Below are 551,563 nucleotides of genomic sequence, written 5' to 3'. Positions count from 1 at the left end.
CCACTGCACTCCAGCCAGCCTGGGTGACAGAGTGAGACCCTGCCTCAAAAAAAAAAAAAAAAAGAATGTCAGGGCACAGAGGCCAGAGTATGCAGGACCACCCTAGCGGGGCAGGAGGGCTGCATGTGCCTCTCTCCAGAGTTTGCTGAAAGGAAAGGGGTGTGTGTGTTGGGGGCGCGGGTTGGGGGCTTGGGGTCAAGGAGAGGGGGTTGTCTGTCTGCCTGCTGAGCCAGGAGGTGGGATATTGGAACCATCAGGCCTGAAGACCACTCCTCCAGGCATCTCTGAGCGGCTGAGGGGTCCCTGAGTAGATGGTGTGATCTAAATATTTAGGCCCCCTCGCTCTTCTCTTTCCACTCTGGGAGGACCCAAGCCTCCACAGATGCAGGGCTATGATGGATACCATGTGCTTGACAGTGCTGGAGAAGAGCCCTGGACCTGGCCAAGCAGGGGAACTTGGAGCAGAGGGGAAGGGGCAGGGAGACAGGGAAGAGGGGAGAGGGTGGTCTTCCTCTACACACACCCTTATTTATACTGTTCTTCCTGCAGGCAGCCCCGCGAGGGGGCAAGGGGTGACACATAGAGAGAGAAGGGCCCACGGGTTCCCAAGGTGCCCCGGGTCCAGGGGGCTGTGATGCAAAGAGGAGAGGGTGAATGGGGTGGAATGGAAGGAGGGGAGAGAGCTGGGAGCTGAGGTGAGAGCAGGGCGGGGCCAGGGGAGAATGAAAACCCAGCCTGTTGGTGGTTTCTTCTTTTTTTCTTAAGAGCCACAAGCTGAGATCAAAGGTGATATTTTTACAGCAACTGAAATAGAAAACCACTGGGCGCACAGTGGGAGGTGAGCAGCCAGCACACAGGCCCCTTTATGCAGCCTGTGGCCACAGCAAGCACGCTGCCCTCTGCCATGGGGTGTGGGGGACAGTGTGGTGGGGATCTTCCCAATTCAGGTTCAGAGAAGATGTGAAGGGGATGAGCCACAACCCTCGGGGCTGAGAGAGGAGAGAGAGAGCCATGAAGGATCACTAGAGTCCAACATCCTTTCTGCTCCGTGCATTCACTCACCTGCTCACTCACCGGATCATGTATGGAACTAGCTGGCCCCGGCATACCAGGAGCCATACCCAGGCCCACCACAGCAGTGGGTCTCCGAGTGTGGGCCCCACACCAGCAGCTTCAGCGTGACCTGGAACATGCTAGAAATGCACATTCTCAGGCCCCAACCCAGACTTAATGCTCCAGTGGGCCCAGCCCTTAGGATTTTAACAAACTCTCCATGTGACTCTGCACACTCAGTTGGAGAATCACTGTGCTGCATGACCTCAGTTTCCACATTGCTACTTTGGGAAAAACAACACGTGTCTCACAAGGTCGAGCCCAGTGTTAGCTAACACACGTGCTAGATGCACCCCCTGTGCCAGGCATCCTTCTAATCCCTTTATAACGCACCTAACTCTACACCAACTCTGAGATAGGGACTAATATTATCCTCATTTATTTCCTCAGATGAGGAAATGCAGGCACAGAGAGGCACAGTAACTTGGCCAGGGTCACACAGCTAGTAGGTAGCGGAGCTTTGGCATCCACGCTTTTTAAAGCTCCCTGACAAAAGCCTCCGGCAGTGAGTCTGGCTCCCAGAATGTGTTCTGGGCATGGCTGAGAATGTGATGATGACAGTTAGCATTACCTCACCTGAACTTGTGATGATGATCCCCGTTTTGTAGATGTGAAATCTGCTGCCTTGTCAAGATCAGGGAGTAAGTCAGCTGCAGAGGCAGCCTGGGTGTCTGAAACCCATGTGGCCACAGGCCCTCACCATTCACAAAGCTTGGAGATCACAATATATACCATTCTGGTCTTCTAGAAACATCCCAGCGTGTTGCAGGTGGAGTGTGGGCTCTGACAGAGGTGGACTGGAACCCTAGTTTGGCCACTCAGGGGCTGTGTAACCTTGAGCAAATCATCTCCCCTCTCTGAGCCTCTGTTTCCTCCTGTGAAGTGCTTGGTGACAGTCCTCACCTCAGGAACTTTGTGGGGTTCCTGTGAGGGTTGGAGAAGATGACATTTGTACCCAGCCCAGAAAGCAGCTTGTCCCTCTCTCTTCCCCCTTCCTGCTGCTACCTTGGTAGAAACACCAGCTCAGGACCCAGAAAAGTCCTGGGAGAAGAAGAACTAAGTTCCCAAGTGATGGAAATGCATCTGTCCTCCAGCTTGTCTGTTCTTTTCCGGATCTTGAAACAACTGCCCTGGCTGGGGTTTGGGGGTTAAACACTGGCACCTGCTGTGCCCAGGGCAAGTCAGGAGTGGGGTAACCTGTGAAGGGAGGGGAGGTGTCCTCTCCGAGCCATTCCCACTGGCCAGGCATCCTAAATCAGCCAAAGCATCTGAGCATCTGCCTGCTGCAAGACCGAGTCTGGCCCCGGCATATGAAGCTCATTAGCAGCCTGCTCCCCAGGGGCTGACCCTGCTTGGCGAGAATTACCCCAGACAGAGTCGCAGAGCAAACGAAGACCAGGTGAGGTGTGGCCATGAGGGGTTGGGGGGACGTATGGTCTCCTAGAGGCTCTGGGGACCCCCAGAGAGCAGGGGAGGCTGGAGAAACAGCCACAGACTCACTGGCTGTGCAAAGGGGCAGCTTCCTTTTGGGGCCTCAGTTCCCCAACATGTACATCCCTGGAGGAGGGGCAAGCAAGGCACTCACTGGAGGCCTTCCAGCCCTGACATTCAGGGGTTCCAGCCCGACCTCTAATTCCTGGCCTTTGAGGTCCAGCCCAGTGCTGGTGGGAAGTGAGGGATGGGTGGCGGAAGCAGGGGATAATTCAGGGGTGGGAAGCCATGACCCCTTCCTCAGGCCTGGAGATCAGAGGAAGATCAGAAAGTGACACCACAGCTCAGAACAGGAAGCTAGGTGCTCCCTCAGTGCCCATGAGTGACAGAGATGGTGGTGTGGGTCCGAGGTAAGAGTGGGTGCGAGCCGAGCCTGCCTTCCAAAGACAGGGGCCCGCCGGGCGGATGGGCCAGGATGGAGTCCTTCTCCCTCTCTGCACTCACGCCTCCACCCTGCTGTCCAGTTAGGGCACAGCTAACTTTCACTGAGCAGTTTTTATTGTCCACTGCTTTTATGCCAGGCGCTGTGCCAAGCACTGCACATCTGTTGAAATAATTTAGCCCTTTCACTGGGCAGCAGGTCTCAGCCTGGAGTCCGGCCCTCACCTGGCAGCTCCTGACATTGACCTTTCTCCGGACACCTAGAAAGGTCTGACAGGCTGGCCCTAACTGTGTCACTCAAGATGATGCCTCCTCACAACACTTATCACTGACACTGGGCACTCTGCCTTTCTACTGACAGGAACGCTGTTGTCCCCTCCTCAGTCTCCTTCCGTCCTGGGAGCCAGGGCTCTGGGATCTGAGCAAAGGGGCGAGGAATGCTAGTCGAGAGGTGCTTCATGCAGACCTTGGTGAAGCCTGAAGAATGATCTTCATCCATGCAGGGGGCTCTCTGTGGGGACTGGGACAGGCATGGCTCTCAGTCAATCTCCCTGACCTTCCAGACAGCACTGGACCTACACACAGCCACAGTGGGCTTCTCTGAACCTTGGCTTTTCTCGGGACCTCATGGCTTGGTTGCTGCGTTCTTTCATTAGACAGTTTAACATCATGAAAAGGCTGGGCGGCTGTTTCCTGAGCCAGGGAGGCCTGTGATTCATTTACCTCTCACAGGGCAACATTATTACCGGCATTTCTAAGAAAGGCCCGGAGAGACGGGGGTATCTCATCAAATTTACGCAGTCTGTCAGAGCTGAGACAATCCTGGATGCCCAGACCCTGCCTAATTAAACAGTTTATCCCTTTCAAATATGAAATATTAATTATATAACCATAGAATAATTATAACATACAGATAAGCAAAAGTCAAAGTCAAAATAAGTGTGCTTTTGGTTTTTCAGAGAAACTTCCACTGCTCTTCCCCATCTCCCCCACCTCCCCAAACCACACCCCCTGCAATCCCAGACATGATCAATATCTCTCCTCCCTTTGCCAACACCTGCTCCCTAAGGAGTACGCCTTGACAGCAGATCCTGGAAGACAGCCTTAGACCGGATTCTGGAAAGGCCTGGCGTCTCTTCCGGAACAGCAGAGCTTCCGCCAAATGGAACCGTTTAAGTGCAGGCTATTGGAGAAAAAACTCCCAGCCAGGAATCTAGAGACTGCATCCAGCACTGTCTGGGCTGTGGATTGGCTGTGTGACCTTGGACCAGTCCCTGCCCCTCTCTGAGCCTGGGTGTTTTCAACTGTAAAACGAAGACTTAGACTTGATCAAGTGGCTTCCTCACAGCCATTCTCAGACTGACAGCTTCTCTTGGGCAAGAGCCATGCCTTCTCCTCTTTAGCAGATCATAGAATTTAGAATCAGAGGACAGCGTTCAAGGCAAAGTCCATCACTCCCGGACTGTGTATGTGACCATGGGCAGGGCACCGAACTACTCTGACCCTCTGCTCCCCACGGAAAGACACAGACCTGTGTCTACTCGCCCTGTGGTCTACCACAGACCCTGCGAGTGGTGGATGTCGAAGACCTTTGGACAACAGAGCAAGGTGCTCCACTGGGCTATCAGTCTGCCCCCTGCCTGCCCAGTGCCTGGCTCCATCCTGGCTCTGGAGATCTGGGCCCAGGCTTGTCGATGGAGCCACCATCTGCCCCTGGTGCTTACAGAGCTCTAGAAACAGAAATGTGGACCCTGTGCCTAGCCTGCCTTATAAAGTGTCAGTAACGCTGCCCAGAGGCCTCGGGGCCCATGACATCATGGACAGCAGTTTCCACATTGGAGCTCACAGAGCTAAGTCCATTTGAAAAAATAGCGCTGCCTTTTTTCTTTCTTTTTCCATTTTGGCTAAGGCATGGAAAGTGAAAGCTGCTGAATTACTGCAGGAAGAAGTAAAGGCTGGATTCTGAAACTAGCTCTGGTTTCTGGGCCCTAAAATCAATGGCAGAAACTGGAAGCCTAGCCCCTGCTTCCTCATGCCCACATTGCTCTCGCTCCAGGCTCCCCTGACAGGACCAAGGTCAAGGAAGACCATAGCCTGCCTCTAGTTCCCAGATGGACCTCATCTTGCCATCTAAAAAACAGGCATAATAGCCATTCCCCTGATCATTGCTGGTAAGAATCAAATGCAATGATAGCCATCCCATCCATTCATTCATTCATTCATTCATTCATCCAGTGTTTACAAAACAACTTCTATATAGCAGGCATTATTCTAGGAGTTGGGGTAGAGCAGAAAGCAAAGCAGTCAAAACCCCTGCCTGCATGGAGCTGCTGTGGTGGGGAAGACAGACAATCACCAGGTAAAGAAGGAAAGGGTGCAGGAGGCACTATGGAGGAAAACACCATGGGTGGGGGCAGGGGGATAGAGAGTGCCAGTGGGGAGGCACAGGGTCTATTTGCAATGATTTTTGTTTTTTGGGATTTGGGGTTTTTTGTTTTGTTTTGTTTTTGGAGACAGGATCTCTGTCTGTCACCCGAGCTAGGGTGCAGTGCTGCAATCATGGCTCACGGCAGCCTCAACCTTCTGGGCTCAAGCAATCCTCCTATCTAGGCCTCCCAAAGTGCTGGAATTACAGGCATGAGCCTCTGCGCCCAGCCTGTTGGCAGTTTTAAATAGGGTGGTCAGGGCAGACCTCACTGAGAAGGGGGCCCTTGAGAGGACACTGGAGAGGTGAGGAGGAAGCCCGGGGTCATCTGGGGGAAGGGTGTTCCCAGCCCTGGAAGGACTCTGGCTTCGTAGAAGCAGGGCACAGAGTGTAAGTGTTCCCTCCATGTGTCTCCTGCTTCTCACAACCCTCGGCTCCATTCTGGGAACGGCACGCTCTGGACTTTAAGGGCACAGTTACAGATGGTACAGTCACTTCTTACCCGGGAGAGGCCTTTGACCGCCCCCTCTTACATGTCAGGCCCCAGAGTATGCTGAGGGTGCCAGAGAGAACTCAGACCTGTGGCCTGACTGTAGCAGGTGGGACATCAGGAGGCCTGGTCTCTAGCCTGGCTCTGCCATTGGCGATGTAACATTAATAAGGCACTGCCCCTCCCTGGGCCTCAGTTTCTCTGTTTTTAAAATGGGATAATTGGTGGTTGCCAGGGGCTGAGGGAAGGGGACAGGGGGACATGACTGCTACTAGGTAATGTGGTTTCTTATGCGATGATGACAGTGTTCTGGGATTGGGTAGTAAGATGATTGCACAACTTTGTGAATACGCTAAAGTGAATTTGTACACTTAAAAATTTTTAAAGAAAAAGATGGTGGTTGAACAAGATGACCTCTAAAGGGAGGAACATTAATTTTTTGTGTGCCTACAACACCCCAGGGTCTGGATTCAGCACTTGCATATCTCATGATCTCTAGGATTCCTTCCTGTTCTGACTTTCTGTGACCCACCATGGTGATATTCAACATTGTAGTCACTCATCAAGCGCAGCCTAAGCTTGATTCAGGTCCACAGCTAGACTGGGGAAGAGAAGGGGGTACAGTCCCTCCCTGAAGGGGCTCAGTGTCTGTAGAAGAAATCAGAAGTATGAATTGTGCCCAAGAGGTTTTTTTGTTTTTTTAGGACTAGCTCCTTCCTCTCCTTTCCTTGTATAGGAAAACAAAACAAAAATACCAGAGCAGGCGGGGCACGGTGGCTCATACTTATAATCGCAGCACTTTGGGAGGCCAAGGCGGGCAGATCACCTGAGGTCAGGGGTTTAAGACCAGCCTGGCCAACACGGCGAAACGCTGTCTCTACTAAAAATACAAAAATTAGTCGGGCGTGGTGGTAGGCACCTGTAATCCCAGCTACTTGGGAGGCTGAGGCAGGAGAATCGCTTGAACTGGGGCGGCAGAGGTGGCAGTGAGCCGAGATCATGCCACTGCACTCCAGCCTGGGCAACAGAGTAAGACTCCATCTCAAAAAAAAAAAAAAAGAAAAGAAAACAATTCCCAGGGTGGGCACACACCTCTGTGGCCGTGCATGGGGCCTGGGGGTTGGTTTATTCATGTGTGCTTCGGGGCCTTTGGGCTGGGTGTGCAGGATGCAGCAGTGGACAAGCCAGACCCAGTCTGCCCTTAAGGAGTGAGGCCGACTTTGAAACAATCAAGCACACAATTAAGAATTTATTTCATTATTGTGATCAGTGCCACGAAGGGAAAGCTCACAGTGTCTTGAATAGCTTGAGAGAACACTGGCCCTGCTGGAGGAGCTTTGAGGGTGTTATAGGAATGATGAAGGGGTATGGAGAGGTGTGGAGATGACACAGACAGGTATTCCAGATAATGGGAGGCCCCAAGGGTTGGCTGAGGCCTGGCAGTGAAGGTGGAGGGCAGAGAGCCTGGGAGGCTGCCCCAGAAACAAGCCAGGCCTGGCCAAGCAGGGCCTTAGAAGTTAGGCCCATAAATACCCGTGTACGCCTGTTGTCCCCTCACACTTTTACGTGTCCCAGATGAAACAGTAAACTATACAGCCACCCTACTTGCAGGCCATGTGACGGGGTTTGTCCTAAGAACAACCCGCATTCCAGGAAGGCCTGGTCATCGCTGCCTGCGTCCTGGCCTCTGGACCTGCCTCTCTGCACGGCCAGCAGCGAGGGCCTGCCAGCCCGGCGGCCACAGCAGTTACTTGAGCCAGATGATGGGCCTGCTTGGCAGTTCCTGGCCATCCGACCCCGCGGTCCTCTTCCCAGGCAGACCCTGCTCCCCCCATGCCAGTTTCCCCCACCAGTATCTTGAGGTGAGAGCTTTTCCACCATGTCTCAGGCCAAGCATGGTTCTTGGCTCCAGGTTTGGTGAGCCGGTTTCCGGCCGTCCCCGCCCTCAGCTGCTCCCTGAGGACCTGCTCCAGGCCTCAGCCGGGCCAGGGCCTCACGCTCTTTCAACTCTTGTTTTTCACTTCTGCCTCTCTTGATTGTCCTCTGTGTGACTGTCCCTCTGCTGGGCCTCCCTGTATCTCACCCCACTCCTCTTTCTCGCTCTTCTCTAGGGTAACTAGTCATTATAGAAGAGCATGTGCTTCAGGACTGATGGAACTGGGTTCAAATCCCAGCCCTGTCACCTGCTGGCTGTGTGAGCTTGGGCAAATGTGTCCTCCCTTCTGACTCAGTCTCCTGTCCTGTGGAATGGGGATGAACCTCATAACTCCTGTTTCTCTGGGTGATTGGAAGCTGAGATGAAGTCCACAAAGTGCCTTTTGGCAAACAGGAGGTGCCCAATAAATGGGCTTCCTCTTACCTTCCTCAGGCACTGTCTTCTCCTTGACCTGCTCATCTCACTCACTCACACACAAAACAAGAAACAAAAGCCCCCAGCTAGCCCCCAACTACCTCCCGGCCCCAGACTTGACGCAGCCAACAGCGTCCCTGCAGCGTGCTCCCGGCCACCCCGCTGCAGGGGTGAGGGAGGCTCGTACCTGGAGGATCTGGCTGGCCTCTGTACTATGAGGCTCTCCAGGGGGACGTGGGAGGTGTCTTCTGAGCTGTGACTCAGGTTCCAGAGTCTTGTTTTTTCACCAAATGCAGGACAGGAGAGGCAACCTGTCAACACCACCCCTGGCCTGCAGGCTCCTCACTTTGTCCCCATGTCACATCCCTGCACTTTCCAGCCTCCAGCTCTTACCAGTGCCCTTGACCCCATCTGGAATACCCTTCTTCTCCCCGCTGTCCCCCGCCCCCAACCCTAGGCCTCACATCAGCTCTGGGGCTTAGACGTGACAGAGGAGGAAACTGAGCCTCAGGGACAGTCCGATGTTGGTGTTTTTTATGAGAATGTGTTCTGTGTGATATATTGTGTCACTTCTTAAAAGGCAAAATGAAACAGGTTGCCTGGGTTACAGTGGATCTGGAATGGAAACAAAGGTCTGCAGGACTCCAAATGTCTCATTCATCCTCTTCCCTCTGCCACACCCCTTACATGGTGTGACTACATGGACCCTACTGTAGCTTACTTCCTAAATATCACTTAACAAGTAATTGTGTCAATAAACCCATACATCTATGGCCAATTGACTTTTGTTTTTCTTTAAAGAAGCAGGGTCTTGTTCTGTTGCCCAGGCTGGATGCAGTAGCATGATCACTGCTCACTGCAGCCTCAATCTCCTGGGCTCAAGTGATCCTCCCGCCTCAGCCTCCCTAGTAGCTGGAACCACAGGTGCACACCACCACGTTCAGCTAATTTTCTTTTTTTTAATTTTGTAGAGACAGGGGTCTCACTATGTTGCCCAGGCTGGTTTCAGACCCCCTAATCTCAAGCGATCTTCTCATCTTGGCCTCCCAAATTGCTGGGATTATAGACATGAGCCACCAGGCCTAGCCTGGTCAATTGATTTTTGACAAGAGTGCCCAGACATTCAATGGAGAAATGATAGGTTTTTTTTTTTTTAACAAATGATGCCGTTCCAGCTAAAACTAGAAAATCCTTACGAGAAAACATAGGTGTAAATCCTTGTGACCTTGAAGTAGACAATAGTTTTTTCTATATGGTGCCAAAAGCACAAGCAACCAAATGAAAAAATAGAGAAACCGAACTTCATCAAAATTAAAAACATTGTGTTTCAAAGGATATTATCAAGAAAGTGAAAGAACAACCCACAGAATGGGAGGAAATACTTGCACATGAAGTGTCTGGTATGGGTCTAGTATTCTAGTAACCGGAATACATAAAGAACTCTTTGCAACTCAGCAAGAAAAGGACAAATAATTTAATTTTTTAAGTGGGCAAAATATTTGAACAGGTATTTCTCCAAAGAAGATATACAAATAGCCAATAAGCACATAAAAAGATACTCCACATCATTAGTCACTGGGGAAATGCAAATCAAAACCACCATACGATATGCTATTCACACTTACCAGGATGGTTATAATAAAAAATACCAAATTAACAAGTGTTGTCAAGAATGCGGAAAAACTGGAACTCTCATAATGTAAAATAGGACAGCCACAGCTGGGCGCAGTGGCTCATGCCTGTAATCCCAGCACTTTGGGAGGCTGAGGCGGGTGGATCATGTGAGGTCGGGAGTTCAAGACCAGCCTGGCCAACATGGCAAACCCCGTCTCTACTATAAATACAAAAAATTGGGCCAGGTGCAGTGGCTCACGCCTGTAATCCCAGCACTTCGGGAGGCCGAGGCGGCAGATCACGTGAGGTCAGGGGTTTGAGATGAGCTTGGCCAACATGGTGAAACCCAGTCTCTACTAAAAATACAAAAAAAATTAGCCCAGCGTGGTGACAGCTGCCTGTAATCCCAGCTACTCGGGAGGCTGAGGTAGGAGAATCGCTCAAATCCAGGAGCTGGATGTTGCAGTGAGCCGAGATCGCGCCATTGCACTCACTCCAGCCTGGGAGACAGAGCGAGACTCTGTCTCAAAACAAAAACAAAAACAAACCCCAAAAAATTTAGCCGGGCATTGTGGCAGGCACCTATAATCCCAGTTACTCAGGAGGCTGAGGCAGGAGAATCACTTTAACCCAAGAGGCAGAAGTTGCAGTGAGCCAAGATTGCGCCATTGCACTTCAGCCTGGGCAACAAGAGTGAAACTCCATCTCAAAAAAAAAAAAAAAAAAAAAAAAGGTACAGCCACTATGGAGAACAGTTTGACAGTTCCCTTAAAGTTATATAATTACCATATGATCCAGCAATTCCATCCCTAGGTACATACACAAGAGAACTGAAAGCATGTATTTCATACCAACACTTGGCACGCGAATGTTCATAGAAGCATTATTTGTAATCGCCAAAAAGTAGAAACAACCCAAATGTCCCTCCACTGATGAACGAGTCAACAAAATGTATATATCCATACAATAAAATATTAACCAACCATACAAAGAAATGAAGGAGTACGATACATGCTACAACATAGATAAACATGAAAATGAACTTGAACTGTCCAGAATAGGAAAATCCATAGAGACAAAAAGAATTAGCAGTTTCTAGGGGCTGGAGTGGTGGGTGGAATGAAGAGCGACTATTAAGGGGTATTGGATTGATTTTTGGGGTGATGGATGAAAACGTCCTGAAATTAGAAAGTAGTGATGGTTGTGCAACTTTGTGAATATACTAAAAACCACTGAACAGTACACTGTAACATGGTGAATGTGTGGTATAAAAGCTATATCTCATATTTTTTTCCTTTCCAACTTATAGGTTCAAGGGGTACATGTACAGGTTTGTTACATGGATAAATTGCATGTTGTGGGAGTTTGGCATATAGATAATTTTGTCATCCGGGTAATCAGCATAATATCCGATACATAGTTTTTCAGTCCTTACCCTCCTCCCCCAATCCACCTTCAGACAGGCCCCCGTGTCTATTGTTCTCTTCCTTGTGTCCACACGTACTCAATGTCTAGCTCCCACCTAAAAGTGAGAACGTGCAGTATTTAGTTTCCTGTTCTTGCATTAATTCACTTAAGATTATGGCCTCCAGTTCCATCCATGTTGCTGGAAAGGCCATGATCTCATTTTTCATAGCTGCATAGTATTCCATGGTGTATATGTACCACATTTTCTTTATCCAGTCCACTGTTGATGGGCATCTAGATTGATTCCATATCTTTGCTATTGTGAATAGGGCTGCAATGAACATACATGTGCCTGTGTCTTTATGGCAGAATAATTTATATTCCTTTGGGTATGTAACCAGTAATGGGATTGCTGGGTCAAATGGTAGTTCTACTTAAGTTTTTTGAGACATCTCTAGACTGCTTTCCACAGTGGCTGAACTAGTTTACATTCTCACCAGCAGTGTATACACATACCCTTTTCTCCACAATCTCACCAGCATCTGTTGTTTTTGATTTTTAATAATAGCGATTCTGACTGGTATGAGATGGTATCTTATTGTGGTTTTGTTTTGCATTTCTCTAATGATTAGTGATGTTGAACATTTTTCATTGCTTTTTGGCCACATGTATATCTTCTTTTAAGAAGTGTCTGTTCATGTCTTTTGCTCATTTTTTTAACTTTAATTTTTATTTAATAATTTTAACTTAATATTACTTTAATAATTAAATTTTTTTAAATTATTAATTTTAAAAAATTGAAATGAGGTCTCACCACCTTAGTTTGTTGCCCAGGCTGGCCTCAAACTCCTCAGCTCAAGTGATACCTCCTACCTTGGCTTCTCAAAGTGCTGGGATTACAGGCATAAGCCACCATGACCAGCCTTTTGCTCATTTTTAAATGGGGTTGTTTTTTGCTTGTTGATCAGTTTGAGTTTCTTATAGATTCTGGATATTAGACCTTTGTCAGATGCATAGTTTGCAAATATCAAGTTTTTTTAAAGATATTTGTGTGGATCTGGAGAGAATCTTGCAGAACACTGAGCCCAGTGTTCTCCTGCTCCTGCTTCAACACGCCTCCATGTTAAAGATGGGGAAACTATAGCCCAGAGAGGGGAAGGTTCACACAGCATGTCTGAGATAGACCAGGGACTGGAACCACCGCTATTGCCACCCCGCTCTTCCCTGCCTAGACTGTTAAGTCTTGGAGGACAGGAACTTTTATTAATTTTGTACCCCCTGTAACAACAGCACAGGACTCAGCACATTGTGGTGGAAATAGGATTGCTCTAATTGCAAGAGAGTAGATAGAGACCCTATTCTGATGATCCTAAGGAAACATGGATTCACTGGCACCATAATTGGGAAGGACAGGGTGTGCTCAGGGACTCAAATGGCACCCCACCTCCACCCCACTACCTGTTTCTTCTCTTTCTTCTTCATTCTCCTTGTCTTCCTCACATGGCAGAGAATACAGGGTAGGAAGCTCTGGGAATCACACCTTTGGAATTTGCATTCCAAGGTGGGCTGACTCCTTTCTCCCAGAACCCATTTATGCATCCCAGGGAAATGGCTCTATTTGGTTCAGTTGGGTCATATACTCTTCCTGGGCCAATTATGTGGCTAGGAAGATGGAATTCTCCACAAGGCCAGGCCTTCTATCAGGGGACTGGGCTCTGTGTCTGAGAGCCCCATCAGAACCTCATAAAGTGGGGAGATGGCAGGGAGGGGTGTTGTTACCATTAGAAGGGAAAGAGAGGTTGGGCAGGCAAAAACTCAGCTGCCCCCTCCCATAAGCATTCAGGCCATTGTGGGAATGATCCGCTAGCCAGGGGAAAAGGCAGTCATGGTGTTTGGATGCAGAGTGGCCTAGGGTTCAAGACCCAGCTTTTTCACTTTCTGGCTGTGTGCAGGTGGGCAAGGGACCTCCCAGAGCCTCATTTTTCCTGACTGCAAAGTGAAAACAAAAATCCCAGCCCATAGAGTTGTGAATATTTGAGATAAGGGCAATAGAGTGATAGCCCAGAGCCTAGTGCATAGTAGGGGGTTGTGGTAAGGGTGGTCATTGTCATTGTTATTGATGCTTTGGGTGGGTCGATGTTTAGCATCAAGTCAGAAGCTGAGGATTCTGAGAAAATGCTTCAGACAGTGGGAGCTTCTCAAGGCCCAGACCCCTGCACCAGGGTTAAGGGGAAAGGCAGTGAGAGAGATGACTCCTCCCGGGTAAGGATTATAGAAGATGTCGTATCTGTGGGGCATGAGAGGGGAGTTGACCCCTAGGAGTCCTGAACTCAGGGTCAGCCCAGCACTGCCCCAACCTGCTGGTTGACTCTGGCCTGGTGACCTGCCCTCTCTGAGCTCAATGATCCCTGAACCAGTGACAGCTCCGCATGACTGCTCAGGATTCCTGCTCATCTAAGGCTGCTAGGAAGTCAACAGTGTCACCTCCCACACTCCCTGTTTTTTAAAGGGATCGAGCAGCCCTTAACACAGAGTTGAACATCTGCCCTTCTCAAGGCCCTGTGCTGGGCTTGAGGACTCAGGTGACTCTGACCCAGCCTGCCCTCAAGGGCCTGCAGCCTGGCTAGGTGAATCAACATGGCACCCTGAACAAGGATAGCTCAGGCACTGATTCCCTGTGTGACCTTGGGCAAGTCACCACCTCTCCCTGGAGCTCTCGTTTTCCCATCTGTAAGAGAAGGGGTTAAACGTGAGGATGAGAGCCTACAGCCCCAAAGAGGTGGATGGAGAGCCCACCCCCATACCTCAGCCTCGGCTCAGAGTCTAGTGACATCATCCACAACCCTCTCCTGTTTCCATGGCAACTGGGGTGCTGGCCGAGGCTCCCCAGGGGCCCAGACCGTCTGGATTTCCTTGCACATAACTATACCTCGTCCACATTTTCACAATTAAATTGTCAGTTTGGGTTAAGTGTTGTCTGCTGATGGCTGTCAACCTCTCTCTGGCTCTCCTCACTCTTCACCCAGAGCAGGTAAGTGAGAACGTCCTGCCTGTCCCTCAGTGCCATGGAAAGGGACTAGGATGTTAGTGGGAGGCAGGAGAACTGGGTTCCAGGGTAGCTCTGCCATGCACTTGCTGTGTGGTCTTGGGTAAGTCACTTGCCCTCTCTGGGCCTAGGTCTCCCCATCTTAACAACAGAGCTAATCACCTCTGCCCAGCCTCCCTCTCAAGCCAGTGGCAAGTCTCAAAGGAGCCTGCCCATAACTGTGGCAGGGCTTAGAAAACTGGAAAGCTCAACTTGAGGTCTGGGATGGTTAATAAAATGAGCAAACGGACCTTGAGAGGGACTTCTCTGAATCCCCACCAAACAGACAGGTAAGTCAGTTCCCCTCTGGTCTACCCCGCGTCCTTCTGGCTACAGATCTAGCCCAGGTCTTCTCCCTCTCACAGTCTGTTCCTGGATTGAAAAGGACAGAAAAAGTGCTCTTCCCAACAGGGCTTGGCACTGAAGATGCAGAGCAGAGGTGCTAGACCAGAGGACTAAGGGCCCTGCTTCCCACAACAGATGTGTCCATGCAGGTGGTTCAGCTGCTGCATTAGTGGCCAGGCTGTCCCTCCCCTCCACTAGCCCAAGTCATTCCTGCTGCTACCCCACTTTCCCCTCATAGGCTTCCAGGAGCTCCATCTCCCCTCACCTCCCCATCCAACCCCAGACCTGCCCCAGACTTGAATCCCAAACCTGACCTTACCCCTTCCCTCTTCAGACCTCCTCCATGTCTCTCTTGGCAAAGCCCAAGCTCCCTAGCCCAGCACTGAAGGCCCTCCGTGGCATGGGCCTGGCTTCCTCTCCCGTTATTCTCCCTCCTGTTGCTCTTCATGCCAGCAGCACCGAACCACCCACTTACCCTTCTCTGAAAGCAAACTTCTTCTTGTCTTTGCTTACACTGTTCCCCTGCTGGGAACGCCCTCCCCCTTCCCCGGCCACCTGACAATTCCTCTCCCACCTGCACATTATTTATATAGACATGAATGCTAAGTACAGATGAGCTCTCCATCTGGAACTGTTTACGTACCTGGCAGAAAAGGAACTAACCTTTATCAAGGACCGATTACGTGCTGAGCATTTTACATACATCATCTCTCCTTTAAGCCCCACAGCAACCCAGGCAGTAAATTTCACTCCTCCTATTTTTCAGGTGAGAAAACTGAGGCTCAGAGACATGAAGTGTCTCTTCCAAGGCCAAACAGAAGTCGCTTTCGAGTTGCAACCCCAAACTGTGTGATCCAGAGCCCACGCTTGTTTTAGGGCCAGGTGGAAGCACTTCCCTTAGGGTTATATCTGTGTCCGGGGACACGATGTACATAAAAATACTTGTTATTAAGTGAGGTTGTGCTGCTTTGTAATGCTAGGGACCATTGTGATGTGCCTAAGGCTATCCTATATAAGAGGGGACCCCAGGAAGACAGCCAGGACCCCTGGGGGAATCAGAGGTCTCTGCTCTAGACGGAGGAGGATCTTCTCCAAGACAGAGCCATTCATAATGGAAGACACCATCCTGGAGGGAGTGAGCTCCAATCCCTGGCAACTTTGGAGCAATTACTGTTTGTCCAGCCCTGGTGCAGTACTGGGGACATAGCAGCGCATGACAGAGCTATCACTGGCCACATGCTGCCCCAGATCAGTGGAGACATTACAGGGCCTCTGGTGGCCAGCACCTTGGGGTTATGAGAGGGGGTGGCCCAACGGTAAGATTCTAAGATTCTGAAATGACATTAGACAAATAATTGTGTATATATTTAGCTTTTTCACTCTTTAAGCCTGGCTGCTTCTTGTCTCTATTGCTACATAACAAACCATGTCAAGATTTAGTAGTTTAAAGCCATAATTGACTCTCCTGCTTCTGTGGGCTGACCCAGCAGCTCTGCTGACCTTGTTGGGCTCGCTCGCGTGGCTGCATTTGACTGATGGGCCAGCCGATACAGCAAGGCCTCTCTCTGCCCCAGCCTGGGCTTCTGACCTTGCAGCTGGGCTGGGCCCCAACAGGGTGAAGGCAGAAGCTGCAAGGCCCCGAGTCCTGGGCAGCAGAACACAGGCTACATCTACTAGTCAAGCAAGCCATGAGGTCAGCCCAGATGGAGGGGTGGGGACAGAGCCTTCGCTTTTGCATGGAGTCACATTCCAAAGAGTCTTTATGTTCTGGGATGGGAGGAATTGGTGCTACTAAAAAGCTGCCTCACTGGCCTGCTCAGAAAGGCTTCAGAACCAGTGACAAATAACTGCATGGCTTATGCCTGGATGTCAGGAGACCTGATATCTGTCTCCTGCACCACTAACCGAGTGATGTGCGACCCTTCTCTCGGCGTCAGTTTCTCTATGTGTACAGTCAGGGCACTGAGCATGGTAGGTCTCTGGCCCTGTGTGTGCGTGTGATGGGGTGAAACTCAGACTATGCCGCCTCTCTTCTCCCAGGTGCAGAGACGCTGATTTGTACACATATCAGAGAAGCAGAGGCCCAACCATAAAAGAAACTGCCATCCTGACACAAATGACCCTGTGGCCCACTGCTTCCTATGCCTCCTCTTCTGGTGACAGGCGCTGCACCCAGCCATGCCCAGAGCCAGTTTCCCGTGGCAATAACAGATGTCCATCAAAGGGAGAGCGTGTGACTCAAACAAGGCCAATCAGCCGCCTTCCCTGGGACTGATTCAGAGGCCCAAGGAGACAAAGGTCTCATTTGACTGGAATTTCTAACTGGGGCTGTTGGTGGCTGCATCCCAATGGGGAGAAATGAGGCCCGGGTGAGTTCAAAGAGAGGAGAAGAAGGAGAAGTGAGTTTGAGACAGCACAGCATCTCCAGGGGCCCAGCACCAGCCCTGAACCCTCCTGAGTGCAGTAGGGCCACCAGCCACCCCAGTTTCTCCTGCAGGAACCAGTTTCTCTGGTGTTGAAGCTGGTTGGGGTTGGGTTTCTTCTCTCCTGGAGCTGAAAGAGGCCTGAGAAACACACACATTGTCTCCTGAGCAGCCACCACCATGATTAAACAACTGAGAGTTGAAAGCAGGCTTTCAGACGTGACGCCCTCAGTAGACATGACGGGTGGCATTTTGTTATGTGCACCCAGGAAAGATACCTCCCATCTCTCCGTGGTGCCCCCAGGCCTGCTCCCTGAGCCCTGTAAAATAACAATACCTCCCCTGAGGTAACTGAAGGGGAGGAGGAGGACATACCCTACCCTGGGCAGTAGGCAGAGGTTCCAGAAACCCACAGACCTGGGGTTTGCAGCCAGGCCCACTCACTGACAGAGAGATCTTGTATGAATTACCTGACAGACCTGGCCCAGTGTGCTCATCTGCAGAGCAATGCCTGTCTCAGGCATAGGCACAGAAACTGCCTAGCACACAGTAGGTGCTTGTTCAACCAATATGACTTCTTACAACATTATTTCTCAATAACATCGAGAAGGAGTGGTTTCGTGGCTTTCTGTTTTGCAGATGATGAAACTAAGGATCCCAGAGGCTGAGTGACTTCCCCGGAGTCCCTCGGTGGGTAAGTGGAGGAGGTGAGTCTGACAGCCAGGCCCAGGTGCTCTGATGACAGGCCTGCTGCTATTTTGTCCCCTTACCCCACCCTTGCCTGGAAGATCTGGCCTCACAGGGCATGCCAGAAACAGCTGGGCTGGGTTCCTCTGCTCAGACCCCCTGTTCATGTGTCTTCTCAGAAAGGCCTTTCTAAAAGCACCCTGGTGGTGGAAGCAGTACGCTTTAGTCTCATTGTAACCAGTGAGAAATGGGAAATGGTGATGACGGCCTCTGCCCTGCCCTGCCCTCCCTCGAGATGTGTCCAGGACCAGGATGAGGGATCTCAAAACATGGTTCTGGCCGGTGCAGTGCCTCATGCCTGTAATCCCAGCACTTTGAGAGGTCAAGGTGGGTGGATCACCTGAGGTCAGGAGTTTGAGACCAGCCTGGCCAACATGGTGAAACCCCTGTCTCTACTAAAAATACAAAAATTAGCCGGGTGTGGTGGTGGGCACCTGTAGTCCCAGCTACTTGGAAGGCTGAAGCATGAGAATCGCTTGAACCCAAAAGGTGGAGGTTGCAGTGAGCTGAGACTGCACCATTGCACTCCAGCCTGGGCAACAAGAGCGAAACTCTGTCTCAAAACAAAACAAAACAAAACAAAAATGGTTCTGGGAAGCCAGCATCTGCCAGGTGGCCTGGGGTCGGGAGAGGGAGAGTACCTGTGGTCTTCCTTCATTCACATTCATGGCTCGTCCTATGGCACAGGCTGGTTTGGTGGTGAGAAGAGCATGGCCCAGGGAGTGCTGGTTCCAGCTAGAAAGAGTCATCTATGGAGCAGGTCCAAACCCAACCAGGAGCCTGGGACCCATGAGTCCAGCCCATGCCAGCTGCCCCCAGCCAACCCGCAGATATGGGAGGGAGAGGCGTGTGCTTGTGGATGATGCCACAGAGACTGTACACAGCAAAAGTGGAGCAAAACACTGTCGCTTTTTTTTTTTTTTTTTTGAGATGAGTCTTGCTCTGTCACCCAGACTAGAGTGCAGTGGTACCTTCTTGGCTCACTGCAACCTCTGCTACCCAGGTTCAAGCGATTCTCCTGCTTCAGCCTCCCAAGCAGCTGGGATTACAGGTGCCTGCCACCACACCTGGCTAATTTTTGTATTTTTAGTAGAGATGGGGTTTCGCCATGTTGGCCAGGCTGGTCTTGAACTCCTGACCTCAAGTGATCCACCCACCTCGTCCTCTCAAAGTGCTGGGATTACAGGCGTGAGCCACCACAGCTAGCTGTCACTCTCTTTTGAGTCCCTTGGTGAAGCGATAGCAGTGAGCTGAGCGGTGCCCCACCACATCCCCCCTTCATACACCGAAAAGTCGTGGCCCAGGGTGCGTGATCTTGACCCTTCTCCTTACTGGCTGCTTTTGGCTTTCTCTGGAAAAGCCTTTGTTGTTGTGGGAGGGATAAAGTGCTGAGGTCTGAGTAGGGGTAGTGGGCTTAGGGAAGACAGAGAAGGCATTGGGGGGACATCTGGGGTTGTGGTCACACAGCATTCTTGGGTCAGGAGCCCCAAGATGTGTGGGTTCTAGAGCTGAAAAGGCCCTTAGAGGTTCAACCCTTCACTTATAGATGGGCGACTGGGGCTCAGACAAAGCAAAAAAACTACCTGCCATCACACAGCAAACTAGTGACGGGGCTCAGGACTGCAACCAGTTTTCCTGCACCCCCATCCGGTGCCCCTGGAAACAGGTGACTGCCCCCCACCATCTCCACCAAGGTTTTGGCCTCAAGGGAAGGAAGCTGAAGTGGGCAGAGGGGTCCCTCAAGGTCAGCATGGTGAATGGAACTTTGTCTGCCCTTACCTCCATGTCCTTTCAGCCTGGGTGCCTCCCTGGGCAGGGTGGGTACAGGACGGGGGTGGGGGGAAAGGGGTGTGCCCCTGGCCAATGGCAGTCAGGCAGGGGCTGAGAAGCCAGCTGACAGGAAGCCCCCAGCATGTCTGGGTGATCAGATCACCAGAATCGCCTGGGCTGATTGAGAAGAAAAATATATTCACATCCACGTCCACAGCAGCAGCAGCCAGGGGCATGGGGCCTCATCCCCTCTGAAGAGGAGCCTGCAGCCCAGGTGGCCAGCACAAGCCAGATACACAGTGGCCCTTGAGGAGGACTGGACAGAGGGAAGTAGAAGGGACGGCAAGGGGGTAGGTCAGTTGGTTCTAAAGATGAAAACAAAATTCTTCTCAATTACTGCCTATTATGCAAATGGAGAGACTTGGGTGCAGGGAGGGGCAGACCCTCACCCCAAGTCTCCCTTGATTTTCAATGCAAGCTTTTGGCAACACTTTCTCATAGCCCTTCCCCCTACTCCCCTCCCCAGGCAGGTTTCCAGCCCTAGCTGATGCCTGGGTCCTGATCCACAGGACACAGCTGAGTAGCTGGCAGGTGGCAGGAGGGGGCAGGGCTGAGCTTCAGGAGTATGGGATGTTCTGCTGGTTTCCTTCAACTCCCCACAAGACAATGGAAAGTCACTATCCTTCCCCCATGTGTTCACTGGGAGCCACCAGCCATAGTGGAGTCTGAGCCAGAGATCTGGGTTCATATATCAGCTCCCTTTTGAGCCTCAGCTTCCACATCTGTGAAATGGGAATACTAATCCTGATCTTGGAGAAGTAGAGGATTCCATGGGATTGTATTATTCCCATTTTGTGGGTGAGAAAACTAAGTCTTGGGGAATTTAAGCAACTTGCTCAAGATTACACAGCTAAAAATAAAATTGGGCAAAATCTGTATTGGAATCCAAGTTTACATGACTCCAAATTCTTCCATTTCTACTCTAGCTGGGAGCCAGAGGGGATTTCTGGCAGGAGGACTGCTGCAAATGTTTGGAGGCAACTGACTGAGCCTCTTAAATGGGCAGAGGGGTGTGCATCCCAATCAGACAGAGACCACCTGGAATGGCTCTGACTGAAGTGGCCAGGGGGCCTGGGGCAGGGGAGCTAAAGACATTCTTGGGCCCCCGGAGGCCTTTGCTCTCTGCCTCTTAGGTGGAATAGCCCCCGCCTTCCCTTCCTCAATGCCCCAAGCCCCACTGTCTTTCCACTGCTTTTTTGATCAGATTGCCCCAGTGTTCTGGCATGAGAGATGGGGGTGTCCCAGCGTATGTTCCAAAGGGTATCCCTGTGATTGTGTGCAGAAGTACATGTTTGGCATTGTACACTTGGGAGCTGTGTGTGCATGGAAGCTCATGCATGTTTGCACGTGAACTGTGTGCGCGCAGGTGGTCTGTGTGCAGCCTCCCCTTCATGATGTGTGTACGGCCATTTCACACCTCTGTGCTACTGTGCGTGAGGGCAGATGATATGTCCTGGTATCTCCCGAGTGTGTTTGTAACCATATGCGGGGTGATATGCCCCAGCCTGTGTGTGAGGACTGGCTGTGTGGGAGTACTGGTATGGCTGGGAGGCTGCTGTGGGCACTGTGGGCCCAGATGTTTGTGTTGTATGTGGAGGTACCTGTAGCTGGGTGTGGGGCAGCCTAGGAGTGCCACTTCATCTGCAGCTGCAAAGAATGGGGAAAAGAATGTCAGGCATTTTGGGGGACCTGAGACAGGCTCCGTGTCCTCACTAAGTCTCCATTTCCCTTTCTGCTAATGAACCAGTTATCCTTGAGGACGTCCTGGGATTGAGGCCCCTAGAAGGAGGGGGAGACATGGATGAACCCACAGCACCCGATGGGCAGTTAGAAATCGCAGTCATGTTGTGGGGTAAGCAGCTGGTCTGCTCAGGGGAGGCCAAGTGAGGGGGTCCCAGAAGCACCACACGCCTGGGCTACTCGACGCAGGAGGTGCCTCTCTAGGCTCCTTTAACTTAGGAAACCCAGTCCTCCTCTGCTCCCCCTCCCCTGTGTCCAGAACACTCCCCAGCAGTCACCCCAACGGCTGGGACGCCGCCCAGCTCCACACCTAAGGTTTACAGCGGGCTTTGTAGCGCGGAGTCCTCGTGTCTCTTTCTCTTGCAGGATCGTTGATTCCTTTTCCACAACTGGAACCAGAGGCCAGAAGAGATGGCCCCCCGAAGGACCAGGACTAGGACACGAAGGCAGGTTTCGGGACCTCAGACGTCTACAGTAACCACGCTGCGCGACCAACACCTAAGGATGCCCCGGCTCCAGACTGAGACCCAAGTCTGACTTCCCCCTGCCAGTTGAGGCTCCTTGCCTGGTTGCTGCGACGATTCGAGATGGGCCTTACCCGGGCCCCACGCGTGTCGCAGGCACGCAGCACGCACGCTTAGTAAACACCAGCTGTAGTAAGCGAGTCCCCCTTTGTAACTCGACAGAGTACTAAGTTCTCTGGAGCGGCGGGCGCCGCAGGTCAGTGGCGTCCGCGGGGACCCCGCCCCTGCCCCCCGCGCGCGGCCGGGGCCACCCGGTGGGGTTGCGACGCGCTGACGTGGGCGGATCAAAGCCGCCGCCCGCCTTATAAAGCAGTTTGGGAGGCTCGCGCCGGAGATCGCGCCAGGCGAGGAGGAGAGCTCGGGCGAGCGGCGAGCACAGGCCACGGGAGCTGAGCGCAGCAGAGAGCAGCCGGAGTCCGCGCCTGACTCCGCGCGGGTCCTGAGCCTGCCGCAGCTTGCCAGGATCCCCGGCGTCCTTCTCGCGCCGCTTCACGAAGAGGGCGCCTTCGCCGCTCGCCCAGCCGGAGTGCGCACGGGCCCGCTGGAAACCGCACTCGCCGCTCCCTGGGCAGGCCGGGGCACCCGGGCACGCAGGGCGCGCCTGGCGAGCGCCCCGGGAGGTGAGCAGTGGTCGCGGGCAGCGGGCAGCCGCTCAGCGGGAACCCGCCAGGGCTGGGGGCGCCCGAGTCCGAGGGGGACGACGCTTCTCGCACCCGCCACGACCCCCTTGGGCACCCACTCCCGGGTAAGCAAACCAAGCGCTCCTCCATACCTTTCCCCCGCAGCACTCCGAAGAGTTCCCCTTTGCGGAGTGAAGCCTCGGGAGCCTGGGGACGCGGGGTTTAGGGGGACGCGGGACGGTGGTGGGTTGTGCAGTTCCTGCGGCCCTCCTCGAACTTTCCCGGCCCGGCCCCCCTCTTCTGCCCCCGCACCCCAGGTGACCCCCTCCTTCCCAGTCGTTCGGCGGATGAGGTCATGCCCGAGCCACCCCCGGGGGTGGGGGACTTGGATCCCGCGACAGAGGGTGTGTGTGGTGGGCGGGGGGAAAGGGTGGCAAAAGGCAAAGAAATGCGGCAGCGCCTAGTAAATTGGGGATGGGGGCAGAAGCCTGGCTTTGAGAACGGGTCCCAGGGGCGGCGGGGGGAGGGGGAGAACCGAGTTTGTTTACTGACCTGAGCTCCAGGCTGGGGACTAGGGAGGAGGAAAGTCCTGTCCCCGGCCCCGAGGCACATCTGCAACCGCCCGGAACATCTGGCTGAGCTCGCGCACGAGCTCCACGCCTCCCACCCCCGGGGCTGAAGTGCCTCGGTGTCCCTCAAGGCCCTGGGCGTGCAGGGTCCGGCTCCAGGGGGTTAGCAGGAGGGATCTCGAGTGCTCCCACCCACCCTTCCCACTTCCAAAACAACCCGTCTCCCGGGTGACCCGGCGCAGCGTGCGCAGCCAAGCAGACGTCTCTCGAAAGCCTCACGGCTGGGGTCAAAGCTGGGTGGCAGGCCCGGCCTCGCCCCGCCCCGCAGGTAACCTTGAAGCCGTCGCTCGGCGTCCCTGGTTGGCGGGGTCAGCTCCGTGAGCTGCGTGGCGGGAGGCTTCGGGACCCGCCCGTGCCGACCTTGCGCGCCGCGCGGACAATCGGCCCCGGTGCACGGTGCCCGTGGGGCGTCGGGGTAGGGGGGGCCCCGCAAGTCCTCGCCGGCGTGGCCTGGTCCCAGCGGCCGGCTTTCCAGAGTCCTCCACAGCCCGGGCCTATGACCACCTGTTGGCGGCGCTGGGCTGCGGCGCTGCGCTCGTGGTGTTCTCCCTGTGCACAGCCCCAGGCGGCCGCCTCCCGGGCCCGCTGCAGGCAGGGTAGCTCGGACCAACTTCGAGGAGGTGACCTCTCGCTCTCCAAAGGTGCTACGCCTGGCGCGGCCCACTACGCGCCCGGCCCCAAGCAAGGGGCCGGGCAGGTCAGGGCGGCCCACGGCAAGTGTCCTATAGAACGACCAGGACACAGGGGGCACTCCCTCGACACGTTGTCCCATCCCCAGACGGAGAAGCGGGGGCCCAGGAAGAGGACTTGACCCCAGCCCGCGACGCAGGAGGCAGCCGCGATTCCCCCCTCCTCGAGCCCCGGCTTAGCGCCCCCTGGCGGGCTGGGGGCTTCAGGAGGCGCGTGCACCCTGACCCGCGAGCTCAGGCGGAGGGTGACCCCGTGGCCTGCGCGGCTGTCCCGGGCGCTCGTACAAGGGACAGGAACAGTCCGTCAGGACCCAGAGGCTCGGGCCAGGCGCTGCCTCCCCGCGCGACGAGCTTGGGCGGCGGAGGGAGAGCCTTGGGACAGCCGGGGCTGCACCGAAAGAGCTGGGCGGGGCTGGAGGCCTGGGTCCCCGTCCGCTGTGCGACCTAGGGGGCTCCTCCTCTCCCTGGGAGACCAGGCTGGACACAGATCCCCCGCTGTGAGTCCGCGCGCCTCCGTCCTCTTGCAGCCCCCGCCCCCTCCCCACCCAGGAATGCCGGGTGCCTTCGGGGGGCGGCGCACTTTGGGAGAGGGGAAGACGGTGACAGGAGTTTTGATTCCCCCCTCCATATCCAGCGGATATTTTTCTCGTTCTGAGAAGTGCAAGAAACTTGCAGGACCAGGAAGACAAAGGATTTGGATACAGGCTGGGTGGGAGGACGGGACTGGGTTACACCGAGAACCCCTCTGAGACCCCCAGCCTTGACGGCATGTTTGTCGCAGGCGCCCCTGTGCTGGGCGCTAGCTGCGGGGCTCTGCGGAGGAAAAAAACTGTACGATCCAGGCTTCTCCTCGCCTTCCTGTGGGTTTTGCCGACAGGCTCCAGAAAACAGTGGGGCTTCCCATCTCTGCGTGCTGACTACCCACGCGCAGGAACGCGCCACGCAGGTGGCGTCGCGGTGCAAATAGCAGAGGGGCGCTGAGCCCCGCAGGCTGCAGGGAGACGGGGTCCTCGGGGGACGCACGGCGAAGCCCCATTCCTCGTTCTTATCGGAGGGGACACCGAGGCTGGGGTGGCTGAGGGCTTGCCCAAGCTCACAGAGCCAGATAAGAACGTCCCTTTTCTGCTCCAGCGCCCCCACTACCGTGGGCGCCTCCTTTTCCAACTCCCCAAACCCTTAGAAAGGAATCCCTTTGTCTCTGCTCCTCCCGAGGGGAGAGGGGCTGGGGCTGTGTCTGACTCCGGGCGAACGCCAGGTGTTGGTAAATTTGGGAGAAGCTGGGAAGGGAGTTAATGAGGTGAGAATGAAGTGAAGGAGAGAAAAAGCGGAGAAAGCGGCTCCGCGGGCTGCGGGCGGGCGGGGCAGCCTCTCCTCCGCGGCCCGAGGGCGCCGCCTGGAGGCCAGAGGCAACACCGCGCCAGCCCCGCGAGCTTCCCCGCTTCGCTAAGGCGGGGCTGCCCAGTCCCAGCCCGCATGCCTCCACTCCCACCCTCCAAAGTGGAGCGGCTAAAGACGGACTTGGAGACTCGGAATCCTCACTGTACAAAGAGCCCTACCATCCCGTTTGCCATCCTCCCCTTCCCACACCGAGAAAGCAGGGCCCCGAGCAAGCCCCATTTCCTGATTTCGCCGGACACCCGGCTTGCCGCTCCCTAGCTGAACCCCACCTCTGCGCCTCAGTTTCCTCATCTGTGAGATGAGGCAGCGATAGTGCCTATCTCACGGGGTGCTGGGAGGAGCAGATGCGATCGTGTTAGGGAACTTTGTTTGTTTGTTTGTTTGTTTGAGACGGAGTTTCGCTCTTGTCGCCCAGGCTAGAGTGCAGTGGCGCAATCTCCGCTCACTGCAACCTCCGCCTCCCGGGTTCAAGCGGTTCTCCTGCCTCAGCCTCCCGAGTAGCTGGGATTAGAGGCGCCCGCCACCACGCCCGGCTAATTTTTTGTATTCGTAGTAGAGACGGGGTTTTGCCATGTTGGGCAGGCTGGTCTCGAGCTCCTGACCTCAGGTGATCCGCCCGCCTCGACCTCCCAAAGTGCTGGGATTACAGGCGTGAGCCACCCTGCCCGGCCAGGGAACGTTCTTTATAAAAGCGGAATTGTGCCCGAATTGCCCCAGCTTACTGAGGAGGTAAACTGAAACACGGTTGGGAAGGAGAATTGCCGAGGCCCTATTAACTAATGCTCAATATTGCAGGGATAAGCCCCAGCTCTGGGTCCTCGACTCTGCTGCCTCGCCTGGACTCCTGATTCCTCATTCCTCTCCTTTCCGTCCCAGGTCTGCGTCTGTCCGGGTTTCCCCCTCTGTCTCCGTGGCTCTCAGCCTTGTCCTCTGAGCGTCCTTCTCCCTCTCGCTGTGTCTGCCCGGTCTCTCCTGGGGTCTCCGGTTCTGCCGCCTCCTGTCCCTCCTTCCGGCTGCCCCGGCCGGAGGGGCTCGAAGGCGCGTTGGGGCCCGGGGCCACGCTGGGGGACACGCCTTCGGCCGCGCCTAATTCGAGCCAGGCGCGGGACGCGTCCCCCGGCCGGGCGGAGCGGGAGGGGACGCCCGCCGCGCTCGGCCTCCCCGGGCCCCGACCCCTCCTTTGTAATTTGAATAAAACGCCTCCCCCGCCCGCGCGCCGCCTTAACCCGCCGCCTCCGCTCTCCCCGGCTGCAGGCGGCGTGCAGGACCAGCGGCGGCCGTGCAGGCGGAGGACTTCGGCGCGGCTCCTCCTGGGTGTGACCCCGGGCGCGCCCGCCGCGCGACGATGAGGGCGCGGCCGCAGGTCTGCGAGGCGCTGCTCTTCGCCCTGGCGCTCCAGACCGGCGTGTGCTATGGCATCAAGTGGCTGTGAGTAGGGACCCCGCGTCCACGCGCACAGGCCGGGGACTGGGGCGGCGGAGGGCGTTTCGGGGTCCCCTGGATGGGGCGAGCGCACCAAGACCCGGGAGCCTAAGCTGGCTTGGCGGTCGTGGGCAAGTCATCCCTAAGCCTCCGTTTCCTCCTCTGTAAAATGTCCTTGCCTCCCGGAGGCTTGCGAAGAGGGAGTGAGACGGGCGTGGACCACAATGGAAGCGCCTGGTCCTGTGCAGCTGACGGTGGCGCAAGGGCCACGGAGTTTCTGGCCACCTCCGCAGGGGCAGATGGAAAAAGACATTCTGTTCAGGGGGCGCAATCCAGAGCGGCCAGCCCAGGAGCGATCCTTGTCAGTCAGTCTCCTTGACCCTAGCGGGAGTTCCGCTGAGACACTCCTGACCCCTCCACCTGGGTGACCTTGGGAAAATGTCACTCTACTTCTTGGGGCCTCCTTGTCCTCCTCTGTCACAGGAAGGTGAGACTCCCCACCTCCCTCAAATCAGATGAGAAGAGGCTCCTGAAAGGACCTCAGAAGCTGTCAGATGCCACTGTGCACATGTGCAGGGCATTCCTTTAGATAGAAATTATTCACGCAGGGGTAGGAGGGAGAGAGAGGCTTGGTGCCGAGCTGAAGGGAGTGCCTGCTCAGGGGGCTGGGGGTGGTGAAGAGAGGAGTAAACACCAGCCCCTTCCTGGAGGAGCTGCGCTCTAAGTTGAGAGAGATAAGCCCAGGCTGTAAATAACTCCACAAGTGTCCAAGTGCCCGAGGAGAAACCAGAGCGGGAATCTGGAGGCCTAGAGGAAGGAAGCTCACCTAGTGGGGACACAGATTTGAGACACCGGGAAGCTTTTCCGGGGCTGTGCCTCTGGTGACTGAAGCGCTGCCGGGAGTTGGCTGGTTCGGGCAATGGAGAGGAGGACGCTGTGGGCAGAGGGGCTCCCTCAGAGGGAAAGTCCAGGACAGGACAAGGGTCTGGAATCTGGGGCCGGGGCAGGGAGCCTGCAGATAAGACAGCAGGGGGCAGGTTGTGGGGGCTGGGGAGGGCGCTGCAAAGGGTTTGTGAATTAGTTGGAAGACAGGGTGATAGTGGCTGCGCCGCCAGCAAACAGTCTGGAGGTCACTGGCCCTGCCCCTTCTCAGGCCAAGTTATTGATTAATTGACGATTCGAGGAGGGAACCCCGTCTTCCTGCCTTTCTTGTTTACAAGAAGCCTGGTCTCAGCAATCTCCCAGCCCTGGGCACTAGCTTTTCCCAGCTGTCCCTGAGGAGTTCTGTGAGAAACCAGCCACCTTCCTTTTGCAATGGGGTACCCAGCACTGTTCCAGCTGGCAGGGACATCCGATCAGCGAGTCCAAGCTCTCTCATCCACTGCCACCATTTTACAGATAAGGATACTAAGGTCCAGGGAAGGAGAGGATTGGCTGAAGGAGCGTCAGAGGCCTTGCACTGGGCTTGGGTGTCGTTTGCCGCCCATAAGAGTCCTGTGGGGTCACTGCCATCATCCCTGCTCCACAGTGGGAACACCGAGACCCTGCAAAGGGCATGATGCACGCAAGCCCCCACGCTGGCCTGTGGTGGGATGGACGGCTGGCTAAACCTGACATCCATGTCCTCTGTCCCCACTGCAAAGTCAGGCTGCCACAGAAATGGGTACAACTCATTGTGTGCCTTAAATAAGCCCCCAGGCTCTTGGGGGAGATGGACATATAGAAACACAAAGTGGACTATGGTCTGTGTCCTAGCAGAGGAAGCATGGCAGCCCAGAGGAGGAGTGATCAGTTCTATCTAAGGGAGATGCATAGGCCAGGATTGGAAGGACAGGGAGGATTTGGATGGTCAGAGATGGAGTGCAAAGCAGGCATCCTAGGCGGGAGGCACAGCACGAGCAGAAGCCTGGAGGCCAAACAGCGCATGCGGGGAGACCTGGAGAAACCAGGCACCACAAGAGCCTACTCCTAAGTGCCCCAGACGCTGCTCCGAGAGCTTGGGTCATGTAATTTAGATCATACTGCACTCCTGTGAGAAACTGCTAGTCTAGCAATAGGGGATTAAAGTCTTGCTAGAGTTTAAGATAGAGGGGGAGGTGGGAAAAGGGGTGGAGTTTAAGAATAACAATTATCTGTGTATGCATGTGTATATATAGATACACGTGTGTAGGCCACGTGCATATATCTATGTATATGTACATATATGTCTACACACACATGGCCTCACTTTGTGCTAGGCGCCGTTCTAAGTGCCTTATGTATATTGTTCCATTTAAATATCCCAACCACCCTGTGAGGTGGGTGCTGCTATTACCCCTGTTGCACAGAAGAGGAAACAGAGACTGGGGGACACAGAGATGGGGGACTCTACCTAGCAGGGTGTCACAGCTCAGAGGTAGTAGAGGCAGGATTTGAGTTAAGCTGCCTAGCTCTGTGGACTGTTGGGCACAGGGAGTCCCAGCACAGCTGGGAGCAGGGAAGTGTTCAGTGAGTCTGGAAAGCCGGGGACTCACCCAGGAGCCTCCGCTGGCCTGGGCTTTGGAGAGTGAGCTGGAGATGAAAGGGGCACTTGGCACAGGAACTGAAAGCCAACATGGCCCAGTGGCCTGGAATGCTCACCTGGTGGGTGCCTGGGATGCAGGCTGAGCTGGTGGGATGGGGGCTGGGGAGAGGGGATCAGAACCTGGCTGCCCATAGAGGCTGCCCAGAAATAACCTGGGGATCCTTCCCTACCTTACCTCCACCCAGGCCAGGCACCAGAAGACTCCCAGCCCCTCAAGTATTCGGGGTCCCGGGTCTGGGCTGTCCACCCCCTTCTTGGCTTTCCTGGTAGGGGGAGGGTTTGAGGGGAGTCCCACTCTCCTGTGAACCACGGAAGCGGTGGGGTGAGAGGAAAGGCCCAGGCTGGTTGGGAACATCCATAAAGGCCGCCCCCTTCCCTGGGCAGTCCCACACCTGCCACTCCCACGGAGGTGGGGCCAGGAGGCTCTAGAGGGCCATGGCGCTGCAGAGTAGGGTGGAAGGAGCGCCAGACTGGGACTGCAAGGCCCAGCCTGAGTTCTGCAGGTCAATCGCTTTAGCTTCTCTGAGCCTCAGTTTCCTCAGCTCTAAGATAGAGGTAGAAGGAGCCCTACCTCAGGATGCAGGAGGCCTGGGGTCTAGCTTGTCTCTGCTTCTGATTGGCTGCGTACAGATCTGGGCAAGCCCTGCCCTTTCCGGGCCTCAGTTTCCCCACTTGCACAGTGGGAGTTCGTGATGCTGTGGCAGCTGCCCTTTGGTTTCTTGGTTGAGAAGCATCAGACCAAGGCCTGTTAGGGCTTTACCTTTGCAAGATGGGCTGCACAGGTGGGTCAGCATGTGTGAGGCCAAGGGGACAGGCTTCCATCTCTGAGGTCTGGGCAGTCAGGTGTGAAGGGGACCCAGTGTCATTTCCAGGCAGGACTGGATCTGCAGGCTCAAGGCCCTTCATCAGCCTCCATTTCTCTATCTATACAGTGAGGACAAGGGCTGGACTGGTCCCTCTTCACTCTGGAGTCCTGGGACAAAGCCCAGGAGGGAGGGAACAGGAGGACTCTCAGGCTGTGGGGCCCCAGGGGCTTCTTCTTCCTGAACGGGCAGCTGCAGCCCCAAGCTGGGATGGCTGGTGAAGAAGGGGCACTTCCGAGGTTCCTAGACCTCTCCCCGGTTCCTGGACCTGGAGCCTAATTGAGGAGTTAATTGAGGAGTCATGGAGGGAGAGCTTCCCCAAGGTTGCCCCAGGGGAGTAGACGGAAGCCTGGGGAGAGGCTGGGCTTGCCTGGGTGGCCTAGAGCCTGGGTTCCTGCTCCATTCTCCCTGCCACATGGGCACCAGCATGAGGTGGGGCCCAGGAAAGCCCAAAGAGACACGGGGAAAGGAGGGACAAAGGTCTGGTTGGGAGAACAGGATCTCCTCGACTCAATTGTTCTCTCACCTCAGGGTCAGCAGGGTCCACAGATGCAGAAGCATGGGGATTCCAGGGCAAGACTGAGTCCCTAAGCCAGCCCGCAGCCCTCATCAGCATCCTCCTCATCCCAGAAGCACAGATGTGGGCATCAGGGTCTCTCTCATCGCCATCTGTTGACCTCACCCCATCTCTCTCCCTGGGTGGGCAGCTGCCAGGCTACATTCTGAGTGGCGCTGATGGGGGCACCTTCTGAGGCCCTCTGAGCCCAGCTCTGCCGAAGCCTCACCTGGAAATGGTCTGGCAATACCACTCAGCACCGTGGGCGGCCGAGCTGCAGAACTGCAGAGAGGGAACTTGGGGCCCAGGTCACTTAAAGGAGCCTGAACCTGGCTGCCAGGTCTCTGGCCTAGAATTCATCATGTGACCTGACCCCTGTGCCTAGAGGGACAGGGATGCTGTGAAGTGCAGGTCCAGGAAGGAAGCCCTTCTTTGAAGTTGCCTTACATGGGGCCGGGTCCCCTAGAGCGGCCTGAGGGTAGGGTTGCTGGCACCACCAGGAAAATACCTCAGTGAAGTCATTTGACAGCTTGTGTTACCAATGTCAGAGCCTGCATTGTTCTTAAGCATTGAGCAGTATGGATGGGGAAATTGAGGTGGAGCAAGGGGCAGTGACTTGCCCAAGGTCTCATAGGGAGAGAGCTGCTGAGCCAGAGCTTGAACCCAGGTCTCTGCCCCAGCCAGTCCCAGCAAGGCCCCCAACTCCTGAATGAGAGGAGGCCTTGCCACCCCGGTAGGGCCCTGAGCTCGGGCCTCGCCTGTGAACTCTGCGTTCCCTCCTGTCCTTTCTTCCACCCTCTCCCCCAGGCCCCCACCCCCAGATAAACTGAAATGTTTCCAATTAGGGGTCTGTTGGAGTGAAGCGAGCGAGATGTCCACAAGGAGAACTCCCCCGCCTCCCATCCTAATCCTTGATTACCTCCCCAAGGGGGATTTATTTGGAAACGGTCATTACCACTAATTACCAGATGACCGCATGGCCCTCCTCGGGAGTGGAATCTGCTGCCTCCCGCCTGCGATCTCTGCCTGCAGCCCCTGTGGGCGGGTGGCCTCCCTGGTACACATGGCAGCCTGCTCCTGTCCCAGCGTCAGCCTCCAAGGCGGGCCCCTGGGCCTTCACACTGCTCTGCGCCCACCAGGGCCTCTGGATCTGTTTCTCATTTACCCTTGGGCCGCCTGGGGAGTCTGAGCCTCGTCTGGAAGGTGCTCTGACAGCACCTTCTCCCTGAGCCTTCTGGGGAGGATGGAAAGACTGAGACCCAGGGTAGCTCCGGGGCTCACCCCAGGGTCCCAGCCTAGGAGACCCAGGCACCAGGAGCACCAGGCTCCCTTCCCTGAGAGCTGCAGCACCCAGCACTCACAAGCTGTCTGCACTAAGCTCCCCAGGAAGAGGCTCAGCCCCCATCGTCCCACCCTGTGGCTTGAGCCGGAGCCCAGGGAAAGACACAGGAGGCTGCCTTCACTGCCTGAACGCCCACGATGTGCCATGAGCCTGCTGCTAGGCCATGCGCTGATGTGCTGTCACCCACGTTTTCCTTCTCATTTGAAAATGGAGGAAGCTGGCTCAGAAGGAGCGGGAAGAAAGTTGGGCGAGGGCAAGCGGCAGAGCAGGCTCAGGACGGGCTGGGTGGGGACTGCTCAGAGCAAAGCACAGTGGGGACCCAGAGAGAAGTGACCCCAGTGCCTGCAGGGACTGACAGCCTCACCAAGAAGGATGACAGGGCCTGCTGGGGGGTGCTGGACAAGCACAGCCCCTAAAGCAGGGCTGATCATCCCCTCTGGGCTGCCGTCTGAGGTGTGAAGTGGGAGGCTCTGTCAACCGGGAAGGGCCATGCCCATGTGGAGCTGTTTACCCCATGACGGCACCGCACGCAGGGACAGGGTTTGCTGGGTGGAGGTGGAAGAGCTGTTGACAACTGGGAAACACACTGAGGTGATGACGTTTGCCTCTGTGTGGTCAGAGCCCACCCAGGAAGTAAGGCAGGGTTCAGCAACAGGTTCCCCAAGAAGGTGAGGCCAGGGCAGGCCAGAACAGTTCCATTTAGGTCAAGAAACCGCGTCTGAGGGATGCTGTGTGGCCCAACCTGTGCCGGATGCTGGCATCTAGACACACCAGACATTTCCCGACTCATAGTTTAGGGGGTGGCAGTGAGGGGAGACTGCCCTGGACACCACAGTTGATCTTACACAGGGCGAGTCACGCCGCCCTAACCACAGACACCAGGCCCTGCTTTCTGGGTCCTGGGAAGGTTTCTATCTTTGGGGGTTATAGGGTGGGTGGGGCATGGCAGAGCGTGAGAGGCAGGAGGAAATGAAAGAACCTATTGAGTACTTACCGTAGCACATATCATTCAGCCTTGGCAGGACCCTGAGAGGTCCCCACGTTGTAGTTGATGCCCAGAGAGGGGCAATAGTTTGCCCAAGTTTGCACAGCACATAGAGGACAGAGCTGGAGTGAGAACCCAGGCCTTCTCACTCTGTCTGGTCCAATACTTGCTGGGCAACAAGCAGGGGACTTAGCTTCATCTATGAATTTTTTGTTTGTTTGTTTGGTTTTTTGAGATGGAGCCTCACTCTATCGCCAGGCTGGAGTGCAGTGTCACAATCTTGGCTCACTGCAATCTCTGCCTCCCAGGTCCTGCCTCAGCCTCTCAAGTAACTGGGACTACAGGCGCGCACCACCACGCCCATCTAATTTTTTGTATTTTAGTAGAGACGGGGTTTCACCATGTTGGCCAGAATGGTCTTGATCTTCTGACCTCATGATTTGCCCGCCTCAGCCTCCCAAATTGCTGGGATTACACATCTATGAATGTTTTAAACACTTTGCCTACGTTCTGTTATTTAAGTCTCACCATAGACTTTTTTTTTTTTTTTTTTTAAGTAGACAGGGTTTCACTGTGTCACCCAGACTGGAGTGCAGCAGTGTAATCATAGTTCACTGTAACCTCAAACCCCTGGGCTCAAGTGATCCTCTCAAGTAGTTCAGACTACAGGCATGCACCACAACACCCGGCTAATTTTTTTACTTTTTGGTAGAGACGGCTCTCACTATGTTGCCCAGGGTGGTCTTAAACTCCTGGCCTCAAAGGATCCTCCTACTTTGGCCTCAGAGTAGCTGAGATCATAGACATGAGCAACAACCCCCAGCCTCATCATAGCCTTTTGAAGTAGTAATTATTTCTATTTTATTTTATTTTAATTTATTTTATTTTATTTTTTTGAGACAGAGTCTCGTTCTATCGCCCAGGCTGGAGTGCAGTGGTGCAATCTCGGCTCACTGAAACCTCTGCCTCCTGGGTTCAAGCAATTCTCCTGTCTCAGCCTCCTGAGCAGCTGGGATTACAGGCATGCGCCACCGTGCCTGGCTAATTTTTGTATTTTTTGAGTAGAGACAGGGTTTCACCACGTTAACCAGGCTGGTGTCAAACTCCTGACCTCAGATGATCTGCCCGCCTTGGCCTCCCAAAGTGCTGGGATATTACAGGTGTAAGCCACCGCGCCTGGCCTTATCATTTCTTTGTAACAGATGAGGAACATGAAGCCCAGAGAGGTTGGATAACTTACCTAGGTCACACAGCTGGTGTCCAAGGCTTGTGCTCTTCCTGGGGCTAGGCCAGGAGCGAGAACAGCTGGGTCATTGATTTATAATGATTAGTAGTTTTATCCAGCCATTAGACTAGGGCATCCTTGAGGAAAGGATCTATGTCATATTCATTACCAAATGAGTCTGGGAAGAGTTGGTGCTTAGTAAATACCTCTTCCACAAGCAGATCAAGTTCATTCATGTCCAGAAGCAGGGGGAAAGGCATTCCTGGCATCAGGAAAAGCTTGGGCAAAGGCATGGTGGCAAGACAGTTCTTTTCAGAGAAGTCAAGAACCTGGCGTAGCTGGATGTCAGGATGAGGATGGGAGGCTGGCGAGAGCTGGGAGGCCAGGCTTTGAGGGGCCCTGAATGTCAAGCAGCAGCCCTTGGCCTTGACTAGGCAGGTCCAGGGAGGCTGCCCACAGGTAGGAAAAGACCACCAAGGTGGTAACTGTAGTAGCTTCCATCACTGACCACTGACCACAGAGTGTCAGCCCTGGGCAGAACGTGTGACACACATTGTCTGATTTAAGCCCTCAGTTAATACTGGGAGGTTGATGGGAGAGGAGAGGTTAAGTGACTTGCTCAAGGTCGCAAGGGGAGTGATGTAGCCTGGAGTCTACCCAAGCCTGTGCAGTGCCCTTGGCAATGGGCTGCCTCCCTCAGAACTCAGCCCAGGGGTTCTGGGATCTCTACCTTGCCAGGTCTCAGCCCTGACCCTGGGTGAGGACCGCTGGGTCCACAGCAGGCGGGGCACTCAGCACTTCTGGCTGCAGAATGGCCCCTCTTGGTTCCCTGTCGCTCCTGGGTCTCTGCTGGGTTGCTGAAGGCCAGCTGACTCTGGGTTCCAGACGGCCCCTGCTGTGGGTGGGGGCACTGAGAGTGAGTCCATGTGGAGTCCTTTAGGGTTGTGGGGTCCTTAAGTGCTGCCGATGCAGGCTGCCCTCAGAGAAGGCCTAGGAGAACGGCAGATCGAGGAGGGACCTGGTCCTAGAGTCTTGGAACCCAGGTGCCCAGAGCTGGGATCTGGGAGGCTCTTGGGTCCTCTAACATCACCAGGGTTCATAGAAACCCACCAGGCTAACGTTTCCCAAAGCACGGACGAGGTGGATGAAGTCAGCAGCCTCAAGCAAAGGGCTCTGTGCTCACTGTACTCAATAGACTCCCTGAGTTAAATAACACCAAGCCTGTTGCTTTGCTGCAGGACTTCTCAGGACCTTTAAAATGTAAATGTGCATCCTGACTCTCCAAGCAGGGACATAGTATATCGTGTTCCCCAAATGGATCCCTTTTGTCAGAGTGTCTCACTGGAGCCCATTCTGGGAAATACGGTTTACAAGTACAAACACTGAGGCCCAAAGAGGGGCAATGAATTATCTAAGATCACACAACAAGTTAATGGCCAAGTCTGAATTAGATACTAAATTTTTCAAGTTCCAGGTCATCACAAAACTGAGTGGCTCTTTAATCCTTTATTAGGAATTCCTTGCATGGATATGGACTTTACAACATAATAAATGGGTTTAGTAATCACATGAAACAATGATGGAAAACTCCTACCTCATGTAGCGCATCTAGAAAGGCTTCAGTTAATAGTATGCATAATTATTGTGATTATAAGAATCTAGCATTTCTCATGGTTTCTGGCACATAGCTGCTCAGTGTTGAATGAATGTTGAATAAAGACTAATAATTCACAGCTGTGTGAGAACTAAATCAGGTGGTGGAGGTGAGCTTTGTGAACTGTACAGCTGTTTTGTTAGTATAATTATCCTAAAGCTTAGGTAGGATGGGGTTGTGATCCTATGTTATGAATAGGGCCTGAGGCCCAGAGAGGGACGGTGATGTGCCCAAGGTCACATGGGGTGTGAGGGGGATCCACTGCTCTGCCAGCTGACACTTTGGGAGCCTTTTTTGGAAGGAGCCAGGAAACCAGGAGGCAAAGTCCATTGAGGGAAAGGCTGGGGCCAGAAGGGCGGGTGGAGGCCATGTGGCCCCTGACAACCGTGTCTCTCCTTCCATCGGTCATGGCCTTTCCATGGTGTGCAGGGCGCTGTCCAAGACACCATCGGCCCTGGCACTGAACCAGACGCAACACTGCAAGCAGCTGGAGGGTCTGGTGTCTGCACAGGTGCAGCTGTGCCGCAGCAACCTGGAGCTCATGCACACGGTGGTGCACGCCGCCCGCGAGGTCATGAAGGCCTGTCGCCGGGCCTTTGCCGACATGCGCTGGAACTGCTCCTCCATTGAGCTCGCCCCCAACTATTTGCTTGACCTGGAGAGAGGTAGGAGCTGGCGAGGCTGCTGAATGCATGTGGGTGCGGGTGAAGGAATTCAGGCATCAATCTGTGTGTGTTTAGATGGAGGGATGGGTTCATGGGTGGGTGGATGATGGATTCATGGATGAATGACGGGTGGATACAGGCATGGATGGATGGGGTATGGGTGGATGAATTAATCATAAATATGGGTGTGCAGGCATGAATTCACAAACGAGTAAACACAGATGAGTGGCGATATCATCACAGGGGAGCCTGGACAGCACATGTACCTGTGTGCCCCCATGCATGAATGAAGGAATGACCCAAGGCTGTGGCCTGCTGTACTTGAGGCCACATGTCAGGGAGGCTCCTGGGAGGGGAGTCTAGAAACTATAATGCTATAGAGCCCACCCGCAGGGCAGACAGGTGTGCCACAGGTAACACTGAACCAGACTGCAGAAACTGTTGCACCATGCGCAAAGCAGTGTGGGGACAGAACATCTCAAAGACTTCCTGCAGAAGGTGGCTTCTGGTGGGGGGAGTCTGGGGGACCCATGTACAATAGGGAGGCTTTTGACAGACAGAAGCGCCCCAGTAGGTGTAATCTCTCCCCTGCACTATAATAACTTTTCTTGTGGGTCCTAAACAGTAGCAGCTAATGTTTGACAAGCATTCCTTTCTTACTGAATTATTTGAACTCCAGAGGCAGCCTGTGAGGTAGCTGTTATCACCCGTATTCTACAGTTAAGGAAACTGAGGCTGGAGAAGGGAAAGTGGCTTGCTAGTTAAGAGACAGAGCCATGGCTCGGACCGATGGCCAGGGCCCCACAGCTGAGGCTCCTTTGAGTGCCGTATTCGTTTCCCAGGGCTGCTGTCCAATGGGCCACAACTGGCTGCTTGCAAACAACAGATGTGTATTGTCTCAAAGTTCTGGAGGCCGGAAGTCTGAAATCGAGGTGTCAGCAGGGCCGTGCTCCCCCTGAAGGTGCTAGGGAGGATCCTTCCTGGCCCGTCCCTAGCTCCTGGTGGCGGCCCGCCATCCTTGGCATTCTTTAGCTTGCAGCTGCGTCACTGCAGTCTCTGCCTCTGTCATCACAGGGCAAGCTCCCTCTTTGTGTGTCTGTGTATCCGAAATTCCCCTTTCTTATAAGGACACCAGCCACTGGCCTAGGGCCCACCCTGATCTGGTATGACCTCGTCTCAGCCCCATTACATCTGCAAAGACCCCACTTCGTCATAAGATTATGCTCACAGGTACAGGGGTCAGGACTTGAACACATCCTTCGGGGGGACACAGGTCCACGCATAGCAGGTCCTTTGTGCATTTGTCTGGCGCATCAGGAGCTCAGAGCCTGGGCCTCACTACTGTAAAGCATCCCCTAATGCCAGTGCAGGGCGAGTGGGTGGAAGCCTAGAGCTGTGAGTGTGAGTAGGAGGACGTGGGTGAGGGCATGCCTGTGGGTGTGGGGTCCTGAGTGTGGCTGTCAGCTGGTATATTCAGAAGGAATTGGGGAAGCAGGGGTGACATCTCAATGGCCCTAGTGCCGACCCCTGCTGGCGTCACCTTGGTTACAGCAGGGTGTGGGCGAAGGTGGAGGACCTCTGACCTGGGCGGGGTCCTAGCCCTGGATCAGCGTCGGCTGACCTTCCCCTCCCACCCTCAGGGACCCGGGAGTCGGCCTTCGTGTATGCGCTGTCGGCCGCCGCCATCAGCCACGCCATCGCCCGGGCCTGCACCTCCGGCGACCTGCCCGGCTGCTCCTGCGGCCCCGTCCCAGGTGAGCCACCCGGGCCCGGGAACCGCTGGGGAGGATGTGCGGACAACCTCAGCTACGGGCTCCTCATGGGGGCCAAGTTTTCCGATGCTCCTATGAAGGTGAAAAAAACAGGATCCCAAGCCAATAAACTGATGCGTCTACACAACAGTGAAGTGGGGAGACAGGTAACCACCCACCCCACCCACCCCCAGATAGTTGTGCTTGTGCCATTGGCCAGAAAAGGGCCACCCAGCTTGCCCCAGTGGTGGGGGGTGCGGGGGGACGGGCCCTGACTGGCCCACACCAGATGTGCCTCACACCATCCTCATCCTCAGCCCTTCCCTCGCCAGCTGCTTGGGGCTTGTGTCGCTTTCCTCCTCCAAGGCGTCCACTGGGGTTTGGGTTGTCCAAGCAGAGGGAGCACTGAACTAGGAGTCAGGAGCTCTGAGTTCTGGCCTTGGCTCTGGCACTAAACTCGCTTAGGAACTTTGGGAAAGTCAGTGCCTCTCCAGCCTCAGCTGTTCCCATCTATGAAATGGTGGGGGTGACCTGGTGCTGAGTCCCCATCTGTCATGTTCCTCAAGCTGTCCCTCCCTCCAGGGCGTGGAGAGGGCTGTGGTCAACAGAAGCCTATCCTAAGCGGTCATCTGCTTGGATTTAACGGGGACTCCCACCCACACCAACCGAAGCTGCTAGAACAGTTTCCTCCAGCATTCATTATTATCAGGTTTTCATTCATTCCTCACCTCACTGCCCAAAAGACTGGGGTGAGTGGACCTGTCAGTGAATGAACTTTCTACCAATCTGTGTTGCAGACACTGTGTTTGGTGCTCCATACCTTTCTGTTCTGTGGTCACAGAACAACTCAGGCAGGCCCTGTTGTCCCCTTTTTACAGATGGGGAAAGGACCATGAATGGCAGGGATGGCCACTTGGCCAGAGCTGCATGTGCAGATGGCATCTCATCAGCTCCTCCCTGCACCCTTTAGCCCCATTTTACAGAGGCACTAAGTGAGGCTGAAAGCACTTCAGCGGCTCAGCCCCACGGCACGATAGAGCCCAGGACTGTGGGACTCCCAAGTCCAGGGGCTTCAGTGGCCTCACCTGTTCTCAAGGGTCTTCCTTGTGTGAGGATTCTAGGGTGTCCAGGCCATCCTTGGACAGTTAGGGAAACTGAAGCCAAATCATACTGTGGGTCTATAGCAGAGCCTGGCCAGGAACTCAGGACTCCTGCCTCCTGGCCCTGCTGACCTGTCCCCTACCCCTGCTCATGAAACCCAGTGGGAGCCCTTCACCAGCGGCCAGCACACCCACCACCATGGCCACGCCCACCATCATGGCCAGGCCAGCTGCGTGCCACATGCTGCCAGGGCCACAGCCCTCCTCTCCCCACCATGCAGCCCAAAGAAGGTCCTCCACCTCAGGGCAAATCAGGCCCGTCCCTGAGGCCATCTGCAAAAGGGGCCAGTGTCCCTGCAAGGTGCAGGGCTGCGTGAGGATTAAATGAGATCACAAACGTGTTTAATACACTAGGAAGCTCCAAGCCCCTTTCCCCAGCTTATGCTGAGCAGCAGAACCTAGTTCACCTGCCCTCGATGGCTCACCAGTGCCTCGGTGCCCTGCAGTCCTGCTGACTTCATCCCTGTAACCTCCACAGACAATTCCAGATTGGGTACCCAAACACACTCCCTGGGTCCTCACTTCCTGGCACTGGTGAGGGGAAGGAGTCCTGGGACCTTGGCCAGCTCCCCCACTAACTCACTTGTCTTGGGCAAGTCCTGCCCACTCTGTGCCTCAGTTTCCCCATGTCTCTGATGCAGGGGATGGGCCCAGGTTCCCATGACTCTTGCAGGTCTCTGTACAGGAGAGGCAGGAGGGTAGGCCTGGGCAGAGGAATCCAAGTCTTGTGTTGAAAGAAGGGTTTAAAAGGTAGAACTGGAAGGCCCGTAGAAGGCATCTAACTTCTGCCCCTCAGTTATGAATAGGGAAACTGAGGGCCAGGGAAGCTGGTGGGCCCGAGTCCTTTTTGAAGCCAGGGCAAGAGTCTCCCCAAGCCTCTGAGCCCAAGGGGGCTCCACCATAGTTATTACTTAAATGGATTTTTCAAAACCAATATTGATTTAACTTTTATGGTTCACAAAACCCTTTTGTGTGTGTGATCTCATTTCATCCTTACAGCTCTCTGCAAGGCAGGAATTATGTGCTCACCTTGCACGAAAGAAGACAGAGGCCCTGAGTGGCGATGTGGCTTGCTGAGGGTGGCCTGGCAGGAGCACTGGCAGTGGGGGGAAAGTCAGCCAGGCGGCGGGGAGGTGCCCCCTGCACTTACCCCTGCCTCTTCTCCCCTTCCTACCCTCCTCCCTTCCTTCCTTCTCTTCTTTTCTGCCTTTTTTCCAGCAAGCATTTAGTGAGAGAAAAAGCATGAAACAATTAAAAGCCACCACTTTTGGAATCACCCTCAGATCTGGGTTCAAATTCAAGCTCCATGATTTTCTATCTGCACCCTTGGGCATGAGACTTAGCCTCTCTGAGCTATTGTTTCTTCTTTTTAAAATGGGGGAAGTAAGGATACCTCCCTTGGGCTGTTGTGGTGATCAGTCTCCATTATGTGTTAGAGCGCTTGGTATACAGCAGGTGCTAAATAATGGCATCCCTATCCCTGAAAATGCCTTTCTTCCTGCCCCTCAGCTGTGCCCCCTACGGTTGCAGGAAGGCCCACACCACCTCCAAGCTTTAAAGCGAAAAGCTCTATCACTTCAGACTCCAGCAGGCAGTGACTCCCTGAGAGCACCCAGCCATGGGTGGGTGGGGCTGGGGTCCCGGGTCAGGCCAGGGAGGGGACTCTGGCCACCCAGCTGACACCTTCCCCTGTCCGCAGGCTCTGCGCGCCTCTCTGGAAATGAAGTGTAAGTGCCATGGGGTGTCTGGCTCCTGCTCCATCCGCACCTGCTGGAAGGGGCTGCAGGAGCTGCAGGATGTGGCTGCTGACCTCAAGACCCGATACCTGTCGGCCACCAAGGTAGTGCACCGACCCATGGGCACCCGCAAGCACCTGGTGCCCAAGGACCTGGATATCCGGCCTGTGAAGGACTCGGAACTAGTCTATCTGCAGAGCTCACCTGACTTCTGCATGAAGAATGAGAAGGTGGGCTCCCACGGGACACAAGACAGGTGAGGCCTGCCGCCACCTTGGTGGGAAAGGGTCACCGGTGTTGCACATACTGTTCCCCAGCTCAGGGCCACGCACACAGCAGGGACTCAGGTGGCATGTGGGGAATGGAGACCCTGCTCAGTTGAGAGAGTTGGCCCCAGGACTGCTAAGTGGAAATGCCAGGGTTCTAGGGTCCCCTGCAGAGCTGCTGGGAGCGCCTGTTCTGCACTGCACCTGGCAGGGGCCAGTGAATGTAGGCTGATGGGGGGCCCCTGCTCCACCTTCCCCAGCTGGGGAGACAGATGGGAAGAGACAATGACGCTACTGGGGGACAGGACAGGAACGAGGCTGCCCAACGTAAGATAGGTGCTCAGAAAATGTTTGTCAGATGAACAGATGACGGGTAAAGGCCATACAGCCTGCTCGTTGCACAGCAAAGGGACTGAGGTGCCAGGGGAGATGGGGACAGCCTACACTGTGTGAGGGAGAGCGATGTCTGCCTGCATTCCGTGCAGCAACACTGCCCCTGTGTCCTCGCCCCTGTGAGCCCTCTCCCCGCACGCCCCCATCTCCTCCTGGGGACCCCAGGCCTGGAACCCTACCACAGCCCCAGTCACAGCTGCTGCAGCAGGCTCAGGACAGGAGAGTGAGGGAGCCAGGGGTGACTGCAGACCTACCGTGTGATGGGTGGGGCTGGTGAGGACTGCACAAGCAGCATTTCCCAAAGACGGTGCTGGCAAAAGCGGGTCCCGATCTCCTACGAGAGAAAGAGCTCTGTCGTCACATGCATTTGGGAAATTCTCTGGCGATTCACAAGGCACTAGAACATATGAAAGGCTCTGAGGAATCTGCAGTAAAGGATCTGTTTAAGCCAGTGTTTCCCAGAGGTGTTTGGCCATGGAACTCTTTTATTAAGGAGCCCCTAATAGCATTCCACAAAACTCGTGTTCTCGGGGTTAAAAGAATATTGCACCAGAGAGTGGGTGTCTGGGAACGTGTCTGGCACATAGTTGGTGCACAGCCAGCGTTGACTTCCTCCGCAGCCCACGTTCCTGTCTCCAGGAGAGGGAGGGGTGGGCTGGGGGGCTGCATCCCCACAGGCCAGGGCAGCAGGCTCTGTGAGGAGGCCCAGGCTCCCATCTGGAGGCCAGATTGAGGGGGTCGGCAGAGGGAAGATGGAACCAGGTCAGGCCAGGGAGACAGGAAGGAGCCAGAGGCTGGGCTGAGGTAGATGGGGATGGGGGAGTTAGAGGAGGATTCTAGAACATGGAGGGCTGCAGGAGGCCCACGGAGGACCCGAGAGTGAAGAAAGGGTCTTCCTGGATCCATATGTGGCTCTGTGTGTGTCAGGGAGGGCACAGCTTCCCAACAGGGGGACTTGAGCACATCCCTCACTGATCTGAAGCTCAGGCTCGTCTTCCATACAGTGGGGAGGGCACCCCACCGCTCACAGGGTTGTCGAGTGATCTCCAAGCACACTTACCTAGCATCTCCCCTCTCCCCTCCCCTCCCGGGCAGTCTCCCCTCCCCCTGTGCCCTCAGGCTGCCAGGCCCCTCTCTCCCAGCTGCCCCTCACTCCTGATGAGGAGGCCCCACCCTCAGCACTACCCACCCTCCTGGCTTCCTTCGCAGCCCCCACAGGTTTCCTGCCTTGTGGCTCCCGGTCCTTCCCTAGGGGGACCCTTGCAGGCATCTGTATTAGTTGGCTTTTGCTGCAGTAACAAACACCCCCAATTTCTCAGTAGTTCATAACCACAAGCATTTCTTGTGCCCATTACATGAGACTGCATGTCAGCTGTGTCTCTGCCTGGTTCTGGCAGGTGCTGGTGGGAGGTCCCCAAGGGCTCAGGTCATGACAGAAAAGCCTGGTGTGAAGGGAGCCCAGAGGGTCCCTGATCCAGCCTGGACATCAAGGAAGGCTTCCTAGAGGAGGGGAAATTTGAGATTGATGATGAGGTTGGGGGTTGGGTGTAAGTGAGCCTGGTGAACTGTGAAAGGCGTGTGCATGCGGGGTATCTCTAGAGGCTGCCTCCCTCTCTGTGGAAGATGCCTTGCAGCCTCCTCAAATCTCACCTGGGGAAACCGAGGCCTAATCTGCAGTCAATATTCCAAACCCTAGCCCTCTTGTCATATTTCTTCCAGAGGCCTGCACCTCTGAAACCCACCCCCGCCCACAGTCTGAGCCACCCTGTACCCTGGGAGCCAGGCATCCAACGGCCCTTCCCTGGGCCTATGGCCCCACTGGCCCCAATCCTGGTCCCAGGCACCCGGGCCTTGTCTGGATCTGACACTGGAGGCCAAGTTTTCAGACAATGCATGTCAGGGATCCAGAAATTTAAAAAAGAACTCTGCCTCCTTCCTACCCTTCAGGGTAGAGTGCTCAGCCAGAACCTTCAGGAGAAGGCTGAGGGGGAACTCATGGATGCCAAGTGGCTAAACAAAGCCCAAAAAGGTTCAGTGACCTGCCTTAAGTCACACAGCCACTAAGTGGCAGAGCTGGGGCTTGAACCCAGGTCTGTCCAGCTCTGGGGCATGTGTTCTGGGAACTGCTGGCAGCCCCCACTTGCTGGTCACCGGCTGACTCTCCCCAGGCGCTCCCCTCCTTCTGCCCTTGGCCCCTTCCAGCTCAGGCCTGGCCTCTCCCCCAGCACTGATCAGCCTCCTCCGGGCCTCCAGCCTTCCCCTTCCATCTGCTCTCACTGTTCTGAGGGCAGGCCTGGTCTTCTGCCTTTGCCCAGGCTGTTCCCTCTACCCCAGCACTCCTTCCCTTCTCTGCACGGCGGAGTCTTGCTTATCCTTCATGAATGGCCTAGATGGCCTTTCCTCTTCCAGGAGGCCCTGCTGAACTCTCACAGACCTTGTACTCACCCCGGGCAAGGCCCCTCTCCCTTCTGTGTCTGTTTCCCCATCAGTAAATATGAGGATTGCATTCGGTCATCTCTAGGACTTTCCCATCTTGGACATTCTGGGATTCCTCGGCCCACATGTGGGGACCCTTTGTCCCTGTCAGTGCCCCAGCCCCCTGCTGCTCTGTCCCCAACTACATCTCATGAAAACACTCCCTGTCTAGCCTCAGCCCAGCTAGAGGAGCCACCAGTCTGAACAGATGATTTGTCACTAGACAGAAGAACTGAGAGCAGTGGAAGGATGTTTGCATTTTATAGGGACCTTCAATGTCTTTGCATCCCACATTTGGGAAGAAATGCAGCCCCTGCCAGCTTCCACGCCCCACCCTTTAGGGTAGGGAGAGCAAGTCAGGGCCTTAGTTTTAGTCCCCAAGTTTAAGCCTCTGCCCTTTGCTGAGCCTGTTTTCATCTGCATAATAGACATAATCATTCCACTGACCCAAGGGCCCTACAGGCCTCCACTAAGATAAGACACTGGAGGGAGAGCCTGACCCACAGGAGGCACATGGCCAACAGACCCCTCTTCCTCCACGAGCAGCGTGTCTGATGCCCAGTGGGGGTTCAAGTATTTCAGCATTTATCCTAGGATTCTAAAAATCAAATGATCTTGACATCTCTCATAATATTCAATTAAAGATTAAATATGGCCGTGTGTGGTGGCACACGCCTGTAATCCCAGCTACTCGGGAGGCTGAGGCAGGAGAATCGCTTGAACCCAGGAGGCAGAGGTTGCAGTGAGCTGAGATTGCACCACTGCACTCCAGCCTGGGCAACAGAGCAAGACTCTGTAAAAGGTTACACATAAAGATAGGCTTATTAGATTGGTTGGAGGGTCCTTCCAGTATTTAGAAGTAGAAGAAATAGAAAAAAGATACCTCCAAGACAACAAAACAAGGCTGGGCACAGCAGCTCATGCCTGTAATCCTAGCACTTTGGAAGGCTGAGGTGGGAGGATTGCTTGAGCCTAGGAGTTCAAGACCAGCCTGAGCAATATAGTGGGATTCCATCGCTACAAAAATAAAAATTAAAAAATTAGCCGGACATGGTGGTGTGTGCCTGTAGTCCCAGCTACTCAAGAGGCCAGGATGGGAGGAGCACTTGAGCTGGGGGCCTGGGTGGTGGGGAAGGCGGGGGTCAAGGCTGCAGGGAGCCATGATCACAACCACGGCACTCCAGCCTGGGCAAGAGTGAGACCCCATCTCAAAAAAATAAAACAGCCCCATCATTTTGGTAACCCCTTATTAGAAATATAGGGAAAAGTTAGAAGTACCTTTAGGTAAGAGGATTTTTTTAATTCCCCAAAGATCAAGACAGCTTCTAAGAAGGGCTGAGTCGATGGCCATGGGAGACGCTGCCGGCTGCCTGGCTGGGAGTCATGGGGTGTTGGTGGGGTGGTGACCAAGGCATGCACTGACCTCCTTCCTGCCCCCACAATAGGCAGTGCAACAAGACATCCAACGGAAGCGACAGCTGCGACCTTATGTGCTGCGGGCGTGGCTACAACCCCTACACAGACCGCGTGGTCGAGCGGTGCCACTGTAAGTACCACTGGTGCTGCTACGTCACCTGCCGCAGGTGTGAGCGTACCGTGGAGCGCTATGTCTGCAAGTGAGGCCCTGCCCTCCGCCCCATGCAGGAGCGAGGACTCTGCTCAAGGACCCTCAGCAACTGGGGCCAGGGGCCTGGAGACACTCCATGGATCTCTGCTTGTGAATTCCAGATGCCAGGCATGGGAGGCGGCTTGTGCTTTGCCTTCACTTGGAAGCCACCAGGAACAGAAGGTCTGGCCACCCTGGAAGGAGGGCAGGACATCAAAGAAAACCGACAAGATTAAAAATAACTTGGCAGCCTGAGGCCCTGGAGTGCCCACAGGCTGGTCTAAGGAGCGGGGCTTGGGATCGGTGAGACTGATACAGACTTGACCTTTCAGGGCCACAGAGACCAGCCTCCGGGAAGGGGTCTGCCCGCCTTCTTCAGAATGTTCTGCGGGACCCCCTGGCCCACCCTGGGGTCTGAGCCTGCTGGGCGTACCACATGGAACCACTAGCTTGGGTTGTAAATGTTTTCTTTTGTTTTTTGCTTTTTCTTCCTTTGGGATGTGGAAGCTACAGAAATATTTATAAAACATAGCTTTTTCTTTGGGGTGGCACTTCTTGATTCCTCTTTATATATTTTATATATATAAATATATATGTATATATATAATGATCTCTATTTTAAAACTAGCTTTTTAAGCAGCTGTATGAAATAAATGCTGAGTGAGCCCCAGCCCGCCCCTGCAGTTCCCGGCCTCATCAAGTGAACTCGGCAGACCCTGGGGCTGGCAGAGGGAGCTCTCCAGTTTCCAGGCAAGGCGGCTTCTGATTGATGTCCCTTCTCTCTCCGCGCTCCCCCCACACCAGGCCCTGGCCCTGATCTCCCTGTAAGAGCTCTTGGTCAAGGGCGAGGACAGACGTCTTGAAACATAAACCCAGCTGGCAGCATCTTTTTTCCTCAGGGACACACACGCAGGCGCAGCTCAAAGCCTGGCCATGTTGTCAGGCCTGCCTGCTAAGCTGGCTTCAAGGGAAAACACTCCCTGGGCAGCTGGGATGCAGACTTCGGGGAGGTGGTGCAGATTCAGGCTCTAGCTAGCCCTGGTGGGTTTTCTGCATGACCCTGGGGAGGGCTCTCTGCCAGCCGCAGTTTCCCCATTTGTAAATGGGAGTGGTGGGGAGGAAGGCTGAAGGTTGGGAAAGGCCTCGTGCCTGGAGGCTGGCAGCATTGGACGTGTTGAGAAGTGGTTGGATTCTGGTTCTGTTTTGAAGGGGGAGCCAACAGGATTTGTTCTCTTTTTGCATGTGGGGTGTGAGGGGAAGGAGGCCCAAGAATGACTGCCGGGGTTTTGGCTGGAGCACTTGGAAGGCTGAAGGGGCCGAATGCCGACATGGGGGTGGGGAGAGGCCTGGGGTTCAGATTTGGGCCCGTGGGGATTGTGATACAGTTTACGCTCCTAGTGGAAATACTGAGTGGCCGGGCAGATATCCGGGTCTGGAGTGCTGGGGAGCGGCCAGGGCTGGAGATCCACATTTGGGTGTCATCACTAAGGGAGTGTGTGGGATAGAAGAGTAAAGAGGACCAAGGCCTGGGGCACTCCTGCCTTGGAGGTTGGGGAGATGAAGCTCAGAGAAGACACAGGAGACAGAAGGAACAGCCAGGGAGGCAGGAGGGAGGTCGGCGGTCCTGGCTGTTGCCAAGTGAAGACAGGGTGCCAAGGGGAACAGGATCACTGCAGGCACATCACTGTCCCTCTGAGCTTCCTTGTCACCTCCCGCATGTAGGCAGCACCAGTAACCAAGAGATGAGTAAGTGGGGTATCCCCAGTGCCTGGCCAGGGCAGGTGGCCCCAAAACAGAAGCAGTGGCTCATCACCTGGATCTTGCTGTGGCTGGGGTGTAAGAGGATGTTATAATCCAAATCTCTGCATGCACCAGAGAGACTCGGACTTAGCACCAGTGCTCTTCCCTCCCCGAGCCGGCTGAGGACTGAGACACCACCAGGAGGGGCTGGGGCAAAGCGGGGCCTTGTGCAGGATTTGGAGAAGTGAAGCCACATCCTTGGGGGTGGGATGGCATGGATGACCCCTCAGGGGCTGGACCCATCCTGAGTGGGAAGAAGGGGGCCTTCTGTGGCCATCCTCGAGGCCCTGCCTGAAAGCTTGCAGTGGGGACAGCCAGAGCCACAGCGTCACCAGCTGCAAGGAACCTCAAGATAAGTCTTCTGGTGTGTTTTGCAGATGAGGAAATTCAGAGATGGGAAGGGCCTTCCTGTGGTCACAGAGCTGATAAGGGGCTGGGAACGGGGGGGAGGTGGAGCCTTCCCGGGTGGGGCCCCTGCCAGCCCCTCTGTTGAAAACCCCCAGCCTCCCTGGAAGGAGCCCCTGGAATGTGCGCTCTCCAGGCCCAGGGCTTCCCTGCTTCACAGCTCTCAGCGACCTCCTAGCCCACAAAACCAATCCCCAGTCCCTAGCCTGGAACACAAGGCCTGTCCCCCAGGCGATTCTTCCAACAGCATTTCCTGCAACTCCCAGCTGCTCAGCCTGCCTGCCCTCTGGGCATCTGCTGTTCTCCCTCGCCAAGAGTGCTGTTTTCCCTGCTGGAATCCCACACAACCCTCACAGCCCTCTCCACAAAACCTTCCCCAGTGCCCTAGGTGGAAGGGATCTCCCCCTCTTCAGGTACCCCACAACCCTCTGAACATTTAAAGCAGCCATCACCCTCCTTCTCAAGCTGCCAGCCAATGCCCTCTTCTGCAAAAGCCAGGTAAATGGCTCCCTCCTCCAGGAAGCCCTCCCCAACTACCCTCAGCCTGGGTCAGGGGCCTCCTCTGGGTTTCCACAGCCTCTGTGCTCCCTGCAATGTTTCATGGAACCAAGATGTTGTAGAGGCCTGTGTTGTGTCATATCATCTGTCTTCCCCACCTGTCTGGGCCCTTTTCATGGGCTGGGACCAGCCATATGCACCAATGGGCCCTGGGATCTGGGGGGCAGCACAACAGGGCTGGGTATAAAACATACCTCCAAAATGTTGGATTTGGGAGTGTCCTTTGGACCTCTGTCAGGACAAGTAAATGGGGAAACCAGACCAAGGACCCAGAATGGCTCTCAGAAAAGGTGGCCACATGATATAACTGCTACCATTTATTGTGCACCTGCTGTGTGACCTTCTAAACACATTGGCCCAAGTCATCACAGCAGCCCTCCGAAGTGAGTATTGTTACCATTGACAGAGGAGGAAACTGAGGCTCTGCAAGAAAAGGCGGCTCGCTCCAGACCTCAGGAAAACTCCCAGCACAGCAGGGCTCTGAGCGCAGGTGCGTTCCTGCTCACATGTCCGCACTCCCAGCAGGCTCGGGGGAGCTGCATGGAGAGCTGAAGACCATTTCCTGGGCTGAGCTGGAGGGCTGGGAGGGGAGTCCTCAAGCTCAGGACAGGAGACCCTGGGGGGGTCCCTGACTCAGCAGGCTACTGGCCTGTCCCCACATCTGTGACAAAGCACTTAACCTTTCTGGCTGGCCAGGAGCTGGACAACCGAAGGGCAGTGGGAGCTGGTCCCAGTGCTTCCCCTCACCCCCAGGTCAAGGCTCTAAGAATGCAACCAGGCTGAGCCCCACTCCGGGGAGGTGGAGGCTGGGGCCTCTGCCAGGTGCATCACAGGGGTGTGGAGGCTCCCAGGACCTCAGAGCTCTGGTAGCTCAGGATCTCATTGTGTTCAGAGATTTGGAAGTGTGAGATCTTGGTACTCAGGAATTGTGGAGTAGAAACCCCAAACCACTGCCTTGCCAGCCCTGTAGAGGCCCCCAGGCCAATGGCCAACCCAAAGGATTTTGAAGGCTGCATACTGATCTGAGGGTGTCAGAATTCTTGTCCCCAGCAGATTTCCCTTCCCAGGACTTGCTCCATCTCCCTCCTGTGTAAGGGGCAGCAGTCACAGACAGGGCTCCGTGAGGCTCGGAGAGCCCCCGAAAGATGGAGACTCCCCAGTGATGACAGCACCAGCCGCTCTGAGGCGGCTCTGAACCAAGTGTGGGAGGCTGGCTGGAGACCTGGGAGAGACAGGGTCTGAGGAGGGAGACAAGAAGGCGGCAGAGAGGAAACAGGAACTCCTGAAAAGAGGGAGAGATTAGTTTGGTGGGAAAGGGGAGAGTGGACAGATAAGACCCCGTGAGGAGGCCAGGCCAGGCCAGAGGAACAACCAAGGGGCCCAAGCCCAGCCCTGAGCAAGCCACTGGTCTGTGGTTCCTGAGGCTGTGGAGACCAGCCACTGGGTTACACAAACCAGGCCCCAGCATGATGCAGTCTCCAGTCCAGAACCCCAGACCCAGAGAGGCTGGACGGGGTAAGGGGAGTTTAGGGCTAGGAGGTAGGAATCCTGCATCTTTTCTAGCTTCTTGCTGTGTGACTCTAGGCAACCACTGGCCCTCTCTGGGCCTCTTCGGCAGTTGTTTTGTCCAATTCTCACACCCATTCTAAGGGATATGACCCAGTATCTCTGTTTTATTGATGAGGAAACTAAGGCTCAGAGAGGGAAGTGACTGGTCCAACATTAGAGAATAATTAGTGGAGGAGCTGAGATTCAAACCTCGGACTGCTTGGCTCCAACTGTTGGGCTTGTCTCAGCCTCCACAACATGCATCCCAGGGATGAAGGTGGTCTGTGACTGAGTGGGGGTTTTGACTGGGAGCCGCTGGAGGGCATTGCAAGAGAGGAACAGGGAACAATTCAAGACTGAGCAGTTCCTGACATCTGTTGCAGGGCCTGGGAAGCGCAGTCCAGGCGCAGGTGCCAGGAAGGGGCTGCCCATCAGGATCAGGCCACAGCTCAACTAACACGTTCCCACCCTGCCCTCCTCAGGTGAGCTGCTCAGCATCGCCTGTGTGCCTGGCCGCCCAGGCCTCACCTGTGTGTGTGTTGGCGCGAGGGACGGGGGAGCACATGAAGCTCAGGTGTCCTCTTCAGTGGGTCCACAACTCTTAGTTATTATAGCAGAGAAGACAGGAGGCCGAAGACAGGCAGAGCCCTGGGGCTTTGGGGATTTGGAGAGGGAAGGCCTACTCCTTTCTGGGTACTGGGAGTAAGGAGTTGGAAATCAGGAAGATTTCATGGAAGAGGTGCCATTTGCATTGGGTCTGGAAAGTGGGGCAGGATTTTAAGAGATGGAGAAGAAGGTGATGTGGAGGGGTCTGTGTGAGAACAGCCATGGCAGCAAAGTATGCTCAGAGGATGCCAAGAGGTGGGTATGGCTGGAGCTCAGGGGCCTGTGGGCACCAGGGCAGCAAGGATCCAAGCCAGGCTGCCTTGGGTCCTGCCAGGTATCCAAGACCACCCCCAACAGGGCACTAGCAGCCGACTGGTCTGACCGCCGCCTGCCCGCCAGGCCACCCACCCGCCCGCAGAGCTGGCTGGCTCCAGGCAGAGCAATTTAACAGCCGCACGTTTAACGGTCCCTTTGCTCCCATATACCAAATCAATATCCGCTCTGCTCCCCAGGCTTGTGGCTGCTGAAGACAGTCTCCTTACCGGCCCCTTGGTCCACATTGTCTTACCTGCTGGGCACCAGCAGAGGGGCTGGAGCGCTGGGGCAGGGAGCCCAGGGTGGGTGATGGGGGAGGAGCAAGAGGAGGATGTGGCTGATCAGGACAATCATCCCAGACACCCCCATTCAGGCTGGCAGGTGAAGGCAAGAGCTTGCCAGAGGCCCAGCCTCCAGTGCGCCTGGGCACAGATGCAGTTCAAATCAGAGTATTTATTTTATGTCTCCAGTGTCTGCGCATCCACAAAAGCATGCGGTCCTCAAGAAGGTGGTGGAGTAGGAGGCTGCCTGAGGGCTGCAGGGACAATAGCCCGTTAGATGTCATTACCTCGGAGCCTCCTTCACACTCAAGATTCCCAGAGTCCATTTTTCCTAGAGTCTGGTCCTCCATTCCGAACCATTCCACGGCCCTGCGATCTCAGGACACTGGACTCAAGACACTACGAGTCCATCATGCCTAGTACTTGAAGACTCCAGAACTGTCTGCCGTGGCTTTCTGCACCTGAAGTGCAAGATTTCTCTTTTCTTGCATCTACACCATCCTTGCCTCCCCACGTCCCCTCCCCCGGAGGTTGCCCTCTCTTCCAGTCCCATCTGACCCAAGGCAGAGTGGGAGCAGCAGGCAGGAGGCCGCTGCAGGCAGACCCTGGCTCTCTTCAGCCCTGGCCTTTCCCTAGACATCCCAGGTGAGAGATGGGTAACCGGGGCACCCTCTGATCCAATGCCAGCTCCTGGGGCCTGGCTCTTCATCCTGGATGGTCTTCCTGCAGGCCTGTGATGGGGCTCCGTGCTCCAGGTGACATCTGGGTCGGTTTGGAGGCTGTTCCCTCCTGGCAGTCGCTGTCCTTCCCTCCTGCTGTCTTGCTGGGTGGACCTGCAGGCCCCTGGGGGCTTCATCAGCACCAGGGGCTGATCCAGATTCTCCGGAATGATGATCAACACTTCCTGTGTATCATCCTGCAAGCCCAGGCATGGTGTAAAATCCATTTAGGAGCAAAGAAAAACAGACCCCACCACCTCCTGCACATACACAGCGTACCTCCCATGCCAACACCCCCACACCCACCCACCCCACCCTCTCTCTCTCTCCAGAACACACATGAAATGCAGGAACTCTGTGGGAGGCTGTCCTGGGTAGCAGGCAGGAGCACGGCCTGTCAGAGCCACACAGACAGGGTTTTAACCCTGCACTGCCCCTTCCAAGCTGAGTCACCCTGAACACATCACAGCACCCCCAATTCCCTTTCCTTGGCTGTAAAATGAGGGTGAACACAGCTTGTCCTGACACTCGGGAGAGGTCAAGTGTATAAAGTCTCCAGCACCCTGCCTGGCTGACCAGGCCCAGCCAGAGCTAGGTGGGTTGTGCCTGTTATACAACCTGCCATTCCTTCCCCAAAGCTCCCCTGAACTTGGGCTTCATGCCCTGCCCTGTGCTGCAGGCTGGGGACACAGGTAAGCCAGCTCCAGCTCCTAGACTACACACATGCTGTGGGTGAGGGACAGGTAACCTGGGCACCCTCTGATCCAAGAGCACCAAGGAGAGATGACTCTGCTGCGGGAGGGGCTGGGGAGGACCATGTGTTATAGGCACAGGCCTGACTGTGGCTCCTGGTTCTGCCCTTGCTGGCCGTGAGTTACTTCAGCTTTCTGAGTCCCTGTTTGCTCATCTGTGAAGTAGGATGAATGGCAGCACCCATCTCTTTGTCTTGTTGTAAGGCTCAAACTAGGTAATGCACATCAAGCACTCAGCAGATAGATAGTAAGAGTTATCCACTGGTAGCCACTGTGATTAAAGAATAATTCAGTGACACAGTCAGTCAACAAACCTCCACTGAGACAGCCTCTGCAGATGCTGGGGTGTAAGAGCTGAGGCTAAATGGCTCCAGCCCTCAGGGCCCCAAAGCCCCAAGAGTCTGGGTAAGAGACTGTAATTGAGGAGTGAGCAAAGTGGGCTGGGGGCCCAGGGCCAGGGGCAAGGGGATGGAGTCAGGGTAGCCCTCCCAGGGAAGGCCCCGTGGGTGCTGCAGCTGGATACAGAAGGAGGAAGAGCAGTGCCTGGCTGGACTGGAGGGGGACACCGAGGCAGAGGACAGTGTGGCCAAGGTCGGGGTGAGGAGAGCAAGGGCTCTTCAGGAGACACACTCGCAGGGGCCTTCGGGTTTCTGGAAAAGCCCAGCTCTGTGGGATCCCAGGGGACCTGCACGGGAGGGCTCTGCAGGGGTGAAGTGCAGCCCTGCCCTCACACAGGGCTCCTTTGAAGGCCGGAATGGAGCGCGAGCAGAGGGAGGCTTTGCCCTTCCTGATGAAGCCCTGCAGCCCTGCAGCCCTTCTCCCAGGAGACTGTGGGCCTCTGAGAGGGCCCAGCCCCACCATCGAGTCCCCCAGCCCCTTACAGCACCCCAGCCGTACCTCGTGTGGTCCTGGGACTGCAGATGCTGGTGGACCAGGGCCTGCGAGGACACCATCTGTTCCTGCTGTCCCCCAAAAACCCGACCCAGGCCTGGTCCACAGACGCAGCAGAAGCCCAAGGCAGCAAGGGCCCATACCAGAGGGGCTGGTGGACCCCCAGGCCCGAGGCTGGGGCTCAGGTCCAGGCTCTAGGTGGGACATGTGTGCCTCTTGAAGGATGCTGCTCACTGGTGAGTGGTGGGCCCCCAGACCCCATCTTTCCCCAGGTTAACCCCGACTTACAGACAAGGGAACTGGGACAAGAAAGCTGCTCCTGATGGGTGCTGGCTCCCAGTGGTTCCGACTTCAGAGGCCCGCAGAGATGCCTGGCCCTGTGCTGAAGGCCTTCCTGCCCTCTCACGACATCCATGTTTCCTGAGCACCTCTTGTGTGCTGGGGGCTGCCCTTGGTGCAAGTGTGCACTGGGGGGTCTCACTCAGAGCTCTCCAGGCCCTGGTCCCATGGAAGGGTTGCAGCACGCGTTGCAAAGGCCACAGCCCCACACCTCTGCCTGGGGACCTGGCTCCCCGCAAGGGCCTGGCTGCTGGAGGCAGGACAGCTGATCCCTGGAAGGAGCTTGCAAAGGGGCACTACTGGAAGGCACCTTGATTAAGAAACATTCACAGCAGCAGCCCCAGACTCACCTGCCTGGGATTATGGAAGCCTGGCCCTTGGCCTGCAGCTGAGCCCCTGCTGTGGTAACAAGCACACAACCAGCCCTTACTGAGAGCTTCCGAGGCCCTACACACAGGGCACACATGGCTCCTGCTGGCATAGCCACTCACATATCCTGTGAGTAGGACGTGGCATCATTACTACTGAAGAAACAGGTACTGTGGGTGACTCCGGAGCCAGACCAGGCCCAGCTCTACCATTTAATCCCTGGGTGACCAGTGTCTTTGTTTTTTCATCTTTAAAATAGGGACCAGGCCAGTCCTCCCTTCTCTGGGATGTTGAGAGAAGCAGGTAAGGTTAAGGGCTTGGGATGGCCTGTGGCAGAGTCGAGGTCTTGTAAATGATCAGCATGAAGATCCTGATGCCAGGATTTGGCACCTGGGCTCCTCTTCAGGCACTGCTCTGCCTACCCTCGTGGCTGGTCCCATCAGGCTGTTTCCGTGGGACCCCCACTGCCTGGGGAGCTGGAGGCCTGGCCTCCTGTGATAGCCCCTGCCATGATGCTAGGCACAGACCAGGTGCTTACAAATGGCCGCAGTGTGTATTATGTTGGGCAGGAGGGAGAATTAGTGGCATTTGAGGGTGCTTCCATGTAAGCCTGACGCCACCACTCCAAGGCCTCCCATCTCCCTAGGGCATCCATCCTTGTCGTTGCTGGGTCCTCCCACCTCTCAGCTCGAGAGGGATTGTCCCATTTTACAGGTCCCCTTCGCCTCTGCTCACTAAGGGCTGGAGGCTCAGGGAGGCCTCAGTCACTGGAGAGAGAACCAGAAAGACCTTGGAAGTCAGCTTCTCCAACTCTGCTGGCCTCAACCCCACTCTACAGATGGGGAAACTAAGGCCCAGAGGGGCAGGGCTGCCCCCAGTCCCGCTGTGTGTCAGAGGCAGATTCCCTGGCTGTGCTCGGGCCTCCAAGGGGCTGGGGGGCTGTGGGGTCTGGGCCGAACAGGGCCTGTTGTAATCAATCCCGCCACCCTCGCCTGCTTTGCCCTCTGAAGCATGGACTTCCCCTCTCCCTACCAGAGAGGGGCCTGGGTCCTGGCAAGCTGGGGGAGGAGCAACACAAATATTTAGTCTGTGTGGAAGGGAGCAAAGCTCAGATCTTGGCCCAGTGGCCCTGCCTCAGGCCCTGTGCCAGGAGCCACATCACAGAGGACCATGAGCCCCCCAGTGTCCTAGGGCCCCCATCACAAATGATTTTTTGCACAAACCTGTTATGGTGCCAGAAATTCCACCATTTATAATTCCTTGGGGGTGAGACATCATATCTTCCCACTAGGCTCCCTTTTCCAATAATAATAATAATAATAATAATAATAGCAACATGTGCATGTCCAGGGGTGTACAATTAACCCAGGACTTTCCCATCCCCCACCCTCATAACAGCTCGGTAAGGCAGGTACTGTTTTAGCTATTTTGGACGGGAAACCAGGACTCAGAGGGGTGGTGAGACTTGCCCAGGGTCACAGAGAGCAGTAGGCGACTAGACTCAGGTCCAGGTCTGACTGCAGAGTCCTGGTCTCAATCCTGGTCCCCCTAGGCAATGGCAGCTTGAGGTGGTGGTGCCTTTGGGTTCCTGGAGGAGGGAGCCATCCTCGGCCGCAGGCCTGCAAGGGGCCCCTCCTGGGTTGGGGCAGGGACCAGTTGTATCCCCGGTTCCTCCCCTTTTCCTCTACAGCCAGACATCTCCCCAGTCTCAAGCCTGGCGGAAGTTTGACACCACAGGGATCTGATTCCTGCTGAGGGCCTCAGATTTAACCTCCTCTCCTCATCCCCCAGTCCTGAGCCCCTCTGGGTTCCTATCTCCATGAATGGGAAGTGCTATCATTCCCCACCTGCTTTAGCGTCTCCCCCACTGCCCCCGCATTATGCAAATCCTCAGGCCCCACCCCAGACCTACCGAATTGGAAACTCTGGGGAGCAGGCTGGAGACTGAGTGGCACTGCTGGAGCACAGGCCCCGGCCTCGCCACCCTCCTGCCCAACACCCTCTGTGGCTCCCCACTACCTGCAGGATCAAGCCTAGCTCCAGGCTGGCATGGAGCCCCTCTGGTCTGGCCACCAACCTGCTCTGGACTCTCCCCTCCTAGCCTGCTCCTCTCTGCACCCAAGCGCCCTGCACTCCTTCCCAGCCACCGCCCTGTAGCCCACACTCCCCACGTGGCTGTCTTCTTGCGTGTCTCCATCCCTCCTGCCTGTCCCTGGGCAGCCTGGAAACGTTGATGATCCTTCACCACCGTCTGTGGCAAGTCCTCCCTGACTTCTCCAGGCAGAGGCCCCAAATTAGTACCCACGGCACCCTGGACTCCCTCTGGGACAGCTCTAGTCACCCTGTGTGGTCCTGCTTGTTTCAGTTTCATACAAGGGCTGGCCCAGGGAAGGCCTCAGTAAATGCTGAGATGGAAAGAACAAGAGAGTTTGGCTGCAGAGACAAGGGGCTACATCTTCTAAACTGAGCCCAGCTGGTTTAGATCATCTCTGGGTCCTCCCACCCCTGCTTCACTGTGGGCCTTCCTGCCCCGTGGGCTTCTGTTTCTCCATGTGGCCGGAGGGGGCAGAGGCAGCCCCTTGCTGCAGCTCAGGGGCCCCTGGGTCAAGGTCACAGTGCCCTTCACTCCAGGGCTCCCATTCTGTCCACTTGCCTCTCCTACCATCACCCCAGGAATGGTGACCCCAGCACCTGCTTAAGTCCCTCAGGCCCCACCCCAGACCTACCGAATTGGAAACTCTGGGGAGCAGGCTAGAGACTGAGCGGCACTGCTGGAGCACAGGCCCTGGCCTCACCACCCTCCTGCCCGACACCCTCTGTGGCTCCCCACTGCCTGCAGGATCAAGCCTAGCTCCAGGTGTCCCCTGCACCCCCAGCCCCATGGTCCATTTTATGGGGTGGAAAATGAGGCTGGGGTAACAGCTGAATCTGCGGGGGGTCCAAGTCACCCCTCACTGGGCTGGCTGGGAGGAGGGGAGCCAGCTCCTCACCAGCATCTGGTGCTCACAGGGGCCGGGTCGACCTGGTGGGGATCCTGGGAAACAGGCGCACTCCTGAGCCCCTCTGCACCTCTGTCTCCTCTCCTCTCACATGGCCATAGCCAAGCACACCTTGTGGGTGAGGGGCAGATGAGACACCAGACATGAAGTGACAGCAGGGCCGTCTGTCTTCTCCACCAGCACCCCAGACTGTGATCCGCTCTGTGCCAGGGTGCTGGAGACAGCAGATGCCCTCCCAGCCAAGGGGCCTGTTCTCCCCAACATTACCGGTGTTCCAGTTGCTCCTTTCTGCTCTGTCTGCAAAGAGGTTCAACACCCCCCAACCCCCAGTGTGATCTGAGGGCTCTAGGAACCCCTCCTGCACCCAGGCTTGAGGGTCCTCCCCTGGGACTCCACCCTCACAGCTGCTCCCACTGGAGTCAGGCTCTTGCCTGGAAGAACTGCAGGTTCCCTGGGAGACTCCCCAGAGCCCCTCCTTAGTGGACCCAGGCCCACCCTGCTCTTCCCAGCTGCCCCTGGTCTGTGCACACAGCCAGGCCTGACCCTGATCGCTCCCTGTGAGGTCCCACTCTCCTCCAACCTCTCACCTGTGGTGTGGCCATCCAGATGGTCCACAGGCGGGAGGGGCCAAGCCAGGGGGGGGGGCAGGCAGATTCTTGAAGGGGCTCATTTCCTCTGGGATTTCAGTGGTCACCTGCCTGACCACATGACCTCTGTCATCCTTTCTGGTCTTGAAGATGAACTGCTGGGCTGGAGGGTTCGTGCCTAATTTTTCCAAATCACTTGAGGTATGTGTGGCTGAACTACTGGATGAATAATGCATGGATAAACATGGATGGGTAGGTGGATGAACACACTGACACAGGGAAAAATTAATGCTTCCATGTATGGATGGGTGGATGAATGGATGGATAGATGAATGGTTGGATAGATGGATGGATGGATGGATGGATGGATGGATGAATGGATGAATGGTTGGATAGATGGATGGATGGATGGATGGATGGATGGATGGATGGATGGATGGATGGATGGATGGATGGATGAATGGATGGATGGATGGATGGTTAGATGGATGGATGGACAGATGGACAGCCTGACAGATGGACGGATGAATGGAGGAATGGGTGGATGGATGGATGAGTAGATGGCTCCAGGAGTCTCCTGCACAGATTCCCTTCACCCAGCCCAAGGGTGCTTGTTCATCACCCCATCCCCTCACTTCCCCTCCTTCAGCCCTGGGCACCCCACCATGGCTACCACTTTCCTCAGCCTTCAAGATGGATGGTCCTTAGTTTGAATCGGAGAAACTCCCCTTACTAGCTGCGTGGCCTTGTCCAGTGACTTCACATCTGTAAGTCCACATCTTGCTGATACATCCACAGTAACACAGGACCCATCGCCAAAGTGTACAGTGATGGACAAATGATGGTTCTAGAACAGCCCTTGACTCTCAGAGTCTCCTTCAGTGCCTTCCCCTCTTCCCTCTCTACCAGCTAAACCACTTGATAAATTACACTTAGAATTTAGCATTGGGGTGGCAGGCGGGGCTCTGGGGAAGGGTTTCCTAAAGAGCTGGCATGCCTTCTTCCGTCAGACAATGCAAAGTATTTGATGCATCATTATTTCCTTTATTGCTGTGGTTTCCAGGAAGTTCAGAGCTAAACTTCATCTTAATCACAGCCATTACACAGGTTACTGTGTGGTGGTCGAGCCACTTCCTACTCTTTCTAGGAGTATTATTTAAGACCACTGTAGCATCCTTTCTTTTAAGCGACCCATAATCTTTTAAAAATTACATGGGGAATACATTGTAGTTTTCGGCCCTGCCTGCCATAGGCAGCTGTCTGCTGTGTAGCCCCAACCTGGCGTGTACCTCCTCCGGGCCTGCTCTGTCTCCTCTTCACCAGCCCAGCTTCCACCTTCCTGTGTCCACTCGGGCCATGCCTGTCCTCAGGCGCTTGGCTATGCCCAGACTAGAGAGCATTTCCTGCACCTGGTAGATACCAAACCCCCGTCCAGGTGCCACTCCCCCTGGACAATCCCTGGCTTTGCCACTCACACATTCCCTTTCTGAAGTCCCAATGCCTCTCCCTTCTTCTTGCCTATCTACACGTTTCTGGGACATCTACTTTGTTCTAGGCTCTGTTCTAGGGATTCCGCAGTAAATAAATGAGATAAAATCCTCTGCCCCCCTGGAAATGAAACTCTATTTGAGAAGAATAATAACAAATAAGTAACACTTGGGACTTTTTTTTTAATCAAGTGGTGGCCAATATTAAGGAAAAACTTAATAAAAACAGCCTTAACAGGGTAGAGAGTACTGGTCGGAAGGATTCTAGTCTATTTCAGTGGTCCAGGAAGACCTCGCAATGCAGATGGCGGCTCTTGTAAACCCCAGAGCCATGGGGGCCAGAGATGATGTCAGTGAGGGACGAGGGTCAGACTGAAGGAGCGTGGGAGCCACTGCAGGTTTGGAGCAGGGGTGCAACCTGTTTTGTGCCAGGCTCTGCGCTAGGGGCTTGACGGCCAACTTCTCACTTGATCCTTCTGGCAAGTCTGTGATTTGGGGCTGGCTTTCAGACCCCGATTTCAGAGGCAGAAGAGGCCCAGAGAAGGAAGGAGCCTGCTGGAGGTCATGAAGCAGCTCGGCCCTTTCCCTCTCTCCCGATCTGTGACAGGTTGGCAGCTGGCAAGGCTTATTTTCCTCAGCCTCTTCTCTCAGCATCTGCCCATAAATCACTCTGACACACAACGAGGGGGGCACGGACGGATTCCACATCACCTCCGTGGGTGAGCGGTTCCCAGGCCCTGCACTCCGGTGAGCCTGTGGTTCTTGGCTCTGGATGCTGGCTGCCCAGCCCAGGGCTCCAAATGCCGGGCTCAGACACCAGGGGAGTCGTGCTTTCCCTGGGCCAAGAAGGGGTTCAGGAGAAAGGGGAGGACCCCCCACCCCTGCCGCCACCCAGGCCAGAGGATCTGGCTACCAGATGAAGGGTTGGGAGAACACAAATCGGCTGCTTAAAGATCTGGGCGAGACCTGGGTCTGACCACGGGTGGGTACAGAGGGCATGCTGTGGCCAGAGGCTCCAGGGGAGAGAGGAGGCCCTCCCTTACTCTGAAGGCTCTGGTGATGCCAGAAGCATCTGGGATTGTTTTGGAGCTGGCACGGGAGCAGAGGCAGGCACAAGACAGGGGTGCTTGAGAGGGAAGATCCCCTTCAACCCCGACTGCCTCCCACCCAACCACCCCGACCGGTAGGGCGCCAGCACAGGCACCACCAAATGCTTTCACCGGGAAGCGGGCTGGGGGCCTTTTGGCCTCGTGACTTCGCAGGGCCCCCTGGAGAAATGGCTGTTCTCTGGACAAGCCTCAGGGATTTGGGGAGCGCCTGTCCTGTGCGGGGCTCTGAGCGGTGTGGGGCAGCGTCACGACATGGCGCCCTGGCCTCGAGGAGCTGCTGGTCTGGAGTGCAACCCACTTCTCAGCCTGGCATTCGAGGTCTGGCCCCTCTCCTCCTCTTCCTCTTCCTCCTCCCACTGCCACCCCCCACGCCTTGTTTTCCACACCTGCCTTGGGCATGGAAGCCACTCCCTTCGCTTAGGCCGACTCCTCTTCAGAATGGATTGAATCCCCTGTCCTGGGCTTGTCTGTGGGCACCCACCCACATCATACCTCATTTCCAGGTCATGCCACACCATGGGAGGCAGTGCGGGATGGGGATTGGGGGTAGGGAGGAATCATGGCTTTGGGGTCAGAGGGGCCTACTGACCATCTGGCCCTGCCACCTACCAGATGACTTCCTGGGTATGTCTCTGTCTCGAAGCTTCTCTGAGTCAAGACTGAGACGGGGATACCGGTTGCCACATCTTGTGCCTCCGTTTAGGGCGATTATATGAGAATGCCTGTGAGGGTTCAGCACAGGACCTGGCACCACTGGCGGTCAGCGCAGTGTCAGTGGGTCCAGCCCAAGTGTGCAGGCCCTGACAACCACCCCCTGCAGAACCTCCCGCCTGCCATCCCCACTGCCAGGGCGGGACGCCTGAGGAGGGGCCCTCCCTGGGCACTGGGAGGAGTCGGGGTAGCCCACACACCTCTTTTCTGTTCAAGACCAGGGTGGACGGCAGCTCAGAGCCAGGGCTGCTCAGGGGAGGGGTGAGGCGGTACCAGGATGAGGGGAGCCAGGCGGCTGGTCAGGACTCAGGAAGCTGAGGCCAAGAGCTCCCTGCTCCATCAGGCCCTTCCAGGGCTCTAGCATTCAGGGACGGTGGGATGATGTCTGCCCACCCCTTATAACCCACCTCAGTCCCTTCCCTCCCAGAGCTGAGGACAATGAGACCGACCCCCAACATTCACCTGTTCCCCACGCCCTCTCCTGTCCTGACTGGGTCCCTCAGCTTTTTTCTGTAGCTTGTTTCTTCACACCCCCTGGCCTCTCAGCAAGGGGCATGGCAGGTTGCAACCCGGGTACCCCTCACCCGCAGAGCTGCCCTGTGGCCTCTCTGGGGCTGCAGAGAGGGCTGGCCCAAGCCAGCCTCACTGTGTGGATTTGGACAAAGTGCAGCCCCTCTCTGGGCCTCATTTTCCCTTTGGCCAGTAGAAGGGCCAGCCTCACAGGGCTGTGGAGTCCATCCACGGTGACTGAGGCTGGAGCGGGATGAAGCCCTCAGCCACTCCTTGCTCAGTCAGAGCTATTGGTGCACTGGGAGTGCTGGCAGGAGGTGCTGGGGGCCAGAAGAAAGGACGGGGAATGGCGGGGCGGGGGGGTGGGGGGCAGGAGCAGAGGGGCCTTGGGGGACCAGTGAGGATGGGGCTGGCAAGTGGCCAGCCTCACCACAGGCCACAGGGCCCCCCCTGAATGGACCCCCCGGGAGGCTGCTTGTCAAGGCCTCTTGCCTAATTACCAAATCGTTCCCAGATCCCCTCCTGCAGCCTGACCTCCTCCCAGCCTGAGCCTGGAAAACACCAAGCCCTGCCCTGAGGTGTGGATGCTAGTTTGCAGGGCAGCAGGGTCCTGCCCAGAGCCTCTCTCACTCCCATATTCTTGGGAGGCCAAAGAGCACTCCAGCCCCACCTGCCACCCAGGCCCAGCAGAATCCTCCCCTGAGTCCTGTGTGGGGCAACTGCTGGCTGAGGAGTCAGCCCTGGCCGGGCGCGGTGGCTCACGCCTGTAATCCCAGCACTTTGGGAGGCCGAGGTGGGCAGATCACGAGGTCAGGAGATCGAGACCATCCTGGCTAACACGGTGAAACCCTGTCTCTACTAAAAAAAAACAAAAAATTAGCTGGGTGTGTTGGCGGGAGCCTGTAGTCCCAGCTACTCGGGAGGCTGAGGCAGGAGAATGGCGTGAACCCGGGAGGCAGAGCTTGCAGTGAGCCGAGATGGCGCCACTGCACTCCAGCCTGGGCGACAGAGCAAGACTCCACCTCAAAAATAAAATAAAAAGTAAAATAATGTAAAGTAAAATAAAGTAAAATAAAAAGTCAGCCCTGAGGGGGTGACCTTGGCTCGGTCCCCCTGGTTTCTTCCTCTGTGGAAGGGGGAATTCATCCTTGACCTCACAGGGCCATTGAGATCGCTTGGGCCGACTCTGGGGGCCGACTCTGGGGGAGCCAGTGACCCCTCTCCCTGCACCCCCAACCAGACTCTGGGAGGTGGAGCAAGGCCTCACCCCCTCCACCCAACCTTGACACCAGGCTCTCTTTGCTCTCAGAAAATGCCCTGCATGGCTGCATCATCCTGAGACACTCGTTGCCTGAGGCAGACTCACTCGCTGCCTCGGTGTCTGGCACGGGTGGAGGTTGGGGCGGAGAAGGCACATTCACGCCCCCACAGCCCCAGGGCCCTGAGCCTGCAGCGGAGGCTCTGCTCTGAAGGGCACTACTCAGGGCCCGTGAGGGGCTGGGCACGATGGGCCAGGGACTTCCCAGGGTCCCACTGTGAGTCAGCAGACCCAGCACCTTCCCCTGACCCCACTGGGTGCTGCCCTCACTTCCCAATGCACTCTCAGACACGTATGTGCACAACACGCACACACACGAACACTCATGCCCGCACACAAGCAGGATCCAGCAGGGTGACGGGAGCCCACATCTGCCCACCAGGTGCTCCCCAGCTGTGAATCAATGCTTGGAAGGAGCTGCTGGTGCGGCACCCCCACAACCTTGGGGAGATGAGGGCAGTCAAAGGTCACCTGAGATTCCCACAGCCCTTGATGATGCCCACACTGCGAACTGGGAGCTTGTCAGCCCCTCAGCTGCCCTCTCTCATTTCCAGATGGAGAAATAGGACTCGGAGAGGGGCAGAGACTTCGTGGGGGCCACACATCAGTAGCAGGTGGGGTTGAACTTCCTGCTCTGCCCTTGTGGCCTGAGCTGGGAACCTCCCCCCTCTCCAGCCCAGCCCCAGAGGTCCACCTCACCCCATTCCTCCCTTGTTGCCTGCCTGGAAGGAAGAGGACCCAGGGGCCCTCTGTGGTGGCCTCCAGACTCTGATTGGCCTGGGAGGCACACAGCTCTTGGCTCTGTGGGAGAAAAGGTGTTCCTCCAGTCACAGCAGTCCCACAAGGGCAGGCGCTGACCCAAGTGGGAAGAAGTGCGCTTCCGATCCCTGGGAGTGTCCAAGCAAGGGCTGGAGGCTACTGCTGAGTGGGGTGGGTGGTTTCAGTGACCAGCAAGAGTCCTTCCAGGCACAGAGTTTCCAAGATTCTGAGTGTTAGTGATCTCCTGAGTTTGGATTAAACGCCACTCCCTCCCCAGACTCCTTCTAGCCCTGACTCCAGGATTTTTTGAGCCTCTTGGCCAAGCCCTGCAGCAAGTGAACATACAGATCAGAACCTCAATCCCTGCTCACCAACAGCAGCCAGTGACTTTGCATCTCCAAGCCTCAGTGGCTCCCTCTATAAAATGGGGACCATCACAGTGGCACCTGCTTCACAAGTAATGGTGGGGATAAAGTGAGGGGCCACACGTGAAAGCCATGTGTGAACTAGACCAGGAACTCGTAAACTTGACTCTGGCCTGGATGGCTCTACAGGACGAGACGGTGGGGGCAGAGACAATGTGGCTGGGGGAGATAAAGGCACTGAGTGGACATAAGGGCTGCGTGTGGGCAAATGAGCCATGGGAGCCAGGGCTGGGGGCTTGAATGCTGGGCAGAAGCCCCAGGACCTGCGTGAGTGGACACGTGTTTCCCAACGGGATGCCAGGAGGGCACATCCATCACTGCTGGGGCCCTGCCAGCCCAGGCTCCAGCTACTGGAAGTGGCGGAAGATCAAAGGGCCTTGAGGGTGGCCAGGGGCGGTGGCTCACGCCTGTAATCCCAGCACTTTGGGAGGCCGAGGCGGGCGGATCAGGAGGTCAGGAGTTTGAGACCAGCCTGGCCAACATGGTGAAACCCCGTCTCTACTAAAAATACAAAAATTAGCTGGGCGTGGTAGCGGGTGCCTGTAATCCCAGCTACTGGGGAGGCTGAGGCAGGAGAATCACTTGAACCTAGGAGGCGGAGGCTGCAGTGAGCCAAAAATCATGCCATTGCACTCCAGCCTGGTCTCTCCATCTGTAAAATGGGTGGGCTGGACCCACTGCTCTTCAAGGGGGCCTTACAGCCCTGGGGTGGGAGGGGAGGGCAGGGCAAGGGTTCCAGAAGGGAGGCCTTCAGCTCAGGTTTAACAAGCTGTCTGTTTGGTTGGAACTGATCAAAACCAGACTGGTGCTGAGCCGTGTCTCTGCTTCGCATGGAGTGAAGCTGCCAAGAATTCATCCCTCACTGTTTCCAGTAAATAATTGGGCTCCCACGGGGATCCCAGGGCGGGCTGGACGTCTCACCTCCTCTCTTCACAGTGAACTTGACCGGGGGGCCGGAAGGAAGGAGACCCCCGGCCAGGCCTCCAGCTGTGCTCTCACCTCATCAGCCCATGGCGGATGGGCGTTGGCTCAGTGGGCCGCCCACCTGTCCCGTGGTCACAGTGGTGAGGGCTGCCAGCTGGACCCCACAGGGCCCACATGCCTGGGAGTCTGGCCCTGTTATCTCCTTCATTCATGCAGTCAACAAACCTTCGAAGAACTGTAATGGAGGCAGCCGCCCTCCTCAGGCTCCTCGAAGCCTCTCAGGGGTCCTGGGGTGTCAGCACCTCTTCCTTAATTGTTCTTCCTGTTCATAAAAGAGAAGAGGCAGCACTTTGGGAGGCCGAGGCGGGCAGATCACCTGAGTTCGGGAGTTTGAGACCAGCCTGACCAACATGGAGAAACCCTGTCTCTACTAAAAATACAAAATTAGCCGGGCGTGGCAGCACATGCCTGTAATCCCAGCTACTCGGGAGGCTGAGGCAGGAGTATCTCTTGAACGTGGGAGGTGGAGGTCGCAGTGAGCGAGATTGCACCATTCCACTACAGCCTGGGCAACAAAAGCAAAACTCCGTCTCAAAAAAAAGAAAGAAAAAGAAAGAAAGGAGGAAGCGCAGAACCAGGTTTTGACTAGTGAGGCTGTGTTAGCAGCGCGGTGACATCTTCCTTCAGTTCCATGGGTTGCCCATGACTCTCTGTATGCTGACCCTATGGGAGGTGCCCGCAAAGCCAAGGGGCTGTGCCTAGCAGAGGTGAGGGCTGGGCTGAAAGACCCCTGCACAACATGCACATACACACAACTTTTTCAGGACCTGCCTAAAACAAAAAATAGAGAGATTTCGACTCAATAGGGTGGGCTGGGTCTGGGAGTCTGCATTTTAGCAAGGGTTCCAGGTCAGGTAAGGTGGCTCACACCTGTAATCCCACGAGGTAGGAGGATTGTTTGAGCCCTGGAGTTCCAGGCCAGCCTGGGCAATAGAGTGAGACCCAGATCCTATCTCTATAAAACATAAATTTAAAAAACACAAGGGTTCCAGGTGATTCTCCCTCCCTGCCTGTTGGGGAACTGAGATGATCCACCTGATCTTGGTAGGATGCTCGCCCTGGTCTCTAGGGTTACAACCTTGGAGTTCTCTGGGCCTCTGAGTCACCCTTTTTGCTTCAAAACAAAACCCCTAAAAGCCACAGAAAATGTCAAGATGTGGTTGGCAATAGGCATGCATCAGCTGCCCTCTCACGCTAAGGACTGAGGGACTGGGTTCCATCCCCCAGAGGAGAGCTTGCATTTGAAAGGGCACTGACCAGCGTGAGGAGCCTAACTGGCTGAGCTGTCGGAGGACAGGGCTGGCCTCCTGCAGGTACCCTCCTGCGTGAGTGTAAGGGACACTAGCAGCCCTTGTGTGCTGCAGGTCTGGGGGCTCTATCCTGCTGCCAATCTGCCTGCAGTGATTCTCTATAGGTGGGGAGGCCAGGATGTTCCCCCTAACACGGGGGCACAGCCAAGTCCCCATGCTCTCATTCACATTTTGTCACAGGATTGAATTCGCTTTGATTTTCAAATATTAAGAGAATATTAAAAGATGGCATGAGGCCAGGAGTGGTGCCCACGCCTGCAATCCCAGCACTTTCAGAGGCTGAGGCGGGTGGATTGCCTGAGCTCAGGACTTAGAGACCAGCCTGGGCAACATGGAGAAACCCTATCTCTACTAAAAATATAAAAATTACCCGGGCATGGTGGCACCTGCCTGTGTTCCCAGCTACTCAGGAGGCTGAGGCACAAGAATCGCTTGAATTCGAGAGGCAGAGGTTGCAGTGAGCCAAGACGGTGCCACTGCACTCCAGCCCTACTCCATCTCAAAATAAAATAAAATAATAAAATAAAATGAGGCATGAAATTTGTATGGCCACCGAAAGGGAGCATGGATTTTTAGAGTTGCGGAAGCCTTGTGAGGGTAGTGGCTGCCAGCCTCCCCTGCCCGCCAGTCCTCATTCTGGGCTGCACATTCGAGTTTGGAGTTCGGGTTCTGAGATACTGGTTTTGCTTCTGAGCTCTAGTGGGCTCAAACCAAGGATGAAGAGGTCCCAGACAGCCCTCGGGGACCCTGACAACATTCTCTGAATACATGGATGAACAAGAGCATCAGAAGGATGAAGAGAGAGGGCGGGCAAGCATGGAGGGAGAACCCATCTCCACTCCCTGGGCCTGTCTCTGGCAGCAGCTCCACTTCCCACGACCCTATGCATGTGTCCTCCGTGTGCATGTGTCCCCACTGTGCGTGCGTCCCCCCGTGTGTGTGTCCCCACTGTGCGTGCGTCCTCCCAAGCATGTCTCTCCCCGTGCGTACGTCCCCCCGTGCATGCATCCCCCCCGTGCACATGTCCTCCTTGTGCGTGCGTCCCCCTTGTGCATGTGTCCCACCTTGCATGCGTCCTCCCTGTGCCTGCATCTCCCCTGTGTGTATGTCCCCGCTGTGCCTACGTCCCCCCCGTGCCTGTGTCCCCCCCGTGCCTGTGTCCCCCCCGTGCCTGTGTCCCCCCCGTGCCTGTGTCTCCCCATGCGTGCGGCCCCCCTGTGCGTGAGTCAACCCTGTGCATTTGTCACCCCTGTGCGCATGTCCCTTCCGTGCGTGTGTCCTCCCGTGCATGTGTCCCCCCGTGCGTGTGTCCCCCCTGTGAGTGTGTCCCCTGGTGCGTGTGTCCACCCGTGCCTGTGTCCCCCCGTGTGTGTCCCCCCGTGTGTGTGTCCTCCTTGTGCGTGGGTCCTCCCTGTGCGTGCATCCCCCACGTGTGTGTCCTCGGTATGTGCGTCCCGCCTGTGTGTGCATCCCCCCGTGCGTGTGTCCTTCCGTGCGTGTGCCCCTGTGTGTGTCCCCACCGCGTGTGCGTCTCCCCGTGCGTGCCTCCCCCCGTGCGTGTGTCCCCCTTTGCCTGTGTCCCCCCATGCATGTGTCCCCTCTGTGCCTGTGTCCTCCCTGTGCGTGCGTTCCCCTTGTGCATGAGTCCCTGCTGTGTGTGTGTCCCCCCTGTGCCTGTGTCCTCCCGTGCGTGCGTTGCCCTTCTGTGTGCATCCCCCCTCTGCGTGCATTCCCCCGTGCCTGTGTCCCCCCTGTGCGTGTGTCCCCTCTGTGCGTGTGTCGCTTCCTCCCTTTGGGACTACGCGTGTGTCCTCCCTGTGCTTGTGTCCCCCCTGTGCGTGTGTCCCCCCTGTGCGTATGTCCCCTCTGTGCGTGTGTCGTTTCCTCCCTTTGGGGCTACACATGTGTCCCCCCGTGCGTGTGTCCCCCCTGTGCGTGTGTCCCCTCTGTGCATGTGTCCCCCATGCGTGTGTCCCCGTGTGCGTGTGTCCCCGTGTGCATGTGTCCCCCCTGTGTGTGTGTCCCCTTGTGCGTGTTGTTTCCTCCCTTGGGGCTACAGGCTCAGGTTGCACAGAGGTGTCCCTGGGGGCGGGGGGACTCTCTTTCCCTTGTGACCCTGGGAAAGGGACTTGTCCTTGCAAACAGGTTTATCTCACCACCTGGACCACTCTGGCTCCTCCTGCCTTCGCTCCCTCGGGCCCTCTGTGAGCGGTCAGTCTCGTGTTGGAAACAGCACCCACGCCCTTCCCCACTCCCATCGTGCATCTCCTGCTTTCTCCCAACCCCTAACTCCCAACAGCAAAGCTGGCTTGGAGGAGGAGAGAGGGGACTCCCCCTGCCTCCCCACTCAGGTGGATGAAGCTCCAGGAGGTGAGTTTGCAATTGCAGGGGCCTTAAAAAGACGGTGGGTCAGTGGGTACTGCCTCAGTTGCTCACTCGTTCCCTTAACAAGCGCTTCATTGGGCTCTGGGGACCTGAGAGGACTCAAACTCACCAGGTACAGGCCCACCTTGGACTATCCCTGCTCTCCCTGACCCCAGATGGAGGGCACCTCCTGGCACAGTTTGGGTGGGATCCTCCTCTGGATCCTAGCACCTGGCCCAGACAGGGAGGGTCAGACAAGACCCCAGCCTTCCCCAAACCTACACCACCCAGGGCATGTCTGCCCTAGAGAAGGTGGGGAGCAGGGAGCACCCCCGCCAGGGGCCTTGGTGAGGGAGGCACTGGCACGCAGAGGCTGGAGACAGAGGCTCAATGCATGTGGGTGCTGGCCCCGCTAGTGAGCTGGCTGGGCCCCAGCACCTCCGTCCAGAGTGCCCTCCGCTCTGGGGGAGCCCAGTACTCCTCCAGGATGCCTGCACTGCCTGCCCCAAGCCATCATGCAGGGAGAGGGTGGAAGGCTGGTGGCTGAAGTTGCCAGTGGACAGCTCAGCCTCCAAGGGGCCTCCCCCTGATCTAACAGGCACGTGCCTGCGCCTGGGCTTCCAGTTTGTGACTGGTTATCCCTGTAGTTTGACAGATTAGCCTTCATGGAATAGCCCCGAGGGACTGTGGGAAGGAGAGGCATAGCCAGGCTCCCTTCCACGTCCAGGACAAAGGGCCTCGTGAAGCCTAAATCAGGAATCTCACCCCATGAAGAGGAGCCCATGGCCCAGAGGGGCTAATAACGAATCCCAGCAATAACAATCGCCAACACAGACGGGCCATTCTCAACAGTCCATCAGCCAGGCCACGCCCTCTGCAGTACACCCCCATAAGCTTAACCCGTTATCACCTCACTCCACCCAGGAGGAAACCAAAGCCGAGAGAGGCGAAGGGATTTGTCTACAGCCACAGAACTTCTAAAGTGTAGTGCTTGGGTTTGAGTCAGGCCCTGTGACAGCGAGAGCCTAATCCGTTATAATCTGTCACAGGCAAGACTCAACCCAGATGCACCTGACCCCAAAGGTCCCCAGATTGGCCTGCTCTGCAGCCTCTACAGGCCCACATGGAGGCAGAGACTCCCAGGCTGCAGCAGCCTCTGTAGGGCAGAAAGCGCTTCCCAGCAGACAGAGGGGACCCAGCAGGAGGTCATCTGGGATGGGTACTTCAGAGAAGAGCTGGAAACATGGAGGCTTCTCACTGCTCCCCTTTGGATCCACAGGCCAGGGCAGCGGGTAAGTATCTCAGGCCATGGCACAAGGGGTTGCCACCCACCCCAGGTGATCCAGCCCCTTCCTCCCTTCCTCACACTCACCAGGCCTGGTGGAGGGGCTGAGGGGAAAGAGGCAGGGGTGGGCACCAACCCGCAGTGCTCATGAGCCTAGTGCTCCCTGGAGAAGGAGGGCAGGTGGGGCTGCCTGAAGGCTTGGAACAGGAGTATGCTCCCTGCCCCCACAGCGCAGCATGCGTGTCCACAGGCACGCCCAGCTGCCACTGGGCAGGAGAGCCCTGCAGCTGTGACAGAGTCCTGGTCACACAGAGCAGTGAACCCAGCCCTGAGAGCCGGAGGCTACACCTAGGGAGACAGGGAGAGGCCCAGGGAGATGGAGGCAGATTCAAGCTTGTGCTCTGCTCCTAGCCTGATGGTTTGGGTACCAGGGGTCCCTCTCCCATTCTCAGCCTCATGTCTTCATGTGTCAGATGGAGCTATGTACCCTTTGTTGGTGGGAGGGTTTGACTGAGGCTTAGATGAGATCATGTGTGGGGGACAGAGAATCAAGAATCTTAAGGCCAGACATGGGGCTGGGGTCTCCCCACCACCTCCCAGGGCCTTGCTGTGTCTTGGCCTGTAGCCACCCATTTGTTCAATGGGGAGATGGAGTCAAAGATTCTCTTGCTCTTAAAAGTCACCTGTCACCTTCCCAGCTGGACAGGGGGGCCAGAGGGGTTAATAACAAATCCCAGCAATAACAATCACCAACACAGATAGGCCGCTCTCAACATGACTGAGGAGGAGGGTTCACGAACATGAAGCGGTTACCTGGGCCCCCAAAAGTGAGATTCCAGGGTCCCATGAAAGCCTGCAGACTCAAGCAGAGCCCCTACCATCTGGAGTGGCCTGGAGCAGAGCCAGGCCTGCCGTGCTGGAGATGAAAATGGTCCCAGGGTCTGTGGTGGGGGTGGGGAGTGGGGGCCTGTCACCCGCAGGGCAGGCTGGCGGGATGAGCCGAGTCTAAATAAATCACTAACACACGGGTGGAGAATTCCTTGAACAGGCGCCCAGGATTATGGACAACAGAGCAGAGGGGAGGGGGTGGGGGAGACGCTCAGGGGAACCATGCATGCAACCCTCTGCCTCTCACGCACCACGGCCCTTCCCTCTCTCACTCGAAGGGCTGTGACTGATGACGGGGGCTCAGGGTGGAGGCGCCTCAGCTGGGGGCCTCCTCTGCCCAGGCCCAGCCCCTCCATCCATGTGTGAGAAACTCAAAAAGCCCCGGCCTGTCCGAGGGGAGGAAGGTGTTGAAAGCCGCATCCTGCTGGAGGCTGAGCCCAGGCCAGAGATAATATCATGTGCGCTGCAGCGCCATGGGGTGGAGCCTCGCCACCCCCGGACAACCCCCCACCTCCTCCACACCCCACCCCCTCCCCATGCTGTCCCTGCTTGGGCGCCCCACCCTGGGCCCTGAATGGGAGCTATACGGCAGGAGCTGGGTTACTCCCAGCCTGTAAGGTGGCCTGGACCCCATCCCACTGGACTCACCCCAAGCCTGAGAGACCCCGGCAGACCCAGGGCAGGGGCAGAGGTCACCCTGAGCAGTTTGAGGCTCTGGGGCTGTCTCAGATCATCCTAGGGCTCCCTCCTGCCCCTTTCTGGACCTCAGTTCTCGTATGTGGACATGGAGGGGTGGTGCCCCCGTCACCTCTAAGGGTCTCTAAGCCTCACAGTGCCCGTACTGGGTCATGCAGCTCCAGGGGCGGGCTTGGCTGCTGTTGGAGGGATGGAGGGATGGATGAGTGACAAACAAGAACGAGTAGAGGACCCACAAACCCTGCAACCCAAGGACACCTGGGGACCAGGTCCAGAGAAAAGCATCTGTTTCCCCGCTCAGCAATGGTACTCAGGAGCCTTGCAGTTCCGTTTACAAAGGGCATCTGCACTCGCTCCCTTGACCCTGGGAGGGAGGACAAGGAGGGCTTGATGCCCCTGCAGCGCATGTGGAGACTAAGACAGGAAGGTCCAGCTGAGCTCAGCACCAGGCAGTCTCCCTGAAGGCTTCCATGCCCTCTGTCTCTGAGCTCCCAGGAGCCCCCGAACTGCAAACAGGGCAGGAAATGTCAACCTGCCCATCTACTCGGTAGATGAGGCATCCAGGTCCAGGGAGGGGCAACACTGGGCACTAAAGAAAGCCAGCCAGGACAGGAGCACAGGTGTCCAGCTCCCAGCCTGGCCCTGTCCAGGCCGGGCCCAGCCTGCTGTGTGCCTGTTGCAGGAGCTAAGGGTCTCTGCCCAGTCAGTGCCCTCAGGAGCGTTGCCATGGAGGCCGGGCCCCAGGTCTCTCTCCAGCTTAAAATCCTTCCCTGTTTCTGTCCTGTGCCTGGCATTTGAGCCCCTCATCCCCCAGCCCCTGCTGGCCTCTGCAGCATTCCCACCTGCTGCCAGCCACCCCCTGCAGTGCTGAGGCCCTGACTCTGTGCCAGACACCAACGGGAGGCCTTTGCCACACACTGGGAGCAACCTCCAACACCTGTAGCCTCAGCTGCTCCAGACCGGATGCCCGCTCAACATACCTCTTGTTCTGGAGTCTGAAAATGCCCCTTTGACGTGTGGCTCTGTTCGCTCACTCCCACCTCATCTGCACTCCAAATCACCCACTCAAACTCTGGGTTCCCTGAACCATCCCAGGTCTCCTGCCAGGCCCCATGAAGTGTGGAGAAGGCCCCGGCTTCAGATTATGCCCCCTACCCCCCGAGTATCTTTGGCTCACCCACCACCCTTCTCTCAGCCTCGGTTTCTTCATTTGAAAAACGGGATGGTGATTCACCCCTCAGAGGATGTGTGGTGCTGCAGGGCTCTGAGGAAAGGAGAGGGAATGTACTTTGCAGATTGTAAAATGCTGTTCAAAATGCAAATGAAACATAGGGGAGAACTTGGTGGTGATTTCCAGGGCCACGTGGAGATGGGGGAGGGCCTCCCTGTGCTAAGGCCTAGAGGTGGAGCACCTTGGGGGGTCCTGGGGCTAGTGACGCCACACTGGGAGGGCCGGGTCATGGGGCCACCTCATTCTGAAGGGAGCGGGACCTCTGTGGGGGGCACGCTGACTGGCACCTTCTCAAGGCAGACTCACCCGGGGCCCCTTCTCTGAGGGCAGACAAGGCCCTCTCCTGTGAACTTCTCAGCAGCCCCTCTAACCTCTTAGAAAACAGAGGCTCAGCAAGGAAAGAAACCAACCACAGTTGCGTGGCCACTCAGAGGGTAAGGGCAGGGTCTCGCCAGCTGGCTCAGCTTCTGGGGCTGCTCTGGGCTCAGGCCCGCTCGCCCCTGACCACTCAGCCAGGGAGATGGAGGCCTGGCCTGGAGCAGAGTCCCTGCTGGCTCCTTGGCCCCTGCCCAGTGCTCCCCACACACTGAATGGTCCCCACTGCAGAGGCGTGTAGGCAGACGGTGCTGGAAAGTGGGGATTTTGTGATGCTTTAGAAGGGGCTGAGTGACATTTACCCCTCATAAGAGTTTGTGAGGCGAATAAATGGTCAACATGATTGCTTTACCTACTGAGGAGGTCCAGGAGTCATTCAGGATCAAGACCAGCAAACGAGTTCTGTGTCCTCTGCCGGCCAGGGAGCTACCCTACTATCTACCGGTACCTTCATGACCCTTGTTTCGTTGACTCCTCACAAAAGCCCTGCGAGGAAACAAGTATTTCCTGATCTACAGATGAGGACACTGAGATTCAGAGCAGTTAAGTCACCTGCCCAAGGTCACACAGCCAACAAAAGACAGAATAGGACCTTGAACTCAGGTCTGTGGATTTCAGGTCGGGGGTCCTTTCCACTGCCCCACCATTTCATCGCCGATCCCCACTCCGATCCCACACCATGGTCCAGAGAGCAATTTCACCGGAGAATGGGGCCCTGCCCTTAGCACTCCCTCCTTGAGTTGGCCTCAGCAGGGAAGATGCTGCCGTTGGGAATGTGGGCATTGCCCCAACCCATGGGCCCCCATCTCTCGGGTTAGTGCCAGAGGCTTCCTTGGAGAGCAACGGAGCCTCTTCCTCAGGCATCCAGGGGTGAGTGCCCCCTAAGGTCTGTCATCCTGCTGTCCTCGGAGTTTGCCCATTGGCCCCCCAGCTTTGTTCTCCCTGAAAAAGCCCATCTTCTCCTGCTCCTCAGGCACAAGTGGGGCACATGCACGCACTGGGACCACGCACAGCTTTATCCTGAGGATGGTGGGGAGTCTGGGAGGGTGTTGAGCAGGAGGAGACAGGGTGGAGCCAGGCTGGAGAAGACCCTGAGAAGCTGGCGACCTTGAGCTCCAGACCCCGCACTCATCTGCATCCCCTTGATCCTGGGGGTGGGGGCGAGAGGGCAGGGCCCAGCGGCATGTCCACACAATTATGTTTTTGTAAAATCTGCAAAAATAGAATGTTTTAATTGCAATTGGTTAAGACCTCAGTCTCGCTCCTCTCTGACTTCCACTGCCCTTCTTCCCTGGAACAGCTGTATTTGGGGGATCTGGCTGAGGGAAGTGGAGGATCCTGTAGCTTGGGTTTGGGGATGTATGTATGGGGCTGCAGTCACTTGCATGTCTGTTCTGTTCTTGCTGGCCATCATGGTGTGCAGTGGCTTCCAGGAACACTCCCACCACCCACCAGCACCATGACACTGTGAGGCAGAGCCCGAGGTCATGAGGGACATCAACATGTCCAGCAGACCTTGGCACTGGCGGCATGTGGACAGTGGTGAAGAAGCCAGGAATGAAATGGACAGAGCCAGATGCTGATACGTGGAAAACACTTCCGATCACCAGACTGTGCAAAGTTGCAAGTGGAAGATTTGGTTCTCTTCGATGCATACTCCACGTGGAAGTTTCCTCCTGTCAGGGGCACTCAGTGAAGCTGCAGGTTTAACTCTAAAGGCACCGTTCGTTTTATTCTCTTTCCTTATGACAATCATACAAAATTCAACTTCTCAGAATTCCCGTGTTTTTGGCAAACGTGTAGCAGTATTACAAACAACAGATACATCTGTGCATTAAGCTATATGTTTTACCCATCCCAGGTGATGGAACCACAAGTTAGAATACCAGCTTATCCCATCCTACTGCAGTCCGGCTGCTCCAGATGAAATAGCAGGCAACTTTTTTTTCCCCTCAACAAGGGCTTCCGCATCGTACAAGCCTCAGCCTCTCAAAACTCGATCTGCCCTGGTCTACCAAGAGGCCTCCCAGCCTTGCTCAACCTCTGCAACACTCTTTCTCTGGCTGTAAATCGTGTGACCATAACCAGGGATTCCCCCAGACCCAGGCACCCCCAGACCTCACCTGTACTCTTGGAACCTGCATCGGCATATTTCCCCCAAGCCCCCCCATTTCAGAGTCTGAAAACCTCCCCTTCCCAGGCCTCCCACACTGGGGACGCATTTTGGCAGGTAGCACCTCAGTGGCTGGGCGGGGGCCAGAAGAACAGGGGCTCTGAAGGAGCAGATGCTGGGCCCCAGCCCCTGCCAGGCCTCTGCAGCTGGGCTGCACGTGGCTGATCAAATCGCCAGACGCGCAGCCTGCTTAGGAAAGGAACCTGGCCAGCCTGCACGTCCAGGACCTGTCTCGCAGGGAGGGGAGTTTGCCTGGTTGGACCCTCTGCAGCCTTCCTGCTCCAAGGTGCTCAGCCTCTGCTGGCTTCCCTCTCCACACCCTACGGATGAGGTGCTCACCCCCTCTCCGGGGAGTCCCTTGCACCCTGTCCAGCCAGAGCTGTAAGAAGTCTTGCGTGGAGGGAGCATCTGCCTCTGGGTGGCCTCTGCCCACAGGTCTGGGGTCTACCCTTGGATCAAGCAGGACAAACTCAGCCTCCCTTTCAGCCTCTAGAAAACCCCTGCTCCCACTCGTCCTTCACAGCCCAGGCCAAACATCATTGCCCTTTGAGGTTTTCCCTGCTCCCGTCTCACTTCCAAAGTTCAGGAGCTCCCACATGGGGCAGTGCAGTCAGCCATTTTTCTCTAATCTATTCTCCCTATCTATTTTCAGACCAGATAATTTCTGTTAATCTGTCTTCAGGGTCAGGTAGTCTTTTTTCTGCCATCTCCCATCTATTGTCTAGCCTAGCCAGTGAATTTTCCATTTCAATTATACATCGAGTATGTGTGTGTGCATTTATATTTCTCTGTTGAGAATCCCTTTCTTTTCACTCATTAAGACCACTTTTTTGGCCAGGTGCAGTGGCTCATGCCTGTAATCCCAGCACTCTGAGAGGCCAAGGCGGGTGGATCACTTGAGATCAGGAGTTCGAGACCAATCTGGCCAACATGGTGAAACCCCGTCTCTACTAAAAATACAAAAATTAGCTGGGTGTGGTGGTGGGCACCTGTCGTCTTAGCTACTCGGGAGGCTGAGGTGAGAGAATCACTTGAATCTGGGAGGCGGAGGTTGCAGTGAGCTGAGATCGCACCACCACACTCCAACCTGGGTAACAGAGTAAGACTCCAACTCAAAAAAAAAAAAAAAGCCACTGTTTCCGAAGTCTTTGCTAAATCCAACATGCCAACATGCATGCCACTGAGTCAGTTGCTGTTGTTTGCCTTTTTTGTTTTCCTGAGTGTAAGTCACATTTTCCTGTTTTGGTGCAGCTTGGAAACTGGGTTTTTTTCGTGCTCCTCTGATGATTGCTGTATTTATTCTGCTGGGGGGTCGTTTGCCTGTTTCAGCTGCACGTTCTGTCTCCTCCACAGTGCCGAGCAGCAGAAACCTCTGCTCCGCTCCCACAGCTCCCACTCATGGCTTTTCTCAGTGTGGCTCCCAGGGGTCCCCTGCAGCTATCACTGGGCAGTCATCCAAGGATTGGGAAGTTTACATTCAGATTTTGGTGCTCACTTTTCGATGGTTCCCTTGTTTCTGTGGATTTTCCCCTAAATTTTCAGCTGCTCTACCAGGCTTGGACTCTGTTCTCTGATACCTCAAGGCAGTAAGACTTTTCACTTTCTGCTGGCTGCGCTGTATACAGGTTGGGAAATTCACTCACTGTTCAAAAAGCAGGACACTCACATATTTTACCCAGTCCAGAGCTGCTCTGTCTTTCGAGGGTAACTTATCTCCAGTTCCTGCCTGTTTTTTTTCACCAGGCCCTCTAGCATTGGAATATTTGGACAGAATCTGTGCTCGGGTTTTGGGCCTGAGGCCTCCTGCAGTTATCTCACTGCCAGAATGTCCCCTTTGATGCTCCAGCTGCCCTTACAGTTCTGAACTCTACTCTCTACCACCTGCTCCAGCCTCGGGGGTGTGAGAGTGCTGCCATGATTCTTACCTCTTCTCTTTGCCATTTTTCAAGAGTAAACTTTTTTTCCGGCTTTTGTCTTTCTAAGACACTTTCCAGGGGCTTTACATACTTTTTTTTTTTTTAATACTTTGTCTAGATTCCATAATTGCTATCTGCAGGACAATTCATGCAGCCACGTCATACCACTGCCATTACAGGAAGTTTCTCCCACTGCACTCTTTTGAAAACCTAGGCTGGCCACAGGCGGTGGCTCACACCTGCAATTCCAACACTTTTGGAGGTTGAGGCAAGTGGATCACTTGAAGTCAGGAGTTTGAGACCAGTCTGGCCAACATGGTGAAACCCCGTCTCTACTAAAAATACAAAAATTAGCTGGGTGTGGTGGCACATGCCCTGTAATCCCAGCTACTGGGGAGGCTGAGGCAAGAGAATCACTTGAACCTGGGAGGCAGAGGTTGCAGTGAGCTGAGATGGTGCCACTGCACTCCAGCCTGGGCGACGAAGCAACACTCCGTCTCAAAAAAAAAAAAAAGAAAACCTATGCTAGAGCATGTCACTCTCCATGCTGACAGCCCTTCCAAAGTTTCCCATTGCATTGAAGATCAAGTAAAAATTCCCTAGTGAGGCCTACAACACCATACAATAAATAATGTAGGGATTATTTCAAGGTTAAAAATTCCTGTAGAGACCCCCTAAGGTTGAAACCTGATTTTTCTTTGTAATATCGCCTAAAGAAGTCTGTGCCAAGGTGGGATCTTTTCCTTCTCCCCCTCTTTCCTGAAGCCTGGGACACACTGAACCCAGAAGTCAGAGGGGGCATTTGGGAATGCAGTCGCGGTGGAGTGAGAGACAGAAACACTTTGGGCACAGTGAGGCCAGGAGGGACCCCACTTGGCGCTGCAAATGGTCAGAGTCTGTCTGGTGGATGCGCTGCCAACGGGAGCCACAGCCCCTTCCACAGCCTGGACCCTCCAGGGGCTGAAGAAAAGAAAAGAAAAGGTTGAACTCAAAGAGGGAGGGAAACCCAGGGGTTAAAGGCATCAGGGGAAATAGTTCAGGGGGCAGAGAGTCTAGAGGAGAGGGCCTAGCCACAAAGGGCACCCAAGGATCTAGAAGGAAGACCCAGGTTGGGGACGGGTGAAGCCAGCCCTCCCAGGGCTTCCCACCTCCTCTCATAGGGTGGGCAGCTATGGCACAACCCTGAAATAAAGACTGTTTCCATGTCCTCCTGGGTCCTGTTTTTTCCGGGTGGTGTGGAGGACGGATGATGAATTGCAAGGAAGAATTATTATAGACTGTTCCATTCTTCCATTTTCACTCTCGAGAACATTTTACAAACTAAAAACTAAATATAAACTAAGGTCTATAGCTCTCCCACAACCATAAAACCAAAACAAGTTTACAAATTAAAACCACACAAAACTACTAAGCCAATTAAATTCATATTAGCAATATTAACGTGGTGGATGATATTTTGCTGAAACTAAATCACTGTCTATCCTGTGACCCTGGCAATCCTGCCACATGCCACACTGCCAGTTCCTCAGCCTTTAACATGCCCACACTACAGGTCAATGACAACTTATTTCTCTCCCTCCGAATCTCTAGGGCTCCTTTGTCTGGGCTGCAGGCCCCAACATCCCTGGGACTTCACTCAGCAGGAATGCTTCATGCGTCCAGTCGCCTGCTCGGTCCCTGCTCTGTGGCAGTGAGAGCAGCCGGCGAGGCTGGGGTGTTAGTCATTCCTTTGACTCCTTCACCAATTCCCCCATTTACTGCCTCCAGGGCAGAGTGGATACAGCCCAGAAGATAAAGGGAGTTGAAATGCTGCCTGTCTGGAAAGCCAAGCTTTCCCCACAAGGCCAGGCTTTGTTGAGCAAGGAGAGGATGTGTGAGTTCTGACCAGACAGAGCCTGGAGGACTTTGAATATACAACCATCAAAACAAGCAAACAAACAAAAGCCATAGAGGAGAGAAAAATACAGGCTGGTGATGATGTAGGAGTCTTCTCACCTTTGAAAGAGGAAGTGAAGGTGTGAACAGCTGCAGTGGGGGCTATTTGGAAGGCAGGAAGCCCAAAGTCAAAAGATTCGTGGAGCTGGAGAGAAGCACTTCCTCTCCAGTCCCTGTCCCCTTCTGGGTTCTAAATGGGAAACAGGGACCTGACTGCCCAAGGCCTGCCAGGAAGAGCCAGGCAAGCCTTCATAGAAGTCCTCCGTGTTCCTCAGGGTGCAGGACAGCCAACCAGCAGAGTAGAGAAGTCCATGCAGGTGGCCTGATCTCAGCAGTGAGGGAAAGTGGGCTAGGTGGCTAAGCCCTAAGGGAGCCGAGTGGGCCTTGCCCTGGGGCACAGGGTCCCAGGGTGAGAACCAAGGAAGGGCCTCTGCAGTGGGGCCGGCCCCTGACACCCAGATGAGCCACACCACGGGCAGGTCAGGAGACACTTGCCTGAAGCCTGGTCCCTGGGGCCAGAAGGGGTGAGGTCAGGAAATTTGGGGAATTTGAGCATTTACCCCCTAGGGGATAATCTTTAACTAGAGATGAATGAGTTGCCTTGAAGTGGTCAGATAAGCGTTTTGCTGCCAGCGGCCAAAACAGGTTCTGGTGAGGACAGTTACGGGGAAATAAAGTGATATTTCTGCACATTAGGGTTGTGGCTGTAAATTACACCCCATCACATGCGGTGGCTTCCTTGTGCCAGCAGGATGGGCCGGGACTAAAGCTGAGTCCATGGGGGCAGCCAGAGGGGTCAGGATGCACTTTGAAAAAAAAAAAAAAATCACCAGGCAGTTTTGGGCGTTTGGGAGGGGGTGAAGTAGTGAAAAAAAAAATCATCAACGCTGAAATACAAAATACAATCATCAGAAAACACCCTGGGTAGGAGGGGCGCCGTCTGTAGATCCCTTGAGGAACTCGGACCACCGCCCGCGCCTCCTCCGCGCGGTGGCCCATCGCCCAGCTCCAGCCTCTGAATCCTTCACAGGAGCCGTGCTCTTCTCTACTCCAAGCCCCTGCACAGGCTCTTCGCTCGGCCTGGCATGGGCTGTGTCTGGGTTCAGGTCTCAGTTTACAGCTCACTTACCCGAGGCTTGCCTGAGATCTCTCCTGGTCGCCCGTGGTTTCCCCAAAGCGCCACTCCATGGCTGTTCAGCCAGTGCCGACCGACAGGGGGAGCCCAGTCAACGTGAGAGGCAGGAAGGAATGGCGGGAACGGGGCCCGCAGGGCTGAGGTCAGGCAGAGACGTGACTCAAAGGTCCTGATTTCAAGTCCTAGCTCTGTCACTTTTTAGCTCTGTGAACTTAGCCAAGACTAACTTCTCCGGGTCCCAACTGCTTCCTCTGTAAAATGGGCACTCAACACACCAAGACGAATCTATCCAGTTTTCCTGAGCACAAGCTGTGCCTTAAAATCCCGCGCCTGCCCCGTGGGAGCTCATGGGCTACTGAAGGTGACAGATAGGGAAACATACACGTAGGGACATATAGGAAGGGCTGTGCTGGAAGCACACACAGGTAGTGGGGGAACACAAAGGAGGGAGAGTGGGTGGGTGGAGAGTGGGGAAGACGTCAGGGAGGACTTCAAAGAGGAGAAGAGGGTAGCTGAGCTCTGGCATATAGGTGGACAGAGGTTTGCTGTGGGTTAGGGGGGAAGATTCTAGGCAGAGACATCATGGCGGCAAAGGCCCCAGGACTGCAGGAGCAGGGCGTTCTGGGAATGGCAAGTGCATCCACCTGGCTGGAGGGCAGAGTGTGTGCCACAAGGCATAGCGGACTCCAGTCACCTGTCATCCATCATCCATAGCCAATCTTGTTTCCTCCACACCCCATTCACACCCTATCCCCAATCCCAGACAGATGCATCTCATCTGTAAATATTTCTCGATGCATCTAAGCAACAAGGACTTAAAAAAACCAAAACCACAATGCTATTATCACACCTAAACAAATAACAAGTCCTTCATATCATATTTAGTCAGTGCTTCCATTTTGATTGTCCCTTAATTTCTTTTTTTCAGTTTGTTTAGTTTACAGGAACCAAGCACGGTTCATAATGGGATTGATTTATATGTCTCTTGAGTCTCTTGTTAATAGGTTTTCCCTTCTTCTGTGTATTTTTTCTTTCAATATATTTATTGGAGAAACCAGGTGGTTCGTCCTGCGGGGATTCCAACTGTCTGGATTTTTCTGATTGCATTTTCCTGGTGTTAAAGGCTCATCTGCCCTTTGAATTTCCCATAAACTGGTAGTTAGATCCAGAGCAGTACCACCCAATAGTAAATCATGTGAGCCACAAGTGCAAGTCACATATGTAATTTTAGATTTTCAGGTAGTAACATTTTAAAAAGCAAAAAGAAATGGATGAAATTAATTATATCTTACTTAACTCAATATATTCAAAATATTATCATTCTAACGTCATCAATATAAAAATTAATACAAAAGAATTTACGTTCTTTTTTGTACAAAGTCTCTGCAGTTCAGTGTGGATTGTGTTCATAGCACATCTCAATGTGGATTAGCCACTGTTCAATGACTTCAGAACTCCATGTGGCTATTGTCTGCTGTCTTTGGACAGCATGGATAGATGCTTCATTATATTCAGGGTCAAACTTATGCCAAGGCTATTTCAAAGGTGTGTGCTTTTCCATCAGGAGGCATCAGGTGTCTGGTTGCCTGCCTTTCTGTGCCATTGATGAGCATTGTCTTAGACGTGCTCATTCTTTAGGAGTTGCGAAGAGCTGACAGCCTAATTCTATGATCCCTTCTGAATCTTTTTACTTGGTATATTTATATAAGAGAAACTTCCCTTCACCAACTATCCAGTTAACTAGTGTGTACAATGCATATAGCAAAGGTAAGTAAATGTTGCTTTCTTTTATGTAACAGTTCTCATAGGGTGAGAGCTGTGTTTAGGACAGGTCACGTGCTTGCCATGTGGAGAGTGGGCTAGAGGGCACAAGAGTAGCTGAAGGGCGCCTGGGGAGGAGGTGATTATAATCCAGGCATGCTGAACTCAGGGGCAGCAAACCACCCCTTCCCATAAACCTCAGGAATCTCCTTCAAAAGGCCCAAGAAGCTCCAAGCCACCTTCATGGTGCCCCTTCTGCCCTGGCCTGTACCCTGGAATAGTCACTCCAGTCAGGCCCCCATCCCAGGCTGTCCCTCTTCAGGGGCCAGGCGGGAAATTCGCCTGCAGCCTCCCACCCATGCAGATGGACAGCTCAGCCCACTCCTGCCCGTCCACCCTTCCTTGCTGTCCTCACCATGCCCTGGGGCTCCCCCTTCTCCCGTCACCCCAAATTTTCTCTGGGGCCTTGCTCCTTTCATTGTCCCGTCTTCTTCCTGAACCTTTGCCTTCTCCCTGCTACTGGCTCCATCCCACTCGCATTTACAGGAAATCTTCCTTCGGTCTCACAGTCCCCTCCAACTCCCACCCATATTTTTCTCTACCACTTTATAGCTAAACTCGCAAGAGTTGTCTACACTCACTGTCTTTACTTCCCCACTGTGCATGCCCACTGCCCCTTGCTTCCTTGCTGCTCCCCAACCCTGAAACAGCTCCCATGGAGGTCACCAAGGGCTTCAGGCTGTGCCTGCCCTCACCTCCCATGGCTCCTGGGTCTTTGGCCCTGTTGACCCTTCCCCATCTCCATGGTTTCTGTCCTGTGTCTAGTCCCACAGTCTTCCACGCTCAGCCTTGGGGGAAGCTCCTTGGGCCTCTGTTCTGGCCGCTCTTCTGCTAACCCTGTGCACAGATCCCCCTCCTTCCCCCCACCCAGCCATATCCCCTGCCCCCGGCCCTCAGACACAGGCTCAGTCCTCCCCTCCCCAACTACCTGCCTTACACCCAGCTCCAGCGCAGCTCCGTGCCGTCTGTACTTTCCTGTCTCAGCCACAGGCCTGGCAGCTTCCTGAGGGCAGGCACTGTGTCTGCCCTGTGCATTTCTCACCCTGGAGCCTAGTCCAGCACTTGGTGTGCAGTGTGCAGTCAGTAACCATTAAACGCACGAGTAATGCAGGTTCCCAGCAACGCCTTTGTTCTTGCTTCTTACCCTGGCTGGTAGCCCTGGCCCCGTTTCACCCCCTCGACCTGCCTGTCAGACACAGCTAAGGGGAGTCCTCAAAGAAGCACCTCCTGCCCCTCTTACCCCCGCCCCTTTTATGCCTGTGAGTCATTACGTACGCGGCCGACCTCATGGACTTTTGACAGTTATATCGCATTTCCGGCAGTTATAAATACACATTTTCCCCCCTTAAAGTTGCTCCACACCCCACAGCACAATGCTGTGAGGTGCTCAGTTTTTCCACTCCCTGCACAGAGATGTCCCCCGGATTTGCTCCTCCCTCTTAACTGGGGCTGCGGAGTCGGGAGGACTCTCTGCAGAGGGCAGGATGTTCAGATGGGTGGGACAGAAGGAGAGGCTGTGGGGCCTCCACAGGGCTTGGGGTGCGGAAGAAAGAGCCCTGGGGGAGAGGTCAGGGCCTGGTCCGGCCCCAGTGTGGCCTTGGGATCTGTGTGATCTTCAGCAGGTCATCCTTCTTTGGGGGTTTCCTGTGGGTTCCTGGGTCAAGTAGTGATGGGAACACCTTGCCCACACACTCTGCAGGCTGGCCTTGGGATCAAATGCAATTATTTGGGGGGAGCGTTGAGACAGGAAAAACACTGTGCCTGTTTGAGGGATCACTGCATCACCATGGAGAGAAAGCAGGCGTCGCCGTATAGATGTGCGCAGGGCAGGACAGGGCACCAGGGCCTCAGCTCCTGTTCTGGTTTCCCAGCTGGTGGTGGCTCATTAGCACTCAGAATATTTACTGAGAATCAGTGTGACTTACTGTTTACAATAACACAGTTCCACAGTCTTCTATGATCCTGGGACAGTTCTGCTTCTAAAGGTTTCCCATGGTCATTCTGGGAACACTGGGCCTTCACAGAGCTCCCAGGGGACCAAGAGACAGACGCAGGTGTGACTTACCAAACTCAGCCTGTGCTCTTCCTCACTCACACTGCCCCGCCCCATACCGACACGCACACCTCAGGAGCACCTACTGTATGCCACTGAAGGCAACGCTTAGGCACAGGTTGGGGCTGAGAAGTCCAGGTGGCCAGCAGGTTTTTGGCAGCAAAGGGCCTGTGCTGAGGTCAGCAGGCTCTGGAGACGTGTGCTGCATGAACAAAAGGTCACATATCACCTGCACACAAAGAAGCGTGGAGTCTCCTCACATCAAGTGTGCCTGACCCTTGACCCAAAGAGTGAGTAATCTGTGGAAATACACAGTAAGGCTGGTTTCTTTGAGGAATAAGGTGTTCTGCGTAACTAAAAATTATTATTATTTTTTTTTCCAAGATGGAGTCTCACTCTGTCGCCCAGGCTGGAGTGCAGTGGCACGATCTTGGCTCACTTCAACCTCCGCCTCCCGGGTTCCGCCATTCTCCTGCCTCAGCCTCCTGAGTAGCTGGGACTGCAGGCGCCCGCCACTGCGCCTGGCTAATTTTTTTGTATTTTTTTTTTTAGTAGAGACGGGGTTTCACTGTGTTAGCCAGGATGGTCTTGATCTCCTGACCTCGTGATCCGCCCGCCTCTGCCTCCCAAAGTGCTGGGATTACAGGCGTGAGCCACCACGCCCAGCCTAAAATTTTTTTTTTTTAAGTTTTTGCAAGTAAACTTTTGAGAGAACAAGTCTGTCCCTTAAAGCATCAACTTATTTTAACCATTTTGAATAATATACTACCTTAAACTATTTTATGCATTTTCCTATCAAACTAAAATCAATGTATCCTTTTTGTGATGACTGGGGTCTATCCTTAGCAACAGTAAAAGTCACACTGAGGCTGAATTTTTTAAGCTGGCTGTTTTATTAATTTTTATTACACATTTTACAAGCTCTTGTGCCATGGACTTTGAATCGATGGCAGGGTGGTAGCTGTTCTGCTACATACAAACCACCCTGATCAGAAGCAGGCTGTCATGAACTGTGCCAAGTTCTTCACAAACAGGCAGAGTGGCAGGTGAGAGGCCTCTCCTGTCGTGTCATGCTCTGGGCCCCAAAGCAACTGGAGACAGGTTTTGAAGAAAGAATACAAATTTGCTCTTAGGGCAAGAGAAGCCTCCATCCAGGATCAAAGGAAATACAGAACAAGGGGCTGACTTCACTTTACAAACCAGCACGTGGGCTCAGAGAAGTCAAGCGCCTCGCTGGGGTCACACAGCCAGTAAGCGGCAGTGTTGGGGCTGAAACATCTGTGACTTGCTCTCCTGTGAGGCAGGGTGCTGCTCAGTTAGGCCCCCCAGACCGCTTCCTTCCCAAGTGCTCCTGTCCTCTCCTTAGCTTCAGGCTGTCCATTAGTCCTGCCCCTCTCACCCTCTGAGACTTTCTCATCTGAGGCGCCTTAGAACTGTGTTTTGTACACACAGCCAAAATGACCTGCACCTGCCACTCTCCCCCTTGTAGTTCTGTGCCTGGGCTTGGCTACAGCTATTTCACCAACTGGCTGTCTCTTTCATATCTAGACTCATATTCGTTCTTTTTCTGGATTGCTGACAGTGCTGGCCTTTAAAAAGTGTGGAATTATTTTAAAGACTTGTCTTTTTTTATTCATTTAAAATCCACAAGGCTGAGCTGTCTACCTACAAAACTGTAATTAGATGTGCTAAGGGGGAAAAAAAAGAAAAAGAAAGCTATCTACTTCAAGCAGAATCAAGAGCTCTGGGCACCAACTCATTCACTGAGGCCGCCAGAAGCGTTAGAGAACATTCACGAACGAGGGTGGGCCTAAGGCAGCTCATCTGCCAGGGGCTAGAAACTGGAAATTACGGCCGAGAGGCCATGTCTCTACACCGCGTTGGCGCCGTCTACCACTAAAGCACTTTGAAATACTTCCCATTTGTTTAGAGCCTGGATTTTCTTCTTTTTCTTTTTGTTTTTTTTGAGACAGAGTCTCGCTCTGTCGCCCAGGCTGGAGTGCAGAAGCGTGATCTCGGCTCACTGCAACCTCCCCCTCCCAAGTTCAAGTGATTCTCTGCTTCAGCCTCTGGAGTAGCTGGGATTACAGGTGCGCACCACCACGCCTGGCTGATTTTTGTATTTTTAGTGGAGACGGGGTTTCACCATGTTGGCCAGGCCGGTCTCGAACTCCTGACCTCAAGTGATCCACCCGCCTTTGCCTCCCAAAGTGCTGGGATTACAGGCATAAGCCACTGCACCTGCAGAGCTCAGGTTTTCAAAAGACTAGTTTCAGCCCTAGTACACATTGTCAATGTGTATAGAATGAGTATCTGTATTTCAACAATCCCACCAAAGCCTGAAACATAGAACGCAAGAAATCCTCGTTGAATGACTAATTCCTCCCGATGTGCGTGGCGCTTTGTAAAGATCATTCAGTGCTTTCACGAAGATGTTGATCTCTTCTAACATTCTATCAATCCTCAGGGGTGGGGTATTATCCCTACTTCACAGATTAGGAGCCAAATCCAGAGAGGTTAAGTGGCTGTGCTCCAAGTGCTAGAACAGGAAACCTGCTGAGTCCTAGGCATCCCTTCTACCCCGGCAAAGTGGCTTCCTCTGGGACCCAAGGTAAACAACATTGATGGAGCACCTATGATGTGGTGGGTCCCCTGCAAACGTAATTGGGAAGGGCAGAGTCCTTTCTACTTCTTTACAGATTAAGAAATGGAGGTTCTCAAAAGCTCAGTGACTTCCAGGGTCATAGCTTCAAAGCAGCAGAGTTGCAGAGAAGTGAACAGGTGCCACAGAGCATTCAGAATCTAGCTTCTAAAGAAGAGATGCTGGCTGCACTCTGTACTACACAGTAAAAACCCAGATTTATTCAATATGTACCTGTATTAGTCCATTTTTGTGTTGCGATAAAGGAATACCAGAGGCTGGGTGATTTATACAAGAAAGATGTTTAATTGGCTCACGATTCTGCAGGCTATATAAGCATGGTGCCAACATTTGCTCAGCTTCTGGGCAGGCTTCAGAAAGCTTACAACCATGGCAGAAGTCGATGGGGTGCCAGCATGTCACATGGCAAGAGTGATAGCAAGAGACAAAAGGGAGATCCCAGGTTTTTTTTTTTTTTTTTTTTTTTTTTTTTTTTTGAGATGGAGTCTCACTCTGTTGCCCTGGCTGGAATGCAGTGGCGCGATCTCGGCTCACTGCAACTTCCGCCTCCACATTTCAAGCGATTCTTTTGCCTCAGCCTCCTGAATAGCTGGGACTACAGGCGCCTGCCACCATGCCTGGCTAATTTTTTGTATTTTAGTATAGATGGGGTTTCACTGTGTTAGCCAGGATGGTCTCGAGGGAGATCCCAGACTCTTTTAAGCAACAAGATCCTGGGTGAACTGAGAACTCACTTATCATCAAACGGATGGTGCTGAGCCATTCATGAGGGGTCTGCCCCCATGATCCAATCACATCCCACCAGGTCCCACCTCCAAAATGGGGAATCACATTTCAACATGAGATTTGGAGGAGACAAACATCCAAACCATATCGTTCCCTGAAAATACTAGGGACAGAGGGATGCATCTCTTTTTCAGATACAGATTTTTTTTTTCCCAAACAGAAAGGAAAGATGATTAAATAGACTCAAGCAAGTATCACTGGAGTCCAGCCTGAAACTAGCTGCAAGTCGTAAGTCAGATCTAACCAAGTTACTCTTTTGCTTCAAGTCTGGAAAGGGTACCTACCAGTTGCCTACCGGATTCATCCAAATCTCTTTATTTGGCACCTTAAGTTTTTCCAATTGGCCTATAACTCAGTTTCCCCTTTTGCCCTTCTTCACACCCATTCAGGCCCCAAGCACAGCACATTCCCTGCTGTTTTCCAAGCTCACACCCAAGGCCTTGCCTCTGGGCCTGTGCCCATGCTGTTTCACAATGTGAAATCTTATATATCTTTAATCTGCATTACTTCCATGGATCTTTCCTGACCCTTGAGTGACAATTAATAGCTTTGTCTGCATCCCATAGAATGGCTATACATCTATCCATCACAGAATTTAGCACACGGAATTATCATTAATAGCTAAAATACCTGTGAGCCCCACTAGAGAACGTGGCAGAGGTCAAGGTTTACTCATCTCTTAACCTTGTTTAGCCCAGTCCCTTACACACATGTGCAGAGAGAGTGAGTGTGTGTGAGCGTGTGAGAGCAAGTGTGCTAGATAAATGCTGGCTGACTCTTTAAGAACAAGGTTTTCGTGGTTAACCCAGCTTCAATATGAAATTCAAAACAATGAAGACAGGACTCAAACATAGCAGGGAAATAATATACACTTTTAACTCTCAAAATAAATACTAATCAATTTTATTGTATAAATACAGATGCTGAGTTTTCTTCCAGTTACCAACAGATCAGTTTCACATGGCATTTATTATTCGTGGTGGTTTAAAAAATTATTTAAATAACTGGTTAGGTCAGGATAAATGGGCACCATTAGAACTGCTAAAAAATATATAGCTGGGCACAATCTTCCAAAACTAATATTCTGAGGGGAAAAAAATCTCTGGAATTTCTAAAGTGGTTAAGGGGAAGTGAAGAGAAAAAACACAATCAAATATTCATTTGATAACATTTGCCCGCTGTTTAAAAGTGTCTCGGCTGTAAGAAAACTGAAAGGGTTCTTAGCAGTTCAGAAATAGATAGTAATGAGTTTCCAATTCAACTTATATCTTCCAAGCAAACTTAATTTTCTTAGTGATTTACAAAACTAAAAGGTTAGTAGGAGATAATAACTCATCCCATATTTTGGCCCCAGCCACTTTAAACAGAGGCCATACTAACTCTACAACTTTGGAAAACGTCGAACAGTTATTCCAGGAGACGGGTAATCCCATAGGTTCTACCCAGGTCATGGCAGAAACTGCAGACATCAAACAAGTTCAAATGAAAACCCCAAACTCGAACTAAACGAACCCAAACCTAAGTGGTGTTTTGAGGCATCACCACCGGGCTGTGTGGGTCGAGGCAAATGTGTAGGCACCTAGCAATCAGCTCTGAGCAGCCCGATGACATTCAAGAGCAGGGCTCCCCGCCGTGCGGTGAACAGCCACAAGCCCAGAATCAACCAGGGAGTCTGCACAGCGGTGGGGGGCACTGACGGGTAGACCCCAGAGTCCAGGCTCTCATGGTTGTGTGGGCCTGAGATGGACACTGTAATCATGAGGAGTCCTGCTCCTTGGTGGTGCCAGCGCCAGGCTGGATGCCCTGCAACCCAGTGTACCTACTTTGAGTTTGGTGTGACATTTAAGTCCATCCCACACCTGGGGCAATCGTAAGTCCCATGGGGTTGACCTTCCATTCTGCAATCCTAACACTGCCCTTCAGAACTTTTTTTTTTTTTTTTTTGGTAAATGTTACTTCCCTGGAGGGCCCCGCAGCACATGCATATCCACGATGCTGTCTCCACCCACACTGACTCCAAAATGAGCGACAGACAGTACACTGCAGAGAAGCTCCTGCTCTAGGTGAAGGAGCCCCACCTCTTCATGTGGAGGAAGATGGGCTTCTGCAGATCCAGTTAAAGCTTTCGACTGCCTGAGAGTTGGGTTTATTTGTGATGTAGTCATCCTGTGAGTTCTCTACATGGAAAACAACAATGTAGCTATACATTAAACTTGAGCCCAGGAATGCTTGGACACAATATAAAGTGACGGTGAGGCCTGTGAGTGAAGCTGTTATGCAGGACAAATGTGGCGACTGGAGTATATACTTGTCAAGTGTTTGTGTTGCTATATACAATATGCAAACTGAATGAAGTCAACAGCCTCCGCTTAGATAGACATGGCTTTTGTTCAGGCTAGTCCTGTCATGATGTGACATATGGAGACGTAGGTTCAAGAGGAATTTCCAAGCTGGTAAAAAAAAATCAGGTCAGGTGAAGTAAACTCAATTTTTATTCTTCTATATAATACATGGATATATGGATAAATTTTCCTTTAAAGAGTTTGCAACCCTGAGGCAATGTCCTTGGGTACGTAACGTATAAAGCAACAGCAAATGAAATCTGAATGCAGGAATGACAACTGGACTTCGAAACATAATTTAATATTCATGAAATTGCACACATACCAATAGTATTCTATGTCTCGTCTAGCCTCTTAATCCAACTATCTCAACTGCCTTGCAGTTTGCCTACCAGACACCCCGACTCTCTACATACATTCTGTCATGTAAATGCTGACCTTCTGACTGAAATTTAATAAATTAACATGGGATTTACATCAAGGGATTTTTGTCTGGTGAGTGCATTGCCAGAAAGCATGCCTAGTTCCTGACCACAGCATCTGCCCACATAAAGACTTTGGCCCCCACAGGGGATGAGATGGCATCTGACTGCAGTAACCTCGAGGTCCTTGAGGGTCCCTCGGGATCCACCAGAAGCAAGTTTTTCATCTAATCTGAGGGCCACATTAAGGGTATGGCAGAGGAGGGGGAAGGCCATGGCTGGTTAGAAGAGATGGAACGTCACAGCTACTGGGTTACAGAACCAGTGAATCTGATGTCCTGTTTTCAGGACGCATGGCCCAACCACGGAGAAGATGGGGCGACAGTAGGGTCTAAAGGTGGACTGTGGTACCCGGGGGCAGGAAGAGGGACAGATAGGCCTAGATGTAAGGAGACCACTATGCTGCCTCTTCATCTGCCTCACAGATGGCCACAGACCTTTCAGTACATGGCGGAAACCTATTTCTGAATATTCCATTTTCCCAAAGTTTTATAAACCATGGTGAGGGCAAATGCTTATGAGAAACTAAGGGTGTGTTCATTATATTATTTATATATTATCATCTTCCCTCTGAGGATAACATAGAAGGGTAAATAAAAAGCAGACAAATAGCTAAAAGGTGACTCGAGCTGTAAGCTCTTTCAACTAGAGGGTGATTTTTGCTTTAAAATCATCAGGCCCGAAAAGCAAATCTTGAAAGCAAAATCTAACTTTGGCCCACTGATAACAATGATCCTGAGTCCCTCCTTCATTCCCAAAGTCTGTTTTTCCGAGGAATATCCTCCATTAATATTCATTTTGTGTCATCATTATTACAAAGGGTTAAGTGCAGCTTTCACTTCATTTTAGGCAGAGCTTCTGCCCCAGTCCTACTGTTGACCTGCTCACTTCACTTATCGGAACTCCTGCGCGGCCGGCGGAAGCTGGATACGTTTTCATTCAGTGCATAGATCCTTCGGGAGAACTCTTCAAATTCTCCCAGAACTTGTTCGTCACACTCTACTGCCACAGCACTGTCCACTGGGATGCAGTTAAATGCTTCCAGCTGATCACCTGAGGCGAAACCTGTGGCTTCCAGCCCGATGATTTCTTCTGCTTGCTCCACAGTACAGCAGAGCTCAGCTTCTGAGACTGGGTGGAACTCGCCTGGAAGCTGGACACTGGCGGACCCGGCCTGCTCGCTGGGTAGGAGAGTGCCATTGACTGTGGCCCGGTGCCCGGAGAGGGCTTCTCCTTGTTCTTGGCTAGGGTGCACATTCGCGTGGCCTCCGTTTAAGCTGCCAACTAGATCCTCTCCTTTTTTCTTGTTTTCTTTGGAGAAGTCCAAGGAGGTATCCAAGGAGGAGGATAGAGATGTTATCTTTCTCTCGGTCTCTCCCACGCTGGGGACGGTGGTCACAGGCTGGGCTAGTGCTGAGTTGTAACTGGGAGGAGGGGTTTTGTACTGAAGTCTCTCATTCTCAGAGCTGGCCCGTTTTCGATGTCCTTTGTCTGGTGAAGGGATCCCCCCAGAGAAGCCTACATCTGCACCCCCAAATATGGAGCTTTGTCTCTTAGGAACAGGGATTGCACTGGAGGTGTGATGTCTGTCGCTAGAAGAGAAACAAAAACAAGAAGTTACTGTGGACTTCAGAACTCGGTGTAAGCCTTCTGGATCCAGAGACAGGAAACAGCATACTTAGGTCTGAGCTAATAAAAATACATAAGAATCAATCTTAGACAATAGTTATTGCAGTGTCTCAATGCAAAAAACAACATGAGGTATGTGGGTCCAACTTTGGGAGCTTCCTTCCAGCAGGATACAGACATACTGCAATATATTTAGAGAAGAGGGCCCAAGGCAGGGCAGGGAACAGAAACCCTGTCCTATGGGGAAGAGGTGAAGTAACTGGACAGGCTGGATCTAGCAAGAAAAACATGTGAAGGATGTAACTAACTTCATATTTCTGAAGGGCTATCCATAATCTTATTCTTGTTTTAGTATTCAATTCAATTCTTATTTTAGCTTTGAAAAGCAGGCATCCTCATCTGGCAGAGAAGTTACATGACTTGCCCATGCTCAGTGAGGCAGTGACAAGGATTTCATGACCAACAACCTTGCCAACACCCAAATGCTAACCACCTTGCATTAAGGGACTGGCAGAGAGAGACAGAGAGAGAGAGAGAGAGAGAGAGAGTGAGTCAAGGTTATATTTTAAAAATTAAAAAAAAATTTTGAGGGGTTCCTTTTTTTTTTTTTTTAAATGAAAAACTAACTTGGGAAATACATTCTTTGATGGGGCTAGCCACACATGTGTTTTACAATACTTGGTCTGCAATGCTGTCTTTTGGGTCTGAGTTTCTTCTCAGGAGGGTATCTTTGGGCCAGCAATAACAATCATTGTTCAGTTATACAAACTTTATAATTTCTCAAGTAATTTCCTATACATCATTTCACTTAGTCTTTACAAAAACCCTATAGAGAAAGCAGGGTAAAGTCTGAAATAATAAATAATAATCAGTTAATGGAAATAGAGTATCTACATCCTGGAAATGATGGCTATGTTATACACTATGCTAGCTCTAGACATTCTTGTATGTGGATGAAATTAGCTTCAATACAACCATATGAACAGATTGGGTCCAGAGGCAGAGGGAGGCACACACAGATCATTTGACTTGCGTGCTTCAGATGAGGAAACACGCATAGAGGGTTAAGTGGCTTGCAGAAGGGCAACCACTAGGCAGGGGTAGAGGCAGAACTTGAAACTACACACACCCAACAAATAGTTCCCATATGTGCCTGGCCTTGGGGTAGGGAGACAGATGCAAGACCAGTAGGCCCTTCCTCCAAGGAGCTACCAGTCCTGCAGGAGAAAGGCATCCCTCATTATTCAAATAATACATTTTCAAATTACAATAGCAAGAAGTGCCCCAGAAAAGAAAAGAGATCTGGGGTTTCTTCCACTTGTGTCTATAGCCACAAGCCCTGGCCCCAGCTCCCTGCTCTCTCTCCTCTCAGACTGTTTCTGATGCAGGATTATACTTGCAGTCTCAGACACCCAAGCAAGGGTTATTCTTGGGAAGGGGCAACCACACGGCTTCTAATCCTTGGGTCTGTCAGACTCCTCTGCCTGGCTGTGAGTACTGGTGCCAGGAGAGATTTCATAATTAGGGGTGGTCACTGGGGTGCATATAGAACTAGGCAAGTAGACTAGTAAATTACAGTTTTTAGTTCTCCAGAAAAACAAAACAAAATAGGGCAAAATCTGCTGGCCTCGATCTAGGTTTATAGTTAATATGTTGCCCAAACTCACAATAATTGGGTAAGCTACACATTTTTGCAAGCCTTGTTTTTACTCAACCATTTGCTAACAGTGTCCCTCTCTAAATGATCTTGCAGGTTGACTAGGTACTCAAACCAAAAGAGAACATCAGCACCACCTCAGACAGTCTATTCTGTGCAGACAAGCCAAGCTTTCATTTGTCAGCCCAGCCCAGCCCACGAGGGGTGGAAGCACCAGGTGAAACAGCCCGGAACACTGAAGGTGACTTGTTGGTGTGTGGCTAGAGCCAGGTGCTTAACCCCTCAGGCTGTGACCCTGTGCTGCCATCCTCCCACCCCAGACATCCTGCTCTGCTGTTCTGTGGGGCTCCCAGTGGGCTGATAAAAGGCAGGGCATGAGAAACAGGCCTGGGGCACAGCCAGCAGTGCTTGCCGCCCAAGAGGAACAGGGTGTTTGTAGCCCTCGTTGATTTTGAGACACTCTAAAAGTTCTCAACTTTGTACAACAGAAAACTAATGAGGCGTGACAACCCCCACTGCCCCATCTTGCCAACTACAATGTGAAGAGAACGACCATTTTCCCAACTGTCAATAATGTTCTGAGCCCCGTGGAAGATGTGCTGCCCACACAGAGCCCTCGAGTGTCCTGTGAGGAAGATAGGCAGGTGGTGGGTCATGTGGTTTGTTCAAGGCTGAAGAACCACATCTGAACTAGATTCTGTCTGACTCCAGAGCCCATCCTATCTATTGTGTCCCACAAGGGAACACGACATTCAAATTCAAGTAACATTTGCTAAGTGCCAAAGACATAGTCCACATCAAGCTAAATGCCTTCTCATTTGCCCACAAACTCTAAGATGGTAATGTTATTCCTATTTTCATGGATGGACTCCAAGGCTTTGAGAGGTGGGAACTTTGGTATTTTCTGACATCCTGATTTTGTGACATTCTTCTCCAGTTCCCTTGGATTTGTATGAAAACTCAGGTAATGGTAGTATCAGATTCAAACTGGAAAATCCAAGTACCAGTAAAAGGTTCTCTCTCTTTTTATTTTTTAATTAAAAAAAAATTTTTTTTAGAGACAAAGTCTCACTCTGTTGCTCAGGCTAGAGTACACTGGTGTGATCACAGCTCACTGCAGCCTCAACTCCTGGCCTTAAGGGATCCTCCCACCTCAGTCTCCCAAGTAGCTGGGACTACAGGTGTGGGCCACGATGCCCGGCTAATGTTTTTTATTTTTAATTTTTTTTTAGAGACAGGATCTCATCATCTTGCACACACTGGTCTCAAACTCCTGGGCTCAAGTGATCCTCTTGCTTTGGCCTCCCAAAATATTGGGATTACAGGTGTGAGCCACAGATCCCAGCCAAAATGGTCTCTCTTAAGAATGGTAAGGAAATTAGTTATTTTTGGAGAGATAATAAAGAAGTCTACATATCTAAGGTTTGCCTTTTTATCACCACATTTTTTCCCTCCATTTTTAGTTCTATGAGATTAAACCTTTCAAAAATTTTTATTACAGCTTTTCTTACCATCTTAAAAAAGTTGAACAAGAAAAGGCATTTTCTCATTGCCTCTGGGCCACTGATATGAACATTACTGAGCGATGACACAATAAGGGGACTACAGGATGTTCAGTGGTGTCTGTTCTGTAGGACGCAGGTCTGGAGGTAAGCCTGGCGTGGGTTCTTCGAGTCCCCTCTGGCGCTGTGGGTGGTTGAGTCAGTGCCCCTGCCCGCAGTGGCCACTATACCCTTTCTTAGTTTGCTGTGTTCTTGTAAAGCAGATGTCCTGAAAATTGTGTGCAAAGTATGAGTAAACAGGATTTGCGTGGCGGGCCAGGAGCTGTCCTGGGCACAATATGCTGCATTTATTATATGAGTTTGGTAACATTAGTTTTAGCTGTTCAGAATTGATTTTTTTATTACTTCCAGGATCCCAGCTACATTCCAGATTTTTAAGATAGCCAAGCTCCAAACAGTTGAAGTATCAAATGATAACATTAAACACACATGTATTTTTAATTATTACAATAGTTTTACAGGAAAACTAAAACTATGTTAACTATATAAAAAAATAAAAACTCACAAGTCTATTACCCATCAAATAACTGCTATTAATTTGGGGTATTTTCCTTTCAGACTTTGATTTTAAATATGTGTGTTTAATTTTTAAAGAAACCCTATGGGCCAGGTGTGGCGGCTAACACCTGTGATCCCAGCACTTTGGGAGGCCAAGGTGGGAGGACTGCTTGAACCCAGGAGTTTGGGACCAGCCTGGGCCACATAGGGAGACCCTGTCTCTATAAAAAATTAAAAAATTAGCTGGGTATGGTGGTGAGCGCTTGTAGTCCCAGCAACTGTGGGCTGAGGTGGGAGGATTGCGTGAGCCTGCGTTGCAGTGAGCTGTGATCATACCACTGCACTTTAGCCTGGACGACAGAGCAAGACCCTGTCTCAAAAAAAAAAAAAAAAAAAAGGAAACAAGAAAGAAACACTAAAGCTGTGTTTCTGGTATATACAGAATGCTACATCCTGCTGTTGGATGCTATTAAAACCTCCTGGTAAGCAGAATTCGAAATGGTTGCTTCACTGAATGGACTATCATAATTTACTTAATTATTCCCTTACTTTTGTAGATTTAGGATGTTTCTGAACCTTTGCTATTAAAAAACAAACTGCTGTGAGCATCTCGTATAAAAACATAATGCATAGATTTTTAATAAAATAATTTCGATTTTATATTTAATGGAAGGTTTTCAGAAAGACCCTTCATTCATATTTTAGTATAAGGTAAAGAAATAAAAGAGTATTTTTATCTCTACTCTCGCCTAAAGAGAGAAAGGTAGGAATTAAAAAGGCAAATAATAGTTCAAAACAGAATATTCAGGAGGTTTCAAGATTCTTTGATTACAGTCTGGCTTCATGACTATTTCATCTAGATGAAGAGGTTGAAACTCATAGATTTACTAATTATATGACCAATTTTTAAAGGCTGTTGACAATTTACTCATCATATGCAATTAGTACATTATTTATATTGTGATGAAAAACTTACAGGGAGCCTCTACCCTTAGACAACCAAAAGCAAAAATGTGTATGTTTTGGGAGGAGTGGACATATTAGGAAACACAGTAGCTTTTCTTTATTCTCTGCTCCCACCAAGGGGCCCCGTGTGTTCGGAGGCACTAGAATTGCGGGTGCAGAGCCTGAGGTTCAAGCAACTGGACAGAGTCTACCAGTTCACTGCACACATTCTCCTCACCAGCCATTTCCCGTAAGTGGCTGTCTCTTCCAGCTGGGCTTAGCTCCAAACTGGAAACATGACATCTGGGGTTTAATGCTGCAATTAAAAGGAATTTATTAAAAAACAACAACCCAAAGATATCATAATTGCAAATTTACTAGGCTATGGTTTAGTGAAACACAGTGTAGCTTGTTGAATAACTGAACCACACCAGGGACTGTTAAATTACTTAATAAACCTTTTGCCATAAGTAAAAAAGTATTTCCTGGGGTCACAAACAATGGCACGATGAGGGAGAAGCCAACTGGCCTGGAGGAAGTCAGTTTGGCTTCCTTGGATCAAGTTTTCTCTGAGCTCTCTAAATTAAGATGATTAATTTGTTTCTCATTCTGTGAGTCCTTATTTATTGCAATCAACTATCTTTTCTTATCTCTTCAGCTCTAGAGACAGTGGCGACAAGAAGGACTGTTCAAAGACCTGGATTCTACTCTTAGCTCTGCCACTATGATCCCACCTATATGGAGTTACAACTTAAGGTTACATTCGTTTATTAGTTATATCAGTGGTCCTCAATCTTTTTGGCACCAGGTACCCGTTTTGTGGAAGACAATTTTCCTATGGATTTGGGGGCGGGGATATGAAACTTCCACCTCAGATCATCAGGCGTTAGTTAGATTCTCATAAGGAGCACACAACCTAGATCCCTCAAATGTACAATTCACAACAGGATTCGTGCTCCTATGAGAGTCTAATACCATGGCTGATCTGATTGGAGGCGGAGCTCAGGGGGTAATGCTCGCTCACCCTCCATCGCCTCCTGCTGTGCGGCCCGGTTCTTAACAGGCCACAGACGGGTAAAAGTCTGTGGCCTGGGGGTTGGGCACCCCTGAGTTATATGACTGTGGGCATATTTAATGACTATTTATAAAATAGATCGACTACAGTAAGTAATAAATAAAATAATGTGCTTAAAATCGTTGGCAGGATGCCTGGCATAGACACTAGCGTCAGTAGTAGCTGTAATTGTGGTGGTTGTCATTATGATTCGTTTCAGTAGGCTTCAAATTCCAAGTATTATTCTCATTTTACAGAAGGCGCAACTGAGACTCAGACATATTCATGTCTTGCACAGGAACACAGGGTAATAGGTAGAAGAAGGACTGGAATCTAAATCTCCTTCCCTTTACTGTTTCTCTTATACAGCATACTGTTTCAAGCAGGAACAAACGAAACTCCTACCACCTACCTTCCCACACCTCCACTTCTGTACATCAGGGAGCTAGCTGCAAGAAGGAAATAAAGAAGTACAGTGCCAGGCGTGGTGGCTTATGTCTGTAGTCCCAGCACTTAGGGAGGCTGAGGTGGGAGGATCACTGGAGCCCAGGAGGTTGAGCTTGCAGTGAGCTATGATCATGCTACTGCATTCCAGCTTGGATGAAGGTAAGACTCCCCCGCCCACCAAAAAAAAAAAAAAAAAAAAAAAGGCCAGGTATGGTGGCTCATGCCTGTAATCCCAGCACTTTGGGAGGCCAAGGTGGGTGGATCACCTGAGGTCAGGAGTTCAAAATCAGCCTGGCCAACATGGCAAAACCCCATCTCTACTGAAAATACAAAAATTAGCCCGGTGTAGTGGTGGGCACCTGTAATCCCAGCTGCACGGGAGGCTGAGGCAGGAGAGCAGGAGAATCTCTTGAACCCAGGAGGTGGAGGTTGCAGTGAACCGAGATTGCAGTACTGCACTCCAGCCTGGGCAACAGAGTGAGACTCCGTCTCAAAAAAAAAAAGAAAAGAAAAAAAGAAAAAAAAAGTATAAAAGAGATTTGGAGAAAAAGACCCAAATCAATCAACAGATTTAATCTGTTCAATGTGAAACACAATCTTAGGTTTTTTTCTTTTTTTCTTGGGGACATGAGGTGGGGAAAGCTTTGAATAAAGTCAAAATGCTCAAAATTCCTCTGTTTTCATGATCTACCTACTGCTTAGGGACTAGAAGAACTTCCCAGAATCCTTTGAGGTACATTCCAATTGTCCCCAAACCCCTGATGCATCCTTGTTCTGCATGAATTTAGCTTCAGGAAGAGAGAATTTTTTAAGAGGGAGAAATTCTCTATTTCTCTGACTAAAATGAAGAAGACCATATTCAGCACTTTTATAACCATTATATAAATACCTTGCCATGCAAATACCTTGCCATGAAGCCAACCCAGGAACTGGTAGAGCCCAGTTTCCTCTACTCCACCATCCTTGCCCCATCATTTCCCTCTCCTCTTCCTCTTGGTTTTACTGCCTGAAGCTATAGCCTCCTTTTACAGAAAAGAGATTGGGAAAGAGAAAACAAGTTAAGAAAGCACCAGTCCAAAATGTGATTCCCATTTCCACATCTCCCATAGGTAATATTCCAGAGCTCCACATGTAGCTCCATCGTTAGGAAACACGAGACACTGATGATGCACCTCACTGCTCCCAACCTAGGTGTCCTCTTCTGTGAAATGGTTATAGCTACCAATAGTTACTGCAGTAAGGATTAAATGAGATACACAAGTAAAATTCCTAGTACAATGAATAAGTACCCAATAAATTATTAATAATAATAAAACGGCAACTAAAATTTATAAAGCACTATGGATTAAGCACTCTGTTAACAGCTTTATACATGGTCTCATTTAATCCTTATGACATCTCTGTGAAGTATTACAAACATCATCCTCATTTTACAGATGAAGAAACTGAAGCACAGAGGTTAGGTAACTTGACCAAAGGTCATGAAGCCACTAGGTAGAAAGATGTGATTTAACCAAGCCGGTCTACCTAATTGTTAATTTCCTTCTCTCTCCCAGTCCCTAGGATCTTAAGTTTTTTGTTGTCACCAAAACATCTACATTTGATCTCTACTTCTACTTGAGGATGGGGTGAGAATGAGAAAAATTTTTAGGTTAAGTGGATTGGTATATTTTCCTTCTCTTCTCTTCCTGCCTACATTAAGTTTGTGTTGCTCTTTTGACTTTCTAAGACTTATACTGTTAGGCATTCTAAGCATCAGCTATGAGCAGAAATAAATTCTGCCACGAACTGATGTAAATGTGGAAACTTACAGGAAAAATGAAATAAAGAAAGCATGTAAAGATTTACCACATCAAGAGAGTTCTTGAAGCTGGGGTGAGGCTTTAACAATTTGAAACACTTTTTTTTTTCCTAATTCTCTTTCAGATTCACTTGTACTTGTTTTATCTGTCTACAACCAGGTCCCACACTGTAAAGTATGAGGACAGAGTACAATTCACAGTCTCAAATATGTGTCTTTCCCTCCCTACAAAATGTTTCCTCTGAGGGACATTACTAGATCACAGCTGGTCAAAATACTAAATCTTGATTGTCTGGCTCCCGGCCAAAATCTACAGCTACAACTCAGTGGAATAAGAATATTTAAAAAGAAAAAAAGAGACTTTTAAACAACATTTGATCTTCTTCTTTCTCCCCCCTTGTAGCAATCTATGACCTCATGGCAGTGAGACCTCTACATGGAGGTGTTTAAGTTGGTTTACGGCCACTAGAAATGTTTGAAGCTCTAGGTACTAGTCTGCGCCAATATCATGTCAACTGTGTTAAAAAGCAATAATAGTTTCTCACCTTCTTAAAGATTACTGCTTAAATAATGCAGAGCAACGACAGGCTTGCACAGAGTGCCAAAAGCGGGTTGCCAAGGCAAAGCTGAGGTAGAATTACGTCTTTTGGCAGCTAAGAAATTATGACATAAAGTTAGTTTTTTCAAAAAAACAACCTTCATAAATTAAGCTACTATCCTTTTTTCAAAATTCAGCAAAGGTTGGGATTTATCCTTCTTCTTTCCCTCTCTCAGATCAAGTAGGAGCTCAGAACCTCCTTTAGGGAAAGCCAAATTTAACAGCTAGATCTTATCTCCCAGGAGGTAGCTGGGGGTTAATAGTTTTAAGCATGCATTCTCCAGGCCACAGGCAAGCAATCCAAAGGCCTCTCACCATTACCAGCTAAGTGTAAGTACTTAATCTTTGCCCTGGATGTTAACAAAAACACGAAACAAAATAAAAATAGAAACAATATTGGGCCAAAAGCACAGGCTGAAATCTGTGCCAATGGTCACTTTTCCCCCGGGGCTTTGCTTGGAAGGTTTCCTACCAAAGTCTGTCTAAATAAAAACAGAGTATAAAAAGGTATAACTGAACAAGGCAGCCTTTGGATTTTATTTAAACCAAGTAGTGGTGGAAAGATGAATTGGTGAAAGAGAAAGTTCCACAGGCAAAAGACAAAATAAGCAAGCTGAAGAAATCCAGTTCACCAGGCTTTGTGATGTGAGGTCTTGGCCATCAGGCCTCCATGGCCCAGCTTGGGCCAGTGGACAGAGGATGAGGGGGTGCCTATTCCCGAGAGCCCATCTGGAGGCCAGCTCAGGCTCCAGGCTGAGCTCCATGGGATCAGGGAATACACAGTGATCCTCCACGGAGATAAAGAGAGGTCCTGGGAGGGGTCAAGTCAACCACTTCACTCATCAGCTTTCACTTTAAGAAATCATCATACAAATTAATGTAGTAAAATCACAGTCAGGCAACCAACATTATGAGGACTGTAAAATGGTCTGTAGAAACAGACATAGCCCATCTTGATGTCATTTATATAGGGCTTAAGTAACATCCTACACGAGAACATGGAAAGAACAGGAAAGAGATGCCAGGAATGATACCTGGGGACCCCTCGGAGTATCTGGACAACACTTGATACTTGGGAATAATAAACTGTTTATGCTGAAAACCAGGGAAAAAAATGAAAAAAAAAAACAAAAAAAAAACAAACCCAAAACCTCTGCCTTTGCCAGGGAAACCAGAGGAACAACAATCTCACAGAACCCAGCCCCCAGAAGGAACTCGATAGGGAAATTAAAACCCTGGTCAGAGAATGCTTTCAGAGTTTAAAAACTAGACGTGGAAGGGAGCTAAAGGATGCATTAGACTCCCAGGGCCAGTGACAGAATCTGTGAGATGAAGTCTTTGAAAGATACTACTAACACTGACCTACCATCAGCTCTCTAATAAACTCTCACTGAACCAAACTGTGAGGGTTTAGTTGTTTGTTACTTTAAAAGAAAAATGGATAGCTCTGCCACCATTTTCAGAGATGCTGGAGGCCTTGGGCAGAAGTGTTTGAGTTACAATTTGCCGCCATTTAATTACTGTTTAGTAAGAGACTGGGACTCTAGAGATGACATCTTGGTAACCTTATCTTTTGTAGTCCCCTATACTCCTAAAGGAGGCAGAGTATAAAACAAATTAATTGATTTACCCCCTTATTCAAATATGTATTGAGTATCTACTATACACTAGGTGCTGCGCTAGACTCTGGGGCTATAATAATTGGAAAAAAGCCATGGTTCATGTTTTCATGGAATTTATTGTCTAGTGAGAGAGGACAGACAAGTACACATACATCACATACATCAATGTCAAACAACCACCTCTGACCCAAGCTATGCAGGAGAGGACACGGGCTCAAAGAGCTTGTAGCAGAGATCTGACCCAGACAGAAAAGGCCAAGATTAGAAGGGCTAGTAGAGTTCTTCACCAGGTAAAGAATGGGTTGGTGGGGAGAGTATCTTCCAGGTAGCAGGAACAGCATTTGCTAAGACCTTTTATCAAGAAAGATAACAATGTTTGAGGACCCAAAAGGTCAATGAGTGAAGAGTTCTATGGTAGAAGATAAAACTGAGGAGGAAAACAAAGTCTGGACCATGCAGAAGCCACAAGCCATGTTTAGAACTTTCAGGCAAAGGAGAGAGAGAGAGAAAGCGAGAGAGAGAGAGAGCGAGAGAGAGTGTGAGAGTGAGTGAGTGTGTGTGTCAGAGGTGCAGAGAGAGAGAGAGAGACATTTATACTTTGGAAAGTGCACTCTGGCTGCAGTTGGGAGAGCAGAATGGAGGGGTCCAGAGTGGATGGTGGGAGACTGCAGGCTGTGCAGTAGTACAGGTGAAAGGTAATGGAGGCATGGATCAGAATGGAAATGTACAGACATAGACAAACAGAAATAGCAGGAGAAATTGGCAAGAGTTCCCAGAGTTGGATATAAGGGTGAGGAAGAAAAGGAGGAACCAAGGTTTTTGCCTGGCTTCCTGGCTAGTGTAAAAGAATGAAAAGTGGTTTCATTCGCAGAAAGCAAAGAGCTTATCGTGACTGGGATGGAAGACTGGTAGAAAAACGCATGGGCACTTAGAATGTGCTGTGAAAATGTACAGGAGGCAATTTCTGATATCAGAACTTATCTCCACTTAGAATAAAGTGAGAGAAAAAAGGGCCTAGGACTGAGCCTTTAGGAGCTCCAGCTTTTCGTGATGAGGTAGAGGAAGAGGACCCTCCGAATGAGATAAGAAGGAGCATTCAGAGAGGAATGAAGAAAACCAGGAGAAGGCTGCAATAACAAGATTCCTTTTCTGGAATCACCAGATGCTAAATGATCCCTTGTGTAAAACACTTTATTCTTAACATAGTTATAGGAGAGGTTGTCCATGTAATGGTTAAAGCAGGACTTCTAAAACTGCTCTGCCTGGGCTCAAATCTTAGCTCTTCCACTTGATGGCTGTGTCACATTAAGTTATTTAACCCCTCAGTTCCTCAGTTTCCTCATTTCTAAGATGGGAGAGGTTAGTAGGTCCTAATTCACAGGGCTGTGTGAGGAGTAAATGAGTTAACTGAATACTATGTTCAAAGTGCTTTGGAAGAGTGCCTGGTTTGCAGTAATAGTCACTTGATATTAGCTACAATGATATTAACTATTATTATACATTGCTATCCATTAAGAGAAGAATTATAGAATAAACATCATATAAAATGATATTTAAACTCTTTAAAATTAAAACACAAGGCATTTCCTCAGATGGATCCAGAGGCTAAAACAAAACAAAACAAAACACAGGGAATTATATCTAAATCGAGCTTAAACCCAAAGGTCACAGCTGGGTGGGGTGGCTCATGCCTGCAGTCCCAGCACTTTGGGAGGCAGAGGTGGGGGGAATCACTTGAGCCCAGGAGTTCGAGGTTGCAGTGAGCTATGATGGCGCCACTGCACTCCAGCCTGAGCAACAGAGCGAGACACTGTCTCAAAACAAATAAACAAACAAAAAATACCTCCCATGCCTGGCACCCAAGGTCATACTGAAACAGCCAGTGCTCATTTCTAATGCTGCTGACACTTACCAGCTTTTGATGGGCAAAGACCATATTGCTAAGCCTTTTTGAAACTTAGGACAGTGCATTCGATCCAGAAGGATACTTATTTACTGACACTTATCAACATATGCTAAAGCAGTGGCCCCCAACCTTTTTGGCAGCAGGGACCGGTTTCATGGAAGACAATTTTTCCGTGGGCCGTGGGCAGGGGGGCTGGTTTCAGGATGAAACGATTCCATCTCAGATCATCAGGCATTAGCTTCTCACAAGGAGCACACAACCTAGATCCCCCGCATGAGTAGTTCACAGTAGGGTTTGCACTCCTATGAGAATCTAATGCTGCTGCTGATCTGACAGGAGGCGGAGCTCAGGGGTAACACTCGCTCATCCTCTACTCACCTCCTGCTGTGAGGCCTGGTTCCTAACAGGACATGGACTGCTACTGGTACATGGCCGAGGGTTGGGGACCCCAGTGCTAATGAATGCCTACTGAAAAGCACTGCTTTTTTAGTGTGCCTATCTCAGTGGCTTTTGTACTAATTCCCTCTCCAATTCATTTAAGTATGCCCATCTTCTAAAACCCAATTCAAGTCCTTTTTTTTTTTTGAGATGCGGTCTCGCTCTTTTTGCCCAGGCTTGAGTGCAGTGGTGCAATCTTGGCTCACTGCAACCTCTGCCTCCCATGTTCAAGTGATTCTTGTGCCTCAGCCTCCCGAGTAGCTGGGATTACAGGCATACACTACCACGTCTGGCTAATTTTTGTATTTTTAGTACAGATGGGGTTTCACCATGTTGGTCAGGCTGGTCTTGAACTCCTGACCTCAAGTGATCCGCCCACCTTGGCCTCCCAAAGTGCTGAGATTACAGGTGTGAGCCACCACGCCAGGCCTCATTCATTCATTCATTCTTTTTTTTTTTTTTTTTTTGAGACGGAGTTTTGTTCTTGTTGCCCAGGCTGGAGTGCAATGGCACAGTCTTGGCTCACTGCAACCTCCACCTCCTGGGTTCAAGCGATTCAAGTAGCTTGGATTACAGGCGTGTGCCACCACGCCCGGCTAACTTTTTGTATTAATAGAGACGGGTTTTCACCATGTTGGTCAGCTGGTCTCGAACTCCTGGCCTCAGGTGATCCACCCACCTCGGCCTCCCAAAGTGCTGGGATTACAGGCGTGAGCCACCGTGCCCGGCCCTCATTCATTCTTTAACTCATTTCTTTAACTCCTTCATTCTGTCTTCTTTAACCATGCCAATCTAAGTGATCTCTTTGAACTCTGAAGGTAGTACTTATTATTTTACCATCCGACTGATGCTTAATGTGATCACTTGCATTTTCAACACATCTTTCAGACATTACCGAAATCCACATTTCATTGCCTGACAGTTTTAGAGGCTCTGGAAATAAAGAGATGTATAAAATAAGATTCCTATCATTAAGGAGTTCCCACTCTAGTAGAGAAGACAGAGAGTTAACCAATAACCAGAACACCATGGTGCTCTGAATACAATACACACTTTGTATATTACAGTGAAGAAGGGAATCAAGTAATCAGTGGGAAGACTCATCAGAGGAGGTTGTATTTGATTGGCACCTTGAAGGATAAGTGGAAGCTAACCAGGCAGTGTACGTGTGTGTTGGGGGTGAGGTAGAGCAAGAAATGAAGGGAAGGGCATTTAAGGCAGAATAAAATACAGTATTTGTGTGCAGTTCAACTGTGGAGCCAAGTCTTGTAAACAGCATATGGGAGGGATCTAGTCTTTATTTCTGGAAACCCACTCTTCCGCTTTCCAATATAACTTAGTACAGAGCACACAGATATTCAGTGAATATACTTGTTTTATGTATAAATGAATTTAATTAGTTGTGTGCAAAAGGAAACATTTAGGTGATGTTTTTTGGCAATGTGTTGAGAAAAACAGAACTACCTCAATATATTGTTATAGTAAATCTAAATGATGAAATACTACGTAGCCATTAAAAATGATGCTAAAAAGTTTTAAAGGGCACTGATAAAATACTTAAGACATTACGTTATACAAAAAAGCTGTAAGGACTGTGCTGTCCACCATGACCACTAGGAACTGGTTGCTGGAACTTGAAATGTGGTTAGTCTGACTTGAGATGTGCTATAAGTGTAAACTGGATTTAGAAGGCTTAGTATGAAAAAAGAGAATGTAAAATATTTATTAATAATCTTTAAAATGTTTATTACATGTCTACAAGATATTTTGGATATATAACTTGGATTTTATTTGAATTAAATAAAATATATTATTAAAATTAGCTTACCTGTTTATTTTTAGCTTTTTAAAAATGTGACTGCCGGGCCGGGCATGGTGGCTCACACCTGTAATCCCAGCACTTTGGGAGGCCGAGGCGGGTGGATCACGAGGTCAGGAGATCAAGACCATCCTGGCTAACATGGTGAAACCCCGTCTCTACTAAAAAATACAAAAAATTAGCCGGGTGTGGTGGCACGCACCTGTGGTCCCAGCTGCTCGGGAGGCTGAGGCAGGGGAATGGCGTGAACCCGGGAGGCGGAGCTTGCAGTGAGCTGAGATCGCACCACTGCACTCCAGCCTGGGTGACAGAGCGAGACTCTGTCTAAAAAAAGAAAGAAAAAATGTGACTGCCAGAATATTTAAATTTATATGTATGGCTCATATTATATTTCTATTGAAAAGTGTTGGTACAGATGGTAAGATCTGAATTAGAAAAGAAATACAAGGAAAACTGGCTAATACAATAGTGATATTTTTGTGCCTGAATTATGGGGCTATTGTTTCCCTTCTGCATATTTTTACAACTTCCAAATTTTATTCATTGAGCCCATACTATTTTATAATCAAAAGGAGTAAATAGAAATAAAGAAGACCCAAGTAAAAACAATGGGAAAAGAGATCTCAATTTGGTTCAGAGACTTGGTTGCTGGAGTAGGGGAGAGGCGGCGCCGGGATACCCAAGTGCCTTTCTGTCACCAGTGGAGGGTTAGCGCACAAAGGATGTTGGCCAGCTGTTCTCCATCCTGACTGGAGGCAGAAAAAAGTGGAAATGGGTGTTAACCGCAGGAGGGGGCCTGTAAGTTAAATATAGGGAAGAATTTCCTGAAGTGAGGGTGTTTAAACTCTGGAATGAGTTATGGAAGAAGCCTGGTCCCCTAAGGTCTTTTAAAATACTACAGATACCCATATGCCTTGTGTGTTCCTGTCTAGAGACAAGGAGATGACTCGTCAAGGTTCTTCTGAAACAGCTATCTTAGAGCAAATAACTCCAATAAAACTTTCTTTTTCACTTATTTTTGACTAGGCTTAACTTTTCATATCAGGGGTGCCGGCCTGCAAGAAATGCTCTCAAAGGCGAGCCTATCTGATACAGCTACCTTAAGTAGGACTCTTGAGACTTCAAAGACAATGTTATTTGATCTAAATTTAAAAACCAACGTCAGCTAGACAACATGTTTTTCATTTCCCTAGAGGGTCATCTGCCAGATTTCAGTTCTGAATTCAGCATAAGGATGATGGACAGAAAGGAAGAGAGTAGATCTGTTTCTAAAAAGTGAGGCTTTGTAAAGATTTAAATACTGGATACTGCCTCATTTTCAAGAGTAAGTGGTTTGGTGTAAAAGCAGAACTACCATATCATTACTCAATTTTAAGGAAAGTAGATTGGCTCACTTATTCTAAATTTTCATTATTCTCAGTTTACTGAAAAAACATTTTCCTAAAATGTGTCAAAGTTCTTAGGTATTTTCTTCTTCTAATACTTTTATTTAAAGCTATAGCTTGATTCTATTTTCCAAAAGGAATGGAAGACTACATTAGAAATAGGTCAGCAGAAGGACTATCTGGAGATTTTACCACTAAAATGGGATGGCCTCACATAAAGCCACTAGTTACTTCTCCCAACATTAAACACTGGTGTTTGTTAAACACTAAAGTACTCTGGAGAAATATTCTAGCTTGCTGTTGAACAGCCAAGGATACTTCTCAGTGCTCTATCCTTACTAAGGTCACTGAGATTGATTCTGTCTCTTTAAAAATGGCTTACTTGGCCCTAAAACAAAATAAGTTGGCCCAACGTTGCCCTCCATCATTGTAGCAGACTACACACTAATGATGGGCCTCAGGTTGTAAGTCCCACATGACAGCGAGAGTGAACAATGTATAGGAATATTCCTGCAAGTCATGTCCTTCAAAATATTTGTCTTATCTAATAATTTAGATTATAAACTAAACAACTGTCAACTAAGCAATGGCAGGGAAAATCTTACACTTTTGAATCTTTCTTTGTCTCCTGAACAATGCTATACGCAGAATAGACACTTAATGAATTGTCAAATTCTTTAATACTTAATAATAATCAAAAACAATACTTAATAATACTTTGCACAGTTCATTTTAGTTTATAAACCACTTTGATGAACATTATCTCATTTGGCCTACAAAAACTATGCTTGGGAAATAGTTTCCCAATAACTGGTGGTATTAACTCCATTTAAAGAACTGATACTCAGCTGGGCGCGGTGGCTCATGCCTGTAATCCCAGCACTTTGGGAGGCCGAGGCGGGTGGATCACGAGGTCAGGAGTTCGAGACCAGCCTGGCCAACATGGTGAAACCCTGTCTCTACTAAAAATACAAAAATTAGCTGGGCGTGGTGGTGCGTGCCTATAATCCCAGCTACTGGGGAGGCTGAGGCAAGAGAACTGCTTGAACCTGGGAGGTGGGGGTTGCAATGAGCTGAGATCGAGCCACTGCACTCCAGCCTGAGTGACAGAGCGAGACTCCATATCAACAAAACAAAACAAAACAAAACAACTGATACTCAAAAACAACTTATGAAAATTAAGTGATAGCGTTGAAACTGGAACCCATATTTTCTGATTCCCAAATCTAGTGCTCCTTCCTCTGTGTTATACTACCTTGCATGAAGATGTTACATAGTTTAAGCTCTATAATCAGGAAAAATTAAACTTAGGATAAAAAATCCTATGAAAAAAACAGGACAGATGGCTTTGAAATCTTGCTTTCATCTTATTCTTATTCTTCCTTTTTCTTATTCAGAAAAAAAGAGCATGCCATTCCAGGAAGCATTCCACAAACACTATGGGCAAATATGCTTTAGGCTACTCACCCGACCCACGTGCTTCCTTCTTCAGTGTTCCTGTTTCTTAACCAATGAAGTTGAAACGTGATCATTTTTGTTTCTTTCAGTCTTAAAGTTCTTAAATTCTTCCCAAAGTTTTATTACTTTTAGTTTCCTCCCTCTTGGAGGTAAATGAGGTAGAATAAACAACCAGGAATGTTTCCACCAGGCCTGCTGCCTGATTTCGCAGTGTATCTTTCCAGCACTCTGGATTTGACTCTGGTGGGTTTCCCTGAGGAAGGCAGGAGGCACTAGAATAGAGGTGGCACAGAGACAGGAGGGCAGGGGAAGGGCAGAGAAGGAAGAGAATGGCCATTACCCAATAATGGGCACTGTAATATGGTAAAAAGAATATGGGATCAGGAGTCAGATAATCTGGGTTTCTGGTCCCAGTTCCATCACTTAGTATCACGTGATCTTGGCAAGGCGCTTGGCACACTGAATCTCAGGTTTTTGGTTTGTAAAATAGTGGTCATTCTTCTTGCCCAGCTACCCTCACAAGGTTCTTGCAAGCTTAAGTAAAAACATAGAAAGTTTTGCAAGTAAGAGATTTTATTATTCGTAACTTCTAACTATGGGTGAGAGTTACCTAAGAAGGCAGGTACCAAAAAAAGTTTGTAGGCAAACAGGTTTTAGGGTACTTATCTCTAAGGCCTCAGAGTGGTCTTATAAAGGACTTGGGGAAAGTGAGAGGTAGACAGATGGTAAATCTTCTGTACCATTAATGTACAAGAGAGCATGAGCCAAAATATGAACAAGAGCCATATTCTATACCTAGCTGTAAGATGACTATAGATGTCAAAGTAAAAACACCTATAGCAAAGGACGCATTTGATTTTAAAAAGATATAGACAGTAACTACGATTCATTTACTCATTATAAAAGCTACCGCTTATTTATTACTAAGTGCCAGGCAGTATGCTAGGTACTTACCTATTTAATTCTTATGGCCACACTATTAAGTAGGCACTATTACCCTCATTTTATAGGGAAAGGGATTGAGGCAGGCAGCTTAAACCTGTTTGAGGTCACAGAGACAGTAAATAGTGGTGCTGGTATTCAAATTCATAGTCCTAGTCTTTCCACCTAACTGGGCCACTGTTTCTTAACCTACTCTGTCCTATACCCCAAACCTCATGTGGCCAAATTCTTCTTTTGCTCCAGATCCACTCTCCACTGAAATGTTATCTCCTTAGTGAAGGTTTGTCTACACCCCTCACACCGGGAACTAAAGGGCTTCCTCTGAATGTTCAAAATAACTCTCCCTTATAGCATGTCGTACTTTTTACTTTTTTCAGTACATGTTGTTTTGTTCCTATTTCACCACCTTAATTAGACTGTAAGCTCCTTGAACACAAGCTCAAGGAGCATATTCCATGAGTAGAACAGCTCAGATGGCTTCTTCATTCCCTTCTCTAGCCTCCCTGGCTTCCGTAATGCCAGGCTGGGACCACAGAGATGAGTAAGACGTGGTCCCCAGACCCAAGCTGCTCAAAAGCCTAGTGGGTAAGACTCGGCAAAGAAGTGACTCTAAGCTACTGAGGGAATACATACTTATCTCTTTAGCCGCCACTGTGGTGTTGAGTGAGTGAATGAATGAGGTAGGATATGACCTGGGTCTTGAAGTGAGAGCAACATCTAGATAGGGCAGAGGAAGGGGCAGGCTATTCTGGGTAGTGGGAACTTGCCTAAGTAAAGAACGGAGGTCACAAATGAGAGTGCTATGCCTGGGGGTCTGTTGAGAAAGGGTGGGAGAGTGGTGGAGAGACAAAATCGAGGCACTGCCTGAGGACCTGGATGCTGGGGCCCCATCACACAGCCCACTCACAGCAACCTCGCACATAATCTCTTCAACTCAGTTCTAAACTTGTTGTCTTACAGGCAGCCATTAGGCTGCAGCTTGCGTGCACATTCTTCAGCACCCACATCAGTGGTGCCTGTGCATGTCAATCTGAGTCTCAGATCACTATGCAGGCAATAGTAAAAGAAAACTGGGATGTTTAAATGACATTCTGGTGACTTTCAATCACAGTATTCAAAAGAGCACAGATTCTAAGCTGAAATTCTGCTTTTCAAAATTGTGTTGCTTGGCAGTTACGACCAGGTTATAATCTTAGGATGAAAAAATGGGCACTCCTTTTGGAAAGACCTGGCATAAATCACTGAGAGCTGTGCCCTGTGCAACTGTGTTCATAAAAAATGGGGGTTCATTTTAGGATTAATCAGGTCGATCATTCTCATATTAGCTAAGAATTCCATAATGTGCAAGAAAAAGAATTACTTTATTAAGAGGATTTTTATCACAGCTTTTCTTTACAAAATAAAACAAAACAAGCTGTCACATAACTTTGAAGCTTACCATAAGGAGGAATTCAGTGAATGCACTGATCCTCAGCCAGTATGAAATCCTCAACACCAAAAGAACATACAGCAATCTGCCTCCACAGGGACCAATCTGTGAATGGTAACAACCACACAGAAAATGGAAGTGTTTTGCTTTACAAAAGATGTAAGAGCCTCCCTTAGGAACCTGAGTTTTTTTACCCTTTGCCCTAAGGAACACAGGCTTGAGAGGTAACTCCTCACTCCACGGCTGCTCTCGGAAATTCTCAGATTTCCTCTGAGATTCAAAGTGCTTGCTCCGGCTTTGTTTAGCTTTGTGACTTCCAGCCTGGCTTCCTGCCGTGATCTTTACTTGGAACTGATATGTAGCATTCATTTTGCAGTGCTTTGCATCTACTTTAGTAGCCTATTTTACGTTACAGTACCATAAAGTGACACATTCCTGTTCACTCAGTGTTAATGTGCTTGGCACAGCTGGCAGAGAGGTGCACTACATTTATAAATGTATGAGCTTGGAGCTTAATGGGTTTGCTGCAACAGTGCCAGGACACCTAGATTCTACTTTTATTGCTACAGGTTCATGGGTCAATTATGCCTGGAAAGTCAATTAATTTCTCCGTACCTTAGAACTGAGAGTTGCTGGAAATTACAGTGTTTTAGGAGTAGAAGGGCAGTCAGGTTGCAATGAGGAAGCATTTATATGTAAATAATTTGAGTAAATTGTCTACAGACATCTCAGAAGAAAAGGACCTAATCCCTAAGGTTCCAGTAATTTGTTGTGATTTGTTTCTCATTCCAAATGCTTTTTCATCTCTAATTTTGTATTTGTAATTTTGTATTCTTTTTCTTAAAAAGGATTGCCAAGGAACCACAAAGCCCAGATTCTCCCCATTCTTAAAATGAATTTGCATTCCAGCCAAGGTGCCTATTCATTGCCAATAAAGCTGCTGTGTTCATAAAGCTGCTTTTCTTAAACTATTCCCTCTCTATGAGGCGATGAGGTGAGGAAGGTGGTAGGAAAGAAGGAAGAGACAGAGCACATTCTACACAGAGGAAGAGTGAGTGCAACCACTCAGACAGGAAAGAGCTTATTCACATGACTACACAGAGGCCAGTACAGCGACAGGACGTGAGAGTGGAAAGGGAGTGGTATCAGATGAGGCAGAGGCCAAGTAGACTATGGAAGAAAACTTGGATTTCACTCTTGCCACTGAAGCTGAAGAGTGATTAAGATCTAGCCAACATTTAGAAAGATCATCCTGGCTACTGTGGAGAGTGGACAGAGGCAGGACAAGACAAGGAGACAAATTGCACTGGTGCAGCTGTTTGGGTAAGAAAAGGTGGTGGCTTGGACTGCAGTGGCAATAGCAGAGATGGGAAGTGAACAGATTGATATGTATTTTGCAGATAGTGATGACAGGGCTTGCTGATGAATAAGACTAGCTCTGATGTGAGTGGAGAAAAGAAAGAGATCAAGGATGATTCCCTGGTTTGAGCAACTGGGTAGACAGGGTCCCATTAGCTGATAGGAATTATGCTGGTGGAAGGAGGGTTTTAGCTGTGTTGAGGCTGAGATGCTTCTAATACTCCCAGGGGCAGAGTCAAGTAGGCCCCTGGCTATCCAGAGTGTGCAGGAGAGGTTTACACTGAAGACAAAACTTTGGGAGTCATAAGCATAACGGCTTTCAAAATGATGGGAATGGGTGAGAACACTTAAGAAGAGGGTAGAGAGGAGGCAGAGGAGGAAAGAAAAAAAGAGAAGAGAGTAGAGAGGGAAAAAGGGAAGAGGGCCTAAGATGGGGCCATGGAGAAGCTAGAAGCAGAAAGCCAGGAGAGGGCAGTCCTGTGGAAGACAACAAGGAAGAGTGTTTCAGGAAAGCAGGAATGGCCAGCAAGGCCAGGTGCCACTGAACAGGATAAGGATGAAAAGTGACCTTTGAGTTTGGGTCTATGTTTAGAATTCGGTAGACACCAAGCTAGATAAAAGGAATTTCAGTATACTCACAGAACTAAAAATCAGACTGGAGTGAGTTAACTAGGAACTGGAGAAATGAAACAGAAACAGACCTGTAAGCATTACAGAAATTAAATCAGTAGTTAAAAATCGACACTCTCCCCAGCCACAAACAAAAAACAGTAGCTTTTTTCTAGGTTCTACCATACCTTTAAGATAGAGATACTTCCTCCTATCTTATATGAACTGTTCTGGAGAATAGAAAAGAAGGTAAAGATCCTCAATTTATTTTATGAAGCTCTTATAACCTCATCATGTTTGGTCAATTCTAACCAAAATCAGACAAGGATTTTATGTGAAAGAAAAACTGTAGGCCAGTCTCATTTCAGTTTGCAGATGAAGACATTCTAAAATATTAGCCAAGGAATCCAATAATGTAGGAAAAAATAATACACATGACCAGGGGGCAAAGATGGTTTAACATTAGAAAAATGTAGTGTTACCTCAATAGATTCAGAATAAACATGGTAAAATTCAAAATACACATATTCATGATTAAAAAACAACTCTTAGTAACCTGAGAACAGAAAAATTCTTCCTTTTGCTAATGCAGGATATCTACCCCAATCTACAATAAATATAATACTTAATGGTGAAAAATTAGAAGCATTCTCTTTGAAGTCAGAAGACAAGGATACCCACTATCACTGCTCCTGTTCTGTAATAAAACATAGTAAGACAAGAAAAAGTAATGAAGTTATAAAAATAGAAACAATACCATTATTCACTAAAAATATGATTGTATACACACAAAAAATCCAAGAGAATCGAAACAAACTATTGTAACTAATGTTAGCCAGAACACACTCTCAAAATACTAAATATCAGTGCTATTCCTGTACGTCAGCCAGAAAATGTTAACTATTATAATAAAAAAATTTACAACAGCAACCAAAACTGTAAGCTAATAGGACTAAGTATATCTAATAAAAGATGCATAGACTTTTATGAAGAAAATTATAAACCTCATGGAGGTATGTTTTAAAAAAGCAAGCGATGTAACATGTTCATAGTTAGGAAGACCCAATGTCATAAAACTGTGAAATCACTCAAAGACTCAAGTCAAGAAAAGCCAAGAGTTTTGAAGAAGAGCCTTCCCTAACAGATATTTCCCTAACAGATATGGAGGTTAGCTTTTCCCTAACAGATATCAAGAAAATTGGAGGTATTTTCCTTTTCTGTTCCTATGAAGGAACATGGCTTTAGGAGTTAAGACTCTTGGCTCTCTCCATCCTCTCACTCTCTCAGAGGAGGAGGGACTTTCCTGATTGGTGAATCTAGAGGGCAAAATAGCAACTGGGTATTCTTGGCTCAGCCCTATCTGGGCTCCTGAAGAAAAGTCACCTGATCGCTGTCTGCCAATGTAGTTAAGGGCCTGCCTCTGTAGGGAAAGCCTATGGCTCTCCAGTTTACATTGTGATTATGAGGATAAGTTTAATTTTGAGTGACATCTTTGCAAGCCCGTTTTATTTCAGATCTAAAGCCCCATTTTCCAAGTAGCTTTATCAACAGTAAAATGGACACTTTGATTTTTATTTCATCCTCAAATCTCAACAACACTTTTAGAAATTACATCTTACAATAATTAAAAATGTCATACTAATCGATGGCTAGCCAAATAAAGCAACAGAACAGAATAGGGATCCTGGAAATGGATCTCTATGGATAAGCGAACTTGGTTTACAAAAGAGATGCCATTATCATCAGTGGAGAAAAGACAGACACTTCAGTAAATGGTTCAGGGACAATCTGCTATCTGTACTGAGCAAGATTCATTTAGTGTGATTAATTAGTGTTGTAGGTTGCCAATTTTCTCATTATTTTAGGTTATTTACCATTGTGTTAGAAAACCTCTTCATGAATTCTGTGCCTTGTTTCCAACTGGACCACAAATCTCTTGGGGACAGGGCTTGAGCTTTCTCATCTCTCTAAAGCACCTATCACAGAGCTTTACACAGAGACAAGCTAAATAAATACCTGCTAGCTCACTTTTATTATTCTTATTACTTTACTTTAAAACTTAATTCCTCTCTCATATTCCTGAAGGCATCCGGGTCCATATCAACACCAAGCTTTAATAATTATTTTGATGTTTTGAGTGGAATTCTTTAAACAGTTGTGTATTTGCTTAACAGGAGTCCTATCTAAGACCAGACATCTGGAACTTGCCGTTTTGAAAATCAAAGTAAAGACCAACCACAGTTTTTTTACTTTTCTGAAGGCACATCAGCAGAGCAAATCAAATTTCAGAGAGGTAGAATTTCAAATCCACACAGCAGATGATGAGAAAAATACCTGGAATCAGAAGCCAGTGCTGCCCCCAGCTGTCTAACTCTACAGGCCTGCTTTCCAGGCACGTGATTTTGTAAGTTACTGCCCACTACCCAAGGATTCAAACTTCAAGAATTACTAAATGGATACAGCCAACAACTTTCCATTTAGGTCAAGTGAATGAATCTAATGTCTTCTTTCTATCAGACTTCCCCTCTCTCCTTCTCTTTTCAAAGGTCCATGTCTATCCTGACGGAGCACTTTCAGCAGCAGCTTGCCCTCACGGTTCAACAGGTACTGACATCACACACAAGAAACATTTCAGAATGTACCTACTGGTCTCAAACTAAGTCCTGACCCCCTGACCTATTCCTTATCTGCTTTCTTCCTTTAATGCTCACAGCCATGGTCCTGATGCTCATTCTATAATCAGGCCCTTCACCTGTTCTTTGGAAAGGTCCAAGGGGCTCTGGGTCTCCCTTACCATGAATCATACTGGCTGTCTTCCAGTTTGTCTCAGCAATGCCCTCAAGGGCTCCTTGCTCAGCCGCCTTCCCAAAGTTCAAGCAATATCCCCTTGGCCCCTCCTCCCTCCAAGGGGGCTACATCCTCCTTAGCCAGACGGGAGCTTAGATCTCCCCAACTGTGATGGCGCCTTTCATTTTCCTCCCATATCTCATTACAGAAGAAAACTCAGAGGCAGGTGTGGAGCAATGTGGAAGTCAGAAAAGATTTTCAGGATCCTATCCACATTACAGTTTCTGGTTATCAGAGATAAAGGTACTCACCACCTGACCATTAGTCCATGCTCCATGAAGTTTTTCAGGTTGGGAAGGGTTTGCCGCAAGTCTGGAGTCCCTAGTCCATGTTGATATCTTAGCTGTGAAGGTGAAAAAATAGAATTAAAGATATTTTGGCAGATTATAAGCTTCGGAAAAATGAACCACTAAACAAGTTATTTTTTTGAACTCTAAAAGAGGAAATGTAAATGTTTGAGACTATTATCAGCCTCACAGTACTTTCCACTTACTGGGTATTTGACATATAGATAAGCACGTGTATGAGTATGCACACCCACTTAAATTACGATGGTATTTAAGGTAGCCTCTTCATCTACTTACTGTTCTCTTGCCCCCTAAACTTAGAGAAGACTAAGAGTGACCAACTGTGGAATGAGGATATTTCAAAGACCCCTGTATCTAGCCTTCTTTTCTACCCCCAGACCCTGGTAGGGTTTGCTAACACCAACTCCAGGGACATATACCAGAAAACCAGTGTTTCTTTCTAGATATTGCCAGCTTCCATTCAGCCCTCCCCTTTGTATAAACAAGGGTAAGGACCATCTTGTATTCATCTCTGACTCCAATAGTGTCTGGCATAGTGCTGGTACTTATTCAATGCTTATTAAACAAATACATTGCAACTCACTTTTGACAGAGGCTGTGCTCTGTATTTCTCTTGAGTCTCTAACGTTCCTCTTTGTCCAGACCAGAGCACATAGCTGGAGAGGTGGTACAGGGAAACTGCTGGCTTGTGGGCTAGATCTGCCCTTTGTTTGATTTATTTCTGGTAGAGGCCAATTTTCTAAAATTAAGTGTCCTTCTGAGTACTCTGGATAAGTTGCTAATGGTTTTCATCGGTCTGTTCTTCACTTCCTTTCACTGTGTCTCTGAATATCACCATTTGCTTCCGTAACTGACCATAACGGAGAGCCGAGGTAAGTGGATGTGCATATTCACACACATGCTCATCCACACATCAAACACACAGTAAGTGGACAACACAGCTCTGCAAAAATGTGTTTTTCAAATGACATATTACACATGAAGAAAGTTTATAGACTTTATAAAATGTATGTCTGTGTACAAATGTGAAGGGGCATCGGTCTTAAGGTTTAACTCTTTTAGCACTTAAATTTAAGAGTTGCTAAGTCAAACTTTTAAATATATCCCTCTCTTAAAGAATAAAACCACAAATCATGTGAATAGAAAGCAGGCCTTCAGAGTAAGACAACAGGGGGCATAAATAAACACCTACTAAAAACAGTCAGTTTTCTTTTGTTTGACTCTAGAATTCAACTGATTTTTCTCTGCTTGAGTGATACTTAGAGAAAGAGTTCACTCTCACTGATTCTGGGCTTTTTAAGAAAAACCTCCAAACATAACTGGGTCTCCTGAATGGTTTGAATGAATACACACATAAAGTAAGGATGTAGAAACATACAATGTTAAAACTAAAAGGTATCTTGAATATTATTTCAGCCAATCCTTTTCTTTTGCAGATGGGAAAACTGAACCCCAGAAAGGGGAAGTAAATTATCCAGGGCCACATGGTTCAGTGGCAAAGATATTATCAGCCAGGGCCTCCTTTTCACAAACCATGCTACTCTCTACCACCTACCCCAAAGTCTGAGACGAAAACTCGTAACAATACTTGAGAAAGCAGAAGGAAAATAGTTTTTTCCTTTTTCAAACCTAGCTTGGTGACCTAAATCACCTCCTGAGATTTGCAGACCTTGAATTATAAGATCTACCCCATATTAAATGACATCATTTCTTATATTAATATAAATGCATTTTTCCATACATTGATAAAAGCAAAATGGCTGATATCCCAACATGATATTCCTGAATTCATTGTTTCAATAAGAAGTGAAATCGTTTACACATGGCATGGAAATTTTACCTGTGATTCATACTGAAAAATATTAAACATCAAGGAAAAAAAAAAACTTACTGAAATAACACTAAGCTATGTGTCTCCGAGTGAGTACACAGACAATTGCCTGCCCCAGGTTCCACAATGGAAGATGGGTGTTGAACTGTTTTCAGAGACCACAGTGAAAATTTCTCTCCAAGTCTGATTTTAACCAAAAAAAGAAAAATGTGGGAATTTCAAGCCTCTGTCTGGGTCTTAACTCTCCATTTGCTGCATAGTACTATTTTTTTTTTTAATCATAGAATCTTTGAATTTTACAGCTTAAAGAGACCCTGGAGACCATCTTTCCAACCTTCTTCCTCTTATAAATGAAGAAACTAAGGCCCAGGAAGACAAGAGCATCCTGCCCAAAGTCACAGGGATGATAAGGGACAAAGCCAAGGCTAGAACCGCTTAATAACAGCTCCAAATTCTACCATATTACCCTTTTAATTTTCCACATAGGGAACTCAAAAATAAATGCATACATAACACATATATTATTATTAATAAAGTATAAGTATGGTTTAACAAGTCTAAACCACTACAAGATTTATAATGAAAAAAAAAAAGCAGTTCTCTGCTCTACTAGCTACCTCAAACTCTGAGAACACCTTTTAGCTGTTTCTTCTTTACCTCATATTTCTGAATAATATGCTTATATTAAGATTTCTTATTCTCCCTTCCCCTCCAGTTAGAGACATCATCTACTATGCTCCCACCATGAAAGAAGAGAATTTAGCACTCTTACACCACTTTGCTCTCACACAAACACTTTATCCCCTTTCCCATACATTATCTACTAGCTTTTTCTTAAAGAATATGAGAACTTGACTCTACTCTCCCACACATAGTTCCCTTCCTCGTCTTCTCAATACATTCAATATCATATTTTAAATTAAATCAATATTTACTGTTTACCTCACTATACCTACATAAACACTGTTCACTGCTGAGCCATGTAATGTATTATTCCTTTCTTGTACTTTTTTGTTTGTTTCACTGGAAGTGATAACTGCCATTTTTTCCACCAGTTGAGCTTTTCTATGTACTTGTCACTAGATACTCCCCAAACTCTAACAAAAATCTTAAAACTGGCCAGGCGTGGTGGCTCACACCCATAATCCCAGCACTTTGGGAAGCTGAGGCGGGTGGAGTTTCAGACGAGTCTGGGCAACATGGTGAAACACTGTCTCTACCAAAAATACAAAAAATTACCCGGGCATGGTGGTGCTTGCCTATGGTCCCAGCTACTCAGGAGGCTGAGGTGGGAGGATTGCTTGAGCCTGGGAGGTTGAGGCTGCAGTGAGCTGAGATTGTGCCACTGCACTCCAGCCTGGGTGATAAGAGTGAGACCCTGTCTCAAAAAAAAAAAAAAAAAAAGAAAAAAGAAAAAATAAATAGAATAAAAACCCTTAAAACTCTTCTCAATCTAACTAAACACACCATAAAATTGATCAAGTCCATTTTGCTCTTAGATATATATTTCCTGAAGCCTCCTCTCTCTGCTTCAACTGAACTGGCTGCTAGCTAGGCCTGCTGCATTATATTCCTACAAGCTTCTTTAGCCATCATGCTGGAAATTTTGTTTACTTTTCTTCTGTGCTGAAGCTGTTATTTCCTAGATTGTCTTCTTTCTTGATCTACTGCCTCATCTTGGTGGAGTGTATCCTATAATATCTTTCTGGGAAAGGATAGCATGGGAGGTAACTTTCATGACACCCTGAATATTTGAAAATATAACTATTCCATTCTTATACTTGAATGATAGTTTGCCTAGGTATAGAACTCATGGCTGCAAATACTTTTTCTTAGGTAGTTCCAAAGTATTTCTTTACTGTCATTTAGCTTTTCACGTGGTGACTGAGAAACCTGTTAACATGCTGGTTCCTGATCCTTTGAATGTAAGTTGATTCTTCTCTCTGGAAGCTTTTAGGACTTTCTTCTTTAACCTTAGTATTCTGAAATTTCATAGTGATAAGCCTTCATTTCGGTCTTTCATTCATCATTTTCAGTCTGTTTTCATTCCCTGGGCCAAGCACTTAGTACATCCTTTCAATATGAATACTCTTATTGCCTAATTCTGATCATTTTCTCCTATTATTATTATTTTGCCTCCTCCTCCTTCTTCATTTTACCCTCTGGATTTTTTTTTTTTCACTTTACCCTCTGGATTTTTTTTTTCACTTTATTTTAGACTTTTTTTTTTTAATATTAGAGGCTTTCCTCTAATGTCTAGTAATCTTTGGCTGTTAGTTTATCTTTACAGGTGAGACTGTGAGACTCTAAAAAGCTGTGAAGGAAGTCTGTGCATTGGCAGTGCTTGATGACTGGCTGTAGGGGGAGGGTTCATTGCAGAATGAGTGGATGGAAATCCAGCCTTCCCACGGGGAAAGGTTAGTACTACAGCCCCAGTACTTTTCATTGCTGCCTCTGTTTTTTCCCCAGAAAGAATCCTCCGTCTTGAGGCATAATCTGGATCTTATTTGGGGAATAAAGTTGGAAAAGGCAGTTGGGGAACTCTGTGTTGGTATGTTACACTTTCACGTAATCACCTTTTGGTAAGGCACCTTCCTTCTTGTTCCCAGTATATCAAGCAGTTTAGGTTCAGAGCTTCTTGGGCTCAATCTTTTTCAGCAAGTAAATCTTCATTTTCCCACTAGGGCATGTGGGAACGTAGTTATTGGGCTACACAGAGTGGGAAAAGTGAACTGGGAGTATTACTTCTCTTTCTATAGACTGTCAACCTACCCTCCTATGTTTAGCTCTATATATTATCCCTAAACTTCATGAGATACTCGGTACCACCACATCCTTCTGGAGTCTGTGGTTTGGATTATATTGCTTCGTAAAGGCTTCTGCCAAGTCAGTTTATCACTCATTCGTTTATTTGAAGTTTTCTAAATTTTCTTGGTCTTATCTATTCTTTTCATCCTTGTGAATTTAAAATTTTAAAATTATTTAACCTTATTAGTAGCATTTTAGTAGAGAAGTGACTTAAACAAACATATTCAGGCGGGTAGACTGCTTGAGGTGAGGAGTTTGAGACCAGCCTAGCCAACATGGTGAGACCTCATCTCTACTAAAAATACAAAAATTAGCCAGGTGTGGTGGTGTGCGCCTCCCAGCTACTCGGGAGGCTGAGGCATGAGAATCACTTGAACCTGGGAGGTGGAGGTTGCAGTCAGCCGAGATTGTGCCACTGCACTCCAGCCTGGGTAATGGAGACTCTGACTCCAAGCAAACAAACAAATAAAAGTCTCATATATATATGGGATTTTATATATAAAAAACCAGCTTTTCAATACTGGCTAACAACTCTTCTGATAGCTTTTTACACAGTACTCATTACTCTGGCAGAAAGCTCTCTTTCTTGTCTCTATGTCTCTCTCTAGGCATCCTATATCTCATGTCTTATCTATTCTCAAAGAACCAACAGAAGTTCCATTTTCCACTGGAAGCGCTCTGATTACTGTAGGTAAGTGGGCATTTTACCCTTGACCCTAAACTCCTCCCCATACGCACTTTTCCATTTGTTCTTTTTGGAAAGCCTTAACTAACTGGATAGGTACTTGATAAATACTTGTTAATTAACAAGTTAAATTAATACAGTATAGGAAGAAATGAGAGGCATCACGACACAGTAGGATAGGCTTAAATGCAGAAGAGCTGGGTTTGAATACCAGTACTGTCACTTACTAGTTGTTTGACTTTGAATAAGTCACTTCTCTGAGATTCCATTTCCTTACTTGTAAAATGGGGATGTTGCCTGCCTTGCAGAGCTGTTGTAAAGTTTAAATAAGATAAAGTATATAGACTATCCAAAATAATATCTGGTACATCATAAGTGCTCAATATAAAATACCTGTTATCATTACTAATACATATATATATATATACACCAGATATATATATATATTCTCCACATTATCATCATCACAGTATCTACCACTAGGCTGGGCATAAAGCTGGTGTTCAATAATGGCTTACCACTTAACTACTAAGAATGGGGGGCAGAAAAGGAAGAAGGAAAGAGTTACTTCAAATCAAAGGGAAAATCTTAAGTACACTGTTCACTTTTTTAAATGCTAATTTTCATTAAGCTTCTGAATGCATGCACTCCAGAGAAGCAGGAATAAACACACACATGTCAGTATCTTTAAAATAATTATATAGTGAAATGGAAAGACTGATACATGATGTGAGTGGTCAGGGGACCTGGTGAAAGACCCAGCTCTGCTGTATGGTCACGCAAACTCCTTCCTTGCTTGGGCAAACTTTCAAAAATTTCAATAATCTTCAACAAGTTAACTCCCTGGTAAGATATTAGTAAAAATAGAAAGGAAAAGAAGGAACCAGGTCGAGGAGGAAAGGACAAGGATAGGGAAAGGGGAGAAAGAACTACATTTACTAAGTCTCCACACGTCCTATTCATTCATTCAGCAAATATTTATTGAGTGTCCACTAGGCTAGGCAATGTGAATCAGCTCTCTGTCTTTGGAATGAGAGGCCTGGACTCACAGCCTATTCTCACCATATAATGTGTGTAACTTTGAGCAAGTTACATAACCAATCTATGCCTTGTCTATAAACAGGACCAACAATATTTATCTCATAAGATAGTTGTAAGAGTTCAATTAGAATTTTATAGAGAATAGAAGTTCCTGAGGCCTGACTTTTACAGGGTAGTCATTATAACTGCTGAGGGCTAAGAGTGCTAAGCTGAAGAGTTCAACTTTATCTTGCTGGTTAGCAGTAAGAACCTACTCCAGGGTTTTAAGCAAGAGAGTGAACAAGGGAAACAACTGCAAAGGCAGCTATGGACAGGCTAAAAGACTGAAGTACTCTTGTCTCTAAGAAATCTTACTTCAGGTTCCATCAACACCTGCCCTCACCAACTATTATCAATCCCGCACTTCCCTAAACATTACGGCTCCTTCTGCTCTCATTTTTGATTGGGGAAGGCAGATGCCAAGAAAACTAGGCAAATAAAATATTGCTTTGGGTCTGTCTAACTGCCTCAAATTAGCCTCTGAAATAAACACCTTTTGTAACAACTTCCTACTGCACCGCCACCACCAAAACAGTCTAAGCAGTCTTTAAGTGGAATTTTGGTTTCAATTAGTTTGAATTTCAGCTTTACTTTGATTGATTTAGGACTCCATGGGGGCAATTAAGATTTTGTTCAACTCTATGGCTAGTAGGCAACCAAGATGAAAATTACACTTAGATAATAAGTTAGATGGGAAGTGGGGAGAAACAATGTTCAGTGGTTTCCCTGGAAAAATTAACAAACTGTATTGTCTGGTAGCAAAAGATAATCCCTATGCTAAAAAAGCCCAGGAAGATCTGGCTTTATAGTTACCGGAACAAGCAAAAAGAAAGAAAACCCAAGCAACAAGTACATTCAGATCACAACAGACAACTACGGCCATGTCAATTCCATTAACTGTCTATGTTCTCTCTGTTTTCCTCTCCTATACCCCCTTTTTGTATAAAAATATAGTGTTTTTCCAAAGCCACATGCTGGTTTCTTCTCAAATCACTATACATCCACTTTGTGTTTCATCAAATAAGACAGATCAACTATGACGTTACAGCTCTTGCAGTTGGAATTAATTAGTTCATGCAGCTTGATAAATGTTGCTCCATTGATGAGGGAAGACCACTTGCAGCTCTGGAGATCACATTTAAAACGTAGTATGATTTTACTGCTGAGAAATAAATGCTGTGTTCTTGCACCCAGTAAGCATCCTCCTATTGAGCTGAGAGGTTTAATTTAATATCAAAGTGCTCAATTTTATTTTTATTTTTTAAACACAATTTTTCCAGGCCAGGAAAGCCTCTGGGGATTCAGGAATCATTGTGTCATTTCGGTTTTGGCACAGGAGAAATGCAGTTTAGACAACACACACACATGTCCCCACCCTTCCAAACTGTATTCATTCACACAAAGCCACTTATTGCCTGACTTATTAGTTCCATATGTGGCCTGAGCTAAGCTGCATGATATGTTTGATACAAACCGTGTGTTATCGTGAGGGAATGTGGATTAATACAATGCTTCAAAAAAGGTTACTAAAAGATCAACACTTTCATGATGGGATTACAATGAATTTGACTACAAAGAAATGGTGTGGAGGAACTGAAAATATGAAATGAAAAATGCATATATGCATCAAAGATTTAACTTTAGAGATTTGCCTTATGTAGGCAAACATCTCTGTGGAACTAGTTACCACTATTTCAATCCATTTTTAAGTACTACTAAGTTTCACTGACATGAAAAGAACTAGATTATGCGCTTGGAAAAAAAGAGTACCACCATGTCAAAAACAAAATCTGCCTTCCTAGAAGAAAATGCAATTCTTTCAAGACGTGGAAAAGCTACTTAAAGAATATTTAATATGAGCAATAATATTGTTTCTTACAGTGAGTCATTGCAATATATATCTCTAAGGAAAAATATAAAAACTCGATTATGGGCCTCTGGTTGCAAGAACAACCTAAGTACTTTTCCAATCCCATCTATAAACACGTGCCAGTCTTTTCCAAAATAGATATGTTATAATGTAAACACTGGACACAGCTCAGGTCTACCATTCTGAGGACTGAAGCCTAGAAGTCAAAACTAGAAGCTTTAAAGTCTAGTAATTGAAAAAGCTTCTTTCATTTCTCCTTCCAGTCACACTATCAACTGCTTTCAGAATCATAGAATTAATACTAGAGCTGAATGGCACCTCTGAAGAAAGTGAGAGGTTAAATGGCCTAAGGTTGAACAGGTTGAGTCCAGGGACCAGAATCCAAGTCTGCCAAGTTCTACCCTTACAGGCTCTTTTCTTTATATCATATGTTGCTTTATTGTATTCACAAGGCACAGATTATATCTGAGTTAAATTTACCATTATAAAATCTGCCATATTAAAAATATTTCAATTAAGATGGTCCTTTGCTTTGGAATCTTATATTGGCCAGAAAGCAACTAGAAGCACTATTAAACTCATGCAACTCTGGAGTCAACCTGTTAGTGTAGTCTCTATCACTTCCAATCCTTGTGAGTTGCTAAGGAGGATTAGTAACGCACATTGCAAATAAACAATCAAAGCAAAACTGCAAATTTGTCAAAAGCAGGTAAATCACAACCTTGGATGCAACTGCAATCAGTTTTAATCAGTGGTCATCAAAGAAGGGCTATGTTCTCTGGAGGCTAAAGGCTATATGAGTCAGTAGACTTGAGTAGGATCCATTAATGTAGATATTCATGCTGTTCAGCAGGTCCAGCAGGCCCAACTTCTGCTCCTTGCCCTCATGTTGATAGTCCTGTGTACCTCGATTTACCCCAAAATACCCTGTATTGACCTTTGGCCCAATCTGGATCTTTGATTCCCTTCACAGCTAAAGCTTACTCTCTAAACTGATCAAATTTGACATTTCTGAGGCTGGGTATGGTGGCTCACGCTTGTAATCCCAGCACTTTGGGAGGCTGAGGCAGGTGGATCACCTAAGGTCAGGAGTTCGAGACCAGCCTGGCCAACATGGTAAAACCCTGTCTCTACTAAAAATACAAAAAAATTAGCCGGGCATGGTGGTGTGTGCCTGTAATCCCAGCTACTTGGGAGGCTAAGGTGAGAGAATTGCTTGAACCTGGGAGGCGGAGGTTGCAGTGAGCTGAGATCACGCCACTGCACTCCAGTCTGGGCAACAGAGCGGGATTCCATCTTAAAAAAAAAAAAAAATAGGCATTTCTGCTTCCAATTCATTGACTTTGATGCAATCTTGGTGCAAAGAACTATACACTCAGATCAAGATTACAGTCTAATAGAACACAGACAGTTTTCCAGAACATTGTAGAAATGGAATCATAGAGTATTTAGCCTGTTGTGTCTGCCTTTTTTCACATGAGATTCATCCAGGTTGCTATATGTGTGAGTAGTCTGGTCCTTTTTACTGCTGAGTAGTATTCTATTCTATGGATGTACCAAAAATGATTTATCTATATGCCAGTTGAGGGACATCTGGGTTGTTTCTCATTTTTATTATTAAGAATTAAGTTGCTATAAGTATGTGGACATAGGTTTTTAATTGGACTTATATTTTTGTTTCTCTTGGACCAATACCTAGGAGTGGAATTGCTGGGTTGAATGGCAGATATATCTTAAACTTTATTTTTAAAATGCGAACTACTTTCCAAAGTGATTATATAAGTTTTTCATTCTCAGCAGCAATGTGTGAGTGTTTCAGTTGCTGTGTACTGTTATCAGCACTTGATACTGTCAGTTTTAAAACTTTAGCCATTCTAGCAGTTGTATAGTAGTGTCTCAATGAAGTTTTATTTTATTTATTTATTTTTTGTTTTTGAGACAGGGTGTCATTCTATCACTCAGGCTGGAGTGCAGTGGTGTGACCACAGCTCACTGCAGTCTTGACCTCAGGCTCAGGTGATCCTCCTATCTCAGCCTCCTGAGTAGTTGGGACTACAGGCGTGTGCCACCACACCCAGCTAATTTTTTGTATTTTTTTGTAGAGACAGCATTTTGCCATGTTGCCCAGGCTGGTTTCGAATCCCTGGACTCAAGCCATCTGCCTGCCTTGGTCTTCCAAAGTGCTGGGATTACAGGTGTAAGCCATAGCACCTGGCCTCATTGTGGTTTTAATTTGCATGTTCCTAATGACTAATAATATGGAGCTTTTTATTTTTTTAAGACAAGGTATTGCTTTGTCATCCAGACTGGAGTGCAGTGGCAGAAACACAGCTCACTGCAGCCTTGACCTCCTGGGCTCAAGTTATCCTCCCACTTCAGCCTCCCAAGTAGCTGGGACTACAGGTGTGCACCACCACGTCTGGCTAATTTTTGTATTTTTAGTAGAAACAGGGGTTTGGCAATGTCGCCCAAGCTGAGCACTTTTTTCATATGTTTATTTGCCATCTGTACCTCTACTGGCCCTCCCACAGTTTCTGTGATCTATCTAATGGTAAATGTGAGGTACCTCTGATGAACACTTAACACATATGATTTATACCCTCTGATTAATCTTAATATCTTCTAATTAGCAACCCTCTAATTGATACCATTTCTGCCTAATCTAGCTAGAGTATATTCTGTTTACTGCAGTAACACAATCTTATAAGCAATGTGTAGCTACAGGGAGTTCCTATGTATGGAAAACACAAATGAAAATATTATTATAAGTGCAGGGATTCTTTATAAAAATTCAAATAAATCTACATATCAGTTTTACTGAAATGAAAAAATGCACTTAAATCTGTTGCTATAAATTGGATTACATAAGAAACACACAGGAGCATTCTGGTACCTCCCCAGCCACGTATAGTGACCACAAATACCCGACAGGATCATTAGAAGAAATTACTTAATTCAACAAGTAATAAATAATTACTGAATTGTGTGCATGTATATGTGTGGTGGTGACGATAATGGCAGAAATGGAGATACATGCATGGCACTGTTTGTAACGGGAAATTTGGAAATAATCTAAATATATGTTAGGCTTTTGTCCAGGTTCTATGATGGAATAATGATGGTGCTAACGATAATGAAAATAGTGCTACAGCTGTTAATGTGTTTATTCAGTGATTAGTTATGTGCCAGGAATCAATGCTAAGCATTTTATGTTATATTATTTCATTGAGTCCTCACTACAACATTATCACGGTTAAAGAAACCGTGACGTAGAGACAGAATTAAATGATACAGTTTGAATGTGCCTGAATTCAGGCACTTTGAATTCTAGGTTTGTCTGAATCCTAGCACTTTGAACTCGTAACCACTTAAGAACGATGATGATAATGGTGATATCAATAGCAGCTATTCTTTTTCTCAACCTGCGATCTGTGCTAGGCATGGAACTAGACTGTTTACTTATGTCATCTCATTTAATCTTCATAATAACCCTAAAGGTAGGTGGTGTAATTCCCACTCTACATATGACAAAGTTTAAAAGGTGGAAGGAGTTGCCTGAAATTCCCCAGGTGGAAAATAAAGGAGTTGGGATTTGAATTCAACTCTGATAGTTTACATTGCAGCACACAGTCTAAACATTGCATATAAGTTGTTTAAGATTTTGTTTTCTTTTTCCTCATTTACTCCAATAATCATAAAGGAGACCCTCAAGTCTTTTTTTTTTTAAATCAGAGAAGCCCATTACTTCTCTTGATTTCAGAAATTTGACAATAGTTACATCTCTGTTTAGTTACTGTTCAGCTAAGCTATACATATTTAGTCTTTTAAAATCGTTGTTTCTAAGTTAATCCCTACAGCCTCTTAATCATTCTTTGTGTCTCAGAACTCCCTCCAGTTTCCCTTAAAGAATCTGGTAATGAGGTGCCTTAAATGGAACACAGTTTTCCAGAATGCTCTTTTCTCTCATTAATGATTTTTCCCCTAAAATATTAATTTTACTATAATAGCTACTTCATGCCTTTTTTCTGTGGAATTCCTCTGACCTCACTTGAATTGCAATAGAGTCCAAACCCATGAGTCCACTGTTTAGTCTCTCTGGTTGATCATAAATAAATGTAGCTTCAAAAAAAAAAAAAAAAAACTAAAACAGCAATGACCTTTCAAGTGCACACTGCTCCTCACAGTTTGTTTTCAAATAATGTAAATAATTGTTTTGTCTCACAATTCATTTAACAAAAAGAAATGAATTCATTAGATATGTAATAAATATACGTGAAAGGTGTGATTGGGTATCACAAAATGACTCAGCCATGAATACTACCCTGAAGGAGGTTACCTCCTCATACAGTGCGGAGAGAGTTTGATGGGTGGGAGTAGTAGGCAGAATTTTAAGATGGCCCCCATGACCTTCACCCCCTCGTGTTAATTCCTTGATAATTTTATGTTTACAGCAAAGGGAGATTATTTTGGTGGGACAGTCTAATCACACAAACTCTTTACAAGCAGAGGTTTCTCTGGCTGGCAGCAGAAGACAGAGAGAGAGATTCAAAGTATGAGAAGGGCTTGATGGGACATTATTGGTCTGAAGATGGAGGGTCATGTAAGAAGAAATGTGGATAGCTTCTAGGAGCAAAGAGTGGCCCCTGGCTGAAGACCAGCAAGTAAATGGGAACTTCAGACCTACAGCTGCAAGGAATTGAATTCTGCCAACAATTTAGATGAGCTTGGAAGTGGATTATTGCCAAGAAACTCCAGATAAGAGCTCAGCCTGGCCAACACGTTGATTCTGGCCTTGTGAGACCCCGAGCAGAGAAACCAGCTGAGCCCACCCAGACTTCTGACCTGCAGATCTGTGAGATAAAAATGGATGTTGCAGAAAAGGCTTTTGATAAAATTCAACATCCCTTCATGATAAAAACTCTCAACAAACTAGGTATTGAAGGAACATACCTCAAAATAATAAGAACCATCTATGACAAACCTACAGTCAACATCATACTTAATGGGCAAAAGCTGAAGGCATTTCCCATGAAAACCAGCAGGAGACAAGGATCCCCTCTCTCACCACTCCTATTTGACATAGTATTGGAAGTCCTGGCCAGAGCAACTGGGCAAGAGAAATAAATAAAGGGCATCCTAACAGGAAGAGAGGAAGTCAAACTCTCCCTGTTTGCAGATGACATGATTTTATATCTACTAAACCTCACAGTCTTGGCCCCAAAGCTCCTTAAGCTGATAAACAACTTCAGCAAAGTTTCAGGGTACAAAATCAGCATACAAAAATCACTAGCATTCCCAACAACAGCCAAACCAAGAGCTAAATCAGGAACGTAATCCCATTCACAACTGCCACCAAAAGAATAAAATGCCTAGGAATATAGCTAACCAAGGAGGTCAAAGATCTCTAGTAGGAGAATTAAAAAACACTGCTCAAAGAAATCAAGACGACGCAAATGGAGAAATATTCCATGCTCATGAATTGAAAGAATCAACATCATTAAAAAGGCCACATTGCCTAAAGCAATTTATAGATTCAATGCTATTCCTATCAAACTACCAATGACATTCTTCATAGAACTAGAAAAAACTACTTTAAAATTCATATGGAACCAAAAAAGAGGCTGAATAGCCAAGGCAATCCTAAGCAAAAATAACAAAGCAGGAGACAGCACGCTGTCCAACTTCACAACTATATCACAGGGCTACAATAACCCAAACAGCATCGTACTGGTACAAAAACAGACACATAGACCAATGGAATAGAATAGACCCCCCAAATAAGGCTGTACACCTACAACCATCTGTTCTTTGACAAAGCTGACAAAAACAAGCAATGGAGAAAGGACTCCCTATTCAATAAATGGTGCTGGGATAACTGACTAGCCATATGCAGAAGACTGAAATTGAACCCCCTTCCTTATGTCATACATAAAAATGAATTCAAGATGGATTAAAGACTTACATGTACAACCCAAAACTATAAAAACCCTGGAAGATAACCTAGGCAATACCATTCTGGACATAGGAACTGGCAAAGGTTTCATGACGAAGATACCAAAGGCAACTGCAACAAAGGCAAAAATTAACAAATGAGATCAAATTAAACTAAAGAGCTTTTGCACAGCAAAATAAACTGTCAACAGAGTAAACAGACAACCTACAGAATGGGAGAAAATATTTGCAAAGTATGCATCTGATAAGGAACTTAAACAAATTTGCAAGAGAAAAACAAACGACCCCATTAAAAGAGAGCAAAGGACATGAACAGACACTTTTCAAAAGTGTCTGTTCAAAAGTATACATGCAACCAACAAGTATACGAAAAAAGCTCAATATCACTGATATCTAAGAAATGCAAATCAAAACCACAGTGAGATACCGTCTCATACCAGTCAGAATGGCTATTATTAAAAATAAAAAAAAATAGATGCTGGCAAAGTTGAGGGGGAAAAGGAAAGCTTATACACTGTTGGCAGGAGTGTAAATTAGTTCAACCATTGTGGTGATTTCTCAAAGAGCTAAAAACAAAAGTACCATTCGACCCAGAAATTCAATTATTGGGTATACATCCAAAGGAATACAAATCGTTTTATCATAAAGACATATGCACGTGTATGTTCACTGCAGCACTGTTCATAACTGCAATAACATGGAACCAACCTAAGTGTCCATCAGTGGAAGACTGCATAAAGAAAATGTGGTACACATACACCATGGAATATTATGCCGCCATAAAAAATAATGAGATCATGTTCTTTGAAGGCACATGAATAGAGCTGGAGATCATTATCCTTGGCAAACTAATGCAGGATGAGAAAACCAAATACCACATGTTCTCACTTGCAAGTGGGAGCTAGATGATGAGAATACATGGACACAAAGAGGGGAACAACAGATACTGGGTTCTACCAGATGATGGAAGGTGGAAGGAGGGAGAGGAACAGAAAAAGTACTATTGGGTACTAGGCTTAATACTTGGGTCATGAAATAATGTGTACATCAAACTCCTGTGACAAGAATTTACCTATATAACAAAACTGCACATGCACCCCTAAACGTTTTTTCTTTTAAAGAATGTTGTTTAAACTGCTAAATTTGTGGTAATTTGTTATAAAGCACAGAAAACTAATTCAGGTGAAAAAGATTCTATCTACCTTTTACCTGAAGATATTAGGAGAGAATTCATGGGGAGAACATGGCCTAAGCAGTTCACTGATGGACAGGTCATATTTAGATGAGGGAAGCCAGTGGAGAGAGTTTCTGGAATTTCATCAACACTTCCAATAAACATTTTTGTGTATCTACTACGTGTCAGGCACAATGGGGTTAGTCCTTAACAATAGTATAGAGGTTTTTAGTTAGCAGATATTTTGAACATTAAACATATTAGGACACACTCCCCAGGGGCTAATTTAAGTGCTCAGGGGAAAGGGTTAGCAACACTGAAGAATCATTTCTGACTTTATCTCCTTTTGGAAGTGTGAGTTTTTGTTCTCCATAGATTATAGTTCTCTAAAATATTCTGGAAGATTTTTGTCAGGGTAAGAGCCAAATTTGGATGTTTAAGCTTATGGAAAGCAGACTGGACAATTAAAAAACACGTTGTGATTTTGTTTATCAAATTGGGAATGCGTAACATTATATATAATAATCCATTTCAAGTATAATGGTCACAAGTCAAAAATCACAGCATAAGACAGAGATGTTCACTACTACCATAATCAGTTAATACTAATTAGGTAAGAAAAAAAGTCTAGAGCTATAAAAATTGGAAAATAAGAGGCAAATGATCATTTTTAATAGATATGATTATACATTTAGAAAATCCATGCAAACCAAATGAAAACTCATCACAAACAATAAAATACTTCAATACAAAATTGAAAAACAAAAATCAATGATTTTCCTTCATATAAATAACAATGAATTAGAATATTACGTGGTGCTATTTTAAACAGAAACAAACATAAAATACCTGGAAATAAACACAACCAAAATAGCAAGATCTATATGAAGAAAACTTTAATATTCTATTGAGGGATGTAAAAGAAGATATTAGTAAGTGGAAACTCACACCCTATTCTTGAATAGGAAGACCTGTTACTATAAAGATGACATTTCTCTACAAACTAACCTATACATTTACTATAATCCTACTTAACATACAAATAGGATCTTTTTAGAACTAGAACACTTATTCCAAAGTTTAGTCTTGTTTTAGTAAATAAAGCATTTTCTATTGATTAGGCCCTGTTTTAAGTACTTTACAAATATTAATTCATTCAATTATCATAAGAACCCTAACAAAGCAGGTACTGTTATTTTCCTCATATTACAGATGAAAAAATGGAGGCACAGAACAAGAAAATAATTTGCTCCTATGATCCCTACACAAGACCTACAAGATGACTGTAAATGCTTCAATGACAGAGAATTTATTTTACTTACTGTTAAATGCCCAGCAGCTAATATCATGCCAAGTGTGTGGTAGTTAATAGACTTTTTTGGGGGAACTGCACTGCAAATTGCAGGGGTGAAATCCACATTTCCTTATTTGATGAATACATCCTTGTTGGAAAAGCTTTCTTGAGGTGTTAGGACCTAAGCCATTATCTGAAAGAAGATGAGCTGAATGCGGTAACAACTGGGAAAGGAGGCCAGTGAGTGGAGACTTGGAAAGACTCTAAGCAAAGTTCAGAGGCAGGTAAGCATGTATGATGAATGTGTGCGGATGCATGTCTTGGGAGTAGTGGACTGGCTGAGGAACCATTTTATTTAATTTCGAACAACAGAGCAGGAATACAATTTTGTTTGCATAAGGTGCTTTGAAAATGAATTTTATATAATGTGTGAATCACCTATGCAGGCATGAACAATTTTGGACAACTGTGTTGGGGGTACGAAAAAAATCAGCATAAATTTGTTTTAGGTGTATTAAAATTTCCATCAAGGATCTGGTAAATGAGGGCTCCATTTGGTATTTAAATATTACTCTTTGTGCTATTCATCTTTGAGCACATTATGATACAAAACTACCCCCATCAAATCAATCAGCTTTTCCAAGGACTGTGCCACACTTATTAAACAATGATGTGGTCTTCTATCTTCAAACTGCCACTTACACATTAACTTCCTAGCTAACTCCAAAAATTCTTGACTGAAAAACAATCTAATAAAAAGCCATTTTAAAATATATGAGATGGTATAGGAGAAGGAACAACAAAATGAAAGGGTCTTTGGTTTGCATCTAGGTTTGCGAGTTACTCTCTGTATGACCTTGGGCAAGTCTCTTAACCCCGCCTGAGCCTCTGGCTCATATAACAACACCTGCTTGACAGAATTATTGTGTGGATTAATTAAAGTAATTTTTGGAAAACTCCTGACACAGTCTGTGAGTTCTAAGTATCTTACAAATGTTAGTTATCTTCCTTTTCCCTCAGTAGCTGTTCCTAAGGACACTGTTTCTTAAACTAAACCATTAATGCTATACCTTATTTTTCTACTTAATTTATTATTAATTTTTCTTTCTAACTTCTTTCAGTTAAGACTATATGTTGCTATTTTGGATCTCAACTGATTCAGGCATGTCTAGAAGAGATAAGACTCACCAAAAAAACCAAAAACCAAAAAAAAAAAAAAAAACCATTCGAGATGAACGATAAGATCCACAGCGTTTTGAAGATAAGAAATGCCAAATTCCTGTGGATGAAAGTAGATTAAAGTAATAGGGTTAGAAAATGGATAGAACAACAAAAATGGAATGATAGTGGCAGGGTTATCAGGTAGAGGATATAAAACTATAGGCAGTAAGGAGCAGACTTACATTTTGAACCTAAGTTCATCCATACATATGTTTAACAGAATGAATATATATACATTTCAAATAGAATTTCAACTAGCTATATAAACTAGCTATGGTAACAACACTATTTCTTTTTGTTCCACCTTCAGTCTTGTATAGGCCCAAAGAAGACAAGCACCTAGAAGCATATATTCATTCAACCAATAGATATTGAACCCCTTCTATGAGGTAACAAAGATAAGGAAGAGGCAGTTCCATAATATAATAGAAAGACATTTAAAAATAAGAAACATAAGTACATTAAAAACGAGTAAAGAACACATTAAAAATGAGTAAGGACCACATCAGAGGAATATACAGGAACACAGAGAAGGAACACCTAAGTCTCAGTGAGACTAGAAGGTTCAGAAAAGAAGTGATAACCTGTCTGGACTGTGGCGTACTAGCTGGATTTTAGTGAGTGAAAGGGCAGGGAGGCACAGTATTCCAGAGAGAGGAAACTGCATGTGCAAATCCCCAGAAGCACGAGAGAACGTGAGAAACAGCACGTGGTGTGGCCTGGTGGAGACAGGGAGGAGAGAGAGTAATGTAGGTTACTGGAGGAGCAGCAGCCTAGAGAGGAAAATTTTAAGCAAGGTTCTGAATTCCAGGTGCCCCAGAGAAGTCATGAGCATGCCTGATGACAGTGACAAGGTGTGACAGAGGGTTGAGCAGTTATACAGGCTCAAAGAAGGACGATGGTTTTACACAAGGAGGGAAACGCAATGTTCTGGAGACATGGAGAAACTTCCTATTCTACTCTCCACCTCCATCACCATCTTGCTCTTGGGGAGTGCCAGAAAACAAGCCTCTAACAGAAGGGGTTGCACACTTCAGTTAAGGGAAGGAGAAGGAAAGAGTGCTATGGCTACCAGGAAGTTTGCAAGGGGCTAACAAGCTCTGCCTCAACATGTCTGGAGGCCTCAGTTTGGGCGAGGATGCCCTTGAGGTCCTTGGAGCAGCAGCAGCAAAGGCTTCATTTGGATGAGGCCTGTCTCACTGCATTCAACAGGACTTCCAAATCCCGGGTTAAGGTCCCAGCTGAAACTGCTGACTCAACAAGGGGCCGCCTCAGGGTATTTGCTTGTGGAACAGGCTCTGGTGGCAAAATCTGATGCAAGATTTCCACCCAGATGACAGCAAGAGGCCTGGTTAGGCACGGAATTCTATGGAGTAGAGCATAACTTAGAAGGCATTTGGGTTTTACGGTTCCACAGAGCAGACTCCTTTTCTACAGCATCCTTGACTGTGACCTCGCTTTAGCACGCACACACACCTTCAGTGACTTAGACACTTAATTTAGCCCAGGCTTTCCATTCCATTGTTGGGCAGCTCTATCTGTTAAACAAAGTTATTTCTCATGTGAGCTAAAAATTTATCCTTTCTATCTATTTGTATTAAGTTAGTCCCTCAGCAAGGTTTAATTTTTTTCCTTCTCCCTGACAGTCCTCCAAATATAAAGACAGCTATCTCCTTCCCTTGGACGTACTCTTACGTTTTTAACTTATCTAGAATAATTATATATTTAACATACATTTTTTCAGGCTTATCAATAACTTCTGTTACAATTTTATTCTCTATCCGATTAAGCCACAAAAAAGCCATGTTAAATAAATTTCAACATAGAAGGGATCCTTGGTTTCCCCAGTGAATCTTTGTTTTGTGTCTCCTTATTTTGTTTTCTGGTTTTTCAAGCCAGAGAGACTATGAGTGTCTACAAGAATCTTAGCTGCCTTGCATGGTTCTGACTGGGGCCTGCCCTCAGGCTACAAGCTACACAAATGACACTTAGCAAGTGCTACCCCTCTGCTTCCAGGTTTGACTCTCCCCTGGTCATTCTCTACTGCCTTCATATAATTGTTTTATTATATTTTTGTTTACAGTTTTTAATCTGTGGGAGAGTTGATCTGATAGGAGCTACTCAGTAAAAGCAGAGGTGGCATCTCCCTCTAAGGGCTTTTTTTTAAATTTTTTTTTTGAGACAGAGTCTTGCCCTGTTGCCCAGGCTGGAGTGCAGTGGCGTAATCACAGCTCACTGCAACCTTAAACTATTGGGCTCAAGCAATCTTCCCACCTCAGCTTCCCAAGTAGCCAGAACTACAGGTGGGCACCACCATGCCCAGCTAATTTTTAAAAAATATTTTATAGAGATAGGGTCTCACTATGTTGCCCAAGCTGGTCTCAAACTCCTGGCCTCAAATGATCTTTTCACTTTGGCCTCCCAAAGCATTGGGATTACAGGCAAGAGATACCACACCCAGCTCCAAGGGATTAAAAAATATATATTTATATATGAATATATGATATATAAGACATATATATTTATACCACAAATTTTTTACATATGTAAATTTAATAACATGCTTTTTTAATGGCTTAATTAGCTTAACAAAGACAAAGAATAGGAAAATATATAACTGCAACAATGTTTTGCAAGCTAAAAAGCAGATAGATAAGTGGTAACAAATTTAGCAGAATTGAAAAAGCTGAATTCTAAGCCAGAAGTAGGGAAAGTTGAGAGGCAATCTGAGAATCCACAAAGGCTCAAGAACTGGTGGCCCTAGGTACTTCTGGAATTGGCAGTAAAGTTGGGGAATAGGAAGACTGGTTGAAAATCTGTTATACAATTATATCCCCAGATTTCCTTTCAAACTCCGTGAGCCAGGCAACAGTTCTTTTTCCATCCTGACAAATACACTAGAATTTTATACCTTGGAGAGGGAACTGTCAGGTACAATTAAGGGCAAAGGCACTTTACTGAAAACAAGGTGATTAAGTGAACATACGCATACTAAGTGCCAAAACCTTCAGTCCTCTTTCCCAACTCTGCTTCCAGAAAACAAGCAATCGGCTTGTACTTTAAAGCGGGATGACTGGAACATCCTTGACAAGCTCAAGAGGAAAGACCTAAATAGAATGATGTCAGGTGTTCCCTAATGAGAAAGAGCCCAGCCAAATTACACTCTAGTGAACCCCACAGTTGATAATCCCTGTCCACATGCTCCAAGCTTCCAATTAATTTTCTAGTTCTTTCCTCTTAAAAACAAATATACAATAAAGAAGAAAAGAGAGAAGAAACAAATAGACGCAATAAAAAATGATAACGGGGATATCACCACCGATCCCACAGAGATACAAACTACCATCAGAGAATACTATAAACACCTCTACGCAAATAAACTAGAAAATCTAGAAGAAATGGATAAATTCCCGGACACATACACTCTCCCAAGACTAAACCAGGAAGAAATTGAATCCCTGAATAGACCAATTAACAGGCTCTGAAATTGAGGCAATAATTGATAGCCTACCAACCAAAAAAAGTCCAGGACCAGACGGATTCACAGCCAAATTCTACCAGAGGTACAAGGAGGAGCTGGTACCATTCCTTCTGAAACTATTCCAATCAATAGAAAAAGAGGGATTCCTCCCTAACTCATTTTATGAGGCCAACATCATCCTGATACCAAAGCCTGGCAGAGACTCAACAAAAAAAGAGAATTTCAAACCAATATCCCTTATGAACATCGATGCAAAAATCCTCTATAAAATGCTGGCAAACCGAATCCAGTAGCACATCAAAAAGCTTATCCACCATGATCAAGTGAGCTTCATCCCTGGGATGCAAGGCTGGTTCAACATACGCAAATCAATAAACGTAATCCAGCATATAAACAGAACAAAAGACAAAAACCACATGATTATCTCAATAGATGCAGAAAAGGCCTTTGACAAATTCAACAGCCCTGCATGCTAAAAACTCTCAATAAATTAGGTATTGATGGGGCGTATCTCAAAATAATAAGAGCTATTTATGACAAACCCACAGCCAACATCATACTGAATGGACAAAAACTGGAAGCATTCTCTTTGAAAACTGGCACAAGACAGGGATGCCCTCTCTCACCACTCCTATTCAACATAGTGTTAGAAGTTCTGGCCAGGGCAATCAGGCAGGAGAAAGAAAGAAAGTGTATTCAATTAGGAAAAGAGGAAGTCAAATTGTCCCTGTTTGCAGATGACATGATTGTATATCTAGAAAACCCCATCGTCTCAGCCCAACATCTCTTTAAGCCAATAAGCAACTTTAGCAAAGTCTCAGGATACAAAATCAATGTGCAAAAATCACAAGAATTCTTATACACCAATAACAGACAAACAGAGAGCCAAAACATGAGTGGACTCCCATTCACAACTGCTTCAAAGAGAATAAAATACCTAGGAATCTAACTTACAAGGGAGGTGAAGGACCTCTTCAAGGAGAACTACAAACCATTGCTCAATTAAATAAAAGAGGATACAAACAAATGGAAGAACATTCCATGCTCATGGATAGGAAGAATCAATATCATGAAAATGGCCATACTGCCCAAGGTAACTTATAGATTCAATGCCATCCCCATCAAGCAACCAATGACTTTCTTCACAGAATTGGACAAAACTACTTTAAAGTTCATATGGAACCAAAAAAGAGCCCGCATTGTCAAGACAATCCTGAGAGAAAAGAACAAACCTGGAGGCATCATGCTACCTGACTCCGAACTACACTACAAGGCTACAGTAACCAAAACAGCATGGTACTGGTACCAAAATAGAGATATAGACCAATGGAACAGAACAGAGCCCTCAGAAATAATACCACACATCTACAACCATCTGATCTTTGACAAACCTGACAAAAACAAGAAACGGGGAAACGATTCCCTATTTAATAAATGGTGCTGGGAAAACTGGCTAGCCATATGTAGAAAGCTGAAACTGGATCCCTTCCTTACACCTTATACAAAAATTAATTCAAGATGGATTAAAGACTTAAATGTTAGACCTAAAACCATAAAAATCCTAGAAGAAAACCTAGGCAATACCATTCAGGACATAGGCATGGGCAAGGATTTCATGTCTAAAACACCAAAAGCAATGGCAACAAAAGCCAAAATAGACAAATGGGATCCAGTTAAACTAAAGAGCTTCTGCACAGCAAAAGAAACTATCATCAGAGTGAACAGGTGACCTACAGAATGGGAGAAAATTTTTGCAATCTACTCATCTGACAAAGGGCTAATATCCAGAATCTACAAAGAACTCAAATAAATTTACAAGAAAAAAAACAACCCCATCAAAAAGTGGGCAAAGGATATGAACAGACACTTCTCAAAAGAAGACATTTATGCCCCCAACAGACACACGACAAAATGCTCATCATCACTGGCCATCAGAGAAATGCAAATCAAAACCACAATGAGATACCATCTCACACCAATTAGAATGGTGATCATTAAAAAGTCAGGAAACAACAGGTGCTGGAGAGGATGTGGAGAAATAGGAATGCTTTTACACTGTTGGTGGGACTGTAAACTAGTTCAACCATTGTGGAAGACAGTGTGGCGATTCCTCAAGGATCTAGAACTAGAAATACCATTTGACCCAGCCATCCCATTACTGGGTATATACCCAAAGGATTATAAAACATGCTGCTATAAAGGCACATGCACACGTATGTTTATTGCGGCACTATTCACAATAGCAAAGACTTGGAACCAACCCAAATGTCCATCAATGATAGACTGGATTAAGAAAATGTGGCACATATACACCATGGAATACTATGCAGCCATAAAAAAGGATGAGTTCATGTCCTTTGTAGGGACATGGATGAAGCTGGAAACCATCATTCTCAGCAAACTATCTCAAGAACAAAAAACCAAACACCACAGCATGTTCTCACTCATAGGTGGGAATTGAACAATGAGAACACTTGTACATAGGAAGGGGAACATCACACGCCGGGGCCTGTTGTGGGGTGGGGGGAAGGGGGAGGGATAGCATTAGGAGATATACCCAATGTAAATGACGAATTAATGGGTGCAGCACACCAACATGGCACATGTATACATATGTAACAAACCTGCACGTGGTGCACATGTACCCTAGAACTTAAAGAATAATAAAAAAAAACAAATATACAATCGAGTATCTCCAAACTTCTAAGAAAAGCTTCTAATACAAATGATATATCAAGTCCAAAACAAAAACAATAAAAATTTCAAAAATCATTAATATGCTCAAGTGTAAAAGAGAAGATATTATACACATAGAACAATAAGATGCTATTCAGAGAAAAAGAACTCTTAGAAGTTAAAAATATGAAAGCCAAAATGAAAAACACAAGGGCAAGAAGATAAAGGTAAGCAAATCTCTCCAGAGGTAGAACAAAAAGACAAAGAGACAGAAAACAGGAGAGAAGAGGTAAGAAAATTACAGGATCAGTCCAGGAAACCTAATATCTAAACGATAGTAGTCCAGGAAGAGATATAAAAAAAAATAAAAGGGAGTAAACCATTAATGAAGTAATTCAAGGAATTTTCCCAGAACTTAATGATTTGAGTTTTTGGGTTAAAAGGATCCATTGAGTGCCGAGCACAACAGATAAAAACAGACTTATCAGTCTGAGATTTCAGAACATTGGGCACAAATACAGTTCCTACAAATTTCTAAAAATATAAAGCAAGACAAAGCAAAATAAGTAAATAATATTTCCCATACAAAAAAGGGGGAATCAAATATCTCTAGATTTTTCAGTAACACTGGAAGCTAAAATATAATAGAACAATGATTCCAAAATCTTAAGGAAAATTGTTTCCAGCCTAACATTCCATTTCAGTCAGAGAAGAATAAAGATAATTTTCAGATTTACAAGGTCTCAAAAATTTATCTCCATGCATGCTTTCTTAGGAAGCTATAGAAGGATATGCTCCAACAAAACAAGGGAGAACACTGAGAAAGAGGAAGACATCATGTCATGCATTCTTTGTGAGGATTTATCTGGAAAATAGAGGTTTCAACGTAAGAGAAATTACGGAAATCCCTAGGATTATGGTAAAGCCATAGAAAACAATATGACAGACTGCAGCAGATCAGAAGTTCTAGGAGAGATTTCTCCCAAAGATGAAATTGTGTGAATATCCGATATGTAATTTATTGTATATCTAACATGTCTGAATATCTTGAGAGGTGATTAGGTAACTGGTAGAGAGTTTAGGATGAAATTAGTTATAAGCACACTGAAAACTAATCAAAGAAAAAATAAGAAAATAAGCTCCAAAGGAAACAAAAAACATTAGGGGAAAAAAAGTAATCACAGTATACTACATGGCTTATCTGAGTGGTATTTATATAGGCAAAGTAATTTGAAAACCTACAACGGTAGGTCAACTGAAGAATGACAAGGTTCCTAAGTCTGGAAAGGAGAGCTTTATTTCTCATAAAGGGTTGCAGCCTTCAGGTAGCCATTCCAACAGACTGGGAAAGATAGCCTCTGGCCAGAAGCTAGAAATAGGCACTGCCAGGGAGGGTTAAAGGGAATGGGAATTTATGCTGAGTGGGTTGGCTAAGTATATACATTCAACAGGGTATAGGAGGAGTTATGAATATTCATGAAGGGAAGCACAAGCAGGCGTAGTAGGCTAATATGTATACAGTCTGCACACCATGTTCACTTTGGGGTAGAGACTTAACATTTAAATGTATTACAAGTAGGCCCTGTACATCAAAAGGTAAAGCGAGGACATGAAAGGCCTCTGTGCACAGCCTCTGTAGACTGGCAGAACCACTCCACAGTCAGTGTGGTTTCTTATCGGGAAGAAATGCTGACCAGTTGCTGCGTTTGAAACATAAAAATGGAGGTGCAGTCAGGAGATTGGTTGAAATCAGAGGTGCAGGAAGTCTTTCTAAAGGGCTGGTTTCCGTTTAGCCCTGGGAAAGAACACCGAATGGTGGCTAGCGAGGGCGGAGGTAGAATAAGGCAGGTCCAACTTCCTATCCCATCACAGCTGGAAACTCAGTTTTTAGGGTTTCTCTAGGGTCCTTCTGGCCAAAACGGGGTATGTTCAGTTGGTTGGGAGGCTTAGGAATTTATTTTTATTTCTCAGGTAGAATGGGGGAACAGAAAGGGGATATGAATGTGTGAAAGGGAACTAAAATCTCATCTCCTACTGAAGAAATCAGAAGAAATCAGTGATAATCCTGATTTCTTCCAACAAAATCCAAGAAGCATCAACATTATCAAATTATTTAGAGACAAGTAGTAACATAATCTGCTAAGATTGTTGAAAGTCGTTACCTCTGGGAAACAAGGAGAAATACTGTTTCTCACAATTAGCCTTAAGGATCTATTTGACTCTTTAATAGCATGTATAATTTTATAAAACTAAAACCAAAGGGCTAACAGGCCAGAACTCTAGGGTTGAGTTATCTAAATTCACATACCCCCTTCCTTCTATTTTCAATTCTTCAAATGGCATCGTGTCATGCATTCTTTGTGAGCTGGTAATCATCTGTCCTATACTGTCAATATGAATATACTAGCTGAATTACATATAAGGCAGTAATTCAGTTAGCTCCAGAGCCACTACTGTATCTAAAATTATTAAATAAAATTGTCAGTGAAAGAATAACACTTAGAAAACACTATAACACTTTGAAAATATTTGTCAGCTCTCTGACTAGAAGAGAAAAAGTCACTCAACATATAACAACTTATTACCACAGGCATATATTTTGGGGAAAATGTTCGCTTACTGTATAATTTCTCCTTAATCTCACCCCACTTCTCAAAGCCCTGCATTATCTTCCTAGACACAAGCAAAGCCAGGCATATCTATAAGTAAGACTGTAATTTCATTTGATACAAATGTGAACTCCCTTTGCCTTTTAAATGGAAGGCTATTCCTTTCAGAGATGAGTTCTTAAGTTTTTAGTCCATGCAGGAAGGTCACTGGTTCAGTCTATCATGCATGTGCAAACCTTTCCTGAGTCCATGTTATGTGCTAGCTACTGTGTCTGGATAAAGAGATGAATGAACCTCAGTCTCTGGCCCTTAAGGAACTTATTAATTTAGTAGGGGAGACATATGTGCAAAATAACAACAGAAATGTAAGGATATTCACATATTTGATCGATTACTTGTTTTTTAAAACAAGGTGAGCAGGAAGAATAGAAGATGGGTGATAACTCTGTTCAGGAGGGCAAAGAAAGGCTTCACAGAAGAGAAGTTGGCCTGGTTGGATCCTGGAGAATGAGTGGGAGTTTACCACATGGACAAAAGGGAAAGGAAATTTCAGGCAAAGGGAATATAAAAGCAAAAGCAGAAGATGGGCCTTTCAGTGATGTTTAGCTTTCCCGGCATAAAGGGCCAGTGGCAGAGGTTTTGGGGTAAGTGGTTGCAGGAGTTGAGGCTGAAACGTGAGAGAGAAGACAGATAGATCATGTGAAGACTTTGCCATGCAAGTCTTGTTGCAAGGCGGGGGAGGGGGCGCGGGTGGGCGGTAGTGGGGGTTGGGGGTGGCATAGGAGAAGATGGGATTTGGGGGAAGGTAGCCTATGGAAAACGATGACAAGGTTTTAAGCAGGGGTGGACATAACAGATTTGCAAACTTCCCACCCCTCACCCTCGTTTTTCTCATTATAAAAGTGCTTACCTGAATGCCAAGTATTTCAGCAGGACTCTACCTTAGTAGAGGCAATGAAGAATTACTTAAGTGACAAAAATCAGCCAATGGAAACTACTATAGGGGCGCTATAATGGTATCACTGATGTCATTACTGGCTTATGAATTTTCACAAATGGGGCTGGATGTGGTGGCTCATGCCTGTAATCCCATCACTATCGCTTGAGCCCAGAAGTTTGAGACCAGCCTGGGCAACATGGCAAAACTCTGACTCAAAAAACCATATAAAAATCAGCCAGGTGTGGTGGCATATGCCTGTAGTCCTGGCTACTCGAGAGGCTAGGAGTAGCCACCTGACCCCAGGGAGCTACTGGGAAGATCACCTGACCCCAGGGAGGTCTAGGCTGCAGTGAGCTGTGATTGCACCACTGCGCTCCAGTCTGAGCAACAGAGTGAGATCTTGTCTCAAAAACAAAACAAAACAAAACAAAACAAAACAAAAAACCAAAACAACTAAACGTTTACAAATGCCAAGTAGTATCAGGGTTCAGAGGATAGTCCTGACAATCAGGCCCGCTGTAGTAACCATGGGTAAATTACTAAACCTCTTTACTCAGTTCTAAAATGGGAATAGAGAAGGACTTGTTCTGTCCACCTTAAGGAATGCTATAAGGATCAAAGGAAATAATACACATAAAAATACTTTAATAAAGTATCTTGATCCTTCATTTATAAAGCTGTATAACAAGGCCAATTTGTTTAATTTTTCTGAGCTTCAAAGTTCTCATTTGTAAACCAGGGAGAATTCCATCTATATTACAGTCCTCATGCTATGAGGACTGAAGTGCCTTGTCTGACACACAGTAATTATGATTATCATCTGTGGCAGTATTTTAGCCATTTACATTGGTGTATGTTAAATCAATTGGTCTGTGATGCAGTCAATAAGTATTCACTGAGGACATGAAGCGTGCAGAGTCCTAATTAGTCAGAGTCTCTAAGGAAAAGAAAACAAAGTAGGGACAAAATTTAAAAACACTACCTACCATACTGCTCACAGGTCAATTTTAGAACGTGGCAACTCATATCTGTAATTGTAAATACTTCTCCAGAATATCATGCAGGAATTAACCAAGAATATGTTTGACTTTCTCACTGGCATTCCTATGTACCTACACACACATTCACAAGCACGTGTATGTGTGTGCGCATGTAGAAACATTAGGACTCACTGAGGAAAAATAAATCTCTCACACTTGAAAATTAAGGAACTGCATAGGCAGCAAATCTCCAAGTGAAGTTGATGCAGTGGGTTATACAAGCCAATAATTTATGTTAGGGCTTCACAAAATGTTAGACACTAGGAAAGGAAACAAAATAAGTTAAATTACATCAATAAAAAGGTATGACTAGCTGTGCTGCCTCAGCTGGGATGCTATTTCTTGCTATAAACAGCAATAGCTAGAATTCAGATGACTAACTAAGCACTGCAATAATGAAAACAAAGCATGTTATAATAGCTGCTGCTAGATCCACAGCCTTGGGGATCAATGAAATAATGCCTGTTGCCATATATACACAGTCTTGCGGGTCTTTGTTTTTTTGGGAAAAATAAGTTCAGATCATTTCTAAACTAGCAATTTGTCTGTCTAGATTTTGTTAAGTCTGTTATGCTTATGATAAAATATGATCTTTCATATTAAATCACTTATGACCTTGGTAAAATATTACTTTATATTAGCTGACTCTTGAGGCACTTTAATTTTATGAAACATGCACTTTAGTTTTTAAAAGTATGAAAGCAAAACTAGATGTTCCTAGTCTACTACATCATGTTAACAAGCCATCAAAGATCTGGGAACACATTAAAAAGTAGACCAAATCTCTATCTAATTAATTTCAAATATGAAAGGATACTTACAATTGAAAACAAAATACAGCCAATACTTTAAATCCTTAAACATACGAAGAATAGTTCTGATTGGTTTCCTGGATTCATGTCTCCCTGTCCAAGGTTATTCCATGCAAGAAGGTTACCAAACAAAGTAAAAGGTTGTGGGAAAATCCAATACCCACTTTAGGGCAGGAGTGAGCAGCTTTACAGATGTGTAAAGACAAATCTTTCTAGAATACATGATGAAAAAAACTAAAGAAAGATTTAAGTTCATGATTAAGCGAGGGCATCCATGGTTCAAAAATATGTCTTATATAGTTCCATTAACAGGCCCGAATTTTAAATTACAAATATGTAAGCAGAAGGTGAGTTACCCGTGTGTTACTTATTTAAAGCAGGTTGTTTTCCCTTCAATTAGTCACCTATCTGCTTACTGAGGGAATGGAACTTTGCATACTATGGAACTGGGAGGGAAAGTGGATTTTGGTGGTGCACCAACTTCAGGGCTCATGGCTTTAACAGAGTAGAATGAGGGCACTGGGTGTCAGCAGGCATGGGGTGTCTGACATGTAGAAAGAGCTCCAGAAATACAAGCTGATAGATGAGTTGTGAAAAACACACATGGAAAAGGACCTGGAAATATGACAATGACAAACCTGCTTACCTTGATCACAAGACCTAATGCTGAAAAATGCTAAATGTGCCTTCCACTGACATAAGTAATGTGATTTGCCAATGCCCAGCTTAGAGTGGTTTCCCCTGTAGCAGACAAGCAGATGTATATATAATAAAGTCCCTACAAGGTGAAAAAGAAAATCTGATTTTTAAAAGGATATTATATTCTGCTTTTTATATTTGCCTAAACTCCAAGGCTAAAGTGCCAGTATGTAACAAAGAAGAAGCTAGTGAGAGAATGTAAATAAATGCCCTGCTTCCTTCATCCAGAATGTCTTGATACAAAAGAAAAATTTGCATCTGAACTAAGTAGTGTGTTTGGTGACACAATTGATTCACATTTGGTACAATTTCCTTATCTTACTGCAGACTGACAACAAGCTCTATGGACTACAGACTGCCTGCTGGCCTGTGGATCACACTTTGACGAGCACTGACACAGACAATCCCAGCACAATTTATACTTTAATTATTAAAAAAAGTTATCAGTTCTGAGAAAGCAATAACAGCAAAAAGCCAGAGCCAAACAAAAGGGGACCACATTGCCATGATGTTGCTATAGTTCCTGAACACAGTAATTTATGGATTCCTCAAATGATAAATCACATTAGTAACTTTGCCAAATGTCTCAAAAGGATATAATAAGTGAAGAAATATCTGTTGAACAAACTATTCTGGTTAAGGCAATGTGGTGGGGGATTCATCAGAACAATTAGATTTTTTTTTTTTTTTTTTTTTTGAGACAGGGTCTCGCTCTGTCCCCCAGGCTGGAGTGCAATGGTGCAATCTCGGCTCACTGCAACCTCTGCTTCCCAGGTTCAAGCAATTCTCACGCCTCAGCCTCTTGAGTAGCTGGGATTACAGGCACCCGCCACCACGCCTGGCTAATTTTTGGGGGGCATTTTTAGTAGAAATAGGGTTTCACATTGGCCAGGCTGGTTTCCAACTCCTGACCCCAAGTGATCTGCCTTCCTCAGCCTCCCAAAGTGCGGGGATTACAGGCGTGAGCCACTGCGACTGGCCAAACAATTAGATTTTATACACATGTGAACTATTTGTCATATAAAGCAACTTCTTCTGTTTCCCTCCACCACCACCCAGAGCCTAGTATAGTATATTCAATTAATACTTTTTGGCTGGTATATCCAAAACGTCCACAAAACACTATATATATTCTGAGTTTCAGATTAAAATGAGAAAAATAAGATAACTTACAAAGATAAAATACAGGAAAACTCGGATCATACATTTTATTGGAAAAAGTATATAAAATATATTAACAACTTTAAAAGTAAATGATACTATGTATATTTTAATGGCTATGTTCTAGGGAGGGAAAGAGAATAAAAATGACAACATGATAATAAATGTCTTTGCTTTTCACATCTTCCATTTCTTAACAAAATAAAAGATCTTAGACCATTAATAAAAGCGGTACATTCTCTTGGACTCTTAAATTCAGATATTAATACCGCCTTTATAGAAATAAATAAGAAAGCACTGATGGAAGATGTAAAGTGCATTAGTGTTCATGTTATCTCTCCTGGTATGAATTTAATGGGTATCTTAATAAGGAGATATAAACTAATGTCACTGATTAGGAAATATATCCACTCACATCATTTAGTAGCCTCCACTGGGGCTTGATGATGATGTCTGAGTGGAATTACTATAAAGCAAATGATGAATTAGTGTCAGGAGCAAAGGGACACATAAATGTGCCTCAGAGATGAAGCAGTTACATTCTACATTGAAAGTTACAGTTCAACTCAAAAGACAATGCGGTCAGTCCTAAAGCAGCACTAACCAACCTGGCTAAGCCCACTGCTTAGAACTTGCTAAAGCTAAGTTATTTTGATAGCTGGGCCACAGGCTTCCTTGGTTATAATAACCTGAAAGTAACATTTACGTGTTTTAAGTCTCTTTTGATCTCCTGAATAACATGAAGTGATGTTTATCAGATTTTAAGACACAGGCACATTCCGTTCAGATGATTTCATTCTCAGGGGACCTTGTCATTATGAAGGCTTATTAAAAGAAGGCAAAGGTTCACAAGCCTTTCAGAAGAATCTTAAGTGACATTATGAACTAAATCTAAAAAAAATTTTTTTGGCTTGGTTATACAAAGTAATTTCCTCTTCCTGGTTAGCTTAGCGGTCATAGTTCAGCAAACTTTGTATAGAGTGACCACCACAATTAGTGTATTAAAAATGTAGACATTGTTTCTCTCACTTTCTCTTCTAATTAGGCTTTATTTCAACACTCAGTGCAGGGGCTTGACCTATAAGTGGCAAATGCCCCAATACCCAAAAGCTCGTTTACTATTAGGCATTTGGGAAATCTTACATACTTCCAGGTACATTTGAAAGAAAAAACAGCCAAAACTCAGTCTATTCTTTTGTTTAGGGCTTATTTTAATAGTATACATCCCTAAAATGGTCACAAATCTTGTTTGTAATTTATCTTTTTATAACATGAAGGAGAAAAAAAATAACAAAAATGGTCCATGCAGATGTTTCAATTATTTTAAAAAAATTCCTCATCCACCAAAATATTCTATACCTGTTTCCTCACCTGTAAAATGAGTATAATAACAAAAACCTGAAAGGTTACTGTGAAGACTAGGAATAAAGAATAAGACACTCTTTGCATATAGGTATCAATAAAAGCAGATATTCTTTTTTGTTTTAGTTTAAACTTTTAGATTCAGGGGGTACACATGCAGATTTGTTACAAGGATATATTGTGTGATCAAAAGCAGATACTCTTTTTTTGAGACACGGTCTCTGTCACCCAGGCTGGAGTGCAGTGGTGCAATCTCAGCTCACTGTGGCCTTGACCTCCTGGGAATCAATCCTCCCACCTCAGCCTCCCAAGTAATTGGGACTAGAGGTGTGAATCACCACACCCAGCTAGGATTTTTTTGCATTTTTAGTAGAGATGAGGTTTCATCATGTTGCTCAGGTTGGTCTTGAACTCCTGGGCTCAAGTGATCCATCTGCCTCGGTCTCCCAAAGTGCTAGGATTACAAGCATAAGCCACCATATCTGGCCCAAAGCAGATACTCTTATGTGTAAAGCTAAGACAATGCTTAAGCGCTCTAGCTGAAAATTCTTTTTCTTCTGATATATGATGCTGAAATACGAAGTCCTTGCCATCCTTTGTAATGGCAATTATTTTTCAAGAGATGACAAGAATTTGATGAAATAGTGTTATACAGTTTAAAAAGTTGTTACCTATGATTTTTTTTTTTTTTTTTTTTGAGACGGAGTCTCGCTCTGTTGCCCAGGCTGGAGTGCAGTGGTGCCATCTCCGCTCACTGCAAGCTCCGCCTCCCGGGTTCATGCCATTCTCCTGCCTCAGCCTCCCGAGTAGCTGGGATTACAGGCGCCCGACACCACGCCTGGCTAATTTTTTGTATTTTTAGTAGAGACGGGGTTTCACCGTGTTAGCCAGGATGGTCTCGATCTCCTGACCTCGTGATCTGCCCGCCTCGGCCTCTCAAAGTGCTGGGATTACAGGCGTGAGCCACCGTGCCTAGCCACCTATGATTTTTTAATGGCAAGATATAATATGCATATAGAAAAATAAATGAAACACACATACACACATTGTTTAAAGGATCAGGATTATAAAGCAAACCCCTGTGTTACCACCACTCGGTCAAGAAATACAATGCTGCTGGTGCCCCAGAAGCCTTCCACAAGCCCCTTTCTCATTATAACCCCTTCTCGCTTCCAGAGGTAGTCACTACCCTTGTTTTTTTGTATAGTTTTCATTCCTAAATAATATCGTTTAATCTTGCTTGGTTTTGAACTATACATAAATAGAGGATGATTGTGGATTTTTTTTTTTTTTTTTGCTTTGGTTCTTTTACTCAACATTATGCTGGTGAAATTCGTCCCTATCATTGCTATGGTTTCATGGCTGCACAGTATTTGATTACATAAATATACCATAATTAATGATGAACATATTGTCGATATATTTTAAGTTGTTTCTAATCTTTAGCTATTATGAATAGTGGTGCTATAAACATTCTCATATACAAATCTTCAATTTCACTGCATAATGTCAAATTATTTTTTTAAATGATCAATCTACCCTCCCATCACCTCTACTTTAAGAGTAACCGGTTTATTATTGTTTTTTTTAAAAATCATACATGTGCTCAAAACTAGACTGGGAGAAACCGTAGAATATTACTGCTAGAAGGAAATGAAAAGATTATTTACTTCAAGTTTCTTATTTTAGAAGGAGCCAAGGCTTAGAAAAATTAGAGACTAACTTGGCCAGGTGCGGTCGGTCACTCACACCTGTAATCCCAGCACTTTGGGAGGCAGAGGCTTGCAGATCATTGGAGGTCAGGAGTTCAGAACCAGCCTGGCCAACATGGTGAAACTCTGTCTCTACTAAAAATATAAAAACTAGTTGGGCGTGGTGGCAGGTGCCTGTAATCTCAGCTACTCGGGAGGCTGAGGTAGGAGAATGGCCTGAACCCAGGAGGTGGAGGTTGCAGTGAGTCAAGATTGCGCCATTGTACTCCAGCCTGGGCGACAGAGCGAGACCGTCTCAAAAAAAAAAGAGAGAGACTGGCTCAATGTTACAGTGAATAAGAGGGACAATGAGTTAGAAAACCAAAGAGTTAGAAGCAACTCTGAAGCTAGAACACAATCTAGAGCTCTTTCCAAGGCATTAAGCTGCCTTGCAAGGGAATCTGGAAACAATGAAATACAACTACTATTTATAAATGTGAACACAATGGGGACAGACACAGAAATGTTTTAGGGCAGTTTAGAAAAGTTAGCATTACGTTTTACAACGGAATTTGTGAATCTCATTATATAAGTAGGGAAACTGAGGCCTAGAAACTCACAAGGCCACAGTTATCAAGTGGCAACACTGATCAGGAAGTGAATCCATGTCTGTCTGTACTTGTTCTCCTAACCACATATACTGTCTGGAAACATACTCAGCTAGAGGGAATATACCTGTGTTTTACAAAGTATGAAAAAATAACACTGATTTTATCAATTTGACTATGGGCTAATGAATCTTAAAGAGGAAGTACACACTACTGAGAAAAAATACATAGCTTGACCAGCCTCTTTAAAGCTGAAATTTCTGTATCTGCTGGAATATTCTATAATTTGAACGTACTAATGAATAGATTAAGAGAAGAAAACTGGTTTCTTGTCCCAGGTTCACCATTAACCATTTGTGCCATTTTGAGAATGTCAAAAAACTTCACTAGGATTCAGTTTTTGTCTGAAAAAAATAATTTTTATATATATATTCTATTATAAAAGCAATATGTGCTCAATAAAAATAAATAAAAAGCTAAGTAGAAGGATTATCTGAAGTCCCACAAAACAAACATGTAACACAGTTTTGGTATACAACCAGGCAGTCTTTTCCCTCCTATATACAGGGTAGTTTGTTTGGTGCCTTTAAAATTATTTTAATATCTGTAACCATAGTGTGCCTTCAACCCCATGCTCTCTTTTCTACACTAATAACAAAGGTATTTCTATGCTACCTAATCTTCACAAAAATTTTAATCACAGTGAATGCTTGCTATGTTTTAAATGTCCCCTCCAAAACTCATGCTGAAATTTGGTTGCCACTGTCACAGTATTAAGGGGTGGAACCTTTAAGAGGTGATTAGGTCATGAAGGCTCCACCCTCATGAATGGATTAATGCCATTACTACAAGAGTGGGCTCCTAAAAAAGGGGTGAATTCAGTCCAATTTTCGTCTCTCCATCTCACATCTGCCATGGGTTGATGCTTGCTTGATGTTGGTGCCATGCTCTCAGACGTCCCAGCTTCCCGAACCATGAGCCAAACAAATCTCTTTTCTTTATTAATTACCTAGTCCATGATATTCTGTTATAGCAGCAGAAAATGAATGAAGACAATGCTCCTTCATTTATTTAACCTATTCCCAGATAACTATTTTCAGTTATGATAAACATATTTAACTGTTTTCAGGAAGTTAGAATTATTTCCTTATGCTAGAGTTCCCAAGATGAACTACTAAATCAAAGGCAGAAATTCTTACTAATTCTACTTCAGAGAAGAAATTGTGAGGGTAAGTATATGAGCTTCTTATGAGAATGCTTTGAAAACTGTAAGGCACTACATAAATGTAAGATAGTATTATCATTAGTTTTACAAGTCCATATTGTACTGGACTTACATAAGCCTAGTATGGTACTCCATAAATCTCTGAATATTTTCTAAAAACAAAATCACCAATATATAAGCATACTATTTGTACATTTCATCTTAATCTTTTTTTTTTTTTTTTTTTTTTGAGACAGGGTTTCACTGTCACCCTGGCTGGAGTGCAGTGGCACAATCATAGCTCACTAAAGCCTTTAACACCTAGGCTCAAACAATCCTCCTGCCTCAGCCTCCTGAGTAGTTGGGACTACAGGCACAAGCCACTATGTCCGGATAATTTTTTTAATTTTTTGTAGAGATGAGGTCTTGTTGTGCTGCCCAGGCTGGTCTCGAACTCCTGAGCTCGAGTGATCCTCCTGCCTTGGCCTCCCAAAATGTTGGAATTACAGGCTTGAGCCACTGCACCTGGCAAGAATCTTAAAACCTTTTTGATCATGCTGTCGTGAGTCAAACAACTTAAAAGTGATTTTGAAAAAGCAATGAACAGACTAAATTATAAGAGTGGTAAAGTTATGAAGCAGAGATGTAAAGAACATGGTGCTGACATGGGGCTCAGGGCACATAATACTCAACTTTTTGATTCTTTAGATGAGAAGACTGAGACACAGCAGAAAGACACTATCTGCCCAAGGTACTGGCAAGTTAAAAGAGATGGAATATAACCCTGAAATTTCTTTTTTTTTTTTTTTGAGACGGAGTCTTGCTCTGTAGCCCAGGCTGGAGTGCAGTGGTGCGATCTCAGCTCACTGCCAGCTCCGCCTCCTGGGTTCACATCATTCTCCTGCCTCAGCCTCCTGAGTAGCTGGGACTACAGGTGTCCGCCACCACACCCAGCTAATTTTTTTTTTTTTTTGTATTTTTAGTAGAGTAAAGACAGGGTTTCACTGTGTTAGCCAGGATGGTCTCAATCTCCTGACCTCGTGATCCGCACACCTTGGCCTCCCAAAGTGCTGGGATTACAGGTGTGAGCCACCGCACCCGGTCTAACCTTGAAATTTCTAATTGTTGGTGTTATGTTCTTTCCATTAAATCATTTCATCCACCTTTTTGAAATCTGTGGATGACAAAATTTCATTCCTTTCATTGCATCTACCTAAATAATTTAATTATTTAAATGTAAAGTGCTAGTCTGCATTTATAATATATATATTTTTAAACCAATAATTTACAGAAATATCTACAAAGTTATTATTTTAAATACAGAATTACGATATGGGTCTATCCACAGATAACTGTGGGTATGTTGGTGAAAGTAATCTCTCTTTCAAAAAGATAAATTAGCAAAACATAACATCATTAAAAGTTCCAAAATTTAGAATTTCAAATCTACTGTGCTACCTTCCCCTAAAATCTAGAGACTTTGGGTTTTGAATCAGGCAATATAAACCATTTTTTTGGAGCTCATCTCTTTAAAGAGCTTACACCTAAGCTATGCCGGTCACTTTGATGCCAACTAAAATCAGACCAAATTCATTTTTCATATAGCTCATAATTCATTTCATGATGCTTAATCATAAAAAGTATAGTGAGAATTTATATCCCATCCTCTCTGAACTAGCTAGCACTGCATATTTCATTTCAGTTGAGGTACATTCTTTAAATATTTTCCACCCAGCAAAAGACGTCACTCATGGTGGTGCTTTGGAAAAGGCTAATCTTATTACTGAACAAGTAAAAAGGCTAAAGTGAATCTTTTAAAACAACTAGGATAAAGGAAGAGATAGATGTTATCAAAGATGGTAAGCCAAGTAAGGTGCTAAATGTATATTGAGCTATTAGCCACAGAAAAAAGGGAAGCCTGTTATGTAAGATGTTTCTTCCTGTCTGACAAAAGGAAAGCAGCAAGTACGGTCTCCTGAACTTAGAGTCAGATATTAGGGTCTGAATTTCTTTGTTTATCTAACAGCTGTGTGACTATGAGCAAAAGACTTACCCTTCAGAGGCTCAGTTTATCTAAATGTAAAATGAAGATAATACCAACACTTTAAGGGTTTCTGCAAAGGATAAAAGAAATAATATATGTGAAAGGGCCCTGTGCCCTAAAATAAGCTATATAAATGTAAGTTACAATTGTTTTATTTTTCATTTGGAAAGATATTTTTGGCACTGTATTTGTAGTTTCAGTTTAAAAGGAAAAAATGTCCAACTGAGATAAAAAGTTTTATCAATTTACACTTTCAGCAATCAAAGAGTACAGTAATCATAGTCAATGACATTAAAAATGTCTAGCACATTGGTTAATAGCTAATGATGGCTCTCAGAAAAATTAATACATGAACACTTAACCAATCATTTGCAACTACAAAAATGCAGTATGTTATCCCTTTAAACACAGAACAGAACTTTTGGAAAAAACTATGTATAAATAAATATAATTTTTTGACCTCAATTAAAACATTAAATAGATACGAGAGATGTGTGTGTGTGTATATATATAATATTTACATATATTATATATTTTATATATACAATATATAATATACATTAAACAGAAATGAGTTGTTTAATTATCAACCTTAAAGAGGAAAGAACAATCTCTGACTGACTCATTCATCATTCATTCTTTCAATAGACACCTTTTTTTTTTTTTGAGACAGGGTTTGCCATGTCGCCCAGGCTGGAGTGCAATGGTACAATCACAGCTCACTGCAGCCTTGACCTCCTGGACTCAGGTGATTTTCCCATCTCAGCCTCCCAAGTGGCTGGAACCACAGTTGCACACCATCACACCCTGCTAATTTTTTTATTATGGGGTCTTGTCATCTGCCTCTAAATAAATAAATAAATAAATACAACCTAATTTAAAAATGGTCAAAGGGTCGGAATAGTTGTTTCTCCAAAGAAGATCTACAAATGGCCAATAAGTACATAAAAGAGTAATGACACTCAACATCATTAGCCATTAGAAAAAATTCAAGTCAAAACCATTTACAACTAGTAGGATGGCTATAATAAAAAAGAAAAATAAGTGTTGGTGAGGATACAGAGCAATTGGAACCTGATACCGTTTGGCTGTGTCCCCACCCAAATCTCATCTTGAATTGTAGCTCCCATAATTCCACGTGTCATGGGAGGGACCCAGTGGGAGGTAATTGAATCATGGGAGCAGGTCTTTCCTGTGCTGTTCTTGTGATAGTGAATAAGTCTCACAAGATCTGATGTGAGATCAGATTTATAAAGGGGAGTTCCCCTGCACACGCCCTCTTGCTTGCTGCCATGTAACACAGTACAATTGCTTCTACTTTGCCTTCTACCATGATCGTGAGGCCTCCCTAGTCATGTGGATCTGTGAGTCCATTAAGCCTCTTTCCTTTATAAATTACCCAGTCATGGCTATGTCTTTATTAGCAGCATGAGAACAGACTAATACAGAACCTTTGTACATTAGTAGTGGGAATGTAAAATGGTGTTGCCACTTTAGAAAACAGTCTGGCAATTCCTCAAATTTAAACATAGCTACCATATGGCTCAGCAATTCCACTCCTAGGTATACACCCCAAAATAATGAAAACCATATCCCCACAAAAACTTGTACCCAAATGTTCATAACAGCATTCTTATAACAGCCAAGAAATGGAAACATCCCAAAAGTCTATCAACTCATAAATGGATAAATAACATGTCGTATATACATACACATCTTCCAACTGCAAAAAAAACTGGCTACAAAAAGGAATGACTCATACATGCTACAAAATGGATAAACCTTGAGCCTATGGAAAGCAAATAAAGCCAGTTACAGAAGACCACATATTTTATGATTCCATTTGTAAGAAATGTCCAGAACAGCAAATCTATAGAAACAGAAAGTAGGCTGGTAGCTGCCCAGGGATGGGGAACCTGAGGGAATGAGGAATGACTACTAGTGGGTACAGGGTTTCTTTTGGGGGCAATGAAAATGTTCTATAATTGACCGTGGTGATAGTTGCACAATTTGGTGAATATATTAAAAGCCACTGAACTATATACTTTTTTTTTTTTTTTTGAGACACAGTCTTGTTCTATTGCCTAGGCTGGAGTGCAGTGGCATGGCTCATGCAACCTCCGCCTCCCAGGTGCAAGCCACTCCTTCACTCCTGCCTCAGCCTCCCAAGTAGCTGGGATTACAGGGATTACAGGTGACTGCAACCCTGCCTGGCTAATTTTTGTATTTTTTTAGTAGAGACAGGGTTTCACCATGTTGGCCAGGCTGGTCTCAAACTCCTGACCTCAAGTGATCCGCCCACCTCGGCCTCCCAAAGTGCTGGCATTACAGGTGTGAGCCACCACGCCTGGCCTGAATTGTACAATTTAAATGGGTTAATTGTATGTTATGTGAAATATATCTCAGTAAACTTTTTTTTAAATTTAGTACTTTTTATAAAGAGCTTCCACATTATTGGCAAATTTTGTATGCAGTAGTTGGGGAAAGGCATTTTGACTATTAAAACATCCTTGGAATTTATATTTTTGATTCCAAGAATTATGAAAATAAAAGCATATTTTCTTCTCATGTGTCATATACATTTGGCTGTATGTTAAAGAAATATACATGAATTTAAGCTGCTGGGTAGAAGCTGGCATTGATCCCTTCTAAATAGCTGTGCACTGTGGGCCCCAGGAGTAAAGATTTACAGAAGGACCACGTCCTTGGCAGAACAGGGGTTCCCAGCTGTTTTGGATGGAGAAGCTATTTTTACTTTCTATGAAGTCTTAACTTGAAGGGGAAGAGAAGTAATAGGGTAAAAGGAAGGGAGTCATGAAATCCCCAGGTTCTAATTTTAGCTCTTCTACTTAACTCACTGTCTCAGGGGGCTCTTCTGTAAAATGCAGATAATTGTCTATGCCCTGTCTAACTCACAGAATTGTAGGAAGGCCCAAATTAAAAAGAAAAACAAATAATGTTAGTAGGATATAACTGGATTTGGTTTTGAATTGCTTGCCATTTAATAGCTTTGTCATCCCCAGGAAATCAGCATAGCAGCAGCTCAATTTCTTATCTCTAAAGACAGACTTGGTCAACATACTTCATAGAGTATGAAATGAGCTACACAAATAAAAATACACACTCCAAAGCCATTACATTCTATACAAATGTAAATCATCATTATTATTTGTACAATATACCCTCAAAGTATTACTCTTAAACATTGAGCTTTCAGAAAAGGAGAGAAGAGGCCTGGCTTACAAAAGCAACAAGGAAGAATCCACTGATAGCTGCTAGCCTTCTGACTTGTACTACATATCATTCCTGGAATGCAAATTGGTAGGTCTCTCATATTATGTTTCCACATTTGGGGAAATGACACATGTGTCTTGGAGCAATTGAAGAGTTTCACAGAAAATCTGGATGGCCACATTCTGTAAGACAGTGGTTCTCAAAAGTTTAGTCTCAAGATCCCTTTATACTCTTAAAATGACTGAGGACCCCAAAGGGCTTTCATTTATATGGGTCATATGTATCAATAATTATCATATTAAAAATTGAAATTAAGAAAACTTTTGCATGTTTGTGAATTCTTCCAAAAATAGCAATAGCAATCTATTACTTGTTAATATAAATAATATTTTTAATGAAAAATAAGCAAATTTTCCAAAAAAGAAAATTAGTGAGATGAGTGACATTGTTTTACATTTTTGCAAGTCTGTTTTGCAATGTCTAGCTTAATAGAAGCCAGCTGGAGTCTCACATTGTCTTCTGCACTCATTGTTACCATGTGTTGTTTAGTAAGAAAATCCAGCCTTATACAGATATGCAGCTGAAAAAGAAAGGAGTATTTTAAGTGCTTTTTCAGATGGTTGTGGATATTCTTGTTTGATACTACTCCCAACCTCATTAAGTAATAGCTTTTTAAAGGTACTAGTAGCAATGCAGAATCTGAAACCCTATCAATAAAGTTTTCATACTCTCTTACATTAAAATCCATTGGTCTTTCTGGCACTTTGAAAGGATCTTTACCTACGTATGATTTCATAGCATTATACAATGGTCATTTGGAAAACATTGGCTCATTGAGTTATATGTATTTTTAATGCTGACACATTCCATTATAAACTATTTAAAAATCACATGTGTTATTATCACTACCAATCTTATCAAAAAAATCCTTAAGGATTGGGCAGCTGCCAATCTCATGGTGGCAGACACAAGCGATCTGGAATTCGAATTTTCATTTAAAATCCTGAATTTTATCATCAGTTGATTTCCTTTAAGAGACAGGCTCACTTCATTCAGTTTTGAGAAAATGTTTGCCAAATACTTAAGTCTAAATAACCATAATTTGTCAGTCATTCTTTCAAGTAAAGACAAGGCTTTTAAAAAAGAAGGTAGTTCACTTAGCAACTCGATTGCACATGGGCTTTTCCTTGAAACAACCACTGTACTTCAGCATGCAGCAGAAGTGATTTATGCATATTCTCTTTCCATCACACAGAATATTAAGAAGGTGTGCACTCAGAGGTCATGATTTAATATAATCAATAATTTTTACTGCTTCATTAAGGACATTCTTAATTGAACCCCATTTTAAATATATATATAAACTATGAGTACACAGTCTTACAGAAGACAAATACTGCTAGCTGAGTTTAGTCCCTCTGCCTTGATTTGTTCTAAGTGGCCAGCAATTTTACCCACCATCATGTAAATGTCAACACAGTGAAACAGGCAAAAATGTCTTAGTATTATTATGAAAATAATTCCGCCCTCTCAGACCTACTGAGGGTGTTGGGGATCCCCAAGGAACCAGGGACTGATTACACTGCTGCTCTAGAAGAAAAAGGAATCTGTCACTTAAATTCTGTACAGTTGGCACACTCATGTGAAACTATTCAGAAAATCTACTAAAGGCTCAGTACCAACAATCTGGAAGAAAATTATTTAGTTTCAGTATAGCTCTCTTCACTGTATTCAAAAGTTAAACTAATTCAATGCCTGTACAGATGGCCAATTCATCGTCACATTAAAAATATATTCACAGTATGGTGTGAGTTGTGGTAAGAACTATACATTCACATCATACCTATCAAAAGTCTTCCTTTTATAAGATAAATAATGAGCTGGACTTTTTCCCTGTTCTCTTCCTTACCCAGAGCCCACCATCCTTCATGCATCTGAAAAAGGCACTTTGGGATAAGTGGCAAGAGCAAAGGCTCACTCTCATCAGCATAAACATGCCTTGATATCTGCCATCTTAAAAAACAAAGCAAACAAACCATTCTACATTCCCACAAAACAAACAGATTGAAAACAAAAACAAAAACAAAAAGAAACTTCCCTGAATCCCATAGTCATCTCCAGTTACAAACCCATAACTGGACATACTGATGACTTCTTCTATTCAGAAATTTACTCCTCTTAGTTTCCAAATTACTACTGTCTCTTCATTTTCTCCCTACCTGACTGTCCATTCCTCTCAGTTTTTGCTGGTTCTTCCTCCTCTATTCAACTTCTAAATGTAATTTCCCAGGATTAAATCCCACTGTACGTGTGTGTCTGTATTTGTCTCTCTCTCTTTTCAGCTCTGCGTTCTCTCCCTGGGTAATCTCATCTAGTTCTCTGGATTTAAATACCATCCTTATGTTGATGAGTCCCAAATTTCTATACCCTGTACTGACCTCCAGTCCTGAGATCCAGACTTATATATCCTGTTGTCTACTTGGATTTCTAATAGGTAACTCAAACTTAACATTTGCAAAGAAGATCTTTTGGTTGCCCCACTCCCATCTCCTGGATCTTTCTCCATCTCAATAAATGGCATTAACATCCAAGGAGTTGCTCATACACAAAACCTAGGAGTCATTCTTGACATTCCTTTTTTTCCCTCATCTCCCACATTCAGTCCACTAGTTCATGTCCCATAATATATTTCAAATCTGTTCACTTCTCTCCATCTCTACCCCTACCATCCTGATCCAAACCACCACCACCCCTAATCTGGTCTTCTGAAATAGCCTTCTAACTGGTAACTCTGCTTCAACTCTAGTTCCCTGCAATCCATTAAAGTAGCTAGAATGTGGAGATGGGTGGGTGGGGCCAAAAAAAAGTAGTAGCTAGAATGATCGTTGGGAAAAAACATATCAAATCATGCCAGTTTCCTGCTTAAATCTTCCCTCAATGGTTTCCCTTTGTATTTAGAATAATCTAGGAAACTCTGCTGTGGTCTCTGAGGTTTTATGTGCTATGCTCCCTGGGTACCTCTGCCACTCAATTACTACACTCCTGCCACATCAGCCTTCCATCTGTTACCTCAACATAGCTCTTTCCTACCTCAGGGCCTTTGCCCTTGCTATTCCCATGACCTTCAGGAACTTTCTGTTCCTTAGCTGGTTGGATGGCTAGTTCCTTGTCATCATTCATGTCTAAGCTCAACAGTCACTTCCTCAATAAGGCTTATTTGACAATTTAATCTAAAGTAGGTCCTTTTCCACTTATTTTCTATTATATCACCTAATTAATTTCCATCACAGCACTTATTGCAATCTAAAATGACTTTCTCTGTTTATTGTATGTCTCTTCCCATCAGGTTATAAGCTTAACGAGGCAGGGATCTTTCTTTTTCTTTTATTAAAACAGCTTTATTGAGATATGATTCACATAACATACAATTCACCCATTTAAAGTGTACAACTCAAATTTGCCATTTAAACCATGTTTAAGTGTAAAATTCAGTGGCATTGATTACATACACAATGATATATAATGGTTGTCACCATCTATTTCCAAAACTTTTTCATCACCCCAACAGAAACTGTAATCATTAAGCAATATAGCTCTCCTATTCCCCCAGCCCTCTAATGTGGCTTTCTGACTCCATGAGTTTGCTTTTTGTAGATATTTATATAAATGGAACGCTACAATATTTGTCCTTTTGTGTCTAGCATATTAACGAGGCAGGGATCAGGGATCCAGTGTATCTTATTCATTGCTCTACCCACTGCAACCTAACTCAGTGTACACAGCACACAGTACATGCTCAACAAATACTGTTGAATAAACTAATGAATTTTAAGCAAGTCACCTAACTTTAAAAAAATTTTATATTGTATCAATTTAAGGGGTACAAGATGTTTGAAGGTATACATGATGTTTTGATATACATATACATAGTGAAATGATTATAGCAGTCAAACAAATTAACATATTCATGGGTGTGTGTGATTAAAAACTGTAGAAATCTACTCTCTTGACAAATTTTCAGTACACAATACAATATTACTAACTATAATCCTCATTCTGTATATTATATCCCTAGACTTATGCAGCCTATCTAACTGCAAATTTGTATACCCTTTAGCCTGCTTCTTCCCATTTCCTCCTCTCCCTCCCACTGAATCACTATCCTACTCTCTGTTTCTAGTTATTCAACTTTTACATTTAAGATTCTGCATATGATTGAGATCATACAGTCTTTGTCTTTCAGTGTCTGGCTTATTTCACTTAGCATCATATCCTCCAGGTTCATCTGTGTTGTCACAAATGGCAGTATGTCCTTTACAGAGGCTGAATAATATTCTATTTGTGTGTGTGTGCGTTGTGTTTGTGTATCACAATTTTTAAAATTCATTAAAGTCACTTAACTTTTCTAGATCTTAGTTTCTTGTGTGATGGTGCTATATCACCATTCATTATTAATTTCATTAGAACTTACAGTGTTTCTGGCATTGTGCTTGCTAATGGAAAAATTATGATGTGCAAAATAGTTTTTGTCTCCATTCTCAAAAAACGTTTGCTTCCTTTTCTATCTGGGAATGTCGTCTTCTTTGATTTGGTGCACTTTTAGGATGGAAATATATAGAACAGTGAAGTATATAGAAGTAAGGGGATCTCTGCCACACTTATCAAATTATGTGATATGACACTGGAGGGACAAATGTCAAAAGCCAAGCTGTCCTCAAATGATTTAATAGCATCTGCCCTTTTTACTTTGCAGGGTGATGATAGGGATCATGTGAATTTATATGCATGTACTTTACAAACTATAAGGCTTCCACAAATGTAAGATAAAAGTATTATAATTTTTGTTTTACATTTAATTTTTATGCTCTGAGAATTAAAAGCAAATTTCTGTTCTCTATACAAATTCTAATATAATGTACTTATGAACTAACTGAAATTATGGCAGGATCTGGTTTTTAAAGTCAATGTCAATTATACTTCACCTGAATTTTGACAGGCCCATTCCTATAGCATTACATGCTAGCCAAGAAGGAAGGCTATTTCTAACTGAAGAGGCTGGCACTTAACAAATATTAATACATGGTGCTGAAAACAAGGCATTTTGCTTCACTCACTCTCAGTACTTAATCCAGCACACACACACACCTTTAGACAGCAGTGACATGACGAGGGCAAGCAGGCCTTACCAGTGCTCTCAGCTCTTCAAACAACACTTGAGGATTTCTACTTGAAGGCCTGTCTCTCTAAGCTTGTGCTTTCAAAACTTGGGCTGGACTGATCCCAAATACTGAAGTAACAAATATTACTAAATTCTGTCATTTCCTCTACCAAAAAAGTGATTTTACTACTACTTCTGGTTGTGATGAAAGGTCCTATTGACTATTCAAATCCTCAATCAAGTTATGGATGCAGTATTAAATGACTTCACTCCTTTTTCTCTGGCACTTCAACACATGCCAATGCTTTCATCCACCTCCACTAATGTGGCTTATAAATTACTGAGGTGAGGCCATTTTAATAGTATGATTTGTTCACATCTTAAGAGATGGGTACATATGGAACTGGCTGAGAAGACAAACTCTCCTTTGACAACATATATTAGTCTATATGTCTATAAAAATAAACCTTCAAAAGCTGGAAATACCTGATTGCTACAATGCTCGCTTAGGAGCCATAACAATTAATGGTTCTTTCATTTGTTACAAATCAAAACGTGAAAAAGTGATGGCAGTAAGGTCAAAGACAAAATGAAAGCTTCCCTGAGAAACAGCGAGAGACAGAAAAGACAGAGCTGAAGCAAAAAAAGTGAAAGGTCACAACTGTTCTAAAAGTTTCTAACTGCTTAAAGGGCTTCCCGAATACATTTTGAAATATAGAAAAGCCAGTTTTTAAGAAGTTTACTGTCCCCTCCTTTTAAAACTGCCTCCAGTGTGATTAAAAAAAGAAAATCCACAGAGGAGGATACTTGCTCCCTATGGATTCAGAGTAGTTAACCTATTGATTGTTCTCTCAATTTTCAAAGAGCATATATAAAGCTGGAGAGGATACACAATTACTACAAGCAATCCATTTCTCAGATGAGCAAAACTAGGTCAGCATACTTGTGGCCCTGGTTCAGTTAGTAATAAAGTCAGAGGCCTCTTGGGAAGTGGGGATCAAACAGGCCCTAGAGTTGAGAGTCTGATGAGGAGGGCTGACTTTGCTAAGTTTTCCCCTGCACATAGCCTCCATCTTGGTCTTGCTCCCAAAGCAAGCTGTGGTATTCTTAGCAACACTTTATATGATCTTTTGGCATACCATCCTTTTAGGCCCTTGAGAAGAAAGAAGTGTGTTTGTGCATGTGTGTGTACATCTGTACACATGTGCATATTGTGTGTATGTTTGAAGCTGGAATATATGAGGAAATACAGGCATTTCAGCAGGAGTAAGTTTCACCAGGAAGCTTCCAATAGCCTTCTGACCTTAGGATCTAAGTGCCTAGAGCAAGAAAGAGAAAATAGGGCAAGAAGAGAAGTTCTGAACTCAAATCAGAACTTAGTTCTACTAAATGATGCCAGTTTTACTCTCAAACTGGATCCTGTAGTATCTACATGCTCTTTCCACCACGGCTGACATCGCTGGAGGAGCCCTCTAATTTACTTCTTCCTTAGTGCAGTCTTAGTCCGAGCACTTTTTTTTTTTTTTGAGACAGAATCTTGCTCTGTCACCCAGGCTGGAAGTGCACTGGCACGATCTCAGCTCACTGCAACTTCTGCCTCCCGGGTTCAAGAGGTTCTCATGCCTCAGCCTCTCCAGTAGCTGGGATTACAGGTGCATGCCACCACACCTGGCTAATTTTTGTATTTTTTAGTAGAGATGGGGTTTTGCCATGTTGCCCAGGCTGGTCTCCAACTCCTGGCCACAAGCGATCCACCCATCTCGGCCTCCCAAAGTACTGGGATTACAGGCATGAGCCACCACACCTGGCCTCAGTCTGAGCACTTTTGACAAGTTCTGTTTAAGCACTGCCTTTTCCATGGTATGACAGAACTGTGATCAGCGGAGTAGGAGCTCGGCAGTCTTGGAATTAAAGCCCTGCTTCTTTGAATGAAATACTTGTCTGCCAAAAATGCAGAATGGGCAAGCATCAGTTGTGGGAAGAATGGCACATGGAAAGGTGAGTCATGGGCCAGAGACTGTCAGAGGGCTGCTTTCCTGGAGCTGGAGTGGAAGTAACAGTAAAAGTAGTATGGTTGAGAGGACAATGAGTGTGAAGGATGAAGCAAATGATAAACTGAGGATTGCAATCCAGAAATCTGACCCAATTTCAGAAGAGGACAACAATCTTAATAAAAAACAAATTTAAAAAATCTCCACCATTAAACTGAGGTTGGTTAAGGGGAAGAGTGGCAGATGACACCACATACAGGAATAATTCTAGACTGATCAGAAATGAATAAGGGAATGTTTAGCAAGTCGTTAGGTTCATGTGGATAAATGGCAACACAGGCCGATAAAAACAAAAGCATCGCAAATCTTATTACTTTGGTAAAACCAAAAGGTCTGAGGATATAGCTCACAATGTATTTAAATAAAAGCCAAATTGTGGATACTCATCCATGTGATATTCCAGTTGGAAGGATGTCCAATGAAAACAAAACAAAACACTTGTTATTTATAAAAATAAATAGGCTGGGCGTTTTAAAGGCTCACACCTGTAATCCCAGAACTTTGGGAGGCTGAGGCAGGCGGATCACGAGGTCAGCAGATCGAGACCATCTGCCTAACATGGTGAAACCCCGTCTCTACTAAAAACACAAAACATTAGCTGGGCGTGGTGGCATGCGCCTGTAATCCCACCTACTTGGGAGGCTGAGGCAAGAGAATCACTTGAACCCGGGAGGTAGAGGTTGCAGTGAGCCGAGATCGCGCCATTGCACTCCAGCCTGGGTGACACAGCAAGACTCCATCTCAAAAACAAAAACAAAAAAAAATAAAAAACAAAGGAAGTTAGTCTTCCTTTATAATTAGAAAACTTGTGGAATGCCTACATCTTGAAGTAGGGCCAGAAGTTCTAAAGAAATGCTACATATTTCTTTCAGGAAAATACAAACCTAGGCATCTGATAGTCTTACTACGGCATACGGAAAGACATTATTTAAGTGGCATACTAACTGATGTGATGTTGAGAGTGCCACAAACATCTAAGACAGACTGGAAGGGCCATGTGCTTGGTCTTTTCCTTTGGGCCCTGAATAATAAAGTGAGGAGACCATGAAGTACTTGCAAAGGCACTGAACTTTTACTCCATAAACAACAATGCAAATTGAGTCCCTAGAAATAGTCTAAGAAAAGAAAATTACAATTGGTCAAGCTGCAGAGGCAAGAGATGATGAAGCCCACACATTGAAGTATAGTCTACCAGCAAGTAAAAATACAAAAAAAGATTCTGAGTTTAGCAAGTAGCAAGAGGATTCCAATTTGTATTCATTGCTTCTCTGTAGTCATTTTAAGGGCACGGAAAAAGACTGTGGTCAAAAAAAAGAACTGTGTATTACTAATGTAACTGGTTAAATGCGAGGGTCAACTGCAGTGCATATTTATAAAGAAAAAAGGCTGGCAATCTAAGGAAACAGGCTGTGCATGGGAAGTAGGAGAGAAGTGAAGAACAGAGACTTACCTGTGCTATATTTTTGTTCAGAAGATAGACACCATAATCAAACTGCAACTTCTCCCCTCCTTTTGGATACAGTGGAAACCTAAGAAAGGTAAAGAAGGATCAGATATTTTCAAAAGCTGAGTAAATACAACCTCCAAGTTGTCAACAGAGGCTGAAGTTTCTTAGATACAGCATAAACATCTGAATTGGACTAAGTCACCTAGCTATAGTCATTGCAATCTACTGACATCTTCATAATATTAATTAAGTCAGAATAACGGCTGCTTTCTTTCAAAAGAAAAAGTGAACAGGTCACAGAACAAGGAACTAATGTTTAAGAAAGTGACCAACCCACCCCAAGGAGTTGAGGCCACTGGTTCCTATTTACATATCATAAACTTGCCACCTTAGCTAAGATTAAGATCCCAGAAATTTTTCCCTCTAATATCTTGGACCTGACATCTCAACTTCTACTAAATGGGAGAGGAAGATTAAGAAGGAAAAAAAATCAGACTTAGAAGCAATATATAAGATTTCTGTTTCTTTTAAGGTGACCAGTGAAATCAACAGTGCCAATATGAGCCAAAATTCATTAAAATATTCATTCACATTTACAGGGATGGCTATTTGGATGCAACTTCTCTAAGGCAATGTGCTCATGCCATAAGGCTCTCATACATGAATTTCCATTTTAACCTGCCTCACTGGAGCAACAAAGGCATGCGATCTGGATCTTCATAAAGATAATGAGTTATTTTAGAGAGTAACTCCCCTCACTATTCCCCTTCTTTACACCTGCAAATGAAGAAAAGTTTAGAGCATACCTATAGTCTAGTCATTGTTTTCTGATTCTTAAGATCAAGCAAAAGTTTTAGCATCTGATACAGATTTCTTTACAAACAGATCAATTATTACTTAGGGTCAAGAAGAAAACTTCATCTTCCTTACTTCTGCGATATACAATTATTCTCAAGAATAAAATAATCTTATTGAAATGAATGGCAGGTGACAATTACTAGTCTTAATTTCAATTGTCTTTTAATTGCCTGAGGAAAAGATACATTCCATAAAGCCTAGAGGATATTATTTTCTAGAGAAAATAAAATAAAGGAAATAGAATTTAAGGGCTTTATATTAAATTCTCAGGAGTTGCTGGCTACATAGTATCCAAAGGTAAATTTGTTACACTATAAAATTATAGGCACTGGGGACTGAGCAAGGTCATGAACTGTATTTATTCTCTACTAAAGGAACACCAAATGCTTCACACACCCATCAAGAAGACAGAGCTTCATATTTAATTGAAACAGTAAAAAATAAACTAGGACATGTGGTTTGGCCTCAAATTGAGATGCATAAAAATGACAGCATAGCAAATTCAGGATAAGCAAAGTGCAACACCAGGCTGTTGCAAGACGTCTGGGAATCATTCAAATTCAGATGGGGTAGCCTGCAAAGAAATGACATATTTGCAAATACCCAACAGGGGCACTTTAGAGAAAATCTACTACAGTCCTAAACCTCTGTGCTGTCTAGCTGTTATTCTATAAGCTTCAAATGTAGACTATCTGAACAGCTCTCCAAACCCATAGCTATCTCTATTTTCAAGGTATAAATCTAGAAACTGTTTCGTATGTTAGAAGAGTAAATTGAGATCAGCATACATTGAAAACCAAGCTTCAACATTCCTAAAAAATTGATTTCACAACATTTGACTTTATTATGACTTCAGTGGGACTTATTTATACAAAAAGCCACAAGGTATGGTTCGGATAAGGCAATGCAAAGACAGATCGAATATTAGGACAGAATTTACATTTTATATTGCTTTCAAATTCTTAGGTCACTTGAAGTTGAATAGTATAATAGCTTATAACTATCATGCATTCATCTTACTTTGCAAAAGTACATGTATTTATAGGTCTATCAATCTTGAAAAATACCCATTTTAAAGGGTAAAACCTATTATCGTCAGAACATAAGATACAAATCTTATATTGGAGAATTACATTAGCAAGCTATAGAAGCTTTAGATAAGAACGTGGTCATTAAAGTACAACCAGAAGCAGGTCCATAACACCACAAAGAGGACTCAATAAAGGAGTATTACATTAAATAACTGGAGGATGAACTACATATTTCCTATGAAGATTCAATACAATTTATTATTATATTCAATTAAAATGGCTAATATTATTTTCAAATTAAATTAAATTTCCACATTGAAAATTCACCGACTCTACTGTCTTCAAATGGCCTTATTTGAACCATACCTTGTAGCTCTTTCTATAAATAGTAGAAAAATCAAGGAATTAGAAAGCAATAAATAGATTACGTGTGTGACAGAATTCCATCTGAGCCTTACTGTCACTGTAACTAACAACAGGTGGTGAAGAGGTTAGTGGGGAGAACTGCAGACCTCCAATCTTAATTATCAGAGCCCACCTTTATCTACTGTAAATACTCGTATCATTGTGAACTATCAAACTGGCTTAGGTCAGTTTGCAACCCTTTCTTTTTCCAGTCTGTCTCAGATTGTAAATTTACACTCACTGTGTGATTACTTGGTTCATGTGTGTCTCCCTTATGATACCGTAGGCTCCAAGAGGGCAGAAATTTTATTTTCTTCCTCTTTGCCTCTCTGTCAAGTGTCTAAGCACTGCTACTAGCAGAACGCAATAAATATTTGTTGAATTTTTTTTAAAAAAGATTATTTGTGAAAAATATTTGGAACTCTTTAGTACAGAACAGTTTCAATATGAGTTAAGAATTATGCGATGACTACCAAAAAAGCTAATGCGATCCCAGGCTGCGGTAACAGAAGCAGAGCAGCTCAGCTGGGGAACGTGATAGTGATAACTACTTTGTACTAGGTTAGACTGTACCGAGAGACCTATGTTCAGTTCTGGGAGTGAAAGTATTTTACAAATAGACAGAAGAACACCCATATCCTTACTTAAAGGTTATGTTTCTAGAGAACGTTTATAACAATCTCATTTAACTATATAAAGCATGCAGTGAAACAATGAAGTAGTCAGTATTATTGTTATTTAAAATAAACTGATTTGGCTTGGTCACCTAAGTAGGAAGTGGAAGAGACATGGCTTCAGTATTAGGTCTTCAATAATAAATCCAGTATTCTCTCTACTGCCTCTGAATGCTTTAGAGAAGCAAACCCAGGATGATTAGGGGAACAGAAGTCAGTATTGAGAGAAATTGTTGAAGGAACCAGAGGTGTTTGTCCTGGAGGATAGCAGTCTCAGGGACAACAAATGAAGGACTTTCAGAGAGAAAAAGAATTCGTTGTTTTCTGCATGGCTTCAAGCAGGGAGAACCAAAGTGAATGGTATATGCGTTACAGGAGATTGATTTCACTACAAAGTTATTCAAAATCCTAAAGATCTTGGTTACAGGCAGCCAAGTAGAGAAGGGCGACAAACACAAACAATGGACATGTATTCAGTGGATGTAGCGGGTTACACGGCGGCCTCCAAAAAGATATGCCCATATTCTAATCCTTGGGACCTAAGTTAACTTATTTGATGAAAAGATCTAAAATAGTTAAGGATCTTGAGTTGAGATCATTTTTTATTATTCAGGTGGGCCCTCAATCTAGTAAGTATCGTAATAAGGAAACACAGAGGTGAGACAAAGGGAAAAGAGGTTGTGTGGAGATGGAGGCAGAGCTTAGTTATGCAGCCACAAGCCGGGCAATGCCTGGAGCCACCAGAAGCTGGAAAGGATAAAGAAAGGAGTGTGGCCCTGATGACACTTTGATTTTGGACTTCTGGCCTCCAGAACTGTGTGAGGCAAATTTCTGCTGTTTATCTCATCAAGTTTCTGGTAACTTACAGTAGCTTGAGAGACTAGCACAGGAGGAATCAAATACTGGATGATCCACTGGACTCAATGAGGTATAGTATCTCCTCCAACTCCAAGATGTTATAATTCTCAATATGTGAAACTAAACATACTGAATATAATTTTGAGTCCGGAATTGGTGGGTTCTTGGTCTCACTAACTTCAAGAATGAAGCTGCGGACCCTCGCGGTGAGTGTTACAGTTCTTAATGGCGGTGTGTCCGGAGTTTGTTCCTTCTGATGTTCGGATGTGTTGGGAGTTTCTTCCTTCTGGTGGGGTTCGTGGTCTCGCTGGCTCAGGTGTGAAGCTGGGACCTCCGCAGTGAGTGTTACAGCTCTTAAGGTGGCGCGTCTGGAGTTGTTCGTTCCTCCCGGTGGGTTCGTGGTCTCGCTGGCTTCAGGAGTGAAGCTGCAGACCTTCGCGGTGAGTGTTACAGCTCATAAACGCAGTGTGGACCCAAAGAGCGAGCAGCAGCAAGATTTATTGCAAAGAACGAAACAACAAAGCTTCCACAGAGTGGAAGGGGACCCCAGCGGGTTGCCACTGCTGGTGCCTGCAGCCTGCATTTATTCTATCTGGCCCCACCCACATCCTGCTGATTGGTTCATTTTACAGACAGCCGAGTGGTCTGCTTTGACAGGGCGCTGATTGGCGCGTTTACAATCCCTGAGCTAGACACAAAGGTTCTCCACCTCCCCACTAGATGAGCTAGATACAGAGTGTCAACACAAAGGTTCTCCAAGTCCCCACCAGAGTAGCTAGATACAGAGTGTGGACTGGTGCATTCACAAACCCTGAGCTAGACACAGGGTGCTGATTGGTGTGTTTACAAACCTTGAGCTAGATACAGAGTGCCGACTGGTGTATTTACAATCCCTTAGCTAGACATAAAGGTTCTCCAAGGCCCCACCAGACTCAGGAGCCCAGCTGGCTTCACCCAGTAGATCCCGCACCAGGGCCGCAGGTGGAGCTGCCTGCCAGTCCCGCACCATGTGCCCGCACTCCTCAGCCCTTGGGTGGTCGATGGCACTGGGCGCCATGGAGCAAGGGACAGTGCTCGTCGGGGAGGCTTGGGCCACACAGGATCCCACGGAGGAGGGGGAGGCTCAGGCATGGCGGGCTGCAGGTCCCAAGCCCTGCCCCACGGGGAGGCAGCTGAGGCCTGGCGAGAAATCGAGTGCAGCGCCGGTGTGCTGGCACTGCTGGGGGACCCAGCACACCCTCGGCAGCCACTGGCCCAGGTGCTAAGCCCCTCACTGCCTGGGGCCAGCAGGGCCGGCCGGCCACTCCGAGTGCGGGGCCGCCAAACCCACGCCCACCCGGAACTCCAGCTGGCCCGCAAGCGCCGTGCTGCAGCCCTGGTTCCCGCTCGCGCCTCTCCCTCCACACCTCCCTGCAAGCTGAAGGAGCCGGCTCCGGCCTTGGCCAGCCCAGAAAGGGGCTCCCACAGTGCAGCGGTGGGCTGAAGGGCTCCTCAAGTGCCGCCAAAGTGGGAGCCCAGGCAGAGGAGGCGCCGAGAGCGAGTGAGGGCTGTGAGGGCTGCCAGCACGCTGTCACCCCTCAATTTCATTTTTTTCTTCAGGAACCAAGAAAGATTTGAGACTCTAACGCCAAAGAGTCATCATGATAGGTAGCAGGTAAGGTTGCAAAGTAGACCGACTGAAATCTGGTAAGTAAAGACCAAAAAAAGAAATTCCTATGTACAGGCTGAGTCTGAGCAGGATTTTTCTTTTTTACTAATTCACATATATATCATATACACACCTACAGAGACGCAACACATGAAAAATAGATCACACACAACTTGAAAAAAACTGTGAAAAGAAACTGATTTTCAAACTTTAAATATTTATAAAAGATACACTATTATAAACACTACCCTCTCCCCACCAACCCAGACATTTCTACAAAGGACTCCAAGCTGCTAATAGTTTCTTGCCTTCACCTTCAGAGCCTCACATCCAGATTTAGTTATTTGATGGCAACTGGGGATGAGGACATGGCTATAGGTAATTCAAATTTTTAAATCATACATATTAAGATTACTTCTGCCATTTGTATTTATAGAAAATGTGACAACATGGACTCAATATATTCTGAGGCAATGACTTTACCTCAAACTCGGTATACTTTCTCCTGTCCAGACTAGTTTGCCATTACAACTTTTCTCTATCAATTACTTGGACTTAGAGTGGCATTCAACTTTACCCACCTGATTTGCCTTTTACATATGCAGTGCTTCACCAAGCTGACAAATCATTTCCCCTCTGTAACATTCTCCATTCCTGCTGCCACTCTGGATAATTCTTTGTTGTGGGGTGCTGTCCTATATACTACAGGATGTTTAGAAAGGTCAGCATCTCTATCCTCTACTCACTAAAAGCCAATAGCACTCGACTCCCAGCTGTGATAACCAAAAATGTCTCTAGACATCACCCAATGTTGCCTGGGTGGGTGGGGAAAGGAGTTCAAACTGCCTCCAGTTGAGAATCATTGGTCCAAGCTCTTGTCAATTTGCTTACTACCTAGCCAGAATCCTTAATGCCAGTTCATTCTCCATATCACTGTCAGATTGATTTTAGGAAGCCCAGTAGGTTTCTAAAAACTGAATTACAACAGAAAAGACATAGTTTTTCTAGTCTCAGCTCCATTACATACTTAGTTGTTATATGAACTTGGGTAAATCATAACTAGTTTAATGCTAAGTTCTTAAGCTGTAAAGTGGAGAAACTATCATCTTTCCTGCCTTCTTCACAAGTATCTTGTGAGGATACAACACCACAAGATTGAGAAAGTACATTGCAACTGTAAAGCATGACACAAATATAAGTTATTATTTTCTTTTAAGTAAGACCTCTTATCATGTCACTTCTCAGCCCTGCTTCATAATCAGTTATTGTTTTAAATTTCAACTCCTCTGCCTACCTTTCGAGGCCTAAGTGATCTGACCCATCTGCCCAATTTATCTGTCACCTTTTGCTCAAGAGGTTTCCTCACAGTGTCACAAACACATCAAGTTCACTTTTCTTTCTCTGCCTTTACTTACTTCTCGAAAGTGTCCATCTTTCTTGCTTTCCTATCTAAATACTATTCCATCCTTTATGAGATCTAGTTCAAGTTGTCACATTCCTTTTTAAATTGCCCTTGACCACTCCAGGACTCAATGATTCTCCTTTGACCTTCCTGTTGCCCATTTAATGCCTAGAGATTGATTGGTAGTTGTTTCCATATTCATTTATCTCATGCTCTGGTGGTAGTGCATTAATTTTCCCACATTTCATGATTCACATTCACATGTGCATAATTCTTGTTCTTGCTGCCTCATGCTTTGACAGCTATATCACATTTAAAGAAGTGACCAAAATTAAATCAGGGTATCTGCCAAAGACAATAAATTTTTTTTTTTTTTTTTTTTTGAGATAGGGTCTTGCTCTGTCTCCCAGGCTGGAGTGCAGTGGCATGATCATGACTCACTGCAGCCTCTGACCTCCCGGGCACAAGGGATACTCCTGCCTCAGTCTCCCAGGTAGCTGGGACTGCAGGTGTGCACCACCACACCTGGCTAACTTTTTGCACGGGAGGATAGAGACAAGGTCTCACTATGTTGCCCGGGCTGGTCTTGAACTCCTGGGCTCAAGCAATCCTCCCACTTCAGCCTCCCAAAGTGTTAAGATTACAGGCATGAGTGACCATGCCCGGACCTAAAACTCATTTTAAAAGACGTTTTTCAATGTTTATTTTCCCAAAGTCCCCCCTACAACAACTATAGTAAATTGTGAATTAACTCTGGTATGCTTAGGGGTTCAGAAGTTGGGATAGATTATAACATGAATACCTACTGGGCTCCTCCTGTGGAATACCAGTCTGTATAACTGGTGGGATGACCTACTATCAGGAGCAACCAATTCTTGGTTGGCTATGATAAGTGTTAAGGCTACATGCACTTCAAAGAAGCAATTAACAAAACAACAACAACAAAAAAAACCACACGAGCCTCATTCAAGTCCTCCAGGGCGACAATAACAACAACAACAACAAAAACCTGTGAAAAAAATGTTAATGTAAAATGCCAGCAGCATGCAAGCTGCCCCTATTTTTCCCCCATGATCAAGTAAGGGAAGTGACCAAAAGCTATAGACCCATACTAAATTATTATGGCCAAAGTAAAGCACCTGGTAGAGTAAAAAGGACTATGTTTTACCCTGCCAAGACTAAAGAGGGAAAAAAAAAAAAAACACCTTGCATTTTTCTGCTACATTGTATAGTGTCACTGAAGTTTTAACTGTTGATGGTAATGCTGTGAAAGCATAAGGCAGGCCATAGGCACGTGAGATGGAAATGGCTGGCTGTGGGGGGTTACACTGGGGACTGAAAATATTTCAGCATCTGTTTCCATGTTAAAAAGTTACATTTATTAACCAGTCCAAAATGTACTCTTTAAAAAATAAGCCATTTAAAAATAATATTTCTGTTTCCATTTATCATTTAATATTTTAACTGTATTCAAATCTATTTTTTAAGTTTCCATTTTTCTTTGGATTAATAACTTTACACTAAGGGCCATTTAACCTTCCCCCATAAGTGATATCTCATTTTAAACATCATAATCAATTTAAAGTAACACAGAAAGTAACAGATATCCATTGGTTCGGGCTAAAGTTATAATCTATGAAAAGCATGATTAACAATGGACATTTTCCCCCTCTTTCCCATAGCCAACTGATCCTTAAAAAATCAAATATGATTGTGGCACCCAGTCTCCTACTTAGAACCATCAAAAGATTTTCCACTGCACTTGAAATAAAATTTAAACCACACAGGGTAGCCCACAGGGCCTTACGTGGCTAAAGCCACTGCTACCTCATGTCATTCTCCTTGGCACTCACTATGCTCAAGTCATGCTGGTTTTCCTTCTGTTCCCTGAACATGCCAAGATTGTTTCCTACTTTGGGACTTTTGAACTTGCTATTCTCTGTTTTTTAAGTGTTTGCTCCTTAAATCTTCCCAGAGCTGACACTTTCTTGTCATTCTAGCCTTTGATCAGAATCACCCTTAGAGAGACCACTGCAGGTCACTCAATCTAAAATCCTTCCTCAGAAAGATTACTGAGGGCAGATTAGACTAAGAGTGGCCAGGGGTACTAATCAATTTTAACATTACACACAAAAAAAGATAACTAGACATAATATGCTTCCAAATGTGATATAAAAGGGAGCATCAGTAACACCTATGAAGTATTCTTGCCAAGAAAACTGAATATGATCAACTAAGTTTTTATCTCCAGTTTATAGGTAACACAGGGGAAAGATAAACATGTTAATACAATCAGCAAAATTCAAAATGTGAGGAACTTTACAGGGATCTGCAGAGTAAGTTTAACTTATACAACAAGGAAAAAAATGCAAGGAAAAATAAAGAAGGAGAGAACCTTCAGATTAAAAGAGACCTAAGATGTGGAGCAACCAGAACTCTTATATATTGTTGAGTGGGAGTATAAAATGTACATTACGCTCTACAGAAAAAGGTCTGGCAGTTACTTATAAAACTAAACATACACTTATCCTATGATGTAGCAATTCTGTTCCTGCGTATTTACCCAAGAAATATGAAAACATTTGCCCACAAAAATGCCATGTACAAAAATGTTCACAGCAACTTTACTCACAATAGCCAAAAACTGAAAACCACCTAAGTGTTGAGGATGAAAGAACCTACAATAATATGCCAAGTGAAAGAAGCCTTATGTAAAGAAGTTCATACTGCATGCTTACGGTAAAACAATGGTTAAGCAGAGGACTGGGAAAGACAGTGATTCACTAGGAAAAAGAGAGAGGGAAGTTTCAGGGGAGAGTCAATGATCTGTATCTTGACGTGCTGGACTGCACAGATGCCTATGTATTTGATGGAACTCAGAATAGTTCATTTAAGATTTGTATATTTCTGGCCGGGCACAGTGGCTCACGCCTGTAATCCCAGCACTTTGGGAGGCCGAGGTGGGCGGATCACAAGGTCAGGAGATCGAGACCATCCTGGCTAACACAGTGAAACCCCATCTCTACTAAAAATACAAAAAATTAGCCAGGTGTGGTGGCGGGCACCTGTAGTCCCAGCTACTCAGGAGGCTGAGGCAGGGGAATAGCGTGAACCTGGGAGGCGGAGCTTGCAGTGAGCCGAGATCCTGCCACTGGACTCCAGCCTGGGTGACAGAGTGAGACTCCGTCTCAAAAAAAAAGGTTTGTATATTTCATTATATATAAATTTTACCTCAAAAGAAAAAAGAACCATAAACAAATACTGAGCTCTGGTTAATCATATGCATGATGAAGCATTGAGGGGAAGTCTACTGATATCTGAAACTTACTTTAAGATTCACGGAAATAAATAGGTTGATATAATAGATAAACAGATAGATAAATGGAAAGATACAATAACACAGGTACAGCAAATGTAACCGCAGAATCTAGGTGGTGGGTGTATGGGTGTTTACTACAAGATTCTTTCAACTTTTCTGTATGTTTAGAAATTTTCATAATAAAATCTTGGGATACAACATAAATAAACAAACAAAAGGTTTAGCTAATAGTAAATAATAAGAGAAAAACAGGCTGGTGCGGTGGCTCATGCCTGTAATCTCAGCACTTTGGGGGACCAAGGCAGGTGGATCCTTTGAGCCCAGGAGTTTGAGACCAGCTTGGGTAGTATGGCAAAATCCTGTCTCTACTAAAAATACAAAAATTAGCCAGGCATGATGGTGTATGCCTGTAATCCCAGCTACTTGGGAGGCTGAGGTGGGCGGATCACTTGAGCCCAGGAGATGAAGGTTGCAGTGAGCTGAGATCACACCACTGCACTCCAGTCTGAGTGACAGGATTAATCGTAGGCAGCTTCCTATAGGTGGAAAATTTAAAACTAGTTTTGAAGAAAGTAAAGGTCAGAAATTTGAAAGAGAGAAGATGAAAGAGCATTTGAAATTAGAGTAAAAGAACTGATTCAATCAATAAATGATTTACTTACTTTATACCAAAGACTCTAATGAGCACTGGACAAATAAAGCAAATACTATTCTTCATTCACTTGTTTAGCAATAGTTACTGCACCAACACCTTGTGGTAGGCACTCTTCTAGGTGCTGAGCTAACACAGTGAACAAAATGACAAAAAAAATTCCTGTCTTCATGAAGCTTACACTTCAGTGAGAGAGACATGACAAATAAGAGGAGGTTCACTGAGAAGATTACACTTGAACAAAAACCTGAAGGAAGTGAGAGAAAGTCTTGAAGCTATCTGGGGAAGAGTGTTCCAGGCAGGTGAAACGAAAAGTGCAAAGGCCTTGAGACAGGAATGCCTGGTATAGTCACATTCAAGGAAGTGAAGGCAGACCAGGGTGCCTGGAGCAGAGTAAGGGAAAAAGGACCAGGAGATGAGGTCAGCAAAGGAATCGGTTTACATCATGCAGGGTCCTGGAGGTCACAGCAAGGACTTCAGTTTTTACTCTGAATGACAGGAGAAGCACTGGAGGGTTTAACGGCTGCTCTGTGAGGATAAACTGCAGGGGAGCAAGAAAAGAAACAAGGGGAGGCTACTGCAAAAATTTAGGCAAGAGAAGACAGTGGTTTGAACCAAGATGGTGGCTGTGGAGGTGGTGAGAAGTGGTTGGATTCTCTCATTTTGAAGACAGAGCCAACATGATCTGGTGACAGATCTTCTATGAGGTGTGAGAGGAAGAGGAGTCAAGGATGACTTCAAAGTTTTGGACCTAAGCAACTGACAGAATGGAATTGCCATCTTTTTATAAAATTACGGGTGAAATTAAACAGCTAGGAGCTAGGGTAAAAAAAAGAGTGTGAGGGGTGAAGTGCCATAAGATTAGGCTGCTAAGATCAGCAGGTACCAGACTATGCAAGGGTTTACAAACCACAAGAAAACCAAACCTATACTGTATCCTTAAGGAAAATGAGAGGATAATAACTTTTTTTTTTTTTTTTTTTTTTTTTTTTTTTTTTGAGATGGAGTCTTGCTCTGTCACCAGGCTGGAGTGCAGTGGCGCAACCTCGGCTCACTGCAACCTTCGCTTCCCAGGTTCAAATGATTCCCCTGCCTCAGCCTCCCGAGTAGCTGGGATTACAGGTGCACGCCACCATGTGTGGCTAATTTTTTGTATTTTAGTAGAGATGGGGTTTCACCATGTTGGCCAGGCTGGTCTCGATCTCCTGACCTCATGATCCGCCTGCTTCGGCCTCCCAAAGTTCTGGGATTACAGGCGTGAGCCACCGTGCCCAGCTGGGAGGATAATAACTTTTTAAAGCATGGGTGTAATAGGATGGGGTTTATGTTTTTTAAAGACCAGACTGGCTACAGTGTGGTAAATAAAGGGGAACAGGACCTGGATAGGAGGTTATTGCAAAATCCAGGCCAGAAATAACAGTTTTGGTTAGGGTTCCAGAAGTAGAGAGGAAGATATGTGAATAGATTTGTGGGAAGAACTGAAAGAATTTTGTGATGGATTGATTGTTACAAAATGGTAAAGAGGGGAGGAGTCAAAGATGACCCTTTCGTTTCTCAATTGAGAAATGAGGCAGATGGCAGTATCTGTGAATTGTGATAGGAAACACGGGAGAAGGAGCAGGTGCATATTTATTTGTGTGTGTGTGTGTGTGTGTGTGTTTTGAGACAGAGTCTCACTCTGTTGCCCAGGCTGGCGTGCAGTGATCTGGGCTCACTGCAACCTCTGCCTCCTGGGTTGGGGCAATTCTCCTGCCTCAGCCTCCTGAGTAGCTGGGATTACAGGTGTACACCACCATACCCAGCTAATTTTTGTATTTTTAGTAGAGATAGGGTTTCGCCATGTTGGCGAGGCTGGTCTCGAACTCCTGACCTTCGGTGATTCACCCACTTTGGCCTCCCAAAGTGCTGGGATTACAGGCGTGAGCCACAGTACCTGGCTATATATTTATTATATATAAATATAATACACTTATATACTATATATTTATACCTATATACTCTATAGTATATAGATACTCTATAATATAAACAAAGTATATTTATTATATATAAATGAAATGAGGTGACAAAATTTGGGCTGAAAATATCGAATAGGGAATTATAAACATTTTAGATGGAAACCAAAGCCATAGGTATGAATGAGATGGCCTAAAGAAATGGTATACAAGAGAACCACTTCAGAGCCTTGAGAATATGAACGAAGGATGGGGAGAAGGAGCCAGAAAAGGACTGGTTAAAAGATATGAGGAAAACCAAGAAGTATCTCACCAGAAAAGCTCAGACAAACTGCTAATGTAAGAAGGACGATATCAACAGTTAAGTGCTGCAGACAGGTCAAGCGAATCTCAAAAGTAAACGTCTACTGGATTGACTCTGTGGGTTCACTGGTAGGTAGTGCTGATAATATGGTAAATGAAAGTTTAACTGAAGTAGCAGGGGATGAAGGCCGACTGGTATGAGTTCAGCAGTGGCTAGAGGTAAGGAAATGAAGCTGGTGGGAAGCCTGGCATACAGAGAGGGGAGCTCAGCAGCTGCAGGGATGTGGTGAGGCACAGCAGGAAACATGTCCCAAGGTGAAAGAGGATAGCTTCCTTACCACACAGGTGAGAGTACAGAAGGGTCTGCCTTAGACAGCAGGTGAGACAAGGGCAACTCTTTCATCATAACCGGGGGGATGAAGGAAAATAACCACTGTGGATGCTGTTTATTCATTCAACAAATTTTCAAAGAGCTCGTACTATGTGCCAGGTATGGTGTTAGGTGGTAGGGATATAAGGCTGGGCAAACACAAACATGAGGTTAGAGTCCAGTGGGTTAGATAGATAGTGCTCATATAATCAGCCTAATAAATGAGATGGGTAGGTGCTAAAGGAAGAAATGTTCTGGTTAGAGGAAGCAGCTTGTGTAAAGGCCCTGTGGAAGGAGGAGACGTGCTGCTTCAAGGATTGGCAAGAAGGCCAACAGAACTGGACTGAAGGAGGAATGGCAAGGGACGACTTTGAAGTTGCATAGGAAGGTATCTGACAGATTAGGTAGGGCCCTCTACACACACCACGCCAGACCATGGGCTGATCTCTATCCTAAAAGTCCTCATGGAAGAACAAAAAGAGGAGTGATTGTTTTTTCCTCCTTCTTTGGGGGAAGAAAAAAGAGAGAAAATATGAGACGTATGTGCCAACCAAAAGAGGTTAAATTTGATATAACAGGAAATAAAATATCACCCCAAAGTTTTTAAAGGAGAAATCATGTAATGAGAAGATTTACATCAGAATATTCTCTTTGCCAATATTATATACAATATTTTAGACAGAGCTATACTAAAAAAAGAATGGAATTTCAGGGAAATTGAATTCCAGGTAATTTTAGTAAGAAGGTTAAAAATAATCCCCTCTCCTTTTTTTTACTTGGTAAGTTGCAGGGCTGTGGAAATTGTTAAAGAACTCAATATCAATTTCCTTATAGAAACCTTCCAGTTTTTCCACACCCTTTTTGTAACTGTTGAAAAACAGTCCACAGGAAAATTTCAGTGAACAGAGTAAAATTAAAGGATGGAAACCATGTCTTTTTTTAATAGTCAATTTTGTAAAATAAAAATTCTGCCAAGCAAATCAAAATCACATTCCACAACATTAACAGCCATCCTGCATTTGCCTGGATTTAACAGCACCTGTTTCCCACAAAAATCTGTAAATGTTAAGAAAAAAAAAACACCAAATCCACAATTAAGCATGCAAGGTGCATAAATACTTGGTAATGCCAGAAGATATTTCCATCTGGAACATAAATTTGGAAGAAAACCTATTCACCACTTAAAATATCTAAAGACAACACTTCACAATGTGTGCATATAATATTGATTTTCTTAAACGTATCAGGACACCTAATTCTATATTGTCTATAAATCGCTTCCTTATACAGTGCTGATAACAGGTACTCAATCCTTTATATAAAAATTGTTTGTTTAATTTTTGTGCTGATACCTATTTTGAGATGAGAAGAGGAGAAAGGCAAAAGGGCTATTTAGGTACAATAAGTTAAGGCTTTGAAGTCAGAGGGGCAGAACTTTGTTATTTACTTGTGGTATGAACTAGAACATGCTACTCTGAAATTGTTTCCAAAACTCTAAAATAGGTTTAATAATAGCAATCTTTAAGGATTGCTGTGAAAATTAAACAAGAAAATCTACGACTCAACCTCAAATCTACATAACAAAATGCATTTAAAAAAAATCTATGACCCAGCACAGTTAGTAGGATACAGCAGGCATTCAATTATTATTATTACCTTTCTTAACGGTATGCTTGATTTCCCTTTTCTTTTCCTCCACTCCTATCTGTAAGTGTCTCAAGAGAGACAGCATATTTTATTCATTTTGTTGCCTTCTGAAATCAAAAAGCATTCTTATGCACCTGGCACTTTCTACTCAATATTTTAGCTGTTTATACAAATGTCTTACTTCCTGAATTAAAACGCAATTTCCTTGAGGACATGGGTGTTAAGCTCAGATTCTTATTGAAAGTGGGTATTCAACAAATATCTGCAAATGAATGATTAAACAAATGAATATATTAAGTAAATACTGAAGGAGAACTAAGTAACATATAGCTCTGTGAATTAAAAAACAAAACAAAACACAGGAATCAATATGGAAGATTTCAAGATTCAGGTATGTTCTTATTACTCTTTCTTTCTTGGTTTTAATATACCTAGACAACCAACTCTTATTTTTAGAAAGTGCTTTGAGTTCTGCTCAAAAGAAAAATTATTTGGTTGAGAGAAGATCCTAAATTACAGAATGGTGTTTGCCACAGATTAATAGCAGGTAGAGCCCTCTACCATTAGAGCAAACGCCAGTGAGTACTGATAAAATGACAGCAATAACAATGATGTTGATGCTGGATTGCATTTATGGAATATTATTAAGCAGCAGGTATTGTACTTATTATACTTTATCTATACAATCCTAGCAATTGTCCTGCAGGCACTATTAATTTAGTGCCCATGGTCACATAGCGTTTCCTAACACTCCACAACAGCCACCCATCTCCAATTCACTTCACCCCTGCCCCAAGTTTGAATCAGTTATTTCTCCCCATGTGTCTTCACGAACCCTGTACAATCCCTAACAGGGTACTTTTGACACTGTATTGTAGTTGCTTGTTTATTCCTTGAATCTTCCAAAGGAATGTGAACTATGAGCCGAAGTCCTTACTGATGCTGTAACCCAGTTCCAAGAGCCCTGGGTCTGGAACACATTTATTTGTGGAATGGAGGGAGGGGTGAATGTATGGGTGAAGTAGAAGTGGCGGAGCTACTTCCAACCCATGCCTGTCTGACTTCTAAGCCTCTGCTTTTTATTCTATTCCATGCTCTCCATCAAGTAATAACCCCATTTTGTAAAGCTGTATTATTTATAAATTTCATTTCATTCAAGATTTCTATTAAAAACTAAGGGATTTCTTCTCCCCACAAATCAGATGTTCATATGCCAAATCACTGCCAAATTTACCAAGTGATTTGATAAGCTGGCACTCTGAAAACCATCAAATCTACATTTTATGTTTAAAGTCAAAAAGGCAAAGATTGTCAATACCAATAACTGTAGATCTCATTCATGTAACTTCCATAGTCCTATTAACAATATTATATACATTATTGCTTTTGGGGCTTAAATAAGTGTGGGTAGAATATTTGGAAAGTTTTTGAAAAATCCACTGTCATGCTCAGGGTCAGGTTCCAGCCCCAGCTGAGGGCTGAGCGGAGTGGGTGGATGTGGGGCAGGGAGCTGGAAGAACACTCAGGAGACAGCAGGTAGATGAGACATGGCTTTATTCAGCAGCCCCTTCACAGGGTTAGTGTTACATTTATACACTACACAAACAATAGCGGCTGAGAGCCAGGTGGGGAGCTTCTCTATGCTGTGTCTACATGGCTATGATTATATAAGATATGATACTGTGTGCTTGCGCCCCAATCCCGCTGAGTCACGTAGGCTGTTTACCTCGGCTTATGCCTGCTGCCCTATGCCTGCTTGGCTGCAGCACAGCCATGTTCCTTACATCCACTTAATTCCACTAAATCAACTTTTCAATAATGGTGTGCATAAATCTGTTAAACTACTTAAGTTTTAAAGGCTGATTTTAGATCATCTATCATAAAAAGCCTAAAAACTTTGAGCTTTCTGGATGTCAATGCTCAAAATTACACACATAAGTTAGCTAAAGTCAGTTTTCTAAAGTGAATATGCTGTCTAGGAATTGCATTATATTCAGAATGTATTTGAGAAAGACATATTTCAATGATAAAATTGCAAAAGGAATCACCTCAATTCATCATCTTGCCCAATTTCAGAGCACAAAAAGACAATTTAGAGGCCCCTAAGTCATTTTGTTAAGCATGGACTTCAAAGGAGAAGGAAATTCCAAGGATCACTGATCTGACAGCAACCAATGCAAACATCTAGGTTGTCATAGTCAATCCCCTTTAATTATCAACAAGTTTTTACCATTTCTGACCAGTCATTTGGAGCTGACCTCTGACAAGTACTTACAAGTCATCGAAATCTCATTTTATTTTATAGCCTCATATTTGTTATTGGGCTAATCTTTACCTGTTCTGCATCACACAACAGCTTAAATATTTGAATGGCCCAGCAATAAATTTCCATGGTCCCCCTGGGTCAGTCAGATGTTAGCTGTTAAGTAAAGCTAAAAGGATCTAGGCTTCATAAATTTCCTTCAGGGTCCACATTTGCTCTTACAGGCTAGGCTTTCAAGCCCAAACATCTTTATAGCTATGTGCAGTGATTTATTAACTCCTCCTTGTTTTTATCCAAAAAGATCAATCACATATGTATCAATCAGCCAGTGTGCTGGTGACTGTTTTTTATTGTACATATAACCACCTGCCTTTAATACAAACTTGTGTCTCAAGCTTTTCTAAGTGCTTGCTGGATTTTAACAACCTTCACCTGTTTCTAATTTGGTATAAAACATATGGTTTAGTTCTGCTATTTAGTTCTAAGCCAGCCTTTCCTCTTTTGGACCCAACAATATAAAAGAAAACAAATCCAGGGCACAAAATTCTAAAGTTGGAGGATGTTACACATGTACACACACCATAATGACTTGCCCAGTTACTTCTGAAAAGCATCTTCACAGAGAAATATTTTATAGTTGTGAAACAATTATACTTCTTTGAAAAAATTAGATGTGTCCTATATTACTCTTGAGGGTTCTAAAAATTACGTTCAAACTGTGAAAATGACAGTTTAATCTTAGTGCCTCAAAAAAGATAACAGCTATACCTAGTAGCCTATGAGGTCAGGAAAGAGTGTTCCTATCTTTATATTTGGGAATCTACATCCGGCCAGGTGAAACCAATATTTTCTTTTCCCTTCCCTTGTCCTTCTCTAAATTAGACCAAAAGTTTAAGAGGCAGGGTGCCAGTGGGGAGAGAACCACAATATAACTCAGCATGGTAAAGTCAATACTAAAATTAAGAGTGTCTGGGTGATAGGGCAGGGAGGAGAAAATCCTCAGGAAGAAATGACTAATATAAATGTCTAGGAGAGGCAGAGAAGTCAAAACAGCCTCCCACAGCTCCACCAGACTGCTTTCCTAAACACATCTCCTTTTCCAGTGACGGTGGGATTGGACAACACTGGCCACAGCTGGCACTGAACCTCCTCTTCAGATTGCTCCCACCCTTCAGGGCCCAGTGCAAATGTTCTATCCTCTCTGAAGCCTTCCCCTAGTCCCAAAAGAAGTGAGGTGCTTCTATGAGATATCAGTATTTATTCATCATTTGGGAGCAGGTAATCACATTAGGCTTTGTTTTACAATCATGTTTACATGTCTGTCTCTTGTACAATGGTCTAACAGAGCAGGTATTGAATAAATGTTCACTGAATTGTATTGTTAGTTTGCAAAGACTTTGTACAAATGAAGCCACCAAAAGCACACTTAAAAATCAATGTTTTTTTAATCAAAATAAAACATATACATGGTTGAAAAAACAAAATTGTTCTACGAGCCTGATACTAAAAACATTAGTTTACATGTTTATTAGTTAAAATACCCTAGAGCTTTATCTTCATTCCTAGACCTCCAAGCTTATTATTCTCATCACTTTAGGCTGCTTTTTCCCCCTGGTATTTTCCCTCTATGTTTCTAATTAATATCCTTTTATTCCTGTTTCTCGACCCTATGGCTTTAAAAATGATCTACTGACAATATACCGGGGAAGATGAGGATATAGCTCTCTTACACACTGCTTCCCCACCTCTTCCAAAATACCTACACTTCCCCTTCCTCCAATCCATTCACTAGGGTCAACATCATAATTTTTGGTTAAATCAGTATGCAACATTACAGTATTATAACCATGTTATTTTTTTGAGCAGAGCCATATAATGTATCATATTTTAATTCTTTTAAACTTGGTTTTCCCTGGAGTTAATAACCACCTAGTTTTTTCATTTGCTAAATTTACGTACCTCTCACTAATTTATTCCCAGAACCCCTGGAAGCAATGAAAATTCCGTCTTGCTATGGTTAAATCCTCTTTCAGTTTCACTCTTTCTTGGTGCCTTCGATCTCTTGCTCCATTGGCCAGTGCGGGAGCTGATCATCTATGTTTTCCCTTCACCCTGAGATCCCTCCTTTTCCATGAATAATGTTTTCTTCTTACTTGGTTTATTCCTTTATATTAATAGAGCACATCTTCCAGAAGTTTCCTAGGAAAGGTGCATAGGACTTTCATGCCTGAAAAGTCTTTTTTCTACCCTTTTATTTGACTGATAGCTTGATGTAAATATAGGTTATAGAAATAATTTTCCCTCAGTACTTTGAAGGATTGTTCCATTGCTTTCTAACTTTCAGTGCTGCCTTTGAGGAGTCGGATATTATGACTCCTATTCCTTTGTATGTATTTTTTTTTCTCTGCAAGCTTTTAGAATCTTCACTTTACCTCTAGAATTCCATAATTTCACAGTGATGCACCTTAGTGTGGGCTTTTAAAATGTTATTGTGCTAGGCACTCACTGGGCTCGACTCTTTCCATTTGAAATCAAGTATTTTAATTATTAGAATTTTCTTGCATTATTATTTATTGGATAACTTCCTACCTTCCTTTTTCTGTTTCTTTTTTGTACTCACTGCTATCTGGATTGTTGGATCATCAAATATTTGAGGAAATCCTCTAATTTCTTATCTTTTCTTTCTTATCTTTGATCTCCGGCTTTTTTTTTTTTTAAGAGAAAAACAACTTTACCTCCAGCATTCTGTTGAATTTTTAAAAAACTTCCTTCATTTTAATTTGCCACGCTTCATCTTTTCTAAATGTTCATTTTTATATCATCTTGTTTTTGTTCTTGGATATAGTACTTTCCCTTGTCTCTTTGAGGATATTATTTAAAGTCTCCTAAAAAAAATCCCAACAAACTATTGCTTTTTATTTATCCCTATATTCTTTCTTTCCTCCACATTTCTTTTTCATGATTTTGGCTTCTCAAGTTTCCTCAAATGTCTGGTAATTCTTTGGTTAATCATTTTTAAAAGCAAGGCACTAAAGAGCACACATATTGAAAGATGTGCATTGACAGAATTGGCCAAAAGGCAGGTTTCACTCTGGGGTTATTAGCAGAGAACTGGAAATTTCATATGGAGATGTACAACTCTAAGAAGCTGTATGTATCTTCTCTTGGATCAGTTTTCCACGTTCTTGTATGTACAATCAATTCCTTTTTTCAGCTGGCACCTCTGCCCTCAGTTATGCTAGCTGTCTCTGAATCCAGGGTTAGTCTAGTTCGACCTCTCTAGAGTAAACATCAGGTTTTCTGCTGGTGAAGTGAGAGGTAGTTGCCTGAGAGAGGTTGTCAGGGTATACTGGCTTCTAATACAGACTTCCAGACATACCCGACTCACCTTCAAAGACTCCTGGCCTCCAATTCTGAGACTTTCTGGACTTCTGCAGCATGAATCAGCTTGCTTCTTAACCTTCCCCCTTGCGAGCTCTTAGATTTTCATTTTTCCAGTCTGCTACGTCAATTGCTACTCTTTCACCTGCTGTTCAGTTCTCACAATTTTGTTGATTTCACAGTTTCTCTGCTCTGGAGGTTGCCTCTCCTGTTCCTTACTTATGCTTTTTAAAATTTTTTTTCTTTCTTTTTTCTTTTTTTTAGGAGATGGAGTCTCGCTCCGTAGCCTAGGCTGGAGTGCAGTAGCACAATCTCGGCTCACTACAGCCTCCGTCTCCCGGGTTCAAGCAATTCTCCTGCCTCAGCCTCCCGAGTAGCTGGGACTACAGGCACATGCTGCCATGCCCGGCTAATGTTTTTGATATTTTAGTAGAGACAGGGTTTCACTGTGTTGCCCAAGCTGGTCTCGAACTCCTGAGCTCAGGCAATCCGCCCACCTCAGCCTCCCAAAGTGCTGGGATTACAGGCGTGAGCCACAGTGCCTGGCCTGCTTTTTAAATTTTAATCCGTATACTGTTATTTCATTGGCATTTTGGTGAGAAAAGATAAGCACATTTGTTCAGTCAGAAGTTTGACATTTACTACTAGTGATTAAAATAGCAGCCTTTGTTTCCATGTCAGGCTCTGTGTGCTGGGCTTTATATGTACTGGTTAATTCTTAAAACAACCCTGTGACAGAGACTGATGATTGTGCCCCAATGCCCATTCTCTTCTTCTGTTGTTAACAGAACCCCTGAAGTTTAAAAGCCACTTAGAAAAAAGACATTTCTCAACCTCCTACAGAGGTCCTTAGAGGAGTCCTTAGAGGAGGGAGGAATGCCCACTTCCTGTTGGCTACATAATGACTGACATTCCAACAACCATCTTGGACCATGAGGGCCACAATCCAGGGATGGCAGAGCAGAGACCTTGAAGCAGCCTGCATTTCCTGAAGCATTTACGGAACTGCCACTCCAGCCCTGGATTACTGATCCCTGGATTTTTATGCCTGAAAATAAAATTTTATTTAAGTCATTGTTAATTTGAGGTTTCCATTACATACAAACTCCACAATGACACTATTCCCCATACTGAAGCTTAGAGAAGTAACTTGCCCAGGGTTAAGGTGACAAAGAGCTGGATTCTAACTCAGGTCTTACACCACAGTGTGTATTTTTAACCAAAGACTTTCTTTAAATTATTGTATCTTGGAATCACATACATATGTATGTCATAATTTGAGGGTTGAGCATGGTTACTATCTCAAGAAATAATACAAACTTGGGAGTCAGAATTCTATGTACACTTCTACTAGACATAAGAATAATTTGTTTTATGAATTTTACTTAGCTAAATGATGGAAACATATGTTTCTGTATCATACAAAAATACTTACGTAAGTTTTTTGCCAAATTTGAATATAATACTAGAGACGCTCTAATTTAAAATACAGACTTTAGCCCAGACATATGGGTGTCCTCTAGAACATATAACTTCCTATTGAAGACACATACCAATATATCAAGATGTTCTTTACAAAAACCTAGTGATTTCAAATATAGGTCCAAACAGAATGTCACAGTAGCTTATACACAGTAAAAGCCCACTAAGTATTTATTAAATGAATATAAACAAATTGGCTTTTGATTCATTTGCTGAGAAATATTATTTCCCAGTTGCCCCTCAACTTACAATAATCACTCCCTCATTTTTGTTCCTGATGAGCAACAACTCATCTGATACTTTTTCTTCCTTTTTTTAAAAAAAATTAAAGAACATTTTAAATAATACTACCCACTTCATTTTAAAATTAGAGAATAATGACCTACATACTCACTAAGCAGACTTGACAACAGATATTATTTTTTAGTTTAAATAAATAAAACATTACAGATCAAGTGAGCCTTCTTTGTTTACCAATTCTGGGACTCCCCCTTCCTCCATTAGTTAGGATCATTTTAACCTCAAGTGACAGAAAAATCAAATCACTGATTTAAAGAAGAAAAAGAATGGAGACAGACTGGTTCCAGAAATGGCTAACTCAGAAACTTTATTACATTAATTGGGACCCAGGTCTTCCCATCTTTCCACTCTGCCATCCTTAGAAAATTGGGCAAGGCCCATTCATGATCACAGGATGGTTGGTACACAATCAGCTCTCATCTGTAGAGACATCTAGTAGAAAATGGCAGGCTTTTCTCCTGTGTCTCTTTTTTAATATATAAACTTTTTATTAATGTATAACATACAGATAGGTAAGGGCAAACTCCCTTAATGTTCACAGAATTAATACTTTTATGAAACCAGCACCCAGACCAAGAAATTGAATATTACCAGCATCACAGCCATGTGTCTATCTTAGTGCATAAACTATTCCCAGCAGTACCCCATAGAACTGGCCAGAATTGTGAATCAACTCCTAAATCCATCACTGTTGAGTGGAATGGGATCACATGATTAGTAAAAAGCCAATTGTAGTTCACTCCCTGGCACTGAGACTGGAACCCACTTTCCACATACCCAAGAAGAGAGTTAATTACTAACAATAGGGACCTCTTGAGAAACAGGAATAGCTATGGTTAGGTAACCAACAGCACCTGTCATATCCTCTCTCCACAAGCCACTCCTTTTATAAATTTGGTTAATATCTGTGTTTACTGCTGTTTATACGTTTAAAATACAAGTGTTTGTATGAAAAACAATGAACCATATGTACCATTCTGCAACTTACTTTTTTTTCACTCCATAGTGTTTTCTGAAAGCTATTTTTGTCTGTGTGTGTATCTAAAATATTCCTTTGAACTCCTGATTAGTATTCCATCTTATGGATGTTCAATATTTTATTTCTCCACTCCCTTACTAAAGGGGATTTAGGTTGTTTCTAATTTTTTCACCAGTACAAGTAATGATGTACTAAACATCTTTATATGCCCTCCTTTGAGCAAGTTTCTCTAGGGGTCAAACTTCTAAACAGTATGTACTCGAAATCGTTTTACTAGATTCTGCCAAATTGTTGGTACTGCTAACCCTAGAGAACAACATGTAGTCTTGGAAGTATTTTTCTTGAACTCTGTGACACAATTTGTGAATATAATGTAGATAATAACAGCATTAATCTCATACTGCTTTTTTGACAATTCATGTGTGTGCATGTGTATAAAATTTAGAACAGTACCTGAAAGATCGCAAGAGCAACTATAATTTTCTGAGTGATTACTATTATTGCTATTAATCTTTGTATTACTAGAATATAATACAAGGTCTGTTTATATCCACTGTAATTTTTTAACTGTGTCAACTTGGCTAAGCTGGAAGTATTTACCAGAAGACGACTGCCTATATGGATCCAGGTTACAGATGAACAAAAGATAAATTTGGGTAAGATTTGGCAGATAGAATTCACTTCATTGTCTTCCAAAGATAATAACTGGCCACGGCAGCAGCCACTACACTAGCATGGTGGCAGGGCATGGTGTTAGACACAGTAATCCACAGGTGCAAGGCTGCTTGCAGATTCCATTTGGTGTCTGTGCTTCCATTCTGCATCTAGCTCTTCTTCCCAGCTGCTGGCCCTGCTGACCAATACCAACTCCCTTCCCACTACCAGATGCAGTGGCAACAGCCTTCCATAGATGTCTCCACCTGCTCTCCTCTGGGGTTCCACGCAGCAGCTGGATATACCTCACTTCCTACTTCTTTGCCTGAGTTGTCTACCTGCACCAGAGCTTCAGAAGGGCTGGGGTAGTGACTTTTCTCTGATCTCCAAGCCCTGCTTTTGCACTCTTATTTCTGTAGCTTCTTCCACAATTGCGTACGATCTTGTCCCGATAATAAATCCATCAGACCATAATATTCACATTAATTCTGCTTTTCTGACTGAAACATGATTGATATAATACCCTTTGATAATTTTTTAATTGAGTGGTTTGTCTTTTAACCATTTTCCCTAAGGGTTCTTGCATTGGAATTTTTTTTTCTTTTTTTGCTATTTATGTGCTAAAATTTTCACTCACCAAACTCATTTCTGATATACTTTCATATAATTGTTAATCAGTCTTTCTAGGGTTGCAGTAATGTGCATGATATTCTTCTTACTGTCAAGTAACTTTAACCAAACCCTCCTTGCCTGCTGATTGTTACCGTGTTTTCTATTTCCACTTAACACTTGCATTTTAAAATCCAGTGTGTTGGCCAGGCCCGGTGGCTCACACCTGTAATCCCAGCACCTTGGGAGGCCAAGGCAGGCGGATCACAAAATCAGAAGATCGAGACCATCCTGGCCAACATGGTGAAACCTCGTCTCCACTAAAAATACAAAAATTAAGCCGGGTGTGGTTGCGCGTGCCTGTAATCCCAACTACTTGGGAGGCTGAGGCACGAGAATTGCTTGATCCCAGGAGGCGGAGGTTGCAGTGAGCCGAGACTGCGCCACTGCACTCCAGCCTGGCAACAGAGCAAAACTCCGTCCCCGCCCCAACCAAAAAACAAAACAAAACAAACAAACAAACAAAAAACCAAAAATCCAGTGTGTTGTGCATCTTCTATTTCTTTCTTTCTTTCTTTCTTTCTTTTGAGATGGAGTATCACACTGTCGCCCAGGCTGAGTGCAGTGGTGTGATCTCGGCTCACTGCAAGCTCCACCTCCCAGGTTCACACCATTCTCCTGGCTTAGCCTCCCAAGTAGCTGGGACTACAGGCGCCCGCCACCATGCCCAGCTAATTTTTTGTATTTTTAGTAGAGACGGGGTTTCACTGTGTTAGCCAGGATGGTCTCGATCTCCTGACCTCGTGATCCACCCACCTCAGCCTCTCAAAGTGCTGGGATTACAGGAGTGAGCCACCATGCCCGGCCGCTTCTTCTACTTCTTTGCTGCAGATCCAATGCTGTTATTTGCATACTTTAGTTAGTCTTTATGGGTCAAAGTTCTTCTACTTGGCTATAGGCAGAGAACACTTGATAATGCCCAGGGAAAAAAAGATTTACAATATACTGCAATGAATTATTTCAAATTCAAAAACAACTTAAAAATATATATACAAATAGTGTTATGCCAAATCAGAGAAGCATAAGGCATAGCTAAACAAGGTATGTATATATGTGTGTGCATCCATTTATTCAGAACTTTTGTGTTTTTCACTATCATTTTAATAATGTTTTATATTTTTCTTTGATAAAGGTCTTTCACCCTTTTTATTTATTTTTTTAAATTTTGAGGCAGAGTTTTGCTCTCATTGCCCAGGCTGGAGTGCAGTGGCACGATCTCGGCTCACTGCAACCTCTGCCTCCTGGGTTCAAGCGATCCTCCTGCCTCAGCCTCCCAAGTAGCTGGGACTACAGGTGCCCGCCCCCACATCTGGCTAATTTTTGTATTTTTAGTAGAGACAGGGTTTCGCCATGCTGGCCAGGCTGGTCTCAAACTCCCAACCTTAGGTGATCCACCTGACTCAGCCTCCCAAAGTGCTGGGATTACAGGTGTGAGCCACTGCGCCTGGCCTCACCCTTTTTATTAACCATATTGCTAGGTGCTTGTATTGTATTCATTTTCAATTTGTAAACTTTTTTTCCCTTTTTTCAAATATGTAAACTTCATTTCTTTTTCTCATATAATTCTATTGGCCAGGGCCACAAATACAATATTTTATTGTAAAGATAACTGGCATCCTTATGTGCCTTCTGATTTTAGTGGAGTCCTTACAAAGTTTCACTATTAAGTCTAATGCTTGCTATAGGTTTGTGATAATCATCTTTTGGCATTTTAAGGAAATTCCTTTCATTTTCTACTTTATAATGAGTTCTTATAACAACCACTACTACTATTATTGGCCAACATTTGATGCTTTACCAAGTACCACATATATTTTCCATGTATTCACTCATTTAATCCACCTAGATACCCTATGAAGTAGGTGCTGTTATCTCTCCATTTAACAATGACAGTAAGGCACATAGGGTGATCAAGTAACTTGTCCAAAGTCACACAATATATTAGTTTTCTGTTACTGCTTTAAAAAATAAAACAAGCTTAGCAGCTTAAAACAATCATTTACTATCTCATGGTTTCTGTAGGTCAGAACTCTAGGCACAGTATAAATGAGTTCTCTGCTCAGGATCTAAGAAGTCTAAAATCAAGATGTTGGCCAGGCTTCTCATGTGTAGCTCAGGGTCATCTTCCAAGCTCATTCAGGTTGTTGGCAGAATTGAGTTCCTTGTAGTGGTAGGGCTGAGCTAGTTCCTTGCTAGCTGTCAGCCATATTTCACTCCCAGTTCTTAGGAGCCACCCTCAGGTCCTAGCCACATGGCTCCCTCCATGAGGAGTTCTGTTTGCTTTCTTGTGGGCTAGCAGAAGAGCATCTGCTACTGCTTCTTGGCTCTCAAGGGTTCACTTGATTAGGCCAAGCCTACACAGGTAATTTTGCTTTAAATTAACTCAAAGTCAAATGGTTGGGAACCTTAATCATGGGAGGAAAATTCTATTACATTCATCTCTCAGTATCTGTGGAGGATTGATTCCAGGACCCTTGTGGATGCCAAAATCCAAGTAAGCTCAAGCCCCTGATATAAAATTTGTATTTTAATATAACCTACAAATATAACTTATGTACATAAGTCCTGTATACTTTAAATTATCTCTAAATTACTTATAATACCTAATACAATGCAAATGCTATGTAAATAGTTATGTCTGTTGTTTTTAAATTTGTATTTTTTTTGCAATTTGTATTTTTTTTTTCGCATAAACCATGTCCCCAGGAAATTTGAAAGGAAGCAGGTGCTGAATGGAATTTTTTCCCATTTTCATGAGCTGTGTTAATTCTATCTCCAGTAGACCTAATGCTTGAGTAAGCAAGATGTCTAATCAATAAATTATTTTCATGCTCACAATTTCAGGTTTTCGTACTCCAGCACAGCTTGGTCTTATTTCTTACTGTATGAAAGCTTAACAGCAATGTGATTTAAGGTTTTGTTTTGTTTTTTAAGTGGGAGATGTAAGTGATTTAATTCATGGGTACTTCTAGAACCAATAGATAATCCCATTGCCTTTATTTTTCTAATTAAAGAATTCCTAAATACTTTGAAAATAAAAAAAATAAATCTGTATTTTTAAAATTTTTGTATTGTTACCTTTTGTTTGTTTTTGTCTAAATATTTTCTATCCGTGGCTGGTTGAATCTGCAGATTGAGAGGGCCGACTATATATTCACAAGTCTTGCCCACGCTGAAGGGGAAGACATTTATAGGGACATGTACACCAGGATAGTGGGAATCTTGAGTGCCGTTTCAAATTCTGCCTACCATTTACACTAAATAACAGTCTGGATTCAAACTCTCATTATCTGGTTCCAGAATTTAAGTACCCGCCCCCACCACCCCTTTCTTTGCGACAGGGTCTTGCTCTTTCACCCAGTCTGGAGTGTAGTGGTGTGAACACAGCTCACTGCAGTCTCAACCTCCCAGGCTCAAGTGATTCTCCCACCTCAGCCTCTTGAGTAGCTGGGACTTACAGGTATGCCACTACGCCCAGCTGATTTTTTTTTTTTTTTTTGTAAAGACAAAGTCTTGAAATGTTGCCCAGGCTGGTCTCTAACTCCTGGGATCAAGCAATCTGCCCGCTGCAACTTCCCAAAGTGCTGGCAGATTACAGGCGTGAGCCACTGCACCCTGCTGAGAATGTATGTTCCTAATCAAAACGTATATTGCCTTTCTAAATAAGTATCCAATTTTATTGAATGCTTTTTTTGTATCTATTGAAATGATATGATATTTTTCTTAATCTGTTAATGGGTGAGTTATGTGGAAAGCTTTTTAAATGCTGAGCCATTGACTCATTCCTGAATTGCCAGATTCAGCTTGCATATGTTTTGTTTTGTATGTCTTTCATACAAAAGTGGCAACTTAGTATGAAAGATATTTGTCTATAACTTTTGTTTTCTTCTATTGTCCTGTTCAGGTTGTTTTATCAAATTCACACTTATTCAGTTTATTAAATGCCTTCAAGGAAAAAGCTGGCTTCAGTGTTCACCTTATTTCTTTAGGTTCTTGCCTTTACTCAGTTTTTGACCTAAGTATTCTTTATTTTCTTGTGAACTAATAAATATAATTAAAGAATTTGTTTTTCTCAAGCAGTTTCAGTGTTGGTCAAGATATCTATGCTACTATACTCTGGAAGCAGCTCCTATTCAGTTTTCCCATTTCTTTTTGGATCAATTTTGTTATTTTATATTTTTTTCTAAAAAAGACTATTCCACCTACCTTTTAGAAACTGTTCACAGTATGTTCTTATGAGTTTTCAATCTGTGTGGCACATGTGTCTCCTTTTTTTGTTCTTAATATTGTCTGTTTTTTTTTTAACTCAGCCACCATGTTTTGAATATTTCTTTCTTGCCATGTCCTCTAATCTTTATTCCTAGAATTCCCCTTAGATATATGTTGACACCTCTCAATCATTTTCCATGTCCCATAACTTCTTTTATGCACATCCACATTTGCAACTCATGAGAATGAATCATGCATGGTATTTCTAATTTAATTTTCTTTTTTTTTTGAGACAGGGTCTCACTCTATTGCACAAGTTGAAGTGGGGTAGTGGCAGGATCATGGCTCACTGCAGCCTTGACCTCCTGGGCTCAAGTGATCCTCCCACTTCAGCCTCCTGAGTAGCTGGGTGCCATCGCACTTGGTTAATCTTTCTATTTTTTTAGGGATGGGATTTCAGTATGTTGCCTAGGCTGAAGTCTCAAACTCCTGGGCTCAAGTGATCCTCCAGCCTTGGCCTCCCAAAGTGTTCAGATTACAGGCATGAGCTGCTGTGCCCAGCCTAATTTAACATTTTAACCTTTCATTTCATTGGCTAGTTGAGAGGATAAACACTACTCACTGTTCCTTTGCTTCAGGTTTGTCAAACAACTAGATCCTGATTTAGTATATTTTTGCAGGAGTGAGAACTAAACATTAAATAGATATTCTGAGCAAAGTAAATTTTAAGTTGATCCTGAAACTTTAAAAAGCACTTTCCAGTCAATTATCGAGCCTTTACTCTTAATGACGAATTGACACTTGAGACAGATCCCAAACCACCTATGAACCAACCTTATTTTTGCTTAAAATCAGACTGTACTTCTTTCTACCCCTAGGGATACCTAATGAATCTTGCAATGTATTTACTCATGAGACAAGGGCATGCCAGGTAAAGAAAGGAGTGTTATTAAATAAAAGGCATGAAACAAGGCGATTTTTGTTATCTCTGAAACTAGATAATAAGCTGATAGTATGCTCACTTTCTTAGTCTGTTTCATAAAAATATATGGCATGAAGTATATTCATATGGTAGATATTCAGCAGTATTTACAGAATTTACTTTAAACTGTCCATTTCTTTTAAAGACAGAACATTTTTAATTGTTGTTACTGTTCTTTACTAAATCACAAAGACCTATCAATAGAACAATACCTATCACATACTATGTACTAATTAAACATTTAATGAATGCATGAATAGGTGAACAGGTTCATTTGTATATTTATCATTCTGAGACTGTGACTCTTGATTTTGAATTAGTATTTAATAATACAAAACTGAGTTAAGTGTCTATTCCAAATTGCATACTACAAAACAGGGCAGTTTCCAATTAAAATAATACAAAAATAGAAAAGGAAATTTCTTTAAACCAAACTGCATCATCTTAGAAAGGAATACTATCTATCATTTTCTCATAGAAATTGCTGAGTGAAATAACATGCTATTTACCAAATTCCTTCTAAGCAACTACGAACCTCCCATTTTGTGATTTATACAGAAACCACCAATACAGAAACCAGAATATAATACAAAATTCTTATATCTCTCACACAGAACATGACTCAGCAAATTCAATATTAGGAGGTGGCTTCTAAAAAGTTTTTCCCCTAGTAACTAAGTTTTTAAAGCTGGAAATGACAAAATTGTGCACCACACACTCAAAAATAAATATTCGCTGTATGGAACATCTTACAACAGAAGTTGTCTCAATAAATTTGTCATCTACACATTTAAAAGAGTTTAAGTATAGGTGTCAATCAACTCCAAGAGACCTGCCACTTCTCATTAGCTTACCAACCTTATATTTATACAAATTAAAATAATAAAAAGCTTCTGTTGCTTATTGGTATGTTTAATTAATTTACAACAGTAAATTCCCATAACTAACTACAGTTAACACTTCTAGTATTTCATCATTAGACTCTCCACATCATGAACCTGGGAGCCATCATTTATATTAATGGGAGTAACTAATGAGCATCATGGGAAGAATTAATGCTTTTGTAAGTCTTTTTAAAGGTTTCCAATAATATAAATGAATAGCACTCAAAATTCTAGGCATTATTAACACCAGTCTTTGCTCAAAAGGAAATATGGCAAACTGCTACTACAAAATTAAAACCAATCAAGAAGCCAGAACTGGTGTATGAAAATGACATGAATTATAAGAAAAAAGTAACCACCCACATTGACCTTATGTTAATAAAAAGAAAGAAACTAGGTACAGAGAAACATGTATCCTAGACTTTAAAAAAGTAGCCTTTAAAAAAACGTTAAATAAAATAATGGGCCAGGTGCGGGTAGCTCACGACTGTAATCCCAGCACTTTGGGAGGCCAAGGCGGGAGAATCACTTTAGCCCAGGAGTTCAGGACCAGCCCGGGCAACACAGGGAGAACTCATCTCTACAAAAAAATACAATTAGAAAAAATAGCTGGGCATGCTGGCATAAGACTATAATCCCAGGTATTCGGGAGGCTGAGGTGGGAGGATTGCTTGAGACCAGGAGGTCAAAGCTGCTATGACTACACTACTGCATTCCAGCCTGAGTGACAGAGTGAGACCTTGTTTCAAAAAAATAGAAATAGACAGAAAATAATGTTGCACAGAAATAACGGCTCTGAAAGGGATAGTACAAGAGGACAGAGGCTCTTAAAACAATTAAATATTAGCTATATAATTATGAATAATTCCAAAACACAATAATGGTAATTAAGATATAAGGTTCAAATATCTGTATAATACAGACATAATAAATATTTGTAGGATGCATATATGTAAGAGCTACTCAACAGTCTAGTATATAACCAGGATTGAGGTTCTTAGGTTGAGTGGGGTTCCTGCAGATTTAACTGTATTGTTAAACTGCTTTCTGAAACAAATGAACTGAAACTCTCACAAGCAAAGGATGAGAGTTTCTCTTCCTCTATGTGCTCACTAAATCTGGTACTAAATAGACATTCTAATTTTTGCCAGTTTGATGGATATAAAATGGCATCTCCTTCTGGTTTTAACATGCATTTCCTGATTATTAGTGAGGCTGAGTATTTTTCTTATGTTATTAAACATCTAGGGTTTGTTCTTCTGTAACAGCTTCTTCATATATTATGTCCATATTTTTATTAGGTTGATTGCTCCTTTACTTGTTTATAAATAAAGGTTTTAAAAATATATATTCTGGATCCTGACATTTGGTTAATCTAAAAGCTATGAATTATAGACAAGGTTTTTTTTTCTTAAATCAAACTTATAGACCATTTCTCATAATATGGTCTTGTTTCTGTGATTTAGTTAAGAAATCCTTTCTAAATTCAAAGCCAAGGATTTTTCATATTCTAAAAACTTACGAGTCTCATTTCTACTGGAATAATATAAGATAAATTCAACTAGAAGGGAAAAATTAATATTGTGACTACTAGGTTCATTTATCAGTATACAAATATTTACTGAGTGACTATTATATGCAAAGGTCATTTTATATAAATTCTCTCTATTCTTCTCCACCTTTCTGTGAAGCCATTATTTTTGCTTTCCAAAAGAGTATTCTGAGGCTAGAGAGGTGGAATAAACTGGTTCAAGGTGTATCTGATGCCAAAGTTCTTTCAGAAGAGTGAAACAGGAAAGCCATGATTTTTCCTTTCCTAATTTAGAATATACAAGCTTTATTATTTAAAAGCCAACGTGGCTTATCTCTGTTAGATAGTTACATGTGGAAGAAACTCTGTTTAAATCAAATTAGTCATATATTTATTACAACCAATTCGTGTTCAAAAATACTTTATAGATAGGTTTCTATCATTTGAATAAATGTATTTTAATATTAACCACTTAAAGCTAATCTTTGAAGGTAAGTTTAATTTATACTTAGACTAAATATTAAATTATAAACATACTCTTCTCTTATACATGCCTCAATGTTAACTGTTCAGCAGTGTAAAGTGAATGCACTTATGAGGCAAGGTGGAGAAAGTGGAGGCTTTGGTCCATGGAAAGGTGTATTATCTGCTTTGTGCCAGTGTACGTGTTTCACTACATCTGGGTCACTTGGACAGCTCCTAATCCTATTCCATACTCAGCAGCTCAGATGCTTAGGGGCCATCTCATCAAGCATGCCTCTGCTGACTACCTGCAACCCAACCCTGTGCTGATCTCTAGCATGGGTCTTATTATGTGGAGAATGACTCTGCTGACTTGCTGTGGATCCTGATGCCAGTTCAGAGCCAGGTAACTTTACCTAATTCTAGCATCTTGTGCAGTGACTAGTATGTCCTAGTGCTCAATAAACATGGTTGGCTTTCTTGCGATGTCCCCTCTTACAACTGAACTCTCTTATGATTTAACTATATATGAATTAAATGTTATATCAGTTTTTCATTTTCAATGAATTAGAGAAGAAAAGCAACTATTAAAAACTACTTGATCATTTAATCTGATTCAGAAACTACTTTTGGTGATCATTCTTAATAATTGTAAATCATCCAAAAGAGAGGTATAAAAATATGGTAGTTAAAACTATCTGGATTAAAGAGTGACATAAATTTGTTTTATAATGATACCATTACCCAGGACATAAATGTTATTATCCTTAGAAAACTGTCTAGAGAACTATTATGAGATGCTTTTGGAAGTTAAAATAATTTCACATCTACCTAAAAATAATTTTTACTCTTTCCTTCCATTCATTTTTGTCAGGAAACCAAAATATTCCCCCAAATTACCTACTGCAAACTCTCTGGCTTGATATAATTACCCTCATTCTCCCATTCTCTGCTTACCAAAAAATTCAAACATACAAGAATTAAAGAAAAGAACTGAGCTACTTTCATGCAACACCAATAAAATAAAGCTTTATTTATTAAATTCAATGATTACTTCATATCAGAACACAAAGCATCTATGCTGTCCTATGATAAATAATAATGGACTGCAAATAGTCCATGAACTACTGGCACGCTCACTGATGTGTTGGGAGTCCTGTTGAGAAACACTGATTTCACATATACTAATAATGTAACAGTATTGAATGCGGGACATACCCCACTATTAACGAAATATATTATTCCTCTGTCCAGTCCCCCCAGCCCCTGCAAGCATTACACTGGACTCTATTTTTATTTGAGTATACCAAAAACTAGAAAAGCAGTAAGTTCAGGTTGGGGTCACATGTCAGAGTCATCTGGTTTTCTTTCTTATCCCACTGTCCCATTACATTACTGTATTTTAATTTAGTTGGTTACAGAAAGCTGAGATGACAATAATACTAGAGAAGACTTCCTCATCCAGATAATAACATCAGCACTATAAAAGCACACTTCATTAAAAACAACACACACAACAATATACCTCCAAGTGTCAGTGATGAAATAGCTGCACAATTTCTCTTGACTCATTTTCCACATTTCTCCTCTCTCAGCGGAATGCCTAATCTTCACAAGGTGTTCATTTCCTGTCTCACCCAGCAGCCACCTTCTGCATTTTTATTTTGTTGATCTTTACTGCCTGAATTTCCATGGGGATTCCTTATTTTAAAACATGTTCTTTGCTCACACCCCTGAACATAACCCCATCAGTGCTGATGCCTGTGCCTTGGATTACAACAGCACAGAAGTTAATAGCTTGCCACAGTCCCAAGGGACTCTATGAAATAATGATTGTCCTGGCCAGAGCATCCAGAGTTAAAACAATGGGCCACAGAGTAGAGTGTCAGATTACCTAATAGAATTTGCAAAAACTGAATGTTCCTTTTACTCTCCTAATTCAAGAAATATTTATTGAGTGTCTACAAAATACAAGCCTCTCTGCAAGTCAGGGAAGTCTGACACCAAGTAAGATGCAGTTTCTACCCTGAAAATATTTCAGACAAGGATAAATAACTCAAATACACTACCTGCATCATTGAGTTGGGCTGTTATTAAATTAAAGTACATATAAAGAACTTCATTTCTGTGATACTATATAGAGAGAATAGTTCACAGGAATCCAAAAGAATTACAGTTTACCAAACTATGGGAAATCAAGAAAGAGCTTACGATGAAAGTTTTGATAATAAGGGAGGGCTTCATGTACAAGCACAGTTTTGATGCTAGAGATGGCTAGGGAGGGCATTCCAGACAAATAGAATAGCATGGACAATGAGTATCAAGGTAGGAAATACTGTGATGTGTTTGGAAAACAACCAATTGTTCAGTCTGACTGAAGCATAGGTTACGAACTGGGAAGGAACCTGGGGATATGACTAAAAAAGTAAATAGTGGGCCAGGCTGAGAACTATTTAGTTTGAAAATGCTCTGCATTCCTTGTAAGAATAAGGGCTTCAGCATTCACTAACCCATATCTTCCAAGGCACACGTGCTTACGTGACTACTTAGCAGACTGTAGACAGTAAACTCTCGGCCTATTTGAAGTACAGACATACACTGGATATATTGTGGGTTTGGTCCCAAACCACTGCAGAAAAGTTAGTATCTTGGCCGGGTGTTGTGGCTCACAGCTGTAATCCCAGCATTTTGGGAGGGCGAGAGAGAAGTATCGCTTGAGGCCAGGAGTTTGAGATCAGCCTGGTCAACATAGCGGCACTCTGTCTCTACAAAAAAAAAATAAAAATAAATAAAGTGAGTATCTCAATAAAGAGCGACTCACACAGTTTTTTTTTTTGTTTCCTAGTATATATGAAAATAGCATCATGTTTTAAAAATATCTTTGAACATGTGTTCATGGAAAAAATTAAAGAAAATACGAAATATATAGTTTAAAACAACGTACGTATCTTAGTTTAAAAACATATTATTGCTAAAAAATGCTAATGATCATCTGAGCCTTCAGAGAGTCATAATGTTTTTGCTGGTGGAGGGTCTTGCCTACTTGGCAATAGCTGTTGACTAATCAGGGTGGTGGCTGCTGAAGGTTGGAGTGGCTGTGACAATTTCTTAAAATAAGACAATGAAGTTTTTGGCATCAATTGACTTTGCCTTTCATGTAGCATGCAATGCTGTTTGATAGCATTTACCCACAGTAGAACTTCTGTTACAACTGGAGTCAATCCTTCCTCTCAAACCCTGCCACTTCCTTGTCAACTAAGTTTACGTAACATTCTAAATCCTTTTTTTTACATCATCTTCACTAGAATTAGGTTCCATCTCAAGGAACTACTTTCTTTGCTCATCCATAAGATGCAACTCCTCATCGTTAAACTTTTATCATGAAATAGTTATTTCTTCCACTGAAGTCTTGAACCCTTCAAAATCATCCATGAGGGTTGGAATCAACTTCTTCCAAACTTCTGTTAATGCTGATATTTTTATCTCCTCCCATGAATCATGAATATTCTGAATCGCATTTAGAATGGTGAATACTGTCCAGAAAGTTTTCCATTGATTTTGCCCAGATCCATCAGAGGAATCACTATGTCCATGGCAGCTACAGTCTTATGAAATGTGATGAAATGTGTTTCTTAAATAAGAAGACTTAAAAGTCATCCATGGGTTGCGGAATGGATACCATGTTAGCAGGCATGAAGACAACTTCCATCAGCGCTCGTGGGTAACCAGGTGTGTTTTCAATGAACAGTAATATTTTGAAAAGAATATTTTTTTCTGAGCCGTAGGTCTCAACAGGGGCCTTAAAATATTCAATAAACCATGTTGTAAACAGATGTGCTGTCATATAGGATTTGATGTTACATTTATAGAACACAGAGTATAGTTAGCATCATTCTTAAGGGCCCCAGGATTTTTAGAATGGTCACTGAGCACATGCTGTTGGAAAAATACCACTGACAGACTTGCTTGATGCAAGGTTACCACAAACCTTCAATTTGTAAAAAATACAGTCTCTATGAAGCACAATAATGTAAAATGCAAAAATATGAGGTATGCCTGTAAACAGACAAGCCTTCAGACCTACACCAGTTTTTACCCCTGCATTATGGGGAACTTCACTAGTCCTCTGCACTTAGACCATTGACTTAAAGATGATGCACCTCACAACACTATTACAAAAGGAAATACAGTACTTTCCCACTGGATTACATTTTTAATATTCCTTACCCTTTATTAGGCCCATCTTCTATCTAGCACACAGAATAAAAACTTACATGCCTAGGATTCCTATTGCAAAGCTCAACGTATACGTAATAGTAGTTGCAAAATTTTGTTAAGCATTTTCTGTATGCCAAGCACTGCGCTTATTTAATCCTTACAACAACCTAGTGGCATAGTGACATAGGTACTATGCCAGGAGAACCAAGACTCAGAGAGGAGAACATTGCCACAGTCACTCAGCAATAAGCGAGAAGCCAACATGACCCCAAAGTCCAAAATAATTGGAAATAAAAAACAAAAATTTTGTCAAGTTTAAATTGGAGGCAAGAGAGAAAAAAAGAGATGCATTTTGCACCGTACCTTTTAGAGAAAAAACAAATGTCGAATGAACTAATAAATGTGATTTGAATAATTAACATTTTCAGTGAGAAAGTAACAGAGTAACCGCTTAATATTCAGAGATTCACATTTCTGCATTCTTTACAAGAGTGCTTTCCCTAAATCAGGAAAAGGGAGTATTTCAGGCTCCAGTGCAGACCCATTTTGATAAAAATACTTCTTCCATCTCCTATATGTTTGCTTTACAAGTACAAAACTTAATAATTAGCACTTCATCTTCTGGGCTTGCCTCTCCTCAGGGGGGCATATCAAAATGAATGCTTAGTTAACTTGTATGACCACACTTCAACTTTCAACCTGTTTCTCCAGTTGTGAAATGAAGGGTTCAATTAGATGATGTAATAATATTCTGACTGGTTCTAAAACACAGTAAGTCTACAATTCTGCATGGACGTTTTTTTTTTCATCTTTATTTCTGTTCCATGGTGTACTGTTAGGTAATTATAGAGAACTGGACTACAGACATTTGGGAAAGTTTTCACATGAACAGAGATTTTTCAAGTTAGGTCAAATTCCTGTAACCAAGTGGAAAATCCAAAAGAACTAACAATTTCATTCATTTCAGGAGTATTAGTCACCCTGAAAAATATTTGCTTAATTATACTTTAAAGATGCATAGCAAGGAAAATAGAAAACCAAAGCATTTGGTCCACTCTTTTCCACTGCCTCAAGTCAATGTATTTGTCATCCAATTTAAAGGTTTAGGGTCTGGGTCTACTGAGTGCTCTAAATGCCAACATCTGAGCAACAACCTATAATAAAATGAAGATGAAAGGTTATAAGAAATGTTCTAATTTATAGGATACACAGAAGAGAGTTGGAAATGAAGGCCATAGCATTTAAGCCTACGCATGATATGAAAATTCCCCATTTCTGGAAGAAGGCCATCAGATTTAATTGGATGCCATGAAAGCAAACAGATGCTAATCTAGTGAAGACAACAATCATTTCTGAACTCTCTGCACTAAAATAGCTTGATTAACAAACAGAAGCTGAGAATTTTTATAGGAAGGAATATGTAATTCTTAATATAAGATGTTGTCAACAGGTGTTTAAGTATGCCTGAAGCAGGTAATAATAGAAATGAGGAGTCAGAATTACAGCAGTCTGAAAACTAGAGTTCTGGAATTTTCATTTATGTTTTCAATATAAGCTTTTTACCAACAAAATTCTGGGTGCCACTCACTATTTCTACAGAAAACTTATTACTTACACAAATAAAGCTCAAGGTATTCTAATTGCTTCAAGAAGAGGCCATCAGAAAGACATTTTCATTCATTTATTTATCAAGTTAGTGTTGCTCAGCCAAGAGGTAGGCTGAGGGAATACAGAGATAAGGAATCGGCCTGCTTACTGCTACTCTGCAAACTCCTTTGTCTCTTCCCTCTTGGCAAAATGCAAACTAGCTATGCAGAACGGGAAGGTCCATAAACCTCTTGACCTGTCTATGTGGCTGCAAGATTAATAAAAAACGCAGGTCATAAGACTTGGGGACCTATTTGGCCAACCTCTTTATACATAGGATATATGACCGCCTTATGCACCTAGTCACAAAAAAGGTGTTAGACCATTCCACTCTAATGAGAATCAGGGCCACATGCAATGACTATGATCTTGGCCCAATATTATCTGATTTTGAACACATCACAATTTCTTTATACTTTAGAAATTCTGTCTTGAAAAGAAATCAGAATCAATCAGGTAAAAAGGGCAACTCTTGGGGTTTTGGTAAGGTCAGGATCCTCCATAGGAACAAACATAAGTACACAAAATCAAGGAAACAGCATTACCATTTCTCTAAGTTCCAATAATTCTACAATAGAAAAATGGCTGACCATCTTTTAGAGTTTTATAAAAGTATTGTTGTGAGCAGGCCAGAAAGTTTCAAAAGTGCCTGCCAATTATACCACCCCCTGTTTCTCCTCCTGAGAATAAAACAAACTTCAGACATCTTTTAAGGCCTTGAAAGGGGAATATCATACTCTGGGGACTGTGGTGGGGAGGGGGGAGGGGGGAGGGATAGCATTGGGAGATATACCTAATGCTAGATGACGAGTTAGTGGGTGCAGCGCACCAGCATGGCACATGTATACATATGTAACTAACCTGCACAATGTGCACATGTACCCTAAAACTTAAAGTATAATAAAAAAAAAAAAAAAAAGAAAAAGCCATATGCTCTGATCAGCTAGGTCCTAACTCATGGCTTGTTTCACTAATCCATTCTGAATTTATTATCTACCAGACAAGTAGCACAATAACAATGACTAATAAATTTCATTCCAAAAATCACTTTAAAACATACTTTTCAGTCCTCAGTGAAAGAAGTGGGGGGTGGAGGAACACTGCAGCTGGACTCTGGTTACATTCCTCATGTTTTGTGGTCTGAGCCTCACAGTGAAACGCAGCAAAGATTTCAGAGTTTCCCTTTACAGTATGCAGGTGCACAAGTAATGTTTTAGACAAGGCATCAGTCCAGGCCTGTGTTTCAAACTGGCCAGACAAAGAAAAGAAATCGGTCTTTTTCTCTTCCAGCAAAACTGGCTAAATAGAGCTTTGAACTTTAACATCTCAAGTGCCAATAGCCAGATGAGATAGATAATCAGAGAGGGGAGAGGCTGAAAATTCCTAGGGCCATTACCTTAATTATAATTTATCCAATGAGTCATTCAATTTCTACTTGCCATCTCCCATGAAGATCTGATTCCATCTAATGTCCTGGAAAGGTTTACATCAAAATTGAAAACAAGAGAAAGAAAAACCATGTCTAATCTGCTCTTTCAGTGATCCAGGCTAAGAATAACTGAGGCATAAGCATAATCACTAAACATATTTCTATTTATATATTTATTTATACATCCATGTTATTCCAAAAAGGATTTGAAGTACTTCACAAAAATGCATAAAACCAGCTAAAACACTTAAGAGTTCCTAAAATCTAAGACAGCATCAATTGTAAAATGCATCATTAACTTATGTAACACTAAGAAAAGTACTATCAATTACAATATGACATGCCCATTAATTATAAGATGCATCTCATTTTTATCAATATTAAAATGCCCAAAATGTATATATCAAAATCAACAAAATACAATTTGTGTTTCAGCAAAAGGAGGAAGATAGAGGAAGAATATAAAATTCATTCACCAAAATGCAATTCCTGTGGTTCCTCTGGCTGCCAAGGAAAAAAGGGATAACATAATCACCTAAAACCAGCTGGCCTTACCAGATCACTCGAGAAAATCAACCAATCAATAAATCACTACTGCTACTCACACTGGGGCATGCTACTTGAAATTGCCCACATATTAAGTTGCTACTTCACAAATTAAAGTGTGCAACTGATCTGGAGCAAGAATATTTACCATCTCAAGGAACACCCTTCCTGCAAGCTCCCAAAGTGATTTTCCTGGATAACTAATTTTAAAGTCTGATTATCATGAAAAATTTTGATAAAAATCTGGAAAGACACTTAATTTGAACATTACGGCACTAGGAGAAGGCTGGTTGGAAATATCCCAGTCTCCAGAGAACTACAAGGTGATCTTTCTTAAGTATATATCTGGTCATGGCATTATCTTTTGCTTAAAATCATCTAGGCGTCCCTTCATCCCTTATAAGCCATGTTTTTCATCATTAAACAAACCAAATGATGTCAGCAAAAATGGTACAGTAGATACAGCCAAAGACCTATCCCTCCAGGGAAACATCTAAAAAGAAAAAATCAAGAAAAATTGTCAAAATCAACTTTGTCAAAACCCCGGAAAACAGTCAAAGGTTTATATCAATTGTCTGAACATTAAATCAAGAAAAAAGAAACTCAAAACCAGGAAGAAAGTTTTGCAGCTTTTTGACTTGCCTTGGCCCTACCCTCCTCTCCAGCTCAGCATAGGTCTTGAAGACAACAGCCTGCCCTCTCAGTATGACACCTCATTTTTTGATCTTGAGGGAATAGATCAGATTCTTATTCTAAAAACAAAGTGTGTCTGTTCTAACTTGTCTGGCGGCTACCTGAACTAGCAAGTCACTTTCCCTTGTTCCTCACCTAGTCTGAACTCACTCAGAACTGAAAAGCAGCTAGCAATGTTCAAGTAGTAAGGCAAACAAACAACCCAGAGCCACCTGGGGCAAAAAAATTACAGTTCAGACATAAAACAGATTGCCTAAAGCCTGGGAAGAAAAGCTGGAGAGAGTTTCTTTGAGAAATTAGGTCATTCAAAAGTGTCCAAGTATAGTGGGGAATTTAGAAGCTACATTCATGCCCGAAACAAGATGCATGTTCAGAAAAAACCTGAAGGGCCTACACTTTCCCCTCTGGCTAACAGCTAGGCTTAGTGCAACCAGAAAGTGAAGGCTAAGGCCTTCAACTGAAATTAAAGGACCATAGATAGTAACTTGAAGCTGTATAAAGAAATAAAAATCCAGAAAAGGTAATTACATATGTAAATAAAAAAGACAGTATTATGGGCACACAATGTATAATGATGCAATTTGTGACAACAACAACATAAAGATGGGAGGGAGGAGGTGTATAGAAACAGAGTTTTTATATGCTACTGAAGCTAACTGGTATCAGTTCAAACTAGAATGTTATAAATGTAGGGTGTTAATTAAAATCCCATCATAACCATAAAAAATCTATAAAATACACAGAAAAGGAAATGAGAAAGGAATCAAAAGGGTACACCTCAAAAAATATCAACTAAGCACAAAAGAAGGCAGTAATAAAGGAAATGAGACACAAAAAAAGCATAAGACATACAGAAAACAAATAGCAAAGTGGCATAAGTAAGTTTTTCCCTACCAGTAACTAAGTGTAAGTGGATTAAAAACTCTAATCCAAAGGCAGAGATTGGAGGAATGCATAAAAGGCATGCTCCAACTATATGCCATCTTCAAGAGACTTATTCTAGATAAAAAGGTTCAAAGTGAAAAGATGGGAAAGACAGTCCATGCAAATAGTAACCAAAGGAGAGCTGGGGTGGTCATACTAATATCAGATAAAACAGTCTTTTGGTCAAAAGTTGTTATAAGAGGCAAAAATATACCAATAAAAGGGTCAATTCATCAGGCAGATGTAACAAGAAATATGTGCACAAAACAACAGAGGTCTAAAATATATGAAGCAAATGTTGACAGAATTGAAAGGAGAAACATACAGTTTCACACTAATAGTTGAAGAATTCAATACTCTATTCTCAGTCATAAATGGAACATTTAGACAGAAGATCAATAAGGAAATCGAGGACTTGAGAACATCATAAACCAACTAGATCTGACAGACATAAATAGAACACTGCATCTAATGACAGCAGAATACACATTTTTCTCAAGTGCATGTGGAATGTTCTCCAGGATAGACAATACATTAGGCCACAAAACAAGTCTTCATAATTTAAAAAATATTACAATCATAAAACTATCATCTCTGCTTCTCTGCCACATGGAATAAAACGAGAACTCAATAATGAAAGGAAAACTAGAAAATTCACAAATATGTGAAAATTAATGCTCTTTTTTTTTTTTTTTTTTTTTTTTTTTTTTGAGACAGGGTCTTGCTCTGTCACCCAGGCTGGAATGCAGTGCTGCAATCTCGGCTTACTGCAGCCTTCGCCTCCTGGGCTTAATCAATTATCCCACCTCAGCTTCTTGAGTAGCTGGGACTATAGGTGCACACCACCACGCTCAGCTAATTTTTGTATTTTTTGTAAAGACAGTGTCTCGCCATGTTGTCTAGGCTGGTCTCAAACTCCTGGCCTCAAAGTATCTGCCTGCCTTGGCTTCCCAGAGTGCTGGGATTACAGGCATGAGCCACTACGCCCAGCCAAAGAATGCTCTCATAAACAACCAGTGGTCAATAAAGAAATCACAGGGAAATTAGAAAATACTTTGACTTTAATTTAAAAAAACATAACATACAAAAATGAATGGGGTATGGAAACTCTTTTATAGGTGTAAACACTGACATTATAAAAGAAAGATCTCATTAACCTAAGTTGCCATCTTTAAGAAACTAGAGAAAAAAGAAAATAAAACACAAAGCTAGCAGAATGAAGGAGATAATAAAGATAAGAGCAGAGATACACAAAATGGAGAGCAAAAAAACACTAGAGAGAATCAACAAAACCACAAGTCTTTTCTTTGAAAAGAAATTGACAAATCTTTAACTAGAATAACTATGAAAAAGAAGAAAGAAAATGCAGTAAAATGAGAAATGAAAGTGGGGACATTACTACAAACCTTACAGAAATGAAAAGGATTGTAAGAAAACACCATGAGGAGGGTGAAGCAAGATGGCTGAATAGATGCAGGAACACCAATTTAACAACCATCTACACACACAAAAAAGCACCTACATAAGAACCAAAAATCAGGTAAGCAATCACAGTACCTGGTTTTAACTTCATATAGCTGAAAAAGGCATTGAAGACGGTAGGAAAGACAGACTTGAATTGCTGATGCCGCCCCTTCCCCATTCCTTCGGCAGCGGCCATGAGATACAGAGCATCTGTGCTCTTGAGGGAGGGAGAGCACAGCGATTGTGGTACTTTGCATTCAACTCAGTGCTGCTCTGTCACAGTGGGAAACAAAACTGGACTAAACTCAGCCAATGCCCATCCATGGAGGCAGCATTTAGATCAGCCCTAGTCAGAGGGGAATTGCCCATCCCAGTGGTTAGAACTTGAGTTTTGGCAAAACTTTCTACCACGGAAAAGGTGCTCTGGGGTTCTAAATAATCTTGAAAGACAGTCTAGGCTGTGAAGACTGCAATTCCTAGGTAAGTCCTAGTGCTAGTGCTGGCCTTAGAGGCAATGGACATGGGACACTAGCCGGGGTGGCTAAGGAAGTTCTTGTGACACCCCTTCACCAACCTTAGGCAACGCAGCCTGCAGCAAAAAAAAAAAAAAAAAAAAAAAGACTCCTTCTTTCTGCTTGTTAGGAGAAGGGAGACTTTGTCTTGCATCTTGGATACCAGCTTAGCCACAATAGGATAGGGCACTGGGCAATCATGAGGCCCCCATTCCAGACCCTAGCTCCCAGATGACATATCTAGACACACGCTGGGCCAGAAGGGAATGTGTTGCCTTAAAAGGAAGGACCAAGTCCTGGCAGGATTCATCACCTGTGACCAAAAAGCCCTTGGGCCCTGAAGAACCAGGAGTAATAGCCAGACAGTAAGCTGTGGGCCTTGGGTGAGACTCTGAGATGTGCTGTTTTCAGGTACCAGCTTGGCCACAGTGGAGTAGAGCACCAAATGGGCTTTTGGGGTCCCTGATTCCAGGCCTTGGCTCTTGGATGGCATTTCTGGACCTGTCCTGGTCCAGAGGGGAGCCCTCTGCCCTAAAGTGTGACTCCCAGGTGTGGCAGCATTCGCCACAAGCTAACTGAAGAGCCCTTGAGCCTTAAGTGAACATCAGTGATAGCCTGACAGTACCCATCGTGGGTCTAGGTGATGGTGGCCAAGTGAAGAGAAACCTCTGCGTATAGTAAGGAGAGGGAAAAGTGGGAAGGACTTTGTCTTAGAGTTTAAGCACCAGCTTAGCTGCAACAGAATAGAGAACCAGATAGATTTCTCAGGTTTTGGACTCCAGTCTTTGCCTCCTAAACAGCATCTCTGGACCTGCTCAGGGGCTGGGGGAAACGTGCTGCCCTGAAGGGAAGGACACAATCCTGGCTGGCTTCACCACCTGCTAATTGTAGAGCCACAGGGTCTTGAGCAAACATAGGTGGTAGCCAGGTAGAGGTTACACAGGGCCTAGGATAAGACCCAGTCCTATGCTGGCATCAGGTCTGAACCAGGGAAATCCCAGTGGTGGAGGCCACGAGGGTGACTGTGTCTCCCTACTCCCAGCTCCAGATGGCTCAGCATAGAGAGAGAGACTGAGAAAAAGTAATGGTAGAGAACAGGAATCTCTGCCTGGTAATCCAGGGAACGCTTCTGGATCTTATCCAAGACCACCAAGTGGTACCTCTACAAGACTGCAAGAACCACAGTGTTACTGAGCTTAGTGTTCCCCCTAATGCAGATATAGCTTAGATCACAACATCCAAGTCCTTTCAAAAACCTGGAAAGCCTTCCCAAGAAAGACAGGTATAAACAAGCCCACACTGTGGAGACTATAGTAAATACCTAAACTCTTCAATGCCCAGACACTGGCAAACATCCACAAGCATCAAGGCCATCAAGGAAAACATGACCTCCCCAAATTAACTAAATAAGGCATCAGGGACCAATTCTGGAGAAACAGAGGTATGTGATCTTTCGGACAGAGAATTCAAAATAGCCATTTTGTGGAAACACAAAGAAATTCAAGATAATACAGAGAAGGAATTCAGACTTCTATCAGATAAATTTAACAAAGAGATTGAAATAATTAAAAAGAATCAAGTGGATATTCTAGAGGTGAAAAATGCAACTGAAATACTGAAGAATGCGCCTCTTAATAGCAGAATTGATCAAGAAGAAGATAGAATTAGTGGTCTTGAAGACAGGCTATTTGAAAATGCTCAGTCAGAGGAGACAAAAGAAAAAAGAATAAAAAAGAATGAAGCATGCCTACAGAACTAGAAAATAGCCTCAAAGGGCAAATCTAAGAGTTACTGGCCTTAAAGAGGAGGTCGAGAAAGAGATAGGAGTAGAAAGGAATAATAACAGAGAACTTCCCAAACCTAGGAAAAAATATCAATATTCAAGTACAAGAAGGTTACAGAACACCACACAGATTTAACTCAAAGAAGACTACCTTAAAGCATTTAACAATCAAATTCCCAAAGGTCAAGTATAAAGAGAAGATCCTAAAAGCAGCAGGAGAAAAGAAACAAGGATAAATATAAATAAAGCAATGGCAAAGAATGCTATAAAATCACACAATGGCCTGTAATCCCAGTACTCTGGAAGGCCAAGGCGGGTGGATCATGAGGTCAAGAGATTGAGACCATCCTGGCCAACATGGTGAAACCTCGTCTCTACTAAAAATACAAAAATTAGCTGGGTGTGCTGGTGCGTGCCTGTATTCCCAGCTACTCGGGAGGGTGAGGCAGGAGAATTGTTGAACCCAGGAGGTGGAGGTTGCAGTGAGCCGAGATTGCGCCACTGCCCTCCAGCCTGGCAACAGAGCAAGACTCCATCTCAAAAAAACAAACAACAACAACAACAAAAAACACAATGGAACCAAATAATTGGATTACATTAGCAATCAAATCATTTTTCACAACAAAGCTCTATCATTTTTTTTTTTTTTAAAGAAACAAGTAACATACAATGGAGCTCCCATTCATCTGGCAGCAGGCTTTACAGTGGAAGACTAACAGGACAGGAGAGAGTGATATTACATATTTAAAGTGCTGAAGGCAAAAAAAAGAAAAGTACAATATGCATATTTATTAGTCTGATATAAATTAGTACCTTTACCATTTTCCAGACAATGCTAAGATCTCTGAGCACTTTAACCCCACTCAACCCTTTTTACTTTTTGTGTTAGAACCATGCATTATAATCCTACATATATTATTATGTATATGCATGTTATATTTAAGAAGACATTAGTATTTATTTATAGTCAAAATGAATTTAGAAATACATCTTTATCCTTTCTCTTATTCTTTGTTCCTTTCTCTTATTCTTTGTTCTGTACTGTATTTCCATGTTTCTATTTGAAATTATTTTTATTCTTCCTTTAGTATTTCCTTTACTGTAGGTCTGCTGCGATACATTTTCTCAGTTTTGATGGTCTGAAATATCTTTATTTTGCCTGTACTTTTGAATAATATTTTTACTGGGTATAGAATTCTAAGTGGACAGTTCTGTTTTTTCCGTATTTTAAAATGTCACTGCATCACCATCTGGCTTCCATTGTTCCACTGAGAAATCAGCTTTCAGTCTTACTATCAATCTTTTCATGTTATCATGTCTTTCTCTCTAGTTGCTTTTAGTATTTTCACTTTCTCTTTGATATTCGGCTGTTTAATTTCTCCAGGTATGTTTTCTTTATTGTCATTCTGTTTTGTTAGTGCTTCTTGAATTTGTAATTTCATGTCTTTTGTTAAATTTGAAAATTCTTAGTCATTATCTCTTAAAATTTTGCGTTTACCTCACAATCTTTCCAGCCTCTCTGTGCCTGAAATTACATGTATATTAGACACTTGTATTTTCTGCTGACCTATCTTCCAATTCACTAATCCACTTTTCAGCTATGTTCAATCTGCCATTATATCTTTTCCTAGTTAGATCTCTGACAAATCTTTTAACATTTTACTTGTTGAGTGGCAGGCAAGAGGTACTAGGTGAATATTTGTAGATCATATGACACTTATCCTCACAAAAGTAAGAAGAAAGTAAATGAAACTTAAGTAAATTTTTGCCACCATTAGCAATTCTTGGAAGCCCAGGGGTTGAGTCATTAAAATTTATATGAATAACTAGTTTCACATAATAACTACATTTGATTTAAATGAATGGAGCACTCTACAAAGGTTATATAAAAGTTGTCATAATTTAGGTTACATTTTATGTATTTTGTTATACCCCACGTTTTATACTGGCTTGATGTTAAAATCATTTTTTTAAAAAAAGACACTTACTCTCTCTCCTTTTCCGTCAGTTTGTCATTGATATTGTCTTTGATTGTTGATCTAGACCCCTTATGAATTATAGGATATCTGAGGGGCACTTGTAGGAAAAAGGAAATCATGGAGACCAAATGTGCAGTATAACCAAGGGCAACAGCAATGCTTCCATCATCTTTTGCTGTAAATTCAAAAGCAGAGGAAAAGAAAATAACTATTTACCTTTTAAATAACCATAAGATAATAAATCATTTTCAAAGAATATTTTATAAAAATATGTGGTACATAAAATATTAACCACTTATCTAAATTATATAAATTTTATGCAAATGTAAACACATTAACAAGACTTGAAACTTCATCTACTAACTGTATTTTAAACTATTTTCCAATAATTAATGTGATGAGATTAACATTTGATATATACCTTAAAGCAAGAACTCTTACTATGTCCAAATAACCATTGCTTTCTTTCCCAGCATTTTTACAGGATGAATTAATACTTGAGTCTATTACATGATATGAAAATTAGCTTCAGAGGTTTAAACTGAACACACTATACAGTGGTTATACATTTTATTCATTAACAATTTCCTAGGCAATATAGTTGTACTATTTTACAACATTATTAATTCTAAAGGGAAATGAAATAGTATAATCATTCTTATGGGGTATGTTCTTGATATTGAAAAAGACAGGGTTACATAATAAGTCTATGAAGTTAAATATGGGTTAAGGGGGAAAATGCTTTAAACAGCAAAAGCAAAAGGTGAAAAACCACACTGTTCATATACCACCCTATTTATGTAATATAGGTGGAAGCAACTACTAGGAAAAAATGCAGGTATCTTATAATCAGACATAAGCATCTAGCTTTCAAAAAGCCACAGACAATTACATTTTCTAAACTTATCCAGATTTCTGCCACTATCTATCAAGTGATAAATGATGATTCAGGGGCTAAGAACAGGGAGTAATACAACAGAAAGTTTTAAACTTCCCCCAAGAGGAAGGAAACAGGATCTTCTTGGTATACAGTATTCCTAAATGCTTTTAAAAGTGCACAAGTGCACGTGTGTGCACTCATACACTAAAACATTTAACACATAATCTGGAATATCCCATCTGGCTAGAGAAGAAGGGCTGAAATGATCACAATGACCATGCCTTGACTATTCCCTGACTTCTAAGGGTGGCTTTAACCTCAATTACCAATAAAAATTTTCACATTCTTCTTTCTGTTTCCACTTAATTACCTAAGCACTACCTTCTTATGGTAGAAGTGCCACTACAGAGATCCATTCCTCAGTGAATTCTCTACCCTTAACTACCATAGCAGACTATTTGTTTTTCTTTGGTAGTCTTATAAAAATAGGTAACTATTTATATATTTTTTTATATATATACTTTTTTCTGTCCAGAACTGTCTATAGTACTTTATATATGACAGTCATTCATTCACTAACAATGTTAAACACCTTTTAAATGCTATTGCATTCCTTTTACAGATAAAGAAACTAAGGCTCAGGGATTAAGGAATCCTTCCAAAGTAATACAGCTAGTAAACAGGTTGGCTTGACACCCAATCTTCCACCATTAACCAGTCTACTATACTGTCTCATAACTTTATTGTTAAACATTAATATAACAATTATTTTTTAAAAAAAGATGAGGTCTCACTATGTTGCCCAGGCCGACCTCAAACTCCTGGGCTCGAGCAATCCTCATGCCTCAGCCTCCCAAGTAACTGGGACTACAGGTTTGTGCCACTGTGCCCAGCATATAACAATTTTTTAACTTGGGAGCCTCGAATGTACCAAGCATATGACACACGTGTACCACCTTAGTTTCTTCACAGTTTTCTAGTAAGAGCAAAGAGCACATAAAAAGTCTGAGAGTCCTCGATGACTTGCATAGTACTCAACAGAAAATGGGCTTCTCAAGGAATGTCTGTTCTCTAAAACAAACTCATGGAAAAAAATCAAACAGCAGTAATTTTCAACCAACTACTGAGTCATGCTCTAACTAACTAGAATCCTAATTATTTTTAGAGACCGTGTCCTCTTGCCCCAGTCCCACCCAAGTACCTTGAATACTACTACAACACTTTTCCTTCTGCTGAAACCCGTACATCAGACTACCTTAGGGACTAAAAGTACTTTACATTATAAATTTGTTACATTATAAATTCATTATCATACAATAATAGAACTAAGAGAAACTTTCACAATCACTGACTCTGATGCTACCAACTTGGAGAAGAGAGAAATGAGACCCAGGTGGTATAAATGGCTTGGTCAAAGCCACATAGGTAGAAACTATGAGTGATGAAATAACTGAAAGAATTGTGTCCACAATCCTCCAGAATACCTATACAGGTGTGGAGTCACAGCTGTAACTGTGAGTTTCTTCACAGGTGACTGAATTCTGCCTCGTGCTTTCCGTAAAGATTAGGTCTTATCAAATTTAAAATATTCCTGTCAGTAAAAGGACTTGATCTTCAATAACCACCTTTTGAAGAGAGAGGGGAAGAGGAAGAAGATGAGGACTTAAAGACAGATAATACTATGCTAAGTTGCAACTTCCCTCTATGTGCTTTATACAAAGCTTTTCCTTTCCTATATGACCTGACAGAAGAGGATTTGAAAACTTCCAGAAAGGAGCAGGCCTCTTAAATTAGCCTTTCAAGCAAGTCAAATGCAAACAATGAATGTTTCAAAAATATCTATCTAATGCTAAACATTCAAGCATCTACATTTTCCCCATATTATGAAAGGAGGACTGCTAAAGAATTATATTTGTGTATTTTGAGACTACATCCACATCTCTATTAAAATAACCAAAAATTGATTTTCTAACATCACTTCCCACCAATGAACAAAACAACTTTGTTTAAAGATAAAAAGGCATCTCTAAGAGAAGTCTACACACAGAAATAAAACAAAAAGAAATAGCACACACTGAAAATTGAATAATATTGGAAATCAGCTTTGATTCAGGTTATTCACACTCACCATTCTTGCCACAAGTCTTCCCACTCCACCTATTAAAAATTCTAGGTTTCCCATTCCAGGCCATAGTGCTCCATCACAGCCTCAGTGTTAAACACTGTGGTGTTAGATTTCCAATATTGAAGCTTTATATTAAAAAGCATTTTAAAAGGACCATGGGTGAAGCATTACAGGGCCCAAGGGTATTTCAATACCCTCAAAAGGAAAACCACCTCCTGGTAGGGAAGTCACTTTCATCACCCCAAGACCACTGAATCTCCAGTGGGAAAATGTGAGCTCATGTGGTTAATTATGGCTATTGCAGGCCATGCAACCTCAGATGTCACATTCTGTTGCCAATCACTTTAGCTAAAAAACCAAAAGGTTTAAGGTTTCCAGCATTGCAAGATCTGAAAGATTTTTTTACCTGCCACAGCCAAAACCCAGCTCTCTGGGGTGTGCTTTTCCAGTAAGCATTAATGACGTCCCTAACACCTAAGGCAGAGCAGAGGTTTGTGTACCTTATGCTGTTCTGGGGGTTAGAAAGGTCACAGACGATAGTTTTGTTAGTGAGAAGTTGGAGCAGGAGTGGAGGGTCCAGGGAGAAACACGAATGAACCTTAAGACTCAGGTATGTGAAAAAGGTGCTAATTCCAACAAACTTTTAAGGGGCTTGAAAATAAAATTAAAACCCAGTTTCCTCATAATAAATATTCCTGGTTTATTTTTAAAATGTAGGTAACCACTCAAGGCTGTAGCTTTTGTATAATTTTTATGACAACAAATTCCACAAACACGCAATGGCCATAACATTATAAATTCATTCAAATGTTCCTTTGATTTATATGTTGGACAAACTATTAATATTCAAATGCATCCAAGTACAATAAGTGATCTAAAAGCTCTTACCATCCTGCCTTCCCAATCACTGAGGCAGCTGATTTGTTAAGGAACCAAGCACCCACTGATCCAGACAGGACAAAATATTTAAGACTCTAATCACTGCCACAGCATCTATGGAATCATTCCATGTTCTCAATGAGACATTGTTTGACATATGGACTCTCCTTTCCAAGAAATCATGCCTGCATAAAGGGATACAGACACAGAAGGAAATCTGGGTCTCATTACCACAAAAGGCTCTCGTGTTATGGATTACTTAAACACACACACACACACACACACACACACACACACACACACACAAACTTTTTTTTTTTAAGCTAAATGTCTCGGTCAGTGGAACTCAGATGAACACCCTTCACTGGACATTTTTCTCCCACTGTGTCCAGGTCTCCTTGGCATACTCCAACAGTAACTTACCCACTTAGAAAAGCACAATAATGTTGGAGCACTATGGTGGAGTTTCTCAAACAGTATCACCCCATGCAGCGTAAAGTCTATCCCAGCAAAGTCTCATGAATATCACAGAATAACCAGCTTGGAGTTCCTTCACTAGAGTCTCTCCCAGAAAGCAGCTGCTATAGAATACTAAAAAGTTGTCACAGGTTTAAAGAGGTTATTATTCAAAGCGAGGAAGAAAACTGAATTGTGGCAAGAATTATACGAATCTTAGAATCAGGCAGACCAGGAATAACCTTAGGTTTATCACTGGTTAATATGACTCCTTGAAAAAATTAACTAATCTCTCTGAGCTTCAATTTTCTTTTTCTTTTCCTTTTTTAAATTGAGGGTAATTCCTTTCCTTACAGATGGAATTAATTCTCACAGTTGTGAGAATTAGGGTAAATGTGAGAACATCATGATGTTCCATGTTATCATATTTATTTCCCTTTCTTATTTTCTATTTTGAAATGGGTTCTCACTCTGTCACCTAGACTGGAGTACAGTGGCAAAATCATAGCTCACTACAGCCTCAAACTCCTGGTCGCAAGCAATCCTCCCACCTCGGTCCCCCAAAGTGCTAGGATTACAGGCATGAGCCACCATGCCCAGCCTATGTTACTATATTTCTACTCACCCAGCCTAAAATGTCTTCTTATTTTTTTTTCTACTGGAAAACATCATTTTATTTCTTAAGACACTGAAATCATCTTCTCTATAAAAGTTTTCCTGATCCCTCCTGATAGAAGTGATTATTCTCACTTTTTTGAGTACCATGTACCTGCTATAAACTTCTAAGTGCCTGACACAGAGTATGAATTCAATAAATACTTACTGACTGTCTTGATTACAAATCTGATATCCTCAACTGGACTATAATCTCACTGAGGCAGGATCAATGTCTTAACCATCTCTTACACCCTCAACACCTGGCACCATGGATGACATACACAGAACACTCAATACATTTAGTAAATGGAAGTGCCTGCAGGATATTAACATAAGATTTTGTTTGTTTGTTTTTGTTTTTAGACAGAGTCTCACTCTGTCGCTCAGGCTGGAGTGCAGTGGTGCAATCTCAGCCCACTGCAAGCTTTGCCTCTGGGTTCAAGTGATTCTCGTGCCTCAGCCTCCCAAGTAGCTGAGATTACAGGTGTGTGCCACCACACCCAGCTAATTTTTTGTATTTTTAGTAGAAACAGTGTTTCACCATATTGGTCAGGCTGGTCTCAAACTCTTGACCTCAAATGATCTGCACACTTCAGCCTCCCAAAGTGCTGGAATTACAGGCGTAAGCCACCGCACCCGGCCAACATAAGATTTTTAAAGTCCAATATTACTGCATGTGCTTCTTAAAATTTCTGATTCCTAAGGGTAATGGGGAATGGGAATGAATATGACCTTAGAGTAAAATTAAACATTTATTTCATTTTATCTCACATTTTGTTTTTCAACAACTGCACTAAAAAGCTACACTAATTTCTTAAAGGGTAGGGAGACTGTATTCAGCTTGTTGGGCATTGTAAGTGTAGATAACTACAAAAGCTATGAAAAACTAGGAGACAAGGAACTTCAAAGAAAACAAAATAGAATCAAGACACATCTCAGAGTAATCAGACCACCACTCCTGATATTCCTACTTCCCTGACTGCCTCCTTCAAATCATTCTGTATTTAGCAGCCAGAGTGACTTTTAAAAGCCTAACTCAGCTCATGCCATCCTGCTTCTTGAAGTCCCTCAGGCATTTCCTACTTCCTCGAGAATAAAATATCAACTCCTTATAGTGACCTCAAGGCCCTGGCTGCCCTCTCCTACCTCTTCTAACGTAGCTCTTCCCTCGCTCACTATGCTCCAGCTGCACACGTCTGGTCTTTACTGTCCTTCCTTCCTCTCTCTTTTGCAACAAATTCCAATTATATTTATTGAGTACCTCCTATATGAAAAGCTTTTTCAAATGTGATTTCATTCAATCATCACAAGAAATTACAGATATAGATATCTTATTTTATAAGAAATTAAGCTGAAAGATTACATGATTTACCCAAAATACAAGTCTTTTCTCACATTCCCCAAACCCTGAGTTTTTTGAGAGATGCCAAGCCCATTCCTCCTTCATCATCACCTTTGTACTTGGTGACCCTTCTCCTAGAAATGCTCTTCCCCCAGCTGTAGCATAGTTGGCTCCTTTTAGCCCTCAATTTTATATTTCTCCTTAGAGAGGTCTTCTCTGACTGCTTTATCTAAAGCAGTTTCTTCCATTCTCTGGGACAGCACATTCCTTTATTAAATACTTGCTAGTTACTTAGTTTCTTGTTTATTGGCTGTCTCCCCCAATAAGCTCCATGGAAGGAGAGAACATGTTTACTTTCTGCATCATGTGCCTGGCATTTAGGTGTTCAATGAACATTTTTTTCAATGAATAATGTTCTGTATCCCAGGAAACTGGTACGGGACAAAAGTACTCAATATGTTTACTAAATGAATCAATGAGGAAAATGATGTGCCATGGGCTTCAAGATACCACAACTTTGCCTAAAATTAACATCAAAACACATTTTTGTGAATGTCTTACAGATATCTGAGGGAGCACTATGAAATGGAAACCAGACAAATCCCAGCTATATTATTACCTAGTTTTGTGGCCTCAAGCAAGTCACTGAATACCATTTTCCTTATAGGATCCCTTTGTTTGTTTTTGTGAGTATTAAAGATTAGGCAAAATCTTATGCATTTATAGCTACTGGTATACCTCACTTATTTTTCACAACAATCATCTAAGACAGGTAGGGCATAAATTAATAGTTCATTCAATCAATTAGGAAATCAACTCAAAGGTTACATTACTTGTTCCAAATTACATGGTTTATAGAGGGGCAATCAGGACTTGAACACAGGTTTTCCAACTCCTGGTTTATCACTCTCCTTTTATCACGTCCAAGGTACTTACAGGTAAGGGCCCAACAGGGTAACAAAACACTCTTAGATGTTAAATGATCACCAATAACAACAGCTTCTTTATTAGAAAATGAAAGTCCTGATCAAAACTAGCAATGCTCTCTTCTTTAGTAACTTCTCAAGTAGATAAAATGCTGGCTTGGGAATAATCTATAAAGATATTTAATAGGCCTCAAAGCATTGTTTAGGCTAAGGGAAAAGAACCCACTTGGCTAACAATAAAAATGATCACTGATATGCCAAAGAAAATAAATTCTTTGGAATATTTGCAGAGTAGGAAAAACAAAAGATTTTAAAATATAGAAATTACTAAGGATCATATTCTATAATACCTTTAATGTAATTTATTTATTTTTAGTTAAAAGATAACAGAAATGATAGTATAACAAATTAAGCCTGTGGTAATGGAAACTTCACAAAATTAAATTTTCAAATACTTTTCAGGTCAGCAGTAATATGACTTTCTAAATAATAACAGAACAGATTTTGTTTGCTGTTCCTCTGCTCCCAACCACACACAAATTTTTCATAAAAATCAAACCAAAAGGAAGGGCGATTATTTGTATTCTTAAGAACCTGACTGTCTAATTTGCTTAAAGCCCATTTAAAAACTATTTTCTTTTAAATTTCTAATATAAGGTTCAGTAATTATTTTTCTATGACTAGACCTAACATTCTATCTCCCATCAAGGAGTCTGACATACATACTTGCAATTGGGAAAGGACAGAAGGTCCAAAAATTCCTTTGGATAAAGTGCTAGGCAACCAGCATTTCAAGATATTCTATTTCCATATATTAATATATAACAAATCTTCAAAATAAAAAATAAAATACCTTGGAAGTCCTCAGAATTAGGCAACTTGACACCGCATACAAAGTAATCCTTATGTTCATTCTGTGAATTTAATTAAAGAATAAAATTAATAAATAAAGCAAAGAAACTCTAAGTTAAATCTCAAAGAAATCAGCAGGTTGGTGCTGACTCAAAACACTGTTCTAAACTCCAAGTATTATCATAATTGTTGAAGCTGGATGATGAGTACATGGTGATTCATTCTACTCTCTCCCTACATTTACATATACTTGAAATTTTCTATAATAACATTTAAGACATCATGTCCAAGGAAAAAGCCATGTAAAATTATCATAAAAATATCCTTATTTCATTCACATATATAAATGGTTTAATAAGATTCTATAAGCAAACTCAAATCCTATTAGCTTTCTTCTCTGAAAATTAGTTTTTTAAACAACTTTTCATTAAAAAGAAAACTATCAAATTTAGCAGATTTAGTTCTCTGAAAAATAATCCTAATCAATTTTATTAAAGTTTTCCTTTTTTCATTCATTCTAAGAAACTAGGCTCAAAAACCTAACAGCCTGACAGTTACCCCAGGAATATCTTAAGTAACACTAATACATGAAAATTATCAATCATATTTTTAAAGCAGTGCACATATATTTGCATGTGTATGTCAGAAATGGTGATAATGGGCAGGGTGCAGTGGCTCACACCTGATATGCGAGCACTTTGGGAGGCTGAGGTGGGTGGATCACGAGGTCAGGAGATCGAGACCATCCTGGCTAACGTGGTGAAACCCTGTCTCTCTAAAAATACAAAAAAATTAGCCAGGCGTCGTGGTGGCGGGCGCCTGCAGTCCCAGCTACTCGGGAGGCTGAGGCAGGAGAATGGCGTGAACCCGGGAAGGGGAGCTTGCAGTGAGCCAAGATCGCATCACTGCACTCCAGCCTGGGTGACAGAGCGAAACTCCATCTCAAAAAAAAAAAAAGTGGTGATAATGGATAATGTGGTTAAGTAAAAAGATCCTAAAGAAACCAAAAATAATTTGGCAGTCTTTCAGATGATGAGCGCATCCCACCACCAAAGTGATATAAATGAAATAGTAGAACCTAAGGCCAAACAAGTCTAAATCTATGTTTTAAATAGACATTAGCTCCTGAATGAATCATGACAGAGCATATGATTAAGCCTAAAGCAATGAGTTTTTTCATTGAGAGGAAATGTCATACAGAAATCATCTTTTCAAAATGAAAAATATTTTCAGAAAATTTGAAACTTACCAAATCAATAGGGTAAATGTAGGAAAGCTCAGAGAGTAATTGCCTGCAACGAATTGTCAACTGAGCATTAGTCTTCAAGAAGAGTTCTCTAATGAGGAAAGAAAAAATACATTTATTAAAAAATATATGCTTGCATGCTTTGTAACATTTATTTCCATACAATTAATCCAAAGAAAGATTATACTGTCTGTAATAGGCCACAGAAACTCAGAAGTAGAAGCATAAATAATAGCTACTGTAAGCCTTGACCTATCTCCAAATAGTATCAATCAAGCTAACTATATACTGAGTGCTACTGTGTGTGATTAGTACCATGCTAAGAAATGTAAAGGGGGCTGGGAGTGGTGGCTCACTCCCATAATCCCAGCACTTTGGGAGGCCCAGGAGTTCAAGACCAGCCTGGGCAATATAGGGAGACCCCGTCTCTACAAAAATAAAAAAATTAGCCTGGCTTGGTGACGTATGCCTGCGGTCCCAGCTACTTGGGAGGCTGATGTAGAAGGACTGCTGGGGTCTGGGAGGTTGAAGCTGCAGTGAGCCCTGATCATGCCACTGCACTCCAGCCTAGGCACCAGAGCAAGACCCTGTCTTTGAAAAAAAAGAAATGTAAAGGGTACAAATAATCATTCACTAGGTATCTACAAATGGCCTTATTTATTCTAACAACTCTAGTAGGTTGATACTGTTATATCTATTTATAAACAAGGAAACAATATTTAGAGAGTCTGAGTAATGTGACCAAGATTTCACAGTCAATTTAATGAGGCCAATTTGATTTCAAGAAAGATCTGGATGGTATTTCCTCAAAAAGTATTCTATATTTCACTCACAATTACATATTATAATTACCTCAAAAACCAGTATGTTGGACTGTAAGAAAAAAAGTAAAAACAACAAATAAAAAGCTATAGTATGAAATTACCCTTCTTTCTCTCTTTTTTTTTTTTTTTTTTTTTTTTTTTTTTTGAGACGGGGTCTCACTTTAACACTCAGGCTGGAGTACAGTGGCACGATCTTGGCTCATTGCAGCCTCGACCTTCCCGGGCTCAGGTGATCCTCCCACCTCAGCTTCCTGAGAAGCTGGGACTACAGGTATGCCCAACCATGCTGAGCTAATTTTTGTATTTTTTGTAGAGACAGTGTTTCACCATGTTGCCCAGGCTGGTCTCAAACTCATAGGCTCAAGCTATCTGCCTGTTTCAGCCTCCCAAAGTGCTGGGATCACAGGCATGAGACACCATGCCTGGCACCAGCTCTTTTCTTGCATTACTTAAGAAACATGATCAATAGATAAAATACCTGTAAAGTAAGTTGCCTGATCAACTGTGTCAAGAATTTAAGAACAAAAGGAATTTAGGAGAAACTGTAGATCAAAGTATAACATGACATATATATGGTCTTTGCCCCCAGTCCTTATTACAGAGCACCTAAAAACCTTGGAATTTCCTGAGCGATAAGAGTGTCTTTTGCTATTCATTATGAGCCCCTTTTGATCACACCACAGTTTATGCTAATGAGATGACTTAAGGCAGGGGCTCCTAGACAGCCTCAGGATGGAACTGGTCACTAGAAAGACCAAGAGATTAGAAGGTTGGACTTTCTTCCCCACCCACCAAACTCTGAGAAGAGGGCTGGAGATCGAGACCTATACAAACTCTTGCACAACAAGATCTAATGACCTTCCAGACTGGCGGTGTCTGGAGATTGATGTGCACAGATGGGGCATGGAAGCTCCATGCTCCCTCCCCCATACCTTGCCCTATGCATCTCTTCCATCTTGTTCATCGGTATCTTTTGTAATGTCCTTTATAATAAACCAGTAAGGGTTAAGTAAATGTTTCTCTGAGTTCTGTGAGTTGCTCTAGCAAATTAATCAAATCCAAGGAGTGGGTTATGGGAACCTCTATTTAAAGCAGGTCGATCAGAAGCACAGGTCACAACCTGGGGCTTGCCAAATGGCATCTGATGTGGTGAGGCAGTCTTGTGGGAATGAGTCCTTAATTCTGTGGGATCTGATACTATTTGCAGGAAGACAGAGTGAGAAATTCTAAGACATACAGTGAGGGTCTGCTGGAGAATCTAATGTTAAAAGCGTTGTATTGAGTGGTGTGTAACAGTACGAAAATCACTGGTTTTTTAGTTATCTAAAACAGCACTGAAGACAACGGGATCTAGTCCTGGTTTTGCTAGTGAGTTGGACAAACAGTAACTTACCAGAGCATTGACTTCCTATCTGCAAATTGAGAGAATTAGAATAGATAATCTCTATGGTTTTCTATAGGTCTAGCATTTTTTTTTTTTTTTTAAGATGGCGTCTCGCTCTGTCGCCCAGACTGGAGTGCAGTGGCGCCATCTCGGCTCACTGCAAGCTCCACCGCCCGGGCTCACGCCATTCTCCTGCCTCAGTCTCCCGAGTAGCTGGGACTATAGGCGTCCACCACCACACCTGGCTAAGTTTTTGTATTTTTAGTAGAGACAGGGTTTCACCGTGTTAGCCAGGATGGTCTCGATCTCCTGACTGCATGCTCTGCCTGCCTCAGCCTCCCAAAGTGCTGGGATTACAGGTGTGAGCCACCGTGCCTGGCCAGTCTAGCATTTTTGAATCCCCAACTGCTAAAGTTTTTTGAAGAAAAGTGCAAGATGGATGGACTTTCCAGGAAAAGCAAGTGAAGATGACCAAAAGAACAGAGGTACCAACGAATTAAGCATATGTTGGAAAAAATGAAGAGAAAAACTACTGGCATTTGTTAAACAAATGTTGGGAGAGCGACTAAAATTAACTACAGTTGCAAGGTGCCAATTTATTACAGGCTATTTGAAAGTTAAGCAAAAGGATCACCATATTAAGAAGATAAAAATGCCAGGCATGATGGCTCACACCTGTAATCCCAGCATTTTGGGAGGTTGAGGTGGAGCATCACTTGAGGCCAGAAGTTCAAGGCCATAGTGAGCTACGACTGCACCACTGCACTCCAGCCTGGGTGACAGAGTGAGACCCTGTCTATGAATGAATGAATGAATGAATGAATGAATGAATGAATGAATGAAATGTTTCTCCACATTAAAAAAAAGAAGATAAAAAATAAGGTAAAAATGGTATTTTAAGAGGAGAGGTCTGATCGTAGCATGGAGAACAATCTGGAAAGATGAAGAGACTGATGTTAGAGAGATAATCTAGTTGCTGAAGTAATCTAAATGAGCTAACAAGAAGCAGAAGTAAATCTGAAAAAATTATTGAAAGAAAACCTATAAGCTAAACCGCATGTAGAAGACAGAAGGAAGAAATTCAAACATTAAACCACGATGCTGTGGCCTGAGAAACTTGAATAGTGTTCATGTTTCTGATTATAACTACATACTAGGAGCTTTCATAACTGACCTCTGGCATGGTGCATGACACACACTAGGTGCTTAATTAATGAATATGTGTTGAATAAACGAATGTGGTACTGAGGTATATGGACTATAAATTAATACCAGCAGCTTTAAAGAATGCTACTTTTTCAAATCTATCCTCGCAGTAAACTCCACACTCACAGCATTTCTTCTCAGTGTGCATTTACCTTTTTGCAGTGCACTCCTTCCTCAGCTCATTTAGGGATTCCTTCTGGAGTTGAAGTTTGAGGTGCTCAGCTGAAAATGCACTTCCTAGAAAGAAAAGGAAGGAGATAATTCCATATGTAACACAGGATTACTCAATCACAACCAAAGAGGCCAAGCCGAATCCATGACTGTGAGAGGGAAATAAAAAGAGTTAGGGAAAGTGGGTTGAGTACAGAGATTTTTCTGGGGAGAGTAGCTAGAAAAAACTTCCCTATTGGTCCAGTTTTCACATAAGTCCAGCCTCTGGCAGAAGCCTAAGAGTATACGCCTAAGACTCTCTGCCTATAGATATTTCTCAATTAATGACTGAGAAAGATGGTCAGCAATTGATAAGATATCAAAATTCAGACTTCACTTTAAAAAAATGAGTGATTAATTCCTTTCCAACCAAAAATGCTACAGAATAACATTACTGAAAGTATATTTTAAAAAAGAGTAAAAAAGTACCTGTATTTTGACTACTAAAATATAGTTCATAAATAAAGGAGTTTTTATGAACCGTCATCTTCCTCATAAATATCATTATTTTAGGCCAGGTGCGGTGGCTCATGCCTGCAATCCCAGCACTTTGGGAGGCCAAGGCTGGCAGATCACTTGAGGTCAGGAGTTCGAGACCAGCCTGGCTAACATGGTGAAACCCCGTCTCTACTAAAAATACAAAAATTAGCTGGAAATCGCTTGAACCTGGGAGGCGGAGGTTGCAATGAGCCAAGATCATGACACTGCACTCCAGCCTGGGCAACAGAACGAGACTCTGTCTCCAAAAAAAAAAAAAAAATCAGTATTTAAGTGAAAATCATAGTGTATAGGAAATGTGTATTCTGATTTTTCAACTATTTTTACATGACGACAGATAGCCTGAGTTATAGCTGTACAAAATTTAACTCCATGAATGTGAATTACAGGACTATTTCAAATTTTAAATGATACCCTCATACCTCAATTCTCCTTTTTTTCTTTTTTTTTAGACAGGGTTTCTGTCACCCAAGCTGGAATACAGTGGCATGATGACAGCTAAATGTAGCCTCAACTTCCCCAAGCTGAGGTGATCCTCCTGCCTCAGCCTCCTGAGTAGCTGGGACAATAGACACATGTCACAGTGCCCAACTAATTTTTGTATTTTTTTGTAAAGATAGGGTTTCACCATGTTGTCCAGGCTGATCTTGAACTCCCGAGCTCAAGCCATCCGCCTGCCGTGGCCTCCCAAAGAGCTAGGACTACAGGTGTGAGCTACAGTGCCCGGCCTTCCCAACATATTTAAGCACCCTTCTCTTCTCTTTCAACGTACTATGAAGACCAGTAAGTTGGGAACTCTGACCCCAACAGAATTTAACCAAGGAACACAACTTAACTTTTTAGCCCACAATATAACTCCTTCCCAAATCTTCACCTTAGTGATTTTGTAAGACATTTAGGTTGACACCCTCTACCCCCACATACTTCATCAGAAAGTATATGAATTCTTCTACCACTAGAGAAATGTGCAGTATCATTCTACATCCCAGATAATTTAGGCTGCCTCAACTCAAACAGTGTTAACAAGACCACAAATAGGGACCAAAGACAGATCTGGTCTTCAAAACACAAATGAGTGTCCCCTTCCTCAGTTCAGAAGACTCTAGAATGTGTTATTACATGATTTCCCCTCAAGAAAACTCCTTGCAATGTGGTAGAAAGGAAATTAAAAAAAATATCCCAACCAGCTAACAAAATGTAACATACCACATTCATTTCTCTATGAAAGGTAATACAGCTTATTGGTTCCATAGGAGTGGGCTCTGGAATAAAATTGACGCAGTTTGGGTTATTTAGGCTCAGATAGAGAAGAACTAAGTATTTGAAGATACTCCAGAAAACTCAACCTAAATTCTAAAAGTCACTTCAAAATAAGTAATAATACTGATGCAATGGTATACTCAAGCTCTACAGGGGTTGTTCAGGTTTTATATTACCAACCTGAATACTACATGACTGATGTTGTGTCCTTCTAAGGGTATCACATCTGGAAGCAATGAGGTCCATGTTTAAGAGCATGCATACGTCCTGCTTCTCATATAAATTTCTCCCTAGAATGAGATTGATTAATGGTTTCTGTTTAAATCAATCTTTACTAAACATGCTGAAAAATAATATTCCAACTTCAGTAATTCCTCCATAATTATCAGTCAGCACTCAGCATTCTTCTCTAAGCAGAAGCCCCCCAATCTTCTCTATTAACTATCCATTATCAGTAAAGAATCATTAACTCCTTTTTATTTTTCAATGATTTATAACTCATTACTGTACATAATTATTTGGTGCTTAAGTGATCCCAGATTCAACCAGTGGGACTCTCTTCAACCTGCCTCTAAAGTCCTTGTGAGATGCTGCCATCATGTTTTTTAAAATACTACATTATAATCTTAATTTCTGTAGGATCTATAGTGATGTCCCCTCTCATTCCTGATATTGGTAATTTGTATTTTCTCTCTTTTTACTTAGTTAATATGGCTACAGGCTTATCAATTTTAGTGATCTTTTCAAGGAACTACCTTTTGGTTTCATTGATATCCTCTACTCTTTCAGTTTCCAATTTCACTGATTAGTGGCCTTTATTATTTCCTTCCTTCGATTTGACTTGGGTTTAGTTAATTTGCTCCTCTTTTCTAATTTGTTAAGGTACAAGCTTAGATTATTGACTGGAGACCTTCTTTTCTAATATTGGCATCAAATGCTATAAATTTACCTCAAACTTCAAATGTATTTTCATTTTCATTCATTTCAAAATACTTTCCAATTTTCTTGTGATTTCTTCTTTGACCCGTAGTTTATGATATATATATTGTGTAATTGTGGAATATTTGGAATTTTCCAGATATTTTTCTGTTAATAACTTCTAGTTTATTCTGTTTTGGTGAGAAAACATACTTTGTATGATTTTAATTATTTTGTATTTGTTTGTTTTATGGTACCAAATGTGGTCTAACTGAATGTTCCATGTATACTTGAAAGAAATGCAGATTCTGCTAGTGTTCAGTGGAGTGGTATGCTATCAATTAGGTGAAGAAAATTGATAGTAATGTCTTTTAACTGATTTTCTCTCTACTTGTCTTTATCACTGAGGATGAGTGTTGTGGTTTCTAACTATAATTGTGCATTTGCTTATTTCTCCTTTCAGTTCTATCAATTTTTGCTTTATCTGTATTAAAACAATATTGCTATGTTCACACATATTTAGAATTGTTACGTCTTTTGGTGAACTGACCTCTTCACCAAAATGTAATATCCCTCTTTATTCCAGGTAGTAATCCTTGTTTTGAAGTCTACTTTGCCAGATATTAATATAGACACTACAGTTTTCTTTTGACTGTTATTTGCATGGTACATCTTTTTCCATTCTTTAACTTTTAATCTATCTAACTTTTTTCTTTTTTTCCTTTTTTTTTAAGAGACAGGGTCTCACTCTGTTGCCCAGGCTACTCTGCAGTGTGCAGTGGTGTAATCTCAGCTTACTGCAGCCTCCAACTCCTCGACTCAAGCAATCCTCCTGTCTCAGCCTCCCAAGTAGCTACGACTACAGGTGCATGTCATCATGCCTGGTGAATTTTTAAGTTTTTGTGTGTGTGTGTTGATGGTGTCTCACCATGTTGCCCAGGCTGGTCTCGAACTCCTGGCTTCAAGCAATCCTCCTGCTTTGGCCTCCCAAAGTGCTAGGACTACACATGTGAGCCACCACACCTGGGAATATATCTACCTTTATATTCAAAGTGGATTTCTTGTAGACAGTATTTACTTGGGTCTTGTTTTTTGTTTTGTTGTAAATCAAATCTGGACAATCCCTTTTGTAACTAGAATATTCAGACTACTTACACCTAATATCAACATTGCTATGATTAAAATCTACCATTTTGCTAGCTGTTTTCAGTATGTTCCATTTCTTCTTTGTTCCTTTCTCTCTCTTTTTAAATGCTATTGGATTGAGTATTTTTCAGTATTTCATTTTTCTTCACTATTGGCTTATTTTTTAAGCTCTTTAAAAATGTTTATTGGTTGCCCAGGAGTTCATAAAATGTATCTTTAATTAAGCATAGTCTACCTTCAAAAACAAGTTGAGCATACCTTATCCGAAATGCTTGGGATGGGAAGTGTTTTAGATTTAATTTTTTTTCAGATTTTGGAATATTTGCATTATACATACTGGTTCAACAACCTAAACCCTAAAATCTGAAATCTGAAATGCTCCAAAGAGCATTTCCTTTGAGCATCATGTTGGCACCCAAAACGTTTTAAATTTTGGAATATTTTGGCTTTCAGATTTTCTGATTAGAAATATTCAGCTTGTAATATTATACCACTTCATGTAGAGCACAAAAAAACTAAAAATATGGCTGGGCACGGTGGCTCACACCTGTAATCCCAGCACTTTGGGAGGCCAAGGCAGGCAGATCACAAGGTCAGGAGTTCGAGACCAGCCTGACCAACATAGTGAAACCCCGTCTCTACTAAAAATACAAAAATTAGCCAGGTGTGGTGGTGTGCGCCTGTAATCCCAGCTACTCGGGAGGCTGAGGCAGGAATCACTTGAACCCAGGAGGTGGAGGTTGCAGTGAGCCGAGATCGCACCACTGCACTCCAGCCTGGGTGACAGAGTGAGACTCTGTCTCAAAAAACAAACAAATAAACAAACAAAAAAAAACTGAAAAAAGTATACTTTCAATTCTTCCTTTTCCCAGTTTTCAAATTCTTCATACATTTTACTTTATGTATGCTATAAGCCCACAAACACCATTATTTTTGCCTTAGAAAGTTGACTATCTTTTTTTTTTTTTTTTCTCTGAGGCAGAGTCTTGCCCTGTCACCCAGGCTGGAGTGTAGTGGTGCTATCTCAGCTCACTGCAACCTCTGCCTCCTGGGTTCAAGCAATTCTCCTGCCTCAGCCTCCCCAGTAGCTGGGATTACAGGCACCCGCCACCATGTCTGGCTAATTTTTGTATTTTTAGTAGAAATGGGGTTTCACCATGTTGGCCAGGCTGGTCTTGAACTCCTGACCTCAGGTGATCCACCTAAAAACAAACATATTCCCTTCCTCCCTCCTTCTTGCTCCACCACACCCCAGACCATTATATTCAAACTGCTGAAGACAAGAAATGAAGAGAAAATGTCCAAGGCAGCCATAGAAAAAAGACACATTACCTGCAGAAGAACAAAGATTTCCTAACCTGTCCTCAATCTTTCTTGTGAATATCCAATAGAGGTCTATGCAGAAGAAACTGCAAGCTGGTAAAAACTGCCTTATATCTGCCGTAGTCACATACTAGTCTACACTTGGTCATTAACGATTTGTTAAAAGCTTTAGCTCAATTATTTCACCTTATTACACAGCAGCCCTCAACTTCTTCCCATGCTCTACCATTAGTAATCAGTGCTCACATCCTACCTCTCCTTGGAGGTTGTCTGTCTTTCCTTACACTCAAGCTACTTCATTGCCTTGAGATCCTAGTTTTCTGATGGATTTAAGAAAAGTTATGACTTTGTATATTATCCAGTGTTTTTTTTTCTTTATTCTCAGGGCAGAAGTGAAACTCCTTTCACCTACATCTTAGGCAGAGGCTGGAAGGAAAATCTGAGGATATTAATTTGATTTTTTAAAAGTTCTCCATTCTTTGTATTGTCTGTTTATTTTGGGTCAGCTATTCTGTTTATTCAACTAGGTCTCATTCATGCTGTTTTCCTCAAATATCTGATGATCCTTAGTGCTCCTTTCAAACCCATGAATAAGTGATTAGACTGATTAGTATAGACAACTGGCATAGGTTTCCTCTGGAGCTATGAGATTTATTTCCATAAAAAGCCTCACCCCTTAGTGCCATTAGTATAAGTGAGCTGGTCCTGTTGACAATTAGGCTTTCCTTCTGGGTATATATGCTGGGAGAAGGTATACTTTTACTTCAAATTACTGCAACTGTCAAGGGAGCTTCACACTGGGATTTTATTTGGGGTAGGTATTTCACTCTTGAGTAGAGTTGTCTTTCATGTTGTCCTCTGGGTTGGCTATAAAAGTCCAGTCACTTTAAGTTCTACTGCAACTTTCTACCATGTCAAACACTTATACCATGGGACCTAAGCAGGTCAGGAATCCATTATGTTTAGAAAGCAGCTACAGCAAATGTTATAGAAAGCTGCTCCAAATGCACACAAGAAGGAGAATGGGCCAACAGGCTCAATTACCCTGATTATTGCTCTACTTAATTCTTGATCTCAATACTGGCAAATTCCAAGCTTGAAGCCTCTGATGGTTCTCTCTATCAGGAACCCTACCTGCAGCCGTTTCTATTTGTGTTCTAGGCTGCAGTTTTTCTCTACTTTAGTTTATTCATCAAAACAGTCCTATCTACTTTGTATCTTGGAGAACTGTGCCAAAACCTTTGCTATCCCAATGACATCCTCTTTTGTTTCTACCATTACCATGGTTTCATTCTTTATACATGTATATTTATTATCACATCAATAGGTCATTGGGAGAGAGGGAACACAAATGCCGGAGCTTGGTTTACCATCTTCCAAAACTGCTTTGACCCTGTCCAGGCATATATCAATGTTCTACTCTGTTAAATCAGATAGCCTCTCTGTTCAGCAAGAACACAAGTCAGGCAATATAATTTTAACAGCAAAATGTCAATGTTGGCTCCTATAAATATAATAGCTAAAGACTATGAATCTTGCTTCCAGCAACAAAACAAAACACAGACTCTTGGTTCTCTCTCACCAGAGTTTGGTCTGAGACTGGCCAATGGCCAGCTCCTGTCAAAATTACAGTTAAAACCAATAAATTGTCATTCTTCTGGGTTTTCCACATTAAGTCAGATGACCAAAAAGCAATATACTTGGAGTACTTTAGCTTCCCTCCCTGCAGAAATGCCTTTTCTATACTATGATTTATGATGCTGCCTTTCTCAAGGGTTAACAGATATTTCTTGCTGTAACTTTTGCAAAATTACAACTGACTTTATTTCATTATGATATTTAATATATTGCACATAAGAAACTAAATTATTCTCTGCATTTAGTGCTAAGAGAGTATTTTTATTTCTCCCCTTAAAGAACTGATAGGCTTCCTTATTAACAGGCAATGTAAAACAAACGATATCTGTCATACCTCTACACAATTGGCTTGACAGCTGAGGTCAGAGCTAATATTAGTTCTTAAGAACAATAAGCAGATCCTATGGAAGGCAGTGAACTGTATTTAGAAAGCCCATGGACTTATGAATCAGAAAGATCTAGGTTGAAATCCTACCTATGCTACTTTCAAGACTCTAGACAAGTTTCAACTTCTCTGAACTTCATGTTCCTCATCTGTAAAATGGGGAGAATTTCATTCTTAACATTTGCGTTATTGTGCCTGACCCCAGTAAGCTTTACTGGAATTGCTCACAATTCCCTAAGCTACTTCCATGCCTCTGTATAAACTGCTCCCTTTACCTGGAAGGTCTCACCTTCTCCCCCTAGTTAGAACAATACTATATATTCTTCTAGGCTCAGTGTGTCACCTCCTGTACCTGTTGTTCTGATTATCATGTTTATATTCTGTGTTCCTACAGTACCCTCTATATACTTCTGTTACATATTTATCACACCTGCCATGTTGACTCTAATCGCAATGTCTGGTTCTTCGAAAGTGTTCCACAAATTATGAATAAATGAATTGACAAAGGCATATAGGCAGAAAAATAAAAATCAATACTCCTTCTACTTCCTTTACAAGTCATATGCTCTCTTTTTACTTCTATGTTCAACCACCTAAATGTAAATGTATTTTTTTTGTAAATGTTACTTCCAGTGCATTTTGAGAGTAAGTGGAGAAAAAATTATGACAAATCAATATACAATTGTGTCAGGTGGCATATTTCTACACATCTATACCTCCCATGGGAAACAGAGATTAAAATATGACAGTTTGCCATTCCTACAACCAAATAAGACATTACTGGAATAAATTACTATACTTACATGGAAATTGAAATAAAATCAGAAGTTTGCTCAGGACTCATATTTACCTACCTCTTCCCCCAAAATACCCCTGCCACAAGTTGTCTGGCTTTTATTGCTAATAGCATAAATCCCAGAGAGAATCTGTCCTCAGGTCCAGACTTTTTTTTGAAAGTTAGATATTAATAATTTTGAAGACGCCTATTTAAGAATTTCTGTCAGATGGTTATTTTAAAAATCAGAATACATATAAACTAATAAAATTTAAATTTTGCCATCATTTCAAATAAATATATTTTGAGTTTAAAAACTGAGAAGTAACTTTTCATAAGTAACTGTATGACCTAAGAAAAGGAAAAAATTGTTATGTAAGACTTAATAATGTATTTACAACTTCAAATAGAAACCTATGACCTTTTGATAGAAATTAAAGTATCAATTTAAATATACTGTGTGATTCTTCTTTTATCTGAGATGCAGACCAAAAGGACACAGTAATTTACTAACCAAGCAGAAGCTAATTAAATAGAACAAACTACATATGTAGGTCACCTTAATTACTCTTTTTTTTTTTTTTCAAAATGACAATAAGAAACTATTACAGTTGATGGGAACTTCACATAAAATATTTACTTTGGCAACAACTTTTTATTCACTGAAATTACCAAGGGTAATTTATTTCCCCAAATCTGAGCAATGAAATCTGACATATCTGACTTCTCCTATTCACTGCCACCAAAATAATGTGTTTGTTTTTGCTCTTAATTGCCAAAGTAAAATAGGAGAAAAGTATGGCTAGTTACAGAATTCTAATAGGTCATTCCCACCAAATGGCTTTTCAGTATTAAACAGGCAACAGTCATAGACACACTTGGGTCAAAGATTAAAAAAAAAAAAAACTTTTATAAAATGCTGGAAAATGTATCATCAGCATTAAACTTATAATAATAACAATAATAAAGAGATGCATTAAAAAAGGTGAACAGATCACCATCATTTCCACCAGTCCTACCTTTCTGAGATAACCAAAATCTTAATAGAGCTGAAAGAAATCTTGACTGTGTAATTCAGAATTTTTTGTTTTGTTTTGTTTATGCAGAGGAAATAAGCTCAAAAAGGTTGAAAGACCTGTCTAAGGACAAACTTGGAAAATGGCAGACCCAAATCAAAGCAATCTTTGGAGAAAATTCACTTCAGCCATACTATAATAAAAAGGAACAAAGCAAAACAAAGTTCTCTAGCTAACACCTCACAGGCCAAATAGAAAAACAGCAAACTGTGAGTTGACCTGGACACATACTAGAGAAAGCAGTAATGACGTTTCGTTTAGTGGAAACAAGACAGGCTTTGGAATAAGAGAAACCAATGTTTGAATTTGGATCTGTCACTTAATTGGGATCTCAGGGAAGTGTCTCTGAGCCCTAATTTTCCTCATTTGGGAAAAGAAGGTAAAAATGATATCTTAAGACTATTTTAAGAATTAATAATATACCAAAACTAAAATATCTGGCATTTTACAGGATTTCAATAAAAGTTATCTACTTCATGTGATTTATGTGGGATTCAAGCGAATGTTTTGCAAAGTTTTAGGTAGTATGGAATACTGAGAAAAGCACAGAATTTAGAGTTGAAATCTGTGCTAAATTTGGGTCCACATCTCAACTTTGCTCCTAATTGTCTGTGTGTTCCTGGCCAAGTCATTTAACTTCCCAGTACCTCACATATACAATGAGGGTAACATCTGCCCTACTTAGCTTTCAGAGATGCTTTAAGGATCAAACATAAGAACTTCTGTATAAGCACTTTTTAACTGTATGGTTATCCTTACTATCAAGAAAGTAATTGTATTAAAAAGTAGCTTCTTCCCACAAAGTTTGGAGAACTCTCCTTTTATAAAGTTAATACCACTTCCCAGGCACCACTGAAGTATTCTTGGGTTTTTATCAACATTTGTTTACAAGTGATATGGTATGGACGTGTGCTCCTCCAAATCTCGTGTGAAATGTGATCCTCAATGTTGGAGGGGAGGAATAATGGGAAGTACTGGAACATGGGGGTGGATCCCTCACAAATGGCTTAATGCCATCCCCTTGGTGATAGTGAGTTCCTGCTTTGGTAGTTCACAGGAGACCTGGTTGTCTAAAAGAGTATGGCAATTCTCCCCACCCCCCTCACTTCCACTTTCACCATGTGATACGCCTGCACTGGCTTCACCTTCCACCATGACCGTAAGCTTCCTGAGGCCCTCACCTGGAGCAGATGTTGGCATCATGCTTCCTGTACAGCCTGCAGAACCGTAAGCCAATTAAACTTCTTTTCTATATAAATTACCCAGCATCAGGTATTTCGTTATAGTGATGCAAAAATGGACTAATACAATAAGAAACCTATATTCTACTGAACACACTTCCATAAAACCAACATTTCATACCATTTTTTGAGCTAACTTTCCAGCAAACTAATTTTGATAGAGTGTTGCTTTTCAAAGATTTGGGGGTTGTGTCAGGACAAAAGACCCGGTAAAGCAACACAGAATTCATTAATGGGAAGATTACTTGGCTTGAGTTACTGAGGGGAAATCTGGTTTTTATTAAACATCCTAAGTTAAACTACTAATACCTTCCAGAAATGAAAATATATACACTAATAAACATTAATACTGAAAAGATCAGCTCATGACCCAGCTGGAAGTTGCCACAGACCACAAGTTGAGAACCACTGCCTTTGAGGGATAGGAAGGGAAAACGTATGAGTGTGAAGTAATGAGGCCCTTTGGAGTTATGTGACCACTCAGCAAGTCAGCAGCGTGGATAAAAATTGTCTTTTTGGCACTTTCCAATAAATCATCCTGCTGCAATGGATTTTCATGGACAAAAATATAAGCACCTGGTTTCTTCCAAATGTTTACACAAATTAATTCCTATGTCAGTATTATTAGCAGCTATCCTTACTGAACAGATGTGTAAAAAGATGCAGACAGTAAATAATTCCTTTGTGGTCATTCAGAATAACCAGTAGCAAAGTCACAATTAAATATGATATAGTACTGACTTTATATCCTAACTGAGCTCCTGGACTCAGAACCAAGTACCTAGATAAGCACCAAGTGCCAGTCACAATATGTAAGAACCCACTAGTAATATTCATATCAGCAAATCATTTCACTACTCCCTAGCAAACAAACTAAATCAAAGCTGCAAATGCAAGAGAAAAATACCTTTTTCACCTTCGTTGAGCAAATACCAGTGACTATGGTGCTTTTAAAATATTTTAACTTGGCTCAAGATTCATTAAATAGTACATTCATGTAAATGTACAAGAATAATGTTCAACACAAGCATATAATAGTATATGTTTAGAATAGAATATTGAAGAACAAGTACGTATCTGGTTACCTAGCACAGCCACTATGAAGAACACAGGTCCCCAAAAAGTAGGCCAGGTTATGCTAGTAAATAAATGTGGTTATCTGTATCCAGCCATCCCCCTCTTTCCCACTCCCCAGTGCCGATCACCACAGCCCACAAACATTCGCAATGGGAATAAGAGTGAAGCCAACAGCAGCACTCTTTCTCCTACTTATGTTAGGAACCAAAGTATCCACATTAGATCCTAACCTTCTAAGGATTCTAATAGTCCAGGGGAATACAAAGTAATTCTCATCTCAAAAACATATCTAAAAGTGAGAAAATGGCACTTCAAGTACAAACTCAGTGTTAAAAATCAACAATTGTGACCCTCCATGACAAATACATATTTAACTTGAAGATTACCATTCTTTCTCTCCATGATAAAACAGAGATTCAAGAATGTGCAAGTGACTTGGCTGTCAGAATTAAAATACTAGAAGAGATATCTATAAAATTCTATAATCTCCCTTCGCAGCACAGTTAGGCAGCAGTAACTCTGAACACAGGCTCTGCCATAACTTGCTATGTATGTGGCTTTGGGCACGTAACTTGTTATGTGATTTTGGACAAATCATCCTCATCTGCAAACTGGGTACTAATATGTAGTATCTTTATTATTAGAAGGATAATAATAGTATCTTTAATGTATAGGACTATTAGGACAAAATTAGATAAAGAATAGAAAACATGACATTTCCTGGCACTAATATTCTATATATAAGAGCAATTAATACCGGCTTGTGTTCTATAAAATATAAATACAAGCTCATATTCTCTAAATATGAGCAATTATTATTAAACCTCAGTCTTGTAAATGGTATAGATATCACTGTTTAGATGTTCATTTGCTTATAATCTAAGGATAGACATCCTGGGACCTCTTTCTATCCTAATAGGCAAATATACAACCAGAAACAGTTAAAGAACTATATCTCCCTATCTTTTTACCATATTCTAGAATAATATATACCCCTTGGTTTTATATATCATGCTAGCTATAAAAATGTAGTATTATTCAGTGATTGACAGTTTTGGAATCAATAGATTTTAATCTCAACATCACCTCTCATTAGCTACATGAATTTAAGTAAGTTACTTAATCTCTCTGACCCTGACATAGTTTCCTCAGCTATAAAAGGTAAATAATAATAGCATCTACCTCATAAAGTTATTGTAGTGATTAAACAATATTACATATTTATAGTAATAAGCACTGTACTGGATACATTATTGCTACTATTATTACTCTTACTAGAAAAGGTCAAAAGTCCCTAAACCCTTTAAAACCTTATAGTGTTTTCATTTTGAAAGTTAATGATCTTAAAAAAGGTAAGATATGCAGAAATATATGCCACAGATAGCAGGCAATGTAAGTACAGTAAAAGTTGATGGTACTTCCAAAGCAGTGTAAGAAATGTGTCTTTTCACAGAAGATGAAATCTTTTGAAGCAGGCCTTGTATGTACAAAACAACTGTCTATTTATTTGGGGCCATTCTAACAAAGACAAATGGACTTTATCATAATGCTTCATGATTTTAAATGGCATTATTCCTTTTGACTCTCATTTATAAATGTCAATATGCAAGTTGTATTGGAATGCAGATACTTATCACTGCCAAACAACATACACTTTTTCTGCAGTCTTTCTCATAAGAGTATCAGTCTTCCCATATGAATGATAAACTAGAAGTTAGAGAAGTCTTTCTTTAGCAATGATACCCATGACATGACACCAATAAGCATAAGTATGATGATTTCATTCAACAAATATTTATTCTATGTGTACTATATCCCAGGTATTATACCATGCCTAAAAGATATGAGTATTTAATGTAGTCCTTGAACAGTGTCTGCCCTCAGAATCTGTCTAGAGAAGGAGATAGACTAATAATCAAAGTGCTATCATGGAAAAATATAGGGTGCTATGGAAACACACGGTAGTACATTTAACCTAGGGGTGGGAGGAGAAAGAGAAGGGAGCCAGTGATGGTTTCCTGGTGAAAACAACATTTAGGCAAAGGCCTGAATGCAGGTAAGATGGAACAAAGCATACTTAAGTAACTAAAAGAGTTCTGTGTGGTTGAAGCATTCAGATTGAGGTGAGCCACTGGAGGCCTTTGTAAGTCATCTTGGGCTGAGACTTTTATCTTAAAGGTACAGAAACCCACCAGAGTATGACATAGGAATAAAACAGATGGTGTTTTGCTCCTATTTTTATGAGACCATTTCATTTTCATAACTCATCTGATCATCATATCATACATATTCTTGCTACACAAAATGTGGTTCACAGACCAGAAACATCAGCAGAACTTGGAAGCCTGTTAAAACTCAGTGAGACACAGTTTTAAGTATTACTATTAACCCCATTGTAGAGATAACACTAAGTTATTGGACAAGGTTACACAGCTGGTAAACAATGAAGCAGGCTTGTGAAACAAGGCATTCTGAATCAAAGCCTGTTCCTTTAGAAACTTATTTTCTAAAATTACTGAAATGAAGAAAAATCACATTTATAAAATTATTCTTTGTAATGTAAACTATACTTCATATAGGTCAAAACTTTAAAACCTGCTAAAAATGACTTACTTTATTCACATTCCAAATACACTCTTGCCACAGTAGGTTTTCTGTTTCCTATTACGTCTCATTTATCCACCAATGTCAACTATGTGAAATACACCAAAAACTAAACAGGAAACCACAAAAGGATGTAACAAATAAAATAAGGTTAAATAATTCATGTACTACATTTAATGGTACATTACCTATATGAAAGCCCCTCAAAGATTCATGCTGTGTAATACTTACTGAGGGCCTCAGTGTTGGGCACTGAGAAGGATACCATAAAAATGCAAAGTCCCTGCCCTGAAAGGGTTTACCAACTAAGTGCGAAGATAAGACGACATCAAAACACTATGGGGACACAGAAGAAGGAGGAGGAAACTTTCATTTGAGGGAGAAAAAAGCCTCAAGGAGAGGTAGTATTTGAGCATGTCTTTGAAGAACCAAAAGAACTAAACCAAGGAGAGATGAGTAAAGTGTGTTCTCATAAAAGCAAGTATAGAGGTAAAAAAGACTTCTATTTCTGACTGATGGAATAACATACATCAGATTTTCCTCCCACTGTAAACAGCTAGAAAGTCATACAAAATTATATGTAACAACAGTTTTCAGACAATAGATAAGAGGCAGCCTAGTATAATGATTCCTGAGAGAAGGAAAACAAGAAACATGAGCCCTATAACAGCTCCAAATCACTACATGGGGAGTGTTTCCAGGCCACAATGCAGAGGGTGAACAAACACAAAGAAAGTTCCAGAAGTGGCCAGGCACGGTAGCTCATGCCTGTAATCCTAGCACTTTGGGAGGTAGGCGGATCACTTGGGGTCAGGAGTTCAAGACCAGGCTGGACAACATGGTGAAACCACGTCTCTGCTAAAAATTCAAAAATTACCCAGGCGTGGTGGTACACGCCTGTAATCCTAGCTACTGAGGAGGCTGAGGCAGGAGAGTCGCTTGAACCCAGAAAGTTGCAGTGGGCTGAGATGACACCAGTGCACTCCAACCTGGGCAAAAGAGTGAGACCCCATCTCAAAAAAAAGGAAAAAAAGAATAAAGTTTTTAAAAAATGATGAATAAACTCAAAATACACTGTTAAGATAGGGAAGAAAAAACATGTAAAGCATATATTTGATAAAGAACATATCCAGAATATAAAAAGAACTCTTACAACTTAATAATAAGGTTACCATCCATCCCCCTTCCCCACTTTCCAAAAAACAGCTGAAAGATCTAAACAGACATTTCATCAGAGGAAAGAGACAGGTAACAGATAAGCACAAGAAAAGATGCTCAGCCACAATAGTTATCAGGGAAATACAAATTAAAACAATGAGAAACCACTACATACCCATTAACATGGCTAAAATCTAAAATTAATGTTTAGATGTGGATTAAGTGAAACTCTCATACATTGCTAGTTGAAAATGCATAACAGCTTAGTAGTTTTTAAAAAGTTAAACACACATTTACTATATCCCAGCAATCCCACACCTAGTTATTAATATTTAACCAAGAGAATATACCCACACAAGGGCTTATACTTGAATATCTACTGCAGCTTTATCCACAATAATTCAAAACTAGAAACAAACCCAATGGCCATCAACAGGTAAAGGTATAAACAAGTTGTATGTACATACAGTGAACACTACTCAGCAATGAAAAGATGAATTCCTGACACATACAACCACATAAATCCCAAAGCTACTATGCTAAGTGAAAAAGAGCCAGATATAAAAAGTGCATATTGTATGATTCCATTCATATGAAATGCTAGAAAAGGAAAATGGTATCAGAAAGCACATCAGTAATTGCTAGTGGTCAAACGATGGAGGAAAGAACTGACTACAACGAGGCCAAAAAGCTGTTTACAATGATAGAAATGTTATCATTGATTGTGGTGGTGGTTACCTGCCTGAATACATTAGCTAAACTCATCAAACTGTGTATTTTAAATTGATTAATTTGATTGTAAAATATACCTCATTAAAACTGATTTTTAAGAAAATAAAAAAAACAAAGAAATGAAAATTCACATATTGAGCTCTTATCAGTTCATTAAAAGAACAGTTAATGCGGCCGGGCTGGTGGCTCATGCCTGTAATCGCAGCACATTGGGAGGCCAAGGCGGGCGGATCACCTGAGGTCAGGAGTTTGAGACCAGCCTGGCCAACATGGCAAAACCCCATCTCCACTAAAATTACAAAAATTAGCCAGGCATGGTGGCAGGTGCCTGTAATCCCAGCTACTTGGGAGGCTGAGGCAGGATAATCGCTTGAACCCAGCAGGCAGAGGGGTGCAGTGAGCCGAGACCATGCCATTTTACTCCAGTCTGGCAGACAAGAGCGAAACTCCATCTCAAAAAAAAAAAAAAACAGTTAATGCAAAAATGACAAAATGGGTAAAGGATGCAAAACAGTAAACCACAAAATAAGAACTACAAAAATGCTTACAGTAAAACCTCTATGTTTTATTAAACCCTCTATGAAATATTAAAGGCTTTCACTGAGACTGGAAATGAGAAAAGGATATCCACTGATACTACTTCTATTTAATATTGTACTGGATGTCTCAGACAACACAATCAGGTAAGAAAAAAGTTTTAAAGGCATACGTATTAGGAAATGAGAAATAAAAATACCATCATGTGCAGGTGAGATGACTGTAAAAACAGAAAATTCAAAACAATCTAACAATTATTAGAACTAGTTAATAAGTTCCTTGGATATAAAATTAACATACGAAAATCTGGTGTAAGAAGCATGTAAGTCATTAGGTAAATTTGAATCAAAACTACAACGAGAAACAATGCTATATTCAGTAGGATGGCTATAATTAAAAGGAGAGATAATAACAGATATTGGTAAGAAAATGGGGAGATTGGAACCCTCATATATTGTTGGTAGGAATGTAAAACAGCTGTTGTGGAAAATGGTTGGCAGTCATTCAAAAAGTTAAAAATAGAGTTCTCATATGACCCAGCAATTACAGTTCCAGGTGTACGTAACAGGAATGAAATCAAACATCCCTACAAAAAGTTGTATATGAATGCTCATAAGCAGCTTTATCTGTGATAGACAAAAAGCGGAAACAACCCAAATGTCCAACAACTGATGAGTGGATTTTTAAAATGTGACATATCCATATAACTGAATGTATTATTCAGGAGTAAAAATGAATTAGTGATGCATGATACAGTGTGGATGAACCTTACAAATATTATGCTAAACAAATGAAGTTGGTCATAAAAGACCACAATATTGCATGATTCTGTTTATAAAAGAATGTCCAGAAAAGGCAAATCTAGAGACAGAAGGTAGGGGGGTGGTTACTTAGAACTGGGGGAGGGGAAGTGTGGAATAACTGCCAATGCACATGAGTTTTCTTTCAGGTAGGACAATCAGATTGTGGTGATCACTGCACAACTCTGTGAATAAACCAAGAAAAACTGAATTATACACTTTCAATGGCAAAATTATATGGTATGGGAATTATATCTCAATAATCTGATTTTTAAATTTTCTGCAATTTTTTATATTTGTAACAAATAATTAAAATCATTACTAATTTTAGTGTAATGAAATTTAATTATAATGCAACTAAATTAGAATGTAAATAAATAACCACAGGAAGACTGCAGCTGCAGGGCTGTAACTGTAACATTAACAATTATTAATCTGTCTATAATGCTCCCGGTGAATTTTTCTTTAAACATAATAAATACTAATACCACTTTAAAAAAACTAATTAATTGTACATCTATATACCAGAAACTAGTAAAAATAAGATTTAAAGATATGTACAATAGTATCATAAAACATCAAAAAATAGAAATAAATTCAATGAATCATGGGAAAGACCCATACACTATCTTATTTCGATAACGTTTTGTAAAGAAGATCTAATAAACAAAGGCATATATCATTTTCTTGGGATGGAAGCCTCAATATTGTAAAGATGTCTATTATCCCCAATTACATTTGATAAATATATTCAATGCAGTTCCATCAAAATCCTAGCAAATCCCAGCAATGATGTATGACAATTAAGAAAAAATATCCTAGCAAGGTTTTCTTTTCTATGTAGAAATTCACATGAAAATGACATAGGGCAAAAATAACCGAGGTAATCTTGAAGAAAAACAATTAAGCTGAAGAACTTTAATAGATATCAACACCTATCATAACATGAAAAAAATTAAAACAGCAAGATAATGGCAAAGGACCAGAAAAATAGATCAATAGAACAGAACAGAGTGTTCTTAACAGACTTACAAGCATATGGTCATCTGATTTATGAGAAAAGCAAAACTGCAATGCAATGGAGAAAGGATGATCTTCAGTGAATGGTGCTGGGTCAACTGACTATCAATACGAAAAAAAATAATCTCGACTCCTACCTTACATCACATACAACAAGTAATTCCAGATGAATTACAGATATAAATGTAAGAAGTAAAATAGTAAAGTATTTTAAAGAACACATAGAAAAACAACTATAAAATCTTAAAATAGATAAATATTTCTCCAAATAGTCACAAAAAGCCTCATCTATGAAAGACTGATAAAATGGAACTTCTGTTCATTTAAAGGTATCATTAAAGAGTGAACGAGCAAGCCACAGAATGGGAGAATATATTTTTAAGCATATGCCAAAAAAAGAACCCATATCCATAATATATAAAGAAATCTTACAAACAAAAAGACAGTCAAACCAAACTTTTTTTATTAATGGGCAAAAGATTCAAACAGGTATATCACAAAAGAGTGTATCTCAGTCAGCAAGAAGCATAGGAAATGTTTATAAAATTTATAACATATGAAAGACTAACTTCATTAGTCTTCAGGAAAATAAAAATTAAAACTGCAAGAGGATATTACAACATATCCAACAGAAAGGCTAAAACGAAAAATACAAATTACCAAATGTGATAAATACAAAATATACAAAAAAAAAAAAAAGAAAAGAAATTCCTGACAAGGATGTAGGAAGGAGCAACACTGGACAGAGGGGAGATAAACTGGCACAATCATATTGGAAAACCATTGGGCACAATCTACTAGAGCTGAAGATACGTACATTCTCTTGACTATAATTCTACTCCTCAGTTTCTACTCAACTGAAATACCTAAAAATCTTTATTAAGAAACGTATGAAAGTTCTTCACTCAGAAACCTAGAAGGTTCATGGAAGCATTAACTCTAATGTTCCCAAAATGAAAATTACTGAAACCAACAGCAAGAGTAGATAAATAAATTCACACTCATATAATGGAATACTATTTGGCATTAAACATGAACAAACTGCAACCACATGAAGGTAAGAATGACTCTACAAACATAATGTTGAAAAGAGCCACCACATGTACATATATGATTCTATTTCTATAAAGTTCAAAATTAGGCAAAACCAATCTGGTTTGAGTCTTGGCAGTGGCTAGTCTGGCTGGAGATGTGGTAAACGGAAGGAAGCGTGAGGAGGCTTTGGGGTCCTGTTTTGGGGTCCTGTTTCTCGATTGAGATTCTGCTCACATGGGTATGTTTGCTTTGTGAAAATTCAAGCTGTATGGACACAACTTCTCCATAACTTACCATGGGGATACATCCTGATAAACCCATTGTAAGTTGAAAATATCATAAGTTGAAAATGTATTTAATACACCTAACCTACTGATCATGAAACCTTAGCCTAGCCTACTTTTAAGGTGTCAGAACACTTACATTAGCTTACAGTTGGGCAAAATCATCTAACACAAAACTTATTTTATAACACAGCATTGAATACCATACACAGATGAGCACTTTGTAGACTTGATGGGATGTGAAAACATAAAAAACAATATCCAAAAAACACTAGCAACAGAGTACATTATAGAGTACCGGTTGTTCTCCCTCATGATCATGTGGCTGACTGAGAGCTGCAGCTCACTGTCACTGCCTGGCATAGCAAGAAAATATCATACCACATACTGCTAGCCTGGAAAAAGATCAAAATTCAAAATTCATAGTATGGTTTCTACCACATGCATATAACTTTTGCACATTGTAAAACTGAAAAATCATAAGTTAAATCATCATTAAATCAAACCATTGTAAGTCCGGGACGATTTGAATACAGATCTGTACACTTGTCTGTAGGGACTAACTTCAAAATACTTGCAAAAATATTTTAAAAATTTGAGAAAATTCTATCACCATACAATCATGCACTGCATAATGATGTTTTAATCAACAACAAACCACATACAAGATGGCGGTCCCACAGATTATAGTATAGTATTTTTATTCTATGCTTTGATATATTTAGATACATAAATACTCACCATTGTGTTATAGTTGCCTACAGTATTCAGTATGGTAACATGCTGTACAAGTTTATAGCCATATAGCCTAGGTGTGTAGTAGTAGTTTATACCATCTGGGCTTGTGTAAGCATACTCTATGATGGCAGCTCAGCAAGGAAATCACCAAAGGATGCATTTCCAGAGTATATCCCTGTCATTAAGTGATGTGTGACTGTATTTACACAAAAAATGACTATTTGAGCTTGTGAAGAAGAAGAAAGGAGAACTACTGAATGTGGAGGTTAGGCTGTTTGTATGGTATTTCCACTCACCTTTGTCTTGTAATGCAATTTGTTGCTTATGCAGTAATGCCACCTCCCGTCCCAAAGCTTTCTTCTGCCGTTCCAGTTCATTTTGAAGCACCAAAATTTTTAACTGCAGGCATTCACTTTTTTTTTTCTAAATAAATAAAATCACGGGTATATTTATGAATATAAATGTCATGACTATGAATAATTACATACTCACAATGTTTAAAAATAAATAATGGCTTAAAACATTTTAATACTCATCAAACTTATGGAACTCTTGAGTAACTTAATTACCAGCACCATCCTTTTAATGAAAATCATATAGAAATAAGCAAAGAATAAGAGTAAAAGTAAATCTTAAGTCCGGGGACCCAACAGACACTACACAAAATATCTCAGGTACCTTCCCTGATACCACAATACAATACAATAAGATTTTTAAAACTTAATAACAAATAAATTCTCAAAAAGTTAAATACAGAGGTACCATAAGACCCAGAAATTCCACTTCTAGATATATACCAAGAGAACTGAACACATGTCCACACAAAAACCTGAATACTAATGTTCATAGCAGCATTATTCATAATAGCTGAATGACATAAAAAACCCAAATGTCCACCAACTGATGAAAGGATAAATAAAATGTGGCCTATCCATACAATCAAATATTATTTTGTAATAAAAAGAAATTAAGTAATGACAAATGCTACAACATGGATCAACCTTAAAAACATTATGCTATGTTAAAGAATCCAGTTTTAAAAGGCCACACACTATACGGCTCCATTTATATGAAATGTCCAGAATAGGCAAATCCATAGAAACAAAAAGTAGATTTCCACGTTTGCCAAACCAAACCGAGGTGCTCTAACCCCCCTGCCTGTTTCAAAGAAGGCCAAGCAGAGGCCTGAGGTTTTCATCCCTGCTAGGCAGTAACCAAACGAGTCCCATGTGGTAACTACTGACACCACAAGGGGATCCTGGACTTTTACCACCCACCTGTCTGTAATGAGATAACCCTCTCCCATCCCCAATGCAGTGGTATTAGAGAAGGCCTAGTTGAGAGTCACTTTCACTACTACCCCGTGCTAATGAGGCCACCCTCCTTTCTGTGATATCAGTGGAAGATATGTGGGGAGAAGTAACAAGGCATCTCTCCTCCTCCCAGCTAAGAATTTATCATTGGAGGCCTAGTGGGGAGCCACTCCTGGCCAGTATTAATTAAGGCAAGGGGAGCTTTCTCCCCTGCCACTTAGCCAATGGAAGCTGCATAGGGAATCTGGACTTCTATACTCATCTGGCAGTAATGAAATGGCACCTCTTCTTTCCCCTACCAGAGAGGTCTCAGAGGAAGCCAGCTAAAACAGAGGGCTTAAATAAGATCCAGAGACTTAAAACATAATGCCCAAAATGTCCAAGTTTCAATCAAAAACCACTCACCACACCAAGAACCAGGAAAATGCCAAACAAAATGAAAAAGGACAAACAACAGATGCCAATACTGACATGATAGACGTGTTACAATTTTCTGATAAAGACCTGAAAGTAGCCAACATAAAAATGCTTCAATAGCAATTAAGAACATGCTTGAAACAAATGAAAAAGTAGGAAAAAAAAAAAAAACTAGAAAGTCTCAGCCAAGAAACAGAAGATATAAAGAACCAAATGGAAATTTTAGAACAAAAAATAACAAAAACTCAGTGAATGGGCTCAATGGCAGCACAGAGGAAGCAGGGAAAAGTCTGTGAACAGAATACTGAAACTACCAATTTTAGCAAGAGAGAAAATAGCCTTGAAAAAAATGAACAAAACATCAGGGACCTGTGTAACTACACCAAAAGAGCTAACTTTTGTGTCATCAGAATCCTAGAAAGAAAAGAGAAACAGAGAAGGACTGAAAAAGTATTTGAAAAAATAATGGAGCCAGGCAAGATGGCTCATGCCTGTAATCCCAACGACTCAGTGGCTGAGGCAGGAGGATTATTCAAGCCTAGGAGTTTGAGGCTGCGGTAAGCTATGATGATGCCATTGTACTTCAACCTAAGTATCAGAGCAAGACCCTGTCACACAAAAAAAAAAATGAAAAGAAAAGAAAAGAAATAATGGCTAAAAACTTGCCAAATTAGGGGCAGGCACAGTGGCTCACACCTGTAATCCCAGCATTTTGGGAGGCTGAGGTGGGCAGATCACTTGGGGCCAGGAGTTTGAGACCAGCCTGGCCAACATAGTGAAACCCCGTCTCTACTAAAAATATAAAAATTAGCCAGGCCCGGTAGTGGGCACCTGTAATCCCAGCTATTCGGGAGGCTGAGGCGGAAAAATCGCTTGAACCTGGGAGGTGGAGGTTGCCGTGAGCCAAGATCATGCCACTACACTCCAGCCTGGGCGACAGAGCAAGACTCTGTCTAAAAATTTTAAATTTAAAAACTTACCAAATTAGGCAGAAGAAATAAATCTACATATTCAAGAAGCCAGTTAAATCCAAATAGAATAAATCCAATACAGAAAAATCAATGAAACCAACAACTGGTTCTTTGAAAAGGTAAATAAAATTGATAAAACTCTAGCCAGGGCCAGGTCTGTAATCCCAGCACTTTGGGAGACTGAGGCACGTGGATCACCTGAGGTCAGGAGTTTGAGACCAGCCTAGTCAACATGGCAAAACCTCATCTTTACTAAAAGTACAAAATTAGCTGGGCATGGTGGCAGGCACCTGTAATCCCAGATACTTGAGAGGCTGAGGCAGGAGAATTGCTTGAACCTGGGAGGTGGAGGTTGCAGTTAGTCGAGGTCACGCCATTACACTCCAGCCTGGGCAACGAGAGTGAAACTCCACCTCAAAAAAAAAAAAATTCTAGCCAGACTCTTCAAGGAAAAAAGAGAAAAGGCAAAATTTACTAATATGAAGAAAGAGGGGTTATCACAATTGATCTCACAAACATCAGAAGAATAAAAAAACACTATAAACAACTCTATGCCCAGAAGTTTGGTAACTTAGCTAATATAAACCAATTCTTTGAAAGACAATCTACCAAAACTCACAGTAGGAAAAAGAGATAATAAAGAAATTAGGCTGGACATTGGCACATGGCTGTAATCTCAGCACTTTAGGAAGCCCAGGTGGGAGGATTGCTTGAGCCCAGAAGTTGGAGACCAGCTTGGGCAATACACTGAAACCCCATCCATAAAAATAAAAAATAACAAAATTGGCTGGATGCGGTGGCATGTACCTATAGTCCTAGCTACTCAGAAGGCTGAGGTGAAAGGATCACTTGAGATCAGGAGTTCAAGGCTAGAGTGAGCCATGATCCTGCCACTATACTCAGTCTAGGCAACAGAGCAAGACCCTGTCTCAAAAAACAAACAAACAAAACAGAGAGAGAGAGAGAAATTAAATTAACAATTACTAACCTTCAGAAACAGGGGAGAAAAAAAAAAAGGTCTAGTTGGTTTCACAGTGAATTCTACTAAATGTTTAAGTAAGAAACAATACCAGAAAAAAGAGGCAGGGAGGTTCCAAGATGGCCGAATAGGAATAGCTCCAGTCTACAGCTTCCAGCGTGAGCGACGCAGAAGATGGATGATTTCTGCATTTCCAATTGAGGTGCCGGGTTCATCTCACTGGGGCTTGTAGGACAGTGGGTGCAGGACAGTGGGTGCAGCCCACGGACCGTGAGCCAAAGCAGGGCAAGGCATCGCCTCACCAGAGAAGCACAAGCGGTCGGGGAACTCCCTTTCCCAGCCAAGGGAAGCCACGATAGACGGCACCTGGAAAATCGCATCTGGAAAATCAGGTCACTCCCACCCTAATACTGTGCTTTTCCAAAGGTCTTAGCAAACAGCACACCAGAAGATTATATCCCGCGCCTGGCTCAGAGGGTCCCACGCCCACGGAGCCTTGCTCACTGCCAGCACAGCAGTCTGAGATCAAACTGCAAGGCGGCAGCGAGGCTGGGGGAGGGGCACCCACCAATGCTGAGGCTTGAGCAGGTAAACAAAGCTGCCCAGAAGCTCGAACTGGGTGGAGCCCACCGCAGCTCAAGGAGGCCTGCCTGCCTCTGTAGACTCCACCTCTGGGGGCAGGGCATAGCTGAACAAAAGGCAGCAGAAACTTCTGCAGACTTAAACATCCCTGTCTGTCAGCTTTGAAGAGAGTAGTGGTTCTCCCAGCACAGAGTTTGAGATATGGGAACGGACAGACTGCCTCCTCAAGTGGGTCCCTGACCCCCAAGTAGCCTAACTGGGAGGCATCTCCCAGCAGGGGCCGACTGACACCTCATATGGCCGGGTGCCCCTCTAGACACGAAGCTTCCAGAGGAATGATCAGGCAGCAACATTTGCCGTTCTGCAATATTTGCAGTTCTGCAGCCTCCACTGGTGATACCCAGGCAAACGGGGCCTGGAGTGGACCTCCAGCAAACTCCAACAGACCTGCAGCTGAGGGTCCTGACTGTTAGAAGGAAAACTAACAAACAGAAAGGATATCCACACCAAAACCCAATCTGTACGTCACCATCATCGAAGACCAAAGGTAGATAAAACCACAAAGATGGGAGAAACCAGAGCAGAAAAGCTGAAAATTCTAAAAATCAGAGCACCTCTTCTCCTCCAAAGGAATGCAGCTCCTTGCCAGCAACTGAACAAAGCTAGACGGAGAAAGACTTTGACGAGTAGAGAGAAGAAGGATTCAGAAGATCGGTAATAACAAACTTCTCCAAGCTAAAGGAGGATGTTCGAACCCATCTCAAAGAAGCTAAAAACTTTGAAAAATATTGGACAAATGGCTAACTAGAATAAACAGCGTAGAGAAGACCTTAAATGACCTGATGGAGCTGTAAACCACGACACAAGAACTATGTGATGCATGCACAAGCTTCAGTAGCCGATTCGATCAACTGGAAGAAAGGGTATCAGTGATTGAAGATCAAATGAATGAAATGAAGTGAGAAGAGAAGTTTAGAGAAAAAAGAGTAAAAAGAAATGAACAAAGCCTCCAACAAATACGGGACTATGTGAAAAGACCAAATCTATGTCTGATTGGTGTACCTGAAAGTGATGGGGAGGATGGAACCAAGTTGGAAAACACTCTGCAGGATATTATCCAGGAGAACTTCCCTAACCTAGCAAGGCAGGCCAGCGTTCAAATTCAGGAAATACAGAGAACACCACAAAGATACTCCTCGAGAAGAGCAACTCCAAGACACATAATTGTCAGATTCACCAAAGTTGAAATGAAGGAAAAAATATTAAGGGCAGCCAGAGAGAAAGGTCAGGTTACCCACAAAGGGAAGCCCATCAGACTAACAGCGGATCTCTTGGCAGAAACTCTACAAGCCACAAAAGAGTGGGGGCCAATATTCAACATTCTGAAAGAAAAGAATTTTCAACCCAGAATTTCATATCCAGCCAAACTAAGCTACATAAGTGAAGGAGAAATAAAATCCTTTACAGACAAGCAAATGCTGAGAGATTTTGTCACCACCAGGCCTGCCCTATAAGAGCTCCTGAAGGAAGCACTAAACATGGAAAGAACAACCGGTACCAGCCACTGCAAAAACATGCCAAATTGTAAAGATCATCGATGCTAGGAAGAAACTGCATCAACTAACGAGCAAAATAATCAGCTAACATCATAATGACAGGATCAAATTCACACATAACAATATTAACCTTAAGTGTAAATGGGCTAAATGCTCCAATTAAAAGACACAGACTGGCAAATAGGATGGAGTCAAGACCCGTAAGTGTGCTGTATTCAGGAAACCCATCTCACATGCAGAGACACACATAGGCTCAAAATAAAGGGATGGAGGAACATCTACCAAGCAAATGGAAAACACAAAAAAGCAGGGGTTGCAATCCTAGTCTCTGATAAAACAGACTTTAAACCAACAAAGATCCAAAGAGACAAAGAAGGCCATTACATAATGGTAAAGGGATCAATTCAACTAGAAGAGCTAACTATCCTAAATATATATGCACCCAATACAGGAGCACCCAGGTTAATAAAGCAAGTCCTTAGAGACCTACAAAGAGACTTAGAGTCCCACACAATAATAATGGGAGACTTTAACACCCCACTGTCAACATTAGACAGATCCACGAGACAGAAAGTTAACAAGGATATCCAGGAATTGAACTCAGCTCTCTGCACCAAGCAGACCTAATAGACATCTACAGAACTCTCCACCCCAAATCAACAGAATATACACTCTTCTCAGCACCACATCGCACTTACTCCAAAATTGACCACATAGTTGGAAGTAAAGCACTCCTCGGCAAATGTAAAAGAACAGAAATTATAACAAACTGTCTCTCAGACCACAGTGCAATCAAACTAGAACTCAGGATTAAGAAACTCACTCAAAACCGCTCAACTACATGGAAACTGAACAACCTGCTCCTGAATGACTACTGGGTACATAACGAAATGAAGGCAGAAATAAAGATGTTCTTTGCAACCAACGAGAACAAAGACACAACATACCAGAATCTCTGGGACACATTTAAAGCAGTGTGTAGAGGGAAATTTATAGCACTAAATGCCCACAAGAGAAAGCAGGAAAGATCTAAAATTGACACCCTAACATCACAATTAAAAGAACTGGAGAAGCAAGAGCAAACACATTCAAAAGCTAGCAGAAGGCAAGAAATAACTAAGATCAGAGCAGAACTGAAGGAAATAGAGACACAAAAAAACCTTCAAAAAATCAATGAATCCAGGAGCTGGTTTTTTGAAAAGATCAACAAAATTGACAAGACTAATAAAGAAGAAAAGAAGGAAGAATCAAATAGACGCAGTAAAAAATGATAAAGGGGATATCACCACCGATCCCACAGAGATACAAACTACCATCAGAGAATACTACAAACACCTCTACGCAAATAAACTAGAAAATCTAGAAGAAATAGATACATTCCTGGACACATACACCATCCCAAGACTAAACCAGGAAGAAGCTGAATCGCTGAATAGAGCAATAACAGGCTCTGAAATTGAGGCAATAATTAAGAGCCTACCAACCAAAAAAAGTCCAGGACCAGACGGATTCACAGCCAAATTCTACCAGAGGTACAAAGAGGAGCTGGTACCATTCCTTCTGAAACTACTCCAATCAAAAGAAAAAGAGGGAATCCTCCCTAACTCATTTTATGAGGCCAGCATCATCCTGATACCAAAGCCTGGCAGAGACACAATGAAAAAAGAGAATTTTAGACCAATATCCCTGATGAACATTGATGTAAAAATCCCCAGTAAAACACTGGCAAACGGAATCCAGCAGTACATCAAAGAGCTTATCCACCATGATCAAGTGGGCTTCATCCCTGGGATGCAAGGCTGGTTCAACATACGCAAATCAATAAACGTAATCCATCATATAAAAAGAACTAAAGACAAAAACCACATGATTATCTCAATAGATGCAGAAAAGGCCTTTGACAAAATTCAACAGCCTTCATGCTAAAAACTCTCAATAAATTAGGTATTGATGGGACGTATCTCAAAATAATAAGAGCTATTTATGACAAACCCACAGCCAACATCATACTGAATGGACAAAAACTGGAACCACTCCCTTTGAAAACTGGCACAAGACAGGGATGCCCCTCTCACCACTCCTATTCAACACAGTGTTGGAAGTTCTGGCCAGGGCAATCAGGCAGGAGAAAGAAACAAAGGGTATTCAATTAGGAAAAGAGGAAGTCAAATTGTCCCTGTTTGCAGATGACATGATTGTATATTTAGAAAACCCCATCGTCTCAGCCGAAAATCTCCTTAAGCTGATAAGCAACTGCAGCAAAGTCTCAGGATACAAAATCAATGTGCAAAAATCACAAGCATTCCTATACACCAATAACAGACAGAGAGCCAAATCATGAGTGAACTCCCATTCACAACTGCTTCAAAGAGAATAAAATACCTAGGGATCCAACTTACAAGGGATGTGAAGGACCTCTTTAAGGAGAATTACAAACCACTGCTCAACAAAATAAAAGAGGACACAAACAAATGGAAGAACATTCCATACTCATGGATAGGAAGAATCAATATCGTGAAAATGGCCATACTGCCCAAGGTAATTTATAGATTCAATGCCATCCCTATCAAGCTACCAATGACTTTCTTCACAGAATTGGAAAAAACTACTTTATAAAGTTCATATGGAACCAAAAAAGAGCCCGCATTGCCAAGACAATCCTAAGCCAAAAGAACAAAACTAGAGGCATCACAATACCTGACTTCAAACTATACTACAAGGCTACAGTAACCAAAACAGCATGGTACTGGTACCAAAACAGAGATATAGGCCAATGGAACAGAACAGAGCCCTCAGAAATAATACCACACATCTACAACCATCTGATGTTTGACAAACCTGACAAAAACAAGAAATCCTATTTAATAAATGGTGCTGGGAAAACTGGCTAGCCATATGTCAAAAGCTGAAATTGGATCCCTTCCTTACACCTTATACAAAAATTAATTCAAGATGGATTAAAGACTTAAATGTCAGACCTAAAACCATAAAAACCCCTAGAAGAAAACCTAGGCAATACCATTCAGGACACAGGCATGGGAAAGGACTTCATGTCTAAAACACCAAAAGCAACAGCAACAAAAGCCAAAATTGAGAAATGGGATCTAATTAAACTAAAGAGCTTCTACGCAGCAAAAGAAACTACCATCAGAGTGAACAGGCAACCTACAGAATGGGAGAAAATTTTTGCAATCTACTCATCTGACAAAGGGCTAATACCCAGAATCTACAAAGATCTTAAACAAATTTACAAGAAAAGATCAAACAACCCCATCAAAAAGTGGGCGAGGAGTATGAACAGACACTTCTCAAAAGAAGACATTTATGCAGCCAACAGACACATTAAAAATGCTCATGATCACTGGCCATCAGAGAAATGCAAATCAAAACCACAATGAGATACCATCTCACACCAGTTAGAATGGCGATCATTAAAAAGTCAGGAAACAACAGGTGCTGGAGAGGATGTGGAGAAATAGGAACGCTTTTACACTGTTGGTGGGACTGTAAACTAGTTCAACCACTGTGGAAGACAGGTGGCAATTCCTCAAGGATCTAGAACTAGAAATACCATTTGACCCAGCCATCCCGTTACTGGGTATATACCCAAAGGATTATAATCATGCTGCTATAAAGACACATGCACACGTATGCTTATTGCGGCACTATTCACAATAGCAAAGACTTGGAATCAACCCAAATGTCCATCAATGATAGACTGGATTAAGAAAATGTGGCACATATACACCATGGAATACTATGCAGCCATAAAAAAGGATGAGTTCATGTCCTTTGCAGTGACATGGATGAAGCTGGAAACCATCATTCTGAGCAAACTATTCCAAGGACAGAAAACCAAACACCTCATATTCTCACTCACAGGCGGGAATTGAACAATGAGAACACTTGGACACAGGGTGGGGAACACCACACACCAGGGCCTGTCATGGGGTAGGGGGATGGAGGAGGGATAGCATTAGGAGATATACCTAATGTAAATGACGAGTTAATGGGTGCAGCACACCAACATGGCACATGTATACATATGTAACAAAACTGCACATTGTGCACATGTACCCTAGAACTTAAAGTATAAAAAAAAAAGAAACAATTCCAGTTCTTCAGAATCTCTTCCAGAAATTAGAAGTTGATGAACACTTGCTAACTCATTCTATGAAGCCAGCATCACCCTAACATAAAAACCAAAGACACTACAAAATATTAGCAAATCAAATCCAACAATGTATAAGAATAATTACACAACATGGCAACATGTAATTTATCCCGGGTAGGCAAGGTTGGTTCAACAAAGAGCAGTTAATGTAATTCATCACATCAACAGGCTAAGGAAGAAAAAATGGTATGATCATACATATTGATAGATGCAGAAAAAGCATGTGACAAAATCCAACGACGATTCATGATAAAAACTTTCAGCTAACTAGGAAAAGAGGGGAACTTCCTTAACTGGTAAAGAACATCTATCAAATAACCTACAGCTAACATCATACTTAATAGTAAGAAACTAGATGCTTATCCCCTAAGTTTGAGAACATGACAAGGATATCCCCTTTCGCTCCTATTCACCATAGTTATACTTGAAGTCCTAGCTAATGAAATAAGACAAGAAAAAGAAAGAAAAGCTACACGTGTTGGGAAAGAAGAAATAAAACTGTCTTTGGCTGCAGATAATAGTATTGTTTCCGTATAGAAAATCCAAAAGAATTGACAAACAAAACAAAAAAACACCCTCCTGGAAAAAGCAATTATAGCAAGATTGCAGAATATAGAATTAATACGTATAAAAAGTTAGATGTCTTCCTGTGTAACAGCAATGAACAAGTGGAATCAAATTATCCAATTATCCATCAAATTATTTTGTTAATATCAAAACTGATTCTAAAGTTTATATAAAGGCAAAAGACCCAGAATACACAACAGAATATTGAAGGAGAAGAACAAAGTTGGAAGACTGACAGTAGCCAATGTCTAGAATTACCATAAGCTACAGTAATCAAGACAGGGTGGTATGGGTAAAAGAACAGACAAACAGATCAATCAAATGGAACAGAGAGCCTAGAAATATACCCAAACAAATATAGTCAAAGAATATTTGACAAAGAAACAAAAGCAACTCAATGCAGAAAGGATAGTCTTTTCACCAAATGATGAAACCACTGGACCGCCACATGCAAAAAAAGAAAGGAAAGAAGGAAGAAACAGAGTGAGTGCGAGAGGGACTAATCAATCTAGATACAGGTCTTATACCTTTCACAAAAAATTAACTCAAACCAGATCAAAGATCTAAACATGAAATTAAAAATTATACTTCTAGAAGATAACACAGGAGAAAATACAGAAGACTCTGGGTTTGGAGATAACTTTTTAGACATAACACCAAAAGCAAGACCCATGAAAAAAGAAATTGGTATCTTGGAAATCTTTAAAATCTGCAAAAGATACTGTGTTAAGAGTAAAGACAAGCTACAGACTGGGAGAAAAACTATGCAAAAAAACATATCTGATAAAGAACTGGTCTCCAAAATATACAAAGAACTCTCATTAAAAAAAAAAAATACAGACAGGGTCTCACTATGTTACCCAAGTGTGATCTACCACTTGGGCCTGGCCTCAAAGAGCTCTTAAAATTCAACATTAAGAAAACAAACAACCCTGGCTGGGCACGGTGGCTCATGCCTGTAATACCAGCACGTTGGGAGGCCAAGGCTGGCAGATTAGCTGAGGTCAGGAGTTCGAGACCAGCCTGGCCAACATGGCAAAACCCTGTCTTCACCAAAAATACAAAAAAACATCTAGCCAGGCATGGTGGTGTACACCCGTAATCCCAGCTACTTGGGAGGTTGAGGGAGGAAAATCGCTTGAACCTGGGAGGTAGAGGTTTCAGTGAACCAGGATCGTGCTATAGCACTCCAGCCTGAGTGAAAGAGCGAGACTCTATCTCCAAAAAAAAAAAAGAAAATGAACAACTCAATTTAAAAATGCAACAAAGAACTGAACAGGTATCTCATCAAAGAAGATATATAGATGGCAAGCATATGAAAAGATGTTTAACATCGTAAGTCATTAGGGCATTGCAAGTTAAAACAACAATGTGATACGACTACATACCCATTAGAATAAAATCCAAGACTCTCACACCACCAAATGCTGGCAAAGATATGGAACAACACGAACTGTCATTCATTGACGGTGGGGATGCAAAATGGTACAGCCACTTTGGCAGAGAGTTGCAGTTTCTCACAAAGCTAAAATAGTCTTACTATAAAATCTAGCAATCATACTCTTATATATTAACCTGGATACTGAAAACTTACGTTTACACAAAAACCTACACACAAATGTCTACAACAACTTTATTCATAATTGCCAAAACTTGGAAGCAACCAAGATATACTTCAATAGGTCAACAGATAAACTGTGGTATATATACAATGGAGTACTATTCAGTGATGAAACAAAATGAGCTATCAAACCATCAAAAGAGAAATCGTAAATGCATATTGCTAAATGAAAGAAGCCAGTCTGCAAAAGCTACATAATGTATGATTCCTACTATATGAAATCATGGAAAAGGTAAAATTATAGAGACAGTAAAAAGATCAGTTGCCAGGGGAGGGAGAAAAGGATGAACACGTGGAGGATAGGATATTTTTAGGGCAATGCAACTATTCTGTTTGATGCTGTAATGATGGATACATAATACATTTGTCAAAACTCATAGAACTGTGTAACATAAAGAGTAAACCCTAATGTAAACTATGTACTTTAGTTAATAATAATGTATTAATATTAATTAATCAATATAACAATTGTACCACACGAGTACAAGATGTTTTAACAGAAGAAATTGGGCATGGGGTGGGTTATATGGGAACTCTGTACTTTCTGCCTAATTTTTTTTTTTTTTTTTTTTTGAGATGGAGTCTCACTCTGTCACCCAGGCTGGAGTGCAGTGGCGCAATCTCAGCTCACTGCAAGCTCTGCCTCCTGGGTTCACGCCATTCTCCTGCCTCAGCCTCCCAAGTAACTGGGACTACAGGCGCCCGCCACCACGCCCAGCTAATTTTTTTGTATTTTTAGTAGAGACAGGGTTTCACCATGTTAGCCAGGATGGTCTTGATCTCCCGACCTCATGATCCACCTGCCTCGGCCTCCCAAAGTGCTGGGATTACAGGCATGAGCCATCGTGCCCGGCCCTTTCTGCCTAATTTTTCTATGAATCTAAAACTACCTTGAAAAAGAAAGTTTATTTTTTAAGTTACATTAAAAATCAATTTTACTGAATACACATTTAATAAAATGAAATTCCTGACCCATTCTACCAGCCAGAGATACAATTAAACTTGTTGTTTGTTAACTTACGTTTCCATATAAATACTACATCAAACCATTGCTTAAACTTTACTCAGCCTCTTTTTTTCTCCAAAAGCCTTGCCTGAATTTACCTCCAGATACAAATCTGAAATTCTGTCCCCAAAATGAATATGTCTGTGCCTGCATATGTGTGCACACACACAATTACTGCACTATGAATGTGTCTTCTCTCCTAGTCTTTATCAGTGTCACTAATATACTTTTCATCACTTTTTATGACATAAATCTTAAGCAAACAGCAATTTGGTTATAGCTAGTAAATTTTTATCTCCTTCCTAAGGTATAAAGTAAACAATTGAAATTGTAACTACAAAACTCATCCATTAAATAAATAGGTTACCAGGATCCAGGATAAGCTGATAGAAAACTTTAAAAGGAAAAGGTTAGTATCTTGATTTGACTCACAATGAGGAAGCCTGGGAACTCAGTGAGATGCATCATGGTATGGCCTTGTTGAAGCAACGGGCATGGACAACGATTTTTGGCAATGTATTAAAAGTACTTACAGCAATCATTTCTCACCCAAGATGCTTTCTTACTCATCCCTGACACACTGATTCTAAACAGATGGTATGATCATCTGTTAAAGACATTCAAGCCGAGAAAACAGCAGAAAAACTTATTTCCAATCATTATTATATTTAGCTTGAAAGGTCTATGAAATATGCCTTTCATAGAATATTCCTAAACAATTTTCCTGAACAAACCAAACATCAATAAAGGCCCTACTGCATGCTTCTAGATGAATGAGAAATGGTCTCTACTTTCTATGAATTTAGGTCTACTGGAGATAAAAGCCATTTTGCCCTGCCACCCCACCGTAAAAACAGAAACCAAAAGTCCACAAGGTTCTAAGACGCAGAAGCAACCCAGTGTCTATCAATAAATGAATGGATAAGCAAAATATGGTATATACATACAATGCAGTATTATTCAGCTTTAATCAGGAAGGAAATTTCTGCAATATGCTACACCATGGATGAAGCTTGAGGACATTACACTAAGTGAAACAGCCAGCCATAAAAAGGTTTACACTGCATGATTTCACTTATATGAGTTACTTAGAGTACAGTCAAAGTCATGGAGACAAAAAGTAGAATGGTAGTTGCCAGGGGCTGGGAGTAGAGGGAAGCGAGGAGTTAGTGTTTAATGCGTACAGTTTCAGTTTAAAAGACTTCTGGAGATGGATGGTGACGATGGTTGCATGACATTCTGAAGGTATTTAATACCACTGGGCTGTACATTTAAAAATGAAATGAGATCATAAATCTTATATGTATTTTACCATAAAAATAATTGGAAAAAAAGTCAATGAGGCTGTTTATTATGAAAGAAAAAGGAACGAAGAAACAATCTGAGTTTTCTTTAGCAATGCAATAGTATAATCAAGAAGCCTAAGGTGTTCTTACATCACTGAGGAAAAAGATAGGTAAAATCTTTAGGAAGCAATCTTTTCCCACAAAGAGTGAGGTGTTCAACTTTCTTAACTTGAATTTTTCCACAAAATATGTAAATTGAATTCTACTTGGGCAGAGAAAGAAAATACAGAAAAAGAAAAGCAAATATTCAGAGAACACAGGGATATGCCTGGCTAGGAGGATAACCTGCTCTATTCCAGGGTACATACTGAGATATGTTTTCTAGATTTAAAGAACTAAGGTTACAAGTTAATCTAAATACTACATTAATATGGGAAGGCATATGTATAGTGTTTGTGTTATGGTCCATGTTCAGAAACTGGCTCATTTACAGAAATATATCAAGTCATTCAAAACCAGAATTGTTGGCTCCAATTTCTGATGAGTAAACAAACCCATGTGGGATCTAGTTCTGCTTCCTTTCTAATGCATCAAAGATGAACTGCTCAAAGATCTTAATGTTCCATAATCTTCTGATGAGTTTCAGTGTTCTATTTATCTGTTTACTCCAAGTGTAATGTCACATATATTTTGCCAATAGATTACGTTTAATTAGATTTTAGTGTTTTTATACAACACTATATGTGAACTGAAAATCACAGATACACACATTCCTATTTATGAGTCTCTGCCAAAAAAATGGGAAATGTTAAACATTCATTTCAGAAAGATGACTAACGTATAAATAACATATTATAGGTTGAGTATGCCAAATCCTAAAATCTGAAGTCCAAAATGCTACAAAATCTGAAACTTTCTGAGCACCAATATGATGCTCAAGGAAAATGCTCATTGGAGTGTTTTGGATTTTGGATTTTGGATTTGAGATGTTCAACCAGTAATGGAACAAGTGTCTTCACATTGATCATATTGGAGCTAAAGCTTTTTGCCTTAGGGCAAAAGTTCCTCAAGCATGTTCCTGGGAATTGTGAGGGTTCCTGACATCTTTACAGAGTCTTGTAAGTAAAATATATTCGCATATTACTAAGCTGTATGCCTCTTTTCCACTCTCATTTTCTCATAAGTGTATGACGGAGTTTACCAGAGTCTGCGAGACTTACGATATTGCAACAGATTCACTGCAGAAGCAGATGTGAAAATCCAGGTGTCTTTTATTAGGCTAGACATTAGCTTAATAGCAGTTAAATTCACAAAATATTTAAGCAATGCAATGCTAATTAAACCTTTTGTTCAGAAAACTATGCTTATTTTTCATAAAAATGTATTACTGAATTCTTTGAGATTTTTAAGAGTACAAAGAGGTCTTGAGACCAATAACTTTGAGAATTGACAGCTTAGGGTATATTTTATCTTCACCTATGTAATTTTTCCCCCAAAATTGAAAATAAATAACAATCAGAAAAAAGGTTTTAAAATTGTGGCAGCTGTCCCAAAAGTTAACACATCTGCTTTTAAATGTCATTTACAGGTTGTTTCTACTGGACCTACACCTAGTCAACCACTAAGAAAAGGAAAAGATTTCCGCAGAAAATATTTCCTATCCATTAATTTCACAGACTTAGCAGTAACAGGCTTAGAACCCGGATTTAGCCGGGAGGATACAGCAAAAATATATAATAATAAAATGTACAGGAGCTCTGCTTCTGGTGTAAAAGAATAAGTACATAACAAACTGGTCCTCTCATAGAAGATATAGACTATGGATAACAGATATAGACTATGGATAAAATACAAAAATCGCTACTTGAGGGTTCTTGAGACTGATCAATGGCAGGCATATTTTGGAGGTGAGTCAGAACTTGGCATAAACAACCAATAAAATGAAATTCCCCTTTTCTGTGGCTTTTCCCTGAGGGTGGCTGCAAACTCCAAAAGAAAGTCAACTTCCTTTCTGACCAGAGGAACCAGGGAAAAATGGTCAGGCAATCAAGTGTACCAGAATAGAGGAAGGCAGAGAATGGGCACCCCAAATTCTGTTTAAATTCAACCTAAGTCTCTGACTGAACCCTATACTACACATGCATGAGACAAACAGAAAGAAGCTTGTGCCTAAGAGTAAAAGAACTACACTGTAATCTGAGCCAATGTTCATTGCAGGCATGACAGTTTGAGCCTAACCAAGTTAACTACCTGCTAAAATAAAAACATCAACATTTTTTGGAACAAAGTAACAAAATCCAGAGATTCCACCAAATTACATTCACAATGTCCAGGATACTATGCAGTATTACCCAATATATGAAGAGTCAGGAAAATGTGACTCACTCTCTAGGGAGGAGAAAACCAACATATGCCAACCCCAAGATGATCCAGATGTTAGAATTCCAAAAACTTTGAAGCCACTCATACATATATGTCGACAAAAATTGAAATATTCTTATAGTGAATAAAAGGATATGAAATATCAGCAGAGAACTAGAAAATATTTAAAAGGTCCAGATTTCTGCTCCTGGGCAAGATGGAATAGGAAAAAAAGAACACTGCCCAACTAATTTTACCAGGCTACCATAATCCTACTACCAAAATCTGACAAGGCAATTCAAAACATTGTATCACAACATCCCTGATAAATACAAGTGCAAAATTCCTTAAATTATTACCAAAGCAAATCCAAGACAATACGAAGGAAAAAAATTAATAAGAATAAATCCAACAAAATACAAAAATAATTATATATTATAATCAATTTAGGTTTATTCCAGAAATGCAATGTTAAACATTTGAAAATAAACCAAAAAGTTAATCACATTAAGAGAATAAAGAAAAAACCATATGATCATTTCAATGGATATAGAAAAACCATCTGACAAAATTCATCTTCTATTCATGATAAAAACTCTCAGAAACTAGGAATAAGAGGAACTTCCTAAAATTAATGAAGGGCATTCCTAGCACTATATTTAACAGAGAAATGATGAGTTGTTTGTCCTCAAAACCAGGAACAAGGTGAGGATTCCTGTTCTTACTATTTTTTAGTCCAACATTGTACTGGATGAAAATCAAATAAAGGGCATAACACTGTGCAAACTTTCCCGTTATGATTCTTTACAAAGAAAATCCCAAAAAACTATAAATAACTAGCATAATGAATAAGTTAATATAACAAGATTGCAAGACAGAAGATTAATAAGTTAAAATTAATTGTATTATTACATACTAGCAGCAAACGAATGAGAAATAAAAATTCAAAAACAATTCCACTTGCAATAATGCCTCCCCTGCCAAAAAACTCCCATAAAATACTTCAGAATAACTCTAACAAAAGATGTCCAAAATCTGCCGGGCGCGGTGGCTCATGCCTGTAATCCCAGCACTTTGGGAGGCCAAGGCGGGCGGACCACGAGGTCAGGAGATCGAGACTATCCAGGCTAACACGGTGAACCCCCGTCTCTATAAAAATATTTTTAAAAAATTAACTGGGCGTGGTGGTGGATGCCTGTAGTCCCAGCTACTGGGGAGGCTGAGGCAGGAGAATGGTGTGAACCCGGAAGTCGGAGGTTGCAGTGAGCCGAGATCGTGCCACTGCACTCTAGCCTGGGCGACAGAGCGAGACTCCGTCTCAAAATTAAATAAATAAATAAATAAATAAATAAAAGATGTCCAAAATCTCTACAGTGAAAGCTACAACATTATAAAGAGAATGAGAGAGAAATCTAAGTAAAAGAGATATACACCATGTTCACGGATTGAAGGACCCACTATTGTTAAGATAGCAATTCTCCCCTCCCCACCACAGTCCCCAGAGTGTGATATTCCCCTTCCTAATGCTAGATGACGAGTTAGTGGGTGCAGCGCACCAGCATGGCACATGTATACATATGTAACTAACCTGCACAGTGTGCACATGTACCCTAAAACCTAAAGTATAATAAAAACAAACAAACAAAAAAAAAAAGATAGCAATTCTCCACAATTTTATCTACAGCTTCTTATCAAAATTCCATCAGGACTTTTTTTTGTGTGTGTAGAAATTGACAAACTGATTCCCAAATTCACTTGGAAATATAAAGAACCTAGAAAAACCACAGAAGTTTTAACAAAGTTGGAAGACTTACCCTGTCAAATTTTAAGATGACAAATCTACGATAATAAGTGAGTTTGGTATTGGGGAAATACAGACATATAGATCAATGGAACAGAAAAGAAAATCCAGAAATAGATGCACATATACATGATCAATTGATTTTGAACAAACATGTCAAGGCAATTAAATGGGGAATGAAAAGACTATTCAGTAAATGATGCTAAATCAACCGGATATCCATGCAGGGGGAAAAAATTACCCTTACTTATGTGATACAAAACAATGAACTATAGAACCACACCTAGCTAATTTTTTGTACTTTCAGTAGAAACGGGGTTTCACCATACTGGCCAGGCTGGTCTCGAACTCCTGACCTCGTGATCCACCTGCCTTGGCCTCCCAAACTGCTGGGATTACAGGCGTGGGCCACCACGCCCAGCCCTAAACTGATACTTATTAAAAGATGCATGCATATCCAATAGGATATGAAAAATGCTCATCATGGAAATACAATTTAGAACAAAAAGAGAAAATACTACATAACTGCTAGAATAGCTAAATGTAAAAAGACTGACCTCCTAAATGAAATGGACAAATCCTTGAAAGACACGAGCTACAAAAGTTAATGCAAAAGGTAAATTATTAAAGAAATTGAATTTCCAGTTCAAAAACCTTCCCACAAAAAAACCGCCAGGCCCAGATGGCTTCAATGCAAATTCTACTTAACATTTAAGAAATAATTCCCATTCTACACATATTCTTCCTGAAAACAAAAAGGGAGAAAACACTTTCCGAAAGTGAGTTGCAGCCAACGTCACCCTGACAACAAAATGAGACAAAGAGATTACAAGGAAACAAACTACAGACCAATATTCTTCATAAATACATATGCACAATTTCTTTAAAATTTTTTAACAAATTAAATCCAGTAATGAGCATTAAAAAGTAATTCACCATGACCAAGAGGGCTTTCCCTAGGAATGCAAAGTTGGCTTAACATTAAAAAATCAACCAATGTATTTCACCTTAATACCAGAAGAGAAAAAACATACATTTATCTAAACAGATACAGGAAAGGAATCTGACAAAATCTGAAACACAAACTGTGCGTGCTGGTACACGTCTATAATCCCAGCTACTCGGGAGGCTCAGGTGAGAGGACCACTTGAGGCCAGGAGTTCAAGAGCAGCCCAGACAACATAGTGAGATCTCACCTCAAAACAAACAAACAAACAAAAAAATTATAAAACATAAGTAAAAATTCAAAATGATAACAGCAGAAATTTCATAATAAATAAAATTAAATGCCAAAAAAGTTAGGCATTGATGTAATGTGAGAAGATGCCAAATTTTTGAAAGTCACCAACTATGAACCCAATTTCTTATAACACAGTTAATCATACATGGTCTTGGAAGGTAATCTGATTTCTTTCAACATCAAATATGCCTTCTTTGCTGCATTTTTACGTAGGTTAAAATGAAAATGATTTCTTAAATATCGGAAATGGATGGGTTGGAATACAATGGCCATGGGCCAATTTGAAAAGTAAATGAGCAAAAAGACAAATAGTAAAGTTTTCTAATATGCTACAGGTAAACCTCAAAGTGACTGACTAATTAACATGTAGATAGCATTATTCTCTAAAAGGAAACAAGTAAACCAAATTATCCATCTCTATTGTCAAATGATTGTGGGAAAGCTGTTTCCCTTCTTTAAGCTTCATTTTTCTGTCCTATTATAAAAGGACATTATGCTAGATTCATTCTTAAATTCAACAAATACTTATTGAGCACCTACTGTGTGGCAAACACTTTTCTAGATACTGGAAATACACCAATGTAAAAAAAGAGAGAGAGACAAAAACCCCTCGCCTTATAGAGCTTAGAGAGATAGAAAAATATGCAAAATATGTATCATGGTAAATGGTAATGAATATTATACAGAATAAAGCAGGAAAAGGGACAGAATGTACTCAGGGGGCTATAGTTTTGAATGGGGTTATTAGGGAACCAGATGATTTCTAGGTTCATGTTCAGTTCAAAAATCCAATGATTTTTCTTCTGTGTTGACTAGGCAGCATAAAAACACACAATGAACCTCTGAACTTGACCTCTTTAAACTCACACATTCTGTTACCTTGCTCTGTGTGTCACCACTTATATTCCTTTAAAAACAGGATTAAAAATACATTTTTCCACACTGAGATAAAGCATATGCTGTCATTTAATGCAATAATTAATTTCCCAGTCTTGCCTTGGGAGAGGAAAACAAAAATAAAACCCAGCAATTTTCCCCAAGGGTTCTAAAAATCCAGCATTTTTATACACTACAGAAAGAATTCAAATTAGTGATTTTTTCCTCCCCCTTCAAAATATTTATAGTCTGAAATTTAGTCTTGCTGGGGCTAAGTTACAACAAGAGGTGGTTTAACAGCACCTTTGAAACGGAAGATGTTTTTATAGACAAGGAAAGTCAAGTGAATAATAAGAATTACTACTATACCTATTGCAGCTATCCTATTTTGTATGTTTGCTACCTGCCAGGTATAGCACTAGCTAGAAAATCAGCAACTGTATACAGTTTGAACTAATATATTAATTTCAAATTCCATGAGAGAGAAGTTTCTGTAAGGTTAAGTGCATTGCTGCTTTTCTATACTTCTACTATATGATTATCTTGGGCAAATCTTCAAGCCAACAAAAAGCTTTCGTTTGGGGATATAAAGGCCCTCTGCTAAGTTGAGAAGGGTGTAAATGACAATAGGAAGATGCTGCCTATCTGTGATAATGAGTTCACACGAACAAATATTTAAATAACTTTATCTAGAACTTAATTTGAAGATCTGAATTTTATTTTAAGTCCAATCCACAGCACAAAGTTCCTCAAAAGCTATTCATACCCAAGTGGCTTTTAAAAAAAAAAGCTCAATTTATTAGCCATACCCACTATTGTGCTTACAAAAACACAATATTCATTACAAAATAGACATTTTTTCCACTCCACTAGGAAAAACAACTCAAAATTATACTAATATCTTAAATCTGCCCATTTGGGTTAGGATTTCTATTTCTTTGGAAATGCCTCCTTAATAAGAGTATTTCCCAAAAGAGATCACTGTCCACAAACCAGCCTGTTTTGCTCAATCCAAATACTTTTTAAATTCGTCTTTCAAAAGTAGATTAGCTCCCATTTTTTTTTCCTCCTGGCAGCTATTTTTCATTCACTATATAGTTCATGTTTAGAGTTCACATTAATAAAACTGCCTATTATCTTCTAAGTAATTTTATGTAATATAAAGTTTCATCTAGCAGAATAAAGCAGGCACTTCATGCGTTACATATTAGCAGATGGGAAAGTTTATTTCCAACATTTAAATGCCAATAGAACTCTCTGTGGACAATTAAGAAGATAAAAACGGTCTAAAGGGTTTTTTAAAATTAACCCTAGAAGAATATGATACTCTCCTTTAGAAAACAAGAAGTGTAAACAGGTAAATACATAAAAACCTACCAGTTCATTGCTTGTAGATGTGAGTCTTAGTTTTTCTTCAATTTCCTTTCCAATTTTCTGAACAGTTACCTGAGTCTGTTTAATTGCACACTGGGCTCTATGAAGCCTAGAAATATAAGTTATAGAAAAATGTAAATGAGTTAACAGTAAACTCAACAAAGAGCCTCAGATATAAATGACAAACCTTGAGGATACATAGAATTAATAATGAACTCAACTGATTTTTAATTATCTAGCATATTCGCAATGAAATAACAGGGAATACAATAAATCCTATAACAGTAAAGCTCTAAAACACCCTTTTTGTACTTGCCTGCCTGCCTCTGATGTACTGTGAGGTAAGATGAAGAACTCAAAGGAGTTGGGAAGAGCCCTGAGAAAGTAATATAGTAAAATCCTATCATTTATAGATGTGGAAACTGACGCCCAGTGAAATTAAATGGATTGCTAAAGTCACCGAGAGAGTATCACCACTCTCAAAGGTGACAATTACTTCTAGGTATCCATAAAGGAAAAAAAGAATTCACAGTAATCCAAGTTGAGAAGGTTGAATCAAAGCAGACAGCACTCTCAAAGATATAAGAAAAAACCAAAAGATGATAGAAAAGACAAAGTAATAGGAGGAATTAAATACTCGGCCAGGTTCAAACTAGCCAACTACATTCTCAGTAAGGTCTCTTTCAAGGAACAATGAAAAAATTAAGAGCTATTTTTATTTTTAAATTATGGTTTTCTTTGTGTTTTTGCTTCTTGGTCTCTTTATCTTTAATTTAATTTTATTTTGAGACAGGATGTCACTCTGTCGCCCAGGCTGGAGTACAGTGGTGCAATCACGGCTCACTGCAGCCTTGACCTCCCGGGCTCAAGTGATTCTCCTACCTCAGGCCCCCAAATAGCTGGGACTACAGGCATGCACCACCATGCCTGGCTAATTTTTGTATTTTTTGCAGAGATGAGGTTTCACCATGTTGCCCAGACTGGTCTCAAACTCCTGTGTTCAAGCAATCTGCCCGCCTCGGCCTCTCAAAGTACTAGGATTACAGCCCTATGCCACTGCACCTGGCCTCTTTATCTTTAAATATAGCTCATGTATTTCTTATACATTTCCATACCAAATGGTCAAACTGTCTTTATTTGCAGATGACATAATTGTCATGTGGAAAATGATCAGAAATCTACAAAACAAATACTAAAATTAATAAGTTAATTTAGCAAGGTCATGGGATATAAGGTCAATATACACAAAAAATCAATCATATTTCTGTATGTAGGCATACCTCACTTTACTGCACTTTGCTTTATTGTGCTTCATAGAAATTAAAAAAAAAAAAAACAACAAATTGAAGGTTTGTGGCAACCCTGAGTCAATCAAGTCTACTGGAGCCATTTTTCCACCAGCATGTGGTCACTTCATGTCTCTCTGTCACATTTTGGTAATTCTCATAATATCTCAAACTTTATCATTATTATTATATCTGTTATGGTGACCTGTGATCAGAGATCTTTGGTGTTGCTATTACAGTTATTTTGGAGCACCATGAGCTGTACCCGTAAAAGATAGTGAACTTTATCGATAAATGTTTTGTGTTCTGACTGCTCCACTGACTGGCCATTCCCAGTCTCTCTTCCTCTCCTTGGGCCTCCATATTCCCTGAGACACAACAATAATGAAATTAGGCCAAGCCTTACAGTAACCTCTAGGTGTTCAAGTGAAAAGAATAGTCCTATGTCTCTCACTTTAAATCAAAAGCTAGAAATGACAAAGCTTACTGAGGAAGGCAGGTGAAAAGCCAAGATAAGCCAAAAACTAGGCCTCTTGCATGAAACAGCCAAGTTGTGAATGCAAAGGAAAAGTTCTTGAAGGAAATTAAAAGTGCTACTCCACTGAACACACGAATGATAATAAAGTAAAACAGCCTTATTGCTGATGCGGAAAGAGTTTTACTGGTCTGGATGCAAGATCAAACCAGCCACAACCTTCTCTTAACCCAAAGCCTAATCCAGAGTAAGGACCTAACTCTCTTCAAATCTTTGAAGCCTGAGAGAGGTAAGGAAGCTGCAGAAGAAAAGTTGGAAGACAGCAGAGATTGGTTTATGAGGTTTAAGGAAAGAAGCCACCTCTAGAACATAGACATGCAAAGTGAAGCAGGAAGTGCTAATGGAGAAGCTGCAATAAGTTACTCAGTAGCTCTAGCTAAGATCATCAATGAAGGTGGTTATACTAAACAACAGATTTTCAACATAGATGAAACAGCCTTCTGTTGAAATAAGATGCCACCTAGGACTTTCACAGCTAGAGAGGAGAAGTCAATGCCTGGCTTAAAAGCTTCAAAGGACAGGCTGACTCTTTTACTAGGGGTTAATGCAGCTGCTGACTTTAAGTTGAAGCTAATGCTCATTTGCAACTCTGAAGACCCTGGGGCCCTTAAGAATTATGCTAAATCTACTCTGCCTGTGTTCTATAAATGGTACATCAAAGCCTGGATGACAGTGTATCTGTTTACAGCATGGTTTTATGAATATTTTAGGACTCTTGAGACCTACTGCTTAGAAAAAAGATTTCTTTCAAAATATTATTGTTCATTGGCAATGAACCTGGTCACCCAAGAGTGCTGATGGGCATGTACAAAGAGATTGATGTTTTCATGTCTGCTAACACATTATCCATTCTGTAGCCCATGGATGAAGGAGGCATTTCAACTTTCAAGTTTTATTATTTAAGAAATACATTTCATAAGCCTAGAGTTGCCACAGATAATTGATTCTTCTGGTGGATCTGGGCAAAATCAATGGAAAACATTCTGGAAAGGATTCGCCATTCTGAATGCCATTCAGAACATTCATGATTCATGGGAGTAGATAAAAATATCAACATTAACAGGACTTTGGAAGAAGCTGATTCCAACTCTCATGGATGACTTTGAGGGGTTCGAGACTTCAGTGGAGGAAGTAACTGCAGACATGGTTTTAATAGCAAGAGAATTAGAATTATAAGAGGAGTCTGAAGATGTGACTGAATTGCTGTGATCTCATGATCAAACTTGACTGGATGAGGAGTTACTTTTTATAGTTAATCAAGAAAAGTGGTTTTTTGAGATAGAATCTACTCCTGATGAAGAAGCTATAAACACTGTTGAAATGACAACAAAAAATTTACGCCATCATAAACTTAGTTGATAAAACAGTGGCAGGGTTTGAGGGGAAGGACGGACTCCAATTTTGAAAGAAGTTCTACTCTGGGTAAAATGCTATCAAACAGCATCGCATGATACAGAGAATCATTCACGAAAGAAGAGTCAACTGATATGTCAAACTTCATGTTGTCTTATTTTAAGAAAATGTCACAATCACTCCAACCTGCAGTAACCACCAATCTGATCAGTCAGCAGCCACTGACATGGAGGCAAGACTCTCCACCAGCAAAAAGATATGGCTTGCTGAAGGTTCAGATGATCATTAGCATTTTTTAGCAATGAAGTATGTTTTAATTAAGGTATGTACATTGTTTTTAGACATAATGCTATTTCACACTTAATAGACTACAGCATAGTGTAAACATAACTTTTATATGCGCTGGGAAACCAAAAAGTTCATGTGACTCGCTTTATTGAAATATTTGATTTACTGCTTTATTGCAATATTTGCTTTATTGGGGTAGCCTGGAACCAAAGCCTCAGTATCTCCAAGGTATTCCTGTATTAGCCCCAAACAATTGAGTTATGAAATTTTTAAATAATACTTTAATGACAGCATCAAAAAACATAAAATACTTAGGGATGAAATAAACAAAAGATGTGCAAGACTCAACCCTGAAGTCACAAAACACTGCTACAATAAAGAAGAACTGGTAAGTAAAAAATACATGTACGTGGACTGGAAGATTCCATATTGTTAAGTGGTCAGCTTTTCCCAAATGGGTAAATAGCTTGAGACTCCTAATCACAGTCCCAAAGGATTTTTTTTTTTGACAGAAATTAATAAGATGATACTGTAATTTATAGAGAAAAGCAAAGAATCTAGAAGGGACAAACCAATCTTGAAATATGCCAGATTTCAAGAGTTTCTATTAAGTTACATAATTAAGACAATATGGTGTGGTCATGGAGATTAAAAAAAACAAAGATCAATGGAACAGAATAAAGTGTATCATAATAATCCTACACATATATAGCAAATTAATTTTTGACAAAGGAATGAAGGCAAATCAGTGCGAAAACAAAGTTTTTTAGACAAAGGTGCTATGGAACACTGAATAAGCATAGAAAAAAAATCAATCTCATCCCCTACTTCATACACACAAAAATTAATTTAAACAGGATCACAGTAAATATAAAAAGCTGAAATCATAACACTTATGACCAAAAATACAGGACTATCTCTTGCAAACTTGGGGTAGACAAATATTCACTAGAGAAGACATAAAAAGAATTAATCATAAAATTAAAAAGGAATAAATTAGACTTTAAAAAAATGAGAAATACCTGTTAATCTTAACAAAGCTCCCATTAGGAAAATTTAAAAAAAAACAGTCCATAGACTGGGAGGAAATATTTGCAAAGCACCTACCTGACTATAAAGAAGTCTTATAAATCAGTAATCAAGACAGCCAATTAAAAATGGACAAAAGAGTGAAATAAACACTTCACAAAAGAAGATATAAGAATGGCCAATAAGCACAGGAAAAGTCACTCAGTCTTAGTCATCAGGGAAACGCATATTAAAATCATAATGAGGTGCCATTTCACACCTGTTAGAATAAATAAAATTAAAATGACAACACTAAATGCTGGCAAGGATGTGGAACAGCTAAAACTCGCATGCATTGCTGGCAAAAATGTATCAGGCTGGTGCAAAAGTAACTACAGTTCTTGCAATTATTTTAAATTTAAATTTAAATTGCAAGAACCCACGAGATCAGGAGATCAAGACCATCCTGGCCAACATGGTGAAACCTCGTCTCTACTAAAATACAAAAAGTTAGCCAGGCATGGTGGCATACGCCTGTAGTCCCAGCTACTCGGGAGGCTGAGGCAAGGGAATCGCTTGAACCTGGGAAGCAGAAGTTGCAGTGAGCTGAGATCGTGCCATTGCACTCCAGCCTGGCGACAGAGCAAGATTCCGTCTCAAAAAAAAAAAAAAAAAAAAAAAGGCAAAAACTGCAATTACTTTTGCACCAGCCTAATAAATAATAGTGCCATTTTTTAGAAATTATTAGTTACTAAGTTAAACATACATTTAACCTATGACCCAGCAATTCTACTCCTAGGTATTTACCCAAGAAAAATAAAAAACGTATGTCTACAAGAAGCTTTGTATAAGAATGTTCATAGAAAACAACCCAAATGTCTATCAAATAGAAGAATCAACAGATTGAGGTATATTCATATAATGAAAATCTACTTAGCAATAAAAAGGAACACACCACTGGTACATACAACAATATGAATGGATCTCAAAAACAATATGTTGAGTGAAAAAAGCCAGAAACAGAAAAGTCCGTATTGTATGATTCCCTTTTTACAAAGTTCAAGAACAGGTAAAACCAACCTATGGTGACAAATCAAAAGAGTGGTGGGGACTAACATAGGGAGAAGAGGGAACAAAGGAACTATCTGAGGTGATGGAAATATTCTAAGTCTTTATTTTTCTAGATGGTGGTCTCACTTTGTCACCTAGGTTGGAGTGCACTGGCATGACCATAACTCACTGCCCCCTCAAATTCCTGGACTTAAGGGATCTTCCTGCCTCAGCCTTCTGAGTAGCTGGACTACAGGAGCGTGCAACTGGGTCCGACTAACTTTTTGTAGAGACAGAGTCTCGCTATGCCCAGGCTTGTCTCAAACTCCTGGCCTCAAGCCATCCTTCCGCCTCAGCCTCCCACAGTGTTGGGATTACAAGAGTGAGCCACTGCACCTGGCTTTGATGTCTTGATTAGGGTAAGGAGTACACCAAAACTCACAGATTTTACACTTAAGATCTGTGCATTTCACTGTGTGTGAATTTTACCTCGGTTTTTAAAAGGTGGTCATCAATCCTAACCTGAAAGTCATCGTATATATGAGAGGTTCATTTTCTTAGGCATTTGATGATATCACTACCTCTGCCAACATTATTATTATTACCCTAAACCCTGAAAATATTCATGATATATTCTGTACTTTTAGAAATTGCCTGATATTTATTGATGATTTCTTAGGTCACATAAAAAGGACTAGCTCTCAATACAGCTATTTTGTTCATGGGACCAGTAATTCAACAAATCCCTCAGGGCTCCTAAGGAATCCAATAGAGGAGATTATACTCCATCCTGTTGCCTCTTGGTCTGGGTGTGTTTGTGTGTTTAATCTACATTGACAGTAATACTCTCTTAAAAAGACAGCTCTAAAGTAATTTTACATCAAGGTAAGGCCCTTTGTGATGTAGTCCCTGCTGACACATCCAGTCTCATTCCTGATTATTTTTTACCTTGCACCCTCTTCTCCAGCAATACTGAACTACTGGCAACTCTCCAAACATATCCTTATAATTTCTTCCTTCTGTACCCCTGTGTGAGTTGTTCTATGTGCCTACAAGTTCTTCCCATCCCTTAACAGATAAATAAACTCCTAATCCATCAAGAGGCAGCTCAAGCAACCTCTTCTTCAAAAGCCTTTCCTGACTATTACAGACAGGTAGAGGTGCTCCTTCCTCTGGAAATCTGCTACTTCATGTGTATGGCACCACAAAAATATTACATGACCCTATTTTACAGCAACTGTTTATTTCTTTGCCTATTTCATCAGATCTTTCTGGGGGAAAAATAAATTTCATCTTCTAAGGTGTATTCCAAATGCTAAGCACAGAATGTGGCACAAAGGAGGGACTCAAAATGTATTTGCTGCCTTAATGCCTAACGTCTGAACATAAAAGCACAGTCCCAAAATTTGATATTTTTGACATCAGTGGGAGATTAATTGGAAGATCAGTGTGGTAGTTTCCTAGATTTGTAACTTCAAAATAGTGTATCAAAATAAAAATCACATAGAGACCACTCATTCAAGTGAGGAAACAGCAATTTTTACTAAAAAGGTTATCAGAATTCTAAAAATGATAGGCATCATCAACCCAGAGAAGAAATCAACAAAATAGCCTGTTACTTTAAAAGTAGGAAAGTGCCGCCTAAAACTTCACTGGTACTATGCAAACAACCTTGTCAAATGGTAAAGACTTTAAAAATAAAAATGATTCATGACCATAATTAATGTATGACTTCAACTATTTGGCTCTCACTGCCCCAGACGCTTTCTGATCTTACCTTAGGGGCTTAAAACACACAGACAGAGTCACATTTCCTCCAATCTTCAGTGTTATCCAAATAGACTTTCAGAGCCCCTGCTGCATCAAGACAGAGCTAATAACACCCCCCTTTCAAACCCAACAGGAGAATAAAAGTTTGAAGTGTTTAGACTTTGAAAAATAACATGGGACATCCTGATTCCCCTGGGGATAAAGAGGTGAAGGACTAACTAAAAAAGAAACAACTGCTTTACCTCCAAACTGGTTGGCCAATTTCAGAGTAATGTTTCTTGATTTTGCAAACTATCAAAAGAATCTATAAAGAAAGAAATATATATCATGTAGTAATATGGGTGAGTGGTCAATATCAACACTAACATCCTCAAGCTGAAATAAAACTTATCGTCACTGGTGTTGGGAAGGAGAGATCAAATAGCTATCTGATAGGTATTCTGGTGATAGGAAAGAGATGCATTCCTATTTTTTAACATGATTTGAGATAAACTGAAATTGGACTAAAGTGCTTTGAGGCTATATATTTCTGTGAACGTAAAGATACATTGAATAAAAAAATTATGTCAAGTAAATTATTAATAAAGATTAACTGAGATGAAGCCAATGAGATATTAAAAATAATCTCACTGAAGGAGAATTTAGAAGATAATATTGATCATATGACATCAGAAACCCTGCATTCAAGTTTAAGACAAAGAATGACAAATTAGAATACCTACAAAGGCAGTGAAGTATAGTTCCCTATGGCTTGCAGAGAGAGATAAAAAGGGAGAAGAAATACAGGAAAGACAGATGTCTATGAAACAAATCAATACCTTATAATGAATGGTTTTGTATTTCATATGAAGGTGCTTAGATTTTTATTCTGAAGGCATCAGAAAACCATTAAAAAGTTTTAAGCTGGGAAAGATTTAATTACATTTGCACTTTAGAAAGATATTTCTTCTTGTAATAGGTGAATGGCACACAGAGAAAAGAGACTGCAAACAGGAAGGTTAGTGTGAGGTTATTCCAACAGTCCAAGTAACAAATGGCTCTGTCCTAAATTAAAATAGTGACAGGAAAGATGGTGTAAATGTGAAAAGTGAGAGAGAAGAGAGATAAAGAATGATGCTTGAAAACAAATTACCAGCATAAAAATGAAAGAGAAAACATCACTACAGATCCTTCAGATAGTTAAAAGGAATTAAGGAGAAATTATGAGCAACTGTATGCCAATAAATTCAACTTAAATGAAATAGTCAAATTGTTTAAAATCCACAAATTTCCAAAACAAACAAAAGAAACAGAAAATCTAAAGAACCGCCATCTGTTAAATAAATTATATTTGCAATTAAAAATTTTCTCACATAGGAAACTCTAGGCTCAGATAGCTTCACCGGTAAAATGCCAGTAGCATCAAAAATCTTTCCAAGAAGAAGAAGGGATGCTTTCAGTTTGTTTCATGAGGTCAACATGACCCTGATACCAAAACATGACACAAACACTATAGGAAAAAAAAATTATAGACCAATTATTATACATGAACATATATGCAAAAACCATTAATAAAATGTTAGCAAATCAACTCTAGTAATATATGAAAAGGATAAAGCAACTGGATCAAGTGGGTTTATCTGAGTAGGTTATACCATTCTGTTAAACTGACTGATTTTCAAATACTATACAAGGTTGGTATAATATTTGAAAATCAATCAATGACAGAATGAAGAAAAAAGATCATAATTATCTTAAAAGATTCAAAAAAAAGAAGCATTTGATAAAATTTAATACCTGTTAATGGTTAAAAAAAAAAAAAAACCCTCAACAAACTAGGAGGAAAGGGGAGCTTCCTCAATCTGATAAAAGGTTTATAGAAAAAAATCTACAGCTAATCCTATACTTACAATCAAAAACAAGGCAAAGATACCCACTTTCATCACTCTATTCCACATGTACTCAAGGTCCAAACCATTGTAATAATGCATTTTAAAAGTAAATAAAAGCCATAGGTATAGGAAAGGAAGAAGCAAATCTACTTAAAGGTGCTATGATTGTGTATGTAGAAAAATCCAAAGAAATCTACAATCCAACTACTAGAACTAACGAGTAAATTCGGCAAATTGCAAGAGTTTAAATTAATATATTAAAAATCAATCAGTGTTTCTATTTAATATCAATAAATAACTAGGAATAAATCTAAAGAAAGATGTGAAAGACCTGTACACTGAAAACCATAAAACACTGCTGAGATATTAAAGAATATTTAAATAAATGGAGACATATACCATTTCATGGATTGGAAGATACGATATTATTAAGCAGTCAAGTCTCCCTAAATTGATCTAGAGCCAAAGCAATCCCAATCAAAAACCCAAAAGATTTTTGCTTAATAGAAATTGGCAAACTGCTTTTAAAATTGATATGCAAATACAAAAGACCCAGAACACCAAGAAAATGTTGGGGGGCGGGGGGGCGGGAAATAGCTGGAGGGCTTACACTACTAGATTTTATGACCTATCATAAAGCTACAGTAAGTAAGGCAGCAGTAGTTACACAGAACTAAACAAACAGATCAATGAAATATAATTTAGGGCTGGGTGCGGTGGTTCACGCCTGTAATCCCAGAACTTTGAGAGGCTGAGGTGGGCAGATCACCTGAGGTTGGGAGTTCGAGACCAGCCTGACTAACATTGAGAAACACTGTGTCTACTAAAAATACAAAATTAGCCAGGCGTGATGGCACATGCCTGTAATCCCAGCTACTTGGGAGGCTGAGGCAGAAGAATTGCTTGAACCTGGGAGGCAGAGGTTGCGGTGAGCTGAGATCGCACCATTGTACTCCAGCCTAGGCAACAAGAGCGAAACTTCATCTCAAAAAAAAAAAAAATATATATATATATATATATATACATATACATACATACACATACACACACACACACACACACACACACACACACACTTCAGATTATAGAAAGAATCATTCATACATACTCAATTTTTTAATAAGGAAAAGAAAAACTTTGTCAACAAATGGCAGTGAAATAACTTAATACGTATATAGGAAATAAATGAACCTTAACCTGTACCTCACCTCATACACACAGATTAATTTGAGATGGATTAGGGACCTAAATGTAAAAGCTAAGACTACAGTGCCTCTGGAATAACACATAGGAAAATATATGCAAAAACTTTGACTAGGCAAAAATTTCCTAAGGGCATTATGGAGAAAATGAAAAAAAATCAAGTCATGACTGAGAAAAAAAACACTTGGGGTGTGTGGGTGTGTGTGTGTGTCTGTGTGTGTACACCTGACAAAGGACTTCTATCCAAAATACATAAAGAATTCCTACATAAAAATAAAAATATAAACAACCCAATAATTGAGAATAGGCAAAATATTTGAACAAACACTTCAAAAAATAAGATACAAGAATGAGCTATTAGCACATGAAATGGTGCTCATAACTTTAGTCATTATAAAAGTAAAAATCAAAATCAAAATGATACACTACTACAAGCCTATTATAATGGCTAGAACTTACAAAACTGGCAATACCAAATGATGGCAAGAGGTAGAGCAACTGGAACTTTTCAAACATTGCTGGAGGGACTGTAAAAATGTATAACTACTTTGGAAACCTGTGTGGCAATACCTAATAAGTTAAATATACACCTCTCGTATAAGCCAACAGTTTCACTCTCAGGTATAATGTGGGCTGGGTGCGGTGGCTCATGCCTGTAATCCCAACACTTTGGGAAGCTGAGATGGGAGAAATCACTTGACATCAGGAGTTTGAGATCAGCCCCCAGCAACACAGCAAGACGCTGTCGCTAAAAAAATTAAATTAGCCAAGCATGGTAGGGCGCACCCATTCCCAGCTACGTGGGAGGCTGAAGGGAGAATCCCTTGAGTTCAGGAGCTTGAGGTTACAGTGAGCTATGACTGCACTACTGCACTCCAAGCCTGGTGACAGAATGAGTCCCTGTCTCTAAAATATCAAATAAATAAATAAATAAATAGGAGAAAGCACATGACCACAAAAAACTTGTGTAAGGTGTTCCTATCGGCTTTATTTATAATAGCCAAAAAGTAGAAACAATCCAAATATCCATCAACAGAATAATGAATAAGCAAACTGTAATATATTCATAGAAGGAAATACTGCTTCACCGTAAAAAGGAATACACTGCTAATCTATACAAGAACATGGATAAATTCCAAAAACTGTATGTTAAACAAAAGAAGCCAGAAACCAAAAGAGTGCCCCGTATGACTCCACTTATAAGAAGTTCAAAAACAGGGAAAGCTAATAAATGATAAGGCAGTAAGAAAAGTGTCCCAGGGATGGGAATGAGGGTGTCAGAACGCTGGCAAATGAGGGAACATTCTGGATAATGAAAATACTCTATACCTTGATTTAACAATGGCAATACAGGTGTGCATATTTATTAAAATTCATCAAACTGTGTGTATATGTGTGTGTGTGTATATATGTGTATATATGTATACATATATGTGTATATATACACATATATATGTGTGTATATGTGTGTGTGTGTGTGTGTATATATATATATATATATGTATTTTATTGTATATAAATTACACTGCCAAAGAAAAAGAAAAGAATGTTTGCTGGTATATGGCTTGGGGAACCAGAAAAATGGTGATGCTATTTACTGCGATGTAGAACACGGCAGGAACAGTTTGAGAAGAAAGTTCTATTTTCAGTTGGAGGTGCCTGTGTAACATCCAAGAGGATGTGTTGAATATGAGGTGAATATAAAGATCTGTTGCTCAGGAGACAGATCTTGGCCAGAGATAAAAATGTGGCAGTCATTAGCACACAGATGGTTATGAACGCTATGAAAGTGAATGAGATCACCCTGAAGACTGCGAGAATGAGAGTAAACAGAACCTAGAACAGAATCCAGAGGAACATCAATACTTAAGAAATTAGGGGGGAAAAAAGTCCTGCAAAAAATTGTGAACCAGAATATCCAGGGAGAAGTAGAAGGACAGCTGGGAGAGCTGGTATGACAGCAGTTAAAGGAACAGCCCATCAAGGGAGGAATGACCACTGTCACAAAAATCAAGCAACCTAAGGCCTAGACAGTTTCTACATATTTAGCAGCAAGGACTTAATTAAAGCCATTTCAAATCCGTTCACCTCACCCCAGATAGACTGCCACCTAGCCAATAGCCCCTAACTGGTTTCTTAGCTTCAACTCTTATTCTTCTCAATTCTATTCTGTTCTTAGTACCAAAGAATCCCTGTTCTTCATTTGCTCGGTTACTAATTGTAGTTTATCTTCCCCAACAGCATCCAGAATGCCTGCCTTATACACATCTAAAATTATATTTCCTTAGAGACAACTAGAAATATCACAATCCATAAACTTACAATTTCAAAGATTCGTGCTAATGCATCTAGTACCTCACCACTTTATCTTTCTTCTTCTCTGATGGACACTAACCTTTTAGATACTCTAGGCCCTCTAATAGCTAGTGTGTGGTTGCCTACACAGTTCCTTTCATTATGTATCTATGGGTAATTAACATATATGTACTTCTAGTCATGTTGATAACATCTTCCATCGATGATAAAAGGATTTTTCTGGTGTCTAAAAAGGCGTGATCTACATTTTTCTACACTAAATGAATTTTCCATCTTTTAAAGAATTTTATTCAAATAAATCCACCTATTCAAATAAATTTTATCAAATAAATCCGCTCCATGATAGTCATGAATCACTGCAGTGCTCCAGAACTGACATCACATTATACTAGTGCTGCCTTTTCCCTCACTCATACTTCCTGTGTTCAATCACCTAAACCTATTGATTCTTCCTTCCCAATGCTCTTATCCGCATAATTTCCTTTTCATCATTCCCACTGTAAGCACCCTGGTTCAGCATTAATAAAAGGCCTTCCTTTTTAATCTCTGCCCTTTTCAATCCATTTGGAACACTGCCATCAGAATGCTCTCCTAAAACACAGATTTCAATAGCGTCCTTCAAAAAATCAAAACAATGATGTAAGAGGTATGGAGATCTTTTAAGTCTTAGTGTATCAATAATTAGAATGACTACAGGCAAATTTGAGCTCTTTATACAAAAGAAAAAAACCACCATGTACTAGCACCAAATAATCACAAATTCTAAAAAGCTAATATTAGATGTTATTCTTTGCTTGAAAACAGCTCAGGGCGATTTAAATAAACATTTAAACTCTGTTGTTTTAGCCTGGCAATTCAAAGTCCAATGAAATCTAGCTCAGGCACAATAGTATTAATATTTACCAGAAACCTGAGGCCTAATACAGTGCCTGCCACATAGAATATATTTATTTAATGATTCGTTGGTGAATGAATACATATTTATTTAGTGCTGGCTATGTGCCAGGCACTAAGCTAAAAACTTGAAATGGATATTTCATTTAATTCTCACAAAAATCCATAGACGTAATCATTCCCGTTCTACCTGTGAGAAAACTGAAGCTGGTAAGTGGCAGAATCACTATTTAAACCCAGGTTTGTTTAACTCCAAAGCCCGTGGTCTTCACTGCTTATTTCCCACCCACAAACCCATCGTTCCTAAGCTAATCTTGTCATCATCTCCCCACAAACCTTGGCATCAGTAACACCTTACATGTTAAGTAATTTTAGTTTCCAAAGTGCTTTTTCACAGACACATTCTTTAGGTTAAACCTTCCAAATATATGTGCCCAAGCTCAGTATTCCTCCCCTTATATATCAGGTTGCTGTGTGCTTTTCTCTTCCATTATTCTACGATTCTATTCAAAATATAACTCGTATCTCAACTAAATCTGCTGCTGCATTTTATCCCACTATCTTTGGGGTAGGCAGAATTCTAAAATGTCACCCCAAGATTCCCATTCTCTGCATAATCCCCTTCTCTTGGTTATTAGCAGGACTTATAAACACCATAGGATATTACTCCCAGAAATGTTACTTTACAAGGTGAAGGAATTGAGGGGCTATAATTAAGGTCACGTATCAGTTCACTTTGAGTTAACCAAAAGGGAGATTAGCTGGGTGCTATAGGCTGAACTGTATCCCTTCATCCCCCGCCCCAAATTCATGCTGAAGTGTCCTAACCCTTAATGTGACTATATTTGGAAACAAGACTTTCAGGAGGTAAAGTTGATGAGGTCATAGGGTGGCCTCAAAAGAAAAGGAAGAGAAAAAGATCTCTCCCTCTCCACACGCATGCAAGAAGGAAAGGCTATGTGAAGTCACAACAGGCAGGGGGCCATCTGTATGCTAGGGAGAGAGCCTCGCCAGAAAATGAACCATGCTGGCACCTTGATCTCAGACTTCCAGCCTTCAGATCTCTGAGAAAATAAATGTCTGTTGTTAAAACCACCCACCCAGACTGGTATTTTGTTGTGGCAGTCCAAGCTGACTAATACAGACGGTAGGTCTGCTCTAACCAGGTAAGCCCTTAAAAGGGACTGGCCCTTCCTGAAAGAAGAGATTTGAAGCATGAGAGGGCCTATAAAGTGGGCCACGTGGCAAGAAACTGCAGGTGGCCTCAATGGGGCTGACAGCGGCCCTCAGACCACTATCAGCAAGAGAACAAGAGGCTGAGTCCTATAAACCACAAGGAAGTGAACTCTGCCAAAAACCATGGGAGCTTAAACAAGGACCCTGAGCTCCAGAAAGGAACACAGCGCAGCTGACACTGATTTCAGCCACATGAGACCAAGTCAGCTGTTTCCAAATTTCCGGCCTAAAGAAGAAACCGAGAAACAATAAAACAGGTATTATTTTAAGCCACTAAATTTGTGGTAATTTATTATCCAGCAATCAAAAACTAATACATTCTTTCAATCCAAATATTAATTATCCTTCTTTCAAAGCCATCTCTTCATGATTCCATTTACTGAGCACATTGTCACATTAGTCAAAATAACACCTGCACATTATAAATCTTTAGCCTAATTCCTTATCTGATCATGTTAACGTATCTTTAAATTTATTCATTCATCCTGTCTTCACATTGAGCACTTTCTATGTTGCTAATACTGAGTCTAGTGTTAAGAGAGAAAACATTGCAGACAGTCTGTGCTCTCTAGAAATATACCATTTATTTACATATTCATGCAATAAACACTTATTGAGGGCCTAAATGTTCACCATGCCCTCTGTTAAGTAATAAAAATACAGAGATCAGAGCATTATCTTCATAATGCTCAAACTTTGTAGACAACTTGGTTTGTAAACAATCATAATAGCATTATACAGGCTACAATACAGGCATGCATCAGGTAAGGGCTGAACATAAAAAAGGAGCATCTATTCTAGGGGCGAGGTCAAGTGGAAGCAAAAGTCTTCTTGGAGGGGGTAAACACTGAGCCAACATTTGAAGGAAAAGTAGGAATTAGCTAGATAAAAAGGGAGAAAGATATTCCAGACAAAAGCAAAAAGAAGTACAAAAACAAAAAAAGGTACCCTAACATTTTCAGGAACTGTAAGCAGCTTAGCAAGGCTGGAGCACAGGGTCATATGGGAGAGGATGGCAAGAGATGAGGTACAAAGGCAGGCAGAGGTCAGATTATGAAAACCTGGTATATTAGGATAAGGAGCTTTACTCTCAAGGCAAATAAATAAGTCATTTGGAGGCCTGACCAAGAGATGTCATGTATGTAGGCTGCAATGCGAAAAGACCAGGCACCTGTAGGTACAAAACAGACCCACAAATTCATTTTGGAAGAGGAAGAACTCAAGTAGGAGCCCAGGAATAGTCAATATTTGGTAAGGGTTGTGGTCTCCCTCAACAGCACTGGGAGCATGCTCCATCTAGACTTCATATCATGCTATAATCATTTGTTTTCCGGCTTTCTCCAGCAGTGGATTCCACACTCCTTGAAAACCTAGGCCTATACCTTGGTAGTGTCTGTGCTCCTGAGCTTCCCCGTAGTATTTTGTATATACAGGCCTTCAGTAACAGACAGTAATAAAGATTACTCCCTTTCCTTCCTCAGAAATACAGAGGGGCACATCTCACCCTTCTCTTAACCCCCCAGAGCACAACAGACACCCACGGAATTAAAAATGATTATTTTAAGATTTCTCTGATTCTATTTTTCTCAGATGCTATGCAATATTTATTCAGTGATAATTAATTTATTTTTTTTAGATGTATATCAAGCATAGAAAAACTCCCAGGAAACTGCCTTGAGAACATTGTTTAATGTTTGTAAACCAGAAAAGACTGATCATTTCTCACTGTAGACACTACATGTCTATCAATTTAATAACCCAACATTTTCTGGCAGTCATATCTCACTGATTATTGATATTGACTTGACTACCGACTAAAGGTTCTGTATCTTTTTTTACTCAGACTGTTGCCCATATGCCAAGCCTCCCTATTCTGATACAGTTGGTTTTAGGACTCAAGTATAAGACTATATTCTTTTCACAATTAAATTCTATCTTAAAATTTAAGATGAGCTGAATATAATTCTATCTTTCCAGTCCCCAGAGATCTTATTTACTAATTCCGTTACACAATAATCACTGTCTCTATAAGTTCCACGTTACCACTGCATTAACTTAGTCAATTTTCTATATCTTTGTTCAAAGGCTTAGATTGTGGTATTCTCAAGAGGAAAAACCATGTCTCCCTTGATCACCACTGCACACCCAGCATATTGCATAGTTTCCAGCATGCAGTACTGAATAAACATTTGGCAGGTAAGTAATCAAATGAATGGACATGTTGAAAAAGACTAGGTCAATAGCAGAGCCCTATGCCATGCATTTAAAAATTTCCCTCTAGATAGCAAGTCATCAAGTAGTTACCAGTCGACCTATCTTTTCTGTCATTTAGCTTACACTTCTTCATCTTGCTCCCAAAGCTATCCTGACATACCTTATCAAACACATTATTGAAGTTATCTGTATCTACAAATCTAAGTACCCTTGCAAAATGGATACACTAGTCTAAGATAACTTGTTCTTGGGAAAGGCTCACTAAAGGAGACAGGATTTAAGCTCCAATATGAAGGAAGGGTAGCTAAGACTCTGACAGCTGTATGCGAGGGAACTGCTGTTTAGGGTATTAGGAATAGCTTTTCAAAGTCATTAAGGAAGCAGAGTGCATTACACGTTCAGAACAGAAAGTGGGTTGTGTGCTATAAAACAAAGAGGGCACAAGAGCAATATCATGAGAGGCAGGCTGGAAAGGTTGATCAGAGCTACAGTGCTATAGACTTTAAATGCCTAATAAATTCTCTGCATCTCTACAGCACCTACAGCAGTCTAAGGCACATGGGAATCACTCAAATACTTGTTGATGGATTTATTAAATATGATAGTTTCCCAAAAGACCAGGAGTCTACCCAAAAGCCTGCTTCTACATTCCTCTGTCTAGACCATGCACATAGTTGGGAAGAACACAATCTCATGGTAATGGCATCAAATAAGACAATACTATTGCTTATAAATACTTATAAAATTAACCTACTTTCATGGAAAAGTAAATAGCATCGTGGGTGGGAAAGTTCTATTGAGGAGATGGTAGGTGATGTGAAAGCATGTGATAATTAGTGCATCAAGTCTAACCAGGATATGCATACCCTCAAAAACTAACAACACTGATGAAGCAACAGTTATAGAACAATAATCAACTCTTCGCATTTCCAATTTACATCTCAACTAACTCATTTCAGGCAAGAAGAACCACATTTGGCATAAAAGCAAGCTAAATCATTCCAAATTTTTTCATAATACTATCCATGTGCATTTTAGTAAGTTTAATTTAAAATGTATTCATTACACAATAAACACACTTGAGGAAGTACACAGAAAAGCACTTCAGAATTAGAAACAATAAACAAAACAAACTACAGATATGGACAAGATTTTTACAATTTAAAAGGAATATTATATACAACTTTAGGCCAATAAATTAAAAAAAAAAACAGAAAAAGTGAATGATTTTCTATCAAACTATAAATTACCAAATTGTCTCAATAAGAGGTTGAAAACCTGAATAGATCGATAACTACAAAGAAACTAAAAACGCTACCAAAGTGGGGGTGGGAGGGTGTAGGCCATGATGATTTTATAGGTGCTATAGTATAAATATTTGTCCCCTCCCAAACTCATGTTGAAATTAATTGCCATAGTATTGGGAGGTGGGACTTTTTTTATTTTATTTTTTAGAAACAGGATCTCGCTCTGTCACCCAGATTGGAGTGCAGTGGTATGATCATAGCTCACTGTAACCTCAAACTCCTGGGCTCAAGTGAGCCTCCTGTCTCAGCCTCCCGAGTAGCTGGGACTATAGGTGCACACCACTGTGTCCAGTTGGCTTTTCCTTTTTCTAAATCTGTTTTAAGGCTCATAAACTAAGGACACAAAGGACCTTTCATGCTACTTTATTCAGTAAGCATATGTACCATGAAGTTCAGCACTTGAATACATTTATCTTGACACTAATTCTTCCACAAGCTAAATCTTATTCAACTAGACAATTCGCTTCTTGTCTTCTTCCTTTGTATCCCCTCCTGTATTGTGTCTGATAAACAGCTGTACACTTAGCAAGTGTTTAATGTATACTTAATAATTGTATAATTTTTAAATTGTAATTTAAATAGTATTTTTTAACTACTCAGGTTTTCATCAGAACGGCATTTGAAAAAGAAATTATTAGACTTGTTTACATCTTAACAGAAAGCAGTGGTGTTGAGCTGTGAAGAAAAAACATGGATTTGTAAATCTGAGAGAGAAAGACTCTCCCGCTGTGAATCTGCTGTTTGTGGAGATCCGAAAGAAAAGCCACCACCATCATGTCTAAACAAGAGGCAAAAGCTTCCACCATGGACTTCAGGGACAAGAAAGAAAAAATATATATTTTATTCAAAGTCATTAGACAGGACAATAGTGAGGTTCACTGCAAGGTAAAAATGACAACACATCCCAAGAAACTCAAAGAATCATACTATCAAAAAATGCACAGAGTTCCAATGAAATTATTCAAGTTCCTCTTTGAAGGTCAGAAAATTGCTGATATTCACACTCCACAAGAACTTAGAATGAAGCAGTAAGATGGGATTGAAGTTTACCAGGAATAAATAGGGGGAACTTATTCAACAATTCAGATATTTTTTCCCTTAACTATTTTCAAAAATAGTTGTTTTGCAATGTAGTATTCAAAACTGAATTATAACTGGCACCCCATCTCTTTAAAATGCCTTGCATTTTTAATTCTAGTACTAGTTATTCATTATCATTTGTTTTCATTGCCCTGATCTTTTATGATCAAGCTTTAGCACCCTTCATATCATTCTCACCTTTTTAAAAATTACATGGGTGCAGAGAGAGGCCTCCTTTTCCAGGATTCTGTACTTTCAGGCTTATGATCATAAGAAAGCCAATGCAAGAGTTCATAATAGCTTTCCACCTGGCCCTGAAGTTCCGCATCTAAAGTCCTCCTGGACTATGACTTTCACTGTAAGAGGAAGTTTTTCAGAGAACTCATCTGTGGAAACATGACATTTCCTTAATTTGATTCTGAAACTGCAACAAAGGAAACAATATCAGGTTGCAGTGGGGGATGTCAGATATGGTGATACAGGTTGAACATCCCTAGCCTGAAAATCCAAAATTCAAAAATGCTCCAAAATTCAAAACTTTTTGAGCATAAACAAGTGGATCAACATTTCCTTCAAAGGAAATGCTCACTGGAGCATTTGGGATTTCAGACGCTCAACCAGTAAGTATAATGCAAATATTCCAAAAAGAAACAAACAAAAAAACCTGAGAAACTTCTAGTCCCAAGCATTTTGGCTAAGGGATGCTCAACCTGTAGTAATGAGTAACTTTAAAGAAGGCTTTATAGAAAGGAAAATACATTTTAAGATTTTTAAATATCTTACAGTTTTAGAAAAGTTCTAATTTCCAGGGAAATTAATAACAAAGATATGGAGAAGTAGAGACAACAACAAAAATCTGAACAGAAACAGTTGGTTTCATCTATATTCTTGGGTTTACATAGACTTTGGGTAGCTCATAAAAGCAAAGCGAGAAGGGCATTTTTATGCAGTTTGCTCTCGAGTGTAAGTCAATGAATGACTACTTCCTTCACTGAGAAAATCTTGCTACAAAATGTCAGCTGAACTCAACAATGTGCTTATTAAGGATATTGCTGAAAACATTTTGGCACAACTGCCTCATTTTTTTTTTTGCAGAATGGTAACAAACAGTTCAGAATGACAGATAATTTAGTAGTAATGTCAAAGGACTTTTTTTGAAGGCAGAATTTTCACAATTAATGATGTCTATTTGTGGAAATACATCAGGCAATTTGATACATTTGACTTTTATAAATATAGTAGGTAGCATAGTGTAGTGGTTAGGAAGGTAGGCTGTGGTGCCAGTGATGGTTCAAATCCCAGCTCAGTGGCTTATTAACCATTAACCAAAAGTCCCGTGCTTCATCTGCAAAATGGGGATAAAAATCATACATTTTTTCAAAGGTTTATTCTGATAACTAAATACTTCAAAAGCATCTACAGTTTTATCACTTGATAAGTACTCAAATATTAGCAGTGATTCTAATTATTACTATCCCCTTACAACCTACATATTTATTCCAGCAAGAATGCCACTGTCCAAGGCACTTGGGGAGTTCTCCACAAAACTTGTGGTACCATCACTGGATATCCTCTATAATGGCAAATCTCCACCTTTGCTAGAGGACTTGGTATTTTAGGAATCATTAAAATTAATCTGGGGTAAATTTTTGTGAATTACAAGGCAATCAAACTGGACAATGACCTTTTAAGTAGAATAGAAAATGTGATAGTATAGTAAATCATTTTCTAAAAATGTTATTAGTTTTAGAAATAACTAGAAAACTGACTCTTAAGTCAATTAAGGTCACCTTTATAGTCAAAGGACCATGATAATGTTAGTACTAGGAGTTATTTTAGAAGTCTTTTAATTCAATGCTCTCGTTTTAAATATGAAAATGAAACCACAGTTAAGATTCAATGACTTGTCCAATGTCTCAAAGCTATGCCAGTTTAGAAAGGCCAAGTTTCTTAATTTCCAGTTCCCTTCTTTCTCTACACCACACTGTCTTCTTTCTTCTTTGTACCATTTGCCTGCTACATTTAGAGTTATGCAAATAGCCTTATTACTGAAATTAGAAAGTTTAAAAGTTGCTGCCAGAAGTTGAAACATTTTCATGGAATCCCCTATTGCCAATACATGTGATTAAATTTGCTCATTTAAGTTTTTGGTATAGTGTTTCAGGATTGGCTTAACGAATTTCTCCATTTGGCCTACTATCTGAAGAAAATGAGTAAACACAGAATTCTTTCTGTATTGGCAGTTTTGTTGCAGTTTTAACTGGACATAAATCAAAATTACCACAGTGTCTCCAAAGGCAAGTTTATACCAGCATACTAGTAATTACAATTATTGAAGTCTGTTCCAAAAAATAAAACACCACACTCTCCTTTTTCCTCCCTTTTCATCCCATTGGACCTCCAGTTCATTACCAGCCTCACACATTCTCAAATGCCTCCCAAGCCTTTTAATCAGTGATAAGCAAAAAGCAATCTGAAGGGGGTGAACACTTTAGACTATATGCTCATGAGGCTTCCTGAGTTACACAGGGTGTGTATGTGTGTGTGTATGTATGCATATGTGTGAGTCTATGTACGTATATGTATGGGGGTTATTCAAGAACACTGCTATAGTGAAAAAGACATTCAACGGGAAGGCCAAAATATATGGTTCAAAACTCAGTTCTACCAATTTAAGAGCTATGATTTAGAGGATATTATGTAACTCTAAGCTCTGAGTTCTCTATGGGAAGGAATCAGATCATATGAATCTAACTCCCATTCTACTCTGCCTGGCCCATAGTCAGCTTCCCATAAGATTGGTTCAAGTTTCAACAAGAACAAAGAGGACAAAGAAAATGATACAGAGGTAGCAAGGTATGGTCCACACCTTACACTACAGTGTAGAGAAAATTCATTTTTTACCCTGAAGATACTAAAATGATCTTTAGGACATCAAAATGTTAAGAACCAGCAAAATTTATTCCACATCTGGCCAAAATAGAGTGACAGACACTGCATTTAATCCCACCTGAAATAACTTAAAAAAAAATAACCCTAGGAAAACATGAGAGGATAGATTTCAAGACTGGCCACCAGACAACTTGTAGTAACATCTGAGAGGAGAGAAACACGTGAGGAGAGTTCTACAATTGCCCCGGCTTAATGCTTGGAGAAAGTTTCCAGGCTTCGGAGTAGGGATGGGGATCCCAACAGAATAAGGTGGTCTACCTGAGTGTAGAAGAAAGATTTAGGAGTCCAGGGAAGCCATGAGTGCGAGAGTTCTCAGGGCACAGTACTGAAGAAGACAGAACTGCACACAGAGAACTCCAGAGATCTGCAGAGGGTCACACTCAAATATTCAGCTGAGTACTGATCAGTGAATCATCTGAGGAAATGATCCAAGGCCAGGAAAAGGACAATCTAAAAGGATTAGACAGAGGAAACAAAAAGCAGAGATTTCACAGGACCAGGAACAGGGCCTATTCCTGACAGCCAGAGTATGGCCCATAACTGACGGGCCATGCAATAAAGTACTCAGAAGAGGTTTGCTTCACGGGTAGGTAAAATTAATCCTGGACTTGATGCTGCTCTAGTACAGGCTGAGGAAGCGTAAAAGCAAGAACTGAAAGGAAGAAAATTTTTCCAAATAACATAACTGTGTTTCCAGAATATTTATAGGAACACAAAAATATCCAACAAACAATAAGGTAAAATTGACAATGCCTGACATCCAATTAAAAATGACTGTATATGCAGAGAAGTAGGAAAATACAATCCAAAATGAGCAGCAAAATCAATCAGAACTGATCCAAAATTGCTAGAGATGACAGAATCAGTAGATAGGGCCATTAAAACAGTTATTACAACTATAATTTATATGTTTAAAAGCCAGAAAATAGACCGAACATATAGTGACATTGAAAATTTTTGAAAAACCCAAATTGAACTTTCAGAGATGAAAATCACAATGTCTGTTTAATCTGAGAAAGCTGACTGCAAAAAAAAAAAAAAGGAAATCATGATGTCTGAAATGAGAAAAATATATATATGTGTGTGTGTATATACATATACATATATATACACACACATATTTTTAAAGGATGGATGAACAAATTAGTTATTACAAGAAAAACAGTAAACCTGATGATATACTAAATGTCAGTGAACATTTGGGTAGAAACTATTTAAAATGAAAAACAGAGGAAGACTAAAACAAAAACAAAATAAAAGGCATCAGTGTGTGATAGCACAACTTCTGAGGCCCAATATACATTTAGATGGAGTTCATGAAGGGGAAAATAATGAAGGAGGAGACAGAAAAATAATACTTGAATAATTAACGGTTGCAAAATATCCAAATGTGATGAATATTACAAACCCACAGATGCAAGAATACCAACAAATACCAGGTATGAAAAACACAAAGAAAACTATGCCAAGGTACACAGAATCAAATTGCCTTGCAACAGTGACGAAGCAGCCCAAGGAAAAAAATACACACTACATAAAGGAGAGGATACTAGAATGACAGATTTCTCACTGGAAACAATACAAGCTAGAAAACAGTGGAGCAACATCTTTAAAGAATTAAAAGACATAAAAAACCCGTAACCTAGATTTCCAAGCCCAATGAAAGCATCTTCCAAAAACTAAGATGATATAGAGATGTTTTCAGACCTACTGAAAGAGTTCAATTACCAGTAGAAAGGCACCATGAGAAATGCAAAAGGAAATACTTCAGACATACGGAAAATGATACCAGATGAAAATAAATGAAATGAAGAGCACCAGAAATGGTAAATATATTGGCAGAGTCTCACTCTGTCACTGAGGCTGGAGTGCAGTGGCGTGATCTTGGCTCACTGCAACCTCTGCCTCTCAGGTTCATCTGGGATTACAAGCGCCCGCCACCATGCCCAGTTAATTTTTGTATTTTTAGTAGAGACAGGGTTTCACCACGTTGGCCAGGCTGGTCTCAAACTCCTGACCTCAGGATCCGCCCACCTCGGCCTCCCAAAGTGCTGGGATTACAGGCGTGAGCCACCGCACCCAGCCTAAAAACTTTTCTTATTATTTAAATTGCTTTAAAAGTTAATTAACTGGAGCTTGGTGGCCTGTCAGCTACTCAGGAGGCTGAGAACAGAAGATCACTTGAGACCAGGACTTTAAGACCAGCCTGGGCAACATAGCAAGACCCCATCTCTAAAAAATTTTAAATCAGTCAGGTATGGTGGCCTAAGCCTGTAGTCCCAGCTACTCAAGAGGCTGAGATGAGAGAATCCCTTGAGTTTGAGGAGCTGTGATCAGGCCATTGCACGCCAGCTTGGGAGACACAGCAAGACCTTGTCTCTAAAAAACAGAAATGTTTAAGTCAATCAACAGTGGGTTTTTTTATTATTATTATTCTGTACTAAAACCAAACAAAACTCCTTAGAGAAATGACTAATTCTAATCCAGGGGCAAAGGGAATATGAGCCTGTAATATATTATGCCAGAAAGTAAGGACATACTCAAAGAGTGATGGAAATATGTCTTAAGAACACAGAAGCCAGATTGAAGAGATTCCCATGGCCAAATCTGGAGTGATTTGAGTATCAAAATAAATACTTATACTACCAGATAATAATTCACTGGATAAAACAGGAATCCATGTGTCCACATTGATACAATTAAACAGAAAAAGCTGAAAGCTTTTCCTTAAAATGGAATGTCACACTAATAAATGTAGAAGAGAGAACTGAATTAACCATTCCATTTGGCAACTATCATTTAAAAAAATTAATTTAGCCAAGAAACATCAATATGTGCTAAAACTAGTGGACAGAGATTTGATTAAAAAATGAGACATTTATCATCTAAAAATGTATCTCCCCACAAATACTTACTGATTGCAAAGTCTAAAAGGTTAACTTCACAGAGGAGAAACATGGTAGACACTAATTAAGGCTTCAAAGTTTATATCACTAGCAATAGGACAAATCAAAATGTGTCCCCTCTGACAGGATGCAAAAACAATACAATATTGCTTCCACATTACTCCTTCCAAAGATGCATAACTTGAATCTCTTCATCAGGAAACATCAGACAAACCAAAATTGATAAACATTACAAATGAACTGGCCTAAAACTCTTCAAAAATCTTAAGGAAAGACTGAGAAATTATTTCAGATTGACAGAGAGTAAAGATACATGACAAGTAAATGTAATTTGTGGTCTTAGATGGAATCCTTTAGTTATAAAGGACACTGAGACAGCTGAAGAAACTTGAATGGATGGATGAATGAGATGCCAGTAACATGTTAAGGTTAATGTCCTGGTTTTAATGGGCATACTATGGTTATCTAGAAGGGTGTTCGTATTTGTAGCAAATATCCATGATTTATTTGGGAGTACTGAGGGATCATCTTTCTAATTTACTTTCAAATGGTTAGCAGGGGGAAAGCTCTTTATGCTATTTCTGTAATGTTTCTTTAAGTTTGGAAATATTTCCAAGGAAAAAGACATAAAATACTCAAGAAATAAAGGCAGGGAGTATTAAGGTAGCAGTATCCCAAACCAAGACTCTTCCACAAGGAAGCATATTCCCTTATCCCCAGTGGCAGCCTGTCCAATCTTTTAATCTGTGGAAATAATGGTCAATCCACTGATACAGCAGAGAGAGAGAGAGAGAAAGAGAGACAGATTGCCTTTTTTCCTAGCTGACATATTTCACAACAGTCAACAGCTGCCTCCCAGTAATAATTCACACAATAGCTAATTTGTTGAGAATGAGTTTTTAATAACTAATAAAGCAATTCCCATTCATGTCACAAATGTGATAATAAATATACAATTCCACTGACCTTGGAGAAGAGCTCCCACACAAATTAACTTTCCAGATAACTGTATCATACGCTTATCTTTTTTAATTGTATGAACAACATTTCAAAATTTAACCATTTTGGATAGGAATATATCCTCAATGACTACTTACTTCCCTGTCTTCTGACACTGTACAATGAAAATAGTGATTCTTTTTGTAAAGGTTGATGATCACTAGAGCATCATTATGCCCAGTATCATACAGCCCTACATCATAATACCTTTTAAATTGTATAGTCAGCATTTAATATTTTGTCTGCCTTTCCTCTCCCATCTAAGTACTAGCCAGGCCCAACCCTGCTTAGCCTCTGAGATCAGACAAGATCAGGCACATTCAGGATGATATGCACAGACTGCCTTTCTTCTCTATGAGATTCCCACATGACATTTCTTAGGGCTTTCAATGTGCCTGCCTGTAGCATCACTAAATTATAACATTTAATCTGTTACAGACTTGGAGACTAGATCATGATTTGTAGAATGACACACAAAATAAGAATAAGCTTCTGAATGAGGCCTATGGATTCTTACTAGGCATAAAATGTAGAACATTTTAGGTATGAGATGTTTTTGCTGCTCAGTGGATTTTTTTGTAACTAGGGAGTTATTATTTGTTTAAATTTTTTATTCTTAATTTTAGTGGGCACACAGTAACTGTATATGTTTGCAGACTACATGATAAATTTTGATACAGGCATACAATAAGTAATAATAATTACAGGGTAAATGGGGTATCCATCACCTCAAGTATTTATCCTTTGTGTTATAAACAATCCAATTATACTTTTAGTTATTTTTAAATGTAGAATTAAATTATTTTTTACTATAGTCATCTTGTTTTTACTAGCAAGTATTAGGTATTATTCTTTCTTTCTACTATTTTTTGGTACCCATTAACCATCCTCACTTCCTCCCCACCACCTCCTACTTTACTACCCTTCCCAGCCTCTGGTAACCATACTTCTTGCTCTCTATCTCCATGACTTCAATTGTTTTAATTTTTAGCTCCCACAAATAAGTGAGAACATGTGACGTTTGTCTTGCTGTGCTTGACTTATTTCACGTAACATTATGACCTCCAGTTCCATCCATGTTGTTATAGATGACAGGATCTCATTTTTTTAATGACGGAATAGTATTCCATTGTGTATATGTATCACATTTTCTTTATCCATTCATCTGCTAATGGACACTTAGGTTGCTCCCAAATCTTAGCTATTGTGATAAACATGGGAGTACAGGTATCTCTTTGATAAACTGATTTCCTTTCTTTTGGCTATATGCCCAGCAGTGGGATTGCTACATCATGTAATAGCTCAGTTTTTAGTTTTTTTGAGGAACCTCCAAACTATTCTCCATAGTGGTTGTACTAATTTACCTTTCCACTAACAGTGTACAAGGGTTCCCTTTTCTCCACCTCCTCACCAGTATTTGTTATTGCCTATCTTTTGGATAAAAGCCAGTTTAACTAGCGTGAGATAATATCTCATTGTAGTTTTGATCTGCATTTCTCTGATGATCAGTGATGTTGAGCACCTTTTCATAGGCCTGTCTGCCATGTATATGTCTTCCTTTGAGAAATGTCTATTCAGATCTTATGCTCTTTTTAAATTGGATTATTAGATTTTATTCCCAGAGTTGTTTGAGCTCCTTATACATTCTGGTTATTAATCCCTTGTCAGATGGGTAGTTTGCAAATGTTTTCTCCCATTCTCTAGGTTGTGCCTTCACTTTATTGATTGTTTGCTGTGCAGAAGCTTCTTAATTTGATGTGATCCCATTTGTCCATTTTTGCTTCGGTTGCCTGTGCTTGTGGGATATTGCTCAAAAAACTGTTGCCCACTCCAATGTTCTGGAGAGTTCCCCAATATTTTCTTTTAATAGTTTCATAGTTTTAGGTCTTAGATTCATGTCTTTAACCCATTTTGATTTAATTTTTTATATGGCAAGAGATAGTGGTCTGGTTTCATTCTTCTGCATTTGGATATCTAGTTTTCCCAGCATCATTTATTGATGAGACTGATCTTTCTCCAATGGATGTTCTTAACACCTTTGTCAAAAATGAGTTAACTGTAGATGTATGGATTTATTTCTGCGTTCTTTATTCTGTTCCACTGGTCTATGTGTCTGCTTTTAGGCCAGTACCATACTGTTTTGTTTACTACAGATCTGTAGTATAATTTAAAGTCAGGTAATGTGATTCCTGAAGTTTTGTTATTTTTGCTCAGGATAGCTTTGGCTATTCTGGGTGTTTTGTGGTTCCATATAAATTTTAGGAGTTTTCTTTTTTCTATTTCTGTGAAGAATGTCATTGATATTTTGATAGAAATTGCATTAAACTTGCAGGTTGCCTTGGGTAGAACAGACATTTCAACAATATTAATTCTTCTAAATCTATGAACATGGAATATCTTTCCATTTTTGTGTGTCTGCTTCAATTTCTTGTATTAATGTTTTGTAGTTTTCACTGCAGAGCTTTCATGTCTTTAGTTAATTCCTAGATATTTAATTTTATTTGTAGCTATTGTGAATGGGATTACTTTCTTGATTTCTTTTTCAGATTGTTTATGTTGGCATATAGAAACTGATTTTGGTATATGTTTATTTTGTATCCTGCAACTTTAATGAATGTGTTTATCAGTTCTAACAGTTTTTTGGTTGAGTCTTGAGGATTTTTCCAAACATAAGATCATATCATCTGGGCCAGGCACAGTGGTTCACGCCTGTAATCCCAGCACTTTGGGAGGCCGAGGCGGGCAGATCATGAGCTCAGGAGATCGAGACCATCCTTGCCAACATGGTGTAACCCCATCTCTGCTAAAAATACAAAAAATTAGCTGGGCCTGGTGATGCACGCCTGTAGTCCCAGCTATTCGGGAGGCTGAGGCAGGAGAATCACTTGAACTCGGGAGGCAGAGGTTGCAGTGAGCCAAGATCGCGCCACTGCACTCCAGCCTGATGACAGAGTGAGACTCCATCTCAATAAATCAATCAATCAATAAATAAATAAAGATCATATAATCTGCAAACAAAGATAATTTGAGTTCTTCCTTTCCAATTTGCTTAGCGGATTTTTAATGCTAACTTTGGATTACTGTTTGGCTGTTATAAATTGATATTGCCAAATAAATGAGGCATTATTCTGTTTGAATTTTCAAGCACCATACTAAATGTCATTCAAAAAGAAGGTTGGAATTCACATATCCAATGAGAAAAAAGTCAGGTCTTTGTGGTAAAAAGAAAAAAAAAGACAAACCATCCATTGGACCACTGGACCTTGATTCTTGGGAAATTCTTCCAGTGTTAGCACATTTCACTACTTCTGCCTATAATAATATTATGAAGGGTATTTGTCTGTGGCTCAACTCCTAAAGTCACCCTATAGACAAAGCACAGGAGCTGATTATAACAACATAACATGTAAAGTTTTTTTTAAACTTGATAATGTAAAAATGAGATAGCTAACAAAAACACAGAGGTAGAGGGAGAGAGAGAAGGTGGCAGGTATTATAAATGTGGTAAATTCCTCATCTTTCATTGTCCAAAGCCAAATCACTATTTAATGTTTTTGTATTAAATAACAGAAACAAATACATTGTTTCATGTTTTAATGATAACCATCATAAGGGAAAACAGAAAGTGTGAAAGGTGGTTATTACTAAGGGCTGTGACTGGGTCAAGGTTGGGAGGGTTGAACGAGAACTTTTACTTTTCATTTTAGAATTTGATTTTTTAAAAATTGTATGCAGATTTCACTTTAATTTTTTAAAATACGCCAGGTGCAATTGGGGGGTAAGTTTGTTTGGGGAACAAAAGGAAAGATGGTATCACTTTCTCCAGGAAGTTTCCCATGACTACCTTGGGGTCTCTTTTCCCTGTGTTCCCAACAGGCAAGCATGAGACACTATCCGAGCATTTAATATACTGTACTGTGTCTGTGTGCATAGTTGTATGACTAACACACTAGACTAAAATCTCCTGGAAGGCTGGTGTCATAACGTGACATTTGTATCTCCAGCACATAACAGTATAATAACTAGAAGAGCAATAAGTATCTGCTGAATGAAAACAACACATGAATGATGGTCATAGTGAAAAAAATGATCACACAAATTATTTGGAAAACAGCATTAAAAAAAAGGAAAAGAAGAGAGAAACAAACTCCCAAAAAAACATAAAATGAACATCAACATTTATAGTTCTGTCATGCTAACTGTATCTCTGCAAAAAATTAATTTTGAAAAGAAACTTTTGATGAATACCCAGGAAAGGTTAAAAGAAATTAAAAATGAAAAGAAAGAAAGAAAGGAAAGAGAAAGAAAGAAAGAAAGAAAGAAAGAAAGAAAGAAAGAAAGAAAGAAAATCCCGACACTTTACCTTTTCCATCTGCTTTATACCAGAGATCGTTTTCACCACCTCTTGTGGGTAGTGAAAACTCAGTACAGGCTGACTTGCAGATGCCAACACATGCCGTGCCTTGTCAGAATACTTTTCAGAGTGGTGAATTTATTTATGCATAAACAATGTTTCAAGTCTATTCAATGGCTTCACAGAATAATTCCACACGACAACTTCTTTCTACCATCAAAATCTGCTTACATTCAAAAGAAAACCTTACTTTAAAAACAAGCACTGTGAAGTTATGGTCTCCAAGGCTACAGGGGACAGCTCCGTGTTGAAGCATCAAAATTGGAATGCTTAACACATTTTGAGTAAGTATATTTTTTTCTCAGAGCAATTATAAAACTTTTTCTGTCTGCTCTATATAAAAACAGTTCTATAATATTAGTTTATCATACAATGAATCAGTAAGTTAGACACTCATTTTTAGCCTTGAAAACGCAATATTTAAAGTCAGCTATTTCACCAGTCTTACTTTTCAGCTCCAATGTTTCAAGAAGTATTAGAATTACATGGCCCTTTGATCAAATAATCAACAAAAAAGAAAGGAATTGTGGTAAGATCTTTCAAAAAGTATAAAAGACTTTCATTAAGCATACAAATTCTACTGAAGTATGTATCCTGTTAAAAAACACCATGGAACAGAAGAAGCCTCAAGCTTTTGGAAGGTGCTAAGAAAGCAGTGTACAATCTTAGACAAGTTGTTAAACTTTCCTGAGCCTCAATTTATTCATTTGCCTAATGTCCCTGGTTGCTGAAAGAATTAAATAGAATAATAAAATATATACAACACCTAGCACAATATTTGCAAATGACAGGCAATCAAAGTTGTGACTAGTATTGAGGAGATAAGGAGGTATCTATATGATAATGTAAGGTTAATAACGCAAAGTATCCAGGGCACAGAATACTTTCTATGTGCAATATGGGTACAGGAACGAAGTGAGATCCAACAATGCTTCCTAGAGCAGAGGAATGTGATCTACATCTCTAAGAATGTATTTAACATGTCAGGCAAGCATTCCCCACCTTTCCACATGCTGGTACCCAGGTGTTATCTTCTGTTCCTTATACTGCCTGATAAACTCTCAATTATTCCTTATAAATTTAACACCTGCCCCATGACAGGGAACAAGCTAAGCACCAGTGGCTGTTACCGTGAGCAAGATAAACTAGAGTCCCTGTCCCCCACAAATCTATTGAGGGATACAGAATAATTAAACACAGAATTATATCGCCATGTAAAATTTTATAATAGAAGATGACAACGGGCTTCATTTCTCTCCCTCACCAACATACACCCCAAAATAAAAATATGACTGAGCACGCTGAGGCCAAGATTTAGATTTAGGGGTAATGTAGGAGGTTCCCTTGGGCCTAAATCCCCCTATTTTAACCCAGTCCTTTTCCAGGGAGTTTCAGCGACTGCACCCTTCCTTTGGGCACCTACTCATAAAACAACTCTCTGATTTTCATTCTGCTACTGTTTATTCTGTGCATAGCTCCCCATTCAAACTGACAGAATGGAGGGGGGTGACTGACAGAGTAACACAAGGTCTACTAACAACAGATTCTCAATAAAGATTTGTCACTAATGACATTTTATTTCAAATAATTAACAAGCATTCTTTTTCTTGATTACTGGATCACTAAACTCTGCACCTAATTTGTCATAAAATTCTCAACTGCAAAGTTTATCACACAGCAATCTCCACGATTCATATGGATACTATATGGTAAAATTCTTTATTGTTACTATTTTTATACACATTCTCACAATCACATAATTATAATTGTTCAATCATTTAAAATGTTGGAAAACACTTCCATTCTTCTTTGTACCACTTTCACCACACATCAAAACTGCTCTTATATATGTCACCAGTGAGCTCCAAGTTGCTAAATTCAGCTTTCTTTTTTTTTTTTTTTTTTTGAGACAGTCTCGCTCTGTAGCCCAGGCTGGAGTGCAGTGGCGTGATCTCAGCTCACTGCAAGCTCTGCTTCCCGGGTTCACGTCATTCTCCTGCCTCAGCCTCCCAAGTAGCTGGGACTACGGGCGCCCACCACCATGCCCGGCAAATTTTTTTTGTATTTTTAGTAAAGACGGGGTTTCACCATGTTAGCCACGATAGTCTCAATCTCCTGACCTCGTGATCCGCCCACCTCGGCCTCCCAAAGTGCTGGGATTACAGGCGTGAGCCACCGCACCCGGCCCAGCTTTCGATTCTTAACCCTCACATTACTCAACCAATCAGCAAGCTTTTTTTTTTTTCTGAGGCAGGGTCTCACTATGTTGCCTAGGCTGGTCTCAAACCCCTAGGCTCAAGCGATCCTCCCCCTTCAGCCTCCCAAATTTCTGGGATTACAGGCGTGAGCCACCATGCCCCAGCCATCAATATTTGATTCAATTAATCACTCTCTTAGAAATATTTAATTTACTTTGACCTCTGGGACACCTCTTTGTCCTAGATTTTCCACAACCTCATTAGCTGTCCTTCTCCTCTGTTCAATCATCCTCTTCTTAAATGTTGGAATGCCTTGAGCAAAATCTGGAAGGTAGAAGGGATAGACGCCATTCTTCCTGCAGCAGTGACAAGCTCTTTCAGGAGTGAGGTTTTGCAGTAGACAGTTTCCTTATTTAGGTGTCTGGTAAGTGTGGGATGGCTATTTCACCAGCAGCAGTTTTCTGATTGCTGGATCACAGCTGTGGTGGGTTGACCCCGAAGCCCAGTCTATTCTCCACACCAAAGGCATTTTTTTTTTCTTTTTAGAGATGGAGTCTCAGCTTTGTTGGCCAGACTAGAGTGTAGTGGCACAATGAGAGCTCACTACAGCCTCAAATTCCTGGGCTCAAGGGATCCTCCAGCCTCATCCTCCCAAGTAGCTGGGACTACAGGCATGTGCCACCAAGCCTGGCTAATGAGAGGCATTTTTTTAAAAACTAGAAATCAGATCACATCACTCCCTTGCTCAAAGCCCTCCAACAACTTCTTATCATGCTTGGAAAAAAAATAAAACTCTACATGATCTGGCCTTGCCAACTTTGCTCACTATGCCCAAACTAGACTGACCACCTAGCTATTCTTGTAACAAACCAAACTCATTCCTACCTGCTATCTCTTCTCTCTGGAATGTTCTTTCTCCAAATGCCCATCCAACCTTGCTGTCTAACTTTTTTCAAGTATTTGTTCAAATATTTTCTTCTCAGTGAGGTCTTCCCTGATCATCCTACCATCCTCAGTATCTACCAACCTCTATTCTCCTCCTCCTACTTTATTTTTCTTCATAGCACTTACCACTAGCAACAAATTTATAACTAATTAATTTATCTACTTCTGAATTTCCTGTTAAAATGTATGCTCCATGAAGATGGGACTTTTTCTTTCTTTTTCAGTATATAACAAGAGCCTAGAACATAACAACACTCAATAAACATAGCTATCATTATATTCTACTCTCAGGAATAACAACAACCTATATACTTTTTCACTTCCAAATTACATCCCTGGCCAGGTGCAGTGGCTCACACCTGTAATCCCAGCACTTTGGGAGGCCAAGGCAGACGGATCACCAGGTCAGAAGTTAAGACAGCAGTCTGGCCAACATCGCGAAACCCCAGCTCTACTAAAAATATAAAAATTAGACGGGTGTAGTGGCACACACCTGCAGTCCCAGATACTCGGGAGGCTGAGGCAGGAGAATTGCTTGAACCTGGGAGGCAGAGGTTGCAGTGACCCGAGATTGCGCCACTGCACTGCAGCCTGGGCAACAGAGCGAGACTTCATCTCAAAAAAAAAAAAAAAAAATGCCTTTGCCATAATGCAACCTTAGGCAAATCAATTCCCCTTTCTGGATCTCATGAGTAAAACAGCGGTAACAATGACTAGCGGCAATCCATACACTTGCTTTAAGGATTAAATGAGATAAAGCATGTGAAAAACTTAACTGGCAGATAGTACATATCCAATAAATGTGTCTTTTACTCTTATTACCCTAAAATTGTTTGCCAAATTAACTACATAACTGTTTAAAGAGGGCAACTATATCCCCAAAGTCCTCTCTTCTCTAGGATATTTATATTCTCTAAATATCCTCTATTCCCAACTAGTCTTTACATGACTGCTTTAAAATCATTCATCTTCCTGGCCATCTCCCCGGGTCTTTCCCATCAAAGTAAACTGGGACCCAAATTAAACAGAATATTCCAAATATGATCTAATGAACACAAAGTCCAGGAAGACTATTACTTCTCTTGATCTGGACAATATATTTTAATTAATGCAATATAAGATCATCTTAGCTCCTTTTTTAATGCTGCTGAGTCAATTTCTTGGCTTACACTGAATTTTTCATAAGTTTAAATCTCCAGATGTTCTCCCCATAAACTGTTTAAAGTCAGTTTTCCTCCCATGTTCAAATTTAACTCTGTCATTAGAATCAAAGAATCTTGGGAACAGAAAAATCAGTGCTACTGTGGAAAAGTCATTTTCCTCTATGACATTAGTTTACTTCTTGCAGAGTCTGAATTTAAGGAACAGAAGCCTAAGAACAGTCAGGGATGCCAACTAAGAAAGAATCATTGGGTCCAATCACTTCACACTTGACATATTGGGAGAAAAGAAGTAAAAAGACCTATGTGGTCATAGAGTCAGAGACACTCCTGAATAGTAAACCATTAAGACCTCCTCCACGGGGAGGCACAAGGTGAGGAGTATATTAAGCACACTCTGGAGGGCTCCAGGAAAGCCTATTAGGAAAGTCTCCATTGTGTGGGTGCCCCAAGACTCTAAGTAATTCCTGGCTCATTTTATGTTGGTGCATCATCAAAAAAAAAAACTTTTACTGGGAAGACTAAGGGTGCTATAAGGAAGTCTCAACAAGAGAAAAGAATGTCACGGGGAATTCCTCCACATGAGATGGAGAAATATAATGGAAAGGCCTTTACCACTAACCTCAGACTCTGCATGACTTACTAGCTGAACACCTGGGAACCACACTACTCAACTTTTGCAAGCTTCAGTCTGAGCTTGTAATAGTATTGGAATTGTAATAGTAGTGTGGCTATTGTGAACACAATAAAAAGATGTATGCCAACTTTTAGCATTTAACTGAAATGCTATTTCACTTAATAGCATTAATGTATTTGAGTGAAAAATTTTAATACTCAAATCTTATTTTGAATTGTATTAGTAGTAATAGTAGTGTGGCTATTGTGAACACAATAAAAAGTTGTATGCTAACTTTTAGCATTTAACTGAAATGCTATTTTACTTAATAGCATTAATGTATTTAAGTGAAAATTTTTAATATTCAAATCTTATTTTCCTTCTCTACCCTCTGTGTAGGCCCTTTGTAGAAAAGGAACAGATTCTGACTCATTCTTAGAACACAACATATTTAGAAATTATTATTAGTTTCTCAACGAATGAAAGACCCTTTGCTTGCTATATCTGTTATCTGTCCTACTAGAATATAAATCCCTAAGGTAATAATCTGGCTTCTCATTTTAACAGAGTATTTCCAGTCATAAAGAATCAACTGTAGGAATAAGGTTATTACAAAGTCCACTCTCAATAGATAAACATGCTGAGTCTCAGATTCTCTTCCAAGGTGAAAGAAACATCCACTTTTAGAACAAAAGTTACTCCAAGGGCCAGCTGATATCCTGATAAACTTAATGTATTAATTCTCCTAAAATTGTCGATAAGTTTTCTTAATAAAACGGCATGTAAAAATCAAGTTATGGGTGGGGTAGGTTTTAATGGTAACTGGTTATTTTTATTGGCGGAGATATCAGGGTGAAATCACTAAACCTTGGAATGCTGCCTTGGAACATGCCTGGCACCAGCGGGAATGTAGAAGTTACAAGGCAGCTATGAGAGATGTGACAGTGAAGCCTTAATTCGCAGTGACATCTCAAACAAAGCAGTCTTAGTCCAGTAACCCTGTGAATTCAAGCCAAAATTAAAGGACAGGGGCAGAGACAGAGAACATCTCTTGGGCAGAAGACTACATATACTTAACTGCCCTCAAAGAATGCTTTACTTCTTTACGCTGATTTTATTCTTCCTATTTTATTCTTCATTCACCTTTTCAACATTTGAAAGCTGACTTTTGCTCTAAGCCAAGAGTTCTGAACACTGTTTTGGGAAGGGCTCATTTAACTTACCCATTACATTTCCATTCTCTATTAAACATTCAGTAAACTAGAGAAAATGAACTTAGTAGCATAATTGCCTATAAGAGGTCCTAGTTAAAGACTATGAGATCTATCAGTAAGTCCTGATTACTGGTTTACTCATTTAGTAAACTGCAGTTAATTTAAAAACAATGCTTTCAGGCCGGGCGCGGTGGCTCACGCTTGTAATCCCAGCACTTTGGGAGGCCGAGGCGGGTGGATCACGAGGTCAGGAGATCAAGACCATCCTGGCTAACACGGTGAAACCCCTTCTCTACTAAAAATACAAAAAAAAATAGCTGGGCGTGGTGGCAGGCGCCTGTAGTCCCAGCTACTTGGGAGGCTGAGGCAGGAGAATGGCATGAACCTGGGAGGCAGAGCTTGCAGTGAGCCAAGATCATGCCACTGCACTCTAGCCTGGGTGACAGAGCGAGACTCCGTCACACACAAAAAAAAAAAAACAAAAAAAAACACAATGCTTTCAACATGAATTTTTCATTAGCATGCACTGTATCCAAAATGAAATATTAAGTTATTTTATATATAAAATATACTATAACTGTGGCAAAACATATCCAAGGTTAGTACTAATCATCTTTGGAAAGGTAATTAAAAATCTACCATTTAAAAAATTCCTCAAAAAATCTACCTGGTCCAGTTATTATCCAACAGGATTATATTTCACCCATTTCTTCATTCATTCATTTAACAAATATTTGCTGAGCATTCGCTCTGAGCCAGCTTGGTGCTATATGCTAGGAACAACATTGTAAACTAGAGATATAAATTCCCTGAACATATATAGTCCACATTCTCCATTCTCATTCTGAGAAACACTTTAAGGCAAAAGTATCTGAAATATTTTTAGTTTACATGAAAAAAGTTATTACAATTTCAACATCAGAGAGCATCCTGTCCAAGAAGAGGTCATAATGTAACAACATTTCTAACTACAACATTAGAGTAGTTTCTGGTCTTAATTAGAAAATGTGCTGTAAATTATTGAAATGATTAAAAGAATTATAAAATAAAACTATGTGCATTATTTCAGCAATAATGTTGGAAATCTAGAGGAAATAGGTGGTTTCCTACCAAAAAACAAATTCCAAAAATAAACCAAGGAGAAGCAGGAAAAAATGGACAGAGCGATGAGTACTAAAGGGATTGAAAGAAGATTTACCCTTATAAAATGCACCTGAACTGGATGATTTACTAGCTAAGTCCTAACAAACCTTCAAAGAACTAAAAACTTCCAAAATTATTTAATCTGTTTCAGATGGTAATGATGATAATGATAGCTGACACATACAATTCAGGCACTATACTAAGCAGTTCACATTAATACCTTTCATCTTCCCAACGATCCAGAGACAGATGCTATTATCATCATCATTTTACAGATTAGGATCATAGAATAAGATGGAAAGCTTCACAATTCATTCACAACTCAATTTTATGATTTTGGGAGAGACGGTAATTTACACCTCCCCCCATAACAACAACACAACTGCTAAAAACTAATCTTGCTTATAAGTAATGATCAAAAGAATAACCTATAACTAGTCAGTAATACAACATTGGGAAATCCACATACCTTATTACAATTATAAAGGAAGAAAAAATATAATATTAATAAATGTGGAAAGGCATTTCAAAAAATTCAGCAACCATTTCTAATAAAAGCATTAAGTGAATAAAAATAATTATTTAAAATATTTTCCTTTTTGAGGCGGAGGTTGCAGTGAGTCGAGATCGAGCCATTGCACTCCAGCACGGGCAACAAGAGCAAAACTCCGTCTCAAAAAAAAAAGAAAAAGAAAAAGAAAAACGAATATATATATATATATATATATGAAAACATATATGTATATATATTTTTTCTTATATATATATATGTTCGTTTTTCTTTTTTTTTTTTTTCCTTTCAGATGTAGTTTCACTCTTGTCGCCCAGACTGGGGTGCAGTGGTGCAATCTCGGCTCATCGCAACCTCTACTGCCTGGGTTCAAGTGATTCTCCTGCCTCAGGAATTACAGGTGCGTGCCACCACGCCCAGCTAATTTTTGTATTTTTAGTAGAGACGGGGTTTCGCCATGTTGGCCAGGCTGGTCTTGAACTCCTGACCTCAGGTGATCCACCTGCCTAGGCCTTCCAAAGTGCTGGGATTACAGGCATGAGCCACCACGCCCGGCCAATATTTTTCAAAATTAACAGAAAATATTCTGAACAGCAAACTACTGAACTTTTTCAATTAGAACAAGGAACTGGGATGGTCACAATGCCTATTTTCAACATTATTCTGAAAGTTCTAGAAGGTTTAGCAAATGCAGTAAGTCTAGAAAATCAGTATAAACATTAGAGAAGAAAAGCCTATCCTTTTACTGATGATAATGTGTATGCCAAAAAAGGAGAGCTTTCCTTAAAAAAACAATAGCAATAAAAACAATTAGATATATTACTAATTGTTTCTAGGAAAATAAGATTTTCCTAGAAGTATAGCTTTTCCTTATAATAGCAGTAAGCACACAAGAATGGAATGGAACACCTATTTTATACAAAATACTGTAAAAACTATAACATACTTAAGAACAAATGTAACAGAAAGCCAAATGACCATATAAAGAGAACTACAATCTTGTTGAAGGAATAAAATAAAATATAAACAAATGAAAAGACACCATGTTCTTGGATGGGTATACTAATATAAAATGACATCTTTCCCAAAATAATTGTAAAACTTCAACTGATATAAAAATTTTGATTAAAATTCCAATAAGATTGGTCTTTTAAAGTAGGATAAAATAAGCTTAAAGTTCACATAAAAGAATAAAGTTCTGAGAATAGCCAAAAATAGTATCAAAAAGAAGAGTAGCAACAGGATGTGCCTTACTTGATATTAGACCACACAAAAAAATCCCCTGTAGTTAAATCAATCTGAAAGTTACAAAATACACAAAAGGATAAGATAAACAAAAAAAAGAGCGAATCCAGAAATAGATCCCAGTATATATGCACTTTTAATATATTACAAAAGTATTATTTAAATTCAGTGGGAAAAGAAAGGTGCTGGCACAATGAATTCATCTATGAAGAAATAATTTCTACCTTACAAGATATGGACTATCTATACTAGATATCAGTGTGCAGATGGGTGGATTAAGAGAAAAAAAAATAAATTGCAATTTGTATTAAATATTTAATTTAAAAAGTAAAATATAAATCTCAAAGTTAGCAAAAAATATCTATAGAAGCAAGGTATAGGAGAGTCTTCTTCAACTCAAGAGTGCCCAGAAAATATAAAACAGAAAACAGAATTACACAATACAACAAATATGAACTTTTTGTATAAGGTATCATAAGTCAAGATGTAATTGTCAGATTTGGGGAAAAAATACCAAGTACTCTTAGGAACTTATGAGAAAAATGCAAGCAACTCAATTTTTTAAAACTAGGTAAAGTAAATGAATAGGCAAATTCACAGAAGAATACCCTAAATAGCTAATAAGCTTAAGAAAACATGTTAAATTTCACTTGTAGCTCAAACTAAGTACTTGCACCAGGCTGACAAAAATTGAAGTAATACTGACGTATCATTTACACTCATCAAATTAGTAAAAATCATAAAAATTGATGATGGCCATTGCCAGCACAGAATCAGGGTAAGGAGTAATGCCATTTATTTTGTGCCCTTTGGGAAAACAACCTGATTATCTCTAACAATTGAAACAATACATACCCTTTGACTCAGAAATCCCACTGCTGGGAATGTAATCCATGGAAACAAAATCATCATAAAAACAAGGTTATATATGTGTATAAATATTTCCTTCAGTAATGTGCATACTGTCAAAACAAACAAGCATTAAAAACCAGAGTCAGAGTAAATATTATATTAAATGCCTCTCAATAGGGTAGTGGCTGAATAAATATGATATAGCCTCACCACTGACTATTATTAAGCCATTTAAAAAGTGAATTAGAGGAATGTATGCATAGAATATTGAACAAGAAACCCAAGTATGTGTATCAACTCCAATTTTATAAAACAATTTTAATTTTATAAATTAATTCAAACCATATACATAAACCATAAATTATATAGAAAACATATATAAACGTATCTATAAATCATATCTATGACATATAGAGAGACTATGGGAAAAAATACGGATGGATACATATCAGATTGTTAACATGGGTGAAGGGTGACTAGGGGTCATGTGGACATATGTTCTGTGTTTGGGTGGTTTGCTGGCAGCGGAATGGGGGAGAAGGGCTTAAAGAAGAAGATGAGCCAAAAAGTACAAGGAAAGGGGAAGGAGAAGACTTCACCCTATAATTACTCCCGTATTTTGCTTAAATCCTATTTTTGTAAAACTGTGTGTGTGTGTATATGTGTGTCTTTATGTGTATGTATACATACATAGATATATTTATAGTATATGTAGAGACGGATGAATAAAGAAGAATAAAATGTGCTGCTGCACATAAATATAAATTTTGCTCCACCAAAACTTACATTAAATACCAAAATTAGCCAGGCGTGGTGGCTCACACCTGTAATCCCAGCACTTTGGGAGGCCGGGGCAGGCGGATCACGAGGTCAGGAAATTGAGATCATCCTGGCTAACACGGTGAAACCCTGTCTCTACTAAAAACACAAAAAATTAGCCAGGCATGGTGGCACGTGCCTGTAGTCCCAGGTACTTGGGAGGCTGAGGCAGAAGAATCGCTTGAACTGGAGAGGCGGAGGTTGCAGCAAGCCAAAATCGCGCCATTGCACTCCAGGCTGGGCAACAGAGCGAGACTTCGTCCCAAAAAAAAAAAAAAAAAAAATTATTTTATTTTAAATTTTGATTGAAAACCTTCCTAAATCTTCTATGTGCCTGCTTTCTTATGAAGGCTCTCATAATTACACTTTTCTATTTTACTGATGATTTGGCAGCAACATGGCATAATAGAAAACAGCACATGCACTGGAGCCTGGCAGACCTTTCTTCAGACCTGCTTCCACACTTAACCAGCCTGTGGCCCAGGCAAATCATCTCACCATTTTAAGACTGCTTCCTCATCTGTTAAATGGAGACAGCATTATTAAAAACTAAGACAGTGAGTAACTTGAGTTATGAAATGCAATACAGAGATGTGCTTTGGCCAAGTTGGCTAGCTATGTTTTTTTCTTTAGTTGGCCTCTTCTTACAGTGAACTGTTTCTCCTCCTCTCTCTTTTTACATGAAGTAGTGAGACAGGGCTGTTTAAGAATCCAAACAGTGACTACAAAGGTAGGACAGTAGCTAATATGATTTATCACTCAGCTATATTCCAGAATCAAAGAGTATACCACAAACAGAGCAAACTATCAGCTTTCGCTTCTTGCTGTCAGTGTGTCTATTTTAACAGTAATCCTCTTAATTCCTCCCCTACCTTACTTAAAATAAGCATACAGAAACTGGGTAAGAGCCTAGTCTCTATTATGAAAAGAAAGTACACGAGTTTTAGTACATAAACTTTGTAAAGTCTGCTTACAATTGGGTTCTTAGCTGTATTCTGTATAACTGCAATTACCACTTAGAGTCCATTAGGCAGGGAGGAAAAAAAAAAATCTCTTCCTGCAGCCTAAAAGTTGGTTATCACATCCATAGTTTAAAGATGATAAACAAAGTTATACCTTATACTTCTCATCCCATCTCTTCTCTAAACACTATGCTATTGATAATTTATTGGTTGTGAGCATTTTCCTGTTAAAATTGGAATTTTATAGTTGACAGTACTTTCTAGCAAAGTGGGGGGAGGGGAATTTGCTTCTAGAGAGCCAAATAAAGGTCCTCCCAAAACACTTATAGAAAGAGTTGGATTGAAAGTCACAAAATCCTGAAAATCTCACCACATGTTGTGTGGAGAGCAGGGGGCTGAAAGAAGCAGCTGAAGGCTCACAGACCTGATTGCATTTTCAACACCTTTTAAATATTAGCCTAGAAATTTTTTGCAACTCTCATTTTACCAGATGGAAACCATTAGGAAAAACAAAACTTTAGTCCTCTAGTAACCCGAACAATAGTTCAATTTGATCAATAGAAATGGCATTTATTATCTGCTTAACATATATATGATACACACTGCGATAGGGCTAATACAAAGACTAATAAAACAAGGATTCTTGCCTAAAGGTGCTCTCAGTTTGGGGGTGTTGAGATGAGTGGAGTGAAAATCAGACAATGAAGAACTATTTATAACACAGTAAGCACTCCATAAATGATAGTTATTGATTATACAAGTAGGGAGTGGGAGGACTTTGAAATAAAGACCTTGGTCCCTAAGGGCATGTATTGCTAAATGTCCCTTGAATATCACATTAAGAAGTGTGAACTTTCTCCTGTACATGATATATCAAAGCTTTCTAAGCCCAGCGAGTAAGAAAATTCATGTATCTTTTTTTTTTTTTTTTTTTTTTTCTGAGACGGAGTCTCGCTCTGTTGCTCAGACTGGAGAGCAGCGGCGCGATCTCGGCTCACTGCAAGCTCTGCCTCCTGGGTTCACGCCATTCTCCTGCCTTAGCCTCCGGAGTAGCTGGGACTACAGGCGCCCGCTACCATGCCTGGCTATTTTTTTTTTTTTTTTTTTTTTTTTTGTATTTTTAGTAGAGAAGGGGTTTCACTGTGTTAGCCAGGATGGTCTCGATCTCCTGACCTCATGATCTGCCCGTCTCGGCCTCCCAAAGTGCTGGGATTACAGGCGTGAGCCACCACACCCAGCCCATGTATCTTTTTTTTTTTTTTTGAGACAGAGTCTCGCTCTGTCTCCCAGGTTGGAGTGCAGTGGCGCGATCTCGGCTCACTGCAAGCTCCGCCTCCCAGGTTCATGCCATTCTCCTGCCTCAGCCTCCCAAGTAGCTGGGACTACAGGCGCCCGCCAACACGCCCAGCTAATTTTTTGTATTTTTAGTAGAAACGGGGTTTCACCGTGTTAGCCAAGATGGTCTCGATCTCCTGACCTCGTGATCCGCCCGTCTCGGCCTCCCAAAGTGCTAGGATTACAGGCATGAGCCACCGCGCCCGGCCCCATGTATCTTTTAAAAGATCACTCTAGCAGCAGTGTAAAAGATTATAAGGATTTAAGATACACTGGTTTATATGATAGCCTCTGGAGCTAGACTGCCTGGGTTTGAATACAAATTCTAACACTAGTTTGTGTGACCTTGGTGAAGTTACTTAACTGCTTTGTGCCTTAATTTCTTCATCAAGGAGATCAGCAAATAGTCTAGGAAAATACAGATTAAAAACAAAGAAGGGTCGACAGATGAGACATCTTGCCAAAGAATCAATATGGTTTATCATCAACTATATCTATCACCAAGGGAAGAAAAATTAGAGAAACCAAAAATGACTAAGATTACTAGCTTGGGAGACTAGGATGGTGATAATACCATTAGACAAACCAGGGAAAAGAAAAGGAAGAGGAGTATTAAACCGATGAGTGTGGCTCCAGACACTTTGGGGTTGAGGTTCTTCAAGGACAAAAAAGTTCAAATATCCATGGTGGTTGGAAAATGCAGACTGGAAATCCAAAAGAGAGGTAGAGCTAGAGATATAGATTGAAGAGGTATTAACATGTAGATGTGTTGGTTGTAGCTTTAGTAACACAAGAGAGTACCTAGGGAAAAAGAGTAATACAGAAGAGTCCTAGTAAGCTCACAAGCCAAAGGAACTCCAACAATTAACCAAGAAGTATTGGTAAGATAGAAGGACAGGAGAAATATAGCCATAAGAAATAATCCTTTCCTTCAAGAAGATTTCAATGTCATTAAGGAGAAAAGACACACACATGTTAAATATTTTTTATTATGACTGTTTAGAATTAACAAAAGCAACTTTGAAAGTAAAACCACCTTTGCAAAAATTATGAGTGACAGAAATCAATCAACATGTAGCTGACTCCATCTTGCTTCTAGCCTCACAAGCTGTCTTTGTACATTCCTGGGCATAGGCCAAGCTAACTACGGGAGGAATTTAGTTTATAGCTTAACTTTAAAATAAAGATGATAACAGTCCCTTCCTGAAAGTAACCTCCTCCTTATTACTCAGGGACTGAAAACACCTTTGTAAAATTATGGTTCAGGAGTCATGCACCCAGAGGTCACAAGGTTTGTAACATTCCCAATTGCTCCTATAGATAACATCACTATCATAAAATCTAAGACTGGTGCTTGAGGTATTTTTCAGACTCTGAATTCTGATGGACCAGCTGGTATCAAATAAGTAGCCCATATCAAGAAACTGGCTTAATTGGTCTTATGACCCCCACACAGGAACTAACTTGGCACAAGAAGACAGCTTAGACCCCCTATGATTTTAGCCCCAGCCAACTAATCAGGATTCCCCATTTCCTAGACCCCTGCCTACCAAACTATCCTTGAAACACTCTAGCCTGTGAATTCTGAGGAAGCGGATCTGAGAATTATCTCCCATCCTTCCATTTGGCTGGCCCTGTAATAATTAAACTCTTTCTTTGCTGCAAAACCTGTTCTCAATGCATTGACTTTTCTGGGCAGTGAGCAAGAAGAATCCATCATGCAGTTATAAAAGCAGATATGGAAAACACTAGAATGCTGGGGAGAGAAAGGAAAAATATGCTGAAAAGTAGAAAAGCTAGTGGTAACAAGGAAAAGGAATACTGGCTTAGAGGAGAAAGCTATAACCAAGACCAGGTAAGTAAAGAGGAAGAAGAAAACTAACATTTATTAAATGTCTACTATATGCCAGTAACTATCCTAAGATCTTTCAAATATTTTATCTTATTTAATTCTAACAATATTCCTAATAGAAGAGACAAATATTAGCCCCATTTTACAAAAGCAGACTAAGGTATACAAAAAGTTGACGTTACTTGCTCAAAGTCTTGCATCCAGTCTACCTACACATGGCAGTTTTAGGACTGGAATTTAGGTGAAGGACCAAAGCCCTTTATTTTCCACCATACTTCCACTTATTAAACTGGCAAAAGCAGGATATTTCTAAAGAAGAAGGGGAAAAAAACAATGAAAACTATACTAGAAAAAAACCAGAATTATTACTTTTCTTACTATAACAGAGTTATCTCTTTGAAAAAGTATAAAAGAAAAAACAACCAAAAAATGAGTTAACACTAAAAATAATCTGTCAGAGAACAGATTAGATATGATTAGACAGATTAAGAAATGATTAGACAGAAATCATTGCTTCCAGGCTCATCCCTCAGGTCCACTCCACACTGACACCATGGTTAGAATTCTAAATTGCAAACCTGACTATGTCATTTACTCCTCCTCTCTTTATAATCTTTCAATAATTCCCTATCAATAGGACTTTAAAAAAACAGAACCAAAAGGAGAAAGGTACCTAATAAGCCTATTAGAAAGCTATCTACTAAGCCTATATTCCTTAACCTAGAAGGAATCATACTAAGAGATTTTTTTAGTTAACTCCTAAAACTGAATGCTTATTTATAATTTACAACATTGCTTTATATTCCATTTTAGTCCCGTACTTTTCTCAACCCAAAATTGTAAAATAAATAAAATTTTAAATGCTAGTTAAGGAATAACATTGACACCTTGTGGGGATTGACACCTTGTGGTGAGCACCCTAAAATATGAAATATAACAACGAGTAAACTGGCTCTTAATTAAATGTCTACTTTTACCTGAAAACAAATGATTAATCCAGAGATTTCCAAGAGTTAAGAAGGAATAGTTCAATTACTATCCCACATTAAATGTAAATTTGGAAAGAACTGCTAATCTTTGGCAACACTGAAATTAGCCTAAATTCTTAACTATGAGTCAAAGCATCTGAATAAGGTCTCAGGTCATTGTTTTCCTATAAAACAGTACAACCCATCCATCTGAAGGAGCTTTTTTCTTTTTTTTTTTTTCTCTCTGCAGTGGAGTCTTACTCTGTCACCCAGGCTGGAGTGCAGTGGCACAATCTTGGCTCACTGCAACCTCCGCCTCCCAGGTTCAAACTAATCTCCTGCCTCAGCCTCCCGAGCAGCTGGGACTACAGGCATGTGTCACCATGCCTGGTTAATTTTTGTATTTTTAGTAGAGATGAGGTTTCACCATGTTGACCAGGCTGGTCTCAAACTCCTGACCTCAGGCAATCCGCCTGCCTTGGCCTCTCAAAGTGCTGGGATTACACGTATGAGCCACCACACCCAGCATGAAGGAGCACCTGGTTTTAGGTGCTCCAAAGTCCTTGCCTTAGTCAAGAGTGCCCATTTTTCTGTGACACTCCCACACAAAAAGGAGAGAGAACAGATGTATCCTAGTGGCCCAACAGTACAGTGAAAATTAATTAACTAGAATATACTCTCAAAAAACAGAATCGGGGCCAGGCACAGTGGCCCACGCCTGTAATCCCAGCACTTTGGGAGGCCAAGGCAGGTGGATCATTTGAGGTCAGGAGTTCGAGACCAGCCTGACCAACATGGTGAAACCCCGTCTCTACTAAAAATACAAAAATTAGCTGGGTATGGTGGCGCATGCCTGTAATCCCAGCTACTCGGGAGGCTGAGGCAGGAGAATCACTTGAACCTGGGAGATGAAGGCAGAAGTGAGCCAAGGTCGGGCCGCTGCACTCCAACCTGGGTGACAGAGCGAAACTCTGTCGCAAAAAAAACAGAATCAGGAGACCAGGGTTCTAAACATGACTCTAAACAGCATGCAGAATTTTATAAAGTGGCATTAAAGAATTTAGACTGTGTGTTTTCACACAAAATTACAGATCAAGTAACAGCAATTTTATAAACCAAGAAAGCATCAGGAAAAGAAAAGATATATTTTTTAAAATGACTCCAGCCAAGGACAATGTTAGAGAGGAAACCACGAACTAGAGTTTAATGCAATAGGCACACAATTAAGTTTCCTAGAAAGCACTTCACATATATCATGGCAAACACTATGGGAAAAGAGGATCATTTAATAGAGCAGATGATGGGTACTCTTTACTAATGTCTGAGAGAACTATCACCAAAGTCCCATCTGACTCATCAACTTTAATAAGTGCAATTTAAAGTTTCCAATTCCAGAACAACTCCTTGGGTTCGGTAAATTTGGTTGATAAATAGACACTTGATCTGGTTTAGGAAAAGTATATCTGTGTTATTAGCTAGGCATGAATTGTACAACAGGCATGAGGAGACCACTGTTAATAAGGCAGTTCAAATTACTGACACATCTGAAGAGTCTGAAAAATACTCTAGATATGAATTCCCCAAGAGCCAAATCATTGCAAGATCAATGTTCAATAACTGAGCAACTACTAAATTAGCCTGATGACTTTGCATTTATTTAGGGCATTGTGTTTTCCAAAGAATGTCCACAGTCATTATGCCATGTGTACCTTGTAACCACCAGTTTAGGAAGGTGAGACTATTAAAAGGATCTACAAAAACATTGTCAGAAAACCGTCAAAGCATCCTCCAGTCTGGCTCTTACTTGCTGTGTGCCCTCAGATAGATAAAACATTTAATGCCTCTTGGCCTCAGCTTCTACAATCAAGACAAGGGCTATCTATCATCCCTGATGCGTGAAGGACTTCTAAGAGAATAAGATAAAAAATGTGAAAATGCTTGTAAATTACACAATTTGTAACATCACTGCTTCCACTTTTTAGAAGCATCAGAGGTTAAATGAATTAGGATAAATCAAAGATAAAGGCAGGGTAGGATTAATCAAAGCATCCTCCATGATACCACACTGCTTCACAAGATCCAACAGTCTTTCTTCAGTTCCTGCTCTCCTACATTATCACAGTGTTCGCTACTCCTGGAAACTATCCTCTTTCAGCATCTATGATACTGCACTATCCCAAATCCTCTTCTTCCTGACTTAGTATTTTTTCTTTTAATTCTACTGTTTTCTCTAGTAAGGTCACACAATCTCACATTTAGAACATATCTTTAAAATAATTGTACCCTACGCCTCATTTTACTTACTAAGGAAAACTGAGATCAAGAAATATTAGTGGCTTATTCATATTTCAATTTCTGGACTTTCTTTTTTTCAATACTTAAAACTTTGTGTGTCTCAAACTGAACAGGCATTAAAATATGTTTACTACAATCTCCACCCTCTAATTTCTAAATCCTGTGTGTTCTGCTACATATCCTAAGCAGTCAAGGTGTAGGCATCTCTCAAGCAAGAACCAAAACTCAGAAAATGTATATGGTTACTTTAGTCAAAATCATGTTTCTTAAGATTAATGGACACAGTCCATGTGACCAAACTCTATATCATGTGTAATAAGATTCAAGTTTCACAAACGAAAGGCCAATTTTGTAAAGTTTCTAAAATAACCAGTTCTCCCGAGCATCCTTCTGGATTCTTCCTCAAGTACATATATAAAGGATGTCTAATGTTCTGAAATGTATTATGTGTCACGTAAACATTAGAAAATGCTGTCAAAATCAAATTTCAATGAACAATCTGTCTGAGTAGGGTGAACATTGGTTGAGTGTTGCTGTTAACTTTATTTGGAATTGCATTTATTTTGGTGGCTTGCTCCCTGGAAAAATATCCTTGATGATCTATCACATTTAAAATTAAAGCCAGATTTTAAAATCTTTCAAAATTAAGCCCAGACATTATGAAAATATAGAGCTGAGGCCTTTAAGCCTCTGAGCATTAGATACATGCAAAGCTTTTTTGGCTTGCCAAACGTAATTCTTTTAAGACAAAGAACAGGTCCAAACTCAAAGCCATGTTTGGGGCCGTTGAAGGGCTTTCCGAGTGATGCTGCAGTTGTTAAGACTTTGATAAGTCTAACTTTTGCAACTTTGATTACTGTTCTGTAGGGTACAGAAGACCAGAAAACAGTTCATGTCTGTTTTCAGATCACTGGCTTCCAAATATTCTCTCCCACTGTCCAGAGAAAGGAAATGGCTTTCCAAAGACTTTGCAAAATAGATAAATTCAAATCACTGTAGCTACAAAATTTATGACGCTTGCACTAAAAAATGCTAAGCTTGAATAACAGCCTCTAAAGCTTCCGTTAATTTTCTCACATTGAAATGTCACAAACTCAAAATGAGAAAGATTCTTTAGAATTCAGGGCAATCTAAGAAGTTTCTTACCGTAGCAAAGAGAAGACATCATAAGAATTGCGAACACAGTTCTGATCCACCTGCAGAAGAATAGTCTTCTGAGCATTTGAATAACCCTGAAAGACATTAATCAACAAATTAATCAAAACCAAACAAAATAAAATATATGCACAAATTAATCATGCTTGTCTTTTTAAAAATATGACATATTAACAACTGAGTAAATCTAAAATTTTAGAGATTCCAAAAAGTAAAGTATATCTGCCATGTAATAGAAGCCTAACCTTTCAGGTGAGGGAATGTAAAATAAATTTTGGCAGGGGGATCTGACAAGAGTGGAGAAGGAGCGCGCCCAGCCCAGCCCCGAGTCCCGCGGCCTTCCCTCCCACCACAGTGCCAGCCCAGCAGGTGCCACCCCAGCCATGGAGCAAGACAACAGCCCCCAGACCCCGAGGGGGCAGAGCAGATTTGGACATGTCGCCCAACGCTGCCACCCTTGTGCTGACCAGTCATCCCCAGAGAAAGATGAACACGGATCCTCGACCCACTTTGGTAATGTCTCCACAGCGACAGAAGATGACAAGGATCACACCCACAACGAGAGAGCTCCAGATGATGGCTGAACATCACCTGGGGCAACAGCACCAAGGAGAGGCGCCTGAGAAAGCTTCTGAGAGCACAGGGACCCAGGAAACGTGCCCACCCAGGATCACAGACACGGAAGTGGAGTCAAGGCTGGGCACCTTTGGGCTAGCACAAGAGCCTGCAGAATCTATCCCCACAACTCAGGAGAGAGGCAGTAAAAAATGCAGCACAAAGGAACCCTCGATCCATGTACCACCACTGGATTCCCAGGAAGCAGCTCGGTTTGAGAGAAGGAGGTATCCTGGAATCAAGGCTGCAGTTTGGGAATGCATGAACACTGGATTTGTTTCTTATTTCTTCACTTTTGGGGAAAATATCTTGTTTTAAAAAAGTGACAAATTCGGTGTTAGGTCAAAAAAATAAAATACATTTCTTCTCACAGTTTCCCACGGAAACAATGTTTCACATTATAAATTGTGGTGAACCTCCCAAGGAAGCTCCAGAAGTCGTTTTAACATATTATGTGACTCAAAAAGAGTATTAACAATAATATTTCAACTATGCCTAGCCATCATATGTAATGTTTTTATGGGGAAAAGGGCATTCCAAGTTCTGACTAGGAACACCAGAAACAAATATTTCTACTCTGTGGTACAAAGTAGCAAGGATACTTTCTAAAAAGAATATAGGACAATTCCAGAAGAAGAACAGAATAGGTATCTCTGTCATTTAAGAAAGGCAGAGGAGACTGAGTTGAGTAATGATAAAACTCCGGTCTCCTGCATAGCTGGCTCTACATGAATTACTCTTTCCCTATTGCAATTCCCCTGTCTTGATAAATTGGCTCTGTCCAGGCAGAGGGCAAGGTGAACCAATCTGGCGGTAACACCACTGCACTCCAGCCTGGGTGAAAGAGCAAGACCCTGTCAAAAAAAAAAAAAAGATAAAAAGGAATAAATAGTCATGTTTCTTTAAAAAAAAAAGGGGGGGGGTGGGGAGAGTACACAGTAATTTAGAAAAAAAGACTCTGGACCCACCAGGAGTCCAATTCAAGCCTTCAATACAACAGCTATATAATCTTAAGCAAGGAACCAGAGTGCTCTTAGTTTAACCTTGGTTTCTTCATCTGTAATATGGAGATGATAATAGTAACTGCCTCACAAATTGCGGGAATTAAAAGTTAATATCTGTAAAATGAAAGGTATTTAATAAGCACCACATACATGTTTGCTATAATGGTAGTAGAATCATTAAAAGTTATATCACTACAGACATTAAAAGGATATTAGGAGAATATTATTAACAACTTTATGCTAATAACTGTGACAACTTAATTAGACAAGTTCCTTGAAAAGAAACACAAAAGTGCCCAAACAGACATACTATGAAACATCTAAATAGTCCCATATCTACTTTTTTAGTGAAAAAGCAATTGAAAATCTTCCCCCCCACACACAATCCTGTCCAAATGGTCTCACTGATGAATTTCATCAAACATTTAAGAAAGAAAGAATATCCACTTTACACAAACTCCTTCAGAAAGCGGAGAAGGGAACAATTTCCAACTTATAAAACTAGCATTACTGATGCCAAAACTAGACAGAGACAACACACACACACAAAGGAAATTATACACCAATATCCCTCACGAAAAGAAACACAAAAATCCTTAGCGAAATATCAGCAAATTGAACCAGCAATACATTATAAAGATTAAAAAAGACATATTATTAACTGGATGTAGCCTAAGAATGTCTAGTTGATCTACCATTTAAAAAACAATCAACTAGACAAATACATGAAACAATCTTTATAAATCTATCTTGATGGGCACACCATTATAAAGATGCAATCTGTGAAAACAATGACACAAAGGTAGGGGAATAGAGCTATATAGAAGCAAAGCTTTTTACGGCATTAAAACTAAGTTGATATTAATTCAAACTAGAGAAGCTTGTTTTTTAAAAAGATCAACATTGACAAATCTTTTTTTTTTTTTAAACAAGTTCTGATTCTGTTACCCAGGCTGGAGAGTAGTAGCATGATCACAGTTCACTGCAGCCTCAACCTCCTGGGCTGAAGCGATCCTCCTGCCTCAGCCACCTGAATAGCTGGAATTACAGGCATGCACCACCATACCCGGTTAATTTTTGTATTTTTTTTGTAGAGATGGGGTTTCTCCATGTTGCCCAGACTGACCTTGAACTCCTGGGTTCGTGAGACCCTCCCACCTCAGCCTCCCAATTAGCTGGGATTACAGGCATGCACCACCACGCCCAGCTAATTTTTATTTTTTTACAGAGAAGGGTGTCTTACTATGTTGCCAAGGCTGCTCTTTAACTTCTGGACTCAAGCTATCCTCCTACCTTGGCCTCCCAAAGTGCTGGGATTTCAGGCATGAGCCACTGCACCTGGCTCATTGACAAATCTTAAGGTAAACTAATCAAAGGGAAAGGAAAGAAGACTCAAATCACTAAAATCAGGAAAGAAGTGGGAACGTCATTACCAATCTTACAGAAATAAGAAGGCTTATAAAAGAATACAATGAACAATTAATTGTATTCCAGCAAATCAGATAATGTAGACAAAATGATATAAACTACCAAACTACCAAAATGACTCTACCAAAATGACTCAAGAAGAAACAGAAACTACCAAAAATGACTCAAGAAGAAACAGAAAATCTGAACAGACCTATAACAGATAAAGAGGTAGATAGAATTTGTAATCACAAAACTCCCACAAAAAAAAAAAAAAAAGCCCAGAACCAGATTATCTGACTGGTGAATTCGACCAATTATTTAACGCCAATCCTTCTCAAAGTCTTCAAAAAACATAAAAGCAAGGAAATACTTCTTAAGTTATTCTATGAGACCAATACTATCCTGATACCAAAGCCAGACAAAATGTCACAAGAAAACTATAGACCAATATCCTTCATGAATACAGATATAAAAATCTTCAACAAAATACTACTAAAAGTGATCTAGTGGCATATTAAAAGAATTATAGCCCACAACCTGGCAACTATTTCTGGGTATGTACCCCAAAAAAGTGAAAGCAAGAATGGGAAGTGCCATTTGTATATCCATATTCATAGCAGCATTATTTACAATAGCCAAGGGGTGGAAGCAACCCAAGTGTCCACAGACAGGTGATGGATAAACAAAATATGGTATATTCATACAAGGAAATATTATTCACCATTAAAAAGGAAGGAAATTCTGACACACGCTAAAACATTGATGAAGCTTGAGGACATTATATTAAGTGAAATAAGCCAATCAAAGGAAAAACATTCATTCATTCATTCATATGAGGTACCTAGAGTAGTCAAAATCATAGAAACGGAAAGTCGAACGGTAACTGGGAGGGACCAGGGGATAGGGGAGCATGAGGAATTATTGTTTAATAAAGAGTTTCAGTTTTGTAAGGTGAAAAGTTTTGCAAGATGAAATACATGGATGGTGGCAATGGTTGCACAACAGTGTGAATGTACCTAATGCCACTAAACTATATACTTAGAATGGTTAAGATAGTAAATTTTGTGTATTTGTAATTTACCACAAAAAAAAATTTTTAAAGATTATACACCATGAACAGCTGAAATTCATACACGGTATGCAAGGGAATTTCAATACATGAAAATCAATCAGGCTAGGCACCTGTAATACCAGCACTTTGGGAGGCACAGGCAGGAGGATCACTAGAGCCCAGGAGTTAGAGACCAGCCTAGACAATACAGTGAGACACCATTTCTAAAAAAAAAAATTGTTTTAATAAAGAAATTGGCTGGGCATGGTGATGCATGCCTGCAGTCCCAGCTACTCAGGAGGCTGAGGTGGGAGGATCACTTGAGCCCAGGAGTTTAAGGGTACAGTGAGCCATGACTGTGCCACTGCATTCCAGCCTAAGTGACAGAACAAGACTCTGTCAAAAAGAGAAAGTATAGAAAGAAGGAAGGAAGGATCAGTGTAATACACCACAACACACACAGTCATCTCAGTTGATGCAGAAAATGCATTTGACAAAATTCAGCACCTTTCCATGATTTAAAAAAAAAAAATCAACAAACTAGGAATAGAAAGGAATTTCCCAGACCTGATAAAGGGCATCTACAAAAAACCCACAGCTAACACCATACTCAATGGTGAAAGACTCAAAATCTTCCCCCAATATCAAAAACCAGAAAGACAAGGTGATTGCTCTCACCACTTCTACCCAACATTTGTACTGTAAGTTCTAGCCAGAACAATTAGGCAAGAAAAATAAATAAAGTGTATTCCAAACTGGACCAAAATAAATAAAATGGCATCCCATGTTCACCGATATAAAGACTTAATATTATCAACATAGGAACAATACCCAAAGCAATCTAGATATTCAATGCCATCTCTATCAAAATTCCAGCAGCCTTGTTTACAGAAATGGAAAAGCCAGTTCTCAAATTCATATGGAATTGCAAGGGGTCAATAGCCAAAATTATATTGAAGAGAACAAAGTTAGAAGATTCGCACATCCCAATTTCAACTTAATACCAAGCAACAATAGTCAAAACAGGATAGCACTGGCATAAGGACAGACATATAAATCAACAAAATAGAACTGAGAATCCAGAAATAAATCGATGCATCTATGATCAACTGATTTTCAACAAAGGTTCACAGACTACTCAATAGGGAAATAAGTCTTTTCATCAAATGGTGCTAAAAAAACTGGATAGCCACTTTTAAAAGAATGAAGTTGGACCTGTCCTTAATACCATACTTTTAAATTACCTCGAAATGAATCAAAGACTTAACTGTAAAACCATAAAGCTGGCCAGGCACGGTGGCTCGCGCCTGTAATCCCAGCACTTTGAGAGGCTGAGGTGGGCAGATCACTTGAGGTCAGGAGTTCGAGACCAGCCTAGCTAACATGGTAAAACCTGGTATCTCCTAAAAATACAAAAATTAGCCAGGCGTGATGGCACGCGCTTGTAATCCCAGCTACTCGGGAGGCTGGAGGCAGGAGAATCACTTGAACCCAGGAGGCAGAGGTTGAAGTGAGCTGAGATCACGCCACTGCACTCCAGCCTGGGCGACAGAGTGAGACTCTATCTCCAAACAAACAAACAAACAAACCCACTATAAAGCTAAAAAAAACTATAAAACTATTAGAAGAAAACACGGGTAAATCTATATAACTTTGGATTTACCAATCTATTCCTAGATATGATATAAAAAGCATTAGTACAAAAAAAATCAGTAAATTATACTTCATTAAAATCAAAAACTTTTGTGCATCAAAGGACACTATCAAGTAAGTAGAAAAAGAACCCAACAGAATGGGAGAAAATATTTACAAATTGTATATCTGATAGAGGTCTAATTTCCAGATGATATAAAGAACTCATACATTCAACAGCAAAAAGACAACTCAATTTTAAAATGGGCAAAGAACTGCAAGAGACATTTCTCCAAATAAAGACATACAAATAGCATAACAAACAAACAGAAGATAAGTGTTAGTGAGGATGTGGAGAAATGAGAATCCTCACATATTGCTATTAGGAATGTATTGGTCAGCCACGGTAAAAAAAAAAAAAAGCTTAGCAGTTCCTCAAAAAGGTAATCATAGAATTATAATATGACCCAGCAATTTCACTCCTAGGTACATACCCAAAAGACTGAAAACAGGCACTCAAACAAACAGTTGTACACAAATGTTCACAGCAGCACTATTCACAACAGTCAAAAAAAGAGAAACAACACAAATGTCTATCAACAGACATGAATAAACAAAATGTGTGTGTGTGTCTCTGTGTGTGTACACATGCAATAGAATATTACTCAGCCCTAAAAAGGAATGAAGTACATTCCTTCCTACATGTAGATGCAACACCAAAACATTACACTAAGTGAAAAAAGCCAGAACAAAAGGTCACATACTATATAATTCAATTTGTATGAAATACCCAAAATAGGTAAATCCATAGAGATGGAAAACAAACTGGTGTTTGCCAGGGGTTTGGAGGACAGCAAAATAGAAAGTGAGCACTTCATAGGTACAAAGTTTAATTTGGGGATTATGAAAATGTTTTGCAACTTGACAGAGATGGTGGTACACAACACTGTGAAGGTACCCAGAGCCACTGAATTGCACACTTCAAAACAGTTAATTTATGTTACATTAATTTCACTTCAATTTTAAAAAATGGATGCTAAGAAATAATCAATACATTTTAAGGGCAGATGAGGAAAAAAAGGACAGAGGAGACAGTCTTATAAATCAGCAACAAAATCCAAATAATAGAAGACTTGAGAAGTAGATTTAAGAGTCTCAGGAGAAATAATTAATGATGTTCTACTTAGCTTTTCTTATTTTACGGAAAAAGCTGCCAAATATTTTTTCTTACTATAAAAAATTTATCCACACCCACCGACATACAACTAAAAGCCACACTTTATAACAGGGAAAGAACATTCAACTGAAAGCTAGAATCCTGGGTTTTAATCTACTCTGCCTATCGCATAAGTAAGGAAAATAATTTAACTCTCCTAGGCCTCAGTTTCTTTAATTATAAAATGAGATGCAACTACTACTAATAAAAACAGTAATAAAAAATAACAGCAATATAAAAAGTAATGTTTACATGCATTTACAGTGTGGCAGGCAGTATTGTATTTTACATGTCAACGTTAGCTAACTGTTAATATGTTAAATGTTAACACATTTAATACTCACAAACCCCTGTGAAACAGGTGCTATTAATATCCCCACTTTAAAGGTGTGGAAACTGAGACACAAAGAGGATTAAAGAGAAGAGCCATGCAGTCTGGCTCCACAGCCCGTGTTCTTAAGAACCAGGCTATACTTGATGATCTCTAGGACCTTTTCCAATTCTAAAAATTCTGAGTCCATGTACATTTAAGGCAATTTAAGGACATTATTAAGCCCTCCTGTTTCAGCCATCACTTAGCAATTAACATTCTTGAAATATGCTAAGAGCCTTGTTCTGAATGACATCTAACTTCACCAGATGTTCGATCCCAACAGACTTCTGATGAAGGATTATAATGGAAAGAAACGGCTCATTTGTATCTGGTTATCTGTGTGAGATACTGCCAAGTGCCAAAGAGCCCAGAAGAGATTTACATGTCACTCAAAATTCTTCTGAAGTCAGGCCTAACAATTCTTCAAGGAACAGAATAGTAACAAGTCTGGGTGAGTGCCTATTAAACTGCTCAGGGAAATAGATAATTTAACATATCCAATGAGCAGGAGTAATTCCAGGCAAGTCAGGTGTATTTCTAGATGAGTGGCCAGCAAACTTTTTCCATAAAGGGCCACATAGTAAATGTTTTGGGCTTTGCAGGCCACATGTCATTTCTGTCACATAGTCTTATTTTTTCTTTAAAATTCTTTAAAAATGTAAAATCATTCTTAGTCGCAAGCTATACAAAAATATGTGCTGGACTACAGTTTGCTTATCCCTGTACTAGTTCATTGGATGAGTCACGTTTTAAAACATGTTACTATATATTTTGAGAGTTTTTAGCTGCAACAACACAAGACTGTCCTTAACTTCATTAAAACTACAAAATGTATACAGAAATAACGCAGTTAGTAGGATAACTGATTAGGAAGCAAATAGCATTATACATATACTTCTTCCTTTCAGTGTTTACTGAACACCGAGTACATAGATGGTGTTAGGCAATTATTACTACTGTCCTCATAGAGTACACAACCCAGTGAAGGTTCCAAGTGAATCAAATAATGCAAGAGTGCCATAAGAAAGGCTTTTTAAAAAGCTACAGGAGTTCTGCTGCAGTAAAGATTCCATCTGGTAGAACAGGAACATCAAAGACTGCAGGGGTGGCAGTATTTGGGATGGATTAAGTAGTACTGAAAAGCTGAATGGCAGTGAAGGAAAGTCCCACACAGACTGAACACCTTTAGCCAAAGCATGACAGCAGGAAAACACAAGCTGCATTCAGAGAAAATTAAATAGTAGTCCAATTCGTTTAGCTTCAGTGACGTGGAAATTATTTGGATCCCTGGAGAGGGAAGTAGTGGGAGATACAGCTGAATAAGTAAGTAAGGGGGGCCAGAACACAGCAAGTCTTGAATACCATGCTAAAATGTAAAGACAACCTATGGGCAGTAAGAACTCATGGAAGGTTTCTAACAGTTTAGGGTTATAATCAGAGCTACATTTAAGGAAGGTTACTCTGGTATTAACAAACCTCATAAATTGGAGGAAGACTGTCCAACTACCCGATAGGAGGCTACTGTAAAAATCCATACATATTAGACATAATGAGGGTTCAAAATCCATCAGTGGCAATGGTAATAAAAAACAACAGAAACAGAAAAAGAGAGAGGAGGAGGAGGAGGAAGATGCGGGGGGAGAAGGAAGGTGGGGAGGAGGAGGAGAAGGAAGAAGAGAGATAAAAAGCGGAGACAGAACCCAAAGTACTATACAACTGACTGAATTTGGGCTGATGGAGAGAAAGCAATCAGACCAGAGAGTTGGACACATCTAGCAGACAATAAGAATTTACTCCGGCCGGGCGCGGTGGCTCACGCCTGTAATCCCAGCACTATGGGAGGCCGAGGCGGGCGGATCACGAGGTCAGGAGATCGAGACCATCCTGGCTAACACGGTGAAACCCCGTCTCTACTAAAAATACAAAAAATTAGCCGGGCGTGATGGCGGGCACCTGTAGTCCCAGCTACTCGGGAGGCTGAGGCAGGAGAATGGCGTGAACCCGGGAGGCGGAGCTTGCAGTGAGCCGAGATCGCGCCACTGCACTCCAGCCTGGGCGACAGAGCGAGACTCCGTCTCAAAAAAAAAAAAAAAAAAAAAAAAAAAAGAATTTACTCCATACAATCTTTAAGCAAAGGAATAAAAAACGAAAGCATCCTTTAGCAAGATTAATCAGGCAGCAGTAAGACAGAGTGGATACAAAGAGACTAGAGTCCATAGGTCCGCCAGGAAACTACTGCAGTGACCCAGCCCTTTGGGAATGTTGATCTGAGCTTGGATTATGTCAATGGAGAGGGAAAAGTAGCCACAGATACCAGAACTACTTCAAAGAAGAACTCAGAAGAGTCTAGTGGCTGACTGAATAGAATGGATAAAATAAAAAAAAATCAACACTTAACTATAAAATTTGAGGCCAGGATAAATGAAAAAATAGTTAATAAAGACATGGAAAACTGGAAGAGAAAGCAACCTTGAAGAGAAAAAATGAAGAGCTCCATTTAAAGCATAATAATTTCGCAGGCATCTATGCAGAAATGTCAGAAACCACTAAGACAGAGAATTACAATTTTGAGTAACAAGCTATATCAGGGGTTCCCAACCCCCCAGGGCAAGCATCACCACCTGAGCTCCCCCTCCTGTCAGATCAGCGTGGGCATTAGATTTTCATGGGAGCTCGAACCCTACTGTAAACTATACATGCAAGGGATCTAGGTTGTGCGTTCCTTATGAAAATCTAACTAATGCCTGATCATCTGAGGTGGAACAGTTTCATCCTGAAACCGTCCCCACTCCCGTCCCTGGAAAAACTTGTCTTCCACAAAACCGATCCCTGGTGCCAAAAAGGTTGGGGACTGCTGAGCTATACTACTGATGACAACCAAGTGGTGTATTCCAATAGAATTTCTAATGATCTGCTGCTACAGAAGCTTCATTCACTCATTTGACAAGAATGTACTGGATTATTATTACACGCCAGACACAGTGCTAAGCACTAGGGATCAACAGGTGAAAACAGACACTGTCCTTGCCCTCACACAGTTTACAGTGTAGCAGGTAAGAGAGGTAAGCAAACGGGCAATCAGAATATAATAGGATAAGGGTCAGTGAAGAGGGAAATGTAATACAAGGTGCTACGGAAGCATATAAAAGGGATCTATCCACACTGGACTTAAGAGGTATATCACAGAAAAACCTTCCTATGGAAATAAGGCCTTAGCTAAAACTGACGTGAACAAATCTTAGCCTGAGAAAGTGTTAAGGATGGAGTGTTTAGAAATAAGGAATAGCAAGACCTCATAAGTCATTAATTATTGAGGGCAAACACTGCTGACAAGATTTGAATAAAGGAAGAATATGATCATTTTAGAAAAATAAATCTGACTATAATGTCAAGAACCAGGAAAAAAGTAGCAGCCACCATCAGTAGTGATGGAAACACAGAAGAAGGGACTCAGGACAACTCTATGTTCTGACTTGAGAAAGTAGATGGATTGTGGTACCATTCACTTCACTAAGAAACACAGCAGGAGGAAGTGTTGTGAGAGGGGAAGGGAACTGAGCTCAGTATGGGCTATGGAGAGCATATGTATCTCTGAAACATCCAGGCAAATTTGACACATGTTTAGATACACGGAAATCTAGACTGGAGGTGTTTATCTGGGAGGAAATCTCTCCCCAGCAGGACTTGCCAGTGTTCTATATTTATTCATAAAACCATAAGTGAGCTTTGAAAATAGTCGTCTTCTACTTAACCTAGGTAAAATAAGAAATCTTGATGGGCAAGGGAAAAAAAAAACAATGGCTCATCCTACTACTTAAGCACATTTTCAGATGCAATGAGTATACTTTTTTTAAAATACAGTGTTTGTTTGTATGACTACAGCTACCTAATGAATCAGTAGACAGCCTGTGTTCCTAGGTGTATATGTTCATTTGGACATTAATAACACTTCTAGGCATCAGCCAAGTTTAAGCTGAATAAAACTGTGTACGTATCTCTGTTAAGCATCATCAAGCCTTAGACACCCCTGGCTCTGAGATCTGACGAAGCCCAGATACTGAGTAGTTAAGGAGGAAAGGTGAGACCTCTTCTTAGACAATTAACCTGAGCTGAATGAGTACATCCCCTCAGATTTGGCCCAGTGTTTGAGACAACAGAGGATGTTTTTCCTCTCCTTTAAAACAGTGAGAAGCACTGAGAAATAAGAATAGTGTCATTAAGCAAAGATATACAGATCCTGAAATTAAAATTAATTATTTTAAATTTAAATCAACAGAGATGAAGATGTTTTTGTTCATACTTCAAATATTCTCAGAAAATAATCACAATCACAGGCACACACTCCAAGCATGAAGTGGACTAAGTGCCTTCAATGCTACTCCATGACATAAGGACTGAAAGTAACCCTGCTGAAGTAGCCGTCCCTTAAGCAAAAAGTCTACCTTAAAACAGAGATGGGAACAATGTGATCCTAGTAGACTTCATTCACTCATGGAAAAATATTCAGTAAGCAAAGTCTGAGACTTTAAAACTGAGTAAGGCATAACCTCAGCCCTAAAGGAGCATACACCCTAATAGGAAGAAAGGATGTATGGCCAAATTACTATAACGGTGAAAGCAGAGAGAAAGAAGAGAAGGCAACAGTGACAGCATGTTAACTAGCATTCGTGGAGAGAGAAAAAAAGAGAATGAGGGAAGATTCCCAGCTTTGTACAACAGTTGAAACAGAAATTAACTTACAGGATGGGGTGAGGAGGCCCAAAAATGCCCTCTATACAAATCTAAAAAAGAATGGTGAAAACAAGTTTTCAAAATATTAAACAAAACAAAATTTTAAACTCTCTGAATCCCCTGGTGAGAACAAGTTGAGCTCTGTTTCTGTTTACTTCTCAAGAATCTAAAACATCTATATAAAGAACCATACTTGGCTTTGAATTTTACAGTATTAAAAGTTCTCAAAAGCTCAAAAATTGTGCTAAGAAGACAAGATCCTCCAAATTCATAACAGGAAACGTGGCATTTTCCCAGATTATTCTCTGGCTTCAATGAAGAGAGAGAATGGGGACCACACTGCAGCAGCAGGGTTTATAAATATGAATTACAGGATAAGATGATTTTCCAAACATCTGTCAAAAGCTAATTCGATCCAAGAGAAAAGGGGGAAAAAAGACTCAGAGGGAAGCCAAATACAGTGACTAATGTGTGGAACTTTTGTGGACTTCAGTGGGTTGGTGGTCTCATGGGCATTGCATGCCCACTCTACAATAATAAATGCCCAAAGTCTGTAGAATAAAGCACTTTGATACTGTTCAAAGTGTTTGCACGTGTTCTCTCTCATTTGATTCCCACAATGCACAACTAGTTATGCTTTGTGCTGGTTAATGTGAAGGCAGAGACTTGGTACGCTGTCACACTATATGAAGTGGGAAGAAATGTGGAGATGTCATACAGCATAGCGGTTAAGAAAACAAGCCTTCAAATGAATGAGACCTGGGCTCGAATCATGGATCTGCTATTCACCACCTATGCCATCTTGCTTGGGGCAGTAGTTTAATGCCTTCTTCTAAGGTACTTCACTCATAAAAGCAGGAGAACTACCTCATGGGGCTGTTATACACAAATTAAATAAAAATACATAACCTTTCTGACATAGTGTCTCATAGCAGGCACTCAGTAAATGAAAACTGGCAACGGTAGTTTTTTTTAAGCTCTGTGTTCCTGAGAAGAGAAATGGAAGAAATATTTAAAAATAAAATAAATAAAAGCTCTATACTTACCTACTATAATACTGTTAGTACACAATCACACCAGCTCAAACAGTTCAGAAGTAAAATTTTACCCTGGATTTAATCTGGGTTCAGATCTCTAGATGCTTTATAATAAAGCAAGCAGCTATTATCAACAGTCCCTGAGGATTTTCCCAGTCTTTCTTTGTTCTATTTTGTAAGGCAGGGGAAAGGAAAACCAAACAGAATATGCATAGGAATGGACTTTTTAAATGATTTTTTTTCCAACTTTTCCTTGATAATGTACTAAAAGACCTGGGCAGAAATACACCATATCCAGCTCTTTGTTATTAAAATATTGGCTTTACTTGGGACAGTTAATCCCTACTTCTGAATGATGTTCTGCTTGCGTACTGTTTGGGATGTGCTTTGGAAACAAGTTAGTATCCGTTAGTATGACTAGCAAGAGGAAATAACCACCTATTTAATTTCTCAGTTCTACAAAGTTAACTACATGGAAATCTCTTAACTTCTCTGGGTTTCAGCATCTTCATCCTGAAAATGAAAATACTACTACTTGCCCCCCTAAGATGCTATAAGTTAAAGGAGATGTCGCTAACAGTATATAATCACAGTGAAATTAAATGATGGAAGAAACCTCAAACAAAAATTAAATGATGAAAATCTTCTATCACATCACCTCTTCACAGGTGACGTAGTATAACGAAGAAAGTGCACGTCTATAAAGAGGGAGAGATGTGTTCTGATCCAGGTTCTGCTACAACTCATCCTAATATCTTGGCCATTCATTTTTATTCCATAAGTACTTACTATATACCTATTAGATGCCTGCTACTGAGCCTGGTATTACAGATACAAAGTTAAAATACAGTTTGTACCTTCTAGAAAGAGAGAGAGAGATAGACAATTCAAAAAACTACAATAAACTCAAGAGCTACTAACAGAGGTATGTCAAAAGGGCTTCAGGAGCAAAGAGAAAGGGGCAATTCATTGTACAGAAATGACTAAGTCACGGAATGAAAGGAAGTCACTTTGCCCCTCTGTGACTCAATTTCTTTTAAGCAAATAATGATAAATTGGCCCTACCTTCCTCTAAGGTTGTTATAAGGCTGGAATAAATGAATTACAGACAAAACCCTAAAGATTAAAGAGCTATGGGCCAGGCGCAGTGGCTCACGCCTGTAATCCCAGCACTTTGGGAGGCCGAGGCGGGTGGATCACGAGGTCAGGAGTTCAAGACCAGCCCGGACAAGATGCTGAAACACCATCTCTACTAAAAACACAAAAAAATTAGCCAGGCGTGGTGGCAGGCCCCTGTAATCCCAGCCACTCGGGAGGCTGAGACAGAGAATTGCTTGAACCCAGGAGGCGGAGCTTGCAGTGAGCCGAGATCGCGCCACTGCACTCCAGCCTGGGTGACAGAGCAAGACTTGTCCAAAAAAAAAAAAAAAAAAGATTAAAGAGCTATGAAGGTAAGTACATAGATATATAGAGATAAATAAATTATAGCAGCTGGTAGCTCATGCCTGTAATCCCAGCACTTTGGGAAGCCGAGGTGGGCAGATCACTTGAGGTCAGGAGTTCGAGACCAGCCTGGACAACATGGTGAAACCCCATCTCTACTAAAAATACAAAAATTAGCTGGGTGTGGTGGCGGATGCCTATAATCCCAGCTACTCGGGAGGCTGAAGCAGGTAACCGATTGAACCCGGGAGGCAGAGGTTGCAGTGAGCCGAGATCATGCCACTGCACTCCAGCCTGGGTGACAGAATGAGATGCCATCTCAAAAATAATAATAATAAATAAAATAAATTATAGCTATGTCTAAGTTATCATCTGTAGCATAGAGCTAACTTGCCATGTCAAGTTCAATAAATCATGAGCCCCCTGAACGTCAGTTTTTCCATCTACAAAATAAGAGTGTTGGGCTAGATAACTAATATTCCCTGCGGTGTTATCCAGCTAATTAGGATTTTCTTACTTTTGAGATGAGGAACCTAAAACTGAGAGAAGTTAAGTGATTTGCTAAGGAACACAGTACCAGAACAAATTGAAAAATATAAAATAAGGAGTTTTCATTTGTTCAGGCTTTCAAAACAGATCCTGAAACTTGTTATACCTAAATCTTCAATCTCAGCCTATGTACTCGAGACGATCAAGTTATATGGTTATTTTTGTGAAATTCATCACCAAATTGCTATTTCAATATCTTGGGTTTCTTTCATCTACAAAGATTTGCTCCTTTTGACTTGGATTCTATGCCTGCTCTAATTTTTTCCATTAAAGTGAGAAAGTATTGCCATCTACTGGACTCTAAAGATATTACCGCTGTAGCTTCTAGTCAGAAAAATGAAATTCTTACTTGTATCTCTATGTATCTATATACTTACCTTCACAACTCTTTAATCTTTAGAGATTTGTCTATAAGTAATTTCACTCCAGCCTTATAACAACTGGTCTAATGCTTTTGCACCTTATCAATAGCACAAAAGTTGGAGTAATTATGCCAATATGAGTTACATAAAAATAAATACCAAAAGTTGAGGCTGGAGGTAACCCAGGGTGGAACAAATATCATCTACTCAAGATTTTTATTCTCAATGATTGCTGTGATAGCCCTAAACACAGCAAGCATTCACCTTCATTCACTAACAAAGTTTTACTGAGAGCCTACTACATACCAGGCACTGTGCTAGAGATATAGTGTTAATACAATGGTAAGCATTAGAGATGTAATTCCTCTTATCATAGGATTTAGAGCCTAGTGAGTAGAAGTTTCCATTTACTGGAGTAATAGTTGTCAGGAGTGCCTATAATTAAACTTACATCAATCTGACTCCAATATCCATATTCCTAACGACTAGGACTGCGCATTCATAAAAAGTAGCTGTCAGCAGTCCCACAAAAGACGAGTGGTCACCAAAATGAAATAAAGGCAAAGATAATCTTACCTGTATACATTAAAGGCAAAATCCTGAATAGGGATCTGAAAGATTTCCAGCTTACTGACTCAACAGCTTTTTATTTATCATCCTCCCCTAATCACCATCATAGCGGTTAAACCCACCTAGAAAACCTTGTAGAAATCTCTAAAGGTCACCCAGCCTTATTCACCAACCTCCACACCAACTTCAAGGTATAACAAAGCTCCTCTTTGCTTCCCAATAGTCACCAAACATTAAAACCTCTTCCTGAAGTACTCTTCAAATTATTTAAGGTTCTGCTATAACTTACCTGCATTATCTGCAAGATGCAAACAAATGACACCAAAAACAATTTTTCAAACTAAACTCATTTGTAAACTGCATGTCTTCTGGAATATATGCTGTCTTATCTCCTCAACAAAGAAAATAAATTTTGAATCCATGTCTTATACTTTTGTATCCCACAGTACCTAGTTTAATAATAGGCTTGTAGTAGGCGCTTGACATTTTTTACCAGGAAAAAAAAATCATGAATCACTTTTACAACTAAGATAAAAATTTGCATCATCACTTATTCAACTTCTCTTTTGTCTGAATTGCTATTAAATACTTAAGATTGCAGTATCTGGCCAGGTGTGGTGGCTCACGCCTGTAATCCCAACACTTTGGGAGGCCAAGGTAGGAGGATCATTTGAGCCCAGAAGTTCAAGACCATCCTGGGCAACACAGTGAGACCTCATCTCTATTTTTTTTTCCTTTAAAAAAAAAAAAAAAACAGAGTGCCACATTTGTATGCCAAATAAAGACCATTTTGCTACATACGCTTAACCAGAATATATCACTCCCTAACAATGCCAGAAGAGGTTACTGAACAAAGGATTAAAATCCAGTATTTATTTTAATGAAAAATTTTTCAGTGTATTAGGTAGTGTCCAACACACTCCTGGAAGTGAAAATGAACTACTTAGCCATTGTATTCTATAGTTAAGAGATTCTGGTTCCTAAAAACTCAACAGAAAGATATAAAGCCTTTGGGAGAAGCAGATAAACAAAGAGGGAAAAGTTATGAACAGATAAGTAATTTCAGCTTTTAGATCCATAGTGCCTGAAGACATATTAAGATAATGTAGACAGAGGGAGTATTAACATCAACATAATCATCAGCAATAATAATAAAACTGTTTCTGGTCACAGCTAATGTAAAAAAGAAGAATGCCAAAGAACTGGTCAACAAAAATTTTAGGCATTATTGAAAGCTGCTTTAAAATGTGCTCTGTCATTGCTTCCTAAGGGTAACTTTTCCTCTTCTGTATAAAACACTCATTCTTAAAATTTAATCCTGTTCTCAAAGTTTTAAACGAAATACTTCAAACCTATATGATATCCATTTATAATTATTGTGATTACAAATATATTTGGACATAATGCTACCCCCACACATGTTTCTTTTTACCTTTTGTTTCCTTTTCTGTTACCTACCAAGTTGACAAAGCTTTCTATACTTTATTCCCTTTTTTCCTCTGCTAATTAGAAATCTATAATCTCTGCTTTCCATCTTTTTTTTTTTTTTTTTTTTGGTAGAGACGGGAGTCTCGCTTTGTTGCCCAGGCTGGTCTCAAACTCCTGGCTTCAAGCGATCCTCCCACCTCAGCTTCCCAAAGTGCTAGGATTATACAGTCTGGGCAGGGTGCCTCAGCCTGTAATCCCCACACTTTGGGAGGCTGAGGAGGACAGATCACTTGGGATCAGGGGTTTGAGACCAAAGTGCTGGGATTACAGGTGTGAGCCAACACACTCAGCCCTCTGATTTTAGCCTTTACTAGGTATCCTTAAATTTTTAACATGTACACTTGACCAAAATTTTTTCTAGCAAATTCTAAAGTTGGTTACTATCTCTATCCTCCTCCCAAACAAATCAGTGATCTCAATGAGTCTTAACCCTTTGAACACCCACTCTCATTATTGTTGTCTAGGGCAATGCTTTTCACTCTCTGTGGGGAAAGACCAGTTGGCTGGAGTTTTTTTTTTCTTCATTCCATTGTGAACTGATACTTTTGTAAAATACAATGAAGAGTCACAATAACGTCAAATTGCTATAGAAGTTTTGAAACTTTTACCCTCACTTTTTCCACGTTGCTCACCACAGATTGTGACAGACAGTTCCTAGACAAGCAGCGGTCCAGACTACATTTTGAATAACAATGGCCTAGTTTCTTTCACCTTAAAACACATAGGTTTATCAGATATTTATTTTTGTTTGTTAGCTTACAGTCAGAAATTAAATTCACTAATGTTTTAACCATTTGTATACCCCTTGCTGTTTTCTTATACACTATATGCTCCCTTTGGTATCATTTTCTATTTGCATCATTCAGCATGGGTAAAGGGTCTGTGGGTAGTAAACTCTCAATCTTTATGCATTTAAAACTATCCCTGACAAGTGCAGTGGTTCACACCTATAATCCCTGCTACTCAGAGGTGGGACTGGGCAACAGAGTGAGACTCTGTCTCAATCAATAAAATGCTCTCTCACCCTCGCTTTTTTTTTTTTTTTTTTCTGTCACATAGGCTAGAGTGCAATGGTGCGATCACAGCTCACTGCAGCCTCGAATTCCTGGCTCAAACAATCCTTCCACCTCAGCCTCCCAAGTAGCTTGGACTACAGCCATGTACCATGCCTGGCTAATTTTTTTTTTTTTTTTTTTTTGGTAGAGATAGTATTTCATTATGTTACCCTAGCTGGTCTCAAATTACCCTCACTCTTGACTGAAAGTTTACTAGAAACAATTAATAATTAACAGCGCATTGAAGACCTATTTCTTCTGGCATCTACTGCTGCTGATGAGAAGTCTGCTGTCAGCCTAATTTGTGAGTAATATTTCCTTTCTCGCTGGTAGCTTTTCAAATTTCCCCTTTTAGGATTATTCTTAAAGTTCTGCAGTTTCTCTAAGCTGTCTTTTCTCGGCCCTTTTTTTAATAGGGAGAGCCCCACTCAGCTTTTCGTGCTCATTTAGTGCTCATTTTACCCTGAAGAGCCCATCTTTCTGCCTACTTCTGGGCAGGGTAGCCAGAAGGCCCGAGTCTTCTGCTTCTTCCCACTTCTTTGTGTTTCTATTCCACTTCTGTTTGGGAGATGTTTATTGCCTTGGTTTCTTGTTTGTTTTAGGAAGGAATATTTCTTCTTTTTTTCTTTTTTTTTTGAGACAGAGTCTTGCTCTGGCCTCCAGGCTGGGGTGCAGTGGTGCGATCTCAGCTCACTGCAACCTCCACCTCCTGGGTTCAAGCAGTTCTCCTGCCTCAGCCTCAGAGTAGCTGGGATTACAGGCACCCGCCACTATGCCTGGCTAATTTTTGTGTTTTTAGTAGAGATGGGGTTTCGCCACATTGGCTAGGCTGGTCTTGAATGCCTGACCTTGTGATCCACCTGCCTCGGCCTCCCAAAGTGCTCAGATTACAGGTGTGAGTCACGGCACCCGGCCAGGAATATTTCTTTTACATTTCTCCGATTTCATCAATCCTTGCTTTTTGCTTGGTGCTGAGGAAGGTCTCAAAGTGTACACTTACAATGTCATCTTGACTGGAAACTCTGCTTGTGGCTTTGTTAAAAAAGACAAGGTTTTTTAAGGTTCAGTCTACATGTCAGGTGTTCATTTGAAAGCTGGTAAAGGGGGCAAGATCTACTGAACTTATCCAATTCACAAAGCTCACTAACTGAAGGACAATAGGGGAAAGTACACCACTAATTACGATCATATATTCAATAAGCATGTACTGACCATCTGCTTTTGAATCGCAGCTCTGCTACTCAGGGAGCTGCGTAATTTGGGGAAAGTTACTTAAGTTCTCTGTGCCAACTTCCTCTTCTATGAAAGGCCAAGTGTGAGGTTTAAATAAGGTAAAATGTGTAAAGTGTTTAGAATAGTGCCAGCATAGAAGTGCTCACTAAATACTAGCTATTATTCCCGTTAGAGGGAAACACTTACTCTGCATTCCCATGTTCCCACACAGGAGACAAATGCCCCACTCCATTTCTCAGGAGAAAAGGTCATGAAAGGAGCATCTGCAGTTTCTCTGTGTCCTCCACTCACTCCTCTCCAGGACTAGCAGATGACTGATCTGATGGCTGGGCTTCAGAGATGGACCTGTGTGTGACTGGCTTAATTCTTTCCAGGTTCTCTCCAATCAGAAACAACCTGTCTAACCACGCATACAAACTTTGCTTCTGGCTTGGAGGCTCAGGCTTTGTTCCTATAAGAGGAAGACCTTGGTTTCACTTGTTTTGTTATTTTGTGGGGGAGGTTCAGTCCAAGAGGAAGTATATAGAAGGAATCGACAAGCCCTTTTAGTCACAGCAAACTCTTTTAGTCACAGAATTTAAATCACATTTGTCCATCAGTTTTATTAGTAATAAAGCCAATGTTCTGATCTACATTTATCTATCACCTATCCTTTTTTTTTCTTTCCCCTCCCCGAGACAGGGTCTCGTCCATTGCCCAGTGAAGTGGCGCCATCAGGGTTCACTGCACCATCAACCTCCTGGTCTCAAGCAATCCTCCTGCCTCAGCCCCTTAAGTTGGTGGGACTACAGACACGTGTCACCACACCTGGCTAATTTTTTGTTTGAATTTTAGTACAGACAAGGTCTTGCTACGTTGCCCAGACTGGTCTCGAACTGCTGAGCTCTCGAACTGCTGATCCTCCCAGCTCAGCCTCCCAAAATCTACTGGGATTACAGACTATCACCTATATCTGAACTTGCTCCAAACTCAGGAGAAGAAGAAAGGAGTATTAGTTATTGGCTTACTCAAAATCTCAACAGCTCTGAGGATTTGGCTATAAGGTTCTTGGGGTATTAAATACAATAATAGATGTGAAGCTCTTACAGTGTTTGATATACAGTAATGCTCAATACATTTTAGCTATTAATATTATTATTATATGTGCCAGATATTGTCCTAAAAGGTGAGTTATACCAGTTGCAGGAGGAACTTAATGTTGCAACAGTATTAGAACAGCTAACCCTGTACATGAGATATTATGAACAGCAGCAGTAGCAATCCCATAATTATTTCATTAAATCACAAACACTTTTACTAAGCAAACTGCATACCCCAAAAACTGTGGCAGGTGCTGGGAATTCAATATTATTTATAGAAATCTGTCCTTCAAAAGCTTACAGGCTAGAAAGGAAGAAAGACAAGCCTAGTTGCAAAGTGGTATATCCTATGTCAAAGGTATACATAGTATGTTGATATAGGAACTTAGAAGAGGAGAGCTTTGAAATAAAGAAAGAAAAATGTCTATCAGAGTTTGAATTGAATTTTGAAGAAGTCACTTGAATAACTTCCATTTTGCTAAATCCAATGGGCAATTTTTGGTCCTCCTATTTGATCACTCTCTCCTCTTAAAAAAACAAGCAAAAAGACAAACAACAATAACAACAACAACAACAACAAAACCCTTTCTTTCTTTGGACTTTGAGATTCTACACAAAACTTTGCTCTCTTTCCCTTGGACCACTTCTTTTCAGTCATCTTTTCTGGTGCCCCCTTGTCTATGTGGACTTTAAAAACTGGAGGTCTTCCAGGCTTGGGTACCTAGCCCCCTTTCTTCCTACAGTACTGCCTGTTCCTAGTCCATCTTATCACCACTTATGACTTCAATGACTGTTTGTCATTGGCCCCACATAAATATTTCTAACCTAGTCCTCTCCTCTGAACTTCAGACTCATAGATCCAAATGCCTACTTCCATCTACACATGAATGTCTCAAAGGCATCTCAAACTCCACAGGATCAAATCGCAACTCACAATCTGCCTCCACCAAACCTGGTTTTCCTCCAGTGTCACTTAGTTTTCTCAGTGCCTGACACCTTTATCCATCCAGTTACTTCATCTAAGCCAGAAACCCAAAAGTCATCCATGACACCTCCTTTTTCTTATGCCTTAAATTCAAATCATCAGCAAGTCCTAATGATTTTATCTACTAAAACTTTCTTAAATCTATCTTCTCTCTATTCTACTGTCACCCTGTTTCAAAGTATTACATCTCTTATCTGGTATACTGTAAGATCCTCCTTACTGGTCTCCCACAAATATTCTTGCCTCTTCTACGATCAGTCTCTACTGCAGCCAGAATGAAATTATTGAAACGCAAATCTGATAATCACACTGCTGTGCTAAAACTCCTTTCACACAGACCCCTGTTCTTAGGGTAAAATCCTTTAAAAGTTCTGCGTGCTGTGGCCCCTGCCTAGCTCTCCAGCCCCATCGGGTATCACTCCCCCCTCATCACTCTGACCTTCCTTTAGTCCCTAAAACTCATCATGTTCCCTTCTATTTCATGGCCTTCCAACATGTTAACCTCCTCTGCCTGAAATGCTCTCTCTATTCAGCCCCTACTCCCTACTCCCTTTACACAGTTCACTTCTATTCATCATCTGGAGTGTAGCTTTAAAAGTCAAGTCCCCAAGAAGACCTTTCTTGAGCCCTTAGAATAGGTTAGGCCCTCATTATATGCTTATATAGCATTTACCACCATTTGTGTTTACATGTTTATCTGTTAGATTACTGTATCAGTGTTTGCCTCTTGCATATATACTCCACAACAGCAGGAAATTATCCATTTGCTCACCACTGTGTTCTTAGCACTTGGAGTACAGTACAGTGGCTGACATATAGCAGGCACTCAATAAAATGTTGTTGAATAAATGAAGTACTCTAAGCAACAGCATTTCAGACAACCAAGAGCTATGAAGCGACATGATCACTAAGAGCAAATAATGCACAGGGTTGTTGGGTAGAACACCATAGTAGAATAGAAAAAGCACAGGCTTTAGAGGCAGGCAACCTGAAATTTCAGCTCAGCTACTTTCTAGATGGGTGAACCTACGAAGCTCATCTCAAACAACTTTTTTCCTTAACTATAAAATGGAGAGGACAAAACAAACCACATTGGTTTTGGCTAGTATTAAGTGAGGAAAAGGACAAGAATCACCTGGCACAGTACCATAGATAGTAGGTACTTGGTAAATGTGAACTCGCTTTCCTTTCCTTTCTCTAATAACTTTTAGATGTAGAGATAATGCTGACTATAAAACAACCGATTCATAGTTTCTTAAATGTATTGAAAGTTATAAAAGATATCTGAAACATTTCATAAAACTGTATTGCATTTAATCAAAATTCACCATCCTTTCTTAACCCCCAAAGAGTTATGTAGAATAAGAGAAAACAGCTAGCTCCAGATTTCCTGTAGAAAAATTAATATAATCTGGATTTAGAAAAGATGGACTGGATGGTTATGTGCCTTACAGAATGAGTTTTCCCATTAAAAAGCATCCACCTTAAGCCACACTAAGCAACAAATTTAAAGCATGATTCTATTTACACAGAGTTTTCAGGATTATATCTACCCTGTACACCTGCAAGGCACACCTGCACTAAACAAAATTCATAACATTAGAAGGATCTTCTTACCTTATGTTCAAATGGAGCACCATAGTATCCATCATTCAGCCCAAAAATTATTTCATTTTGGTTTCGGGCATGAATCTAAGAGAGGAGGAAAATACAGTATTTGTTATTTTTATTCCGATCATGTTTTAATACAACCAGAGAATGACAGTTACAACAGGATCTACTTCAATACTGAGAAACCGGCTGACTACATCTAAACATACTAGCAGAAAACCAATCACTATTCAAAAGACCAGGTGATCAATTCAGCATTTCCTGCTTTAGTCAAAAGCCTTGCAAAACTATCACATGCAATCACAGGCACCATCACTCACATATCTTTCACAAACATTTCTTGAGGTTGTTATGGAATGGCTATTCCTGAACAATAGGGTATTCAGAGGCATATTCTACACTCTCTAACCCCAAAGAAAACACAATTTATTAACTCTAAAAGTATTTTTTTTTAACATGAAGCCTAGGCCTGGCACAGTAGCTCACGCCTATATTCCCAGCACTTTGGGAGGCAGAGATGCGCAGATAGCTTAAGCTCAGGAGTTCAAGACCAGCCTGGGCAACATAGCAAGACCTCTTCTCTACAAATAACAATAACAATAAAAAACATTAGCCAGGCATGATGGTGCACGCCTGTGGTCCCAGCTACTCGGGAGGCTGTGGTGGGAGGACTGCTGGAGCCTGAGTGGTCAAGGCTTCAGTGAGCCATGATCACACCACTGCACTCCAGCAGGGGTGAGGGAGCACAACCTCGTCTTAAAAATAAGAAAAAAAATGAAGCCCTAGAAAAACATAAAAGATTAATATATTCTATTTTCAAAAAGGCAATTTTTTAAAAAGCAATAGTATCCAATCCCTAAAGTCTTAAATGTCTGCAAACCACTCTCTTTTATTATTGTCTGCAAACCACTCTCTTCTATTATTGTCTGCAAACCACTCTATTTCAGATGAGGTGAGCTTCAGTCATTGCATCCCAAATTAAACTTCATTTAAAAGGTGGAAGGAATAAAACTTTAAAAATTAAGGAACTGAGGCCAGGCACCGGTAGCCTGTAATCCCAGCACTCTGGGAGGCCGAGGCGGGCGGATCACTTGAGGTGAGAAATTCGAGACCAGCCTGGCCAACATGGCGAAACCCCGTCTCTACTAAAAATACAAAACTTGGGGCCCGGCGCAGTGGCTCATGCCTATAATCCCAGCACTTTGGGAGGCCAAGGAGGGTGGATCACGAGGTCAGGAGATCGAGACCATCCTGGTTAACACGGTGAAACCCCGTCTCTACTAAAAATACAAAAAATTAGCTGGGCGTGGTAGCGGGCGCCTGCAGTCCCAGCTACTTGGGAGGCTGAGTCAGGAGAATGGCATGAACCCGGGAGGCAGAGTTTGCAGAGAGCCGAGACTGCGCCACTGCACTCCAGCCTGGGCGACAGAGCGAGACTCCGTCTCAAAAAAAAAAAAAACCTGCGCCAGGCACGCTGGTTCAAGCCTGTAATCCCAGCACTTCGGGAGGCCAAGGCGGCGGATCACTTGAGGTCAGCAGTTTGTGACCAGCCTGGCCAACATGGTGAAACCCCGTGCCTACTAAAAACACAAAATTTAGCCGGGCATGGTGGCGGGCGCCTGTAATCCCAGCTACTCGGGAGGCTGAGGCAGGAGAATCGCCTGTACCCGGGAGGCGGAAGTTGCAGTGAGCCGAGACCACGCCGCTGCACTCCAGCCTGGGCGACCAAGCAAGACCTTGTCTCAAAAAAAAAGAAAGAAAGAAAGAAAAAGAAATTAGCTGGGCGTGGCAGTGCACATCTGTAATTCCAGCTACTAGGGAGGCTGAGTGAGGCAGGAGAATTGTTTGAACCCGGGAGGCGGAGCTTGCAGTGAGCCGAGATCACGCCACTGCACTCCAGCCTGGGCGACAGAGCGAGACTCCGTCTCAAAAAAAAACAAAATTAAGGAACTCAGATAAAAAAAAAAAACTCGAAGTAGTATAAAGTGTCCAACTATGAAATATATAAATAGATTTAGTTACTTCATCAGAAAGAGTTGTGGCAAAAAAAAAAAAAAAAAAAAAATTCTTCTGCCGTGAAGGTTTTAAGTGAAAGTTCAAGTGGGGGAAAGACAAGAGGGACTACCAGAACAGAATCTCTCCTTTCTCTACCTAGAGATGGAAAATAGTCAAAGCCAGCAGCAGAAGATTCCTGTGAACACTTCCCTGACTTCCGTATCTCCTACCTCTATCACCAAACCAAAATTAATCACATACTCCCTGTTTATCCACATCATTTACTGAACTGAATACAATACCAAAAGATAAGTCTGCAATCATAAGTTTAAAATAAAAACTATAAATCAATCTCAAGGAGTTTTTCACCTTGGAAAAGAGAAAACATTATGAAAGCAGTCTCAAGATTAGAAGGATCCTGAAATTTAATAAACATAAAACATTTTTACACATATATACCTGGGGAAAAAAAGATTAAAATTATATTCACCAAAATGTTGACAATGGTTACAGCTGGGCAGAAGAATTACATGTAATTTTTTATTCTCTTTTCTGTGCTTTTCTAAATTTTCCAAATTGTCCACAAACAAAATTAGAAGAAAATAAAAATATACACTTAAAGAAAGGGATGGGAGAGTATGGGGAGAAACAAATCTAACATGAAGGTAAAGTTCTCAAAGTGTAAACTTCATGAAGACGTGCATTAAAATAGTTTGTTGAAAAATAAGAAACAATATAGTACTAGTACTTGAAAAGATACGGGGTTAAAAAGTAAGTGACCTGAGTTCTAATTCCAACTTTAACTGTTTCTTAAGGAACTCTTCAGAGAAGGGAACTCTGACTTGTTTTACAGCCCTGGTACCCCTACTCTATCCAACATATAGTAGTTTATCAATGTTAATGGTATATACTTTAATTCCTTCATCAGCCAAAAACCAGAAAACATTTCCTGCCCTATCTTGCATGAGTATCATAAAAACGGAATGAGATAATAAGATATGAAAGTATTTTTGGAAATCAGATGTAAAAAACATTGATTAAAAAATCTAATAATGTATTAGGAATAAGGCAACCATAAAACTCAGAAAGATCCCTTTGTTCCTGACTAATAAATATGCTTAACAAAACTGGCTGTATCATATTGCACACTACTGTGCACATTTCCGAACTGCTAAATTATGCTAATAAGCGTAATGTGTACTATCCTTTACTTATCAATTATAGGTTAATGGCCTAACAATAATTGTGTTAGAATCCTAATATGGAAACTATAGAACTTAGAACTTAACCACAACCTCGTATTTTGATATCTTTACGAAAAACAGCATACTTTTTAAGACAGCTGCTAGGATTAGTGAAATGAATAATATATACAGTCTGAGCAATGAAACAACTAATGGCCTAAATCCACCAAACACTGCGCGATCTTTGGCAAATCACTGAATCTTTCTGAGCTTCTGTTTTCTTAAATACTGAGGAAGAAAACAATACTTGTTCACATGATCTTCAAAAAGCTTCAGGTCATTGTATGTATGTAAAAAGATACCCAAACACTGAAGAGGTATACAATTGTTGTTGTTATTAATACAAAGTTCTAACCACTTAAACTAAGCACAAGAATTTCTTCCATAACACGCAAGTTAGGATGATACATGACCCATGTAAGCAATCTACAAAAGAAATCTACCAAAAAAAAGTACCAGATTTGATTTTTGAGTTTAGCAAGGGTGTAGAATACAAGCTCAGTACAGAGATATATATTTCTACATATACTAGCAAAAAAAATTGAAAACAGAAATATTAAAAAAGAAATACCATTTAAATTAGCATAAAAATCTATAGGTATAAATCTAACAAAATATATGCAAGATCTGTATGCTGAAAACTACAAGAAAATTTTTATAAATGGAGAGACATATCATATCTATAGACTGAAAGACTCAATACTATTAAGAAGTTAATTCTCCCCAAATTTTCTTAGATTCAACATCTATCAAAATCCCAGGATTTTTATAGAAATGGACAAACTGTTCTAAAGTGTATATGGAAAGGCCAAAGACCTAGAATAGCCAGAAATTTTTTGAAAAAAGAACAAAGTTGAAGAACTCATTGACTGAATTCTAGACACATTTTAAAACTACAGTAATCAAGACAATTTGGTATTGGCATTAAGACAGAAATACAGATCAATGAAACAGAACCACACAAATGATTCTCAACTATTGATTTTCAACAAAGATGACAAGGTAATTCAATGGAGAAATAATAGCCTTTGCAACAAAGAGTACAGGAACAATTGTTCATCCATCTGCAAAACAATGAACCTTGCACTTTATATAGAAAATTCAAAATGGATCATTGATGTAAATGTAAAACCTAAAACTATAAAACTTCTAGAAGAAAACTTACAAAAGAAAACAAAGGAAAAAGTCTTTGTGACCTTGGGTTAGGCAAAGATAAGACACAAAAAGCATGTAACACAACAGCAAAAACTGACATAGTGGACTTCACCAACATTAAAAAATGAAAAGACAAGCCACAAACTGGCAGAAAATATTGGAAAATACATATCTTATAAAGGACTGATTTATATCCAGAATACATAAAGAACTTTACAACTCAATAATTCAAACAACCCAATTAAAAATGAGCAAAAGATCTGAACACTTCACACAGAGAGAGAGAGAGAAAGAGAGAGAGAGAGAGAGAGACTGATCTCAAATAGACTTTTTTTGCTTACAAGGCTCAATTTAATTTTGTCATTAGGAAAATTCAAATTAAAACTACAATGAGATACCACCTCAAAATTTAAAAAGACTGGCAATCACAAGTGCTAGCAAAGATGTGAAACAAATAGAACTATTATACATTGCTGATGGGAATGCAGGATGTTATAGTCACTTTGGAAAACTGGCAGTTTCTTATAAATTTCAACATACATTTACCATTAGACCCATCAATTCCATTCCTGGAGATTTACCCAAAAGAAACACAAAGACCTATATTTAAATATTCATAGTAGCTTTATTTATTATGGTGGTGGTTACTCAACTCTATCGGTTTTTCAAATTCATTGAATTGCACACTTTAAAAAGGGTGAATTTTATGACATGTAAATTATACCTCAATAAACCTAACTTTAAAAAAATACTTTATTCAGAAGTCATTCCTCCCTGATTCTATACAAGCTGGTCTAAATATCTCTTCCCCGCATGACTCTCACAGCTCTCTATGAAGGTATTCATCAATCATCAGTACACTGGGTCTAAGAACCTTGTCCTACAAATCTCTGGATCCTTAACACAAAGAACAATGCCTGGTAGAAAGTATATGATCTATCAATGAACCTAACTGATTCTGGCCATTATCCTAAAACATCTTAGCCTCACGTTCCTCCAAAACTTTATAACTCTATTTAATCTTATTTTTAGCAGTATGTTACTTGTTATAGCTATTTTATAGATAAGTTTTGACTTTCTACAATGATCTTAAGTTTCTATCTGGCTTTAAGAAACATGTTTTTTCTTTTTTTTTTCTTTTCTTTTTTTTTTTTTGGTCTCTGTTACTCCAGCATAACTGACTTTATATGAAGACACCTGAATGCCAACTCTCTGAAATTAGGGCTGGTTAGATATAAGCTCAGCTGGGTGTGGCAACAAGACCACCACCGAAGGAAAATGTGACTTGAAAAACATGATGAAACCCATCTTCACTAGCCAAAAAAGCCCTTCAGGCCTAGAGCCCTGCAACCACAACGTTAAGAAGCACCATCCTCCATGAAATATAGATACTTTCAAGTAGAAGAGAAACAAGTACTTAATATCAGAGTCTATCCAAAGAGAGCCAAGTATGGTATGTGGGAAGATAGATGGGATATATACCCCAGTGCAGGGATCTGGTTGGTCAGTCTAAAGACAACAAGTACCTGGTAGCAAAAAAGAAAACAAAGGCCCTGGCCTAAACCAAAAGTCATTATTTTCTAAGTTTTAATTAAGATAATCCCTAAAACAGAGAAAAAAATTAAGATTTTTTAAAAAATGTTTAAATTGTAGTTTAGAATGTAGTTTAAAGAACATATATATTATATGCACTGTTCTGGTCACTATAGGACACAAAATAAAAAAATATGTTAAAAGCATGATCTCACTTGTCCGTGGAATCTAAAAAAGTTGAACTCATAGAAGTAGAGAGTAGAATGGTGGTTAACAGGAGCTGCGTGGAGGAGAGGAGGCTTGGGAAGATGCTGGTCAAAGGATACAAAATTTCAGTTAAATAGGAGGAATAAGTTCACGAGACTACAGCATGGTGACTACAGGTAAAAAATTTAAAAATAAAAAGTATGGTAAGCAAAATGAGCACAGAGATTTTTAGTTTTTTTTAGATTTTCAAAAAAATTTTTTTTTTTTTTTTTGAGATAGAGTCTCACTCTGTCACCCAGGCTGGAGTGCAGTGGCGCCATCTCGGTTCATTACAACCTCCACCTCCCGGGTTCAAGCAATTCTCCCACCTCAGCCTCCTGAGTAGCTGGGATTACAGGCACATGCCGCTGTGCCCAGTTAATTTTTGTATTTTTAGTAGAGACAGGGTTTTGCCATGTTGGCCAGGCTGGTATCAAACTCCTGGCTTCAAGTGATCCTCCCGCCTCAGCCTCCCAAACTGCTCCCAAGGTTACAGGCATGAGCCACCACACCTGGCCCAGATTTTCAGATTTTTAACCTGAAAAAATGCAGAATTAAATTGTTTCTTTAATAAGAAACATCTCAGAAAGTATTATATTGAATGAATATGAAGAAAGCATCAAGATGTTTATAGATAATCTATGACTAATATTTTATGGTTACCTTTAATAGTAGTACCATAGGCATCACAAAATAGAAATGAGATTCATTCCAAGGTGGGGTGGAGGGTTACCAAGGACCACATGTATATACATGTGTAGTATAGGACAAAGAGAATGAATTTTTAAATCAGCCAGGCCTGAATTTAAATCTTAGCTCCAGCTGTGTGAACTTGAATCATTTCCTAGAGTTTCTGAGGCTCAATTTTTTTCATCTGGAAAATAAGGGCAATAATATCAAACTTCACAAGGTTGCTATAAATATTAATTATAATAATCTATATCTGATGATAGCAAATAGGTTTCATTTCATTTGCAATTCTAACAGATTTCTAGTTTTGTCCTGGAACACTGTTAGAAAGGATTCTGAAGGCCTGGTGCCATGGCTGGTGCCTGTAATCCCAGTACTTCGGGAGGCCAAGGCAGGAGGACTGCTTGAGCCTAGGGGTTCACAACCAGCCAGGGCAACATAGCAAAACCCAATGTGAAAGGAAAACATCTTGGGCCCCCAAAATCATTAAGGAAAACTCAAGCTGGAAACTGCTTGGGGGCCCTTCCTCCCATTCTATTCAAAGTCACCCCTCTGCTCACTGAGATAGATGCATATCTGATTTGCCGCCTTTGGAATGGATAATCAGAAACTCAGAAGAATGCAACCGTTTGTGTATCACCTGTCTGTAACCTGGAAGCTCCCTCCCTGCTTCGAGTCTTCCTGCTTTTGTTTCAAGTTGTCCTGCCTTTCCAGACTGAACCAATGTACTTCTTACATGTATTGATTGATGTCTCATGTTTCCTTAAAATGTATAAAACCAAGCTGTGCCCCAACCACCTTGGGCACGTCTTCCTGGGGCGGTGTCACAGGCACATCCTATCTTGGCAAAATAAACTTTCTAAATTAACTGAGACCTGTCTCACATGTTTACACCCATCTCTACAAAAATAAAAATAAAAATTAGCTGGGCATGATGGCGCCTGCCTGTAGTCCCAGCTACTTGCTGAGGCAGGAGGTATTGAGGGATTGAGGCTGAGGCGGAAAGGATCACTTGAACCCAGGAGTTTGAGGCTACAGTGAGCTATGATCACACCACTGCACTCCAGCCTAGGCACCAGGGCAAGACCCTGTCTTTAATTAAAAAAAAAAAAAAAAAGAAGTAAATAAAAGAAAGGAAGAAAGAAAATATTATGGAGCTACTTTTGAGCCCAGTTAAAAGAGAACTGTAGAGGCCAGGCACAGTGGCTCACACCTGTAATCCCAGCACTTTGGGAGGCCGAGGTGGGTGTATTACCTGAGGTCAGGAGTTCGAGACCAGCCTGGCCAACATGGAGAAACCCTGTCTCTACTAAAATACAAAAAATTAGCTGGGCATGGTGGCGCATGCCTGTAATCCCAGCTACTTGGGAGGCTGAGGCAGGAGAATCGCTTGAACTTGGGAGGCGGAGGCTGTGGTGAGCCGAGATTGCGCACCATTGCACTCCAGTCTGGGCAACAAGAGTGAAACTTCGTCTCAAAAAAAAAGAACTGTAATCTACTAGCTACATCAGTCATGGGTACAGCAGAGGTGGAGAACCAGTGGCAGCACATAATCCAGGCAGGTGTCATCCTGTGCTCAATAAATAGTAGCTCTTCTTATTCCTGGAATAACGCTACTGGTCAAAAGAGAGGTATTTAACATGACGTTCCTTATTTCAACTTAATTTTCAGATTCTAGGTGAGGACATCCAGTAAGACAGAAAAAGCGAAATGCTATGAGAAAGCACATTCTTTCCTAAACACACACACAAATCCGTCTTCATAAATTTCTTCAGACAAAGGTGTTTGTTAAACTACGCAATGATTCAAACATAACAATGTAAGTAACATAAGTAAACAATAACATATGTAAATGATCATCAAGGTCTCTCTTAGTGATATAAGTAAACAGTCATAAAAGTCTCCCTTTATAATAGGAAACGCAGAATCAGAAGAATCAACAGAAAGGTTAGACAGGTTAATTTGGAGATGACAACTACTTGAAACCACAGTCTAAAAATTACCTGCTGACCCAAGTATTTCAGCCCATCCAAACAGACTTTCCATTCAATCAACAGCTGGTAGATGTTCTCCTTTCCACCCCATATCTTCACCACGAAACAAGACACAGATGTATCAAGATGGTCTGGCATAATTCCAAAATCGAGACTTCGCCATGTGGGATTCTGCTCATGAAAATGAAAAGACGCTTTAGGACAACTCTATTTGTTTACGATTATTTCAATTAGGTGATAAATCATTTTGTTTTTCAAAACCAAAAGACCTCATAAATACATTAAATTGCAAACTTAAGTAAGCCAAGAAGACATTACAATTGACACAAAAGGGGTGATAATGGTACTTTTGAATTTCTCTGCTTACTTATTATAGTCATTAGAAGAAGCGTATATTCCTATCACTCACTTACATGGTTTCATATGGTAATTCATTCATTTATTCGACACTTAATACGTGATTATTAAGAGCCAACACATAAACAATGCCCTCAAAGAGGCTCCAACTTACTGTTGGATTCAAACCTCCATTTAAATAATTACACTGTTTTATGCAAAGTTCAATAACAGAATTATGCATAAGGCTACACAGCAGAAGAGAAAGGAAAAATAAACTCTGATGAACAGGGGAAGACATCACAAAGGCTGTGAAACCTGGCTTTTAACAGATAAGTGGGCTTTCACCAGATTAAAATAAGTAATTTCAGGCAAAGAGGAACACAATACGAAAAGGGCTCAGAGGTGTAAAATGCCAAGGTGTGGTCAGGGCACTCAGGACTACTGCTGGAGCACACAATACAAAAGTGGCAGGACACAAAGCTTGACAGACACACAAGGAACTGAACTGAAGGATCTTTTATGCCTTTTGCTAGGATGGAATACTTTACTCTGTACAACAGTTGGGCCATTGAAATGTTTTCTAGTTGAAAATAACAAGGTCAGCTTTATGCTCTGAAAGAACATTATTTCTCATTAAGAGAATCGTCCAGGGAGTTGAAACCCTCTCTGAAAAGTGAAAACGTTAAGGAGCTTTCATAACATCAAAGGAATGAACTACAATGTAATACGTCAACTACTTTTGCTTATTTCCCCTACATTAAACATAAGGGCTTTCACTGCTGAATGTAAACAAAATCAACCTATTAAATTACCAATTTTCATATTATGTAAATCAGTAAATCAAAGGGTCTTCAGATAAGGGTAACTAACTGTTCTTGGCTTTGTGGCAGTTTTTTTTTTTCCTGACCAAAGTGTAAGGTGGGAGAGGACACTGAAATACTACCACAAATAGCATGATGATAACCTAGCACACACACTTATGCAGTCAGTTTTATACTGGATTGTATAAAAACTAAATGCTAGCCATGCAAGAATTTCAGTCTAAGATCAACAGAATTCCACTCTTAAATGACCTCCAGTCTGTATCTCACTATAACTGTTTTAGCAGCCCTGCTAAATAGGGGCAGAGTTTCAATTAAATGTGAAGACAACAATAAGGTCTGGGAGTAACTATGCTGATCCACACTACAAGAAATGCTTACAAAGTTCTTCAGGCTAAAGGGAAACAACACTGGATATAGACTTGGATCTAGGCGAAAGAATGGAGAGCACTGGCAATTGTAAACATGTGGGTAAATATAAAAGACTATATGGCCCAAGGGTGAATGGGTGAATGGAAGGGAGCCATCCATTTCTGATAACGACTGATGAGACAATCCTCTCACTGAAAACAACTAAAATGTCAGCTAAAATATTTTTAAAATAATAATAATAATCACCATTAACATCAAAGAATTTCCAAACCAAGGAAGAAAGAACCCAGAGAGATAAGTGGAGATCTAGAGGTCTTTGTCGTGAAGCCATGACGGATCTATACAAAGCCGGGGCTTTGGTTTTCACATTCTTTCTTTTTCTTTTTTTCTTTTTGGGGTAGAGACAGGGTCTCACCATGTTGCCCACACTGGTCTCTAAGTCATGGGCTCAAGCAATGCTCCCACCTCAGCCTCCCAAAGTGCTAGGATTACAGGGGTAAGCCACTGCACGTGGCCAGTTTTGGCATTCTTAAAGGAAGCAAGGACATAATTCAAGAGCCAGGCCCAGGTCCCACCCATGACTAAAAAATGTCCCTCTCCACACTGAGGACCACAAAAGGGCTATACCCCTAAACAGCATAAGTGAAACTAAACTAAATCCACCAAATCCCTACACACAGATGTCTGTAGGGAAGGTTGCCATGACAGATGAGAGGAGAACCTTCCTTGGAAGAAGAAATTACACAGAATGCAGCAGAGATAAAAAGAACAATATGAAAAAAAAAAAAAGGTTTAAAAACATGGATGACAGAGTAAAAAGATCTGATATGCATTTAGCAAGCAGTCCAGAGAGAGAAAATGGATTAAGGAAGGAGGCAAGGAATTATTTAAAGAGGTAAGTAGCAATTTCCTAGACTGATTAAAAAAAAAAAAACTAATTCACAGGTTTAAATACGTAACAGGTCCTAAGCAAGATAAATAAAACCATATCAGAACACATAAAACCAAGTAACTGACAACCAAGAAATCCACCCAATGAAAATACTCTTCACAAATCAGAGTAAAATGAATTCTTGGGAGTGTGACACTAACTAACATATGCTCACTAAAGAAAATCCTAAAGGATGCACTTTAGGCAAAGTGAACTCAGAACATTTTTGCTGCAAGAATGAATGAATAGCAAATAAATGGTACCTATAAGAGTAAATCTGAAGAAGGGGTAGGATGTCTGACATGATAAAATGAGTAGCTCAGCAAATTTTTCCCCCAAAAAGCATCAGTAAAACTGGACAAAATTCACAATCCACTGGCAGAAGTTACTGGCTTGAGGTATCTAAGCATAAAGTCACGAATCACTGGGTGACCACTAAGCTATGCAGACATAGCAGTAATCACTAGAAACGTGGATGGGCTTGGGAACAGCAGCAGACCGTCACCCAAACAGAACCACTGGCTTGTGGAATGGCTTTGAAGAATCACGTAGCTTCAGCCTTTCCTCTGAAAAATGAAGAGAGCTGACAGGCAGAGTGGTAGAGAGGAAAGTGCTATAATGAAGCCACGTTGTTGAATTACATAATTCCGTGTCTCAGAATCTTCAGTTATAAAACTATCACCTCACAGGGTTTTTATGAAGCTTGAACAGAATAGTAATAAAAAACTAATTACAGCAATAGCTACTATTTTAATACTTACTAGTGACAGTCACTATATAAAGTATTAATAATAGATAAAAAGGGCATAGAGAATGCTTATTCTAGCACATACAAATATTTAATCCGCTGAATAAATTAGCCTTGTTAATCCTAACAATAAATCCACATGAAGTAAATAAGACAATTTGTTAATTCTAATAGTTAAGACAAAATACCATGTTTCATCAAATCCAAGACACCACCAATCATAAAATGCATCATAATTGTATATACAACCAAAAAGAACTGGTTTTAAGATGCATCTAGATTGTGCAGGAATGTTAAATTGTGAAAAATTAAAAATCAACAAAACAGAAGCTGAGTCTTCTTCCCTAAGGTCACTTAGTAAAAACAGTATCAGAATTTGAATCTAGTTCTCTAGAATTTGTCTCATGTTCATTTTGTGTGTGTGTGTTGTTGTTGTTTTTTTCTCTTTCTACCAAATTACAAAAGACAGAATTTAGAACAAAGGCGGGCTAAAGAGAATGTCAACAATTTCCTTATTTTATATCTCACAGCCAGAGGCAGAAAAGGAAGAAAGAACTCTGCCCTCTGCCTATGCCCTATTCTCTGAGAGAAACGAACTGCGGAGACTCCACAGGTCTCACACCTGCTCTTGCTGCTCCATCACCAGACTCTACAGCTGACTAGGGCTGAGACAAAACAAACGACTAAACATAATAGCAAAGCCTAGACCACTACTACAAGAATGAAGCATTCATTACAGATTAGCTAAGAAGGAACTGGCCCTTCACTGGTTCACCCAACTGTCCACCGAGGACGCTGAGAAAACTGTAGCTAGGAATACTGGGGAAAAGCCTTCTAGCCTGCAGCCTGAGGATGTGCCTGCTCCCCTGGAACTGAGTACCCTTCACCAACTCTACCTTACATGAGTAATGGCAATCATTTGTGAGCCATTTACTACATGCTGAGCACTATACCGGATTTAATTTAACATGAACTACAGGACAAACAAGGAAGCTGCGTACAACATAGAAAGAGACAAAATGAGGGCTTCCTCTAGCTTACATATCCTAGGAATGAAAGCAATAAAAGGGACCTTTGAATTTGCCTAGTCCACCTCAAATTCTGAAATGAGGAAGCTGACAGCCTCTGGTGGGACCCCCTCCCTGCCTCTACCCCCACCCATTCTTTTCCTGGTTAACGTTTCTCTGACCACTAGGTTTCAGTTCAAACATCTCTTCCTCAGAAGCCTTCCCAATTCTCTTTAACTGTCAGCCTTCTCTGCCTGCCACCCACTGTGAGGATGGGGCTTTTTTTGCTATTGTTTTCCCAAGTAGATAATACAGTAACCTGGAGACAAAGTAAGTATTCAAATATTTGCAGAATTAAAAAAAAAAAAACTATTCCTGGCACTTTGCTGCAACAAGACCTAATCACTTTGGGGTCAAAAATATTAAATTTAAGGCCAAGACCAGAAAGCATAGCTTAAGATTCATTTGGAAAAAGTGATTCACTTTCTCACCTAATATGAATCATGCTTTATAAATAGAGAATAAAAACCATTTTACTCATTTTTACTACTGGTATAATTATTACAAGAAAGGGGGAACAATGAAAGCTGTGTGTTCACTGATGTCCTTGGGGCTGGCTGCCGCTCCTCTATGCTCCCATAGGAACCTGTGAGTGGTTAACTTTCTTATGGCACCTGGCATGACACATCACCATCACTGATTTTTTTGCCTGTCTTCCCCTCCAGAACGTGAGCTCCTCAAAGGCAGGGATTTCTACTAGTGTATTTATCCTCTACAATATCCAGCACCATTACCAAAGGTTCAGTGTGCCAGGTACTATACTACTAATTTGACTATATATTCTTATTTAATCTTCACGAAACTCAAGAGTCCTGTGAAACAGACAGCACTATCCCAATTTTTCAGGAGAAGCTGATGCTAAGAATTATTAAGTCACTTGTCTAAGGTCATATGGTTGGTTATATCTGGAACAGGAAGACAAAGTCAATATCTGACACTGACTCTAAAATCATGGCAGCAGGCCAGGAGCGGTGGCTCACACCTGTAATCCCAGCACTTTGGGAGGCTGAGGCAGGTGGATCACAAGGTCAGGAGATTGAGACCAGCCTGGCCAATATGGTGAAACCCCACCTCTACTAAAAAATACAAAAATTAGCTGGGCGTGGTGGGGCGCGCCTGTATCTCAGCTACTCAGGAGGCTGAGGCAGGAGAATCGCTTGAACCTGGGAGGCAGAGGTTGCAGGGAGCCGAGATCGCACTACTGCACTCTAGCCTGGGCGACAGAGTGAGACTCCGTCTTAAAAAAAAAAAAAAGGCAGCATTAGATCACTTTTGTATACGAGGAAGGCCATGTTGTGGGGACTGTCTAAAGTAAGAATAATGGAGCCTTATGTCCCAGGCAGCCCCTGAAGTTCGAGTATAATATAATCATTAATGTTCCTCATGATAACCTTGACTTGTTGAGAAAAGGTTGAATAATCTTCCCTTATTTAAGAAAGGGGAGAGGAAGGAAATCCATTAAAAGGTAATATGGATATGAAAAACTCAAATGGTAATATTTTACTAAACTGGAATTCAACAGACCACCAACTCCACTTATCCTTGAACAGTCAAAAAGAAGATGAAAAAGAGCTTGTTAACTATCAAGTTAGATCAAATATATCCCATCAATTTTTTTAAAAAGACTCCAATACTTGTTCGGGATTTGTTTACTCCTAATTGGCATTAACTGGTGTGATTTTCCAGAACAAGTGCTCCACAACATAAATATCATAATACCATATTAAACTAAACTAAAACCACAACATAATACCATAATCCCACCAGAATGGCTAAAATTTAAAAGATAGATAATACCAAGTTTGGGCAAGGATAGAGCAACTAAAAATCTCACACTGCTGGTAAGATGTAACTGGTACAAATGCTTGGGAAAATTATTTGGCAATATCTACTAAAGCTGAACATAACCTACAACCCAGCACTTAATTCCACTTCTAAGTACCTACCTCAGAGAAAGGCACACATATGTTCAGCAAAGGATATGTTCATTAGAATTAGTGAACTACTATATACAACATGAACGAATCTCACAAATATTATGCTGAGCAAAAGAGCAGACGCAGGCCGGGCGCGGTGGTTCGTGCCTGTAATCCGAGCACTTTGGGAGGCCAAGGTGGGCGGATCACTTGAGATCAGGAGTTCGAGACCAATCTGGCCAGCATGGTGAAACCCTGTCTCTACTAAAAATACAAAAAAAAATTAGCCTGGTATGGTGGTGCACACTTCACCTACTTGGGAGGCTGAGGTGGGAGAATCACTTGAACCTGGGAGGCAGAGGTTGCAGTGAGCCAAGATCCCACCATTGCACTCCAGCCTGGGCAACAAGAGCGAGACTCTGCCTCAAAAAAAAAAAAAAAAAAAAAAAAGGGCATATGCCATGTAAAAGTTCATAACCAGGCAGAACTAAGCTATGGTGTTAGAAGTCAGAAGAGAGGTTCTCTCTGGGAAAAGGTAGTGACTGAAAAGCAAGAGATAGGCCGGGCGCAGTGGCGCATGCTTGTAATCCCAGCACTTTGGGAGGCCGAGGTGGGCGAATCACCTGAGGTCTGGGGTTCGTGACCAGCCTGACTAACATGTTATGATGAAACCCCATCTCTACTAAATATAAAAAAATAGCCAGGCATGGTGGCACATGCCTGTAATCTGAGCTACTTGGGAGGCTGAGACAGGAGAATCGCTTGTACCTTGGAGGCAGAGGTTGCAGTGAGCCGGGATCGCACCATTGCACTCCAGCCTGGGCAACAAGAGTGAAACTCCGTATCAAAAAAAAAAAATAAAACAAAACAAAGAAAAGCAAAAGATGATCGTGTTTCATTGATCAGTTCCTTTTGAAAAGTCATAAGGCTATTATTTGCGCATTTACTAGATGTGTACAATATCTCAATAAAAAGTAATGAAACTATTTTTTTTAAAGATCCAACAAGGGAAAAAACAAGAGGTGCCCCCACTGAAATAAATCAAATGAAGTCATCTCTTCCTGATGTATGTCCTAAAGCCTAAACCTTCCTGGTCTTCAAATTATACCACCCTAAAAGGTAGTCATTTACTCCCCTTTGTGTAAGACCCCCTTTCAATAAGAGTAAATATATTCTAAAATATGAAGTAGCATAATTTCCTATTACTATTAGAGTGATAAAGTATCAGAAAAAGCAGAAAATAATACCTCCTTCCAAAGTGAAAAAATGACACTTGGTGAATGTATCTGAAGGGGCATAATGCATGGCAAGGAAGAGGGATAGATACTCTTGGGGGTTGTTGTAGCAAATATTCTTAAATACTTCATTCAAAATCAAATGCCTCTGGAGGACAGGGAAGTTTTTTGAAGTTATTTCATGTGGTTGAATAGATGACCTGGGTGTTCTTTCTAAGGCAATACAACACTAATACAGTAGAGCTATTGTCAATCTTCTGATTACAAAGACTTTCCTTTATACTATTACAAAATAGTTGCCAGACAATGAGCAATAATTCCTAAGTTGGTACATTCAGATACAGGCAGATACAGCCTGCCACACATTCAAAGATTTTATAGCCTACTATTTTTACTATATAGACGCAGATGATTTTTTTAATTTATATTTAACCTATACATACCCGCCCAATTTCTACATGGAACAAATTAATCAAGTACTAATATCATCCAGGGACCTATGCCACCACATTCACTGAAAAGTAGAATATCAGGATATTTATAAGCTCTGAAAAGTTCACTGTCTACCACACACCCACAAGAGGACACAAAACCATTATTTATTACTGTTGCTTGATAACAAATGTATGGTTACAAGAACACAACCAAGAACTCATAAAATGTGTTCTAACTTTCTGAAACCATACAACACATCTCACTGGAATAGCATACTGATTTTATCATTACTATTAACACAATAAACGCTCTTTCCCTGTCTCATTCACTTTTATTCAGACTTCCTATCTCAATTTAGAAATTACTAATTATTAGAAACCTTTCCTAACTTCTCCCTCCAAACTAACATAAATAACACTTTTACATGTTTTCATGGCATCCTGTTCTTCCCTGGTACTACATATAATTCCATGTGTTGATTATCTCTGTCTCCCTTCAAATCATGTAGTTAACCAGACAGAAGTTGGAAAACCTTGAAGATGATGCAGTTTAAAAGACAGTAACATAATCTGACATAAGCTACACACACACACACACACACACACACACACACTCAATGTTATTTCATCCAATCATAATTCAACTGAAACATAAAGTTGGTTTGAGAATCACTCAGACCAGTAACTCATAAAAAGTATTTGTACTGTTTAGCCAGTTTTTTTCCCAAAGATTTAAAAACAGCTCCTCAGTCACAATCTCAACAGAACTTTATCGTTCTGATAAATTATGCCACATGCTTTCCCTAAAATGCATGCTCTAGAAATTGTTTATTCAATGATAAAGCCTATCAGTGACCTCTGTTAGCCCTCTAGCAGACTTAATCAGTGGAAGGAAGTGGGATATAAGGCAGGCTGCAAAACAGCAGGGCTCTGGAACACTGGTTTTACTAGTTATTAGCGGTGTGACCTAGATCAAGTTCCTCAGCCTGCTGAACCTGGTTCCTCAGCTGTAAAACAAGCACATCTCTTAGCTTGGAATGCTATTATCAGGATGAGAAATAATGTATATGACATGTCCAACATGCTACTTCAATCATAGGTGGGTACTTATAATTGATACCTCTTCTTCATTTAAAAAATCCATGTACAGAGACATTTCAAAACACATACAAATTAGCTATCAGTATACTCCCACCATGAGATTTTTAATATTCTAATAAAAGTTTAAAACTTGTTTTTGGAAAAATAACCAATGATTAGATTAACTTTGTAACTGTTAAAGGCAGATGTGGGTTTGCAATATAATTAATCTCTTTTATAAACATGAGAAACCAACTTCAGAGAATTTAGTCACTTCCATTGTTATTGCTTCAATAATTTTACGTATTAACCCAATGACCCTTCAATAATATCAAGGATCTAACCTCTCCCTGAACACAAGAAGAGATGATATGGAGGGCACAGCTAGCTGAAGCCAGAGACCTTAACACTGAACTATACATTCAGCATGAATTGTTCTATGCTAAATATATCATGGATAAGGTGAGGGTCCTGGTCCACCAGATGTGCCCCATTTTGCATTAATTGTAATGCTATGCCTTCCAAAATCTCATTCTCATGCTCCTTAGCCCTTGACCATCATCTCCTATTGCTCCAGGCCATTCCCTCTGCTGTCCTGATCCTCAATTCTCTTGCACCTGTCTCTCTGTCATATGTGCCTAGCAACACCTCAAACCACCTCTGCTCACTGCACTCCAGCCTTACTAACTTCTTAGCCATTTCTTGAACACCTCAAGTACACTCCTGTCTTTCTACTTTCCTGTTTCTTGTCCTGTAACAATATTCCTGAAATAGCTATATAGCTTGTTCCCTCACTTCTGTCAGGCGTTTGCTCAAGTGACATCTCCCACGTGACTGCTGCAGAAAAACTGCAATCTCCCCTGGCAGGTACTCCCTTATTCTGCTTCAGTTTACTCCATTCTATTTATTACCATCCAACATAGTCCCACTCACCAGTTCTAACGTGCGTATTTTTTTCACATTGTAAGATGAATTCTGATTTTAGAAATAGTAAAATCAATAAAGTCCCACAATCTTTGACCACCAGGTGGCAGTCATCCAGTGTCATTGTATCTACATGTACACCCTTAAAAGTAGCCGTGTTTGATATTAAGTTAGGCACAATGTTAGCACTACATGTGCTGCTAAGTTTAATTGCCATTTAAAATATTTCTCTTGATTTATATTGAAACAAAAAATTTTGTAATATTTAACAATTTAAATTCAAAAGGGTTTTTAAAAATCAAGTGTTCACAACCATGTAAACAGAACTCTTGCACACTGGGGGTGAGAGTATAAATCAAACAATAATTTTGGAAAACTATTTGGCAGCTTTAGCTGACCATATGCATATTCCTAGCAATTCCACTCCTAGATGTATACTCAACAGAAATACATCCATACATTTACCAAAAGACATATAGGAGAGTGTTTACAGCAGCACTATTTATGTTAGCTCAAAACTAGAACCTAACCAAATGCCTATCCACAGAAAAAATGAGTCAATTCTGTGATTTCACATAATGGAATATTATACAGCAAACAAACCACAAATATGTCCCAAAAAATAAATGAATCTTACTATATAAAGTTGAAACATGGCAATCGGACACAAAAGAGTGCATACTATATTATTTCATTCATACAAAAGCAGGTAAAATTAACCTATGGTGTTAAAAGTCAGGAAAGTAACAGCGACTGGAGAGGGGAGGAGAGGGCTTTTAAGGAGCTGAAAATATTCTATTTGTTGATCTGGATGCTGGATATACGGGTGTATTCAGTTTGAGATAATTCATCATGCTGTATACTTATGAACTATAAACTCTTCTATAAATGCCAAACTTCAATAAAAAGTATTAAGATTTTGTGTAGGCAGAAAGCACAGAAACAGAGCAATGAGGCATGAATTTGGTATTAGAGAAGCAAATATCTGTCACTGGAGAAATGACTGCATCCAACCTCTTTAAAGGACTTAAGGAAGTAAATATTTTATTGCTAATAGGATTCCTTATCATAAGTCAAATAATGAAAAAAGGAAAGACTTCTAAATATCTTGGAATGGATTGAAGAAACTCCAAAGTAACAACAGGTTAGTAAAATTGAATCACAACTCATAAGACTATTGCTCAGGCCTTATGTTCAGTTTAATTAGAATGTTTAACTATTTTTTGTAAATGTAAAATAACAGTGAGTCTTACAGCCAGAAACTTAGATTTGGATACATACACATATGACATACTAAACATATTTTGTTTGTTTTCCAAGTCAAAGCAAATCACAATACAATGACTATGGAGATTAAAACATGAACCACATGAGGTCCCTGCTTTCTGAAGTTTATTATTACATACCAAAGAAGCTAAGACAACCATACAAAAAGCTATTATATGGATTTATAAATGAGACTAGTGGTATTAAAAAAAAAAGCACAAAGTTTTTTATTTAGTTTTTGTTGCTGTTGTTGTTGTTTTGAGATGGGTTCTCACTGTGTCACCCAGGCTGGAGTGCAGTGGTGCAATCATAGTTCACCACAATCTCAAATTCCTGGGCTCAAGGGATCCCCCTGCCTCAGCCTCCCAGCTAGCAGGGAACTACACGTATGCACCACCATGCCCAGCTAATTATTTTATTTCATTTATTTATTTATTTACTTATTTACTTATTTATTTATTGTAGAGATGGGAGTCTCGTCATCTTGCCCAGGCTGATCTCAAGCTCCTGGGTTTACATGATCCTCCTGCCTCAGCCTCCTAAAGTACTGGGATATAGGTGTGAGCCACCACGCTCAGCTCGAAGTAATTTGTTTTTCCTTTGAGACAGGGTCTCACTCTGTCACCCAAGCTGGAGTGGCACAATCTTGGCTGACTGAAACCTCCGCCTCTGGGACTTAAGCAATCCTCTCGCCTCAGCCTCCCGGGTAATTTTTGCGTTTTTTGGTAGAGATGGGGTTTTGCCATGTTGCCCAGGCTGGTCTTGAACTCCTAGGCTCAAGCAGTCCGCCCACCTTGGTCTCCCAAAGTGCTAAGATTATAGGCATGAGCCACTGCACCTGGGCCAAACTACTTTTAAAAAAACAAAAAGGTGAAATTTCTTCCTGTTAATGATTATAAGCCCTGGCCGGGCATGGTGGCTCACGCTTGTAATCCCAGCACTTTGGGAAGCTGAGGTGGGCAGATCACCGGAGGTCAGGAGTTCAACACCAGCCTGGCCAACATGGCGAAATCCTGTCTCTACTAAAAATACAAAAATTAGCTGGGCATGCTGGCGGGCACCTGTAGTCCCAGCTACTCAGGAGGCTGAAGCAAGAGAATCATTTGAACCTGGGAGGCGGAGGTTGAAATGAGCCGAGATCGTGCCACTGCACTCCAGCCTGGGCGACAAGAGCAAGACAATGTCTCAAAAAAAAAAAAAAGAAAGCTTTTCAGAAGCATCTAGAACTGTGCTGTCTAATATGATATCTACTAGCCTCATGTGGCTATTTAAATTAAAATTAAACAAAATTTAAAATTCAGTTCTGCAGTAGGACTGAACCACATTTCAAGTGCTCAATGGCCACATGTGGCCAGTGGCAACTGTATTGAACAATACGTAGAACATTACCATCATTGCAGAAAGTTTTATTGGACAGGTGATCTGGAGTATTCAAGAGTTAGAAAGAAGCACAGAATAAGGGCATAAGAACAGTTTATCTAATATTTGGGGGAAAACACTCTTTTTTATCTTTTTTTTTTTTTTTTTGAGATGGAGTTTCGCTCTTGTTGCCCAGGCTGGAGTGCAACGGCACGATCTCGGCTCACCGCAACCTCCGCCTCTCAGGTTCAAGCAATTCTCCTGCCTCAGCCTCCTGAGTAGCTGGGATTACAGGCATGTGCCACCACGCCCAGCTGATTTTGTATTTTTAGTAGAGATGGGGATTCTCCATGTTGGTCAGGCTGGTCTCAAACTTCTGACCTCAGATGATCCGCCCGCCTCAGCCTCCCAAAGTGCTGGGATTACAGGCGTAAGCCACCACACTCGGCCTCTTTTTAATCTTGAGTCCATTTTTCCATGTCTCCTTTGACGTCAGAGTGATGAAACCAAGCCACTCTGGTCTAAGAACCAAGCTCAGAATATAAACAAGGAACAACATTCTGTATCTCAAAGTTACACGAGTGAAAAAGATACTTACAAGCTTATCAAAGTCCAACTTAGTTCACCAGAGTGAAAATTTACTCAAAGCCTTAATTAGAAATAAAGTATTCAAATCTTTGCCTAATCCTTTAGTATCTAATTGAAGATTTGCAGTTTCAGGATATAACTTCGAAGTCAATAAATATCCTTAGGGAAGAATTCATTTATTCAAGAAACATTTGCTGAGCATCTTCTATGTGCCAAGCACAATGGTAACAAATAAATACAAAAGCATTTAAATGACTAACTATTCAGCAAATATCACAATAGCTTAAAAATTGCAAAATCCTAAACAGGAAAGAAACCAACCAATTCTGCTGTTGACCTGGCAGTGCTTCTTCAGAGACAGCAAGAAGGGCGGTAACAACGTGCCATCTCTGGCATATTCTCTGAGGGTTGTTGACTCCTGTACTGCCCAATGCCCATCAATCTGAACCAATCACAATGAATTAGCAAAAAGCTAAGAAAAAAGAGCTCCCTCAGAAAGAAAGAGTTAATTAGGCCAGGCACAGTGGCTCATGCCTGTAATCCCAGCACTTTGGGAGGCTGAGTTAGGCGGATTGCTTGAGGTCAGGAGTTCGAGGCCAGCCTGGGTAACATGGTGACACCCTGTCTCTACAAAAAAATACAAAAATTAGTCAGGCATGGTGGTTCATGCCCGTAGTCCCAGCTCCTTGGGAGGCTGAGGTAAGAGGATTGCCTCAGCTCACGAGGTGGAGGTTGCAGTGAGCTGAGATCATGCTACTGCACTCCAGCCTGGGTGATAGAGAGACCCTGTCTCAAAAAAAAAAAAAAAGAGAGTTACTTACGTTAATAGAACCTTTATTAAGATATAAAAGAAAAAAAAAGAATCCTTGCCAAAATCTCAAAGAATACCTTTAAAAGGAACATCAAAAAATTAATATTTGTCAAACAACTACCTAATAGAAATACACTAGGAACTAAGGGGATATAAAGACATACAGTCTGTGACCTCCAGGAGATTTGATCTACTTTGTGAAACAGAATGTTCATGAAATCACAATGCAAGCAAACACTGTATGAGGTACATTCGGAAAACAATTATAGTATAAACTGTGAGTTGAAAGGGACCTACAAGTGTTTTAGTCCAATCCTCCCCCTTGTCTTGAATCCATTCTACAGTATTCTTTGGAGACAATATTCCACCTAAGTGCACCAAGGATGAAGGTATCATGACCAATTGAAGATGGAGGCCAAAAGGAGTTGAAGATAGGAGTTAACATTCAGAGATCTTTAGAAATATGGATTTGGGAGCCAAGTGAAGATCTAGTAAATCCAATACTAATAATGCAGAACAATACACTAAAGTGCCATTATGACATAGGGTTTATTATTATGACATAGGGTCTATTATAACACAAATCTGGGGGAAAAGCAATGGATATTGAAAAACCATCCCCAACATTTGACTATGGAAAAGAGAACAGAATAAATGAACACAAAATTCTGTTCTATCTTCCCAATAATCACTCCTAGCTCTTAACTGTCTGCAAACTATTTCTGTTTCCACCTGAGCAAGGAGAGGAGGAAAAACTAATATTTACTCAGTAGCTATTATATGTCAAGCATGATGCTAGGCACTTATCATATAATATACGTAGAACCAGAGCTTTACTGGTGATGGGACCTCCCCAGAGATGGACTCAAGGAACTGTCTGGCCTAGAATCCAAATCTATTGATATTTTAGAGACATTTCAAAGACAGCTTGATGAAGAGGAAAGAGTAGAGACAAAGACAGAAGGTCTAGATTGGGGTTCTGGTCCTGCAGTCCTCTGACTCTGCAAAAGTTGTTGGAATTCTCTGGGTACCAGCTTCCTAAGATCTGCCCCATCTACTTTACAGGTTGTTCTAAGGATGAAAATGGGATAACATGTAAATACAACACATCATTGATAACTCTTTATTCATTTAACAGGTAGTTACTGAGCATCTATACTATTCTAGACTCCAGGGTAACAGGAGCAGCAAGATTGGCAGGGCCCCTGCTTTCATGGAACTTATGCTCTAGCAGGTGGGAGGCAGTTCATAAACACAAACAAGTAAGCGAGCAAGAGTTTCCAACAGTGATGAACGCTTTAAAGAAAATAAAACAGGGTCATGAAAAAGCATGACTGGGGAAAGAGAACTGCTCTAGATGAGATAGTCATAGAAGGTCTTGCTGAAGTGACATAGCTGAGACCTTGAAGACCTCTTCAGTCAAGCAAACAGCTGAGGAAACAAGTGTTCTAGACATAAGGAACAAGATAAGCTTTGTGTGTTTGAAGCACTGAAAGAGGTACACCTGGAACACAATGAGTGCGGAAAAGAGGAGGAGATGAGGTGGAAAAGCAGACAAGGGCCAAATCCAAGATGGTACTGGACCATTACTAAGATATTTTCATTACCATAAAGGTCTTCTTTGTTTTCAACACAGCCTAATAAATTGAGTCATTTATGCAAATATCCAGTGTATACATTATCAAAAGTAGGATATTTACAACTTTCCAACTGAGCAATGCCACTGCCAAGAAACAAGTAGGAGTATCCTATACAAAAGCCCTAGGCATAAAATTCTTAAGAACTATATCTGAACAAAGATATCATTTATTATGACATATGGCGAGTGAAATAATCAGAAACTTATTTATAGGAAATGGAAGTGAGAAAACTATAGAATTTGAGTTTTTATCATTTAAAGTTCTTAACAGAAAAATCAGTTCATTCAGTAAATATTTTTTTCTTTTTTTATTTTATTATTATTATACTTTAAGTTTTAGGGTACATGTACACAACGTGCCGGTTTGTTACATATGTATACATGTGCCATGTTGGTGTGCTACACCCATTAACTCGTCATTTCATTCAGTAAATATCAAGCACCTACTACATAAGCACTAGAGATACAGCAATGAACAAAACAATGATGATTTAACAATTGAGCAGATCCGTTAAAGTATCATAAAACCAGAGCTGAACCTCAACTTATTTTACATTTCTGCATTTTCTGAAAACAGGTGTATATACTTAGTCATATGTACCCGTCAGAAAGCAAACTTACCAAGGAATTCTTAATCACTTCACTTCTATAAAATTCTGGAAAAGAAGAAAAAAGAACAATAAGTGATATGAAAGAAAATAAGCCCATTAACCAACTGTTAATCCTCTAATTTTTTTAACATATGTTGCAGTAAAACATTTAAAATATTTTCAAGGGATTTATTCTCTCTATATCTTTATCTGTTAAAAAAAAAGTAAAAATTCAATGAAAGTGTTTTAAAGGGAAAAAAATTCAGTAAAGAAGGATAAAACCTTTCAGATTTGCTTTAGTGATTATTACCTTACTGACTCCTTTTTCCTCCAATTCTAATTTGAGCCCTTAAAAGCTCCAACCTTCTTCCTTCCCCGCTTCCACCCTCACAACTGACTCCATCCGCTCTGTTTTTCTCAAACATCTCGAATGATTACCCACTGCAGTACTGTGGAGTGAATACTGATGTAGGTTACCTGGTTGCTAGTGTTTTAATCTAGGTTAACTGGTTGACAGTTTTGGTTAAAACACTAGCAACCAGGTGACTTAAGTCCTACTTCTACCTCTGTCACTAACACTATGTCTCTTTAATTCCCTTGGGCTCATTATTGCTCTAAGACAACTTAGAGAATTGAACAGATAATTGAAGGTCCTTGGTAAGCATTAAAATGTCATGACTCTACAAGCCTTCATGTATGTTGGAAAAGGTTACAAAACTCAAGGACGCAATCAAAATGTGTCAGAAGTTCAGACGCTCCCGAAAACCTTCCAATATTCCCTCTGCTTATCCTGCCCAAGTCATCTCCATGCTGCTCTTATGGCCAACAGGATGAAACCCCATCTCTACTAAAAATACAAAAATTAGGCGTGGTGGCACATGCTTGTAATCCCAGCTACTTGGGAGGCTGAAGCAGGAGAATTGCTTGAACCCAGGAGACAGAGGCTGCAGTGGGTAGAACTGCACTACTGCACTCCAGCCTGGGTGACAGAGTGAGACTCCATCTAAAAAAAAAAAAAGAAAATAAAAGAAAAGAAATTGCATGCTCAAAGAACAATTTGACTTTGATAGATATTGCCAAATTGTTACCTACAAATATTATACTAATTTACACTACCACTTATGAAAAAGTCTGTTTCCCCAACACTATGAAACCATAAGTATTGTTTTTTTCATTTTATCCTCAAATGGTTAACCAATTATTCTCAACCATTAACTGACAATACAAACTTAGAAATGTATGTATTTATGTATACATATACATATATCCTAACATACACGCACCATACATTTTTCAAAAAACAAAAGCATAAGGGATTTAAAACTATTGTTTTTTATTACAGGGTATTTTTACATTATACTGTATATATTCTTGTGTTGTTTGAATTAAAGTATATATTACTGTTAAGTCAGTGAAAAACACAAGAAAGATAATCCCTTTTTCTTTTGAAAAAGCGAATTCCTTAGCTTAATCTGCAAAGTGTCTAAATTAAACAGTTTTTGCAATATATATTTCTAGCTCTAAGATGAGTGGTATCATTCCTTCTTCCAAAACTTTGTTAACTTGGGGGCTGGGTGTGGTGGCTCACGCCTGTAATCCCAGCACTTTGGGAGGCTGAGGCAGGCAGATCACCTGAAGTCAGCAGTTCAAGACCAGTCTGGCCAACATGGTGAAATCCTGTCTCTACTAAAAATACAAAAATTAGCCAGGTGTGGTGGTGGGTGCCTGTAATCCCAGCTACTGGGGAGGCTGAGGCAGTAGAATCGCTTGAACCCAGAAGGTGGAGGTTGCAGTGAGCTGAGATTGCACATTGCACTTCAGCCTGAGCGAGAGCAAAACTCCATCTCAAAATAAATAAATAAATAAAACTTTGTTACCTGGCTGAATAAATCAATCAAAACAATTCGCCTTCTCCAGTAGACCCTCAAAATGAACATGCCAATGTAAATGAAGAGAGTTTAACAAAGGAGCCATACAATTTGGAAAGAAATTGCTGAGTATGAGGTTATTTCTAATATGACAAACTTGAACCTACACTGTGTAGCATTCTATTGCATCTAAAATATTATCAATAAAATTTATAGCACAATATAAAAAAAATGAGTGAATGTAGAGTTAAAAAAAATAGTTCCAGTCCTCAATCTACCTCAATCTTTGTGACCCTGGATAGGTCAATTAACCTTTATGGCCCACAATTTCTTCATCTTTCAAAGGAGAATGACACCTGGAATATAATAGGGTTGTTACGAGGCTGAAATAAAATAATGTATTTAAAATATTTTATAATTTTTATTATTGTTTAAGTTTTATTGCTTAAAACAATAAAACTTAAACAAAATTATTTAAAACAAAATTAATAAAATTTTATTAATAAAATTGTTTAGTTTTTTTCCATTCAATGTGAGTAAAATCATACAAGTAAATTTTCTTTTTTTTCTTTTGAGACAGGGTCTCACTCTGTCACCCAGGCTGGAGTGCAGTGGCGTGATCTCGGCTCACCGCAACCTCCGCCTCCCGGGTTCAAGTGATTCTCCAGCCCCAACCTCCTGAGTAGCTGGGATTGCAGGTGCACACCACCACCGCCTGGCTAATTTTTGTATTTTTAGTAGAGAAGAGGTTTCGCCATGTTGGCCAGGCTCGTCTTGAACTCCTGACCTCAAATGATCCACCCACCTCGGCCTCCCAAAGTGCTGGGATTACAGGCGTGAGCCACCGCACCCAGCCTAAATTTTCAAAAAGATATCATTCAAGACCTACTTCTACATGAAAAAGACCATTAAATATAAATATTTCTCTATGTAGCCATGCTAAGACGGAAAGAAACAAAGCAATCACAGATTGCAGAGTATGGTTCAAGTGGCATGTTTTGGCTGTTCTGCAGCATTCCATTCATTCAACAAATGCTTAAGTGCCTCATCCTAATACTCATAGATATGGTGTATCTATTCAATGCAAAACTATCTCCTACTATGAATGTGGACTCATAATAGGAGAAATACAAACTTAAGCTATACTGCAAAATTATTTTTCACCTAACAGGGTGGCAAAAATTCAAAAGTTTGCATAGGCTTGGTGGTAAAGCTGTGGGGAGAAAAGCACTCACACATAAAACAACTCCCACGGAGGACAATTTCGCAATATCTACCAAAACTACAAGTACACATTCTCTTTGTCCTAGTAATTCCACTTTATGAAATTTACCCTATCAATATACTGTCACTTATACAAAACAATGTATTATAAAGTTATTCAATGCAATACTGTGTGTATAGCAAAAGACTGGAACAACCTAAGTGTCCACCAATAGGAGCCAGTAAATAAATTATGGTGTATCTATTCAATGCAAAACTATGCAGAAAAAAACAAAAAACAGGGATGCTGTCTATGAACCAATATGGAGGAAACCCTAAGACAGTAAGTGAAAAATGCAAGGTACAGAAACATAAATAGTATGGTACACTTTGTGTAAAAAAGAGGAGAGAAAGGAATAAGAATATTTGTATTTGTACTTGTATTTGCATAAAGAATCTCAGGAAAGACAAACAAGAAATGAGTAACAGTGGTTATCAAGGTGGGGTAGAAAACTAGGGTGATAGAAGGCTGGTGAAAGGGAGGCCTTAATATGAACCTTTATATCTTTATACATATATATATACACATATATATTTTTTTTTACCTATTAAAAACTTAAATTAAAAAGACAAAAATATTTGAGGGCCTAGTATGTGTCAAGCATGGTTCTGCAGTTCTGCATATTGGGGACAGAGCAATGAGCAAAAGTGACCTGAAAATCTCTGCCTTCATAGAGCTTACATTCTAGTGGGAAGAGACATACAATAATCAAATAATTAAACATATAGTATGTCAAGTGATCTTAAGTACCACTGAGAAAAATAAAGCACAGAAGACAGAGGAGAATAATCACAATTTATAAAAGGGTTAGTCAGTGATCAAGGAGACTTTCTCTGAGAAACATTTGGAATAAAGACCTGCAATTCAGAAGGAGCAGAATTGAAAGGAAAAAAAAAAAAGGCCGAGTGCAGTGGCTCAGGCCTGTAATCCCAGCACTTAGGGAAGCCAAGACGGGTGGATCATGAGGTCAAGAGATCAAGACCATACTGGCCAACATGGTGAATCCCCATCTCTACTAAAACTACAAAAATTAGCTGGGCGTGGTGGCGTACGCCTGTAGTCCTAGCTACTCGGGAGGCTAAGGCAGACGAATCGTTTGAACCTGGGAGGTAGAGGCTGCAGTGAGCTGAGACTGCACCACTGCACTCCAGCCTGGGCAACAGAGCAAGACTCCATCTCAAAAAAAAAAATAAGGGAAAAAAGAAAGATCTGCAAGAAGGTGGAAGCACTAGTCATGTGAATAAGTGAAGGAAAAGTATCCAAGTCAAATGGCAAATGCAGAGGTCTTTAAGTTAGTTAAAACCAATGCATTCAAGCAACAGCTACAATTTCAGCTAGCTGGAACACAGACAGCTGGAAGAGTAGCAGAAAATGAGTTCAGAGAGGTACCCAAGAACCAGATCATGAAAGGCCTTCTAGGAAACCATAAGGATTTTAGCTTTTTCTATGAATGAGATGGGAAGCCATGGGAGGGTTTTGAGGAGAGAAATAAAGGGATGTCACTTTCATTTTAACAGGATCTCAGTTGAGAGCAGACTGAGGGTGTTGCATGAGCAGACAAACCTGTTAAACGTCTACTTCAACAATGTAGTTAAAAGATGACTGTGGTTTGAAGATAGCAAGAAGTGATTAGGTCATGGATATATTTTGATAGTAAGAGCCAAAAGTATACGCTGAAAGACTGGATGTGAAATGTAAGAGAAAGAAGACAATCCAGGATAACTCCAAGTTTTTGGCCAAGGAAATGGAGTTGCCATTTTCTGATATAAGGAAGAATACAGGAGATGGATCACAGCTGGAACATCAGAAGCTCAGTTTTGAACATATCAAGTTTAAGTTACCTACTAGACCCCAAATGGAGCTGTAGAGTAGGCAACTGGATTACAGGGGTATGAGTTCAGAGGAAAGGTCAACAGGTGACATTTAAAACTTGAAGACTTGACCCAGGCTTGGTGGCTTCTGCCTATAATCCCAGCACTCTGGGAACCAAGGCAGGTGGATTGCTTGAATCCAGAAGTTTGAGACCAGCCTAGACAACATGGCAAAACTCGGCTCTACAAACAACAACAAAAAATTAACCAGGCATGGTGGTGTGTGCCTATAGTCCCAGCTACTTGGGAGGCTGAGGCGGGAGAATCACCTGAGCCCAAAAGGTTGAGGCTATAGTGAGCTGTGATTCTGCACTCCAGCCTGGTTGACAGAGTCAGACTCTGTCTCATAAAAAATAAATAAAACTATGAGACTTGGGTAAGATCACCAAATTAAGTAACATAGAGTTCATCTTCTGATGTATTCAAGACAGTCGGTATTCCAGGAGAGGGCAGGCACTTACATTTCATGGGTAAGAAAATAACTATGAAAAACAAACTTAAGGGCCGGGCACGGTGGCTCATGCCTGTAATCTCAGCACTTTTGAAGGCCGAGGCAGGCGGATCACGAGGTCAGGAGATCGAGACTATCCTGGCTAACATGGTGAAACCAACACGGTGAAACCCCGTCTCTACTAAAAATACAAAAAATTAGCCGGGCGTGGTGGCGGGTGCCTGTAGTCTCAGCTACTCGGGAGGCTGAGGCAGGAGAATGGTCTGAACCCAGGAGGCGGAGCTTGCAGTGAGCTGGAATCGCGCCACTGCACTCCAGCCTGGGCGACAGAGTGAGACTCTGTCTCAAAAAAGTAAAAAATAAAAAATAAAAAATTCCAATTTTAACAAGAACCAAGTTTAGAATCTAACCATCCATTAACACAAGGCTTTGTTCTCTGGGGATATAATAACTAGTATTTGATTGGAAATAAGTAAACAATCTCCTAAAAGCACTACAAGAATGTCAAAAGTCAAAAAATTTCACACATCTCTTCTTAAATTTTACACATATCTTCTTTGGATCTGCTGTAAATTTAGCTGAAATAAAAGAAAAACTTAGAAACCAGCATTTCGGATATTCTTCCAATAAAAAACTGTCTTCTGACACTAAGAAATGTAACCACTAAACAGGTGGTATGGGTGGTTCATCAAGAAGAGTCAATTGGTCTCTTATCATGGTTGTTCTATACCAAGGACCAAACAATGATCATCAAATATTCACGTTTGTCATAATAGGTCCGACCAACAAGATACGACAGCACTAACTAGAATTACTAAAGAAAGGGCTTCCCAGCTCCTCCTATGGTAGTTAAAAGTTTGTAAAGCCCAACAAAGTTCATGAATAGGCTTCATTCAACCATGACATTTTGGAATGGGAGGAATGCTCAGAAATCACCAATCCCTTCATTTTAATGATAAATTAACTAAAGCCCGCAAGAGGGAGTAAATGCCCTCAAGAGGCTTGACAGCTAGTGCCAGATTCAACAGCAACACCAGACCCTGGACTTCCCCGTGCTCTGTCACCAGCTATTCCCTAACTGTGTTGAGGATTGGATTGAGATATCTCATTGAGATAACTTCAAAAAACAGTCAATGACAACTCCTAAATTCAAGATATAATCTGAGCTGGAAGAGAGAAAAAACAAAAACAAAAAAGGCACTTTGCTTTCATCATATCTCTAGACAAGTTTTTTAACATGATCATCAACCAGCCCCATGACTATTCTTTTTAGAAAACACTATTATGATTATTATAATTCTAATAATAATTGCTATCATTTTCCAAATTCCCAAAATGTGCTAAGTACTGGTGTTAATTACTATTATCAGAGGTAACACTGGGGCAAGAACACAGAAGTTTTGTTAAGATAACCAGGACTGATTATATAGAAACTCATCAAAAATTCAAAATACTCCGGCACTGTCATATATTGTTAGTGATATAACCAATTAGTGAGCAGTAGACTAAATGTTTTAAGGCCTACAAAAATGCTTAAACCCTTAAACCAAATAGTAGCCAAATTGTTTCATTTTCTTTCTGGACACATAGGAAGACTACATTTCCCAGTCCCCTTTCCATCTAAAAAGGACAATTCAGGCCGAGCACAGTGGCTCACGTCTATAATCCCAGCATTTTGGGAGACTAAGATGGGCAAGTCACTTGAGGTCAGTAGCTCAAGACCAGCCTGGCCAACATGGTGAAACCCCGTCTCTACAAAAAATACAAAAATTAGCTGGGTGTGGTGGCACATGCCTGTAATGCCACCTTCTTGGGAGGCTGAGGCAGGAGAATCGCTTGAACATGGGAGGCAGAGGTTGCAGTGAACCGAGATGGCACCACTGCACTCCAGCCTGGGCAAACAGACTGAGACTCCATCTCAAAAATAAATAAATAAAATAAAAAATAAAAAGGACAATGTAACTGATTTATGGCCAATAGAATGTAATGAAATTGATATGGACCATTTCCATTTAAAAATATCTCACAAGTAATCCTTCTATCTCTGGCCGTGCCAGAGGCCATGTATTGAGGACACCAGCAGCCCAAACTAGAAGGAACCTGCATACCTGAGTCATCACTTAAAGCACAGCTGCCAAGACAGCACCTGATAAAGAACACCTACACTGGACTTAGTATAAGACGTGTATTATGGTAAGCCACTAAGAGTTGTGGTATTTGTTACAGTAGCTAGCATTAATCATTCAGATGAATACAATTGTTTCAAAAATATGGAATGGACTGGGCACAGTAGCTCACACCTGTAATCCCAGCACGTTGGGAGGCTGAGGCAGGTGTGGGATCACCTGAGGTCAGGAGTTCAAGACCAGCCTGGCCAACATGACGAAACCCTGTCTCTACTAAAAATACAAATATCAGCTGGGCATGGTGGCAGGCACCTGTAATCCCAGCTACTCAGGAGGCTGAGGCAGGAGAATTGCTTGAACCCAGGAGGCAGAGGTTGCAATGAGCCAAGATTGCACCATTGCACACCAGCCTGGGCAACGGAGCGAGACTCTGCCTCAAAAAATAAATAAATAAATAAATAAACAAATAAATAAATAAATCCATGCAATGGTTAGACTGAAAAGTGAGAATGAAATAAAATTACATGAGGATAGTGGAATTTAGAGTCCTTTTCCCATCCTTAAAAATTATTGCCAGGCGCAGTGGCTCACACCTGTAATCCCAGCACTTTGGGAGGCCAAGGCAGGCAGAGGTCAGGAGTTCGAGACCAGCCTGGCCAACATGGTGAAACCCCGTCTCTACTAAAAATACAAAAGTTAGCCAGGCGTGCTGGCATGTGCCCGTAATCCCAGCTAACTGGGAGGCTGAGGCAGCACAATCGCTTGAATCCAGGGAGGCGGAGGTTGCAGTGAGCTGAGATCACGCCATTGCACTCCAGCCTGGCTGGGTGACACAGCGAAACTCCGTCTCAGGGTGGGGTGGGCGGGAATTATTTTAAGGCTATTTACTCTGAAGGGGTTTCTTCACTGTATATTTCTTGACTCAATTTTTTAATGAGCAGATACTGGAATTGACATTAAAAAAAAGTTGTTAAACAATCACTGCTTTAAATAATCATTAAAACTAAAAAGAGATTAGGGACAGTGGCTCATACCTATAATCCCAGCACTTCGGGAGGCTGGGGGAGGAGCATAGCTTGAGTCCAGGAGTTGGAGACCAGCCCAAAAAACATAGTAGGACCCCATTTCTACAAAAATTTTTTCAAAGTTAGCCTGGAGTGGCGTCTCACACCTGTAGTCCCAGCTACTTGGGAGATGGAGGCAGGAGGATCATTTGAGTCTGTGAGGTCAAAGCTGCAGTGAGCCATGATTGTGCCACTGCACTCTAGCCTGGGTGACAGGGTGAGATCCTATCTCGAAAATAAATAAATAAATAAATAAATATCACTTGAATTTTTCATCTTTGCCACAGGACAAGATTCAAATAAGTCTCAGTACCTTTTGTTAAAATGATATCACCTTTTGTTAGCATAAATAGATCTTTAATCACATCTTATTGAGATTTTTATGATCCTCATAAAAATCTGTCTTGCCTACTTCATAAGACATCATTATCTCTACTTTACAAATGGGGAGAGTGAAGTTCCAAAAGCTGTGATCTTTATCAAAAGTCACGAAGCTAGTGAGTAGCTGGGCTAGAACTAGTACGGAAGTATTTTCTATCATAATCCAACATTCTTATCATTTTACCATGCTTCCTCTCTTACACCATCCCACCTAAGCTAACGGATTATGTCTCAGTGCCTCTCATCTAATATGCATTCTGAAGGTGGTTGTGATTTTTAATCAAATATTTGGTCTACTCTTAGAATTTTTCACTTACAGAAGAATCCACAGTACAATATATAAAACTGAATTAGAGAAAACCATGCCATTCTTCTGAAAAAGATCCCATATATACAGGGAATTACAGATACGAGAAGATATAAACTAGGTCCCTATTTTACCATAATATTAAAGAAAAGAAATTTATTACATTTTTATAAAAGTAAAATTACTACAGGATACTGGATTCAATCTACTTGAAATGCTAGCTGCTAGACCATTAATAGCTAACATTCATAAAGGAATGATAAACGTATCAATGTAAGGCTCAGTTATCTGAAAGAACTATCCAATTGCCATCTTTCTTTAGTATACATCCCAACTGCTCATGAGATATTTTCAGACAGCATAACAATTTAGGTTTCCGAGAAGCCACAAAAGCAGGAGGCACTGAGAATCACTTGTGTTACAAAAAAAATAAAAATATAACAATCTGTGGGTAGTAAGGCCACAGATCCCCTTACCTTTATATATCTTTTCAGTACTACACAAGTGAAGTGTAAAGTAGGTATCAAGGAGCTGATGGCCATTTCTATTAACAATGTTCCGGGCAGCAATGTTCCGAAGATGTCGAAGACGCCGCTGAAAAATAACAACAAAAAAGAGAAGGCATTCAGCTTTTTCCTCCTATAAAATTTTCTGGAAGTTGCAGTTCGAAAATGAAATGTAATAGGTTGTCTCAGTCATTTATTTATGGAGCCAGAAACCATAACCCAGTCTCTTATTTATGCCTCAGCATCCCCTCTGTCAAACAGGAATTATACCTGCCCTATCTCATTTACAAGGTGGTTGGAGAATGAAGTGACAACAGACATGAAATATTTTTGAAAAGGACCAACGTTATATAAGTGCTATATACCCGCATAATAGCATTAGTATTCCCTGGAACATAAACTAAGTAGTAATTTGGTTTTCTCCACAGAGGGATTCTGATAGACATATAAAATCCATCTCATACCAACAGATAATCACCAGTTAACACATACACTCACCCCTGATGCTAGTTCAGTCTAGATGCCAGATTATCTATACAAGCAGGAAAACAAGGCCACAGCCAAAAAATAAAAATAGTGACTCACTGGTCACTCCATCCACCCCATCCAGCCAATAAAGCAACTGCTGTGAGCTTCCATTCGATTCTCATTTCACCAGTCTCAATTTCATAATCAGGCCTCCTTCCTAACAATTTCTCCAACCAGACTCTTTAATGATTTGAAATCATAAGTTTAGAAATGGAAAAGCTTCATAAGCAATAGTAGAAATCAACAAAAATACAAAATAAGCTTAAGGGATAGCCAAATCAACTCATATATCAAAAAGAGAATGTTGGCAACGCTGAAGTCTGGGCACAGCAGATTCTTCCCCAAAAGCTAGTTCCCTATGTCAGATCATTATCTTCAGAGACTTAAAAATAGAAACCAAGTGCTCACACTTAAAATGTGCTTAAAGCTCTGCCTCAGGCTGAAAGCCAGTTCACTCTCCTGAGGTAAGTCCACTTTCAATTACAGGCACAGTCAGCCAAAAGAGCCCAGGTCTTTTTCCCGTGCACATACCAACCCAATCCTTTCTCCCAATCTAGAGATTAAGATTCTTTGAGAGAGAAGGTTATTGTCTAATAAATTTGTTTAATCCTCTAAGTATGAAAAGCCTCAAATGTATTTACAAAAAGTTTCCTGGGCTTACTCTAAAAGACTCATTTTTCCACAATCTGCCAATGGTTTCCATTTCACACCCTGGATTACAGCAACAATTTTCTCCTGCTACACACTTTTCATTAGCCCTTTCAGTCAAAACTTTAAAAACAGGAACCACTAATTATCTGCATACAATAATCACATCTATTTTGCTATAAGATTACAATCCTGCTCCTCTGTTCAAAGACCTGAAAACATCTGGAATATCTAGGATAATGTACAAAAACATCCCATCATTGTGTTCAAAGCCCTCTACAGTCTAACTTCTCTATATACCATCCTTACTTCCCACCAGCTCTTCCACATACCCAACCCCTCAGTCACACATGACTGCTTAAAGTCCATCAAAAAGACCATGAACTTTCCTAGCTCCATGCATTTGCTGATGGTAGACCTCAATGCCATCCCGCTCTTTTGGGAGATCCTATGCATATTTCAAAGTTTAGGAAAGAAGATTCCTGCCCTTCCTGATTTTCCAATTGAAATTGAGGCAGGAGAATAGAGTCTCCAGGGACCTAAGGCAACCCTAGAACTAAATCTAAAGGAAAACCCCAACTTTCTCCATGCCTAAGTAACAAAAGGACCAAAGGCTACACCCTTTGCAAACTCCCCATTCTGATTGGGTGCTTTCCATAACCAATCAGATGCTTGCATAGGAGTGTAACTTTGTAACTTCAGCCTCTGATTGGTTGCTTTCTGCAACCAATCAGACTGATTGCAGGCCACCACTTCATTTGCATGGTGTGAACACCAAGTGGCCAATGGGAAACCTCTAGGGGTATCTGGGTCCTAGAAGATTCTGTAAGGGGGCTCTCTAGGGGCTGCAAGGCCCACTCCCACCTTGCTGAATGTACTTTCATTCTCAATAAATCTCTGCTTTCATTGCTTCACTCTTTGCTTGCTTTGCTGTTAATTTTGTCCAATTCTTTGTTCAAAACACCTAGAACCTGGAGAACTTTCAGTCAAGACCCGCTGCCAGTAACAAAATTAGTTGCTCCCTTATTAGGACAAGTAAGAACTTTGCTTCTATCTCTACTATAGCACTTATTTTGTTCGGCCTTTATTATAGTTAATTGTTTACCGTTATCTTCCCTATTAATCTAGCATTAAAAGGCTTGATAGAAACCACTACCATCACTGTACTGTCAGCATTTATTAAATGTTTACCTTGTGTCATGTACTGTGCTAAATATGTGCTTCATACATGTGAACATTTAATTCTCATAACAACCCTACAAGGTTAACTATTACTCATTATCATTAATTTTTTTTTTTTTTTTTGAGATGGAGTCTCGCTCTGTCGCCCAGGCTGGAGTGCAGTGGCGCAATCTCGGCTCTCTGCAAGCTCCGCCTCCCAGGTTCACGCCATTCTCCTGCCTCAGCCTCCCAAGTAGCTGGGACTACAGGCACCCGGCTAATTTTTTTGTATTTTTAGTAGAGACGGGATTTCACTGTGTTAGCCAGGATGGTCTCAATCTTCTGACCTCGTGATCTGCCCGCCTTGGCCTCCCAAAGTGCTGGGATTACAGGTGTGAGCCACCACCCGCCCGTCCATCATTATTCATTTCTTTATCTCAACATTTTTTTTTTTTCTTTTGAGAGGGAGTCTCGCTCTGTCTCGCCCAGGCTGGAGTGCAATGGTGCCATGTCGGCTCACTGCAGCCTCCGCATCCTGGGTTCAAGTGATTCTCCTGTCTCAGGCTCCCAAGTAGCTGCGACTACAGGCATGTGCCACCACACTTGGCTAATTTTGTATTTTTAGTAAAGACAGGGTTTCACCATGTTGGCCAGGCTGGTCTCGAACTCCTGACCTCAGGTGATCGACCTGCCTCAGCTCCCCAAAGTGCTGAGATTACAGTTGTGAGCCACCACACCCAGCCTAGTCTTACATTTCTAAGTAACCAAATATAAAACAAAGAAAATAATAAATGACAGGAGATATCTCAAAAGAAGGAAAGAATGCAGAAAGAAAGCCAAGGATTACATCCTATATACGTGGATATGTATCTCCATCTAAATACTACATATACCTAAAAGATATAATTTGTCTTCATACTCCTTTATTACTACAAGGAAATAACCAATTCTTCAACTCAAAAGAATAACTTTATGACACATGCAATTACCATGGAATTGACTGCCTTACAAAGCAGTGTGCAGGGCTTGGACGGAGATCGAATCTATAATAGATGCACGGATATTATTATCAAAGAGATCTCTGCATTATGTAGCAACTGTAGGAAATTAGCACGACCACCTCCAAGATACCTTCTGATTCTAAACTCTATGATTTTCATCTGGGTGATTACCAGTGTAATCCATTAATGCGAATAAACAGAACAAACCACATTCAGATCACTTTATAAAAAGGTTTACAAAAAACAAACTCCATAAACTGACCAACTATAATTAAAGCACTGACTGTGGGCTGTATGACTTTTTGCCCTTTTCCTTTATTTTACTTATTTCAAAAGCATTAGGGTAAGTATTCTCATTATACCATAATTAATTAAAATCCAAGATACTTCCAGCAACTGGAATGGACAAAGGAAAGAAACTTTTTTTTTTGAGACAGGGTCTCTCTCTGTCCCCCAGGCTGAGAGTACAGTGGTAGATCGTAGCTCACTGCAGCCTCAACCTCCCAGGCTCAAGCAATCCTCCCACCTCAGTCTCCCAAGTAGCTGGGACCACAGGCATACGCCACCATGCCCAGCTAAATTTTTTTTTTTTTTTTTTAGAGACACAGTCTCCCTATGTTGCCCGTGCTAATAAATCCTTTTTTCTTTTTTTTTTTTTTCTGAGACACAGTCTCACTCTGTCGCCAGGCTGGAGTGCAATGGTGCGATCTCGGCTTACTGCAATCTCCGCCTCCCGGGTTCAAGCATTTCCCCAGCCTCAGCCTCCTGAGTAGCTGGGACTGCAGGCGCATACCACCACACCCAGCTAATTTTTTGTATTTTAGTGGAGACGGGGTTTCACCATGTTGGCCAGGATGGTCTCGATCTCCTGACCTCGTGATCCGCCCACCTCAGCCTCCCAAAAGTGCTGGGATTACAGGCGTGAGCCACTGTGCCCAGCCGCTAATAAACTCTTTATGGGTAAATTACTGATGCAATCTTGGTAAAAGGCAGTAAGTGTACATGTAAACCCTCTTGTGCCCTAGGTCTTGCCTTCTTTTTTAATAACATTCATTCCAGAGCCAGGCACAGTGGCTCATAACTGTAATCCCAGCACTTTGGGAGGCCAAAGCAAGAGGATCACTTGAGCCCAGGAGTTCAAGATCAGCCTAGGCAACAACATAGTGAGACCCTATCTCTAGAAAAAATAAAAATAAATTAGCCGGGCTGGGCACAGTGGCTCATACCTGTAATACTAGCACTTTGGGAGGCCGAGGCGGGTGGATCATTTGAGGTCAAGAGTTCAAGACCAGCCTGGCCAATATGGTGAAACCCCGTCTCTACTAAAGATACAAAAGTTAGCCAGGCGTGGTGGCACACACCTGTAATCTCAGCTACTTGACAGGCTGAGGCAGGAGACTCACTTGAACCCCGGAGTTGGACGTTGCAGTAAGCCGAGATCACGCCACTGCACTCCAGCCTGGGTAACAGAATGAGTGAGACTCCATCTCAAGAAAACAAAAGAACAGGCCGGGCACGGTGGCCCGTACCTGTAATCCCAGCATTTTGGGAGGCCGAGGTGGGTGGATCACCTGAGGTCAGGAGTTCGAGAGTAGCCTGGCTAACATGGCAAAACCCCATCTCTACTAAAAACACAAAAAATTAGCCGGGCGTGGTGGCACACACCTGTAATCACAGCTACTCAGGAGGCTAAGGCAGGAGAATCGCCTGAACAAGGGAGGCAGAGGTTGCAGTGAGCTGAGATCATGTCACTGCACTATAGCCTATGCGACAGAGCAAGACTCCGTCTCAAAAAAAAAAAATGAAAGAACAAAGTCAGAGAACTGACATTACTATAAAGCTACAGTAATCAAGGCAGGATGGTATTGGCAAAAGAAGAGACAAACAGATGAGAACAGAATAGAGAGCCTAGAAATACACTTACACAAATACAGTCAACTATTCTTTGATAAAGGCTCAAACACAATTCAAAGACAACAGCCAAGTCTTTTCAACAAATGGTGCTGAAAGTGGACATTCACATGCAAAAAAAAAAATGAATGTAGACACAGATTTATACTTTTCACAAAAATTAACTTAAAATGAATCGGAGACCTCAGTGAAAATGCAAAACTATAAAACTCCTAGAAGATAACATAGGAAAAAATTTTGGTGATCTTGGGTTTGTGAGGACTTTCTAGATACAACACCAAAGGCATAATTCATAAAAGATGAAACTGATAAATGGGACTTAATTAAAATTTAAAAGTTGGTTTTTCTTAGGCCTTGCAATGGTTCTGAGTGGTCTGAAACCCTTACCTGATTCTGATGCCCACCCACCAGATGGTTGGAGAACACAGCGCACTTCACATCTAAGAACTTGTCTAATGACTGAAACGCGGTAAGTCTTAATAACACTTTTAGCCTATTGGAAATCCTCAAGGCTCATCCTTCAACTGCTCTCGAGTATAAGGTCTAGCGGTACTTCACATCCTAGAGGCACCATCTAGCATAAATATCAATGCTTTGATCTTTTCTAAACAGAATTACTGGTCTGTTTAGAATTAACGGTCCAGCTACAGATATTTAAGCCAAACATTTTTATGATCTAAATCGGTTCAAATATCTCAGGAAAGTAAAAACATTCTGAGTAATTAAAATGTAAATTTACACAAAAAAATTAAAATTTACACAAACTTTGGAATTACTCTTTAAGATAACATTCTATGCAGTTTTCTTTTTCTTTCATGTCTGTGACATAACTTCCTAAGATCTGCTAACTTTTTTTTTTTTTTGGCAACTTTTAGACTCAAGAGGTATATATACAGGTTTTGTTATATGGGTAAACTGCATGTCTCAGGGTTTGGGGTACAGATAATTTTCTCACCCAGGTAATCAGCATAATGCCCAATAGCTAGTTTTTAAATCCTCACCCTCTTCCCATGCTCCACCCCTCAAATAGGCCCCAGTATCTACTGTTCCCTTTTTTGTGTCCATGTGTACTTATAAAGGAGAACATGAGGTTTTTGGTTTTCTGCTCCTACTTATAAGGGAGAACATGAAGTTTTTGGTTTTCTGTTCCTGCATTAATTCACTTAGGATAATAGAATCCAGCTCCAACCATGTCGCTGCAAAGGCCATGATCTCATTCTTTTTTCTGGCTGTGTAGTATTCCATGGTGTATATGTATCACATTTTCTTTAACCAGTCCACCATTGATGGGCATTTAGGTTGATTCCATGTCTTTGCTATTGTGAATAGTCATGTGGTCAAGCAATCTCCAGAAACTTCCTCAAATGCTCTACTTTATACTTTCACAGTTATAAAATGCTCTTTGTGCATTATACTACAGTGGTAGCTTCAGGTGGCTGAGTTGTGCTCTAGTAATATCCATCCCCGGAGCTGAATAGGGGATTTTAATTTTTAAATTAACATGGCTTTAAAATATTTGAAACACTACCTATCACACCCTTATATAAAGGTTAAAAACATTCACGAACATACAAAATCAAAACCTATTCAGCTTTCATCTGGGAGACAGACATATTATAGGGCACAATTCAACTACCTGAAATGTTGGGAGTGGGCAAAAGAGCAATATGACCCTAAATTCCTTAACTTTTTATAAATCTTTCAAATACAAATTCTATCGCAAGACTTAAGTGGTATGCATAGTAAATTTGAAACATCTGGCTGGTCATGATGGTTTACACCTGTAATCCCAGCACTTTGGGAGGCCAAGGAGGGCACATCGCTTGAGCCCAGGAGTTTAAGACCAGCCTGGGCAACATGGCAAAACTCCATCTCCACAAAAATTAGTTGGGCATGGTGGCGCATGAATGTAGTTCCAGCTACCCAGGAGGCTGAGGTGCAAGAATCACCCGAGCCCAAATGAGCCAAGGCTGCAGTGAGCCATGATGGCACCACTGTACTCCAGACTGGGCAACACAGTGAGGCCTTGTCTCAAAAAAAAAAAGAAAAGAAAAGAGAAACATCTGCTTTAGTAAAAAAATAAAAATATTAGTATCACAATCATACTCATTAGTATGACTGTAAACCAGTGCTTCCAAAAAACCTAGAATAGCTGTTTTTCTTCTTAATACCAGTAATTTTCTTAGAAAGCTGCTTTAGGCTGGACGCGGTGGCTCATGCCTGTAATCCCAGCATTTTGGGAGGCCGAGGCAGGCAGATCACGAGGTCAGGAGATCAAGACCATCTGGCTAACACAGTGAAACCCCATCTCTACTAAAAATACAAAAAATTAGCCAGGCGTGGTGGCGGGCGCCTGTAGTCCCAGCTACTGGGAGGCTGAGGCAGGAGAATGGCGTGAACCCAGGAGGCGGAACTTGCAGTGAGCCGAGATAGTGCCACTGCACTCCAGCCTGGGCGACAGAGTGAGACTCTGCCTCAAAAAAAAAAGAAAAAAAGAAAAAGAAATCTGCTTTAAAACTTAACGGTAGAATACAAACAACTTTTTTATTTTGTTTTTATATTTTTGTTTGTTTTGTTTATGGCCTTGTAGATCCACAGTCCAGTAGAGTTAACTCTACCTGCAGCATCAGGGATGTTCACACAATTCAGCTCAGGCCAATCAATCAGCACATTATATTCTCCTGATCATAACATATGATCCAATTAGGGCTAACGAAAGACCCAGAAATTAAACTGTTGAGAGTTCTTTTTTTTTTTTTTTTTTTTTTAGATAGCGTCTTGCTCTGTCACCCAGGCTGGAGTGCAGTGGTGCAATCTCAGCTCACTGCAACCTCTGCCTCCTGGGCTCAACAGATTCTCCTGCCTCAGCCTCCTGAGTTGCTGGAACTACAGGCGCCCGCCACCACACCCAGGTAATTTTTGTATCTTTTGTATAGACGGGGTTTTGCCATTTTGGCCAGGCTGGTCTTGTACTCCTGATCTCAAATGATCCACCCACCTCGGCCTCCCAAAGTGCTGGGATTACAGGCATGAGCCACTGAGCCGGCCATGAGTTCTTTTTTGCCCCTACTGGCCCTGAACCTAGAAGGACATAGGGCTAGAGATCCTGTCAGCCATCTTCCTATCACAGTGAAACCAGGGAATGAAACCAACAAGGAAGACAGCAGAGTCAAGAGATGTGGGATTCAGATCCTGCTGACACAGTCCAAGCCTGGATCAAACTATACTTAAAATGAGTACTATGATGACAAACATCAGCCCATCCCTTTAAAACTGTCAAAGATTACAACTAGGGAAAGAACTTATACTGTAAGGTTTATTAAGGATTTATCCCATGGCAGGTTAGTAGATGAAGAGTAACATTCTAACTTAGTGGCAAGATAAAAGAAAAGTTTCACTTTGTTAAACATACCCATATTTTAGAAAATGATCATTTCTGTAGGGTCAATCTATATTTGTTGATACAGTTTTGAACCTTAATACAGGGGAAAGCAAGGCTTAAAAAACCCGGTCAGATCACACACCAGAACTGACAGAACTCAAAGCCATTTTCAGTAGTGAAATATTTTACCTTTCCCTTGCATGCATCTAAAATTCTCTGGCTTCTGAGGTATATTAATGACCAAAGAGAACTGATGTGCCCTTAATCTTGTTCTGCATCAAGCACTGGAGAGTGATTCAGAGAGGCTGATAACCAAAGACAAGGAAATGGCTCCCATTCACCCTCCCTTGCTGGATCACTTGCTTAAAAAACAAAAGTAGTATGGTTCTTAAAATAATTACTCCATAAATCCCCACCATCACCAGACTAAACCATCCCACACACAACTTTCACAACTCCCAGGGCCACAAGGAAGTAACTTCTAAATCGAGTTTGAGTTTGATTTGCTTAATCTATAAGAGTTATTACACATCAATAATGTAACCAATAATCAATAACCTAGAGACCAACGAAAAAGGGGCAAAGGATATGAAAAGGCAGGTCAGGCCAGGTACGGTGGCTTATGCCTGTAATCCCAGCACTTTGGGAGGCTGAGGCGAGCAGATCACAAGGTCAGGAGTTCAAGACCAGCCTGGGCAACATGCTGAAACCCCGTCTCTACTAAAAATACAAAAATTAGCTGGGAATGATGGCGGGCGCCTGTAATCCCAAGTACTCGGGAGGCTGAGGCAGGAGAATCGTTTGAACCCAGGAGGGGGAGGTTGCAGTGAGCCGTGATCACGCCATTGCACTCCAGCCTGAGTGACAGGGTGAGACTCCGTCTCAAAAAAAAAAAAAGAAAGAAAGAAAAGGCAGGTCATAGTAAAAGGAAAAGTAATGGAACTAGTCAATGAACATGTGAAAAGATATATAATCACACCCACAATTTTAAAATACGCACATCAAAATAAATATTCCACCTTGTGACCGACTGCAGTTTCCAAACTTGGTTGCCCCAATACATCCCATCTGACATGCTCTCTTACAATGTAATGCTGCCACCCCTGTCATCCATTAAGAAGTGAGGTCTATGTTTCCTCCCCCTTAAATGTGGGCAGATATGAAGCTATGTGACTTCTGAGGCTAAATCATGAAAGGTGACATGGCTTCCACCTGGTCCTTTTGGGATATTCTTCCTTGGAACCCAGTGACTATACTGTGAGGAAGCCAACCAGTCACATGGGCTTCATAGGTGTTCTCCACAGCCCCAGCTGAGATTCCAGCAGGCAGCCAGACATGTAAGTGACCATGTCCTGAGGCTCGGAGCCTCCAGAAATGACATCAAGATAATAAGCAGAGACAAGTTGTTCCCACCAAGCTCAGACCAAACTGCAGATTTCTGAGCAAAATTAATGATGATGATGTTATTTTAAGCCACTCAGGTTTTATTTGTTATGGAGTAATAGATAATTAAAGGGACCTATCTGATTAAAGAGTCTAACCATTTTAGTCTCTACTGGGGTTGACATGGGTAAGGACAACAAAGTGGGGAAAACATAAAACTGGTCTGCTTTGGAGCAAGGGCAATTTAGCAAAAAATTATCAAATTTTAAAGTTCATATAAAATTTTACCAAGCATTTCACAAGTCATAAAATTGTGTTCAAATATGTTTATTCCAGTATTGCTATAAAAGCAAAAACTGAGTAACACTCTTACATTGTGGTACAATGTAAAAATGCAATGGAAAACCATATTACCAGTTTTTTTTAAAGGTCATTGAAAATGATGATATAAAACAAACAAAAGAGCAAGAAATGTTTAATGTTTACATAAAGAAATATTACTATATACCTTGAATAATGTAGATCAGGGAGTAAATCTTTTACGCTTTTCAGTGCACACCCTGTCTGTCTACATACTCTTCTTTTTTAGTTAACAATCTTTTAACAATATAATAACCATTCTTAGCTTATTGGTTGTTACAAAAACCAGCCAGTTAGTCACAGTTTGCTGACCCCTGATTTAGATAAACACAGATATTATGAGATAATTTCTTAAAATACTATTTACCTTTGGAAATGTAGTCAAGCTTGTCCTGTACACCTTATTTCATTCCCACTCTCAACTCCTGGTTCCATTTCTTTCTCAGGTCAGACATTTCCTCTCAGCCTGAGACCAGGCTCAATGGCAGGCAAGAATTAAGGCCCAGGTTATTTCGGGCAAATTTATATTACTGTTACTTTGTTATAACTTTTTGAGAGGTAACAAATATAAACCTGTGGGAAACTGGTTTTCCACATTTCCACAGAAGGTAAAGATACTCAACTACTGAACTAAGAATTTAAGCTTGATAAATTCAAGTCAGTTTAAAAAAAAAAAAAAAAACAGAAAGGAGCTCTCTATATTATAGCACTCTCAATCACCTATATTTTCCTAATCCTTTGATCCAACCTGAAAGCCTCACTATGAAAATTTTGAAAGAACACAAGAATGCTTTAAAACTAGTGCCTGGGGCGACTGGCTATAAGCAAATGGTGCCAACCAAGTTACAGATTTAAACAAACAACCCAACAACCCTAATCTCTCATGAAACACTTCATAGTTCTGGTCGCTAATTGAGAGCTTTCTCTGGCACAAATTACACAACCTTGGAACTAAAGCCTTTATTCTGAAATTAACTCTGCTCTCCCACCAAGTTCAAATCAGTCTGAATTTAATGCAGTCATTTACTAAGCACTAAATTATAAAACAGGCTTCTCAACAGGAAAAAACAAACTGCGACTCTGAACTTTCTACATTTCTTATACATTTTGGCTGTGGGTTTCTTATTTCTACCCTATTTACCCCCAAACTCGGTGAAAGGTCCCAAAACTTGCCTTCCCCCGCCCCATTCTTCTGCCAGGTAGTGTTACTCTAAGAAACAGGTAGATCCGCTACCGCCCTCTGTAAGTGTCTCTTTCCCCCACCCCTCATTTCCTTCTTTCTTCTATTCTATCTTAGTTTTGCCTTTACAGACTATTATTAGGAATTACTACCTAATTTCAGAGTATATGATCTTACTAAAGAACTAGAGTTTGTACACATGAAAAGGGCAAATTTCTGGTAAATTTTCAGGTAAATTTCAGCATTTAGAAACATAAGACCAAAATTTAAAAAAAAAGAAATATAAGACCAATGAAGAAACACACAGTTACACAGGATGACCTAGGGAAGATAAAAATTGAAGACAGAAAATAGCTGACAGAGGTCCAGATGTTGAGTAATAGCATGCCTGTAATTTGCTTCAAAATAATTGGGGGGAGGAAAGGAGGACAAGGAGGTAGGCATACAGATCAAACAAGATCCAACATGAGTTAATAGTTATTGAAGTGGGTAACAGGTACCTGGGAGTTCATTATATTCCTCTCTCAATCTCTTTCTCTCTCTCTCTCTCTCTCTCTCTATATATATATGTGTGTGGGTGTGTGTATATATATATACACACAGAAAAACACACACACATACACTACTTGCATTTCAATATACATTGATATACTGATGAATATATTCATATATAAAATATACATTTCAATAGACATTGAAATTTCCACAATAAAAATGGTTTAAAGTATTATCAATAGGAACAGAAAGAAAATATAAGAACATATAGGAGCCTAAAGAAAAACTGAGCTTACTGGGATAACTAATTAGATAATGGATGTGGTTAGGGATGAAGAGAAAATTGAAAAAAGAGACAAGTCAAAGATAACCTCTAGGGAAAAGAGAACTAATCAATAAAGGTGTTAGGGCAATAGGGTAGCCATCAAAAATACACACACACACACATCCTATGCCTTACATTAAATTCCAGAAGGCTTAAAAATATTTAATGTACATAAAGCAAAAAGTACCCAAAGAAACCATGAACAATTATTTTATAAACACAAAGGTCTAAAAATGATATTCAGAAGCTATAAAAGAAAAAAATTACTACATGAAACACTTTAAAATTAGGCATGGCAAAAACTACCTTATGCAGAGTCAAAGGAAAAAACCTAAGAAAAAATTTTAATTAATATAAAAAAGACAATTTCACTAAAACATAAAGAATTCCTAGAAATCAAAAGTCCAACAACCCAACAGAAAAAAATGGCAAAGAACATTAACAGATAATTCACAGAAAAATAAACACAAATAGCTCTTAAACATGAAAAGATTCTCAATCTCACTCATAAGAGAAATGCAAGTTAAAACTACACTAAAATTGGCACAGACCAAAAAATCTGATAACACAGGCCGAGGGGCAGCCTCTGGGTGAGAGCCTTTTTGCTGGTGAGGACTTGCAGGGTATCACATGGCAAGGGAGCTGAGCACTAAGGTGCTAGCTCAGGCCTCTGTTCTTATAAAGCCACCAGTTCTTCCCCCATGATAACCCATTAACCCACTAACCCATTAACCCGTTAATACATAAATGGATTAATCCACTCATCAGGGCAGAGGTATGGTATCATGGTATCACCTCTTAAAGACCCTACCTCTCAATACTGCCATACTGGGGACTAAATTTCAACATGAGTTTTGGAGAGGACAAATATTCCAACAGATATTCAAACAGACATCCATAACAGATGGCAATCTGACAACATCTATCAAAATTACAAATGCAGGCTGGGTACGGTGGCCCATACCTGTAATCCCAGCACTTTGGGAGGCCAATGTGGGAGGATCACTTGAGCCCAGGAGTTCAAGACCAGCCTGGGCAACATAGGGAGACTCTATATATAGAGAGAGAGTCTCTATGAAAAACTTAGAAATTAGCTAGGTGTGGTGGTGCATGCCTGTAGACCCACCTACTTGGGAGGCTGAGGTGGGAGGATCGATTGAGCCCAGGAGGTTGAGGCTTCAGTGAGCCATGATCAAGCCACTGCACTCCAGCCTGGGCAGCAGGGTGAGACTCTGTCTCAAAAACAAAAACAAATAAAAACCTAAAATTTAAAAAAATTACAAATGCACATATTCTTTGATTCAGCAATATGATGTATGTAATAGAGTGTTGCTTATTAGCAAAAAAAAACTAGAAATAACTGAAATGTACATCAATAGGGGACTAAATTATGGTATATCCTACAGTGAAATGCTATGTGGCCATAAAGAATACATAACATGGCAGCTCTTTGATCACTGATATGGAATAATTTCCAAGATCTACTATTAGTTTGTGGGTTTTTCTTTTAAGCACAGTTTATACAGTCAGTGTGTTTAGCATTTGTGGCTTTTCTTTGATTGTGGTGGTGGCGGTATGTAGAGACAAGGTCTCACTCTATCACCCAAACTGGCGAGTGGTGGCACAATCACAGCTCACTGCAGCCTCAAACTCTCAGGCTCAAGCAACCCTCCTGCTTCAGCCCCCAAAGTAGCTAGGACTACAGGCCAATGCCACCAGGCCTGCCTAATTTTTTAAAACTTTTTAATAGGTATTCAAGAAATGTTGAAATAATTTGGTTTCTTAGGATGGAATATATAGGAGAGAATTATAAAGGCATGAGAATGTAGATGGTAAGAGCTATAAATTCAGAAGATGATACTTTGAATTTACAGCAGGCCCTCTGCATCTGAGGATTCTGGATTCAACCAATTACAGATAGAAAATATTCAGAAAAAAAAAATCTCAATAGGCTAGTCCAAATGCAGTTGTGTTCACAACTAGTTGATCAGAACCAGTTAGAGATTTCTTTGTTCCTTCTCCACTCCCAGTTCCTCACTTGACTAGCCTGAAAAAAACAAACCAAAACAACACAACAATTTTTAAAAAGTACAAAAAAACTCAATACAGCATAACAACTATTTACATAGCATTTACCTTGCATTAGATATTATAAGTAATCTAGAGATGATTTAAAGTCTACAGGAAGATGTTGCATGGGTTATATGCCTACTATGCCATTTTATATCAGGGACTTGAGCATCTGCAGATTCTTTTTTTTTTTTTTTTTTTTTTTTTTTGAGACAGAGTCTCACTCTGTTGCCCAGGCTGGAGTGCAGTGGCGCGATCTCAGCTCACTGCAAGCTCTGACTCCCGAGTTCACACGATTCTCCTGCCTCAGCCTCCTGAGTAGCTGGGACTACAGGTGCCCGCCACCACGCTCGGCTAATTTTTTGTATTTTTAGTGGATGGGGTTTCACTCTGTTAGCCAGGATGGTCTTGATCTCCTGACCTCAGGATCCACCCACCTTGGCCTCCCAAAGTGCTGGTATTACAGGCGTGAGCCACCGCTCCTGGCCAGCAGATTTTTTTATCTGTGGTGGTGGGGGATTAGGGTGGTGGCTGTTCCTGGAGTGAATCACCTGAGGATACTGAGGGATGATGAACTACATTTTAGAAAAGCTTGATTAGAATGGGAGGACCTTGTTACATAAAAGTTAGTTCTAGGGCAAAGAAAGGAGGTAATAGGAAAGAAATAATGGAAGTGAAGACATGAAGATTTTGAGTTAGAATTACAGTTATAGCTGCTAATCTTGGTGGGTTTCAAATACAAATTCTGCCTGAAGTTAGCATGTTAAAGTTTAATGCTTTTTAATGACTTGCACCTTCTTAAGGAATTATATAGAGCTTACTATTTGAAAGTGCACTCTTGTTTGCAGAAGAGGAAGTTGATACATGCACAGGAGAGGGAAGCTGCTTTTTCGTGGTATGAACAGTAGCTTTAGGGCAGTGAATGAAGTGGGTGGAAAAGAAGCAGTGTATGCCAAAGAAATTGTGAAGAAAGAATTGATGGATCTAGATGGCCAATTAGAAATGGGGGTGAGAACATGGGAAGTTTGAAATGCAAAGATGTCTCAAAGGTTTTGAAACAGGGTGTCTGGGAAGCGAATACATGGTGTACCCAGCCCAGGAGATCAAGCCTGTGTCCAAATCTTGATTTTGCTACTTATTAACAATGTGAACATGTGTAAATCCCTTTACTTAGGGCCTCAGTTTTATTATCTGAAAAATAAGGAAGATGGCCTAGATCAGTGCTTCTTAAACTTAAAATGTCTATATGAATTACCTAGGGAATCTTGTTGAAGTACAATTCTGATTGACTAGGTCTATGGTGGGACCTGAGATTCTCAGCATTTTCACTACAAGTGATGCAGAGTAGCAAAGGCTTAGATGACCTTCAAGGTCCTTTCTGGTTCTGCAGTATTATACTTCTATTTGTTGAAGGTGGGTTTTTTTGTGTTTTTTTTTAAGACAGAGTCTCACTGTCTCCAGGCTGGAGTGCAGTGGCATGATCTAGGCTCACTGCAACCTCCGCCTCCCGGGTTCAAGCGATTCTCCTGCCTCAGCCTCCCAAGTAGCTGGGACTACAGGCGCGCACCACCACGCCCAGTTAATTTTTTGTATATTTTTTTTTAAGTAGAGACAGGGTTTCACCATGTTGGCCAGGATGGTCTCGATCTCCTGACCTTGTGATCTGCCCACCACCGCCTCCCAAAGTGCTGGGATTACAGGCGTGAGCCACCATGCCCGGCCTATTTGTTGAATGTTTATCCTTCAGAGATCTGTTATACTTTTGTGACTTATAATTACCTCTATTTAGAGAGATGAATTCTAAATCTGTGTCTCTTTACTTCAAATAAGAATGGCCTAAATTCATCATCTTTCACTGATAACCACATTCCTCTCTTGACATCTCTATTTTTGTAATACTTTATATTTAAATATATATCATAAAATACTTTACACTTTTTTAGAGAGCTTCTATATCCATTATTTCATTTGATCATTGCAGTAACCCACAGAAGTAGGCAGGTGGAAATATCTCCATTTTATGGAAGGGGAAACAGGCTCAGAAACAGTAAGTGGCTTGCTCACTAATGAGTGGTAGAACCACCTAGAGTTGAGCTGAAGCTCTAACTTGAGTTCTTCCCACTGTGTCACATTGCTTCGGGAAATTGTCATCCGCATACCTGTGTTTAAAGGTTGGTTGCCATCTCTGTTTTTTTTGAAATATAAACTTAAGCTGATCCAAAGGTAATGAGTTTTCTCAATTTAGTGTTCACAGTCAGTCACAGATCAAATTTGCTCAACTCTTTCCCGCTTCTCACTACTACACTTGACTAGTCTTAAAAAATAAGAAGTAAAAAGTATCCTTAATGTTATTTTTAAAAATACACATGATACACACAAAAATTCATATGATTCACAATTCAAAAGGCACAGTATATAAGAGGATATAGTGAACAGTCTCCGTACTACTGTGTGCCCCAAATACCCATTTCCTTTCCCCTGGGGCAACCAGTGTTATCAGTTATAGTTTATGGCTCTCCAATAATTACATATTCTTTTTTTCCCTATTAAACACAAATGAGGTTGGGCATGGTGGCTCACATAATCCCAGCAATTTAAGAGGCCGAGGAGGGAAGATATCTTGAGGCCAGGAGTTCCAGACCAGGCTGGGCAACATAGTGAGACCCTTTGCTACAAAAAGTATTTTTGGTTTTTTTGTTGGTTTGTTTTTTGTTTTTTTTGAGACAGAGTCTCACTCTGTTGCCCAGGCTGGAATGCAGTGGCACAATCCCGGCTCACCGCAACCTCCACCTCCCAGGTTCAAGCAATTCTCCTGCCTCAGCCTCTCAAGTAACCGGGACTACAGGCACGTGCCACCACACCCGGCTAATTTTTTGTATTTTTAGTACAGACAGGGTTTCACCATGTTAGCCAGGACAGTCTCGATCTCCTGACCTCATGATCCACCCACCTCAGCCTCCCAAAGTGCTGGGATTGCAGGTGTGAGCCACTGCGCCCGGCCCCATGCATGGTCTTAAAGTGTTTCCCTATAGACTATTAGTTGCAAGGGCATGCATGTACACACACACAAAGAATTAGAGTTGACAAATCAGACGACACCTTGACCGGGTGACCAAAATTAACATTACCAATGAGGGACAAATGAACATCCAGAAGTGATACCTTATGAAGGACATATTACCACCCATGCAATATTCCAACTGAAAATGTGTAATCTGAATCTAATCATGAGGAAACATCAGATAAACAGAAAATGAGGAATGTCCTATTTTTTTTTTAAGGGAGCAGGGTCTGTATTATGCTAGTGACATTTAAAAATAAGATAAAGAAAAGCTTTGGAAATGTTCTACATTAGAGACACAACGGCTAAATGTAATACCTACCCTAGACTATATCCTGAACTGGAGGAGGAAAATTTCTATAAAGGACATTATAGAATCAACTGATGAACCTTAGATTAAAGTATCGATGTTAAATTTACTGATGTTGATAACTGTTGGGAACAGGCCCCCAAAATCTGGCCATTAACTGGCCCCAAAACTGGCCATAAACAAAATCTCTGCAGCACTGTGACATGTTCGTGATGGCCATGATGCCCATGCTGGAAGGTTGTAGGTTTACTGGAATGAAGGCAAGGAACACCTGGCCCACCCAGGGCGGAAAACCACTTAAAGACGTTCTTAAACCACAAACAATAGCATGAGCGATCTGTGCCTTAAGGACATGCTCCTGCTGCAGATAACTAGCCCAATCCATCCCTTTATTTTGGCCCATCCCTTTGTTTCCCATAAGGAATACTTTTAGTTAATCTATAATCTATAGAAACAATGCTTATCACTGGCTTGCTGTTAATAAATACGTAGGTAAATCTCTGTTCCGAGGCTCCCAGCTCTGAAGTCTGTGAGACCCCTGATTTCCGGCTCCACACCTCTATATTTCTGTGTGTGTGTCTTTAATTCCGCTAGCGCCGCTGGGTTAGGGTCTCCCTGACCTCGGCAGATAACTATGCTATGGATATGAAATAGAATATCCCTATTCCGGGAAATACATACTCAAGTATTTAAGGGTAAAGGGTCATAATGTATGTAACAACTTTAAATGATTCACATAAAATTATATATCCTTATCTACACATATTCAGAAAGAGAGAAAGAGAGCAAGCTTGCAAATGTAGCAAAATGGGCTATTATTATGCCCATTTTACCTGAGTCTCCCCGAGGCATACAGAGATAAATAACTTCCAGATTGCCTAACTTAGTTTAGGCACGTAGGAAATGGCTGGACCAGGATTTGAACACAAAATGTTAACAGACAAATCTAAGTAACAGGTATACGGGTGTTCTGAAAAACAGAAATTTATAAAAGGTGCCATTTTTCCATAAGCTTGAAATTCTTTCCAAATAAAAATAAATAAAATAAAGACTGTTCTCTCTACCTACAGGATAATGTCCAAATTCCAAATTCCAAATCACGGCATACGTGGCCCTTTACAATCTAACTCCAAACTATTAGTACAACTTCTCTATGACACTGTGGTATGATAAGAAATGTATGTCTTCAGCCCTGGTTTCTAGCACACAGCTCCTAAAACCCTTGGTATAGGGGGACAGAAGCATCTTTTGTTATAATGTAATAATTGGTAGTTTCCAGTTCCTGACACAAGAGTTTCTAAGACCCTTGGAATCTCTGGAGTGATTAAGTGTCTTTTGCATGCTAATGAGATAACTGGTGGCTGGGAGTCCCTCAGAGAGCTTCAGGGCAGAAACACTGAGGCATGATTAGAGGGTTAAAACTTTTAGCTCTACCCCCTGACCTCCAGGGAGGGGAGACAGGCTGGAGATTGTGTTAATCACCAACAGCCAATGATATAATCAATCATGGCTACCTAATAGAACCTCCCTGAAACCCTAAACAGAGCTTGGAGAGCTTCTGAAATGGTGGATACATTGAAGTGCTAGGAGGCTGGCGCACCCAGAGAGGGCATGGAAGCTCCACGTCCCTTCCCCCATACCTTGCCCTATTTATCTCTTCCACTGGCTGTTCCCAGGTTGTATCCTTTATCCTAAACCTATAATAATACATAAAATGTTTTCTTGAGTTCTGTGAGCCATTCTAGCAAATTACTGAACACAAGGAGGTCATGGTAACCTTCAGTTTATAGCTGATAGCTGAGAAGTACAGGAGGCCTGCGACCGGGACTTGGGACTGACGTCTGTGGGAGCAGCCTTGTGGGACTGGGCCCTTAACTTGTAGGTCATAACTCCGGGTAAATAGCGTCAGAATTGAACTGAACGCAAGGATACCCAGCTGGCGTAAAAGAATTGGTTGACGTTGGGGGGAAAACCCAACATATTTGTTGTCAGAAGTGTTGTAAGTGGAACAGCACAGACTGTCCTAGGTACAGACAGTCCCTGACTTAGGACGGTTTGACTTAATGATGTTTTTACTTTATGATGGTGTGAAAGTAATATGCATTCAGTAGAAATCGTACATGGAGTGCCCATACAGCCATCCTGTTTTTCACCTTCAGGTCAGCATTCAATAAATTACATGAGTAAATTACATGAGATATTCAATACTTTTTTAAAAATCAGCTTTGTGTCAGACGATTTTGCCCAACTATAGGCTAATGGAAAGTGTCTGAGAACACAGACTAGGCTAAGCTACGGTGTTCGAGAGGTTAGGTGTATTAAATGCACTTCTGACTTAGCGATATTTTCAATTTACAGTGGGTTCATCAGGACATAACCCCATCATAAATCAAAAGGCATTTGTACTCTCCAGCTCCTTGTTTCCACCGTCCTCCTCTAAGCTCCTTAAACTCTGGCCTCAATTATCTGCCATTCCTTTTTACACCTTCTTACCATTTTGCTCAAGCTGGTCCCTCTGCTAGCATGCATTTCCCATCTTTCCCATCTCAGTACTTTTTTCGAATCATCTCTTATATTACACTAAAATGGCCTAGTGACATATTTGTCTTACCCACTAGTTTTGTTTTGTTTGTTTGTTTGTTTTTTGAGAAGGAGTTTCACTCTTTTTGCCCAGACTGTAGTGCAATGGTGCGATCTTGGCTAACTGCAATCTCCGCCTCCCGGGTTCAAGTGATTCTCCTGCCTCGGCCTCCCAAGTAGCTGGGATTACAGGCGCCTGCCACCACACCCGGCTAATTTTTTGTATTTTTAGTAGAGACTGGGTTTCACCATGTTGACCAGGATGGTCTCACTCTCTTGACCTCGTGATCTGCCCGCCTCGGCCTCCCAAAGTGCTGGGATTACAGGTGTGAGCCACCGTTCCCGGCCACCCACTAGATTATGAGTCCCTCCAGGGCAAGGACACGCTTATCCTGTATCTTCAGTGCCTGACAAATGGGAATAGCAATGACAGTAGCAACAGCTAACATTTTTTGAACACTTACTATAAACCAAGCACCTTTTTAGGGAAATTTATGACGCACTTAATCCTCTCAACAACCCTACAAGGTAGGCTATTATTATGCCCATTTTACCTGAGTCTCCCTGAGGCACACAGAGATTAAATAACTTCTAGGTTGCCTAACTTAGTTTAGGCACGTAGAAAATAGCTGGACCAGGATTTGAACACAAGCAGTCAGGCTCTAGTGTCCATATTCTTAACCACTGTGGGATACATGGTAGAAACTCAAAAATTAACTGTTGAATTAATAATGTTGTAGAACAGAGTTGAACACAGTATTTGTAGAATGAAAGTATTCGAGACAAAAGCATTTGGCAATTGAGGAAATGGAGGCACACAGAGGTTAAAAATGTGCACAGAGCTACAGATAACCTAGTCTTCTCACTGTAAAGCTTAAGAACCTGAGGACTAGAACAAAGCACTTTTTCCAAAGTTACCTTAGTTATACCCAGGACCAGCCTTATAACAAGTCTTCCTATGACACCATATTAAAGAATACTTACGGCCGGGCGCAGTGGCTCACACCTGTAATCCCAACACTTTGGGAGGCGGAGGCGGGTGGATCACAAGGTCAGGAGATGGACACCATCCTGGCTAACATGGTAAAACCCAGTCTCTACTAAAAATACAAAAAAAGTTAGCCGGGCATGGTGGCATGCGCCTGTAGTCCCAGCTACTCGGCAGGCTGAGGCAGGAGAATCGCTTGAACCCGAGAGGCAGAGGTTGCAGTGAGCCAAGATCACGCCACTGCACTCCAGCCTGGCCGAAAGCGAGACTGTCTCAAAAAAAAAAGAATACTTACTTGCTGTAAGAAGCCTCAAAACCATATTCAAAGATATTCTGGCATTCCAAGAATAACAGAAGTTGGAGAAAGAAGTACACTAGAGTATAATGCAGTATCTGATACCCAGAAGGAATTTAATACCAATTAATTGGCCAGGCACAGTGGCTCACATCTGTAATCCCAGCACTTTGGGAAGACGAGGCAGGCAGATCACTTGAGGTTAGGAGCTGGAGACCAACCTGGCAAACATGTCAAAACCCCATCTCTAATAAAAATACAAAACTTAGCCAGGCGTGGTGGCACGCACCTGTAGTCCCAGCTACATGGGAGGCCGAGGCACGAGAATTGCTTAAACCCAGCAGGTGGAGGCTGCAGTGAGCCGAGATTGTGCCACTGCACTCCAGACTGGGCAACAGAGTGAGACTTCGTCTCAAAAAAGTAAAAAGAAAAAGAAGACAAATATTTCATGGCACATGAAAATTAATAATTTCAGTATCCCCAAAGTTTTACTGGAATACAACCACACTCAGTTGTTTACATATAGTATAGGGCTGTTTCTGCACTACAGCAACCAGTTGAGTACTTGCTACTAAGACCCTAGAAGGCCCGCTGAGACAGAAACATGTTCACTATCTGGTCCTTCACAGAAAAGCTTGCTAACCACCTTGTCTCTCATGCACCAGAAAGTAAGGTCCATGAAGGCAGTGTCTCTGTCTTGCTTGCTGTTTTACTTCCAGCACCTAGACAGTCCCTGGCATTTACAAGCATTCACATTTGTGCAACTTTAAATAAGTGAGGAATTACTCAAATGAACTTTAAGAAGCCAAACAAAATGGGTCATAGTTAAGAAAGTCTTTCAATTACACTGATCTTTACAGGATACCTTAATGAAGAGAAGAATGTCATTGAGAAAAGTGGTATTGCTTTCATTTGCTAAAATGTTAATGTCTGGGTATACATGAGAAGCAGCTTTCTAATTTTTTAGTAGTTTTTGGGTAGTTGTATAATATTAAAAAATGCACTAATTTGCAGTTAAGAAATTCTGCAATTTAGCCGGGTACAGTTACACACATCTATAGTCCCAGCTACTCCAGAGGCTAAGGCAGAAGGATCCATTTGAACCCAGGAGTTCGAGGTTGTAGTGCATTACCTGTGAATAGCCGCTATGCTTCAGCCTGACCTTGGGCAATATAATGAGACCCAGTGTCTCAAAAAAAGAAACCAAAAAGAAATTCTGCAACTCTACAGTGTCCTCATCTAATAACCAGACTGGCTGGGCATAGTGGCTCACACCTGTAACCCCAACACTTTGGGAGGCCAAGGTGGGCGGATTGCTTGAGCTCAGGAGTTTGAGACCAGCCTGGGCAACATGGCAAAATCCTATCTCTACCAAAAAAAACTACAAAAATTAGTCAGACATGGTGGCGCGCACCATGCGCACCTGTAGTCCCGGCAGCAAAACCCTGTCTCTACAAAAAAAAAAAATATATATATATATATGTGTGTGTATATATATATATACACACACACACACATATATATATACACATATATATATACACACACATATATATACACACACATATATGTGTGTATATATTTATATATGTGTGTATATATTTATATATTTATTTATATTTATATAAATTAGCCAGGCATGGTGGTGCGTGCCTGTAGTCTCAGCTACTCAGGAGGCTAAGGCAGGAGGATCACCTAAGCCCAGGGAGGTCAAGATTGCAGGTGAACCATGATTGCACCACTGCATTCCAGCCTGGGCAACCTTGTCTCCGAAAATTAATTAATCATTATCATCATCATCAGACTGGTGTCTTTTTTTTTTTTTTTTTTAGAGATGGGAGTCTCACTATATTGCCTAGGCTGGAATCAAACTCCTGGCCTCAAGCAATCCTCCCACCTCAGCATCCCAGGTAGGCTAGGATTACAGGTGCATAGCACAGCACCCAATTTATACTGACGTTTTTGATAGAAGTGTGTGACTATCACCAGTCAACCAATCACTCCAGAGCACCTGGGCAGCTACTCTTTATTTTTATATTTATATTAAACACACTCCATGTAGAATAAACTCCAATAAGTCAATTCATGAAAACAAGTCTGAAATATCTACTATACATATATAATTTTATAATGGTACCAATTCTATCCTGTAATGAGTATAGTCCTGTAAATTATCCTAGACCTGTAATGAGCACCCCACAGCCTACCTGCCAACCTTGCTTCATAATCTATTTTCAGAATAAAAAACCAGAAAGCTTTCTTCATGTTGCTACTTCTCATGTATACTTAGATATTAACATCTTAGTGGATGAAAGCAATACTGATTTTCTTGAGGACAGTCTTATTTTCATTAAAAGGAGACAACGTTAAAAAAAAAGGTTTTTCAAAATCCTAAGCAAGATTATTTTTATTTTGTATTGTTTAAAAGTTTAGTTTTCTGGATTAGCTCTCATACAAAAGAATGATTGGAATTAAGGAAGGAAATAGTTCATATCCCCTGAAAGACGTAAGTAGGCTGGCAGACACAAGACATACAGTTCCGAATCCTGTGCCTAACAATTCAAACAAGGCACTTCAAAAGTATCTATTGAATAAATGGCTCTCAGTTTTTCCTATCCTGCACTCAGAATTAGTTTTTTGTTTGTTTGTTTATTTGTTTTTGAGACGGAGTTTTGCTCTTGTCGCCCAGGCTGGAGTGCAGTGGTGTGATCTCGGCTCACTGCAACCTCTGCCTCCTGGGTTCAAGCAATTCTCCCGCCTCAGTCTCCTGAGTAGCTGGGATTACAGGTGCCCGCCACCATGCCCAGCTAATTTTTTGTATTTTTAGTAGAGATGGGGTTTCGCCATGTTGGGCAGGCTAGTCTCGAACTCCTAACCTCAGGTGATCCACCTGCCTCAGCCTCCCAGTGGTGGGATTACAGGTATGAGCCACCGCGCCCCGCCCAGAATTAGTTTTAACATACGCTAATATGAACACACGAATTACTTGTATTCACTGTTAAACCCTTAATCACAAAAGCTACACTCAAAGAGTATAAAATTTTTCCTGGAGAAAAAAAAAAAACAGATCATAAGCCTGATTCTCATGTTTACTTTTATGATCTATTAAGTCTGATTCTCACTTTTACTTTTATGTCTTCCCTTTTTTCTTTCCCAGGAGTCTACTGACAAAAGCCAAAGGTTGCTGCGAGTTTCAGCTTCCTGGTGTTCCTCATTATTTTCAAAAATGTCTGACTGCATCTTTCGGACATTATAAAAACCACAGTAGGAAAAAACGCCAGCTATTTCAATGGACCAACAAAGTGAGACTCCAAAGTGGTAAGTTCTGATGCTCAACTTCAGCATTATCAGTCTCAGCCTCTTAATCAATAAGCACACTATACTGGAGTTTTCACAAAGAATGGATAAGTAAAATGCCTAATAACATTACTACCACATAGGGTCTACAGCAATCAACACCAAATATTACACAGAATAAAACCATCAAAAAACCAGATGGTTACTCTTTCAGAAACTTAAAGAGGCAGAGAACAGAAGTTCTTAAGTAGAACATTAAAAAAAAAAAAAAAAAGATAGGCATGGTAAGTACCCAGGGACAAAACAGGAAGACTGATCATTTAAGCTCCAGAGGGACATTCCAAAGTTTCACTCTAATTCACACCATAAAAGGGACGTGGGAGGGTGGACTCTGAGTGCTCTGCCCTTAAAGAGAACGTTAAAATACAGCCTCTCCTCCATTTCAGTTCTAGCCTAAAATCCCCAAAGCTGTGAGGCTAATGTGCCAAAGGACCGAGTGAAGTTTAAGAAACAAGTTCTTGGCCAGGCTCACGCCTGTAATCCCAGCACTTTAGGAGGCAGAGGCGGGTGGATCACGAGGTCAGGAGTTTGAGACCAGCCTGGCCAACATGGTAAAACCCCATCTCTACTAAAGATACAAAAAATTAGGTGGGTGTGGTGGTGGGCACCTGTAATATCAGCTACTCTGGAGGCTGAGGCAGGAGAATCACACTTGAACCCGGGAGACAGAGGTTGCAGTGAGCCAAGATCGTGCCACTGCACTCCAGCCTGGCGACAGAGCAAGACTCCGTCTTAAAAGAAAAAAAAAGGAAAGAAAACGAAACAAGTTCTTGGCCAGGCACAGTGGCTCACGCCTGTAATCCCAGCACTTTGGGAGGCCAAGGTGGGTGGATCACCTAAGGTCAGGAGTTCGAGACCAGCCTGGCCAACATGATGAAACCCCATCTCTACTAAAATTACAAAAATTAGCCGAGCGTGCTGGCAGGCGCCTGTAATCCCAACTACTAAGGAGGCTGAGACAGGAGAATCGCTTGAACCCAGGAGGTGGAGGTTGCAGTGAGCCGAGATCACACCACTGTACTCCAGCCTGGGTGACAAGAGCAAAACTCCATCTCAAAAAAAAAAAGAAACAACTTCTCAACACACCCAGCCAAGAACAGTGGAACTGTTCACAAGACCCAGGTTCTGTTTATTTCTCTGCCACAAGCAGGAACAAGACACAAGACAGATCTGTTAAACTAATACTCTTTACTAAATACTCCAGGGCAAGAATAAATAGCTAGAACAAGTCTGTGGCCAGGCAAATAGCTTCACCTCGGAGGGCTTCAGGTTTTGCATCTGCAAAATTCCATGATTCAAAATTCATGTTTCCATCTTAAAATAAGATGGAAAACAAGGTTATGTGATACTAAATCAAGAAGGTATACTATGAATTGTAAAATTCCAATGTCAAGTTTCCATTCTGGGTGTACTCGTCTACTTTTATAATCTAAGGAGGCAACTGCTAAAATACTGTACAAGGCATTGAAAAAATTTAACAATATAAGACTTTACTGGCCAGGCACAGTGGCTCATGCCTGCAATCCCAGCACTTTGGGAGGCCGAGGCAGGTGGATCACCTGAGGTCATGAGTTCGAGATCAGTCTGGCCAATGTGGTGAAACCCGTCTCTACTAAAAATACAAAAATTAGCCAGGTGGGGTGGTGGGCACCCCAGCTACTCGGGAGGCTACTCGGGAGGCTGAGGCAGGAGAATTACTTGAACCTGGGAGGCAGAGGTTGCAGTGAGCTGAGATCGTGCCATTGCACTCCATTCTGGGCGACAACAGGGTAACGCTGTCTCAAAAAAAAAAAAAAGACATTACTTATGTCATTAAACCTAAAACAAAGCATAAACCTAAAATGTTTCAACCTCTCTCATAAGACAGATGTCTTTTTCTAAAACACCTTTAGTTTGTAGCTGTACACATTCCAGTACGTTGAAAATGACAAACTTGGCCGGGCGCGCTGGCTCACGCCTGTAATCCCAGCACATTGGGAGGCCGAGGCAGGCGTATCATGAGGTCAGGAGATCGAGACCATCCTGGCTAACACGGTGAAACCCCATCTCTACTAAAAATACAAAAAATTAGCCAGGCATGGTGGCAGGCGCCTGTAGTCCCAGCTACTAGGGAGGCTGAGGCAGGAGAATGGCGTGAACCCGGGAGGCGGAGCTTGCAGTGAGCCGAGATCGTGCCACTGCACTCCAGCCTGGGCGACAGAGTGAGACGCCGCCTCAAAAAAAAAAAAAAAAAAAAAAATGACAAACTTCTTTTTCTCCCCAGCAGTAACATGTCTGACAGGTAAAAATACACAGCTTATCAAAAATACACATTTGGAAACTATGAAAATCTAATTTTTTTTCATTCTACCATACGTTTCACTTCAGGCCCAACTTATTAGTTTCAATTCTGCTTGTGCTCTATTTCTAGTCAGTTTCACTTCTGAATTTTCTACCACAAAGAATTGTGATCCTGTAGAGACATTTTAAAGTAAACACTAAATAAACATAGCTTTTCCTTTCAAAAAAAAAAACTCATTTTCACAGGAAAAAGAGAAACAAACAAAAAACATAAATTCCTAATAGCATTTTGTCACATAAAAATAATGATTTCAAGATGCTGATATCTTAAGTTTCTGAGGCTTCCTCATATCATTTTATTTATAAGAGCCAAACCAGCACAAAAAATTGCCATCATTTTACTTTTTAGATACTCAACTATATATTACATTTTTTCTTCGAGTTACAAGGGGCTTAGTAAATATTTGCAGAAGGAATGAATGTACACGGCATGGTAGTGCATTGCGTGAGGCACATGTTCCTGATAAGATGAACGGCCTTGCCAATAAAGCCGATTTTTTTTTTAGTAATAGAAAAATGATTAAATTAGATTAGCAAAAGTAGGGTATCCAAATAAACATAAACACACAAAGGGAAAATATTTATCCTGTACAGCAAAATCAAGCTTTAGATCTACTTTTCTGCTTCTATCATGTTTTTCTGTATGGGTTTCAATACCACTGAATCCAAACTTTCCTTGTTCTCTTTAGGCTGTAAAGTTCTTCAAGGGAAAGACTCATAAACAAAAAAACTGTACATGAGTTCCTACTAAATCATCAGCACAGTGTTAGGCACAAGTGCTGTAGGAAATAAAATATAAAGCCTGATGGTCCCAAACTCTGAGGTAATTAAAACTTTTCACCAGAACCCTGCAAAGAATGGGTGTCTAGGGCAAACAGGAAACACCTAGATTGTAGTCCCTTTGTTGACATTCTGTGTGACTTTAAGTTACCGGCCCAGTGCAGTCGCTCATGCCTGTAATACCAATGCTTTGGGAGGCCAAGGCAGGAGGATTGCTCGAAGCCAGGAGTTAGAGACCAGCCTGGGCAATATAGCAAGACTCTGTCTCTACAAAAATTAAAATTAAAAAATGAACCAGGCATGGTGGTGTGCACCTGTGGTCCCAGCTACTTGGGAGGCTGAGGCACATAACTTGAGTCCAGGAGTTAGAGGCTGAAGCGAGCCATGATTTAATCTCCCATACAGAAAAATTCCAAATAATTTATGTAGATACTCTACCCTCAAGAAGGGGGAGCACAGATCTCACTCAAGTGTGGACTACACATAGTGACTTCCTTCCAAAGACTACAGTATAGAGGGAAGGGGAGGAAGAGTAACCTTATAGCAGAGAAACCTGACAAACACTACCTGTGGCCCTTCAATTTACAATAATAAATATATACTTTGGTCTTTGTACACAGTTCCTGGTGCAGAGCTCTTAAAACCTCTGTCATTCCCTGGGTGCCATAGGGGTACTAGGAGAATCTTTACTTTTAATATTTGGTCTTTGACCCCAGTTCCAGACACAACGCCTAGTCCCTCAGCGTTTCCTAGGTGAGGAACATCCTTTGTTCTAATGAGACAACTCTTGGTGAGCTCCTAGAAGGAGAATGGTCACCAGAAAGACCAGGCCATGATCAGAAGCTTGGAACTTTCAGCCCCACTCCCCATCCTCCAGGAAGGAGAGAGGGGCTGAAGACTGACTTAATAATTGATCATGCCTACATGATGAAGCCTCCATACAAATCACAGAACTACAGGTTTTGGAGAGTTTCTGGGTTGCTGAACATGTGGAGGGTGGAGCTGCCATGAGAGGGCATGAAAGCTCTGGGCCATTTCCCCCATACTGTTCCCTATGATATCTTCTATCTGGCTGCTCATCTGTATCCTGTGTAATATTGTTTATTTAAAAAAAAAAAAAAAAACAGTAAGTGCAAGCAAGGTGCTTTCTTGAGTTCCGTGAGCTGCTCTAGTAAATGACTGAGCCTGAGGAGGGGAACACAGGAACCCCCAATTTATAGCCAGTCGGTAAGAAGTTCCAGAGACCCAGACTTACGACTGGCATGTGAAGTAGGGGACAGTTTTATGGGTCTGAGCCTTTAACTTGTGGAATATGATACTAACTCTAAGGAGATTGTGGCAGAATTGAATTGAATCATAGGACACCATATTGGTGTTCACTGGAGGATCACTTGGTGTGTGGGGAAAAAGCCCCACACATCTAATGTCAGAAGGGTTATGCTGATAGTATAACAGTGTAATAGGAGAAAACAGCTAGTTTGCCTTTCCTATCATATGCTACCACAGCTGGTGATGATAAAAGTTAGAATCAACAGTGATAAATCAGCCAGGCATGGTGGCTCATGCCTGTAATACCAGCACTTTGGGAGGCCAAGGTGGGTGGATCACCTGAGGTCAGGAGTTCAAGACCAGCCTGGCCAACATGGTGAAACCCCGTCTCTACTGAAAATAGAAGAATTAGCTGGGCATGGTGGCGGGTGCCTGTAATCCCAGCTACTCAGGAGGTTGAGGCAGAAGAATTGCTTGAACCTGAGAGGTAAAGGTTGCAGTGAGCTCACATTGTGCCATTGCACTCCAGCCTGGGCAACAAGAGCGAAACTCTGTCTCAAAAAAAAAAAAAACAGTGATAAATCATGTTAATAATATGTACGTAATATATGAAAATGGCACTTTACCTCTTAAGTCTTGCTCCCAAAACACCACCACCCTAGTCTAATCATAAGAAAAAACATCAGACTAATTCCAAAAGAGTGGCATCCCACAAAACACCTGACCAGTACTCAAAACTGTCAAGGCCATCAAAAAAAAGGAAAGTCTGAGGAACTGCCACAGCTAAGAGGAGGCAAGAGACAGGACAACTAAATACAATGTGGTATCCAGACAGGATCCTGGCACGGAAGAAGGACATCAGGTAAAAACTAAGGGTTGGCTGGGCGTGGTGGCTCATGCTGTAATCTCAACACTGCTTTGGTTGGCCAAGGCAGGAGGATCTCTTGAGCCCAAGAGTTTGAGACCAGAGTGAGACTCATTTCTACAAAAAATTTTCAAATTAGCTGGGCGTGGAGGCACATGCCATTGTAGTCTCAGCTACTTGCGGGGGTGCTGAGGTGGGAGGATCACTTGACCCCAGGAAGTCAAGGCTGCAGTGAGCCATGATCATGCCACTGCACTTTAGCCTGGGCAACAGAGTGAGACCCCGTCTCAAAACAAACAAGCAAACAAACAAAGGACCCATCAAGAGATGAATGAATAAACAAAATGTAGTATATACATACAACGGAATACCATCTGCCTTAAAAAAGGAATGAAATTCTAACATACCCTGCAACATGGATGAACCTTGAAAACATTGCAAAGTGAAATAAGCCAAACATAAAAGGACAAATACTGTATAATGCCACTTATATGAGGTACCCAGAATAGTGAAGTTCATAGAGACAGAAAGCAGGACAGAATTTACCAGGGGCTGGTAGGAGGCGAGAATGGGGAGTTGTTTTCTATTTGGGATGATGTAAACATTCTGGAAATATACAGTGATGATGGTTGTATAACATTAAGTATGTTTTTAATGCCACTATATTGTATACTTAAACATTATTTAAACAGCAAATTTTATGTTGTACATATAGTTAATCACATTTAATCACAGTCTTCCAGGCTGGAGTGCAGTGGTGCAATCAGGGCTCACTGCAGCCTTGACATCCCAGGCTCAAGCAATCCTCCTGCCTCACCCTCCCAAAGTGCTGGGGTTACAGGCATGACTCACCAGGCCTGGCCACAGTTGTTCAGAACTAAGAAAATCTAAATGAACTATGGACTTTTTTAGTCAATAATATATAAATATTGATTCATTAATTCTAACAAATGTACCATATGTCAAGGCAGATGTTAAGAATAAGTGAGGCCGGGTGCGGTGGCTCATGCCTGTAATCCCAACACTTTGGGAGGTCAAGGCGGGAGGATATCTTGAGGCCAGGAGTTTGAGACTAGCCTGGGCAACACAGCAAGACCCCATCTCTATGAAAAACTTAAAAAAATTAACTGGTATGGTGGCACATGCCTGTAGTCCTAGATACTAGGGAGGCTGAGGCAAGATAATCACTTGATCCCAGGAGGTTGAGGCCTCAGTGAGCCAACTGCACTCCAGGCTGGGCAACACAGCAAGATCTTGTCTCTAAAAAAAATAAAAATAAAAAAAGAAATAATTTTTTTTTAGACAGTTTCGCTCTTGTCGCCCAGGTTGGAGTACAATGGCGCCATCTCAGCTCACTGCAACCTCTGCCTCCCAGGTTCAAGCAATTCTCCTGCCTCAGCCTCCAAATAGCTGGGATTACAGGCACCTGCCACCACACCTGGCTAATTTTTCTATTTTTAGTAGAGACAGGGTTTCACCATGTTGGCTAGGCTGATCTCAAACTCCTGACCTCAAGTGATCAGCCTGCCTCGGCCTCCCAAAGTGCTGGTATTATAGGCATGAGCCACCACGCTCGACCAAAAATAGAAATAAAACTTTCTAAAAAATAGTTTGTTTTTGGGCCGGGCACGGTGGTTCACACCTGTAGTCCCAGCACTTTGGGAGGCCAAGGCAGGCGGATCACCTGAGGCCAGGAGTTCAAGACCAGCCTGCCAACATGGTGAAACCCCATCTCTACCAAAAATACAAAAATTAGCTGGGCATGGTGGCACAGCCTGTGATCCCAGCTATGCGGAAGGCTGAGGTGGGAGGATTGCTTGAACCCGGGAGGGGCAGGTTGCAGTGAGAGGAGATCGCACCACTGCATTCCAGGCTGGGTGACCAGAGTAAAACTGTCTCAAAAATCAAAAACAAAACAAAAAAAAAAGTGTAAAAAAAATGTGTCACTAGTTCTTGCTCAAATTACAGTAAAGTAAGATCACATAGAAGCAAAAGGAGACAAAATTAAGTAGTAGTCCCATCTGACACAGTCAAGGGGCTGATATGGACTATAGTTAGTACTCATACATGGAAAAGTTCAGGTGTTTGCAGTGTTAACTTTTTAAACATTACAGCCACTTCTAGAATCAACAGGACTTAATGAAGATTGAAATAAATGAGTCAATAATAACAAGGATACTCTCTATCCTAAAATGAAAATACACCTTAGTAAGGTGGTTCTCAACTAGGGGTAATTTTGCCCCCTAAGAAACATTTGGCCATGTCTGAACTCATTTTTGATTGTCAGGACTGGGGAGTTGCTGCTGATATCTTGGGATGTGGCTAAACATGTAACAGCCCATCTTCACTCCAAAATGTCAACAGTCCCAAGGTTGACAAACCCCATCTTAGAAGAAGGTTGGGAGCCACTGAATCTATGTTTTGAGATAACTTGATCATAAAAATCCTAAACCAACCGGGCTTGTTTATTTGTTTAGAAATATTGATACCAGCCGGGCGCAATGGCTCACACTTGTAATTCTAGCACTTTGGGAGGCCGAGGTGGGAGGATCACAAGGACAGGGGTTCCAGACCAGCCTGGCCAACACAATGAAACCCCGTCTCTACTAAAAATACAAAAATTAGCTGGGCGTGGTGGCAGGTGCTTGTAATCCCAGCTACTTGGGAGGGTGAGGCAGGAGAATCGCTTGAACCCAGGAGGCAGAGGTTGCAATAAGCCAAGATCGCACCACTGCACTCCAGCCTGGGCAACAGAGCTAGACTCCATGTCAAAAAAAAAAAAAAAAATTGATACCTTGCCAACTAGTATGGGATGTATTAAAATGTATGGTTTTGAAAGTATTATTTAAAGGAAAGTTAACAACTGACATTCCAATTTATCTAAACCTTTGAAATTTTGTAAAAGCAAAAAAAGACAACAAAGTAATACTTAAAAAAAAAAATTAGACATACACAGATACTCCATGACTCTCACAAACAATACTGAGTAAAAGAAACCAGACACAAAAAAATACATTTTGCACAACTCCATTTATATAAAGCTCAAAAACAGGCAAAAACTGATCTTTTACATTAGAAATCAGAAAAGTGGTTCCTTTAGAGAAAAAGGAAAAACAGAGATGGAAGAGAACATAGGAGGACTTCCAGGATGTTAATAATTTTGGGGTTTTTGGGGGGTTTTTTGTTTGTTTGTTTGTTTTTAGATAGAGTCTCACTCTGTCACCCAGGCTGGAGTGCAGTGGCGCAATCTCGGCTTTACTGCAACCTGCGCCTCCCAGGTTCAAGCAATTCTCTTGCCTCAGCCTCCCAAGTAGCTGGGATTACAAATGTGCGCCACCACATCTGGCTTTTTTTTTTTTTCTTTTTTTTGTACTTTTAGTAGAGACAGGGTTTCAGCATGTTGGCCAGGCTGGTCTCGAACTTCTGGCCTCAAGTGATCCCCCCACCTCAGCCTCCAAAAGTGCTAGGATTACAGGTGTGAGCCACTGCGCCCAGCCAAAATTTTGTATTTCTTAATCTGGGTAGTACCTACATAACTGTTCCCTTGGTGACAATTCATCCACTGAATACTGATAATCTGTGCACTTTACTATATACAGATAAAACTTCAACAAAATTTTATTGATATTATTTATACACTAAAAATCTGAGCATTTTGACCCCAAAAGATAAATTGATGTCAACTGCAAAAGTAAAAGTGCTTTGTTATATAGGCTGCCTTCCAAGAATTCAAGGATGACACCCCCAGAAAGATGTAAATAGCATACTCGGCACTCATATAGCATTCAGCTGTACACTTAAGCCACTATATATCCCTCGGCACCAATCCAAAAATTTCACAAACACTAACAAATGAGGCTGAAATTATTCCATCAACAGTTTGTTTGCATTAGTTTTCCCAGTGTTAAACTGTGAAGTGTTATCAGAGAATAGGCTCCATGAAGTAAATGATGCTTTCTCTTTCCTAATCCCACACACTCTCGAAGCTCCCCCAAACTAAAACCTTCTTGGCCCCTGAACTCCTTAGGACTTCTCCAGGGTGTTTCTAACGGTGTTCCCTATTCCCTCTCCCAGTAACCACTCTCACACTCTACCTCCCACACTTACAAAAACTCACATTAATGCTCACTCCAGAGACGTGTCTCCCTCCCTAGCCAGACTTCTACCCTCTCCCTGTATCTCACAACACAATCCAAACCCCCACTACCCTCAAACTCCCACTATTCAGAAATTCCCTGCCAACAGCATCACAAAACCAGGGCACATGGTATCTTTTCAATCCTCTTCGGTAGTAGTCACACAAAAAGCCGTTGCTACTGTAAGCTCTTCTGCCTGCCTATTTAAAGGCAACCACAGTGGTTATTATCTCCAACTCTTCTCTTCCCTTTAGCCCCCGCCTCCTTTACTGCACTCAAATCCATTTCACTTTTCAACCACTCTCTCCCCCACAACCTCTCCCTTCCTCTTTCTGAATCCTTCCTAAGTCCCACTGGTAGCTGATGGAAAGTTGGGAGGGGTGTATGAAAGAACTCACTCTGTCCTGTGTAAAGGTGGTGGAGGGAAGGCTGCCCAAGTCTCAAGCACGTGCATGGCTGCAGAGTCAGACGCTGGATTCTGCAACCCAGCCCCACCACTTACTAACTGGAAGGCTCTGGACAAGCCTCAGTTTCCTCAACTGCCAAATGGGGGTAATAAAAACAGCTATCTCACAGAGTTGTGAAAATTCAGGGAACTAATGGCCACTGAGCCCTTTGCACAAATCCAACACGGTAAGTTCTCAATAAATGACAGTTTCTCTAGATCCTCTTCTTGGCAGGAGGAATATAGGGAGAGGGTGAAAGGTATTCTTTAGGTCTCTTTAATGCTAAGATTCCTGCAAAATCTCCCCTTGGGGGACAGAAGGAAGGCAACCGATATAAGGAGGGAAGTACTCTACAGATATGTGAGTGAAACAAAGAGTTTTGTCAGATCTCCAAAGTCAGTGTTTCCCCCTTCTTATCTTCCTACAACGCAGAGCCAAGAAGTCCTCAAAGCCCTTCCTAAAGGATGGAGGAACACATGAATATATACATCAAATCCTCCTTCCACAGAGACTCACTGAAGGGAATGAAGAAGGAAAAAGTCCTCCTAATTATTAAGATGCGTTCCTTGGGACTCGGAGAATTAGGAAGGAAACCCCCAAGTCTTGAATACATTTCTCTAAAGAGGCCGAATACTTAATAATCAGGGGAGATTAAAGCAAATGGTAGACACCCTAAAGTCTCCTCCAGGGCTCTTGCACGAAGAGTACAAACTGGTTTCTCCGTAAGCGGGGATGGCCAGGTGGGGAAAGAAAGGAAAAGTGCTTTCGCTATGGCCCGTGGGACACAGGGGGTTCCCCGGGTCCCTTCCTGGGCGGAACGAGGGAGAGGGTCTGCGCGGGGGAATCCCCGGCTCCCTGCGTTGGGGGAGGCGGCCTCGGGCCGGGGCCCCAGGGACTTGAGCTGGCTGGCTGCTTGTCTCTTAACAAGCCCATCTCCTGTAACGGGATTCTCCTAGGACTCCGGGATCTCCCGGAGGTTCGGCCATCACTGGACCCCTCCCTGCACAAACCTCCTGACAGTCTTCCTCAGTCCCGCGAGCCCTCCGGGTCCCTGCTCGGGGTGTCCCGGCTCGCGGGGTCAGCCCGGAGCCAGCAAGCTCTCCACGCGGGCCTGCCCGGGTCCCTCCCGAGTGCTGCGAGCCGCGCGGGCTTACCTGCTGAGACGGCAGCTCCACATGCAGGGCCCGCGCGGCAGAACCGGGAGGCAGAGCAGCGGCCGGGCCCGGGGGTGGCTGGGGGACCTGGCCCCCGACCGACGCGGAGGCGCTCATCTCGATCCAGGGGCCGCCAAGCGGCGGGGCGGGCGCTCTTCCGGCATCCGCCGCCGCCCCCTTGCCACCACCTGCCAAGCCCCTGCAGCCTAGAAACCCGCCACCCGAGAGGCACTACTGCTCAGTCCAGACAGTAGCCGCCGCCGCTGCCGCCGCTGCCGCCGTTGCCGCCGCTGCCGCCGTTGCCGCCGCTGCCGCCGTTGCCGCCGCTGCCGCCGTTGCCGCCGCTGCCGCCGTTGCCGCCGCTGCCGCCGTTGCCGCCGCTGCCGCCGTTGCCGCCGCTGCCGCCGTTGCCGCCGCTGCCGCCGTTGCCGCCGCTGCCGCCGTTGCCGCCGCTGGCTAAGGAAGAGCCATATTACCGCAGTGCAACCCCTCCACCCCGCCGAGACCCGGAGCGCTCATTGGCTTAGCCCTCAAGGGGGCGGGACCCAACGGCAGAAAAGGGGCGTGCTATTGGGTAGAAGGTCTGTCCATCGCTGGCATTACTGGACTTGGGGGCGGAGGGACTCAAGGATGGCCTCAATTGCGTCTGTCAAGCCGGAGTGAAACCTGGGGCGTTGCTTCTTTTTTTCCCAGTCTAATTGGTTCATTCACTACCAACGGGCAGAGTCTCCTGGTGGAGGCGGAAGGGCCATTGCACGAGGTCGCTGTCAATTGCCAGTAAAGGGAAAGAGGGGTGGGGTCTTGATTAGGTAGAGCGCGCTTCTGGGCTCCGGTGTCACGTGCAGGAGGCGGGAGAGTCACCTGATTAGGGAGTATCGGTCTTCTGAGCCACTTCCGCCCTCACTGGTTGCCGTGGTAACAGGCCTCCGGTGGAGGGCGGGGACCCTCGGAAGCCAGCTGGGTGACGATCGCTTGTCTGCCTTGGCAGGCCCCTTGTGCAGTCTTTTCCCGGCGTGAGCGTGCAGGGATTGAAAAGGAATGCTTTTTGGTTCAGCAGAGAGCCACCACGCAGGATGCACTGGGACCTGAGAACCGTCGGGCAGTCCCACGAGCTCTTTCATGACCAGCTCCAACCGACAAGTACACGCCCCTTCTCGCACTCCACTAGCTAGTAAGCTGAGCTACAAGGTGTGCCAGGCACCCAGGACGCCGATTCACCGCTTCAGGTGGGCTGTTTGTGCTGTGTCCCCAGAAAGCCTTTGCTACTTATCCATCAGTCTTAGCTGGGGCAGGAGTCCCTTCTTCCGAAAGGCTTCTCTGAGCCTCTCTGGGACCTTGAGTTAGGAATTTTGACCCTACCGTGGGTCTGGATTATTCTATTAATTTTTTTTAACAGTGCCTCATTCTTTCGCCCGGGCTGGAGTGCAGTGGCAAAATCACGGCTCATTGCAGCCTCGACCTCCTGGGCTCAAGTGATCCTCCCACCTCACCCTCCTAAGTAGCTGGGAATACAGGCACATGCCACCAGGCCCAGCTAATTTTAAAATTTTTTTGTAAAGATGGGGTTCTGGCCATATTTCCCAGACTAGTCTCAAACTCCCAGGCTCAAGTGATCCTCCAGTCTCGGGCTCCCAAAGTGTTGGGATTACAGGCATGAGCCACCAGGCCTGGCCACATTGTCTTTTAACACATGTAAGCAGCCACCCTCCTTCCCACACACACACAAAATACTGTGAATTCTTCAAGCAAAAGGACCTTGTCTGATTCATCTCTGGATCCCCAGTGCCTGACAGAGAATCAGGAAATTTTTTTTTTTTTTTTTTTTTTTGCGGTGAAGGCCCAGCTCAAATGCCACCTCTTCCATGAAGATTTCCGTGATCCACAATGATAGCATCTCCAGCAATTGCTTCTATAATGAATAGCATGAGTCATTCTGCAGGATATTGATCTTCCTTTTTTTACTCCTAGACTGAATTTTTCCACCACCTGGATGAACATAGCAGAAAAAACATAGTGTTTTAGAGTCAGACAGAATAGGAATCAGGCACTTTGGAATCTTGGCTCTGCCACCTTTGAGCTATCCCAAGGCAAGTCACTTCCCCTCTCTCAGCTTTAAAATAGTAATAGGATTGCTGTAGGGATTAAAGTAAATCAACATATGTAAAGTGCCCACACAGGACCTGGCATATAGTAGTTGCATTTTAAATTTTTTAAACAAAATGTAAGCATACTATCTTTCCAGGGTGTTCAGAAGCCTGAAAAACACCTTGGATCTTTTCTCAGAGCTGGATCACAAAGATGTCACACTGTCTCCTGTTCTGACAAATTGAGTGGTTCCTCATGGCTGGAGCCTGGGGCGTGTGGTCAGGTGTTTGTTGAGAAAGGAGTCGCTTGATCAGGTGTTTGTTGAGAAAGGAGTCACTGGGAAATCCCAAATATTATCTGATTGAACTCATGTGGTGCCAAGATCTGGGGGAATTTCACAGAAAACACATTTCTGTTTCTAAGCTGTATTAGTTTTCTGAGGCTGTCATAACACATTGTCACAATTCTTGCTTGAGCCCAAGAATTTGGGACCAGCCTGGGCAACATGGCAAAACCTTGTCTCTACAAAAATACAAAAATTAGCCCAGCATGTCGTTTTCACCTATAGTCCCAGCTACTGAGGAGGCTGAGGTGGGAGGATTACCTGAGCCTGGGGAGGTTGAGGCTGCAGTGAGTCAAGATCATGCCACTGTACTCCAGCTTGGGCAACAGACTGAGACCCCATATCAAAAACAAACAAAGAGTGATCATCCAGTTACTCACTGCTGGGTCTGAGGGAAGCCCAAAGGCAGTGGGAGCCAGAGAAAATAGTTGAGAGTCAGATTTCACAGTGGAGGTGACATTGAAACAGGGTATTGAAGGGCCAATAAGAGTTCACCAAGTCAGGAGAGAGGGAGGAAAGGACATTCCAGCAGAGAGCAGGATCTATTCTTTCCACAAGCCTTTACTGAGGTTCACCTTTGCACAGGCTAGCTACTGGGTTCTGGAAATGCAGAGCTCAAGTAAACAACCCTTCTCCCACTTTTCCCAAATGCCGAAAACATTAGGAGAACTAGAACTCTCATCCCTAGGGGCATTGGGAAGAACTCAAAAGCCTGCTGCTTGCAAAGTATTCAAGATGATGTAAAGCATTTAACACACTGTCTGGGAGATAGTACATTTTTAATAAATACTAGCTGTCATTATTTTCATATGTCCTATTTCATTCTAAAAACTTTTCTTTCTTGTTTTTGAGACAGAGTCTCTCTCTGTGACTCAGGCTGGAGTGCAGTGGTGCAATCTCAGCTCACTGCTACCTCTGCCTCCCAGGTTCAAGTGATTCTCCTGCCTCAGCCTCTCAAGTAGCTGGGACTACAGGCATGCACCACCACACCCAGCTAAGTTTTTTTGTATTTTTAGTAGAGACAGGATTTCACCATGTTGGTCAGGGTGGTCTTGAACTCCTGACCTCAAATGATCCACCCACCTCAGCCTCCCAAAGTGCTGGGATTACAGGCATGAGCCACCGCGCCCGGCCCTAAAAACTCTTTTATTATTGGGATCCTGTTTCATAATATGGCTGATTGTTTCAACATAAAAATATTTTAAATCACAGAATTAAATTATTATAATATTTACATAGTGCTATATATCCCCCAGAGAAACATATATCCAAGTTTAGAGAACATAGATTATAAGGTGGCCAAATGCAATATATATGCAATGATAGAAGGGGTCCAAGGTCAAGTGGTAAGAGTGACCAACTCTTCAGGAGCTGGTGGGCAAGGTCAGAGCAGGCTTCACCAAAGTTATAAAGGATGATTGGGAGTTTAGTAGATGAACAATAGGTGTTTAGATCTGTTTGGCTTGGGAATAGCTAGTGTTTTAACAGCTAATTAGTACCATGTTGGGTATTTAAAGCAAACATTCAGTTTCCAGAGCCAAAAAGCTAAGCCTACCCCAATCCATTTGCCTCCACTTCCTCCTCCCACCTCATGGGCCTGATGCATTGGGTAAACAAGAGCAAGATAGGGCAGATGGGTCTTTCAGTGTCTCAAACTGTATTGAGTTAAATCTATCCCCTTCCTTTCAACAGAGCCCTCTTTCTTCCATTCACTTACTTGTCTAGTCAAACACCCATCAGACCTTTGCCAGGTGTCCAGCCTGGGCACTACGTTTCAGAAAATGATGCACATAGAATCCCTAACTGAAAGGAGATCGCAGCTCATTTGGTACAAAGTGGTAAGTACAATAATCGAGATGATGTATAAAGTACAGTGGAAGCACTAAGAGAAAGTTGCTAACTGTCACGTGTTGTCCAGGAAGGCTTCCTAGGAGAGGAGAGTATTCTATGCAGGAGGAACAGCATGAGCAAAGGCACAGGGGTAGAGGAAGTGGCAGCAGCAGAGTCTAACATGGCTGAAACAAAGGCTGCATGGGAGAGCAACAGGCAAAAAGATTGGAAGAGGAAGCTAGGGCCGGGTGAGAAGAACCTGACTACCAGGCCGAAGAACATGAGTTTCATCATGGGCAACAGAAAGCACTTAGAAAGATGGCTCAGGCAGCCTTGGGGGAGGGGTAGCTTTGAAGGGGCAGGACTAGAAGAGTGAGACGCTTGCAGAAAGTAGGTGAGAATTGTAAAAGAAAAAGGCCGTTCCCCAAAGAAACTGCACATACCCAAGAACCCTGAAAGGCAGGTGCCTAGACAGCATTTTCCCTTCTCCTTTCCCAACTCGGCAAGGTCATTTTCTCAAAAAAGGCTTCCCAGGTCTGAACGAACTGCTACCTCCTCTGGGCTCCTACAGCAGCTGTCTGACCTCTCTTCAGTATGTGTAACTGTGTGCCTAGTCATATATTGAGCAGTCTACATTTGTCCCTCCCACTCTGCTGTGAACCTCTGCTTTTGATTTCTCTGAGTCCCCAGCATCCCAACACAGAAGACAGGCTCCATAGCATCATTGAGCAAATGGCTGAATGAATGAAGTCAATGAATGAATGGACAAATACTTGAGTAAGTGAATGTTTGGATCACATGGGGGCCTCCATTCCTCCCGACTAGACACAGCCCCCAGAGAGGGGAAATGAGCTTGCTAAGGTCACACAAAGTTTGTAGCAAAGCTAAGACAAAGAGTTGGGCCTTCTGTCCCCAAGATCAATGCTCTTTCCTCAGTTCCAGTGGTTTTCCCACTGCCACTGACTGTAAAGGTGCCAGTGTGAACACAGGAGCTTGTGAATGTGCAGGCCAGTGAGGGTAACACATATGGGAAATAAGCACATCTAACCCAGGGAGCTGATATACCGAGAGTTGTCCAGAGAAAACTTTCCTTGGGAACTGATGTTTGCAGTGAGGTCTGAAAGATGAGTAGGAGTTAACTGGACAAAGGAGGCTAGTGAGGGCAGGGGAAGCTGTTGGATAAAGGAACAGGAGGAACAGCCTGTGAAGGACCATATGGAGCATTGCAGCAACTCAAAGAGAAGGCCAGCTGGTGCCAAGGAGGAAGAGGAGAACACTTTTGAAAGAAATTGGTATTTTAAAACCAAAACCAAACCAAAGACCACCTTCAGTTTCTTTAACAGTTTAGTGTTGTTCTTACTGGTAATTTGATTTATTTATTTATTTATTTATTTTTGAGACAGGGTCTTGCTCTGTCACCCAGTCTTGAGTACAGTGGTGTGATCATGATTCACTGCAGCCTCAACCTCCTCCCAGGCTCAGTCGATCCTCCCAAATAGCTGAGACTACAGCGCATTGCCACACCTGGCTAATTTTTGTATTGTTTGTAGAGATGGCTTTTGCTATGTTACCCAGGTTGGTCTCGAACTCCTGGGCTCAAGTGATCTGTCTGCCTTGGCTTTCCCAAATGCTGAGATTACAGGTGTGCGCCACTGCACCTGGCCCTTATTTGTAATTTTATACAGTAGAAGCAGCACTATCCTTTGGTGCTTAGAGCTTCTGAAGTCCTAATCCAGCCCTGACGGCATAGAATGAGGCTGGAGATGCTGGCAGGGCCAGGTCCTGCCGGGCATTGTAGGCCACAGTGGAGTTTCACTGTGAGTTGAGGCTCACGGACAACTATTAAGGGGTTTAGGCAGGGGAGTTACATGCTCTCATTTATGCTTCAGAAATGTCACTCTGGCTGCTGTGTTGAGTAGATTCGGGGGTGGGCAAAGCAGTGAAAATAGTGATGATAAATTGTGACATTTCTTCATTGAGTTTGAGGACAGTTAGGACAAAAATGTGCTGAGTTCCTGGTAATAAAGGCACTCAAGGGACGTCTGATTTCCCTGTTAGGCTGATTCTTTGACTGGTGAGCCACTCCCCAGGCAGGCATAGCATCACAGAGTTTCTGAGAAGGTACACCCTGGATGCAAAGCGGTGTTGCTGAAAGACTCCATGCCAGGGGTAAGCATCTGGAGACCAGTCTGAACCTTTAGCTTATTCATTGCATGATTTTAGACAAATCAATTCCCCTCTATGAGTCTACAGGTTTCCCTAGGACCTAGAGGGAACTAACATTTGCTAAGTGTTTTACATACATTACTCTGGTCAATCCCCACAGGATCCTGTGAAGTAGGTATTATTTATTTGTTTTATTTTATTTTTTGAGACAGAGTCTCACTCTTTCACCCAGGCTGGAGTGCAGTGGCACGATCTCAGCTCACTGCAACCTCCACCTCCCAAGTTCAAGCAATTCTCCTTCCCAAGAAGCTGGGACTACAGGTGTTAGCCACCATGCTCAGGTAATTTTTGTAGAGATGGGGTTTTACCATGTTGGCCAGGCTGGTCTCAAACTCCTCACCTCAGGTGCTCCACCCACCTCAGCCTCCCAAAGTTCTGAGATTACAGGTATAAGCCACCGAGCCTGGCTGAAGTGGGTATTATTGTCTCAGTTTTACGGATGCCTAAAAAAAGGATCAGAAATTAAAATGACCTGTCACATGGTTCTTAGGGCAAATTGATGGTGTGAACCCAGGTCCTTAGGGCAGGACTTTGTCACCCACATCATAGCTTCTGCATTCATTAGAATACACTATTTAGGACTAGTTAGTTATAAATATGAGAAGGGAGAGAACTAGGATGAACCCTGTTATCCGTAAATTAAAACTGGCCAGATCTTGGTTTGTAGATACCGTCCTCCACTAGGAGGAATCAAGACTCTTTGGAGAAGTGGCTGATTCCAGGATTAGGCCAGAAAAAAAGCAAAAGATGATCCTGGGGCATCCAGTTGTGCCAGAAAGCAAGGAAGTCCTCAGAAAAATGATGGGACAAATGACATCAAAGGGACACAGAAGCCAGTTCGAAGGGGCTCTCACTGTCCAAAACTGGGGCAGTTTGAGCATCAGAATAAATGTTAGAATGGCTTATAACCCATTGAATAAAATAGGTTCCATGAGTCTTTATAATAAATGTTTAGTAAGAAAGGAGATATTTGTAAAGTCTCAAACTACCAAAAAAAGAGTAACTTTACAGTGGAAAAATGTGGCAAGTCACCATCTTAAAAGTGATCAATGAGGCCAGGCGCGGTGGCTCACACCTGTAATCCCAGCACTTTGGGAGGCCAAGGCAGGCGGATCACGAGGTCAGGAGATCGTGTCCATTCTGGCTAACACGGTGAAACCCCGTCTCTACTAAAAATACAAAAATATTAGCCAGGCGTGGTGGCGGGAGCCTCTAGTCCCAGCTACTCTACTCTGGTGGCTGAGGCAGGAGAATGGTGTGAACCTGGGAGGCGGAGTTTGCAGTGAGCCGAGATTGCGCCACTGCACTCCAGCCTGGGCGATAGAGCGAGACTCTGTCTCAGAAAAAAAAAAAAAAGAGTGATCAACATGACCATCATCAGTAATACGACAAATTCAAATTATCTGCTTCCTGACAGGATGTGATGAGGAGAGCCCATCATCACATCTGTGATATTTCTGCCAAAGATAAATAACCTGAACCAATCATAAGGAAACAATAGGCAAAACAAAACTGAATGGCATTCTAAGAGTACCCAGCTCATCATCTTCAAGATTGTCAGTCACGATGGTCAAGGAAAGACTATCTGTTTCAGATAAAAGAAGATCGAAATAACATGTGACTCTGAACTTGATCCTTTTGCCAGAATGGACACTATTAAGACAAATGGTGAAATTTGAATAGGGCCTGAGGATTAGATCGTAGTAATGTTTTTATGTTAATTTCTTGGTCTTCATGGTTTCATTGTAGTTATATAGGATAACATTCTTGGCCATGCATGGTAGGTTACGCCTGTAATCTCAGCACTTTGGGAGGCCAAGGCAGGAGGATTGCTTGAGCTCAGGAGTTCAAGAACCGCTAGAGAGAGACGTCGGGCCAGGCGTGCTGGCTCACGCCTGTAATCCCAGCACTTTGGGAGGCCGAGGCGGGTGGATCACAAGGTCAGGAGATCGAGACCATGGTGAAACCCCATCTCTACTAAAAATACAAAAAATTAGCCGGGCACGGTGGCGGGTGCCTGTAGTCCCAGCTACTCAGGAGGCTGAGGCAGGAGAATGGTGTGAACACAGGAGGCAGAGCTTGCAGTGAGCCGAGATTGCACCACTGCACTCCAGCCTGGGCAGCAGAGCGAGACTCTGTCTCAAAAAAAAAAAAAGAAAGAAAGAGAGAGACGTCGTCTCCATTAAAAATAAAAAACAATTGGCCAGGTGTGGTGGCACATGCCTGTAATCCCAGCTATTTGGGAGACTGAGCTGGGAGGATCACGTGAGCCCAGGAGCTGGAGGCTGCAGTGAGCTATGATCGTGCCGTTGCACTCTAGCCTGGGTGACAGCACAAGACCCTCTCTCAAAAAAAGAAAAAATAATAACATTCTTGTTTGTTGAGAGTGATGAGTTATCATGTCCACAACTTACTCTCAAATAATTTAGGAAAAAAATTATTTATATTGTACTTGAAAATTTTTATGAGATTGTTTCTAAAAAATTATTTAAAAATCGTGTAATGTTCATTGTAATCTATTTCACGGAAACAAAATGAAAATTATTTATTTTACTTTTATCCTAATATTTTGCTCATAAAGCTTACATTCATTTGTTTATTTAAGAACAGTAGGGGCCAGGTGCGGTGGCTCACACCTGTAATCCCAGCACTTTGGGAGGCCGAAGCAGGCGGATTGCCTGAGGTTGGGAGTTCGAGACCAGCCTGACCAACATGGAGAAACCCTGTCTCTGCTAAAAATACAAAATTAGCCAGGCGTAGTGGCGTGTGCCTGTAATCCTAGCTACTCGGGAGGCTGAGGCAGGAGAATCACTTGAACCCAGGAGGTGGAAGTTGTGCTGAGCCAAGATCACACCATTGCACTCCAGCATGGGCAATGAGAGCGAAACTCTGTCTCAAAAAAAAAAAACAAACAAACAAAAAAAAAACAGTAGGGCAGACTTTATTCAAGAGGGGCTACCACAGTGGAGTTCTGTAGCAGGAGAGAGAGATCAGGCTCAACTCCCTAAAGCTTAGATTTTAAAAAACAATAATTTATTGAGTGCTTGGATTGTGCCAGGCATTGTTACAAGCAGTTTTTGTGTATTGGCACAACAGTGCTATGAGATTAGAAAGTGAAGGCAGTCATGTTACTTGCCCAAGGTCACATGTTCTGAGTTTCGAGCTGGGATTCTAAAGCAGTCTAACTCGTGTTGTTAATCCTACATTTTACTGCCTCTAATGAAATAGTGTTACTGCATATATTTTCAATACATTTATATAGCGAAGTCATACTTTTTTGGAATATATTTTTATATCATATACATTGAATGAAAAAATATACTGTTCATGTTTAATAGAAGAAAAATACTTTGACATATTAGTTTTCATCAAAAGTAAATATAAATCTCAAAAATCATTTGATACTTCAGAGAAGAAACTTTTTAAGATGTATGTTAGTGTGATTTAATGATACATAAAAAACATAAGAAATAAAATTATGTGTATGTATGATTTTAAAAATTAGATGAAAATATATGAAACAAAACTCCCTAAACGGAAAGTGGTAAAAAATATTTTGAAAAAGGGTTTGCAAGGAAGGGAAACAGGAATATGAAAAAGAAGTTTGAAATAAATATATGAAGCATGCGTTTGCTGTAAAAATGGTGGTGGAAGCAGGGGGTCGGGGAAGTCCCCACTTTTCTCCTCCTCATAATCCCATTATAACTCTTTAAATGGGAAAATATTCCACCCTCTCAGAAGTACTAGGGAAGAGTGCCTTCCAAACTTGCAGTCCACCCCATGGAAACAAAAGTGAAATATCTGATTTGTGAGAAGACTAGAGGTTGTCATCCTCTGGTCCAACTTCTCTATCAGGTGGTATAAATATATTAAAGTCACTGTATTAGTTTAAGACACAAACTGGGTGGCTTAAAACAGAAATTTATTCTCTCACAGTTCTGGAGTCCAGAAGTCCAAAATCAAAGGCTGTGCTCTCTTAGAAGGCTCGAGGAGAGAATCCTTCAATGCCCCTTCCAGATTCTGGTGGCTCCAGGTATTCCTTGCCTTATGCCTACACAACTCCCAATCTCTGCCTCTATTTTTTTTTTTTTTTTTTTTTTTTTTTTTTTTTGAGACAGAGTATTGCTCTGTTGCCCAGGCTGGAGTGCAGTGGCATAATCTCCACTCACTGCAACCTCCACCTCCCGGGTTCAAACGATTCTTTTTTTTTTTTTTTAGACGGACTTTCGCTCTCGTTGCCCAGGCTGGAGTGCAATGGCATGATCTTGGCTCACTGCAACCTCCAAGGTTCAAGCGGGTTCAAGCGATTCTCCTGCCTCAGCCTCCCGAGTAGCTGGGATTACAGGCATGCACCACCACCCCAGCTAATTTTGTATTTTTTAGTAGAGATGGGGTTTCTCCGTGTTGGTCAGGCTGGTCTGGAACTCTCAACCTTAGGTGATCTGCCCACCTCAGCCTCCCAAAGTGCTGGGATTACAGGCGTAAGCCACTGCGCCCAGCTGGATTCAAACAATTCTTATGCCTCAGCCTCCCAAGTAGCTGGGACTACAGGTGTGCACCACCACACCTGGCTAATTTTTGTATTTTTAGTAGAGACGGGGCTTTGTCATGTTGGCCAGGCTGGTCTCACTACATTGCTCAGGCTGGTCTCGAACTCCTGGGATTGAGCAATTCTCCTGCCTCGGCCTCCCAAAGCGTTGGGATTGTAGCGATGAGCCACTGCGCCTGGCCTGTTCTTCTAAGAACACCTATCATTGAATTTGGGTCCCACCTAGATATTCAGTATTACCTCATCTTGAAATCTTTAACTTAATTTTATCTGCAAAGGCCCTTTTTTCCAAATAAGACTACATTCACAGGTTCAAGGGATTAGGATGTGGACATATTGTATGGGCCACTATTCAACCCACTACACCATTCTTATATGGCCTGCCCCTCTTTTCTCTCAAGCTACCCTGTCCAAATGATGGAGAAATTAAGATGTTAATCTTAATTTGTATTAATCTGGACTAAAGTGTCAACCAACCACTACGAAAATAACTCAAAAATATACAGAAACAAGATAATTAAAATAGTATATTAGAAAACAGTTGTCTAACACACAGGAAGGCAGGAATGGAAAGAGAGAGGAATAAAAAAAATAAGACACACAGAAAACAAATACCAAAATGACAGATGTAAATCCCACCTTATAATTATATTAAATGTAAAGAGACTAAACAATCATATGGCAAAGAGTAGAAATGTGGATATAAAAAATATCCAACACTATTATGTCTACAACGCACTTTATATTCAAAGACACAAATAAGATGAAAGGGAAAGGATAGAAAAGACATGTCATGCAAATAGGAACAAAGGAGTGTTGGGGTCGCTGTACCAATGTAGGTTATACACAGTAAACTTAGAGACAGAAACTGTTACTACAAAGAGCAGCATTTTATAATGATAAAGGGTGGATTCATCAGGAAGACATAATATAAACATGTTATAAACACGCATGCAGGTAACGGCAGAGTCCCAAAACACATGAAGCAAGAACTGACAGAACTGGAGGGAGACATCAATCAATAACAACAGTTGGAGAATTCAATACCCTGCTCTGAATAATGGATAGAACAATTAGGCAGAAGACCAACAAAGAAAGTGGATATTTGAACAACGTGATAAGCCAATTTGACCTAATAAATATCTTTATCTGTGAAACACCCTAGCTTTTAGCCTGGGTAAGGAGCTGGAGAGATGTGAAAATGTGGAAAGCAAGCCTAAATCGCAGTGTGGCCTATGCCTGAGAGCCATCTTCAGTGCCCCCTTGTGGCTGTATCTGGGAACCACAGACAGAATCATGGAACTGACCATCTTCAGTCTCAAAGGGCTGCCCTCACCACTACACCCAAGGGCAGGTGGTCTTCGGGGGAAAGGCGGTTCCAGTTCCTTCTCCCAAGGTAACAACTCCCATCCCAAGGCAATGTTCACAGAACCTATCAGAGTCCCCCCTGCCCTATGCACAGCTTAAGACCAGGGTGGTCTCAGCTCTGATCAGGCCACTGAGGGCATCTGTCTGGGATTTGGGACCCAGTTATTGTCCCTGTTCTCCTTAGGCAGATGGTGGAGTTCCCCAGTGCACAGAAGGTGCTCACTCTTCACAAAAAGCAGTGCTTGAGAATAACAAGCCTACCTTGGTGGAGTAGCCTTAGTTAGGGCCAGGGCTTGACTTGAAGCCAGAGACTGAGGTTGCAGTCCAGCCTTGGGTCAGCCTCAGGCTGGGGCTGGGGTGATGCTGAGACCCTCATCAGAAAAAAGGCCTTTCCCCCATCCGAAAGGAAATGGCTGTCCTCTGACCTAAGCACTCTAGCCTGAGGCCTGCCTGGCGCTAGAAGCCAGCCTCTGTTGTCCCCTCCCAGCACTCCTCTCACTGCTCTGCCTTTCTGCCCACATAGAAACTCTGGAGACACCAGCTCCCCACCCTTCCAAGCTAAGCCCCGTCTCTGCCTCCTCCATCTTTCAAACCGGCAATGCTTTTCCAATCAGGCCTCCCTGTCCTTCCCCTACTGCTCTGCCCTTCACTGCCTTCCTTTCCTGGCGACTCTCAGCCGCCCTTCAAGGCCCAGCTCAGGCGTTCTTTCCTCAGTGACGCACCCCCGGGCGGGTTGGGGCTTCTGGCACAGCTCTGGCCGCCCTGCGTATCTTCAGCTGTTCCCAATGTTTGTCTCTGCTCCCAAGTAGCTCTCTCAGTTTCTGGCACAGAGGAGTTGGCCCTGAGGGGGATGAACATCAAGGACAGGCAGGACAGTTCTGGCAGTAAGGAAGTTAGAACAAGGTCCTTTGGTCTTGGCTAGGAAGGGTTCCCAGGTGCTTAGTACTCATTGAACAGAAAGGAATTAGAAAAGAGGTGGCATCTTGTAATCACTAGGGTGACAGCAGGCCAGGCCTCTGCCTTTTTGGTAGAGCTGAGGCCAGGGGCAGGGAACACGGCTTGAGTGACCCATAAGGAGCCTTCCAGCTCAGCCACCCAAGGGCCCTCCAGCTGGACAGGAGCCCTTTACCACGTGGTAGGCACCATGTCAAGTGGCTCCCAATGACCCCTGCCCCCTAGCATCCATTCCCTGGTGTAATCCCCTCCCGTCCAGTGGGAGCTGGACCGAGCAATGTTCATTTAATGAACAGAATATGGCAAAAGTGACAGGATATCACTTCCCAGGTTAGGTTATAAGGGCCTGGGACTTCCGTCTTGCTTGCACACTTCACTCCACTCACTGGCTCTTCTTGCTAAGTAAGCTGCTGTGCCGTGAGCTACCCCATGGAAAGGCCCATGTGGCAAGGAACTGAAAGTGGCCTCTGTCAACAGCCAGTGAGGAAGTCAATCCTGCGAACAACTGCAGGAACGGCCTTGGGAGTGGATCCTTCCTCAGCCCGGCTCCAAGACAACTGCAGCCCTGTGAGAAACCCTGAGTGGAGGACCAAGCCAAGCCTCAAATCGTGACTTGGAACTGGGAGACAACAGATGCTGTTGGAAGCCATTGAGCTCTGAAGTAGTTTGTTACACAGTGACAGGTAACTTACACACCATGGCAGGGTCATGTGGGCCAAAGGTGCAAGGGGCTAGAAGGCTCAGAGGGCAGCCAGCTGGGGACCCAGTCTTCCCCAGGTGTCAGCAGCAGATGCAGATGCAGCCCCAGCAATAACTCATAGAGGATTCTCACTTTCATTTATTTTCAAGGCATATACAAAAGTCTGACATGGTGCAATGATCTCATCAAGAGATAACAGAACACACAGGAGAGGGTTGGGTTTCCTCCCCGGCCCAACCCCCTCAGGAAGGCACAGAAAAGTGAGGCTTGGGTTCGGGGGCCACCTGCTTTGGAACTAATCTGCTGCTCAGAAGGCCAGGCCCCTTTGAAGAGGGACCTCTTCCTCACATCCAGAATCTAGGATCTGGGGAAAGTAAACTGAGGCCACCAGTAAGCATGTGCTCCAGGCCAAGGCTGAGTCTGTGCTGCATCCATGTCATCAGCCACCCAAGAAAAACCAGTTACTCCACCTAGCTCATGGTGGCGGCATCCTCCCTGCAATGGTGCATGGGGGGCAGTCCTTTCCCCTGCAGGGTGTCATTGCCACCCCCATCCTCATCCTGGAGGCCAGTCCAGGCTCCGATATGAGTGACTAGGGGGTGAGGTGGGGGTGGCAGAAGGGAGATCAAACTGGAGCATTCCAGGTGCCTACTACTGCCCTCACACAACGGGGCAACTGTGCTCTCCAACTCCTCCCCTTGGCAGAGAAACTGGTCCTGCAGTTTCAGGACTAGACGAGCGTGGGGTAGTGGCAATAGAGGGGCTTGTATGAGAAGTGGCTTTCGCCTCTCATCCCTAGGGGCAAAAAGTGAATCATCTAACTGGTCCAAGTCACTAATGGCAATCCTTCTTCCCCAAGAAGACTGAGTTTCCTTTGTCACTTCAGGAAGGGAAGAAGAGAGGTTAGCTGAGCTACCCAGATTAGGCCCAGATTTAGCCACCACCTAGAACAGGGCAAGCTGGAAGTGAAAGAACTTGAAATACTGACTTTTTCCTTCTTAAAAAAGACCTAACATTGTAATGGTTTAGCAAAATTGTTATAATTTCTTTTAAATAACCCACAGACACCCATGACGCTTCCAAATTTACAGAGCAAAAAAGTGATTTGCAGCTGGTTCCTCCAGGGAGTTGGCCCCAAAGGCTGGCTCAGTTCACCTCCAGGACCTCAGTCTCCGGGAGGCCGAACTTGGTCTTGTGCTTGTCGAAGAGCTTCACCAGGGCCTCCATGTACATGGTGTGGTACAGGTCGATGTCTTGCTGGGTTGGGTGCTCCAGCTTGGGGATGGTGATGGGCTCTCCCACTGCAGGGACAGGGCAGAGGCTTCTGGTTAGTCAACACCCTTCCCCTGGGCATCCACCATGATGCTGAAGGTGGTGACGCTGGGCTGCGGGCTCGCCATGTGGAAGGAACTGTGCCAAATGCTTTATGTGCTGCATCTCTGGTTGTCCCCTATTACAGATGAAAAGACTGAGGCCCAGGGGCATGTGAAGGGACCCACCCGAGGCCACCAGGTGCTAAGCTGCAGATGGGATCAAGACTGGTTGAACCCACTGCATTCTGCTAGGAGGGTCTATGAGAGTCAGGGGATCAAGTAAACATCTTTGCTTTTGCTCTGCTCTGGGCAAGCCATTCCTGCCTCTCTGAGCCTCAGTTTCCTCATCTGTCACATGGGGATTCTTCCTCATAGGGGTTTTCTAAGGATTCTGCAAGGAATGTGACATGCTTTAAAAAGTGTAGGCCAGGCGTGGTGGCTCATGCCTGTAATTCCAGCACTGTGAGAGGCAAAGACCCGCAGATTGCTTGAGCTCATGAGTTCAAGACCAGCCTGGGTAACATGGTGAAAATCGTCTCTACCAAAAAAAAATACAAAAAATTAGCTGGGTGTGGTGGTGCACGCCTGTAGTCCCAGCTACTCAGGAGGCTGAGGTGGGAGGATTGCTTGAGACTAGGAGGCAGAGGTTACAGTGAGCCGAGATTGCGCCACTGCACTCCAGCCTGGATGACAGAATGAGACCCTGTCTCAAAAATAAAAAATAAAAAAATAAAAAGTGTGGTTAAGGGCAGGAGAGGAGGGAGTAGACCAGCATTTATGATCTGTGCGTTGCTTTATTTTCTTATCCTGCTGCATCTCCATACCCAATCCATTCCTATGTCCTGCCAATGCTATTTCTGAAATTTTTCCCAAATCATGCACATCTCTTCCATCTCCACTGCTACTCCCTCGGTCCAAGCCACTGGCTAACAAAACAGCCTCTGGGCTGGTCTCGTGGCTTCCATTTTTCTAACCCATCTTCCATCCAGCAGCTCCAAGGATCATTTTTAAATGCAAATCTGAACTGCCCCTCCCAAACACTCTCTGGTAGCTCTCCATTCTCAAGGTGAAGAGCAAATTCCTTCACATTGCCCATAGGACCCAGCCCCTCCCCAGCCACACCTGTGCATGGAAATGTTCCTGCTGCCTCCCTGTTGCTTTGTCTCTACCTAAAAGTACAAGGCAGGACACCTGGCCTAGGAACGCAAAGGATCTGTGTGAGCTTTGGCCCCTCAAGTCCACTGCCAAGGGCCCATGTGCTCCTGGGGGATCCATTAACATGCACACACACACCTACAATAGGTAATTCTTTAGAATCCTCTAAATGGTCCCAAATACACCCAAAACAACACAGACGAGGGCCAAGTGCAACCAGTGTTTTCCACTCTTCTGACAGGTCTATGCTGCAGTCATATTAATGTTTTTCTTTCTGTTCTTCAAAAAAACTACACAATCTTGCTTCTGAACTTCACGTAGGCTATTGTTTCTGATAAAAATTCTCTTCCTCCTCTATTTTGCTAGATAATTCCTATCAGTTAGCAGTGCAAGAGTTACCTCCTCCCTGGGGTCCGCTATGACTCCCTAGAGCACCTGCGCATCCTCATCACATTCCCCCACTAGTCTTTGCTGCAATAGTCTTCCCTGATAGACTAGTGGGTGCTGCAAACCCAGAGACTGCAGATTTTCTTTCCTCACCTATCACAGAGCTTGGTTCATCCCATAGGCTCAATTCCCCGACTCCTACTACTACCCCTCCTGACCAATATCAGCACCCAACACTTCAAAGTCCTCATGGCTAAGGGCATGGCCATGAGAGCCAGGTGGCCTGCACTGGAATCCCGTCTCTACTGCTGATTAGCTGTATGGCACCCTGTGTTCAGGACAGCCCTTGGTCTGCAGGCTAGGGGCTTACCAACAGTGGTGATGGGCTTGGAGTAGGGCACCAGCCCCCAGGTGTCGGAGGAGAAGAGGCCTCGACCATGGAAGATGCATGGGGCAAAACCAATGTATTTCTGGAACTTCTTCTGGACCCATCGGCCCCAGGAGCCCTCCTCGAAGATCACCTGCTTGTACACTTCATTCTCTCCAAAGGAGTAGATGGGAACCAGGTCAGCTCTGGAAGGGAGAGGCCAGGGTCTGTCATACCCTACTTACTGGCTTCAGTTTCTATGTCAGCCTAGAGGCCCTGGACACTGGCCAAGCATCCCCCTCCCCCAACTGGGTGTACCAGAATTACCTGGGTGTCCCAAGTTCATATGATCCCTCTCTACCAGGTTCTGATGGGCCTTCTGCCCCACTGCTAGGGACTGGGGAACATATCAGAGCTCTGGGTCCCCCAGGCAAAGGGAAGGCTGAGCGCCCTGCTCTGGAATGCCTGTTTTCCACCTCTTCCTGCAGGGCCTGCCTCTGCCAGGAAGTTCTCTCGGTCCCCCCACCAAACCAGGCCTCTCTCAGCCCTGGACTCACCATTGTTTCACAGTCTCAGCACACTGTGTTGTCACTGTCCATCCCTCTACCCTCCCCCACCCTTGGTGCTCCCTGAAGGCAGGGACTGGGTCCAATATGAATGTGTCCCCAGGGGCTGGCCCAGGGCTGAGCCTGCAGGGCAGCCTCTTCTTCCAAAGCCTGAGGTAAGGTCCCCAGGGGACAGAGAAAACAGCTGCTGTCCCCCAGCCACATTCCACACCACCCTCCTTCCTGACCTCCTGGTCTCCCAGCAAAATGATATATTCTGGCCCCAGGTGGTCCAGTCCTGCATATAAGCCTGGACTCTCGGCCCACCTGCAAGGGCCCACAGGCCACAGGTTGCATCTGTGCCCACCCAGACACACATGGGCAAACTTGGCCCACACTGTGCAGTCTGGGCTCCAACATCCCCTCCCTAACAGAATGACTGACTCCCTTGTATGCCTTCCTGGGGTCTGGGTCCTGTCTTCAGGGGCCAAGGAGTCTGCTGCCCTGGGCTGAGGGGCACTGGAGGGGTGTGTGTGTGTGTGTAGGGAGGCACTCACCCATGACGCAGGGCCAGTTTCACAAAGCCCTTGCGGTTCCGCAGGGTGACTGCATTCTTGCCAGGCATGGAGCTCAGAGACTCAGCCGCACCCCCCACCACGATGATGATAGCATTGCCACTCCCATTCTTTGAAAGCAAATAGTCTATGGTGTCCCGGCTGACAGGGCAGATACCTGAGGGGAGGGAAGGACGCAACAGTCAGGGTTGCCCATGGATCCACTCCCCACCCCCGGCACACAGTCAGGTATAAAACATAAAGAACCCTGGACTTGGGCCCCAGACCTAGCCCAGCCCCTTTGGAGTTGTCTGGTTCTGTGTAAGCTATTCATTTTTCTGAGCCTCAGTTTCCTCATCTGTAAAATGCAGCTAATGATACAAGGTTGTTTTGGGAACTCATGCATTTGGCAAACATTCCCTGGGCCCTAATTCTGCCAAGTCGGTGCGAGGTGTTGGGGATCCCAATGCATCAGTCTGGTGGGAGGTCTCAGGCAGGTGGACAATTACAGTGCCATGGACAACAATCAGGTTGTACAAAAGGCAACACAAGGGCTGGGGGTCCCCAGAAAAGGGGGTCAAAGAAGGCCTCCTAGGGAAGATGTTATCTGAGTTGAATTCTGAAGACCATATGGACAGCTCTCCTCCTCAGCCCTGACCCACCATGTCTGAAGCAGGTTGCATCTCCCAATGCAGGCCCAGCACCAAGGAATGGTGTGTTGGCTCCCTGTGTCACCCTGCCCGATGGAGAGGCTCAGGCCTTGACAATAGTGCCCAGCAGGAGCAGAGGGGGTGGATTCTTACCTCCAGACATCAGGTACTCCCTCAACACAGGCATTCGGAAGTTGCCTGCCAGTGTAGCCAGGTAAGGCCGTATGCCTGGGAACTTCTTGCTCACTTCTGTGGCCTCTGTGCTGAAGTTGCAGAAGGCACCCAGGCCCATGATACCATGGGGGTGGTATCCAAAGATATAGTTCCTGGTGGTTAGCAGGTTGTGTGTCTTTACCAGCTGCAAGGATGACCTTGGGTCAGAGGAAACTGGCTGGGAGAGGGATACCAGGGCATACCCAGAGGGTAGAGAGGGATTGGATGTGTCATTTCCCCTGGGCCTCCATGGGCCTGAGGGCTGCAATGAATCTCCACACCTGATCTCAGACTCTCATCCCCAGGGCCACAGTGCTGGTGTTGGGCAGTCACCATTTGCACTGTGGGTCTCTGGGAAGGGGTGGGTAATGTTTGCCCTTGTTCCTCTCAGTCTCCAGCCATGCACACAGCAGCTCTTCTTTGCACTCTGCCAGCCTCCTGCCTTCCCTCCCTCTGGGCCCATCCTTTTCGCAACAGCCAGAGTGATTATTCTAAAACTCAAATCCAACCCTTGTCACTCTTAGACTGGAGAGTGTGTCTGGCTTCATGTGAGTAAAGTCCAAGTTCCTGAGTTTGGCAACCGGGGCCTTGGCTGCAAGCTCTGCCCCCACTGTCAGTCTCTCCAAACTGTGAGCTCCTTGGAGGTAGGGTTTACTTGGCCCTGTGCTCTGTGGGCTCCTCCACAGCTCACAGAATGAGACGGGCAGCCCACCTCCTACTCCCCTGGCCTGGAAAAGGGACACTGCAGCTGGCCCAAATGGAAACTTTCCCACAGTCAGCTGGGCTCAGTTCAGGTTCTAAGGCAGGAAGGACAAGACAGGACAAGCGACAGCCCTGTGCCAGCCAGCCTGGGGTAGAGGTTAGTTGTAAGGCTGCAGCAGCTGAGGACCTGACCTGTGGTACTAAGGACACTGGGATGCTCTAAACGATGATTGGCTTCCTCAGGGCCCACCCCCTGCCCTGGGGCTGGTGCTTGAAGGGGTGGGTGATGCAGTGTCCCTAAACCCTGAGCCATGAGAGGCAAAGCCTGTGACACCTACCCTGTGTTACAAGGAATGTGATGGGGGTGGAAGAGGCTGAGAGAGACAATGAGTAAGGGTATTCTGCTCATAAAAACATCACTTTTATTCTGATTAGAAAAATAATAGGGCCAGGCATGGTGGCTCATGCCTGTTATCCCAACACTTTGGGAGGCCAAGGTGGGAGGATTGCTTCATCTCAGGAGTTTGAGACCAGCCCGGGCAACATGGTGAAACGCTTATCTCTACAAAAATACAGAAATTAACTGGGCATGGTGGCACGCACCTGTGGTCCCAGCTACTCAGGAGGCTGAGGTGGAAAGATGGCTTGAGCCCAGGAGGCAGAGGCTGCAGTAAACCGAGATTGCACCACTGCACTCAAGCCTGAGTGACAGAGTGAGAAGAAAGGAAAGAAGGAAAGGAAGAAAGGAGAGAAGGGAGAGGAGAGGAGAGGGGAGAGGAACAGAGGGGAGAGGAACGGAGGAGAGGGGAGGGGAGGGGAGGGGAGAGGGAAAAGAAAAGAAAGAAACTCCTAGAGAATTTTAAAAATATAGGAAAGCAAAAAGAAAATTTTAAAAATCCATAATATTTCCATCCAGATAAAACCATCTGATGCATTGAGTCCTTTTTCTACTCAAAAATATACACGCTCTTTTTCAAAACCCACAAAATTGAGGTTATATGGGTTGATATCATTTTTATATCATTTTCTACCAAACATACAGCTATCTGTCCTTATCAAAATCCCTCAGTTCCATATCTTCTCGTGGCTGCATTTGTATTCTACAGCACAGCTCTCCTGCATGTAACAGCACTGACTCAAACCCTGACTGATGGACATTTTAAAAGCTTCCAAAATTTCCCTCTTAGAAGTAATGCTTCAATAAATACCTTATCTTTGTCCACATATCTGATTGCTTTTGTGAAACAAACTTCTAGAAATACAATTCCTGGATAACAAGGAATGAACACGTTGGTCTTTTTGGCTGCCCTGCCTCAAAAGAGGTGACATCAATGACACTCCCACCTGAGTGCTGCAAAGTGCCCCTTCCCTGCACTGGTGCCAGCTGGAAGCAGAGTCACTGGCCACCAGCAGAATGTCAAGAGCCCAGGTTTTCTGTGACTCTAGATTTGGGAGCCTCCTGGCAGAGTTGAAGGACTTGTGTGCAGCTCTGGGGGAGAGGGTGCTGGTGGCTGGCCTTGGAAAATTGAAATGCAAATCTTCAGGTGACAGAGGAGATGGAAAAGGCTGGCTGGCACCATTCCCAGCTCTGACGCTGCCAGTCTGTGCAAATGTGAGCAAGACTCCCTCACTCTCATCCCCACTGCTTGGGGCACTGATGCTCTTTCTCCCGCTTTGCCCTTGGCAAACAGATTAAAGTTGCTCAAAAACCAAACCAACTCTCAGCTACTCCCCAAATAAATGGGAAACAGCAGCAGTCTAATCCATAGCTAGTGGGGCTAGGGGCAGCGAGCAGATCTCAAAATCTCGTTTACATGAGCTCTGTAAGATTGCTGTTCCAATGTTTTGCCTAACAAGCAGGTCTGCCCACCAAGTTAGCTCTCAGTGAAGCTGGAATTAAAAAGTTCCTTGTGCTAGTTTTGATGAAAAAGGCAGGCAGGCATTGAGGGAAGAGCTGGGGCAGCCAATACCAGGTGGGAAACTTGGAAACTTGCTCCTGAGCTGATGGCCAGGCCTGGGATAGTTACCCTGGCAGGTGACCATCACGCTGTGCAGCATCTTTTTGTCCCCTTCCTATGGCTCCCCCGACCTTCCCACTGGGCCCTGATAACCAGGAACCAACAGCACTACATGGGCTGGCAGAGCCCTGAAAGGTCTAAGCCATTCCTTGGATGACGGGGGGAAGCTGAGGCCTAGAGAAGGGAGCTGCACTTCCCCTGTGGAGGTCACAGCAAATTATCCTGCACATCTGGAGCAGGCCAGTCACTGCACTTTTCCCTGGGCTGCTGGATGAAGATGTGTCACCCAGTGGGCCCCAGGTGGCTCTTTAAATCATTTCCTCCCTCCCCAAGGCTCTGATGGGACATTTGGTTGAATGAGGTGCCTTGGGACACAGTGCAAGTCAATGCCCTTGCTGTAGGACCCAGAAGAATGTAGGCATCTGACCAGCTCTGATCTGTTTTCATGTCACACTCCCCTCCCCCAGGGCTGGAGAGAATGTCTGTTCTGGAGGGAGGGGAAGGATACCGCCAATGAAGGTTCTGTTGACATGCCTGCTCTTGTGTCCTCTTGCTGCCTGTTTCCCGTGGCAAAGTCCCAGCCCAACACGATGCCCAGGCCAGGCCTGCTGGCTAATGTCAGTCTGGGACACATTCCTATCAAGTCACTCTTTATACCCTCCCTCCCAGGAGAGGAAAGGTGCTCAGATAGGCTTGTCCCACCACAGCAGTGCATAGAGGAAAAAATTCAGACCCACAGAAGAGCAAAGGCTTGCTTAAGTTTACACAGCACGGCATGGTGATGGTGAAAGTAACACAGGAGTAAGACCATGGGCCCCGAAGCAGACAGCCCTGGTTCCTACACTAGTCCTGCTACTACTTAAGCTTTGTGACCTTGGGATAGTCCCTCCTCTCTGTGCCTCAGTAAGCCTATCAGTGAAATGAGGCAGATGGACAGGTGATTCTAAGCTTAGAGAGAGTGTTTCCTAGTCTCCTCTCCAAGGATTCTGCCTACACTTTGGGGAAAGGTGATGTGGGGCACTGTCTGCTCCTCTTCCAGGTGGCTGGTGGTCTCGGTGGCTGTTGCTAACACAAGAACCCCACCTGTGCCAACAGAAGGGATACACTCTGGGCCAGATGAGCTGTTCTGGCAGCAAAGACCAGAGTCCCACCAGGAAGGGAGTAGGTGGGCGGGTGGGTACAGCGGCAGATCTTCATTACATGATTACTGGCAAGAGGCCAGGAAAAGGGGGTGGGACAGGAGGGTCACACACACCCCTATAGAGTGTCAGACCTGATGTCAGATCACCAAGGCCAAGTGAAGGGGAGATTGAGGCCCAGAGGGAGAGAGGCAGGCTCAGCCTAAGCCCCAGGTTGAGGCTTAACACCCCAGCCTGCCTCGGGCCCAGTTTGGCTTTTGTCCTAGTGCCCCAGGGAGCCCTCACAGGGCCAGGTTGTATGTGCCCTAAGGCTCCAACTCCCAGCTGACTTTTTGGAACAGAGATGTGAGAAGGACACAGGGGTTTGTTTGGTTCTTTTGGAAGGGTGGAGATCGGATAGCAAAGGACACCTGCCTGTCCCAGGTCTGACCAACAATCATCAGGTCATCCTGTTCTAAGTGGATGGGGCTACTGGCCTCCTGGAGACTTCCAGAGGACCAGGCCACAGTGGCAACAGAGAACACTGGAGCCTGGCCCCTGAGGTGAGAGAGAAAGCAGAGAGAACAGTCTATCATCACTCACACCCAATCAGAACTGATCACTTTTCATCATACAGACAGCTCCATTTTGCAGATGAGGCTCAGCAGGCTTGACAAAGTCTGCCCATGGCCCCATGGCAGAAAGTGACAAAGTCTATCAGGATGCATTAGACACCCCAAGGGCAGGGCTGACTTGTGTCCCCATGCCCAGCAGAGCCCTGCACTGGACAGGGAACAATGGTGGCAGGTTAATAAATGGAGTGACAGGGCAGGAACTTAAACTGAGATCTCCAGCAGCAAAGGAGGAGAGGGAGACCCAGGAAGCTAGAATCAATCCAAGGGGGAAATCCAGGGATTGAATCTCTCCCAGAGAAACAGGCAGTAGGAAATCAGTGGAAAAGAACCTGGGCCCTGAATTCAATAAGCCTGGATGGTGGTTGCAATGTTGCCATCATACTAGACTATGCAGCCTGGACAAGTCCTGCCCATCTCTGAGGCTCAGTTTCTTTACCTCCAAAATGAGAGGGTTGGGTCCTATGATGCAACTTTCTCCCAACAAAAACAGCTTCAAATTTTCTGCAGTTAGAGAGATGGGGTCAGGAAAAGGAGAAGGAACGCTGACCCTGAGGAGCAGGAAGGTCCTGGGAAGACTGGGCTTAGGCTAAGGATGAGCAGAAGGAGCTGGCCCTGCCACCCCCAAAATACCGAATGCAGTGAAGGATGCAGGGTTACCCAGCCACTGCCCCCAGGCAACACACCAGGATCTCAGTCACTGACTCACAACAGCAAATATACACCACCCTGCACCCTGCACAGAACTCTTTCACATTCACGTGCTGCCTCCACTCTTCAGCACCCCTACCTTCTGCAGGGTACTCAGCAGCTAGGGTGTGCTGGAGCTGGGGTGTGGAGTGAGCTGGCCAGACAGGTCTTTTCCCTGTGGGGAAAACCTTCAGGATCCTGCCAGAGTTATCCTCAATTCACCAGCATTGCCCACATGCATCAGGGCCAGATGGCTGTGCCTCACCAGCCCAGCTTGCAGACCAGGCAGGGGCCAGACAGAGCTGAGACTGAAAGCCAAACTGAGCCACCATTTCCCTGTCAGGACCTCAGGGCTGGCCCAAAGAAGATGGATACTCAGAAGAGCAGTGGGGTCCCAGCACAGCCAGTGACACAGTAGAAAGGAAATGAAGAGACCAACTTGGTCTAAACTTGCTTCCCCGTGGGTGGGTTAAGGCCTGAGTTCAGATTTCCCATCCATTCCCACCCTCCCAAAACAACACTCACAGCACTTTACCTGGATGGGAAAGTAGTCTCGAAAGTAGCGCCACACAGCCCAGTTTCGGACCCACTGTGACCTCCTGCCACCTTCCAGGGAATAAAATACAGAGTTGGTGGGGGTGGGGGTACATTTGGGCAAGGCAGACAAGACTGGGCCAGTGTGAAACCCAAGCAGGTGACCATCACCCCATGCACCATGCCCCCTTCCCATCGGGCCCCTTTCCACATTCATTCCTTCATGTTATGCAAACCCTCGACTGAGTGTGAACTCTTGTTAGGACCAGAACAGTGCCCTTTGAGGGGCTTTTAACCTCCCCCCAAAAGGACTAGTCCAGTGCTTTTCACAAAGTGGGTGTTAAAAGAAACAGCACTCAGGATGAGGCCCTTCAGCTTGTGCAGGGGGAAGAGCATCCCTAGAATGAGAGGTGGGGCAAGGGAGGCCTTGCACTTACCTTTCTTGGGTGTGTTCCAGTCAAACACCAGCCAAGTGAAGTAGAGCACAGCGATGAGCCAGCAATCAGTGCAGAATATGTACATGAGGATGGCACTGCAGGCCACTCCTGGGGGGCAGATGGCCACAGGTCACGTCCTACTGGGCTTCATCTCCCCTCTGGGCCATGGTGGATGGAGTGAGTGTTTACTGTGGCACTAAGCTAGGCACACCCAGGGCCATGGGCATGGGGCCCACAAACCCTGAGAAATAGCTACAGGAATGCTCAGCCCAGGTAGGAGCAGATTCCTGGGACAAGAGGAGCCTCATCTCCCAGACTCTGATGGACTGTCCTGGCATCGAGGGGCCCATGGGTTCCATGTTATCTGGACAGGAGCACCAAGGAGATAGGCTTCAGCTTCTTGTGAAGCTGCTCTTACTGTCCCCTCCTTGTGTGCGCCCCCATGCCAGCACCCAGCCCAGACACTGTGGATAAGGGGAGGGAACACCTACCCAGTGCCTCTGCATCTCAAGACTTGGGCTGAGCCACTGTCTCAAGTGTAAGGCAGGGTGACTTTGCCCCATTTTAGAGATAAGAACACTGAGGCTCAAGGGGGAGATAACTTGCCCAAGGTCACCCGGCAGGACAGTGGCAGAGCCAGGATTCAAACACAGGTCTGACTCTACAGTCCGTTCTCTGTATTAGGCTTTAGAAATTCACCAAAGTCCCAGACCATCACTAGAGTGACCAGAGAGGGGATGCTTGCCCAGGAGGAGGGCTGGCTCCCTTCCAACATAACGGCAATCCAGGAAGTCCCAGGCCAAAGCGCAGAGCCCATCAGCCTCCCTGTCTTCAAAAACTTCAGCAGCCAGGCACAGTGGCTCACACCCGTAATCCCAGCACTTTGGGAAGCTGAGGTGGTGGACTGCTTGAGCTCAGAAATTCAAGACCAGCCTGGGCAACATAGCGAGACTCCATCTCTACAAAAAAATTTAAAAAATTAGCTGGGCAAGGTGGCATGTGCCTGTAGTCCCAGCTACTCAGGAGGCTGAGATGGGAAGACTCCTTAAGCCAGGAGTTTGAAGCTGCAGTGAGCCGTGATTGCGCCACTACACTGCAACCTGGGCAACAGAGGGAATCTCTGTCTCAAAAGTAAAAAAAAAAAAAAAAACCCTAACAGCACACTTGGAAGACTTGCCTGGGGGCTGGCTTCCATTGGTCACCATGTTCTGGGCCTGTAGGCCATAAGAGAGACTAATCTAGCCTGGCACAGAAAGGAAGGAGAGCTTGTGCCATGCCTGCTTTATCTCATGGCTCGCCACTAGCTGCCCTCAGCAGGGCTTCTCTCTTTCCATTTTTTACCCAACCTTTAAGGCCTATCTCAGACCTCAGCTCTTCAAGAAGTGTTCCCCAATATCATACTATCTACATATCATCTCTTGCCTGTGAATTTCCCACACTGGGTGGGGAGGCATCTTCTTTGGTCCTTGGCATTCAGCACAAGGGCAAGGGCAGCAGGTACTCATGTTTGGTGGGAGAAGCATGGACTCCTTCTAGGACTTTTTCCACTGCCCAAGAAGGGAGGCCAACCCTTGCTGTGTGCCCATTCCCTGGTGGTCCCAGGTGCTGTAGGCTGCCTGGCTCTGGATGTCATGCTCTCTTCTCACCATGCTGAGCCTCCTTTGGTTTCCCATGGGAGAAGATAAGGCTGGATGTAGACTCTCCATGAGCCTAAAGGGAGGGAAATGGTAGCCCCTTGTTGCCCCCCAATCTAGCCCTGTTCTAGACTCCTGAGCCAGCCTCTCCCCAGGGTAGCTAAAAACAGGGTACAACTCTCTTGTTGGGAGGAACAGTGAATACAGAGTGACGAGATGTCCAATTTTTCAGGACCAGCTTAGGAGTGTGACATCGCAGAAGGGAAGACAAGTTTCTAGGGAAGCATGTGCAGCCTACAAGAGCCTGTTAAAAGCAAACTGTGAAAAGCTTACAGTAGCTTGGTGAATAGCTATGTCTAAAGGCTGCCTACAAAGTCATACTTACTGTTCAGCAGTCTGCCTGATTCCCTTTCTTAGGCCTGAAAAGGGATGACTCTAGCCCCCCAGACTCTACAGGCATCCAGGCTCCTCTAGTGGCATCCTCTAGGTGGATGCTCCAGGTGGGCCAGACAGGGACAATGAGGTTTAGGCTATGGTCTGAGCATCCTGGAAACCTAGCTTCCAGAAATCTCTAACTCTCTTGAGGGGTAAAAGGACCAGAGGGGGCTGAGCTCCAGGCCCCACTGCTTAGAGGGCTGGTCTCTCTGGGAAGGGGGGTAACCCTACCCACTTGTCCTTACTCTGCTGCTGAGGCAGCCTGGATGGAGAAGAAGAGGCCTGATGGGGTATCCAGAGACTGAATTCTAGCCTGGCCTTTCTCAGCTGGGGGCTCCCTCCCCTCCCCTATGTGTCCACAGCCCTCTCTGAAACCACTCACCATCCCTTTCATCATCTGCCTCCCTCATTGGACTCCCACTAACAGACAGCCCTTCAGCCCGAGCTCCTTGGGAGCAGCAACCAGGTCAGATTAATCTCTCCAGCCCCAGAAACCAAACACGGGAAGAGCAAAAGGATGAACTAAATCCACCAAATGACCTTCCTTTCTCAGAGCCTAATCCTTGTCCTCTGAACAACAGGCTCTGGTTCCATGCTCTTAGGTCGTGGGGCTGCAGTAAAAACCACTGTTGCTGAGCTCATGAGAAGCTTAGAAGGCCCTGCTTGCCCCACACATGGAAGGCTCAGGACCACTTTCACACATCACCTGCTTCCTGCACATTATGGTGGCCTACAAAGACACTTGTGATACAAAATTCTGGAGCCACGAGGCCTGTGGTGCAGGGCAGCCTGTGGATGCTCAATGGCAGTGAAGGCAGCAGTGTGGCCTGGTGAAGAGCATGGACTCTGAGACCAAACACCTGGAGCCTTGGCCCTGCCACTTGCTGGCCAAGCCCCATTCCTAAGCCTTAATTTCCTTACAGGGTATTGGGAAAATTAAATATGATGTTTGAACTTACTCAGCCTGACACACAATATCCATGGACTTGGATGGGGAAACAAATGACATCTAAATTTTCACTTATCTCTTATGGAAATGTGGCATTTCCTTCACTTACCAATGTAATAAATCACAGAATTATCAGCAGTACTTATGACACAAATAAATAACAAAGGTATTTTCATATAACTTTGTAGCAGTTGCAGATATCTTTAAAAAATTATTTCTTCTCATCACTACTTAAGAACTATAGTAATTATTACATATGCTGCTAGATCTTTTTATTTACTGTAATAAAAAGGCACCTGTTACATGTCTAATCAGCTTTTTTAATGTGTAGATATTTATATTTTATTATCAGTAGTTTCCTTTGAAATCCAATGCACCTTGTATTAAATACTCCAAAACACTGAGAAAGGGCATAGGCCTCATCAAAATGACAGAGGGTTCCATGGCACAAAGTGGTGAAAAATCTCTGGTCCAGGGAGAGACCAACAGGGCCACCACGGTCTTTGCTTGCCAGGTGAGCTTCTGCCAGCAGGTTTGAGAGGCAGAGGGAAGGAGTGGCTGGGGCTGCTGAGAGCAGTAATTAGCAGTAGCTCAGGAGATCTGCCTGTCCAACCAGGCCAGGCTCCCACCTATGCGAGGCGAGGCGAGGTGAGGCCAGGCGAGGGTGTTGAGAAGATGCCGGGCCGGTTTCTGGGCTGTGGTTGGGTCTGATCAATTATTAACCTATAGCCTGGGGCCAGTCCCCATCACATGCTGTGTGAGCTGGTGTTCTACAAGCTGCTCAGCTCCCTACCAGCCAGGCCCAGACCCATTAAGACAGGGATAGTGGTAGCTTTGGGGTGCAACAGGGAACAAAGAGAGCTGGTGTAGCAGACTAGGCAGGGGGTCTGGGAGGCTGGAGTCCCTGGGTTCTTGTCCTGGTCCCAGTACTTTCTTCTCATGTGACCCCAAGTAAGGCTCCATCCTCGCCAGGCCTCCACTTCCTTTTTTAACAAGAAGGGGTCACACTGTGCTCACTACTCTAGGATTCTAGTAAGTGGCCAAATGCAAGCCATGTTAGGGGTCTGAGTCCTGAGGGAGCCTGTTTAGTTTGCTCAGTTCTTCCAACCAGTGTTTGTCTTCTTGAGGCTACCTGTCCCTGTAAGACTTTGAGGACAGCTATGGCCCTTCTCCCCAGAAAAATGTGCACATACTCATATATAATCTTGCATCTAATTTTAAGGGTTCATGGATCCCCCCACTCAAAGCCCGTTCTTGGGCCTAAAGGTGAAGACTGGCTGTTTCAGCCCCAGTTCACTAATTCTGGGCTTCCAGGAATATGGGCTCCCTGGGGAATGCACTGAGTTTCTGCTCAAATCCCAACTCTGCCATTTAATGAGCTTCACAGTAGCAGGTAGTTGATGAACCTTTGTGAATCTGCATTTTCTCACCTGTGAAGTTCTTATCCCTTGGCCCTGCAAACATGGTCTCAGTCTCAGAGCGCCCCATGCACCTGCCTGAAGGACAGCTGCTCAGCACTGACATGGTAAGTCCTGATGATCCTCTACCAGCCTATACAGTCCCAAAGAGTGGGTTGCCCAGAGGGACTGGCTCACAGGCACTGGAATGCACTCTGTGATGCTCTGGAGCAGGTTCATCTGCCTTGACGTGCTGAGGAAGCTACCTGCTATGCTGAGAGCACAGGGGTCTGGGGAAAAACAAGAGGCTTCTTCCCTCCCCTCAGACATTCATGTTGTCCTGCCCCTGGCCTGGATGGCAACCTAAGGAGTGAGGGTATCTAGCCAGACCTGCAGAAAAAGCAACCAAAGCACCGATGTGGGCTGTGCTGAGAGATAGCAGGGAGCAGGCCTCGGGAAGCACCTGGGGAATGTCCTCAGCTGAGGATGGGTGTGGGCTGGGAGTGGGGTCTGAGGGCACCTCCCGATGATTCCCATGTAATGGGGGCCCATCATGACCAGGCCCTGTGCCAGGTGCTCTCATTTCTTATCTTCAATCCTCAAAAAAGCCATGTGAAGCAGGCACTTTCCTCACACTCAAAATGAGGAAACTAACACTCAGAGAGCTCAAATAACCTGTGTAAGGTCACAGAGCTTGTCTGCAGGAGATTCAGGACTTAAACCTGGCACCAAACCACCTTAAGGCAAAGTAACATACCTGCTGGAAAATGTCTGTTGGTGGGCAGGGTGGCACTGTGGGAAAGGCACAGGCTTTGGGGGTCCTGTAGACAGGGATTCAAATCTGTGTGACCTTGGGCAAGTTACCTATCTTCTCTAAGACTTGAGGTTTCCCATCTGTAAATGGGAACTATCACACCACCTCCCACTGAATCTCGCTGAATCTTCATGCATGCTGAGGGGTAGAGCACTTGATCTGGGACCCAAAAGATAGATGTGGAAAGGTGCTGTGGGGCAGCGTGTGTAAGAGTTACTCTTATTCCCTCACCCCTGCAGAGCAGGGCTCCTGCTCTAACCTCTTTTGGGGAAGTGGACACTGCCTGCCCACCTGCCCTCCCTCTAAGGCCCAGCTTACCCAGTACAAGGAAGGACAGGACCCACTGGAGCACTGAGATGACCTGTAGCTGCTTTTCCACCTTGGACCTATTGAGCCAGGTGACAGAGAAGAGGTCCTGGAGGGCGGAGAGGATGCTGGATCCAGTGCCTACAGCAGAGGGAAGATGTCAGTCCACTGTCACCCTTCTCTCCAGTCATGGGGTCCCCAGTACAAACCTCACCTCCCACAGGTACCCTTCTAGATATGAGAAGAGCATCAGCTATAGAATCAGACAGACCTGGGTTCAGATCCTAGCCCTCCACCCCATGGCTTTGTAACTCTGGGCTGTTTGCATGCTCCCCTGTGCCCTGGTTTCTATAGATACACAATGGGAATGGTATCGCACTCAGGGGGTCATTTTGGAGACCACATGAAGTATCTAAAGAGGCTAGTCCAGGGGCTAGGCCTTGGGAAGTCTCTCATAATTGCCAGTTCTCTCCCATCCCCTCCACCCCAGTCAAACTCCTGTCCCTTATCTGAATCTAGTACAAATATTTAATTTTGCTATCTGTCTGTGAGGCCAAGGACAGAGGTTCAACATCCAATTTGCAATGGTTTTTTTCCTCCAAGTGTACTTTGAGCATCCCCAATCCCTGCTCTGCCTTCTGTATGTCCCAGACTAATACCCCTTCTCCAAGGAGCTGAACCCTCTTGCCCCCACCCCCAACACCACTGATTCCCCACACCACTACCACTTTCAGAGAGATGTAAATGTTCAGCCTCATCTCAGTGCCCAAAGCGTGGGGCCCAGAAAGGAGTAAGGTGGGAGCCTTTGCTTCCCCAAAGGGCCCAGTGGCCAGTGAGCTTCAGGCAGCCTGAAGGACACTGAGGGCTGTAATTATGTTCACTATCAATCAAGTGCCAAGCCTGGAAGTTAGGACGAGATGTGCCCACTTAATTGGCTTGGTGCCCCTAGGATGACACCCTGGACTCCAGCAGCTGATGGGCAGTGGGGACAGGAAGCCTGGTGACTGCAGGAGACAGCACTGGGGAAGAGCATGGGTGAAGGTTCCTCACCCATACCCCATTCCTTCCAGCAGCTGAAGAAGTGGGCCACCTCAAACCCCTCTTTGCTGAACCCCCACTACATGCCCTTTGCTCAACACATCTTCACCAAGCACCTACTGTGTGCCCATTAAACATTCCTTCATACCATCTGCTCTGTGAAAGACCCAGAGCACAGATGAGTTAGTCACAATCTTGTCCTTGAGGGTCTCATGACCTTTCAACTGAGCCTACAAGCTGGGAGCAGGGAGAGAGATGGATTTAGGGGCCTACACTCAAGCCTCTGCTTTTCTTCAAAATCTGCAAAGCAACAAAGCCACAGCAGAGTTTAGAAAGATACCTACCCTTATGAGCTGAAAGTTAACAACTGCTTTGACTTTTAGGAGGAAGGAAGGAAATGCTAGGCCTCAAGATGGCCCCTTTCCCTGGTGTGATGCATCAGAGGGAAGGGGCTTAGTTTAGCAGAAGAGTCAAACCTAGGTTCAGACTTTGGTTCTACTCACTATGTGACCCCAGGCAAGCTTGCAGGGTTCACTGCCATATCCTCAGTACACAAATTGGGTGTTCAGTAGCATCTAATAACACCACTGGCATAACTGGGGTGGAGGCGGCAGGATGTGAACTCACAAAAGCAAATAAAGAGGCTGGGCCATAGAGCCATTCCAGAGGTCTGCCTCATAATTGCTCCTTCGCCCCCTTTATAAAAATCCTACCTTCATAGGACTTTCCCACCTCCAGACTTGCCCAGCAACCCATCTTAGAGCCTGAGAGCCCTCTGGGTCATCCAGTATAGCCTAATTGGACAGCCAGGGAGACTGGGGACCAGAGACAGGCACTGACTAGCCCAGGGCTACCCAGGCAGTAGGCGGCAGAGCCAGGACTGAAACCCAGCATTCCTGACCCTGCTTAGAGGACCTCCCCTTTCCCCAGAGCAGCTCTGAGTGCAAAGGCTCTGTACACAGGACACAGTCGGAGGGTCATGCTCAGGGCCTGGTCAACCTGCCCAGCAGTGGGACCTGGACAGATGAGTTCATCACATGCTTATCCTTGAGGGTCTCATAACCTTTCACCTTCACCTACAAGCGGGACAGGCCTGGGTGAGTATATAAGGGAGGGAAGTGAGGTCCAAGCACAGGCTTGAACCCTTGATCCAAGGGCTGGGGCTGGACAAGTCATCTTCCAGCAGCTGGCTCTGCCTCCTGAGCCATGCTGGATGAAGTGAAGCAGGAGCCATGGCCACCGAAGGCTGGTTAAGTGGCAGGTGAGTTCCTGTTCCATCTGAGGCAGGCTGGATGCCCTGGCTAGACAGAAGACAAAATGTACTCTAGCACTTTCCTACTCAAAGCGTGGTCTGGGAACAGCAGCATCAGCATCACCTGGGAGCGGGTTAGAAATGCAGGACTTTGGGCTCCAGACTGGATTTACTGAATCAAAATCTGCATTTTAACAAGATCCCCAGGTGATTAAGTCTGAGAAACACCACTATAAATGCTTCAGTCCAAACACTCAGGTAGGGGCTGGGGTGAGACACAGCACCGGGGTACACCACCTTCTATTCGGCAGGAAAAAAAGGCAAAGCATGCCTTCTCGTGGCTGACTTGCTTCCCGTTGCAGACAGGCCCCTGAAGCCAGCGGTTTGAGGGGTGCGTAGGGAAGAGGCATGCTGGGAGTCAGCTTATCTAGCTCCCTACCTTGGCGCCAGGGCCAGCCCCCATGCAGCTTGGAGGAGGAGTATAGAAATTTCACTGATGACATATCCCCAACTGAAACAACTGAGAAGACCTAAAAATTCTTCATCGTGCCTAATCCAAATCTCTCTGCTAAGCTTATTAGGTGTCTTAAAATTAGGTAAAGTCATAGCGCAGGAAACGCACGCCATCTTGTTCAACCCTCACCCCATTATACAGACTGGAAATTGAGGGCCTGCGGGAGTCTCCCAAGTCCCGCAGCAAGGTGGGTCTGCAGGCTCAGGCTTTTCCCACACTGCTGGTTCGGTTCTCACCCTGCCTTATCCAGCCCCAACTACCGCCCACAGCTCGCTCTGCCAACAAGTGGGAAATGCAGTCTACCAAGTGAACCCTCACTTCCCATCTGCCTGGGCAACTGTACCGGAACTGCTGCAAGGTGGTGAGCTCTAAGTCCGAAATACCAAATGGCAAGTGCTTCCGTGGGCGTTAGAGTTGGGAGGCTCCTGGAGAGGGAAGCTGGAAGGACTGCACCTCTGCTTTCTCAGGCCCAGGCCCTCTCAGGCAATCCCAACCTGGCTGACCATGGAGGCCGTGGCCTGGGAGCTGGCCTGGTCATGGATGCTGAACCCCGGGCCAGTGGGAGCCCCCAGTCCACCTCAGAAATATTCTAGGCAGAGGCCCTTCCCTGCTTTGCTTACCTGATGATTCCCTGATAATGAGATAAAGCAATACATCCTTCAAAACCCAGAGATGGTGATAAGGCAGCAGTCTTCCAGGAAGCCTTTGGAAAGAGAAGGCCTTTCCTTCTCTGGGATGATAAACACTAAGTTCTATGCAGGCCTGGAATTGCCAGGGGCCATCTTGCCACCCACAGAGATAACCTATTTGAAGATAAAGTCAGACCCGCACAATGGAGAAACAAAAGAGCATCCTCCTCAGGGCTCCTACAGCCCCTGGCCTTGTACTAACTGCTGATTACAAGCTGATTCTGCATCACACTGCAAACTGCCCGAAGGCCAGGCCTGGGTCTGATCCATATCTGGATCCCCAGTGCCCTGTCAGGCCAGCCCCAAGAAGGTGCTCTGGCCACTCTTCAGGCCCCTGGAGTTCCCTCCATGCAGGGCTGAGTGAAAGGTATGATGCACAAGAGGCCCATAAAGCTTTGGGAGACCCTCCATGCCCTTGCACAGGCACTTGGACTCCTGTGAGTTTGGCACCAACACCCTATTTTGATGGTGATACTGGGTCAAGGTCACTCAGCCAGATGCTGGCAGAGCTGAACTCAATTCAGGCCCAACCTCCAGGCCTGCGTCTGCTCCGATGTTGCATGTCCCCAAGTTCCTTCTCTCTGCTCCCCACAACAAAGCAGGGGGCAGTGGTGGGGAGCTGGAAGGGGAGAAATGAATGATATGTTTTCCTTCAGAGGAGTGGGTCAGGAGCAGGCATCTTCTACAGCAGGTAAAGTGGCAGCAGGACTTGGGTTTCTAGACCCAGCTCTGCCACCAACTCCCATGCTAAGTCTCCTCACCTCTCTGGGCTTCAGTTTCCCCATCTATGAAATGGGGGTAAGGAGGGTGAAGTCTGTGATCTCTGGCACCCACCCTCCTGAGGACTCCTGTCAGGGTATTTGGGACCTAGAGCTTACCACCTTGCAGTAGTTCTGGTACCGCTGCTCAGGCAGATGGGAAGTGAGGGTTCAGTTGGGCACCCCCAAAACACTGCCAGTCCTTGCCACCTGGCTGTCAGTACTTCCTCTGCCCCAGCTGTGGCTGGGAGGAGTCCAGCAGAAGCTGGTGGGGATGCCGATGCTGCAATCAGATGCCACCACATGCCACCACCTTCACACCCAGCCTGACTGTTCCTGACTCCTGGGTGGGGCCACAAGGGAGCCTCAGCATCCAGCCAAGTCCCTGCTCCTATCTGCCCCCTCACCACACCTGCACTCTCTCTGCACACTCCCACAGCACCAATGTCACTTTACTTGGCCATCCCACTGCCAGTGATGCATGGGTGCCAGGACTTGGTAACTGATTCATCTGTGGTAAGAGGGGCTCATAGAGGTTTACTGCATAGCTGAGCAAATCCATAAGCAAATCCAGAGCAGCCTCAGAGGCAGCTAGCTATAGGCCTGGATGCCCAAGTTAGACTGGGCTGCCTGGCAGGAGGCAAAACCAGCCCCATCACTGAGGACTGACCCCAGAGATGGGGGATGAGCCTCTTTTGCCCTCCCTAGGTACAAGTTTCTCCACCTAGAAAGGGAACACAACCCTGCTACCTACAGATGTCTCTGTTTCATGGGGGCAGATGAGACAGGCTGTAGGGGAAGATTCCCAACAGAAGACTCAAATGGCTGCTCCCGGGCAGCACTTGCTTTACACAGAGCTCATTTGCTCCTACCTTTGGGGAAGGCAGAGGGAGTAGAGCTGCCAGAGAGGCCCAGAGCAGCTCTTTTACCACCCGGAAAGCAATCCCCTTCTCCCGCGCCTATGTGGGGCTTCACCGTCCCACAGCACTCTCTGGGAAGGTAGGCAAGGGGAGAACTGGCAATCCTGTTTCACAGAGAAGGAAACTGAGGTGAGGTGAAGCCCAAAGAGGCAAAATCACTTGCTTGAGGTCAGGGTGTGGGAGCCAGGACTTAAAGAAGGTATTCAGGCTCCCAGTCCCTCATCATCTCTATAATGCTACGCTGTTGAGCGCTGGCCCCACCAAACACGCCAGCCCACACCCGGACTTCAGGAACATATCCTGGCAAAGGAGAGCTCCCTCCTCTGCCCATATCATGCTCAAAGTCTCATGTGGATGTTCTAGTGAGACTGGATTCCACCCCACCAACCCATGTGCTTTCAAGCAGCTCTCAGACCCAGGGCCCAGCCCAGGGCTGGGGTGTTGAAGGGTGTCTGTGAGCACCTCTTTGCCCAATATCTGATATCAAAGTGATCAGGAAGGCCACACCTTGGGGCTGATGAAACCCAAGTTTTCTGGGCTTCCTCTCACATGCCTGAGGGCAGCAGTGTCTGAGCCCCAACCCCCTAAATCTGAGAAAGAGGGCCCTGGGCCAGCTCTGCCCTTGCCTGGCTCTGTGACCTCGGGCAAGTCACCTAACTCTAGCTTTGGTTTTCTTATCTATAGGATGAGGGTGATAATCCTCACCTCACAGGATTTTGGGGAACATTGAATTTTTTTTTTTTTTTTTTTTGAGACGGAGTCTCTATCTGTCACCCAGGCTGGAGTGCAGTGGTGCGATCTCGACTCACTGCAACCTCCGCCTCCAGGGTTCACTCCATTCTCCTGCCTCAGCCTCCCGAGTAGCTGGGACTACAGGCGCCCGCCACAACACCCGGCTAATTATTTGTATTTTTGGTAGAGACGGGGTTTCACCATGTTAGCCAGGATGGTCTCAATCTCCTGATCTCGTGATCCGCCCGCCTAGGCCTCCCAAAGTGCTGCGATTACAGGCGTGAGCCACCACGCCCGGCCGGTAACATTAAATTTTAAAACGTGTAAGGCACATGTGGCATTTGTTAGGTGATTAAGTGGTGGCTACTGGCATTGCTCCTCCCATCTCCAGAGTGGGAAGGGGTATACGTAATGAGCAAGCAGAGTTTTTCCAGAGGCTCATGGCCATGGGTCTGTGTTACAAGAAGAGGTCGCAGAGTGACGGTAGCGCAGAGGAGGCTCCAAGGAGGCCATGAGGCTTCGCCAGGGCCCTGAAGACAAGATCTAGGGGTCAAACAGGAGGAAAGTGCGCACTGTGGTTGGGGGAAACTGCTGGAACAAAGCCTTGCAGGGAGTTCTAATGAGGCAGACCCAAATACTCAAGAACCCAGAAAGGGGGGTGAGTGACTGCCTGAAATAGAAGTTGAGAATAAAGAAGTTGGAATGAGTAGTCAAAGGTGGCTTCCTGGGTGAGGTGGGTGGGGACAGAGCTAAGATCCAAGGCATAGAGCACATACAAGGTACTAAGTGCTAATACTAGCCCTGGGGAAACAGCAGTGAGCACAGCAGATGATGTCCTGCCTCAGAGGCAGCTGTAGGCCTGGATGCCCAAGTTAGACTGGCTAAAGTTAAGTTAGGATGCTTAACTTCTGCTGAGGGAGAGATAAAACACCTACGTATGTATGATGTATGATGTAACATCAGGCAGCGATGAGAGCTATGAAGAAAAATAATTTGGGGCAATGAGATAGAGAGAGGGGCAGGAGGATCCCTGGCCTATGGAGAGGAGGCCCTGAGCGTACATGGGGAAGCACTGGTAGACAGAGAATGTGGGCAGCTCACGCCTCTCGAGAGCCCACACCGCATCCTCCACCCACCTCACCTCCATACTGGCATCTGGCAGGGGACATGCCAATCTGGAGTCAGTGCCGAAAACAGGGGCCGAGAGTCAGGAGAACCTGGCCTCTAACTCGTAGGAAGTGGCCTGGATGAGTCACTTCCTATACAAGCTTCAGCTTCCTCATCTATACAGTGGGGCTAATACCTACCTCACCAGATTGTTGTGGGAATTAAATGAGATAATGTATAGCCAAGAGCTTCATAAAAAGTAAAGATCTCTATGAATGCTGATTAATTACCAAGTAAGCCTTGGTGTCCTCTCCTGTTTGATGGGTAAAATAATGCCTGCCCTGCCTAGGAACAGAGGCGTAGGCAACAGGCTAACTTAGGATTCAAACCCTGGCTCTGATTCTTACCTGCAATGAGACCTTGCAAATCACTCCCTGTCCCTGGGACTCAGTGTCCTCCTTAGCTTTAATCCAGGATTGTCATAAGGAATCTAAATAACTTAGGGAAAAGGGCCAGAATGTCTGGCATCAATGTGAGAGAGCCAGAAAGATGCCAGCTAAGAGAGGTGTGAACAGCCTCTTGGGCTCCTTGAGGCGGGGGTGGGGGTGGGGGTCACGCTGCCCACATCCCCAACCCCAAGGATGCCACACCTGGGCCCATCTGGACCTAATGTCTGCCCTGGGTCTAGGTGAGTAAGTCACCCCCAAGTTACCCCCAAAGAGCTGAGGACAAGTTGCACGGAGACAGAGAGAGCAAATAGTTTTTTAAGAGGTGCACAGTAACAGGTTGTATATTATGAGGAGAGGTAGCAGAGTGAGGGTCAGTACATATTGACCCCTAGCAGGCTCTTCCAGCCCCAGGGAGGTCTAGGAAGTCAGGCCAAGTGCCAAAGAGATGACACTTCATCAAGGCTGGAGATGAGCTCTCTTCCAGGCTCCTCCAGGCAGACACCTTTCAGCGGGAGTCCACACACATGATGATGAGAGGCCGGTCATGGCAAAGCTGCCATCTCTGGAGGGTCATGCCCACTGCTATTAGAATCCCAGGCCAGGGCTGGGCTCCCGTAAGCCTCACACAGGAAGCTGTCTCCACTTGGTGCCTCACCATGTGCTCAGCCAGAGACTCCTTCCCTCCAGGAAGTCTCCCAACACTGTCTGACTTCACTGCAGTGCCTCCAGGTAGAGTTCTATTGCTTCTAAGTCTAGTTTGGTCAGTCTTTTAGCACATGCATACCAGGCATCCACCAGGCACTGAGCACTGGCCTGCTAGAGACCAACCTGTTGACTCTTTCTCTGGAAAGTCTTCCCTCTCCTCCACCTGGGTTGGATTGACCGCATCCCTGCCTGTCCCATCTCACCCCTGTACTCAGCCCTTTCTCATTATGGGAAAAGGTATGTGTGTGCATTTGCAGGGACCATGTCTCATTCATCTGGGCCCTGGTGCTCAGCACAGGGTCAGGCGCAGAGAAGGTGCTCGATCAATGTTTGCTGAATGACTGAATGCTTGAGAGGACCGTGATGAATAAACAGGGCCTAGACAAAGATAGAAAAAAGTCCACCCACAGCTGACTGACCTGTGCCATGATGGAGGGTCAAGCAGAGCTTTCTGGGGAATCAGGAGGGAAAGGTCTTCTCCAGCTGGAGGGTGGTTAATGTCGGGGCAATGGTGGAAGGCCCCAGAGGAAGGGAGAGAGAAGGGTGGAACCCAAACACTAACATTCATACCAGTGCTTTCTAAGTACCCTTTACACCCCAGGCTCCACACCAGGAGGGGAGCTTCTAGACTCTGCTTCTCCTCTGCTTCTTGGGCATCTGCTAGAGGCTGAGTTCTGCTCCTGGGCTGCCCACCCAAGATATGGCTGGGAGACAAAGCTGCGAACAATTATACATAAAGGATCAGTCAGGACTAGGAATCCAGGGGAGGCCCCAACCCCCACAGGAGGGTGTTCTTAGGGATGCCTTCCAGGAGGAAGGTACAGGGGCAGGACCCCAGGTAGTAGAGTCCTGCAAAAGGCATTGCAAAGGCCCGAAACAGAGAGAAGACAAGTTTGAGGAATTAACTGCAAGTAGTTTAGTCAGACTGCAGCACAGAGACTGTGAGTCTAGTTGGAAAAGTAGAGAAACAGGGAGGCATGAAGGACTGGGATGCTAGGTCTAGGAGTCCTGGCCTCTACCCTGAAGGCAGAGAAGACAGCCAGTCAGAGCCCACTCCCTCCACTGGTGCCTAAGAGCCCTAGGGCAGCTAGCTAGCTATAGAACTGGTCCCAAAACGCCAGTGAGTTCTTTTCTGAAAAGATTAACAATTCGCTTTAACGGTTCTGTTTTGCAAATGAGGTATCCTTAAAGCAGGGCCCACTGGGACATCTGGCCCAAAGGGGAAGCCAAACTACTGGAGAGCCAGCACACAGCTATGCTAGGTGTGCCAGGTGGGAAGTGGGCCATCAGGACCCTGCAGGCACTGTCAGTCCTCAGGGCCTGCTGCAGGGAGCCAGGCATCCTGAGGATCTGTAGACCTGCAGGGGCGCTAAGCCTCTTCCTCCCCTCTCTAGGTTTCCCCATTAGCACTAAATTAGGAAGCTGGGGTGGATTTGTTGAAATCTGAGTGCTGCTAACTTGGGCCACCTGTGCTCTGCTAGAATCCACAAATGAATTTTTATCCACAGAAGATCTCCCTAAAGGGAATATAAGCCCATCCTCGGGCTACTCCATACACCTGGGTTTTTGTGTATTCCGTTTTCATCAAGTAGAACTTTCACAAAGTTCCAAGAGGTAAGGCCAAGGAAGTGAGACTCTTAGAATGCCATGTTCCTGATACCGAACATGGATCCACATCCAGGACTCTGGACATGATTGCTGAGGACCCCAGGGGCCCACTTCCCCCACCCCACCCACTGTGACCAAGCACATTCAAAAAGTAGCTACTGCAGTGGAAGGGGCTGCCATGGCAACACTACTAGCTTGTGAGTAGGTCACCAAGGAATCTCCAAAATACGTCCCCATCACAATATATGGGCAAGCATGGGGAGACAGTTTCTTCTGGGGCACTTACCTTGGCCCCAAGTGGATGAGTGCACCATTTTCACAAGGAGAAGCTGAGGACAAGAATGAGGAGGTGGCTGACCTCAAGAGTCCCACAGCAGTTAGGGACAAGAATGGAATTGCATTTCTCCAGCAGGGATGTAAGGAAGCCAAGGGGGTCATTTCAACCAGTCCTCCTCACTGTGCAGATGAGAAGGCTGAGGCCCTAAGAGGCAGTGTTATACCCAAGGTCACATGGGAAGCAGAGGCAGGGCTTAGAATGGCTAATTCTGCTCTAATAAGAAAAGGAGTTTGTGTTTCCCATTTCTATTGATTTACCCAAAAGGTTCACAGGGTGTAGCCTCTCTGCATCTGCACCATAATCTGCACAGGTTCTTATGACACTTTTGCTCATTTCATAGATGAGGAGACTGAGGGTAAGGAAGGGTAGTGGCTTGCTGAGGCTGCGGAGCAGTTTGGTGGCCAAGCAGGAGCTGGAGAGAGCCCAGGCCTGACTCCTGCCCCTGTGCCCTGCCCATGAGGCCCGCAAATCAGCCAGCAGCTCCATACCAGGAGGCCCTCAAAGTGCTGGAGGCCAATAAACTAACTGCACCAGGCTCCTTTCCTATGAGCTCTCAAGTCGTCCTCCTGCTGCAGACACAGGTGAGCCACCACAGGCCTGGATCCAGCATCCTCTCTGTCTCTCTTGTCTCTGGCTCTCAGTACACCAAGACCTCAGCCTCAGTTGGTCACTCAGAGGCCCTGCAGTCAGTCTGCCTCTCCCATCCAAATCTCATACCTCTATTTATGCTATTTCCTGTACCTGAATGTTCTTGCCTGTCTTGCTGATGTCTATTCATCTTTCCAGATCCGGACTGAATGTCACCTCTTCCAGGAAGACTTCCCTGACCTCAGGGTGATCAAGCTCCCCGGTCTCACCTCTTTGCAGTCTTTCCTGTCATTGCTCAGATCACTCTGCACAGTCATCTTGTGTACATCCCCCTGGTCTCACTTCCTCAAACGCAGGGACTGCAGCTGACACACAGAAGGTGCTCAATCAATAAAATGAAGGGTCCACACCCCAAGTCCCTTCCTCAGTGAAGCCTTCCTGGATGCCCTAGAGCAGGGTCTGCCACTCTCTACAGTGTTGGGGGCCTGCTGGATGTGTAACACAGGACAAATGACAAGGACTAACATGAATGTCACAAGTTCAAACACTCACACTCAGGTTAACTCAAACCCTCCATCCTTGAGAATCTGAGAATTCTGACCCTATTTTCCAGATAGAAGGAGTGAGATCCCCAGAGAGGAAGTGAAGCCCCCAGCCACATCCCAGAAAAATGTCAGGCCTGGAACCCCAGCTCTTGGGCTTCTAATAAGCCCTGGGAAGCAGTAAGGGTGACCATTGAGCCTGGCTCTGCCCACTTGCCATGCAGCCTTGGAGCCAGCTCCTTGCCAGACTGTGGGTACCTCCAGGGCAGGGAACAGCTGCAACCCCAGCACCCAGTCCCTAGCACAGGTGGTTACAGGTACAGAGGAGGCCCAAGGAAGGCTCGAGGAATCACACTGAAGCTAAAAGCAGGGCTTCCTCCAAGAGGAATGGGGCAGTCCCACTAATGATTCCTTTGTTTAACAGATACTTACTAAGTACCTATTACCAGTGCCAGGCACTGTGCTAGATGTCACAGCACTGAGAAAGACAAGGTTCCTGTTTCCAAGGGACTCATATTCTTTTTCTGTTTGTTCTTTTTGTTTTGTTTTGAGATGGAGTCTCGCTCTCTTACCCACGCTGGAGTGCAGTAGCACAACCTTGGCTCACTGTAACCTCCTCCTCCTGGGTTCAAGCGACTATCCTGCCTCAGCCTCCCAAGTAGCTGGGATTACAGGCACGCACCACCACACCTGGCTACATTTTTTTATTTTTAGTAGAGATGGGGGTTTTACCATGTCAGCCAGGCTGGTCTTGAACTCCTGACCTCAAGTGATCCTCCCACTTCGGCCTCCCAAAGTGCTGGGATTACAGGTGAAAGCCATGGCACGCGGCCGGCCAAGGGACTGATATTCTTACTGGGGAGACAATTGCTTAAACAGATAAGCACACATGAAAATTTAGGTAGTGATAAAGGCTATAAAAATAAAAGAAGATGTGGTGATTGGAAGTGGCTCTCTAGATAGGGTGGCCAGGGAAGACCTCTGAGAGGAGACTGACTGTTCTGAAGCCAGCCATGCAAAGACCTGGGCAGACAGGCAGCATATGCAAAAGCGCTGAGGTAAGACTGAATTGGGAGTAATGCTGCAGGAACAGGAAGACCACCATGCGTCTGCAGCATGGTGGGTGACATGCTAGGAGAGGAAGTTGTGATGGCAGTGGAGGCTGTTTACCTGGGGCTTACTTCATAGGCCAGGAGGAAGAGTTTGGAAAGTCTGAAGTGTGACTGAGTGTGGGTAGGGGGCAACTGGCATTCACCTGGCAGCCAAAGCTCTGGGGGATCTTAGTGCTCTAATCCACTAGGGCAGGCTGGGGGGCTTCCTCAAAAAGTTTGAGAAGGGATGAGCTGCCACCCGCACCATGGAGACAACCTTCACTCATTCAGCAAACCACTGAGCACCTACAATGCACAGAGCCCTGCACTCAGCCCTTCACGGCATTGCAACCCTTCTCTTGGCTTAAGGAGTCAGGCCACAGACTGGGAGATGGATCTGAGTTCTAGCCTGGCTTTGATAACCCTGGGAAAGTCCCTTCTTTCTGGAGACTCCAGTGATCCCATCTGTAACATGAGGGTTGGGCCCGATCCAGCACTAATTTTTACAACTCAAGTACTTACTGTTGAATTTGAGGGCGGGAGGGTGGAGGTGGGGCAGGATTTCAACACTGGCCATTGAGTCACTGAGCCTGTTAATACAACATTACTCTTGGCCCTCCTTTCTCAGCCTAGATGAGCCCTTGCTGACGCAGCCCCAAAGTGGCCTCTATTCAGCTGGGGAAGTGATGTAGGTGAGGGGGGAAGCCACACGGAATTGGAGAGGGAAGCATGAGAGTAATGTTCTCATTCTGACTTAGGACTAGGTTAGGTGACTGTCAACCCTCAGTTCCCAGTTACCCCCAACAATCTAGCCACTTAGTTTCAAGCAGATCCACAGTGATGTGGAACTCCATCCTCACCCACCCCAGCCTGTTGCAGTCCTCAACAGCTGTCAGAAAGGACTCCTCTGCTACATCAAAACTTGCACCCATCATCCCACTCCTATTCCTGGCCTCACTCTTTGGAGCCACACACAACAAATCAGCTCAGAATTTTACTGGGACCACCAACATCTCATGCTAGGTCCTGTGCTGAACCCTGAGGACACAGGCAGGTGTCAAAGGGCTCTTCTGAACGAAGAGCCCCCAATCCAAAGGCAAGGATAAAGAATAGGATATATATCCCTCCTGTCCTGATGAACTCTGCAAACTCCACATCTGGCACAGGACAGCCCTCCAAAGATTAGGAAATATCAACACAGACTCCCGCTTCATCCAGCATGCACCCACCTACCCATACTCCCACAGCTGGCCTTTTTTTTTGGCCAAGAAACCAGATGCCAAGGTATTTATTTCAATCTCTCACCCATCACAGGACTTCCCTTCACAGAATCCATGGTCTCTACTTGAATACCGTCACTGACGGGCTGTTCACCAGCTCACAACAGTGGGACCTTACCCACAGAGGCAAACTAGGCCACTGGGGAGTATCTTCAAGGACCAAGGATCTAGAAGGCAGGTCTAATGGAGATGCCCAGATAACAAAATGTGCTTCAGTGCCCTCCCCTACTCCACCCAATCTTTCACCAAAGTAGATCCCAGAAAGCTGAACTGACTGGTTTGCATTTCATACCAGCCCTTCCTACATTCCATGATGTAAATCCTTGCACCCAGTTTAAAAAAAAAATGTTTTCAAGATCTGATAACAACATGGGGAAATGTTCCTGACATGATATTAAGTGGCTTGGTTAAAACCATTCGCTAGAGTACAAGTTCTCCTAAGGAACAAACTCTAAGTCAAAAACATGACAGCCAGGGTCACTGCCTCCTGGAAGACACAGCTCCCAGCCTGTGGATGGCAGAGCCGAGGGAACGGGGTCTCCAGGAAGCACTACCACAGAGAACATCCCTATCCCACTGCCCAGTGCAAAAACATTTTTAACAGCATGAACAAGGGCAAGTCCATTCATCCATTGATGTCCCTAAGGACATCAAAGGACACAGGGAACAGAAAAGGACTCAAGTGAGAGAAGGGGCTGTCAGAGGCTACTGGCTGGATGCATGGGGCAGCTCAAGCTGCTCGCCCCCGAGACAGGGCAGCAGCTGGGTTCCTCTTCAAGGGCTACGAGCAGCACCCACACCAAGAGGGGCAGATAACCACAGCGATAATCACACAAGAAGCAATGCCAATGCCTAGGTCACAGTTAAAGTGTGGTACAGCTGCAGGGTGGGTTATTGCAACCACTAGGACATTGTAAGTGATTCTGATTAACAGAAGGGAAACCTCGATGTTACATTAAGGGGGAGAAAACAAGATTCATAACTATATCTACAGCATGTCCTCAATTGTATCTATGCAATGTGTATAAAGAAAATGATCAAGAGATATACTAAAATGCTAATAGGAAGGTATCTTTGGATAGTCGATTTACCAGAAATTTTTTTCATTTGTCTATATTTTCAAAAATTCCATAATTAGCAAGCTTTATTTTTGTAACAAAGGTGGGCGGTGTAGGCGACCGTTAGTTACTAAAGAAAAATCCATGTCAGAGAGGCTCAGCAAGCAGAATACAGACTTAGAAAGAGGGAGAGGGGCTTCATGCAAGACACACACGCAGACCAGGACAGCTGTGATGACTTCCCAGGGTCTACCGGATTTGTACTTGAATCCAGGGGTCAAGGCATCAGCTAAGGAAAACTTAGGCATGCTTCCTCCCACTTCAGTTTCTCCAGCTCTAGGTAAGGGAGGTGGGGGTTGGAAGAGTTGCTATTCCTCGCTTGGGAAAAGCTGCGGGGGGTGCGGGGCGGGGGTTGATTTCAACTCTGCGCGATTCACTGAGGACCTCAGTTCTACCTTGGAGGACATGCAGGGTCCTCTCCGCTGCCTTCTAAGCATGCCAGGCTCAAGAGTTGCTGCTATGTGGGCTCCAGAGCCTGGGCGAGAGGATGGATGTGGGACAGAGGACAGGGCAGACACACCTGTTCCAGTCGGGCATGTTCCCCGTCTGGTGGCTGTCTCAGGAGACGGCAAAACCCATACCATCCTGCCCATCCAGTCAGTCTATCACTGCCAAAGCTCGCTCTACCTGGTGATGGGAGAGGGGAGGGAAGTGCCAGAGGTTACCAGCCGCAGTGGGGGCTGGGGAGGAGTTCTCGAATATCCCTAATAACTAAGAATGGTGGGTGGTACCGCTCCCACCTCACGGATGAGGGAAACAAGCTGGGGGGCGGGTGGAAAGCGATGTAACAGAGGTCGTAAAAATTGATGAGTGCCAGAGTGGAGAATGAACGTGGACTCATCAGTACCCACCAGCCTGCCACAGGGCCCTTTCCAGAAAATCTTCTCGCAGGTCCATAACCCCTGCGCCGTGGCACTCACCCCATCTCCCAGACCCCTCGCGCGACAGCGCAGGTCCTCCGTGAGAGCGCTGGCTCCGGTCAGCCTCGGCCTGACGCTCGCCGCGCAGGACCCCGGAGTAGGCGGCTATGAGGGTCTTCATGGCTGAAGCCCGCCCAGTCACGGCCCCGCGGGAAGCCGCTTCACCCCGCGCCCCTGGCCCATGCCCCGGCCCCCGGGGCCAGGGCTTCGCGCAGAGCACAGGGGTCCCGGGACGGCGTCGAGGCTGGGCGGCTAGGACACCCGGAGCTGCGGCCGGCGGCCAGTGGTGGCGCGAGAGAAACAGCCTAGACCCCAGCAGAGGCGGCAGCCGCGGCGCTGGCGTCCGGGAGCGCAGCACTTTATCACCTCACAACCGGGCAGGCGCCGACGCGGCGGGCGGGGCGGGCCGTTCCAAGCCGCCGCCCGCGCCACTTGCTTGTGGGGGAACCGCACCTGAGGCTCTACTTGGCGCGGGCCCGAGGCTGGCCAGCAGCCTGCTCCGCGCGGATCCGGGGAATGCGTGAGAGGAGAGCAGCTCTGAGCCCTGCTTCCAAGGGGCGCGCCCGGTTATTCCCCTCGCTCCCTCAGTCCGACCCCGGGCGCTCCCCCGCGGAAATTGGTACGGCCCGGCGGCCAGTACCCGGGCGGGGAAAACCAAGCACGTGCGGTGCAGGCAGAGGGCGTGCAGGGGGTCGGGCCTTTACTCTTTAGGAGGGGCTGTCTTTTGGCAGCAAAGATGCGAAGGTCCCGCTTTTGGTCACTGGTATCAGGATTAGTTAGGTTAGGGCTGGGTCTCTCAACCACCCAAACTGCTTCTGGCTTTCCATCTCTTTATTAAGAAACCTCACAGAGCACCTATACCCTGCTGGGTGCTGGGGACCCAGCCAGATCAGCCCAGGTTCTGCCCTTGGGATGCTCACGCTGGGGGGCAGCAGAGACAGCCGCACACAGTCACTGGTGACAACGGCCAGGACAAGCGAGAAACCAGGGGGCTATGGAACCACAGAGTAGAGAAGACTCTGCCCTGGGCTGGGGGAGTGGGGGCGCTGGTGCACTTCCCAGAGAGGTTGGTGCACAGCAGGTTTGGAATCAGATAGACTAGGAGTCCAGTTCTTGCCCTGCCTCTCTTGAGCCTCAGTTTCCATATCTGTAAAATGGGAATGATAATTATTATTTTTGTGAGGTACTTTGAGAAGTAAATGAGATAAGGTATAAAAAGAGCCTAGGTAGTGTCTGGCACATAGCATTCCAGAATGGTTTGCCCATTAATGAATAGGAATTTTGCAGATGGAAGGTGTGAGGGCAAAGCAGAAAGATAGGCATAAAGTGTTAGAAAAGCCAGCATGTTTGGGGCAGGGCTGGGGGCCCTGGAGTGGCTGGAGCCCAGGCAACTGTGGAAAATGAGGCTGAAGTGAGAGGCGCGGGTGCCTGAACTGAGAGAGGCTTGGGAGTGCCACTCTTGAGATATTGGGGGGGAGCCGGGTCTTGGGAGAGCTTTAGTAGGGAAATGGCTGGTCAGGTGGGTTTTAAGTGTCCTTAGCCATGGTGTGGGAAATGGACAGGAGAGGCTGTAGGTCAGGAGGGCAGTGGGGAGGCTGTAGGGGCGGGGGATCCATGTGAGAGAGGATGAGCCTCAAGGCACGGCAGTGGTAGAGGGAATGGAGGGAAGGCCTGATCTAGGGAAGAGCATAGGAAGCGAGATCCACCAGCATGTGGTGGAGCGACTTGTTGGATGGGAGGCTCAGGGAACGAGTGGGGACAACAAGCATGTCAGTGATAAGACAGATTTCTTAGGCATAGCTGGAGCGAGCTAGCTGTGGGGTCACAGCATAAGAGGAGAGGAATTCCCTGCCTTTGTGGTCTTTATCATGTTCTCACAGGGGGAGAGGAGAATGACAGAAGTTACAGGCACAGGGCAGCAGGTAATAGATGCCTCTGGTGCAACCTAGAGATGCTTCCATTTGTTCAGCCCTCTCAAGGCCACAGGAGTAAATCTCTCAACCGTGTCACTGGGCCCCAAGGCCCGAATTGGCCAAGAGTAGAAAGAAAAGCTTTCCAGGCAGAGCTCCCAGCATGTGGTGAGGCCATGAGGCTGGAAAGATCTCAGTGCCTTTTAGGAAACTGAAGGTAGGCTAGTGGCATGCCACATGTGGGGGATGGGGGGAGACATGGGGACTGGTAAGTGCAAAGGCTGGGAGGTAGAAACAGGTGTGGTTTATTTTTGGGCAAAGAGGAGTGAAGCCAGGAGGATACTGAAGGTGCCAGTAAATCCTGGCATCCTCTCCTCAGAGAGGGTGCTCTTGGAGGCAAGACTCCTGCTGGCCTGGAAGATCCCAGGTCAGTCTGTGGCTCGTGCCTGCTCCAGAAGGGTCTCCTGTGGAGGAGGCCTGGGCTGGAACTCATGGCCCACCCACTCACCCTGGGCAAGTCAGTATCGCTATCTTGTCTAGGTTTCCTTTTCTGCATTATGAAATGGAGGTGACAGTTTCTGTTTTGCTGACTTCACTTGAGTATTTGAGGATGAAGTGAAATCACAGCATGTAAAAGAGTGTTATCACTGTGCTGTAATGTAAGAGATCATTGTCTTAAATGGCAAGATTTGGGGTTACCAAGGCCTATTTGAAACATTCAGATCCCAAGTTCATCTACTTCAGCACATTTTTGCTATGCACCTTCTCTGGGCCCGGCCCTGGTTAGGACACAGAGAGTAATCGGACTTAGTCCTTGGCTTTGAGGAGACGCAATCAAGAGATGGTGTCCTAAAGCCAATGATCCCAAGACAGCCAGCCTGTGGCACAGGGTAACATGGAAAGCTATGCCAAGTTTGGCCTTTCCCCCTGTGCTGTCACTGTCTGCCTGCCTCTCCACGGAGCCAGGCGTTTCCCAAGGGCAGGAACCTCATCACTCTATGTCCCAGTGTGGGCCTAGCTCGGCATAGACGCTTAGTCCAAGGTGGATTGCCCCCTGAAAAAGTATAGTAGAGTCATAGAGGAAGTAGAGGGAATGGTAAATTGGGAAGGTCAAGAAGAAGTGATATTGCTGCAGACCTAAGATGAGAAGTCTGATTCTGTGAGGCAGGGGGAAAGGGGAAAGGTGTCAGGCAGAGGGTACAGCATGGACAAAGGCCTGGAGGTAGGAACCCTGTGAGCACCCTGGTGTGGCTGAAAGAAAGATACAGGCAGAAGAGGGGTAGGAAATGAGGCTGGAGAGGTTGACAGGGCCCAGATCTGAACGGCCTCGTGGGTCCTGCCAGGAAGCTTGGACTTCATCCTGTGGGGGGATGGACCAAAGGAGGGGTGTGAGCAGAGATGCACCTTGATTGGATTGGTGGGTTAGAAAGATAAGCTGGGGTCCAGCGCGGTGGCTTACGCCTGTAATCCCAGCACTTTGGTAGGCCGAGGCGGGCGGATCACGAGGTCAGTAGATTGAGACCATCCTGGCTAACACGGTGAAACCTCCTCTCTGCTAAAAATGCAAAAATTAGCCAGGCGTGGTGGCGGGTGCCTGTAGTCCCAGCTACTCGGGAGGCTGAGGCAAGAGAATGGCGTGAACCCAGGAGATGGAGCTTGCAGTGAGCCGAGATTGTGCCACTGCACTCCAGCCTGGTAGCCTGGGCGAGAGAGCAAGACTCAAAAAAAAAAAAAAAAAAGGAAGATAAGCTGGGTTGTTGGTATGGAGGTGGGTGCTTGGGGAATAGGGCCATAAAATCTGGTCCCCAGCTTGGGCCCTTCCTGTGTGGGAACATCTATGAGAGGACGCAGAGGTGAGTCCAAGGGCTGAGAGGCACAATTGCTTACTTCTGTGCCACCTCACAGAGCAAGCAGCCCCTGGCATCCCAACTTCTAGAACACTCCTTCCCCTTGGCCTCCAGCCGCCATGCCCATGGGTACTGCTTAAACAGCTTGGTCCAAATTGGATTTGGAAGGAAAACCAGACCCAAACTTAGAGTAGCCCGGAAAGGAAGTTTCATGGCAGCTTCCTGTGTCCTGGGACTGTTTTCAACCCTGTGTGAGTTTGGGCAAGGGGGGCTTACACCAGACTCTGACTTCTCCTGGCTCCCTCCCATGCTTCTTGACATTCCTAGCCTCCTATAATGACCAGCCCTGACCTTCCTGCAGGTGTGTGAGCAGAACAGCTTGAGAATGTGTTCTAGGACCTGGTTACCTTTCCTTCATCATCTCTCAACCCATGTGTATATTGGGAAAATCAGAGACCGGTCAAGTCATGCCTCCAAGAAGGGCTTGACCAGGGTGGGCTTTGTGGTCCCACCAAGAAGCTTGGACTTCATCCTGTTGGGGGATGGACCAAAGGAGGGGTGTGAGCAGAGAGGCATCCACAAGGATGGCTCATCCTCCACCCACTTCAATCACCAGTGTTGTACAGCCATTGGGGATTACACGTGCAGCTTTGTAGCTTGTGAGAGGTTTGACGCATGCACCTCTGAGATATGCTTCAGTGATAGCAGTCTTAGCTCCTCCATTGCACACATGAGGAGGGTAAGTGGCCAGCCTATAAGGCAGAGAGGACACTTGCCCTAAGAGAGGCACAGGTAGAAAGACAGAAACAAACGTGTATCAAGCTCCCTGCTCTGTGCTAGGCCCTGGCTTGTGTGAGCTTGCCCAGTCCTCACAGCCACCACACAAGGGGTGATCACCCCCACCGCTTTGCACATGGGGTGCAGGGAAGTAAAGTGACTTGTCCTGGATCACACAAGGAGTAAGTAGTAAAGCTGAGATTCACACCAAGTCTTCCAGAGCCTCAAACCTGTATGCTTTTCCTGCCTCCCAAGGCTGGGAGAGGGAGCACCTATAACAGCAGAACTACTGGACGAAAGCAAATTCCCATCCATCGCCTCCACAGCCTTGGGAGGTTAGTCCCATTTTGCAGTTGGCAAAATGAAAGCTCAGGGAATCAAATAGCTTGCCAGATGGGGTTGGGATGTAACCAGTTCTCATGCCACAAGGCTAGGGCCCATTGGGGTTAAACTCCTTTCAGTGCTCAACTCACTTGGAGAGTGGGCGGGCAGGGTTCTGGCAAGCAGAGGCAGCCTGGCATGGCCCTCTAGCCTGGAAACTCACCCGCCTCCTTACTCACAGGAATTTGCCAGCCAGAGCAGCTGTGTGGCATGGCTGCACTCCTCTTGGAAGTCTTTGCCTCCCACGTCCAAGCCCCCTACTGTCCCTCTTCCTGGTGGCTTCCCCACATGCTGCTGCTGCTTGGTGGTCAGGGGCCTGATGGTATATAGTCTTGGGTGGCAGGCTACAGAGTCTAGATTTCATTCTCAGGGCAATGGGGAGCCATAGAGGTTTTTAGCAGGAGTTTTATGCTTTAGAAAGATCATTGTCCAGGCAAGAACATCTTTAACTGTCATCTCCATGGCACCCTTCCTAACTACCTCTACCTTATATTAGTCAGTGTCCCTATGGGAAACAGCCCACCCAAACTGGGTAATTTGAGGACAGTTTAATACAAAGACTGTTTGCAAAGATGTAAGCAGGCTATAGAGAAAACTCAAGGGATGGTGCAGTAGCCCAGGACTAGTCACCTCATAGGGGGTCTGGCCTGAAGGACTAAGAGAAGGACACTGCAGGTCCAATGGGGGCTGAGTGGAGAGGGCTGCCACATGGAAGCTGTGGCCTTTGCTGAAGGGGCACAGACAACCCACAGGGACCTGGGTTGTCTCCAATATCACCCAGGTCCCTCCTCTAGGCCATGCCCAGTGTTGGGCCCTGGGACACAGAGAGGACTCTGATTCTACTTGGCCCTCAAGGAGCCTCCCCAGGAAGAATCAGCTGTATAAACACTAAGAGTTTCAGCACCTCTCTGCTAGCATCAGACTTCCAGCTTCCCTCTTTCAGAGCACCTGAAACTCTTAGTGTTCATACAGCTGATTCTTCCTGGAGAGGCTCCTTGAGGGCCAAGTAGAATCAGAGTCCTCTCTGTGTCCCAGGGCCCAACACTGGGCCTGGCCTACAGGAGGGACGTGGGTGATATTGGATGGAAGGGAGGGAGGCAGATGAGAGGAAGGAGAGAGATAATGACGACAGAGCCTGAACTGAAGGGGTGGCAAGGCAAAAGAGAAGCAAGGGTGATTTTGAGAGATGCTGAAGCTTTAGAGTCTCTAGGATTTGATGGCATGGATGTAGGGCTGAAAGGAAGGAAGGGGGTGATTGAAGATGGCTCCAGGTTTCAAACCAGAACCCAAGAGCACAGACCTCCCAGCTCTAAGGTCAGGCCTTAGCAGAGCTTGGTAATGGCCTTTGGCCCTATCTTGTGTGACAGGTCTGGATGACAGTAGAGGAATAGGGCAGGACTGAGACCCTTGGGAGCAGCCCCAGGCTTGTTTTAGAAAGTTCTGTTGCAATGTGTACAGACAGCTCCCCTTGCATCATTCTGCCTGCTTATTTCTTACTCAACTCTCTCAAGGCCTTTTCCCTGCAGGAATTGGGGGGTGGGGTGAGGGTGGGGGAGGGGATATTACACAGAGAGCTCCCAGTACATTCATTTCTCATCTGCCCTTCTATCTGGCCGACCTTTCCTGAGACCCCCCCATCCTTGTGCTGGGTGCTGTGGGTACAGTTCTTGCTCCTTAGGGGCATTCTGGGGGAAGAAACAGACACCTAAAATGACAATTATTATTCAGCAGTAGTTTCTAGCTTTTTAAAAGCAGTGAAACCATTTCTTTTTTTCTTTTTTTTTTTTTTTTTTTTTTGAGACGGAGTCTCGTTCTGTCGCCCAGGCTGGAGTGCAGTGGCGCAATCTCGGCTCACTACAAGCTCCACCTCCCGGGTTCACGCCATTCTCCTGCCTCAGCCTCCCAAGTAGCTGGGACTACAGGCGCCCGCCACCACATCCAGCTAATTTTTTTTTGTATTTTTAGAGACGAGGTTTTGCCATGTTAGCCAAGATGGTCTCAAGCTCCTGACCTCATGATCTGCCCATCTCAGCTTCCCAAAGTGCTGGGATTACAGGCGTGAGCCACCGCACCCAGCTGAAATCATTTCTTCAAATACAACCTTGAGAGCCCAAGAAGTGACAGGGATGACAGGCTGCTGGGGTGGTCCCACAGTTCCTCAGGGTTTGTCTCTCACTTGCCCAGCCCACACACCCTATCTCCAGGGCTCTGTGGAACACAGTTTGAAACTCCCGCTGCACAGAATAGCAAGCGCGGGGCCGGGGGATGCACTGAAGACGGGCATTCAGGCGGATGCCCCCTGCACACTGTGGAAAGGCACCCTGGTGGGCTGGCACCTGGTCAGACCCATCTTCCTGAGCAAGGGCACTGGACAGGTTTGTTGGTGGATCATTTTTATATGAATACATATGCCTAGACAAGGCACTTCTCCTGGTCCATCCACCCAGACCCTGACTTGGCCCCAGACTGAATAAGCCCCCACCTTGCCACATGTTAATGTTGCTTACTGTGTTTGAGCTTCAGTTTCCCTGTGCTCCATCCAAATGGGAATAAGTATCTTCCTCCTAGGGTTGTTGTAAAGACTAAAATAATAAATGTAAAGTGCCATATGGGCACAATGGCTCATGCCTGTAATCTCAGTACTTTGGGAGGCTGAAGCATGAGGATCAGTTGAGCCCAAGAGTTGAAGACCAGCCTGGGCAACACAGACAGACCCCATCTGTACCCAAAAAAAAAAATTACCTAGGCATGGTGGCATGTGTCTGTAGTCCCAGCTACGTAGGAGGCCGAGGTAGGGGGAGGGGAGGATTGCTTGAGTCCAGGAGTTAGAGGCCGCAGTGAGCTATGGTCGTGTCACTGCATTGCAGCCTGGGCAGCAGAGAGACACCCTGTCTCTAAGTGAATGAATGAATGAATGAATGAATGTAAAATGCCCAGGACAGGGCCTGGCATATAGTACTTGACAAATTGTTACCAGTAGAAGTATTATGATTGAAAATAAGGATTAGGGTGACAGGTTTGCCCGGAGCTCTGACACCTTCTCCAAAGGGCTTTGAACAAACATAAAGGGAGGGAGAAGAGTAAAATGCCTGAGAAGGCAGTGGAATTGGAGGACACTAGAAATGACAAAGAACCAGGCATCTTAGCATAGGAGATGACCACAATTCACAAAGGAAAATGCAGTATGAGCAAGGGTCCTGGAAGGAGCAGAGGCTCAGTAATAGTAGCCTTAGTCAGAGGAAACTGGAAATGTTGCACGCTTGACTCAGCATGTCTTTCCTAAGCAAAGGTCCCTGTGGCAGCCCCTGGGCTGCCCAGTGCAGAGATGTGTAAGACCCAACACTGCTCTCAGGTAACCTGTAATCCAGGGAGGATTGAGCACTTTTGAGCATGGACAACAGTAATACAGGGAGGAAGTTAGAGATGTTAGTAAAAGAGGGTTCTGGGGGAATCAGGAACACTTTGTGGAGAAGGAGTGGGCAATGAACTGCGTCATATCTACCTAAATAAACCACTGTGCTATACTATGTTGTGGCAGTTTTCAAACATTAGCAGAGGGCTGGTTAAAGTATAGCTTTCTGGGTTCCACCCCCAGAGTTTCTGATTCAGTAGGTTCTGGAGTGAGGCTGAGAATGTGCATTTCTAACAAGTTCCCAGGACATGCTGATACTGCTAGTTTGAAGCCCACATTTTGAGAACCGCTGCTGAACTGCTTTGCAGTGAGACTACAGTGGAGCATGGGACTGCTGTGCTGTATTAAATTGCTCCAACTGCATCTCAGAGAACCTGCAGATTACAGAATCTGTAATCTCTAGGAAATGCTGTTCAGCTGGAGAAGCACTGGGAGACTGGAGGTGGGCTAGTGCCATCCTGATTTTTCCAAAAGGAGAAGCAACAGTTTTCATGAACTATAACAGGTGTTAAACTTCAGTGAGTATTTACTGTCTGCCAGTTACTATTCTAGGTTCCTTACATGAGTGGATTTAGTTAAGCCTCACAACAACCCTTTGGAGTAGATACTATATGAGTCCATTTTTCAGATGGAGAAATTGAGACACAAAGAGGTTAAAAAAAATTGCCCAAGGTCACACAGCTTAGGAAGTGGCAGAGCCAGGATTTAAGCTGAGATGGTCTGGCTCCAGAGACCATGCTCTATAATAGCTGCAAAATCCTGGCCATATTCTGAGGTCAGTTGTATAAACTGCATTCTATAAAGGATGCTCTGTGACCCTCAAGAGAAAAAACAAACAAACAAACAAAAAAACAAAACCCTGAGTTGTCAGGAGCTACGATTGAGTCACCGAGGAGAGGTGGTATCCATATATCAGTTTTCTTTCCAGTGGCCTCTCTAGATTCCCAAACTGGCCTAGGACTAGGTCTATGGTATCAGCAGAGTCCTGAGCAGGTAGGTGACCAGCAGGCCAGTGTGGGCCCTGCTAGGGAGGAGGAGCTGCCTCAGGTAGGAGTTCATTCTAGAGTGGTTTCCTGGTCACTCCAGGCTCCACCTCAGCCTGGCCTTATGGATTTTTTTTTTTTTTTTTAAATAAGTGACCTGAACAAGGATGCTGACATGAGGCATACAGGAAACACAAAGAAAGGCAGAAAAGCAAATATTTTGGATGAGATAACTGGGATCAAAACACCCTGAAAGCCTGTAGATGAATGTGAATCTGCAGGATGGTGTTGATGAGGAAGAACTATAAAGTCAGGCTTTAACTGAATGTCTCTCAGCCTCTTTCTTTGGTAACTTTGGCCTCCCCCAGGCTGCTGGGTATGCTGGGTCATGAAACTGAATAGGGTTGGGTTTTTTTTTTTTTTAGGCTGACCCTCTGAGAAAGATTACTTGTGCTCATGGACACATATAAAAACATTCACACTGATACCTCCATGCCCAACAACCAGGAAACAGTTCTCTCCTTCTCTCTTCTGCCTTGGGCCATGCCACCTTGCATAGACAGCTGTACTACTCTCTTCACTGGTCCCCTGTCTCCAGATTCCGAGAAGGAGCTTCAGAACACAGAACCCAACCATTGTTTCTCGTGGCTCCCCATAGCTCTTAGGATGAGGCCCCAGCTCCTTAACTTGGCATTCAAGGCCTCACATCATCCTGCTCCTGCCACTCTCTCCAGCCGCCTCCACTCCTCTCCCACGGCCATGCTGTAATGTGGGTCCAGCTCCCTAGGCCCATCAGGTCACTTGCCCTGCCCCTGAACGTGCTTTTCCACCTCTGGGTCCCTGCCCACACTGTGCTCTTGAGCTCAAGCCCTTCCCCAAGCTCCCCCTTTTTCACACCCTGTCCGTCTGTCCTGTCTTGATGCATCTTCCTCCAAGAAGCCTTCTTTACAACCACACATACCCCTTTTTAAAACTTTCACTTAAACTTTAACACTTCTGCTGCTTGCTGCACAAAAACAAACAACCAAACAAACAAAAACTTTTAACACTGGTGTTTGGGCTGGAAATTTGGGAGTAGAGTCCTTCCCTGCTAGAAGTTCACAGCATGGAGAAGCCACATTTTGGGGAAGCAAACAGTTTGTTTTATATATATATATATATATATATATATATATATATATATATATACACATATATATATATACACATATATATATATATACACACATATATATATATATACACATATATTTGAGATGGAGTCTTGCTCTGTCGCCCAGGCTGGAGTGCAGTGGTGCAGTCTCGATTTACTGCAACCTCTGCCTCCTGGGTTCAAGTGATTCTCGTGTCTCAGCTTCCCGAGTAGCTGGGACACCTGGCATTTTTTTTTTTTTTCTGTATTTTTAGTACAGATTGGGTTTCACCATGTTGGCCAAGCTGGTCTCGAACTCTTGACCTCAAGTTATCTGCCCACCTCGGCCTCCCAGAATGCTGGGATTACAGGCGTGAGCCACCTCCAGTAATGTATCTGTCTACATTCCTCCCTTTCCACCTGACTTTAGGCAGGGACAAAGCTGATTCTGAGCAGATCTGGCACAAGGAAGTCACCAGAAAAGGTAAAGACTGGATCTTATCCATCTTGTTGCCCATTCCTGCCTCTGCAATCATGTGCACTCTGGGAACTTGGAAAATACATTGTGGCATCCAGTATTAAATCTCATGGTACCTAGAATGACTGTTGTCATTCATTCATCCATTTATTCATTCACTCATTCATTTAACACAGTTATTATATACATGCTCTTTGCCTTGCAAGACCTGTGTAGGTATTAGAGATACAACGGTGAGAAGAAAACGACCCAGTCCCTGGCTTCCTGGAGCTTCTGAAGTTCAAGGTCAAACTAAGAGGAGGGAGTAATCTGCATTGGAGTTGGGAAGAGACCAGAGACTGACAGGAATTTAGCCTTGACCTTGTTCATAACAGTATACATGCATCTTGTTATTTAACCTCTACAGCAATCTTGGAGGTGTGAGTTCACAACATTAAAATATAAATGAGTAAACTGAGGCTTAGAGAAGTGGTAGCTAGTTAGAGGAAGAGCAGGGACTTGAATCTTGGTTATTTCGATATCAAAGCCCTTGCTTGTTCTTATTCTATTTACCTGGGCCTGGATGGAAGAAGGGGTGGAGTGGTGGGGTGATGAGGAGAGAGAGAGAGATAGAGAGAGAGCCCTGTGTCAGATGGTGTCCAACGTGGCTTGGACAGAAAAGAAAAGCCTAAATGTGGGAGTTTTCCAACACTGCCATTGGGCAATCTCCAGAATTAAGTCCATGGCCACCATTTCTTGTGTACCTGATGTTGAGAAACAGACTCAGACCTGAGATAAACTTGAGATTTTGAACCCGGTCAGTTAGCACAGTGTGGCCTCTGCCAGGCTAACCCCATCCACTTAGGGCTGAAGGCTTGATCCCCACAGCAGTTTGAACACTGTGTAGCCCTTCCCTTCATGGCTGCCCCAAGCGTCACAATTAGACCAGGTACAGATGTGGAAGAAACGACTTGGCTGTTTCTGAGGGCCTCCGTTAGGACATTTCATAAGATATCAAATACATTAGCATAAAGTTGTTCATAATAGTCACTGGTTATTCTTATAATATCTGTAGGAGCTTTAGTGATATCTCCTTTTCATTCCTGATATTGGTAATTTGTGTCTTTGCTTTTTTCTTGACCCATCTGACTACAGATTTATCCATTTTATTTATTTCATTAAAACCCTTTGGTTTCAGTGATTTTCTCTATGTATCTGTTTTCAATTTCATTTACTTCTGCTTTTATCTTTATACCTTCCATTTGCTTTGGCTATATTTTGCCCTTTTTCTTAAGTTTAGATTATTGATTCAAATCCTTTTTTATTATTTTTATTTTTTCTTTTTCTTTCTTTCTTTCTTTTTTTGAGAGGGAGTCTCGCTCTGTCTGCCCATGCTGGAGTGCAGTGGTGCAATCTTGGCTCACTGCAACCTCTGCCTCCCGGGTTCAAGCAGTTCTCCTGCCTCAGCCTCCCAAGTAGCTGGGATTACAGGCATGTGCCACCAAACCCAGCTAATTTTTTTGTATTTTTAGTAGAGACTGGGTTTCGCCCTGTTGGCCAGTCTTGTCTCAGACTCCTGACCTCAGGGGATCTGCCCGCCTCGGCAGTGCTAGGATTACAGGCGTGAGCCACCACGCCAGACCTTTGTTTTCTTTTATAGTTCCCAGCACTCTTTATCTCTTTGTGTAAATCTGAATTTCTATCTGGTATTACACCTAAAGAATTTTCTTTAACATTTCTGGTTGTGTGGGTCAGCTGGCAATTAATTCTCTTAAGCTTTGTCTTTAAAGTCTTTATTTTATCTTCATTTTGGAATGACATTTTCCCTGGGAATAGAAATCTGAGATGACAGCTTTTTCCCTTTAGTGAAGATGTCACTCCATTGTGTTCTGCCTTGCAAAAACTCTTGACAAGAATCTGCAGTAAATATTATCTTTGTTCTTTTGTATGTAATATTTCATTTTTTCTCTGGTTATCTTTAATATTTACTTCTGATTTTGTTGTTTGGTGGTTTTTATATCTAGGTGGGTATATATTTTGTATTTATCCTGCTTGGGGCTCTCTGGAATTCTTGGATCTGTGATTTGTTGTCTTTTATTAAATTTGGAAAATTCTCGGCCATCATCTCTTTGAACTTTCTCTCTTTTTTCTTCTCTCTTTTTCCTTCTAGAACTCCAATTAGACACATATTTAGACTGATATTGTTGTACAGGTCTTAGATGCTCTGTTTCCTGCCATGCCCCCCCCAACTCATACATACTCTTTTCTTTTTGCTTTTTTTAAAATTTATTCTAAAAACAAAAATTGGGATACACATGCAGAATGTGCAGGTTTGTTACATAGGTACATGTGTGCCCTGGTGGTTTGCTGCACCTATTGACCTGTCCTCTAACTTCCCTCCCCTCATCCCCAACCCCTAACAGGCCCTGGTGTGTGTTGTTCCCCTCCCTGTGTCCAATACACACACTTTTTTATCTCTGTGTTGCTGAGCACATCAAAGGACGACTTGATCTTTGATATGTTGTTTTTTATTCCTAGCACTTCATTTGACTCTTTTTTAAAAATATAGTTTTCATCTCTCTGCTACAATTCTCCATCTGTTCATTCAGGTTGTCTGTCTTTTCCACTGAATCCTTTCACTTACTAATCATAGTTATTTTAAAACCTCTGTCTTATACTTCTAACATCTTTTTTTTTTGAGACGGAGTTTTGCTCTTGTTACCCAAGCTGGAGGGCAATGGCGCGATCTCGGCTCACTGCAACCTCCACCTCGTGGGTTCAAGCTTTTCTCCTGCCTCAGCCTCCCAAGTAGCTGGGATTACAGGCATACGCCACCATACCCAGCTAATTTTGTATTTTTAGTAGAGTCGAGGTTTCACCATGTTGGTCAGGCTGGTCTCGAACTCATGACCTCAGGTGATCCACCAAAGTGCTAGGATTACAGGCATGAGCCACTGCGCCCAGCCCCAACATCTTATGGTTTCACTTTTTCTTTCAGTCTGGTTCTTCTGTGTGTTTTATTTCTTGATAATGGATATTTTTGTGTGTGTGAGTATCACCTGCTTTTTGATGGAATTTCAAATATCACGTATATTGATATTTGTGGTTTTTGAGCTGATGTAGTCAGAGTTGAGCTAGGTTTGGGTTTTGCTGTTGCCATGTTTGCAAATTTTTCTAGTGGTTGACCACTGCTAACTTGTGCTGAGGGGAGAGACTGGAATGTCAGAGGATTCTTCTCAATGTTTCTTTCTTTCTTTTTTTTGTAACAGCTTTATTGAGATTTAATGCATATACCACACAATTCACCAATTTAAAGTATACAATTCAATGGATTTTAGTATGTTTACAGAGTTGTGCAACCGTCACCACAATCAATTTTAAAACGTTTCATCATCTCAAAAAAGCAAAACAAAAACACACCAAAAACTCTGTAGTTGCCAAGGCCTGGAGAGAAGGGAGAATAGGTATGAGATTTATGGTTGGGGGGATTAAAAAAAATTCTGGAATGAGATGGTATTATTTGTGCAACATTGTAAATATAATTAATGCCACTGAATTATACACTTTGGAATGGTTAAACTGAATCATGAAATGTGATCTTTTCTTTCTGATTTCTCTCTTAGCATGTTTTCAAGGTTCATCCTTGTTGTACCCTGTATCAGTATTTCATTACTTTTTTTTTTTTTTTTTTTTTTGAGACGGAGTCTGTCTCTGTTGCCCAGGCTGGAGTGCAGTGGCACAAACTCGGCTCACTGCAAGCTCTGCCTCCTGGGTTCATGCCATTCTCCTGCCTCAGCCTCCCAAGTAGCTGGGACTACAGGTGCCCGCCACCATGCCCGGCTAATTTTTTTGTATTTTTAGTAGAGACGGGGTTTCACTGTGTTAGCCAGGATGGTCTCCATCTCTTAACCTCATGATCCAGCCGCCTCGGCCTCCCAAAGTGCTGGGATTACAGGCATGAGCCACCGCGCCCGGCCAGTATTTCATTACTTTTTACGATCAAATAATAGTCCATTGTAGGGATGCTATTGGCAAAAACCTCAATGACTTTTGCACCAACCTAACGCCTTTTGTTTATCTGTTCATCAATTGATGGACATATGGGTGGTTTCCTCCTTTGGGCTGTTATGAATAATGCTGCTATGAACATGTGTGTACAAAGTTTTGTGTGAATATGTTTCATTTCTCTGGGGATAAACCTAGGTGTGAAATTGCTGAATCCAATGGTAATTTCATGCTTAAATTTTTTATTTTTTATTATTTTTTTGAGATGGCGTCTCACTCTATTGCCCAGGCTGGAGTGCAGTGGCGCAATCTCGGCTCACTGCAAGCTCTGCCTCCTGGGTTCACGCCATTCTCCTGCCTCAGCCTCCCGAGCAGCTGGGACTACAGGCACCTGCCACCATGCCCGGCTAATTTTTTTGTGTGTTTTTAGTAGAGTTGGGGTTTCACCATGTTAGCCAGGGTGGTCTCAATCTCCTGACCTCGTGATCCACCCGCTTCGGCCTCCCAAAGTGCTGGGATTACAGGCGTGAGCCACCGTGCCGGGCCACATGCTTAAATTTTTGAAGAACTTCCAGACTATTTTTCAAATTGCTTGCACCATTTTACATTCCCACCAGTAGTGTTTGAGGGTTCTAATTTCTCCACATCCTCGACAACACTTGTTATTACCTGACTTTTTAATTGTAGCCATCCTAGTGGGTATGAAGTGGTGTCTCACTGTAGTTTTGATTCATATTTCTCTGATGACTAATGACATCAGGCAATTTTTTTTTTGTTTTTTTAAAGACAGGGTCTCACTGTCATCCAGGAAGTAGTACAGTGAGACAATCATGGCTCACTGCAGCCTTGACTTCCTGGGCTCAAGTGATCCTCCCACCTCAGCCTCCTGGGTAGCTGGGACTACAGGTATGCACTACCATCCCTGGGCTAATTTTTTTCTTTTTTTGTGTGTGTAGGGATGCGGGTCTCACTTTGTTGCTCAGGGTGGTCTCAAACTCCTGGCCTCATGTGATCTTCCTACCTCGGTCTCCCAGAGTGCTGGGATTACAGATGTGAGCCACTGTGCCTGACCAATGTTTAGCATTTTTTTCATGTGTTTATTGGGCATTTATGTATCTTCTTTGGAGAAGAGTCTAGTCAGATCCTTTGTCCATTTTTTAATTAGGTTGTCTTTTTATTTTTGAGTTGCAAGATTTCTTAATGTATTGTAGATACCAGTTCCTTATCAGATATATGCTTTACAAATATTTTATTCCATTCTGTGTGTTATCTTTAACATTTCTCGATAGTGTCCTTTCAAACATACAAGTTTTTAATTTTGATCAGTCCTTTCTCAGCTCTTCTCCACCCTCAGCCTTCCATAGTTCCTGCACACCTATGGGTACGCAATGGGTTGTTTGCACCCCTGCATTTCCATAGTGGTTTGTGCTTCCCTCTGCTAGTGTGGGGCTAGGATTTTGCTAAGCAGAGAGGCATGGGGAGGGGAAGCCCAGATAGCCACTGGTCACACCAGCTCCTTTACTGTGGCATTGGACATGAGTACCTCCAGGGTGGGGAAAGGGTTTATCTTCCATTGCTATTTCCTGGTCCCATGGGCCTGATAAGGTCAGGAACATTTTGTTGAATGAATACATGAAAAAAAATTTCCTCAATTTTTTCAGTCTTATTGAATCCTAAACCTTCAGAGCTGATGATAAGCCTCAAGTACCCCCTGCATTCCAGGCCTAGTAGAGTGCCAGGTCAGGAACCATTGGTGAATATTTATTAAAGAGATCATACTACAAAACCCAATTCTTGCACAGATCAACAACAAAAAAAAGCAAAGACAAGGGGGTTGAAGGGGGTGGGGAGTTATTGTTTAATGGAGTTTTGCTTTTACAAGATGAAGAGCTTTCTGGAGATGGGTGGTGGTGATGGTTACCCAACAATGTGAACGTGCTTAACACCATTGAACTGTACACTTAAAAATGGTTCCAATGGTAAATTTTATGTTCCTTATATTTCACCATAATTTCAAAAATTTTAAAGAAATACTACAAAATAAATGTATTCTAACCTGAAGAATCACAATAAAACAAAAACAGCAACATCAGTAACAATGACAAAACCCTCTCTGAATGAATGCTGGCACAGAAAGTGGGAAAAGGTTACGCCTGCATTATTTCGATCCACTTCACTAAATGGAAAGGAAATAGGATTTGACTGTGCTATTCAGCAGACCACGTCAGGTTAGAGCCGCACACTCATCCCACACGGATCAGCTCACCTGGGCGCCCAGCTGTGTGCCCGGAGCCCCTGGGGAATCTGTTTCTTCTTTCTGAAGCCAGGAAAGGCATTAGAGGCAGGGTAGGTGAGACTGGGAGAAGGGAAGCCCTTTAAACTCTCCTTCCACCAGACATTGTCTCCTCTGTGCAATGTCCTTTGATACAGAGCCTAGGAATTGTGTCAAGTTGGTGAGGCCACAGGACCAAGCCAGTTATACAACTCTGGAATGATACATAACAAGGGCAAAAATAGCCATCAGCTATCTAAAGCTCGCTGTGTGCTGGGGACCTGCAAAGGGCTCTACATGCAGTATCCCATTTAATCCTCAGAACAACCCGTGAGGTCAGTCCTGCTATCATCTCCATTGACAAATGAGGAAACTAAGGCACAGACGGGGCTAGTAACTGATTTGTGTATTCGAAGAGATTGCCTAGGAAGTGAATTTGAGGCTGGAATCTTGTCTCTGAAATGCTACACTTCTCTGTCTTCCACTGCTGCCGTTCCACAGATGGGGAAATGGAGTTCTTCAGAGCTTTGACTCAGATGTTTTGACTCTTGAAACTCTTGAAGTTTCAACTCTGAAGGGTTGACTTCTTTAAAGTTATTTAGTCAGTTGAGGAGAGAGTTGAAGTTGGGCTTCTTTATTCAGTCAGGTGATGAGAGAGTTGAAGTTGGAATCCAGGTCTCCCAATCTCCAGAACAGTACCTTTTCTACCATACACGGCCTCATCTGAGAATGAGAAGTGAAATCTTACCACCCGAACCCCATTTGCCTCCCAGTTGTCCCCCCTTGGAGACAGTGAGAGGGCATTGGCAGAGGAATTCTTGCCTTGCTGATCCCCATCTTCAGATCTCTCTCTCTATTTCTCTCTCTCTCTTTTTTTTTTTCTGTTTTGCTTTTCAATCCTGAGTGCTTCACTCTCCAAGGAGAGATGAGAGGGCACCCCCAGGACTGGGAGATCTAAGCAGGCTCAAGAAACTTTTCTAACCCAAGGATATTGAGGGCATTGCAGAGAGGACCTGGGGCCTGCAGGGGAGGTGGTGGTAAGGTAGGTGATGGAGATGAAGGAGGCAAGTACAGCATGCAAAGAGGGGGCCTCTGTAGATAGACACCCCCTCCCTGATCCTCAGTGTCCTCTTTGTACGTTGGTGGTGCAGGGAGATAGTCAGAGTTCATGGTTTCTAGGCTCATCCTCTCTGTCTTAGGTTGGTTCCCTGGAAGCCGACCCTGAGATTATTGGTTTGTGAAGGAAATGCCCACGAGAGAAACTAAAGAGGGAGTTGGGGAAGCAGGGCAGGGGAGGGGAAAAGCAAAGCAAGCTTGTGACTCAAGTTCAGTGCAACCTTAGCCTGATCCCTCAGGGGAGCTCCAGGGGATGGCTTTTGCTCCAGAGTTTGTTCCAATGGAAAGCAAGGCAGGTGCCTTTCACCATTTAGTCTGAGGGTCACCTGAGGGGAGAATGGGGTAATGTAACTCCCAGACATTTACCATCCTCTCTGCACATAGGGAAAAGTGTCTTCGGTAGTACAAGGCAAGCCAGGAGAGTTGCACAGGCAGGTGGTTAGCAAGAAAAGCCAATAGAATGGAGTACACAGAATGATAAAAGGGAATCTGGTGGGGCATTCCAGTGTCCCCTTCACCACCCTTAGATTCATCCTGATTATTTCAGGATTCTAGATCTCCCTGCAAAGCACAGGATTGATGAGAGAAGAGGTGAGGGTCCCTCTAGACTGGATGCCAGAATCTGGTCACTCAAATGAGAGCATTGGAGTGTGAGGGCAGGGAACAGGGTCAGGGGAATCCCAAAGAACCAGATGTCACCGTTTGGCAGGGCTGAAGGGGGCTGACTCTCCTCTCTCCTCTCAACGCCTGCCGATAAACATGCACAGAGTCACACCCATAGCCATGCACACTCAGACACATGGGGGCACAGGAGCATACTTGCATGACTATGCTTGTGGAGCACACACACTAGTGCACAGACATGCACCCACAGACTCATGCACAGGTGTGTACATGCTTTCACACAAGCCCATACACACATGTAGATGTTCTTGCAGAAGCATAACCATAGACATACATACATGTCTGCACACGTGTTCCTGAGCCCACGCCAGAAGTGTGGCCAGCCAAGATCCTTTTTATTCCTGGCTCTCATGGGAGGAGACGGTAGGGGGATGGGCAAGTAGGGCCCAGGGCCAGGCAAGTTGCAGCTGGCTACTGAGGATTGACCTTTGGCTGGAATGGCCCAGATCACGCCTGTTGCAGAGCCCAGTCTCATGTCCGTCTGAGGTTGCCTATAGAGGACTGATAAGGGTGTCTTGGAGGTCAGCTGCTGTCCCTACCCCCAAAATTTCACTCCCAGTCCTTAGAGGATCAGCCAGGGGCCCTCAGTCTCCATCATACAGATGAGGGACTGCAGTCCAGGGAAGGAAATGGACTGGGCCTCCTGACACCCAGCTCCTGCTCCCTCCCCAAAGTGTAGGAGCTAGCAGGAGCCTTGCCACTGAGAAGTGGGGACATCAGTGCTTAATCAGACCAACCTCGGCTCTGAGGGGCTCCCAGTCTGGTGTAGGCCATAGACATTTTAAAAGTGTGATCAAGGCCGGGTGCGGTGGCTCACGCCTGTAATCCCAGCAGTTCTGGAGGCCAAGACGGACAGATCACCTGAGGTTGGGAGTTCGAGACCAGCCTGACCAACATGGAGAAACCCAGTCTCTACTAAAAATACAAAAATTAGCTGGGTATGGTGGTGCATGCCTATAATCCTAGCTACTCAGGAGGCTAAGGCAGGACAATCCCTTGAACCCAGGAGGCAGAGTTTGCAGTGAGCCAAGATTGCACCATTGCACTCCAGCCTGGGCAACAAGAGCGAAACTCCATCTAAAAAAAAAAAAAAAACACCACCGAAAAACAAAAGTGTGATCAATGCTAGGCTGGAAGGAAGCAGGGAATTGCGGAAGCCAAGAGGAGGCACCTCACAGCCTGGAGGGAGGTTGGATCAGGGATGGCTTTTTGGTGGAGTTAATGTCTAAAATGACTTAAAAGACTAAGGAGGAATTGAATTTGAGTAGTAAACAGCATCTTAGGCAGAGGGAACAGCTTGTGTAAAATGCTGGTCCTGGGGGAAGCAAGGTGCCCTGGAGAACTGGAAGTTCAACATGGCTGGAGGGTAGAGAGTGGCTGGGAAGGAAGACAGAAACCAGACTGTGCGGGCTGTATGCCAGCCAAGGAGCTGGACAGATAGACCACTGGGAAGTTTGAATCAGGTGAATGGTATGGTCAGACTTACATTGGAAAGATCCTTCTGGCTGCAAAGTGGAGGGTGGATAGCTTAAGACAGATTTGAGGTGGAAGATAAGACAACTCATTAATTGAGGGCTGACAGAGGCTTGCAGGCCGAACGGCAAGGTCCAGGATATTATGCAGGTATTCATATAACAAGCGATGAAATGTGTTTCTACAAGATATTTGTTGTTGTTGTTGTTGTTGTTGTTTTTAGAGATGGAATCTCACTCTGTTGCCCAGGCTGGAGTGCAGTGGTGCGATCTCGGCTCACTGCAACCTCCACCTCCTGGGTTCCAGCAATTCTCCTGCCTCAGTGTCCCAAGTAGATGGGACTACAGGCACCCACCGCCACGCCCAGCTAATTTTTTTTTTAATTTTAGTAGAGGCGGGATTTCACCGTGTTGCCCAGGCTGGTCTTTAACTCCTGAGCTCAGGCAATCTGCCCACCTAGGCCTCCCAAAGTGCTAGAATTACAGGCATGAGCCACCATGCCCGGCCTGTTTTTGTTTTTGCTTTTTTAAAGAGATGGAGTCTCATGAAGTTGCCCAGGCTGGAGTGCAGTGGCTATTCACAGGTGCGACCCCACTACCAATCAGCACAGGAGTTTTAACCTGCTCCATTTCTGACCTGGGCTGGTTTACCCCTCCTTAGGCAACCTGGTGGTCCCTTGCTCCCAGGAAGTCACCATAATGATGCTGAACTGAGTGTGAACACACAATTGGTATAGCACGCTACAGCCCAGAGCTCCTGGGCTCAAGCGATCCTCCCGCCTCAGTCTCCAGAATAGCTGGGACTAAGGTGCATGACATCACACCTGGCTACAAAATTTTAACTGTAAACCCAAAGTAAATAATTGAGTATAATTTTTTGTAACATAGGTCTTGTAATAAGAATAATGAAGTTCTTTTTTGGAAGATAACGTTTTAGTTCACTGGGGCTCAAAGTTCGTGTTTCCTATCATGAAATTGATTTCAAATGTTCATCTGTAAAAACCGTTCTTAGCCCACAGGTCATTCAAACAGAGGCTATAGCTTGCTCACCCTTAGTCTAGACTAATGGGGCCTTGGTAGAAGCGAGTAAGAAACAGGAGGCTCTTCCCTCCCCTCTTTACCGTCCCACAAGCCACAGTGCCTAAATCTTTGCCATTACTACCATTACTAAGCATTGCTGCTTCCACTGGGCTGTAGTTACTAGGAGGGACCTAGATCCTTTAGTCAAAAGAAAGACGCCAGGAATATAAACATCCCATAATTATGACCTCTCAGGGCAAGAGGGATCTCAGTAGTCCCTCTCCAGCCCTTTTCCAGGGCAGAATTAACATATCTGTTTTGTAGAATCACTATATACTCCAGATACAGAAAGTGACTTACCCGAGGACATGCTGCAAGTTGCTGACAGGACTGGGACTTGAACTCAGGTCTTAGGATCCCCAACCCCACATTTCTTTATTTACACTACCATGAGGACATGGCCAGTGTGGATGGGAGGAATACATGGGGAAGAGAGTAGTGTCAGGTCTCATTTGCCCAAGACAAGGGGCTCTTCAGGCTCCTGCCTTCCCCTTCTACCAGTCCAGTGGCAGATCAGCCCTCCTAATTTACTTCACATTTGCATATATCACTTCCGGATGAGGAACCTGAGTCTCAGAGAGAATGAAGAACTTGCTTAGCATCTGTGGTAGGCTGAAAAATGGCCCCCCAAAAGATATCTACATCCTAGTCTCTAGAACCTGTGGATGTTAGCTTACATGGCAAAAAAGGTTGAGGGAGCTCTGCAGATGTGATTATGCTGAGGATCTTGAGATGGGAGCTTACCCTGGATGATATGGACAGGCTCTGAATGCCATTACATGTTCATAAGAGGGAAGCAGAGAGAGATTCTACGAGACACAGAGGGCAGAAGATGATGTGATGGTGGAAGCAGAGAGAAAGATTTGAAGATGCTGCTACCTGTGGAGATGGAGGAAGGGCCCATGAGCCAAGGAAAGTAGCTCTAGAAGCTGGACAAGTTAAGGAAACAGATTCCCCCCTAGAGCCTCTGGAGGGAAGTGGCCCTGCTGGCACCTTATCAAACTGACACCATTGCCACTGATTTCAGACTTCTTGCCTTCAGAACTGTAAGAGGATACATTTCTGTTGTTTTAAATGACTAAGTTTATGGTAATTTGCTATAACAGCTGCAGAAACCTAACATGACATCTCACAGCAATTGTTCTCAATGTAAATAAAATTTTAATTTTAGAATAGTTTTAGATTTACAGAAAAGATGCACAGATAGTAAAGAGAATTCCTATACACACTTCACCTTAAATGTTACCTCTGTAACATTTTACAGAACTATTGCACATTTGTCACAACTAAAAAGGCAAGATTGGCACATTACTATCAAACTCCTTATTTTATTCCAATTTTACTGGTTTTTCCTAGTGACTTCTATCTGTTAGAGGATCCCATCCAGGATACCATATTTCATTTAGATATCATGTCTTCTTAGCCTCCACTGGTCTGTGACAGTTTCTCAGATTTTCCTTGTATTTGATGATGTTTAGTTTTGAGAAGTACAGGTCAGGTGTTCTGTGGGCTATTCCCCAATATGGATTTATCTGATGTTTTTCTCCTGATTAAACTGGGGTTATGGCATTTGGGGAGAAAGGCCACAGGAGTGATGTGCCATTCTCATCACATCAAGGGTACTTACTATCAACATGACTTATCACTGGTGATATTAACCTTGATCACCTGGCAGAGGTAGTGTTTTCTAGGTGCTTTCACTATAAAGTTACTCCCTGTCCCTCCCTCCACACCCAGCTCTTTCTCTATGCTACCCTTGGAAGCAAGTCTCTAAGCACACCCCAGTTCAACTGGGAGAGGGCTGAGCTTCATCTCAGGGGGAATATCTGCAGAAGTTATTTGGGATTCTTCTCTTAGGGAGATTTGTCTCTTCTCTCCCATTTATTTATTATTCAATCATTTATATCAGTATGTACTCATGGATATTTATTTTACATTTTGGATTATAATCCCAGTACTATGTTGTTTATTTTATTGTTTGAATTGTTGCAGCTGTGGACATTGGGAGCTTGTTCTGTTTGGCTCCTGTGTCCTTTTGAGATATCCTCATCATTTTGTTTTTTTAAGCACTTCTTTACTTTCTGGCACTACAAGATTTTTCAGGCTCATTTTGCATTTTCCCTGCTCCAGCCCTAGAATCAGGCATTTCTTTAAGTGTCTCAGGAATTCTTTTTATATTTATTTTTATTTTTTACTTATTTTATTTTATTTTTGAGATGGAGTTTTGCTCTTGTCTCCCAGGCTGGAGTGCAGTGGTGCAATCTTGGCTCTCTACAACTTTCGCCTCCTGGATTCAAGCAATTCTCCCACCTCAGCCTCCTGAGTAGCTAGGATTACAGGTGCCTGCCACCACGCCTGGCTAATTTTTGTGTTTTTAGTAGAGCAAGGGTTTCACCATGTTAGGCTGGTCTTGAACTCCTGACCTCATGATTCTCCCACCTCAGCCTCCCAAAGTGCTGGGATTACAGGCATGAGCCACTGTGTCTGGCCAGGAATTCTTTTTTTAGAGAAAGGTATTAGAAACCAAGATCTGAGCTCTCGGTGTGCTAGTTGCTACTGGGGTGCCACTGTTTCTAGTCCCTCTCAGAAGACAGAGCTAGGAGACATATATTTCCCATGTATACATACCTATTTATAATTGCATCTATCCAGCTGTGTCTATATTAAACTAAACTTGAGTTCATACTGATGTCTCCCTCTAATTCCTTACCACATGGATCATTCTAGTCATCCTCCTTCTCCAACTGTGAGAAAAGTGGCCCCTGTCATCTATTTACTTATGTGTTCAATTGCAACACATGTATGGCAGTTTCAGACTTGTTACCCTGCACCCCCATGAGAAATTCATCTTTACCAAGTACGGTGCAGTGTTTATGGACATTGTATTTTTACATCAGTCTTGCAGTTTCCAGTCAAAATATTCTTTCCCAAAGTTACTTAGGTCAGCCCTTTGTTCTCTCACTCCCTTCAGTGAAGTTTTCTCATACATTTATAAGACAATTGAGATTCTTTCATCATCACAGTCTGCATTCTAACCTGGGATACCTTAACTTTTTGGGCGATTCTAAAAGTTTAATTTCTGTACATTAAAGTTTACCTTGTGGGTTTTTTTTTTTTTTTTTTTTGGGATGGAGTTTCACTCTTGTCACCCAGGCTGGAGTGCAGTGGCATGATCTTGGCTCACCGCAACCTCCACTTCCTGGGTTCAAGCGATGTTCCTGCCTCAGCCTCCCGAGTAGCTAGGATTATAGGCGCCTGCCACCTAACCTGGCTAATTTTTGTATTTTTAGTAGAGACGGGGTTTCACCATGTTGGCCAGGCTGGTCTCGAACTCCTGACCTCAGGTGATCCACCCACCTCGGCCTCCCAAAGTGGTAGGATTACAGACATGAGCCACCGCCCCTGGCCTACCTTGTGGTTTTTAACAAATGCATAGTATCAAGTAGACAGCACTATAATACCATAGGAATTAGTTCTACTGCCCTAGAAAGCTCCCAGTGCTTCCTCAGCCATAGGCTCCCTACAGCTGATATGCTTTTTTGTCCCTATATGTTATCCTTTTCCAGAATGTCATAGGAGTGAAATCATACAGTATGTAGCCTTTTTGGTCTGGCTTCTTTTGCTTAGCAAAATGCACTTAAGATTCATCCATGCTATTGTGTGAATTTACAGCTCAGTTATCTGTATTTCTGAATAGGATTCCATTGTATGGATTGAACCACAGGTTTTTAAAAAATCCATTCACTTATTGAAGGACATCTTGGTTGCTTCCAGTTTTTGGTGATTATGAATAAAGTGGCCATAAACATTCATGTACAGGTTTTCATATAGACTAGTTTTCCAATCAGTAGAGTAAATACCTAAGAGCACAGTTGCTGAGTTGTGTAGTAAGTCTATGTTTAACTTTATGAGAATCTGCCAAACTGTCTTCTAAAATGGCTGTGCCATTTTGAATAAATAAGAGTTATTTTTAATTTTACAGATTAAATCCAACCATTCTGATCCTTTCTTTTGTTTCCCAAGCTGGTAGTCAGGTCACACTTTATTAGACAAAAATACAGCCTTTGCAGTCAGATCTGAATTCAAATCCTCGCTCCACCACTTAAAAACAGTGTGACTGCAGACAAATTAGTTAACCTCTCCGAGCCTCGTACTGAGATTTACCCCTTTAAATACGCATGATGTCACAGATTGGGTTCTCCAGGAAGTGGATTCTGAGATGCTGTGTAGCCTACAGGATGTTTCTTAGAGAACCTTTGGAGTCAATACCACAAGAAGGAAGGGAAGGCAGCAAATTTGGATGGAGGGAGAAGTCAAACTGAAATGTCCCATCAGAGTTGTATTGATCTGGGCTGACGTGGCCCAGCCTTTCTACCCTGGCTGGCTCAGTCATGGGCTGTATGCCCTTGCAGAGGCAGCTCTCTGCAGTGGAGGTGATCTCAGAAGGGGCAGACTACACTTCCTGCAGCTGGGAATGGAGTTCTTCCCCGAAAATGTGCCTGGGGACACATCCTCGTATCCACTGCCCAAGGCAGAGTGGAAAGAGCACTGGGTGGGAACTGGGATGCCAGTTCTGCATCTGCCACTTACCAGCTATGTGACTTCAGGCAAGCCCTGCCCTTCTAGGATCCTTCTCAGCTTATCTGGGTGAAAGTGGCTAACCAATTAGTGTATAGCACTTTGCAATTCACCGGTTAGTTTTGTGTTTCTTAACTCGCAACAACCTTACAATGCCAGCAGTTAGTCACACCAAAGAGTTCCAGGGCAGTGCTGTGTTACTCCAATGTGGTCTGGAGACCAATGCACGTCCATGAACAGCTTGTTACTGGTTCTTGACAAAATAATTACAGAAATGGAGCGGAACTGTTCAGAGACTTCAGAGCAATATGGCACAGTAATTTCATGTCTGTTGAAACTAATAATAAAATGTTATACTATGTCTTAGTTTTCTTTTCTCATTTTTCTAGTAACTTATATTGTGTCTTATAAAATGGATAGGTCCATGAAGGATTGGGAAAAAAATCAAAAACCAAAAATCTGGTCATTTACCACAGACATTTCAAGAAGCATTGACCTAGGGCATCCCCAAATGCAGGCTTTTGACAATTTTACTTTTTTTTTTTTAGAGGAGGGGCTCTTTTGGCTGGGCACAGTGGCTCACACCCGTAATCCCAGCACTTCGAGAGGCTGAGGCGGGTGGATCAACTGAGGTCGGGAGTTCAAGACCAGCCTGACCAACATGGAGAAACTCCGTCTCTACTAAAAATTCAAAATTAGCCGGGTGTGGTGGCACATGCCTGTAATCCCAGCTACTCAAGAGGCTGAGGCAGGAGAATCGCTTGAACCCGGGAGGCGGAGGTTGCGGTGAACCAATGTCGTGCCATTGCACTCCAGCCTGGGCAACAAAAGTTAAACTCTGTCTCAAAAAAAAAAAAAAAAAAAAAAAGAGGAGGGGCTCTTAAATCATTGACATGTTATTGATAGGGACAGAGTTTTGTGGCTGTTTTTTGTTCTTTAAGGTCCCCTTTAAAAGGGGCTGACGCTGGGCACGGTGGCTCAAGCCTGTAATCCCAGCACTTTGGGAGGCCGAGGCAGGCAGATCACGAGGTCAGAAGTTCGAGACCAGCCTGGCCAACATGGTGAAACCCGTCTCTACTAAAAATACAAAAAATTAGCCAGGCGTGGTGGCATGTGCCTGAAATCTCAGCTACTTGGGAGGCTGAGGCAAGAGAATTGCTTGAACCCGGGAGGCAGAAGTTGCAGTGAGCCGAGATTGTGCCACTGCACTCCAGCCTGGGCAACAGAGCAAGACTCTGTCTCAAAAAAAAAAAAAAAAAAAAAGCTAAAAGGGGCTGCCAGAAACGAGCTGCCTGTCATAATTTTCTCCTCACCTTATCACTAAAGATGTGAACAGATGTACACCAGTTCAACTGTTGAAAAGGGAAACAGGTTGGTTTTCCAGCAGGGGTTGAAGGGACTCTAGAGTCTAAGAAATGCCCTAACCTCATTTGTGATAGACACAAACTCTCGTAAGTCTTTCAAAAACCATTTCCTGGAATTTATAAAGGGGGAGAGGGAGGAGGAAGAACTGGCATTTATTGAACACCCATTTGTGGGAAGACCATTTACAAGTGAAGAAACTGAGACTCAGCAACTGGACCTGACTTGCACAGGGTCACGCAGCCAGGCTGGCTCTCCGGCCTCTGCCATTTCCATTGTGCCATTCTGCTGGGTCTGAGGCCAGAACCCGGCAGAATGTGAGGAGCATGTGATAGCTGTCTGGGCAGGCAGTCCACATCTTGGGGCCAGGATTCCAGAAAGTCCTTTAGCCTTTCTGACAAATGAACCTCATCTATTATAAAGAGGTCACTGTGGGTGTGTTTGACATAATACATGTAGAGCATCCCATCCAGATCCTAGCACATAGTATGTCCTCAGTAAATGGCTCAGGGTGCTGACTCTGCCCTTCTGTGAGGTCATTAAGACAAATGCCGGGTTCAACCTAAGGCATTTTTTGCCCATGTGGCCTTGCCCTTGACCTACACCAGCTGAAGGACTTTCCAGGGCTCCTCCCTACCTTTGGGAGAAATTCCTGACTCCTTGACTGGACATTTGGCTTCCACCAGTCAGTAGACAGGGGAAAGCCAGGGACCCAATCCAGCTTGGTTGCCATTCTGTCCCCAGCACTTGGCACATAGCAAGGACTCAATAAAAGTTTTCTAAAAAGAGACCTACCTCTAGCCTCCTTTTCTTTGAAACTCACCCTTGCACCGTGACTCACACCTGCAGCTATCACCAACTTGTGCCCCACATTTTCCCTCCCCTCTGTGTTTGCTCACTCAGCAGCTTCCATCTGGATGCCCTCCTCCCTCCGAACCCTCACAAAGCACAGTCCCCTTGGGAGCTGAGACTCAGCAAGTGGACCCGACTTGCACTTGCAGCCTTGTCCCTGCCACGTGGCTGCTGGCTGTGCTATGCTGGCCAACCCCTGGCCAAGTCACCATAAAGCAGTATCAGAGGGACTGCGTCTCAGCAGGCCCTTTGTCCCCTTGGGAAATAATGTCTGAGAACTTCTCCCCAGGTCAAAGTGCAGGCTGATTTCCAGAGGAGACTCCAGCTGTCCCCATTACTTGAGGGCCTCTGACCCTCTCTACCATGCCTGACACATCCTGCCATCCTCTGCTGCCTTTATCTGTGCATGTATGGAGGGGAGGAGGCTGCCTTCCCCACATAAGGGTGAGGCCTCTGAGGCAGGCTCTGAGGGCCCCTGAGAGTTGTTAGGAAGTGCTAAATTAATAATTGAGTCCTTACGTGGATAGCTCCTGGCACATTAGTTGGGGAGGCCAATTACCATAACAAACACACTCCTATCTCAGTGGCTTGAGCCAGTAAAAGGGCATGTTTTTGCATATGCGAAGTCCAGCATGGATATTCCTGCTTGGGTGGCTCTCTTGGGCAGACCTTCTCTGAGATCAAGGCTCTATACACCTTGCATCTTGTGCTGTTGATGTCTTCAACATGAAGCCTCCAAGATTGCTGTGAAAGAAGGAGAGACCTTTCCCCTCTGGCCCCTTAAGCCTCTCCCCTACCCACTATCTCCCATCCTGGCACCCGTCTGTCTAATGGCCACCTTGTACTCCAACCTAGCCCAGGCTGGGGGGTCACAGTCATCATTCCTACCTGCAGCTTTTGCTCAAACTGTTGCTCCCACCCCTCTGGGTCCCCTTTATATGGCTGGCTCAGTCTCTGTCCTCCAAGGCAAGCTGCCCTGTGCAGAAGTAAACAGCATCAGTGTGGTACAGTCTAGACTCTGAAGCTCATCCACCATCACTGTAGCAGCCAGCCTCCAAGCTGGTGCCCAGGGACTCCACCCCTGGGTATTCACACCCTTGTATGGAGTATGGGCTGGACTTAGTGACTCACATCTAACCAAGAAAGTAAGGTGGAATTGATAGTGTGAAACTCAGAGACCAGGTCATAAAAGGCAGTGTGGCCTCTCTCTTTCTCTTGGCTCACTCACTCTGGGAGAAGCCAAGTAATTGGCAGCGCTGTGGAGAGGCCCACATAGCAAACAACAGAAGCCTCCTGCCAACAGCCACACAAGTAGGCCTGGAAGCAGGTCCTGCAGCCACACTCAGGCCTTCAGAGACCACAGCCCCGGCCCCAGCCCCAGCCTGGCTGCAACCTCCTGAGAAACCCTGAGCCAGAACCACTCCACTAAGCCATTCCCAGACACCTGACCCCCAGAAACCGAGAGTCGATGAGGGTTTGTTGTTTAAAGCAGCCAAATTTTGGAGTGATCTGTCATGCAGTGATGCAGAACTAATTTAATCACCTCAGAGGCAAGGCCTGAGTCTTCTTCCCCTGATCCCTGCCCCAGGCCTCATGTGGGTGGGATTGAGAAGAAGCACACATGTGAGAATTCATTTACTCAACCAACTCCCACTCACTGGGGATGCTGAGGTCCTGTGCTGGCGGTGGAGCTGGGTTGAATGGGGCTGAAGCCACCATGGATAAGGGCCTAAGGGGGTTCCCAGTCCACTGGGAGACAGAGAAGTACACTCGCCTATGAATGACTATGACCCTTTCATCCCTGAAGACAGTGCAAAAAAGGGCTGATTCAGGGCAAAGGGCAGAGTTTGAGGGTAGAAGTGTAGGATGAGGTTTGACAAAGGAGGCGACCTTTGGAAGTGAGTGACGCTGACCAGACTGAGAAGAAAGAGTGTTCCAGAAGGAAGGGAACGGTGTGCCCCTAAATAAGCCAGTGCAAGAGCAGAGTATATTCAGAGAGCAGCGAAGGGGGCGGGAGTGACAGGTGGCAAGGGGAGAGGGTCCAGAGGTGAGGCTGGTGGGGTCTAGAGGGCAGATGATAAAGGCCTTGAATGCCAGGCTGAGGAGGAGTTTAGGCATTATCCCGAGGCATTGGAGACCATTTCAAGAGTTCAGTTTTATTTGTGAGACAGGATGCAGGTCCTGTTTGTGGGTAGGCTGGAGGGAGTGCACTAGAGGCAGGGGCATTGGCGCAGCATTTACCTGGACAGCAACACCTCCTCCCCAGGGTGCTAAGGGCTGTGGTGGAGGAACAGAAAGTCTGGAGAAGCCAGAGGAAACCCCTGTCAACCAGAGGCACTGGGGAAGACTTCTTTGCACAGATAAAATCAGTATTGTAGGATGCGTAGGAATTATCCAGACAAGGGGGAGATAATGGGGAGGATATGGCATTCCATGGCATCCGACATCATGGGCAAAAACTCAGAGGTGAGACAATATAGCTGAGACAAAGAAATGCAAATGGTTCCGAGTGATGGGAGCACGGAGTAAGGGAGGAAGAGAGATGAGGATGGACAGGCTGGGCCAGATGCTGGAGAGTGGCAAACGGCAGGCTGAGAAGCTCGGGCCTGGAGGTGGACATGTTCCGTCTTCCGTTGACCCCTCCAGATCCACTCTACCTGTCTTTGCCATTCTCCCTTTCCCAGGAGGCCTATATGCCTGGACTGCAGCCACAGGCCCTCCTTCCTTCCAGCTTCTAGTTGGGCTCAGGCAGTGGGGAACTTGGCAGCAGACTGAATGGAGGAAGGTGAAGTGAGAATGCTTGCTCCTGGCTCCTCCCTTGCAGGGTCACCAGACCTGCTTGTGCCCCTTGACCAGCAATGGCCCCCACACGTGAGTCTTCCTGGTTCAGAAACTGCTGCTTCCATTCATCCTTCCAGGCCTCAGGGTGGAAACAGTGCACACACCTCAAAAAATGGTTCCTTTTTAAACCCTCCTCAAATTATCCTCTGGTTCCTGCTGGATCCTGATCGTCTGGATACAGACTGGTCCAAACCCTATCCTAGGAGCAATGGAGGGTCATGGAAGGATGCTGAGTAGGAAATGGCGCGGTCAGCTTTGTGTTTTAGACAGCTCGCTGTGGCTGTGCATGAGGGATCAACAGGGGAGAGCGAGAGGGAGATAGGGCAGAGATGCAAAGCTGAGCTGGGATCCTCGGGATACACAGTGGTGGTACCATGGTCACACAGGGAATTCCAGGGTGTGTGTGCCTGGGGTGGAGAGTGCTTGTGCTTCAGCTTTTAGTTTTTAAGTTTTGGTGGATTGTTTGCAAAGACGGCAGTAAGAATCCCTGCATGTGTCCACACCCTTTTGTAATATGACATTGCTGCTCCTCCCATCCAGAGGGGGATCCTATTCCTTACTCCTTGAATCTGCTGGGTTGTGACTTGCTTTGACCAACAGAATGCAGTAGAAGAGATGCTTGTGAGGTGTGCAGCCTAGGACTCGAGTCCGTGCAGCTTTGGCTCTCATCTTTTGGAATCAGCCACCAGTGAATGCTAACAGACCACTCAGTATAGAGAGGGGCCCAGTGTCCATGTGCAAAGAGAGGCCCAGCCCCTCTAGCAGCCCTCGCTGTCCTAGCCCCAGCTGACCCCTTGGCTGGATGCAGCTGCAAGACCCAAGAAGAACCACCCAGAAAATCCACAGAATTGTGAGAAGTAATAAATCCTCATGCTCTTCAACCATTAAGTTGTGGTTGTTGTTGTTGTTTTTGAGACAGGGTTTCATTCTGTTGCCCAGGCTGGAGTACAGTGGCGCAATCTCGGGTCACTGCAACCTCCGCTACTTGGGCTCAAATAATCCTCTCACCTTAGTCCTCTAAGTATCTGGGACTACAGGCACAAGCCACCATGCCCGGCTAATTTTTGTATGTATTTCTCTTTTTGTAGAGACGGGGTTTCACCGTGTTTCCCAGGCTGGTCTCAAACTCTTGAGCTCAAGTGATCCACCCACCTTGGCCCCCCAAAGTGCTGGGATTACAGATATGAGCCACCATGCCCGGCCAGTCATTAAGTTTTGAAGTGGTTCATTGTATAGCAGTAGGTAATTACTATGGGCCGTTATTTATCTTCTTTGCAAATCTCCCCCTTCCTTCAAGGTCTTGCCCACTTGTCACCTCCTCCAAGTCCTCCCCTCGGCTGTATGTAAATCATCCCTCCCTTTTCTAAACTCCACTGCTTCTTCCTGCTCCTCTTGTGACCCTTACATCATACTGCCTAATAGGATAATAAGAGGCACTTTCATGAGACACTGGGCAACTTTGTCACCTGGCTTCTAATTCACACATACTGCACATCATGCCACAAAGGACATGGAATAGCTTGTTATCTCATGAACTGTTCACAACACTGAAGGTGGATACTATAGTATTTATTTCTCAAATGACAAAATTGAGGTTTGGAGATGTGGCTTGCCCAGGATCACTGAAAAGGGGCAGAGCCAGAGCCAGGATTGAAACCCAAATGTACACTTCTCTAAGTGCCCCGTGTTGTGGTTATGGGTGTGATCTCCTCCTGGCAGGGAAGGGTCTGTTTCCCCACTAGAGGGTGAGGGAGAGTCACAAACCCTGGTCCAACCCACCCACCCTCTGTTCCCTCCCTACTGATGCATGGCCCTAACCCAGGAATCTAGAACTCTGGTCAGGGTGTCTGTCCCCGTCTTACCCCTCTGCACCCCCCACACCCCTGCAGACACATGCACACATCTCACATCTGGTTTCCATTCTCTGTGCTGGCCTGCCCTGTGTCTTAACAAATTGACCCCCGCTTCTTTCCCAACAGAATGGGGCCAGAGGTGGTAAGCTTAGGGTTGATGCATCAGGAAGAAGCGACCAGCATGCTCTTCTCTGGCTCAGTCTCATTCAACTTCTGAGAAGGTGATATAAGGCCCCAGGGCCAGGCTGGGCGGTCAAGGGTAAGGCTTTGACTAGCCCTCTTGGTTGGGGGTAGAAAGAAAGAGAAGCATGCTAAAATATAATTCTCTCATTTGTTGAACTGGCATTTATGGAGCCCCCTTTTTTGTGGCAAGGTCAGGGGCTGAAGTTACAAAGGGTGAGTAAGAGGCGCCTTATGGAGTTCCCAGCCTATGTAATGCCAGAGCTGAGACTCAGAATCAGTGGGAAAACTGAGGCTCAGAAGGAGAGGAAAGAGGCCTGCCCACAGTCATATAGCCAGTCGGTAACAGAGCACAGTCCTCCCTACCCAGTTTCTGTGTGCCTCTGGCTGCTGCTCCATCACCCAGAGAACCCAGAAGCTTGAAGCTACCTAGGGTGAGTGCAGGGGTTTACTGGCCACCCCTCCTCTCCAGCATGGAGAGGGAGGACCTGGGACATCCAGGGTGCAAGATGACGGGTCTTGTAGGAGAAGGGACTGGAGCTGGTGGCTTCTTTTGTGCTGTCACTCAAGGTCAGAGGAATAAAAACCTTGCTGTTCTCTTTTTTTCCCTGCATTTCCTTTTATAATGTTTGAGTGACATTACAATAGAGAACAGAGACCTCAGAAACCATTCTCCTCCAGCCCTCTCTCCCATTCCACTGATGAGCAGACAGAAGCCAAGGAGCAGGAGGCTCGCAGAGGTCTTGCAGCAGGAGTGCAGATTGCAGTGCCAGAGTCTGGTCTCCTCTTCTGCATTGCCTGCTCTGACTTACAGCCTGATATGGGTTGGATTTGCAGGAGTCTGGGAAGGCTCTGCAGATATGTTCAACAAACACCTCCAGGAAGTCTTCTCAGCACAGCACCTCCTGCTGGGCTCCCTAATGTTGGCCCTGCCCTTTGGGCTCAGCAGAACTCCAAGTGCTGGTCAGCAGGGATGTTGAACTTAAGTTTGTGGGCCTCGAAGAGGTTGCACAGCTCTTTGATATAACGCTGGTGCAGCTGGTTCACCTCCTCCTCCGAGGGATGCAGCGTCTTCTGTACCTCGATGGGCTTCCCCACTGCAAGGCATAGAGGTGTGCAGTGGCCTAGGGTAGGCAAGGGACCTTCGGTGCAGGTGCCCACCCCCATGGTTCATCCCTGCAGAAAAGTGCTCTTACTCCATTCCTTCCAACCCTAATGAATTTTAAGATATTAGGGCAACTCCAAGATACTGATATAATAACAACGACTGGATCTTTCTTTTCTTTTCTTTTCTTTTTTTTTTTTTTTTTGAGGCAGAGTCTCGCTCTGTAGCCCAGGCTGGAGTGCAGTGGCGCAATCTCAGCTCACTGCAACCTCTGCCTCCTGCGTCCTGGTTCAAGCAATTCTCCTGCCTCAGCCTTCCGAGTAGGTGGGATTACAGGCATGCGCCACCATGCCCAGCTAATTTTTGTATTTTTAGTAGAGACGGGGTTTCACCACATTGGACAGGCTGGTCTTGAATTCCTGACCTTGTGATCTGCCCGTCTCGGCCTCCCAAAGTGCTGGGATTACAAGTGTGAGCCACCACGCCCAGCCAGTGGCTGGATTTCAATGTCAGGCAATGCACTAGGTGCTTTACATGAAATACTCCCTTTTATCCTATGGGTATAAAAACCTGTCATTCCTATTTGACAGATGAGTCAATGAGGCTCAGAGAGGTTGCCTGACTTGTTCAAGGTCACATAGCCAGGAAGAACCACTGCCAGGTTTTAGACCCCAGGGATGTGCCCTTTACCTTCAGGCTATATGATTTGGGGAGTCCAAGATGCCATGAATGGAAGCGGCTATATTTCTAAGATGGGGTGAGTTCATAGCCCAGGCAGCTCTTCTTTCCCTTCTACCCCTCCACGCTGACCTGCAGTGGCTTCTCTCATCCCAGGGAAGAACCAGGAAGGACCTAACTCATCACTTTCTCTGGTTCTGCCTGGCTGGGAAGGCAGTTCCTCTGTCCTCTCTTCTGGCAATAGCTCTGGAGGCAGCAGAAGTATTAAAATTCATGAAAATATTGCTACACAACACAGGGGTGTTCATGATGTAGGGGTTTACCAAGTCTGCTCAATTAGCAAGTGGATGGATGGAGATGACATGAATGGACTACTCTCTATAAAGTCTGTCGGAGGCCAGGCGTGGTGGCTTATGCCTGTAATCCCAGTATTTTGGGAGGCGAAACCTGGGTGATCACTTGAGGTCAGGAGTTCGAGACCAGCCTGGCCAACATGGTGAAACCCTGTCTCTACTAAAAATACAAAAATTACCCAGGCGTGGTGGCACGCACCCGTAATCCCAGCTACTCTGGAAGTTGAGGCAGGAGAATCGCTTGAACTTGGGAGGTGGAGGTTGCAGTGAGCTGAGCTCATGCCACTGCACTCCAGCCTGGGCAACAGAGCAGGACTCTGTCTCAAAAAAAAAAAAAAAAAAAAGAATTAAACCCTCCTTCTCTGGCATTGTAAAAAGTCAGAATGATCTTAATAAAAACCTCAACTTTGTTATTCAAAAACAGTGTGATATTTTGGAAGTTACTTAACTTCTCTGAGCCCCAGTTTACCATCAGTGAAATGGGGATAGTAGCTCCTGTCTTGAAGGTATGGCCAGGCGCGGTGGCTCATGCCTGTAATTCCAGCACTTTGGGAGGCCGAGGCAGGCAGATCACTTGTGGTCAGGAGTTTGAGACCAGCCTGGCCAACATGGTGAAACCCCATCTCTACTAAAAATACAAAAACTAGCTGAGTGTTGTGGCGAGCGACTGTACTCCCAGCTACTCAGGAGGCTGAGGCATGAGAATCTCTTGAACCCAGGAGGCGGAGGTTGCAGTGAGCTGAGATTGTGCCATTGCACTCCAGGCTGAGCGAAAAGAGCAAAACTCTTTAAAAAAAATCCTGCCATGAAGATTGTTAGGATAAGCTGAGTTGCTTCATGTAGGGCAGCTAGTGTAGTGCCTGGCACACAGCAGGTGCTCAGCAATTAGTCGCAACTATTGCTGTTGGCACCTCTGCTATAGTTCCTACCCCAGACTGTCTTCTATTCTATCTGCTTGTGTGTGTATGTTTCCCAGTCTAGAATGTGAGCCCCATTAGGGCAGGAATAAATCTGGCTCATCTCCATGTCCCCTTGCAGCACACAACCTGCCCTGTCCCTGTGGCCTCCTCCCTCCCAGCCTGGTCCTGGACTTACCCACAGTGGTGATGGGCCGGCGGTAGGGTATTAAACCAAAGCTGTACTGGAAGACACCACGGCCATGAAAGAGTGGGAGGGAGATGCCCATGATCTTCTGCAACCGATTCTGGATATAGCGTAACCAGGAGCCAGAAGAGTTGGGAATCTGGTCAAATAGGTCATTCTCCCCGAAGGAGAAGATTGGCACCAGGGGTGCCCTGGAGACAAATAGAGGAAAGAGGGCATGTGGGAGGCCCCAGAGAAGGCACGAGCTGAAAGGCCCTTTAGCTTCCTGCAGGGACACAGTGACCAAGAAATGGAGCAGAGGTCAGCCACCTGGGCTGGAGGTGGAGGCCTGGGTTATCTCCCAGACCTTCACAGCCCCATTCTCTGACCTTGGGCAGGTCCCTTGCAGGGCCACAACTTCCCAGTTGCACCATGAGAGGTAGACCAGAATGCTTCAGAGAGTCCTCCCAGATATAAAAATCTGCATTGTTTTTCCTAGGAAAATATCTCCCACCTCAGCTGGCTCATGTTTCTCAAGGATGCTTCACTCCAAGGAGGGAGAACAGCTCTGAAATGTACCCCAAATATCACTCTTCTAGATACCATAGGTCTCAGATCAAATGCCAGCTTTGTGGAATATGTTCATTGCCACCTAGTTTCTTAGATCACTGAGTCTCCGTTGTGGAAACTTTTCTAGGTATTTGGGCATAAGACACCAAAATATAATCTTAATTGTGAATGGACTGAAAATCTCTACCAAAATAGAATCTGCATTCGTCTCTGCCATCTTCCCACCAAAATAAAATCCTTGCCAATTGCCAACTGAACCCAGAGTGCTCTTCCCAGAGGCTTGATACCCGTGTGTCAGGGCGAGCCTGACGAAGCCCTTTCGGTTCCGCAGTAACAGCGTGAAGGATCCAGGCCTGGCATCCAGGGCCTCCTGGGCACCCCCTACAATGATGCCCAGCAAGTTTCCGCCACCCTTCCTGTTCAGAATGTGAGCAGCGCTCTCCTTTTCTGATGTGACCAACCCTAGGGAAAGAGAAAAGTGGGTCAGGTATGGGGTGAGGGAGCAGGGGCTATGAAAGTACATGTAGCCCATAAAGAGATCACCAGCAATGCCTACTGAGGCCTGGGGTTTTTCCCCCACTGCACCCCATTCCAGCTAGGAGCTCCCTGAGTCCTCTCCCTCTTCCCAACCCCCTGATGGACTCAGCGCCCAGCATGGTGCTGTAGGAAGTGCTTCTTTGGGCCTAGCCTCCTTCTCCTACTGCACACGCTCTTGGAAGAAGTACAGAACTATTGGCAACCCTTCCGAAAATTTGTTACCTTCCTGAGCTGCTCAGGGGTAGAAAGACTCACCTGCAGACATGATGTAATCTCTGAAGAAGGGGGCCCGGAACCACAAGGTCAGCATCATCAGATGGGGACGGATACCGGGGAAGATCGAAGAGAAGCCTGTGCTCTCAGTGCACAGGTTGGCGAAAGCTCCGACTGCCAGGACTCCATGGGGGTGGAAGCCCGCAATGTAGTTCCGAGAGGGGTCCAGCTCAGCAGTCTTGACCAGCTGCAGGGACGGCAACCTGCTGAGCCAGGGCAGGGCCTGTGTACCAGCCCTGACTCTGCCACTCACTGGTGTGACCTTGGGAAACCTCCCCTCTGAGCCTCCAGGTCTTCATCCATATGTCTGACCACCCTGGGTTCTTACAAAGATTCAGATATGGTGTGTGACAGCACCTGGAGATATTATGGTGCTGGCTGTGCCACAGACTTGATGCTGGCTTGGGACAAATTGCTTCCCTCTCCTACAGGCTCTTCATTTGTACAGTGGCAATAGAGTATTTGGACCTGTCCCTGCTACCTCCTAGGGCTACTGAGAAACTCAGGTATGATGGTGCCTAGAATTATTTATACCAACACCACCTGGACAGGATATAACATGAAGACACCAAAAGGCCACATGGGGGCACCGCCATGCTGAAACAGCCCCATTTTAAGAAAAACAGTGTTCCAGCCAGGCGCGGTGGCTCACGCCTGTAATCCCAGCACTTTGGGAGGCCAAGGCGGATGGGTGACCTGAGGTCAGGAGTTTGAGACCAACATGGTGAAACCCCATATCTACTAAAAATACAAAAATTAGCTGGGCGTGATGGCGGGCACCTGTAATCCCAGCTACTAGGGAGGCTGAGGCAGGAGAATTGCTTGAACCCAGGAGGCAGAGGTTGCAGTGAGCCGAGATCACACCACTGCATTCCAGCCTGGGCAACAGAGCAAGACTCAGTCTCAAAAAAAAAAAAAAAAAAATCAATGTTCCTCCATACCCATGAGACATCTATGGATTCAAACAACCTCAGATGTAAAGTATTCAGAAAAAAAAATAGATTGTTGCACCTGTAGTGAATATATACAGACTTTTTTCCCTTATCAGTATTCCCTAAACAACATTCCATACCATTTCCATTGTATTAGGTGTCATAGATATTCTAGAGATGGGTTACTGTATATGGGAGGATGTGCATAAGGTATAGGCAAATATTACATCATTTTATACGAGGGACGTGAGCATCAGTGGATTTTGGTATCTGCGGGGGTCCAGGAACCAGTCCCCAATGGATGTCTCAGGGCAAAAAATTGGCACTTCAGATGTGGGAATGAGGCTTTGTAGGCCATCTGAGGAGCGAGTCCTGTTGGTTGGAAAGCTCTAGCCCTGTTTACCCGTATGCATGATGCATGGCACCCTGTGGCTCTCTGCTTCCCCTCGCCAGGCCTTCATTGCCCCTTGGCCACTCTCTTTCCCCAGCCATCGCAGCAGCTTGCCTGGGTCTGGCCAGGCCTGCAGCATGAGAGTGTAGCAGCATCCAACGGACGTTGTAGATTGAGTGAGAGAGAGCTGCTGTCATTAGCAGCTTCTAGGTGAAGTGGGGTGAAGGTGAAAGGGGAAGAAACGCAGTTAACAAATGCTGCTCCTGGCCAGACACCGGACGGGCTGTGCCAAGCAGCTGAATCTACAAAGACTATCGCTGTGGGTGGTGATTGTAAGGAACTGCGGGGGCCACCCTTTTCAGTGCCTTGTGTCTGGAAGACCCCGGCCATCGGAGTCCAAGGGTCCCCAGGGTCTCTGGCCCAATCACACATACCCCATCGGGAGGCTCCCTGATAAGACTGCCCAGGCCCTGCAATGTGCACTCCCTCAGGTCAGAGGCCAGCCTTTCCCCTCTGGCACAGCTTTGCCAGGGTAAAAATTCTTCCTGTCATCAAGATGCAGCTGGTGACTCCCTGAGGGTTCTTGTTGGGGAGCAGCAGAGGCCTGGCTGCCCTCTCTCAGAGCAGACTGGAGACATCTGTAAGGCCTGGAGCCTGTCTGCCCCATCCAGGCTGAACAGTTCCACATTCTCCTGTCCTTGACCCGGACGTGGCCTCTGCAATTTATTTATTTATTTATTTATTTATTTATTTATTTATTTATTTATTTGACAGAGTCTCACTCTGTTGCCCAGGCTGGAGTGCAGTGGCATGATCTCAGCTCACTGCAACCTCTACCTCCCAGGTTCAAACAATTTTTATGCTTCAGCCTCCCAAATAGCTTAGATTACAGGCACATGCCATCACACTTGGCTAAATTTTGTATTTTTTAGTAGAGACAGGGTGTTTCACCATGTTGCCCAGGCTGGTCTCAAACTCCTGGCCTCGTGTGATCTGCCCACCTTAGCCTCCCAAAGTACAGGTGTGAGCCTCCATGCCTGGCCTGGTGGTGTTTCTTTAAAAACCTATCTAGCTCAGTGCATGGAAACACTTGCTTATAAATTTTCATTCCCTGCTAGTGGGAGGGTAATTTTGCACCTCCATAAACACAATTTGACAATATCTACCAAAACCAAAAAATATAACTGATCTTTTAACCCAGCAACTCCACCGCTGAGGAATTTAGCCTACAGAATTTCTCACACTTGTGCAAAATGACACCTGAACAAGGTTATTCACAGAAGCATCAGGTTTTGGTGATATGAAAAATTTGTCATCCACTTAAATGACCATCAGCAGGGCCTATTTAGACAATTTGTGAAACATCCACACAATGGACCGTTGTGTCACCATAGAGAAGTACAGCAGCTTTTTCTGTCCTGATAGGGAAAAAGGGCCATGGCAGCTTGTTAACTGGAAAAGCAAGGTGGGGGACAATGTGTGGAGAGTGTTGCAACTGTGCAGAGAAGGGAAAAACACATTTGCTTTATATGGATACACCAAACACTGGTAGTCATCGTTGCCTCTGAGGACAGGAACTGGGGAGATGGGACATGATGTGGAATGAGGACTTTTCACACCTACCCTTTGGTCTGTTCTTGAATTTTTTTTTTTTTTTTTGAGACAGTCTCACTCTGTCGCCCAGGCTGGAGTGCAATGGCGTGATCTCAGCTCACTGCAACCTCTGCCTCCTGGGTTCAAGCAATTCTCCTGCCTTAGCCTCCCGAGTAGCTGGGATGACAAGCGCCCACCGAGCATGAACTTGGATATGTGCACATAAATGCATGTGCTAATACTGGCTCAGTGACCTAGACACAGGCCCTCCCACAGTGCAGGCACTTGGATACTGAGGTGTGGTCTGCACCTCCCTAGATGTGGTCTCTATTGGTATCTTTCTGTGCTAACCTCTTCCATCTGTCCCCTGGACCCAAATCTATCACAACATCCCTGTGAAGATTACAGACCATGTATCTGATGCATCTGTGTCCCCAGTGCAGGCCTGGAACAGAGGAGATGCTCTGGAAAGGGTATGGCATGAAGGAAGGAAGGAATGAGCCCAATGAATGAGGCTGGTACAGCCTCAGAAGGAAGGCTCCCTGACCCCAATCCTATCCTGGCATGTCACCAGGGTTCCACTAGTGGGAAAAAGAACCTTGAGTCAGGAGACCCAGGTTCTGCCGCTGGCTCATCACATGACCATTGCCAAGCCCCTGTCCCCTCTGTGGCTCAATTATTTCTGTCCCACAGGACACTGATAACGCCTCCCTGGCAGGGTTGCTACAGGGTTCAAGGGGGGTAAACAAAGAAGAGGGGAGGTTTGTGAAGTGCTGTGGTCTGTCTCCCTCCCTCAGTTCTGTTAGGCAAGGGGAGTGTGACTAAGCGAAGATAGATGGCTGTCTGGGGAAAATCCTGCCTGGGTGCATGCCCTGGCAGGCTGGGTGTGCAGTAGGCAGTGGGGCCTGGAGAAGAGCACAGCCAGGTTACTAGGCTCTGGGGGCTGCTATTGCTTTTAGTTGATATAATTTATACACCATAAAATGCATCCGTTTAAAGTATGACATTCAGGGTTTCAGTATATTTAAAAGGTGTGGGATAGGTATGGTGGCTCACACCTCTAATCTCAGCATTTTGGGAGGCCAAGCAGCCTGGCAACACAGTGAGACTCCATCTCTACAAACATTTTTTTAAAAGTTGTGGTGGTGCATGTCTGTAGTCCAAGCTACTTGGGAAGCTGAGGCAGGAGGATTGCTTGAGCCCAGGAATGAGGCTCCCTACTGTCTGCTCACCCCATGATCCCTGCGGGGCCTGGGCAGTAAAGGCGTGTGGGAGGGTCTATGGAAAGAGCGTCTACAGGCCACAGCCCCACCCCACAGGCCCAGCTTAGGACATAGTCAAAATGAACATCATCTCGCCCTCTGCTGGCCACTCAGTGGCATTGTCACCCTCGGCAGATGGTGCTGCAAAGGGCCTGTGGTGAGCAAGGATCCTGGGAAAAAAAACAAAAAACAAAACAGTGCACAGAGCCGGGTGCAGTGTCTGACACCTGTAATCCCAGCACTTTGGGAGGCTAAGGTGGGCGGTCAGGAGTTCGAGACCAGCCTGGCCAACATGGTGAAATCCCGTCTCTACTAAAAAAATACAAATCAGCCGGGAGTGGTGGTGGGCACCTGTAATCCCAGCTACTCAGGAGGCTGAGGCAGGAGAATCGCTTGAACCTGGGAGGTGGAGGTTGCAGTGAGCCGAGATCACGCCACTGCATTCCAGACTGGGCAACAAAAGTGAAACTCCATCTCGAAAAAAACAAAACCAAAACCAAAACAAACAAACAAACAAAAAGATGCACATAGAATTTTTGCAAATCGAGGCCTGTGTCCCACCAGTGTCAACAGTACTAAGGTTGAGATATCCTCCTCAAGAGCCACCTGGCTGGGGAAGGAGCAGGAAGGACAGACGTTGATAGGGTAGGCGCAGAGCTGCCTCAGCATTTCTGCCAGACCTACAACTGGAAATGCTCCAGGTGCAAAGAGGGCCAGATGCTGTCCTTTGAGGCCATTGGGCTGGCTGAAGACACCCCGGGAGAACTTTCAGGTGAGCAGTCCCAGTCCTGCGGAATGTCCTCCAATGGCCTCCACCCTCTGATCTGAGGGCCTCTCCAGCCTCCTCTGCAGGCCTGCCTTCTGCTTTAGCCGCGCTGAATGTCAGGCTGTGGCTCAGAACTCACCCTGCGGCAAGTGTCTGGGCCTGTGCTTGTGTGTTTGCCTTTTCAGGCTGCTTTTCTTTTTTCCCCCCGGTGAGCTTGGGATTCAGCTCAAGAGTGGGAAGTGAGACCACAGCCAGAACCTCCGAAGCTCTCCTGGAGGCCAGAGCCTGCTTCAGGTTTTCTTTGGCTTGGTCCCTGATGTCACACACATGTCCCACACACGTCCCCAGGCTGGCCACAGCACACTTTCCCAGCGAAACTCTGACCTTCCTGGCACAGAAGAGGAAGCCCAGGCTGGAGAGAGGAGAGGCAGGAAGGGGAGGTGAATCTCAAAGTGCAGAGGTCCTAGGGTGGGGATGAGGACTCTGCCTCTGACACGTCCATGACTGCTCCCAGAACTCAGCAAGCCCTAAGTTTCTTTGCTGACAAGACCCAGGAGTGGGCCCTGCAGGAAACACATATGAGGGGCAGGGGAAACTGCCCCCATCCTGAGCCCCCCAGGCTAGACCATGTTCCGCCTTACCACATCTACCACCCTTCGTGAGCACGGCAGTCTCTGCCAGCCGCTGCCCGCTGTCTGCCCAGCACCCCCATTGCCCTTTGCCCTGGAGGCCCTGCTCACTGCAGTGCTAGAGGCTCCTGCATTCCAGCTGTGGCTCAGCCTTTGCTAGTCCTTCTTGGGCCCCTGGACTCTCAGAAGGGAGCAAGGCAGGAACCCCAACCACCCTGCGTTCCCATAATTCAGACAAGTTGCTTAACTTTGGTGGGCTTGTTTCCTTTACCCCTCCCCCTTTGCAAGCTGGAGACCTTGTTTCTGATGGGACAGGAAGAGGTAGGGTTCCCAGGCGGGGTGGGAGAAGTTACGTAGGTGTGGAGGTCAGAGCAGCAGGGCTTGGGCTCTCAGAGTCCTCCCCAGACTCGAGGTCACGACCACACTTCCTCAGAGTCCCACTGCCAAGGTAAAATAATACTAGCTACCTGTTTACTGAAAACCTACAAAGTGCTAGCCAGGCGCAGTGGCTCACACCTGTAATCCCAGCACTTTGGGAGGCTAAGGTGGGCGGATCACCTAAGGTCGGGAGTTCGAGACCAGCCTGACCAACATGGAGAAACCCCGTCTCTACTAAAAATACAAAAATTAGCCAGGTGTGGTGGCCGGCACCTGTAGTCCCAGCTACACGGGAGGCTGAGGTAGGAGAATTGCTTGAACCTGGGAGGTGGAGGTTGCAATGAGCTGAGATCGTGCCATTGCACTCCAGCCTGGGTGACAGAGCGAGACTCCATCTCAAAAAAAAAAGAAAACCTACAAAGTGCTTTACTTGCTTTGTCTCATTGAATCTACACAACCCAGTGAGGTATGTGTCATTATCCCCATTTTACATATGAGGAAACTGAGGCTCAGAGAGACCAACTTACCTACGATCATACAGCTGATATGGTATGGGGCAGACTTGGGATCAGAATCTAGTCTGCCTGTCTCCACGGGCCATATCTTACCCCTTTCTTCTCTCCTGCTTCCAGAGGAGGGCCAACTGCCCCTGCCTGTCCCTTCTCTGCATCCCCACTGCCTTCCCCATCCTATCCCTTCTGGCCAATAAACCATCACTGCCTGGCTGCATAGATCAAGGCTTTAAATTGCCTGGGATTCCGCTGAAGGAGCCGAAAGATCTGCTCACTCAAATCCAGGGATCTGCTCTGCTCTGGACACAACTTCAAGTCCAGGGCCCAGCGTCCACAATGACCACAAGGTGACAGGAGTCGGAAAGCCAGAGATTTGAAGGCATGCAGAGGAGGAGGAATCAGTGTACTTACTAGATACATGGGGAGACTGAGCCTCAGAACAGGATAAAGCTTTGCCCAAAGATATACCACATGCCAGAGTTAGGGTCAGGGTAGGATCTGAGAACAATTTAGGGCTCTCTCCCCTGTCCCTTTGCCCACAGTCAGTGTACACACTTGGAAATCTGTAAAAGAACTTGCTGTGTGACCTTGGTGACATTTCCTCCTTCTCTGGGTGTCAGCCTCCTCTTCTGGTGAATGTTAAGTGTGAGGCTAGATGGTCCTTAGAACCTGTAAGTTTATTACCTTCACTCCCAAGCCTGGGCTGCTGATGGGTTTGTGCCTTTAAGATACATAGGCATGCCTCACACCATATAACCCACAGAACTCCTTCAAATGCTGGACATCCATCAATCCACATATTGGCCCCGCATCCCTGCAGATGCAAAACCATGATCGGAGAGAAGCTGGACTCTTCTCCAGGTCACATAGTAGCGGAAGCCCTAGCTCCTGCCTCCCAGCCCAGTACCCTCCTCAGTGCATGCAGGGCCATATTCTCCCATGGAGACGTCGGCACTCTGGCCCTGACCACACCCCAGCCAACTCCCTCCCCAACCCCAACCAGCCTCAATACTCACCGAGATGGGGAAATAGTCCTTCATGTACTTCCATATAGTCCAGCACCTGATGGCCTGGATGTGCCGGCCCCCCTGCCGTGGCTTGTCTCGGTCCAGATACCACCAGGCCGCATACAGGACAGTGAGGAGCCAGAATCTTGTAAACAGGAGGGCTATGAAGCCCACAGTGCAGATCTCAGCTGGGGAGGGAAGAAGGAGCTGTCAGGGACAGGGGTCTGAGAGGAAGGCAGGTGAGATTGCTCAGACTGAACTCTGCCCATAGGCCCGGCACTAGCAGCAGTGTCCTGTCCAATCCTCAGGCCCAGGAGGAAGACAGCAGCTTCCGGGGCATTCAAAGAGGAGACAAAGTCCCCGAGAGGGACTACGGCCAGCCCAGTGTCACTGGGAGCACGCGTTGAGCCTAGGTAGGCCTAACTCCAAAGCTCACTTTCTCCCACTGCACCAGGCCGCCTAATTCACTCCATCCCCTGCCTGTCCTCCTTCTCCTCAGGAGAGTTGTTTGTACTCATTAAGTGCTCAATCAATGGGGACAACTGGTTGGATAAACTGTTCTAGTTTCCATCTTTTGGGATCTCAGAGCAAAGGGAGACCCTTTCCTGCTCTCTTTCTGTTCATCCTCTGCCCCATTTTCCCAGAAATAAATCCAGTCAGGTGCCTCCCCTTATTCAAGCCCTTCATGACTTCCCCATAACTTTGGGCACAGTCCAAGTAGCTCAGCCTGGCCTCCAGGAGCCCCAGAGCTGGCCCTGTCCTTCCCGCTCCTGCCTCTTGTCTGTGGCCACTCTGAACTACACAGTGTTCCCAAACCTGCTGAGCTCTTATTCCTTTGCCTTCAGTGACCAGTGACGTTTGTTGTTGAAAGGAGGGAGGGAGGAAGAGGCCAGCCCCTGGCCGCCCCATAATCAGGGGTGCATCAGGGCTAAGACCAGGCCTAGTGTGGAATTCCCCTCTGACTGATGGTTTCTCAGCCCTTATTGGAGGCAAATCCTTGATTGTTTGGCTCATCTGTGCAAAGGGGGTATACAGGGATGTGTAAAATGTCTAAAAACCCTTAGAACAGAGACGCAGCTCAACCAGAAGGGATGCTAGGGCAGGGTCCTGGAGGGCCTGCTTTGCCAAGGGGGAGTTTTTTAGCTACAGAATTGTGGGGGAGTTTCTGAGGAAGTACGTGTGTGTGTGTGTGTGTGTGTGAGAGAGAGAGAGAGAGAGAGACATGGCTACTGAGCAATGTGTTCAGAGTGTGTCAACATTTTAACAACCAGGAGAGTGGTATCTGTGTACAGGCTGAACCTCAGCCCTGGAGGCAGCAGTTCCTACCTTGTCTGGTGCCCGCAGATGAAAGGAAAAACCCCACGGACTCCCAGTCATTCTCCCTTCCCAAGCCACAGATCCAGACCCTCCTAGAAAATGTTACCTTTGGCAGAGCTATTGTTTGGGCAAGGGTGATCTCTCTGGCCACAAATCAGTGGTGGGGTGGGTAAGGGGCCATGCTCATGCCCTCCAGTGTGAGCCCAGCCCAGGGTCCAGGCCAGGTCTGTGCCAAGCAGAGGTCAGCACATTTCTTCATTTCCTTCACAATAGCCCTGCAAGGCCAGCATTGTTGTCCCCGTTCTGCAGATGGTGAAGTCGAGGCTTGGAGAGGTCAGGCATGGGCTGGCTAAGGTCAGTTGCCCAGCTGAGTCTGACTCCGGGTTTCCTGGTACCCAGCATGCCCACTCCACAGTCCACTCTCAGCCTGCACCTTCTCCCCACCCTCCTGTTCTTTCCCTGTTTCTCTCACTTACCCTACTACCAGCCCCAGTTTCCTCCTCCCTGAGCGCACAGAAGGAAATCCCTCCTCTCTGAGCAGGCTGCAGAGCCCAGAACTTTCCCATCATCGCCCAGAGGCTTTCCCACACCACTTGGCAGCCTGCAGACTGGTCTTCATCCAAGTGCCAAAGGAGAACCCACAGTGCAAGCCAGGAAGAATAAGTAACCTGCCCAGAGCAGCAGACGGTGACTTCTACCCCACTCCACCCCCAAGAAGCCTCTGGGCAGGCCCAGGAGTTCTCTCTGGGCAGGGGCTCTGAGCGCAACAAAGCCCCCTTTAGGATAAATGTCTTGCCACCGTCAATGTGCTGTGTGCACCTGGTGTGGCTGCTCTGCCCCACCTGAGTGCGGTGGTCTCCCGTCTTACAGTGCAGCCCAACTTACCCAGTGCCAAGAAGGAGAAGACAAACTGTAGGACAGCAAGTGTCTGCAGCCTGCGCTCCCACGGCACAAACAAGGGTGCGAACTCTACCATGCTGGCGGGTCAGCCTGGCTCCCGCAGGTTCTGTGAGCTCTGCTGTGGTCTGAGGCACCCACAGGTTTTTGTTCCCTCCCCAGGTTGTAGAAGCTGGCAGGGAGAGTGCCACACCCAGCCCAGCCCAGCCCAGCCCCAAGGCCTCCTTGCCCCTGCTGAGGCAGGAACTTCTATCCTACAAGAAACCTTTGAATCTACCTGCTGGAGCCTGGCTAAGGAAGGAGGAAGAGAAGGGGTTGTATAGCCTTTATCAACTTTCTCAGGCAATGCCTTATCTGCATGGCTACCTTTCCCCAATTGCTTAAATCTTGTCCTTCCTATAACTAGGCAGGTGAAGCCCCAAGCATATGCAATCTTGCCCCCTTCCCACCTATTCAATGACCTGGCCCCAAGGTCAATGGATAGGACAACCTTGTCCTGTCCATTGTTCCCCCTCCACACATATGCTGTACTAACTCCCACCTAAAAATCCCCACCCACACTGTGTCCTCCACCTCCTGCCCCATTTTTCTGCTCACTCACACAGCAAACTCTCGGAAGAGCTGTCTTTCATGCCTTCCTGTCCTCACCTCCCATCTGTGGTACCACAAATGGTGGTCCACACTTCAGGTATCACCCTTCCACAAAACTGCCCTTGGCAAGTTCCCTAGTGACCTCCATGTTGTTAAATCCAGTAATCAATTCTCAGATCTCATCCTGACCTATTGGCAGCATTAGATATGGTTGATCATTCCCGTTTCTTTGAAACCACTTGGCTTTTGGACACTATGCTCTCCCAGTTTTCTTCCTAGCTCTCTGGCTGCTCCCTTTGTGCCTCTCGTCTTTCACCAGGCCAGCTGTTCGAGTCCCCCTCCTCCACTCCATCCTCGGGACTTCTCTTTTCTCTGCAGTTTCTGCTCTCTGAGATCTCATCCAGGCTCACACCTTGCATTGTATTTACACAGCAAAGACTTCCAAGTCTGCATCTGCAGCTCTGCTCCCTGGGGCTCTAAACTTGAATCTCTAGGTGGCTCCTTGACATCTTCACTTGAATGCCTGATAGGCACCTCCATCGTAGCATGTCTAAAGGTGAACTTGATTCCCTCCCCCACCTCCCTTCTGCCCCACTGACTCCTCCTCTGCTCTTTCCCATCTCAGTAAAGGGTAATGCCGTTTACCCAGTTGCTCAGGCCAAAACCTGAGTCACACTAGATCCCTTCTGTTCTTCTCCATCCACCTCTACCAGTCAGCATGTCCTATCAGTTCTTCTAAATCCCTCCCTTTAAATGTGAACTTCAAATTGACGTATACCATACATACGGAAAAATGCACAAATCCTAGGTGGACAAAGTGAAAGTTATCACCACTCTGATCGACAAACAGAACTTACCTAGCACCCCTTCTGGCCTTGCCAGTCACTGCTCTCCTCCCTGTAGCTCAGCACCATCCTCATCTCTGTTCTTGAACTTTATGAAAACTGAATCATTTAGTGTATACTCTTTTGAGACATCATATGTGCCTGTATTGCCTTTGTTTTCATTGCTGTATAGCATTCCATTGTGTGAATATGCCACCAAGTGTCCATTTGGCCGCTGACAGGCATTTGGGCTGTCACCTGTTTCTGGCTATTATGAATATTGCTGCTACGAACATTCCTGTACATGTCTTTCAGTATACATCTATACACATTTCTGTTGGGTATGTGCCTGGAAATAGAATTGATGGGTCTCATGGTAGATAGCCATAGAGTTTTCCAAAGTGGTTGTACAAATCTACACTCCCATAGCCTTATATAAGAATTCTGAGTTCTGAATTTTGGTGAGTGTGTAGTGGTCCTTCATTGTGGTTATAGCATTTTCCTAACAACTAATAAATATGAGCACATTTTAATATGCTTACTGCCCATTTGGATATCATTTTCTATGACCTTCTTGTTCTAGTGTTTTGTTGATTTCAGTCTCTTGAACTGAACAGCTGCTGTCTACCTCCACAGCCAGCCTCTTTTATAGACTGGCTCTGTCTTCCGTATTGGCCTCTCCATTTACTTTCTATCCTCATTCTCCTCTCCACAATTTCAACACAGCAGGAGAAACTGCTGGGTTTATGAATATGTGAATGTTCAAGTTTGAGAGTAGAGCCAAACTGTTTTCCGAAATAATACATCAAGGTATAGTCTCCCCAAGAATCGAGAGACCCCACCCCCACCCCCATGGATCTGCTCTGACCCTTGGTATGGTCAGACTTCTTCTTGTCTTGCTAGGGTATGAAATGAGACCAAATTTTACTCTTGATTTTCATTTTCTTATCACTAATTTTTTTTTTTTTTGAAACCAAATCTCGCACTGTCGCCCGGGCTGGAGTGCACTGGCACCATCTCGGCTCACTGTAACCTCTGCCTCCCGGGTTCAAGCCATTCTCCTGCCTCAGCCTCCCACGTAGCTGGGACTACAGGTGCCCACCACCATGCCTGGCTAATTTTTGTATTTGTAGTAGAGATGGGGTTTTACCATATTGGTCAGGCCGGTCTCAAACTCCTGACCTCAGGCGATTCGCCCGCCTTGGCCTCCCAAAGTGCTGGGATTACAGGCGTGAGCCACCGCGCCCGGCCTACACTAATGTTGAACATCTCTTTATTTATGGGCATTTCCTCTTCTGTGAAAAGCTTGGTCTTTATTTTTGCCCAATTCTCTGGAGTGTTGTTTGTGCTTTTAATAATCATTTGTACTTCGTTATGTACTCAGGATATTAACCCTTTGGTGTGGCATATATATTGTAAATCTCTTCTCCCAGTTTCTAGCTTGTCTTTTTTTTTTTTTTTTTTTTTTGAGAAGGAGTCTCACTCTGTTGCCAGGCAGGAGTGAAGTGGCGCGATCCCGGCTCACTGCTGCCTCCACCTCCCAGGTTCAAGTGATTCTCCTGTCTCAGCCTCTCAAGTAGCTGGCATTACAGGCACCCGCCACTATGTCCAGCTAATTTTTGAATTTTTAGTAGAGATGGGGTTTCACCATGTTGGCCAGGCTGGTCTTGATCTCCTGACTTCAAGTGATTCACCCTCCTCAGCCTCCCAAAGTGCTGGGATAACAGGCGTGAACCACCGCGCCCAGCCCCAGCTTGTCTTTTAAGATGTCCTTTGATGAACAAACATTTTTTCAATATGTCATATTTTCCAGTCTTTTATAAAATACACATTGTTTGGTTGGATCTAGGAAATCTTGTCTTACTTATACATTTCATTAAAAATTTTGAAGTTTTGTTTTTTATATGTAAGTCCTAATTCATCTGGATGTTTAGATAGTATGAGTTAGGTTCCAATCTGAGCTTTTGACATGTGGATAAGCATTTTTTTTTCAGTCTCTTTGTTGAACACTCCCTCCATTCCCCACGATATGTTATGCCACCTCTATCATGTGAGACAGTTCTACGGATGCGTGGTCCATGTATGGGCTTTTATTCTCTCCCGTTAGTCCTCTTATCTATCTCTGCCAGCACCACACTGTTTTTAAGAGCCCTCAGCTAAATTAGAGTTCCGGTACCGGAGCAGCTAGCAACACTGCCTGAGCGGGGTGGGGTTTTACAGTATGTTTTCCATAGGATACTCCCTTTACCTGGGGGACAGCCTAATGCCTAGTTGTCCGACCCACAACCAGGGAGTCCCTCACACAGGAAGCTTGTTTATAGTGGCAGATGCTCTGGATTCAGAAAAGGTTGTATAAAAAAAGTTAAAAAGAAAAGGAAAATACATTGGCAGATGCCCTGATGGTTCTTATCAGATCTGTGTCCAATTTATGTCTGCCTGACCATTACTTGGACTCTGGGAGCCATCGGGGTAGTCTCTGGTTCTTCAGATAGAGGGTGCAAATTTAATACACCCCACAATAAAAAATATGTTCACTAACTTATTACTTATGAATCCTGGACAGGGAGGGTGCCGTGAGTCACGAAGGCAGTGCTCCATCCTGGGGTCATGAATGCAAAGTCAGGCAGAGAGAGAGAGAGAGAAACCCCACAACTAGTGGTAGATATAAGGGAATGGGGTGTGAGTCACTTAAAGTTTGCAGGCAAATACCTGAATTGTCCCTTTAAAGGAATCAGTGGCAAAGCAGAAAGCCCATTGGGCTGGGCTGGAGAGATGCCTCTAAGTTCTTAACTCTGGCCCCCCGTTTGAGACATTTGGGTGTGCCAGTCTATTTCTATGACTAGACAGCAACCTTTTCTGTGTGTTCCTGTTACAACTGACCCTGTGATGCCTGGGCATATGACCTTGTGTTTGGTGACAACTACTGCTTAAATAGTGGAGACATTGAAGGCTACTGGAGAAATGTGGGCCAGGCATGGAGCAAGGCATTTGATGAGCATCACTGAACACACAAACAATGTGGAGGCACCACTGTGACCTTAAACCCCACTCACAGGCATCCACTCCACTGTGTGGGGGTGAGCCAAGTGAATAGAGCAACCCTTCACCTAGGGCAGAGTAGGAAGGTTGTTGTGAACCCGGGTAAGGTTATAAAATACTTGTTATCTGTTGTGCCATTGCTTCTAGATTGGCTTTCACCAGGCTAGAGTTTTGTTGAGGTATAGAGCTGTGTGGCAGTGTACCTTTGAGCAGAGAGCAAGGAGTATACCAAGATCAGGAGCTAAGCAGGCAGTCAGTACAGAAAGAAAAGCAAAAATACACACTGTCCATTTGTGTGTTAGCAGAGCCAGTCCATGGGCATCACTGGAGTAGAGGTTTAGTGTAAGAAGTGAAGCCATCTGTGGCACCAGGGGAAAAGCTATCTCCAACATCAAGGTCTTGGGTTCAGATGTGTCATCTGAGGCAATGTCACCTTCAGAGGTGAATTATAGGGCAAAGGTAATGTCATCTGAGATGTGGGACAGGTGTGTCCTTTTCATGGGGACCTACTCGAGTTAACGTGGGCCTCAGCACTTGTCATAATTGCTGAGGTTAAAACGGTGGTCTGCTGAAGGTTTTGGGCCTCTGATTGTAACCAGTGAAGCAGCCAAGGCAGTAGTGATAAGACCAACTAACAACAGGACAGTGTGCGGCTGCACCTGACAGGGTTTGTTTTGCGTGGAAGCTTGGGTTCAAATGGGTCCCCGATCAGAGGGGCAGCTAGCTGCCTGATCTAAGGAACAATCTATGGTTATGAGTCCCAGGAGTATATGCATCTTTAATCTGGCCCCTAACCCTTGAGGGATGGGGGAGAGATTGAAATTTATAAAGAATAGGTTAAGACCTGGGGTAAACTCAAGATCTTTAGTGTATTTATTGTATTGGAATTTGAAAAGAAGTTGTTTGAGGACATCATTAGAGCAACCATTGGGACCTATCAGGGACATGAAGTTTATATTGGATGCCTCCTCTGGAAGCCCAGCATAGTGTATTCTAAGGAGTGAAATGTGTGCCTTCATAGCTATTAGTAATGTCTCTAACTCTGAAAGAAACAAGCAGTGAACTAGCAAGGCCTTGCAACATGGAGTTATGTGATTTTGATTTATAATTTGATGTCTGTGAAATAAGAGATTCCCGGGGTTTATTTGCTTTTTACCTTGATGGGAACAATTTTTAGGTAATGGCCCAATAATTAATAATGAATGTGAAGATGAGACCATTTGTTAGCCAGGACAGCCAGGGCTAGGATGACTTCCTGAAGTTTGACCAAGTGTGTTTTTTCTTGGGTCCTGTCCTTCATCATCCTGGCTAAGGGATGGAAAGGAACAGCTCTCCACTAAGCTGCATCACGTGTGATGGCTAACGATGCCGTTCCTACAGTCCATGAACTCCCATTCCTGTTCACTCAGTTAACACCAAAGGGCTTCCCAGGTAGCCAAGGGGCCTGGGGAGGGGTGACCTCTTCCAGCACCCTGGCATCTGGCAAAGGACCGAGAGAATGAGGAGGCCACCCCCTCCTGCAGATGGAATATCCCAGAGGGCCCAGTTGGCTCCATCCTGTCTTAGGGAGGCCTTGGTATCCAAGCTGAGCTTGTGGGGTGATGTTTCCATAACTCAAAGCATAATGGACAACTGGGTATGGAGGGTCACAGGCTCAGGGTCTGTGAGAGCCTCTATGTCCAAGACAGCTCATAGGTAGCCAGTCATTTGCTGTTTTAATGGTGTATAGCCTGAGGCCAAGAGGGACAAGATCTTGCATCAGAAGCCCTGAAGCAACTAATGACTATCATAAGTGATCCAGAGACTCCAGGAGGCATTACGGGAGCTTGCCAAAGGTTTACAGGGAAGGAGCTTTTTGAGATCACACACAGGAGTGCCTGCTGATTTTAATTTAGCAATAAAATTTGTCAATGAGAAATATGTTGCCACCAGAGCCCAAAAGTATTAAGAAATACTGGGGTTAAATGTCTTCAATGTGTGTATCAAATGCACTTCTTTGGAGTAGGACGTCCTCAATGCAATGTCATATCTGTGCCCCTGGAGAAGGCAGTTGTCATTAAGATCTTGTCTGCAAAGATTGTGTGTGGTGACAAAGCTGTGAAGGTCCCCCATGGGTACCCTGGAAAGGTGTATTGTGTCCCCTCAGCAGTGGAGGCAAACAGCAGCTGAGAGGCTGTTGGAATAGGCACTAAACAGACAAGGTTAGCCAAATATATAAGAGCAAAGTATTTACCACTTGTTGATTGAGTAGAATCAGCAACTTACATAATATTAAGGAGGCCGTGACGGATGGGACCAGGGTGTTAAGACTGTAGTCATCCAACATAAAGTGTCCTTATGTTTTAGGTGTCACATGTGTCTTAGGAGAGGCAATCTATGGGTGTTACTGGAGTGGAGGTTTAGTGTACGTGTCCAGGCTACATTGATATACATTACATATACATTATATATATATATATACACACATATAATACATATATGTTCCATGAATACATATAAATTCTTCTATATACATTATACACACATTACATTATTACATTATATATACATTATATAGTCATCTTAAATTTCAAAAACATTTTTCTTGGAATATTGGAATTCACTGAATGGAACTCATTTTGAGGAAATGCATATATAAATAAAAATGAAAGATTAAGAATGAATGAATTAAATTCCTAGGTTATAAAATCTAGAAAAAGAATAACAAAGAAACTCAAAAGAAAGCCCAAGGAAGAAAGTAATAAATACAAAAGCAGAAATTAGTGATAGAGATGAGAAAACAAAGATATAATTAATAGATTACATTAAAAATACACAAACTACTAGTTAATGTTATCACAAAAAGAGATAAATCACACATGTACAAAAAATAAAAAAGGAGAATGAATGAAATATTGAAACAAAAGAAATTTCTAAAAATCATAAGAAACTAGAACCACTTTGTAAACTTCTATACAAACAAGCTGTAAACTAAACTGAACCAATTAAAGATAGAAATACTTAAACAGGTTAACTTCCATAATAGACTCAGAGAAAGTTATCAAGAAATTATCCCACAAAAAAAGCACCAGGCACAGACAGTTTCACAGGTGAAGTTTAGCAAATCTGGAAAGATTAGATAGCCCCAGTGCTCCATAAATTGATTCAAAGGTCTTAAATTCAAGAAAAATTTCCAATTTCTTTCTTACACAGCAAATATAACATTGATATTTATACTCAATTAAAAAAAGCAGAGCAAAAAAGAAGAGTACATATTTATCAAATAATTTATGAGAATTTATGCAAAATATTTAAATAAAATATTAGAGATCTTATATTAGAAAATACTAGAAGATGGAATCCAACATCATGTTGCCATACACCATGAACAGGTAGGATTAAGGAAGCCATTAATATAATACAAAGGATTAATCAATTTAAGGAGAAAATCATATTAGTATCTCCATAGATGCTGGAGAAGCTGTTGACAAAACTCAACACAGAGTGAAATTAATGGGTGTTTTCTCAATATAATAAAATGTACATACCTTGTTCCTAAAGCTAGATTTTTTTTTTTTGAGACGGAGCCTTGCTCTGTCACCAGCCTGGAGTGCAGTGGCGTGATCTCGGCTCACTGCAACCTCCGCCTCCTGGATTCAAGCGATTCTGCCTCAGCCTCCCATGTAGCTGGGATTACAGGCATGTGCCACCACACTCGGCTAATTTTTGTATTTTTAGTAGAGACGGGGTTTCACCGTGTTGGCCAGGTGTGTCTCAAACTCCTGTTAAGGCTAGAATTTGAATGGGGAAATACTGGAAGTGTTTCTGCTAAGTGCAGGAAAAAACAAAGAGGCCCTCTACTATTCTATGTTGTACTGGAGATATTAGGCAAAACAGTCAGAGAAATCAATAGGAAACAAGAATTTGGGGGAAAAGGAGTAAATTTATCCCTTGCAGATGATATGATTGCATACCTGGAAAACCCTAGAGAATGAATGGTAAAATTAATCCAGATAACGGAAAATTCAGTGAAATAGCAGGATATAAAATTAACATACAAAAATTAATAACCTCAGTATACACAAGCAATGTCTAGTTAGGGAATATAATGAAGGAGAAAACTCTATTTATATAGTAACAAAGAAGATGAACTACTTAGGAATAAACGTAATAAGAAATATGCAAAACCTATATAAGAAGAACTTTACAACACTCCTGGAAGATGCTCAAGTAGAAGTAAAATAAACGAAAAGACATCACTTGTTCCTGTTTAGGATGTCTCAACATCATAAAAATATAAGTTCCTTCTTATTTAATTTATAAATTTAATGCAATCCCAGTAAGAACACCAATAAATTTTTATTTTGAGATAGAGTCTCGCTCTGTCACCCAGGCTGGAGTGCAGTGGCGCGATCTTGGCTCACCGCAACCTCCACCTCCTGGGTTCCAGCAATTCTCCTGCCTCAGTCTCCTGAGTGGCTGGGAATACAGGTGCGCAGCACCACACCCAGCTAATTTTTATATTTTTTAGTAGAGATGGGGTTTCACCATATTGGCCAGGCTGGTCTCGAACTCCTGACCTCATGATCTGCCCGCCTCAGCCTCCCAAAGTGCTAGGATTACAGGCATGAGCCACTGTGTCCGGCCACTAATAAACTTTTTAATGGAACTAAACAAGTTGATACTGAGCATTATATGGAAAAATAGGTATGAAGGATTAGCCAGGAAAACATTAAAGACAGCGTCTTCCATATGAGGCTCAGTATCAACATGTCTAGTTCCACAAAAAAAAAGTTAATTGATGTTTTTGTTGGGGTTGCATTAAATGTATAAATTAAATAAAGAGGAATTAACTTTTGTATATATTGATCTTGTGTCCTGGGACCTTGCCATTTTTACTTCTGTTGAGAATAGGCCCCCAAAATCTGGCCATAAACTGGCCCCAAAACTGGCCATAAACAAAATCTCTGCAGCACTGTGACATGTTCGTGATGGCCGTGACAAAGGTTGTGGGTTTACCAGAATGAGAGCAAGGAACACCTGGCCCACCCAGGGCAGATAACCACTTAAAGACGTTCTTAAATCACAAACAATAGCATGAGCCATCTGTGCCTTAAGGACATACTCCTGCTGCAGATAACTAGCCAAACCCATCCCTTTATTTTGGCCCATCCCTTTGTTTCCCTGAGGAATACTTTAAGTTAATCTATAATCTATAGAAACAATGCTTATCACTGGCATGCTGTTAATAAATACGTAGGTAAATCTCTTTTCGAGGCTGTCAGCTCTGAAGGCTGTGAGACCCCTGATTTCCCACTCCACACCTCTATATTTCTGTGTGTGTGTCTTTAATTCCTCCATCGCCGCTGGGTTAGGGTCTCCCCCACCAAGCTGGTCTCGGCAACTTCCTAGTTCCAGGAGACTTTTTGTAGATTCTTTGGGGTTTTTTTTACATAGACGGCGACATCACCTGTGAGTAAAGAGTTTTATTTCTTCCTTCCCAATCTGTATAACTTTTATTTCTTTTTATTCGTTTGTTTTATTGCACTAGATGGTAAGAGACGACATCCTCGCCTGGTTCCCAAGCTTAAGGGGAAAGGATCCAGTTTCTCATCATTAAGCATGATGTTAACTATAGATTATTTGTAGACCTCCTGGCAAGACCTTCTGGTCTGGCATATATTAGAGAATGTATTGAATGAATGAATGCATGCATGCATGCATGAATGGATGAATGAAAGTATCTGGAACATAAAGTGGTGGAGGAGTGGGAGAAGACAAGCATGGAACTAAAAATTAGGAATTATATTAGGCCCAGTTTTTATTTTTTATTTTTTTTAATTTAAAAGTAAACTTTAATGTCAAAAATGCAAACTTGGGAAGGGCAGAAAGAGCACACAGAAGTCATTTCCTCTGAAGGGGAAGATTGGGAGAGATTAAGGGATATAGTCCTGGGTGACCAGGAAGAGAAGCAAAAGTCCACCCTTGAACATGCTGGGTTCAGGGGAACCTGGAGGGTTGCGTGGTGAACGGGCAGAGGCGCTCCTCACTTCCCAGATGGTGGGGCGGCTGGGCAGAGGTGCTCCTCACTAGGCCCAGTTTTTAAAGGTCTTGAATGCCTCAGAGCTCTCAGCCAACAGGCTGATTCATCTAACAAGAAATAACCAAATGAACCTGCGACCAAAGCCAAGTGCTGCTGGTGGGTGCCATACAGAGGACCCCATTAGCCACTGGGTGCTGAGTGCCCACCTCTGCTGGCAAGGCCTGGCCTGCCCTGGTGGCCTCTTGCCCTTAGCAAAGAATGAAGAGGACTTTTTTTTTTTTTTAACAGTTTGGCCCTAAGGACCCGGGATTTCTGTCTGTGCTACTGGCTTTAGGCCGGGCACAGAAGAATGACAAGTCCCGGTTCTGCTTCTCATTCCTTAGGTGACCTTGAGGAAGCACAGACCCTCTCTGGGCCTGTTTCCAAATCCACAGACTAGGGATGGGGATAGAATTATAGGGGAAAGAACTAGCGTTAAGGGCCTACTGTGAGTTGTCTTTATATTAATACTTCTTAAAGAGCTAGCATTTTTGAGTGTCTACTATTAAATAGGCAACCTATGTGTATTATTTCATTTAATTCTCAAAGCAGCCTTCTGAGGTGGATGCTGTTAGAATCACTAGCCGGCACATATACAAACTGACATGTCATGTACCTCTCACAACAACCCTCCAACATAGGTTAGTCCCGCCAGGCTCTGGGAAGTGAAGCCATGTATCTAAGGTCTCTTAAGGTCTCGCAGTTAATAAGCGGCAGAATTTAGGTTTAATTTGGGCCTCTTTACCCCAGCCCTTACTTTCCCCTTCATCATACTCTCCCTCCACGATTATAACTGTTCTCCTTTGTTGCCCAGCCCATGAAATCCTCAGACTCCGGGACCCCACGTCCTCAATGTGAGACACAGAGCCTCGCGCAGGGCAAGTGGGAGGGACGTTAGGATGAAGGAGCCAGCGGAGGCGCAGTAGGAGGGGAATGAGAGGGAGGAGAGGAGGAAGGGGGGAGGAGGCAGGCAAGCGCCCGCGGTGAGGAACTGCGCCCTCTGGTGGTCATTCTGAGAAGCTGCGGACAAGGTGGACTTGGTGCCCAGTGTGGGGCGGGCTCAGGCTCGGGAGAAGCATGGCAAGGGCCCGAGCTATAAGGCGGATCACCCACCGAGGTGGCTAAAGGCTCTAGTCCTGCTGCCTTTGGCTGGAGGAGAGTTAAGTCTGTCCCTCTCCAGGACTTGTCAGGATGGAGAATTCTGAGCTTTGCTCGGACTCCATCAGCGGTTGAGCCCCCGTCCGTGGTCAGGCAAGCTTTGGAGTGTGTCCAATGAGAAGGAGTTATTATCTCATTTGACGGAGGAGGAAACAAACTCAGAGGTATTAAACAAATCGCTCCAGCTCACCACAGTAACGACCCCTTTCTTCATCTGCTTTCTTTTTTCGTTTGTTTGTTTTAATAAGACTGTTTTGAACCCACCCAGTTCCTGGCCTTCTGTCTTTATTTGCCCTCTCTCCCCGGGTGATCTTGCTCATGACATGGTTTTAAAACCCATCTGCGCACGATGCCTCCCAAGTTTAGATCTCCACCCCTCACCCTTCTCTGGGCTCCAGACGGCCAACTGGGTATCTTCACTTGGGTAGCTCCGAGGCACCTCAAACCCAACATGTTCAGGGGTGGCATCTTGCTTCTCTTCCTGGTCACCCAGGACTATATCCCTTAATCTCTCCCAATCTTCCCCTTCACAGGAAATGACATCATCCTCCAGCCAGTTACTCAAGGCAGAAACCCAGGAAACATTCTAGATTCCTCCCTTACCTTACACCTTCACCTTCAACCCATGAACAGGTCCTGTTGCTTCTAGTTCCAAAATATATCTTGAATGCAACCGCTTCTTCCCATCCATTTTCCATCTCCAAGTCACCCTCAACTGCAGGGACTTCTGCAATAGCCTTCATGCTAATGTTTCTACCTCTTTTTTGGGGCGGGGGGACAGGGTCTCGCTCTGTCACCCAGGCTGGAGTACAGTGGCTCCATCTCGGCTCACTGCAACCTCCACCTTGCGGGTTCAAGCGATTCTCTTGCCTCAGCCTCCTGAGTAGCTGGGACTACAGGTGTGGGCCATCACACCTGGCTAATTATTTGTCTTTTTGGTAGAGACAGGTTTTCACTATGTTAGCCAACCTGGTCTCGAACCCTTGACCTCAAATGATCCTTCTGCCTCAGCCTCCCAAAGTGCTCGGATTACAGGCCTGAGCCACCGCACCCAGCCTCCTACCTCTCTTATTGATTTATTCATTCAACAAATCATTGATGAGCACATGCTGCTTACCAGGAACTGTCCTGGACACTGTGGAAACAGCAGATGCAAGATTGCCCTCTAGCCTCTCCCTGTCTATTCTCCAAACAATGGGCTTGTTACTGTTCTGTGTGTCTGTGTTTGTGTGTTTTAATTATGCAGTTTCTCGCTTAACACGTATATGCTGACTTTCAACTATTCACTGTGGCCCAAAGTGCCTGTGTAACCTAGTATTTCCAGCAGCTTCTCCCAGCAAGCCTCTCCTCTTCTCCATCCATGTTCACTGGGTTTTAACCACACTGCCTTCCTTTCATCCTTCTGATTCCTCAACTAGGCCATATTCCTTGCCAGCCACCTGAAGGCCTTTGCTCATGCCGTTCCTTTGGCCTGGAGTGCCCTTTCCCCTCACTCTGTGTGCTGCCGAGTCCTCCTTCAGGTCTTGGTTTTTGTTTTGTTTTGTTTTGAGACGGAGTCTCACTCTGTCACTCAGGCTGGAGTGCAATGGCACGATCTCGGCTCACAGCAACCTCTGCCTCCTGGGTTCAAGCAGTTCTCCTGCCTCGGCCTCCTGAGTAGCTGGGACTACAGGTGCATGCCACCACACCCAGCTAATTTTTTTTTTTTTTTTTTTTTTTAGTATTTTTAGTAGAGACAGCATTTCACCATGTTGGCCAGGCTGGTCTTGAACTCTTGACCTCAGGTGATCCACCTCAGCTTCCCAAAGTGCTGGGATTACAGGCGTGGGCCAGCGCACCCAGCCCAGGTCTTGGTTTAAATGACACCTTCTCTGAACACCCTATTTCCTCTCTTTGTACCCTGTCTATTCCTCCACAGCCCTTATCTATTACAATAGATGGTAAACTCCTTTAGGGCAGGAAACAGGTTTATGTAATTCACCAATCTGTCCTCAGCACCCAGGTGTGCTTGTTGAATAAAGGAACTTGGAACTAAGGCTGTCTCTTCCCACCATAGCCCTTCTGAGAGCTGAAGGGAGTGCCTGCTCTTCTGAGGTTTCTTTTCTTCTGGCTGAACACCCCATGCAGTAGCCTGGCCTATGCAGCACTGCTCAAACTGTGTTCTGTTTGAAATGTTGTTATCTCATAAAGGTTCCATGGTGAATGAAGTTTAGAGTGTCACAGTATCCAGCATGGGGTAAAGGCTCTGAGAAGTCCTGCTGTAAGGAGCCCATTTAGCTGGGTTCAACCCAGACATTCCCAGCCTTGTTTATCTAACTACTGGGATACAATTTAATGCAAAACTAGACAAGTCCTCAGCTCAGGAGCTGTGGCCATTCTGTCCAGGAATTGCTAGAGAGTCAGCCTGGAGACTGGGCGTGGTGGCTCAGGCCTGTAATCCCAGCACTGTGGGAGGTGGAGGCAGGCAGATCACGAGGTCAGGAGTTGGAGACCAGCTTGGCCAATACGGTGAAACCCTGTCTCTACTAAAAAATACAAAAATTAGTCAGGTGTGGTGGCTTGCACTTGTAATCCCAGCTACTTGGGAGGCTGAGGCTGGAGAATCATTTGAACCAGGGAGGGTGAAGGTTGCAGTGAGCTGAGATCCCGCCACTGCACTCCAGCCTGGCGACATAGCGAGGCTCCGTCTCAAAAAAGAAAAGGAGAGTCAGCCTGGAGTGGCAATGAAACCTGGGCCTTGGGTTAGACACGGTCCTGGGCTGAATGTGGCTCTCCATGCCCTGGTGATGATGACTGTGCTGGTGCCTGTGGTCAGCTGGATAAAGCCCCCAAAGATGTTCATGTTTGAATCCCCAGGACCTGGGAAAGATACTTAGTATGGCAAGAGGGATTTTTGCAGGTGTCACTACATGAAGAAGTTTGAAATCATCATGGATTAGCCTGCAGGAGCTGGATGTGCCTGGTGTAATCACACCATCCTTATAAGAGCGATGCAGAGGGTCAGGGTCACAGGAGAAGGTCCTCACCAATCTGATGTACTTTGAACATGGAAGAAGGGGCCTCAGCCAAGGAATATGGCAGCCCCTAGAGACTAAAAGAGGCAAGAAAACAAAGGCTCCCCTTAGAGCCTCCAGAAGAACCAGGCTTGCTGATAGCTTGACCTTAGCCCTGTGAAACTGTTTCAGACTTTGGACCTCCAGACCTTCAGAGAATCAATGTGAATTGTTTCAAGCCACTTGGTTTGTGGTTATTTGTTGTGCCTGCCATGGGAAGTGAAGACAGTACCTCACAGGGGCTCATGATGTCTTGGTTCTAAAATTTGTCTTTTCTTTCATTCTCTTCAACAGCCATGACAATCATCTGTGCTCTTCTCTCTGTGCCTAACATTGTCATCTCCCATATGCACCACTGGCCCACCTTTGAGAAAGAATTCAAACTCCACTTCCTGGCCAGGCTGGTCTCGAACTCCTGACCTCAAACCCCACTTTCTTCATGAGGCTTGCTATGACCCCACCACACCCACCAGGTAAAAGTAGAAACCCACAGAACTCAAAGTGGGGAACCCTTCCCACCGGTGCCACATTCAAGCCTCATTCCCCACAAAACTGAACATCCAAGGAGGTTTGTGGATGATGTAAATGGAAGGCGCAGAAGGTGAAGGCCCAGGGTGGAAAGGGCTCTGCCCTCTGGGCCTCCACTGAATTAGGCCTGTGCTCTGTCTGACCTGGGGAGTGTCCTCATCTGTGCCCTCACCTTGGGTCCACCTTGTGAAGCCAACACACCACTTTGCCTCCTGGACCATTTCCCCTGGATGTCTCACAAGCCCTTCAGGCCCACCACATCCCAAACTGACATCAGCATATACCAAACATGTGCCCCTCCTCATTCCCTGGCTCCTGTGGGCACCACCGCCTGCCCCTACCCCAACCCAGGACTCTGACATCATCCAAGCCTCTTCCTTCTCCTCCACCTCACACTCTCTGTTCTTTACAAAGTCCCATTATTTCCGCCTCAGACACATCTCTCAAATCCATCTTCTTTTCTGTGTCTCCACTACCCGTGCTGCAGGCCAGACCACCATCACCTCTCACTGGACCCTGCTACGACCACCTCCCTGATCTTTCTGCCCTTGGGCTCGCTCCATGCAGCCCCTTCTCCACACAGCAGCAGCCAGAGGCAGTTTCTGGAGCCCACAGCTGAATGCGTTGTTCTCCTTGCTCAGGCAGAGAAGAGGACAGATGGGGTTTTGGTCTCCTGTGTGTAGCCAGAGGGACTGCCTTGCCCTTCGCCATCTCTAGTAGTTCCTGAGACCACAGCTGCTGATGGCAAATGCCCCCAGTCCCAGCCATGCCCCAGCCCCCTGCATTGAGAGACCCAGCTCCACCCAGAGGGCAGCTGCAGCCTCCTTCATCCACAGCCACTGCTGTGACCAAGAGGGACCTTGTCCTGGAAGGCCAGTGGAGCCCTTCTGAGGCCTTCACAGGCCCAGTGTCCACCCTGGTCATGACACGTATAATAACACAGCTCTTGCATTAAATACTATTTACTGCAGCAGAATTTTTTTTTTAAGTTTGTTATAATTTTGAATTTTGTGAAGAGCAAATTACTCATTTTGTTTTTTAACTTGAATTTATTCATTATACCTAAGTAAGAATTGATCTGGGCTATGCTTGGCTAGTTGGTATAATACCACATCTGTAGACATTTAATTAAACATGTATTAATTTTAATGTTGTTGTTTTCTGCTCACATTTTAGCATCAATAGTTTTTTAAATCGGGGCTTGAATATTTGTGTAAGTTCTTGAAAAATTTATGGGCCCAAAGCCATGAAGCTATAAAAGGTCCCTGGGTCTCTGCAAAGAGGCCAGGCCTCCCAAAGAACTTAGGGCTAAGTCACACCAGGGCTGGGTGGCTGGGGCGGGAGAGTGGCAGGCTCCTCACATCCATGGGTATCCAGGCCACACCTGCTGTGTCACAGAGGGCCTGGGGATGAGAAAAAGAGAGAAAGAGGTTTGAGCCTGGGGATCCCTCTCCAGTGGGATCCAGGAAATCCTGAGTACCCAAACCCCCTCTGGTATACTTCTGCTGTCCTCTCCTGCCAGCCCTGACACCACCCCCTCTCCCCGCCCTAGTGATGCTGGCTCAGACTCAGCTCTCTTGAAGCTTGGCTTCTCTAAGAATTTATGGCTCTGAGCTAAGTGAAGAGAGGTCAGAGCCACTGGCTCTCTCATATCTCAGTCTTATTTTCAATACGCCATTTCCCCAGCACTCCAACATCACAGGGCTTTGGGGAATGAATGGAGGCTATGGGGTCAGAAAAGCCTGGATTCATATGCTGGTTCAATATGAATGAGTTCCATGATTTGGGATAAGTCCCTTCCCCCATCTGAGCCCTGATTTCCTCATCTGCAAAATGAGGTAAGTAATACCAACTTATGGGTGATAGGATGAAACCACTAGCACCATGCTTGGCAGTTTGTGTAGGCACTTGATAAAGAGGAGTTTCCTCCCTCGCAACTTTTGGCCCACAATCTCATCGGTCACAGCATTTGACCAACCCTGTCCTGGCTTCCTTTCCTTTTTCAAGAGTCCTTGCCACCAGGGTACCTGGGATGCCTATGTGAGGTACCCTATGTCAGGGTACCTATGTGAGAAAGGGCTGGGAGGTCTGTTTGCTTTATAGCTGATGCGTGCCGGGCACAGTGCTGGATGCCTAAGCAGGTAGTGTTATCACTCTTCACCTGCCTGACAGACGTGTTGATCTATTCCCAATAGGCTCCACTCCCTCACTTCTACCGCTAGTACGTCCAGCGTGCCGCCACTCTGCAGAGGTGCAGAAGGCAGAAAGCAGATCCTCTTGGCCAAGTTCCAAGCCACAGTCCCCCATATGCATCAAAATCAAAATCGATTCTAACTAAAACCTATTTCCCCTGACCATTGCATTTGACCCTACCTACTATTTTACTATTTAAGTCCAAGGGGAAGGCATATTTTTTTAAATAGAAAAAAATGTAATCACTTAATTTCGGCACTCATCATGAAAGATTTTGAGTTAGCAAATCAGTGTAATGGATTGCAGCTAATGCATTTTCCTTCCAGAAAGTGGATGGCTGGTATCCAGTTTCCATCCAAACTGCAGTCACTCTGCAAAAGATGGAGGCACAGACTTGGCCCACTCTTCTCTCCACCAAAACTTACTGTGATGTTCTCACATCCACATCTCAAGAAATCCCAGGGTTGAACATACTGCTCAACAAGCAGGGACCAGGGGCTCTAAAGTGCCTCCCAGTCACCACTCTCCTGATTGATCCTCATCATCACCACCACCACCATCAGCAGCATCCCCACCACCCATCCATCATCTGTGAGCACCTCCTGTGCATCAGGCAGGGCCCAGCCCCATAACGTTGCTATGAGGTTTGTACTGTTACCTCTATTTTCCAGAGAAGATGACCAAGGCTCAGAGAGCATAAATCATTTCTCCAAAGTTACCAAGCTGGTAAGAAACAGGGCTAAGATTCACCGCATAGTCACTCTGACTCTAAACCCCAGGTTTTTCCTACTGTAAGATAATTTCTGGCCAGGCACGGTAGCTCACATCTGTAATCCCAGCACTTTGGGAGGCCGAGCAGGCGGATCACAAGGTCAGGAGTTTGACACCAGCCTGACCAACATGGTGAAACCCCGTCTCTAATAAAAATACAAACACTAGCCAGGCATGGTGGCATGAGCTTGTAATCCCAGCTACTCAGGAGGCTGAGGCAGGAGAATCGCTTGAACCCGGGAGACAGAGGTTGCAGTGAGCTGAGATTGCACCACTGCACTCCATCCTGGGTGACAGAGCGAGACTCTGTCTCAAAAAAAAAGATAATTTTTCTTCTGTTTTTCCTTTTATCATCATGATCTACTTTTTCCTTTGCTTGTCAGCCCTTGTCAGTTTCTCCTGTCCAATGCTGCCTAATTTTTGGCATGCCCTCAAGATTGTCTTCTGTTTTCACGTACATGTTTTCAACTATAACCTCTTTGATGCACTTGTGGCTCCCCCATAGCACTACTTACTACAATCTATTTAAATTTACGTCTAGTACTCCCCTCCCATTCCCTCCAGATGTGTAGTCTTGATGGCCAAGACTGTCTATTGGTCACCGCATCCCTGAGGTCCAGGGCTTGGCTCATGATTTACTCAAAAGTTTATGGGATGAATCAGTGAACAGATGCATGCATAGGTGGATGAAAAGACAGATGCATTGATAGAAGAGTGCAGGGGTGAATAAGACATTAATTGATGGTTAAGGATCGCTCTAAAATCTACATTCCTAACCCTCTTCATTTCCCTCCATCCCTATATCTCCAAATGTCTCTCAGAAGCTTCCACTTGGCTCCTTTGCTGTCATCTGAAACTAAACCTGTGCAAACCTGAACCCCACCCTAGCTAATTCCTGCTTATCTCTTTTCTGCCAATGGTACAGTACTGTTATTCCTCCCAGTGCCCTCCTGCATGGGTTCTTTGATTGATTCATTCTGTCAACGTTTTTAGTTTGTTTTTCTTTTTCTTTTCCTTTTTTGCTATCTGCTATGTGCCAAACACAGTTCTGGGGAATAAAAAACGAGTAAGTAAGACGGGCAAAATCCTGGGGGATTCCCCCAAAGGAATTTGCAGTCAACAGTGGGTTGGAAAGTGGGATATCAAACAATAAGCAAGTAAAAAATAAACAAGATAATTATAGAGCGTAATCAGTGATACATTAAGGAAAGAGTGTGATGAAAGACAACAGATCTCATACCAGATAAGAGGGCTAAGCAGGGCTTGTTTGAAAAACTGATATGAAGCAACACCTGAAGGACAGAATACACCAGTCAAGTAAAGAGCTGAAAGAAGTGCATTCCAGGCAGAAGAACCAGCAAGTTCAAAGGTCCCTGGGCTGGGAAGCGCCTGATGTGTTTCAGGACCAGAAAGGCAGCTGTATGACTGGAGGGCAGTGAACAGTGGGAGACTACAGGGGAGGAGGTGTTTCATAGACCTGTGCAAGGTTATGCAGGGCCTTGAAGGCCCTGGGAAGGAGTACAGATTTTATTCTAGGAGCAGTGGGAAGCTACTGAAGAGTCTTAAAATGGGAATGACATGATCCCTCTGGCAAGTAGGCAACAAGCTACTCCCCAAAAGCCCCAGGTGCAGATGATTCATAGGTGAGTTATGTCAAGGCAGTAATAAAGAGATAACTCCAATTCCATTTGCACCGTTACAGAGCACAGAGAATGTAAGCATCCACACGCTTTTTATGAAGTCATCATGGCTAGGCATGGTGGCTCACACCTGTAATCCCAACACTTTGGGAAGGCAAGGTGGGGGGATCCCTTGAGGCCAAGAGTTTGAGACCAGCCTGGGGAACATGATGAGTCCCTGTCTCTACAAAAAGTAAAAAAAAAATGCTGGGTGTGATGGTGCATGCCAGTAGTCCCAGCTACTTGGGAGGCTGAGGTGGGAGGATGGCTTGAGTCCAGGAGGTCGAGGCTGCAGTGAGCCATGATTGTGCCACTACACTCCAGGTTAGGTAACAAAGCGAGACCTTGTCTCTAATAAATGAATAAATATAGTCATTGTGATACTGTTGGCCATTCTAACAAGGTGCAGTACAAAGAAATGGGCAGACCAAGCTTATTTATGAAATTAATGCAAAAAATCTTTAACATCTTAGTAAGTAGAATTCTGAAGCACATTGAAAGAACAACACATCACAACCAAATTGATATTATACCAAAAAGGCAAGAATAATTTAATATTAAAGTGGAAAAGGCATGATCATCTCTAAAAAGACTGAAAGGTATTTGATAAATTCATTAATTCTTGAATTTTAAAACACTTTTTTAGTCAAATAACAGTAGATGTACAGTTTCTAAATATTTTATGCCAAAAGTCAACATTATGCTTAATGGTGAGATACTGGAAACACTTCCATTAAAGTCAGAAAAATTATTCTAGAGGTATAAGAGGAACAATTGAATAAGAGAAAGAAATGAGAGGTATAAAAATGAGAAAGGAGGCAAAATTGTCATTATGTGAACAATACATTCAAGATAACCTATGAACTACTAAAACTAGGAAGTTTAGTATAGTTGCTGAATGGAGATCAATACATGCAAAAATTTTAATAACCATGTTGTTTATGATTACAATTAAAATGATAAATGTAATTTTTAAATATGTAAAAGAAGCACTGAGACTGGGCATGGTGGCAAACACCTGTAATCCCAGAGCTTTGGGAGGCTAAAGCAGGAGGATTGCTTGAGACCAGGAGTTCAAGACCAGCCTGGCCAACATGGCAGGACCCCATCTTTATGAAAATAATAAATTTTAAAAAAAAACAAAAAAAGTAAAATAAAAGAAGCACTGAAAATATATTAACATCACTAGACATTAGGGAAATACAAATTAAAGCCATAATATGGTTTTAATATTGTGAAAGGATACACAAGATCAACAGACCACTAGCAAAATTAACAAAGGAAAAAAGAGAGAAGATCCAAATAAGCACAATCAGAAACAACAAAGGTCACATTACAACCAATCCCACAGAAATACAAAAGATCCTCAAAGACTATTATGAACGCCTCTCTGCACGCAAACTAGAAAATCTAGAGGGATGAATAAATTCCTGGAAACACACAACCTCACAAGATTGAATCGGGAAGAAATTGAAACCCTGAACAGACCAATGTCAAGTCCTAAAATTGAATCAGTCGATAAAGACCTACCACTACCACCAACAAAAAAGCCCTGACTCAGGTGGATTCACAGCTGAATTCTACGAGACCTACAGAGAAGAGCTGGTACTAATTCTACTGAAGCTGTTCCAAAACATCAAGGAAGAGGGAGACTCCTCCATAACTAATTCTACAAAGCCAACATCACCCTGATACAAAAACTTGGCAAAGACACAATGAAAAAAGGAAACTACAGGCCAATATCCCTAATAAACATAGATGCAAACATCCTCAACAAAATACCAGCAAACCAAATCCAGTAGCACATCAAAAAGTTAATTCAGGCAGGGCACAGTGGCTCACGCCTGTAATCCCAGCACTTTGGGAGGCCAAGGCAGGCAGATCACCTGAGGTCAGGAGTTCGAGACCAGCCTGGCCAACATGGTAAAACCCCATCTCTACTGAAAATACAAAAATTAGTCAGGCATGGTGGAGGGTGCCTATAATCCCAGCTACTCAGGAGGTTGAGGCAGGAGAACCGCTTGAACCCAGGAGGCAGAAGTTGCAGTGAGCCGAGATTGCACTATTGCACTCCAGTCTGGGCAACAAGAGCAAAACTCCATCTCAAAAAAAAAAAAAAGTTAATTCATCATGATCAAGTAGGCTTTATCCATGGGATGCAAGGTTGGCTCAAATACTCAAATCAATAAATGTAATTCATCACACAAACAGAATTAAAAACAAAAGCCATATGATCATCTCAATAGACAGCAAAAGCTTTCAATAAGATCCAACATTCTTTCATGATAAAAACCCTCAACAAACTAGGCACTGAAGGAACATATCTCAAAATAAGGTAATAAGAGCCATCCATGATAAATCCACAGCCAACATCATACTGAACAGGCAAAAGCTGGAAGCACTCCCCCTAAAGAACAAGAACAAGTCAAGCATACCCACTCTCACCACTCCTGTTCAACATAGTACTGGAAATCCTAGCCAGAACAATTAGGCAAGAGAAGGAAATAAAGGGCATCCAAATAGGAAAAGAAGAAATCAAATTCTCTCTTCACTGATGATTTGATTCTATACCTAAAAAACCCTAAAAACTCTACCAAGAGGCTCCTAGACCTGATAAATGACTTTAGTAAAATTTCAAGATACAAAATCAATGTACAAAAGTCAGCAGCATTTATATACACCAATAGCATTCAAGCTGAGAGCCAAATCAAGAATGCAATCCTATATACAATCATCACACAAAAAGTAAAATAGTTAGAAATACATCTAACCAAGGAGGTAAAAGATCTCTACAAGAAGAACTCCAAAACACTGCTGAAATAAATCAGAGATGACAGAGCAATGGAAAATATTCCATGTCATGAACTGGAAGAATTAACATAATTTAAAATGGCTGCACTTCCCAAAGTAATCTGCAGATTCAATGCTATTTCTATATTTATATTCAATGCAATTTGATTAAAGAGATAGAAGAAAATTAGAAAAAACTCTTCTAAAATTCATATGGAACCAAAAAAGAGCCCAAATATCCAAAGCAATCCTAAGCAAAAAGAACAAAGCTGAATATATCACATTACCCAACTACAAACTATAGTATAAGGCTACAGTTACCAAAACAGCGTGGTATTGGTACAAAAACAGACACATAGACCAATGGAACAGAATAGAGAACTCAGAAACAAAGCTGCACACCTACCATCATCTGATCTTTGACAAAGTTGACAAAAATAAGCAATGAAGAAAGGACTCTCTATTCAATAAATGGTGCTGAGATAGTTGGCTAGCCATATGCAGAAGCATGAAACTAGACCCCTGCCTCTCACCATGTACAAAAATTAATTCAAGATGGATTAAGGATGTAAATCTAAGATCTCAAACTATAAAAATCCTAGAAGAAAACCTAGGAAATACCATTTTGGACATTGGCCTTGGCAAAGAGTTTATGACTAAGTCCTCAAAAGCAATTGCAAAAAAAAAAAAAAAATTGATGAGTGAGATCTAATTAAACTATAGAGCTTCCACACAGCAAAAAAAAAATTATCAGCATCGTAAACAGACAACCTACAGAATGGGAGAAAATATTTGCAAACTATGCATCTGACAAAGGTCTAATTCCAGAATCTATAAGGAAATTAAACAACTCAACAAGCAAAAAACAAATAACCCAATCAAAAAGTGGGCAAAGGACATGAACAGACACTCCTTTCGAGAAGTCTCAAAAGGAGATATACAACAAACATATGAAAAAATGCTCAACATCACTAATCATCAGAGAAGCACAAATCAAAACCACGATGAGATACCATCTCAGACCAGTCAGAATGGCTACTATTAAAAAGACAAAAAATAACAGACGCTGGCTGGGCTGTGGAGAAAAAAGAATGCTTATACACTGCTGGTGGGAATGTAAATTAGTTCAGCCACTGTGGAAAGTAGTTTGGAGATTTCTCAAAGAACTAAAAATGGAACTACCATTTGACCCAGTAATCCCACTACTGTGTATATCTCTAAATGAAATGAAATCATTCTACAAAAAAGAAACATGCATGTACATGTTCATTGCAGCACTATTCACAACAGCAAAGACATGGAATCAAACTAAGTGTCCATCAATGGTGGACTGGATAGAGAAAATGTGGTACGTATACATCATGGAATACTATGTAGCCATAAAAGAGAATGAAATCAAGCTAGGCGTGGTGGTTCATGCACTTTGGGAGGCTGAGGCAGGAGGATTGCTTGAGCCCAGGAGTTCCAGACCAGCCTAGGCAACATAGTGAGACTGCTGTCTCTATAAAAAACACAAAAATTAGCCAGGCATGGTGGTGCATGCCTGTGTTCCCAGCTAGTTGGGAGGCTGAGGTAGGAGGATCACTTGAGCCTGGGAGGTCAAGGCTGCAGTGAGCCGAGATTGCACCACTGCACTCCAGCTTGGGCAACAGAGCAAGCTCCATCTCAAAAAAAAAAAAAAATCATGTATTTTGCAGCAGCAAGATGTATGTTCTATAAGGAACTTAAACACTTAACTCAACTGGAGGGATAGATAGCTGGCTAGCCATATGCAGAAGAATGAAACTAGACCCCTACCATTCACCATATACAAAAATTAACTCAAGATGGATTAAAGATGTAAATTTAAGACCTCAAACTATAAACTATTATCCTAAGCAAATTAACACAGGAACAGAAAACCAAATACCAGATGTTCTCACTTATTAGTGGGAGCTAAACGTTGGGTACACATGGACATAAAGATAGGAACAATAGGCACTGGGGACTACTAGAGTGGGGAGAGAAAGGGAAACAAGGGCTAAAATACTACCTGTTGGTACTATGCTCACTACCTGGATGACGGGATCATTCATACCCCACACCTCAGCATAACACAATATACCCATGTAACAAACCTGCACATGTATCCTCTGAATCCGAAATAGAAGTTGAAATTATAAAAATAAAATAAACCATGATATAACACCACTGCACCCCTGTTACAATGGCTAAAATAAAAAGTACTGACAGTGTCAAATGCTGATAAGAATGTAGATAAACTGGATATCTCATCCATTGCTAGTGGGAATGTGAAATACTACAGCCAGTCTGGAAATCAGTTTGGCAGTTTCTTAAAAAGTTAAACAGACACTTACCTTATAATCTGGAAATCATACTCCCAGGTATTTATCCTAGAGAATTGAAAATGCGTTCACAAAAAAAAGCTTGTACATAAATGTTTGTAGATGTATAATGCCTTAATATCCCTAAATGGAAACAACCCAAATGTCCTTCCATGGGTAAATATGTAAACAAAACATGGTCTATACAGACAACGGAATACTACATACAACAAAAAGGAACAAACTGTGGATACACGCAAAAACTTGGATGGATCTTAAGACATTATACTGAATGAAAAATCCAACCTCAAAAGGTTGCATGCTATATAATTCCACCTATGTAACATTCTCAAACGTAACATTTTAGAGGTAGAGAATAGATCAGTTGTTGCCAGAGGAAATCAGGGTAATCAGCAGAGGGTGTGACTACGAAGTGGTAGCAGGAAGGAATTCCTTTGTAGTGATGAACAGTTGTGTATCTTGATTGTGGTGGTAGTGATATAAATCTATAGATGGAATAAAATGTCATAGAACTGGCTGGGAGCGGTGGCTCACACCTGTAATCCCAGCACTTTGGGAGGCCGAGGAAGGCAGATCATGAGGTCAGGAGTTCGAGATGAGCCTGACCAACATGGTGAAACCCTGTCTCTACTAAAAATACAAAAATTAGCCGGGCGTGCCTGTAATCCCAGCTACTCAGGAGGCTGAGGCAGGAGAATCACTTGAACCCGGGAGGCAGAGGTTGCAGTGAGCCGAGATCACACCACTGTTCTCTAGCCTGGACGACAGAGCGAGACTCCATCTCAAAAAGAAAAAAAAAAAGTCACAGAACTACATGCGAAAATGTACCCAAAACATGAGTCATGCAAAAACTGGTAAACTCCAATTAAGGTCTGTAGTCTAGTTAATTGTGTGGTCCTTTTCTTGTCTTGATAAAGTGCTGCAATTAAGATGTCACCATTGGGAAAGCCTGGATGATGGGTACCAGGACTTCTCTGAGCTATTTTTGCAACCTGCAAGTCTAAAATTATTTAAAAATAAAATGTTAAAAAGATATGCAATTTCCAATTACAACAAAAATCACTCTTGAAGTGAATAGAGAAATTTTCCATCTTTATGAGTGGAATGTCTCAAAAATCATAAAATGAAAATTCTTCTTAAATATTCAATAAGTTCAATGCAATTCCATAAAACTTTTTTCATTAAAGTTTTCAGAGTTTTTCAAGCTGATTCTAAAATTAACAGGGAAGTCTTAAGGACAAGGCTTCCAATCCAATGTAAGCACTATGAGAGAAATATTTTACATCCCAGAGTATGGAACAGGGCATAAATTTTACATCCCAGAGTATAGAACAGTGCCTGGTACACAGTAGGTGCTCAAAAAAATTTGTGAAAAAATGAATGACAACTTAAAAGAAAAAGGAGGCCAGGTGTGGTGGCTCATACCTGTAATCCCAGAACTTTGGGAGGCAGAGGGGGGCAGATCACCTGAGGTCAGGAGTTCGAGACTAGCCTGGCCAACATGGGGAAACCCCACCTGTACAAAAATACAAAAATTAACCAGGCATGGTGGTGCACACCTGTAATCACAGCTACTAGGGAGGCTGAGACAGGAGAATTGCTTGAACGTGGGAGGGGGAGGTTGCAGTGAGCCGAGATCAGGCCACTGCACTCCAGCCTGGGTAACAGAGCAAGACTCTGTGTCAGAAAAAAAAAAAAAAGAAAAAGGAAGAAAGAAAAGGGAGAAGAAGAGGAGAAGAAGGAGGAGAGATTTGCCCTACCAAGTATTAAGAACTAGAATAACTCTTGAGTATAATTTAAGCACAGGGTAAATAAATAGACCAATAAAACAGGATATAGAGTTTAGAAACAGATCCACCTACATACAAAAACTTGTTATATACTAGAGGAAGCATTATTAATCAGTGAGGAAAGGGTAAACTATTCAAATAACCATGCTTAAAGAACATGAAAAAAATAGATTCTTATCTTTATCGCTAGGATTTATGTTCAGCTACAAGCCACATGAAAGCAGCCTAATGAAAAATGGATTAATTTTCTCTCATAAAAAGAAAGCCAAAAATGAACAAAAGAAGAAAACTATGAAGATTAAAAAGAACCTAGAGACAGAGTGGTGTAGCATCTCCACAATGCCATTAATGTTTCATATTCTCTCTGTCTGTCCATTTACAATCTTTAGTTTGCAGTTTCTGTCTTCAAGTTCATCCCAGTGGGTGGGGAGAGGTCCCCAAACACCTGTGGGACTGCGGTCCCAGCCAGTGTCCACGTTCTTGACACCGTCGAGAGAATGAATTCAAGGACAAGCAGGAAAATAGTGAAAGTACAGAGATTTATTGCAAAGCAAATAGTACATACTCAAGAAAGGGGAGTGTGGGTGTACTCAAGCGAGTCACACAGTGGAGTTTGGGGTTTCCACCTTTATGGGGTTTCTTTAACCAGGGGGTGGAATATTCATGAAAATTCCTGGAAAAACGTGAAGATTTCTCAGAATTGTAGTGCCACCCATTTTTACACCAAATATGGGTGTTCCTGAAACTGTCATGTGGCTGGTGCGAGTGTGATGTGTATGTTAATGAATGCATAATGAGGTCCTAAGTGAAACCTAGGTCAAATGCAGCACCATGTTGTGTCCAGTTGGTCTTAGCCAGCTTGGTCCAAAACTTTGGTTTTCAGAGTCTTGTCAATCCCTAGCTTCTGTAGCTATTTCAAGTTTTCTTTTGCTAGTCATGTAAAACTGCTGCCTGGAATTTTCTATTCTCCTGTGACCACCCTGTATTATTCCTGTGTCAAAGCTTGTGACCTCATGGTGACAAAAGGGTGATTCATCTCTAGCCTATGTCCATTTTTTCAGAAAAGAAGAAGTAGAAGGAAGAAGGAAGAAGGAAGGTAGATGGAAATGCACTCATATCAAGAAAGAAAGAAATCATAACATTTCACAGAAATCCCCTTCTCTTATGCCTCAATGGGCAGAACCATGTCACATGACCTTTTCTGGCTGCAAGGAAGTCCAGAAAGAGAAGTACACTGCTGACCTGAACAGGAATAACCTGGGGTGCTCTAAGTAAGGAAGAAGGATAGTCTGCTATACTACTTCACATTACACTCAAAAGATAGACTAAAAATCTAAAGACAAAAAACTTAAAAAATATAATGTAAGGTAATATCTTCATGACATCAGAGCAGGGAAGTTTTCTTAAGCATGCAGAAAGTGCAGCTCACAAAGCAATAGATTGACAAGTTTGACTACATTAAAATTTGAAGGCTCTGTATGTCAACAGATACTATAAACATGATTGAAAGATAAGCCACAGCCTGGGAGATGATATTTGCAATGCACATAAACCATGGGTGATTAATATGCAGGCTGTATTAGAAACTTTTATAAAATAATTTTTCAAAGTCAAACAACCTGATAGAAAAGTGGGTCAAGGCAAAACAGAACAAAACATGAGCAGCAAAACAGAAACTCCAATAAGCAATAAGCACATAAAAAGATGTTCAGCCTTACTAGTATTCAAATTTAAACACCATGATACAACATTTCACACCCTTCCGAACGGCAAAAGTTTTAAAGTCTGGTTATAACAGATATTGGTGAGGAGACTGAGAAACAGAAACTCCCACATACTGCAGGTGGGAGTATAAATTGGTACAACCATTTTGGAGAGAATTTGTTCCTCGTGTATTCAAAGCAGCATATACCCTATGACTCAGAAACTCTACTTCTGGATTATCAACCCTAGAGAATTGTTTTCACATGGGCAATGGAGACATATATAAGGAAAAACGCGCTGCATTATTTGTAATAGCTAAAAAGTAGGAACAACCTAACTGTTCCTCAGCAGATGTATATGTGTGTATGTGGGTGTGGGTGTGTGTTGGGGGGGGTGTATTTAAGTGGTTTATCATACAACAGACTACTGGAGAGCAGTTAAAATGGCCTAACCAGATTTAGATGTATCAGTATGGATAAATCTCACATTCCTATTGATAAGTGAAAGAGGCACATTGTAAGAGTTTCACAAAGCATGATACCATTCGGGAAAAAAAAAAAGGTAAATACACAAAGAATACAGATTTATTATAGGTACACATATGTGTAAAAAAACAAAAACATGCATCCATGTCATCTTCCATATGGTGGTAAGGAAGGAAGGAAGACGGAGTATGCTCAGTATGGAACCTAAAATGTATCTGTGTCATTTTATTTAAGTGAGCTACGGAGCTGTCACCAAGGGTCTCTCACTGGAAAATCTGGAACAATTTGGGCATCAAAATTTAAAATGGGGGGAGGGGCCAAGATGGTCAGGTAGAAACAGCTCTGGTCTGTTTCTCCCACCAAGACAAACGCAAAAGGTGAGTGATTTCTGTCAACTGAGGGACACGGATGTTCTCAGTGGGACTGGATAGAAGGTTGGCACGACCCATGGAGAGGAAGGAAAAGCAGGGTGGGGTGACGATTCACCCAGGAGCTGCACAGAGCAAAGGGACCTCCCTCCCCCAGCCAAGGGAGGTGGTGAGAGACTATGCTACCTGCCTGGGATTCTACACTTTTCCCACGGATTTTTGCAATCTGTGGATCAGAAGATTCCTTCGTGTGCCAACACTACCAGGACCTTGGGTCCCAAGCACAAAACTGGGCATACCCACGACAGGGGCACCGGTCAGCAACCACTGGGGCAGGCACTTAGCTGCAGGATCTTTACAAACTCTGGTGGCTCCTGGAACTCCAGGGTGGCAGGAGAACTATCCACTCCCATGGAAAGGGTACTGAAGCCAGGGAGGCAAGCAGCCTCCCTCAGTGGGTCCCACTCCCATGGAACCTCACAAGCTAAGACTCACTGACTTGGAATCCTCTCAGGCCAGCACAACAGCCTGAAGTCTGCCTAAGACAACCAGTTCCCAGGGGTAGGGGCGATCACCATTACTGCAGCTCTAGTCAGTGGTTTTCCCCGGCCAGTGTTAGGGAGGCTGGGCAGTTTGGACTGAGCAGTATTCTCCACAGTGCAGCACAGCAGCTGTGGCAGATCGTGGCCAGACTGCTTCTTTAGGTGGGACCTGGATCTATCCTCCTAACTAGCCAGGGCCTCCCTGCAGGATTCCAGCAACTCTAGCCAGGGGTGTACAGACAGAACTCTCATCTCCTTGGAACAGAGCATCTGGGAGGACAGGCAGCCATGATCTCAGGTTCAGTGGACTTAATCTTTCTTGCCTGCTGGCTCTGAAGAGTCCAGGCAATCCAGATGAGGGGGATTCCCCCAGCACAGTGCACCAGCTCTGCTAAGGGGCAGCCAGACTGCTTCCTTAAGCAGGACCCTGATCCCATGCCTCCTGACTGGGTGAGACCTCCCAACAGGGGTGGCCAGACACCTCATACAGGAGAGTTCTGACTGGCATCAGATCAGTACCTCTCTTGCATGAAGCTTCTGGAGGAGGGAGCAGGCAGCAATCTTTGCTGTTCTGCAGCCTCCACTGGCGATACCAATGCAAACAGGGTCTAGAGTGGACCCCCAGCAAACTGCTGCAGACCTGCAGAAGAGGGGCCTGACTGTTAGAAGAAAAACAAATAGAAAGCAACAACACCAACATCGACAAAAAAGGCCCTACAAAAAACCCATCCAAAGGTAAACAGCCTCAAAGAGAAAAGGTAGGTAAATTCACAAAGATGAGGAAAAACCAATGCAAAAACGCTGAAAATTTCAAAAGCCAGAATGCCTCTTTTCCTCCAAATGATTGCAAAACCTCTCCATCAAGGGCACAGAACTGGGCTGAAGCTGAGATGGATTAACTGACAGAAGTAGGCTTCAGAAAGTGGGTAATAATGAACTTCACTGAGGTAAAGGATTATGTTCTAACCCAATGCAAAGAAGCTAAGAACCATGACAAAAGTGTACAGGAGCTGTTAACTAGAATAACCAGTTTAGAAAGGAACACAAATGACCTGATGGAGCTTAAAAATACAGCACAAGAACTTCATGATGCAAACACAAGTGTCAATAACCAAATCAATCAAGTGGAAGAAAGAATATCAGAGCTTGAAGACTATCATGCTGAAATGAGGCAGGTTGACAAGATTAGAGAAAAAAGAATGAGAAGGAATGAACAAAACCTCCAAGAACTATGAGACTATGTATAAAGACCAAACCTACGACTGATTGGAGTACCTGAAAGAGATGGGGAGAATGGAACCAAGTTGGAAAACACACTGCAGGAAATCATCCAGAAGAACTTCCCCAACCTAGCAAGACAGGCCAACATTCAAATTTAGGAAATCCAGAGAGCCCCAGTTAGATACTCCATGAGAAGATCAACCCCAAGACATAATCATTAGATTCTCCAAGGTCAAAATGAGGAAAAATGTTAAGGGCAGCCAAAGAGAAAGGCCAGGTCACCTACCAAGGGAAGCCCATCAGACTAACAGAGGACCTCTCAGCGGAAACCCTATAAGCCAGAAGAGATTGGGGGCCAGTATTCAACATTCTTAAAGAAAAGAATTTCCAACCTAGAATTTCATATCCAGCCAAACTAAGCTTTATAAGCAAAGGAGAAATAAAATCCTTTTCAGACAAGCAAATGCTGAGAGATTTCGTCACCAGGCCTGCCTTGCAAGAGCTCCTGAAGGAAGCACTAACCACTAAACATGGAAAGGAAAAATCATTACCAGCCACTACAAAAACTGAAGTACACAGACCAACGACACTATGAAACAACTACATTAACAAGTTTGCAAAATAAACCAAGCAGCATCTTGATGACAGGATCAAATTCACACATAACCACATTAACCTTAAATGTAAATGGGCTAAATACCCCAATTAAAAGACACAGAATGGCAAGCTGGATAAAAAGACAAGACCCATTAGTGTGCTGTATTCAAGAGACACATCTCAAGTACAAACACACACATAAGCTCAAAATAAAGGGATGGAGACAAATTTACCAAGTAAATGGAAAGCAGAAAAAAGCAGGGGTTGCAATCCTAGTTTCTGACAAAATAGACTTTAAGCCAACAAAGGTAAAAAAAGATAAACAAGGACATTATATAATGGTAAAGGGTTCAATTCAATAAGAGCTAACTATCCTAAATGTATATGCACCCAATACAGGAGCACCCAGATTCATAAAACAAATTCTTAAAGACCTACAAAGAGACTTGGGCCCTGACACAATAATAGCGGGAGACATTAATACTCCGCTGTCAGTATTAGACAGATCATTGAGATAGAAAATTAACAAAGATATTTGGGACTTGAACTCAGCTCTGGACCAAGTGGACCTGATAGATATCTACACAACTCTTCACTGCAAAACAACAGAATATGCATTTTTCTCAGTGCCACATGGCACTTACTCTAAAATTGATCACATAATGAGAAGTAAAACACTCCTCAACAGATGCAGAAAAACTGAAATCGTAACAAAAAAAAAACACAGCACAATCAAATTACAACTCAAGATTAAGAAACCCACTCAAAACCACACAACTACATGGAAATTGAACAACCTGCTCCTGGATGACTTCTGGGCAAATAATGAAATTAAGGCAGAAATCAAGAAGTTCTTTGAAACTAAAGAGAACAAAGAGACAATGTACCAGAATCTCTGGGATGCAGCTAAAGCAGTGTTAAGAGGAAAATTTATAGCACTAAATGCCCACATCAAAAAGCCAGAAAGATCTCAAATTGACACCCTGACATCATAACTAAAATAACTAGAAAACCAATGGCAGATAAACCCCAGAGCTAGCAGAAGACAAGAAATAACAAAGCTCAGAGCACAACTGAAGGAGATAGAGACATGAAAAGTTCAAAAAGTCAATGAATCCAGGAGGTGTTTTTTTGAAAAAAATTAATAAAATAGACTGCTAGCTAGACTAATAAAGAAGAAAAGAGAGAAGATTCAAATAAACACAATCAGAAATGATAAGGGGGATAACACCACTGACCCCACAGAAATAAAAACAACCATCAGAGAATACTATAAACACTTCTCTGCAAATAAACTGGAAAATCTAGAAAAAATGGATAAATTCCTGGGCACATACACCCTCCCAAGACTGAACCAGCAAGAAGCTGAATCCCTGAACAGATCAATAACAAGCTCTGAAATTGAGGCAGTAATAAATAGCCTACCAACCAAAAAAAACAGGAACAGATGGATTTACAGCTGAATTCTACCAGAGGCACAGAGAGGAGCTGGTACCATTTCCTCTGAAACAATTTCAAACAATTGAAATGAAGGGACTCCTCCCTAACTCATTTTATGAGGCCAGTATCATCCTGATACCAAAACCTGGCAGAGATTTAAAAAAAAAGAAGAAGAAAACTTCAGGCCAATATTCCTGATGAACACTGATCAAAAATCCTCCACAAAATACTGGCAAACCAAATCCAGCAGCACATCGAAAAACTTATCCATCATGATCAAGTCCCTGGATGCAAGGTTGGTTCAACATAAGCAAATCAATAAATGTAATTAATACATAAACAGAACTAAAGACAAAAACTACGTGCTTATCTCAATAAACACAGAAAAGGCCTTTGATAAAATTAAACACTGCTTCATGTTAAAAAGTCTCAATAAACTAGATATTGAAGGAACGTATCTCAAAATGATAAGAGCCATTTATAACAAACCCACGGCCAATATCATACTGAATGGGCAAAAGCTGGAAGCATTCCCCTTGAAAACTGGCACAAGACAAGGATGTCCTGTCTTGCTACTCTTATTCAACATAATATTGGAAGTTCTGGCCAGGGCAATCAGGCAAGAGAAAAAAATAAAGTGTATTCAAATAGGAAAAGAGGAAGTCAAATTGTCTTTGTTTGCAGATGACATGATCCGATATCTAAAAAACCCCATGGACTCAGCCCAAAAGCTTCTTAAGCTGATAACCAACTTCAACAAAGTCTCAAGATACAAAATCAATGTGCAGAAATCACAAGCATTCCTATACACCAATAACAGACAAGCAGAGAGCCAAATCATAAATGAACTCCCTTTCACAATTGTCACAAAGAGAATAAAATACGTAGGAATACATCTAACAAGGGAGGTGAAGAACCTCTTCAAGAAGAACTACAAACCACTGCTCAAGGACATCAGAGAGGACACAAGCAGATGGAAAATCATTCCATGCTCATGAATAGGAAGAATCAATGTCACAAAAATGACCATACTGCCCAAAGCAATTTATAGATTCAATGTCATTCCCATTAAACTACCATTTACATTCTTCACAGAATTAGAAAAATCTATTTAAAAAATCATAAGGAACCAAAAAAGAGCTCACATAGCCACGACAATCCTAAGCAAAAAGAACAAAGCTGGAGGCATCACACCACCTGACTTCAAACTATACCACAAGGTTACAGTAACTAGAAAAGCATGGTACTTGTAGAAAAACAGGCACACAGAACAATGGAACAGAATAGATAACTCAGAAATAAAACTGCATATCTACAACCATCTGATCTTTGACAAACCTGACCAAAGCAAGAAATGGGAAAGGATTCCCTATTTAACAAATGGTGCTCTAACAAGTGGATGACCATATGCAGAAAATTGAAACTGGACCCCTTCCTTACACCTTATACAAAAATTAACTCAAGACGGATTGAAGCTTAAATGTAAAACCCAAAATTATAAACACCCTAGATGAAAATCTAGGCAAGACTATTCAGGACATAGGCATGAGCAAAGATTTTATGATGAAATTGCCAAAAGCAATTGCAACAAAAGCAAAAATTGACAAATGGGATCTAATTCAACTAAAGAGCTTTTGCACAGCAAAAGAAACTATCATCAGAGTGAATGGACAACATACAGAATGGGAGAAAATTTTTGCAATCTATCCATCTGACAAAGATCTAATACCCAGAATATACAAGGAACTTAAGCAAACTTACAAGAAAAAAACAATCCCATTAAAAAGTCAGCAAGGGACATGAACAGACAATTTTCAAAGGAAGCATACATGTGGCCAAAAAACATATGAAAAAAAGCTTAACATCACTATCATTAGAGAAATGCAAATCAAAACCACAATGAGATGCCATCTCATGCCAGTCAGAATAGCGATTATTAAAAAGTCAAGAAACAACAGATGCTGGCGAAGTTGCAGAGGAATAGGAATGCTTTTACATTGTTGGTGGGAATATAAATTAGTTCAACTATTGTGGAAGAAAGTGTGGGGATTCCTCAAAGGTTTAGAACTGGAAATACCATTTGATCCAGCAATCCCATTACTGGGTATATACCCAAAGGAATATAAATCATTCTATTATAAAGATACATGCACACATACGTTCATTGCAGCACTATTCACAATAGCAAAGACATAGAATTAACCCAAATACCAGATAAAGAAAATGTGGTACATATATACCATGGAATACTATGCAGCCATAAAAAGGAAAGAGGTCATGTCCTTTGCAGGGACATGGATGAAGCTGAAAGCCATTATCCTCAGCAAACTAACACAGTTACAGAAAACCAACCACCACATGTCCTCACTTATAAGTGGGAGCTGAACAATGAGAACACATGGACAACAGGGAAGGGAACAACACACACTGGGGCCTGTCAAGGGAGGGCGGTGCGGGAGAGCATTAGGAAAAAGAGCTAATGCATGCTGGGCTTAATACCTAGGTGATGGGTTAATAGGTGCAGCAAACCACCATGGCACACGTTTACCTACGTAATAAACCTGCACAACCTGCACGTGTACCCCAGATCTTAAAATAAAAAATTAAAATTAAAAAATAAAAATGGGCACTTTGGGAGGCTGAGGTGGGCAGATCACGAGGTCAGGAGATCGAGACCATCCTGGCTAACATGGTGAAACCCCATCTCTACTAAAAATACAAAAAAATTAGCCAGGCATAGTGGCAGGTGCCTGTAGTCCCAGCTACTTGGAAGGCTGAGGCAGGAGAATGGCGTGAACCCAGGAGGCGGAGCTTGCAGTGAGCCGAGATTGTGTCAGTGCACTCCAGCCTGGGTGACAGAGCGAGACTCCGTCTCAAAATAAATAAATAAATAAATAATAAAAAATAAAAATGGGAGTAATGGATTAAACCCATCAAAATAAATAAGAATTTGTGAATCCATACTGCTATAAACAAAGAAAGATGACAAGTAGTAAATATAGAAGGAATGATGGAGTTAGAAAAATCCCTATTTGGCAAATACTGTAGTAATAATTGTTTCAGGCAAGAGCCACCAATAATTAGTAAAACTAGTAGGTGAATGTTTGATGAGTAACAGGAGATATACAGTCTCGAAGTATCTTGCTTTAGTATCACATATGGATATTACACTAAACGAAAACATTTGGAATATTTAGCTTGAGAAGAGATCGGGAGATGTAATAGTTGTTTTCAAATGTATCTTTACAATGCTGTCATATGGTGGTCTCAAGGAAAGATGAAAATTATGATAATTATTATTTTGGTTCAAGAGGAGGAATTTGTTAGCCTGTGTCTTAGTCAGCTTGGGCTGCTATCCCAGAATACCATAGATAGAGTGCTTACACAACAAACATTTACTTATTACACTTCGGGAGCCTGGGAAGTCCAAAATCAAGGTGCTGGCAGATCTGATGTCTGATGAGGACCCATTTTCTGGTCTGCGTATGCTGTCTTCTCATGATACCCTCACATGGTGGACAGAGCAAGCTCTGGTCTCTTTCTCTTCTTATAAGGAAACGATTCCCATCACAGATGCTCCACCCTTGTGAACTCATGTACACTACACCTAATTACCGCCCAAAAGCCCCACCTCCTAATACCATCCCACTGGGGTTTAGAGTTTCAACATATGAGTTTTAGGGGGACACAAACATGCAGTGCAGAACAGTCTGCAAAAACAATCAACTCCCCCCAAATTAAGACAAATATTCTGATTCCCAGATTCTAGGATTTTTAACATTCATTTATTTTAGGATTCTAGGGCTATATAATTCAATTATTCTGATATTCTAGGACTCCAAATAAATATTTTCTGATTCTATATTCTATTTATTATTTTGATTCCAAGATTTTTCACGATTTTGCTATAATGCCTACTTCTGTGGTCATCCCAGCCATAGCAAAAGCACTGAGGTATTTGACACTAGTTCTCACAGTTTCATAACTAAAAATCCAAATCCCCTGGACCCAGTCTTGTGACTGGGATCAAATTCTCCCCTGGTTGCATTCCTAACAACAGAGGGAAAGCCTCAAGTTTTTCACCATAAAACGTACTATTTCCAATAGGTTTTTGGTAGATACCCTTTGATATATTAGGGAAGTTCTAGTTTGTGAAGATTTTTATAAATCAATTAATGAGTGTTAACTTTTATCATGTTTTTCAAAATATGTCTATTTGAGATGATTGCATGATGTTTCTCTTTAATCTGTTAGTTTGTGGAATTACACCTATAGATTTTCTGTTATTAAACCAGTGCTTATTCTTTGTATATACATTACTGAATGTTGATAAATTATTATTTTATGTATAATTATGAATTCTGTTTGCTGAGATTTCATTTAGGATTTTTATATCTATGATTAACCTATAGATTTTCTTCCTTATATCATCTTTGTCTAGTTTTGATACCACTATTATATCAGCTTCCTAAACTGAGATGGGAAGTTTTTCTGTTCTGTGGAATAATTTATATAATATAGAGATTTTTCATACCATGAAAGTTTTGTGGAACTCACCTGTAAAGTCAAGTGGATCAGGTATTTTATCTAATTTTGTTTTCTTTTGTGGGCAGATTTTTGGCTATTGATTCAATTTATTGAGCTATTGAGGTTTTCCACTCCTTCTTAAATCAGTTTTAGTAAGATATATATTATTTTCTAGAATAATAGTCTATTTCTCCTAGGTATATCAGTCATCGATTGGTTCATTAAAAGTTGCCCCAAAGCTTCAATGTGATCCCTATAAAAATCCCAGGAGGTTATTTTGTGGATATTGACAAACTGATTCTAAAGTTTATATGGAGAGGCAAAAGAACCAGATAGCCAATACACTATTGAAGGAGGAGAAGAAAGTCAGAATGATGGCAGCTGCGGCCGGTCTGAAGCGACCGCTGTGAAGACACCAGCTGCAGTGGGGGAGACGCGGCTGGGGTTGCCCACTCCGCGGGGCTGGCAAGTTGGTGGGGCAGGAACTCACACTCCCAAGTGCAGCCGCAGCCGCCCAGCCACAGCTCCAGACCTCAGCATCCCCGCACTCTCAGGGGCCCAGGAAGCCCCTTGCCCCCGCAGGCTTTGAAAGTGCTTTCTTCAGGCCTGGGGTGGTGGCTCATGCGTGTAATGCCTGTAATCCCAGCACTTTGGAAGGGTAAGGCAGACAGATCACTTGAGGTCAGAAGTCCGAGATCAGCCTGGCTAAGATGGCGAAACCCTGTCTCTACCAAAAATAAAAAATTAGCCAGGCGTGGTGACGCACGCCTGTAATCCCAGCTACTCTGGAGGCTGAGGCAGGAGAATCGCTTGAACCCTGGAGGGGGAAGTTGCAGTGAGCCGAGATTGCGCCACTGCACTCCAGCCTGGGCGACAGAGGGAGACTCTGTCTCAAAACAAAACAAAACAAAACAAAACAAAATAAAGCAAACAAAACAAAAGGAAGTGCCTTCTCTCACCTTCTGGCCTCCCATCTCACAGCACACCCACTTCAGTGAGGAACAAAGCTGTGGCCGAGCTCAGGTGCTATTGCAAAACAACCAGGTGTGTGCGTGCTTGGGACAGTGCTGACAGGCCAGCCCCCTGCTGCCTTGGCCCCCTCCAGACTTCGGATGCCAATGAGCATGGGAGGGAGGTAGGGGGCTAAGGGCAGCTCAGTGCGGGCCCGCGGGTGCCCCTCCGCACAAACAGCCTGGGCCCCATGGAGGGCATGTTGATGGCAGCAGGAGGCAGACAGGCTTCTGGGCAGAAAGTGGCGGGTCCCTGGTGAAACCTCACCTTCAAGCCATGGACGCCTGAAGCCTGGGAGCTGGGCTGCCAATTCCGAGAGGAGTCCACCTCCCAAAGTGAGAACTTGTGGTGCTTTTTCTGGGCCGCCCATGGCCACCCATGGACCAATCAGTATGCACTTCTTCCCTTCTGAGCCTATGAAAATCCCCAGTCTTAGCCAGACTGTGACAGACCTCGGGACTACCAGCTATGGGAATAAGCTACCCACTTCAGGTCTCCTCCATTCGTCAGGATGACCTGCCTGTGGAAAGGAGCTACCCACTGTTGGTCTCTTCTCTGCTGAGAGCTGGACACTTGTCGGTAAGATCTGCCTGCAGAGAGGAGCTACCCACTGCAGGTCTCCTGAGAGCTGTTCTGTTGCTCAATGAAGCCCCTCTCTGCCTTGCTCACCCTCCAGTTGTCCACATGCCTCATTCTTCCGGACGCAGGACAAGAACTTGGGACCCACCAGATGGCGGGACTGAAAGAGCTGTAACACAAACAGGGCTGAAACACCCCCCCCCCTCCACCAGCTTACCACGTTGCGGGTGACAAGAAGGAGAGAAGAGCTGCAGCCTTCAGGGAACCCAGGCATAGGGGCTTCCCAAGCCAGGGCTGTGACACCCTCTTTGGGGCTCTGCAGTTCCAAGCTTCCAGGTGCCACCATGCTCCCCTTGTCCAGATGCAGCTGCCCACTGTAGAAGCTGCATGCCATACATCTGGTCCAGCCACAGTCAGATGTGCACAGTGACCAGACCCCACACTCACTTGCCCACACTCCCCTTGCTGTTCCACGCCTGGCTCGCCCTTGGCAGGTGTGGGATCCAGGCGGTAGCTCGAGCTGAGACGGCCAAGTGGGCGGAATGAGTCCAGCGGCGCAAGTAATACTTAGGCAGAAGGCGCCTCCGGCCGCAGAGGTTTCCAGCTGGCGAAGCACTCCCAAAGGATCCCATGACAAGAGGACTGATGGTATTTGACTTCAAGGCATATTATAAAGCTTAATGATCAACAGAGTGTGATATTAGTGAAAAAAGAGAGAAATAGATAAATTGAATAGAATAGAGAGTCCAGAAATAGACCCACATACATACAGAGGGTCCCTGACTAATGATGGTTCAATCTATGATTTTTAAATTTTGCGATGATGCAGAAGTGACATGCATTAGTAGTATACAGCAGTCTCCCTTTATCTGCAGGGAAGACATTCCAAGACCTCCAGTGGTTACCTGAAACCAAGGCTAGTAAAACCCTATATACACTCTGTTTTTTTCATATACATACAGGTCTATAATAAAGTTTAATTTATAAGTTAGGCACAGTAAGAGATAAACAACAATAACTAATAATAAAATAGAACAATTATAACAATATACTATAATAAAAGTTATATGAATATGGTCTCTCTCTCTCTTTTTCCCCCTCTCTCAAAACATCTTATTGTACTATACTGTTGGTAAATGAAACCACAGAAAGCGAAAGCACAGATCAAGGGGGATTGCTGTGCAAACATTCAGTTTTTCACTTTCAATACACTATTCAATAAATTAAAAGAGATACTCAAGACTTCATTATATGAAATGGGCTTTTTTTAAAAAAATGATTTTGCCCAACCATAGGCTAATGAAAGTGTTCTGAGCATGTTTAAGGTAGGCTAGGCTAAGCTATGATGTTTGGTAGGTTAGATGTAATAAATGCATTTTTGACATACAATGTTTTCAATTTACAATGGGTTTAACTCCATCATGAGTCAAGAAGCATCTGTATAGTCAACTGATGTTTGAGAAAGAAGCAAAGGCAATACAATGGAGCAGAGGTAGTCTTTTCAACAAATGGGACTAGAAAAACTGGAAATCTACACGCCAAAAAAATGAATCTTGACCCAGAGCTTACACCCTTCACAAAAATTAACTTGAAATGGCTCATAGACATAAATGTAGAATACAAAGGTATAAAACTCTCAGAAGATAACATAGGAGAAAACATATAGTCTTGGGTTTGCTGATAACTATTTATTTATTTTAAGTTTAAAAAATTGTGTTTTTTAGAGAGATGGGGTCTTGCTATGTTGCCCAGGCTAGTCTCAAACTCCTCGGCTCAAGTGATCCTCCTGCTTCAGCTTCCCAAAGCAATGGGATTACAGGCATGAGTTACCACAAACAGCCATGGTAATGACTGTTTAGATCCAACACCAAAGCCATGACCCTTTTATGAAAGAATTTATGAATGGGACTTTGTTAAAACTAAATACTTCTGTTCTTCAAAAGACACTGTGAAGAGAATGAAAAGACAAACCAGACTGAGAAAATATTTGCAAAAGATTTAGGATGAAGGGTATCAAGCTATCATCCAAAATATACAAACAACTTGTAAAACTCAACAGTAAGAAAATGAACAACCCAATTAAAAAATGGACAAAAGCCAGGCATGGTGGTTCACACCTGTAGTCCCAGCTACTTGGGCGGCTGAGGTGGGACAATCACTTGAGCCCAGAAGCTTGAGTCTACAGTGAGCTATGATCATGCACTCCAGCCTGGGTGACAGAGCAAGACCCCATCTCTTAAAAAAATAAATAAATAAAAATAAATGTAATGGACAAAACACTGGAACATACATCTCACCAAAGAAGATGTACTGACAGCAAGTAAGCATATGAAAAGATGCTTAACATTGTACACTATTAGAGATTTACCAATTAAAACAATGAGATACTACTATACACCTGTTAGAATGTGAAAAATCCAAAACACCGATAAAACCAAATAACCTGAGAGGACATGGGACAATGAGAACTCTCGTTTGTTGCTGGTAGGAGCACAAAATCGTACAGCTACTATGGAAGCCATTTGGGCAGTTTGTTACTAAACTAAGCATGCTCTAACTGTGTCATCTAGCAATTGTACTCCTTGGTATTTACCCAAAGGAGTTGAAAGCTTATGTCCCTACAGAAACCTGCACACGGATGTTTCTAGTGGCTTTATTCATAATTACCAACCCTTGGAAGCAACCAAGATATCCTTCAGTAGGTGAATGAATAAACTGTGGTACATCCAGATAATGAAATATTATCCAGCTCTAAAAAGAAATGAGTTAACAAGTCATGAAAAGATATGGAGGAAATTTAAATGCATATTTCTAAGTGATTTGATTCAGGGCAGAGGACTACACAAGGCTGTGAACACTGGGAAGTTAGGGTCACTGTGGGCCTTCTTGGAGGCTGGCTATCATGCAAAGTTTTTCACATTTATCAGAAGAAAGTAGTTCTTAGTATTTATCTATGATTCTTTCAATCTGCAATATCAACAATTATCCCTCTTTACAATCCTAAAATTTTTGATGTGTGATACTCTCTCTCTCTCTCTCTCTCTCTCTATTTCTGGATGAACTTGTTAGAGATTTGTCTATTTCAAAGAAGCAACTTTTAGATTTCTTAATAGTAGCTAATGCATGGTTATTTTATATTTAATCACCTTGCTGTTTTCTTTATTTTTCCCCTTTTATTTTCTTATGAGTTTGCTCTGT

The 551,563-nt window shown here is 43.4% G+C and overlaps 4 protein-coding genes and 2 long non-coding RNA genes across 10 annotated transcripts in view; 3 read left to right on the top strand and 3 right to left on the bottom strand.

Moving 5' to 3' along the window:
- Positions 1–46,514, top strand: part of WNT11 (Wnt family member 11) — a 50,448-nt gene extending 3,934 nt beyond the window's left edge. The window contains exons 2-10 of the mRNA XM_003814710.6: positions 16,742–17,070; positions 17,764–17,831; positions 19,859–19,991; positions 21,808–22,710; positions 26,556–26,729; positions 36,341–36,576; positions 38,217–38,494; positions 41,187–41,479; positions 45,803–46,514. Coding sequence (XP_003814758.1) covers positions 26,647–26,729; positions 36,341–36,576; positions 38,217–38,494; positions 41,187–41,479; positions 45,803–45,977 — 1,065 coding nt within the window. The 5' untranslated portion in view covers positions 16,742–17,070; positions 17,764–17,831; positions 19,859–19,991; positions 21,808–22,710; positions 26,556–26,646 and the 3' untranslated portion in view covers positions 45,978–46,514. The remainder of the gene's footprint in view (positions 1–16,741; positions 17,071–17,763; positions 17,832–19,858; positions 19,992–21,807; positions 22,711–26,555; positions 26,730–36,340; positions 36,577–38,216; positions 38,495–41,186; positions 41,480–45,802) is intronic.
- Positions 46,515–90,539: 44,025 nt separating this feature from the next.
- Positions 90,540–415,367, bottom strand: UVRAG (UV radiation resistance associated). 3 transcript variants are annotated; one of them, XM_055094696.2, is made up of 16 exons: positions 415,040–415,331; positions 378,985–379,102; positions 369,208–369,242; positions 353,066–353,227; positions 344,206–344,280; positions 320,747–320,832; positions 270,807–270,912; positions 248,976–249,102; positions 228,377–228,461; positions 224,814–224,901; positions 223,566–223,626; positions 215,457–215,622; positions 167,338–167,416; positions 117,146–117,237; positions 97,419–97,496; positions 90,540–92,481 (listed from the first exon to the last, which is right to left on the bottom strand). In XM_055094696.2, the coding sequence occupies exons 1-16, from the start codon at positions 415,154–415,156 to the stop codon at positions 91,779–91,781; spliced, it is 2,178 nt and encodes a 725-aa protein (XP_054950671.2). In that variant the 5' UTR covers positions 415,157–415,331; the 3' UTR covers positions 90,540–91,778. The 3 variants fall into 3 exon arrangements, with proteins under 3 accessions (XP_054950671.2, XP_034789284.2, XP_054950670.1); XM_034933393.3 differs by lacking the exon at positions 97,419–97,496 and having other exon boundaries at positions 415,040–415,367; XM_055094695.2 differs by lacking the exons at positions 97,419–97,496; positions 353,066–353,227.
- Positions 415,368–429,214: 13,847 nt separating this feature from the next.
- Positions 429,215–461,985, bottom strand: DGAT2 (diacylglycerol O-acyltransferase 2). 3 transcript variants are annotated; one of them, XM_003814707.4, is made up of 8 exons: positions 461,593–461,985; positions 445,957–446,085; positions 440,410–440,517; positions 439,974–440,044; positions 434,219–434,423; positions 433,419–433,593; positions 432,320–432,522; positions 429,215–430,395 (listed from the first exon to the last, which is right to left on the bottom strand). In XM_003814707.4, the coding sequence occupies exons 1-8, from the start codon at positions 461,711–461,713 to the stop codon at positions 430,241–430,243; spliced, it is 1,167 nt and encodes a 388-aa protein (XP_003814755.1). In that variant the 5' UTR covers positions 461,714–461,985; the 3' UTR covers positions 429,215–430,240. The 3 variants fall into 3 exon arrangements, with proteins under 3 accessions (XP_003814755.1, XP_014202414.1, XP_054950672.1); XM_014346928.5 differs by having other exon boundaries at positions 429,215–430,544; positions 461,593–461,976; XM_055094697.2 differs by lacking the exon at positions 461,593–461,985 and adding an exon at positions 456,911–456,929.
- Positions 456,958–525,585, top strand: LOC117974971 (uncharacterized). The gene is made up of 3 exons (XR_004665170.3): positions 456,958–460,952; positions 524,090–524,268; positions 524,811–525,585. It is a non-coding gene; the product is annotated as an uncharacterized LOC117974971 (long non-coding RNA).
- LOC130540602 (uncharacterized) lies at positions 462,058–472,634 on the top strand. The gene is made up of 4 exons (XR_008954597.2): positions 462,058–462,211; positions 465,711–466,461; positions 468,473–468,882; positions 472,465–472,634. It is a non-coding gene; the product is annotated as an uncharacterized LOC130540602 (long non-coding RNA).
- MOGAT2 (monoacylglycerol O-acyltransferase 2) lies at positions 495,254–509,148 on the bottom strand. The gene is made up of 6 exons (XM_008967471.5): positions 509,058–509,148; positions 506,865–507,043; positions 499,368–499,572; positions 498,863–499,037; positions 498,018–498,217; positions 495,254–495,883 (listed from the first exon to the last, which is right to left on the bottom strand). Exons 1-6 carry the CDS (start codon positions 509,146–509,148, stop codon positions 495,729–495,731), a joined length of 1,005 nt encoding a protein of 334 aa, XP_008965719.2. The 3' UTR covers positions 495,254–495,728.
- Positions 525,586–551,563: the final 25,978 nt, after the last annotated feature.

This window comes from Pan paniscus, chromosome 9, assembly GCF_029289425.2.
Source record: "Pan paniscus chromosome 9, NHGRI_mPanPan1-v2.0_pri, whole genome shotgun sequence".
Classification (NCBI taxonomy): domain Eukaryota; kingdom Metazoa; phylum Chordata; class Mammalia; order Primates; family Hominidae; genus Pan; species Pan paniscus.
Note: the sequence above shows the minus strand (reverse complement) of the source record. Positions and strands in the feature narration are given on the sequence as shown.

Bases quoted from the DNA above. Each gene is read 5' to 3' on its own strand.
- DGAT2 (XM_003814707.4), bottom strand. From the start codon at position 461,713: ATGAAGACCCTCATAGCCGCCTACTCCGGGGTCCTGCGCGGCGAGCGT. The intron at 440,045-440,409 runs GTAAGTGCAAGG...ATTCCCTGGAAG, and splicing joins CTGGAACACACCCAAGAAAG to GTGGCAGGAGGTCACAGTGG. The intron at 434,424-439,973 runs GTAAAGTGCTGT...TCATCCTTGCAG, and splicing joins GAGACTACTTTCCCATCCAG to CTGGTAAAGACACACAACCT.
- UVRAG (XM_055094696.2), bottom strand. From the start codon at position 415,156: ATGAGCGCCTCCGCGTCGGTCGGGGGCCAGGTCCCCCAGCCACCCCCG. The intron at 379,103-415,039 runs GTAAGCCCGCGC...GTTATTTTTCAG, and splicing joins TGGAGCTGCCGTCTCAGCAG to CGGCGTCTTCGACATCTTCG. The intron at 92,482-97,418 runs GTGAGGAGAATG...TTTCTCTTCTAG, and splicing joins CCACTTACGGGAAATGGCTG to CGACAGACATCACACCTCCA.
- MOGAT2 (XM_008967471.5), bottom strand. From the start codon at position 509,148: ATGGTAGAGTTCGCACCCTTGTTTGTGCCGTGGGAGCGCAGGCTGCAG. The intron at 499,573-506,864 runs GTGAGTATTGAG...CCGTCCCTGCAG, and splicing joins AGGACTATTTCCCCATCTCG to CTGGTCAAGACTGCTGAGCT. The intron at 498,218-498,862 runs GTATCAAGCCTC...ATTTGTCTCCAG, and splicing joins AGGCTCGCCCTGACACACGG to GGCACCCCTGGTGCCAATCT.